We start from the raw sequence: 576,716 nt of genomic DNA, 5'->3' as shown, positions 1-576,716 counted from the left end.
GCCCCAAATTCTCCCCTCACTCAGCCACATTCTGCATCTTCCTCTGAGTCCATCCTTCCCTGGGAAGGGACCTGAATACAATTGATGCAATCGGAATGTTCTTCCTTAGCCTCATGCCAAGAGGAGCTGCAAAAGATCATGAGATCCAAGAATAAGGGCTGGGGGAGAGCCCAGAAGTCCCAGAGGTCTCATCAGAAAGCTCAGAGGCCAATTCGTCCAACCCCTACATTTTACATGTAGCAGACTGGATCGAAGTGTCAAACTTGGGCCACTGGCCCTGCCCACAAAACTCTCCAGCAGCCCAAACCAAACTAAAATGTAACTGGGAAATGTTTAACAAATAAATAAAATACAATGCAACACTGATAATGTTAATTTGTGGTTTTCTAAGTCAACATGTACCTCGTCACTATCTGATTTTGGCACTGGACTGGACTGTGAGGCCTCATGCTTGTGTAGACATTTTCTCCTGCCAACTTCTTATGCAGGGGTTCTTAATATTTTTCAGTGCCATGGACTCCTCTGGTAAATGTAATGATGCTTCTGTATCCCTTCTTAGAATGAGATTTTTGGATGCATGAAATAAAATACACAAGGTTATAAAGGAAACAATTTATACGGAAATAATTGTCAACATATTTAAAAATTTTTAAAAAATACAAAAAATAACTTCACGGACTCAAAGTTAAGAAGTTCTGTTCTCACCCAAACACGTGAAAATTTTGGGAAACCATTTCTAGCCATGAGTGACTCAAGGAATGGTAGTCTGTCATAAAATGTCTTCTAATTGTCTCTGGAGTCAGAAGAACTAATGACTGCAGAGTTGTTGAGCCAGAACCACAAGAGCATCTAAAAGGGGCAGCCGGTCCTTCTCTCACTCTTTCATTGGCCTGGCCATGATAAGGCAGGACTATTTTGAGCTTGACAAAGAATAGGTGCGGGGAGGGGTGGCTACGCAATGAGTTTCTCTCACCTAGCCCCCCTACCACCACCAAAGGCTACTGTGAGCATATAGTCACCTGTGTTTCTTTGCATATATTCTTTCCTGATATTAGTCAAATAAATACTCTCTCTAAGTATCAACCAGGTGAGCTCAAAAGACCCAGTGATCCATCCCATCAGAAAGTCTATCCAACAATGAGGGTACCAAGCAGTGTCCACAGGAGTTGGGAAGGAGTCTGGGAAGCAACCTTGGGATGGACAGAGAGGCAGAGAGAATTTATAGGCATTTCAAGGTCTAGAGGCATTTCAGGGTGGGAGATGGCATCTTCTACTTCCTTGGCAACAGAACAGAAGTTGGGGAGAGGTCAGCAGTCACAGCAGAGGGGCCAAGGCCAGCAGAAAAGGAGCCCTACTCAGTAGGAACCAATATTCTGGCCTAGCTACTGGCAACTGACCCAGAGGAGAGCAACACCTGAGAGGAACTTGATGAAGAATCCAGAAGGGGAGGAAAGGCCCTCCAGGGATAAGAAGCAAGGGGTACTCACTTTAAGGTCAGAGGTGAAAGCCCACCCAAGGGTTAATTCTATGATCCTGCTCTGGAGTCAGACGGTCATAGTTGACAGTCCAGCCTTCTATCACGGTGCCTGCCGTTTACTTGGCTAAGGACCAAAATCATGATGCAGGACTGGAGAAACGACCCTTTGTGGCTTCGCCTTAGACATCCCGGTTACTGCCCATTCTAGCACTCTTCTCTTGGATCATCACCGTAGAGGCAGGGAGAGCCAGGTTCTACTGCTTCCTCCTTTTCCGCCATCTTTGCTGGTCTCTCCATAGTGTTTTCTACACATGGGCTTCCCTGTCATCATGCTTTAAGTTTGAGCTCACTCTTCCCTAGGGACCTTGTGTATGCAAAGGAGAGTGGGCTCCATGCTCCGTCCAGATGAGGGGACTAAAGTCCAGAGAGGGGATGTGACTTGTCCTCAGTCATACCAGTGCTGAGCAGCAGAACCATAAACTTAGACCCATACCCTCTTACTGAAAATCTGGTGCCCTTTCCTTTGCTTCTTCAGGGGCTGGTGGTGAATAGGGAGGGATGTCCATGTTTTTTTAGGGTCAGATGCAAATTGTCTCAGGTGAATAAAGGTGTTAATGGCCTAGGCATTTTTCCAATCCATCGGCCAAGCTGCTCTCAACATACACATGGGCCAGAATGACTTTATCCTAGATGAAATAGATGGGAAATAAGACACAACAACCCTCCCCCCTGCCAAAGAGACCCCTAGTTTTACTGAGTTGATGAGGAGAGCCAGATGTTGTACAGACTCAGGTGAGCCACCAGACTGCTCATGTGTATCTGAGAACAGAGACAGCTCCGTCACAGAAATCCATCTTCTCAACCCTCTCTAAGAGGTCTTACCTCCACAGGAACTACAATGCTCTAGCTTGGAATCTGTCCGATCCATTCCTATTGATAAGAAACCCCAGGACATCTGGCTGGGCACACAGGGTAGGAGGAAGGGCCCCAAATTTTGTGTAAAAGTCATTCATTTATGATTCTAGATATCCTGTTTGGTCATGTGTGAGGGGCAGGGGACTAAGACTTAGAATCGGGGGCCTCGATTCGAAACCTGTCTTACCTGCTTATTAGGTGGATGACTCTGGGAAAGTCATGTTACCGTTAAAGCCTCCGTTTTCACAATACTGGCACTACCCATATTTCACACAGTAGTTGAGAGAAAGGCACTGGATAAATGTGAGTCGTTGTCCTTCCAATGCTGTAGATTTCACAATGAAGCTGACCTCTCCAACGTGACACAGCATGATGCCAGCTGCCTTCTTCTATAGATCAGGGTTGGGTCATCTGATGCTGTGAGCTTAACCAGGCTCCTACATATTCTGTGCCTAATTCTATCATGTGAGTCTTTAATACCATCACATGGAGCATCTGGCAGAAAGCTCTCCCAAACCATTTTCCAAATGTTAATACTGCCTCCCCCTAGTAGTCATTCTGCCAGAGCCATTACAGCCTAATGTCTGAGCATCCCCAGAAACAAATACCTTTTCTGGGCCAACACTAGCTCCACAAGGACCCTGGCTTCAGGAAGAATGGAGAGAAAAGATTATCTCATTGTGACAAGCTTATGGGAGAAAATATCAGCTTTGTCTGGGCCACAAAGGAAAGGACAGTCAGGAAGTGGAGGGTTTTTCCTTTCTATTGTCTGGTTTTTTTGAAGGCTGGTTTCCTACCTGTAACTTTACACTTTCAGCCAAGGACATTGTTTTAGAAAACATATCATTAATTTATTAAATTTTTAATGCTTGTCAGAGTGTCTTTATGAAAAAAGAAGGTATTTCTGGCAAATGAGGCATGAATGTGGTCATCTTCTTCCTGCACAAATTTGGCTGAATATCCCCAGCGCATTTTTCAGTCTTTTGACATTTGGGACAGGCTTTACTCTCAATAAATCAGAGGATGGTGGATCTAAAGCCTCAAGGGGCCTCCAAGCTAATCTAATCCAACTCTCCTTTCATTTTACAGATGAGGAAATGGGCCCAGAGAGGGAATGCCACTTACCAAGGTCACATATGTGGCAAATGGAAGAGCTAGTATTTGAACTCAAGTCTTGTAACTCCAAGTACAGTGCTCTTTCCATCACTCTGCCCTCCCCCATAGATCTTTCCCTCCCTCCTCCACTCTCCCCTCACTCTGAATCTTTAGCTATTTGGGGTTTCCTTCAATATACATTTTTGGCATCTTTTAAATGTGTAGACCACTGCTAAGTACCTATTGCTATTTCTAATTAGTTGGAGAGTTCACTTTTAATAGTTTTTCTCCCTCATCAAAATACAAATGTTATTTACTTTGTTCTGAGTACAGAGTACTCCACTGAGAATTTTGCCTTCCTACCAGCTGAGAACTCCTTTCCCTATGGGATCACAGGATTCAGTTATAAAGGACCTAGGAGATCCTCTTGTACAGCTTTATCATCTTACAAAGGAAGAAGCTGAGGCCCGGAGAGGGAAATTAACTTGCCCAAGGTCACAAAGCTTATAAATAGCAAGATTGGGATTTGAACTTGGCTCCTCTGGCTCCAAATTGTATCCTGGTTCCACCACACTCTGGCCAAATCCTGAGGGCATCAAAGAACTTCCTGATAGAAGCCCAACAGGAGGATGTCACTATTAACTCTACACTAGTTACCTTGTTGGGTCAGAGGTAAGAATTCTAGGTTTAGAGGGAAACTCCAATGATAAACACTATAAAATAGTAACTATGTACAACTATATAACTATATAATATATAATATAAAATTTTCACTCCCCTTTTCTGGGTACTTTCCTACGTCCATAGATTAGTGGGCTCATCAATATGGGTCTTCCCCTTGCTGAGATGGTCTTAATTTATCTGTGTTTTCTCATCTGGTCTGGTTCTTGCCCATACCATTCACAGACCCTCACTTTTTCTGAACATAAGATCATTTAATTCAATGGCAAACAATTGTTAAGTAGCCATGATGCTGAGTGCCAAGGAAGATGCGAAGCTTAGCGAAGACAACTCCTACGCTCCTTGAGCTTACAGTCCAATTGGGGGTGGAAAAAGGGGAAGGCACAGGTAACTATGTTAAACAATATATAAAGTATACAATGTGTACAGTGTATTATTAAAGAGCTACAAAGGGAATAACTAGGTGAAGTCGTAGGTTTAGAACTGGAAGATATCTTCTAAGTCATCATCTCCACTCCTGTCATTTTACAGAAAAGGACCCCAGAGCCCAAAGATACGAACTGACCTGTTCAAGGTAACACATTACTGGAACCTTCTAACAGTAGCCAATGAGCAAACATTACTTGCTCGTTCATTCATAGGATCATCGATTTAGATCTTAAAGGGACCATGGGGAGCCATCTAGTCCAACTCTTTCTTTTTACAAATGTAGAAAACTGAAGCCCAGAGAAAGGACACAAATCGACCAAAGTTACGCATGTAGTAAGTAGTGGCGCCAGAATTTGAATCCAGGCCCACTGTGTCCAGCTCCTGTGCTGCAGCTTGCCATTGCACTACACTGCCCAAGAAGGAGAAGGCATCCATAGATGGGGGACCAAAGAAGGCTTCAAGGAGGAGGTAGGCTTTAATTTAAGGCACACATAGGAATTCAGCTGAAAAGAGGGAGAGTAGGTAATATATGATTATAGGACCAATAGTATTCATTCCCTTTTGATTACAGGGTAAAATACCATGGTGGACAATGGTAGGTATATTCAAAATTATTTCGAAAGGACCTACTTAGGAAATAGCCTGAAGACTTTTTTATTTTATCTGATGGAAAATTTGACCTGGAATCAGGAAACCCTTTGGCAATTATTCTTGTCGGCTGTTTATCGCGTATTATAGTCAGCAAACATGTTTTAAGTGTCTACTATGTGCCAGCTACTGTGCTAAGTGCTGGGCTTAAAAAAGACAAAAGATAATCCCTGCTGTCTACGGGGGACATGATGTGCAAGATGAATTGAAGATAAATTAAGGGGAATGTATTCCTTAATACAACTGCGATAATAACACAGACACTGTACGTTGGGGATTTATTTTGTTTTGGTCCATTTTTTTTCAATCAACAGTTCCAAGTATAATGCCTTGCATGCTGCAGGTACTTAATAAATGTTTACTGAATTGAATACTCTTTGAAATGCTGTTACTTCATCTCTAACATGGGAATATCCCTATAAGATTGTCAGCTCCTTGAGGACAAAGCCATGTCTTATCTTTGTATCTCCTCTAGTCCCAGAACAATGAACATCGTATACTCCTCAATCATGTAAATAGTTAATAAAAGTTTGTTGGATAAATGGGGCAGAGAGAAAATCTCAGGATTCAGAGTCAGCCTGGGATTTAGATACCCATTGTGACACCACTTATGTACCCCTAGGCAGGCTACTTCCATTTTCTGGGCCTTGGCTTCCTGTCTGTAGAATGAAAGGGCTGGACTCAACTTCTAAGGTCCCTTTGCACTTTGTGCTTCTCTGACTGAAGGATACTTGTCAATCAACTGGGTGGAGAGAATCCCGGTACTGTTACAGGTCAACAGAAAACATACCACTTGGACAATGCCTTAAATTGTGTCTTGACCTGCAGAATGAAATAAGACAATGAGACAATGATCCAGATAATTGGAATAACCCACCATAATGCCTTAATAAATAGAATGAATTGGATACTTTTGGGATGAAAGGTGTCGTGCCTTTTTTTTTCTGAGAAGCAAAGCTTTGACCAGAATTACCATACAATTGTTTCGGTTCTGCTCTGCTCTCCATGTAAACACAGCTAGAGTGAACTTGCAATTCTGAAGTCACTCTGAATTCCCTCATCCTTAATCATCCTTGAGTCATTTGAGCTATAACTTGAGAGCCTGAGAAAAAAGGAAAATTCACTCTGTGTTTTTCATGATTGGGAGGAAGTGAATTTCGCAGAACTGGTCGCTGCTGTCCAGGAGAAACTGTGCAGGCAACAGTTCTGAGGGGACTCTTTTTTCAGGCACTTTCACTTATAATTAAATGATAAATGTGAAGTGCAGATGGCTGTTAAAGATCTTTGCAGTGGCAAAGGCCTGTTCTCAAATTGTAGTGCTCTAAAGAAAGCAAATAGTTATTGCTTCATGAAAGTTGAGCCAGAGTCGGGGGAGGGAAGAGAAAGGAGGCAAGAGCTGGTTCTTTGGACTAAAAAAGTTGGTGGAATACCTCAGCCTTTAGTGGTTTCCCTTTAAACCTGGGCATAGGGGAACACTGATTTTTATCATGCCTGAGAAAAAGCTACTAATTTTCCTGACTCCATTTTCCAACCCAAGGATATTGTTCTTGGGAAAGGTGAGACTGTCATGTTCAAGAACTCTCTGACGAGTCATAGGGAATTGGATGATAAATGTCCCTCTTCTTCCCCTGTTCTTCCAGTTTTAAATCAATTTCCTCAGAATGGGGCATTTGATTCACTTCTGGACTCACCTGTGGTGAGACATATTAAGACCTGCTGTCACATTCAAGTCCATCAGAATGCTATGGTTCTTGGACTCCTGTTGTTTCACTTATTGAATGAGACGTGTGCATAATTTGATGGAATGCGTTATTACTAACGAGACATAACTATTACATTGGTCCTGAATATAAAAAGTGAAAGTTCAAAAATTTTAATTTCCTGGATCTTCTCAGACTTCTCATTGGAGTATTTGGAAATGCAATCTATACACATCTGGGCTGATGCAGCACAGTGCTCTGATTTCAAGGCCATTCAGCTTATGGGAATCAAATAGACTTTTCTCTTGGCCAAAGTTGGAAACATGCAAGAGGTCATCTGGTCCTACCCTCTCCTTTTAAAGATGAAGAAACCGATGCCTAGGGAGATAAAGTGACTTGTGCAAGGTCACACAGAGAGTAAATGGCAGAGCCATGATTTGAAACCAGATTCTCTTACTTCACATCTGGTGCCCCTCTTACAGTATCATGGAATCTCACCAGAAACAGATTTTGCTCATTTGGCCCATACTGAGGGGAGCAATCCAATGGCACAGCCATTGAGTGACTGGGGCTTTGGTCTTAGCCCATAATTAGAATTGTAATGCCTGGAAACAGGAACATGTCAAAGACATATCTTTTCAAGGGTTTATATAGACAGGGAAACAAGCCTTAGAGAACAAAGCAAGATATTCACGTTAGGAATCTGGGTCCCTCTTTCCCATTGGCCAAGAGGCTCAGGATGCTTGAGTATTCCATTCACACTCCCAGTCACTGTGAAAACACAGGCTGGTTACAGAAAAATCCTTCCAACTGACGCTCTGATGGGGAGTTGGCATGGCAACTGTCAGGGAAGAGCATTCTTCCTTGTCTTGGAAAATCGGAACAAGAGGGAGAACTAGAAGAAAAGGCCAGACTCACAAAAACTCCTGGAAGTGAGGGATGATGGCATCCATGCTAGTAAATGGAAGAAAATAAAAAAGGAGAAAGGGGACATATGGGATACCATTAGCAGAAGGCTGGAGGGAGTCCTCATTCATCAGGCCAGTGCAAGATAGAATATCATTTTGCTTAAGGAGACTGCTCAGGCAGCCTCCAGTGGCTAAAGGGATTGTGCTGGCCTGGGCAGCCCTCCAGCACTGAGGTGTGCCAAGAGAACTAGCTGAGCAGTTCAAATACAAGTAATTTAAAATGCAGAGCCAGAGGTGATATGCCCCGTGGACTTATGATCATTCATAAACCAGGGAAAGTTATTTTGAGGGAGCACTGTTCAATACAAAGGGTTCAGAAGGAGGAAGAGGGTTCTGCTAATGGTGCCTTTAATTGAGCAGTTTAATAGTAGAGACTGCCTTGGATAATGGATGGAGTTCTAGCTGCAAGCTATGTAACCATAGCAAGTCCCTTAAGTTCTCTAAACCTCGATTACCCCGTATGTGAAATGGGAGTATTAACACCTTCATTACTTTCCTTGTGGGGTTGTATATGGAGGCCATTTGGCCAACTCAAATCGCTATGTAAATGTCAGTGTCACCTGTGGCCCAGTAGGTGCCCAGTCCCACTTTGGGCTCAGACAAACCAGTTTCAATCCCACAGGTGATAGATGCCAAAGAGTGGAACAGGTTTCTCTTGCTTTCTGTCTCATTACCCCAACCCCATAATTCCATGGAAGTTTCTTTAAATTAAGCTTCGGTATAGCTTATGTCTAGATTTTCTCCCAACCGTAACTAATGAAATACTTTCCAGAAAAGGCACTCAAGAGTACAAAGTAGATATCAGGTATAGGACAGCTATTTAATTCTTCCAAAATAACATAAATGCTGAGAACATTGAATACTCATAAACAAATACTAAAACATGAAACAACATCCATCCCACTGCCACCATTATCATCTCCCTGAAATATAAAGGGACCTAGTGGAAGGACTGAACAGACATTTCATCTTTGCCTCAGCTGTGCACTGGTTGAGGGGCTCACAAGACCCAGATCTAGCACCCAACCAGCAGATTCTATGCCCCCCCCCCCAAATCCTGAACATGATACTCTTCTTCTCTGAGAAGGTTTCCCAAATCATGATGAGTGAGACCATAGATCTGGCTCTATAGGAGCTGTCTAGTCCAGCAAATGAGGGGGAAAACCCTGATTGAACATACTACATGAGTTCTTCTAATTATCAAACTATCACTAAATATGAAATAATATTAATTCTATGTGTCAACACCTGCTTTGAGAAAAAGTTGACACTTCAGAGGGAAAGGAAGAAGGGATCAACATTTTCAGGCATTCAAAGAACCATAGGATCATAGATTTAAGGTTGGAAGAAATCTTACAGACCATTGAGTCTAACCTCCCTCCCCATTTCACAGATGAGAAAACTGAGGCAGAAGTTGCCCAGGGTCACACATCTAGTAAGATAGGATTTGAACCAGGTCTTCCCAATTCCAAGTTTAGTGACAGGCACTAAATGAATCAAAGAAATAAACTTACTTTTTTTTTGCAGGGGGGAAGGCAGGGCAATTGGGGTTAAGTGACTTGCCCAAGGTCACACAGCTAGTAAGTGTGTCAAGTGTCTGAGGCTGGATTTGAATTCAGGTCCTCCTGACTTCAGGGCACTGTGCCACCTAGCTGCCCCAACAAACTTACTTTTAAAAATAGAATTTGAGGTCACTAGTTTTATGGAGAGTTTAATTTGGGGGGGGGGGAGGCCAATATACAGAAAAATCACTTTTCAATGAGTATGTTACCAATTGAAAAGTGCAAATAAATATTGTCAACACCCTCATCATCCAAGATGATAAATCACTCAACGGTTGTGCATTTTTTATTTAACAGAAGCTGAATAGCACAGTGCATGGAGAAAGTGACCTTGGAGTTTGGGGGATCAAGTTCAAATCACACTTCTGTTCCTTAGTGGCTATGCAAGCCTGGGAAAGTCATTTCATCTCCATGGCCTCTAACAACTCCCTAGAACTTGCCGCTAAATCACAGACACTCTGGGATCCAAATTGATTAAGAAACTTCCTACAGACAGGGTCCCTTAAGACAATGAGTTCTGAAACCACTGGTCCTTCACTTATGTGCAGATTTATTTTTGCGGTTGAATCTGGGTGTGTCTGAAGTTCTGGAAACTTACAAAAATTCAAGCAGAATGAAAAGGCATGTGAGTCCGAGGGAACTAGAGAATTTTCCCACTCTCTTATCCTTCCTCAGTGCTCAATAGGATCATAGGATTTCAGGGGAACTTAGGGGTTTATATGGAGAGACTGAGGGGCAGAGAGAGAAAGGCACTTGCCCAGGGTCACTCAGAAGGTAGTAAATCCAGGACAAAGACCAGCTAATTTCTTCTCTGGGGCTGTGCCCTCCACAATGGGGCTGCCCTCTTCTGGTCCCCATTCTTGAGTAGGAAAAGACAGCCTCACTTCTCAGACTGATGCCAAGCACCAGCTTATGCAGAGCCAGGTCAGTTACTTATCTGTCTTTTTTTGTGGCTCTTATCTTTTTAATAAAATGGCAGGGCCCATCTTCCCCATCCTCTTTTTCTTTTGGCAAAGAAGGCAATTAAGGTTCTGGATTCAGAAAGGCTTCCCTTCATGCTTTGGAGTCACAATTCATGAACGACAACAAAAAACAAAGTATTTAATAGCAAGATTTGCTTTGCACGAAATGTAGTGTAAATAATGTGTCTATGAATAATGGGAAATGGTTTGCCTAGTGCCAGATGAGTGCACCAACTGAGAGACTTGCCAACGTGCTATGGTTTCAGGCTTAGCCAAGGCACCAGAGAGTAAGGCATCTTCGACATTGATATAATAGATTATTAATTCTCTTTCCTCCCCTTGGGCCATATTGAGTAGAAAACATAACCATTCAACATTTTCAGAAAATGCCAAGCTTTGTTAGCTCTCACTGAATAAGGACAAAGTGATAAAAAATGCACGGAATCTGCTACTCCAAGTTCTGAAAGAATTTATATTTGCACATGTTTCAGAGGTTCAGCAGTTCTGTAATCCAAGAGGCGGTTTGTCAGTCAATAAAGCTTTGGACTTGGAGATATCAAGACCTGTTTTCAAGTCCTGTCTCAGACACTCACTCACTGTGAGATCCTTGGCAAGTCTCAACCTCTATTTTCTCATCTGTAAAATGGGGGTACCAATAGCATGTATACCTCAGAGTTGTTGTAAGGATCAAATAAGATGATGTATGTAGAGCATTTCACATACCTTAAAGTATTATGTAAGTATTAGTTATCACCATTATCATCATCATCATCATTGTGATTATCATCTCATTAACTTGGGGTAATCCCTCCAATGGCACAGCTCCCAACCCATCCATGTGCCATTTCATCCCATGTGACATCTGTCCATGTCCTCTCATTAGTCACCTGTAAAAGTTCTGCCCGACTTGCTTGTGGTCTTTAAACATTCTGTGGGCACCCATACAGCACCCAGACTGTTTGTTTTCTACCTTGCTACAAACTAACCTGCCTCCTTTTGTTTTTTGGTAAATTAAGTGTTTTACTAACAACTTAACCTCAAATGTTAGCATAAGCATGTAGACTCTTGCCACTACAATTTACTGATTTTAACTACTAAAGTATCATAACGCTTTTAAGGCTTTGAGATTCCCATCAGGATGTCCACTTTGTCCACTCTTTTCTCATTCCCTTTCCCTCATGTGATCATAGTTAATGTATTCTCCATTCTTCTGGTTATGCTTTTCTTTTCCTTGCATTATTCCAAAAAGGTCTCTCCAAATTTCTTTGTATGTGTCATAATTGCCCATCTTAAGTGCATTATAGTATTCCATTACACTAATATACCACAATTTACTTAACCACTCTGTGATCGTTGGACATTGCATTTTCTTCCTTTTTCTTTTCTTTTCTTTTCTTTTCCTTTCCTTTTTTCCTTTCCTTTCTTTTCTTTCTTTCCTTCCTTCCTTCCTTATTCCTTCCTTCCTTCCTTCCTTCCTTCCTTCCTTCCTTCCTTCCTTCCTTTCTTTCTTTCTTTCTTCTGCAATTACTTATAAAGTTGTTGTATGTCTATGTCCAAAGTCTTGGAATAATTAGCCCTACTTTTGTTTCTGATAAAAATACCAGGTTATATTCCCCAAAATGGAATTATTAAGTCAAAAGGTATGATTATTTTTGTAACTTTTCCTACATCCCACTAGAATGCTCTTTTAATAGATTGTAGAAGTTTGGAATTCCACTAACAATGAATAAGTGTACCTACTTGTCCATAATCTCAACAGCCTTGAGTTTCATTGTTTTTTGTCAATATACTGTTCGAATGGGATCTCAATAGTTTTAATTTTCATCTCTTTGATTATTGGTGAGGTTGTCCCATTTCTTTTTCCAGTCATACATTTCCTAGACAATGTCTTTTATGAGATGTCTTGGGCAGAAGTTAAAGTCAGTGATATGTTGCACACTGAGTCTGCCCACCAAACATCTCTCCACTGCTTTTTGGATCATTATCTATTTTGATTCTTCAGAGGTCTTGCTGTTGCATGAGTGGCAGCCATATAACACCACTGGAAGAATGTTGGTAAGAAACAGATGGAGGCAGGGAACAGTTTGGGATCCTTAAAAGACTCCCAGCTTCTCAGCTGTGAGCTTGCCCATTCTCCTCCTGGCTAATTTGGGGTCCAGCTCACTGCCCATCTGCAATGTCTGTTCAAGATCCATGTACTAATGAACTTATGAATATGAATGAATGGGCTGCACATTAGGAAACAAATACAGGCTAAGGATGGAAGAGGGAAAAGGTTAGTTAGCAATGACTGCCACTGCCCTATGCATGTGCTCAGGAGGGCATGAGTCTCCAGAGCAGGAGCCACTGGATGCTAAGAGAAGTGACTGTGTCCATGGAAACCAAAATGGCTCTGTTCCAAGGAAAATGGCCACCATAAATGTTGGGCTATAAGTCAGCTCCTTGTTTCAGACAACTGGTTTCTTCTTTATGTAAAAATTTAGGCTGTGAGCTATACTCATTGTAATGACTGAAATTATTCTCTCCAAGGTTACCAGCAATCTCTCGATTGCCCTTTCTCAGTCCTCATCCTTCTCCCTACCCCCACCGTCCCCCAACAAAGAAATCTTCTGTAGAGAATAAACAAACAAATTCTGATTGGTTCTGGGTGAGGCTGGACACCATGTCCTATTGTAAGGGTTGTAGATCAGGACCCCAGTCAGAGTAAGACCCAGAGGAATAGTTCATATTGTGTGTGGGAACATAAGGGGCAAATCAGGCCCAGAGCAGTGAGTTCTGCCCATCCTCGGCCCTCTCCCTAGCTCCTACTTTCTTCCAGGCAGACTTTAGGGAAGGGGTGAAGGGAAGCAATAGGAAAGTCATGGAAACAGCTGTGTCTCTTTTTTAAATTAAATTTTATTTTTATAATTAATAAAAATCTATTTTCTTTCTCTTTCTCACCCTTCACCCTACTGAGAAAAAAAGTAATGACAAATTCCTGGTAATAAATATGCATAGTCAGGCAAGACAAATTCGTTCATTTGCTATGGCCAAAGAATTACATCTCGTTCTGACCAAGTCCATCACCTCCCTGCCAGGGGCTGGATAGCATGATTTATCTGTTGGTCCTCTGGAATCATGCATCATTATTCCATGAATTGTAGTTTTTGCAGCTTTCAAGATCGTTTGTTTTTATAATATTGGTTTTATAGTATAAATTGTTCTCCAGGTTCTGCTCACTTCTCTCTGTATCAGCTCATACAAGTCTCTTCAGGTCTCTTTGAAATCATCTACTTCTTCATTTCTTCCCACATTAATATACCACAACTTGTTTAGTCTTTTCTCTATTTTTGGACATCTTAGTTGCCACTTTTTTGCCACCACAAAAAGACCTACTATAAATGTGTTGTTCGGTCATAGCTGACTCTTCGTGACCCCATTTGGGGTTTTCCTGGCAAAGGCACTGGAATAGTTTTCCATTTCCTTCTCCACCTCATTTTACAGATGAGGAAACTGAAGCAAACAGGGTTAAGTAACTTGCCCAGGGTGACAGAGCTAGTAAGTGTCTGAGGTCAGATTTGAACTCAGGAAGCTGAGTCTTCCCGACTCCAGGCCTGACACTTTTATCTACTCTGCCACCTAGCTGTTCCATTATTGTAAATCATTTTTGTACATATAGAATCTTTTCTTCTGTTTAGCAAATTTTTGTATATAAGTACAAATTGCTTTCCAGAATGGTGGGACACACCAATATTAAATTAACATGCCTTTTTTTATATAGATTTTTCAACATTTGTCAATTTCTTCTTTTTTGTCATCTTTTCCAATCTCATGAATGTGAAGTAGAACCTCAAAATTATTTTAATTTGTATTTTTCGCATTATTATGATTTTGAAGCATTTCGCCACATATCCTGGGTCTCTTCCTTTGAGAGCTGCCTATTCATGTCAGTAGACTATTTATCATTTGGGGGGTGGTGGCTCTTTTTTCTTATACATTTGAATCGATTCCTTATATATCTTAGATATAATACATTTATCAGACACATTTGATCAAAAAATTTCCCTCCAGTTAATAGTTTCCTTTTAGTTTTAGCTTTATTAGATTTGTTCGTACAAAACCTTTTCAATTTTATATAATCAAAAATATCCATTTTATCTTCTGTGGTCTTCTCCACGCCTTAACCAGAAACATATCAACCAAGTAGCACACAGAACCTTGGCTCAATCAACACATGTTTTTCTATCAGAGACATACTCTCCAAATTGATATGGATACAGAAAAACAGTCTCTCCAGGGTAGAAGGAGTTTCAAGGAACAGAACCTCTGGCAGCAGAGAAGAGAGCTGGCTTTGGACTCCAAAGAGAGCTAATTCTGGTAATCAAGACTAAAACTTTTAAGGACCCCCCTCCCTTGGGGGTCCAAGTGAGCAAGCTGCACACCAGAGGTGCTTTCTTGCAGGGGTAATGACTCTTGGCAATGACTGCTCTGACAGAATACACCGATGTTTCTTAGGTCTAGAACTGTGGGTTGCCCTGGCCAAATTTTTGTATCTCCCCACCATTGTACTCATTCTTCCCACATGTGCTCCACGTTTATGAAGGCTACTGTATAGCCAGTGTTCTTCTCAGTCAGTGCCTTTGCTGATTGTGCCAGCTAATTGATTGGTATAATGCGATGAACCTCATTGGGGGCTCTTAGATGATAGTTTTAGAAGGGAGGTGCCCCACCTTGAGGAGATACCCTGGGGTTGAGGGAGAAGCTTCCCTCTTGGAAGGAACCCAGAGCTGGTGCTACACTCAGAGGTTAAGATTATAAACTGCAGAGCAGGCATTTTTCTGCATTTGGAGTAAGTTTCTTTCCTGGCAGTCCCCCGTACCAACGAAATCACAGGCAGATCTGGTGAATTTAAAAAAAAAAACACACACACACTGCTATGTTAGGGGTGATGGCCTTAGCTCCACCCATACTAGGTGATACAGTGGTTGTCACTTAACACATTCTGGATATTTGAAGGGGAATTTGGGTGATACAAAAACTTTCCCCTCCCTCATCTAGCTCACAAGAATAGGAATTAGTTTCTAACAGTGACCAAACAGGTCATGGGATCGAGGAGACGGCTTTCTAGCATGAACGGAGCAGCCCCCCAACCTCACCCCCATCCATTTTATCCAGGGGTAGAGTCCCTGAGAAATCATGTAGACTAGTCAAGAGAACCAACTTTTTTATGGGACCATGGTTGAGCTGAAGAAGACTGATTCTTAAAGGGGGGTACATCAGTGGGAACATGTAAGCTGGCTTCCCCCGGGTCCTGTGAAATATTTGCTTTTGAACTTTGCTCTTCTTTTGATTTTTTTCCAGGAATCCATAAGGCAGCAGTAGTCTCACCTGCTGAAAAATGAAGGCTAGGGGAGCTATGAAAACCTTGCAACTTCTCTCTGAATAGATGTAGAAAGAAGGCTGCTCCTTTGGTGACTGGAGGGGTGATTAATCTTTCCTTCCCTCCTCTTGCCTTTCTTCTGCCTCCTCTCTCTACTCTTTCTGCTCTCTTTTCTCTTCTTTCCTCCCTTCTTCAATCTCTTTTCTCTTCTTTGATCTCTCTTTTCCTCTCCCTCTTCCCTCTTCAATCTCTTTTCTCCTCTCTTTAATCTCTCCTTCCTCTCTCTCCCCCTCTTCCAGCTCTTTTCTCCTCATTTTGATCCCTCCTTCCTCTCTCTTCTCTCTGTCCCCTCTCTATTTACTTTTCTCTCCTTTCATTGCTATGAGTTGTAAAATCTACATGTTCTTATGCTCAGTTAAGATCTATGGGTCAAGGAAAAGTAATTGGGTAATTCCCAAAACCCAAATCTATTCATAAGTGTATGTTTATTATTATTTTTTTCAACACATAACTTTAATACTCCACATCATTTGTCTTGTTCACAATGATGGTAACCTCCCTTGTCAACAATCTTGTGAGTTAAGGAGCTGATTCTCATTCTCATACCCATCAGGGAGATAAGCTCTCCTTAGTTGGTCTGACTTAGGTATGGAGCCACCATTCTTCACACGGCGAGACAGGAAAGCACGAACTGCTGGGCGATCAGCCTGCTCAAGTGGGATGGTGGCTTCCAGGCACATTTTCACAAAGTCCTGGATAACACTGATTTTCTCTGTCTGCGCAGTACTGTTACACTGAAGAGATGCTGTTAGAGGCCTTTGTTTCTTCCTTACATTCTGTTCTTCAAATTCTGCCTTTCTTTTGGTGTGAGTCTTGGACTTGAGGTGATCACTGATGGCAGACTTGTGAACATGATTAAGTACCACGTTGCAAGAAGTGCAGAACAGTTTTCCTCCATCTTCATGCAATTCACCTCCAAATTCAGTGACACGATCCAAAGGAGTCACATACAAAGCAGTCTTGGAACGGTTTCGAGCAGGAGGAGATGTTACTACAAATCGCTCCATTCCGGTTTTCAATAAGGGTCAAGTTAGTTTCCAGTTTTGTCGCCTTGACACTTAGCAATGAAGGGTTCCCAGTCTGAGAAAACAGAGGTGTCAAATCCGGGCACCCTCTGCCTGTTCCAAACACAAAGTTTTTTTCAAATCAGTTTCTCGACAAATGGTGGTAGAGAAATGGTTTCTGGGCTTGCACCCTATTTTCATTCCCTTATGTAGGATCAGGGCCGCCACTAGAGTGTATGTTTATTATACTTAAGATTATTGTGAAGGATTATAGATTGATTACACAGGAGTCAGTTTTTGAAGAGGTCATCAGATAGCTTTCATGCGTTCCACTTACACAAAATCAGAATGTTCATCATTCAACTAAGACTTCTCCTATAGTCTATGATCCCCATTAAATCCATCTCTCTTAAGAGAAATTAAGCAATGGGGTTCAGCTTTGTGAGCATGCAATGCCCGGGGCCTAAAAAGGTCCCTGAAAGCCTGCTAGCCCAAGAAATTGTAGGGCACAGCAAACTCAAAAGCTGGTGAAAGTCAGGGGTCTCCCTTTCCTTCAGCTGAGTTCTTCAGTTCTGAAAACGAAAGTGCCAAGAAAAGGGGAATTAAAGAGCCCGAGTACACATTGGCCTCTTCTTGTGGATTTAATTTCAAAGTCGGGACGAGGAAAGGAAAATAGCCCTAGGGCATCATGTAGGGTCTTTAGGAAGAGACGCACTGATTGCTCCAAGGTTCCAATGCTGATGTTGAAGGAGACTGGTGTTTGTTCTGAGACACCAAGCTGGTACCTGCAAGCAGTGGGATTTGGACAGGAAAGTGGATCTCCAGCCTTGACAATGACCATGCTGCAAATGACCTCATTCCAAAGACTTGCTGTTAAAGGGGCTGGAAAGTGTTTGTGTATGTATATGTGCATGAATATGTATATATGGCTGTGCATGTAGATGTAGGTGGACTATAGATGTGTATGTGTCTATATATGTGCACAAGTGTAAGCATATATGTGTGAATTCATGTAGATGCAGGTTGTGGGTAGGTATATATGCATGTATGTATATGCATGTATATATGTTTGTATGTATGCATATATGTGTGAGTAAATGTGAAAAACAGAAAAGTGGAATCATTTTTTATACGCTGTGAAAGGGAAATTTTAAACTCATTTTGGTGGCCTCATTTATGACCATAAATGAAAATCAAGGAGTCAGAAAAGACTCCAACAAGTATTTACTGGGTTCTATTCACTTGGTTGTAAATTCCTGTGATTCTAGGGAGCAGTTTGGATTTTTCCTCGAACTTGCCTGGCAGCCTCTAGAATGCTGTTCTTCTTCTTCTTCTTCTTCTTCTTCTTCTTCTTCTTCTTCTTCTTCTTCTTCTTCTTCTTCTTCTTCTTCTTCTTCTTCTTCTTCTTCTTCTTCTTCTTCTTCTTCTTCTTCTTCTTTTTAACAATTTTCCCTCAGAAATCACCCTGATTATATGCAAATCATCCCTTGCTTTTTCACAAAATAATGAGGTAAAGTGATCATTCCTAAGGCTACGGCTTTATGTCAATACCTTAATGACCCCATATAAGGGTCTGCAACACATAGAATTATTTTCATTGGGTGATGCCCAAAGTCCATATACCAAACCCCTCCATTCCCTGCCCCACCTCCAGTTTAATTTTTTTAAAGGAAAAAATAGAAACTCTTTGAAAATAAATCCACATGGAAAAGAATGGAAGGGGCATTATGTACAAAGAAAAGATCCCAGGAGTCCTTGGGTGCCAGAAAGAAAGAGATTTGGGAGGTGGGGAAGTCCCATCTTCTGCTGGCTGGAGGTGCTGAGACACCAGGAAGACAAAAAGAGAAGGAAGACCTCAGGGGCCAGTAAAGAAAAGAATTATTCTTCTTCTTCCTTCTTCTTCTTCCTCTTCTTTCTCCTCTTCCCCTTCCTCCTCTTCCTCTTCTTTTTCTTTCTCCTCTTCCTCCTCCTCCTTCTCCTTCTTCTTCCTCTTCTTTCTCCTCTTCCTCTTCTTTCTCCTCTTCCCCTTCTTCCTCCTCCTCCTCCTCTTCTTCCTCTTCTTCCTTTTCTTCTTCCTCTCCTCCTTCTCTTCTTCTTCTCCTCCTTCTCCTTCTTCTTCTTCTTCCTCTTCTTTCTCCTCTTCCCCTTCCTCCTCTTCCTCTTCTTTTTCTTCCTCCTCCTCCTCCTCCTCCTCAATAGGCTTTAGGGCTTAAAGTTTGCAAGATGCTTTACATGTTATCTCATTTTATCCTCACAAGAACCCCATGAGGTGGCTGCTATTATCATTCCCATTGTATAGATAAAGAAACTGAGGTACAAGGACTTGCCCAGGACCACAGAGACAGTAAGCATCTCAGGTAGGATTTGAACTCAGATCCTTCTGGATTCTAAGTCAGGCACTCTGGAAACATGTATACACATACAGATACACATACAGATACACATACACATACACATATACATCTGTCTATCTCTGTGTATAAAATTCTTACTGAACATTTTTAAATGGTATTGGTAGGGCTAGAGGCATGGATAGAAGGCGCTCCCATTGGCTTCCAGACCCCTGCTTCAGATGGGGGAGCAGTGCCATCCATTTTCTTGGGCAGGTTCACACATACCTGTCTCCAAGGATAACTCGATCCTCCAAATCCTCATCGGAGCTCCTGTCCCAGTGCTGTTTTAGACTCTCTAGCCCCTGAGTTGGTTGGCTGATATCTTGCCCAGATAGCTCGGTGCCCAGAAGAAGCATATTCAACTGCAACCCCAGCAGTCTGAGAACCAGGGCAACATTCACCCTTGGACACACCATCACTATTTAGCCTGGGTTTGTCAGCTTGCCAAACGCTCCTTTCACCTATTGGGCATGCATATCACCCTGGCCACCGCTTGTACCTGGGTGGAAAGAGAAGCTAATTTGCCAATTTGATGTCGTAGGTGGAGAACAAAATTGTCTTGTGGGATGGCAAAAAGGTAGCGTTTCAGGAGATCAGCTGAAATAATTGATACAAAAACGCCTCCATAAATGGTAAGAACACTACATGAATATCAAGTTGTATTGTTATTTAGCCTTTAAGGTCCTAGGGACCAAGTCTTTAGCGGCATGCCCTACTCCCTGTCGCTGCCCAGATATTTAAATCAGTAAGATTCCTCTGGAGAGCTGCTGCTTTCATGAAGATAGGTCATGTAATTTATCTTTGTTAAATTCTATTTTAGTGGATGCACCATTTCATATCTACAAGACTCACTCCATCAGGGAAGAAGCCAAGCCACCCAGGCCTTCTCCTTCTGTGCAATTTTTCTTTATGTTATCACCTAAATCCTCCAGAGAATAGCTGCCTTCTAAGTTTTTTCTCTTGTTGGGGGCTAGGAAGAAGGGTTGGGAACCATGTCTGTGCTCCTTGATGGAAAATACAGCTTTTGTTTTGTGTCTCTAGCATTTATCACTTACATGGTAACTGTGAAATACATGCTTGTTCACTGATTTTATTGGTGGAGGAAACTCTGAATGAGGAAACTCCATCTTCTAATACAGATAGCGCCTACTCTGTAACTGCAAATATTATGTCTCTACTTATTATGTGTATATATATATATATATACACATATATATACACCTATACACGCATACATACATATACACATACATATACACATACGTATACACATACGCATACATGCACACACATACGCATACACATACACATACACATACACATACACATACGTATACATATACATATACATATACATATACATATACATATACATATACATATACATATACATATACATATACATATGTATTCTCTCCCCTACCCAAGGCAAACTCTTTGCTTCGTCTTAGAACTTAGCATAGTCCCTAGCACAAAATAATGGCTTTAATAGACGCTCATCAATTAATTCATTAGAGAGTTTCCCGGCAGCACTTGGAGGTTCAATGATTTGCCTTTGGTGATGGATTCAGTATCTGTCTGAGGCAGAACTGCAATTTAGGTCTTCCTGATTCCAATATACCTTTTATTCCCTTCCCCACACTACCTCTCAGGGTTTTTAAAAATAGTGCATATGCACACACATATACATATACATATATACATACATATATACACATACACATTACACACATATTATATACAATATGTATATATTATATATACATTACACATATAGAATATAATATATAATATATTATGTGTATATATTAAATATACACATTACATCCATTATATATATGTGCATGTGTATGTATACATATATATATATGTATAATGTATATATGTACACATGATATATATATATATATATGTACACATATATATCAGCGGGACAGTCTAGTAGTATGGGAACTCTTGTGACATATAAAGTAGGGGAAAAAAACTTTTTCAAAAGATGATTTTCTTATATCTTTAAAGAGTTAACCAAACTTACCATTGTAAATTAGTATTAATGGGGATGTTAGATAATGATTTTTCCCTGCAGAAATCCAGATCTAGGATTTCAGTGCCAGAAGAGATCCCGTCTAGACTTCATCTTGAGACCCAGTCCAATTGTCATCAGGATCTACTCTAAACCCCTCTCCCTCCAAATATTAGGAATTTAGTCCAACTTCCATCATTTAATGGATAGCCCAAGGCATTGAAGAGGACAAAAGCAAGCTAGTATGAGAACAGGGACTAGATCCTGGTTGTATCCAGTCCAAAACTCTTACCCTATAGGATACTACCCACAAACTATGCAAGGTGATCAGGCAGTGACAGGTTTGGGGAGCATGACTGATGAAGTCCAGAGAAGATAGACCACCGAAAAAGATGAGAAAATGACAAGGGAGGAAATATGAGGAGAGGTGGGAAATTATTTAGTTCAGAAAGAGGAAGTTCACAGGTGACTTTATATTTTCCCCTCGGGATTGGGATTCTATCAACGAACAAAAATTGACAATGCTCTTTATGTATAAGGTATTCAGCTGGACTCCACTGAGGGATGGGGAGCAGAGTCATAGAAGAGAGTGATCCTTGACCTCAAGGATCTTACAACAGAGTTGAAGAAACAAAGAAAAGTGTCGAATAATGAGCAAAGTAATTGAGCTGACAATAGCAGCTGAAAGTGGATGGAGTATTGTACTGTCTTTTCAGCCTCACTGTCCATGTCCTCTCAGGCCATGTTACTCTGGTCCATCCCATCACCCCTCCGTCCACCCCAGGAGCTGAGCCAACCCACTAGAAGTTCTCTTTAGATCCCCTGATGGTCAGTCCACTGATCATTTTCTCTTGCTTTCACCACCGTTTTTCCCCTTGTAATATATTTCTCTCATAAATGTCATCTTTCCTTTACACTGTTTCTTGAGCAATGCTTAGGTGTGTCACAGAACTGAGTATAGTGGTGCAGAGGTGGCTCAGTGGATAGAGCACTGGGCCTGGAATCAGGAAGACCTGAGTTCAAATCTGGCATCAGACACTTAGCTGTGTAACCCTGAGCAAGTCACTTAAACCTCTGTATGCCTCAGTTTGGTCAACCATAAAATGGGGATAACAGTAGTACCTCCCTCATAGGATTGTTGTGAGATCAAATGAGATAGCTTGTAAGCGGAATTTTCTGCAGATCTCTACACATACTTTAATGATATTTTGTTTTTGCCCCCAATTACATGTAAAAACAACTTTTAAGATTCAGTTTTTTAATAAGTTTTGAGTTCCAAATTCTATCCCCCCACCATCCCCACCTCCCTCCCTGAAACTGTAAGCAACCTAATATAGGTTGTACATGTGCAATCATGTAAAACGTATTTCCAGATTAGTCATTTTGTGAAAGAAAACTAGACCCAAAAACATGAAAAACAGTATGCTTCAGTCTGCATTCAGACTCCATTATTTGTTTCTCTGGAGGCCAGTAGTATTTTTCATTCTGATTCCTTTGAGATTGTCTTGGATCACTGTATTACTGAGAATAGCTAAGTCATTCACAGTCAATCATCATACAATGTTACTGTTACTGTGTACAATGTTCTACTGGTTCTGCTCATTTCACTCTGCATCAGTTCATGTAAGTCTTTCCAGTGCAGACCTCTACATAAAGTAACACAGGTGGAGAAGACAGGTGGTTGGAACAAGGCAAAGGTCTCCTCTCTCCACAACAAAGGTCTTCGACCATGCCCCTGTTTCTCTTTGTACAGCTGTTCTGCTTTCACTTGGAGGGGTTTTCTTTAGGTTTTTGGGGGGGTTGGGGGGAGGTGGGAAGCTGTGTGCACTGAACTGAGGTACAGGAGCAGAGAGAGTGAGAGCACAGTACTGTACAATAAAGCTAACATTGATGTTTTGGGTTTTGGGGGGGGAATGTGGATTTCTTTCTGAATTCTTCACGTAAAATTGAATGAATCCCTGTATTACAAATATACATAAAACAAGAACTGCCTGTAATATATGCAAAGCAGTGTCTACTTGTCAGCTAATACAATTAAAGTAATAGGAGATATGTTTAAACTCACATTTGTTGGTGGCAACATTTTCATTGGTGTTTCTAAAAGAAGAAGAAGAGGAAGAAGAAGAAGAAGAAGAAGAAGAAGAAGAAGAAGAAGAAGAAGAAGAAGAAGAAGAAGAAGAAGAAGAAGAAGAAGCCGCCAAAGTGGTATAGGGGAAAGAGCATTGGACCTGGTTGTATAATCTCAGTGGCATGTAATGCCAACTCTGGCAGCTCACATAAGACTTTCAGAAATTTGTCAGTTCCAAATATCCAAGTGGCTCTCACAGATTTTTCTTAATATCCAAAGTACTTTAATTAACAATGAGAGGAACACTGAACACACTCATGTTTCAAGTATTTCAATTATATTCTGGTTAAGGAAACAAATAGAAAAATAACTAATGTCCCCCTGGACCTACTTGGGTTCTTGTAGCAGAAATCCTTGATCTTCCTCCCCACGAGCTAGCTAGCATCCTGGAGCTGTGATGGGTGCCTTTGATCTAACCTCCCATTTCAGCATCTGGGGTGATGTAGCCTCAAAGTGCAAATCTTGATAGAAAATTACAGAGAATGTGAAAAGTGGAAAGAGATTTCCTGCCTCTCATTTCTTTTCCGGCCACGTCCTTTGGTCTTAAATACAAAATGTCTGGCCTTTGGTTGAAATCTGCAAACACTTTCCAACTATTTACATGGGATATAGTAAATTATTTGGCTACTCAAGATCATTTCCAGGACCAAGATTGGCACAATGTTTCTCCTCCAAAAGGAGCCACTCTCTTAAACAAGATAAATCTATACATCCTTGCAATGGCCCTACCTCAAAACTCCGCTCTAAGTACCTCTCCTGAGCGTTTCCTGCACCTTTAGATTAGATACATGGCTAGTGCTTGGAGGGCACTTGGAAGTTTGCAAACTGCTTTATAAATATTATCTCGTTAGATCCTCACAGCAACCCTGGGAAGTAGGAGCCATTATTGTCCTCGCTTTACAGATGAGGAAACTGAGACAGGCAGAGATGAAATGACTTTCCCAAGATAACACAACTAGTAATCTTCCAAGGCAAGATTCAAACTCAGGTCTTCCTGATTCCAGGTCCAACACTCTATCCACTCCACTGCAGAGCTGCCATAACAAGCCTATAACCAAGTGGACTGCCAACTGATAATCAGTTAATAAACATTTATTCTGACACAAGGATGAAAGGATAAATCTGATGTGAAAGTGTTTTAAAATTCCAATGAGCATTTATTAAGCACCTTCTCTGTGTGCAAAGCACCATGCTACACCATTGGGAGAGACAAAGCTTAGATAAGACATTGTCCCTGTCCTCATGGAGCTTACAGTCTAATAAAAAGATATGACACAAACACCAGGCAGTAGAGTATGACATGATAAGTACCATGCGATCTCAAGGCAGAGGATTATTTCTTACCATGGTAAATCAGTGAAGACTGTCTAGAGGGGGTATTACTTAAAGTGAGCTTTAAAGGGGCAGAAGGCACTCTAGGCATAAGGGACAGGATCAGCAAATACACAATGGTGTGAACTCATTACTGCTGTTCAGGAGACAGAGGAATCCAATTCAGTTACAGGGTAGAATGGTAAGATGAGTTTGAGATTGTGAAGGGTCTTGAATACCAGGTCAGAGAGTTAGCATTTTACTGGGTAGAGAATGGGAAGCTGCTGGAATGTCAATCACTTCAAAAATGAAGAGGATAAAGTAATGCGCAAACATGAGGCATTATTAATAAGCCCCAAGAAGAGTAGAAAAGATGTACTGGAAAACCTAGATCACATCCAGAACATTTTAAAAAGACAATACTATCTCTAGGAGAAAAAAATGCTATTGTATCCACTGAGAATCCTTGTTGAGCCCCATTGTTGTGGGTGGGGAAGATGTCAGCCCTGCTACTGCTTAAGTTACATATAAACATACATCACCACTGTAACTAGGGGGACTCACCCTATTTCTTAGCTGAAGAAGCTTAGTCAACAGTTTTTGTTCTCTGCAGTCTTCCAGATGTGCCTAGAGTCCGTTCAGCTAATTTGGCTCCCTGACATAAACAATCAGTTCTATGTGTCAGTTTCCAGATGATGCTGAATCTTTGGCTTGGTGGATGAAGATTTATGCTAAGATAAAAAAAATCAGTATTTTGAAAGCTATGTGCCTGGAAAATAAGTGATGCAGTGGAGAAGTAGCTGCAGGGAGTTAAGAAGAAGCTGAAATCCTAAATCCAGATCTTCCAATAACTAGCTGTGTGACCTTGGGCAAGTCAACCTACCTCTCTGGGCCTCAGTTCGCTCCTTTGGATGTTTCCCAGGGACTCTCTAAACTCTGGGATCACATGGATTGGGCACAGCCTTGGGGTCCTCCACAAAAGGGCCCTGGTTTTTTAGCTTTTTATTATACTCCATCTAGAGTTTACTCTGGAAAATTTCCAAATACAGCTGATACACAATTTGTGTCTAGATTTCTACAACTGTGATTAAAAGGATCCCAGCTTCTGTATGGGCACTGAAAATTACAAATGCATGTGAGGTAGATAAAAATCTTTATTTACTCCTACTGAAAATGCAAAAAGTAGAAAGGATTTCTAGAAGTCCATGAGTGAATACAGAAAACACATAAAGCACTTATGATAGCCCAGATACAATTCTCATCATTCCCTATCCACCCTGATGGGGTCTACCTCTTCACCAAGGTATCCCAACTGAGCACCACCCCCTGGTTTGGACCTCCCTTGGAATATGACTGAACTTGGGATTGGAATCAGGGAAATTCCCTGAGGTTCCAATAAATCCCTAGTTCTTGCAGAGGATCCTACACAGCTCTTTCCAAAATTGTAGGGCTACCCTGTGATTGCTTTTTCCATTGAGGATTTTAGACAGACAATCTTCTGTCATTAGAGCTACACTCTCTGATAAACTCACTGTAGGAGTTGGTAGGTAGAGAGAGGATAACAAAGTCAAAATTTCTTATCCCCCTCCATGTTGTAGGGTTAGTTTCTTATTGCTCCTCTGGCTATGTGGGGGCAGGGTGGAGAAGTGGGTGATCTCTTACTTTCCCCAACTGGCACATTGTTTGGGAAATCACACTCAAAGCCAGATCCCTAATCTTTTGAACTTGAAGTTACTCTTGAGACAACTTCCTAGTTTGGCTCTGTACAAGGAAACTCTATACATCTCCCTTTCTGACTAGAATAGTAGGTATTGAGTTCATACTGCCTGAGGAATCATTCTTTCACCCTCAACTTTCTTGGACTCAAGAACATTGTCCCTGATACTTCCCCTCAGCCAAATGGGTACAAGTATATGCAATTCCATTGGACCTCTCCAGAATATTCCACCTTTGCTTTGTCTTCTGCGATCTCCTTGACTGGGAAAGTCCACTCTCCATCCTGTTGTCTCACCTGAACTCTTAAATCTATGCATACACTCTTGTAGTAACAAGTTACTTCTACACCAAGGCATCCATGGATAGTTCCTGATGGGGGAGGGGAAGAAATCTCCTTTATCGCCCTTTGGAAAAAAAGATAAAAGGGAAGCCCAAAGGACTGAGCAGAACTGTCCTAACTCTCACTCTTCCATAGCAGGACAAACAGGTAGCCCCTCTCATACTCCAAAATGCCAAAGTCCAAAGGCTCATCTTAGAAGGAGCACCAGTCGCACAGGCCCATGCCCGAGGAGGAACCAAGGGGCTGTTTCTAATTAACAAACTGAGGTTTCAGCAGAAGTTGTTTTATTGTCTTCTTAACGAATTCCCGGGGAGGGGGAGTTGCGGGGGTCAGGGCCGGGGGAAGGCAAGCCCACATTCTAGTGAGAGAAATGCTGACAATCAAAGGTTCCAAAGAAAGGATCACTTTCTTCATCCTGTCAGGTCATCATTTTCATTGGGAGAACTCTTCTGATCAACCCCTTCCATATTACATGGAGTGGGGGGGGGCGGAATGAATCGATTCTTCTCCAGAGCCAGCTAGGTCATGCAGGGGGTAGATTGAATTACCCTGGACAAGTCACTTAACTTCTCTGAGATTGTTCCCTCCTCTGTAAAATGGGGATAACAATACCATCTGCCCCATAGGGCTTTTGTGAAGATCAGATGAGATAACATAGGTAGTGCACTTTGTAAATCTTAAAGCACTATAGTCATGCTATTTGTTGCTGTTATTGTTTTGTAGTGTCAATGACAACTTCTGACAAGGAGGTAGCGTGGCATCTGGAGAGGAAAAACTCTGAATTTGGGGTCAGAGGGCTATGGTTCAAATTGAAGTCCCTCTACTTATCTTTTCAATAAATCATTCTTGGAAATATAGACAAATCATTGCCCTTGGATAAATTCCTTGGGCAAGTTATTCCACTTTTCTGTCCCTCAGTTTGCTCCTGAATGAATTGTTGTTTGGGTGGGTGGATGGATGGATGGATGGATGGATGGATGGATGGGTGGATGGATGGATGGATGGCTGGGTGGATGGATGGATGGATAGACGACTGATCAATGAAAGGCATTAATTAAGCAGTTGCCATGTGCCAAGTATTGGGATACAAATACATAATGATCATCTATATAACAAAGTCCACTTCAGGCCTTAACTTACAGTGCTGTTAACTTTGTCTGAGATGATAAAATTGATGTTTCTTTTTGCCTCCCCATGATTTTTAGACATTAGAGTTTGTTCTCTAATGTTGTTTGATAGCTATATAAAAGAAAATTTGATAGTATAGTATTTCCTGGAGGGATGTTCATATGAGGGGTAGTTAAATCCATCTGGCTCCAGAGTGTGTGGTCCTGAAAATAGTCATGGCTTAATAGTTTATTTGTGACCTACATGCAGCTGTTGCTTATCTATGCCAATAAATTAGTTCTATCTCTATTAAGGCATTCCCCCAGTCATTCAGGCCAAAACCTTCATTTATCCATCACTTATTTCTCTCCCATCCCAACTGTAAAATGGGACTGATGATAGTGGCTAATTCTCCGGGCTGTTGTGAAAATCAAATGAGATCATATTTGTAAAGTGCTTAGCACAGTGCCTGGCACATAGTAGGTGTTTAAGGGTTAGCTCTTCCCCTCCCCTTTCCACCCATCCTGCTGCATAACAACAAGGAAAAGAGATGTTAATATTGTGCTTTCAGGTTTATGAGATGATGTATGTATATTTTCTCATTTGCCCCCAGCTGATCATTTGCTAAGCTCTTATTCTACCTTTAAGCTAACTTCCATGCTGGCTCCTTCATTCCCTTCCCATCGCTACCATCCTAAGAGAAAGAGCAGGCTTCCCTATCTCTCCTCTGGCTGCCTGTGTTCCTGAGCACATGGTGCCCTTTTCTTTTATGTCTCTTCTGAGGTCCCATTCTTGATCAGAGTCCCAGAGACAGTGGTAGCAACACCTGATTCCAAGGGGTCAGCACAGTATCTGAACAACCTGCATGACCCAGTCCAGTCTTGGTCAGCCAAGACATCCCATCCTGGAAAGAGGATGAGCTCAGCTGAGTGAGGGAGCAATTGTCCCATTGCCAAGGACTCACCCTGAATTGAAGTTGGTGGGGATGCTGTGAAAGAAGAAAAGGACCCAGAGTCAAGTGCCACAGGGTATCATTCAGCCCCACGTGTCCAATAAATTTATTCTGCATTATCTTCATACAGCCAGTCTCAGCCTGCTCTCCCCAGGTACCTTGTATGAGAGGAGAGGGAATCCCCCAGTTGGGAAGATTGTTTTGTAACTACTGTTCTTGCTATTCCTTCAAATGGAGCCTTTTGTAAAAGATAATTGATGTTAACTGGTTGGTTGAAATTAGGGTACATGCTGGATGGGGGCTTGTAAGCAACAGTATTAAAAACGACAATTCCTATACCCCTGAAGGGAGAAGTAGTAAACTGCTTACTAGGAATGCAACCTGTGTGAGACAGTGGGAGTTGGAAGAGTGAAGTCAGAGGCAGTGCAACATCTTAATTCAGTCTAAGATCTCCTTCGCTTTTCTGGGCTGACACATCAAAATCTTGAAGCTGAAGATGGCTTACGCTCTCAGCTCTTCTTTTTTCCCCAATAAATTGCAATCTAGTCATGCCTCCTCTGCCATGCGCTTTTGAAGTTGATTATTTGAACTCAAATGTAAGACTATGTTTATCTCTATTAAATTTCATTTTATCAGATTCATCCCAACATTTTAGCTTGTCAAGATATTTTTGGAGTCTTACTTAAGCACATTTCATTGGACCAACTCCTCCCTAGCCCCTTCTCCTCCAATCCCTCCAAGCTTTAAGGAAGAAAACAATATTCCTCACTCTGTGTAATCACCCCTGGTGGTCTACCTCTGATAACAGCCCCTGCCTCAAGTGTCTAACACATTCTGGATGTCTAGAGCCTCAACGTAAGATTTATAGTATATTTATGAAAAAGCCAGGCCATGTCTACACAGTTGTATTTTCTAGAGACTTGTTCCTTACTCTTCCCCCTAGGTTTCCTCTCTCTCCTGCCTTCTTTTTTTCTTTTCCCCTTCTCTCTTTGCCTTCTACCTCCTTTCCTTTCTCTCCTGCTTCTTGTCCAAAGAGTAGTGCTCTGATTACACACTTTGCACCTAGAGAAATCTGTATTTCTGAACTTTAGGAGTGAAAATAAAATCTTAAAAAAATCCCAAGGGTCTCTGACATATCTAATATAGCTCTCTCTCTCTCTCTCTCTCTCTCTCTCTCTCTCTCTCTCTGTCTCTCTCTCTCTGTATGTATGTTATCACAAATCAATCAATCATTCAATTAACAAGCATTTATTTGATACCTACTATGTGCCTGGCCCTGTACTCCATTACTGGGAATCCATATCCACAGCCCCAAGACCTCACCCATCACCACTTAATTCTATAATCCTTTCCAGTTTCCATACCTTTCACATATATCACATCATTTAATTCTCAGAATATAGTATTGAAGGAATTGGAAGGGATCCCAGGTCATCTTGCCAGCGAGGGAGGAGAAGGACAGATATTCCAGATTGATAGATTAGGGAATTCAATTCAACGAACAGGAAGTAAACTCCTCTTGCACATTAGGCATGGCTGGATGCTGGCCAAAGAGATAAAAAGGAAGCAGCCCTGGGGTTCAAAGAACTTACTTTCTCCTGGGGAGAGGCCACTTGGGCAGAGATAAGCAAATACAAAGTCATTTCTCCAGGAAAGTGAAAGGCTCTGGAAAGGTCTCATGAAGTGGGCAAGGCTTACACTGAGCCAAGAAGGTGACTCTGTATTCTAATGGGACAAAGTGAGCACCAGGTGTGTGTGTGTGTGTGTGTGTGTGTGTGTGTGTGTGTGATGGGGGCAGATGTCTGAGTGAAGGTATGGAGATGGGAAATGGCACGGTAAGTTCAGGGAAGAGAAAGGTGACTAGTTTGGGTGAAACAGTGCCCAAAGCTGGAGTATGGTAGCCACTAAGTGATGGAACTGATGAAGTCAGGGCTCAAACCAAAATTTTCTGATTCCAATTCCAGGGCACTTTCCACTATATATGCCCCTTGCCTTTCAAGAAGACAGCACTGATGATCAAGCCTGGAGGGTACTGATCATTTTCCATTTTTTCCTGTATATCATTTAGTTGTACATAGTTGCTAGCATTCTGTCTCCCCCAGTAGACTATAAGCTTCTGGAGGGCAGGAACTGTCTTTTACCTCTTTCTGTATTTCCAGTGCTTTGCACAGGGCCTGGCACATAGTAGGTGCTTCAGGTCTATCAATAGATATTTGTAGGTGTTAATCCCCTTTTTTGAATAAGTCAGTTGGTCCTGAGAGCTACAGAGACAACAGAGGAAAAATTAGACTCCCTGCTGAGCTTTCCTCCTGTCAGGGTAGCATCACCAAATAATTCCTTATGTTGATTAAGTTGTAAAATGTATATTCCCAAAAGGAAAATTGTAAGTAAGTAGAGAATGGAGGAGAAATGGGAGGTCACATTATGCACGAGGAGCCCCACACAGCTGTGATTGTTTGAGGGCCAGCTGGCTATTCTATTGAGATTTTACAAGCAAACAAAATTTAAAATCATAGGATTCTAAATTTAGGACATGAAAAGGTCTTGAAAGCTGTGTTGTCCAACCCTTTGATTCTACAGATGAAGAAGCCTGGCCTCAGAGAAGTTCAATGATTTGCCCAACATTGCATAGATATTAAATGGCAGAGCCAGGATTGGAACCCAGGGTCTTTGACTCCAACCTTGACACTCTCTCAAGTGTCTTCTTGGCTTCTTCTTTCTCCTCTTCTGTGAGGGAGGGGAAGTTCTCATTATTCAGCTCAAACCCCACTTCTTTCCTGATGCTTCCTTGAAGGCAGAACTTGGGGAAATGGCTGGAGGGAAGTTTAGGGTTTGTAGGGAAAAAAAGTTGCTAATAGGGAGAGCTCCCCAAAGTCCAAATTCGGGAGAGAGGGCTTGGGAGATAGCGATTTTCCCTTGAATGAAGGTCTTCATGGTTAAGTTGGATGACTACTTCTTCTTGCTGTTTAGTCGCATCCAACTCTTTGTGATTCCATTTGGGGTTTTTCTGGGAGAGATACTGGAGTGGTTTTACCATTTACTTCTCCAGTTCATTTTATAAATGAGGAACTGAGGCAAACAAGGTGAAGTGACTTGCCCAAACTCATACAGCCACTAAGTGTCTGAGGCTGGATTTGAACTCAGGAATATGAAGTCTTCTAGACTCCAGGCCTGGTGCTCTCTAGGGTGCCACCTAGCTGTCCAACCACTTGTTGGGGATGTTGGTATTGGGGATTTCTAGGCAAAAAAGGTCTGAGCTCAACCTCCATTGAGGCTCCTTCCACCGTAGGATTTTGAAATGGCCAGGACTTACTTCATCCCCTTTGTATGCTAACTTCAGACTCCACTCCCCAAGAGCCTTCCTTGTCTACACAACCCACTACTGCCTTCCTTTCTTTTCCAGATGTATACCTACTAGCCTGTCTCTTCCCAAGGCTTAAAACAGCTCCTGAGAGTCACCCTCCATTAATTCTTCTCAAAATAAGCAAATAAAGTCTGACTCTTTTCCCTTGACTCATCCAAACATGAATCTTCTATGGTGAGTTGGCCCCAGTCCTGCTCCCAGCTGGAATTGCTATCATCTTTCTGAGTTTGTGGTCTTTTTCTTCAAATGAAAAGATTTTTTTTTCGATTTCTCCCATCAATTTTAATGTAAACTTTGGTGGCAAATGTCTTTCCAGCTGAGTAGATCATAGACTGAGAGCTGGAAGGGACCTCTGAGACCATCTGGTCCAACCCCTTCATTTTACAGATGAGGGAACTGAGACCCAGAGGAATGAGTGACTTACCCATGGTCACAAAGGCAGAAAGTGGTAGAGATAGTATCCAAACTCCAGTTATTTCACATTCAGAAGAATCTGCAGAGAAAAATGTAGTTTCTACTGCACTAATAAATTAGGAAAAGTGGGAAAAAACCCACTCATGTCCAAAACTGTGACATCCAAATGATATTTACTGAAGGATATTCTCTACAGGGCTAGTGATGGGGTTGCTGATCATCTCCCAGTCTTAGAACAGCACAGGTCTCAGGAGGGAGGAAGGGGAGCAGCACCCAGAGGTGACTTTCTAGTGCTCCCTTTTTGGACAGGAAAGGGCCACTCTCTGACATGTTACTCTGTTCGTCTTGCTTACTAAGGGCTCTGAGACAGTGAATAGTGGGAAAATAAATGTGTCCTTTGCCTCCAGTCTCTGAGCTGCTCTCTGGGAATCTTTAGTCTTGTTACTGACAAGAGTAAGAAGGCAGACTGGCTCATCCCAGAGTTGACTCGAGCCTGTGCTCATGGAGACTGAGGCTTGATCTTCGTGACTTTGGCTGGTTCTGAGAAACCTCCCCAGACCCCAGGGGCTCATCTCTCACACGGCTGGCTGTTGGCTTATGACAGGGGTCATGGCAAAATAAATAACAAAGGTGACAGTTTGTTCATGGTCCGAATCTCTTCATTTAACTCCTTAACTCTCCTGATCTAGTCTTCAGACTTTAAAGCCTGTAATAAATAGCATTAATTAATTAATATTAATGTCCACTCAGGGCCTTTCGTATGTATGTGCTGGGGTATCCAGCATTTGTGAGACAGGCCAAGTCAAATCAAGTCACCACGCATTAATTAAGCACTTACTACACACCAGGCATTGTGCTAAGTGCCAAGGACACAAATTCAAGCAGAAAAACAGTCCTGCCCTAAAGGGGCTCACATTCTAAAGGGGAGGAGACACACATAAAAGGGAACTGAAAAGGGGAGGAGAAGCAAGCCCTGGGGCATGGTAGACAAAGTCTGGGCAGTCTGGAGGACAGCCTGGAGAAGGAGGAATACTCAATAGCCTGCGCATCCTCTTTAAGTTGAAAGTCCTGAAAGGAACCAGATAATCGGCAGAAGAGGTCAAAGGCATGGAGTGTATGTCCAGTGTGAGAAGGACTTCAGGGATGAAGTGAACTGTCAGGATAAAGAGGTTTCTGTGGCATGGTAGAGAAAATCTGGAGCTTGAAGAACGCAGCCTGGAAGAGAAGGAAGAAGCCAGTAAGCATGGGTCTAGCAGAGGTCCTAATGAACGTGACTATCACTGTTGATACTTAGCTCAAATAAGTGCTTTCCCTACTTTTAGCCCTGAAATACTGTTGCCTTTGGGCTATAAACAATGTAGGATTTTATAGACATTTAAGCATTCGTCTCATACTTGCATTCCATTGTCGCTATGGGTCACTCATGTATTACCCAATAGCATTTTGCCTTAGACTACCTGCTCCTAGATGACAAAGAATGGGTCCAAGTAAAGAGCTGGACTTGGGGGTCACTTTAAAGCTGAAGTCAAAGCCTAACACTTCCTTGCTGTGTGACCACGGGCAACTGACAACTTTTCTGAGCCACTTTTTTCATTTGCAAAATAGGGACGACAATCATGGTGGTATCCAGCCCCCCAGATGGTTCTGAAGGTCAAAGGAGATAATAGACGTACAGTCCTGTGTGTCAGCCCACGTTATTATTATGGTTGTCTCTGCTGTCCTTGTAATTACCTTATAATGATGAGGAAAGAATCATTGGTGCCAGCAGCTGTAATGGAGAGTATGAGAATACATTTTTGGGATCATGTGTGATTTTTTTCAGTTGCTAGATTCTTTGATCATATTCAATTCATGAAAAATACCATTTTCACTCCATGAGAAGGTGTATATTCTAGAAGTAAACAAAATACAGAAGTATAAAGCATCCAAGAACTGTAGGCCACTCAAGTTGTTACTGCTGTTCAACTACGTGTGACCCCATTTGGGGTTTTCTTGGCAGAGATATGAGAGTGATTTGCCATTTCCTTCTCCAGCTCATTTTACAGATGAGGAAACTGAGGCAAACAGAGTTAAGTGACTTCACCCAGGATCACACCACTAGTAAGTGTCTGAAGCTGGATTTGAACTCAGGAAGATGAGTCTTCCTGACTCCAGGCCCAGTGCTCTATCCACTGTGCCGCCTAGCTGCCCAGGTCACTGAGGACAGACAAGCAAAGCATCAGAATTGTAGCTAGGGTTAGGGGAACTAGGGCTTTGCCACAAGACACTGGAATTTAGAGAGTGCTGACAGCCCTGGAACTCCTTCTACTATATCGAAACAACTGAGTTTAACATCTAGTTAGCAAGAATAAATAATGAAATTAGGAAGCTGCCAGATGCTTCCAGGCCCTGCTGGCCGTGCCCTGGGGGGACTCGGCCCCAGCCCACTCAGCTGTTTTTCCCCTTGCTCTCCAGCGGCCTCTGAAGCTGTTTTATTCTATTTACCCTGAGCAAATTTTGTGACACTAGCCCAGAAATTGCTTGTAACAGCTCCACACTAAACATACCTTGCATGTATGCATGTATGTATACTCTTTGCTGGGTGTTTGTGTGTGTGTGTGTGTGTGTGTGTGTGTGTGTGTGTGTGTGTGTGCAGGATTTCAAAGGTCTTCCTATCCAAAAGGCCACATTTTATAGAAATGGATTCCCTTAGGAAAAGCAGTATTGATGAAACATCTGGTAGCCACTCCTCTCTACTTCTCTTCCGGAAGGAGACTAAATATATTGCTTTCAGCTGTGGATCAGGGACTCCTGCTCTCATTCGCCATAAGAGACGAGGAGTTTAAGTGACACCCCTTCATAAATGCGAATAAACTAAGGCACCAAGAAGAACTGTTTATACTCATTTGAAATGTCCATTAATGGTATTAACTTCAAATGGCATTAACTACATATGGAAGGATTGTTTTCCATAAAATGAAATGTTATGGAGAAGTGATCATCTTCTGACATCAGAACATTCAGGAAGGTGCTTTGTAGACTCAGTATTTCTGGCAGAAATAATAAGTACAAAGTTCCATAGGTAAAGAGCAGTGCCATTCAAAAGCTATGCACCAGTCGTGATTTTGTAACTTGGGAAGGTAAAAAAAGTTCTCCTCCTCCTCTTTCTTTCCTTTCTTCAGTATCATCAGCCTCACAATTGCTGAAGATCACGCCAGAGTCACAACAGGTCTGATGAGGCTACTTTGAAGGAAAGTCAGGCAGATAGAAAAGACTATCCTTAGAGAGAAGATGACTATTTGGTCTCTTCTCCCAGTTGATGCCATCTGCTCTCTTTGCCTGTGACTTTTGATCCCTAACCCTGGGCCATCGGGGATTTGGTCAGATTCTTGTAAAAGAGCCAGAAGAATTTGATGAGCAAAATTCGTTGTTTCTTCCATTCTGCAACATACCTCTCACTGTGAGGTGGCAAGGTGCAGTGGATAGAATGCTTGCAGTGAGAAAGTTGTTCAATCATGTCTGACTCTTCATGACACCATTTGGGGTTTTCTTGGTAGAGATACTGGAATAGTTTGTCATTTCCTTCTCCAACTAATTTTATAGATGAGGAAACTGAGGCAAACAGGGTAAAGTGAATTGCCCAGGGTCACATAGTTCATGTCTAAAGTCAGATTTGAACTCAGGAAGATGAGTCTTCCTGAAATTAGTCCCTGTGCTCTATCCACTGTGCCACCTAGCTGCCCTTCCGGAGTCAGGACCACCTGAGTTCAAATTCTACCACCACCAGGGGTGCCTTACCCCCTCCTTTTCCTTTTTGCCCTACTCCCATCAATCCAAGGCCATTCTAGAATCCATTCAGCACAGGCAGCAGGGCTCCTGTTGGGGAACCTAAGTCCCTTTCCCAGCCCTATAGTCAGGGGGTGTGCTGGAGCCCACTCATACTGAAGGGAGCAGATTGTTAAATTTTTGGTGTAGACATTTACACAGAGATGAGTGAATTAGCAAACTCCAATTCAGGGCTCGATTTGTTGCTTTGTTAATTGTTCTGACTTAAGTAATGAAGAAAATGATAGTAAAACAGAGTGCCTTGCATTTTGGACAGCCTGTGGTCACCCACTTCTCCCTGGACCTCTGCTTTCCAGTCTCTGCTCAGGCAGTTCCTCCCTCTCCTAGAATGTTGCTTCCTTTCTCTTCTGCTTCTCCAAATCCTATCGAAGGGCCAATTTGAATTGCTCCTCAAGAACAAACCTCTACTCCCTGCTATAGCCCCCAGCCATGAAAGTCTCTGAATTCTTTTAGCTTTATCCTTCATTTGGCAAATTCTGCCCATTCTCCAGCTCAGGTACTGCTCCTTTCAGGAAGTCTATCAGTAACAACATCCCCTCTCAGCTGGCACCTAGCACTTTGTTTTCTAATACTGACTCTCTCTATGTGTCCTGTCTCCTCCCACAACTAATGGGAAGGGCACTGATTTGGGAATTACAAGGCCTGGATTTGAACCTGGGCTCTGCCACCTGCTACCTGTTGGACCTTTTTAGTCATTTCTCTGGATCTCAGTTTCCTCATCGTAAAGTGGGAGGAATGGACTAGTATCTTCTAAGGCCCCTTTGAGCACTTGTCTTACCTGAACTTTGTATATCAGCTAACACTGGGCACTTAATAATTGTTTGTTATGCTGCATTGTATAGAGTAATGGTGCATTGCTTTTCATAACTATTCCATAACTACTCCATTTCCTCTACGAGGTTTATAACTGCCAAATACAGAGTATTTTAGGGTTTGCAAAACAACCTCCAAACCCAGTGCTTAGCGCATAGTGAGGGCTTTAATAAATGTTTTTGTTCATTCACTCATTATCTCATTTAAACTTCACAGAAATCTAGAGATGGGTACCACTGGTCTTATCGATCCCATTTTACAGATGAGGAAATTGAGGCTCCAATATAGGTTAAGTGACATATCCAGGGTCAAAAGTAAGAGGCAGGATTTGACCTCAGGGTTTTCCTGACTCCAAGTCCAGCCCTCTAGCTTTGTATCTCTCCAGCACTCTTCCGATCACACCAACCTGCCTTTTCCAAAGCAAAAATGTAGCAGGCTGGCACCAGAGAGCCTGGCAAATCCCTCCAGCAGGCGATGCCATGGGCTTTAAATGCACCCACCGGAGACTCATTCTAGACCCCCCAGAAGCTGACCTTGAGGGCTTAAAAGGTTGTAACAGAATTCACAGGACTTGACTATGAAAACTGACCCTCGGTGCCCTGCCAGGCACCCGTCTAAGCTTCCTGGCTGCCGGTGCCAGCTCACGCTCCCCGGGAACCATGTTGAACAAGAGCTCCCTACCAGGGGGCTGATGCCAAGCTCACCCACCCCAGTCTCATTTCCCAGACGTTAGAGACCAGAACACAGGATCGTCTATGCTTGGACCGGCCTCTTCTAGTAGTAGAATAGTGACAGCGTCCGCTCACCAGCCCTCTCCAGACAGCCTTGATGTGCCTGCCAAAAACTTCCTATATAATGCTTATGGCCTCAGGCCAAGATCTGGGAAAACTTCCTGCCCCAACTCCGGGAGTGGTTCTCTCCAGGCAATTGACTTCCACCGGATTGCTCGGAGGGGACGCTCGCTCTCTCTCGCTGCCCCCGGGAAGGGGCCAGGTTACTCTTTTCAAATAAAAATGGCTCTGTGTGTCTGCTAACTTGCTTGGTCGTCTTGCTTATTCCCTCCTCGCCCCCGCCCCCAGCTGGCTGTCCCCCAGCCCCCACTCTGCTGGTCGTCCCCCTCCCCTCCATCCCGAGAGCCTTCCCTCTTCTCCCACTCCTCCCCCTCCCCCACCCCTCTAGCCCTCCTTCCCCAGCCCCCGCCCGCCCGTTCCAGTCCCCGCAGCTGGTTCCAATCCGTCCTTTGCCATTCGGGGGCCGCTGTCCCCGGAGCTGCCCAGAAGCAGCGCGGCGGCGGTCGGGCGGCTCCAAGGTTTCCTGCTCCCCCTCGCAGGGGGCTCGCTCCTAGCCCCGCCGGATCCTCTTTCCCGCCTGGGGTCCCAGGGGGAGACCAAGTGTGGGAAGTACGAATTTCCGGCCCCGGTCTTTTTTTTTTTTTTTCCTTTCTCTTTTCTCTCAGCACTTTCGGGAGTTCGGACTCCGGCCCGCAGCCCCGGAGTCTGTTCACTGGGCTCTCCCAGGCAGCGGCGTGGGGGCCGCCCTCTCAGATCAGCCCTTGTTCCGCCCCCCCCCCCCATCCCCCTTCGCGTGGATCCCTGGGGCCAGGCGGTGGCGGAGGAGGGGGAGAAGGAAGAGCAGCAGAAGGAGGAGGGACTGGAGCCATGAAGCCGCTCGGCGACCAAGGCTCCGGCTGGGCGCAACGCAGACGGGCCGGGACTCCTGGGGAGCTCTAAGCGACCTCCCTCTCGCCTGCAGCCCGGGAAGCTCAGGCGGACAGGAATCAGGCCTTGCTGCAGGCCCGCAGCGGACCAAAAGGAGGAGCGGAGCCGGCTTCCCTCCCCACTGCCCGGCCCCGCCCAGAGGGGCTTCTGCACTCGGTCCACAGGCTGGCAGACGGGCGGGCAGGCGGCCGCCGGGGCGCGGATGGTGCTCGAGCGGCCGGGATCGGTCCAAACTAGCTTCTCCAGACGCTTCCTGCCAGTTGTGGAGCAAGCCCAGAGGACTCGGCCCAACGCCAGGGAGGACCCCGACGGAGCGACTCGGGGGACTGGCAGAGGCTGCGGTCAGGGGAAGGGGCATGAGCGGGGCTGTGGGCTAAGCAGAGGGACCCGCACGCACGTCAAGCAGTCGGTCTGTCGGGGATGGAGGTCGTCTGGACGGTCCGCTTCTTGCTTCTGGTGGGTGGCTGCTTCTCGCTGCCACCACCACCGGAGCCCATCTGTCCGGAGCGCTGTGACTGCCAGCACCAGCAGCACCTCCTATGCACCAACCGGGGGCTGCGCGCCGTCCCCAAGACCAGCGCCCTGCCCAGCCCCCAGGAGGTGCTGACCTACAGTCTTGGGGGCAACTTCATAGCCAACATCACCGCCTTTGACTTCCACCGCCTGGCGCAGCTGCGGCGCCTCGATCTGCAGTTTAATCAGATCCGCTCCCTGCACCCCAAGACCTTCGAGAAACTCTCGCGGCTGGAGGAGCTCTACCTGGGGAACAACTTGTTGGAGGGTCTGGCCCCGGGCACGCTGGCGCCTCTGGCCAAGCTGCGCATCCTCTATGTCAACGGCAATGAAATCGGCAGGCTGAGCAGGGGCTCCTTCGAGGGCCTGGAGAGCCTGGTCAAGCTGAGGCTAGACGGCAACTCCCTGGGCTCGCTGCCCGACTCGGCCTTCTCCCCGCTGGGCAACCTGCTCTACCTGCACCTGGAGGCCAACCGCATCCGCTTCCTGGGCAAGAACGCCTTCGCACACCTGGGTAAGCTGCGCTTCCTTAACCTGTCGGGCAACGAGCTGCAGCCGTCGCTGCGCCACCCAGCCACCTTCGGGCCGCTGCGTTCGCTCAGTACCCTCATCCTGTCGGCCAATAGCCTGCAGCAGCTGGGCGGCCGCGTCTTCCAGCACCTGCCCCGGCTCGGCCTGCTTTCCTTGAGCGGTAACCAGCTTGCTCACCTGGCGCCCGAGGCCTTCGTGGGGCTGAGCGCTCTGCGGGAGCTGCGCCTCGAAGGCAACCGGTTGCGGGAGCTGCCCGCGGCGCTGCTGGACCCGCTGGGCAGTCTGGAGACTCTGGACCTGAGCCGCAATGAGCTCTCGGCGCTGCACCCGGCAGCCTTCCGCCACCTGTCCCGGCTGCGCGAACTCAACCTACGGGACAACGAGCTCGGCTCGCTCGCCGGGGACATCTTCGCTGCCAGCCCGGCCCTCTACCGTCTGGACCTGGACGGCAACGGCTGGACTTGCGACTGCCGTCTGCGCGGCTTGAAGCGCTGGATGGGCCAATGGCACTCGCAGGGCCGCCTGTTGACGGTGTTCGTGCAGTGTCGTCACCCGCCGGCCCTGCGTGGCAAGTACCTCGACTACCTGGACGACGTGCAGCTGCAAAACGGCTCCTGCCTGGACCCGACCGCCTCTTCCTCCCCAGCCTCTGTCTCTACAGCGGCTGGAGCCGGGGAGAAGCAGGGGGCGCCCCCTCTTGGTGGTCTTGGGAAAACTCAGCCCCAGCCCCAGTCCCAGCAGCAGCAACAGAAGCACTGGCGCGCCCACCCCGGAGTGGTCTGGGCCGAGGGGGCGGGAGCATACAGCAGCAACCAGAGCGGCCTGAGGCTTGGCGGGCGGGGTCCAGGACTGCAGCATCCACCCTCCTCCTTGGCAACTACGCCTCAGCTGTCCCCACCCGTGGATCTGTTGGAGAAACCCGAGGGGACGAGCCCAAGCTGGGAAGATAACGGTCCCGCCCGTTCTACCCCGAGCTTCCAGAGGGACGCCCCGTCTAGTTCTGCCCCATCGCCCGCCAGCGACTCCTGGCAGAGGGCGGAGATGCAGCGCCTGGCCGCTAAGCATCAAGAGCGGCCTGCACCGTCGGTGGCCCAGGAGATGCTGCCCCCTCTGGTGTCTGACCCGTGCGACTTCAACAAATTTATCCTTTGCAACCTGACAGTTGAAGCGGTGGGCACGGACACAGCCACCGTGCGCTGGGCTGTCCGCGAGCACCGCAGCCCACTGCCGCTGGACGGCGCCCGCTTCCGTCTGCTCTTCGACCGCTTCGGTCAGCAGCCCAAATTCCACCGTTTTGTTTACTTGCCTGAGCGAAGCGACACAGCCACGCTGCGGGAGCTGCGAGGCGACACCCCCTACCTGGTGTGCGTGGAGGCCGTGCTCGGGGGCCGGGTATGCCCCGTGGCTCCCCGGGACCACTGCGCGGGGCTAGTCACCCTGCCAGAAGCCGGGCACGTCGGGGCCAGAGCTGGAGGCGTGGACTACCAGTTGCTGACCCTGGTACTCCTGGCTGTCAACGCTCTGTTGGTGTTCCTGGCACTGGCGGCCTGGGCATCCCGCTGGCTTCGGAGGAAGCTGCGAGGCCGCCGGAAAGGGGGAGCCCCGGTCCACGTGCGTCAGATGTATTCCACCCGACGGCCTCTTCGCTCCATGGGCACCGGGGTCTCGGCAGACTTTTCGGGCTTCCAGTCGCATCGACCTCGCACGGCGGTGTGCGCTCTGAGCGAGGCGGACCTCATCGAGTTCCCCTGTGACCGCTTCATGGACAGTGGGGGTGGCAGCGGAGGGAGTAGACGGGACGACCATCTTATGCAGCGCTTTGCTGACTGAGGCCCAGGTGCCAGTGGTTGGGAGTGGGGCCCGGGAACGCTGTGATCTCAATGGGGCAAACTCTCTCCTCGAAGTATCTCCACTGGGGAGCTTCTTCTCCTTAAACCTTCCCTTTGTGACCCCCTTTTTTTGCCCTAGGCCTGCAGCCCCCAGTATCTGAAGTTCTAGACTGTCCAAGCCGGAAAAAAAAATGGGACACAGCTAGTGTGAAGAGCTGTGGTCATGTCAGGTTGGGTGACATCTGATATGTGAATGGATTGGGACCACTTCCTTTCTATCATCCCTAAACCGTCAGCTTTGGTTCTGTTTGAGTTAAAAAAAAAAGTTGAATTATGCTTCTCACACCAGCTGGAACTCTATTCCCTCGTGGCCACAGGCCAGGCCAAAGGCCTTTGGCCAAGCCTTTGTGTTTAATCACTGCCCTCTAGAAAGACACACCTTTGTTTACCTTTTAAAAACAGAAGGAACTTCTGAGCCTCACTGGGAGGTTAAGGCAGCAGCCCCTTCTGGAGCTGGAATCCCTGTTGATGCTAGGAAGAGGTGGGGAAACTTCTCCTGAAGCCCTCGGGCCCCATATTCCTGTTTGCTGAGGCATCATTCAGGTGCTTTTCGGATTTTATCTGCTGAGACAAATACACATGAATTCTTTTAAACTGTGAAGAAGACTCTGCCAGTCCTGACGTTGAACCAACTCCAACAGACCACTAATGAGCACCCCGGCTTTTCTAGCCATCTTGGCATGAAGCTGTTTAAAGCTCAATAATGAAATAGCAAAGTAGTTAAACTTTGGGAACGGGACTTGAGGCCGCATACTTTCTTTGGAGCAAGTTCAAATTGGGGGTGGATCCGTTACCTGTGGTTGGAGACCAGACTTCTCTGTCTGGGTTTGCCTATCTCCTTTTACTTGCCTGGGGCAAAGGAAAATGCAGTGGCAATGCCTGCATATGACTCGATGGACACTGGGAAACATCTGGTTGTCTCCTCAAAGTCACTGCATCTCTACCAGCTGGCATTAGAATAAGCATCTTGGGATACTTGATCAAGATTCCACAGAAATCATCCACATGCCCTAGTTCCCATTAGTCTATAGTTGGGCGATAAACCTAATTTCATAATTGTAGAAGTGGGTGAAGAGGCTAACTCTTCACTAATTTGCAGCCATGAGTGAGCCCTTCCATGCCTTACTCTATATTGAATGGGAGAGGTGGTGGACACCGTGTGAAATAACCCTGTGCCAATGAGTATCTCTCTACTAAAACCAGCAGAATCTTATAAGGATTTAGAACTCACTGTGAAAAAAAAAATTATTTTTTTAAAAATTAACCCATACACTAAATGCCCAGTGTTTGACTCTGCTATCGAATATTGATAAAGTTACATCCTAGCTTTTAGAAAATACTTGTAGTCTTTTTTTTAATCTGTTTTTGTTTCCAGGTCTTAGGGTAAAAAACTCTTTAACCTTGGAGGTCTTTAACTTTATGGGATCATTATTCCTTCCTTTGTATTTACTGAAGTCTGACACTAAATCTGACACTAAATATAGTGCTTTGGTTTACATGAATAACTCTGTGTGTGTGTGTGTGTGTGTGTGTGTGTGTGTGTGTTCTGGGAATACTGTTCTTTAGCGGTACATACCTGTGGATCTGCGTCAGGAGAGGATGCTGTGGAGACCAGCAGACTGGTGCTGTCTCCTTTTTGGATCTTTTTGTTTAGTGCCTTTACAACTTCCTGGGGGTCTAGATGACTCAGGGAATCAGCTCCTGTCCAGGGCATCACATTGGGTCCAGATGGAACTGGACTGCCAGTGCTGCTATCTAATACTTGTTCCAGGGACCATGGAGCTCACAGGCTCTTGGTTTCACCCTCATCCCAGACTCATTCATTGTCTTATGAGCAGTTTTATCAAAGAGCCCAGAAGAGCATCTCCCAGGTCTCCCTCACTTCCCACCCCAGATTCAGAAACTTTTGTTGGTCCTTTTACTCCAACACCTTTCAGATTTGTTTATTCTATTTTTTCTTCCCATCAGACCTTCTGACTCTCATCCATTTCTTTTCCTTAGGATTATAATCATGAGCCTCAAAGGAAAAGTGACAGAAAAGTGTTTGCTCTCTGAAATTCCATGGTAGACCATCCCTGTATTAGCAAGGCATGCACCCTATTCCAAATCCTCACCCTGGCTCATCTTCCAATAGGAAACGCACCCATGCTGTATGTGTTAATGGTTAGCCATGTCAATAAATCCATTGCCTAACAGAAACATCTAAAGGCTGGAACATGTTCTTCTGACTCGTCTCCATAACAATGAAATGCATTTTCTGCATCTAGTTGTCCGGTTAACTCAGACCACACCGAGGTTTGACTGCTTTCTTTCCACAACTGCCCAACATACTTCTCCAGTTTCACAGTGAGTGTTGACACTGTCTTACTTGTCCTTAAAAAAAGATAGAAAAAAAATTCCGTGGGTGACTTGAAACAGCCTAAAGTATGTTGAAATTGTACTGAGAAAAGGAGTTAATTTGACAGTAATGTGGAGATAACATGATTTGAGCAGTAATGGTAACAAGGTGATGGGTTCCCAGGCACCACTGCCTGCTGGAGGGAAACTGGATTCAAGTCTGGGGCCTTTCACCCAGATGGTCATTAATAGGCAGGAAGTAGCTTGAACTGAAGGTCATTACTGCTGTTGCAGACTCTTAAAGCAGCAAACCCATAAAAAGCATGAGAGAAACGAAATGACCTCTGGGAAAGTTTTTTTTGATTATTATTATTATTTAACGATTTAGAGTGTTGCTGGATTTAATCTCTTTTCTTAATTTGTGTATTCAAAAAGTCCAGTGCAAAATCTGCCTGTTACAAAATATATTGCTTTAAAATTTGAAAGCATTTGACACACATTTTCTTATTTGACTCTCACAAGAACATTGCAAGGCCAAGTTCTGCACCAATTATCGTGCCCATTTCACAGATGAGAAAACTGAGTCTGGGACAGTTAAGTAACTTGCCCACAGTCATACAGGTAGAAAGTATTTGAGTAAGGCTTTAAATCTGGGGCCCTCAATGCCAAGTCCAGCACTTTATTCACCATTGAAAGCTGCCTCTTAGAGACATAGTGATATCAACAGCTGCTGTACTTTGAAGAAATAGCCAAGCAAATCCTCAATTAAACAGAATCCAGCTAATTGGAACACTTGGTAAACCTGATTCCCTTTCTACTCCCTCCCCCTCAATCCCAGGCATTCCATGTGTAGGACCAAAGACCATAAAATAAACTGAAATCAGGGTTATTTTTCAAAATGTTCAGTTTCAGGCTATGTCCTGGGCTCAGTACAGTTCCATCCAATCTCCCCAGATTTTTCATATTGATGGGGTTGGGCAATGTGCACAGTCTTCAGAATGCTGACCCCAAGATACCGAAATCGTCAGAGAAAAATGGGACTCCTTTTCCGTTCTAACACAGGCAAGTGGATGAGTGCAGTCTGAGAAGGATTTCCAACAGCCAGGGCTTGAACAAACAACACCATCTGGCTTGCCCCTCATTAATCAGAAGATGAATTTAGACTAGAAAGCTTTGCTGTCATTGACTCCAGCGCATTTCTGTGGATGTCTTTATATGGCTGTTAGCATCATGGGCTCTCCCTTCAGATTGGGAGGCACCTCATGACCACCCAATCCAACTCAGTCCTGAACAGCCATCCTCCTCTGAAACATCTCCTATATGCTGGCTGGCCACTTGTCCAGTGTAGAGATTGGCCACATTCTTTAGAAGGCCTAGATTGGATTTAGATGGTCTCAGGTCCCTCCCACCTCTCTTTGCGTCCCAGCTGTAGCTTTGAGAAGTGGTGAGTTCCCCATCCTTGTTTTCAAGTAGAACCTGGCTGGATATTCACTGGTCAGGTCTGTTACAGTGGAAATTAATGTTCACTCTGGGTTTTACTAATGGCTACTGAGGTCCCTTCCAACTATCAGATTTTGTAACGCCTGCCTAGGTGGCCTATTTCACTTGTTGGCATCTTTAGTCATTAGGACATTTTCCCTTATATCAAGCTGAAATCTGCATCTCTAAAACTTCTACCCTTTGCTTCTATTTCTATCACTGATGTAAAAATATATATATATGTATAATGCACACATGTATATATGTATATATTTCTTGACATCAGTAATAGAAATATATAGATATGTATATGCAGATATATATGTGTATCTTTGTATCTGTGTATATATATAAACATACATAGGTACTATGCATCTATATGTATACACATCTATATATGGATATCATTAATATCAAGAAATATGTATATATTTATATACATACATAGATAATATTTCTGGAACACTCTGGATATCAAGAATATATATGTATACATATGTGTATATAAGTGTTCATGCACATATGTGTATTCTTGAAATCGTGACTGTCATATGTATGTATACATACATATATGTGTAAAAGTTTCTTGACATCAGTGATAGAAATATCTACACATATATGAATCTATGTGTCTGTGTATCTATGTATCTATCTCTTTCTTTCACATGACAGCCCTTTAAATGATTGGAGACAGATATTATGCTTCCTCCTCCTCCTCTCTGCCCCAAGTCTCCTCTTTTCCAGGCTAAGCATCCTCAGTCTCTGCCATTCTATATGACCTCTAGAAAAAATATTTTTGATAGTGTGAACCCAAAAGATAGACGCAGAAACTCAGGTAGCAATTCTGTTTATTTATCACTGAAAGTCAGTTCATTCAGCCTTGAGCTAGCTTGGGAGGTTTGCCTGCTAAAATCTAGTTCTGGCCTGTTCTGGGTTTTAGCCAGACCTAAGGGTTAGGACATGCATGTGCACATTTCTGCCCCCTCCCCCTAGTCTTGGCAATGCCAAGAAACTGTCCTTTGTTATTACTCTATTAAAAGCTTATTCTTTGCATTTACAAACGCCATTTGTTGAAGGACCTTCAAGCATTTGAAAAAAAAAAACAACTTTACCTCATTAGATTTCTCAATAACCCCTGGGATGATGGTGAGGCAAGGGCTCACTGTTGTTTTTTCATTTTGTATAAGAAAAATGAAGCACTTAGGGGTTCTAGGAGTTAATGGAGAGGCAGGGTGGGAGAGCCAACAGAGAGCTAGCCTTGGACCCAAGAAGACACGGGTTCAAGTTCTTACTCTGATATACACGAGCTGTATGACTCTGGGCAAGCCACTTAACATCTCATTGCTAAATCTAGGCAACTCGTGAAGATGATAAATTTCAAGAAAGATGCCAGTGTACTTTGGAGGAGGAAATTTCCTCCTACATCAATGGAATCCCAGGTCTGGTCCTCATCCCTTATGCTGGTATCAAGCAAAGGGACACGGAGAATTGGATCAAGTGTTGGGCTTGGCATCCCCCGATACAAGTTCAATCCTGTCTCTGACATTATCTGTGTGATCTTGGACAAATCGCTTTCTCTATGGGCCTCAGTTTTTGTTTCTGTAAAATGGGGGAGGGGTCAGACTAGATAGCCCCTACGGGCCCCTCCAGTTCCAAGGGAACCAGTCTGTGTTTCACAGATGGGTGGCAGTTTGGATTGAGAGACCGAGTTCCCACAGTGGGAGTTCCCTAAGCTGACAAAATCGCAGACTACGATTAGTGGTTTGTTTCAAGCGATTTGAATCGCTGATCAGACTGGAAAGGAAACACGTTTCTGGATAGCCAGCCCTCCAAATGCTCAATAAGACTTGGCTTCATTTGAAGGGGGCAGAGTACTAAATATCTCATGATACACATCTGCCTGAAAGGTGTGGAGCTCAAAGAAGCCATTTGGGCCATCAGTTTGAAATGCCCCATTCTACAATGGAGGAATGGCTTGTGTGGCTAAGTGGCTTGCTAGGTGTCTCATAGGAAACGCTTGGCAGAGGCTGGACTTGAAGCTGCCTTCTCTGGTGCTTCAGTTGGTCTTTCCTGCTTCGTGGTGGCAGAATAGGCAGTTTTTGGATAGTGCTTTTTGAAGTGAGCTCTGAGTTCCCACCTCTCTCTTCTCTGCCTCTATTTCAACTGTCCTGGCCTCTCAAATACTTCAAGTTGAGTTTTTTAGGAGATCAAACAACACCAAGAGAGAACTCTGGGTCAGTTGGGAGGTATAAGGGTCCCGGATGAATCAGTTAGAAGTAATGACAGTGAGCCTGCTTGGTGGGTGTCTGGGTTTGGGGGATTCATACTCATCTTAGAATTTGTCTTTGTTTCATTCAGTGAGTGCACTTCCATTGGAGAGTATATTTACTGGTCTATGGTTTTTCCCTCACGATGTTTTGTCTTTTCTCCGTTTATCCCTCACCCTCCCCTTCCCTCTCAGGTTATCCCCAATGAGCTGTTTGCTACTCACTGATATATATCACCTGGGAATTTCATTTCCCCTTTGGTGTTGCACCATCATAATGATACTAATAATTCACATTTCCAAAGCACATTAAGCACATTGATGAGGTGCTTTCTTTGAGGCGTTCCTGTATTATTAGCCCTATTTTTCAGGTAAGGCAATGGAGGACGTGAGACGTGAAATGAGATTGACAGCGGAAAATTCATTGAAACTGGAGTCATAGAATCATAGGTTTAGGGCTGGGAGGACCCTCAGGGGCCAGTTCCTGCATTTTACTGATGAGGAAGCTCAGACCTTGGGAGATTAAGTGACTTGCCTAGGATCACATTATAGGTGAGATGAAGGTCCTCTTACTCCAAATGGTGGTTCTTTTCATTGAACCACGTTGCCCCTAGTTGAAAGAACTGAGTTCAAATCTCAACCTTGCACCTTACTACCTATGTAATGTTAAACAAGTCACTTCATTTCCTGGGCCTTAGTTTGCCCATCCATAAAACGAAAAGGTTAGACTAGAGGATCTCTAAGGTCCCTTTTACTCTGGTGCCTATTTTTCCAAGGTTTATCCAGGCTCACACAGCTCAGGATTCAGCCCCAGGTGTCCAGACTCCCTGTCCAACAGCCTTGTCCCTATGCCATGCTTTGATGCACCATTGTCTTCTTCCCTCTCTTACCTCCTCCTGCCTTCCGTTGGTCCCCTGGGGCTCTTCTCCTTACTTCTGTCAGCACTGTTAACTCTTCTCTGGAATCCTGCCAGCTACGCAGTTCAGAGGATCCCTCTTAGGGGGAAAAGTCAGAAGTGACCCAAGCCCAACCTCCTTTTGTAACAGAGAAGGAAACTTTGGCTTAGAGAGGGAAAGTGACCACCATGGTCACACAACTATCCCATGAGACAAAGATTAGAGCTAGAGGAGACTTTGGACATCCCTGATTCTGACACTTGGGGAAACTGAGTCCCCAAAAGACAAAGGAAATTATTCAAGACACTAAGTGGCTAGACTAGGATTTGAACCCAGGGCCTCAGCTCATACATTTATTGATTTGTTAACATAGTTGCAAATGCAATCTTATCTGGTTATTTTCCTTACCAGTAAAAAAATTCTTCCCTGATACATAACTTGGGTTTTATTTTTCGCGCTGGCTACCCTTCAGGCTTCTTCTTCTTCTTTTCTTGTCATTCCTCACTTTCCTCCTTTAGCAATGCTCTCTTCCTACTCCACAGCCCCCAGGAAGGGCCCTGCCCTAAGGTTGCTGCCTAAGGAGGAGGAGAGGAGGTCTGAGGTGGGGCCTCAAGCTACCTCCCAGTACTTCTAGGGTAAAGTGTTTGTCTTAGCTTGAAAGAGGGATTGGGCAACAGAGACTGCCCACAGCACAGCTGTTGGCTTCAGACCTCGAGAGGGCCATGTGGGCATTGGAGGAGGCAAGAGTCAGAGTCCAGGAGGTCTTATTGGCCCTCTCCCCCTTCTCTCTCTCTCTCTCTCTCTCTCTGTATGAGCGTGTGTGTTTTCAATTTTGTCGTAGGACATGATTCCAGAGGTTTGACTTGGCTTTCTGTTTGACTGTTATCCTTCCCTTTATAAAATACATGTGATACCCATGCACACTCTGAAATATAGACCCACCTTTTTACACCTCTAGTCTTTCAATGCTACTGCAGAGCTGTGAGTCATGCAGGACTCCAAGCTCCAAAGAATCTGAGTTGGAAGTCACCCACAGGGCAATGAAGAGGCATGTGGTGGGAGCAGGCTGCAACATATTACCAGGGAAGGACTACGATAGAAAAATACTGGAAAGAATGTTATCAGAGCAATATATGGCCAGAAAATATCCTAAGATCATAGATTTTGAGATGGAAAGGATCTTAGAAACTTAACTCCTTGAGAAAACCAAGGCAAAGTGACTTGCCTAAGGTCATACATGTCAGAGGCAGGATTCAAACCCATCTTCCTGACTCTAAGTCTAGTGCCCGCTTCACCCCATGCTCTCACCTACCAAGAGCAGGGAATGGTAACCAGTAGGAAGTACTGTGTGCTCTACTGGTACTGAGACAATGTACAAAGAGCCACAGATAGCCTTCAATGGGTTGGGTGGACGTGGATAAGAGTCACGGAGAATGAGCACTTGTGGCACTTGTGGATGTGAGACTACAGACCTGGAAGTAGTGAACAATATGTGTGTCTACATACTATCCATGTCAATCCTCCCATGGGTCACTTCTCAGAGATGTGCTGGCTTCTTTCCACTGGGGAGGGGAACAGAGGCTTCCTCCTCTCTACTGTGCTCAGGGATTCTCTGATCTTTCTATGGCCCTTCATCTTCTCCCAGTGGATACAGTCTGGTTAATTCAGTCTTTCAAGATTTCCTGTGAGGTATGGACCATTTGAAGCTGTCTCACAAAGAATACTTGCCTAGTAATTAGCCTCGGTGACTTCCTCCTGCGGTCAGTTATGCACTAAGTACTTCCAATCCAACTACAAGCCCTTGGAAGGAAAGGCCCTGATCTTATTCTCCTTTGGGAGCCCCAATCAAGATGCTAGGCCAGTAGCACCCTCTGTGAATAATGAAATAATGAGTATTTCCAGCTTAGAACTGGTAGAGATCTCAGAGTGTATCTAGTCTAATTACTCTTATTTTCCAGGTGAGGAAACTGAGGCACAGAGAAGTGCAATGATTTGTCTGAGGTCAGACAAGAAGTAAGTAGCATAGCTGGGATTTGAACCTGAATCCTTGGACTCCAAAGCTAGCTACCATGTTGTTGGTAAATACCTAAAAGAATAGTACTATGGGAATGTGTTCAGCCTGGCTCTTTTTGTCATATCAGAAATGGATGAATATTTCTGAAAAAGCAGAAACATGAGAAATTTGATAGCCTCTCTCTCTCTTCCTGTTTGCCTTAAGGTGGTACCATCCCCAACATATGGGGCCAAGGGAAGGGTGGCTGAGAGATTATAGGATGGGTTACCAGCTTCAGTGCATACTTATCACTAAAACCGTTTAATTACTGTATCCCCATCTCTTACAATGATGGCTGGCACACTGTAGGTGCTTAATAAATGCTTATCAATGATTGATTCCAATCAGTATACAAGACTTTCAACAATAAGATTTTTGTCCCATTGAAAGAAAATTATCAGCAGAAGTAAATTAGACAAATTTTAAATGATTGATTTCTTAAAGGACAAAGCTCTTTTGTTGTTTACTTTCTGATCCACGCACCAAGCACAGTCTTGGCACACAGTAGATTGTTACTTAATCAATGCTTATTAATGAAATTGAATGGATGGTCTACTTGGGTATAATTCTTCTTCCCACTCCAGCCTGATATTTTTATTTCTCTCTCATCCATCAGCCTTCTGTGCTCTCTCCCTGACAAAACCATATCAGGGATTTAAACAAAAGGCTTGGATTCATTAAGGATTCCTTTTCATAATTTTCTCCAGTCTGGTAAGACATAATAAGACAAGTGTGTGCATGAGATAAGAGACATTGAACTCCCCACTGTGTGGTTTGAGTTGAAGCTGACTAATGGCTAACGTCACCAGGTAAGGAGGTTATCTCTATTTCCAGAGAGAGTGGCCTCCGTGGATGATGGGGATGCTGGCCTGGGCAGATTTATCATCATTACCATGGGAGACAGAAATCAATATGTCTGCCCTCGGGAATACAGAGTTAGGAAAGGGCAACAAGCAGATTCACACTTCAAAAGGAATACTTTTGTCCTCCTGTGGATTTCCTTGGATCCTTGCAAAGCCCACTTGGGGAGGAGGTAAGTAGTGGTCTGGGTCCTTCATGTGAGAGTGCTGACTCTCAGTGGACCCCAGAGGAAAAGGCTCCAAGTAGCATAGTTTGTCCTTATAAGGGAGTCAATCAGAGCTGAAAAAAGAAGGAATCTGTCTGATTATCTCTCCTACATCACTGGATGCCTGATTTGGTGGGGGCGGGGGAGTGAATGCAAACTTGGATAATGCCCAGCTCTTTGGCCCAGCTTCTTGCTCTCTGGCTCAGAATTCCAAAGATATACTCAGTTCTGTGGGGTCACAGAGAGTGCCAAGGTCAAAAGTGGCCACACTGACCTGGGTAGTGTGGGAATACATGTACAGAAAAGGCAGGTGGAAAGGAAGAGCTCATTTTTTCCTGCTTCTAATCGACCAAAAGTAAAAAAAAAATGAATAGAGTTATAAAATAGAGAAAAGCTCTCTTACGACCAAGAGACAGTAGTCAGTCATTCAAGAGAAAAATAGTTGACTCAGCTGTTAAAGTTTTATCTTGCTTATTAAATAAATTAAATAAGGCAGGAGCTTTCTGATGGCAGATGGAATGGTTGACTTCTCCTGGAATAGAATAAGGATGGGAGAAAAAGAAAAGCCCTACAGGGAGGAATGATATGATTACCGCCAAGTCATTTTCTCAGAGGCCATCAGAAGAGGCATCTCTGGGAGGAATTTGACTGAATCTTGATGCTTTTATTGGCCAAAATCCTCCTTCAGGGGTGGCTGGATTGAAACAGGGACCCTCAATCCCTTTGCCAGAAAAGCCTCAGGTTCACAAAGGCTTTGGAAAACCACCAATGCTTGAAGTGTGAACTCCAAGGAACCAAACAGCATTTTGCAAAGGCCATGTCTCATTACTGCCTCCCCAACCCATGAACGTACTTCAAAATGTGCCTTGTGTGGATCCCTTCTTTCCTGGGTACTCAAGCAAATAGGGCAGCCATGGAAACCCCCACTTCTAAAGAGGATGGCTCGATCCTCTTCATTCCACTACAAACAAGGCATTAATTAATGGAGCCAGTGTGGTCTCTCTAGCCTCTCTCTCAAAGCAAGGCTGGCTCCATCTCTACCCTTCAAGATTCTAGGGGTGCCCTGAGGGCTTTGGGGGGCTCCATTGCTTGGGCTCCACCAGTTTGTTTCCTTCTACTGTTAGATGCCAGTGATCGACTCATACTTCATTCCATTTAACCACTTCACATCGATTAACTTTTACCAATGGATATTTACTTCTAACATATAATGTGAACACTAGTATGGACATTTCCTTTCAACAATTTGGGGACATAGTCTTCTCTACATGAAGGTCTTTCTGTGGGCCAGGCACTATGCTAGGTCTGGGGGTATAAAAACAAAAGAATCCATGCCCTCGATGAAGTTACTCTCTACTGGGAGACACAACATTCTTAAGCACCTACTCTGTGCTAGGAACCAGGAAGACAAAGACAATAAATTAGACCATCCCTGTTCTCCAGAGGCTTATATTCTAACAGGGACAACATCACGTACATCTATACATATGTATAAAAGTGAAGACAAAATAATTGTGTGTGTGTGTGTGTGTGTGTATGTGTGTGTATGTATGTATGTGTGTGGGGGTAGTGGGGAAGGGACTAGCAGCCTGGAAGATCAAGAAAGGTCTCATGTAGAAGATAGCTCTTAAGGTGAGCTTTGAAGGAAACTGGGGCTTCTTCAAGGTTGGATGAGGAGGGGCTATATTCTAGAATTGAGAGTCAGCCTGAGCAAAGGCACTGAGGCAGAAGATGAATTATCATGATTCAATAAGCATTTATTAAGAGGCTATTATGTTGATATGATAAGTAAATTAGGGAAACATGGAAAAATATACCTGCCAGATCTATGGATAAGAGAGGACTTTATGACCAAACAAGAGACAGAGAGGATTATGGGAATTAAATAATTTTGATTACATGAAATTAAAAAGCTTTTGTACAAACAAAACTAATGTAGACAAAGTTAGAAGGAAAACAGGAAATTGGGAAAAAAATTTGCAGCGATTTTCTCTGATAAAGGCCTAATTTCACAAATATAAAGGGAATTGAGACAGATTTTTTTTAAAAAGAGCCATTTGCCAGTTGACAAGTGGTCAAAGGATATGAAGAGGCAGTTTTCAGAAAAAGAAATCAAAGTTATCAATAGTCACATGAAAAAATGCTATAAATCACTACTGATCAGAGAAAAGGAAACTAAAACAACTATCAGATACCACCTCACACTTACTAGACTGGATAATATGACAAGAAATGAAAATGACAAATGCTGGAGAGAATGTGGAAAACTGAGACACTAAAGCATTGTTGGTGAAATTGTGAACTAGTCCAGCCATTCTGGAGAACAATTTAGAACTATGACTAAAGGGTTATAAAACTGTGTATACCCATTGACCCAGTGATAGCACTACTAGGTCTGTATCTCAAAGAGATCAAAGAAAAGGGAAAAGGACCTATTTGTACAAAAATATTCACAGCAGCTCCTATAAAAGGAGTGGTAAAAGAGTGGTAAAAAGTGGTAAAGAATTGGAAATTGAGGGGACGCCCATCACTTGGGGAATGGCTAATCAAGTCGTGATGCATGATTGTGATGGAATACTATTGTGCTATAAGATGGCAAGCAGGATGATTTCAGACAAACCTGGGAAGATTTACACGAACTCATGCAAACTGAAGCGAGCAGAACCAAGAGAATATTGTACACAGTAACAGTAATATTGTAAGGATGATCAACTGTATGAGGCTTAGCTACTCAGATCAAGACAAATGATCCAAGACAAATCCAAATGACCCATGATGAAAAATGCTATCCATCCCCAGAGAGAGAATTAATGAACTTTGAATGCAGATTGAAGCATACTTTTTAAATGCTTTCTTTATTTTTATGGTTTATTTTACTTGTGTTTTCTTTTGCAACATGGCTAATAAGAAAATATGTTTTGCATGACTTCTTATGTTTAAGTGCTATCGGATTTTCAAGTGGGGGTGGGGTGGGACAGGAGGGAGGAAGAGAATTTGGAGCTCAGAATTGTTTTTTTTATCTTTTTAAAAAATGTATTTATTTACTTTTAGTTTACAACACTCAGTTCCACAAGTTTTTGAGTTCCAAATTTTTTCCCTTTCTCTCTCCTTCCCCCTCTCCCCCAAGATGGCATGTAATCTGATATAGGTTCTACATATACTTTCACATTAAACTTATTTACACAATAGTCAAGTTGTAAAGAAGAATTATAACCCATGGAATGAATCATGAGAAAAAAAGAAACAAAACCAAAAAAGAAGGAAAAAGAGAGCAAAAAGTTTGCCTCCATCTGCATTCAGACTCCATAATTCTTTCTCTGGATGTGCATAGCTTTTTCCATCATGAGTCTTTTGGGGCTGTCTTTGAACCTTGCATTGATGAGAGGAGCCAAGTCTATCAAAGTTAGTCATCATGGATACTTTGTATCTGTAATCATGTATAGTGTTCTCCTGGTTCTGCTCCCCTCACTCAGCATCAGATCACATAAGTCTTTCCAGGTTATTATGAAGTCCATCTGCTCCTCATTTCTTATAGCACAATAGTATTCTATTACATTCATATACCACAACTTGTTCAGTCATTCCCCAATTGATGGGCATCCCCCTTATTTCCAATTCTTTGCCACCACAAAAAGAGCAGCTATAAATATTTTTGTACATATGAGTCCCTTTCCCACTTGTGTGATCTCTTTGGGTTATAGCCCTAGAAGTGGTATTGCTGGGTCGAAGGGTATGCATATTTTTATAGCCCTTTGTGTGTAGTTCCAAATTGCTTACCAGAATGGCTGGATCAGTTCGCAACTCCACCAGCAATGTAACAGTGTTCCAATTTTCCCACATCCTCTCCAGAATTTACAATTTTCCTGTTTTGTCATGTTAGTCAATCTGACAGGGGAGATGTGGTACCTAAGAGTTGTTTTGATTTGCCTTTCTCTAATCAAAAGTGATTTAGAGCATTTTTTCATATGACTATGGATATCTTTAATTTCTTCCTCTGAAAACTGCCTGTTCATATCTTTTGACCATTTATCAATCGGGGAATGACTTGTATTCCTATAAATGCTCAATTTTTAAAAAAGATTGTTACATTTTTTACATGCAATTGGGAAATATTTAATAAAATAATTTTTAAAAAAAGACTACTACATGCCAGGCACTATGCTAAGCACTGGGGATACAAAGAGAGGCAAAAGACAATCTCTGCTCTCAAGGAGCTCACAGTCTGATGGGGGAGACAACATGCAAATAAGCTATGTACAAACAAGATATACACAGGCTGAATCAGAGATATTGACAGAAGGAAGGCTGTACAATTAAGAGGGATTAGGAAAGGTTTCATGCATGTAGAGGATGCCGTTTTAGCTGGGGCTTGAAGGAAGCCAGGAAAACTAGGAGGCTGAGACAAAGAAGGGAGAGCATTCCAGGTATGGGGGACAGCCAGTGAAAATGCTCAGAGCCAGGAGATGGAGTGTCTTGTGTGAGGGGCAGCAAGGAGGTCATTGGCACCAAATCAAAGAGTAAGGAAGGGGCCATGAGAAGACTGGAAAGGTAGGAAGAGGGGGCAGGTTATGAAGAGCTTTGAACGCCATAGAGAGGATTTTACATTTAATCCTGGAGTTGATAGGGAGCCACTGGAGTTGACTAAGTGGGGAGAGGAAGTGATGTGCTTGGACCCACGCTTGAGGAAAATTGTTTTTACAGTTGAATGGAGTATAGACAGGAGTGGTGAGAGGCTTGTAGCAGGGAGACCAACTAGCAGCCTATTGCAATAGTCTGGGTGTGAGGTGATGAGGGCCTGCACACACACACACACACACACACACACACACACACACACACACGCTGTGTATATTGTTTTCTTGGTTCTGTTCACTCCACTCTCCATAAGTTCCTATAAAATTTTTCAATGCTTCTCTGTATTTATCAAATTTGTTATTTCTTATAACACAGCAATATTCCATTGCATTCATGTATCACCATGTATTTAGCCATTCCCCAATTGATGGGCCCCTACTTTACTTCCGATTCTTTGCTGTCACAAAAAGCACTGATATAAATATTTTCCTGTATATGGGAACTTTTTTTGTTAATCACTTCCTTGGGTATAAGCCAAGTAGTGGAATCTCTGGCTCAAAGGATAAGGATACTTTAGTCACTTTATTTGTATAATTCTGTTTTGCTTTCTAAAATGGTTATATCAATTCATAACTCCACCAACAATGCACCAGTGTGACTATCTTCCCCTAACCCCTCCAATACTGACTATCTTTTATCATCTTTGTCATTTTTCAGAATGTGAGGTGAAACTTCTGGGTTGTTTTTGAGTTTCATTTCTCTATTAGTTTGGGGGGGTATTCTTTCATATGGTTGTTAATAATTTGAAGGGTCTTTTTTGAGAAGTATTTGTTCACATCATTTGAACTCTTATCTATTGGTGATAAATTTTTGTTTTTACCATACATTTATTATTTTTTATATATCTTAGACACCAAATCCTCATCAGAGAAATTTGATACAAAGATTTTTCCCCCTATGACTGCTTCTTTTCTTATTCTAAATGAATTAATTTTATTTGTGCAGAAATTTTTCAGTTTTACCAGTCAAAGTTATCTATTTTTTTTCTTTTGTAACTGCTTCTATCTCTTATCTCTCACCCATAGCTATGAGAGGTCTATGATCTGTTTCTTTTCTAATTTTTTAGTGATACAATCTTTAGTATTAAGGTCACATATCCTTTATAATGTATTGTGAAATGTGGTGTACAGTGTTAGTTTAAGCCTAATTTCTGCCAGACTACTTTCCAATTTTCCCAGATAAAAAAAAGATCAAGTGGAGATTTCTTTTCCATACATCTTTCCTGGCTGCCCCCAGACCTGGACTCCTCTCCCTCTTCACCTTTACTTTCTTTCATCTAAATCCCATGTTCTGCAAGAAGCCTTCCACAGTTGCCCTTAACGCTCATGCTTTCCCTTTGAGATTATCTCCAATATGCACTACATATATCTGGTATGCACTGAGCTCTTTCTTTTTTGTTTTCTCCATTGGAATTTAACCTCTTTGAAGGTAGGAACTGGTTTTGCCTTTCTTTGTATCCCCAGTCCTTAGCACACTGCCTGGCACATAGTAAGCACTAAACAAATTCTTATTATGTGAATGAATGACTGGGCAGATAGATGGGGTGCCATGAATGAGGAATGATACATAGACCATCAGATTTCATCTACTTGTCAGTAGGTTTTTCTTTCTTAAAAAGAAGGGTTAATTGGGGAAGAGAGGTATAATGAGGTGTAAAAGGAAAAAGGCATCAATAAAACCTTCCTAAAAGCATTTCAGACAGTTGAGATTTGAAGGTGTAAATATGCCTGTACTGTCTCTGTTTTCCCACTTCATTGTCCCTGTGTAACCTCAGTGTGTACAGTTGAAATCAGCACCACCCTGGAGGCTCTACTTTTTAGCAAAAGCACTAAAATATCACCTGCCCTAAACAGGGGTAATTTAAGGAGGGAAAAAAACACTAACCACTGGAAGATGTGGGAGTCCTGGGGATCAGGGAACTTTTGCCAGTACTTCTGCTTATTTTTATGTCTCTTTCAGTTGGTTTTTGGAAAATGTTAATAATATTAACTGTGCCACTACCTTTTAATACCATCTCTTAATAACATCTACATCCTGTCAATTCTATTTTCACAACCTCTTGTGCATTTCTCTATTCACACAACCACAGTCCTAGCTGAGGAACTTACCACCTCCTACCTGGACTATTGCAACAGCTTCCTCATTGGTCTCCCTGTTTCCAGTCTCTCCCTTCTCTAATCTATCCTCTGTACAGGTGCCAAAATCTTGAAACAAGTCCTACCATGTTGCTCCCATGCCCAAGAACCTCCATTGGCTCCCTATTCCTTCCAGAACAAAATGTCAATTTCTCTGTTTGCCATTTACAATCCTTTAACAATATGGCATGTATGCTACTTGTTGAATCATTTAGCATTAAGTGGGACATGCTTTTGACAAGGTGGGGACTGTAGTTCTAATTTCTCTCTGGAAAGAAATTAAGCCTAATGGAGTGGAACAAAGGAGAACTAAATACATGCTAAAATAGTTACTTACATGCTCAAATAAAATGTGACTGCCATTAAATATATGTGCAGTTTTGCAATGGATAACAACACATTCTCTCTCCATATTTGTGATTTCCTTTAGCTCATGTCTACTAATAAGAACCTATGTTGTAGAGTGGATCCAGGAGACTTGGATTCATATCCTGTATTTAATACTTACTAGCTGTATGACTCTGGGCAAATCACTGAACCTGTTTGCCTCAGTTTCCTCACATATAAAATGAGCTGGAGAAGAAAATGGTAAACAACTCCAGTATCTTTGCCAAGAAAACCCCACACAGAGTCGTGAAGAGTTGGACATGATGGAAAATGACTGAACAAAGCTGTGTGACTCTGGGTGAGCCTGAGGCAACTCTCTAAGACTGTAAGTTATTGGTAAGTTGTGACCTGCCTTAGTGGAGGGCCTGTTCACACAGGGAGTTCTCACACCATCCAAATGGCCACTACTTGATGTCTATTAAGATGGACCACTACTCTCTAAGAACAAGAAAGATTGACCTCCTGGTTCTGGATTCATTCTTGTTTGTGGATCTTGAGTTGAAAGGGACCTTTTAGACCACCTAATCTAGCCTTCTCATTTTACAGATGGGCAAACAGAGGCTCAGATTTAGGTTAAGGAACCTAACGCCAAGTTACACAGGTAGGAAATGGCAGAGCTGCTCTAAAGTTGATGCTCTTTCTAGTCTAGGATCATGGGGTCACGGATCTCAAGCTGGAAGAGGCCTTCTTTGGGTTCAACCCCCTCATTTTATGGATGAGGAAAACTGAGGACCTGAGAGGGGAAGTTACTTGTGCAAGATCACATAGCTAGTTAGTAGTAGAGCTGGGATTTCAACCCAGGCCCTCCTACTGCAAGGCTCTTTCCACCCTCCCACTGCTGTGCTCCCATGATAAAGTCACATTTCCCATGAGAAAGCCCAATGTAGTTGAGTTAGAGCTAGAAGACACCTTAGCAGCCATTCAGTCCAGGTAGTGAAAGACAACCTAGTCTGGTGCTCAAAGCACTGTATTTGGAATGGCTTTGACCCCTAGATATTCCATGTATGACTCCCTCTTTAGGCCTCTGTTTCTTTTGCTGTAAAATGAAAGAGTTCTCTCAATGGCTTCTGAGGTCTCTTCAGACCTCAGATTCTATGCAATGGATAATGGGCTAGCCCTTGCCAGGATGCTTGGTACTAAGGAGGGTACTTTGAGTCACTTTGCCTGGATCAGCTCTGTTGCAAACTAGCTGTACTGTCCCACCTAGTGCTTCTTGGGCAGGTGTCTATGAGGCACATGACCAGGGTCAGAAGCTTGATAAACGGCCATAGAGCAGAGTGAGGCTCCCTGGAGTCCTCTGGGGAAGGAGCTCAGAACCAGGGATATGCCATCTTTGTGTCCTAAGTGACAGATGAACATTTTTGTTTCCTTCTGTGTTCCCGGAGGCTCTGAACATCATCTATGTATATGAGACTCTCCTTATCAGAAATGTTGGCCTGTGGGATGGGAGAAGGCTGCCAATGTTGAGGAATGGATTGGACTCAATTGGCCCCTGAGGTCCCTCCCAGCTTGGAAATTCTTCTGGGAACATGGGAATGGAGGGGCATTAGAATGGGTTTTATTTAAGTAATAAATAATAATAAATGAAATTAAATTGGTATATTTAAACAAAATTAAACAGGGTCCCTACTTGTGAGCTCTACTCTGTTTTCTCCTCCTTCTGTCCTACCTACCCCTAACCCTGCCACTGGAGGAAACCCAGGAACTTGCCTACAAATGCACCATATTTTATTAGTTGAAATCGTCAATCACAGGCTCATCAGGATTTTAGGAATCAGAAGCCCTCTGGTCCAATCTCTTTATTTTACCGATGAAGCATCTGCAGACCAGAGAGGACAAGTTCATACAGGTAGTAAATAGCATTAGAACACCAGCCCTTTGGTTCTAATTCAGGTGCCGTTTGCACGATATCAGGCATTTAAGTTTAAACTTGGGAAACCCAGACATCCCCCCAACCATCCCTACTGCTGAAGGCCAGCCTGTCAAGCTGGCATCTCATCTTGGTGACCAGCATGTCTTTCTGGGGGATCTCCCCAGAGAAGCAAAGCTCCCTCCCTGGGCGGCTGACACCCCTTGTCAGTGCCCCCCACCCAATGCCAGTTTCTCCTGCTCCCCTCCCCATTTTCTGGCATGTGCCCGGCTTTCCCCAGAGATCCTTCTTGCTTTCTTCCAAGGGCCAATGCCCCGGCCTCTCACATTTCTCTCATGCTCCCCATTTATGGCAGAAGCCAGGACCCGCCTCCCCTCCCCAGTTTCCTCCCATCCGTCCACTCACCCCTGGTGAGTCTCATTTTTCCTCCCCACTCTCCAGTGCTTGTTTGCCCCGTTGCTAAGCAGCGCCCCCACGCTGGCTGTGCATAAGGCAGCCTCCCGCTGCACCCAGCCAGTTCAGCTGAAGCCCATGGGGCTGAATCACAGCCCAAAGCCTGGAGGCTTTGAGGGCAGAGACGGGGGCAACTGGGCACAAAGGGACCAATGACTTAAATCAAATAAAATGCCTGGCATTACAGAATTGTTTAAAAAGTGTGATTGATGCCATGTATGTGTGTGTGTGTGTGTGTAAGTGTGTAATATCAGCTGCTAGGTGGTGCAGTGGACAGAGTGCCAGGTCCAGCGTTAGGAATTCTTATCTTCTTGAGTTCAAATCTGTCCTCAGACATTAATTAGCTGTGTGACCTTGGGTAAGTCACTTAAGCCTCTTTGCCTCAGTTTCCTCACCTGGAAAATGAGCTGGAGAAGGAAATAGAAAACCACTCCAGTGTCTTTACCAAGAATACCCTAAATGGGGTCACAAGTGCTGGACACAATTTAAATGACTGAAAAAATATGTAAAGATAAGTGATTGGTGCCATAAATATGTGTACACATACGTGTACATATACAGCTATAGATATAAAAAGAGCCATTTTCAAGTGTGCTGACCCCCACCCACATGACACACTCCTGTTGAACAAAAAATAGTTAAGCAATCCCCTCCCCCTCCACCCCACCCAGCAAACACGGCAATGATGTCCTGCCTCCATAGTCTTCTACCTTTCTCCTGAGAAGAATAAAATGAACTTCATCCTCTGCTTTACCCAGGATTAATTTTTTATCTCATCTGAGTCCAGCTCATAGCATTCCCAGAGCCGCCCCCTCCATGTACTTCCTTTTTAAAGAAATAAAAATTTCTATTTTATTATGAACTTCACAAACATCAGCAAGAGTGAACATTTTGGCATATAAAAACAGAAAAGAGAAGATTTTATGACACTGAATTATTACAAACACTTTGTTATCGATTTTACACAGTAGCAACAAAGCTGCCCTGCTTGTCTGTTTCCTCTTCATTATTTTTTTCTCTCCTCTTTGTAGAATGTTTCATTGATGTTTTTTTCTTTTCTACTCATCATCCACCAACTCTTCCCATTCCACAACTTCCCACTCCTCCCAAGCCTTTCCATTATAACAAACAGGATATTTATTTCAAACAAAGCAGTGACACATATGTCATGTCTGAAAATGTGTATCTCATTCTGTCCCCCTTGTCCACCACTTCTCTGTGAAGAAGTGGGGAGAATACTTCATATTTAGTCTTCTGAGTTCATAATTGGTCCTTGCATTCATCAGAGTTCTAAAGTCTCTCAAAGCTGTTTCCCTTAACATCACTTTAGTCATTGCATAAACTGTTATCCTGATTCTCTGTATCTGACTGCATCATTTCATGCTGGTTGTCCCAGGTTTCTCTGTCTCTATCCTTTTTGTGACTTCTTCCCATTCAATGGATTCCATCCCACATCCTCCAGTTGATGGGCTCCCACTTTGTTTCCAGTTCTTTGTTACAACCCAGAGAGCGGATCCGAATATTTGAATACATATGGATCCTTTCCCTCCATCCTTGATCTGCCTGGCGCATAACTGGTAGTGGTGTTACAAGGTTCAAAGGACCTGTAATTTAGTGACTTTAGGGGTGAAGTTTTGAGTTGCTTTCCCAGATGGTTGGATGACTTCCCAGCTCCACCTACGGTGCCTGGTCTCCCTTAGGTCCTCTAATGATTTCTAAGGCACTTTTTTATACCCATCTCTCCATGATAATAACTCTCATTTGGAAGGTGCTTTCAGGTTTTTAAAACACTTTTCTCACAACAGCAGAGTAGCTGATGCAAGGATTGTGAACCCCATTTTTACAAATGAGGAAACTGAGTTCCAGAAAGGTCACTCAGCTCATAAGCCCCGAAGGTAGGCTCCAAACCTAGGCTTTGATCCTGACTTCAAGTGCCAAGTTCTTCCCACTTCAACTTGTTTCAACTGATGCTCTCCTCACAGCTCATAGTGTGCCCACAAGACAGTGGCCAGAGATGGCAGGTTTTATTAGCTTTATCTCTGTTTTAAAGACAGAGAACAAACAGAGAGGTTAAGCTGCTGAGTTATAGTCACACAGCTGGCCAGTGGTGCCCAATCATTTCTCTTTCCATAATTTTGTAGAACTTCCCAGACTCCAGTATGAAAGAACTTCCCCAGGACTTTCTTTGAGGGAGAGAAGCTGCTCTTCCCACCACCACCTCTATGGACCACGCTTTGGCTTTCAAAATAACTTTCTGGGTGACCCTCAACCCAGTGCCAAGATTCAACTTTCAATTGGAGAAATGGTCTGCATGCTCAGTTCCCTTATTGCCAAAATGGGATACACAAGACTATCTTCGTTCTCATTCATTCGTTCGACAAGCATTTACTAAGGGCTTACTATATGCCAGAAACTATTCTGTGATTGAAAAGCCAAAACAAACGTCTCTGCCCTCTTTGCAGCATGTATTCTCCTGGGAGATGCAGCATGTATGCAGATAAGCAAATACAAGGTAGTCTGCACAGGCAGAGGGCACCAGCCACCTGGGACATCCAGGAAATTTTGGATAAATCATGTTTTTTTTTTCAGTTCGTCCTCAAGCACACTAGGTCCCCCAGTAGAAGGGGGTAGGGTTCCTTGAGTACAGGGACTATTTTTCAATGTTGTTTCTGTATCCTCTGCACTGAGCACAGTGGCTTACACATGGCAGGGATAGAATAAATACTTACTGGATTGCATTGTTCAGTCAGAAAAAAAGATTCAGGATAACTTCTCTGACTACCCCTCTACCTTGGGTTCTCCCATATAGAGGTGGCTAAATATCATGGTGAATAGAACACTGGACTTGGAGTCAGGAAATCCTGAATTCTAATCCTGATTCAGATCCTCACTAGCTGTGTGACTTTGGGCAAGTCACTTACCCTCTCCCAACCTTGGTCTTCTTATCTGTAAAATAAAGATGATAATAATAGAACCTACCTAGCAGGATAGAGGATCAAATGAGATAATCTATCTAAACACTTTTCAGATCTTAAAGGACTATAGAAATATAAGCCATCGTTATTCATTTACTTAAGAGTCCGTTTTCTTTAGAAAGAGACGTGTTGCTTCTGCTTTGTGCTGGTATTGACCTCTAGTGGTCATTTTCTTGTATTGCATCATTGAAGAAGAATCTTAGATATTTCGAGGACCTCCTGGCATCTCCCGTGCTGGACACGGCTCTTCTCTGCTTCAGCAGATAGTTTTTGTAAAGAACATTCACTTCCTTGCAGTCAGCCTGGTGCTGAGCCTCTGCTCCCTTAAGCAAGACAATCCTGGTCTCCAGAGACAGAACTTGCTGGATCCAAAGGGTGACTTTCCTTTGTCTGCAGAATTGTGCTTCTGACTGAGCTTGCTCTGGGAGCTGCTGGCAGGGCTTCCCTTGACCTTTCTTTTGTCATGTACAAAGCGCCCCCAAAACAGAAGCTCTTACTAGGTCTTCCTGTGTCCTTCCACACTTTTCAAGGGTCTGTGCTATTCCACAAATGTCCTGAGCTCCCAACTGCAGCAAGCTCTGTGGGCTAAAGTCTCATTTCAAACATAAAATCCAATCCAATTCAATGAACACTTGTTTTGAAATCAGAGAACTTGGGTTCAAATCCTGCTTTTGATACTGCTTGTGTGACCTTAGGCAAGTTATTTAGATTGTCTGGGCCTCAGTTTCCTGATGTGAAAAGTGAAGGGGTTGGACCACGCAACCTCTAAGCAGGGGTATACTGACAAATGTTTAACAACCAGCTCACCAGGAAAAATGTACGTATGACACACTTCTGAGTTTAGTCCATGTTATCAACAATTTCTCAGTCACTTTCTTAAGTGTATAAAAATAAACAAAACCATAAATTAAGCCCTGATTTGTAGCTTTTGGCAATCTCTGAGGTGCAAATGATCACATAGGATTTTAACGATGGGCTCTCGGAGGCTTCGAGATGGTTCTTTGAACCTCAGCTCTAGATCTGGGATCCTATGAGTCATTTCTGGACCTCACCTTCCCTCTCTAAAATGGGAGGGCTGGATAACATGGCCTTGAAGGTCCCTTCCAGATCAGGATCTGAGAACTATTTGAACCTATTATAAGCCAAGAACTCTCCAAGGTGCTGAGGATGCAAAGGATAACCAGTCAATCAGCAAACATTTCTTAAGTACCCATTACATTCAAGGTACTATGAGAAGCACAGGAATGCGAAGATGTTTGTGAAATACCCCCAAGAGCTTGGAAGGTCTAAGAGGGGAAGCAACATATACACGGCAAAAGAGAAATCACGAGAGATTTGACTAACTTCCCTTTTCTTTCAGTATCCAATATGGGAGCACTTAGCAACGACCTAAAAAATAGCGCCCTAAATGTCTGTGGTGCTTTAAGGTTTGAAAAGTACTTTACAAATATTGCATTTGGTCCTCACAACAACTAGGTAGGTGCTATTATTAGCTCCATTTTACAGATAAGGAAACTGAGGCAGACAGAAGTAAAGCGACTTGCCCAGGGTCTCCTGACTAGTAGGTCAAATCTGAGGTCAGACTTGAACTCAGGTCTTCCTGACTCAGGACATTCTATTTGCTGTCCAAATAAAACAGTGATAGCTCAAGCTTATGTAGCTGAGCATTTTGGTTGTTCCATTTGATTCTCGTCACAATCCAGTGAGGGAGATACTCCTATCCTCTTTTATACAGGTGGGAAAACTGAGACTCAGAGAGTTTAAGTGACTCACCCCCTGCCTCACAGATCTCTGAGCAGAGACTATTCTGGAGCCGTTGGACTCCAAGCTTCTTTCACTCTACTATGAGTCATCTTCTCCCCCTCCTCCTCCTCTTCCTCCTCCTCCTCCTCCTCCTCCTCCTCCTCCTCCTCCTCCTCCTCTTTATTCTTCTTAACAGTTGGGACCCTGGAACAGAATGGCAAACACTAAGTCTGTTCTATGTCATTAAGAGATATCTTTGGGGAGCAAAAGGGGGAAAGAGCCTTAAAAAAGGACTTTCCACCTAGGGTAGCACTCCAAGGAAATGTTTCACTGTCCCTAGAAGCTATGGTCCATCTTGAAGCATTGAGTCAGCCTCCATGGTTGGAACTCCACAGACTGCAGCTGGGGTTCCAACCAGATGATTGCTCTTTTGTTTCCCCAGAGGGTACTTTCTGTAGCCAACAGGGTGGGGGGCATTTTTGGGTGGGGGATTCAGTATTTCTTATCCATCTGGGAGACACTGTGGTCAAAAGCCCTAGAGCTGAATCTTGGCTCTGCCATTGAATGTAGGGGCAGAGAGCTGGACCCAAGCTCTTTTCCAATCCTGTCTGTAACACTAGCTGTGGGACCTGGGGCAAGTCATTCTATGTCTCCAGGCCTCAGTTTCCTCATCTGTAAAATGAACTTAGACTAGATGACCTGGAAGGTCCCTTCTGTCTCCCATGACCCAGAGTTATCGGTTAGATTCAAGATGACAATAATAATGGATATTGCTATATGTATCATTTCCTTTTAGCCTCACAGAATAGGCACTATTAGGTAGTATTATCTCTTATTCCAGGTGAGGAAATTGAGTCTTAGAGAGGAGTGACTTCCTCAAGGTCACACAGTTAATAAATCTCAAAGGCAGGATTCGAACCTGGGCAAAGTGCCCTGTCCACTACACCAGGTTGTCTCTCTTAATGCGGTTACTATCTCAGGCCCTAACAATGACTAAAGCCAAAACAGAGGGACGCTGGACATCTCTCTGGTCACAGGAGTGAAATGCAGAGTTGCAGGGTCACCAATAGCTGGAGTGCATTTGGATGGGTTGGCTCAGTGACTGAAACTTCAACTTCTTTTTCTCTGATTGGTCTTCCTGACCTCTCCTCCCCTTCTCCCCAGTTCCTCTCCCTCTCTCTCTCTCTCTCTCTCTCTCTCTCTCTCTCTCTCTCTCTCTCTCTCTCTCTCTCTTTCTCTCTCTCTCCCTTTCTCTGTCTTTCTCTCCCTTCTCTGTGTCTTTCACTCTCTGTCTCTGTCTTCTCTCTGTCTCTATTTCTCTGTCTCTGTCTGTCTCTCTCCTCTCTCTCTGTCTCTGTCCCTTTTTCTATCTCTCTGTCTCTGTTTCTCTGTCTCTCTCTCCCCCCATCTTTCCCTCCCTTCTCTGTATCTTTCACTATCTGTCTCTGTCTTCTCTTTGTCTCTCTCTGTCCCTCTCTCTGTGTGTCTCTCTGTCTCTGTTTCTCTCTCTGTGTCTGTCTCTCTCTCTCCTTTGTCTCTTCTCTCAATATGGATTTCAGGAGTTGATTTGCTTGATTAGAAATCTGCAGTTTAAAATCAGAGAGCAAAGATCCTTTAGGGAAAGGTAGCAAAAGGGAAATTACAAAGATAAAAATCTCCTACTTGAGTGATTCAATTTCTAAAAAGTTTATTCAGCTTGTTTTGTCTGCTTGTTAGACATGATGTCCATGGAGACCATGGTGAAGGTTGGCAGCAGCCCAGCTACTGGAGGGTGAGGCGGGGCAGGGACATGACAAAAAGAGGGGAATGTCATCTACACAACACAAAGAGTATTTGGGGCAACTATCTAGTTATTATAAAAAGCATCAAGATGATGTGGGTTCAAATCTTACCTCTGATATTCATAAGCTACGTGACCCTGAGCACCTCACACTTAGCCTGGTGTCCATGAATTTATTTGTTTTGTAAAAATATTTTTAGGGTTGCATTTTAGTATACTTGCTTTTTCTTTGTAATCCTGCATAGTTTATGCATTTAAAACATTACTCTTAGAAGGGATCCATGGGCATCTCTAGGTTGCCAAGGTGGGTCTAGGAGACAAAACAGTTTAAGCATTCCTGACTTAGGATTTATCTACCAATTTATAAGCAGATAATATGCTTTACAGACAAAAATTACAGTTGCTTCTAGTATTTGTGCATGACTGTTCCCTGCCTGGAATGCCTGTTCTTCATCTCCCCTCTGCCTCTTAAAATATCTTGTTTCCTTCAAAACTCTGCTTAGGTGGCACCTAGATGAAGCATTTCCTGATCCCACTACCACTCCCATTTAGCTTGGATTTATTTTTTAATATGTTTGCATACTTATTTAGGGAAGCTATGTGGTGCCTGGCCTAGTGGATAGAGTGCCAGGCCTGGAGTCAGAAAGACCTCAGTTCAAATCTGACTTCAGACACTCAGCTGTGCCACCCTGGGCAAGTCACTTAATTCTGTCTACCTCAGTTTCCTCATCTGTAAAATGACCTGGAGAAGGAAATGGAAAACCAGTCCAGTATCTTTGGCAAGAAAACCCCAAATGGGGTCATGAAGAGTTGGATAAGACTGAAATGATTAAACAACAACATACTTCCTTATGCGCATGTTGTCTTCCCCAATGGGATGGAAGCTCCTTGAGGGCAGGGACAGGGTCAGTGCTTTCAAACAGGTAAGGCCTTAAGTTGATGCCTGAAGTCTTATTAGTTATATGGCACAATGTGGGGTGGGAGGAGGAAGCCTGCATTTGGAACCAGGTTGGAAACCCACCTTACCCTCCTCGCTCCCTATAGGATTTGGCTAGGTCACTTAGATATCCCTTCATTTGCAAGATTAGAGGGTTGGTCTAGACGTTCTCTCAAGATCCCCTCCAGCTCTCTATTCTGGGAACCTAAGATGGCTACTGATTATTTTCTTAGAAGGAACATGGCATTGGGTGGGGGCGCAGGGCTTGGCAGAAGCTGGACAAAGGGAGAGGAGGATGAGAGGGAAAGTAGGGGAGTCCCAAAGACAAAATGTGCTGACGTCAGAAGTGGCACCATATATGGGAATACATGTATGAATGGGTGGATGGATGGATGGATGAAAAAACATTTATTAAGCACTTACTATGTGCCAAGCACTGTGCTTAGTAGAGGAGATACAGCATGAGGTTTGGATTCAGAAGACCCAGTTCTCAGTCCTGGTTCTTGCCATTTTTTAGACTTGGAATGAGGATCTGGCATAGCCCCCAGGAACATGCTCTGCTGGTGCTGCCTTCCTACATGGAAGATGCTGGGGTCTGGTTAGCCAATCAGAGTCAGTTAGAGAATTGTCTACACATGCTTCACATCTTTCCAAGACACTTTCCTTACATATCATCGTGATTCTCCCGGAAGCCATTTCCCAGCATCCTCCACATGGAGAGGGTGCATCACTCTGGCAAACTGATGGGGGTGTGCCCATCCCCCCCCCCATCTCTATCACAGCCATGACTGGGCAAGCCCCTAGTATTCTCTGAGCCTCAGTTTGCAAGTCTGTAAAATGGTGACAATAATACTTACACTACCTACTCCATATGGTTATTGGAAAGAAAGTGCTTTGTCAAGCTTACAATACAATAAATGTTAGTTATTAATATCCCAATTGTGCCCAGGGCCCCCTGGAACTTTATAGTTTCTCTTGGTCTCCATTATCATAATGAGGCTAGGGAGCTCAGGTCAACACACTCCTCAAAGTTGCCCAAAACTCTCTTATAATGAGACACTAAATTCCTCTAATCCTGGGAAAACCCACAAAGGGGCTCCCTGCCGGGATCTCGAGACCCTGGGCTCTGGCTCTCAAATGGAAAAATCAGGCACTCACTGAACTGACCTATTTTGGAGAAGTGTGGTAAAGAATAGGTAATGAATAAACTCTTGTCTGAGCAGCCGTGGATGTCCCAAGAGTGCCCTTTATTAGTAGATGCTGAATATAGTCAGAGAGGACAGATTTAGAGTTGGAAGGGTCCTAAAGTGTCACCTAGTCCAACTCCTAACCCATTGAAAAATAGGTAAACTGAGGCCCAGTCAGGGGAAGTGACCTCTACAAGAGTAAGCCTCTGTTAAGCACCTTGAATTTGGAAGCAAATTCCAGCTTTTTCATTTACTGCCTTGGCCAAGTCCCCTTCCTTCTCTGGCCCTCTGTGTCTTCATCTGTAAAATGAGAGGGTTGGGCTAAAAGATGCTCACCGTCCTTTCCAGCTCTAAACCCAAGGAGCCTGAGATCTCTCCAGACTACTTCTCCTCTGCCTTTCCCACACACTGCCTCCTGATTGCAGTTCAGACGAATAACACCCAGCACTTGTGCTCTGGAAGACAAAACATCCCAAATTTACTAGCTATTTGACCGTGAACAAGTGGCCTCACGTCTGTGCCTTGGTTTCCTCGTCTATAAAACGGGGAAACTATTCCTAGAGTGTCCTCTTCTCAGGGTTGTGGGAATCCAATAATAGATGTAAAAAATCTACAAATGTCTCTTCTCTTCCTTCTGATTCTGTGCAACCTTAGGTCAGTCACTCAATTTTTCGCTGCCCCAGGTAGTCCTCCCTTGGACTACAGCCTCCAGGAAGCCACCACCTCAATGTGTAAGGTTTCCGGGGTGCCGGACCCTACCCATGAGAGGGACCTAGCCTCAGGAAGAGAACATTTCACCATCCAAAGCTTCAGCACCTGCCTTTTCTCTTGAATATCTCCCCCCTTTACCAAGTCTGCTGAGAGATTCTACCGTTAGAGAGGACGTAAGCCTTGCAGTGCCACCCTCACCGCATCGCTGTGAAGGTCGAATGAGATCCGCTATGTGAAACGCCTTGTAGATCTTGAGGCTCTTGTACGTCAGCTAGGGAACGGGAGAAGCTTCCTTTCATACAGTGGGGATCTGGCGCCACCATGTGGCACTATGGATCATTGCGTGCAACTGGTCCTTTTTCTCTAAAATAGCTTAGTTTATTTTAATCTCCAACAAGATCTTATTTTTGGAGAGCAAATTCCAGGGGGGGGGGGGAATCCATTTTCAGTGCTGTCATCAATAAAGCACTTGAAATTCATTTGTGTTAGAAATATAAAGATAATGGAATGTGATAGAAATCCAATGATGTCTCACTAAGAAGTCTGGAAAGAAGTCTGGTTTGCCTGCAGAAAGTCAACTTTTCTATAACATTCACCTGCATTATCCAGGCTTCCATGCCATGATCAAGGGGCCCGCTGAGGAGCTTCATATTTTCCTTTCTTTCCCCATTTCAGGGTCTAGCTACCAAAATACAAATGTCAAAGATCGGTCATTTCCCTGGACTCTACAAAGATGAAGACAGCAATCTATCTGCAGATGATGTCTCGGATGTAGATGAGTCTTGCAGAGCTGCAGGAGTTCAGAGAGATTAAGTGATTAGTAGATGATCTCGTACCCAAAGCCAAATATGAACCCAAATCTAGCATTCCATCTTGATGCCAACATGCTAGAAACTCTATCACTTTATGATATTACATTTATGGTATTTTTGGTGATGAGATTTTAAGATGAATTTGTAAGATATATGCATATACTATATAGTTAAGGGGGCAGCATAGTGCATAGAGCGCTGGGCCTGGAGTCAGGAAGGCTCTTCTTCCTGAGCTCACATATGGCTTCAGATACTTACTAGCCGTGTGACCCTTAATTCACTCAACCCTATTTACCTCAGTTTCTTCATCTGTAAAATGAGGATCTTGGAGAAGGACACGGCAAACCACTCCAGCGTCTTTGCCAAGAAAACTCCAAATGGGGTCACCAAGAGTCAGACATGACTGAAAAATGATTGAACAGCCACACGGTATAGTGAATATAGACCCGAGTTCAAATCCCACCCCCTAATACCTACGAGTTCTGTGACTACAGAAATCATAGATCATAGATTTTAATGCTGGAAGAGATGTTAGAGGCCATGTAGCCCAACTCCCCCATCTTACAGATGAGGAAACAGAGGCCCAAAGAATTAAAGTGACTTTTCCAAGGTCACATGGATGATAATAGGGGGGTGAAGGGGAAAAGGACTTGGATTTTGGTCTCTGTCTCCAGAGACAGTTTTCTTTCTATTGAATAAGGGGAATGGGACAGAAAAGGACCCATAATTATTATTTTTCTTAAGCATCATGCTAGAAAAATAAGGCCTGAGCCTATGTTCACGGAAGCCCAAACTCAAGTGAACTCCTCAGGACCGAACCGGATACCCTTCTCCCCTGGCATCTTCCGGTCCCCAGCTTTTTACCATTCTGACACCATTTTCCCCACTTAAGGTGTGTAGGGTGGTGAATACTTGCTTCACCCTGCCCCCTTGTGGCCAGATGGGAAATTGATGGGAATGATTCTGGAATTTGGTCCTATGTGTACCAAAGTCCAAGCTGTTGTCCGATTCCTGGTGTGCTGGGACGGCTACTCACAGGTTCATGACTAAGTTGATACAGGGGAATAGCACCACACATCACGAGACAAGTTAAGTTCCTGGCATCACCAGGGTCTGCTCTGGACAAAATTCTAGAATCACAGAAGCCGGGGGAGACCTCGGAAGTCACTGAGACAAACCCCTCATTTTACATACGAGGAAACTGAGACCCAAAAGGGAAGGGACTTGTCCAAAGTCACACAGTTTATTGGTGGCCCAGCTGGGATTGCGTCTGAAATATCCTCTTGGTCCAGGTTTCTTCCTATACCAAACAAATGTTAATGCTGCTAATAATACAAATCAGATGCTTTCTTTTTGGTGGAAACGGGTCCAAGCCTCTGGAACTCTGGCATAGGGAAGAATGAAGAAAAGAGATTAAGGGCCACTGTGGGGGAGGGATATTGGAATCTGATTATTTTTGTGGGCTAGATAGTTGAAAGAGGGGATGATATCAAACTCCTGGGAAGAATCATGCACCTTTTATTATCTCCCTCCCCTCAAAAAGGCAAATTGAAAAATATAATCACCAATTTACTTCCCAAGGCTATAAAATCTTTAAGAAAATAACTTATATAAGTATCAAGGACCTTCTGAGGTTTGAGAAGAAAACAAGAGGGCTTAGCCCAATGACATTGGTCAACAGACCTCATCTTTATCATCATGCAACTGACCAAAATGTATAGGAAATACAAGATTTGGTTGTGTTATTTGTAAGTGGAATCTATTTCAGAAGAGCAAAATGTTGCCTATGAGGCAGAATCATGCAAAATAAATCAACAGAGATAACTTGGATGAGTCTCTCATGGTACAGTGGAAGGAATCCTGAATTTGGGATCAGAGGATCTGGGTGCAATCCTGCCTCTAATATTTACAAACTCTGTGACTTTGGGCAAGGTCACTCAATGCCTTGGTTTCCTCATCTGTGAACTGAGGGGGATGGACCTGATGACCTCTTGGGTCCCTTCCAACTATGAACCTGTGAGCACAGAGTGAGGAATAAAACTGGACGACGTACACTCACCCGAGTGTTTGCCAAGGTTACAGAGGGTGTGCAGTGCAGAGTATGATATGATGAGAAGACCTAGTGATAGCTAGCATTCATTTAGAACATTAGGATTGACAAAGCTGTTTACGCACGTTCACCCATTTGAGCCTCACCACCACCCTGTGAGGTAGATAATATTATTATTCCTGTTTTACAGATAAGAAAGTGGAGTCAGAGAATGGTGAAGTGACTTGTCCAGAGTCACAGAGCTAGTGTATTTCTGAGGCAGGATCTGAACTCAGATCTTCCTGACTCCAGGTCAACAGCTCTACCCACTGCACCACCCAACTGTCAAAAGAGTCTGTGATTTTAGGTGGAAACTCATATACAACTTAGTAGCCAGTCTTTATAGGCTCAGGGAGGTTGGTGGTCCATCCAAAGTCAAGCAAATGGAAAGGATCAGAGTTAGTATTTAAACCCAAGTTTTCCTGACTTCCTCCAAGCCTATTCACTACACCATATTGCCTCTGTTTTTACCATCTAATGGTGAGCTGTGGTTGTAGATTTAGGCTGCTATCTAAGCGTACTCCTCTTTCAATGCCTTTGTGGAGTAGCACAGACAAAGGATCCTATCGCTTAGTTTTAGTTTTCCTCTAAAGCAGTGATTCTTAATCTAGAGTCCATAGATCTTCCCATGGACAGATTTCAGGGGAATCCATGAATTTCGATGAGAAAAATTTTATCTTTATTTTCATTAACCTCTAATTGAAAATGAGTATTTCCTTCAACTGATTTAAAAAGAAAAACATTATTCTGAGAAGGGGCCCATAGGTTTCACCTGACTGTCAAAGGGTTCCATGACAAACACACAAAATTAAGAACCTCTGCTTAGACTTACTTTACATATGAAAAATTTGAATTCAGTAGTGTGTTGCTTTCAGGAAATATTATAAAAATGAGAGATACACACAAAGAAAAAATAAAGGGCAGGAGGAGAATTTAGTATTTAAAAAAGTGGAGATAGTAATCATGATCTCAGACAAATTTAAAGTTAAAATAGATTTAATCAAAAGTAAAAAATAGAGAAACTACACTATGTGTCAGCAATATCATATAATATTATTTTAGAATATTTAAAATACCTAGACAGTATAAAATACCTGAGTGTTTACCTGGCAAAATAGATACAGGAACTATATGAACACAAACGTAAAACACTTTTTATACAAAGAAACTCAGCTCTAGATAATTGAAGTAATATTTATTGTTCATAGGTAGGTAAAGCCAATATAGTTCTTAAAATGAAAGTTTTACCTAACTAATCTATTTATTCAATGTCCCAATTAACTTACTAAAAAAGTATTTTACTGAGTTAGAAAAAGCAATAACAAAGTTCATTTGGAAGAACAAAAAGTCAGAACTTTCAAAGAAACTGGGGGAAAAGATGCAAAGGAAGTAAATTCAGCAGTATCAGACCTTAAACATAGTATGAGGTGAGAGCATCGTTGAAATGCAAAAAGAATAATTTTGATGATTTTAAATTAAAAATGTTCTTGCATAAATAAAACCTATGTAGTAAAGAATAGAATGAATGCAGAAAATTGGGAGGAAAACTTTCAAAGGCAATCTCTCAAATGGGATGGAATATGGCTGTGGTGCAGAAAATGTGAGCTGGTTGAGTTACAAAAACATAGAAAGACTTGGACTTATGAAGGAAGATGCTATACACCCTGAGAGAAACCGAGGACGGGGGAAATAAGCATAGTACAATTTTACATATATGTGTGTGATTATATTTTTGTATGTTTGTAGATATCTATGTATACATGTGGGGGGTGGGGAGGGAGGGTTAAAAAAAGAAGTAAAAAGTACACAGCAGAGAACAAAAGAAAAGCTGGGCAGCTTTGAAAACAATGTGGAGTGTTCATTAAATAGATTTTCTTGAAATGGAAATGTATTGCTTTATATGGAATCCTCTCTTATATTTTGCTGTGTACGTGGCATTTTTTTTCTTTTCTCATTTTGTATTTTAAGTTTAAAATAAAAAAAATTGCCAAAAAAGAACTCCCCATCCCCTCCCAAAAGAGTTACTTCATATATACTATATCTCTTGTTTTACATTCATATTGGCATGGCTTATTTTCCTTCTTAAGGATAGCAGATTGTTCATTCCTATTTGGCATGTGATCTGCTATGACCCCACCATCTTTTTCAAGTGCTCTTAGATGGGGCCAGCTATTTCTCTATGGTTAACTAAATACTACTTCCCCTTGCTTTGGTATATTAACCCAATCTAATTCTACTGAGGCATCTATCCAGACATCCAAAGCATATTGCCCCATCTCAGGCTGTGATGTGCTTGTAACCTCTGCATAATAAAAAGACCATTCATGTCTCCAAATGAGACTGGAAATGTAAATAAACAAAGTCATGAGTGCAGGTAGGTGGGACCTTTAAAGTTTCCTTTTGCAGACAGCACGAGAAAATTGGGCAAAATGCCTTTGAAAATAGCCACCTCACCGGCCTTTGATCCTGCTGAGTGTTCCTGTACACAGGACAGTAAAGCGGGGCTGTGTTCATCAGACTTCTCCATATAGGTAATGGCTAGACGGCTTCAAAGACTAGTAGGGACCCCTGTGTCTGACTGTGCTCCACAAACAGTGAATTGTGAAGGCAAGAGCCTTTAGGAGCCAAGGCGAGGTAGCAGTTTGGAGGAGGGATCATTCCAAATGACAGAGCCAAAGCTCTTCTGATCCCCTCAGCTCCCAAGAGGAAAGCATCTGGTCTGGCATGGTCCACCAGACGAGGCTTTGCTAGGGTGGGATCCAAGTCCAGACATCACAGCAGGCAGGGGTATGAGGACACAGAGTCAGGGAGGCAGGGCTGCATAGTGGACCACAGTTCAACTCCAAGGAGATAAAGAGTTGGCATTTATGTAGTACATTAATTAAGGATCACAAAGCACTTTACCTGTGTTGCCTCATTTCATCCTGACTACAACCTTGGGAGGTAGGCACTTGAAAGCTATGTCCATTTTACACTTGGGAAAACTGAGACAGACAGAGGTGAAGTATCTAGCCTAGAGTCACACAGCTAGTAAATCCTGTGAGGCAGAATTTGAGCCCAAGTCTTCTTAATCCCAAGTCCAGGACTCTATCCACTGCACCACCTAGCTGTTAAAGAAAGGAAGGAAAGAGAAGGAGAAAGGGAAAAAGAAAGGAAGGGAGGAAAGAAAGAAGGAAGGAAAGAGAAAGACTGGAGCTGGGACATGGTCACTCCTGAGTTCTGCCTTTTGTTGGTATCTTTCAGTTGTTTAAGAGTCTTTTCGATGAAAATATCTTTAATAGGAATATATATATATATATGTATATATATATGTAGGTGTCTATCTTGGGAAAGGGGGAAAGGAGGGAGGGGGAGAAAACTGAAAACTTATGGAAGTGAATGTTGAAAATTAAAAATAAATAAATTAACTTATTTTTAAAAAGAGTCTTTTTGACCCCATTTGGAAACCCCAAACAGAGTCAGGAAGAGTCAGGAAGGAGTGAAAAATAACTAACAACAATTATGAGAAAGTTTTGTTTCACATTGACCTTAATCTGCGTCCACGAGGCTTTCATCCTTTGCTCTAGTTCACTCTCTTGGGCCAAGGAGGCTAAGACTTTTTTCTTTTTTACATAACTCTACCTGAGTGATTTCCTCCTTTAACCAAGTCGGCCAGCAGCAGCACCCACAAGCCATGTTAGAGAACGAGCATGTGGTCGAAAATATTATGTTTAATTCAATCCAACCCCAAAGCATCTATTAGACATTTACTGTTTGCAAGGGACTCTGCTAGGTGCTGAAAATAAAGAAGCAAAAAGTGAAAAACAAGCCTCAGCCTTCAAGGATTATTCACCCTCCCGGTTGGTGAAATGGGGTCCCTATTGGGTTGTCAGGAAGGTCATGGTAATTTTCTTTTTCCCATCTTCAAGCCTGGGGCTTGGGACAGGGTAGCCACTGGCACCTATATTCAGGCACCCGTCCCTTCTGTCCAGTCGATTCAATCCAACATATGTGTTTATTGAGCACCTACCATGATAAGGAACTAGAGTGGGCAAAGGCAACAAGCAAAATAAAAATTCCAATTTCAGTCCTCAAGGAGGTTATAGTCTGGGTGTTTTACCTCCATGATGCTTAAGCGTACACTGTGAAACATCCCAGTGACTGGCTGAATTCCTCATTTCCTATTAGAGATGGAGCACGTCCTTAATCCTTTCTATGGACTCATCAGTGCTCCTGAGATAGCACAAAACCCAAAGGAAAGTCCCCAGACCATTAGGCTTCTCTACTATGGCAGGAGTTTTTAGCCTTTTTTGTATTAGTGCATGGAGCCCTGGGCATGAAGTCAGGAAGACCTGAGTTCAAATCTGGCCTCAGACACTTACTAGTCTTGGACAAGTCACTTAAATTCTGTGCTTCAGTTCCTTTAACTTTAAAATGAGGATCATAATAGGATCTACTTCCCAAGATCGTTCTGAGGATCAAATGGGATAGTATTTGTAATGTGTTTAGCACAGTACCGGGCACATAGTAGGTACTTCAAATGCTATTTTTGTTGTTAATATGGTTATGTCATGAACCCCTTTGTCAGTCTGGTAAAAACCTATCGACCCCTTTATAGAATCATGTTTTTAAAATAATAACATTCATAGATACCAATGATATTGAAATTCAAATGAATTGAAATATTGAAAAAATATTTGTTAAAAAGCCAAGTTCAAATGGGGAGAAAATTTGTAATTCAAACTCTTGTGAAAATCAATGCTGAAAACTAAATATACTAAATAAAATTTAAAAAAAGAGTCATCATTAAAATTAAAAAAAGCCAAGTTCATAGAGTTCAAGTTAAGAAGTTCTGCATTCATGTAAAGATTTGAATGGAAGGCCTTAGATCTGTCCACTGATCAAACCCTCCCAAGTCTCAGAGTGAAGATGGTGGAGTACAGGCCCGACCCAGCTGGGGTGGGGATGGCAGCATCAGTAGAAGCTTTGTGGCAGCAGTAGCAACAAGAGGCAGCAGAAAAAAGAGAAACAAGCAGCAGCAGCAGGGATGGTAAGGGCATCCAACAGCTGGTCAGAAAGACATTAGCGGGGGCCCCACTGGGCACAGCTGGCACTGATTGACCTCCCTGGGCCTCAGTTTCCTCCTCTGTGGTGCTGGCTACTCCTCCTGTCCTCCCTCCCAATAATTTGCTCTGAGGCATCCGTGTTTAACAAACTGGTTTTCTGAAAGAAAAAAAAATCTAGGCACCGCACACTGCTAAATTTATCTGAATTATTAGCATTTTTTTCATCACTTGGTTGAATCTAGAGTCTAGGGGTGGGGAACCTGCTGCCTTGAGGCCACATGTGGTCTTCTAGGTCCTCGGGTGCAGCCTTTTGACTGAGTTTAGGTTTTACAGAACAAATCCTTCTATGAATGGGGATTTGTTCAGTGAAGTTTGAGAACCTAGAGGGCCACAGGAGGCCTCAAGGCCAAAGGTTCCCCGCCCCTGGACTCTAGACAATCCACCGAGTTAAGCTCTGAATAGACTGTTTGCCAGTTTGGGAGGCAGAAATACTCCCATTGCAAAGTTATCGAGGGGCCCAAGCACACTCTTGCTCTACAGACAGGCAATTTTAGTGAGTGACCAGGGACATTTTTTCCTTTGAAAGCAGCACCTCACTTAGGTAAGCTCCATGAGGGCAGGGACCGTATTTAACAAATCTTTGTCCAGTTGGCCACCTCTTGTTCCTCCCTCAGCTCTTCTCTACCCTTTTCAGGGTGGCAGCTAAGTGGTGCAATGGAAGGAGGGCTGGTATTAGAATTGGGAAGACTTAAGTTCAAATCCTGCATCAGACACTTACTTAGCAAGTCTCATAACCCTCTTCGGTCTCAGTTTCTTCATCCATAAATGGGAATAACAGTACCCACCTTATAGAGTTGTGAGGAGCAAATGAGACCATGTATTTGAAGTGCTTTGCAAACCTTTGAGCATTACAGAAATACTAGCTATTATTAGACATTTATAGAGATGCATGAAACCCAGATCTTCACGGGGATTTCTTGGTAGGGGCTCGGGGAGGAGAGAGTGCCTCCATCTGATCAAATTTGAATTTTATTGGCTCTTTTTGCCTCATGCTTTTCAAACACACAAGGTTCTTTTTGTAAAAGCGATTTAAATTTTAGCAATCATTTTTTTTGAGGTCTTCTCCCCCCTCTGTCCCTTGATGAGATATTAGTATTCAGAGGGTTGGTATGCAGGGTTGTGTTTCCACAAAGGCATTCACTTTGCTCGGCCCTCTGGGGCTCATCTATTAAAGTCAATGCTTTCGCCCAACACCCCCAGGATCAGGGTCAGGCTGATGTAGGGCGCTGGGCCATGGGAGGGATAGTGCTCAGCTGAAGTCACTCTGAGGCCACACCCAAGACACAGAAGGCCCTAGCAAACAAAGTAGTAATTCTTTGGATATACATTTTCTCAGGGGCCATGATTTAAATTTTGACTCTTCATTGTTCCTTGGTTTGCTTCCTGGAAAAAAAAATACAGGACCCAAGGGGAGAAAAGAATCAAGTCTAGCATCTGTCCAGTGGACAAGGGGCAGATTTACAAATGTTTACTCCCTCTAGTATTGCTGGGAGCAGAGGGCCTTTCTTCTTGAATCAGACTCTTGGAGCAGAAAGGGCTCAGACATGTTTTTATGAGAACTTTCCAGGAGTTTCCCCCAATGGACTGTGCATTCTAGTCAAAATTTACTTCGTTGGGTGAATTACTCTTACACATCCCAGCAATGGTCCCCTGGGGATGAATCTGGCTAAAGCTCTGCCTTAGGACAGAGAAGATCAAGTATGGTGTTGGCACCAATGACTGTTCAAAAACATTTCCAACTGTTTTAATTTTTCAAAAATAAAGGTCAAGTTATTACAGCAGGAATATAAGAGAAGGTGTGTACAACCCCTTTGGAATACCCTGGTCTTAGCAAGAGGAGAGACAGAGAGGGCATGGTTTCTTTCTTGGATGGGAAAGCAGAAAGATAGAAAAAAAGGGAAGGGGAAAATGCCTGGGGGCAAACAGCTATCAGCATGTGTTCCTCCATAGGAGGCAAGTTCACACTGAAAGGAAAGGAGTGGATGACCATCCAAAGGGGACGGGGGAGCCCAGAAACACTAACCAGAATCGTTGATAGTTTTGAGCTCCAGTTCAGGCATTTGGAACATCTTTTTGCAATGAGACAGGGGATCAGCTCAGTAAATAAATAATGTTAGCAGTTTGGGGCAGCTCAGTAAGACAAACTTTGGGCACTGGCCAACATGACAGAAGGACTTTCTATTTAAAAAACCCCACACAACTCCTGGGTGGAGCACTTTATATATCTCAGATCTTCGATTGGAGCTATCGGGAGGGAGATTGATTCGGTGAGTCGGTACATTCATACCATCTGGCTTTCTCACATCACATTTTTCCAGTGGGCCTGTGGCACAGCAGAGACAAAGGCTTATGAGACATTTAAATCACTGGCCGCCATAGTTTTCCTCCTCCTGGCTCTGAACTCCAGAGAGGCCCATGGTTTGGGCTTCAGTTGATAAAAGACAGATCCAGAGAATTATTTATTTTGCCCTCTCTCCTTCTAGGGTTTCTTTTTAATGGGATGGATTCATTTGGTGCCATTTTCTGCTCCCCTTGGAGTTTGGTCCCATGAAAAGTCAGAATCATAACGGGTAATGTCTCGCCCAGTTTGTGAGTAATGGTAGGATGCTTTATGGGACTGACCTTTTCAGGGTTCTCACTTTGGATTGGCCAAGCCTTTCTTCCCCTTTCTCACAGTTTACTTATAACTGTTATTAATGAGGAAGGGGAGAGATGACTGGCCCCGTCCAGGGGCAGAAAACAGAGAAAGAAAAATTGTCCCTGTCGAGCATCTAACATTTGCCCCCAAAATACTATATTTATTAAGCTTTCCAACAATATCCGAGTTTTTAAAGTTCCTTGTTAGAATAGGAAAGGACACATCATAAATCCAGTCCTGTGGGAAAAAAACCGGTATGAGAAATTGAAACAGGTCCAGACAACAGTCACTGGCTCCTTTTTCCCACCTTCTCAATCCCCTCTTAGATCTTAATCTCACCCACCTCATATGCAAGAAGCTCTAGAGACCTTGGCATGTAAAGGAAGTGCATGAAATGCTCAGTGACCAGCTCTGTGCAGTCCCACGAAATCACAGCTGGGTCAGAGAATGGTTTTTGGTAAACAGTATGGTGGAGGAGGGATATCATTGGGTTCAGCTGGGAGAGCTGGGCTCTGGTACCAAGTGCTCTGGTACCAGCTGTGTTACCTTGGGTAATCCCAGTGTGGTGAAGGGAGGTTTAGGTGTGCAGTCAGAAGACCTCCCTTTGGATCCATCATTTACTAACCATGTGCCTTTGGGCAAGTCTCATCAGCCTTTCTGGGACCTTATCCTCACTGGTAAAAACAAAGGAGTCAGACTAGATAACCCCTTTGGGGTCCCCTTTGGGTCTTTGGCCTGGGCAACCTAGTGAACTCAGTAGACAGCCAGAGTCAGAAAGATCTCTGAACAACCCCAGCCTTGAGCATTGACTAACTGGCCAATCACTTCTCTCATCCCTGGCTTCCTTATCTGTAAAATGATAAAGGTAAGAAATGCCTCTATCATTAACCTCACAGGGTCATTCAGAAGATCAGATGATTATAGGATCCTCATTTAGTGTTAGAAAGGCATTTCAGAGGTCATTGGGTCCAGCTCTCATTATATAGGGGAGGAAAATAAAGTCCAGAGAAATTAGAAATGATACAACCAAGGCCATCTAAGTGTCTCATATCAGAGCTGGAATGTACATGCAGGTCCCCCATCTCCAAATCCAGTGTTCTTTTGGTCAAACCCTTCAATGGCTATCCCTTCCAGCTTTGACATCCCATGTTTCAGAATGGTCTTGATTTATGACCGTGCATGCTTGATCTTGGCCTAGAGGGTTGAATGGTTGATTGGGCCAAATGACTGCATTTGGCAAAATAAGTGAGAGGTTAAGTGATTTTCTTTTTTCCTTTTATTTTTTTTTCTTATACAGATAGACAAAGACTCAAGGAGGTAATAGAGTCAGATGGCCAATGATGACAAAGAAATATGGCGGCATGCTTTCCATTTTGTTTACAGAGGAGGGGGCCTATGGATGTGGAACACTATACATTATTGGACTTATTTAATGTATTGGATAGTTTGGCTGAGTTGCTTTTTTATTCTTTTTTAAAATAATAGGTGACTCTGGGTTGGGAAGAGAAGAAAATATTGGGAAATGAAGGTGACATAAAAAACAAGAGATATAAAATTTTTATAAGAAGAAATATAGGTGTGTATTAGATGTAAGTGTTCTCACTTTGGATTGAACAAGCTTTCTTTATCTTTCTCCCAGATGATCATAATGGTTATGAATGAAAAAGGAAAGAGAGGACTGGCCAGAGCCAGTGGCAGAAGATGCCGGGAACATGGGCAGTGTCTGCCCTCATGATTTTATTGGGGTTGGAGGAATCTGTCCAATATCCCTTATAAAATTATCAGAATGTGGTATCATGGGTAATATGCTAAGTAAGGAATTATAATTATAATGATGATGATATCTAGTATATAATACTTTAAAACTTATAAAGCATTTTCCAAGCTTTATTTCACTTGATCCTCCCAACACTTCCGTGAACCAGTTGCTATAACTTTCTCCATTTTTTTAGATGAAGAAACTGAGGCCGAGTGTTTAAGTGATAAGCCAGCCTTTCCTTCCTTAGACCCCTGACGAAGTGCAGAGAGAGCTGCTTTTAGACCAAAAAGATCCCAGTTCCTGTTCTGGCCCAGACTCTTGGCTTTGTAACCATCACTTGGCCTGCCTCGGCTTCCTCATTTGTAAGATGATACTTGTACCAGCTCCCTCAGAAAGGCATGGGGAGAAAAGAACTTTGTAAATGGCAAAACGCTATGTGGCATTTAAGGAATGGTCTTGAAACAGGCCAGTTGGACCTTTTCTAGGGTTAAAATCACTGCTGAGATCCCTCCACTCTTCAGGGAGCTCTAGAACCCCATCCTTTGGCTCAGAGGCTCATTTTAATCAGATCTGACTGATTTAGGTAAATAGTCCAGTACTCTCATGGAGCTGCCCCAGCTTTACAGATTGCAGCCCATCCATGTCTGCCCATCTTATTCAAATCTCTCCTATGTATGCCCATAAATTTGCTACGGGACTCTACTCAACATGCTGGGGACCTTCCTTCCTTTCTCTTGACCTCATGTGAGTGGAACATACAGGCTGGGAATGGTTGTTCTCATGCTCACCATGTTCTCACCCCATGTGCTCTTTCTGCTCGTACCTTTTGTGGCTCTTTACTCCATTGAGCATAAGGTCCTATATCTAGAAGTGGAGCTTGGAGACAAGCAGGTCCAAACCCTCCCTTTTACACATGGGGAAGCTGAGGATCATAGGATCATTGGTTTAGAGCTGGAAGTGACTTTAGAGGTCAGTTAAGTCAATTCCTTATTGGATTTTTTGTTTGTTTGTTTGCTGTACAATTTAAGAAATTTAGGCTCAGATAAGTTAAAGCAATAAACATTTTTAAAGAACATAGTGTATGCTAAGAGATATAAAGATAAAACAGAAATGTTCCCTACCCTCAAGGAACTTATATTCTTATGGGAAAGACAACAGGAACATACAAAACAGATACACGTTTGTATAGACATAAGACAGATAGATACAACATTATCTTGACCAGTGAAGGAGATGGCACTATCCCAGTGGGCAAGTGAGACAGGAGAGGGGTCTTACAGAAGGCAACAGTGGAGCTGAGTCTTGGAGGAAACCAGGGATCACAATGGGTGAAGGCATCAGAGGTGGGAATCTCAATCCAAATTTTCTTTTCACCAAGCCTCGCTTGCTTAGCACACCCCAAGCTGCTGTGTTGAGGCCTAGTCATGTTCACCATGTGCTTCTCCACTGGGTAGTTTAAATTTCAGTTCTTCAGAAAAGGATTTGCATCTCTACAAGATCACTGGAAGAATCTTGGTGTTCAAAAGATGGCCCTTTGTTTCAAAGAGAGGACTAGATAAAGTCAATGGACTATGTAGTTTTCTAAAGGTCATCCATCCCATTGCCCCCTCACTTAATTTTGAGCTCAGCTCTTATTCACTTGCCTGTCCAAGATATCTATACTGGTGGAATAACTCAGTTATTGGACTCATTTCTTCTTGGGTCCCTTCCTGTTCTAAGTCTATGATGCCACCATGAAATGTCTGTTAAACAGAATACAATGGCTTGGCCCTATTTTTTGGCTTAGGAGCTCCCAGAAATCTGTATCAGATAAGACCTTTAAGTCATCAAATACTGCTTAGCACATGACCTGGAATGTAGTAAGCACCTAATAAATGCTTGTTGATTGATTGAAATCAATAGGGCTACAATACATCACCTGAAACTCAGACACTGATTGGAAATCATCATTTGGTCTTTTTAGGCCCAAAGTGCGAGGATGACCTCACGCTTGTCATCTCCAATTGAAACTGCCCATGGCCTTCTAAATTGGAGGTTCTTAACTATTTTCATGTGTGTCATGGACTCCCACTGGCAGTCTGGGGGGACCGCTTCTCACAATCAGATTCATTAAATGCCTAAAATAAAAATATATGATTACAAAAGAAGTCAATTATGTTGAAATGAAGTTATGAAAATGTTTTTTAAAAGCCAAGTTCAGGCCCCTGATGAACTCCTGTCCTAGAAGGGAGTCCTACCAGTGGAAGGTCCTCCAGGTAGGAGATCTTGAGGAATATGCTCATCCTTGTAAATGCATCAGGACCTTCAAGGGAAGCAGTGAATGAATCACAGTAGGAATGGACCACTTTGAGGATTTTGCCCCTAGTACTTTTGAATCCTTCATTAGATTGTCTCTTTTGTTGGTAAACTTTGTTTCTATCCCCTATCCCCCAATGCTTCAATTATCTGAGAATCCATACGTCCTTAGCCTCTCCCCTTTCTTATTCTTATTCACAAAAGGTTGAGAAAGTTGAATATCACCCCCAGCTGTATGACACTGGATCCATTTTTCCTGAGACCCTGATTCTATCTAAGGAGGTGGAGGATGCTGAGTTAAGGAATAAGGACAAGGAACCCCACCCCCACCCCCCCAGTTGGAGGTGAAGGAGAATCATGGCAGCTTGGGGAAGAGAGAATGAATCCTGGGGGACCTTTCAAAATGCTGAAGTGAAAGAAGAGGAAAAGCATACAAGGGAAAAACCACAGCAATCCCATATTTACCATGAGCCAAGGGCTTAAAGCCTGAAGAAACTGATGTCAGAAACTGATGCAGGGGAAACACACACACACACACACACACACACCCCAGCACATGCACATGCTCTATGGATAGACTATGTTTATGTTTCCTCCCTTGAAAGCTGTAGAACTTCCCAAGGGGCCCTTTTTGGACAGATGTGTGACACACCCAGAGGAAGTTGGGGTGGGGTGTAGCAATGCAGCATCACACTTAATTTCAGGAGCCTCTTGGTGGAGCTGCTTGCAAATTTTGCACTTACACAGAGTTTGCCTGTCGTCTACACTCATCTCCCTACTCCAGGAAAAAGCAAAACAAAACAGGGAGGGACAGAGAAAAGCCTTTATCCCAGGTCCCACCATGCAGGGCTGACCCTCTCAGCAGCTTGATGGCAACTTCTTCTTCTTCTTCTTCTTCTTCTTCTTCTTCTTCTTCTTCTTCTTCTTCTTCTTCTTCTTCTTCTTCTTCTTCTTCTTCTTCTTCTTCTTCTTCATTGATTTAAAAAAAGTCAAGGTCACTTCCCAATGTCCCCAGCCCCAATTGAGCCATTGCTTGTAAAAAAGATAAAATTAAGTAAAGCAACCAACACTCTGGTCACGTCTGACAATGTAGGCCACATTTCACACCAATCGTCCAAGGCCTCTCTGGCAAAGACATCACAACTCATAGATTCAGAACTGGAAAGAAGAGCATCCAGTGAAGTCTAGCCTTTGTAGGCAATTGGGTCCCAGAGAGGATGAGCCATCTGCCCAAAGTCACACAGGTACTAAGTAGCAGAGCTCCCCTTATATTTAAATGCAGGTCATCTGAGCTAGTGTTCTTCCCCCTTGGCCAAGATGATTCCATCGTTACTCTGGGGTCAAGATTGATCTCTTCACTCATTCACATTCTGGGGTCTGTCATTTTTGTTTTCCTTTACATTATGGAGCACAATTGTTGAAAGTGTTCTCTTGGTCTGTCTGTCCCCTTCCCTCTGTATCAGTTCATACATGTCTTCTCAAGGTTCTCTGAATTCTTCATATCCATCATTTCCAACAGTGCAATAATATTCCATTGAATTCATGCTCAAACATTCCAAAATCAATAACTATCCACTTTGCTCCCCAGTCATTACAGCACTAGACTTGGAGTTAGCAAGGTGGACTTGGGTTCAAATCCTGACTTATTAGCTTTGTAACTCTGAATAAATGACTTAATCTCCCTTGGCCTCAGTTATCCCATTATTAACGTGACCTCTAAGGACCCTTTCAACCCTAAAGATATGCTTCTATGATCATTGCTATCACAAAAATGCTGTGATGAATATATATGCATATGCATATTTCTTTATGAATCTATATCTAGATATCTAGATACAGATATGTTGATAGAGAGATATCTATCTCTCTACCTAGATAGCTAGCTATATATATATATATATAGATAGATAGATGAGAGAAAGAGAGAGAGAGTGAGAGAGAGAGAGAGAGAGAGAGACAGAGAGAGAGAGAGAGACAGAGAGAAAGAGAGAGAGAGAGAAAGAAGAATCTCTCTGTCTTTGACCTTGACCTTCTTGGGGTACACAGTTTTACATATTCTGGTTTTTTGTGACCTTTGATGTCATTGGCTACAAAGGTCAAAGTAGGTTGAGGACTCCCCCACCAACAGTGCTCCTTAATTCCTAGAGGGGGTCCTGTATGGGCAGTTACACCAGCAATATTCAGAGACCCTGATATGGAAGAGGTTAGCAACATGGCGTAGTCCATGCAGTCCAAGTTTCCACCATGAGCGTGAGGGCCCCATTGGTCTCCAGATGTGCCCAGGCTTCCACGTAAACTCTGCCTTTACAACCTTCCCTTCTTCCTGGAAAAATCCCACCATTCACTTTGGGTAGAAAGATTTTTTTAGAAGGACCTCGGCCAGGTGCCTCTGGCACTGGATCGGCTGGCCACAGCAGATCTTAATTATAAGTTGGCAAGGAGCTGGGCTGACTGTCCAGGAATGAGGGTACAAGCCTTTCCAACAACAGCCTTCTTTTTCTTTCTCTGGGAAGTCTATAGTCGGGACCCACGCACACCTAAGAACTACGTGTTGTGTAACTGTCCAGCTGAGGGTGTTCAGAAGTTTGCTTTTCCAAAAGCGTAATTGGTAAAATGGTAAAATATTAATTTTAAACATGAAAAGGTTGGCGGGGGTGGTGGTGGGCTTCCTTTTTACGGGAAGAGTCCAAAATAAGACTCTCAACTTACTGGCCTAGTGGAAAAAGAATGTTGGTTTTGGAGCTAGGAAGGCCTAGGTTCAAATTCCACCTCTGACATTTAATAGTTGTGTGGCTATGTTCCGATTCCCTTCACCTCTATGAACCTCAGTTTTTGTGTCTTAAAAGAGGGAGGATAATGCCTGTAGTATAAACCTCATAGGGCTGCTGCTATAAGGTCCAACCAGATAACTTCTGTGAAGTGGCGCGTTTGGGGTGGAACAGAGCTGGAAACCAGAGGGTGCCCATTGGTTAGAGAATAACTAAGCAAACCATTGTCCTTTAAGGCATGGAGCATTATGTGCATCCAGGAGGTGCAGTGGATGGAGTGCTGGACGTTTGGATCTCGCCTCAGACTCTGGTTCTGTGATGCATATGAGTCAACTACCTTCCCTCAGCCACCTCATGTGTAAAGTAAGAGCATTGGCCGCCATGTTTCCTAAGGTCCCTTCTGGTGCTGATCTCTGATTCTGTGAACAATATATTCAACAATTACAACCATGTTAATGGAAACACTCAAAAGCAGCTACCCTCTGAATAACTCAAAAACCAATAGCGATCACTCACAATGGACCGTGGAACATTAGAGAGGTGAGGTGCTAGCGGATCAAAATGTTGCATACATTGTCAGGAAACTGCATGTGATGTTTTTGCTTGATTGCTTTTCTTTGTTACAAGGGAGGGTTCAGCAGGAGGTAGAAGGGGAGGGGAGGGCTGCTCAGAAATGATTGGGACGTACAAATAAAGGGTATCAACAAAACTTGTTAAAATAAAGTGCTGCATAAATGTTAGCTATTACTGTAAGTAGATCTGAGATTTACATTTTACTGGAGGTATATGATATGTACATAGGGGTGTGTTGGTAAATGTTTAACAACTGGCTCCCTCCACCAAGAAATTATCCATGATACACTTTTAAATTTAAAGTGCATTATTATGCTTTTCTCCATCATTTTTAAGGTCTAGACAATGAACAAAACAATAAATCAAGCTCAGATTTGTAGGGTTTGTCAGTTTCTGACATGTAAATGTTAACATCGAAAATTTAACAATTGGCTCTCAAGAGCCAGCATACATATATACTAGTAAATACAAGAAATATGATCAGAGAGATAGATGAGAAGCTAGATAAAATAGACCCATTCTTGTCCTCTTGGAGCTTACAGTCTAGTAGGGATATTTACTCCGCATGTCCATGAAATGAAACGGGGAAGATTCAATTCCACATTTATTAAGTAAACTTCAAACTTCCTGAGTGCAAAATCTGTTTGGTTTTTATCTGTGTTTCCTCGGTCCCCAGTCCAGTTTGTGACACATGATAGGTTTGTAACAAATCTTTAAGCTAAGCTTTTTAAGCGCAAGTGTGAAATTCCATTCATAAATCTGACTTTCCAACACGAAGCAAGATGTGTAAGATTGTTGTCTTGTAGGAGTCGATCTCTTCAAAGAGAGTCCAAATAAACAATGGAAGGAGTCAGTGGCATAGTTCATAAGTATTTATTCAACTTTCACTGGATGGAAAATGCTGAAGACGTGTGTATTATTTATACAAGATGAGTTATAAAGTGTGTGGTCCATTGAGAGTAACAGAGTTTATGGCAGGATCTCAGCGATAACCCTGGGAAAACTCCCAGGTCATCCATTCACCTTGTCTGAGCTTGATAAACACCGTGCTTGGCGTAAATAAAACTGAAGAGACCTAGAGACATGTTGGTTGGCCTCCCAGTTTACTCAGTCTGAGCCCAAGAGGCATATTTTCACTTTGATAGCATGGAGAGGGGTGATCCAGCTTGCTAAATCTGATCCTTTGCTCTCTCAAAGGGGGAAAAAAAGAACAATTTTCCTCTCCTCTTCAATGCCCTAACAAAAGAAATAACATTATCTTTTTTAATGGGAGAGAAATAACTAAGTAAAATGTCTTTAAGTCTTGCTCACTGGAAAGTGATCCTTTGTAATCAGGAGAGAGCATGAAATATTGTTAAATTCAATTCAGTAAATACTTATTAAAGGCTTACTGTTTGGGGGGAGGGTGATTTTTGGTTAAGATCTAGCCAAAACTTTTAGCCAAAAAGTCTTTCTCTACTGCACTCTTCAAAGACCCATTGATCTTCACATGTCATTGGCAGCACTAAACAATTCAGTAGATCCTTCTTAGATGCTGTCTATTCCTTGTGGTTTGGCTACATAGAAGTTTTCACAGAAGAGGCAGACCAGCTTGTGATGCCTCAAACAATAAGCCTTGTTGATACAGAGAAGGCTTAAGGTTTAGCTTGAGGTACCCAAGGATGTGAAGAATGGGGCCAAAGGAAAAGAATTTCCAGGCCAGTGCTCTAAGCAGATAGTGGCCATTGGAGATTCATAATCAGAAGCACCAGCAAGTACAAGCTCCATTCACAGCTTAGCCAGGGCAAAGGTGTGGCTATTCCCAGGTGAGATGGTCTTTAGCATGTAAGAAAAGGAGGAAAGGAAACACATAAATCTATAGGAGGTGTTCTCTGGACTTGGTTGGGCCCGGCTCTTCTCAAACCTAGCTTAGCATAAAAACAAGCCTGAGCCATCTTTGTCCAGTTCTAAAGTACAACTACAACCTTCCCCCCCCCCCAAATCCTCAGTGTACCTTAAACATCACATCGCCTCATGTTTTTATTTAGTGCTGGATGGGCCAATCTAACCACAGGAATACAGACTAGGTTGTGTCTTCAGTGGGAGAGGGAATTCCTAGGCAAGGAAAGTTGTCCTACAAATGTAGGTCAGCATATTCTCTTCAACATACAATCTTAGAGAGGCATTAAGGAATTAAATGATTTGCCTAGGATCAATTAAAAATATTTTTTTCAAAAATATATAGTCTGCCTCAGTAGTATAAACTACTCTGGATGGGTTAAACCAAAAGATTGACATTAAAATCATGAAATGAAAATTGCAAAGTTGTTTTTTTTAAGACTGAGAATACTGTCAAAATATAGTGTAATGATACATTATTAGAATTATGGTTTTAAATTATCACTTTTAATTTGTTGTGTTAACATTCATATTCCAGTTGCAAAACTTTGTTTTATATAAAAGTATCTCAATATAATAAAAGTGAATTCACAACAAATTGTGTTAATAGAATGAAAAAATTTTAGTCAAAATACTTAGGAGTAATTACTTGTAATTACCTGAAGGTCCTGGCTTCAAGGCAGGATCTGCATTTCACCCCAGATTCAGGTGTGATCCAGGAAGTGCATGATCAGGGAAGGAGTGAGGCTGGTCTGGAGTCAGTTTCATCAGGATGGTAGATGGATGTGCTGAGGGTGACACTAGAATGTAGTAGTCAGGTGTTAAAGGAGGTAAAATAAAGCCTTTGGCATGTGGGGTAGATCTTCTGTGAAGAATTTATGGGAAGGCATGGGCAAGAATCACTGAGGAAGAGAGGCGTGGATGGCTTGTGATCCATACCACCACCACCACCACCACCACGATGAGATCACAAAGCCACTGAATGCAAAGTTCATGAGCCACTTTTCATGCCTACTTGCCTCCTAGGCTGGAAGTAATGATCAGTTCCTCAATGAATGAAAAGCATTGATTAAATGCTCACCATGTGCCAGGCACTGTGCTAAGCACTGGGATATAAAGACAGAAAGCCAGGCAGTGCCTGTCCACGGTAAGCTTGCTTTTTAATGAAAGACATGATACATAAAGGAAGTGATGGCCACGGATGGATGCTTTGGTCTGAAACTTCACAGAGATGGTCAGTTGATCCAGGAAAGTCAATTGTCAAATCCTTTTCAGAAGTAATGGTACCATTGATTTGACTTCTAAGAGGTGGAGAGGGGGATCAGTGGGCAGAGGCACAGTGAAGAGACTATGCTTGTGGGTTATGTTTGCAGAGTGACAGCAGATGGAAGATGACCCCCGTAGATAGCTGGGTGACTGGATAGGATACCAAGGTTAAGCATGAACAATTGGGATTGGGTAAGGAAAAGTTTTTTCAAGGTAAGGACTGTGTAAATGCTTCCCTGTTTAAAGGTGAAGAAACTGAGCCACAGATATTTAAGCCATCCTTCCAGTAAATGGTAGAGCCAAGAGTTGGCCCCATGTCTTCTGCCTCCAAGCCCATCACAGCACCCAATTTTAAGCCAACACATCTGAAAAGAAGTGATTTAGATGTCACGTTGAGCATGAGACTGACCAAGCATGATTTAATGAGTGGAAATAAGAAATAAAATCACTGTCACTCCTGGAATCCCCAACAGCTCCAGCACTCTCTTTAACATTATCCCTGCTGCTGCTGAAACTTAACAAGCAGAAATCTCTTTTGGTTGACCACTCAGCAGTTTGGGACAACACCAATGACAAAAAATGGGCATTTGCAAAGTGCTTTGTGGGTATGCTCTTTTTTGCTCCTCATAATGACTCTGTTGGGGAGACACAGAAGGAATCTTTATTCACATTTAACAGATAAAACTCAGAAGCCCCATCTCACATGATTAGTAATAGATAAAGGTGGGATTTGAACCCAAGCCTTCTTGACTCCAAGTCCATTGATCTAAATTAAAGCATTTTCCAGGCTTTTGGGGTAGAAAGTAGAGGTTGGGGGACATTTTAAGGTGTCTTTGTATGAATATATAAGATATGTTTAAGGGTCTTCCAATCTAGAGGAAAAATCAGAGAACCTGGGTTCAGACCTTGGCTTTGTTCCTTGCTATCTGTGTGGCCTTGGTCATATGTTTCACACTTCCACATTCTCAGTTTCTTCATTTTTAAAATGAAAAAGTTGGATGAGATGACAGGCAAGGTTTCTTTCAGTACTAAATCTATGATCCCTTCCCTTTGTTTATGAAGACCTTAATTTAGAAAGGCCAAGAGGGTGACCCACTGTCTCCTGGCCCCTGGGACAGCGCCAGTTGTGTTGACCTATGTCTTGTCACTGGATCGCAATGTCTTTGGAGGAGAGAGTGAGGCTGATGACTTTGCACAGCCCTGCTTCACTTCAACCCAACCCTTGTGACGTCATCAGTCCTCTTCCAGGATGAAGGTTGAACAGCAACAACAATCATGGAGTCCCTCCTGAAAACCTCTCATTTAAGAGCCAAGTGTCTCTAGGCTACAGTCAGCAACAACCCACACATCACAAAATAGAGCCGTTTTTGTTGCAGGCACCTAGTGACAGTCTTGGACACTTTAAATCTACAATTTACACAGATGGCCAACATCAGTGATAAACGCTGGCCCTGAGAGCCACTCAGTAAATGATTCAAGCTCAGGGGGTAAAATGTGGACCACATTTCACCAGATTCAGAAAATGGCCCTGTTCAGAGGGCTCACTCACTCTCCCCCTCCGCCAGGCAGAAGTGACTTATGGCAGTACAAAGGAAGTGTTAGCATTGGGAGGGGGAATTTGGTCTCTTCATTTCCAGTAAAAGATAAGAAACCCTTTGTTTCTCTGAAAAGAATTCAGAGTATATCTTCCCATGGAATATACCCAATGGAGAACACTCACAAAAGTTCTCTCCATTCTTGTTAAGCTTATCTACCAGCTATTCTGTGGGCATGGAATCTCCCACCTCCACATCTTTGCATAGGTCATGTTCAGTGTTTTGAATGCCCTCCTCCCCCCTACCCACTATGGCGAAATACTGAAAAAATGCTACATTTTCTTCAGTTACCAGAGATTCAATGACCCCATGTCCTTCACCTCTGCCTTTCTCTATGGGTAGCATTGATTCATAGTAAAGGTTGTGGAATTGTGGAATAACACAATCTGAATTAACTTTGAGCCCCCACCTACTGAGCGGCCCTGCTTCCTTCTTTGGAGCAGCCTAGATTTCAGTGAGCACTAGATATTTGTGGCTTGTATTTTACGCAGACACAGATACACATACTTAGCTGCTCACACAGCGTTTATTCATCATAAAAGGAAGAAACAAATAGAGAATGATGGTCCATAATAAAACAGCAAAGGGTAGGCCAAGTGCCCTACTGGACTTTGCACTGGACATAGGATTGCTCTGGAAGCAGGAGTCCTGGCATGGATACCCTTCAATTTATCACCTTTCAAGTGGGCAAAGGATTGGCCACTCCACGTTCAGCTCATTGTTTAAAAAGGTCCAGATTCTGGAGGAACTCAGCCTGGCACAGCATGAGGCTTAGAGTAGGCACTTCATTATTCCTTCTTTCAGTGAACATTGGCCAAGCACCTACCATGGGTCAGGCATTTTGATGGTTCTGGGATGATGAAGACAAAACCTAAACTGTTCTTGCAATCAGGGAGTGTATTACATTTGTATGGAGTACTTTAGCCTCCCGCTCCCAAAGTGAGGTGAGCCTAATCATCTCCTCAGGAATCTGGGGCTATCCTTGAGGGCCTGAGGGATTTCTTTTCAAATACTATTCTTCTGAGCCTTCATTTTATACTGTTAGCTGTCGATGAGGAGCCCCCCAGCTCCATTTGACCAATTAACATCAATCAGCTTTTACAAAGGGATATTCACTTCAAAGACAGGGCAAGTAAAGAAATTCAAAGATTTTGGGGAGAGGGAACATTATCCCTTTTATTATTTCTTTTGCTGTGGAAAGTATGATCAGAATTAACCCATTTTCTACATAGCATTGGTCCCAACCAAGTTCATGCCCAATGTGGCATTGCTACAGCTACCACTCACTGGGTTGGGAACCCAAGGTTGTTCTTTGGGGCCCCTAAGATGGACTGGCTGGCTGCAAACCCTGACCCAGACATGGTTACCAGATCTGCTCATGGCTGGTCCTCCTGACCTTTTAAAGCCATAGCCTTGAATCTCCTTCCCTTAGAATGCAGAAAACAGACAATTGAGGCCCATGTTCCCAGGCAAAATACTGACCTTGGAAGGGGAAGTCCCAGGGCCTTTCTCCTTATAGCATTGACCCCCACTGGAATGCTGCCATAGTGAAAAAAAATCAAACCAAGAGAAAGGATGAGGCTGATCAAAGCCTTTTGAATGCCTCTCAGTTCCTGCTACACCTTTGCTGCCAATCAAATAGATAATTAATTATTCATGGGGCCAGCAGATTGGAATCAGTCATAGAACATTTACACATGCAGCCCTCTCTGAGGCACTCCTGTTACATGTTGTCATGACTCTCTCCATGTCATGACAGAAACAGACTCCCTAGCTTCTTTCACATGGCAAGTAGGATTAATGGTCCTCTGAGCATGCTTAGAAAGACGAATCAATGACCAGTCCCTCACTACACATTCTATTAGAGTGGAAAAGTAGATACACAGATAAGAAAACACAAAATAAGCACAATATAAATGCAGAGTAATTTTGGAGGAAGACCTCTAGCTTAGTAAATGTTTTTGAATTTTAAAAAAATGTTATCTCCAGAAGAGATTCAAAGGATTTGAATGATGATGAAGAACCCAATGGGAGTTATAGGAAGCCATCACAGAACTTTAAAAGGAACCCTTGGTGCTGGCTTTCTGAATTACTTTTACATTTATTCTTTTTAGGAAATGCAGAAAAAGAAACTTGCTAGCCATTGACCACCTCCTGTCTTTCCCCTGTTTTGCTACAAACATTCAAGGCTACAATCTGAATTGTTTATTTTGGAAGTGGAATGGAAGAACAGAAGGGAGAGAAGGAGATGTTAACTTTTCCCAACTCTATTTCCTCTTTCTAATACATGGAATTTAAAAAAAACCTAAAGGGGAATAAATACTCAAAACCCCTTGAATAAAATTTCTAGACAGATACTTTGCAACATACTCCTTGTCCGGTTATGGCAAAGATTCAACTTTCCCAGCCAAGGAAGGAAAGTGAATTCTTTTTTCCATAGCAATTCAGAGTTTTCTGTGTTTTTATTGTTACTAATCTTACTTTGTTAGAACTGAAAAAAACAAAAATATCCATGTATTCTACTGACTTTATCTGGTCCGCTACCGAGTGTTTTCTTTTCAAAGCCTGAGGCCTGGGTGTCATTGGCATGACGTCATGAACCTCCAGAGGTGCGTTCATTCCGTCACACTCCACTGACAATGTTTGGTCAATTATTGCACTTATTTACATAATAATGCGATTGATTGTTGGGGTCAGAGGGAGGGAGAAGTTACACCAAGTAGCACTGAGGCACAGGGGGCATCCCAAGGGGTTTGTCTGTCAAAAAGAATGAGATTTCTAGCCATAATAAAGGCACATTCCAACAACCCGTCAAGTATCATGGCAAACTTAATGGTCGTACAAACACAAGCATTCTCACCCAGAGCTACTTATTGGGGCTGTTTTAGGGGAATTTTCTTTCATGTGTGGGTTGGATAAGACAGCTGCTGAAGTCCCCAGTATCTTCACTTTCTCTGATTCTGTAAATACACAAAGGACAGAAAGGTCAATTGAACATTTAAGGACGTGCACATCTTGGTTTCTTTTTTTTTTAGCCATATATTAAATTTTAAAAATTGCCCTCTTTGTCTCTTTCGTTTTTCCTTCTCTTGTCATGGTGTATACATGTATGTGTGTGTGTGTGTGTGTGTGTGTGTGTGTGTGTGTGTATTACACAAGTTGCTGTAGGGACCAGCAATCCTCAAAGGAGGCATTGGGAGTCTAGAACTCTGGGTTGGGGGTCAGAAAACCTGAGCTCCAATTCTGGTTTTGACATTTACTTTTTGTCTGATGTTAAACATCCCTTCATTTGTCTGGGCCTCAGTTTCCTCATCTGTAATATGGGAGGGGTGGAGGGTGCAGGGGTTAAGGTGCCTTCCAGCTCTTAGGATAGAAATGTATTCCATGATTTCTAGGCTTGCTTTCCACCCTAAATGCCATCATTCTCTAAGAATCTATGATGCTGTAAAGAATTCTCTATACTGGAAATTCCTTTAAGGGGACAAAGTCTTCTCTCTGTGTGGATAGATTTTCTTGGTGCTAAGAGGGAACCTCGGTCATTGGAGGAAATTGGAGTACAGCTCCCTGAAGGCTCCGAGTCAGCCCTGTATCATGGTGATGTCACCCAGAGCTCCCGGTGTGGGTAGTCCGTAGGTGTGGATAGAGCTGAGGAGGGGGTAGGGGAGAGAAAAGAGAGAGATGGCAGCTCCATCCTGAACTGGAGTATATCTTCTCTAGCCTCTATTTCTGGGTTTGTTTGTTTTTTTCAATTTTATTGTATTTTATGAATCTCTTGTTTTTTGCATGTTTTTTATTTCCAAATATATAACTCATTCTCCCCTACCCAGTGAGGCACTCCTTGAAAAAAAAAAACTTTAAAAAGAAAATTTTAAAAAGCCTTAACATATTGCCTGTGTCTGCCAGCTTCTTCCACACTCATTGACACACTTTCCCTCCCGCTCTCAACCCCCAATGAAGAGAGGGAAGTTCATTTTCTCAGCTTTTCTCTGGACCGACCATGGTCGTCACAATGGCAGTGTTCAGCTGTGATTTTTTGTTTACTTGGTTGTGGATGGTGTTGGACATCTGAGGAGACTGAGGCCCACAGTCACACGAGTACTGGATGGTCTGGCTGGGATTCCATCCCGTGTCCTCCCTCGATGCCCAGTTTCATTTGTAGATGGCTCATGGGGGGGATGGGGCTGTGAGTGTGCTCAGCCCTTTCATCACTTCCTCATTTCTTGAGTGCTCTAAAATACACCCACATATTCATGGCCCAATCTTGCTCCCTCACTATCCCCCCTCCTCCCCTCTCCAGCTTCTTTCTTCCCCATCCATGGTCTGTTTTCGATTTAGTCCCAATCCCTGGAAGATACAGGAGGGGCTTTAAAAAAAATCTCTCAAATGGCTGTAAGGCCATGCAAATAAACAGACATTAAATCATTTTGTCACAAAATAACACTTTTTGAATTTCCCATGCCGCTTCAAGCTGGGGTACCCCCCCAGTGGGAGGGGCTACACTGCCTTGTCTTCAAGGTTGGAAGAATGAAAGGGCTCATTTGTTAGGGTGTGGGGAAACGAAAGCCATGACCCAGGCCTGGGGGTTTGCCCAAATTCGGTAACCTAATTTCTCCACCACTATTGAAGACATCCTTCACTTACCTACATGTGATGAAGTTAATGCCTTAAAGTACCAGAAAAAAAATTGAATGGCAAGGGAAGAGTCCTGGATTTGGAGGCAGGGGAGTTGGATTTGAACCCTAGGTCTGTCACCTCTGGGTCTCAGTTTCTAAATCTGTAAAATGAGAAGGTTGTGCAGGATGACCTTAAAGGCTCTTTCCAGCTCTAAACTGATGGTCCAATGATTTGAACAGCTTTGCTTTTTGGAAGCTGAAAGTCATTGGGGTCTACTGGACAGAGGAAAAAGGCAGTTGTGAGCAGTGCAATGGATAGAGGGTTGGGCTTGAATCAAGTCAGGAAGACCCAAGTTCAAATCCAGCCTTGGACACTTACTGTGTGACCCTGGGCAAGTCACTTCACCTTTGCCTGCCTCAGTTTCCTTCACTGTAAAGTGAAGGAATCACCCTCAATGAATGTCAAAGTCTTCACCAGCTTTGAGACACAGTTCCCATAAGTGTTTCTACCTTGCATCACCTAAAGGAGAGGAGTCAGTGTAGCCAAAGGGACCAGGGCAGCTGCTAGGCTCGATTCTGGGTGATCTGGAGTATAAAAGTATGGGGTATAGAAATAAACAACAGAAAAACACAACTGGGCTTTGTGTTCCTAAGTGCCACTGACCAATCTCAGCTGCTTCCCACCATGCCTGGGAAATGGGATCCATGTTTGCATTTCTTCTAAGAGGATATCATTAATCTCCAGAAACATAAAACAATACGCGGCTCTATGGGAGCTTGCTTCTAACAAATGTAACTGATTACTTCCAAGGGCTGGTGAGGAAGGCTGTGGCAGTGATTTTGATGTGGAAATGAGCACATCCCCTCTCCGTAGTTATTGCCTTAGCATGGTAAACACCCTGTTAAAATAAACTGAACTGGAGGCTTCAGCCAAGTGTCCACCATTGTGGGGGGCAGGAATAACAACAAGTCCCCTCTCAAACTTGGATGAGAAGTGAGGGGCACTGTTCATTCATCCCTTCAGCCTTCTTACTGGAGGCTTTAATCCACATATGCTGTTAAACTGCAAAGGTAAAAGCTGGCCCCAAAGGCCCAATGGTGATATCTGAGGAAGGCTAAGACAGTACAATGGGCTATGCCCACCTCATTCTTTTTGGTGGCTTTCTTTGAGGTATCTTACCTAAGAAGCTGTGCATGCCAACCACAGTTCAGGGAGCTAGCTCATCCTTGGCAACATGGTGGTTTGTGCCTAGGCTGACTTTCCTGCATACGTCTTCTATTCATATATTATTTCATATTATGGTTTTTAAATTCAACAAGAAGATTGTATTTAAATATTAACATAATGAATATTCAACTTGAGTAATAAGAATTCAATTTTTCGAGTATTGAAGTACTAAATATTTTCTCACCAGCCTGTAAGTTACGTAAGATCAGAGATTATGTTTTGTTTAAATGTTATGGCTCCTTTAGTACCCAGAACAGTGTTCTGCACACAATAGGTGCTTAATTAAGTTTCTCTCAAGTGTAGCCCAAGAATAATTGCTATTATTTATTTTAAAATACATCTTTGAAGGACTAGGAGTTTTTAATGTTGATCAAAAGGATGAACACAAATCAGTTCTGGACACTGGTCCACCCGGCAACATAAATATCTATCTGTCTATCTGTCAGAGTCTTGTCACTGGGTTGACTGCAGAACGATAAATATTTTGGCCCAAGTAGCTTTGGAAGACCCTCTGCCATCTAAAGCCTACTAATGTCTTCTACAATTTTTTTCCCATTAGAACCACTCCATATTGATGCATCATGGTAGAGCCCTGCCATTGGCTCTGGGAAGGGACAATGGATGTACTTGCTTGGGGTGCAATTATGCAACATCCCCGCAATCTTCCTGGTCTGCCCAGCTGCCTCACTGTCGTCCCCCACCCCCATTTACATTGTACAGATCTTGCATGTATGTAGCTGTCTGCATGTGGTCTCTTCCACTGGAATGTGAGCTTCTACAGGACAGAGACCATGGTTTGGCCTTTCTTTGGATCCCACTGCTTGGCATATGGCAGGTGCTGAATAAATGATTGTTGACTGACAACCTATGCTTGCCTTTAGAATTGTCTGGGGCTATAAAAACCACTCCCCATTTAGAGGGGCTATGTCCTCCAACACTTGTGACTTTTTGCATTCCTAATCCTGCCTAGATGGTGTTTTAACAATCGGCTAGCAGCTTCTGTGGGGGTGTAAGACGCACCCAGGAGGCTGCCAGCACGCCGGGAAAGCACAGGTTCTTTTTATCTGCTTAAACAAGGAAAGCACGGTGAAGGGGTTGACCAGCTTACTTTAATCCAGCATTCAGTTAGTTCAGGGGAGCATACAGGCAACATTCATTTAGTTCGGGGGAAAAAGCCAGCACCCCAAACGTCAGAACTAAATACAAACAAATTGCAAATATCAACAGACAGACCCAATACAGATTCATTCACTTACTTCAGGGGAAAAAGCCAGGACCCCGAAATTCAGAACATTCATTTAGTTCGGGGGAAAAAGCCAGCACCCCAAACTTCAGAACTAAATACAAACAAATTACAAATATCAACAGACAGATCCAATACAATTCATAGTTACCAACATCTGGGCTCAGCCCGAGAGCAAGGGCTGACCCAGAGTCACGCTCACCACTGCTCCCACGTCAACTGGAAAAGGAAAGAGAGCTCTTCAAGCTGTCCTCTCCCCTCTTATAGAGTTCTTGACATCATCAAGTGCCATCTGCATGACCAGGGCTGATTGGTTCTTGAGTTGGCCCCTCCCCCTAGCGTAGACTAGGTTAACACCCAACAGTGCATGGCTCTGGAGTTAACACCTCCCCTCAGCCAGCCCCATGATTCATCACACAGGAAGTTCTCTGTTTCCTGGCATGGTCTCTGGGCTTCCTGTCCCGGAAGAGGAGCAGCAGACCCAGCAAGGCCCAATGAGGTAAACTGAGCCAGGGAACCAGGGCTTCAGGGTGATTTGGCCATCGATCCATGGCTTGCTCTGGGTAGTAACCCCTAGTTCAAGGGGTTGCTTATTGATACCTATTCTTTTTTTAATGCTCTCACTCATAAAATTTAATTTTTTAAAAATAATATTGATTTTTCCCAATTACATTAAAAAATTTTAACATTAGTTTTTTTCTTGAAATTTGAGTTCTAAACTCTCTCCTTCCCCTCTTTTCCTTTCCCTTCTTTGAGATGGTAAGCAATTTGATATAGGTTATACATGTACAATCATGTGAAACACATTTCCATATTAGTCATCTTGTGAAAGAAAAAAAGCATAAAAAATAAAGAAAATGAAGAATAGTATGCTTAGATCTGCATTCAGATTCCATCAGTTCTTTCTCTGGAGGCAGAATGCATTTTTCATCATGGGTCCTTTGGAATTATCTGAGATCATTATATTGCTGAGAAGAGCTAAATCATTCACAATCGGTCATCATACGATATTGCTGTTACTGTATACAATGTTCTCCTGGTTCTGCTTATTTCACCTTGCATCAGTTCATGTAAGTCTTCCCAGGTTTTTCTGAAATCATCCTGTTGGTCCTTTCTTATAGCACAATAGTACTCCATTATATGCCATTCTCCAGTCGATGGGCATCCCCTCAATCTCCAATTCTTTGCCACTACAGAAAGAGCTGCTCTAAATATTTTTTGTACGTGGGTCTTTTTTCTTTTCCTTTGATCTCTTCGGGATACAGACTTAATAGTGGTATTGGTGGGTGAAAGGGTATGCGCAGTTTTATAGCCCTTTGGGCATAGTTCCGGATTGCTCTCCAGAATGGTGGGACCAGTTCACACCTCCACTGACTGTGTATCAGTGTCCTAATTTTAATACATCTCTTCCGACATCTATTGTTTTCTTTTTCTGTCATGTTAGCCAGGCGATACCTCAGAATTGTTATAATTTGCATTTCTCTAATCAATAGGTTGACTCCTATTCTTGGGTAGTTTTCTAGTAGACCCCATTTCACTTGATAGCCGTAGCTATTCATGCACCTCCTAATTTGGACTCAAGCCCTGATTGGCTTGTCCATCAGGCTAACTAATCACTCATTGTGTTTTGACTGTGACCTTAGATCTTAAAAACTCTTGTAGGTGGATCGTCTGAGGATCAATCTAGTTAAGCTGAGCCAGTGAGCGACAGGGTGGGGCATTTGGGACCTCTAGCAATCCCCATAGATCATTTCTATGTAATCCAGGGGTTATCATCTGCAACAATGGGGAGACCACCAAATGAGCTTATAGATCCTTGGAACATTGAAAATAATTGATGTAGCAAGTGTGATCAGTTACTGAAGGGTCAGCAAAGGAAGTTAGGCTGTCAAAGTCCTTGGCCCTGTCAAATGCTTCAGCATCAGGAACTGATGTGACTTTATCACTGAGTATGAAATTAAAGCCCCTTAAGGACCATGGGCACCTTTCCTCCCGACTTGCAGCTGCAGGAGTTGTCTCCCCCTTTAGAACACTGGCCCCTTGATAGCAGAAGCTGGGTTACTTTTCTATCTGTATTTCTAGTGCTTAGCCCAGTGTTTCACACATAGTAAGTGCTTAATAAATGCTTTTATGTTCATTCAGGCAACACCCCATCTGCTAGCCTGGGGCACCTCCCACGGAGCTGGCCATGCCCTCTGGCCCCATCTGCTCCATCCCCTTGCTGAAAAACGTGTATTTTGTTGAAATGACATAGCAACTCCTGGTTGGTTACTGGAGTCAAGGGATGCGTCAAAGATAATTGGAGACTGAGTCAGGAGGAGCCACCCTCTTTGTGGTCTGTGAGAAAGAACAAAGGTGGCTTTAGGCCTGTCTTGAACCCTTCTCTCTTGGGTTCCATCCAATGGTTTCTATCCCTTGGACTTCCAGCAAGGAGAAGAAAAGGACTGCTCTCTCTCTCCTCTCCCCACCACCCCTTGACCCACAATGGCAGACACGAACACATGCTAGTGAGGACATGTGCTTGTCCAGAGAAGCCTGAGTGCCTCACCATCAGACAGGCCAGTGGAGGGTGATCCTAAGAAATGGACGACTCTGGCACCGAGCTGGAGTCAGTGTGAAACGTTCTGAGTTGGGGACTCTTGCCCTGTGTAGTACAACAGTTCTATAAAAGCTCTGCTTTTTGGAAGAGAAAGTGACTTCGGGACAAATCTGAGTCCACACCCTGCCCTACGTGGCTGGCTGGGAGATTTAGACCCTCTGAGGTGGCTGGATAGGACAAGTCCAAGTTAAAAATGAAACATCCTCTGTTCTGCAGTCCTTGTGGAAGAGAATAACCAATGGGTTAGTGATTTGTCTTTGCATTTGCAAATATCTGCTCATGAGCGACATAGATCTTAAGTCTCATAGCTGGTAAAGGAAACAAACCTCTGCCCTATGCTGTGTACACTGTACATTGAGCTGCCTACTTTGGGGTGAGCCCTTGGATGGAGCCATTATAAAGCTTTGCTTCTCTGAGGGAGAGGGAACGGGAGAGATACAGAAAGCTTGCCACTACTCTGTGAGGTTGACCCCATCAGGATGAACTTGGGCCTTTTGAGCCCAGAGGGAAGCCCCTTGAGGGAGGGGCTTACATAGCCTGGGCAGCAGGGAAGAGCTACATAATATTTATATTTATATACACATACAGCATTGCATTCTATGCTGTAGAATTCATACATACACACTTTTAAAAGTTGGAGCTATGATATTATTGGCTTAAGGAATCCCCAATGAGGAAACTCCCTCTGCCAATGTAGATTGGCCCTTCTCTGATTAGAATACTGGCAAGATTAGAATACTGGGTCTCATAGCCAGCAAGGGTCAGAGGCAAGACTTGAACCCAGGTCTCCATAACTCTGAGGCTGGCTCTCTGTCCTCTATCGTCTAGTGCACACACAAAGAGTACATGTCCACATGCACAAAGCATACTCAACACATTTATGTATATATATACATACATGTATACGTATGGAGAGCATAACATGGCTTCATTGACCAAACATGTGAGACCTCCATTCTGCTCAGAGGCATATGGGAATAACAAGGGCCAGATTAATTCAGTAATACAATGATGACCCAGAAAGCCGCCCAGGGGATGCTGGGACGTTGTGCTCATTTATGGGCCCCATTCAGAAGAACACTGTTGAACTGGAGATGGCTTGGAGGAGGACAGCCAGGAAGGTGAAGGCCTTGACGTCATGCTATGTAAGGATCTGTAGAAGGAGCTGGACATGTTTAGCCTGGGGAAGTGAGGACTCTGGAGACCAGATAACCATTGCAAATGTTTGTAGGATTAACAAGGGAAAGAGGAATTAGATTTTTTTCTGCTTGGCCCTACAGGGTAGAACATGGAGAAATGGGTGGAAGCTACAAAGAGGAAGAAACGTTATTCCTGAGCAGGCACCCTGTGAGCTCTCACAGCCAGAACATTTAAATGTATACTGTGGGAATCTTTTCTCTCTCAACCTCTATGCTTGTAGGGAGCTTTAACCAAGGGTACATGAACTTTTTTTTAAACATTGTTAACTGTTCTTCAATATAATTGTTTTTTTAAAATCCTATGGATTTCATTTTATGCATTTAAAAACATTATTTTTGAAGGGGCCCAAAGGTTTCACCAGACTGCCAAAGGGACCTATGATACACAGTGTTAAGAACCTCTGGTTTAGATGCCTGAGCTTAAATCCCCCTGCCCCCTAGGATTAATCCATTTTATCACTCAGGTGGCTTGTCTAGGGTATATTACATCATTATTTCCACACCTTTTTTTGATCCATTTAATTAAACACCTGAATTCCATGTCCAGAACACATTAATTAAACACTAGAGGTCCACGACCAGAACACATTGTGGCATTCCTCATCCTTTCCCATGCAGTGGGCCAATGGCTTGGGATTTTGAAGCTCATGAGAGATTCTTCTTTGGCATTTATTATTTAGGCAAATGGAAGACTCTACAATCCACCTCTGAATAATTTTTAGAAAGAAAGCCGTCTTTGAGAACGACAATGGGACCGGGCACCTCGCAAAGGCCGGCACAGACAGGGGTGCCATTTACGTTCACACCCTTAGACATCCTGAGAACTCTTCTTAGCAGCACAGCTAATGATATACTGAAGAGTGAATCCAGTCAGCACTGGCCCAGTTCCAAGGCTAACAGCTGTCCAAGTGCTTCATTTCTGCCATAGTCAGAGGCCATTCAGACCTCCAAGCATCACAATTAGATTCAATTAGGTTCGTATCCTGGCCATTGTGGGAGCATGACTCCGAGTTACGAACTTAGAGGATTTGAGAGTCTGGAAGGGATAGTTGGGGCCAGCTAGTCCAACATGGACTTAAAGAGCAACCCACTCTATGAATGTTCCAAACCTACCTTTGATAACCCCCAATGAGGAGGAGGCTATTAGCACCAGCTCACTTTTACAGATGGAGAAACTGAGGCAAACAGGGTTAAGTGACTTGCCCAGGGTCACACAGCTAGCAAGTGTCCAAGGTCAGATTTGAACTCAGGAAGATGAGTCTTCTTGATTCAAGGCCTGACATTCTATGCACTATGGAACCACCTCCCTGCCCCATCAAGAATTTTTAACCTCTTGGGTTAGAAGACCTACCCAATCCCCTCATTTTACAGAGATTAAGTGAATTGTCAGAGGTCACACAGCTCCCAAGTAGAAGGGTCAGGGTGAGATTTGTGTTCTACAGATTCAGTTCTTACCACGCCTGCCCCCTCTAGGCCTTGGGCAACCCATCCAGTGCTAGGATTCTTTACCTGAACAAACAGGGACAGAGACCCCAGGAAGCTGAGCAGCTATCAGTGTTTCCTAGAGGGTAGTCCTGCTGCCCAAAGAGCCCTGTGGAAAATGCCAAAAACTGCCACAGACTTGGCAAAAACCAGCACGGAGAAGGAACCCAGGTGTGGACTTTTCTTCCAGGGCTTGATTAAAGGCAAGGGACAGGAAGGGAAGAAAAGGGAAGGGAACATCCCTGAGTGAGGCTGTATATTTTACCACCACATTAATCTGGGAAATAGGAGCCAGGAGAAAAGAAGGATAAAGAAAGTAATCCAGCAAAGGGCAGGAGCAGAGAGGAGGGGCAGGTGTTAAGGAGTGCAGTTGAAAGGAGTAATTCTTGGAGTTAAAGAGGGTGTGGTGGGCAAATAGTGGGTCTGGGCTATTAGTAACCCTCTGGCAACATCTCAGTCAAGGAGGTTACTGCAAGTTTCAGCAAATGAATAAAAAAAAAGCAAATGAGAGGTCTGTATTAGCAGCTCAACCAAGGGCTGAGGAACCACCATTAAAATAGGGCTTGATGTCACATGTATAATAGCAGATCACTGCTGGCCAGGGAAATAGAGTGGTGCTTTTTTTTCCACAAAGGGGCCCTCTTTTTTGGCCTCATACTGACTTGGTTCAGCCCTGGCTGAACCTGATGTCTAAAGAGAGGGGTCATGATTTTTCATGTTGTCTCCGGCTTTTTAAAATCCTACCTAAGAACCCCAAGGAAAATCACTTAAGGCTTAGGTTTGGCTCATGCCTGAGATCCTTCCAAAAGGGAGTACCCAAAAACGATTCAGTGAGCATAACATATCAGGTATAGGACAGCTATTTATTTTCTCCACACAAAAGAAATGCTTCAAACACAAAAGACTATGTGTGCATTGACAAAGACTCCACACATGATACGGTAATTCATTGCTCCTATTATACTCTTCTGGAAGGTTGATACTTAAAACATTAATGTATAAACACTTAGTGGTGCATCTATTCTACAATGTCTGTACAACTCATTCAAAGTCCACAGCTTCAGATAAGACAAGGCATGGGCTGTAATGTATGCTCTTATCAGTGGTTTCCTCCTTCTCTGAGAAGCATTATGGTAGCAATAGGGAGATATTTGTCCTGGGGCAAGTGGCATGGACCAAGAAATCCTGGAAAACTCAGGTGAGTCACTCTCCCGAAATGCATCTCTAATCAATGATGTTTGGTCACCTGCCCTTAGCTATAGAAACACAAAGCAGAAATAAGCATTTGTAAATAGATCTGAAATCCAACCTCAGGCTCAGTGAGGTCAACATGTGGACTCAGGCTGCCGGGTTCAGGCAGCAGACAAAGCTAAATGTTTAGTAGGTGAGGGTGGTGGGAGAAGGGGAGGGGGGGAGGGAGGGAAGGAGGGATGGGGGGGAGGAGAGAGAGAGAGAGAGAGAGAGAGAGAGAGAGACAGAGAGAGACAGAGAGAGAGAGAGAGAGAGAGAGAGAGACAGAGAGAGAGAGAGAGAGAGAGAGAGACAGAGAGAGAGAGAGAGAGAGAGAGAGACAGAGAGAGAGAGAGAGAGAGAGAGAGACAGAGAGAGAGAGAGAGAGAGAGAGACAGAGAGAGAGAGAGAGAGAGGAGAGAGAGAGAGACAGAGAGAGAGAGAGAGACAGAGAGAGAGAGAGAGAGAGAGAGAGAGAGAGAGAGAGAGACAGAGAGAGAGAGAGAGAGAGAGAGAGAGAGAGTTACCTAAGAGGTAATTTGTCTAAGACACATAAGTTTTGACAGATGAGAGGGTGGGGCTGAAGCAGAGAGAGAAGAAGACAAGCATGAGAGCTTGAGAATGGGGGGAAAGAGAAATTAATAGGAGAAAGGGAATTTTCACTCAATTCAATTCAACAGACACTTATTATGCATTGTTTACAAGGCTCTTTCTGCCGTTGGAGACAGAAAAACCAAACCAAATCCCAAACAGTCTCCCTCCTTCACAGTCTTGCCCAGGCCCTGTGGCCTCATGGGTCCAGGTGTGTCCTGACACACCAACCAGCTCCATTTTGGATGGAGGGGCCGCTTTGTTTGTGTAGTTTGTCTGAATTCCTTTTCTTTCAGGGGATGTTCTGTCACCATGAGATCCCATGCCACAATTGCTGCCTTCATTGAGCTTACCTAGCACCCTTTATCTACATCTGGAAGGGACATCAGCTACCATCTGGTATAACTCCCTTATTTTTCAGAAGAGGAACCTGAGGTTCCAGGGAGTTTAAGTGACTCCCTCATAGACACAGAGGAAGTAAACACTAGGCTGATTTATCATCAAAGACAACAGGGGCAGCGTGGTGCAGTAGAAAGAATATTATATTTGGAGTCAGGGCCCCAAGTTCAAATCTAGCAGCCATGTGACCTTGGTCAAATCACTTGACATCTCTAGGACTCATTTTCCTCATCTGTAAAATAAGATGGTTGGACTAAATGGTGTCGAAGACTCCTTCCAGCTTTAAATCTATGCTCCCACACTTCCATTTGAAATGTCTTAGGAAGATTCTGAAGATCACCTGGCAGGATAAGGTGCCAGACACTGAGGTCCTTTCTCAAGGATTTAAACTCTACTGAAGATAGTGCAACTCTGATGGGCTGGTTACACTGTTGGAATGCCAAACATACCCTTGCTTAAAAGACTATTTTATGGAGAACTCACCCAGGGTAAGCACTCACACGGTGGTCAGAAGAAATGATACAAGGACACTCTTAAGGTCTCTCTTAAGAACTTTGAAATTGATTGTGTGACATGGGAGATGCTGGCACAGGACAGCTCAGCATGGTGTGCCCTCATCAGAGAAGCTGTGCTGTGTTCTATGAGCAAAGCAGCTCATTGAATTGACGTAGCTCAAAAGAAACTCGAGATGTATAAGTGTAAAGAATCTACCACAAATGTTCACAAGGACTATTTGTGACCATCCTGTGGTAGAGAATTCTGAGCTCGTATTGGTCTGATCAGCCACAGCTGGATGTATTGTACCTTGACTCTGACACCGTAATGTCATTTTGGTCCTGTTCAAGATCGAAGGACAACAGCCAACCAACCAACCAACTATACTGCCATGATGATGATGATGATGTCACACCTCAGCCAACCATCCATCCATCCATCCATCCATCCATCCATCTGTGTGTACACACACACACACACACACACACACACACACACAGAGCCATGCAGACAGTACAGCATGGAGGCGGATGACTCATGAGGTTTGGCAATAGGATAAATGAGCCTTTTACCTTTGGTGGTGATAGATTAAGAGCCCTTAAGGCAAAGCCTGGGCTGTCTGCCTCCCCTCTATTTTGTCTTCCTCCTCCTCCTCTTAGATATTTGCATAGCTTCAAGCATGATACCAATTTCCAGCAAACCATTCATTAAACAACTCTTTCCGGTCCAGGTTGGAATAATCCGCAGTTGTCAGTTGGTGCTTTGGTGTGTATGGGGAGCTTGTATGAGAAACACCACCAGGCTGTTGGTTTCACAGCCCACCACCATTAGTATTTTCTCACTTTCACCCACCTCCAAGGGGCCACAGGTTACCAGGGGCGGTTCACTGCTCCTCAATGAAGGCTTCAAAGACTTGGTATGTCCTGAAAATGGCTTCTCCACTCTGGGAATTCTGCCCCCAACCCTTGCCAACTTCTGGCCAGAGGGCTGGAGGGGAAAGGTTTAGGCTAACACTGTTAAGGTGAAGTAGGGAGCTACTGGGGAAGGACCACAAGCCCCATCCCTGCTGGCCTGGGGTAGTAGAAATGATCCTGATGTGGAAGTTGGGTTACTTGGTGGTAGTCCAAGCCCAGAAACTATTAAGCTTTGTGGCCTTGGGCAAACAAAAGCCTCTCTGAGTCTCATTTTCCTCATCTGTAAAGTGTTGAACTCAATGACCTCAAAAGTCTCGTATAGTTCTTATTCCAAAGATCTCTGGGGTCCAAACTAATTCTAGTGTAGTGCCTTCTCTCGAATTATTTTCTAGAATCCCATTCACATTGACAGATCAGGGACCCAAAGTGAGGCTGTTGCATCTGCCCTCAGGGTCCCAACACTGAGGCATTGGGGTGGTTGATTTTCTAATGCTATTGCTCATGGACCCCTCACTGGTCTACTCCCCCCCGCCCTGCCTTTCTGTGACTACTAGTTGACAGCAATCAGCCAGATTTAATTAGCTTCTAAAAATGGGTTTTTACTAAGTGACATTGGTACAAAACATTCTCCCAAACCAGGACAAACTTTCCCCCAAATATGAGCAGAAGCCATAGGAAAACAGGTTTATGATCAAGAGGGTGATGCACATCTCCTGGAAGTCTCTTTGCTGGAATCCTCTTTGCCCATAGATGGTTTTTCTGTAATTTTCCTTGTAGGGTCTTGAAACTTTCTTTCCTGAGTGTGTCTAGTTTGTCCCGGGATCTTGGTACAGACACTGCCACCAGCTTCAGCTATCCTGGGACCCTACTAGGATGCCATCAAAAATGTCCAAATCCTCCAGCCCTCTGAAGCTCCCAAGATCCTTTCCTGACCAAGGGATACTCTCTTCCGTCCAAAGTGATTCCTTCTCAGGATCTTGGCTGGAAAGCTACTACCAGATGCTCAAAACTCGTGGATTCTGAACTGGTCTGTTCTTTTATACAAGACCCCACAGGATGTGTGACTAAGCATTTAAACCCATCCTAGGGCTTTCTGTCCCACTTAGCTGAAATGGCTTTTGATTAATGTCTAGGCTTTGTTCACACTGCTGTTGGATTGAGTCAATAAGGCGTGTTCTCACCTAATAAAGGTATCAGCTTAGCATTTTATCAATGACTTTCAATGAAATGGGATTGAGTCAACACACCGCTCCTTTTACCCTAGGAATTGAGATGTGCTGGTTTGTGAAGGGCATTAATGGACAGGTAGAAGAACCTGGAACTGGGGTCTTAACCTGTTTTGTGTCAAGAGGAGTCCCTCTTACAATCTAGCCAAGCCAACCTATAGGTAGCTTCTCAGAATAATGTTTTAAAAGGTATAAGATAAGAAATGTGAGATCACAAAGGAAATTAATGGTTAGTGAAAATAAAGATGTAGCCTTTCCATCCAAGTTTATGAACACCCAGAGATCTCAGGATAAGAATTCCTGGTGGAGTCCTTGTGGTTCACAGACGAGGGGATCATGGATGCAGAGTTCAGGGGTGAGTGCCTCAGAGGCCATTAGTCTAACTCACTGTTTTTTTTTTCAGTTGAGGAAACTAAGGCTCAGAGAGGTCAACTGACTTGTCCAAGGCTGGTCTGCCATAGATGCATTTACACCTCAGACATAGGCAAATGTTACAAACTAGGGCAGTGCTTATTGTTTTATTGGTTATCTAAACTTCAGAAAGTGATGGAGAAAATGTTAAGAATCAATCAGTAAAGATTTATTAAGCGCCTACTATGCACCAGGCACCTGGCTAAGGGCTTCAAAGTTCACCTGCATGCCCCTGACTGGGGTAATAAGCAGCAGAACCAAGATTCAAAGTCTCCAAACCCACAGCCCCTCTCACTTTAACAGACCTTAGTCGGTAGGAGTGGGGTTGTCCTTCCTCACCCTACCCTTGCCTTTTGGGGCTGGGGGCTTCTGAAGGCATCTCAGGGAGGGCAGAAAAGGGCCATCGGGAGACCGGCTTCTCTTCAGGCCAGGGCTGCCTGTTGCCAGGCCAGCTGCCTGCGGAGACAGCGCTGGGAGAATCACTGTCTCTTCCCTTCCACAGACAGTAACAAACCCCAGCTCCGGACATCGGCCGCTCCCTGGGCATTGGCTATCATCACCCCTTTGAAGCCCACTCCCCGCCACACAGTTGGCCCGCACTTCTCCTTTTCGCCGCCAGAGGGAGGCCGGCCCTTCGGAAGCCGTCCAGGTGCGGGAGACCCGCGGAGCTGGTAGGGCTCGGGCAGAGTAGGGTTGGCTGCGGGGGCTGCGGACGCCCGGCTGCCCCTTTCTGGGATCTCCTGCTGTGGTCACCACTCTCTCTGCCAGCGCGCACCAAGCACGCAGGCGGGAGAAAGGGGGCAGGGACGGAGGCCAGGGGAGGTCCCTAGTTGTTTAAGGGCATGAAGATGCTAAGGTCGCTGCTTGGGCCGCTTTGAACGTCCCTCCTCCTCAGACACGCCCCTCCTGGACTCCCAGCGCTGCATGCCATTGTCCAGCAGAGGTTTGTGTTCTGTTAGCGTCTCAGCATTGGAGATGAGACCTTAGAGGTCACAGGTGACATAGACTTCCAACTGGAAGGGAACTCAGAAACCATCTGGTCCAACCCCTTTCGATTTAGAGATGTGGAAACTGAGGCCCAGGAAGCTTAAGGGACCTCATAGGATCATGGCTTTAGAACTTAGAGGGGACCTCTGAGACTGTCTAGTTCAATCTGCTTCATTTTACAAATGAGGAAACTGAGGTTCACTGACAACCGTGGTCAACCAGGCAGTACGGTGCAGTCGGAACTTGGACTCAAGTCTCCTGACTCCCTAGCCAGTGTTCTTTCCACCATGATCCACTTAGGATCATAGTAATCATAGGCTTAGAGCTAGAGAGGACCTCAATTCTTCTTAGTTGAATTCCATTTTATAGATGAAGAAACAGAGACCTACAGAGGCTAATGACTTGCCTTAAGTCACACAGGTAGTAAATATCAGAGGAGAAATCAGAACCCAGGTCCTCCACTCCAGTAAGTGCTCATGGGGGTAGGATGGATAATGTTATCTTTTCCTAATATTATGGTTGCTCTCTCCAATCCCCATATGATGCCACAAGAGCCACTAATGGGACCAGAGGTGGGTATGATCTGCACTCTTTCTTGGCTGCTCATGGTGTAGGGAGTGGTGGGGGGAGGGCAGGAAGCCAAAGGGATATCTGTTGAAACAGAGTCCACTCATTTCACTGGCTTCCCCTTCCCTCCCTCATCCCTTCCCCCATGCTAAGCCTTAATGAAATGCTTTTAAAAGCAGTGTGGATTTTGAGGATGAGAAAAATCAGTGGAAAAGGTTAGTCATTCAGGATCTCTAAGGCTTTGAAGTTAGGCATCGACTTTTGTAGTGTTGTTTAGTAGAAAAAGGGATGAATTCTAAAGAAATCCATGCAGGGAAAATGAAATACAAAAGCTTTTGGAGGGTTCTCACCATTGACTGGCTAAGAACAGCTCAAGCATCCAAAAGAATCAGCCATCAGCCTTCCTAACGCAACAGATCAGGTATCTGTGGGCTCTTGTCTTCTGCTTTCAACCTCTGGGTCTCAGTAGGGTCATGATTAGGTTTCACAAATATGAAAGTTTTGGAAAACACTGATATAGTGGAGGATAGAAGGGCTTGGGGGGCTGTGGTCCCTGGGGTCGGGGAGAGACAGATGCAACTGAATAATGATTGAACAGCAGCAGCAGCAACAAAGATACTAGTCAGTTTGCTCATCTGTAAAAATGGGCAGGGGAGTGAGATGGGACTAGATCACAGAAAAAAATTTAGAGCTGAGAGGAACTTTGGAAGTTGAACACCTTCGTTGTACAGAATCTGTACTACGTCTGTACTACAGATGAAGAAATTACTGACTGTGGCGATCTCTGGGATCCTTCCAGTTCTTAATCTATACTTCTCCGTTGCCTCAGCCATCAAGAATATTCTTATAATCCCTAAAGAAACTCACCCAAGATTCATCAAGTCATGTCATGGGGCAAAGAGAATTAACTTGTCTTTTTTAAGGCAGGCAAACTAAGCTTGAAACTTAAATATGGAAAAAAGAAAAAAAATCCTACCATGGAAAAAGTCTGCAGAATTTTTACGGGAAATGGGCAGTAATGTCATGTTTAAACATCCTCAGATGAGAAAAAATTGAGATTTTGTTTTTTTAATAACCCAAATGATTTTCAATGGGTTATTCCCAGACCTCCCCTAATGGACTTCAGTTAAATCCAGTCACTGATCTTGTTGAGATGTTTGGGCAAATGTTACATATTGCTGAAAGTTGGGAGATTCTTTGAAAGAGATTGCTGTGCACATTTCAGGAAGGATCAATCCCACAGTCCCATCCTGGGGGTATTCTCGGACTGGAGTTTCAGGCTGATGTTCAGCATGCCCCTGTGCCCCCATCCTTTTTCATTGTAATAAGTTGACTATTGTGTTACTCCTTTTACTTACAAGCAATATATTATACTGGCTATTTTTTTTTTTTGCAGAAAGAATATATTGTGATGAAATACAGTTAATCTTTGTAAGAGAAAAAATGGTTACTTCTATGGAATCTTCCTATATAAGACACAGAATACAGGCTGCAAATGATTATAATTCAAGCAGTCCTGTAGGGTAAGCCAATATTGGGCCCCACAACCTATTGTGGAGTAATGTTTATTAGGTTTTCCCTTCAGGTAAAATGAGCTTCTATTAGGACTCTGTAAGAGCCTGTATATCTAACCAGCCTTGTTTTTCATAGTTAAAACTGTATACATAATATCTCTTTTTTATTTGCTCAGTCAAAGCCTGCTAGAATGAATGACCTTAATTGGCATCTAGGGGTTTAGAAAATATAAAACGTCTCTTGGTAGAAAACTTCCAGGTGAGCAGACTTCTCATAGGCGACTTCCAAACAATATGTCTGTATTCAGTAGTGGGCAGCCAGCTGGCTCCCCAGCCAGGTGAGGCTTTCAACTGTGCAAATGTGGACTCCTAATGAAAGAGTCCGTCTATTTCAGAGGTCTATGGATGTCTTTTAAATAATCAAAAGGAAAAGCTGACCAGCTTGATAAGTAGAATTGTCTGCATAGGCAATGAAGCTTGAGGGGTTGAATTATTAGGTGTGGAAAGGTTCAGTCTAGAGAGAACCAAATCCATGTCTTTCAGAAGGTCCATAGCGGTAGGACATGTTGGACATGCATCAGTTGGTGGTCTGCTGTTCAGTGATGTCAGAGACTTACCCTTTTCCTCCCCATTAAGAAAAAATTGCCCTGAATTCCCTTCTCTGTTAAAAACAACACAAAACCTTCTTTCACTTGGAGAACCATCAGATAAGATACAACAGATAAAGCTGTAATGGGGAGGGAAGAAAATGGAGAGATCTTTGTTCCACGTGCCTTTATTTCTCAGTCCAAGCAGAAGTGCATTTTCAAATTCTTTCTTTACTTATACGACTAAGAGAGAGAGAAAGACAGAGGGGGGGGGAGAGAAAGAGAGAGAAAGAGAGAGGGAAAGAGGAAGAGGGAGAGGGAGAGAGAGAGAATGATTCTAAAGGTAATGAGACCAAGATTACAGAGGATTAAGAGGCAGAAGATGCTGTGTGAGGCCCTGGAAAAAGAAGTGGCTTTGGAGGCAGGTGATCTGAGCTCTAATCCTTCCTACTTTTGGGACCTTCAGCAAGTCTCTTAGACTTTGGGGTCTCAGTTTCCTGAGGTTAGCTAAGATGGCTTCCGAGATTCCTTCCAGCTTTGGATCTGGAGTCCTATGAAGCCAAAGGAAGTTATTGGCAGCTTGGTGTTACAGAGGATAGAGCTCCAGGCCTGAGTCAGGAAGATCTGAGTTTAAATCTAGTCCCAGATATTACTAGCTGTGTGACCCTGGGTAAGTCATTTCTATTTGTTTCAGTTTCCCCAACTGTGAAATGGGGATAATAATAGCACCTACCTCCTTGAATAGTTGTGAAGATCAAATGAGATTATTAATTGTAAAGTGCTTAGCATTGTGCCCAGCACACAGTCACTATATAAGTGTTGACTATTTTTATTACATTATTAAGTCATTGTCTTCTTTTTCTTTTCCAAATGATGGGAACATGAGAGAATTAAGTCTGAAACCAGTGAGTGAGTCAGCCCTCCATCTAAAGAAGCAGAGTTTAGCTTCTGCTAATTCACTGCCCCCTTGGTGCCCCCTTGGAAGTCAGTCTGCTGATTCCATCCCCACTTCACCGCCTTGGTTCCAGTTTTCTCCCATGTATGGAATGCACACTTCGCACCTGTCTGCTGCTTAGAATCTCCAGCTTCCTTGAGGTTCAGCTCAGGAGTCTCTTTCAGGAAGCCTTTCTCCTTTCCTCTAGTTACTAGCACTCTCTTCTGCATCCTCAAATAATCATGTGGTTGCTTATCTCTTCCCATCCTCCTTCCCACCACGTAAACTCCTTGGAGACTGGAGAGTTTTAAAAAGTTTTCTCTTTGTATCCCTAGCACATAGGATAGTACTTTTCATGCAATAAGTGCTTGATAAATGCGTGTGGGATTAGGTTAGATTGGATTCATCTCAACTCTTTCACTTCATTTCTTTTAAGTCCCATATTATATCATAATCTGAGAGTGGGGAGGGGAACTTTGACTTGAAGACATCATAGCCTTCTCTTCAGTACCATGTAGCAAGTAGGGGGTACTCCTATTTGAGGAAGATTGGGCATTTTGGGAAGATGGCAGAGTAGGTCAGCAATTTCCAGGCTGTTCAGATTTCCTTCACAAATGGACAGAAAATCACCATGAAATGAATGTAGAGCAGCAAAAATGAAGAAGCAAAGCAGTTGTCCTCTTAAGACAACTTGAGAGGACCTCAGAAAAGACAGGACCTCCAGGGGCTTTCAACCGTATTTTAAGGCCATGGCATTAGGATTTGTCATCTTTTCCTGTTACATTATTGTCCTCTTAATATTTTTACTCTGGGCCTCAGTCTATATATTCACAACCTTTACACATCTTTTCAGAAATAAGCTGAGGGTTGGGTTCTTAAAGAGGATGCCTGGGGACAAAAGGAATCTTTCCAGGTTTCCTTCCCTTCCTGCCTCCATCTCTCCACAGTTGAAAATCATCACTCTTTGCTGATGATGAAAATCTGAATAGTATCTTTCTCTACCATCTCACAATGTTCTTTGTCTGACAAATTGATACCTCTGGATAATAAGTATAATTCAGCGAGAAGGGCAAACAATGACCCTAATGATTGGCCTGGGTATGAGAAGGATGTCACACTGTAATGAAACTTTGCAGGAAGGGAGAGGACAGTTCATGCTAAGATGTTCTGAGTGGGTTTTGGCAAAAGGGAAATGTCAGAGGTGTTCAAAACCCATAAGAGACAGGTCCAAAAACAAAAGGTAAAAAAGATGACAATTGTCAGAGGGGAGAATGTGTGTGACTAATTAGCTTTCTCTTCCCAATCTGCCATCATGGGGCCTGATGGTCAAGTTTAATGTCATAGGAAGGGCATACAGATACAGATGAATTGGGAGGAAACCACTGGGAATTAGTGAGAACTCTCCTCCAGGACTTTTGTCAAGAAAAGTCTCTATTTGTCCAAAGTCACTACTTTTATATAGAGAATGGTTCAGTGAAAAGAATACTCAACTGGGAGACTGAGATCCAGATCTTAACTCCAGTGGATATTTACATGGCATATCAAAGTATGAAAAGCACCTTAAATTCATGATATTGTCTGAGCCTCCTGACAACCCTCGGAGGAAGGGACTACAGTTATCATTTTCCATTTTGCATACAAGGAAACTGAGGCATAGAGAGATGGCATTACCCATGGTCACGTAGTTACTGAGTAGCTAAAGTGAGATTTGCACTCCGTTCTTCTTACCACCAGATCTAACACTATCCACCATGTCACTCTGGGTCCAATCTGACACTTATTTGTTTTTTATTTGGCATAAGTCATTCTTGGGGCCTCAGCTTTTTTGTCTGCAAAATGGGGAGGCTTGAATGAGATAATGTATGTCCAAGCACTTTGTAAACAGCAAAAAGTTTATGTAAATGCAGAGTATTATTATCAGCTTAGAGACAAAGATTATAGTGGCATTGCTTCTTCCTGGGTCTGTTTCAATGACTAGATAAGGCAAATTTCTTGTGTGCTAAAGATCTTTAAAAAGCTGGTCCTCCAACATAGGTCAAACAGTCCTCACGCCATCTTGTTTCTCTGTTATCCATTTGCTTTGCAGACCCATGTTTTTACAAGGTCATTTCCAGCACTTCTAAAGTAAGCCGTCTACCTGGTTACCAAAAGAAACCAGTAAGCAAAACCAAGCAACAAATCAACTCTCTCTGATGGCTCATCCGACATTTAGCACACACAGTTGTCTACTTCTGGACCCAAAAAGAGAGGAATGCGATTGATCACCTGTTCTCCAGAGCCAAAGTTGGTCACTACAATCACTCAGAATCTGGCTTTGTCTCCGTGTTTTTCTGTTGTTATGACCATGGTGTATGTTTCTCTTCTGATGTTGTTTGCTTTGCCCTGTATCAGTTCATATAAATCTTCTGCTGTTTCTCAGAGCTCCCTATCCTTCCTTTTCCTCATTTCTTGTGGTGCAATGATATTCCATTACATTCCTACACCAAAATTTGTTCAGCCCTTTCCTGACCAACGGGTACTTAATTTGTTTCTAGTTGTTTTGCTGACACAAAAGACACCTATTATGAATATTTTGTTCTTAGGGTACATGCCTAGTAGCAGATCACTGAGTCAAAGCGTATGAATAATTTTGGGTTATCCGGAGTTCCCTTTCTCACTTAATTCCAAACAGTTTTCCAGAGCACTTGGACCAATTCACAATGAATACAGTTGACTTGAGATGTGAAGATGACTCTGTGCTCATAAAGGCTATAACAATGAAGTGTAACCTCTGGAAGATTGTATCTGTCCATAAAGGCTTTGAGGGAGGCCCTAGTAATAGATTGCATCTGCTCTCTGAGGACCAGAATAGGAGAAGCTTATCCACAATGTTCTGGACACTTGGGAATGAGTTCCTCTGCCATGGCAATCCATATGGAACGAAGATCTTATTCCAAGGCTCAAGGGTCAAAACTAGAAGGCGTGGAGCTTGTGAGTTCTGATTGTATTTATTTACTTTTTATTTTGGGACAGGAAATATATGAATTTCCTACTGACAAAGTGGATTATTTGTTTCTCTAACACAAATTATGCATTGTTGTAGTTGCAGGCTGAAGGCTAGGTTCCTAGAATCTTAAGAGTTGGGAAGAATTTCAACTGTGGAACAGTGGACAGAGTTGCAGGACTTGGAGGCAGAACCACTTGAGTTCGAATTCTCTCTCAGACATTTGCCAGCTGTGTGACCTTGGATAAGTCGCTTTACTTCATTGCTGAGTTTCCTTATCTGTAAAACAGTTCTAGTGATAGCGCGTACTTCAAAGGGTTGTAAGGATCGAATGAGTTAACTTCCACGAAATGCTTTGCAAACCTTAAAAGCGCTGTGTAAATGCCAGCTGTTATTTTGTCACCGTGGTCAGCCCATAGCCAGAGCGTGAATTCTATCTACAGCTTCTATGACAAATGATCATCCAACCTCTGCTTGGGAGCTTTTAGGGTTGGGGAACTCACTGCTTCGCACAGAAGCCCGGTCCTTTTTTGAATGGCTCTCATCGCCGGTGAGTTCTTTCTTATCTTGAGTACTAATCTTAAAATCCTCCTCATGGAAATCAGTTATTTAAATAAAAAATCCATCAAGTTGGTTTAGAGATAGTCTGGGTAGTTGGAAAGTTTGAGAAAAGCTTGTGTAATAAATACCTTGGGAGCCTTTGCTTAAAGATTGTGGCTTTCCATAAGTGATTAAGGACTTATGCGTTTCTATTGTGCCTTCTTGGGAGGTCAGATCACAGAGGCTGGGCTGTAACAAAACACGAATGAAATGGCTTTCTGTCACAAATCTGGAGTCTTATGTTCCCTCTTATCCCACAGGGAAGCACTAATAATACCTTAGCATCTCTATTCTTTCTTCCTCCCAAAAGACCTTGTTTCCTACGCCATGAAATGTGGTCCATGGAAGACCCTGTTACCTGTAGCTTCATTTTGTTTTTGCCTCTAGCTCAGGATTCAGGCCCTTTAAGGAACGTAATGAAGTTAGAAATATTACGGCACAAGGAGAAGAAAACCGAATCAGGAGTCAGGAGAGACCTGGTTCAGATCCAGGCTGTGTGTCCTCAACCCCACTGACCTTTGTGCCCTCATGTATAAAATGGGGATGATAACACATGCATGACCTACAGACCTCACAAGATAACTGTGAGGAATCTATTGAGAAATCTGAAAATGCTAGAAAAGTCGATACATAATAATGTGCCAGTCAGTCAACAAACATTTATAAAGTGCCTACCATGTTCCAGGGACTGGGCTGAGTGTGGGGAATATAAAGATAAAAACAAAACTGTCTTTGCCAGCAGGGAGCTGACATTCTGTTAGAGCAGAAAAATAAATATACACAAATAAATATATAAAATGTGCATAAATATATATAATGTGTATGTATATAAATATGTACACATATCTAAATACATACAGATAAATATATATAATATGTACATATATAAATATATACAAATATATACAGATAAATATATACAAAACATAGAGATGACTATCTCTGAAAAAAAGCTCTGACCTCACAGTCACAGGAACTGAGTTTGAATTTCAGCTCTGTTGTATACTCTCTGCGTTGCCTTGGACAAGTCATTTGCCTCTCTGGGACTCAGTTTTTTCTTTTGTAAAATGAGGGGGATGCGTTAGATGACCTGTAAGCTTCCTTTCCCCTCTGGATCCCTGATGTTGTGTTTTGGAATCTGTCCTGTGAATGAGGAGAGAGCCCAGAACACTGGGCTAGGGTAATAGCTCTCACTGGGGATTCTACCAGCATTGAGAGGTCTTGGGGAGATCTGAGTGACACTATGGCTGATCTGGGGGTCAAGGGCAACCTAGATTCAACCATTTTGATTGAACTATCTTGATTTCTCTTGTTGTTTCTGCACCAGGGCTGGGTTGAATCTGAGTCCTAGGCCCTTGGCCAGAATCAGGCTGTCTCTGGGGGTGGGGTGGGGTGGGAGGCCTGCTGGCTGTTTGCCTTTTGCTTTCAGATCTCAGCCCATACCTCCAATCTGCTTGGTTTGCAAAGTTCCCTTTGGCTATCTGTCTTAAGGGGATTCCATGACCTTGGCTAGGGGCTGTATCCAAGAGGTTTCCCTCTGTCATACAGAACCTGATGCTTCCCTATTATCTTTTTAAGGCAGCTGAGGTAGGGAGCCTTCCAGGGACAGCTAATGAGTCACTCTTGAGATGCTCACTGATGATAGTCTACGAGGGGCAGGGTGGGAAGGGAGAGCTCAGCTGAAATCTTGGCTAAAGCCTTACAAGGGACCCCATGTAATGGTTTGCAGAACATCAAGTCTGAATCTAAGCCTCTACATATGTAAACTAGCTGTCTCTAAGCTCCACCCAGAGCTACCAACATATTTGGAATGGTGGCTTTGAGAGAGGCAGTGCCCTCAACTTTAATTTGGATTGCGTCTGAAATACTCACGTTCATTTTGTTTCTAGTTTCTCATGGATAAGGACTGGACCAGTGATTTCATTGACAGAGAGGAAACCCCTTTGATCGGTGCTGCTTTGTACCTTCTCTGTAGTGCTATACACTTAAACTTAGCTTGTAACTTAAATAGGGGTCTACACCAGGATAAATGACTTGTTCAGGGTTTCAAAGGCAAGACTTGAACCAAGGCCTTCCTGTCTTCAAGGCTGGTTCTGTCTTCACCATGATGGCTTTGCTGTTATACTAAAATACTGCTCTAAAGATTTTTGGTCAGTGGGGCCTCTTTTCTATCTTTGACCTTCACGGGGTAGGAGTTTAGCTGCGGGGTCTCTGGGTCAAAGGACATTCTTTTCACTTTTTGAGTGCCATTCCAAATTGCTTTCCAGAATAGTTGGCTTCTTCCATAGCTCTACCTGTCTTTTCACAGCCCTGCGGTGTGGGTTTTCAGGCATGGGTTGGACTGGACAATCTCAGAGTTCCCATCCAACACTAAAATTCTATAATTTGACCACTTTAGACCTTGGGTACCTCATGTCAAAGATGAAAGAAGAGGACAAAAGTCTTCTAAGGTCCATCCTAGCTTTAATTTCTATAATCCTTAAGAACCTCCATTCCTGACATTTTGTGCAAGACAAAAGCTATAATAGTTCTGCAGAAATAAATACAATCTCTGGGTTGAGAGAACATCAGAAGGAAATCCTCTCCATAGGATGAGCCCCGGAGCAGAGCTGTCCAACTTCACCTGAAGACCTCACGACTTCTGTTGGCAGCCCAGGCTACTTTTAATCATCACGAGGTTTGTCCAGACAGCAAACTGAAATGTGTCGCTTTGCCCCTTCCCCCATGGCTCCTAGCTCTGCCCTCTGGGGCCAAGCAGAACAAAGGCTCTAACCTCTCCCAGGTACCAGCTTTTCAAATACTTCAAGGCTGTGATCATGGGCCCCAAGAGTTTTCTCTTCTCCAGGCTGGACATACCCAGTTCCTTCCTCTGATCCTCACATGACATGGCCTCAAGGCCCTTTGACATCCTGGGTGCCTTCTTTCTACACTTATGACTGGCCGTCTTGAGCCTTGGTGTTAACTGAACACAGCAGGCTGACCTGCTGGTTGGAAAACATGCTGTTCCACTAGATCACCAATTACCCAGAAAGGACAAAGGCTCTACTTTGCTGCCCCTCAGGTAGGTACACTTCCCACTTGGGGCTTTTCTACTTAGTTCCTAAAGGTGAGGGGTTGATATTTGGGGACCTTCTATACCCAAACCTTAGGTAACCTCAGAACTTGGTTACGAAAAGTAGCTGGAGGAAAACCTGCTACTTGAAGGGAAGTCTGGAAGACTGGAGCTCGCCTGTTCCTGGCAGGCCCAGATCCCTCACCTCCCCCAAATCCAGTAGGGGAATTGCTGTGAGCAGGACCCCTGCAGGGCTGCATGGATGGAGCTGGGGCTGCAGGAAGTAGAGCCGCTGTTTGGGGGCAGAGCTATTTATTATTCCGCTGAATTGCCGCTGAGTGACAAGGGGCTCCAAGCATCCCGGTAGGCTGGCATCCATGAAACATATTTTTAACATGAGCAGAGCCCAAAAGGAATGAAAAAATAAGTTAATGGCTAATTAGACAGCCATTTATTTCACAGAGATGCTGCTTGATGACAAGGTTCTTGGTTTGCTATTTTCCAAGGAGAATGAGGTCAGTTGTACTGAAGGCTCAAAGTCAGGTTGGGGAGCAGGAGGGGGCAGGGAAGAAAGAAAGAATGAATGCAACCATATGGCCGGGTCTTATTTAATGTTCCCATGAATCAGTCATATTGTATGAGTTACCTTTCTGAGTCTGTGGGACCGTTCTCTGAATCTGATGGAAAAGGAGCCATAGTGAAAGACTGGGGATTCATTGCTGCCCCAGCCCCAGTCTCTCCTCCAAACTTCCCTGTGTTTGTTGAGGGCATCATCAACCTTCTAATAACCTAGTTTCACAAATCCCACGTTATTCTTGACTCCTTCCCTTTTTCTGAACACCCATGTCCCAATAGCTGGTAAGTCTTATATGTCCTCCACAATGTCTCACTTTCTTTCCCTTCTTTTCTTTCCACTCTCAAAGCTTCTACCTGACCTCAGGCTCTCATCACTTTTCATTTGGATTCTGGCAGCAGCCTCCAAATTGTTCTTGTCTCTTCTCTCTCTCTCTCTCTCTCTCTCTCTCTCTCTCTCTCTCTCTCTCTCTCTCCCACTCCCTCACTCCCTCCCTTCTTCTCTCCCTCTCCCTCCCTCCCTCCTCTCTCCCTCTCTCTTTCTCTCTCTCTTTCTCTCACTCTCTTCCTTCTCTTTCCTCCACTCTCTTTCTTTCTCTCCTCTTTCTCCTTCTATCCTCTTTTTCCTTCTCTCTTTCTCTTTTTTTCCTCTCTCTTCTTCTCTCTATATGTGTATATGCATGCATAAAATAGCAACCAACATTCCTAAAATGCTTACTTGACTGTCACTCACTCCTCAGAACTCTTCAGCGGCTCCCTCTGGTTCTAGGATAAGATATGAATCCCTCAGTCTGCCATTTAAAGCCCTCTCAAATCTAGCTCTAACTCACCCTCCCAGCCTTACTTCACGTTCCTTTCTTTTCCACCAGCCACCCTGGCCTGCTACAGGGTCCCCAGACACCACAGTCTTGCTCCCACCTCTATGGCTTTGCACAAATATTTCCCAGCCCCCGGAATGTCCTCATTCCTTACTCTTCCCTTGTAGAACCTTTCTTCTTTCTTCAAAGAGCAGGTTCAGGTGATGTGTCCTGCATGAGGATTTGCTGACCCCACCAGTTCTTCCTCAACCTCTTGAAACTATTTGAAAGCATCTCGCAAATCTAAAAGCCCTCTATAAATGTCATCACTGTCATCATCATTATTATTTCTTTATATTTTATAATTTGAATTTCTTCATCTGCGTATATATCGAATCGACCCTTTCCTATAGATTATAAATTCCTTGAGGACAGGAACTGTTTCATTTTGGCATTGGTATTCCCAGTGCCTAGCACTGTACTGGGGGCCTGGCACAGGGCAGATGCTTAATAAGTGTTTGTGAGCCAGGCATGGGAGGCTGAAGCTGGTGGCTCCCTTGAGCCCAAGAGTTCTGAGCCGCAGGGGGCTAAGCTGATCAGGGTCCTATTGAAGTCTCCCACTAATATAGTGAGAGCCCAGGAGAAGGGTGGGGTGGGCAGCAGGCTGTCTAATGTGGGCAAATTGGCCCAGGCCAAAGCTCCAGTGCCCATCAGTACTGGAATAAGGCCCATGGTTAGTCCCTGAACTTTAAGGCAGGGTAAGATAGAGAAATGCCAATTTTTTTTTAAAAAAAAGCTTGTTGAATTAATTAATGAACTATTATTTTCTTTCCTGCCTCCAAATAAACCTATATTGCACCAATTTGTCTATGTACTTTTTTTTTCTGCTGTTGTGTCCCTAATGTCTAGCAAAGTTCCCCACACTGAGCTGGGGGGTTAATAAACATTTGTTGAATTTAACTGGATTAAAAAAATGAGAGACTCTAGTCCATTCTTTCTAAGGCAACACCTTTTTCTGGTTTAAGTTAAACCCAAAATCATGAGCAAGGCTGAAGCCCCTCTCCCTCCCCAGCATGCTTAGGGAACATCTGCTGGTTAGTTCTTTTACTATGCAGCAACGGCAGCTGAGAATCAGGTAATGGGAAAGAGAACACTTTACCTTGTTTTCTGGGAGATACTTTTTACATTTATGGGAAAGATAATTGGCCAAACAAAATCAGATGAGCTATGAGGCCTTAAATTTGTATTAATTTGTGCCTGACTATACCTTTGCAGGTTATGAAAGGGATGAAAGAGGCCATACCAATCCAGAAATTTCCTTCCTGGGGAAGGACCCATCATTAGGCTTCTGAATACTGAAATCATTTTTCCATTAAAGTAAGGACTATAGAGAAGGCAACACCCCTGTAGTTTCTACAAAAGATCTCTTGAAAAACCTTTTTGGAAGGTGTCAAAAGAATTCATAAATTACCTGCCTTTCACCTACACGAAGGAAGAAGATCAGTCATGGTGGCATATTTAGACGCAAAATACAACTGAAGACCAGGGGACTGAAATAAATGGAATGAATGCCTAGACTGAAATTATTTCAAGAAATAGGGCTGGCTGAGCTACAGAACTTTGAGATTCTCCTTCCCTGCTCCTTCCACATTTAGTCCTCCTTATTTACTTTCCAGAGCAATTGAATTCTCTGGCTTCAGCTACTTCCTACTTGGGTGACCTTGGACAAATTAACTTGTCTGAGCTTCAGATTTCTCTGTGAAACAGGGAAAATAAAGCCTAAGGGTAGTTTTAAGGTTCAGAATAGAGAGTGATCATAGACTTAGAGGTGGTAGGGACCTTAGAGGCCATTGAATCCAAATCTGATTTTACAGATGAAGAAAGTGGGTGAAGGCCAGAGGGTGACTGCCCAGGGTCATATGGTAGTACGTAGCAGAATCAGGATCTGAATTCAGGTTTTCTTGACTCCAGATCTAGCATTCTATCTCCTATGCTGCCCTGACTCTCTATATATTTAAGGTGCTTTGCAAACCTTAAATCTATATAAGTAGGAGCTAATATTATCACCTAACCCTTGTCCTCTCTTCTGTTGGGGTTCAGAGGGGCCCATCCTAGATGGTACCATCATCATTCACTACCCTAATATTTTTCTTTTTATATTCACTGTACTATAAACTATTGCACCAATGGATGAAGTAACTGCTTTTTGTAGCTGAGTAAAAGCTGTAGTTTGTGAGCTCATCCTCTGAAGGCTCACTAAAAGCATCCTGGGTACATCTCCTGGAGCAGATAGGATGATGGGGATGATGTGCACTAATCCTGTTACATCATGGTTCTGATCTCTTCTGCTAAGTTTCTACATGCTGAAAGCTTTTCATTCCATGTAGTTTAGAGACGGCGACTATCTATTAAATTCATTGTTCTTAAGTTTTTATGGATCAATGTTATGTCTGAGTAATTGTGGGCAACAGTTCAGTCTGGTTCCCATGCAACACATTGGTTCGGTTTGCCAGGATATTATGAAGCCTGTATTTGTAGTATGGGGATTTGTCTCCTATCAGCCCATGAAAGACATATAATCCTAGCTATCAGGTCATGTCTTGCTAGGTTTTCAGTCAGTACTAAAATTTTGCAGCCTACAGGGATGCAAGTAATTTATAATTTCTCCTGGTTCCTTGCATGATATACATTGATCTCAAAGGATAACTCTTATGTAATTTTATGTGGCAATGACCTAGCTCTGAATTGCCACCATAAACCCCACGATATCCATAAACAAATACTCATGACACAGCCATTTGGTCCATTCATTTTTGTTGACATATTATTGGCTAAATTCATGTGGATATTGCCCATGGAAGGCTTTTTGATTCCACCCTTGGATTTTTCCTAGCCCTCATCTGAAAATAAACCGTTTTCATTAGATTTGGCAAAATCAAATACAGGGCATGTGACTGTCATCAGTCTTTACTATTATTCAATGAAGAGAGAAGGGGATGGGGAAGGGATTAAGCATTTATACAGCATCTACTGTATGCTAAGTGCTTTTTTACAAATATCTTATTTGATCTCATCTGATAGTATCTCATTTGAAGTGATGTTCATTTACTCCAAAAATATTTCTGTAGGTTTTTGTTCTGTTTATCAATGTTCTAAAAATATCTATCAATCTCCTTTCTCCTTTTTGAACAAATATTTAGCTTTTGACAGCTGTCTTAGGGTGATGGAATTTGTGATTCATTAATATTGCACAGCTCTTTTAAAGACACTTTCCAAGTATGTTATGGTCCATTTTGTAGTTCCAAAAATGTACATTGAGACTGATATTTCATAGGTGCTAATTGCTTTAAATATGTTCTTCCCTTTCAGCTTTGATTTCAGGCTATCAGGCAGTCTCTTAATTTCTCCATGCTGTCTTTCTGTTCGATGTGTCTTGCCTGGTTTCTTGTCTACAAGGCATGAGTAATATTGCCTTCATTCGCTGGTCCATTTTGACTTTCAGATTCAAGCTCAAAGCCTTTCATCTCTATATTTCCTTTGTAAGAATGTTATGCCTATTGAGTCCAAACAACATTTTGATATCAAAGAGGAAAGATTCCATGAAATGACATTGCTTTTTTGCAGTCATCACAGAGCTTGGAATCACCCATGTACAACAAGTGGTTAAGAAGACGTTTTGGTTCAACTCCTCTTCAAACTGGAAGTTGTAATTAGTTCTATATTGGAGAGATGATAATGGACTGAAGATTGGGCAGAACACTATGGAACTTAAATTGTCATCCTGAAAAATGCCATGTTTTATATCAGTTGTTCTGGATGTTACCATGTTGGTGTGTGTGTTTATTTTAAGAGAGAATTGTTTTCTATGTTGGTCAGAATAATCTCATTAATAGTAAGAGAAATAGTCTGAGACAAAGGAAGGGCTCCTTAAAGAAAGGGACTGTTTTTTTCTTCTTTTCCTTCTTTTTCCTACTATTTAGCACAGTGCCTGGCACACATCACTTAATAAATGCTATATGTATTATGTATGTATGTATGCATCTACCCTCTCTAGTATCTATCTGTATCTATCTATCATCTATCTATTAAGTTCCCTTCACCTAGCTGGGTGGGCCCTCAGATGGCAGACATATAGCCCATGGGGAGTCCCCATTTTTAAACTGTTCCAGCTTGGTAAGACCTCCCAGGACTTGCTCTCTAATGGCCTACTCTGAGAACCTCCAGTGACCACCACGTGGTGAAGAGGCCTTTGTGGAGGATGTCCATAGAGGGTGTCTAATAAGGATGTACAAAGACTTCAAACTGATTATCAGAGCAGAAGGTGACCCTTATCAGAAGAGAACAAGGGTAAACATTTTTGGCGGACATCTCGATCAAGAAGATGACCACTGGTCCAATTAACAGTGCACAAAAAAGCACCCAGAATTGTAACTGTTTGTTTGTTTGTTTGTCTGTTTCTGGAAGAGCTGTCCCCAGGAGCTAGGCAGAAAATCTGTGGGAAGGGTACAATGCAACGAAGGGTGATAAAATAAGGGATAGGATTTCTAAATCCAGAGCATTGAACTTGGAAAAAAGAAGGCCTGGATTTGAATCCTGGCCCTGACACTGACAAGCTGTGTGACCCTGGGCAGCTCACCACACCTCTCTGGGCCTCAGTTTCCTCATTTGTAAAATGAGAGTGATGGAGTCACCCGATGATCTCTCAGCTCTCTGTCCTCTGATTTATACTGGGTGGAGAAGCTTCCCTAAGTTGTTCCTGATTCTCTATTTCAGAAGGCACAGATTTTCTAAAACATTCTCCTTTCAATAGCTATAACCCACAGAAACAAAAGTTCCGGGGGAGTGTCTTCAGCCACAGCCACAGGATCTTTTTTTGCCCAACTTTGATGACCGCTGTATCTGATGTCTTTCTGCTCTCTCCTCCAGCTTCATGTCCTCAGCAGATGTGATCACATGCTTTTATCCAAGTCACTGATAAATGTCCCAGTGAGTTCAACAGGGTGGGGCTGAGGAGAGATCCCTGGACGCTTCTCTGCAAGCTGACCTCTCTCATTGCTGTCATTGCCCAGGGCTGCTGCTTTAAACAATAGTAGTATTCCAGAGACAAATATTTAGAGAAAAAGATAATTTTATGTTTCCTTTCCAGATGTTAAGAAGAGAAAAAAATTGAGAAAACCTCAGCCAGGAAGCAGTAGCACCTAAGATAAAGTATAGGGAAACAGAGAAGGGCTATTAAGTGTTTATACAGTACATACTATGTGCCAGGAGCTGTACTAAGCACTTGACAACGATCATCTCATTTGATTCTCACAACAACCCTGGGAAGTAGGTGCTGTTATTATCCTTACTTTATAGACAAGGAAACTGGGGCAAATAGAGATTAAATGGCTTGGCCAGGTTCACACAGCTAGGATGCGTCTGAGGCTGAATTTGAACACAGCTCTTTCTGACTCTAGGCCCAGCACACCACCTGTTGTCTTGGTCTTATTTCTGTAGTTATTAAAATCTTGAATAGGAAAATTCACTTATCAGGAGCAGGTTAACACTGAGACAAGTCTGGCAAAGATGTAATTTGCATGTCGGCCCTCTTGATGTAAGCAAACTTCCAGCAGCCTTTGTCTGGAATGATCAGAAGTGAACTTAAAGGGTTGCAGAAAACCCTCAAAGGTTTAGTCAGCACTTCAAGTGGCTTCCTAAGTAGAGACTTACTTGGAATTTCTTATCACTTTTTTTTTTAGGGTCAACATACTCTTAATATGGTGTTAGGAGAACCATGAATTTCAGGAAACAATACTGCCCTTAGGATCTTAGTCAGAACAGGGATTGTTTATATCATATGATGGAAATTCTCTTTTTTTCTAGAATTTTTCAGAGCAGGAATTCAGCCCTTAATCTATTTTGAGTCCAGGGCCCCTTTGTTAGCCTATGGTCCCCCGAATCACGTTTTTAAATAATTGAAGGAAATACTCAGTTTCATCCAATCAATTTATATGAAGCAGCATTTATATGCCAGGCACGGTGCTAAGGTCTGGGGATATAAAAAGAGGCAAAACCAATCCCTGCCCCTGAGAATTTAGTAATCTAATGGGGGAACAACATGTAAACAAATATGTACAAAGCAAGCTAGACTCAGGTTAAATAGGAAATAATTGACAGAGCAAAGGCACTAGAATTAAGATGGGGTGGAGGAAGGCTTTCTGTAGAACATGGGATTTTAGCTGGGGAGGTGAGTGAAAATAAAGAGGTAATTTTGGTTATAGATAGAAATAGAGGGAGAGACGATTGATTGGTGATGGATAGACAGAAATATAGATAGATGATAGATAGTAGATAGCTAATAGATGATTGATAAGTGATAGAGAGAGATGAGAGAGAGAGAAGAGAAAGAGACAGAGACAGAAAAGAGGAGAGAGGAAAGAGAGAGAGAGATAGAGAGGGAGAGACAGACAGACAGAGAGACAGACACGGGGTGGGGGGGTAGTTGGGAAGAGTGAACATATGGTAATCAGCAGCTATGCTAAACCTAGCAAAACAAATACAAGCAGACAAGAAAGCTCTTACCCTCAAGGAGCTTACATTTTGAAATGGGAGAATAATTCAAAGCCAAAAGAAAGGAAAGGACCCTGGAGGGCTTTTGGTGAGAAAATGGCTGACCACTGGTTTTGAGACTTGGGCCGAGGCAAGATAGAACAAAAGCTCATGGGCCCAGGGATCCAGGGAGTAAGGTCCAACATTCTGGTAGAAAGCAATTGAAAATGGGCCCCAGCAAGTAGGTGCGTGGTGTGGAGGTGGCCAGGAATGATTGTAGGCTGATGACATTCAAGTCCCCTAGTATCAGCTCCATGATATTGAGGGCTGGATGGGAAAGTAAGAGCAGCTGCCTGGGTTTCTCTGAGCCTGTTTAAGGGCAAAAATTTCAAGGATGGCATTGGTTGAAGAGTGAAGAAGATAGGGTAGCCTGGAGAAGGTGGTGAAAGCCCCAGGTCCAGCTTGTGTGCTGAGAGAGTATTTGGTTGGATTGAAGATATGTGGAGAGAAATTTGACAAAGGGGGCTTGGGAAAGCATGAGGAGGCTTGTGGAGCCAATGGAGAACTCCAGAACGGAAGCCGCAAATGAGGAATAAAGTGAGAGTGAGTTTGATCCATAGCCCAGCCCCAACCTTTCCAGCCACTCAACTACATATGCCTCCCTTTCCTGCCCTTTGTAATTAAGCATGAACACCCTTTTTGCTTTTCCTCACAGATGACACTCCATGTCCCATCTCCACACCTCCTTAGAGACCATTCCCTCTATCCTTATCCTCACCAGTTTTAGAGCAAAACCGAGCTCTGGTGGCCCCAGCTGTTAGTGACCTCCTCCCCAGTTACCTTAACCTTAGTTCATATAGATTTAGTGAGAGAGAGAGAGAGAGAGAGAGAAAGTGTGTGTGTGTGTGTGTGTGTGTGTGTGTGTGTGTGTGTGTGTGAAGAGCATGCCCCTCTAATCAAACACAGAAGGTCTGGACATCTCAGTACAATCAATCAATCCATCAGAGGTATGAATGAGGTATGAACAAGGTCCAGATACCTATTGAATCAAGTAATTAACCAAAGGAATAAGCTAGGTGCCAACATTGAAAGGGTATTTGCATTGGTTGAAGCCTATGAGGCTTGGATATAAACCTCTGACTGATCCAGCATCCCAGTGATCAGCCATTCTATTGTTCGTTTAGCAGCTACAGCTGAACCCCAGAGAAGGAATCACTTGGTGGGGTGGATACATCCTTTGTCTCCCCCACTCCCTTGACCAGAGGAAAAACTTGTGAAATTTGAAATGGATTTGCATGTGTGAGTACATATATATGTGTATATATATATATACATATATATATACACACACACTATATATATGTACACATATATATACATAAAGCTGTGTATATATTCATATTATATATATATACACAAAGGTACGTGTATATACACATGTATGTATACTCGCACACACATACACACACACACATATATATATGCTGGCTTAGTGCGTAGTTTTATATCCATATATATATATATATATATATTCTAGAATATTAATTCCTTGATGTTTGGTCTTTGTCTCTTTATCCTCAGAGTCTAGCATAGTACATACTATGCCCCATACATAGTAGTCACTTAAATGATTGACTGATCGGTTGGTTGACCACAGTGTCGGTAATGAGTCACTGAAGGAGAATGTTGACAGGTACCAAGTTGAGTACTGGGCTCTGTACAGAACTTCAGTCTGAGAGAAACTTCATACATGGATCAGACCAAGTCCTATTATCCTGCTCTGGATATGGCAGAAGGAAAAGAGCAGCAAAGAAGCTATAAGAAGAAAATATGTTTCACACAATATCGGGCCATGTGTTTTCTGAGCTCCTTGTGGTTCCTTTGGGGAAGATGAGGGGATATGTCAAGGGGAAGGAGAGGGAATAAATGCAAGAGAATGGCAGGTTTGTGATAGAGCCAGTAAGAACTTCCAAGGAAATGGAAATCAGCTGTGGGCTCTTTTGAACTCATTCATGCTTTGAACTGAGGGTGCCAGAATCTTCTGGACTAACTTCTGGTAGTCATTGTATGTAAAAATTTGACATGCACAGACTGTGGAACCACAAGCAGAAGGCACCTGGAAGTGAGGTTCTTAATCTTAATTTTGATTTTTTTAAAAAATGTATTCAACGGCACTACTTAAAGAATGAGTAACCATCTCTGAAAAGTGGGACTATATGATTTCTGATAATGTGGGACAATATTCAAAAAGCATTTTGCAAACCTTAAAGTGAAATAGAAATGCTATAATAATAATATACAGTAGCAGATGGTCTCAAGAAATTGTTATAGAAAAAATAATTTCCTAGATATTGATATTCTGGTGATTAGCCTTGCCATGTGTCACTAGATCAGCCTCTGATGATGATGGTTCTTGGGTTCCATGTTCCATGCTCAAGGTCTTCTCGGTCTAATAAGATCTTTCAGAGCCTGTCTACTGGTATTGTCATCAAGAACCAAGGTTAACTTCCATGTTATAACGAAGCATTTCTGAATCGTGTGTGTGTGTGTGTGTGTGTGTGTGTGTGTGTGTGTATGTGTGTGTGTGTGTGTGTGTGAGAGAGAGAGAGAGAGAGAGAGACAGAGAGAGAGAGACAGAGAGAGACAGAGACAGAGACAGAGAGACAGAGACAGAGACAGAGAGAGACAGAGACAGAGAGAGGAGAGACAGAGAAAGGGAAAGAGAGACAGAGCTAGAGAGAGAAAAGAGAAAGAGGGGAAACAGAAGAGAGAAAGGGGAGAGGAGGAGAGAATGAGAGACAAAGAGACAAAGACAGAGAGAGGAGAGTTAACAGAGACAGAAGCAAACAAAAACAGGCAGAGACAGACATAGAGAGACAAAGACAGAGACAGAAAGAGCAATCATAACATTGGACACAATGCTCTTATGAGTGGTGCAGTCTCCTGCCTTCAGAAACTTGTTGTTTAATTGGGGCGATATATAGGCTCACAGTTAAGTCTAGGGCTGTTCTATTGTGAAAGGAGATCTTTGTAAAAAGGGAATAAATTCACCAGGTTTCAGTGCATCAAATTCTGTCCAGATAGATCTGGGTTAGAGCCAGACAAGGCTTCAGCTGTTCATGAATATATTCCGTCTAATGTAGTGACGACTTTGCTTACCATGGGTTAGCGCTAACCTGGCTAGTGGGATTCTCTCTCCTCACCCCTCCCCCTCTTCTAATTTCCACCTCCCGTGATCAGTCTATCTTTACAACCAGGAAAAACTACACTTTCCATAATTCTCTCTGCTGATAAGGGGGTACACTTTCTTGGTATGCTGACTTGTCTTCTTCCACAGAATCTGAGGTCTGGGAACTTAGCAATGGGGAAGATTTTCCCAGCAGGTCTTAGACCGATGAACTTCCTCTATTGGAAAAGACTTATCTTGCTTCAGATTGACAGCTGGCCTCTGCAGAAAGCTTGAGATGTTGTATTTCCAAGCATGGGCCAGAGAATTGTGGCCCCGCGTGCTCTGAAAATCCTGGGTTTGTTTTGAATACAGCCCTAGGCAACCTCTTTAATATGATACAGTCTCCCCACTCCCTTTCCCCCCAAAAATAGAGTTAAATGATGAGTCTGGAGGCTCTAAATCAAAACAGAATACTCAGCAGCTTCATCATCACAACAGCTAGCATTTATGCAGAACTTTAAGGTTTGCGAAGCCCTCTACAGGGGTCCTCACAACCCAGCAAGGTACCTGCTATTATTATGCAGATGACGAAACTAAGGGTGAAAGTGGTTAAAAGACTTGGCCAGGGTGACACAGCCTGAGGCAGGATTCAAACTCAGGACTTCCTGACTCCAGGACCAGCGCTGCCCTAGAGAGGCAATGCAGTTCAATGGATGATGGGGAGATTCGGGTTCAAATCCTTCTGTAGTTGTGTGACTAGACCAGTCACTTCACCTTTGATAGTTCTTCATTTCCTTAACTGTAAGGGAATGATGATAATGATACCTGTGGTCCCCATCTCGCCATTTTGATGACCGCATGAGATAACCTGCATAACATTTGACAATTCTTTCTTTCCTATTATGATCAATTTCATAATAATGAGAGGGGCCATTTTGCTGCAAAAGATCAGGACTTTGGCATCCCACAGATTGCTATTGGCATGTGACCTAAAGATGTCCATGGCATTGTCCCCACCCCTAGGCATTTTCCCACCTTCGATGGGAGATCTTGTTCAAGCATGAAGACTGGATAGGACCCTGAGGCTAAATCTGTGGACCGTATCTTTGTCCATTTTCACTCTTGGGAATGCTCTGAACCCCTGCTCCCAAGCAGTATGTAAAAAATTAGTCAACATTCACAAGTATTTATTAAGAGCCTACCGCGTGCCAGGCACTGTGCTAAATGCTGGTAAAAGACAGTCCCTGCTCTCAGAGAACGAACAACATAATTAATGGAGGAGACAGCATTCATACAACGATATTCAAGCAAGATACAGACAGGAAGAAATAAGGGGCGGTGGCCCCAGCAAAGCACAGGCACAGACACAAGCTTTCTTGGTGCTGCTGATGATAGGATCACACGTACCACTAATCAGGGACAACAGAGGAGAAAAGTGGCTTAGGTCACCACAGCGGAGCAGCTGCAAGGTCCCTGGGGCCTTGCCTACCATAGACTTCCTCACCTTTGCACTGAAACCCACAGAGTTGGGCTGGACTGAGCAGGTACCCCAGTGCTAAAGGCAGCATTAAATGCCTGCTCTGTTTAGATGGAGTCCCTGCTCAGTTCTTTCACCGATGCTTATAGTTCCCACTCATCTCTGCTCAACAGCCATAGAGGAAATCATAGGATCGTAGAATCAAACACACATTGATTTAGAATGGGAAGGGCTCTTAAAGCCATCCCGTCCAATTCTTCAGCTTATAAACAGCAAAACTGAGGGACCCTTCTGAGTCTACACAGAGTATCAAGGGCAGGACTGGAACCTAGATCAGCCTCCAAATAGAAGGACCTTTCCCCTGCCTCCAACACATTGTTTGTTGCTAACAGTTGAGAAGTAGGGCAAAGATTTAAAGTCACTTGACTCTTTCCTATCCATTCTTTCATTAGATCCTCAATATCGCAGTGGTCTATGACATTTTAATCAGTCACAATAAGAAATTTAGCTATGACTATTGTACCCTGAACAAGCCCAATCTCAGTTGCTGTCAAACGCTAGCAAGGCTGGCCCAGAAGGGAGACCACATGGGAATAGTGGGTGCCATCGAATAGAAAAAATAAATAGGATAGAAAGTTGCCCTAGGAATCAGAAAGACCAGGGTTCAAGTCTTGCCTCTGAGGCCTACTGGCTACATGGCCCTGGGATCATCACTTAACTTTTCAATACTCCCTGAAGCTCTCTATGACCAGAAGCACTAGAATGATTACTGCTTTGCATCAAAGCTTTCCTAGTGGGAATTTTCTATATCAATGAAATCACTTGTTGGGGGAAAATAGCAACTATTTCACAGGGTTATTATGAGGATCATGTTGGTTAAGGCTTAGACCATGATTATTAAATTCAGAAATGAATGTACAAGAAGAGCACAGGATGAGAAGGTGTGACTTTGTGTGGATAGGTTGCGACCTGAACTTTTGGAGGGACTGCCCACATTAAGGAGCTACAGACTCATGTAAGGTCGCAAAGGAAAATTAGATTGTCAGTGCCTCTCAAACATCATTAGCATGACAAGAGTTACGTAAACTCTAAAATCATTTTTCCAGTGGTCCAGGAGGATACTCAAGTCCTGGGATTTGCTAGGACTAGTTATGGTCATAACCAATTGAATTCAATTCAATCAATTTATTGGGCACCCACAATGAGTCCCATGGGACTTGGGGCCATTTTAAAATCTTTCTTTATTTCGTGGATTGCCATGGTTAAAAAAAAATTATCACTAGGCAACCAGCCTACCAGTGATGTGTAGAGAGCTAGGTTTGTTCTTGGAGAACAGGCCCAATTTCTTCCCGGGGCCATAGTCATATCCTTTCCAGCACAACATAGGACTTGTCAGAGCTGGAGCTCTAGAGCCTTGGAGAACCCAAGGTTGTCTCTATGCCTTGATGAGTCATTGAAGCAAGACTTTGTGTCAAGAAGACAGGATGGCAAGTTTTGATTCAACAAGTCAAATCAAGTTAACTTGACAAGCATTTATGAAGCACCTACTATACGTCAGGCACTATACTAACAACTGGGGATGCAAAAGCAAAAATAACTCTGCCTGCAAGCAGCTCCCAAACTAATGGGGTGACAACCTGCAAACAGCTACATACAAACAAGATGTATCAGGAGAAATTGGAGATCATCACAGAGGGAAAGCATTAGCATTAAAAGGGATTGGGACAGGCTTCTGGAAGGAGGTGGGATTTTAGATGAATCTTGAAGGAAGCTGGAGAAGTCAGAAGATAGAAAAGAGGAGAGAAAGAATCCCACGCATGAATCAGCTGGTGAAAACTGGGAGATGGCATTTCTTCTTCACAGAAGAACAAGGAGACCAGTGTGACCAGATGGAAGACACCTTGGAGGGGAGACTGAAAAGTTAGAAAGGGGGCAGGCTATGAAGAGCTTCAAAAGACAAGCAATAGGGAGCCACTGGAGTTTACTGAATGAGGGTGGTCAGAGCTACACTCTAGGAAGATCACTTGGATAGCTCGGTAAGAATGGAGAAGTAGGAGAGTGGGACGGGGAGTCAGAAGATTGGGATTTGAATTCTAACATTTGAGTGACATTCACTTCTGAGACTCAGTTTCTTCAACTGTAAAACAAAAGAGTTGAATTGGTTAATTTGAAGGTCCCTTCCTGCTCTGAACCTATGATCCTATCATCTTTATACACTACAGCTTCTTTGTTGTTGTTTTGTTCAGTCTTTTCAGTCATGTCTGACTCCGTGATACCATCTGGGGTTTTCTTGGCAGATGCTGGAGCAGTTTGCCATTTCCTTCTCTAGCTCATTTTACAGATGAGGAAACTGAGGCAAGCAGGGTTCAGTGCCTTGCCCAGGATCACATAGTAAGTGTCTTAGGCTGGATTTGAACTCGGAAAGTTGAGTCTTCCTGACTCCAGGCCCCACTGTGCCACCTAGTTGCCCCTATACTTTTACCTCGACTATTTAAACACTTGGCGAGTGAAGGCACAATCCACTTAATTACTCAGACTAGGATACTGGATATTATTTTCCAAGGTTACAAAAGCACTTTATTTGTGAGTGCCCTAGAGTAATGAAACCACAGGCCCAGTGCCTATTCCTGAAGAAGCACCTAGCTGGAGGAGCCTGGAACCCTCTGCGGCCTTTGAGGCTTCGCTGGAATCCCCCTCTTCCACATCTCTGTCTGGGGCCCCACTGCTGTGAAATTCCTGCCTCCATCTGCTGCACCTTTGGAATGGCTCCCTCCACTAGTTTTTGGCGTTCCTGCAACCTTTGCTGTAACGTTCTCCAAGGAAGTCCTCAGAGATTGGGCTGATCTGTTTGCAAACGGGAAGGGATTTTCTTGGTATTTGCTTACACAATGCTATCTGGAACCTCTCTTCACTATTTTATCAGCTCTAACGGGTAGTTTTCATAACAAGGCATCACGTTGCCTTAGAGAGTAGAGACAAAGAGAAAAGAGGACCTTGCTTAATATTGATAAAATAGCATCTCCATATAGTATTCTATTATCAAAAAATGTGGATAACTTGACAGTAATAAGAGGTATTGAGACAGCCTTTGGGCTCATAAATAGAGCTGTTAAAACACAGTACACTCCACTTAAGCACTGCTTACTTAGCTGCCTAATCAGCTCAGGAACATAAAAAGAACACGCTTCTGACCTGGATCCATCAGGTCGCCCTCTCTTCTAAGGAGCCTTCCATTGGCCTCTCACATTATTTGGGCATTTGCATACCAGATTGAAGTTCAAATCCGCCTCGCAGCTAAATGAAGGCTTGAAATAGATTTTTGTCCATTAGTTTAAAGAGCTAGAGATGCCGCAATATTGAAGTGACCCAGTCCATCTGGTTGTAAAATCTAAATGTCAACAAGAATGAAATAAAGCGGCCAAAGAGCTATGGATGTTTAAGCTCTAAAAAGGAGAGGGCCAAGACCCTCAGGCTATGCAACTGGGACGCCAGGGAACCCTGCTTGTTATTTTCCAGTTAAGACTATTAAGCTTTTACATCTTCACTCTGTCTTTTGCTGTAGAGAATTCACTTGGGTAAATTCCAAATTTCACTTTGGGATTGTTTTGTTGATGTGACGCCCTCTAAACATATGTACATGTGTGTACATATTTACATGTAGTTATATACATTTGTGTGTGTGTGTGTGTGTGTACATTCTATCTATCCATCTATCCATCCATCTATCCATCTATCCATCCATCCATCTATCTATCCATCTATCTATCTATTTATCTATCTATCCATCTATCTTCCCAATGATTCTCTCCACCCCCACCACAACATAAACAAAAATACAGTTAATCTAAACCATCATGGACCATTTCTGACAGTGTAGGCCTCCATAGTCTACTACATCTGCCTCTACCAGTTATATTTTTCTTTTGCCAAATGGGTGCCTTATTTCTGATGGGCATTAAAGACCCCAAATGTCCTATTTGGTTCAGTTTCTAATACTTCACATTGGCTGCCCTAATGCCGCAGCCTCAACCAACTGGGTACAGATAGGCTTTCTCAGGTCATAGGAAACGGGAAGGGACCTTGGATGTTACCAAGACCACTCCTCACATTTTGTTTTTAGGTTACTATTATTATTTCAATTAACAAACATTTTTTTTCTCTCCCATCTCTTCCTAACTGAATAAAAAAGAAAACCGTCATAACAAATACAAGTTGTCAGGCAAAGCGGATTCCTGCATTGACCTTGTCTGAAAATGTTTCGATCTGCATCTTGAGTCCATCACCTCTCCCTCAGGAGATGGGCAGCATGCCTTATTTTCAGTCCTCTGGAATCATTGCCAACTCTCTTATTTTGCAGATGAGGAAATGAAGGTCCAGAGAAATAAAACAATGTGCCCAGTGTCACAAAGCTAGTGGAGAAGAATTCAAATCCAAATCTTTTTTTAAATTAAATTTTATTTGATTCAATTATCAATCAGTTATTTTTTTTTATCTTCCCCTTCTCCCTCTTGGAAAAAAAGACAAATAAAATCTCTTGTAACAAATATGCATAGTCAAGCAAAAGAAGCGCCCATATTAGCCACATCTAAAAATGAAGGTCTCTTTCTTCATCTTGAGTCCATCAACTCCCTCAGAAGACGGATGACATTCTTCACCCTCTGCCCTTTGGAATCATGGCAGAGCATTGCACTGAGCAGAGTTGGTAAGTCCTTAGAAGTTCAAATCCAGGTTGTTTTTTTTTTTTTACTCCAAGTCCAGTGCTCCAGCCAATATACCACATTACCTCCCAGAGCCGGTGGGCCTTCTGATTAATTTCTCATCTGATCATTATGCCATCAAATGTTTGCTTTGCTTTTCCAACTGGTGTCAAGCACTGGGCTGATGGTTGGAGATTTCTGTCTTTTCTCATCGGCAATGCTTCTAGTACTCTAGTACCTCTAGCACCTCCAAGCATTTATTAAACACTCAATATGTGCCAAGCATTGTACCTAACTCTCCACGTACAAATATAAGAGTGTCAGCTTTTGCCTTCAAGAAGCTTACAGAGAGGGGTACAAAAGTAAATATGGGATATACACAACACACACACACATGTATATATGTATACACACTATATATCTATCTGTATATTATATATATGTGTGTGTATATATAATGTACAGACACAGACATGCACATATATACACAAAATAAACAAAATGGATGGGGGAAACAAGAAGAGCCTGGTTTGGGCGGCACTGGAGCTGAACCTTGAAAGGAACCAGGGATTCTGACTGGAAACAGAGAGGAGAGAGGGCATTCCAGGCATGGGGGCAGGCCATCTCCAGTGGAGACAAGGTCTTTCAGACTTTCTTCATGACTGTGACCCTTGTCCCACATACAGTTGAATATTAGTTGAATATTAGTCCTTTCCTGTTAAAAGAAAAAAGAGAGGCTTTGCTTAGATTACACGGCACATTAATTTTCAAGTCAACTTCTTTTGGAATGATTTTCATATTTTATTGTGTTTTCTCTCTTAGACTATACTGCATTGAAAATGATAATTCTCGCGATAAACTTTGAGTCAGCAGTCCCTTGTCTGATCATTAATCACTGGCCCTAAGAATGCTATATAACATGCTGCTACTGTTTCATATGGTTGAATATTTTATGTGAACTTCCTCTGACACTCACCAGCTTGGACAAATCACTTGATCTCAGAGTCTCATCCGTAAAACGGGTACAGTACTGCCTACTTTGCAATTGCTTGATTATAATGCATTGAAATACCCAGTGGGCACCTCTCTCTGCTGCCCTTTGGGAGAATGTTCAATTTTAGTTCTTCAGAGTCTGTGGTCTTACGTAATCATATACCCTTACCCGGGGGTATTAAAAATACCATGCTGTTTCCCAAAGGCAATTCAGCCTGCTCTCCTCCTGTCTAACTCAGGCTTCTACTCATTGTCCATGAACATTTAAACTGATAGATAAGCTCCCTGCTTTGTGCACTCAATTGAACAGTGTGGTTGGGATAAGAGGCATTCAGCACCCTCACGTGGATCACTGGGCAAAACTCTCTGAGATGTCATTGATCAAATCAGTTGTATTCATTTTATGTATATTCTATATGTATCTGTATGTGCATCCCCAGCATCTAGCACCATGCCTGGCACACACTAGGTGCCTAATAAATGCTTGTTAATGGACGGATTGCTATATTTTCATATTGTCTTTCCTGTTAGAGTGTAAGCTCTTTGAGGGCAGGAATGGTTTTGCCTTTTTGTCTTTGTATCCCCCAGAGTCTCACATAGTACCTGGTATACAGTCAGTGCTTAATAAATACTTGCTGATTGACATGTGACCACGTTGATTTCCTTGTTTGGTGTACATTGGCTCATTCCTTGGCCATGCCCCATACATGAAAGCTCTCCCTCTTCATCTCCTCTTCTTGGCTTCCTTTGATCCCTGCCAAAAGCTCATTTTCTACAGGAAACTTTTCCTGGTCCCTACTCATCCCAGCACCTTCCCTCTGCTGATTGTTTCCAATCTGTTCTGTCTCTATTTTGTACATAGTTGTTTGCAGGTTGTCTCTCCCATTAGACTCGGAGCTCCTCGAGGACAGGGACTGTCTTTTGCCTTCCTTTGTGTCCTCAGGGCCTGGCACATGGTAAGCTTTTAGTTAATGTTTATTGATTGACTGTGAGAATGTAATCTCCTTGAAGAAAGGAAAAGTTTCCCTTTTGTCTTTAGGTCCCCCAAAGGCTAGCACGGTGCCTAGAGCACAGTAGGTACTTCATAAATATCAATTGATTGATCCATCCAGGACATCCTGAAATATTTGAAGGCTTGATACACAATGTCACCCACCAACAGGAAAATGACAAGCTATTATGAATAAGGTCAATGAATAATAATAATTATGAAGGAGAAAAAGAGAAAAGGATCTTACAAAAACATGAACAAAAAAGATGAGGTAGCCAAGCAGCAAGATCAAGGGACCGAGATCAAGCATTTTTATAGTGTCTTAAGGTTTACAGAGTCCTCCCCAAATGTCTAATTTTGTCCTCACAACAGCCCTGGGAGGTAATTGGTATTATTTTGTCTCCATTTTATAAATGAAACTGAGGCAGACAAGTGAAGTGACCTGATCAAGCTAGTAAATGTCTGATTTGAACTGGGCTTCCAATGTCTGGATTTGAACTGAGTGTTCTAACCACTACACCAATTAGTTGCCTCATTATATGAGGACATAGGCAGAACTTTCATAGGACAGGCATCATAAGAGTGAACATTCCCTCATCCCCTTACACCTGGACTGTTGCAGTAGCCTCACGATCAGCATCTCTGCCTCAAGTCTCTCCCCACTCTAGTCCGTCTTCCACTCAGTTTCAAAGTGGTCTCCTTAAAGCAGAGGGCTGGCCAGGTCATCCTCCCCTCCCTTCCTTCAATGAACTCCAGTGGCTTCCTGTTATCTACAGAGGATCAAATTCTCTTTCTTTTAGAGCCCTGCACACCCTGGCCCTGTATACCTTCCTTGACTTCTGACCCCTCCGTCCCCTCCACATCCTCTTGATCTTGTGACACTGGGCTCCTTGCCATTCTTCAGACACAATATGCCATCTTCCAATACTGAGCTTTTCTCAAGCTGTTCCCCATGCCTGGAATACTCTGTCTCCTCATCTCTGCCTCCTGGTTTCCTTTAAGTCTCAGCTAAAATCTCTCTTTCTCCAGGAACCCTTTCCCAATCTCCCTTGATGCCAGAGCCTCCCCTCTGCTGATTATCTCCAATTTATCCTGTCTAGCTTGTTTATAGATAATTGCTCTAATATTGTCACCACCATTAGACTGTAATCCTTGAGATTGGGATTGTCTTTTACCGCCCCCCCCCCCTTTTTGTACTTAGCACAGTGTCTGGCACAGTGCTTAATAAAGCCAAATTGACTTGACTTGATATTAGTATGAAGCCCAGCTTTGCTATTTGCCATCTCAATAAGTAGTAAAGCTGGGTTTCCTACTGATACCAAGCCATGGGCAAGTATGACCAGGGACAAATGGAACCTCTCTGGGCCTTACTTTTCTAAAAATTAGGACTAAGTTCTGAGAGTGTCCATACCAGGCTTGCCCAAAGGGAGATGAAAGTTTGGGCCATGAAGCTCTTGAGGATGGCCTGGGTGTGTGTGTGTGTGTGTGTGTGTGTGTGTGTGTGTGTGTGTGTGTGTGTTTACATATGGTATGGTGAAGGGCAAGTGAAATTTTGGAGTGCTCCTAGCTCCCCAGAAAATGTTGTGTAGCCTTACCATAAGTCCTTTGGACAGCTCCAATATTGTGTCTTTGTTTTTTGGTGAGGACACTAAAGGCCAAAGCATTCTCTCTCTTAGAGAGAGGGTGGGGAGGAGAGGAAGAAGGAGAGTTGGGATTTTGAAAGGAACAAAAGTAAAATCCAATTTGGGAAGAATATTTATGTATTCTATCTTAAAAAGAATGTGCCATTATGGAAAGATGTTGGACCTGGGATAATAAGACCTGCCACCTACTACCTGTGGAATGTTGAGTAAGTTACTTAACCTCTCTTTGCCTCAGTTTCTCCATCTGTAAAATGAAGGGGTCCGCCTAGAGGACCTTTAAGCTTCCTTCCAAGGATCCCATGGTCAATTAGAAAATATCCCATATTCGGAGGTCCAAGGTGGGCACAAGTTCCCTTCATGGTTTTCTTCCTTGATCCATTTTAATCTCCATAAATTATGGGAAATAACCACTCTATGCAGTTCTTTCCACTTAGATCCCAGGAAATCACTGAGAAATATTGGGTTCAAACTTAGCATTGCCACCTCCTCCTCTTCTTCCTCATACGCTCTCAGAGCCGTTGGCCAATTCACAAGCAAGTCAAGACATCACCTGGGATGTCACTGGTCATCTTCAACCACTGAGAAGAGTAGTTACCCTGGGGGCCCAGGAGAACAAGTGAAATCCCTCTTCTAAGAAAGTGTTTCCTAATCTTCTTCCCACACCCCGACCAATTGTCACCTCAATTGATCCTGTATTTACTTAGACATTGTTTTCACCAGTCAAATGTAATCTCCTCGAGGGCAGGGGAACCCTCCAAATCCTTGAAGATGTTTACTTTGTCTGCCCTAATTTTTTTTCCCCACAGGCTAAACATCTTTGGTTCCTTCAATGGATCCTCATAAGTCCTAAACTTGGGGTTTTTCACCACTAACAAGCCAGACCCAGAGTTGGAATGACAAGAGTTCAAATTCTTTCTCATTAGCTTCCTAGCTAAGTGGTCCTGGGAGAAGTCACTTCTCTGGGCTTCCGTGTCTCTAGGCGTAAAACGAGGGGACTGGACTCAATGATCACCAAGGTCTTTTCTAGCTCCCAAGTCTGTCATCCACTGATCATCTCTCAGGTGCTCTCCAACTTACTAATGTCCTTTCCTAAAATGTGATGCCCAGAACTGAATGGGGCTTGACTGGGAGGAGTCTAGTAAGGACTTTAATTCCCTTAATACTGAATACCCGGCCTCTCTCTTGTACTCAATGTTTAGGCCCACATAATCTCACCATTGACTCATATCGAATTTGTGTTTCACTAAACTCCCTAGATCTTTTTCGGATGAATTCTCATCGGATCAAACTATTTCCCACCTTGGACTTGGGAAGTTGACTTTTTGAACCCAGGTATAAATGGTTTTACATTTATTCCTCTTACCCTCAGCTACATCCTCATTCGGAAGCCCATATAACAGCTCTTTCTGGAAAATGTTCTGGTGGTTTCAGCAACCGGTTAATATGAAATAAGTGAACCAGGCTTAAAGCAACAGCTCAAGAAAGATGAGTTTATGAAACGTGAGAAATTAGTCATTGCTTTTCAGAGGGAAAAGCAGCCTTGCCCTCCTTCCAACTTTAGCTCTGATTTTTTTTTTTGGAAGAGGGGATGCAGATTTGTAAATTTATTAGTGTAGGGAACTGCTGGTTAGGAAGCTCCCTTTTTTGAATGCAGATTAGCGACATGGCCTTAGAGCATAGAGAGGTTAAAATACTTGGCAAAGATCAAAGGTCAATATGCATCAGAGGAGGGGCTTGAACTCGGGTCTTTCTGGCTCCTAAGGTTGGCCTTCTATCCCTTTTCACCATGATGCCTTTTCTAGCTAATGCTATACACTCTACGCACAATTATTCAGCAGGCCTTCTGCCTGAAGGCGACCATAAAGATTTTGCCTCTTATCCCTTTTCACAGGCTCGGAGGGTCATCGATTTGTCTTTGGATGCGACGTCAGAGGCCACCTAGTCCAACCCCCTCTTTTGACATACAAAGAAACCGAGGGAGTTGAAGTGATTCATCCAAAGCTACCCAGGTGCTAAGTTTCAGAGATGGGATCGGAGCCCGAATCCTCTGAGTTCAGAAACAGTGGCCAGAACTTAGTGGCAAACCATCCTGCAGCTGTGGACGGGGAAGGGTGAGCTGGAAAGGGAACCAAACGATGCTGCCTACAGATGACCTCTCCTCTTCTTTTACACACAGACACACAGACACACACACGCACTGCCATCATTCTAGTTCACATCCTTGTTAAACTCTTCTTTGGACCATTTTAACAAGCTCCTCAGGACAGCTAGGTGGCGCCATAGTGCACAGAGTGTCAGGCCTGGAGTCAGGAAGACTCATCGTCCTGAGTTAAAATCTGGCCTCGGACACTTACTAGCTGTGTGACCCTGGGCAAGTCACTTCACCCCGTTTGCCTCAGTTTCCTCACCTGTAAAATAATCTGGATGAGGAAATGGCAAACCGCTCTAGTTTTTCTGCCAAGAAAACCCCAAATGGGAAAGTCAGAAGAGTCAGAAAGGACTCCACAGCCACAGCTAGTTCTGCCTCTGGTGTCTTCAATCATCTTCCCAAAGATGGTTACATCATTTATAGGTCAAAGAGAGATCAGATTAAGAGCTGAGCCATCTTTTAACAACTCCATCCTCCCAGCGATGCTGCATCACTGCGAGGAATAGAATGCCCGAGTCTCCAGAGAATTAAGGCTGGGTGGGGGTCACCCTAAGGGCAGTGGGGAGGTATTAGGTGGGTGGGAGCAGGCCGCAGCACATTGCCAAGGACGGAAAAGTGCGGTGGGGAATGTGATCACGGAGATGGATGGCTAGAAAGAGTCATCGGATCATTGGATCATAGAAGCAGAGGTGGAAGGAGCCTCGTGGGCTATTGGGTCCAACTGCTTTACTCTACAGATGAGAAAAATGAGGCAGACAGAAGTGAAGCAACTTCCTGGGTCACATATTGAGTAAGCACCCAAGGTTTCCTGACTTCAGCTCCAGCGCCATATGCATTATTCCATGCTGCTGCTTAAAAGACTGCAATGGCTTCCGTTGTCTGCACACATGGGCATTTAAAATCCTCCACAGCTTGGTCCTAGCCATGTCTTACTGCATACTATCCCCTTGTTTTAGGCAACATAGATTCCTAGACTTGTCTTGGCCTCTCCCGGTCTTTGTGTGCATTTGTCAGTGGTGCCTCAGAGAGTATCTTGGGATGGCCATCAGATTGGCCTCCGAGTCAGAGAGTTTGAGTAGCTCACTGGTACATCCTGGGGAGGAACTCTGTTGAAGAAACTCCCTTTTAGGATCCTTATCCCTTGTTTAACCCCCACCCCCAACCCTAACCTGCTGCCTCCATTTAAGAATGCTTTAATGTGATATAGCCACAAAGAAAAACTCCTGTCCAGGTCTAGTCCTCTCCTTCCCCTTCTACCAAAAGGCGATTCCCTTCCCCCATACTCTACCTCCCTGTTCCAGTAAAAGAGGCTTGTCTGGCAATATCACCATCATATTCATGTAAGGATCCCACCTTTTACTGGATAAGAAGCTTTGGCAAGGCAGTGAAGGCCAAGGACATCCACACAATGGCTGATCAAGAGGCTGGAAAACCTCAAAGCAGAGACATAACAGATTGGTGCATTTCCACACTGTTTAAAACACTGGGAAAATCCACAGAGAAGGCTGAGGCGTGAGGCTCAGAGAGGGCCTTCCTGGGAAGAGAATAGAAGAGAGCAGAGACGAACCAAAGATTCGTGTTGCCTTGGCTCACATACAGGGTGACATATGGCGGCATGCAAATACACGGGTTTGGGGAGAAGTACCCACTGGGGAGTCCAACACAGTACCAGAAAAGAAAGTTCTTGCTACCAAACTCCTTGGCCCTGTCAAATGGTTCAACAACAGACAGACGTTTGAGTCTATCAGTGCAAATTACATTAAAGACGTTTTACCATCTGCTTGGCCACTGCCCTTTAGAATCTTGGGTCTTTCCATCTGCCCGGCAGCTGAACCCTCATATGTGTCCATCATTCGAACGGGAACTGCCTGGGAGCAAAGACTGCCTTATTTTTCTATTGGCACCTTTGCACACAGTAAGCACTTATTAAATGCTTTTTCATTCGTCTAGGTAAGCCAGATATAGCTGTATCTGACTCTTAGTAGGACAGGCTGTGGACCATGAACAAAATAATAACTGGCATTTATATAGCACTTAAGGTTTATGAAGCACTTTACAAATACTGCCTTTTGATCTTCACAACCCCCTGGGAAGTTGGTGCTGCTATTATCATCCCCATGTTACAACTGAGGAAACTGAGGCAGACGGAGGTTAAGTGACTTGTCCAGGGTCACACAGTAGGTATCTGTCTCTTCCTGACTCCAGGCCCACAGTTCAATCTTCTCTAGCCTAGCTGCTTGCAGGTATCACTGGATACTAGTGACATGAAAGTCAGGTGAGTGTTGTTTCCACACTCAAGGGGGCATGTTCGGATGCTGAGCAGATATACAGGGTGCTGGACTAGAATCCTGACTCACCTTAGGGGAGATTGATGCAGGCTTACCTAGGTGCTATGAACTACACTCTCCCTTGTTCCAAATTCAGTGATTATTTGACACAGCATCCCTTGAAGCGGGACTTGACTACTAACAACTCATCTCCTCTAATTCTCTTCCCTGGTAAAGCTGGGCTGGATTTCCTTCAGGGAGAGCAATGGCGCGAGATGTATCACCTCTGGGAAAACTAGGGGGAGACTAGGGGTGAGTGGCTGAGTTCCTAGGACCATGGCTTGGGGAAAAAGAAATCTTCCCTCTCCCTCCCTCCCTCCCCGCAAGGTGTATTGGCAAGGTAACGGGGACCCCAGACCTCCCTGGGATGAGGCCAAGGGCCGGGGTAAGACCCAAGCCTCACCTCCTGCTCCTGACCACACCCACAGATTCACCACACCGAGCTCTAAACCTTCTTTGCACTTCAAGGCTTTATTATATTGGAATTGCAGTGATATTATTAACATTTGTACAAATGCACAAAATCTCGTCTCTTCTCGATAGAAAGAGATGTAAAAATCTGACCGAGTCGAACAGTCTCAATGAACCCATTGTCCATTTGTAACAATACATGTGTTCACAATGCAGGAACAACAAGGAAAACAACAAAAGCTTAACATAAAATGAAACATACCAAAGGCGGCAGCGAGTATTTACATGTATGTACCAAAATGTTCTCTCCTCCCAGGAAGGAAGGTGGTTGCTTTACATAATTAAACAAAGAGACAAACAAACATGGAAACTTTTGCTGTTGACAATGACAAAGAACCCCGAACCCATAACTCAGAATGACAGCACCTTTTGGAGGGACCTCCGAATGCTCACTTTACCCAGTTCAAAAAAAAAAAAAGGTCTCTATAGGCCATCCCCCTATTCTAGCCAATACCAGAAGAGTCATGCTCAGGGGGTTGGTGGTAGGGACCTTCAATCCTTTGAAGCTGCACTCCCTCAAGCTCTAACCTCTCTAGAAAGACTCTGCCCTCTAAGACGCTTCTCAAAGGTATCTCATCCACTCTTTAGAAGCATCTTCATGAGGCAGAATTGGGTTTAGTGATACCCAGGCAGTAGAGAAGAGAAGCTGCTGGAGTCATTCCAATGAGCTGGAGCATTTTCTCTGCCCTAATCACTTCCACTTTAATTCATCTCATACTATGTGCAAGGCACTGTACTGGGGATACAAGGAGAAAGCCCACTTCTCTCAATGCTCCCCTTCCTTTGACCATCTCTAGTCACATGTGTAGGGTTGAGAGTCTCAATGGGGAAGCCAGAATGCGAGAGGGCGTGGGGCACGTGGCCATTTCCAAGGGATATTTACACTAAGTCTTCTGGGTTCCACCTTCTCAGTAAGCACCCTGAGTCCAAAACTCTTTTACAAAAGAAAAGGAAGCTTGTAATATAGAACTTAATCTAGGAAAAGTGAGCACGGTGTAGGAAAAGACATCAAGATATTGATTTCTAACATGCCAGATATCAGAACTGGGTCTAATTATAATTCTGGAAACCTGTCCCGTGAAGGCACAAGTCTGACAAGATAGCCAACAACCCCTGGATGAGTCCATCTTTTAACTCAAGATCAGGGGTTGGGCCTCTTTTCTTCCAACCTGGTGAGAAAACATGTTTTCTAAAGAAAATTCATAAAATTAAAAAAAAGAAACACTCCTGAAACAATTTTAGCAATGGTCACTGGAAACCATCCTTTCCCTTCTTCCCACCCCCTCCCCCAACACACAAAAAAAAATAAAAGAGTTTTTAGAAAGAAATCCATTTCCAGCTTTACAATGACTCTATGCACTGATAGAGTTGGGGAGTTTTAATTTGGGGATTAGGGGGCTTTTTTTGGTATTTGACTTCACTAGAAATATTATTGCTTTTGCTTGTCCTTAGGGCAGAGCCTTGAAGCAAGGATGCTGCCTCTCAGGAAGTAAGAAGGCAGCAGAACCTTCTAGGGACTTAGAGTCCACCATCTCCAGCCACCACTGGCATCTCAGCGGCCTCGTTGCTACATCAGATCGGAAACTAGGTAAAGTGCATCCACCATACTGCCCTCTAACGACCCAGCCCCTCACCCATTCAGGACACTTTGGTTCTCAGGAAGAACAAGGGAGTTTGGAAAGTCAGCTGAGGCTTTACTGCCCACATTTTGCATTTTAGCACATTGGGTGACAGAGATGGAGTGTTTTGGGCACTGGCTGGTTCTTCTCTTCTCTTTGCAATCCTCATCATGGGCTGCTGGGAGACCGAACAAGGCTTAGTAGCCACCAGCATGTCAAAATCACCAGTGCCAATGTCTGAGCCAGTGGGAGAAGTGGGTTTTCGAGGAGTCATGGAAAAGGAGCAGAGCAGGGAAAACAGGAAGTGGGGCCAGAGACAGACAAGTAAGGCAGGGCCAAAGGACCACTGACAGCAAAGTTGGGGGTGGGGGCAAAAAGAGAAATAGAAAAAGAACAAAGATGCTAAAGTGCAATTTAAAAATATAAATAAGGTGAAAAGTAGAAAAGAGACTCCAAGTCCCAACTGTCCTGATAGGCAGGGTTCTTATCCAAATCTTTATTTGCCATTTCCTTCCCCTTCACTTATGTGGGGTCCGATGGGGCTTCAGAAGCCTACAACATTGGGTAGTGTAGAGGAATGGCAGTTGCTGGAGGAATTCGACAGAAGAAAGCTGAGACACAGTCGTTTGGACATTTGTGAGATGTGGTGGATGGCTAAAGAAAGCATTTCCAGTTATAATAAGAATTCCCCTTTAGCTGACCTTGGTTGCCTAAAATAAAAGGGCTCCTTTTAAAATAAAAAAGGAAATAATTGCCATCACTGTTTCTCAGTGCTCAGAAGCAGATTACAGAAAACTCTCAGAACAATGAAGCCCCAGAAAACTTTAAGCTTCCACCTAAGCAAACTTTTCCATCTAGAGATGGAAAATGGCCATTTGAGACCCTGAAAAAAATGGGGATACTGCACAGCTGGGCTTACTATAAACTAACACTTTGACTTCCAGAAACGAATACAGCCTCCACAAGAATACTGCTCAGATGGAATGTTTTAAAAATAACATTTATTAATAAATATGTTATAAAATTCTAACTGAAAAATTTCCTGTTCAAATGTTGCTTTGGTCCTTAAACTTGACTTCATAATTCAATGGATATAATTGAGAAAGTTTGACATTGAACCACAAAGAAGCACATTCTATCCTAGCTGAAAAGCCATTTTAATGGCAGTTATAGTTGCTTAAAAACATGAATTTCCTGCCCCCCCTCAAAAAAGCTGGTTTATGATATTAATGACAAGCTCTGCTACTGTACTAAAATTCATGAAAGTAATGGGCCGATCACTATCTGACTGCCCATCGACTTGCCCCCACTCCTAATATGGGCTGCATTTAGTTGCATCGCATGGAGAAGCTCCCAGGAATGTTCCCTTCCCTTTAAATCATTCTCATCCTTATAAAACACGCCAGGAAAGCACACCAACCACTTGTCTCTGACTGGCAGTGTTATGACTATGGCTTGCATAAATTGGCTCGGGGAGTGGGGGAATGTTAAGTGGGAGGACCAGGAAAAAACATGGGGCTTACAACACAAAGCTTGACAATTATTGCAATCAAGTGGGAATAGGATTTTCACCCTACCTGTTTGGGCCTTGGATGTTGAGAAATGTTTCATGAAGCAATTAAGTTGTGGATGCCTCGATTGGCATGAGGCTCCCCCTGGTAGACACGCCATCAAGAATGTGTTGCTGTTAGTGCCCATCAAACAAGGCATGGGAGGCCCTGTCAAAGTTCCCAGGTAGCCTGGCAGGGATCTTCAACAGAGATGCTGTTAATAATGAATAAACTACATTTGGATGAAGAAAGGCAGATTTGTAAACTTTCTTTTGGCCTCTGGTCAGGAGGTGCTCTTGGGAAAATGAGATTCAGTTCATGGATGAGATGGCTTTCGAAAGGAACAGGAGGGAGGGGGCTAGAGACGCAACAAGGAGAGGAGAACATCATCATCCTATGTGTTGAGACACACTGAGCAGAAAGACTTAGACGGCAGGGACTGTTTCAGGAAAGGAAGAGTATTTCATGAAGTTTTACGTAAGGTGCTCAGTAGCCAAATTGGTCCAGTCAGTGAAATACCCCACATCACTCTGCCCAGCGTTGGGTTTGGCCAGGGAGCCATCCATTCTGTTCAGCATCTTCAGAAGTCCTGACAAGTCCCCTGACATCTTTTATTGCTTGTATTTCCCCATTGCTAATGAATACACCTAAAGGCCCTTGGTCTGGAAAGAAGACAGTTTATTCTAATTATACGTTTAGGCTGCTTTGCTACCGTGTGGTTGGCTTGGCCTGCTTAGCATAAAAAACAGACGTAATTGAGCTATATAGAATGCCCATCAGTCAGGCTGTCACGTCGCTGAATTAAGTAAAACTCAGGCAAGTTCTTAACCGTCAGAGGCTTTCAGCTTAACAGCGAAATATATCAATTAAGAGGCTGAACAAAAAGGAAAACCCAACATTGATTTAGTGGCATGTCACTCCCTGGGCTTTCTGACATTAGCAGAACAGTTTTAGAAGTCTTTTTCATTAAGAATTACATAGACAGGAAAACGAGAAAAGTTTTGTTTTACTTGCATGTGTCTCCCCCTTTGGAAAAAATTGTCAAAAAACAATCATAAAATGAACCTGCAGTGGCCCATTTCCCCCTCCGACCCTCCCTCCCTACCTTTAGGACAGATGGTGAAGTCCTAGAAAGGAATTTTTGATGAAAAATACCTCCTCTTTTCAGAGCTAAGATATAAACGACGTGTTTCTTTCAAACCTAGTCCTTTGAGCACTTTCTTGGGAGGCAAAAATCAAGCAAACCCATCCAGTTGTTACCTCTGGAGCATTTTTTAAAAAATGAACTATAGATTCAGTATTTAAAATACTTTAAAATTATATGTTTGTCTAAAATATAATAAAATCCTTTACATTTATTTTTTTCTTAATTTTCTTTTTTTTGGTTCTTAGACTATATAATCAAGTCATGAGTTACATGGTACACTCAAAACCTTCTTCTGAAAGCAGTCGTATACATGGCAAGGGTTGTCAGAAAAAGAAATATCAATAAAGAGTTAAGTGTAGTACATGAACCATCTTTAAAATCATGACTTGTGACTCTCATACTTTTCTTTTGTTCTTCCAAAGAGGCTCTATTCACTCTGAGAGAGAAGAAAAAGGAAAAGGGGGAAAAACCACATTAATCACCTGGGGAACTTTTGAGAAAACACTATAGTACTGATCTTTAGAAGCTAACAAACCCACAGACAAAAAAATGGAGATGAAGTGCAACACCTGTTGAAAAAGTCTCGTCACCAGTTAGTGTCACCAACTAGCTTATTTCAAAGAGACCAGCCTTGATTCATTGGGCAGCAACAAAAGGTGCAATTTCACACAAGTCGTCAAGATGAGAAATTGAAAAATCATTTTGGGTTCTGCCGAGAACCTTCTTCGCCATTCTCCTGGTATAACTGCCTTGGAGCCAAAGGCTACTTTCCATGTGATGGGAGAGTAGGAGAAGCACCTGTGGAAACACTGGTTTTTTTGTCCAGGACTTGACGTTACTCTTCCTTTCCCATCAGGATGGTGAAGTCGGTTTCACAGGCTTAAAACGAAAAATAAATCTCAGGCTATTAGCAGTCGATGATGGAACGACGTAATGTGTGTAGTGAATAGAGCCCCTCTGAATTATTATATAGTACATGGATTTTCAATGTTACAGACGGGCCATATAAAACCCGTTGTAATTCAAGGGTGTGATGTTATTACCCGTATCGGGCATTGACTCACAATACAGGCTTGAACAAAGCTCCTTTTCCCAATGTCCCCACAGCTGCTTGTCAATAGCATTTCACCTGTGGCGAGGCCGCCTTTAACTTGCTCTGTTTATTAAAAACATTAAATCAGGCACACGAAACATCTCCTGGTTTCTATTTTGTAAAAACCGAGAGCTTAAATGAACCCCAGCTGTGGGTGAAGGGCTCTTGAAAGCCAGGGCTAGCCAATCGTTCTGAGAAGGGTGGTGTTTTAAAAACAACTTTTTTTCTTTTTTCCTCATAGAGAGGAGAAAAGGGGGATGAAGAAGGGAGAAGTAGGTGGAAATAAGAAAAAAAAGGAGGATGTAGACGGAAGGAGAAATGTCACTGGTGAGACAGGGAAGGACAACAGATAAATTTGCTAGGGAGAAAATGAGAAAATTCAAGCCAAGGTAATGAAAGAGAGAAAAGGGGTAGACATGTTAGAGAGCATTTTTTGTGAGTTTTATTTTATTCACTTTGTTCAGACATCCATGTATTATATAATTTTTTAAAGGAAAAAAAGAAAAAAAACCAACAACAGCAGCCGTGAAAAGATTCTAAATATACCTTGGAATCTGGGGATGTCACAAGGCCAACTCTCCCATGTTAGCTGTGATGCTTTCCCCCAGATGTACCCCTCCCCACCCCCAGTTACCTCGATAGGAATTTCAGTGGATTATTCCATTGGGCCCAATGTTGGAGTTGACCCACTTTCTTGATCTGAGGTCTTGGGGTTAGACTGAAGCCACGACTATGTACAGAAAGAGGTCAGTTTATCAATGAATAACTGGTACCAGAAAGTTGAAGAAAGCACCAAAGTGTTTCCCAAGCAGATAGCATATTAATTGCATAACTCCCTTTTTTATAACTAAGTATAAAAGACACGTTTCAATAATAACTATAAAAATGAATGAAAGCCAGTCTTGGAAGGGCTTGAGGAGTTTTCCAGGTTTGAGTTAATTCTAAAAATGCCCTTAGCGGAAAAAGGATGCTCTCGAAGAGGCTGACACTGCTTGTCTCTGGAGCAACGGGAAAGCCAGGAGTCTTAAAGGATGGGGTTCAGGTCTGTTCTGTGAGAGGCGAGCTGGCTGAGAGTGGAGCTTCCGACGACCTCGCTGACCGATGAGGATGTGGTGATGGTATTGTGTTGAATGACCTGCTGCTGGGAGCAAGCTGGGACAGGGCTGGCCGGAGGGCTGCTCTCGGGACCTGGGGGAAACACACGCATATGCATACCCCAATGTATTGTGGTATTCTTGTATGGACTTGTAGACGGCTTAGAGAAACATTTTTTAAAATTGATGCATATGAATTTCTCAACAGTTTCTCTTGGAAGGAAGTAGAAACTCTGTTTCCAAATTCCTTTTCCAGAGCTGTGCCGTAATAATGTTAATAATAATAATGATGGCAGAGTCAATGCGGCTTTAGCAGGTGGTAGGCTAGCCTCAGTCAAAGTCAGAAAAGACCTGGGTTTACATCCTGCCCCTGACACACTCCAATTGTGACACTATGGGCAAGTCAACTAAGCTCTCAGTGCCCCCGAACATTGGGTTTTACATTATAAATGCTAGCTGTTATTATTGTGAGGACCTAGAAGCGTGACCTTGGTCAAGTTATTTAAGCCATCTTAGTCTCAATTTTCCTCAATTGTAAACTAAGGGGACTGTTATCAGATGACCTCCAGCTTTAAATCTATGATCTTGTGACCCAAGCTAGAAATCACATCTCCTCATCTTACAACCCTGTCTTCTCTGTGTGACAATAGGGTGAGCACCTTCACTTTTCGGTGCCTTGGACAATTCTGTAAGACTCCAAGTTACAGTTGAGAGACACCTGCAATGTGGAGAATGGGATCCCAGAGCAGGAAGGAACCTTAGCATTGCAGCCAGTTCTTTTATCTGATGAGTCCACTGGGGGTGGGGCAGGGATGTCACACAACTAGTAAGTATCAGCATCATGTTTTGAATCCAGATCTTCTGATACCAAATCCAAGACCTTTTCTATTATGCTAGGCTGCCTCTCACAGTGGGAGTTCCCCCAAACCATAAGATCATAGGTTCAGGCAAAAAAAAAACCAAAGCAAAAAGAAACATCTGTTTATTTATTCATTTATTTTGAGCCAAGTCTGTGATCTTATCCCAGCTCCCTCCAACAAAGATCAGCATCTGATCTGCAACTTACAGTCTTAGAGAGTTGCCTGGGCATCAAGGAGTTAAATGACTTGTCCATAGTCACCTATCAGGTGTCAGATTCGAACCCAAGCTTTCCTGATGCCAAAGCCAGCCCTCTCTCCACTAGTCCATGCCTCTTGGGCATTGATGTCTATAAAAGAGATTTACTCCTAACACCCCTTCGATGTAGGGGGTGAGTTCCAAGTTTAGAACTGCCAACAAACCCATGCTTTCTCCATGATCAAAATAGTATAAGGAAAAGAATTCTTTTATACAAACTTGTCTCTTAGTTATATGCAGATAGTCAAGTGTGCTACCAAGATGGGAGGAGGACCCACATGAGGTAGGAACATTGTAGTCGCTCAATATGAAAAACTCATTTGAAAATATATTGATATTAAACTATTATACCCTGACCTTTGCCCCACCACCAGTCACTTCTCACTTTGTGTTGGAGAAATAAGATCTGAGAAATGTAGAGAACTTGAAGGGCTCTCAGGTCATACAGACCAGTGGTGTCATATTTAGGTAGAAAAGGGAGCCACTAAACTGGGTGCAAAGATCTCTGCTTGCAGCATTTTATACAGGTAGAAAACCACATACTAACATTATCTATATTCTATTGTATTTTATTTATTTTGCTAAATATATGCCAGTACATTTTAATCTGGTTCAGGTATTCATGAGTGTCGGGGCCTCTAATTTGACATCTCTAATCTAAACCAGCAACATCAATTTAAAGATGAAAACAGAGGCCCTGAGGGATTGACTTGCTTAAGGTCATACAGGCAGTAAGTAAAAAAGGCTGGATTTGAACCCAGGCCAGCTGCCTCCATAGATAACATTCTTTCCATTGCACCATACAGGGAAGTCTGAAGGAACTCGATTGGGCTGTGCGGATGTGGGGAGCCCAGGTAGGAAATGGGTTCAGATCATAGCCACCCTCTGGATGTGTGGCTTCCTCTATTCTAACTTACTCAGTTCTCTAATTTATATTCAAGCCTCTGAAGGGCCAGGTAGGAACTAGTGGTAGCTATAGCAGAAAGACCTCCTTCCCATAGGGGCTTCAGAATAAAGGAACTCAGCTGAAAATGTGGTTCCCATTTCCATCTTTCCATCTTTCCTGGAGAACCTTAAGCTGTTTGAAGCCAAAGCAACATCTGGAACGTTCGGCAGTCCATTGGCAACTGAGTGTTTCTCTACTGGCCACACAAGAGAATGGAAGCTGGGTGGGATTTCCCAACTTGGATTTTCATGGCAAACTCAGCCAGACCTATGAGGAGAGGGGCCAAGATTCCCACCAGTGTTTTGGCACATGAAGAAGGCTTCACCAGGGTAGAATGGTCTGACTACACCCCATCTCGAGCTTGGCCTCTATATGGATAGGAAAATTTATTTTTTGAGTCCCTTTTTGAGAATACTGAGCTACAAAAAGAGGAGTCTGAAATGAGACGAGTCAGAAAAAGAAAATAAGCCAGTTACTTACTTAGATAGCCTTGTGACTCTTTCTGCATGGCAGTTATTGGGCAGTCTTTATGTGTTAACAGCAACTGTTTCAGCTGGGCTACCTCATTTTTCAACATGGAAACTTCATTCTGGAAAGAAAATGAGTCAGAGCCTTATTGGAAAGGCCAGTGAAAGCATGCCCCAAACAAGCAAGCTTCTGCATTCTGCATTTTGTTTTGTTTTGTTTTCACTCCATAGGATTTGAGTGACGGAGACAAAGTGAAGAAAACAAGTCAGCAACTAGAAGTCATAGAAAAATAGGCTTTTCATCCATCTGCTTGCCTTTCCACTCAAACAAGCTTCTTAGTTTTTCCTTTAGTTTTCCCATGCATCTCTTTGGTCTTCCCTGCCTGGATTGTACTCCCGCCTCACCTCTGCTTCATGGAACCCAGGTCTCCCTTCAAAGCACATCTCAAGCGGGCTACCTCCCACATGTGGCCTTTCCATTTAATAATTACCATTACTTATTATTAATCTTATCAACTTATAATTATAAATTTAAATTATTAATAATGACATTACTGTTAATCTTATTACTAATCAGAGCTGGTTTTTCTATAGTGCTTTAAGGTTTGTAACACACGTTACAAATATCATCTCATTTGGTTCTCACAGAAATTCTATGACATAGGTGCTATCATTACCCCCATTTTACAGATGAGAAAACCAAGGATGATTAAGTGATTTATCAAGAGGGGCTCATAGCTGGTAAATGTCTGAGTCAGGATTCAAGTCAATCAAGCAATAAACATCTATTAAAAGCTGACTCCGTGCCAGGCACTGTGTTAAGCACCGGGGATAAAAAAGAAGAACAAAGTCCTTGCCCTCAAGAAGCTGACATCTAATGGGGGCGACATCATGCAAATAAATGTCTACACATAAGCTTGTACAGGATAGGAAATGAGTCCAACCTTATCCTCTATGTTTCCTAGATACCGGATTTATTTTACTGTTCTACACCTCTTGAAATGACTTTGTATTTATTAAAATTGGTCTTTACTTGTAGATATGTTGCCTCCACTGAATGGAACGTAAGCTCTTTGAGGGAAGGGAACATTTTATTTTTGACTTTGTTTCTCCAGGGCTTAGTTCAGGGCCTAGAATTTCATAGACATTTAATAAACGCTTCATTGAATTGAATTAAACATGGTCTTTCCAACACCTCATTTACGTGAGATGGGCTTTTATCAGACAAGGTAAACTGTACTGAGGCCTCCACACTCTCCAGACAGTGGCTCCCAGGCATCATCATTAATTTGCCTTTATTCCACCAGCTCTACATGTTCCGATTGGTGTTAATGACTGAAGAGGTGAATGGCAGGGCAGAGAACAGAATTTGGATGAGTTATGTGGCTTGGTTGGTGGCCTTCAAACTGACAAGTGCAGAGGAGAAGTTGCCTCATTAATTCACCATCAGATCTCCAAGTCAGAAGCAAGAAATATGTACCACTCTGGTTGAAAGGAACGTTGAAAGGAAAGCAATCTGATCTCCAATTAGCAGGCAGACAGAGGCCGCTCAGGGCGAATCCCAGCCTACCTACTGGAGCAGTCAGGCCAACACATTAAGACAAAGGAAGAAGAAGTATTTAATGCTCTGAATCAACCACATAAGGTTGACCCATGAAGTGCCCTTATATCTCCCATTTCCCTCAAAATACCGATTGTGGTAGGTCTAATGCCTGGCACATAGTAGGTGCTTAATAAATACCTGCTGAGTGACTGGGATGTTTTTGGTTGATTTACTCAAATAAACTGCTTCAACTCTCACTATGCCTGTGTGAACAGAGCTTAAATAGTGACCCATAAAGGAAAAGCATGTTCTTCATTTTTAAAATATTTGTTGGCATCCTTGGTATCTTAGAAACAGGCAAGGGTAACAGAGGGCCGAATCCAAGGTGCTTCCACTTGATAAAAATTAACTTCAAACTGGACAATATTTTGGATAATTCCATTTTACGATCATGACAAATGATTGCCTTATCGTTGGCTGATGTCCATTCACAATTTGCCAAAAACAATGGCTCACATGAACCTGAACAATTTTCTTCCTGAAGCGTAAAGTACGGGTTTATTTTGGTAATTTGGGGTTTGTTTGGTTTTTCTGGAGACTGGGTCTCGCTATCTTGCTCAGGCTGGATGCCACTGTCAATGGGCATGGAAGCTTTGAGATTCTATATGTCTTATCTGGGCCAGCCTGTCTCTCCATAGATAGCCTGGTAGCTCCCCTACTCCAATTCTTTACCAATTTAATGAACCAGATTTAATGAGCCATTACCAGAAATGTACCAGAGTTAATGAAGACACTTGATTGACTTTTAACCTTACTGCAGCTCAGAATTCCTGAACTCGATCAATCCACCGGCATCAGTCTCCCCAGTGGCAGGAATTCTAAGTGTGCCATCCCCCGTCTGGCCCACAGCATGAGTTTTAACACAGTGGTCACTGCATTCTCTCTACATTGCTTCTTTTTGTATCCCCGGGGTTTGGCACAGTGCCTGTATACAGTAGATATTCCATAAATGCTTCCAATAGGAACTTGGCTCTCCAGTCACTTATCTCACTAATAAAATAGGATTATTTTGATCCCTAAGGCTATATTTCATTTTTACTTTTATCTTTTTAAGTATCCTTTTCTAATGTTATCAGCAAAAAAAAGATTGATTGAATTTTCTGATGTTAACTATTCCAATAAGCTAGTCAATGAAACTTCTAACATTATACTTTATACTAATATATTATACTTCCTGAAAAGCTTTCAAAGTTAACAACTGGCTACCCAAAATAACTATTTGACAATGAAAAAAAAATCTGATTACATATGGAAATTGTTCTTGTGATCTGAAGCAGCTCACAAAAGGAGGTTGGGCTGACCTGAAATAGAGATGATTGAAGAATGTCACATCAAGTCCAATGCCCCCCACTCCAAACTGACACTTAACAATTTTAGTGAAATTTGGGAAAACTCAATTTCATGTATGTGAAGATTTATTTTTACCTTGGAGAGCACATTCCCTCTTTCTTTTAACCCTTTCTCTCCTTGGGAAGTCTGCCTTGTCTTTTCATCACTGCTCCCTTTTTAAAATAATAGCATGAGCCATAGAGAAACTCATTTTTCAGACCAGACTCAGATCTGATAGGATTCTTGGTCGCACAAATGTTCCTTAAGTGATCAAGGATAAAGAAAAGATGAGAGGCAGCCTGGGGACTGGGGCAGGTGCCAAGGTTTTGGAGTCAGGGGCCAGTTGGGGTTTCAGTCCTGACTCTGACACTTCCTTCATGTTAAGTGACTTGGGAGAAATCAACTATCTTTTCTGGGCCTCAATTTCCTGGTCAACAAAATGGAATCTTTCCAGCATGATCTTCAGCAGCTCCAAATCTATACTTTCTCAATAGCAACACTTACCACATACTTTGTAGAAGGCACAAAGTAATTAAGTTTGTCAAAAATCAAAACTGCCAGATATTCATATGCTAAGTAGAAGCTTTTTGATTCAGAAAACAGAAAATAATTCTTAAGGAAAGGTCAAAGTCTCCCTTAGTCTTGAGTGTGTGATGAAAGGTAACTGACCAGGTTTACTATGAAACGGTGGCCTTTCTTCATCTCACTGGGTGCTTGGTGACTTGTTTTCATTTCTTGAACTGGGAAACAACATTTTCCAAGTCTATAAACTAGAATCCCCTGCTTCCTCCCATTGGAGAGAGGGAGAGGGAGATGAGAAGGGGATAAAGAAGAAGGAGAGAAAGAGAGAGAGAGAAAGATGGAGAGACAGAGAATTCTGCCTTCTCTGATGGTTTAGGAGTGCTGGAATTTATTTCCATTTATTTTTCCAGCCGGGTCCTGAGTCACACCCTCTCTGTTCAATGTTCACTCAGAATTGTTGATTGCCCCTTCCTTAAGAAAACAGCTCTGAATTCCATTGTTTGGGCTGCACTTTGGATCTGGCTGGCTCCCGCCTTTGGCACACCCCGACCCATTTTACAGTAAGAATTTCACTTCCTTGAGAAGCTGCTGCAAGCAGCCAAATCACCTCAATGAGCTACATTATGTGTTCTCCTGGCCCAGCACCAAAGTCTTATCTGAAATATGGTGCACTTGTGGAGTTTCCATCTGCTGATCCCAAAGCTCCTAATACATGAGCCTGCCATCTCTCAGGCTACAGACCAGGAAACAAGACCCAAAGAGGTGAAATTAAAGGCTATGGAAAATTCAGGGAACAAATGGATGCCCTGACAGGTGAGCATCCTATCCTCGCGGACAGGCACATGCGTTCACATGAATGTTTTATGTCACAGTTTAAGGTTGGCTGCCGGATGACATCCCCAGTAGAGGAGAATCACCAGCATGTCATACCTGCACACCTAACTCTTCAAGGGGCAGGAGTTAAGGAAGGTCTGATGTCCATGGCAGAGAAAACAAATTCATGGGCCAGACTACAGTGACAGGAAGCCTGGTAGAGGGGATGGAGTACAGGTGGGCAAGGCAGGAGACCCTCCTCTTCTTGTATTAGTCCAGAGACCCCAGGCACGTCACTTCCCTACTCTCACCCAAGTTTCCTCACTTACAAAATGGAGCTCATAGGGTCTGTGGCTCCTTCTTACAGGGATGCTGTGATGCTCATACAAGAGCATAGAATTATAGATTGGATGCTGGGAGGGATTGCAGAGACTTCCAAGTGAGTCAATAAAGGCACAAAAAGGTCACTCTTAGTGGCCTCATCACATCTAGTGGCTTTTCCACTCCAACCTTCATTCAAGGATAGAAAGTATTTTGTAAACATCCTATTATTATTATACTAAACAAAGGACCAGGAAACCTGACTTCTGGTCCTCTCTCTTCCTCTAACACATTGTGTGACCATAGGCAGGTCAATTCTGTCCTCTCTGATGCCTCGAGGGAAGGGGCTGCCTACCCATCTTATGTGCATCCCCAGCACATGCAAAAGCTACGCAACAAATCCTCATCCATCGGACATTCATGGCTCTCTGTACCTCTAACATCTCTCCTATCAAATGACCCTGTATTTCTTTTGAATACATTTGAATATACTTACATATATATATGTATATATATATATATAATATATATATGTGTGTGTGTGTGTGTGTGTGTGTGTGTGTACGTTTTGTGTTGTTTTTCTTTCCCTGAAACAATGAAATCTCCATGAGGTTAAGGGGGGGGGGGTGTCAGGGTATAGGGGAGATGGTTCTCTTCTCTGGGTTCAAATCCCACTTTAGAGCTTGAGGCCTGCTAGACCCTAGCCATGTGATCATGAAGAAGTCATTCAGTCCTCTGGGTCTCAGTTCCTCATATTTAAATGAGGGGGTTGGACTTTATAGCATCTAATGTATCCTTCTAGTCCTAAATTTAGGATCCTGTGACAGATTCTTTTTTATTTTTGTATAAACTGTACCTAGCACATAATAGGCTCTTAATAATAATTATTATTTGTGTAATAACATTATATCATTATAACATATAATCATAGATTATACAACATTATATTAACATATAATATGTTAATTGTATGATTAATATTAATAATTATTAAAATATTAACTAGTTAATATTAATAAATCCTTACTGATCACCACTGAACTAAATAATCTCTAAGGTCTACTTTGGCTTATAAATTTGGTCTCTGGTGGATTCTTTTTGTGAATAAAGCCTTCTGTCTTGTTTTTGTCTTTGTATGCTGACACCTAACACAACTCCTGGCACATAGTAGGCACTTAATAAACGTTTTTGACTTTGATTCATTATGATCACTAATCAATGAAACTCATGTGGTTTTCTTAGGTATGAATTTCGGAAGTCAGTGTCAAAGAATTAGGACTGGAAGTGACCGTCTCCTCTATCTAGATCATTTCTTCCATCCACTCCCATTTAATAGGTGAGGAAATTGGGGTCAAAGAGGGGTGTTAAAATCAGCCATTGCTTTTATGACAGCCAACGGTCAACACGGTTGAAAGAAAGAACCTGCCCTGGAGCTAAAAGCAGGAGACAGAAAACCTGGGCAGGGTCTTTGCCAAGAACACCCCAAAATGGGGCCAAGAAGAGTCAAACATGCCTGGAAATGACCCAACAACAACAACAACAGTGTGCTGGGGAGGGCCTTTGTTAGTTGTAATTCTCTTATTTCATGAATTTTGCTCAAAACTACTCCCTCCATCCCCATGTCCACCTGTGGGAGCATACAAAAGGAGCCAAATATTGTACATAATACAAAGATGTCTTGAGTGAGGTGGCCATGGCTTTGGATGGGCAGGAGCTGAGTTCGAACCCAGCTCTCCCACTTTCAGTGTATTTTGAAAAAGAAGATTGTGGGTAATCATAGCTAGGACTGGGACACCTTATAAGGCAAGGCTGCCTATGTGGCTCTGGATGAATCCCTTCACCTTTCTGAGACTCTTTTCTCATCTGTAAAATGAGCGTGTTCTGAATCAATGAATCTAGGATTCCAATTCTATTCATCAGCAAAGTTAATGGCTAGCGCCGACAAAATCTCCTGCTGATAGGAGCCCTTTCACTGTGGGCTTTTGACACCATTTGGGATTGCTGTTCCAAAGCTGGTAGCCATCTGTCTATGCTCCCTTGGAAGGGTAGAGGGTCTCTGGGCTCATCGATTCAGCCCAGAAGGAGGCCCCAGTGCGGGGGTGCACACCCACAGAGAGACATAGATGTAACTACAACGTTCTGGGGCGGGGCAACATTCAAATACACTTAGAATGGTGGGGCCAGCAGTTGGGGGATTTTCTGATGTCATTTGCGAAGGGACACAGCCAGCATGTTCTTGGGAGTAAGCAAAATTCTGTGCCAAAAATATAATTATGACAACGAGCTTCAGAACGTAGGCATGTTTCTGTTGATTAGCTGAGGGCGGCTTGGGTTCATTCAGAATCAGGGGACCTTCAATTTGTCAGGGAATGGCTCCCATCTGGCTGGTGCTTTTGCCAAATCCCAAACCTGGGCTCTTGTTGTGTCTAAAATTTCAGTATCTCCTTGGACCACGTGTCTTTGCATTTAGATTTTTTTTAAAAAGAGTCCATTATTGTTATGGGTGGCCAGATGATCCCATCATCCCTAAACTTAGAGATCCACTGAGAATCACATTGACCTTTGATAAATCTTGAGCTGATGTCACTTAATCTTTGAGACAAGAGAGAAAAGAAGGAGGGGCTTCCTTCTCTCATCTGCAAGGCTGGGGCTTGCTGAAAAAGGGAAAAAGGAATGCACAGGGTGTAGAACAGGGAGTCAGGAAAACTACATCTAAGTCGCAGATTTAGAGCTGGGACCTTAGAGGTGGTCTGGTCAAAGGCCCCCACCCCTCACTTTTGGATAAGGAAACCTGGGCCCAGAGAGGGTGTAACTGACTTGTGTTCATACTTCCCTAGATTTAGACCTGGAGAGGACCTCCCAGGTAGATCTAGTCACAATCTCTTCCTTTTACGATTGAGGAAACTGAGGCCCAGAGTAGTGGGAGTGGCTTCTGTTCATGGATTTGGAGCCAGAGGGAATCTTAGAGAGACTCCAGTCCGACCCTGCTGTTTTACACTTGTGGAAACTGAGGCCAAGGGTGGGTAAGGGACTTGTCTGTGGTCATGTAGGAAGTAAGACCAGAAGTGACAGAGCTGGCATTTGACTCCAGGTCCCCTGACTGCCCTTATTTGGTATAATGGATAGAAGGCTGGACTAGAGAGTTAGAAAAATCTGCATTCAAATCCTGCCTCCCATAGCCATGTGACCCTGGGCACGTCACCTAAGCACTCCCAGCTTCACTTTCTTCATCTACAAATTAGGAGAAATAAGAACACCTCCCTCAAAAGGTTTTTTTTTCTTTTTGTTTGTTTTGTTTTGCTTTTGGTGAGGACTGGATGAGATGATGCATGTGAGTACTTTCTGTTCACTTCAGTCATTTTCAGTCATGTCCAACTCTCTGCGACCCCACTTGGGGCTTTCTTGGCAGAGATACTGGAGTGGTTTGCCATTTCCTTCTGCCACTCATTTTACAGATGGGGAAACTGAGGCAAACAGGGTAAAGTGACTGGCCCAGGGTCACACAGCTAGTCAATCTGTGACTAAGTCACAGTCACAATCAGACTGGGTCTGGCTAAGTGCTACCAAAATGTGATCTCATTATCACTGCTTTGCTATTAGTCGTGTGACTCTAGAGAAGCCCCTCTAGAAATCTAGATCTCCTCACTTATACAATGTGCGTTGAGAGGAAACAGGTGAAACCCATCACCTTGGAGAGCTCCACCAACCCTAACACTCTGCACACACCTGTGCACAAAATCCAGGGATCTGGGGCTTACAGCTCCCTAGGGACCTGCTCTAGGGGGTTGTGGAGAGTAGCGCCTGGGACACCACCTTATTTACTAAGGATGGTTGTTCCAAATGCAGATGGTGAATGCCCCGACCTGACCAGTAGGTTCTTGGTTGGAAAACAACTCACCAGTGGCAGGAGGCCATCTAGACCTTGGCTCCCCAGGCTGGCTGGAGTTTGTTTGCTCAGCACCTTCCCCTTCAGTTTATTTAACATTTGGCTCTCAGGGCTGGTCTCCAGAGAGACACCTTTGCTTCTTACAAAGGTCCAGTGAGAGGGAAAGGGTCACACAGAGGTATCAGGACAGACGGCTTCTCTACCATCCAGAACAATATATCTCAAGGCTAAATACTAAATACATTGGCTGGGTATGATTCCTACTCGCATTAGACTCACTGGGGGGAAGATGAAGAACTTAGTATTTACGTGTGTGTGTGTGTGTGTGTGTGTGTGTGTGTGTAAATGTCTTATTTAACAACTAGGGATATTTGTATGAACTTTAAGATTTTTCCACCTTGGGGAGACTGGAGTCCTAGCATCTCCTTTCCTTCACTGGCTTGGCTCTAAAAATTTTTAAATTAGTGGACTGGGTCAAAGGAAGGGCATAATAGCTGTACGTGCTGGCTAAAATGAATGCTAATACACCAGTGTCAAGTAACAAGCATATTTCTAAATCAACAGCTCCTTTCTCCCTTTCCCTCTTTTCACATCTCTCCTTCCCTATCCTGCCAGTTTGATGCTTTGGGGGTGGGGTAAGTTCATGGCATTTTGCTCTGAGGAATTCCAGGTGTGGAAATCTCTTTCATCAATGCAGTTTGGCTACTCTCTTCAACGTAAGATCATAATATTTAGAGCTAGAAGGGGCATTTAAGAAAATCCCTTCATTTTATATATGACCAGGCTGATGCCTGCAGAGATAAAGTAACTTACCCAGTTACCCGGCATAATCAGGATTTGAAGCCAGGTCTTTGGATGTCAGTTCTGACACTCTGGGCCATGCAACCCTTTGGGGAGTGATCTGTAATTTGGTCCTTTTGGGCATCTCCTGATATACAATGCCCTTCTCTCAATGCAAATGGTAACAGAGTATTGGAGGTTGCTTTCAGCACTAAAGGAATCAGTCTGGGGTCACACTGATGGATGTCAGAGTTGGAATTTGAACCCAGCTCTTCCTAACTTCAAGGTCAGCCTTCTATCTACTGTACCACATTGTGTCACATGATATTCATGCCCTAGAAAAATCTATGAGGGCTAATTTTACTGGAAACTCACTCAGTTTTTCATTTGATAGATGAAGAATCTGAGATCTAGAGAGATAATGTGACTTCTTCTCTCCTTGTAGATGTATTTCACATGAAAACCGGTCTATTTAGGCTAGTCTAATTGCCTTGATCTAGGTCCACGTACATCATGAAACCTACTGGAGTGATGTGGGGTGCCCTCATGCTCTTTTCCCCATCTTTTCCACCTATCTCATCTCTCTTCTGGGGACCTTCTTTCTTTTTATTTTTGTAAAGTGGTTCCCATGCAAGGCACATGTAAAAAATCAAGAAAGAAAAAAAATATGAAGACAGATTGAGATTTGACTTGAGTTGGGGAGGGCTATCAGAAGACAGAAGCCCTGAGTTCACAGAAGCATAGAACCTCCAAATTGTATGGGTTGGCCTCAAGGGCCTCTGAGATCCCTCCCAACTCTGAGGTTCACAGATTCGATGATCTTGTGAAAGATACCTCCAAGGTAGTCGAGTCTAAGCATTCTGGAATTCCCAGTCAATGGTCATATTGATTTCACCTGAAGACCTCACATGAAAGGGAAAGTCCCTACCTCCTGCCCAGCTCCCCTCATGGGGAAGCTCCTTTTTACATGGCGCCTACCCCTCTTCAACTTCCTATTTCCTCCTACTTCTGCCTTCCAGGGGAGGTGCCAAGCAGATGAAAAGAATTCCTGTCTCCAACATTTTTTCCCTTTGAGACCTTGGGCAAATCACCTCCTCTCTCTTGGTTTTCATTTCCTTCTATCTCCAACTTGTGTGGGGGATGAGGCCAAGTATAAGGTCTTATCAGTTTGTCTCCTTTAGAAATCCCCATTTTCACCAAAGAAAAACTGTGACTATTCACTGTAAGCAAAATGAGGAAAAAAGAAAACCCTAAAGAGGCACCAGGTGACTGAATTCTGATAGTTCTTTTGCTGGTAAATTAAGCTGAAAGCATGTGGTTTCTTTCTGTCAGATTGAGGTCACATTCTAGTCTTTTGATGTCCCCACTTCCCACAAGTCATACTATTTCTCCCTCCTCAAATTAATTTGTATTTACTTTGCCTATGGTTTATACATATGTATAAACCATATATGTATATATAGTGTGTGAATGAGATATACATATATACACTATACGTGTATGCATATGTGTGTATGTATGTATCTACGTATCTATCTACCTACCTACTTGCTGTTTCTTCCTTGTAGAGCGTAAGCTTCCCGAAGGCAAGGACTGTTCTCATTCCTTGTCTTTCTCTTCCCAGTGTCTAGCACAGTATAGTTTACAAATAGTAGGCACTTAATATTTATTGAATTCAATTGGCATCTATTTTAAAGCATCATCCAGATCTGCTCTCCTATCTGAATAAAACATCTACCAGTACATCTGGCAAGAGGGCAAAATGGCACGCGCCCTCTGGTTTTGCCAGATCCCACTTCAATGACTCCCTGGCAAGGAGTCGAGGGGAGCAGCTATGGATTAAAGGCCTCATAGGTGGCACCTATGTTTTTGCTGGCATCCTAATGCGCCATATTTGTGCTTAGGTCAACCAGTGCCTGTGGGTTCCCCAGTGCCCAGTGTACACAGGGCCTTTGTGTGGTGGCAGGAGAGCCAGGGGCCCGCACCTGAAGCTGCATGTTTGTCTGGGTGAGTTCTTCCGCTTTTTTTTCCAATGACATCACCCAGACCTTCCTCTTCTGTCTACAGCGGGTGGCAGCCGCTCGGTTCCTTTCCAGAAACTTCCTCCGCCTCTCGTCTGGGTCCTCATCCACCACCCTTCGCCGACGCCCCCCAGTTGGCTGGGGCGGCTGTATCGTCTGGGTGGGCTGCATCTGCTGCGTCGCTGGTGAAACCTGCCCAGGGTTGGAGAGGGGAAGGGAGAAGGATGAGCAAACAAGCCCAAGTCAGGGTGGAGATGCAAGGGACCTGGGGACTGATGCCTCAGTGGATCAAATGAACTCTTTAAGGTGCTTGAGAAAACAAATGAAAATACGCATGGCGACATTGGGATCTCTAGCCCCATTCAAGGCTCAGATCAAATGCTACCCGATTCCCCTAACCGTTCCTGCTCCCCTCCCCCAGTTCGTATTCATACATGTTCCTGCTCCCCTCCCCCAGTTACTTTATATTTACGTTATATAAATTTCGTATTCATACATGTTCCTGCTCCCCTCCCCCAGTTACTTTATATTTACGTTATATAGATTTCGTATTCATACATGTTCCTGCTCCCCTCCCCCAGTTACTTTATATTCACGTTATATAAATTTCGTATTCATACATGTTCCTGCTCCCCTCCCCCAGTTACTCTGTAGTTACTTTACATACGTTTCACATTCACCTATTCACACCTTATTCGCCCCCAATAAAATGCAGGCTGCTTGAAGGCAGACACTGTTCTCATTTTGGTCTTTGCATTCAGAGCTTCTGAGAGTTTCTGGCACAGAGTGGGCATTGAACAAGGGTTTGTGGTGTTGGATTGAATTGGCATCACTTTTTTAAACATATCACCTGAGTCTGTTCTCCTATCTTTACCAAATATCTGACAGAATTACTGCTAAGCACTCACTCAATCAGCATTAATTAAGTGCCCACTGTATGCCAGGCTCTGTGCCAGACAAATAACAACTAGGAAACATGCCTTGCTCCTGAGGCGTTGGTATTGGAGTGAGGAAGACAACAGGTACACATATGGGGAAAGACCGGGTAACCTTTTTTTGCAGGAAGGGGAGAGGAGGAAAGATGGGAGAGCGGTAGCAATTTGACGACTTTGCCAGCTCCAACTTTAGGGGGAAAATATTGGCTCTGGAGTCGAAGGACCTTGGTTCGAATCTTGCCTCTGATGCTTCCTTATGTGTGTGACTTTGGGGAAATAGCTACACCTCCCTGGGCCCAGTTTCTTCCCGTGTAATGAGGGGTTGGACCAGATGGCCTCTGACGTTCTTTCCAGCTCTCAATCTAGGAGGCTATGATCATCGTAGAGGGGCTAGGGAATGCCCTTCTGATGCCTTCTAACTTTCTGAGGCACTCAGAGAAAGTTCCGCCCTGACCCCTTCCCCCAGCAGGAGAGATTAAAAATATTTCATTTAAGCTGAATTTAAAAACAAACAAACAATGTGGCAAAGAAAAGAGAAAGAGGTCAGGTTTGTGGTCTGAACGTTGATGGCAGATGTCAGCCACCTGGGAAAAGTTCTCCTAGGAACCGTCAGTCTGCTGCTTCGATTCCTGACCCTGAGACACACGTTGGAGAACTGATGCCAGAGTAACAGAACCCTGGATGAATCAGGTACAGACTTCACTGCCTCACAGATGTGAGCACAAGGGGGTAGACAGTACCCAGGAGGACACGGGTACCCATCTGGCGTTGGAGCCCCTTATCCCTATAGGATCACTGATATCCAGATATTGTTTCAGGGTTTGCAAAGCACCTTAAGCTCTGTCTAAATGTTGGCAAAATGCTTTACATAAATTCTCTCTGTTCAGCTTCACTCTATAGTGACTGGAAATCCTTCCTGCAGGAGGATTAGAATTCACTGTCTCTGAGAACAATGTGTGAACAAATGAGAAGCATTAGGGGGGAGAAAAAAGAAAGGAGGGGCTTCAGAGTTGGGAGAGACCTGGGTTCAGATCCCGTCTCTAGCTGTGTGGCTCAGGGAAAGTACCTTACCATCTCTGATCCTCAATTTTGTCACCTGTAAAATGGGCTAATAAAGCATCTGCCTCATGGATTTGTTATGAAACTTGAATGAAATGAAGTAATATACATAAAATGCCTTGACAATGACAATGATAAAGTGTCAGGGAGCATTGCTACACTTCTGGTGCCTTAGAATAAGGATCCCACTAGCGTCAAAGATGTTTGATGTCCCTGTGGGTCAAATGTGCCATGCCTCCATGGTGTAATTGGGTCTCTGGTGTCTCCCAGACCTATTTTCACTGTACTTAACCAGGTCTCCTCAAGGCTCAGGGACATGTCAAAGTCCAGCTACCTCCTACATCACTGCCTTTGCCCTCGTTCCCCACACAGACACACGACGCCTTGTGAGACCCTCAGATCTGTTCGTGGTGTGCTCTTGGACACCTGATGCACCCCCTCCCAGCCCTGGGTGCGCTTTGCTCCTTCTCTTTTTTTCATTCACAGGAAAAAAACGAGTGCATTTCTCAGTCACTCAGATTTACAGCTGTAATCTCCATGAAGCTGTTTCACTCAAGATCTTTGTGTGAGTATTGGGCTAAAAGTCTAAGAAACGGAACCCAACAGCCTCCCCAATGTTCCCTGGCACAGAATCAGCACTTAGTATATGTTTGCTGACCAACTGGCTGACTGATGGGTCTCATCAGCGTGACTCGAGTTGTCCTACTACAGGTTGACATCTTCAGGGATGACTGAGGGGTGCTAATGCAGTTTGACCCCAAACTCTATCAGGCTTTCTGTGGATTTCCCTGCCATTAGTCTCTGAGTTGTGTTTGTGTGTGTATATGAGCTGACTTTTATATAACACAAGAGTTTCTCAAAGCCACTTATTGGTGACTTCATTACACCCACTAGCCTCCTAATGCATGCCAGTGAGAAAACAGATGAACCGTCTAAAGCCTTGGTGCCTCTAGGGACCATCGAGGTAACCAGCCCTGTTATTGGGAAAGACTGAGTGGTTGTCACTTCAGAGGCCCAGCACTGGAGCCAAACCACCCACTCCAAGGCAAAACATCTCTGCAGAGAACATGCTGAACTGCCTGGTTATTTTTGCTTTTATCCAAATCCTTTTCCTGTGTGAAATAAATCATGAGGTCATATTCACATTTGGGGGACCAGGCTTAGCAAAATGGTGAGGCTGGCACGGTGGATTTTCAGATCCCCTCCATCTGCCTTTCAGGGCCTCCCTTCCAGGACCTTCCACTAGGACTTCATCTCCCTAGGTGGCCAGTTCCCCTTCCTCCCCCTCCCCCTTACCCCCTCTCCCACCCCTCAATGCTTTAATCTGAAGACTAGTTAGGTTAGAATGTCAGACCTATGGTGGGACCAGTAGAGAGATGTTATTGCTCCAGCCTTCGTAAAGTCTCCCGTGGTGCCCTGGAAGACTTAACCTGACAAGCTGAGCTTTGCAGATGGCCAGTACAAGTGTTACAGAAACAGGCATGGATGTCAGAGGGTTGGCTCGTAAGGCCGGCTTTGCCCCCTCACTACCTGTGTGACCCCAGGCAAATCGCTACTCTCTGGACTTTAGTTTTGTGATCTGTTAAATGCAGACTGGAGAGTCTGGGAAGTCCCTGCCAGACTGAATTCTACGACCCTTCTCCTCTAGCGAGGAAAGATTACAAATACAAACCCAAGAGAGGTTTTTGTGGTCCCATCAGTCCCATCTCCCTGCAACTGAATCGTTTAAGATTTTGATCCTTTCCAAACCTTTTTTAATCAGAATCATCAAATTAATCCTTAGAAAAATTTTTATTTATCTCAACCAACACTGAGTGCTTATTTTGTAGGTTAAGAGTACCAGGTCATTCTCAGGCAGGTATTTCTAACTTTTTATATAGGTGCATGGATCCCAAGCCTATGGACCCCCTTTTAAAATACATTTTAAATACTTAAATAATTGAAAGGAATATTACATTTCAGTTTGAGGTTGTAAGGCCATTAATCCCACTCATGACCTTGACCTCTTGCTCCACACTCAGACCTTGCCCCGTTATTTTATCTTTAATAGCTTCCCCATCTCCTTCTCTGCTGGCTTCTTTCCTTCTGCCTACAAGTCGTTGAAGCCGCCTGAACCTTAAAAGAAAATCCCTACCACCAATCCGACCACACTCTCATGCTATCATTCGATATCTCGCCTTGCTTTCCTTATTAAAATTCTATAAAGAGGAGTCTACCCTGGGTGCCTCCATTTTTCTCACCACCCACTTGCTCCTCAGCCTCCCAAGCATATTATCTGAGTAGTTGTATGAAGGATGGAGAAGGGGAAGACTGAAGGTTAGGACACAGATACAAAAATCTTATAGGCAAGAGCTCGAAAGGACCTGAACTAGGAACCTGGTCATGTGAGCAGCGACGATGGTATGACTGACAGAGATATTGTGCAGCTTGGATCAGAATGACATTGCAGTGCTCAGCACGACGCTTGATATATAGGCATCACTATGTGTGTTAAATGTTTATGGGGTTTAATGAGGTAAGGATGGAGAAAGGTTGAAGGAAAAGGAAGAAAGATGAGATTTTGATATTGAGGTTTTGAGCTTGGGGGCAGAGAGGATGGTGGTGCCATCAATAGAAAAAGGGAAGTTGGGAGGAAAGGGATGTTTATGGGGGAGATAACAAAGTTAATTTTGGACATGTTGAACCTGAGTTGCTAGAGAAGAGACATCTTGTAGACAGTTGGAACAATGTATCTGTGGTTCAGGGGGAGAGACTGAGGTAGATACATAGATTTCAATTAATCAGCAAGTATTTAGTAAAGACCTACTATGTGCTGGGCTCTTTTCTCGGCAGTGGGGCTACAAATCAAACAGTCCTTACTCTCAAGACACTTGCATCATATTGGGTGGCATCTGTCTAGAGGTGATAATTGAAGTTATGAGAGTTAAGGAGATCAGAAAACAGACAGACCAGAGAGAGAAGAGAAGAAAGCCCAGGACACCACGTTGAGGGACACTCATACTTCAAAGTCAGAGGAAGAGAGATGAACTATCAGAAACCAAGAAACAACACTTATACTGAATCATGGAAGCCTTGGAAGAGCTCATTATCCAAATGGAGGGGTGGTTAATGGTATCAAATCCAAATGCTAAAACAAAGACGAGGAAAGAGACAAAAACCACCTTGATAAGGCACTCAGAAGGCTGTTGGTGATCTGGAGAAAACAGTTTCATCTGCGAGGTCAGAACAGAAATCAAATTGTGAGAAGTTGAAGGGATGGGGGGGATGCGATGAAGAGTAGTCTTGGAATGTAATCTATTCTTTCTGAAAACTGAAAAGTGAAGGAGACTAGATATAGAACGATAGCTTTGGGGGGATGTCAGAGGGGAAGGGAAGGGGTTTTATTGTTTTAGGATGAGAAATCTTAACACATTCACAGGTAGAGTGGGAGGAGAAGAGAGAGCTATTGAATCAATTATGAATGACACAACGAACTGAGAGAGAAAAGAAGAAATGGGATCGGAGATTACTTAGCTAAGAAGTTGACTGGAGGGAAGGAAGGGAGGGGAGGATAGGTAAAGATATGCCAAAGAGACTCTAAGTTATGGAGGAGAGGAGAGAGGGAGCTCAGGACAAGTAACTACAATCTTATGTTAAATATGGAAGGACAAGTTTTCTTTTGAGTGAAAGTGAAGGCTATGGGAAGACTTGGAAAAACCATTGCCTGACTTTGATAAGGAACCATCAGAATTGGGGATCTCATTGCCAAGTCCAGTTCATGGGGTCATAGACTTAAAGTTCATTGAGACCAACCCCCTTAGGTCACATATGTAGAAACCGAGGCTCAGAGAGGTTATCTGAGGTCCCAGCATCACACACAGAAGAAGCTGAAGAAATAGGGATTTGAACCCAGGTCTTCTCCCCCCAAATCCAGTTCTCTCTTCCCTCTGTCATACTCGGGGACCTTATGGCTTTACCCAATCCAGGCCCTTGACTCCTGGGAAACCCCAGCCTCTGTCTGTTTGGATTCAGAAGTCAATAAAATCATTTGACATGAGATGATCTGAAGTGTCCCAGTGGTATCTGGGGACATGGTCCAAATGGTTCTCTTGGTCAGATCTTCACAGAATCCTGACACCTCAACTCTTTCTGGGACTGTGTAAGTAGGAAAAGATGTTTCATCCAACTAATTACATTGGCAATTAACTAATTGCATTTACAATTGGCCACTTATTGTCTTGAGACTGAAATGGAGGGCAACTGACTAATGGCTAATGAGCTAATGAGTGTCTTTTAAGATGAGAAGTACTGCTGAACTTGTCTGTGGAGTAACTCCACTGAAGACTAAGAGCTAACATTCTTCTTTTATTTAGAAAGGAGATAAGTAAGTACACCGACTTGCCTTTTTAGCTATTATCTTATTACTCTCTTTGTCTCAAGTCTTCACAGGGCTGGAAATCTGGTGCCATCTTTGATCTAGAACGTGGCTTCCCCTCCCACACTGGATGAAGCTGGCCCCATGCCCCACATTTTTGTAAAGGGCCCTTAAAAGGATGGTGTGGACAAATAACCCAGTATTTTGCTCATGGAGATGCTTCCTAAGATATTGTCAAACCACGCTACACCATTACTCAGGAAAATGTCAGCTCCTTGACAGCTTCCTTCAATCAATCAATGGACCCATCCCTGACAACTTGACAAGCTTACTCTGTGTTAGGCAGAGCAATTTGTCGTTCAGTCATTTTTCAGTTGTATCAAACTCTTCATGACCCCATTTCCTTCTCCAGATCATTTTACAGATGAGGAAACTGAGGCAAACAGAGTTAAGTGACTTGCCCTGGGTCATATAGATAGGAAGTGTCTGAGGCCAGATTTGAACTCAGGTATTCCTGCCTTTAGGCCCAATGTTCTGTTTACTGTACCAGATAACTGTCTCCAACTATATCCCAGACCCTAACTCAGTGCCTGGAACACAGGAGACACCTGATCAACACTTGCAGAATTTGAATTAGAGTACAATTCAGAATGGCTCACCATGCAGAGCTTCCTCTCTCCTTCCATGATGACCTCATGTCTGCCTTATTTTCCCATTATCTCTTTAGGGGCAAGTAAACTTTCACTTCCTTCCCATCTCATCCTACAACTGGGCTTTGGACCTTATAGGAACACAGGATTTAGACCTAGCATGTCTATGATCATAGATGTAGAACTAGAAGGGACCTCAGATGTAATCTAGTACCCACCCTACCCTACCCCCATTTTACAGATGAGAAAACTGAGACCCAGCGATGGTAACTGATGTGGAATTTGAGCTCAGGTCTTCTGATGCCATAACCAGGACTCTCACCATTATCTAGGGAAAGCCCCTCATTTGAATTGGTCTTCTATAGTCCTGGGATATCTTTCTCGTCCTTCTCCCATGTTAAACCCAAATGGCAGAAACATCTAAGTGAGTTCTCTGTTGGCCCAGAGCCTATTTGGCTCCTAAGCCTATTCCCCTACTGTTTTTAGAGGTGTAGGTTTTCATTGGTTACTCCAAAGATTGCTCAGAGAGGTAGGTTAATATTATAATTCATTTCAATTTTACAAGTGACCTATATAATCCCCCATAGCACTAAGGTAGTTGTTGGTTGGCATCTAGTAAAACCAGAATTCAGATTCCCCAAGATTCTGGTTCCGAGTCATAGACTCACCAGAGTTTGGAAGGGAACTTAGAGAGTTGGACCATTTATTCCAGCCCCTTCATTTTATAAATGTTCACAGAGTTTGTTACTTGCGCAAGGTCATACAAGCAAGATGTCACAGAGCTGGGATTCAAACCAAGGTCATAGGACCAAAGCTTTAAAATGGAGGAAGGCAGGCAAAGTCAACAAGGCAAATCTGCCTCTTTTATACGTAAGGAAACTGAGGCTGAAAAGTGAACAGAAGTCATGCAGGTCACTGGAATTCAAACCCAGGACCTCTGACTAAAGTCTAATGCTCCTTCCACAGCCTTATCCTGCCTTGGTGTTCACCTGCCATGCTCTTTCTCACTGGTCCTATTTCTGTATTTAAAATTTGTTACATATTGGAGGCCAGCCTTGATTTCTGTGGCTGTGTTGGCCCCCAGCCCTGGGGTCTGAATCTAAAATCAGTCATTGCTTACTAATGGCCAGGGTCAATGCAATGAGGGGACAGATGTACTACATCCTACGAGAAAGCTTGCCAGTGGACTGGAGGCCAGGATGGGCTGGAGGTGGGAGCTACTGATGGTGGCTTTAACAGTTTCTTTGTTAATGAAAACAGTGAGCCCTCTGGACCACTCCCTCGACCTACCTGTGCTTGGCCGCCCGTGTGCAGGGGAGGGTGTGGCGAGGTCTGGTGGTGTGCCGGGTGTGCATGGAGGTGGGAGTGATGATGCGGGTGGTTCTGCTGGTGATGGGCTTGTGGATGAGGGTGGTGGGCAGGGTGCTGGTGCTGGTGTTGGTGCGGGTATGGGTGATGGGGCGGCAGCGTCTGGTGCTGATGTGGGTGCGAGTGCAGGTGATGGTGCGGCGTCTGGTCCTGGCGAGAGCCCATCATTTCCATCATGTGTCCCATGCTGTTCATGTTTCCATTGGACATGGCCGCGGGGTGGTGAGTCAGAGCTGCCTTCAGCCTCTAGAAAAAAGCAAGCAGACAGGAGGAAACTGAGTCCAGTAATGGAAATGTGGGCAGAGGACTCTTTGTGATTTCAGTTCTATTCAATTCAACAAGCGTTTAGTAAACACCTTCAGGACGTCAGGCACTGTGCTAGGTGTTGAGGGTAGATACAAAAACAAAAATGAAATAGTCCCTGCCCTCAATAAGCTTACTTTCTAATGGGGGAGGGACAAGGTAGAGACAACATGTATACAGTTAAATCAATGCAAAATCCACACAACAGTGTGGATGATGGGGAATCCAAATGACTCACACTGGCAATAACCAAGAAGAATAAGGATAGCTGGTGTTTTTATAGCACTTTAGGACTTGCAAAGTGCTTTACATTCATTATCTCATTTGAGCCTCATAACAGCTCTTTGAAGATGGTACCACAGATTATTATCATGCCCGTTTTAGAGATGAGGAACCTAATGCCCAAAGAACTGAAATGATGTTTGTGACCACACAAACTGGTGTTAGAGGTGGGATTCAAACCTTTCTGACTTCAATTCCAACATTTACGTTTCAAGGGTCTTTACGACCTGTTCCCAGCCTACCTTTCCAGTCTTGATGAACATTGCTCACCTTTCCACACTCTGTGATCCAGACAAACTGGCCTTCTCTCTGATCCTTTCTTATGCCCATTTCCCTTCCTAGTGTCTTTGCACTGGCCATCCTCAATGTCCAGAATGCAGACCCACCTTTCCTCTGCCTCAGAGTCCTTCTCTCCCTTTAGGATGCAGCTCAAGCATCACCTTTTACAGGAAGCCTTCCACTACCACCCCATCTGCACCCCCCAACTTCTAGCTTCCTCCTCCAAACTACTGCGTATTTAATGACTTTGTATGTGTTTGTACTTAACTTTATATACATGCTGTAGATGCATATATGTGTATACACGTTTATATACACATACACACACATATATAAGGCATACTTCGTTTTATTGCACTTTGCAGATATCACATTTTTTACAGATTGAAGGTTTGTGGTGATCTTGTGTCAAGCAAGTCAATCGGCGCCATTTTTCTGACAGCGTGTGCTCACCTTGTGTCTCTATGACATATTTTGATCATTCTCACAATATTTCAAACTTTTTCTTTATTATTAGATCTGTTATGGCAATCTAGGATCAGGGATCTTTGATGTTGCTACTGTGACTGTTTTAGGGTGCCATGAACAGCACCCACACAACATGGCAAACTTAATCACTTAACACTGTGTGAACACTGACTGTTCCATCAAACAGAGGTTCCTGTGTCTCTCTCCCTCTCTTCTGCTTCTGTATTCCCTGAGACACAATATGGAAATTAGGCCAGTTAATAATCCCTTAAATGTTCCAGTGAAAGATAGAGTCAATTGATGAAGCAAACTTAATTGTTGTCTTATTTTAAGAAATTGCCACAGCCACCTCAACCTTCAGCAAAACCACTATGATCAGTCAGCAGCCATCAACATCGAGGCAAGACCCTCCTCCAGCAAAAAAGATTATGACTCACTGAAGGCTCAGATCATGGTTAACATTTTTTAGCAATAAATTATTTTAAATTAAGGTGTGTACATTATTTTTTTAGATATAATACTATTGCCCACTTAATAGACTACAGTATAATGTGAATGTAACTTTTATATGCACTGGGAAACCAAAAAATTCATATGTCTTGCTTTATTTAGATATTTGCTTTATTGCAGTCATCTGGAACTCAACCAGTAATCTCTTCAATAAGGGGAGGGAGGGAGGGGAGGTAAAGGGGTGCGGGGGGGTGAGAAAGAGAGAGAGAGAGAGAGAGAGAGAGAGAGAGAGAGAGAGAGGGAGAGAGAGAGAGTCTCAGATGCAATCTATTCCCCATTCCATCCCCATTTGACAGATGAGAAAACCAAGACCCAGGAATGGTAATTGACTTGCCCAAGGTCACATTGATAATATGCATCAGAGTTGGGATACATACGTACATACATACATACACACACATACACGCACACACATGTACTTGTGTCCCTCGTTAGAATGTAAGCTCATTGCAAGTAGGGATTGTTTCATTCTTTGCACATGTATCTCCAGTGCACCTGGCACAATGATTAATAAATTGATTAATTATGGCACAAATTAAAAAAAATAAATCAAAACAAAACAAATTTGGAATGGGAGGTGGTATTAATTGATAGTTTGACTAAGGGCACAAACCAACAGCACAGGTATTATAGCTTATAAATTTAGATCTAGAAGGGAATTTAGAAGCCAGATAGTCCAACTGCTTTATTTTACAGTTGAGGAAACTGAGTACCAGGGAGCCTAAGTAACCTAAGTGAGGCTGCTGGGTGGTGCAGTGGATAGAGGGCTGGGCCTGGAATCAGGAAGACACGGATTCAAATCTGACCTCAGACACTTTCTAGCTGCGTGACCCTGGGCAAGTCACTTAACCTCTGTCTGTTTCAGTTCCCTTATCTATGAAATGTGGATAATAATATGCCTCCCAGAGCTGTCATAAAGATAAAATGAGATAACATTTGTAAAGCACTTTGCAAACCTTTCAATACCACATAAGTGCTAACAATTATTATTGCTAGTATCATTACAATGATGATGATGATATATTCATAGCTTGCAAGAAGCTTCACCTCCCTTCAGTGGGTATCAGGTTGGTTCAGGGGATGAGTCCCTCATGATAATACCATCCTGCATCACACAAAAGATGTCCTTGACTTTGGGAGGGAATGAACAGGAAGAAAGTAGAAACATGAGGACAGTGGTATGTCTTGTTTAGGATGGGTGGGAAGCATTAATAATGTTGAGCCCCAGAAAGCTCCCAAGCATGCCTGAAACCCTGAATGGCTCTTGATTAAAAAAATAGAGTCTGTCATAAAGAACTACACAATGATTGGCCCAGGCCAGACTCCTCAAAATGGTTCTTTTTGTAATAACCCATTATCCTCATAGACCAGGACAATGTCCTGGGTCTTCCATCATCAAATAGGTTCTCTTTTGGAAACAGGTCATGCGTTAAGAAGTATTCTCGCTGGAGGCTCACCCTAGGTACACAAAGTCTTCACTGAGGCAAGGGGGTAGGGTGGCGGTGAGGAGGTTAGGAATAGAGTCCTGAACTTGAAGTCAGGAATACCTGAGTTCAAGTCTTGCTCCAGATAACTTGCTAGCTATGTAACCCTGGAGAAGTTGTCCCCATCTGTAAAATGGGGGTAATAAACCTAACTCTCAGGGTTGTTGTGAGGATGAAATGAGATGCTCAGTTGATATGAGACACACGGAGGACTTTGCCAACCTTAAAATTCTGTGTATTGCCTAATATTATTCCTAAAGGACATTGAGTTCTCTTTGTGGATTTGCATTCAAATTTTATCACAGATTATGGTAAATGCTAATTATGGAGAAAGAAAAGCTCCATTAAAGGTGGGTTTGCTGTCACAGAGTTTTCTAGCCAGTGCCATGGTTGAGAAATCCCTCCCACATTGGCCGCTCTACTAGAGATGCGCTGCTCTGGATCTAACTAGGTTGGAGGTCAGAGGGCATGCTCTGACTGTTCTGGGGACTACACCGAAAGCGTTTTCTGCCAGCATCTGTCAAAGCTTATGCCTCAGTGGTGGAACCTTTGGGAATCCAGGGTAACCTCCATGCTACTCCATGCTACCAAGAGGCATTGGAATAGTACTTAGAATGAAACTTCAGTTAAATAGACCCCGTCTAATCAGAACTCTTAACTAACCAAATTTTTAAAAACCACAACATCTTTATGCTTCTGCTGAAGTATTAAAGTGAAATATAAGCTCATGGAAGGAAACGCACTTTGCTTATTCCCCTTCCTTCCCTCCTTGTCTTTGTATGCCCAATGCCAAGCAGAGTGCTTGGAACACAGTAGGTGCTTAATGTGTACATTGCATGGAATTGAATTGGTGTGGGTCCACCCTCCGGAGCTGCTTCAGCTCAGGTCTTTGATCACAGCTTCTCAGAGGAGAGCTGGACTCACTTCCCATCATATATGTGGCTTGATAGGTCTATTCATCACCATTGGAGGCATGGGGAATGACTTGTATCAATGTAGTGATGCCTTGCCAGCTTCAGGGAGTGGCGAGTGACCTGGAATGTAGAGTACCTGAAGGGATGGGGGGATATAAAAAAGCCTGGGCAGGTAGGTCAGAGCCAGGCAATTAACCAAAAGGCAATAGGGAGCCAGATTCTTGACCAAGGGAGTATTATGGTCAGATTTGTACTTTAGGAAAATTATTTTGGCATCATTATAAATTGGAGAGGTGAGAGGTTAGAAGCAGGGAGGCTCTTGTTTTGGGAAAAAAGCAAGGAAAGTAGAATAGAAATAAACGAGGAGAATAGACAGTAGGGTTTTGGTTTTGTTTTTTTTAAATCTTCTTCTTGGTCACATAGCTAGTAAATGCCTGAATTCAGGTCTTCCTGACATTAGGCCCAGTGGTCTATCCACCAAGCCACCTAGCTGCCCCTACATTCTTTGGACTTGTATCCTCAGTGGCTAGCACAATGCTTGGCACACAGTAGGCACTTAATAAATGCTTGTTGATAACTTGGGGAAAAACTTCTTCCTGAAGAGAGACACGTCAGAATCATGAAAGATATTTAGGGTTGGACCAAGATATTCCCACTGCAATATGTTACAACCCTTTCTACTTCTAATTAGAAACCAATGAACCCCGACGGATGTCCCAGATTGTCATTTCTCCAATAATTAGCTTGCCCTCTTGAGTGAAATTTATTTGACTGCCTCCCGTCAACTCTTTGCCTGGCTCGGGACGATATATCATCATAATAACTTCCCAGCTTGCTCTCTACATTCCTCAGCCATGCTGAAATAGCTTCATCCCTGTGATTCCACCTAATCCCTGTAGGAAACAGCAAGGCCTACTCGGCCAAGAGCAGGCTTCGACCTCTGGGTGGTGCAAGACAGACACACCTACTGTCTGGGCTAACAGGTGACCAGTTCTGTCCACCCAGGACTCCTGGCTCTTCTCCTGGCCCTCTGGCCTTCAGCCTACAGCACACATGGAACAAGAAGTTGAAATAGACCAATTGTTAGATAATTTCACAAGGGCCATTTTTAATATTCTTGGAGGAAGGCAGCGCAAAGTGGTGGAAAAGCCTCTGAGCTTAGAGTTAGGTGACATGGGATAATTCCCAGCTCTGCCCTTTACTACTCGGATGACCCCAAGCACATCCCTTCTCCTTTCTAAGCCTCAATTTCCCTATCTGTAAAATGAGAAGAGCAGATTTGATGATGCCTGAGGTACTTTCTGCTTCTAAATCTCGGGCCCCATCCTCCTCCAGTCCCTTCCCAAACAGCGTAGGGCACTGCTGGAAGGCTCTCTTAGCCCACTGCCTGGCTCCACCAAGTCCCAGGGTCAAGGAGAGCGATTACACTCTAAATCATTAAGAGACAGCAAATATACATATGTGTAATCCACACTTCTAGGAATGATAAATCACCAGCAAACGAATCCAAGCTGTATTTTTCAGAATGATTTTTCTCTTTGAAGCTAAACAATGCCTTGTTTTAAATAACGTTCTCTGCCATGCCAAGAAATGGACTTGGAGGAGGGAGGCTGGCGGGAAATTAATGAGCAAATAAACATTTTTTTTTCAGCTATAAAAACCCTGGTCATTATGGAGGTGCAACTTCAGGCAAGAATAAATGATCTTGGTCACTGTCCAGAGCCCCTTTGACCATCTCCATTTATTTGCGATAAATCAAGAGGGACAGTCTGAGGCCACATACACTCACACTCACACATCCACGCACACGCACACATACATGCACATGCACACGCAGCTGGTTTCAGTCAATGGGGTCACTTCCATTCGGGCTGTGTATTTTATAAGCTCCTTGTTCACTGTTCCCAATGGAAGGGTGGGCCAGCTGCCCTGGATCTGAATCTTGGTCAGAAATCAGCTATCTACCTCATCCTGTCCCTGGGCGGCTGCAGCCGTCATCCCCCGCCGGGTCCCTCTGTAACTCGGGGCTGAACTCAGTTCTGGAAGACTGAGCTGAGTGTGCATGTGCACACGCATGTGCACACACACACACACACACATACATTCAGGCTCATGGCTCTAGATGTGCAAGCTCTGACACAGACAGGGCCAGAGACCCCACCCAAGCACAGGCAGCATCGACCTTCCCTTCACAGTCCTCATGCCAATCAGAAACAGTCATGGAGCCGCGAACCCCGGTTTCTGTGGATGCATGGTGAAGCCTGTGAAGAATTATGACACGTACGTGTCCAATTGAAATTGGGACTGGAGGAGGGTGGCGACAGGTCTTTTACTGGACTTCTTTCTAGAAAGGCTGTAAATGCAAACAGCCACTTAGCTTTGGCCTCAAAAACAATGCAATTATATCAAAACGGGCTGTTTCTGAATTGACTACAGGGCTGAGGAGATGGGAAAGGAAGGTTGTTTGCCGTTCCATCTGTGCTTCCCTTCTCAATACAAAGGAGCTGCCCTTGGTGGGCTCCACCAGCACATTAAAAATAGCCACAAAATTCAGCTTATTTTTTCTTTGTTTGAAAGACAGTAGATAGGACGCATCAACCAATGGCTCATCAAAGGTCAAGAAGAGAGTGAGACAAGAATCTTTGCAATGCCAGTGATATATGAGCTGGAACATTTGCTCCCCTTCTTTTCTATACTGGAATCAGTGAGCCAAGATTCTCTGAGGTATCAGGCTGAATAAATGAGAAGCTCAACTTTGGGCTCTGAGCTTGGGCAAAGAACTTAGGCAAAGTCAGGAGGAAAGTTGGCCATTAGCTCCTAAATTTAACCAATTAAGCTAAGCTATCTGGATCAGTTATGCCAGGCAGCATTCAGGAAATGAAAGAATATTAGGTTTGGAGTCAGGAGACAATCTGGTTTCAAATCTTGCCTCTGAGATGAGCTGTGTGATTCTGGGAAAAGCACTCAAACTCTCTGGTCTCCATTTCCTCATCTTGTGAGAGGAATAGAATTATCTACCTCAAAGAAATACTGTGAGGCACGAAAAAGATAATGTATGTGAAACAACTATGAAGATTATTTGATAAGGTTCAGCTATTTACATTATTAGTAGTAATAGTAGTTGTAGTAGTAGTAACATTACTAGTAGTTGTAGTAATGCTAATAATAGTAGTAGTGGTGGTGATGATAGCAAGAGTACTAGTGGTCATAATAGTGTAGGTGGTGGTAGTAGTAGTAGTAATGATAGTGGTGGTGGTGGTAGTAGTGGTGGTGGTGGTGGCGGCGGTGGTAGTAGCAATTGTACTAGTAGTAGTAGTAGCGGTAGTGGTGGTAGTAGTAGTAGTAGTAGTAGTAGTAGTAGTAGTAGTAGTAGTAACAACCTGCACCCTCAAACTTCTTTCTCACAAACTGTGTACAGGATGCCCACGCAATGAGCCCCTAGGGATGACTGTCGATTTCTCCTTTCGCTTTGCCCAAGGAAGGATTCCCTCGACGGCCAGATGTGAACTTGGTCTTCAGTTGGTGTCTTGAGGATAAATCCACAGTACATTTGGACGCCTGATAGCAGGACACGTTCATTTTAGGACCACTTTTAAAGAGACAATGTCTCCAGCTTAAACAACTTGCCTGGCCACCCAGTACTCTCCATTTCTTTCTTGGGAGGGCATAGAGCTACCCCCATGATGACACCAGACCTAACTCTTAGTAAATGACAATAGATTTCACTAAGTTGCCTGGGTAGAGGGAGTATTCACACCAAAGAAACTGTGGAATCTTGAAATAGGTCTAACTTTGATTACTCTGAAAATTACACAAACTCATGTAAAGTACATTTTTCTTTCTTTTAAAGTATGGAATATTTAATATACTTCTGTATACTACAATAAGATCATGGAATTTCAGAATAGAAGGGGTATGATAACTGACTAGATAGTGGCACTAAGGGAAAGGGAACCCTTCTATGGTTATGATTTTTGTAGGTGAGTCCGAGGGAGCTCCTGGGCCTTAGAAAGGTTAAGTGACTTACTTAGTCATCGTATGACTTAGTGGTCATAAAGCTGCTCTCAGACACAAAAATACCCTTTAAAAGCTCACATTCTCCCAATGATGATACATGGCTGCCCATCATGGAATGCACCAAATCAAGATGGCAGATGAACCAAAGGACCACAGAGATATAGAAGGAGGGCCCATGGTGGTTGAGGCATTTTACCAACTTGCGCAAATGAAATGGCTTGAAAGATGTGGAATGTGAATGATTAGAAAAAGTGGGGAGAAGTGGTCACATAGAGAGAGCACTCAGAAAGTTGCCCTGATGCTCACAACATGTTCAAGACCAAGACCAAGGAGAAGAAGCCCTCTAGTCCACTGTGCAGTGCTTTGCTGGGGGATTTGTGGGGAAGCATGGACAAGAACGCAAAGAATGAGAAGATGTGGCAGTATGGCCAATTGTGCCATTGGAAGGAGGACCAGTGTTGAGGAGATCCCAGATCCACCTACAGAGTGAAATGTTACATGAGGACATCATCTCAATGGCCAGCAATGGGCCTCCTTCCAATTAGCTGAGAGACTGTAGGTGCAGAAGAAATGGGATGAGGAGGAAGGTGCTGAAGAAGAAAACTTCCTTGTTGGGTATTGGTAGCATCTAGGTACTAGTATGACAGTGCCCATGGTGGTCAAAGAGCCCACTTCTAGGTCCTTCTGGGGGCTCCTCCATCTAGCCATGAAGCTCATTCCAGTTCTTAGGCCCCTTCTGGATTTTCACTGCCATCATTTCCATCCCCCCACAAATATGTCGGGCTGCCTCGACCTAAGCAGGGAGTTGTGATCTTCATCCTCTGCATGCCCTGCTGACCCCACCACCCAACAGCTTCAACAGCCTCTATGCACATAATGGGCTGACTGAAAATACTTACTGACTGCCTCTATGACTAAAAGGAGAAAAAGTTTTGAATGGTGTTGTCTAAACATGGAGCGTCTTTGAAGCTTAGGCCAATAATTTCATTTATAGAAGGATCAGTTCTGGTGGTGATGGGGAAGAGAATGGTATTCTTTGTCCTGCTAGGAAACCCAGAACGGCCCTGAGAGCCTGACACCTGTAGGCCTGGGTAATTTTTGGTAACGGCTTATTTCTAGCTTTTATTGAAGAAGAGAGTTCTCTCAGGAAAATTTAAAAAAAAAAACAACCATGATCCTCTGTTATTTTATTTTGGATGAGGTTTTAATCAGAAACATAGGGTGGGAACATATGTTAGGAAAATACATATGAACCCTAGGACTTTTGCATTTGTAACTTGCTATGGAAAATACCAGCTCATGCAACACTAAATCTGAGAACAGAAGTCAGGAAATAGCAAGTTCAGGTTCTCAAGCAAACTCAACTCCCTGCATGCATCACAGAGGCCGTCATCACCCCAGCAGTGTGACCTAATCATCTGGCAAATCAGGGTGTGCTGGAGAGCAATGGGAAGGATTTGGGGGTTCCACTCCCTTCTATGATGCTCTTGCCAGAAGATGGAAAGCCTGCTTTAAGTGATCTGATATTGTGCCCTTTTCCATGAGCATCAACATACATGGCAGCTCCCAACCTACATGCTTCGCAATCATCTGTAATGAAAACCTTTATTGTAGGGTCTGATGCAGGGGTCCAAAATGTGGCAGTATGCTTGCTGGGTGGAGCAGCAGATCAGGATCACATCACACCAATTCTCTGCTGGCTCTGACCTCATATCTTTCCTAGGACAGCTCTTTGTTTTGTGCTCTGCCCCTGAAAGAATCTTGCAATGGCTGGGAATAGGAGAGTGGAGTCTAAAAGACCCAAATGCCCACCATTAAAAATCAGGAAATTGGTTTGAATGACTTGCACACAGTAGGAGATTAATAAATGTTTGAGATTCTACATGAAATACTCTGTACCTGAAAAAGCACTTTATGAAGGCCAGATGCTATAATGAAATTGTTCTCCATATGAGAGAGAAAGAGAAAAGCTCAAGCTGTCTACTGAGCAGATGTTTAAAATAAGATTTTTCCCCCCTTAAAACTAGGTGCTTAAAACATTTGTTGAATTAAACTCAATTATTTGAATCCTAGTTTTGCAACTGATTCCATGTAAGAATTGGCTGAAAGAAGGGAACATTTTTAGCCTGGAGAAGAGAGGACTCAATGTGACATGGTGGTTGTCTTTGAGTGTCTGAGGGGTTGGCTGGGGAAGGGGCATCATACTTGGCCCTAGTGAGCAGAACCAGGAGAAATGGATGGGTAGATGCTGCAGAGAGCTAAGTTTAGGCTCCATGTCAGGAAAGCTTCCTAATAAATAGAGCCAGTTATCAAACATTCATTAAACACCTGTTGAATGCCAGGCACTGTTGTAAGTGTGGGGGTTACAAGGAAAGTAAAAAAAAAAAATCATTCCTGCCCCTAAGCTTACATTCTTATAAAGGAAGCTGTGCTTCCTCCTCCTCCTCCTCCTCCTCCTCTTCCTCTTCCTCCTCCTCTTCCTCCTCCTCCTCCTCCTTCTCCTTCCAATGGAGAGAAGCTCATCGTTTTGCCCCTGGTTCAAAGAGTTCAGGGGTTACAGCCACATGGTACAGGGCAGTTTCTAGAGGCTTCGGTGCAGAAGCATTGACCTACAAGATATGGACAGAAGTAGATGGAATGCAATCTGAGAAGAGAAGGCATTAGCAGCTGGAGAAACTGGGAAAGGCCTCTGGCAGAAGGTGGGATTTGAGCTGAGTCTTAAAGAAGCCAGGGAATTGAGAGTTGCTTCACAGAGTGGGCTGCCTGGGGAGGCGGTGGGCTCCCTCTCTCACTGGGCTCTTGGTGCAGAGGTTGGCTGCCCACTGGCTTGGGATGTTAATGGCAGGGATTCTTGGTCAGGGATCAGTTGGATGAGATGATCTCTGAGGTTCTTATACCTCGGAAATTCAGTAATTCTGCGACCCCTTGGGTGGGGGGGGAGTTCAGCGAGCTCTTTGACCATCCTGCTTCATTTCCCTCATCTTTAAAATGAATCAAACATTGAATTCAACAATGTCTCATTAAAAGGATTGAAAGACTTCCTTCTTGAGAAGATCTTTCATGAGATCTTGAGATCTTTCCTTTGGGGCATAGAATGACAGCAGTGAAAGGAGTTTATTTCCATGGGGACCAAGAAGAGCTTAGCAGCCATTTATAATGGATGGCATGAGAAGCTGCCCTTCCCTCAGTTACCTCAAAGGCCCTCACACAGAACGGGCTCTGAGCCCATTGCTCAAGAAGGGTAGGGAGGCTCCATGTGTGTTGCCTGACCCCATTGCATGCTTCAGGATAAATGGCAGAAAAGATCTGCAGTTTGGGGGGAAGCAAAGAACTGGAAACAGGATGGATACCTATCAGTTGGGGAATAGCTAAACAAACTGTAGTTTGTGAACATAATAGAATATTACTCTTCTATAAGAACTGAGGAGCATGAGGAGTACAGAGTAGCCTGAAGAGACTTGTGTGAGCTGATCCAAAGTGAAGCGAGCAGGGCCAGGGAAACTATATACAAAAATCATGACAATGTAAAGGGATGATAATAAAATGACAGAAACTGGAGCCTGTGAAACGGCAGTGACCAAGCTTGGCCCCAAAGAAGAACTAGAAGAAGGCATCTTCCCCTTGCTCTGTGCAGGGGTGGGGGGATATGGGTGTGGAACATTGACCGGAATGTTAATCTGCAAAGTGTTGATTAGTTTGGATGAACTGGTTTCCTCCCCGAATTTTTGTTCTTTGCACTTTGGTAAGGGTTTGTGCAAGGAAAGAACACATTGGGAAATTTCGGCAATTTGAAAACAAAAGATATTTAAAAAAGCCATAAGATCATGGGTTTCAAGCTGGAAGTGACATTCTAGGTCACCTAGTCTAATTCCTTCATTTTTAATATGAAGAATTGTGCTTAAAGAGGTTAGGTGACTAGTCCAAGATTACACAGGTAGTAAATATCAGATCTGGTTTTCAAACCCAAGTCCTCTGATGCCAAATCCAGCATATTTTCCACTGAACCATAATGAAGAAATGTATCTCCTTCCTTTCACTGGAAGGGTGAGGGACTATGCATGTTAATTGGTACATTTCACACAGTTGATGTTTTGACTGGTTTTATTAGGCTCTTTAAAAAAAGTAAGAGAAAGTTCACCAGGTATGAGGAGAGTATATCTGGAAATGATAATGCTGTAAAAACCAATGGCACAGTCAATGTTTTACTTAGTTCTCTCTCTGTCTCTCTCTTTCTCTCTATGTGTGTCTCACCCTTCCTTCATCTCTCTTCTCTACTCTTCTCTTCTCTTCTCTTCTCTTCTCTTCTCTTCTCTTCTCTTCTCTTCTCTTCTCTTCTCTCCTCCTCTCCTCTCCTCTGTCTCTCTCTGTCTCTCCTCCTCCCTCTCTTCATCTCTCTCTCTTTCTCTCTCTCTCCCCCTTCCCAATAACTCTCCCTCTGTCTTCCTCTTCTTTACCTCCTTCCCTCTCTCCTTTCAACAGGGGAAGGCAATAGTAGTTATGCCCAAGCAAAAGATAGCAATGAATCATGCAAAAGAAAAAGGAAACATCTGCAGAAACTTCTGAGAGATTGAGGGTCTGGGATCATTGAAGTTTAAAGTTTCTTTTAGTCTCAACAGCATCTCTATCATTTTAGCAAAATCATAATTGAAGAAAAGGGACCTCCACATTAGAAACCCAGAAAACCCCCATATATTTTGATTTGATCTGTGTGCTCAAATTAAGTTCATTTCACAGAGTAGGGTGTTTAATTTGTGAAAGATCTGGCTGCTTTTTGGTGTGTCTATGGAGAAAATGAGACTTGAGAAGCATTCTTGAATAATATCCAAGACTATGACAGGTCTTGGATTTCCCCACCAAACAACTCCCTCTTGGGCTTCAGGGAGTCCCAATCCCACTGATTCCCAAAACACCACCATCACCCACATTTGAAAAAAACATCTCTTTCAAGAACTAGGGGTCAAATTTTAATAAATGACATTTCTAGAGTGCTTTATGATTTGCAAAGCAAAATTCTCATTAGAACCTCAAAACTACTTGAGGAGGTAGATAATCAAGTGTTATTTTCCCTAGTTTTTTTTCACGGAGGAAAATGAGGCTTTGTGAGGTGAAGCCACTCACAGCTAGGCCTTGAATCCATGTTTTCCTGATTCCAAATCCAACATGTTAACCACCGTGGACTTTGTCTCTCCAAAGCTTCCAGATGATTACAGTCTCCTTTCAGACAAATCACAGAGTTGGAACAGCTCTTAAAAAAAAAACAAAATCTCTCTATTTTAGACAATAGCATCAGAATTCCTCAATCATGTGGAAGATTTTTGACAGCTGCTTTTCAGGCAATAGCCATGAGAGGGAAGCAGGTGAAGTTACCAAGCTTTTTCTCCTGTATCTGTTTAGACTGTTGAGGTCATGGTCACACACAGCTCATATTTGTGCAGCACCCTAAGGTTTACAAAGCACTTCCTTTGCAACAATCCTATGGGGTTGATTTGGAGCGGAAGGGACCTTAGAAGTCATGGAATCCAAGCCTCTCATTTTAGTCAGGAAGAAACTCGGGATCAGGAAGCAAACACAATTTACACATGATCATACAGGTAGTAAGGAGCAGATTCAGTCATTTAACCATTTGGGGGCTTATTTTTCCCAACTATGAAATGAGGGAATTAGACTAGACAACCTCGAATCTTATGTGACTATCTCTTATTTGTACATAATTGTTTGAATATTGTCTTCCCCATTAGAATGTAAGCTCCTTGAGGACAGGGTCTGGTTTTTGTTGTTATTGTTTTCCTTTTCTTCATATCCCTAGGGTTTAGCACAATGGCTGATACAGAGTAGGTGATTTATAAATGCTTATTGATTTAACTTTATTAAATCATTAATCTATGAATCTATCAGTATCACAGATGGGATCTGAACCTACATCTTCCCAACAATAATTTTGGTTCTGGAATAGCTTCACCATGTTGCTTCTTAGTTTAAACATATGATTTATTCATTCATATTCATTTGTTCATTCAAGTCTCATTTGTTAAGAGCCTATTATGTTCAGGTACTAAGTGTACAAAGAAAAGAAATGAAATAGCTTCTGTCCTCAAGGAGCTTACATTTAACATGTACCACAAACACAGTTACATACAGTGAGTGTGTTTGTGTGTACACACACAGTAATTTGTGGAGAGGAGGGTGCTAATATGGGATAGAAGGATCAGGAAGGTCTCGTGTAAGAGGTGGCACTTGAGCTGAGCCTTGTGTACAAGTAATTTTGAGACTTGAGTCAGAAGTACTCAGACTTACAAACCAAAAGCACACATATATTCCTTTTTGGGGAACTCTCTACTCTACCAGAGTAATCTAGTCACCCAATGGGCACTAACAAGTTGCCTTTCACCCAGTGCACATTAACAAGTGGCCCTTTCCTTCTACACAGGATAAAAAGATGGAGTCCATCTGAGGATGAGAAACAACAAGGGAAGGAATTGTATCCTGTACTTTAAAAGAAAAGGGAATGGCAGTAAATAAAGGCATTTGGCCACTTCTGTAAAGTTTCTGAACCATCTGTGGTTAACCGGGGGCTAACAGAATGGTTAACCAAATGTGTCAACCACTAACCAAATGGAAATGCTGATGGTGCATCCCTGGATAATTTCTCCCTTCTCTATGACACACAGTTCAATTAGCCTCATGTATGGCTTCAAATAATGGCTCACTGTTAAACGGAGAGCCACCGACCTCATTGGGGTCAAGCCCTTGTCTACCAAATGATGGACCTTCTAAGAGCCAAAAATGATCCTTCTACATGGCAGATGCTTCATGACTCCCAGCCCTGGACCTGGAAAGGGGCAGTTTCTTCAATGGGTCCCTGTTAAATGATTCTAGCACTGCTTCCTCAGCACTGCTTGGTTCTAGGCTGCCATTCTAATGGATTGTTGATGGGATGGAACCCATCAGAGTGAATATGTCTTTTGAGGCAGAGAATCCAGTGTTTTTCTTGGTCTATTTTCAGTGCCCCCTCTTAAAGTCAAGTTTGAAACTAAAAAACAAATTGATTTCATGGGATCATAGATCTAGAGATGGCCAAGTCTAAATCCCTTCATTTTATAGAGAAGGAAGCTGTTAAATCACAGATTAGTGGTGATCTCCTTTAGTGGAGAAACACCCCACACTGGTGTTCTTTGCTCTGGTGAAATCACACAGCCTTCCCTGCTTATGCATTGCCCTGTGCATTAAGGCTGGTTCTAAGAATATTTATAAATATATATTTTATCATAAACAAAAATATAATGGCTGAGATCACAGGCCTAGGAGGATTCTCTCTTTGATTTAGAGGATTTTAACCTTTTTTGTGCTGTGGATCTCTATGGCAGTCTGGTAAAGTCTATGGATGCCTTCTCAGAAGAAAATGTTTTAAAATATAGAGCACAAAATTCCTAGGCTAACAAAGAAAACCAGTTTCTGATACTGAAACCAATATTGAAATATACTTATCAAAATATTAAAAAAACATGTTCATGGACCCCACATTAAGAACCCCTGCTTTAGAGAAGAAAAAATCTTAGGTAGTACCGTGAGCACAAATGAACCCTAAGTTCATGTTCTAATGCCAATTAATTAACTATTTTTAAAAGTGATTGGCTAGCCTCTTTTAGTTTCAAATATGTGTCTGTGATCTCTGTATCCCATGTCTGTCTCTAAAACATTTGCTTTCTCATGAAGGAAACTCAGACTAATGAAGCCTTAATATCTTATAAGTCAGCAGCTGTGGAACCCTGGTACTGGACAATTCATGCTCTGACAGGCTGGGTCCAGTCATTAAATGTTCCATGACTTTTTTTTTCCATAAGGGGGTGTTATCCTGGCCCTACTTCAGCTAGGATAATGACAGCTTCCCTCCCAAAAATTCCCCTGAAGGTTCCAACTGGCAAGACTTTTCTTCATTTCCTTTCTTTGAATGAAGGGTTGAATCTAGTGTATAGTTGAGAATGGGAGCCATTGGTCCCATGCTCATTTCTTTTTGCCCAGTGGGGAGCCAGTTATCTCAATCTAGACAATCCATTTGGTTCTTTGGAAGTTACTAACAATGGATGATGATGGCTATTATTAATTGACATTATTTTGAGAAGTCAGGTGGAATTTCAATTAGATCGAGCAGATATCGTGTAACTAGCCACCAACAGCAGGAAAGCATTGATAAATGGATCACCTTGGGCCAATCTTCTTCCTCACTCTTTGACTTGAATCTTGGGTCAACCCAACAATGACCAATAGCATTTATCTGTATGATTGGACCTTTGATTTCATAGAGCTCCCAGTGGATAGAATTTCTTTACTAATACAGATTGGCACTACAACTTATAGCCTTCAGAAACTGCCTGGATATGCTTAGGGCCACATAACTAGTATGTGTCCGGGGTAGCCAGCTCCCCATTCATTATGCCAGACTCACTCTGTATGAGAATTTATTTACTTTGAAGGGAGCATCAGAGGACCACAGTGATGTGGGCAAATTATCATTGGAAAGAAATGCAATCACAATATTTGCTCTATCTATTAGAGGTGCCTTCCCTTCTCTTAACTTAGTTGTGTTGAAATTGGAATGGACATCCACCAGTCAACTGAGACCCTGCCAGCTGTTTCCATTAATAAGAACACAGTCAGCCCAATTCAATTCAGTTCAGTTCAACATGACAACCGAAGTCTTCTCCTCATCTAAAATTCTGTGAAATTCAATTCGATTTAATAAACATTTATTGAGCATCTCCTAAGGACAATTTGTGACAGATGCCCTCTCTAGGAAGTCTCAGAAAGCCAGTAGAGGATTACTGACCAGTAAGACACAAAGGAGATATGATAGAAAATTAACAGAAAAATATTAGGGAGAGCTGGGTGTTTCTTGAGTGACAAAGACACTTGGCCCCCAGGAGTGTTGTGTTTTACAGAACCTTAGAGGTAAAATTTGAGGGGTCTTTGGAAATCATAAGACTTTTGCAATTTAGCTCTAGACTCCTCTACCAGACTCATTTCCTGTTACTGCCTCATTTTCATTCTATATTCCAGCCAAACCAGATCACTTGCTGGTCCCATTATGAGACATTTCATCTCCTGCCTTTGTGCCTTTGCCAAGGCTATTCGCTATGCTCCAGATGCCCTCCCTCCTCATGGCAGCCTAACATAATTCCTTTAAAGTATAGCTTTGGTGCCACCAAAGACCCTTCCTGTTGCCCTCCTCCCATACTTGAAATTATCTGTGCATATGTTGCATCCTCCCAAGGAAATATAAGCTTCTAAGGGCAGCAATTGTTTCCTGTATATCAATTCACCAGCATCTCCCATAATGCCTAAGACAGAGTAGGTACTCAATAAATGCATGTTGGAAGTTGTGATACATGACAATAATGGGGTAAAAGAAATATGCTGTAATGAATGATGGGTATCATGAATACACAGGAAGATGGGAAGAGATATATGGATGGATGCAAAGAACCAGGAGAAGAACATATAAGATGATAATGACAATGTACATGGAAGGCACAGTGATCACAGTATGACCAAAAGTGAATGATGTATGTTATATATTATTGTACAGGTAATTGAAAAAACTAAAATTAAATATGAAAAAGTGAATGGTGTGATATTATAATGTCCAAGATCAGCCCCAGAGAAGAGATAAGGAAAGGTCCTTCTCCTAGATTCTTTGCAAAGGTGGGAGACTATGAGAGCGTAACACTGCATACAACATCAGACTTTTCTGAACTGTTGGTTAGTTTTGCTGAATTGTTTGCCCTCCCCTTCCCCTTTTCCCTTTTGTCAAAAGGGGTGGGGAGGGGGAGAGATACATTAGGAAATGATGGTGACATAAAAACAAAAGGTATTGACATAATTTATTACAAATGAATTCTTGCCTGGGTGACTTGAATTTTACAGAAGTGGAGAGTGGGGCAGGCTCAGGCAGATTAAATGATCTCCCTCATCTAGGGTCAGCCAGCTAGTCAGTGGCACAGCCAGGTCAGCCCCCCTGCCCAGTGCTGTATTGGCTAGACCACCTCAACCCCCCTTTTAAAAATCTAGCCTTGAGCTTTCGCTACATTTTGAGCTGTAAATCAGAAGGAGAAGCAGCATCTGACAATGCTAACAGGCCATGTGTGCAGCCTTCTCAGGGTAAGTGATTTAATTTGTCCCAGAGATGGGAGCCACCCGGGCCATGCAGGCACACTAATTACAATCATTGTGGAGCATGGAGAATCAAACTGAGCCAAGACCTGCAGGCTGCATGAAACTCTGGATAATTTCCAGTAGAAAATCCATAGGAACATAGATGTAGAGCTGGGAGGGACCTTACAAACTATTTTTCTACTCCTCTTACCCCCAATTTACAGATGAGGAAATTGAGTCCAAGTAGGGTTAACTGGCTTGCCCGATAATAAGTAACAGAATTGAGATCTGAACACATGTACTCTGACTCCAAAGTCACCACTCTCCTGCCAGTGTCTGCCCTGAGAATAACAGGGGAATCGCAGGTACCAGTTCCCTTTCTCCCAAGTGGCAGCTGAGGGTCTCTTCCTTGACTTCATCCTCTGCCTGACTAAAATAGCTACTGATTCAATCCTCCAAAATCCCTCACAACTTCAGCCCTTTTACATGTCTGTGAATGGACCTTTGTAAAACCTTCAGCATGAAATTCTCTTCTCCCAGCATCTAATTAGCCTCACACATGGTACCCAGACTGCAGCATGAGACTGAAAGCAGATATTAGGTTTCCCTGTGGACCGAAAACAAAAAGCCAGGGCAGTGGAGCCAGTGTAGTTCACACCACCAGAGATTTCAAAATGTTTTTCTAAAGAAGAACCAGCTTAAGAAGTGGGAAGTTTCTTCTAATAAATAATATTTGATGAATCTATGGTTTTGTTGGTGTGGGAAACTCCTAGTGATAATGATCATTTGAAAAGAAGCAAAAATCCAGAAGCTTCCTACAGAATTATGGTGCCTTGGACAAGATTTTAAGGAAATTGCATTCTATGACATAGAGATGGAGCATTTCAGGCATGGGGGCAAAGTCATGGAGGTGGGAGACAGAAGTCTGAGTTTGGGGAAATGCACATAGTTAATTTGGCTGGCCCACAGAATGTGTGAAAAGGAACGATGTGCAGTAAGCTTGGGAAGGTAGGCTGCAGCCAGACTGGGAAATTGGGAAAGGTTTTAGATGCCAAATCGAGGAAGCTGTAGTTTATCCTGGAGACAGCATGGAGCCATTGATGTTTTCCAATCAGAGAAGTGCCATGATCTGAAGAGGGATTTGGTAATATCCTGGAAACTTTCTGGAGAAGAGTTTGGAGAGGGGAAACGTAGGAAGCTAGGAGTCCAGTTGGGAGGCTGTTGTAACAGTCTAAAGTTGGGTTCTGGCCATGTGAGGGTACAGATGGGAAGACATAGAAATAGAATAGACAAAGCTTGGTGACTGATCAGGTGAGGAGGAGGCGAGAGGAAACCACAGGCCTGGACAGGGCTGAATAAACAAGTCATAGGGAGTAGTCTGAGGCTGGGGAAATGAGTCCACTTGCCCCAAGGTAGGATTTGAACTCAAGTCTTCCTGACTCCAAACCCAGTGTTGTAAGCATTGTATCATGCTGCCCTTATGATAAAAATGCCTGACTGTGCATGCAGTGTTCCCTGTCCACAGGTCCCCACCTCTCTCTTTCAAGCAGGCAGGGAGGTACATTTTCTCAACTGGTCCCTGGAGCCAAGCTACAGCAAACATTTATTGAATGCCTATTGTATGCTATGCTGTGGTCTAGACAAACCAACTGTCTTTGCCTTTAATGAATGTTGAAGCTAATATTCCTTTAGGGTCCCTTAGGTCACATAGCATCAGAGGCTAGATTTGAACCCAGCTCTTTCTGTCTCTGAGTCCGGCACTGTCTCTGCTACCCCCTCACTCACTGTCCTCCAGAGACAGGAATGTTGGTCACAAGGCCAGAGCTAATTTCAGGCTACATTCCATTTTAGGGACTTGCTGGATAGAAAGAATTCCTAGCCCTACCCACCAGAAGTACCCCCCAAGTCCCCAGTAAATGCAGAAAATCCAAGATCAGCTCAAGATGACTCAGTGTTTTGGTAGAGGGCAGCGACCCTTGACCCTCTATACCACATAGCCCTGATGCTGATGCCAGGGCCAGAAAGACAGGACCAGGCCAAACAGACATGACTGGGAGAGGCCAAGCCTCCTTTAGCCAGCATCCCCTGGGCTCCGCCCACCCATAGGCACCATCCCAGGCTCCCCATGGGCCCTGCCAGGGGAGCAGACAAGCTTGCTTTCCCACAGACCAGAAAGGAACCTCGTTGTCTCCCACCACTGTTGAGCAGCTTAATACCCTATTATCAAGGACGCCAGAGGAGTTCCCACTTCCCTCACTACTTCTCCTTGGCCCTTTGCCAAAGCACAGAAGACAAGGAGTAGAAAAAGTCCTGGGTGGAGGGAGCTATTCCTCCCCCGACCCGCCACCACCACCACTGCCTCCTTTTACTGTGGTTAAGGCAATGACAGATAATAGATCACATGTTCTGGGGCCCCTCCAGCTGTTAGGGGAAAAAAAAAGTTGTTTATTAATTCAATTAGACTGCTTATTTATCAGACCTTGGGTGGTGGGGGCCTTCAGAGGCCCCAGGGGGAACCCATATCCAATTGTCTGCAGCTGGACTTTGTAGGAGGACAGGCATATAGCTTTCCTGCCCTTAGCCACACCAAGGATGGCACCTGCTGGGGTGGCATCCTCACCAGCTGGCACAAGAAGAGAAAACCTGGATATCGTAATGAAATATAGGGTGGTGTTGAGAAAAATCCCTCAAAATGTTTAGAGTACTAGAGTTGAGATTATTGGTCTCAAATCCTGTCTCAGACATATGCTGGCTGTATGGCCAGGGTCACTTAATCTCTCCATATCTCAGGTAAATTCTTTAGGAATAAGTTAGAGTCAGATGACTGGTCTGCATTTGTGGAGGGAGTTTCCACACCAAGAGTTCCCTTCATTAATAAAAACATAGCCTTCCCCACATCAAAACAACAAAAACAAATAAACAAAAACTCCATGTTTCGTAGATAAATCTACCCAGCTCAGAGAAGCCTTTCAGCAAACATGTTGTATTTATAACTGCTGGACGGAGAACTCCAGTTTTAGAACAGACTGCAGTTCAGGTGGAGAGGAGAAGGTGTGGGGACCCACACTTGCAGATGGGTACTCTTGTCATGTAAACACTGAGATGGAATTGAAAGAGAAACTTTGGTTCCAAATAGACCAAATATATATTTTGTGGGAGCAGAACCGCGGTCAAGATAGAAGCCTGGAAATGTTCATGTTGCCACTGCCAACTTCTGGTACCCTGGAGAGGGGTATGAGCCCCTTCTCTAACCTCCCTCCTCTTTAAAGAATCTCACAGCTGTAGCTGTTCGGTACCAGGGCAGCTGAGGTCCAGCACCCCTTGATTATAGATCAGGCCCTAAATTTCCAAGGAACCAATCAAACGCTCATCAGAAGCTCAGCCTCATTGGGTGATGCTGCCCACTTGAGAACATGAAAGAAAATAATGGGAAGGAAGTTCCACATGGGGAAGGAGCAGAATTTCTCCAATACTGACAAGTCTATTATTCCCACTTCTCCTTTTTTTGCTTTCAGATTGACAGAAACAGGAGAAATATCACTGTGAAGCAGGCTGGGACATTTGGTTCCTCTTTAGGTGTTTCCCCATTTTTCTTACGAGTTCCAGCTTTTGTTAAGAAAACGTCTCCAATTTCAAATAAGGAGAGCATCTGTGACTCAAATGTCAAGCCTCCACTCTTCCCAGCAAGATCACCTTCTATTCTGTCTATATCTTGTATGTGTAAAGCTGTATACATGGCGTCTTCCTGGTTGTTTTCACTTTTCTTTGTATTCCCAAGACTTAGCACAGTGCCTGGTACAAGTGAGCCCTTAATAAATGCTTGCTGACTTGTTATCTTGACTCTCTCTGTGTGTCTCTGTCCCTCCTCTCACCTTCCCTGCTTGTTTGTCCTTCTTTCACTTCCCCTTCTTTTCTTTTCTTTTCTTTTCTTTTCTTTTCTTTTCTTTTCTTTTCTTTTCTTTTCTTTTCTTTTCTTTTCTTTTCTCCTCTCTCTCTCTCTCTACCCCCCCCTGTCCCTCCCACCTCTCCCTCCCTGCCCCCACCCTCTCTCTCTCTTTCTGTCCCTACCCAATCATTTGCCAGGTATCTTGTTCCCACCTCCAAACATCTCTTGGACCCCTGCCCTTTTCTCCACTCAGAAGCCCACCTTCCTAATTTAGTCCTTCATTCTTCATTTGACCTACTAATTGGTCTCTCATCTTCCACTGTCTTCCCATTCCAATTAACCCTCCATAGACTTGCTGAGTCAATAGTTGTAAAATTCAGATCACGCCCCTACTCAAAAATCTTCAATGTTCCCTATTAGACTTAAATTTTTAAAAAATCCTCATCTTGACGTTTCAGGTCCTTTACAACCTGGTTCCAACCCACCCTTTTATTTTCATATTGCTTCCCATCATACATTCAGTTGCCATCACATTGGCCTACAGTGCATTTCCTCAACATGACCTTTGCCCAGATGACCCCCATGCCAAGGACACCCTCCCTCTGCCAGGCGGCATCCCCATTTCCTTGTAGAGACCTTGCCAGATTATCCAAGGAATTACTCTTCCCTTTCCTTGCATATGCTTTGTATATTTATGTATGTGTGGGCATACTTTATCTTTCACCCTCTCTCCCCTCCCCCACCCATAGACTCTTCAGTACCTCAAAGTCAGACACTCCATCTTTGTCTTTGCCTCTCTGTGATCTAGTCCAGTGGCTTGCACACAGCAGGCACTTTATAAATGGTTATTGATTTGAGCCGAAAGCATGACATTTCTTTAAGGGATGTTGTCTCTTTGGCAGTTCTTTCTCAAGACTAGGCATTCAGGGCTCCTCATAAGCATTAGCAGAATTTCAGTCCTTCTCTAAGTCCCTTATAGATTCAAAAGACATTTATAAACCTTGATTAGGTATTTTGTTAAGAAAACTGGGTGAAATATATTATTTAATTCAACAAACATCACACAGAATTATGGTGTCTCAGAGTCTGTCTAGACTAATCCATAGCTGAAGAACTCCCCCTCTCAATATCCTTAACAAGAGAGCACCCAGCCTTTCTCTGGAGACCTCTGGTGAGGGAAACTCACTGACTTCTCAGGCAGCTTACCCCCTTCTGTACAGTGCTAATCGTTAGGAGGCCCTTCCTTACATCTAGTCTACATTGTTTTCTTTGTGTCTCCCCTCTCTTTCCAGAGCCTAGTTCTGGCCTCAAGGCCACAGCTGACCAAGTCTGATCCACAGTCCAAGGGCGGTCCTTCAAATACTTGGAAATCTTCTCTTCTCCAGGATGAATGTCCTTTCTCAAGCCTACAATCAGTCTTCATCTAGTCTGAACTTGAGACCTTTCCAAGGACCCACTCTTTTCCAGCAGTATTCCAGTATGGGAAAAGCATGTGGGCAGGGCAAATCTTAGATCTGCTACTTACCACAGGTATGACCCTGCCCATTTAACCACTCTGTGCCTCAGCTGGTCCATCTGTAAAACAAAGTGGTTTGACCCGATAACCTCTAAGGTCACTTCCAACTCTGGAACCAGCTCATCTATAGCTATAATTTTATCTATATCGATTTCTACATATTTACATCTTTACCTTTATATATATATATATACATATATATATACATATATATATATTTATCTACAGCTTTGTATCTATACATTTGTATCTATCTTTGTGCATTTATCTGCATCTTTACATATATTTACCTATATCTATATCTTCATATCTGTTTCTATATAGTTCTATCTTTACCTTTATCTATATATTTATCTATATCTTTATATGTATGTCCTTATCTATATCTTTATGTCCATATATTTATCTATGTCCATATGTCCACCTAAACATGTGCACATCTATTTTGGTATTAAGATATGGCATTCAAAGAATTAATAGGAATACAGATTTTAACCTTCATTTCACAGATGAAACTGAGGCACCGAGCAGGTAAGTGACTGGCCTGGCGTCACACAATTAGAAAGTGCATGAAGCCGGATGTAAACTCGGGTCTTCAAGCTGAGCCTAATATACAATTAGACAGAGACTGAGTCTGTAACTCCTGGCTCAATGCATTTCATAGTCTCAACCAATAGGAATGACATATTTATTAGTTTTGAAAGTTGACTTACGGAAAAGTCAAATTTTTTGGCTTCAACCAAGACTAAGGATTAAGTATGGTGCCCTCATCATCTGTCAGTTATTTCCTAGTAGAAAAGGTTCCTGGATTTGGCCCCATTTTCATGGGAGGTTTCAACTCTCTCTCTTTTTAAGCATCTCAATCCAACTTAATCTGTTTCCAATGGGAATGCTGAGATCTTAAAATCTGAGGTGGTAGAAATAGAAAATCTCCCAGACCTTTCAGAAACAAAGCATCTTGCTCAGAAAGGCCCGTGGGTCACTCCCCTGCTACATGAGCTCCCTGGAGACTTAGCCAAGGTCCTTTTCCATGTGACCCCTCCAGGAGCCCTTTCGGGGCTCCCTGTCCCTGCTCCCATCTTACAGGTTGAACCCAATCCTTTTAGACAGAGAAGCAATGACAGATGTCTCTGCTAATGCTGCTTAGTTTCAACCACATCTCAGAGTCATATAAATTCTTAATTTTCTCAGTGCAGCCTTATTGAACAATTTTGTGTAAATGAAGCCCATAATTACCCATATAAATCAGGCCAAAGATGGATTTTTCAGGATTTCTCTCAGCCGTTTTCCCTGGAGAATGGGACTCCCATCTGCTTTGCTGCATTCAGGCTAATTGAAGGGCACCGACTTTTCCAAATGGATTCATTAATTACCCTCCCTCCAGTCTCTGTGGGCTTGTGTTCAGGAGCTATCCCCTGCCATGCCTCTAGGTTCCCATGAACTGTCAGTTAGGATGTAAGATGTTTGCAGATGCAGGGGTGTGAGCGATGCTTTTTTTCCTTTGGAGTCGGACGCTGCAGATACCGCCCGATTCCAGTCGTCTGCCTCTAATCTCGGATTCACGGATATTACGACTCCGACTTTTTCAGTACGTTTCAATCTTTGGACGTTCTCAAGACGAGTGATGGGGTAAAGGAGGGACAAAAGGTCCAGAGGTTCCAAGATCCGAAGAAAAGCATCTTCCGTTGCGTCAAACGTAGGCAGGTCCAAGGCTCTGTTTTTGTCTTGAATGATGATGCTGTGACAAGAACTACAGCGACGACAGCTGACGTTTCCATGGTCCTTTTGACTTTGTAAAGTTATTTACATGCATTACCCTACCTGGAGGCATTATTACTTTCACTTTACAGAAAACTGAGGTTCAGAGTGGTCCCACAACTAGTAAGCATCAGAGATGGGAAATGGAACCCAGGACTTCTTGAGTCCAGCACCCAATCTCTGTAGATATTCCTTCCTTTTTTCCTCTGTATTTTTCAATCATATGACAAGGGAGATAGGTTGGTATGGAAAGAGACGACACTATTTCAAATCAGAGGATCTGGGTTCGAATTCCAGCTAGTAATTTCCTATCTGGATGAGTGCAGGCAAGTCCCTTGACATCTGTCCTTTCCACCTCTAAGCATGTGAAACTGTGGAATATCCGATGAAATCCAGAATCGGTCATTCTGTGCAAGTCTTACTTGGAAGTAATTTAGACCTGATCATGGTTTAAGCTTTGAACAGCCAGGATCTCCTCATCTCCAGGAGAAGCCTGGAACATGGGACAGAAGAAAAAGGACCCAGATTTAAAACCTAGTTCTGCTCATTTCTACCTAAGGTAACTTGGAGAAAGTCCCTTGATATCTCTGGCCCTCACTTTTCACATCTGTAAAATGAGACGGTTGGACTAAATAACTCCTTAGGCTCTAAATCTATGATCCTAGGAATTCCGGGGGAAACTGATGACTCTCATTTACATCTCTCAAATGAAGCTTAGCTTCAGGACCCTCCCCACCTCAGGCACCATTCCCTTCTCCACCGCCCCACCCCTTAAATTCTCACCAGGAAGATAGACACTGAGGGGTGGAATGGCCCCCCATTTGTTAGTGCTCTCTCCCTCCTCAAATTCTTGGAGTTTTTACCTATGCGTGTGTTGTTTTCTGCCCCCTCCCACTCCCATGCAAATAAAAGCTCTTTGAGGGCAGGAAACAGAAGACCCCCTTCTTATCTTTGTATTGCCAACACCTGAAGCAGTGACCATTAAGTTGCCCAATCACCTGAAGCACTGGATTTGACATTTGTTTTTAACTATCTAAAATCCAACTTGGAAAAGTGATAGGGAGGATTTTTTTTCTTTTACTCAACAATAACATCCTACATTTCCCAGAAGTCCACCTCCTTTACTTTAGAGAGGAGGGCTGAGGTGCTGAAAGTGGAAGCAGCTTCCCCACGGTCACCCAGGAGGGAGAGGCAGATCTGGGGTTCCACCGAACGTCCTCTGATCTAAACTCAGCAGGTTTGGAGAACCAGCCAATCAAGAAAACTAACTGGCTCTAAACCCAGGAGTCTTTGAGAAGGAAGGATTCTCTCTTGCTAATGGAAGCATTTCAAAAGTTCAGTAAAAATGCACATTTAAAAAATGTCATTTCTGAGTTTCAGGGAAAATCATATGTATGTGCACATGTATGTGTATATGTATGTGTATGTGTATATGTAGGGACAGCTAGATGGTATGGTGGTTAGAGCACTTGGTCTGGAGTCAGGAAGACCTGAGTTCAAATCTGACCTCACACACTAGCCATGTGACCCTGGGCAAGTCACTTAACCTCTGTTTGCCTTAATCCACTGGAGAAGGAAATGGCAAACTACTCCAGTATCTTTGCCAAGAAATCCCATGGACAGTATTGGCATGCTATGGTCCACAGGGTCACAAAAAGCTGGACATGACTGAACAAATGTGTACATGTATACGTAAGTACATGTATTTGTATATTTGTCTATATATGTATCTATAATGCATGATATGTATATGTATGTGGATATATATGCATCCATATATATATACACCCAAATATACTCTCAGGTTCCTATGTGGAGTCACTATATTACTCATTCACTCAGGAAATTCATGGAGGTCAGTTCTTTGGAAAGAAATTGGTTTGATTACTCAAATTTTCATTGTGTTATTACTCAAAAATAATTTCCCTTTTGCACCATGTCCCTTGTAATAAGTGATTTCCAGTCCTCAATTTTTGTAGAATCCTGAGGGTATTTTCAATTCCCTTGAGTACTGTCAAAAATTCTCAGAACAGAAACAATTGAAATTCATCCTTAATACCCAAAAAGAAAACTTGTGTGTGTGCGTGTGTATGTGTGTGAGTAGGTATGTGTGTGTATGTGAGTATGTATGTGTGTGTATGTGTGTGTGTGTGTGTGTGTGTGTCTGTGTAAGTGTGTGAGGGGGATTTCTGTCTCAGATAGGTACTAGAATGTTACAATTCCCAGGGAAGGGAATTGGGGTCTAGAATAATACCTGACTACAAGGCCAGCAAATCGCTACTGCTTATAAAAGATGAGCTTGCAAAAATCAATGCCAGGAAAAAAAATGTGGCTTGCCATAAACCAGGTTAGTAAATAGCTCTCCATATAGACCAGCTACATTTCATTATTATTATTATTATTATTAATTATTATTATTATCGTTATTATTAATGTCCTTGCTTTTCATCAGATAATGCTATGTCCCGGGTGGACTTCCATATTCAGCAGTTTTTCATTAATGGTGCCTTGAACGGCAAAGGCCAATCTGAAAACTCAGCCGCAGATGGCCAAGTCCCTGCAAGCCCTTCAAGATTTCTCCCATATTTTCGATGTGTTTGCTATTCTCTCCCTCAGAAAGTCGGCAGAGACGGCCCATCTGAACCATCTTCTTTGTGCGTGTGGAGTCAGAGGACTTGGGTTCAAATCCTGGCTCTGCCATACGTCACCTGTGAGGCCGGGGATAAGTCGTTTTCACCCTGTTGGCATCCTCGAGGCTCAGCACCGTGCCCGGCACATTGCGGTGCTGTTAATGCCGCTGCTTAGTCATTTCGGGCATGACTGACTTTCCGTAACTCCATTTGGAGCTTTCTCGGCAGAGATACTAGAGGGGTTCGCCATTTCCATCTCCGGCTCATTTTACAGATAAGGAAATTAAGGCAAACAGGTAAAGTGACTTGCCCAGGGTCATACAACTAATAAGTGTCTGAGGCAGGATTTGAACTCAGGAAGAGGATTCTTCCTGACTCCAGGCCCTGCATTCTTTCCCCTGGGTACCTATTAGGCGCTTAATAAATGTTTATTGACTGATTAACTGACTATAACTTGACTATAATCCCTTCTGGCTCTAAATCAGTAACCCTAGGACACTAAAAATGAGTTAGAAGCACCTATTATTCAGAATGGGGCAGCTTATTAAACTTTATTAGTGATGGTATATGCAGGAGCTTCCCGGATCCTTTTGTCATCAGTCCATCCGAGCGCCCCGTTTATTCTGCATCTTTTGGAGCTGCAGGATTGGAAGTCTGTCGGTGATGACAATCATTACGTTATAACACCCCGTGAGGTGCCAATGGTGCCCGGTCTCTCTGTTTCTCTCTCCCTCTCCTCTCCCTTTCTCGTATTTCCTCCTCCTCTTTCTTCTTCTTTTCTCTCTCTCCCTCCCTCCTTCCCTATCTCCCTCTCTGTTTCCTTCCCTCCCTTCCCCTTTATCTCTCTCACACATGTACATACACAAAATGGACAGAAGTGCAGATCTGGGATAAAAGGACGTTGATTTGAATTCCTATTCTGCTCATTACCCGTGTGACAGCGGCCAAGTCTTGTTGCTTCCCAAGAGTTCAGTGCCCTCATCTGCAAGATGAGTTACAGTCTGAGGTCCTTTGTCTTCCATCTAGGCTCCTGTCACCCCACACTCTTAAGCAGGGACCAGTCCATTTGTTCTCTCAGGTCAATGACATGACATAGGTTTGTATTTCTCCACAAGGGCTGAAGTCAAAGAAGAAATAAGTAGATAAAAAAACTCACAGTGGAAGTAACCGTGGCATGAAAGGAAGCCAAGCAAAGGCCAAGTGCCTGGCCCATCTTTAGCATCAGGCTCTTAGATCAGACGACTTCTGAACTCCCTTCTGATCTCCAGACCATCATCACTGCCTGACTGTGGACACTTCCCGAGGGATCTCCCAAAGGTATCTCAAATGCAACAGGTCCAAAACTGAACTCAGTTATATCCACACACACCCCGCCTCCATCTCTATAACCTAACACTTTGGAATTTTTCTCCTCTTTATTAAGAACACCAGTAACCCCTTAGGCTCCCAGGTTCACAATCTCCACATCATTCTCAACTCCTCACTCGCCCTCACCCTACATAACCAATAGCCAAATCCTCCAAAACATGTTTCCTTCTCACTACCCACACCCTTTGTTCAGACCCTCATCATCTCTAAATTAGATTATTGCAATAACCTCCTAATTACTCTGCCTCAAGCCTCTCCCCATTCCAGTTAGTCCTCCACATACCTACTAAAATAGTTCAGATTTGACCACATCACTCCCACTACTCGGTTAATCCTACTGGCTCCTTATAGCCTCCAAGATAAAATGCAAATGCCTTGGTCTGTCTTTTAAAGCTCTGTACAACCTAGCCACAACATACCTTTCTGGTCTCATTCTCATATTACTCCCTTTCCCATACTGTACAGCCCAGACAAACTGGTCCTTTTGCTGTTCCTTACACATGGTACTCCATCTCTCATCTCTCTATCTTTACACTGGTTGACGACCATGCCTGGAATCTACTCCATCCTCACCTGTGCCTCATAGAATTTCTTATTTCCATAGAGATTCGGCTCAAGCACAGCCTGGTCAGATCACCCCCAAGTGCCAGAGCCCTCCCTCCCTAAGTTACTTCATATCTATTTTGTTTATTGCTCTGATAGAATGTAATTTCCTTGAGGGCAGGGACTGTTTCATTTCCATCTGTAAAATGAAGAGTTTGGACCAGATGCTTTATGAAGTGTCTCACAACTTTATATCTTGGATCCTACGATCTTAAAATAACTCCTCAGGTAAATCGTAGAATAAGGTTCTTGTATTGATTTGGGTGAGATGAGATGGGTCATGAGGCCCCTCTGAGCTCTACATTCTACGATCCTCAACTGGGATGGAAGTAGGTCTGCCTCAAAGTAGCTTGTTATAGAGGGGATTCGTGAATTGTGGAAGGGCTAGACTAACCTGGTCAAACCTTATTCCACTTGAGCGAGATTTTATGAGTCATATATGAAATAAGGATGCCACTTCCTATACCTCTCTGAGGGGAGAGGGGTGTCATTGTGAGAAATGAAGAGTTATCAACAGCATTGATTTTTCCAGCATCTGGCAGATATACATACATACATATACATATATATGTATATATGTGTGTGTATTTTTCCAGAAGAACATTGCCACTGAGAAAGCTTTCTTGACTCATAATGTCAGAAGGACCCTCAAATCAAAACACTACACCAGTCTTAGCGTTGTGTCTAGGGAGCTAGAGACATGTTTCTTATTTTTTCGTGGTGAGAACAAATTGGGATCCCGGGATTATCCTGTTGGGGAGCTGGTGGGAGAAAGAAGTTGATCCACAAATATTCGGTTGTTGCCCGAGGACAGCTGAGTAAACAGTTTGCTAAAGTCTGGTTGAGCCCTGCCAGCTTGTTACACCCATAATTTCATCTCTATTAACAAAAACAACCCGGACTGTCACTGTGGTGCCGGCTTTGACTACCCCATGGTTTGCCGCCCTTGAATTATAGAGTGCCACTTGAGTCAGATTCTCAAGCCGTGGGGGCTGCATTTTGAAGTCTTTTCAGGACCTTTCCCTGACGCCCCAGCACCCCCCCTTAGTGATTTATGGTGTACCATGCTGAGACCTAAATCAAAACTAGAAAAGACGTGTGAAATAATGCAAAACAGAGAGTTGGGTTGGCAATTCCATACGATACCTATAAGGAAAAAGACATGTAATGCTGAGCAGCCAAAGCCGGGCTGGGAATAACAGCTCTCTGGGCACGTGGGAAATGTGAGGAAAGCCACGCAGAGATCTTTCCATTCAAATAGGTCAGCTCTCTCATTTCTTAGATGAGGAAGGCCAGGCAGAGGAAGGCTAAGTGATCTATTCAAGGTCACAAATAGGATCCTAGCACTAGAACTGGAAAGAATCAGAGTCCATCAAATCTAGATTCCCTTCCCATTTTTCTAAATGAGGAAAGTGACGCAAGGAGAGGGAAAGTGATTTGTTCTAGGTCGATATCAGGAACAGAATTTGAACTCAGGGCTTCTGACTCCAGAGTCATGTTTCTTTTGCTGCTCCACACTTTGAAGAAAAGAAACATAGTAAGCTGTTTAAGAGCATCCAATCTGTGTCTTCTTTCATAATGTGATTACTAGGGTAATTGAGTGACCATGTCAAATTGCTTACTGGCTCAGAGAGGGGTAAGGGAGGGGGAGAGAAAATTTGGAACTCAATTTTTTTAAATGAGTGTTAAAAATTGTCTTTACATGTAACTGGGGAAAAATAAAATATTATTAAAAGTAAAAATTTAAATAAAAAATTAATGCAGGAAAAAAGAGCACCCCAAATCAATTCTGTGTATTTGTTGGTCTTCCCCAATCTAAGGATGTTGGCATATGAAATAAAAAAAGTACCAGTTCAAGTCCTGCTGCCACATTTTTGGTGGCTGAATCCCAGCCTTTCTGAGTTTCTGTTTTGTCCTTTCTGAAATGAGGATGGCTAATCTTGCTCTGCTGATTTCATGGGACCGCTATGAGTAAAGGACTTTGCAAATGAGGTTGAGGAAGGGACTGGTAATGATGTCATCTAGGCAAAGATTGAAGGAACGTAAGGGCAGGGGGTAGGTAAGGTAGAGGGAAGGTCTTGCAGAAGATGAGATTTAAGGGGATGTGAACACAAACCATAAGGCACCATATAAAATAAGCTTATTATAAGCCTGTCATGCAATCGGGGGGCATCTCTCATAGACAGGCAGCATAGCTTAGTGGATAGATTGCTGGATCTGGAATCAGGAAAACATGTATTAAAATGCCACCTCTGATTCTTATGAGTTGTGTGACCACAGGTAAGTCATTGAACCTATCTGAGCATCGGCAACTCTCTGTAATTTGTAAATGACTAATGGGTTGTGAAGGATTTTATACATTGACAAAATCAAAGGTCTTTGATGCATACAGCTCTGGAAAATGAATTCGAAGAACTAGGCTTAATGTTTATTGTTTCTAAATAATCTGAACTAATTTCTACAGTAGACTGGTTTCAGTTTCTTAAACTACAGAAATTTCAAACTGCTTAAGTCATGACAGGGATGGGGAAATGGAAATTAAGTTAATGTGAAATCCTTTCACTGGAGGACTTGTATTAAAAAAAAACAACAACAAAAATAACACACCAGATTTTTTCAATCATCCAAACTATTAAATCCTTTTGTGTTAGTCTGTCCATCAATACATAAACTCTGACTGGAGAGAAAGAAGTCTGGAGAGACAGAATGGACAGAGTGTTGGACTTGGTGTCAAGACAACTGGGGTCCAAATCCTGTCTCTTGGGAAATTTCACCTATATGAACCTCAGGTGCCTCTCAAACATTTAGAGAGATGTCTGAGGGTTGTGACCAGGGCATTAGTCCAGAGAAAATCTACATGAACCTGGGTTTCAGATTCAAGGCTTCTGATTGTGAATCTAGCACTCATTCATCCGTTACTTAGATTCTTAAGTGGAAAAATTGTTTAAAAAAAGAGCAGTTGGGGTCTATAAAAGAGAGTGAGCCAACGGATCATCAATCCATCAGTCAACAAGCATTTATTAATGTGTACCAGGCACTGGGAGACAAAGACAAATGTAAAACAATCCTTACCCTCAAGAAGCCAACATTCTAAAAAGAGGAAAGCCAGGTCTGACAGTGGAGGTGCTATCTAATTAGCAGTGGGCAGGGGGAGGAGTGTAGCTTGGCTCTGATGCAAATAAGAAGTCTTATCTCAGACGACTCATCTAACCTTCTGTGCCTCAGTTTCAAGGAGATTGGCTTCAGTGGACTCTGACCTTCCTTCTGGGCTCTGTGATTCTGTGAAAACCTTATAAATGGGAATTCTGCAAGACACCTTTCCTTCATTTGATTTGAAAATGACCTGAACTGAGAATTTTCCTTGGCTTCGGAGACCTGCCCTTTAAAATGTTTTCTTCAGGGATATTTTTGCTCTCGGGGCAAGATTCAAAATCTGCACTTCCTTTTGCAGAGTCAAGTCTTCCCTGATGACTGGGTAGCCTAGGGCATCGGCGGCTTTATTAGGGGCACTACATAGCACTCCCCCCCCTTCTCATTAACTCTGGTTCCAGTATGGGCTCTGCTTCCTTCTCTGTTATTCATGGGGCACCTGCCCCTCCTTGTTTTTGTCACAGCCCTTTCATTCCATTTCTGTTCCTGTGCCACGTCTTACTCTTTCGACAATTTTTGACTAGTAACTTGAGGATTTTTAGACATGATCTCACTGGTCAAGAAATGCTGGACCTTTAGACTTGGGCACACAAAGATGAGAGTCTGTCAGTGTTATAATATTCTATCAGAGCTTGACTTTCTAAGCAAGTGAGAGTTACAAGGAAAAACATTTCTGCTTCCTTAAAAAAGTGGGTTGAGCATTGAGGGTGGATGACTGAGGAACTGGCCCAGGATGGGGAAGTGGGCATCGTGTCTTGAGGGACAACAGCAAAAGAAGCCCAGGAACAGACAGGAAGTCTGTGTAGATGGAGAGTGTGGTAAAGAACTCTTAATAGCCAGGCAAATTCAGTGGGCATCAGGATTGTGGAAACTAGGCTGGATTTAGTCAGAGACTTAGGTTCAAATCCTGACTTTGACACTTAGTACCTCGGTGACTATAGCAAGTCACTTAACTTTTCTGGCACTCAGTTTCTTCATCTGCAAAGTGAGGGGGTTGGCTTCCTCACCTGTAATGCCATTGGTCCTCTTGGAAAATGAATGACTGACCACAGCAGTGGATAGAGAGCTGGGCTTACAGGGAGAAGAACTTGAGTTCAAATACTGCTTGTGATAATTTGCTAACTGTGTGACCTGGCAAATCACTCCTTTCAGCTCTAAATCTAAGATCCTGTGATCCTCTTTGTCTTTAGTGCCATCGCACCCAAAGGAAACACAGGTACCAACTGTTTCTCTTAAAAACAACTACACACACACACACATACACACACACACACATCTTACAAGTTACCCAAGAAGAAAAATGACTAGACCCAAAAGGCTGGACCCGCCTACCCACCCACACACAGAGGGAACTGTAAATCAGAGATTAACAACACAGCAAATTGGCAGCTGACGCTTTTGACGTTATGAAGTGCCAGGTCTGGGCCCCATTACAGATGCCCTTTGTTTTCAGCACTTGCCATTTAAAAATACACCCTGCCATTGCTGGATGGCGCTGGTCTGGTCTGGACAGAACGCCCATGCAGAGGCTGCAAGGCGGGAGCAGATCCGGTGCCATATGGCTAAAAGCACTTGGTAATGTCCCTCCCTGGGGGTGCCATGAGATGGCTATGCTGACCGGAGGACCCCAAATGACTTGGAACATTTTCCTTTCCATCAATCTAAGGGTCTGGGGCTGTGACATTCCTGCTCTTGGCACTGACCTCCTGGGGCAGCTGCTGTGTCCTTGGATGGTCTACCAGCCTGCCTTTTAGGTGCTCCATGAAACTCTGGCTTCCCAGGGAAGGAGCCCAAAGAACAAGTTGTCTATTCATTGGGAAGGAGGGACAGTTGAGGCTCCTACTGATCCCAGCTTAAAGACAAACCAAAGCGTGGCTACTGACCATCAGCAAAGCAAAGCAAAATAAAAGTGGCATGTGAGTGTGCACTTTCATTGTTATCACTGGCCTGCTCAGCAGGCTTAGAATCACAGAATCACAGATTTAGGGCTGGAAGGGACCTTCAAGTTCATCTAGTCCCACTGTGTCATTTTACAGATGAGGAAACCGAGACCCAGAAAGGCCAGTGACTTGTCCAAGGACATAAGGTAGTAAATAAAGAGCAAAATCAGCATTCAAACCCAGGTCCTCAACTCCAAAAACCAGTGTTCTTTTCACCAGGAAATGTAGTTCTCCATCTTTGGTGGGGATGCAAACCATAGAATAGCTCAGTTTCCTCTCTGGACCTCAATTTGCTCTTCCATAAAATGAAGGGGGGAGGGGGAAAGAGATCAGGACTGGATGACTCTGAAGGCTCTGTCCAGCTCTAAATCTCTATCACTACAAAAGGCAATTTGTCAAATTAAAGGTGAACTTTCCATAGTCACCTTTCTTCTTCATAGTGAACCGAGATCCCCTGGGGAGAAAATCACACATTCCAGATCTAGCAGGAATGCATTTTAGAGCCTTAGACCCAACCCTCCACTTTTAGTCAGTGAGGCCAGAGAGATTAAAGGACTTGTCCAAAGTCACATAGCTCTTGGGGGCAGGCAGAACTCCCATCCCTACCACAAGTGCCATGCTCTTCCCACTACAGTAGGCCATCAGCCCTAGCTTTACTGTCAGAGGTAACACCCAATATCTAATTCTGGGGATAGAATCATGTTCACAGCATCACACTCTCTTACATCCATTGCCACTGTCTATTTCAAGACCCTCTTTACCTTCTAAACAACCCAGCAATGTTGTTCTTCAGTCCAAATGAAATCCCAGGGAGAGAGGGATCCTTAGAGATCACATGGCCCATGTTGCTTATTTTATTGACGAGAAAATGGAGGCCCAGAAAGGTAAGTCACCTTGGCCAAGATCACACAGTGTCTTATGAGAGTGGATCCAGAATTTGAATCCAGTTCTTCTGACTCTAAACCCAAGAAATCCAGCGCCCTTTCCCCTCTAATATGGCCCCAGACAGGGATCTAGGCCAGCCCTACCCTGTCCCCCTTAATGAGGCATAAACTTGGAAGCCTAATTACACCCACTTAAATATATAGTTAACCACTTCACGGCTGCAACAGGACACAGTCACTGATGTGCCTACACATGTCCTTCATTTGAATAGATACTTCATAAAGAAAACAGGCCAACCATATAAGGTTATGGTCGGGTCTATTCTACTACTGGGCTGCTCTGTGTAAGGTAATGGGGGGGGAGGGGTGGAATCAGCTTTTCTCTATCATCCATTCCAGGGCCACTCCCCAGGGATATCATCATTCAAGCAAAATCTGTCTTTGTTGCCCTCTCACATCCCTTTTTAACACTTTTTTTCTGTTCTTTTTTCTCTCCCTTCCTCCCCCCCCCCCGCCCCCGCCACTTCTCTCTGCCTACTCTCCCCACTGCTTACCTAGTATCTCATTCCTGCAGGGCTTGTGGACCCAGAGTCATGCTGGGAGAAGGTGGGGGCCTGCTAAAGACTTGATCCTGATCACCTGCTTTCCAGGGTTCCTGCACCGAGAGTTTCTGTTGGGTTAGACTATATGAACCAAGTGACCACTTTCAGCTCTAGATTTAGGATCCCGTGAATTCTGCCTCAGGAAAGTCACAAGTGTGTGCCATTAGGAAGTATGATATTTTGTTCTCTCTCTCTCTCTCTCTCTCTCTCTCTCTCTCTCTCTCTCTCTCTCTCTCTTTCTCACACACACACACACACACATACACACACACACACACACACACACACACACACACACACACACACACCCCTTTTGTAACCTTCATATTTTCCCTGGAAGATAGTGAGTACCATCACATGTTTTTATAGACAAAAAGAGAGATTCTCAGAGCTGGAAGGGGCTTCAGTGGCTGTCCAGTCTAATCCATACCTGTATTGACTTCATGCTTTCTCCAACAAGTAGCCATACATTCTTTGTTCAAAGACTTCTAAACCACCTCCCAAGGCAGCACATTGCCCTTTGGAATAACTCTCATAGAGAGGAAGATTTTCCTGACATTAAGTCTAACTGTGCCAATAAGCCAAAGAGAGATAAAGAACTGAACCTTGGAGACCCAATTCAATGCGGATCTTCCAGGAAATCAAAGATCCTCATAGAACAGCACAATCAGGAACGTTTCACTCACCTTTTCCAAGAGGATTCTACTCATTTTCCCTTTCTCCACCCTAGCTGTTCCAGATCTCTGGCACACTTAACCACAACCAGCCATGCAGACTGACTTCTAGCCCTCACACTGGGGCTTCAAGAGGTATAAATGACTTCCAAATATTTACTCATTTACCTTTTATTGTTTGCTCATAAGGAGTCGTCTGCAATTCATAAGCTTTCCTGTACTCTGTGCCTCAGCTATTTCTGTCTTTCTCCATGAAAGGATGGAGCGCTGGAGTTGGAGTCAAGAGGCCTTGGGTTTAAATACCAAGTTGGGAACTTACAAGATGTGACTCTGGACGTGCCGTCGACGCTCTCTAAGCCTCAGTTTCTTCATCTGTAAAAATGGGAATAACAACGGCGCCTGTCTCCCAGGGTTGTCGAAAGGATCAAACGAGATAATGTTTGTAAAGTGTTTGTAGCATTCCGTAAAGTGCCCCGTGTAAGTGAGAGTCACTATTATTAACGATAACCTCGTCTTTAGTCAGCCTCCAAATGGAGAGCACCAACAGTGACCTCCAAACTAGCCCACAGAGGAAAATTTCCAGGCTGAGTGCTCTGCCTGTGCTCTGCAGGACTGTAAACTCTGGACCTCTGCAAGAATGGCGTTACCATTGGCAATGGATGTCCATCATGAGAAAGTTGAGTAACAGTGAGGAAGCAGCCCCAATCCAAAGGGGGAGTTCACTGGTGGCAAATGAGACTGGTCTAGGAAGTAAACCTCTAACTTACAATTAACAAAATTAAAAGAAAAGAAAATTAATGAGTCACAGCACCTCTAGGGAGGATCATTTAGGACCACTATGTTCACAATCATGTCTTTTGAGAGGTGATTTGAAAACATTCAAGTTAACAAGCATTTATTAAGCCCTTCTTATGCATCAGGAACTGGCCTAGCCCCTGAGGACAAGAACAAACCAGCTCCTGCCATCAAGTGGCTAATATTTGACAAAAGAATGAAATCTACCACAAAACGTTAGAGTTGGAAAGGATGTTAGAGACCATCTACTCTATCTTCTATCTTACAGATAAAGACATAGGGGCCCAAAGGTGCCTACTGGAGGTGTTGTTGGTCAAAGGTAGGATGCCCATATATAAAGTGAGACAGCCTCAACTCTATTCAATAACACAAAATTGGACCGGGACGCTTCTCTGTAAAATGAAGAGGTCAGACTAAGGCTCTTTCCTTTTCTGAATCTATGGGGCCACAACTCTAACTCTCCCCCAGACCCACATCTGAAGTGATGAGCCACTACTAAGTAGACCAGGATATTCAGCAACAAGGGTGTGATAATCCTGCTCGGGATATTTGCATAAGTGAGTGGGAATCCTCTTCCCAATGAGCCGATCTACATAGTTAATTGCTGCCTCCCTCATTCTCCCACAGGTGCCCTAGAGCTGGTTTCCAAAAAACCTCATCCATGTTGCTCCCTCGAAAGAAAATACTTTAGTCCTTACATAAAGCATGGCAGTGGAATGGGTCACCTGGGGCTGTGAGTCACACCAGGAGTGATGACAAACTCACAGGATGATATTCTTGCCCAAATCACCAAAGTGCACTAACACCACCACCCATGGATGTTCTCAGATCAGAGAAGACCTGAGTTTCCTGTGTCATCACCAAAGGGATGTTCATGAATGACTCCAGAGAAGAGGACTTGGGGATAGACAAGGATGCCAGGCTTTGGTCTCCCAACTCCAACACTACTTCAGGGCTAGATCATCTAGGCCAAAAGATAAAGACATTTACTTTAGGGTGCCAGCAGGCCAAGTCTATGTTCAAGTGCCTAGGGCCTAAGGCCACGCCTCAGTAATTTGGCCATGGGACAGATGGTCCTGTAACTCTTAAGCAATCTGAAGGAATGAGGTTTTCCTTGGTTTATCCAGGGGAGGCCTGGGAAAGGAAAGATATGCTTGGTCTACCAGGTCACTTTCAGTGAAAGCTAATGAGCTCAGATCTTATCAATAGGTTGAAATTATCTTCTTCTGGGACAGTAGCCAAGGTCATTAAGTCTGAAGGCTTCCCTCTGTGTGGGTTTGTGTCTGGAGTGAGGAGATGTGAGTTGGAGGAGATGAAGAGCTTTTTGGTCCACAAAACCTAAGTCCTTCTGGCACCATAGTGCCCCCAGTTATATGGGATTCAAACTTAGACCCATTCTAGACCTTGTTAAAGAATGCCCCCAATCCATTAAGTCCATTCACTTCTAATAGTCAGAAAAAAAATCTACCAAGAACTCCCCCTGCCTGCCTACTTCTTTCCAGAGGTGAGGGATATGGGTGTCAGATGCTGCATGTGTTAGATTTGGGGGATATGTTAGTTAGTTGTTACTAGACTTTTTCCCCTCTCTCTTTTATCCTTTATTATAAGGGGTGTCTCTTTGGGAAGAGAGGAAGGAAGGATACAGTGGGAAACACAAATGATATTATTGCAAAAGATGAAAATCCAGTAAAGGAAAGGTGAAGAGGATGCTGTAGAATGGGAAGTTGCCATGGCTAAGATTAGTGGCACAGTGAGGTGAACATGAGACTCAGAGTCAAAAGTCCTGGGTTTAAATCTTGGTTCTGACATAGAAACATCAAGTTAAAGATCTGAGGCACTAGAAGAAGCCATCACATCCAATTCCTCCTTTTACAGTGGAAGAAACTGAGGCACGGAGAGATTGAGGGACTTGTTCAAGTCCATAGAAGTAGGAAGTCCCACAATTACCTGTGTGGCTTCGTTCTCTGAAGTCTTGATACTTCCTTTGAAAATGAGAGGCTTAAATGAGGAAGGTGCCTTCCAGCTCTAGATTCAATGATCTATTATTTATATGGCTGGTCTAGAGCCACAGGAGACAAAATAGCAGAGCAAATGGAGTGATCAGCCTTGGAATCAGAGAGATCTGTGTTCGAGGTTCTACCTCTGATGTATCCCACTCATGAGACCATCCACGAGTCATTAACCACCCAGCGCCTCCAGGAAACACTCTAAGTCTGTAAGCTGCAGAGAAGGCACCTATCTGCACTGGCAGTGAGGGTATGCCAACCAAGGAACTTCCTACACTGATGAAATCACAGGTCTAGATTTCTCCCACTCTTCCACCCTCAAAATAAGGTGATGTTGCAAGATCAAAGTTGTCCATGAATCTCTTAACAGGTTTTCAAAAAATGTCTTTCAACTGGATGACAAAACAATACAATGTTTCTTAGTTTGTTCAGTGTGTGTTGTTATTAGAGGTCCTGGGTTAAAATCCTGGTTATTCTCCTAAATTTGCATGACTGTGGGCAAGTCTCTTTCTTTGCACCTCAGTTTCATCACATGTAAATGGGATTAATCTTGCTGGAAGTGGGGAGAGGGGAATGACAACTTGATTCCTAGGGTATCCAAATTCATGTAGGCAACAGTTACATGATAGGTGCAATGTGGTTCTGTCGACTACACCAACCATTTTGGTCACCCCTTTGACATTCAAGGGTTAGAATTCTGGGTCAGCCCAATGGCATGGAAGTCTTCCACCACATCTGCTTCCTGGGCCGCCTTGAAGGCAGCCAGGGCTGGGCCCTACCATCTGATGAATGATCTCCAAGTCATCTTCTACATGGAAACAGAAACAGCCATAACTAAGAGGGAGGGGAGAAGGTTCAGAAGCCAGCCTCAGCTGTGTTCTCCCTCCCTCCCCCAGAGGTTAAAGGTTAATGACGCCCTTCAGTTTGTGCCATATTTGCCACTGATTCATCCTGGAAACTCTGATCCCATCAGGGCCCTGATGAATAGCTGTTTTGCAACGTGTGTCTAATCGGATCTCCGGCCAAGTCCAAAGCGGCCACAAGTTTGTCTGGGGATTTGCTAAAGGGAGATTCCTGAAAGGGCACACAAAAGACCCAGCAGACAAAATAAGACCATGGCTATTCTTACCATTATGGTGCCAGGGGGGAGTTGTTTTAGCTCAAGCCAATCAGCATGGCCACTACCTCCTCTCTTTGGAATGGGGTCTCGGATCCCACAAACCTGTTGCTCTCAGAAGAGTCGCAGATGAACCCCAAAGCTACCAAAAGACAACCAGAAGAACATCAAAAAGCAAACACACACACATCCAGGGCGGGGATTAGGATGATTGTTTGTGCAAGCGAATTTTGAACTAAGCTCTCTCAGCTGTCTAATGATAATAAGACACGCATACCAGGCTGAAGGGCACTGAGTGGGTTGGTGGTGAGGAGGATGAAAACCTGCCTTTTTTAGGCATACAATTTAAAAGGATCGGTTGGTTTGTCTTTACAGCTAGAGGTGGGCACTAAGAGGACAAATCAGGATGGCGTCCTTACGCCATATGGAGTGCCCTATGCTAACGGGATCCGATCCAATCCAGTCCATTTACATCAGAACGGAGTAGAATGTAAGCTCCTTAATAAATGTTTATGGGATTGTTGGCCAAGCAAAGTGCTAGATGCTGAAGATGCCCGATGCTTACATTCGACAATCCCAACATGGCATGGGCTGCCTCAAGAGGTACTCGGCTCTCTCAGCACTAGGTCTTCAAGCAAAGCCTAGTGATATTCCATGATTCTGAAACTGAAGAACTCAAAGCTCTCTCTCCCTCTCCCTCTCCCTCCCTTCCCCCCTTCCGTTCTCTCTCTGTCCCTCCTTCTCCTCTCTCTCTTCCCCCCTCCCCGTCTCTGTCTCCGTCTCTCTCTCTCTCTCTCTCTCTCTCTCTCTCTCTCTCTCTCTCTCTCTCTCGTATCTGTGTGTGTGTGTGTGTGTGTGTGTGTGTTCCTCTCTCTGTTTCTGGTGAACACACACACACACACACACATTAATTATTTAGTTAAATCTCCCAATAAAACTGGGAGATCCAAGAGAAGGAATGGCTACCTTCCTATTTTCTGATGCATGAATAGGAGAAGATAAAGGAAACACTTTTCAGAAAGTCATGGAGACTGACAAAGGTGGCCCACCTGGAAACCATTTCCAGAGCTGTAGCCCATGACCTCATCCCCTGTTCCTCCAGCCAAATGCCCAGTCGTCTGTTGGGCAGCCTTCACCCTGAAAACTGAAAGCAGCCCTGCTTATCTTATTTTCAAGCATTAACTCACTTACATTTCTTGGCTCAGTCCCAGAATGGCCAGGAAGAGAACTCAGTGCCATGGGAAGTACACTGGCCCAGCAGCCACAAGACCCGAATTCTATTCCTCATCATTGCCATTAATTAGCTGTGGGACTGGAAGCAAGGAGACTTCTCTGAGCTTAAGTTTCTTCACCAGTATCAGAAAGGAAAGGTTAGGAGCTAACCCTTTCTAAATACCCTTTTCAAGTCTAAAATTCTGTTGGCACAGGAGAGGTTGATTTAGATGGTTTCTTCCAGCCTTTGAATTCTCTGATTCTGAGTCAGTGGCTAGAGAACTGACTTTAGAGTTAGGAAAACCAGGGTTCAAGTTCTGCTATTAATACAAACTTGCTGTATGGCCCTAAGTAAGTCATTTAACCTTCAGGCAACTCTGCTTGCAGAGGAGGGAGTTTCTTATCTGCGGTTCCTTACACCAGTGTAATCACACACAGCCTTGGTTCCCTTCATGCATTCCCCCCAAAACACACACACACGATTTGGAGTCATATCCCTATATTCCAGATGATAAGGATACTAGTGGCTAACATATACTCAATGCTACACAATGAGTCAGAGAGGGGAAAGCAGTCCTAATAAATCTGGGACCAAAGAGACCAAAGGGACCAAGACCTAGGGTCCTAGGATGCATAGCTGGAAGGCACTTAAAAGCATATCTAGCACAACTCTTTTTTTCTGATAAGAAAACCGAGGATATTAGCCAGAGTAAGAACTGAAATCCTGGGGGATGTAATCCTCAAACCATGGACAGACAGCCTTTCTCCAATAATGAGCAGGCTACCAACTAAGTGACAGGATGGGGCATAGTTGGAGAAAGCCACAGATTTGGAGTGAGCAGGTCTGGATTCAAATTCTGATTCTGTTTCTTGTCTGTAAATTGAAGGAGACAGAGCCAAATTCCCTTCCCTCTCTAAGGCTGGAAGCTCGTTGCCTTCCTTTCTTTCCCAATATATCCTGTTCTTTTTCTCTCCTTTCCTTACCTTTTTTCCTCTCCTTTCCTCCCTATCCCATAGACATCTGAGCTCTTAGACAGAAGAATGTCACATAAATCTAAACTGAACAAGTGAACACACACAAAACAGAAGATAAAATCTAAATTTCCCTAAAATACATCCCAGTTTCCTGGACTAGGAAATGAAAAGTGAGAAAAAAATCCACATTAAAAAACATTGAGTTTGTACCAGGTGATCCACTGGAGAAAGGCAGAATCCTATGTTATTTTCCTTTTAAAAAATCAAGAGAATCACCCTATAACTATTGGCAATACAAAGATTTTTTTCTTACCATCGCCTGTTTTTATAGAAGCTTTGGCATGTCCCAAGAGAAAGCCGTAAATGAAATGCTCAGATGTTAAATACAAATAAAATCTGCTTAGGATTTGACAAAAAGAAAACCACCCAAGAATAAAAGATAGCACTTCCATAAATAAGAATAATGGTGGAAAATCTGACATCAAAACATGAGGGTGGTCTTGTCACCATTTCAGTGACTTTCCTGGGGTTTATCTACAAGCAAGACTTCTGATAGAGTTGTTGTACAGTCTTTCTGACCCCATTTGGGGGTTTCTTGGCAAAAATACTGGAGTCATTTGCCATTTCCTTCTCTATCTCACTTTATAGATGAGGAAACTGAGGCAAACAGGGTGAAGTGACTTGCCCAGGGTCACACAGCTGGTACATGTCTAAAGTGCTATAGTTAGAAACATAAAATCCTGAGATTCTGCCATCTGTAAACTGAGGGGCTTGGACTTAATGACCTCTAAGGGACCTTCCAGCTCTCAGTCATATGATTCCCAAGAATAGAAAGTGGTAGCAAATAGCTTTTAAAAAGTCAATCCAATATTTAATCCTCAAAGAGGACCATTTATTTTCTTATAGAAGGAAAGCAGCCTCAGAACTCAACAGTATCTATAAAATGCTTTGAACTCTTGGTGGGGATGGAGGAGAAATCCTACAGAGAAACAGAAAACAAATCAATTACTGCCCAGACTTTCTTTTAACCAACAAAAAAAATCAAAACCTAGTGTAGCGCCCATCCAACAAGAATATTGACATTAGACAAATATTTGTACATCTATAAACTCATCCATATTTTATTTTGGGTCTTTCTCTTAAATATGATTAATTTTACAACATTGACAAACATTTTACTCTTATGTCCAAAATCCAAATGGCTCCAGGTAGTCCCCCAGGTGCAGCCTCTCCAGAGAAAATTCAATGCTTCCCAGTGTTGAGGCTGTGGGTTTGTCTGCACGGCAGCCTGAAGCTCTCCATCATTTTTATTTATGCAGACATTTAGAAAATGATTCTTTCTTCATACTTAATTGCATAAGAGGAGGTTGGCGACCTTAATGAGGGATTCCAAGTTGGGAGGAAAAATCCAAAGTGATTTTTAGGAAATGTTTTTTTTCATGTGCTTGTCCTTTAACCATCTAGAGGCCCTGTGGTGTTTTTAAAGCTCCTGGCTGTCCCAATGTTGCTATTCTTTGGGGGGTCGCTGAAGGAAATCTCTACTCCTCCTGACTACATTTGAACATCACACTGCCAAGTGAAATCCCCCACACTGTGGTCTCTCTACTCACCACCCAATAAATTGTTATGAATGAGAGAAAATCGAGGTAAAACCATGGTTTTCAATGGGAGGAAATTCCCAATAGCCACCATTACCAATACCCACATATTCAAGCAAAGGCAGATTAACTCACGGTTCAGGGTGGGGAACAGGGGTATCAATAGGCAAGCGGTGATGGAAGGGGCCCATGCTAGTCTCTGGCCCCTACCACGAAGCCATCAATCACTGTTCCCAACTGCTCTTAGCAGGGTGACTGTTGACATACCATTCATAATATTCATGAACAGAGGATTTTGGTGCAGGCAAGGGAGGAGAAAGAGCAGATTAATGGGTTTGGGGTGGAGAATTCCAGGGAACTTAGCTCTGTGATTTGAGATATCAGACAGTTGTTATAATTCTCAGTGTGTCAGATGTCGGAGCCTTAAACAACCAATGACTCCAATTTCCTCCTTTTTCAGATGAGGAAATTGAGATCCAAAGAGGTAAGAGACACAATCAAGGTCACATAGGTGGGTAGGCGGAGAGATAACCCCGAGTATTAAAACAACCCTTTCATCTTCTACATATACTATAGGGAAGCACCAGTGCAATGGAAGGAGGATTGACCCTGAAGTTAGAGAGCACCTGGATCTGAATCTCACCCTCATACCTTCAACCTGCCTAATGATCTGATGATCTTAGATTTACTGCCCTGAGTCTCAGCTTCCTCATGTGTCAAAAGAGGTTGGGACTAGATGGCCTCTGAGGTGCCTTTTAGTTCTAAATCTATGATTGTAGGATGCCTTGAAGGACCTTACAAAAAGAGGCTGCTCACCTTAGAATGTAAATTTGACTCCAGGGGAAATGAGACCATACAAAGGTCCAGTCTGTGCTTTTCATTTAGAAGTCTTTAAGCTGAGCATCTGCATCAGTTTACACTCATGCTGGAAGATGGGTGCTGGGAATGCAGAAAGCAATGCACCCTTTGTTTTCATAGTTTCTATAGGAAGCACAGTCTTATATTAAATAGAATTTTTTTGAAAAAGTTAGGAAAATCCCATGAAAGGTGAAGGACAAATTGGCTTCTGTGCCCTGTTCACTTCGGAAAAAGCTCAAACTCAATACTCTCTCCGAAATGGCTTTCTCAGCCACTATTAGGCTACTTTTCTTGGATCCCCATTGGGTCTGTCCCTTTTCTGTGTCAGTTTTGTGAAGGTGAAAAGTAAATGAGGCATTTATATTTAATGCATTTTATCAATCAGACCCACTACATTGTTGGTATTTCAGGTTACTCATCCACTAATTCACCTAGCTATGGGACAGACTCTGATGTACTGGTGATGCAAAGGTTGGGGTGGCATAGAATAAATGAAAAAAAAATACATCTCCTGTTAGTCATTTTCTCTTTATTTTGTACCCTCATCCAAATATAATCTCCCAAACCTACAAAGAAGTTGGGTTATTGACAAATGATGACTTGGGCACACAAAAGCCAGGTCCATCACAGGTCAACAGAATCTTTTTTTTTTTTAAATTGTGCATTCAAGACACTTCAGAAATACAAGACATTCCAAATTGTCACCAAAATGGTGAGTCCCAGCAGTGCTCGTACGTGTCTGGTTGAAGGTGGTGTTTTCCAGCTGGGGCTTATGTTTCTAAACCCTTGCCAATTTAAAGAGAAAAAAAAATAAAGCAACATTCCACCCAAACCTAGTTTATTTAAAAGGAGGAAAAAGTTAATATTTTTAAACATGCTTTTCTGACCAGCTAAATCAAAAGTGCCCCCACAAAGCCAAACATATCACTTTTACTTCAAAATTATGTTTATAAAATGTTTCACACAGACTTTGCTTTTTTAAAACTCCCAAATTCTTCACACTGAGCCTTGCTTTGAGGATCATAATAGTGCATATTTAGATAGTCTTATTTAGATAGTTTTAGTGGTGCAAATTTCTTTATGTTTTTAAAGTGTCCCAAAAATCTTAGTGTGCTTTTAAGCCTTGATAGCTTAAAATTGCATTAAGGTTTTGGGGATACCTCATCTATCTTCTCACTTCTGCCTCACCACAAATCAAGGAGTGCAGGTACTAGAGCTATTATTATCTCATTTTACAAGAGAGGACACTGATGCTTGAGAAGTCAAGTGACTTGCTTAGGGTCACGTCAACAGTAAGTGTTGGAGGTGGCATTCAAACTCAGGTCTTCCTGATACCAAGTGCCATAAAATTTCCACTGGACAACTTCCAAGGAGGCAGCATATATACTGAACTGAGCGCTGGACTCGGAGGCTGGATGCCCCAGATTCGGACCCTACTTCAGTCTCTTTCTAGCTGTGTGCAGCTGGATAAATCACCGGCTGGGTAGTGCAATGGATAGTGTTGAACTTGGAGTCAGGAGAATGTGGGTTCAAAACCTACCTCAGACATTTACTTGTTATGTGGCCTTGAGCAAGTGACTTAACCTTTATGAATCTTGGTTTTCTCATCTGTACAATGGGGATAATAGCCCCTCAGGTGAGATAATATGTACCTTAAAGTGCTTTATGGATGTTAACTCTTATTTTATCTCTCTGAGCCTCGGTTTCCTCTGAGGCTTGATTCTCAGTCAGGTGGAGTTGAACCCCCACCCCCAATTTTACATATGAAGAAACTGAGGCCAAGAGGAGGAAAGTAACATGTTCAATGTTGCACAGAAAAGGGGGTGAGCCAAGAAGGATGACTGTTCCAATTCTCAATCAGTCTTCTTATGGCTATGGCTCGAATTCAGATTCCCCCACCCCTGACATTTCTAGTTCTAATAATTAAGATTAATATGGTCATGGGAAATAAATTTTGGTATTTAAGGAATCCCCAACACCTTCTTAAGTCTTAACACCAACACATCCCTTTTATGCCCACACCAAAGTATTTCCACAGAAGAAATGGAAAAAGAAACCTACATATTACCCAGAGTTTAAAGGAATTATTAGAGAAAAACAACTTGGCTTCTTTCCTAGTAACAAAGTATCCTAAGTACATGATTTAATCAGACTGAATTAAAAACAACTAACCAGTTTACATTTTTGCTTTTGTCATAGAATCACGAGAAAGAGAAATCTATGCTTAAAACTCTTGCAGGAGACTGGTCAGTTCCATACTTAATTAGAGCCATAAAGCCCCGGGCTAGTGAATCTGCCATGGGCCAGGGATTTATTTATTTGTCCCCAGTCAGGCTCTAAGGCTTGAATGCAAAAGTCAATACTTAACAACTCGACAAACTGATTTTATCTGTGGGGGAATGCCCTCACCTGGAGGCAAATCAGACCAGCCTGTGGAGCAAAGTTGTAGAGAGCTGCCAGAAGCTGAAGGGTTGGTGACTTGCCCATGGGCACACATTGTAGGAGTCAGAGGCTGTCCTTTCAACAAGGCATCACACTCTTACATATATTACTCGATTGAATCATCCACAATTGCCTAGGAGGTGAGGAGCAATCATGCCTATCACCAGATAGGACACTTGGGAAAAATCCTTAGAAATCATCTTGGACAATACTGCCAGGATCTTAATGACTTCAGGTGCCATAGGTAACAGTAGGCTTCGATCAAATCTAGGGTCATTGAAACGTAAATCCCCACCCGTAAGGAGCATTAGAAGTCACTTAGCTCAACCACTTCATTTTTACAAATGAGGAAATGGAGGTCCAGAGAGATTAAATGACTTGTCCACAGTTCTGTAGTTAACCAGTCTTGACCCAAATCCCCCTTGCCCCAAACAAGGTACATGGATACATATATATGTTGCATACATTTGACATGTATTTACTCTGTATGTATGTACATTATATATGCTGTGTGTGCTGTGTGTTGTCTCCCTTGATGGAATGTAAACTCCTTGAGGGTGGAGACTATTTTATTTCTACCTTTGTATCTCCAGCACAGTTCCTGGCACACAGGAGAACCTTAGTAAATGCCAGTTGAGTGACGGATTGATGATTGCTTAACTGGTTAGGGAAACTTTAAGGGGTGCCTCCTCCCTGTCTTGCTTTATCCCCCTCTGTTATTAACTTGACCATGCTTTGGGGTGAGTGGGCAGGTAGGACTCTCACTCTGGTCCACGGGGCTTGGATTCCTCTCCACTCCTGGTCTTAAGCCCCAGGATATTTCCTGCCGTAGAATCGTGAAGTCCAGACAACATGTCAGCTATCAGCAGGGGAGCAGGAGGCGGGAGGAAGTCTCCGTGGGCACGGTTTTCAAAGCTTCCCCTGTCCATTCAGCTCTGACGCTGCTTCACCTTCTGCGAAGATGAAGGAGGAATGCTTGCTGACCATTTGGAAACAGTGTGAAGCTTAATTAGTGAATGTTTGTAAAGGGCTTTGAAAATGAAAAGTGCTATTACTGCTCCTAATTAAATTTCTCCTGTAGATACATACAGCAGCAACTGCATTCCTACTAGTTTCTGTGCCAAGAAAGTAGGTTCGCAACCTCCCAAAACAAATGTTAATGCTACTGCCAGTTCTATGGTGTTTCCTCGGTCTATTCCCCTATCACCAACCCACTTTCCCTATTATAAACATAGGATCACTCTGGGAATAGGCAAGTGTCCAGATGCCAGTATTTTATTTTTGAGTGAGGCATCTTTAAATAAATAGGTTCTAAGAAAAAAAAAATGGAAAGCCTTCAGATAACTTAGGCTAACTGAAAAAAGGCTAAATTTGAAGCAGGAAAAACTGATTTCCAGTCCTGTCTTTGCTATTTATTAACTTGCGTGACCTTGGCCAAGTCACTCGGGTTCTGTTTCCCTCAGACCTCAGTTTCCTTATCTTTAAACTGAAGGGGTTGGGTGGACTTGATCTCTGAAGCCACATCCAGTTCCATAGCATCCTCCATGATCCTCTGATGTCTCTGAGGTCCCTTCCCACTCTAAATCTATGATTCTACAAATGAAACGATTCATGAAGAGGTGGGATGGGGCTTGCATCTGTGAAACTCCCAATCTAAGGAAAAGTCCCTTTACTAATGTAGGTCAGCCCTGGCTCTGCCACTCAGAGAGGTGCCCAGCACCCTGAGAGATAAAGGGGTCCCCCAGCCGTGGCTCTTTATCCACCATGCCACAATGTCCTCATGATAAGATGATTATGAACTGATTCAAAACTGGTGATTCTCTATAAATTCCACAAGACAACTTGTCACCAGCCATATGCTGTAGAAAAGTGGTTCAAATGAAATATATGGAGGTTCTACATCATGTCCACTCTTAGCAGCCCCTTTCTACCACTGTGGATCTGACCCACCCAATGGGTTAATCTGGTTCTGCCACTACCTGCACTGTTATGTCCTGGGGTGGAGGAACATGCAGATGGAAAATTCAATCTGATTTAGAAATTAACTACCCTGTAGGTAATGGTGTATGATAATAAGGCTCTGTAAATATATATACAGGGAGAGTAATTAACAGAGTTGAGAAATCAACAGCAGGAGAAACTGTTGAGAGAGAGGTATTTCCATTGTTCAAAACATGTTTTCCATTAGAAAAACAAGACCCAATCTTACCTCCTATAAAAGCCCATCAACTAAGGAAGAAAGAATCAGGGCTGACATCATGGCCCAGGCAGCACTCTGTGACCTATTTGTATGTGGTTGGAAGTGAAGTTCAAGTTGACTGCTGAAGTCATGAGACAAACTTGCATCTGGGATGGGGACGGGCAGGCTTGCTCTTCCATATAATAAACGCCCCTGGCATAGCATAGACAACCAACAGCCCAAGTACATCATGCATCTCGAAAATTTGTGTGGTATTGCAATTCTGGACCCTTCCCCACTGTCAGGGCTGCACATATTGAGGAGAGCTGAAGGGCTGACACAGAACACCACTGGTTTGCATCCCCATACCACTCTCTCAGTGGTGGCAAGGCCAAAGGGAATGGCAATGCTTTTGCCACAGACCAGCAGCCAGCTCTCAACCCCGATAAACACAGCAGGAAATCGAGACAAGTCAGCCTCTCATTTAAGGAGCTTGGTCCCCTCCACATCAGTGTATACATTGTGAAAATCTAATTGTGCAGCTCTAATTGGGGGGTAGGCCGAGCACATCTACTGTAAAAACCACAAAAACTCTCCACATCTGCTCCAGCACACGGAGGGATGCTGGGAGAGTACTTTTCAAATCCATTACCCGAGAAAATCACATGCAAGTGTAAACAACCCTAGTCAGCCTGCACAGATTTGGCAACAGGCAACAGTGAAATTGGTTAAGTTCAGAGTTTACTGCCCTCCCTCTTTACTTTGGCCTTCTTTCCTTTCCCCTTGGCAAGATGGGCCATATCTGTTGGCCCAAAAGGTGCTGGGTTTCCAATACAATCTAAGTTGAATCTATGTGGATACGGAGTGAGGATGATGTGTATCCCAAAGGCTGGATTCATCTTTATTTACTAGATTTATTTAAAAATATACCCATTTCTGACTGGTCTCTAAGGGATCGTACTCTAGCATACCCTAACAAGGAAAAGCTGCCAAACTAATGAGTCTGATGTAAATTAGGGTTGTTTGGTGTCTTGGAAATAATTCTGGGCTTGAAATAAGACGGAGGGGGCTAAGGTCTCACCTCTGACCTATACTGGCTGGGAGCCATGAGTAAGTCAATTAACCTCCTTCCACTTCAGCTAAATCCTCTAGGAAATGGGGAGAATACCTGAAGCTGCTGCCTCAGGAGTCTATTTGAAGGCTCCAATGGGATACTGTGTGTAAAGAGCTTTGAAAGCATTCAAGTCCTATATGCATGTCAGGACTACTATGAGGGGGAGGAAGAGGAGGAGGAAGGGAAGATGGGAAGCAGTTTGTTCTTGCAGACTCCCACTCCCACTATTGATGCTACAGTGGAATGACTTCTCATCTTAAGTAAATTTTCTATAAATCAACTCACAGAACGAATGGGGGATGGGTTGTGAAAGCCTATATTGATAGGATCACAATGGATAGAACAGCTGTGCCTCTTCTCCCACAGGCCCCCACACATCTGGGGATGCTGCTCACTCTTCGGGCTCCTTTTTGCTAGAAGACAAATAAACTCATGCCTAATCTTGGATTTTAAGTGTCTTTTAAGACTGTTCATTTCCTGAAAGAGCCATTTAAAAAATTATGCATAAACACATTCCATTGGTCTTTACGGGCCATAAGGTAGCTGAGGGATTCCCAAGGGGCTAGGCAGATATGGACATAAATACTGGTTACAGGGACTCAGACCTCAGCTGTTTATTTAAGAACCTACCAGTTGGGTTATTCCAAATTCCATTGCAGCTGGTTTTAGGGGTAGGAAGAGAGATAAATTTGGTATTAGAAGACTGGGTTCAAAGTATTCTTTGCTATCTATGGGATCTTGGACAAGTTGCTTTACCTGACTAAGTTTCAGTATCCTTATCTATAAAATGGATAGACAAGATCAGTGCTTGCCTAACTATGGGCCACGGAGCCCTAGACAGCCTTGGAGTCAGTGTCAGGAGCTTATGAATCCATAAACGGATGGATGATGGATGGATGGATGGACGAAAAATATAGGTATCAGGCATTGGTTTGTGCATTTCTATCATCTGCAGACTGAATAAATATGTTCATAGAATGTTATCTGTTGCTGTTTTTCACCTTAAATAGCAGTCGTCATGATGAATAAAATGCAAATTAATTTAAGAGCCTCCCTGAACTCATTAGGTTTTTGTCACCACATATTTTCTCAGCCGATGGGTATGAAATCAAACAATTACTATCATGTTTATGTTGGAAAGGCTATGAAATATGTTTCTAATCTTAGAAAGAGAGGTATTTATACTGATGTGTATTGGAGACCATTGGCCTAAAGAATCTGTAAAGTCCCTTACCGCTTTAATGAGCTGCAGCCGTTAGCTCTCTGCTCTGTGGCTCATCCTTTTTAAATTGACCGATTTTAATTTATTAGTAGTGTTGAACCCATGGGTTACAGGCAGGGGCAATGAAATGTGGACAATGTTGTTATGCCACGGCAGCATTTCAGTCCAAACACCAAAAATGAGCATCAGTGAAAACATAACCTTCCTCTTTTGTATTTCACATGAGCACAAAATTAGATTCTTCTTATAGTTATAGTCGGAAATATTAAAGAGGACAAATGAATGCTTCAGAGATGGAGCAGCCTTCTAAAGATAGGACACTGAGACTCCTCAAGGTGAAGTGGCTGGACCAAAGTTACATGAGCAGAGGAATTGGCTCGACTAGGATTGAAAACAGGTCCTGAGACTCCACATCTCAATTCCTTGACACTGTCCCACACTCATGCCCAGGATTCTCTTCATCCATCAATCTATAAACACTTCTTAAGCACCTACTATGTGCCTCACACTCAGAGATGGATAAATGCTTACTACTTGTTAAGGAGGGATTACGGTAGTTTCGGCATCTAATATGGGATGAAGAAATGATGCCAACCAAATGGTTTGTAACACAATGATTTATATGCAAACAGGACCAATTCCTGCTGCATGTTGGGAGCAATAATCCCTCTGCAGGTAACTAGAATTCTGATTGAGGAATTGGGGGAAATGCAGAAAATTAGACAAGCAAAAGGCCACTGATATGACAAAGGACTAAGTGATTTAATGCCAATCTCTTGAGCTGTTGGATTAAATCAAGTTTTCCTTTCCTGGCCATTTGAGTTGCTATGGCTCTTAACTTCAAGGTTGAAGAAAATCAATTTCTTTGGGTGATTTTCTGGAGTATATGTCTTCAAATATTATTCATATTGGAAGTAATTTATTAGAAGTAATGTGTTCCCTAATATCTGCCTCTCTGGCAAGCCGCATTTTAAGAAAGGCATTGAACAGCTGGAGAGTGCTCAGGGAAGGGGGACCAGGAGAGGGATCACGTTGGGGACTATGCCCTAGGAGGATCATATAAAGGTGCAAATCAACCAAGAGACATTTATTAAGCACATATTAAACACCAGTTACTGAAGGGACTGAAGAAGAGAAGACTGGGGGGATAAGGATCAAGGATTAAAAGGTCTGTCAAATGCAAGAGGGATTACATTTGTTTTGCATGGCCTCATGGAGCAAAGGGTGGCCATGCCGGCAAGACAGATTTAGGTGACTTGCTATTTAACTGCCTATGTGTGGTTGGGTCTTTGTGCTTCAGTTTCCCTATCTGTAAAATACGAGGATTAGAATAGAGGGCCTTTAAGGTCCCTTCTGATCTCCTATTCATTCTTATTCCTTTCTTTGTAAGGTGAATATAGATAAAAATTTGAATTTTACTTTATCTATTTCTATGACTTTGCACCCAAAGTTAGGGGGTGGGGCATGGTACCTGGTTATGTGCTGAAATTGTCTAAGCACTGGTAGGTTCTTGGAGGAAGGAGGAGATTGAAGTTGATGGGAAAGAATCTGTTGTGACTCCAGGGATCATTAGCCATGCTGAAGTTAGCACAGACATGCTACACATAAGATCGGCCCAACCTCTGAGTCTAACAATGACATCGTTAAGGCATGACACCAGCAGACACTACCACAGGGCTGCTGAGCCCCCACAGTTACATTGTTTATTTATAACATGGTTCCTGTGGCGCCACCTGCCCCCTCTGATAGTGTTTCCCCCACCACCCTGCTGTCAAATTAATGACTTCAGGTACCAGCAAAAAGTGGAGAGGATGGGGGGAGGGGAGGGCTAAGAGCAGTACTACTATACCCCCACCTCCATTAAGTATCTCCTGCTACAAGCTGGGTGGGTCCTGCCTTATGATCTGGACTCCCACTCTGTTTCAACGGGGTTGCAACTTAAGAACTTGGAAAGACTGTTGGAAAAAAAAAGCCGCTCACTGGGCGGGTTTTTCCAAGTTCTCACAGCTCTAATGAGGATGGTGTTGGTGAGAGGCTATTTGCCAGCATGCCCTTGGCAACCCATTCATTCCTTCTAAGTGAGCATAAAATGAAGACAAGATGGGAATGGACACACAGCTTTAACAAGCCTAGGAGTCCTTTTGGTGACTTTGCACTGAGATATCACCCTGCTGCTACCTTTTCTAGCATGGAACCTTCTGCCACGACTGGGATCCATCAAAGAGTCCTTACTTAGGCCAAGCAGAGCTGACATTGAGAGGAAAACTGCCCTACTGACCATCACTATGACAGAAGGGAAAAGGTTGTAACTTGGCAACAGCACTTTTGTCCTTGAGAGCAGAAGATAACGTTTACATTCCTTTGAAAGCAGGGCTCCAATACTGATGTTCAAAAGAAGACTCAGAGCATCTCCAAGCTGGAAGAGACCTTGGAGGCCATATCTGATCAAGAATCCTCATTACAACACACTCAAACATTGCTCATCCAGTCTTTGCTTAAAGACCTCCAAGGAGGGGAAAACCACCTCCTCCTCTTCCACAGTTAGCAAGCTTTAATTGCCCACAAGTGTTTTCCTTACCCATGAGCCTAACTCTCTTTCCTTGCAACTTCCACCCACTGACCCTGGTTCTGCCCTCTGGGGCCAAGCAGAACAAATCTAATGCCTTTCCCCCATGACAACCCTCCATATACCTGAAGACAGCTATGATGTCCTGCACCCAGTCAGTCCACTTTCTGCTCCTGCCCCCCAACCCTCAGCTTTTCTAGATCAAATATCTGTAGCTCTTTTAATTAATTCCTCTTAAGAGATAATTTGAGCAACCTTCACCCTCCTGGTTTCCCGCCTCTGAATGCCCTCTAGCCTAGTAAAATCTTTTCTGAAATGGGATCCTAGAAAAGAACACAACTATCCAGGTGTGGTTGACCATGGAGGAGGATCTAACTGTTATCATCTCCCTAAGTCTGGACATTATGTGTATCATGCATGATACGGTGGATAAAGAGCCAGACTTGGGGTCAAAAAGAAAGCCCTAGTTTTCATTCATACCTCAGACCCATCCTAGATGTGTGGCCCTGAGAAAGTCACATAGCATCCTAACCTCTCAGTGTCTTGGGAAACTCTAAGTCAGGGGGTCCTAACTTGAGGATTTTTGGATAGATTCCAGGGGGTTGTGGGCTTAAATGAGGGGAAAATATACTATGATGATCTCTAACATATGACTTCCTTTGTAATCCTCTATTTCATTTTGTGCATTTCAAAGCTTTACTCTGAGCTGCACTGGCTTGCCGAAGGAGTCCAGAACACCCAAAAGTTCAGAATCCTTGCTCTGGGACTCTGTGCTGGAGAGCAAGTACTGCAGATCTGCATTTGTGGAGAGTTTCCTGGTCCAAAGTTCCCGTATCATTGAGAGTACAGGTCTGCTTCAGAACTCAGTCTAAGTTTGTACCTTCTGGGCTGCTGTATCATACTATTGATCTGGACTGAGCTGCCAGCTCCTTGAAACTCAGACTTTTCCATATAAACGGCTGTCTAGCCATGCCTCCCCCAGCTTGGACTTGGAAAGTTGATTTTTTTTTAATCCAAGTATAAGACTGCAAAATAATGGCCCCTCTGCAATGGCCTGTCCATTTGCTGCCCTTTTCATCTCTGGATCTCAAGGCTATTACATTATTCATGGGCTAAAGTGCATCAGAGCCCATGTGCAAATCCTGTTGCATCCAGGCCCCCATAAATTAAGGGCCGGCAGTGGGAGAGGAGCCACTCTGTGGCTTTAAGAAGGAGCTGGGCCCTGTGCGCCAGGGGCCTGGAGCTTCAGCTGCATTCTTAGCTCACTTTCCCTTCTGCAGTGACCTCAGCCTGCCACAATACTGCCATTCATGCAGATGGCGCGGAAACACTGCGCACAAACGTCTCATTTAGCCCCATAAAAATGAATATTGCGCTTGTTTGATTAAAAATGAAAGAAGGTCCATACTGGTGTATCTTGGGGGTCTGGGGTGGGGGAGGGAGTCTTGATCAGCTGCATTTCAAGGCTTAACCTTGAAAAGAATAAGACAGCGTGGGGGGGGGCGGCGTGAAAAAGACTTTCAAGGCCGTTTCTGAAAACTGTATTTCATTTTCCTCAAGCTGGCCTTTTCTTGTTTAACTTGTCTGTATCTCAGTCTTTCGATTCCCTTCACTCTTCACTTCTAAAAAGCTAATCAGAGGTAACTGAGACAATGAATCTTTTCTTCCAACACAAAAATGGCCCATCTTGACATTTGCATGTCAAGGAGGGGCTGAGAGGCCTGCCTCCTCTCCCCACACCTGAGGGGCTTTTTGCAAATACACACACACACACACACACACACACACACACCCCTACACACATATGCACACACATTTATTTTTTCAAACATACTGCCCAACAATTTAAATCAAAATTGTCATTTTACTGACAGTTCCCACTAATAAAATAGGACATTTTGAAATTCCATCTAAGCTCAGTAATGGGGAATTGAAGGAAGGCCTGTTTTGAAAAGTCATCTAGCAAAATGACACCTGGACAGCTTTGCTGACTCCAAGGGGACATCAGGTCATTTGACCCCATGCCAAAATTGACATAAGATGCTACGTGAAGTGACTCCTAGAAAGTCGAGTCAAATTAACAAGCATCTTTTAAGTGCTTACTGTGTGCCTGGCCCTGTGCTAAGCGCTGGGGATACACATGAGGAAGGAATTTAAAATTTTCATATTAATCAATATATGTAATGAGTATCCTAATAATTCCGTTTTCTCAAGAGCCGCCTCTTCCAGCTTGCGAGTGACCCTCATAATGCAGCTTGAACTGATCAATCAGACCTTGACAAGGCCCACAATAGTTGGCATCCTTCCACCTGCATACCTGAAGTGAAGCAAATCAAAGACTGTAGAACCTGCTCCCCATCACAGAACTCTGGTTCTGTACTTTAGGGAAGGTGGTCACAACCCCCAAAGACTTGACTCCAGAACTGCTGTATTGTGGGCCTTATGGGTTTCTCATGGAAAACCACTAAATGATTGTTTGTAATCCACCTTCCCTAGTTGTGATTTAAATATATAACCTATGCTTTCACTTCAGCTAAGAGAGCATTCCTCACTCAGAAACTGATTACTTAAACTGCTTGATTCCTGGCACTCCCATCTCTAGGCCTGTTTTGTGGGGCACTGAGCATTCTCAGGTTAGAGACTTGCTCAGTGAAAATCCTGTTGACACACACAAGCAGGAAGATAGTTCCTGCCTGTAAGAAACTTACATTCTAAAGGAGGAAGACAATGTTAGAGCTGGACAGGGGCCTTAGAGGTCATCTGATCCAATATTAGAGGCAGTGCAGGCCAATGGAGCAAGTGCTGGCTTTGGAGTGGAGTGATCTGGGCCTGAAGTTCAGCTCTGAAACTTACTACCTGTATTATCCTGGGAAGATCACGTGACCTCTCTGGGCCTCAGGGTTGGACTAGATGACCTCTGAGGCCCCTTCCAGATCTAAATCTATAATCTCAGTGACAAATGAGGTGACAGGCGCCCATCCACGATCCCACAAGAGGCAGGGCACAGTCAGAAGCAGAACCGGCATATCCTAACACTCTCCCCCGCCTCCTGATCAGTCATCATTGCTCCAGCATTAACTGTAGTAAGTTTATTAGAGAAGATCACTTCTGACAATTTAATATTCTTCTCTGATAATATGTCTTTTCTTAAACCTTATATCTTATTCTGAGTTTCAAGGGCTTTTTTGTTTGTTTGTTTTGGTTTGGGTGGTGATGGCTGAAGGGGTAGTCCTGATCTGTGATTTCAACTATCACCCAGGTGTAAGTCAGCAACTCATTTGGAATTTACGATCTTAGAGTAATCCTAAATGTAAGTGAACTACCCAGAGTCACACAGCTAGCACATTCCCTAAGGAAAATTGAACCCAGGTCTTACTGGTTCTTGGGCTAGCTAGCACTTTATGTACCCCACACCAGGCTACAATTTTAAAAAGAACTGCAGCCAAAGATGCCGAGAGAGAGAGAGAGAGAGAGAGAGAGAGAGAGAGAGAGAGAGAGAGAGATAGAGAGAGAGAGAGAGAGACAGAGAGAGAAAGAGAGAGACAGAGAGAGACAGAGACAGAGACAGACAGAGAGAGGCAGACAGAGACAGAGTCAGAGAGACAGATAGAGAGACCGAGAAAGAGATAGAGATAGAGACAGAGAGACAGACAGAGATAGACACAGAGAGACAGAGACAGATAGATGGAGACACAGAGAGACAGAGATAGAGACAGAGAGAGACAGACAGAGAGAAAGAGAGATAGAGAACAAGCAAGCTCCAGAGGAAAAAAGATACGAGTTAGACTTATTTGCTTAGTTTAAAAATAAAAGTTTCAGGGAACATTGGAAAGTTTTTTAAGAAGCTGTTTTATATCTGAAAAATTTTGCTTTTTCCCTGAAAAACTGTGGGTACCTTCCATTTTTGTAATCTAGGCCATATTTCAAATGTCCAAGAAGGGTCTATTATTATTATTGTTAATGGTACTGTTGTGGTTTTAGCTTCAATTTCACTGGTGTGAGGAACCCCAATGAGGAAACCGTCTACTACTGCTGATCAGTATCTGTTCTGCAATTTTAGTCTTAGAGAGAGTTGTCTGGGTGAAATCCTGAGAGGTTAAGTGATAGGCCCAGGGTCACACAGCCAGTAGGTGTCGGGGCAGAACATGAAACTACCTCTTCCTGACTTTGAGGCAGCTCATTCTCTCTAACCACTCCACCGTGCTGCGCCTCTGAGACCTTACTTCTTAAAGAGATCCTGAGGGGGAATCTTTTCTAAATTCAAGAAATGAACCTCTACTGTCCTGTGCCACAAGTGTATCTGTTGGTGTGATGTTCACATTAAGGGCTGCCTCTTATCAGAAGTCTCTTCTGAGCTCTCCCAGTTCTGAGTGCTCTCCTCTCTCTCAAAATTACTTTTTAGTTACTTTATTTGTATTACTTTTGACTGATAAGTACTTCTTCTTTTCTCTTTCTCCATCCTACCCCTTTTCATCCCACTCCCATCTTTACCGGGGAAAAAGAAAAAGAAAAAGAAAAAGAAAACCCTTAGCAACAGCATGTATGGTCAAACAAAACACGTTGGTCATGTCCAAAAGTGTATGTCTCCTTCTGCATCTTCTGCATCTTGAGCCCATCACTGCTCTGTCAGGGAGTGGGTAACATTCCTCAGCTTAGGTCCTCTGGAATCAGGGTCGATCGCTGAGTTTTTTTTGAGTTACTTTGTATGTACAATGTATTGACTTATCTGAATATGTGTTGTTTCCCACGAAAAGGATGTGCGCCCCCTGAGGGCAGACACTTTCATTTTCATCTTTGTGTTGCTATCACCCAGCACAGTGCCTGGCATAGAATGATACTTAAATTGTGTTGTTGTTGTTGTTAAATGAGTTTTTTTTCTTTCCATAAAATAGAGTACAATTATCACACAGAAGGAATGAGCCCTTGGACCTAAGAATGGTCAAAAAATCCCCTAGCATATTTATTTGACAAAAACCAGGATCCAGTGAGAAAGCCTCTAACAGAAGCAGCTAGGTGATGGAGTGGGAAGCCCTAGAGTCAGGGCGACCTGAGTTCAAATTTTGACTCAGACACTTCCTAGCTGTGTGACCTGGGCAAGTTACTTAACTTCTGCCTGCCTCAGTTTCCCCGCTGAAACAAATGGTGCTTCTTTACAGGATTCTTGTGAGCATCAAATGAGATAGCATTTATGAAGTGCTTAGCGTAGCCTGTTATCTAGTAGGTGCTCTCTCCCTTCTCCTACACCATCAATAGTCAGTGCTGGCTAACTGCCATATGAGGACACCCTCTCTTGTAGATCCATTCAGACCCGGAGCATGACTAAGCATTGTCTTCCCTAGCTCAGCACCAGCTCCAGACTTGGGGCTGCTGACACAATGCCAGCCTCGGTAACCACTTCAAGGGGAGTCACGGCTGTCTTCCAACACTGACAAATGCCTCAGATTTTCATCCACTTAAGGAAGACAAACTGACAGAGAAGAAGAGTTCCCCTCTCCCTGGCCCCTGCCCTATCTGTCCCAATACACTGCCATTATCTTCTGCCACCTGATGGCTTCTGGCCTTGTGGAGCTGTCAGAGGGGCTGGCAACGTGGCCATCAGCCTGTCCTCACACACATGATGACATCCTGGAAAGGTCTTAGGAATCCAGAGCCTCCTCTTTCATCCTGGAAAACATTGTGGATAAATCCTTCAAAGACTTTCTATCTGACCACGCACATATTTCAGAACCAGCACTCAGGACAAAGCTGGTTGTTACAAGATTTCAAGATGGTTAGTGGAACCATAACTAGAATAAGCCGGCTGGTGCTTTGGCCCAGGGGGATGACTGCACCTGCAGCCTTTGGCAGGGCAGAAGCAATCGAGATTTGATGAGGGCAAGGGCCATTCCCCTGCTGTTTATTCCAGTCCTGACCCTTTGGTGGGCAGCTGATTGATCAAATGGGCAAGGTTAACATGTAGTTATCAAAAATCACTAAGCACACATGATCTATATGTGAAAACATTTAGCAGGTGCCTACTATGCGCAAGGTAATGAGCTAGGGGTTAAGCCTACTGAAGGCAGAAACTCCTGTCCTCAAGAAGCATACATTCTGTGGGAGGCAGATAGCTGGAGAAATAAAGCACTCATTAAGTGCTTACCATGTAGCACTTACTAGGCAGACAACACATGCAATCTACATGAGCCTATACAAAATCCTTACAAAAGAAATCCCACAGTACTGTGTGTATGTGTGATCAAGAATCTCTAGAAGGAAGCACTGAGCTTTGGAGGGAGCCAGGCTATACTCCAAGAGGCAGAGGAAAAGAAGGAGTGAATTCCAGGCAAGGGGTGCCATCAGTGGGAGATGGGAAGGGGTGGGAAGAGCAGCAAGAAGCCAATTTGGCTGGGTTGTCAAGTGTGAGAAGGAAGACACTGAGGCAGGCTGGAGCCAGGTGGAAAAGGGCTTTAAATGCCAGTCACGTGTATTTGATGCTAGGAGGATAGGGAACCACTGAATTAAAAAAAAGCACCAAAGTTTATCAAGCAAGGCAGTAACATGGCCAAAACTGCACTTAGCACAGTGCCTGGCCCAGAGTAGGTACTTAATAAATGTCTATTGAACTGAACTTTAAGAATCATGAGCACATTAGACTGATACTGAAAGCTGAAGGAAACCGGCCAGATAAACCCACCTCTTACAAATTAGTCCTTACTTACCTGGTATCACTTCCATGACATGGCTCAAATAAGGATTTAATTTTTGTGTCATTGAACTACTGTTGCATGCTAATGAAGGACCAGAATATATTGAAACCTTATTTTGCTCAGGTCTCATTACAATGCTGCAGACACATCTCTATGAGCCTCGTTGCATATGGTTCCCATAATCACCATTTACTTGCTAAAAGTGGAGACTAGCAGCCTCTCATTAGCCCTCGTAAAAATGCTTATGTGTTGCATACTTTGGGGATGGATTTCTCACATATCCTTCAACAAAGCACATGAGATCTGTGTGTATGCATACATACATACATATATACATATATATGCACATAAAATTTTGAAATAACCTCTTTTGTGAGTAGCCCTTGCTTCTGAATAAAGTATTTCCACTAGAAAAGTCACAAGGAAATCTCCCCATCAGACTTAGCTGAAGGGCTGCCTACACTCCAGCAAAGAATTGCCTCATTCCTATTAAAAATGCGGCATTGATGTATGGTTAAAAGGCGGTATGTTCTACTGGGGGTCAAATTCTGGTCCTATGAAAGGTAGAGTGTACTTTCTATGTTATGCTCACTTGGGGGGAGAAAGCCCAGTGATTGCCAACGATGACATCATGTTTCAGACCTTGGCCAATTTCTCGACCAATTGGATTTCATTTCAGAGACATGTCAAACTATTTATCTTGAGGGCGAAAAAGCTGGCAATTTCATTAAACACTTCTACTCATCCCAGGATATTAGGTACCCCTAACAACGCAACAAACACCCAGTAATGCATTGTGACAAATCAGCTAATTCTGTAAATATGGGCGTCATTGCAATTAGCACTAATCAAAATACCAACAATACGGTTTACTTATGATGTGGTATTGAACAAAATGAACACCACGGTGCTAATTGCACAGCTTTAGAGGAAGGGATCTCAGTGATCATTCTGTCTAATTCCTCATTTTATAAGTGACCAAACAGGTCCAGAAAGGATGAGTGACTTGTCCAAGGTAACACAGGTCAGCAAGTGACAGACCCAGATCCTCTCACTCCCAATCCATCCTTCTTCCACTGCAGGCACCAAGCTGCCTCCTTCCCTCACTCACCTAAAGTCACATAGCAAATGTGAAAAAAGAGGTATCCAGTGGCCGAGCTTGGACTTGAACCCAAGTTCTCTGGGTGCAAGCTCTACGCTCCTTCCCACTGTACCATATTGACTGACAGAAGAGCTAGTCTCTATTTTGACGCACTTTGCACACAGTGAACCTAGGGAACCTGATAAAGGTGGAACTCTGAGGCTGAAGCGAGCCCTCCTCCCAGGGCTCCATGCTGTGTCTCCCAGAACATACACTTGAAGCTGCCCAGGAGAGGAAGGAAGCCCTGGGAGCCACTTCCACAGGTCCCAGTGCCTCCTCCTCCTGAGAATCTCTATGTGGACAGGGTGAAAGCACCAGGCTGGGAGGAGAGGGGATCTGCCAGCGGCAGACCTTCAAAAGCATTAAGTTCATATTAATGATTCAATGCAACCAATCTCATAAATAAATCAACGGTCTCTGCTCTCATCTTGTTTGATTCAGCCCTACTTAGTAAGCAGTTGGTTATGTCAAAGGCACTGCGGGTCCTGTGGGATCATAGAGATAGAACTGGGAGGGCCTCAGAGGCCATCTAGGCCAATCCCCCTCATTTTACAGTACAGGAAGCTGGGGCACAGAAAGGCTCACAGGCCTGGAGCTAGGCGGGATTATAAAGGCTATCTGTATCACCCTCAATTTTCCAGATGAGGAAACTGAGGCCCACAGAGTTAAGGGGGACCCACCCAAAGTCACAGAGATAAGAACAAAGCCGGCACTTGAACCCGAGTCCTTTTACTTCAAAGCCAGCACGTGTTCTTTGCACTACACTACAGACAGATTCTCATAGTCAGACACACAAACACACGTGTGTGTGCACACCCCAGATACACACACATATGCAGGCAGAGAACTGTGGAGGATCTCAGGTTGTCCTTGAGCGGGAAGCCCTGCATGTTTCAGCCAGCCTTGACTCTTGCTGGTCAGGCAGAGTCAGAGTGACTCTGAACAGACTCCCCATGTGCATTTCTCAAGAACAAAGTAGCCTTAGCCCAGCCGGAGCCTCCATCTCTCAGCAGACCCTGGGACTCCTCCCCCAAGACAGGAGAGGCTGATGTTCCCTGGTCTTCAGTCCAAGCCTGGGGCAGACACTGGCTTCCAGACCCAGGTTCCTGTTTCATTTCAGGACAGGGTCTCTCTGAATGGGAACCTGGCTCCCAGGGAATAGATTTCCTCTGCCCAGACCATGTCCTTTCTTTCCTCCAAACCCACCATGGTGATCTGGATTATGGAGGCACAGCAGAAGGTAGAAAACTGAAGGGGACCCAGAGCCAGGAGAGTCCTGGCTTCAAACCCCACCTCTAACACTTTCTAGCTGTGTGCCCACGGCCACGTCACTTAACCTCTGTGGACCTCGGTTTCCTCATCTGTAAAATAAGAGGGTTGGACTAAAATGAATGAATGAAATGTATGAAAGCATTTATTAAGCACTTACAATGTGCCAAATGCTTGTCTAGGTGCAGGGGATAAAAGTAGAAACAAGATGACCAAGAAGATGACGCTAGTTAGGAGTTGTTGTTTGGTTGTGACCGACTCTTTGTGACTCCATTTGGGGTTTTCTTGGCAAAGATACTGGAGAAGTTTGCCAATTCCTTCTCCAGCTTATTATACAGATGAGGAAACTGAGGCAAGCAGGGTGAAGTGACTTACCCAGGGTCACGCAGCTAGTTAATGTCTGAAGCTGGGTTTTGAACTCAGGTCTTCCTGACTCCAGGCCCAGAATTCTGTCTACTACACCACCTAGCTGTACCCTTAATTGGGGGAGAGAACACTTCAAAGAAAGTTTAGCTACAGGAAGGAAGGAAAAACCCAGAAGTCTCAAGGTACAGGACTTGGGGAGAGGAGATGACAAGATCTATGATCATATGATGAAATAGCACCATAGTATTAATAACAGTAACTTATACCAATAGAGCCCTCCACAGACCTTGTCTCATCTGCTCCTCCTCACAGCCTGTGAAGGAGGTGCCATTATTATCCCTGTTTTACAAATGGGGAAACTGAGACTTCAGGAGGTTAAATGGCCTCCCTTCACATGATGTTTGGGCTGACTAAATGACAAGATGAATGGAAAGTGCTTTGTGTTGTATATAAATGCCTCTCACCACCATCATCATTGTTACTACTGCTCCTTGAGGTCAGGGGCCATTTCATTTTTCCGTCTCTGTGTCTCCAGAGCCCAGCGGAGTATCCGGCACATGGCAGGCATTCCACCCACACTGCTAAGCAGAGCGGAGTTGGTAGAGCCTATAGCACATTAATATTGTGATTTTTTTTCATCCTACTTATCTCTAGCCATTAGTTAATGAACCCTAATTTGAGAAAAGCCCCTCTGCCCCAGGATCTGCCTGGCAGTCTGTGCTGGACAATCTTCGTCAGCTTCTGCTGAGTCTCTGTGGCTTTTGTTTGAACAGAAGGAAGACCCCTGCGTGCCTTGCATCTGGAGTGACATCTCACTCCCACCCTTGTGGATGCAGGTCTACAGTCCTCCCATCCAGCAGGGAACATGTGTTTCCTCCCGGTAGCAGCGCCATTAACAAATTAAAGGGTGACGTTGGTAAACAAAGGGCATTTTTCATCATCCATTCCCCACTGAGAGACTTTGATCCCTGTGTCAAGCAAGGCAGGGGACATCCCTGCCTTTCCATCACTTAGGGCATGAGCCACAGGCAGCCTGTCATCCATATCAGCCTTCTAGACGTCTCAGAAACCTCCCTGGTCAGAGAGGGGGAGGTACAAAGGGGATGCAGCTTCAATAAGCTAATGGCTGAAATAACATCTGAAAATCAGCATGTCAGACAAGTTGCTGCAGGACCTTTCTGTCTCAAAGTAGCATGCTTCAGCCAGGAAAGCTCCTGTGTGCACACTTCTGGCTCAGCCCCGAGTGCAGGAAGGGGAACCTTTCCACCCTGACACGCCTCTGGGCTGTGGCCCTTTGGTGTTGTGTGCGTGTCTGCCATGGCCCATCTCTCATCTGTCACTTTCAGAGGGACTGCGAATACACTCCTTTTAAACTCTGCCAGCCAGGCATCAACTGGCTTGCTCTTCATTCTCGTGGCCATTCTCAAACCCCTTTGCTCATTATCAAAGTCCTCTTTGGCTAGAACCTGATTAGATGCGGTCTGCGCATTCACATACTCTTATTAGGGGACAGATGCTCCAAAGACGTTTTCAGCAATAGATGACAAAAGAATCTTCCATCACTGCTCTACTGTAACAACGTTGAACAACTCAGGAATTAAAGCCATGAGTGGGGAAGGACAGATACATGCACATCCTCAGCTGGAGAAAACATATGTTTTATATTAAGTGCTCAAGGTGGCAGCATGGCATTTTAGTCTCTGGTCATACATGAACTATATATTGAATAGAATATACGATATATCTCTATATTGAATAGAATATTGAACAAAAGAAGAGAGAGAAAGGAAAAGGAAGGAGAGAAAGAAGGGAAAGAGAGAAGGAAGAAAAGATGAGAAGACAGGGAGAAAAGGTGGGAGGAGGAGAAAAGGAGGAAAGAAGGAAAGAAAGAGGGAGAGAGAAAAAAGAGAGAGGTAGGAAGGAAGAAAGGAAAAAAGAAAGGAAGAAAAAAGGAAAGAAGGAAGGAAGGAAGAAAAGAAAGGAAGAAAGGAAAGAAGCCAGGAATGAAGAGAGAAATAAGGGAGGGAGAAAGAGAGCAAGGAAGGAAAGGAAGGAAGAAAGAAAGAAAGAGAAATAAGGGAGAAAGTAATAGAGAGGAAGGAAGGAAGGAAGGAAGGAAGGAAGGAAGGAAGGAAGGAGGGAAGGAGGGAAGGAAGGAAGGAGGAAGGGAGGGAAAGAAGGAAGGAAGGAAGGGAGGGAGGAAGGAAGAAAGGAAGGAAGGAAGGAAGGATAGGAGGAAGGAAAGAATTCTGTGGCCCACCTGCCTCTGAATTCCTATCCACCTGAAGTAAATCATGGAAGCTCTCAGAGCCTCTGTTTTCTCATCTGTAAAATGAAGCAAATATTTCCTTCTACCCCAGGTATAGCTGTATTTTTTCCAGGAATTTCTAGCATTTTTTTTTTCAGATAAATTTCTCAAATGAATTAACGTAGTTCTGAGGGCTGCTGTTTTAAGACACTGGGTTTTTTACTGGTGTTAATTAATTTGGTCATGATATTTTCCCATCATACCCATGGGATAGTTTTTAGAAAACCATAGCCTTTGAATTCTATGTCCATAGTGGTGCCTTGACCCTGAGAAGTAAGTTTTGTCATCAAGAGATCCCAGCTCACAGACTGGGACAGTACAACTGGAAGAAAACATTCTTGAAACTTTCTTTTATAAGCCATTACTCTCCAGAATCATAAATTTTCAGGGTGGGAAGAGATCCCAGAAGCCTTGTAGCCCAACTTGCAGCTCAATGACTGTCCCTTCTACTTCAGACCCATCAAATGGCAGAGAGCAGTAGTTAAGGGGAACCTACTGCCTGCCAAAACGGTCCACACCACTTTGGTGTAGCCATTATCATCACAAGCAGTTTTTCCTTAGAGCAAACTTAAATTTCCCACTTTGCAACTTGCATCCATTGGTCTGAATTCTGTGCCCAGAACTAAACGCTGGATGCCTCACGAGTTCTTCCCAGGGTTGGGGATCCAGAACAATCCTGGACACTTTTCCTCTCTCTGTGAAGATGACGTGTGAAGACCCAAGGCTCTCTTTGGGCAGGAGCTCCTGAGATCCCACATCTAGCATCTTTTATTTGCTGATTTTTAATGAGAATGCGGCAAACAAAAGGAAAAGTTCTTTGGAATGTCTTAACAGGGTGAGCTAGTCCTAACTCCCCTCTCTTTTCTCATAGTGCTTTCTTTATTTTTTAAGGACAAAAAAACCATCAAAACCTTGGAAAAAGATGATACAGAATTTAGGCAGAGACAGGAGCCAGGTCCTTTGATCAAATAAAGGTCTAGGTACCTATGCGGCAGCTGAGAAGTTTCCAGCCTCTCCTCCAAAAAATTCTCAAAATTGGACCTTGTTTTGACATGAAACATCTTCTTTCTATTAGCTGCCCCCAATCCCCCGAGCCTGGGTAGTTACAAAGTCAAGTAGGCAGGCTCCCACTGTCTTTACCCTGCCCTGGGTTGGATGGGGCCAAGTAATGCCAAACCAAGGCAGTGCAAACTTGTGTGTAACAAAGCTTGTCCGGCAGAAGCAACCCCAGAAATGACCCTAAACAATTCAGAGTACAGGCAACTTGAGATAAGAAACTAGGAAGAGCTCGGTTCAAATCTAGCCTTGGACTGATATCTAACCCTGGGCAAGCGACTTCACCTGAGCGCTTCAGAAAACTCAAAGATGACTAATTGCAGAAAAGGCACCCACTTGTACCGGTCAAGGGAATTTCCCTATGAGGGAGTTCTCTATAGTATGGAAATCCCATGTCTAATCCTTATCGTTATCATTAAAGAATTAATGATTTTAATTAAATTAATTCAATTAAAATTAAATTAATTAAAGAATCAAAGGATTCAGGTTCAAATGTTATCTCTGCCATTTACTATCTACGTGAAGTCTCTCCAAGCCTCTGTTTTCTTGTCTGTAAAAAGGGGGGAGGGTTGCACTAGATGGCTTTTGAGGTCCCCTCCAGTTCTTACATGCCAGGCAAGTCAGTGGGGATACAAAGATAGACACAAAGCAGTCTCCCCCCTTTAAGAAGATTATAGTCTCTTGGGTTGGGGTATGGATGGCTCTGGAGGAGAAAGTGAGGCCGGTGACTTTGCACAGCCCTCCCTCACTGAAATCCAATTAACTTTCATGTCATGGCATCACCTCCCTGATGTCATGGTCCTCTTTGAGGAGGAAGGACAAACAACAACAGTGGATGCAAGCACTTGTGTGTTTAAATACAAAGCACAAAGTAAAAACAAAGTAATTTGTGGCAGAAGGAACCAGCTGCAGTAAGAGTCAGGATAGGTCTCTGCTGTTGTTTGTATGGTTTGTTTTTAAGGCCAAAAAAAAAAAAACCCTAGCTTGTTTTCAGCAGCAAGTGACTTAGACTGCCTTCTAACCCGGAGCTCCAAGCTCCCAGTAGCATTAGCCAGCCTTCTGTTGTGTCTGAGGAAATGTATCTGCACCAATAATGTTTTCTCAGGAGATTTCATTACTGAAAAGGCTCATTAGAAAAGACATTAAAATACTAATTACCTCATAAACTATTTAGTTGTGTACCCAGTGGGAGAGTACTCACTCCAGCTCCAACTCCTTCCAGAGAGAGCTAATCAATTAATGTTCGTTAGGGTCTGAGGGCTGCTGAGTATGGGAGGAAGTCAGGGGGTATCTGGAGAGGGCTGGGGCCCAAACCAAAGGGAGCCTCACTCAGCTGTGGGTGTAGGGGGAGGAGAAGGAGAAATAGAAAACCGGTTCTGTCTCGAGCCTCTCAACCTGGGGGCCAGCCCACCTCCAATGGGCAGTTTACTATGGTGGATGTCGCTAATGGCCTTTGTGGGTGGAGAATGGATAGCCCCAGGCAGATGACCATTTTCACAGGACATCTTGTGGTTTCAAAAGGAATGATAAAATGAAACCATGACTGGGAGGAGAGTGGAGCGTGGCAGAAAGAACGCTGACGGTGAAGTCAGAGGGTGTGAGTTCGAACCCCAGCTCCTGCGTGTCCTGTGGGTGTGACCTTAGGAAAGTCCCTTCATTTCCCTAGGTCTCAGTTTCCACAGCTGTAAAATGAAGAAGTGGGGTTACCACCATAACTTATCTCCCCTTAATGAAAACTCTCCAATTCAAGTCAAATCAAAACCACTCAATCTGTGCCTATCCTACGTACCAGGAGCTGGGGATAAAAAGACCAAATAGGTCTTCATCTCAAGGATTCTACATTGAAATGGGGGCCATTACCCCATTACAGAGAAGTAAACAGACCAACAGGAGGAGGGAGAGACCACTAACAGGGTAATTAGGGAAGGTTTTCTGTAGGAAGAGCTGCCTGAGATGATCCTTGACAGAAGCTACAGATTCTAAGAGGGAGAGGTGTCAAGGTAGAGAGTGCCAGGTCAGGCAAAGGCAGTGAGGTGGGAAATGGAATGGCTAGTTTAGGGAAGAGAATATAAGCCAGTTTGTCAGAAATGTAGTGAAACAGGATTAAATGAGTCTAAAAAAGATAGACTGAAGACAGATTGAGAAGAATAATTTCTTCTTATTGGTTTCAATACCAAACCGTGGAATTTCTGTTTTATCTTAGAGGCAGCAGTGACCAACTAATTCTTGAGTTGGGGGATGACATGATCATTCCTGTGCTTTAGGACGATGACTTTGACTACTAGGTTGAAGTTCATTTACTTTTACCTTCCAATTCTAATGGAGGGATTCTTTAAAAATGTGTGTGTGTGTGTGTGTGTGTGTGTGTGTCACACACACACACACACACATATGAAACTAACAGTGAAACTCATGTCACTGAAAGTAGGTCCCTCTTCTAAAAAAAAAAAAAAACAACAAGCTTTTCATCTCCTCGGAGACTAATTTCTGAAGAAATCCAAAAGTCCACAGCCCATTTTCTGAACTCAGATTCAAGACTTTCATTTTCCCCCTCATTTGCATGAACAAATATTTAGTCAGGCTCTGCAAAGGCCCCTCAAGGTACCCAGTTGGAGGCCGATTTGCCAAGTTTGCCCCTGGGCTCCTGCCAGGTAGAATCTTCAAGCCCGTAGGTGACCGCCCTGCTCCATTCAGTGGAGGGAAGGCGAGAGGGAATCGTCTCTGCGTTTGGAAAGCATGGAGAAGAGCCTTATGCAGCTTATCGCTTTACACGGCCATTGGCAGTTTGGGGTGGTTCTCTGCCATTTCCTGAGCAGTAGTGATACTTTCTGACCTAGGTCCAAATGGAAAGAAACCAGCTCGGTTTCAGAGCTCAGGTCAGCTGGCGCAGGGTCCAAGGAGGAGCTCGGCCTCTCGTTTGGACAACGCCGGTCACATGGAGACAAGAGGAGGCTCTGGGTGCCTCAGTGGCAGCGGTGTCCACGTCTGGGCTGGAGACAAGACGAGGGGGGTGATGAGGGTGCTCCTGTTTGGAAAGGCCAATCTACTGTGGGATTTCATCCAGCACCTATCTGGAGCTTCCATAGAGGCAACACTGACTCTGCTAATTCAATTTAAATAGCTTTTATTGAGTAGATACAAAGGGGGACAAGGGGAGGGAGATCAGGAAGGGCTTCCTGTAGGAAAGTGGCATCTGAATTGAGACTTGAATAGGTGGAAGTGAGAAGGCAATGATTTCCAGGCATGAGGAACAGCCTGGGCAAAGGCATAGTGGTGGTAGATGAGACGCTTAGCAGGGAAGTGACCTGGTCAGACTAGGCTTTGAATCACAGAGCAAACTGTCACACCTCATTTGGACTTTTACGGTTTCCTATTTTGGAAAAAAATGGCTTCCTAACATCGACCTGCTCTTTTTCTGAATTAGGATTATAGATTCAGAGCTAAAAGGAATCTTAGGGATCTTTCAGGACAAGCCCTTCCTTTTTAAAGAGGAAGGAGCTTGGACCCAGAAAGACAAAGGAGAGCTTGCCAAGGTCACACAAGTGAATAAACCAGCAGGGGTAGGATTTGAACCCAGGTCCTAGGACTCCAAATAGCCTAATTCAGAAGGGGCACAGAGCCAGTTACTCCAGGGCAGATTTCTCTGACTGTCCCTTAAGAAAACCAAAGGAGGGAAAGGCTCGTTTCTACCCTGCTGGCCTGCGAATCCTCCCGCATTACCACGCACATACGGATCAGACAGGAAAAAGAAGCGGGCCCTATTTTGGTGGAGGATTCCTCCAGACACACAGTTCGGAGGAGGATTTCTGAAAGACTTCGGGGTTGTTCATAAGGGGGCGGAGCTGGAAAGGTGCAGTAAGCCTATAGTGACGCCCATGAGTTTGGCACCGAGTGGGGCCGGATTTAATCTGCCCGCAGGCCATTTTCATTTCATTTCTAGGCCAAAAAAGATCAATCTGTCACCTCGCCATCCAAGAGTCCCCATCTATCAATCAGAAGGGAGAGCCGGGCATTGTCAGGCTGCCCAAAACGCTCCGCGGATCAGGAAATCCCGAGCAGGCTTGGGATCGGTAGCTCTGCTAAGAGCGGAGCAGAGGCCCATTGATTTCTCCTCTCCCACAATTAGGAGCCTGACGTCAAGTAATAGCCTAGGACAGTGATGAAGTGACTCCTGGCTTTCAAGTCAGACGGCCGGCTTTAAAACCTCCTGAGTTCTTCACCGGGAAGAGGAGGGGATTTGGCATCAGAAGACGCGGCTTCTGCCACTTACTGTGAAAATCTGGCAAGTCGTTTCACCGTTCGGTGCCTCGGTTTCTTCATCTGTCATTGGGAACAATAGTCGTTGTCTCACAGAATTGTGTTAATGCTCAAATACTATAACACCTGTGCGGTGATTTGTGATTCTCAAAGGAAATAATCAGCACTGATTACCGTCGCTGATACTGGACTCTCCCTTATTTACAATCAGCGACAGTGGTCTATGTATAAATACGTCTATGGAGTACCATTGCAGAAGCAGTGTGGCTCAGTGGAAGGAGCAAAGTATTGGGACTTGGAGGACGTCGGTTCAAATCCTATTCTTGCCCTTTCATACTTGAGTGACCTTGGGCAAGCCTCTCCCCCATTGGATTGTGAGCTCCTTGAGGGCAGGGACTGTGTTTTTGTTTTGTTTTGTTTCGTTTTGTTTTTGCCTTTATAGCCCTAGCACATAGTTCTGTGCCTGGGGAATAGAAGGAGCTTAATAAATGCACGCTGGCTTGGCAACTTACCCTCTATGAACCTTGTTTTCCTCCTTCTTGGAGTAGATGACCAGAGGTTTCCTTTCAGCTTCACATCTATGATAATAATCACGACAGAGCAGCTAGGTGGCACCATAAAGCATAGGACCTGGAGTCAGGAAGACCTGAGTTCAAATCTGCCTTCTGACACTCATTAGGTGCATGACCCTGGGCAAGTCACTTAACCCTGTTTTCCTCAGTTTCCTCATCTGTAAAAAGAGCTGGAGAAGGAAATGGCCATTCCACTATTTCTGTGGATAGAGCACTGCATCACAACCCATCAGGACATGGATTCCAGTCTAACATCTTGAATTTTCTTGGGCAGATCAATTATTCAATCCATCAAGCATTTATTAAATACCTACTGTGTGCCAGGAATTTTGCTAGGTACAAAGTCTCCTCCCTCCAGAAGCTTACATTTACCTCTGCCAAGAAAACCCTAAATGGGGTCACGAAGAGTGAGACGTGACTAAAAAAATGACTAAACAACAAAAACTGACAATGATGATACCCAGCATTTCTATGGCTCTTTCAGAACTGCAAAAATGCTTTACAAATATTATCTCATCTGATCCTTACAATAACCCAAGGAGGTAAGTGCCACTATTACTTCATTTTACAGACGGTTAAATGACTTGCCCACAGTCACACAGTCAGTAAGCCAGATTTGAACTCAGATCTTCTTGACTCCAGGTGCAACACTCTATCCGCTGCATCTAGCCATGCCCCTATGTGACCATCTGACCCACAGAACTTGGAGTAGGTGGCCGCCTGACAGAAGGTACCTTTCTTGAGCCACTCTGCTCCTTTCTTCCTTGGGGAGCTGAGTGGCGCTGAACACTGATGAGACACTGGAACCTAGAACAATCAGATACAGGCCTGGTCCAGGGTGACTTGCTCCATGACTCTAGCGAGGGAGGATAGGAAGGGGAAGACCTTCGCTCCCATCCCCCTCCCAGAAACTCTCAATGACATTGACTCTTCTAAATCTGAGGGAGGTGCATCACTTGTTGCTGTATTTTCCTTCTCAAAGGCAGGGTGCGTGTCTCAGATGTTCCATTTTAGAAATGACTCTGGGCAGTGATTTGGGACCAAAGGTTTTTTTTTTCTTCTCATCCGATCATCACACCACTCATATTTCCAAAAGCCACGTCTCCACCCAGATCTCAGCATTTTATAACATTTTCTTGCGTGGCCTCCCTCCTGTCTGTCTCTCCTGAATCTTGCAATATTTCCACTGGGCTGAGTGTCTGGGACAGCTCCTCTAAACTGACACCCGGGATCTGTGTTATTCAGACACCAATGCACTTCAGAGTTCTTGAAATCACTCATTCAATCTATCAACATTTATTAAGCATCTACTATAAGCAGGCACTGCGCTAAACACTAGGGATACAAAAAGAGGCCAAAGATAGTCCCTGCCCTCAAGAAGCTTCCAGTCTAATGAGCAAACAAGCTACAAGCAGAATAAATATTATTAGAGTATCAGAGGCCAGCTTTCTAGGAGCATTTTCTTCTGTCTTTGACATTGCATATGTCAGCCCACTTCTCTGGAGAAGTCTGAGTGGGCTGGGTCCCAGCAGCGCTGGAAACCTCATGCTGGCCCTGCCTGCCAGAGTCCCAGGCTTCCGCTGCGCATATCCGCCGGTTATTTGCATAATACTTAACCCCACTCTGGATTACCATTTTTTCAGCCACCCATTATTACAAACACAGTTTGGATCCGGCTTCCCTCACAGTGAACACCACTTGGGAAATAGACACCCTCCAGCGTCCATTGGCACAAGACGATGCATACCTCCTAGAAAATGACAGAACTCCAGAATGCCAGGGTCAGAAGGGCCACCCTCCAGCCCCTCCCCCAGCTATCTAGGTCAACTGGCCCCTGCCCAGGAATGCCCCTCTACAATATATCTGATAAATGGTCATCCAAGCTTAGCTTCAAGACCTCCAAGGAAGGAGACCCCCACTACCTGCCCCACCCTCTCCCCCCAAGAGATCTCATTTCACTTGGGGCAGCTTAATTTGTTTGGATGACTTTTTTTCCAACACCAAGTCTAAATAAGCCTTATAGTAACATCTTTGGCCAGCCCCAGCCATACTTCCCATTCAGTCCCTGCCTTTTTTTTCTTTCCTTTCTGCCTAGGCTGCTCTTGTAACCTCTCAGTCATAGGACCTTGCCGCCAACCCTGGGGCTGAATCTGCCATCCTGGGGGTACTTAACCAGCTCAGTTCTGCCCCATGACGTCCTGACTGGTGAGTATGTCACATGGTTCACAATATCAATATCATGCCTGACCATCCTACCTGGACCTTCTCCTTGCCATCTGCCCTCCTCCTCTCCTGCCTCTCTGGCCATCTTCAAGGTCTAAAACCATAATTAAATCAGTACCACTTACTGATTCTGAAAAAAAAGCCAGGTCAATCAACTCTACTCACTTTACCTGTGACTTCTAATACTATAAAATTAAGTCGATCTCTCAGGTTCCTTTAAACTCTAAAAACTATAATTTGGTAACCAGGAAAGACGGGTCCTGGGCCAGTGGTTTAACTGGCATAAGAAATTCCCAGGTAAAGAAACTCCCTCTGCCAATGCAGATTGCCACCTTCTCTTCAGCTGATTGTCCCAGAGAGCTGTCAGAGCAATGAGAGATTAAGTGACTTTTCCGGGGTCATACAGCCAGGCCTTGAACTCAGGTCTTCCTGACTCCAAGGATAGCCTCCTGGTACATAATATGGATCAGTAACACAGAGACTGCCCCTGTACTTCCATCAGCCTCTGCTTCCTGCTCCTGCCTGTTCAAAGGATTTTGGTCTTGTGGTCTGGGGACAAGAAGAAACCTTCCCCTGGGTCTGACCCCTTGAAGGTCTGCCAGTCAGCACTCCAAGGAGACTCTGCAGATCTCCATCAATAGCTGGTGGTGGAGGGGTCCTTACTGAGAGTTTTCTACAACAGTAAAACCCAAAGGCTTAGACCAAAACATGAAGATTTAGAACTAGAAGCAACCTTAGTGGTCATAGGTCAACTCCTTTATTTTACAAGGGAGGAAACTGAGTTGCAGAGAATTTCAATGACTTGGCCAAGGTCACACAAACATGGCAGAAGATAGGGAGGAAAAGAGGGAAGAAAAGAGAGAGAGACAGAGAGAGAGAGAGAGAGAGAGAGAGAGAGAGAGAGAGAGAGAGAGAGAGAGGAGAAAAGAGAAGAGAGTGGCAGGCTAGACTTGGGTCAGGAAGACAAAGGATTGAATCCCATCCCAGCCATGTGACCCTGGGAACTTAATCTAACCTCTGTGAGCCTCGATTTCTTCACCAGCAAAACAGGGCTACTAATAATAGCACCTACCTCCCAAGGTTGTTTTGAGAGTCACACGAGATGATATTGATAAAGCACTTTGCGAACCTTAGAGTGAATCATTCTTATTATTACTATCATTATCATCATCATCATCATCTTCATCACTATCGTCATAGTTGTTGTTTACGGGTCATGAACACAGGAGTCTGACGAGACTCGCTCTCAAGAGAATCCCCAGGAGATCTCGGTGGTTGCAGCAGTGGAGTGAGAGAAACATGTCCCTTAGAGCAATCTCATGCTCTCCCCTGCCTCTCTCCTCCTTGCTTCCCCCCACCCACCAGTAGCCCAGAGAACAGCTGGACACATTCATCAGCCACAAGAGTGATGGGGCTTCACGCTTGGTTATCACGGGCACGGATGTTGGGTTCGGTATGCTGGCAGCCAGAACAAAGATCATTCTTAATCACACTTGGGATGGGGTGGGGGAGGTTGGGGGGGGTGGGGAGTAACAGCCTCTTTGAGCCAACCTCTCCCTTGCCCCCTCTCCCATCTGCAGCCTCCACCAGCAGAGTCAGGGCCCACATGTGGGACATGTGGGAAGCTCATGTCTGGACCAAGAGTGATGCTGGCTATTTTGGAAAAAAGCGATGCAGAAAGTTGGCGTGTCATGGCCGGTGTCACTCTCCAGCACATAGTGGTGTTCTGTCAGAGCCAGACATATTAAAAACATTTGGATAATTTGAAATAATTTGCCCAGGTCTAGGAAATGTCTATTTCAGACTCTAGGATTGAATACATGTTTAAAGATGTGCCCATCAAAAAAAAATGTGCCCATCAAGCCTCTTGTAGAATCTGGACCCTTCAGGATGGTCAACACTGAAGACTTTTCATATTCTCATGAATTAAAAGCCTCTAAAATACAAGAACATTTCTCAAAGTATTGGTGGAAGCCATAGGGAAATGGTGGTGAAATATTGGCTGGAGGTCTGGACTAGAAGAAAGCCAGGAAGAGCTGGAGGGTTCAGATCCTACTTCTGACTCTTATTAGCTATGGGACCCAGCCTCAATTTCGTCATAGGAAAAATACAGGAAATGAGATAAGGAGGAGAAAGAATAGAGGAAAGAGAAGAAGAAAGAGAAGATGAAGAAGGTCAGCTATTATTCCCCATTTAAACAATAAATTCTATAATCATGTAATATATAATCAATTAAGCCATTGTATATTTTACCTACTCTAGTCTTAAGAGTAGGATGCAGACAAGTATATGCAGACTAACCTACACAGATCACACATTTAAGTGGATACAGGCTTTCTTTACCATTTAAATGGGGTTCAAATTCATTTGACCTTCAATTTTATGCATCTTAATTAATGGCCATTTCCAAATGAAGCCTAAAACACTTAAATAGACCTAAGGGCTGTTCTCCATTAAGGAAACAAAATGTGCTTGGTTAAATACAACTGGGAGGTAGATTCCAATCCCATTTTGCACTAGGTTAGTGTCAGGGAAGAGCACAGCCATTCATTAACTTGGGACAAATCACTTCACCTTGATGGGTCTCAGTTTCTTCATTTGTAAAATTAGTAGACTGGACTAGACCACCATGGCAGCTGGATGGTGCAGCAGATGGAGTGCTGGGCCTGGAGTAAGGAAGATCTAAGTTCAAATCCAGCCTCAGACACTTACTAGCTATGTGATCCTGGGTAACTCACTTAACCCTGTTTGCCTCAGTTTCTTCATCTGTAAAATGAGCTGGAGAAGGAAATGGCAAACCACTTTAGTATCTCTGCCAAGAAAACCCTAAATGGGGCCACAAAGAGCCAGACACAGCTGAACACACTGATGACCTTTACCCTTTACTGTTCCTCCTCCTCTCGTCCCCCAATAGCCCTAGATCTATGATTATTTTAAAGAACACTGGAGCCAGACTCAGGGAAACTGAGCTCAAATCTCATCTCTGTTTCTTACGACCTATGAAACTTTTGACAAATCCTTTCCCCTTTCTTAGACTCAGTTTCTTTATCCATAAAATGACAAGGTTGGATAAAATGCTGTTTAAGACCTCTTAGTGCTTTGGATTTATAATCTTAAATTCTGACAGGATAATACTGCTATATCCCCATGACTTTCTCTACTGAAGAATGTAACTGGGTCTGAGCAGGTTCTGTCCTGAACCATCCAAGAAGATGTTGTTACCTCAGGCACCTGGTTATTGGTAGGTCCCATATAGAGCTGGTTTCACACCATGGACCCCCAGGCCTGTGTTGCAGCCAGGCTCTGCTTCAGAGACATCCTTCCTTCTGTACAACTTGGACAGTCTCTGGTCAGTTGTGACTCAGTTGATAGGAGATGCCTACTCCCTTTCCCAAACAAATCAGTCCCACCTTCCTGTCACTGGGTCCAAAATTTCACTATTACTGATCCATTCCCTTGGTTAAGCATTAATGACCACAGGGTCCTTTTTTAAAGCTGCAGGTAAGCAGTGGAGGGGGTACCATCTCAAGCTGCTAGCACCTTAGTCTGAATTACTGCATCATATCCTTTCCTTTCTGGTGGGTGAAGCAAGTAAGAAGTGACAGGACCGTTACTGTCCATTCTTTGTTTTTGAAGACAGCAATGACATCTTGACTTGTATGTGAATTGGATTGAAGTGAGGCAGAGAACAGAAAAAGGGAGGTGAAAGAGACCAGGAAAGACTTCTGCCCACTTCCCAATTCTGGGTGGGGTTGATGTTGCTCCATTATATATTTTGAACCTTTATCATCTAATTAACTATGACTACTTCTTCATCTTCGTAGGTTCATAGGTCTAGGGCTGGAAGTGACCTTAGAAGCCGTCTAGTCCAAATTTCTCATTTTACAGATGAGGAAACTGAGGCAGATGGGGTTAAGTGACTTGCCCAAGGTCACACAGCTAGTGTCTGAGGCCAGATTTGAACTTAGGAAGATGAGTCTTCCCAACTCCAGGACCTCTGTGCACTATGGTGTCACCTAGCAGAGCACCTACTGTGTTTCAGGCAGGGGTGTACTGGAGAAACTCCAGCAGAATGTTTTATGTCGAACATTTACACCTTGGAAATCATCAAATGCAACAAATCAGGGCTTGATTTACTGTTTTGTTAAATGTCCGACTTTAAAAAGTGATGGAGAAAATTAATTGGATTAATTAGTTAACCAGAAACAGCAATCTTGCTTTTCAGAGATCTCGTTATTAAGTTTCAGGCACTGGGAGGGAATACAAATATGAAATTGAAACAACTTCTGTCCTCAAGGAGCTTCTAATCTGACCAGCAAAGGTAACACACAGAAATAGATACATGCAAAGGAGTTACAATCTACTTTGGGGCAAGGACATTAGCAGTAGAGGAATAGTTCAAGAAAGGCTTCAGACAAGGTAGCACTTTAAGCCGAGCCTTTAAAAAAGCAAGAGATTCTGAGAGACAGAGGTAATGAGGGAAGACATCAGAGGCATGGGGAACAGCCAATGCAAAAGCATAGAGATAGTAGATGGAGTGCCATGATTGAGGAACAGCAAAAAGCTGCTTAGATAGCTGTTTAGCTATCTAAAATCATACTTCCCTCTAGAGAGAAGTAATGAGCAGTAAGGCTGGAAAGGTCACATGTGGCCAGGGTTCAAAGGTCTTTAAATGACAAACAGAGAAGTAAACAGCATATTAGCTCCTAGAAGTATTAGGGAGCCTCTGGAAGTTATTGAGTCAGGGACTGACATGCTCAGATTTTCACTTTAGATGGTCTCATTTATACGCCTTAAAAACAGTTATTGCAAATTTCTCATTAAAAAAAAACAAAAAGATTTGATGTGTTTTTATCACTTTGGACTGCCATTTGAAAATCCTATGAAATGGAAATTAAAGGACACAAGGCAATTTTTCAGTAGGATGGAGATCTGAGAGTCAGGAAGAGCTGAGCTCAAGGCTTGTCTCTGACACATAGCTAGAAAAAGTCACTAGACCTCCCAAGGACCCAGAAAAATCTCCAAGATTGTAAATGACCCAGGAGTTGCTGATCTCATGGGCAAAGGGAGTCTCCACACCAGAAGTTCTTCATACTAATGAAATCACAAGACTGGATGGAAATTTTAAAAAAGAAAGAAAGAAAGTCAGTGATCATATCCAGATAATGTTTCTGGAATCAATTTGACATCTATAAAGCAAGGAGATGGGGCTGACTTCGAAAGTCCCTTTCATTTTGAAATTCTTGGATACTGCGACCTTATAAGCTGTTGCGTTTTAAACCTGACAGAAAAGGAAAAAAACAAAAAAAGACAACTTGCAAATTGTGCCCAAAGCGATGAAGAGAAATACAAAGGTTTGTTTCTGCCTTGTTTCACTGAAGGAGAAATCCCTGAACCTCGAGGCAAACACTGACCGTCCAATTTCAGAGCTGTGTTCTCTCCATCCTCCTCTCTCTCCAAGGGCAAGGGTGTTAGGAGGAGACCTCCCCGGGCCTCTCGCATGCAAGCCAAGCCAGGACAGAGCCGTCCTACCAAGCAAAGCCAGACCTCATGATTTCGCTCTGGCAAAAATCTTGGAAAGTACAAGCTGTCGAAATTCCAAGAAAAAGCCTGAAATTGATCTGCGCAAAGCAGAACGCCGCTGAAATACAACCGCGCTTAGAAGTCCTCCTCTCATCCCTTTTGCCAACTGGGATTATTTGTGCCTGGTCCCAAAGCAGACAGGGACATGTGCACCCCTACATATGTGCACACACACAGACACATAGAGACCACGTGCCTGAAGACTTCGGGGGTTGGGAAGGTTCTCAGTCCAACTGCCCCGACTTTGCTTGCTCAGATGCATCTGATTTAAGGCTTTAGAAACGTTCAACAAACATGAAAACAAGACCCAGGAATGTCTGTGCTGGGCTTCATGATAGAGGCAGGGAGCAAGCTTGGGACTGTGTTTTACTTATTGCTATGGTTACAAAAAACAGGGGTGGACACACACACACACACAGAGAGAGAGAGAGAGAGAGAGAGAGAGAGAGAGAGAGAGAGAGAGAGAGAGAGACAGAGAGAGAGAGAGAGAGAGAGAGAGAGACAGACAGAGAGAGAGACAGAGACAGACAGAGACAGAGACAGAGTCAGAGACAGAGAGACAGAGACACACAGAGGGGAGAGAGAAAGACAGGAGGGAGACAGAGAGAAAGAGGGACGAGAGAGAGGAGAGATAGAGAAACAGACAGAAAGAGATAGAGGAAGGGAGCGGAGAGAGGAAGAGAGAGAAAAAGGAGGGAAGGGGGGAGATTGAGAGAGAGAGAAACAGATAGACACAGATACAGGAAGGGAAGGAGAAAAAAAAGAGGGAAGGAGGAGAGAGAGAGAGAGAGAGAGAGAGAGAGAGAGAGAGAGAGAGAGAGAGAGAGAAAGACCCAAGTAGAAGACAATAAACCCTGGGAGAAAACACTGGGTAGGTTGGAGTGTGTACATGAGAGAGAGATTTGGGTGGAGACAGAAAGAGCAGAATTTAGAGAAGGCAGGGAAAAGCTGGGGGGTGGGGTGGGGAGCAGTGAAGGAGGAAAACACATTTCAACACCCAGCAGAATAGAGGCATTTTTGTTAGTGGGGTGCACAGTTTTTATTCTTTTACTAACACAAATCCCAAATAGCCTGGGTAATGTCACTGAAGGGTCATAGCATCATAGGATTCCAGAGCTAGAACTGAAAGGGACCTCAGAGGCCATGAAATGCCCCCCGCCTCATTTTCCAGGTGAGAAAACTGAGACCCAGGGAGTTTAAATCACTTGTCCAAAGTCACAAAGGTGGTAACTGAGGATAGATTTGAACCCAGGTCCTCTGACTCAAGAGCCAATGTTTTTTCCATTGTATTCTGCTATGAAAGGTTAAGCTCCCTACATTGACACAATCCCAGATTCGAACCAAGCATTGTGGAACATGAGAGTTGGAACATTAGTGGTTGCTGTGAATCACCCAACTCCATGCCGCCATTTCCCAGCCTGTGTCTGGGAGACATTCTCGTCTCACTTCCACTTCTTTGAATCAAAGCTCAACTCAAGAGTTACCTGTGACCTGAAGCCTCACCTGATCCCTAACTGCCTTCTAAGGTCTCCCCCCAAATCATCTTGTCTCTCTTTGTATTTGCTTCATGTTTATATACACACACATATTCATATGCTGTCACCCCTGGCTAGATTGTAAAATCCTTGAAGGCAGGAGCTGTTTTCCTTTCGTTTTTTATCCCCACCCCCTACCAGTATCCAGTACACAGTAGGTACTTAATAAATGCTTGTGGCTCAATAGCTAGCATGATCTTGAAAAAGGTATTCTGCCTCTTAGTTTCCTCATCTGTAACATAGGTGTGGGTGGTAAATGCCTGTAATCCCTGTTAGTGGGGGATGCAGAGTGGTAGATTGCTTGAGTTTGGGGGTTCTGAGCTGCCACCTGGCTAAGCTGATTAAAGTCTGGCACTAATATGTCTGGCCTTCCCTGGAGAGTGGAGGACTACCAGGCTGAGTGATGAGGGCCAAACTAGCCCAGGCCGGGAAAAGAGAGAAGGGTCAGACTTCTATGAGGATCACCTCTGGGAGCAGCCAAGGTGAGATGGAGAATTTTTGTTGTTCTCCAGTCATTTCAGCCATGTCTGACCCTTTGTGATCCCATTTGGGGTTTTCTGGGCAGAGATACTGAAGTGGTTTGGAGTTAATTTTATAGGTGAAGAACTCAGGCAAACAGGGTTAAGTGACTTGTCTAGGGTCACATATACAACAAATGTCTGAGGTCACATTTGAACTCAGGTCTTCCTAACTCTAGATCCAGTGCTCCACCTAGCTGTACTGAGATAGGGAGACCAGGATCAAAAAAAAGTAGGGTCAGTGGTGGATATGGACAAGATTTCTTCTATGGATTTATCTGCCCTTTCATTTAAAATTCATTCTCATTCACTCAATTCCTGCTTTGTATAAGGCACTGATGGTCAAAATACAGTCTCATAGAGAGTCATAACCAGGCATTTTAGTGCCTGGGGGGAGATTCAGGTGTGCACGTGAAGGGGGGAGAGGCTCAGTCAGAAGCCATCATACTGGGACCAGTGGTGCCTGGTCCCCCTGAGAGTTTAAAGCCAATTCCCTGCATTAAAGCCAAAACCCCCAGGTCCTGAACCTTTGAACACTTGGGAAGAGTGGCAGGCAGGAGCTGGAGGGAAACATTGAAGTGCTGGATAGCCTGGGATAGAGGACTACCATAAGGAGGAAGCTCCTCAGATATCAGTGCCCTGAGAAAAAGCCAATGTTGCCCCACCCTAGTTGTGACTCTGGTCCTAGTGAAGGAAAAATTCACGTGTTATTTACAAGTCACTTATCTTAGGAGATGAGTAATACTCTAACTTCCACTTTCTAAAAAACCAGACAGATTCCTTTTTCCTCCAAGAACCATGGCATATCCCTGTTAGGCACTATTTAAGTCATACCAAAAGCACACAGTTACTTCATGGAGGCAGTTCTCCTTTCTAGACTTCTGTTCTTCCACTTGACATCAGACTTTGGGCTGTATTATTACTTGTCGGTACCTCCTTTACTTATAGGTGATGCAGTGAATAGCCCTGGAGTCAGGAGGAGCTGAGTTCAAATTCAGCCTCAAACACTAGCTGTGTGAGCCTGGACAAGTCACTTACCCCCTACTGACAGAAGAAGAAGAAGGAGGAGGAGGAGGAGAAGGAGGAGGAGGAGGAGTAGGAGGAGGAGTAGGAGGAGAAGAAGAAGAAGAAGAAGAAGAAGAAGAAGAAGAAGAAGAAGAAGAAGAAGAAGAAGAAGAAGAAGAAGAAGAAGAAGTAGGAATAGGAGAAGAAGAAGAAGAAGGAGAAGGAATAGGAGAAGGAGAAGAAGAAGAAAGAAAGAAAGAAAGAAAGAAAGAACGAAAGAAAGAAAGAAAGAAAGAAAGAAAGAAAGAAAGGAAGGAAGGAAGGAAGGAAGAAAGGAAGAAAGGATGTGAAACTCACAGAATGCTAACACTGGAAGGGACCCTCTCTTCCCATTTTAAACCTCACATGAGGAAACTGAGACCCCAAGAGAAGTGAATTGCCCAGCTGAGATCATACAGAGCTCAGACAAAAGAAATCTGGTTCTCTTTGAGACTTTTGACCCCATGGATAGGGCTTGTTGTAATATCCTACTTTCTAAAATCAGTCGGTGGCACCTCTTCAAGTCTCGGTCGCCTCATCTCTAAAATGGACTTAACAATACTTGGACACCAGGTTGGCGGGATGATCGAATGAGCTAGAATGCAAAGCATTTCATTTCCTATAAACACCAACGCCCATGGGAGTGGATGATCAATTTCACTGGCATGTTCTGATTTTTCCTCTCTCTTAATTCTTCCTCTTCTTCCTTCTTTCCTGTGCTTAAAAATGTGGGCCAAGTAGCGAGTCACACCCTCACCTAATCTACCCCCCAATCTTAGCAAGTGGATGGGAAGATTATTTTATTTGGAAGGTTCTGGGCTCTCAGTGGCTTGATGCAGCTCTGAATTCAATGCTAATTTAGAGATTTATTTATCCACTTATTTCTGTGATTGAGAAGCCAGCTGTCAGGGAGCTTAGTTTCTGGGTTTGCTCATTTGTTTGTTTATTTGTTTCTGAAAGATATAATACAAATTATAAACTTTCAGAACTCACACATAACCAGCTTATACGGATTTGGCTAAAGATTCTCTTACGGGACTGATGGCACATAGAAGGCTATTGTGCTAATTTGTGGGCAGGGACTCAGATTTAGAGTCAGAGGACCTGGGGCAGCTAGGTGGCGTGGTGGATAGAGTGCCAAACCTGGAGTCAAGAAGACCAGAGTTCAAATCAGAATTCAGACTCTAAGCTGCGTGACTCTGGGTAAGTCACTTAACCCTATTTGTCTCTATTTCCCCAACTGTAAAATGAGCTGCAGAAGGAAATGGCAAACCCCTCCAGTATCTTTGCCAAGAAAACGCCAAATGGCGTCACAGAGAGTCAGACACAACTGAACAATGACTAACTGGCTGTCAGTTCAAATCCTAGCCCTACCGCATGCTGCCTGTTGATTTTGGACGAGCGACCTGCTTCTCTGAGCTGCTGATGCCCCCACTGTAAAAAGAGGGGGTTGGATTCTGTGACCTCCAAGGTCCCTTCCAGCTCTGTCTATGATCCTGTGAACCATTTTTTTTACTGTATCTCAGGATATAATTAATTGATTTGGGGGACATGGAAGGCTGTGGATTCTGTAACAGGACACCAGCAATCCTGGACAAAGCAGCTTCAGAGAGGGGATATCTAAGAAGGGCTTTTTATCAAAGGCATCACCTTTAAGTGTTGGCCAAGAGATAGGATGATTTCCTGCTGTTTCCAGGGCTGAAGGGAAGCCCACCTAGTGCCAGGTGGACAGCACCCCCAAAGCCCTTCTTCTGACTCTGGCATTCCGAGAAGGGGTTGTACTGAGAGCACTCCTTACAATAGCCCATGTGTGACCCTTGAAAATAATGAAATGAGAACTGTGTCCAAATCTGGAATCCAGTCCTGTCTTACACCGGAAGAGAATTAGGCACAGAATAACAAAGGTGATGGTAAAAAGAAGCCTGGGTAGGCTCTCGCTGACATTAAAATCATGGAAAGATTTTCTTTTCTTTCTTTTCTTTCTTTTCTTCCATACCTAAAAACGAAACTTCTCATGTCACAAAAAACTTCCATCTGTGCCTTCAATGCTCCTTTGAAATAGTTCAGGGTTGGTAGCTAACAGGGTGCTCCTCTGACCAGCAGGAGGACAATGGAGAAGTAAATTGATTAACTCAAAACCACCTGGAGAGTCGTTGTGTGCAGACCAAGAGAAGTATAGATTTAATAACCCTGGTAAAATGTTAGCTATTGAAGGCAGGCCTGTTTCGTGTTTTATCTATTACCAGTGCCAACGACATGTTTGTTTCACCCAATAAAATGTAACCTCCTTGATGTCAGAGATTTTCCCATTTGTCTTTGTAACCTGGTGCCCAGGAAAGTGTTGGGGACCTAGGAAGTGCTTCTTAAATGCTCAGTGATTAATTCACCTAGAGGTGGGGGGGTCTTCCCTTTTTTGGATCATGGACTCCCCTTTGACAGTCTAATGAAGCATAGGGATGCCTTTTCAGAATCATGTTTTTAGATAATTAAGGGCACTGCTAAATGTCTGTTAGAGTAGCGATTCTTCACCATTTTGGTGTCATGGACAGCAGCTAGTAAAATCCATAGACTCCTTCACAGAATAATGTTTTTAAATGGATTATAAAAGAAACCAACTATGTTGAAATGCAGTCATCTATCTGTCTGTCTGTCTATCTATCTATATGTCTGTGTAACCTTCTGTCTGTCTATCCCTCTGTCTGTCTAGCTCTCTATCTACCAATCTGTCTGTCCGTCTGTCTGTCTATCCCTCTGTCTGTCTAGCTCTCTGTCTACCAATCTGTCTGTCTGTCCGTCTGTCTATTTTTTTTTTGATTCATGGACACCAGATTAAGAACCCTGACTTAGAAAGAGGCCTCTACTGCAGAGATATGAAACGTACTGAAGCTCCAACATTCTCACAGGAACCAGATTAAAATATAATTGAAAAATATTTAACAAAATAAAAATACAATAAAAACAAAGATAACATTGCATTTAAAACTCAGTCAATAAGTGGTCTGTAGGGATCCTTATATACAGATGAATGGCCCCATATTTCTATTTGCGTTTGACCCGATGGGTCTAGTGTATTGGGTCTAGTTTCCATGGAGGATACACAGGAAAGCATGAGTAAGGAAAGCCCTCAGTGAGAAGGTATGGACTGCTAGGAGCTCCACCACTGGAGATCACTAAATCCATCGAAGTCTTGATATATAAGGGGTGCTGATACCACCATTGTGGTTTTCCATACTCACTGGTAGCAGCAAAGGGAAAATTAGGTTGACATTTCCCCAAATCTTTGCTTGTTACGTATTCCATTAACAAACTGTATTATGTAAAAGGCTCATGGGACGGGTGGGAGATGAGTAAAAGAGGTTGCTTATCACATGGATTCACAGAGTGCCAGAGAAGGGCATGGCTGGAAATCAAGTACAGTGTGGCTGCCTCAAGCTACTGCTTGGCCATCACTGCCAACCCCAAATTCCTGATGTTTCATCTCATTAGGTGCCACCATCCCAGACTCACAACTGCTCAGGAGACAGGGGGACTGTTTAAGTTTCCATCACTCTCATGCTCCTGAAAGGGCACCAAAAGGACCAGGTTACCAAGAAGTGACTAAGAATGATGTCAAATGAGTGAATTCATGTCAAGCAAACCTGAAAGTTAGCTAATGACAACTAAGGTCATTATCATTTAATAAGAGAGTCAGAGGACCAGAAATGACCTGGAGAGATTCTCTTTATACAGACTCATGGCCTGTGGTGGACAGCATGGCAGGGTTAACTTCTCATGGCTAAGAAATTCATTAGTTTGTGCCTTTGGATCATGGGAATCCTGGACAGAACCTGAGGACTAACTTAATATGCTATGTGAAAACCACCATATTAAATAATGTTTTAACAAATGAGTTGGTGATAGGAGTAAGATGGTGAAAATGTACCCTCCCCCTATGCTTTCTCTACAGTGGAAGCTAAATTGACCCCACCATTGCCGTCTTCCATTGTTAGCAAAATGATGACTGGTCATGATTGTAGAGAAGGGATGCCAAGATTTTTAGGGATTTGTTGACCCCTGGTCCTCTGGGCATGTCATGGTGCATAGCACTGAAGATGGCAGGATGTACTCCCCTTTGTGAACCCAAAAAGGAAAGCAATTACAAGTTTTGGGTGATTGGTGCCTCAGTCTCTTGACTAAGCTGGAAAAGTTACTTTTTATGACTATTTCCTGACAAAACCAAGAATATAAATCCTGATAGCCATGGCGTCATTATCTTAGGGTGGAGGAGAAAAATGAAAATAAGAACTTTGAAATTACATTTTTTCCTTTCCATCATTTCCTACATGTCAACTTTCAGGATTCTTCCTCTTCCTCCCTCTCCCCATTGTTACTGTTCTCTATTTCTTGAAATTACTTTGTATGTACTTTGCAATGACTTGGTACCATCTTATCTGTGTACATTTTGCATTCTCCCCAAGGGAACATAAGCTCCATGACTGGAAAATCTGTTTTACTTTGCCTCTGTATCCCCAGCTTCTAGCCCAGTGCTCCCTTACCCAGAATAGGCATTGGAAAACCACTTATTAAGTTGAATTGAAATATTAGACATGAATTTATTTATGTATTGGAGTCTATTATTATACACCATCAGTATACAGCAACATTTTTTCTCATACATATAAAGGATTTGAAGGTACAATTCTGGGGAGTTCTTCTCTGATAAGAAAAGCAAAGGTTTGGGGAAAAAATTTCTGAGAAAAAAGTAAGAATAAACCAGAAGGAGTTAGATGGGCAAAAACTTGGCTGTTATATTATCCCCTGGAAAATCTAAAGTTGTCTAAAGTTTGCCTGTGGCCAACGGTCATTTACTAAGGGCCCATATATACCAGATACTGCATGTGATGCTAAGAATATAAAAACAAAAGTAACACATTGCCTGCCCTTAGGGAACTTGAGTTCTATGGACGGTGGCAACAAGCACACAAGAAAGGAAGCGTGATGTGTTTAGAAAGTAAACAAGAATAATTGGGGTGGGGAGAGCATTCTTGGCATCAGATACAGACTTGGTCAATGAAATTATGAGTTTGGGAGAAGTACAAATAGGTCAATATGGCTGGATGGTAGAGTGCGTGAAGGAGAACGGTGGATGAATTCAGTCTGGGAAGGTCAGTGACAGCCTGACTACAAAGAGCTTCCCATGCCAAAGACAGAAGTTTGCATTTTGCTACTTGAGCAGAGAAATGACACGATCAGATCCCAGCTTTACAAATACCAAGCTGGCAGCTGTTCAGAAGATGGGTGGGAGAAGGGAGAGGCTGGTTCTTTCTGAAGGGTGGCCATTTTCCCGACAGTGCCCTTCAACCCAATGGGAAGAACCAGTAATTGCCCAATCTGCAGAATTGTATCAAATACTGATAATACATGTATGAATAACTTAATTTTTATTTTTTTTCCTTGAGTATCATTACTGTTCCATTTTTTCCCTTATGAGGTAGAAAGAATGAGTGAGTGAGAAGGATAGAGGCAGAGAGAGAGAGAGAGTGAGAGAGAGAGAGAGAGAGAGAGAGAGAGAGACAGAGAGAGAGAGAGCAAACTATTAGTTTGGTCTCCAAAATCGATGCCAACTTGAACTTGACTCTGCCAACAAGTATTTGGTTTGGCTCTGCATGACTTGGGCTGAACAAACATTTGCCTATTTCAGAAAGATTTACCCGGCTCTATAGCAGGCACTGGTGCCATCTGGCATGCCACCATGACTGTGTGGCACAGTCGGGAGAGACCTCTTGACCACGAATTTTTATTTGCCCAAGGTCGCCAACATTCTGGGCTTTGTCACCACTTTGGGTCAATGGGCTACTCAATAAACAAATGCATTTTCAGGCTGAAAGCTCACAAATCTGGGATTCCCCAGTTGATCCTGAATTGCTGCTGTCTTTGGATCTCAATTGACTAAATGAACATCCTGGGTAAATGAACATCCATGGGTAAGATAGGCTGAACAAGTACCCAAACTGACCATCAAAAGCTTCACACTGAACCAGTCACATATCTAGCCATAAGCTCTAGCCAAAGTCACTCTTATCCTCCTAGTAGTATAGAAGCACGATGCTCTGGTCCTGTGTTTACAGAAGATGTCAAGTGTAACCATTAGAAAACAGGACAAGCATCTTTAATGATGGAGACAGACAGGTAGCTCAGTAGATAGAATACTAGAGCTGGAGTCAGGAAGATCTGAGTTCAAATCCAGCCTCAGATACTTATTAGCTGTGTGACCCTGGGCAAGTCACTTAACCTCTATTTGTCTTAATCCATTGGAGAAGGAAATGGCAAACCACGCTAGTGTCTTTGCTAAGGAAACCCCACAGGGTCAAGAAGAGTCAGACACAACTGAATGGCTGAATGACAACTGTGAAAGCAGGAAATTGTCACACAATGTATTACATGGACTGGGCAGGTAAGATCCTCGGTGACATGTAATATTACTATCAACCTGATGGAGTTTACTGCATGAGGCACCAAGACATTCCCAGGTATGGCTCAGAGGCAAGACTTATACGTACGTCTTGTGAGGACCATTTAGAGCTGAAAGGGACTGAGAAGGCCATCATGTCCAACCCGGTCATTTTACAGATGAGGAAATCAAAGCTCAGAATGGCTAAGTGATTTGCCCATGGTCACACTGCCAGAATGTGTCAAAGGCTGGACCTTCTTGACTCCACCTCCTTTGCCACGATGCCTCTCGGGCAATTTTCTAAGAACCCAAGTAGCAGAGCTGGTGCCAGTCTGCATTGGCAGAGAGTTTCCTTATCAGTAGCTCCCTGTACCAATGAAATCACAGGCCAGCTTTAAAAAAAATGCCTATCAATGCCCAGTGGGAGGGATGTATACAGATCAATCATTCACTCAATGCAAGGCTGAACTTTAAAGCACATAAGACCCAGGATCTTTCGAGTAATTGCAGAGCTCTGTCCAATACATGCATTTCCATCCTGGCTTCTTTCAATACCTGCTTCAGATGCTACATCTGGCTGCCGAGGAGGACTCCCTGTTCTCCGAAGCCAAACCGACCGAACACAAGCTGTGGAAGCTCCCTGCAACCAGGAGAGGCCTGAGGCCCAGTGAAGCACTGTGAGCCTACAGACCAAGAGCCATCTAGCTGAGCCAGCTCAAGCTCACTCCCTGCTTAGCCTCAGGGCCATGAATTCCTCAGCCATAGTAATTTTTGAATTCCTGAGTTGTAGAAGGATTGCATCCAGCATCCTGGAGGGAGCAACCACACTGACAGAACTGCTAATTCTTAAAGCTGATATTACTGTCACCTCATTTTAGAGGATCATGGCAAACTTCTTGTGACCTTAATTTTATTTTAGAAGCGGAGGAGATTGGTGGGAGCCCTGATCCTGTAAAAGTCAATGTCAAATGAACAGACTTACCTTGAGATGGTTTGGTTTTGCATGAGTTCAGATTGAATAAAGAATGTTTGGGTGACATTGGGTGCATGCATTTTTCATATCTAGTACTCACTTGAAAGGAAATATTAGGAAAATACATTTAGAAATGAGCTGACACGAAGGAGAAAGTCTGATATCCTTTCCGTAATAACTAAATCCATCCACACATATAACTTCTACTGAAGCAAAATAAAGACAAAGACACAAATCTAGGGCAACCCGTTAAGGCTTTTTTGGAAATGCTGCCCTTTCCAAACACCCCTTTCACCCTCTACGTCTCCCAGTTTGCTGGGGACAATTTTCCTAACAAACGCTCTCAAATGTGAGCCAGTCTGTTTATGGACCTTGAACAGAAAGCCCTATTCATAGGAAACAGAGGAGCTGGGTCACTGCACTGACCCACACTCTGGGCTGGCGGGCAGCACACCCAAGCAAGGCGGGCTAAAACAAGGAAGGAGACATTCCTTACCATCTTGGCCTCTGAATGCATCGGCTGGACCTGGGGAGACGCACAGGGATTATTGAGGTTCGGGCCCTGCATCCCCATGATGTTGGAGTTCACGGACATCTGCCTCTCCATCTATAAGAGAGGAAAGGCAGAACTTAAATGAGTATTGAGAGCAGGCCTGCAGGGTGGACCCAAATCTGCCAGGGATCTCTGAACAAACGAGTCTGGGTTTCTTTGAGTAGCCACCGAGAAAACCTGTTTGGTGAATGACGCACCATGTCCACCTGAGGCCCAACATCAACCCTGCTTTGTGCCTAGACACAATACCAAGCTGTCCAGCTATGACCTCTCTGCAGAGACCTCCTCCATGGGCAAGGGCATGGACAGTGCTTTCCAAAGATAAAACAGTTTCTTTTTCTCTAGGCCTCGAAGGCCTGAGAAGGCGTAGGGAGCACAGATGACAACTCAGAGGCCTGCAGTGGTGGCACGACCTGCCTGGGGTCACACAGATAGTTTCCTCTATGGTCACTAAACCCACCTCTCCTTCCTCAGAGCAGCTGAGGGTCAGAGCAGAGAGAACGTTGGACCCTGGCCACAGATGGCTTCTTCTTGTTGTTTTAGTTGTTTAGAGGTTGATCCGTCAGGTTCAAATCTTGGTGATCACATTTGGCAAAGATACTGGACTGGTTTGCCAATTCCTTTTCCAGCTCATTTTACAGATAAGGAAACTGAGGCAAGCAGGCTTAAGTAACTTGCCTAGCTCAGAAGTATCTGAGGCTGGATTTGAACTCAGTAGCACAAGTTTTCATCTATTACACTGCCTGAGACATTTACTGGAGGATAAGCGACTTAATCTGTCTGTTAAATGGGAATAATAGTGACACGTACCTCTCATGGCTGTTGTGAAGATCAGATGAAATAACATATGTTAAGCATTTTGCAAACCTTAAAGTGCTATACAAAAGCTAGGTGCTGTGGTGGCGGTGGTGGTAGTGGTGGTGGTGGTGGTGGTGATGGTGGTGGCAGTGGTGGTAATGATGATGGTGGTAGTGGTGGTGATGGTGATGGCAGTGGTGGTTGTGGTGGTGGTGGGAATGATGATGGTGGTGGTGGTGATGGTGATGGCAGTGGTGGTGGTGGTGCTGGCAGTGGTGGTGGTGGTGGTAATGATGATGGTGGTGGTGGTGGTAATGATGATGGTGGTAGTGGTGATGATGGTGATGGCAGTGGTGGTGGTGGTGGTGGTGGTAATGATGATGGTGGTAGTGGTGGTGATGGTGATGGCAGTGGTGGTGGTGGTGGTGGTGGTAATGATGATGGTGGTGGTGGTGATGGGGTGATGGTGGTGATGGTGATGGCAGTGGTGGTGGTGGTGATGGCAGTGGTGGTGGTGGTGATGGCAGTGGTGGTGGTGGTGGTAATGATGATGGTGGTAGTGGTGGTGGTGGTGATAGTGGTAGTGGTGGTGGTGGTAGTGGTGGTGATGGTGATGGCGGTGGTGGTGGTGGTGATGGTGGTAAGTGGTGGTGGTGGTAATGATGATGGTGATAGTGGTGGTGATGGTGGTGGTGGTGGTGGTGGTGGTGGTGGTGGTGGTAGTAATGGTGATGGTGGTGGTGGTAATGGTGATGGTGGTAGTGGTGGTGATGATGATGGCAGTGGTGGTGGTGGTGGTAATGATGATGGTGGTAGTGGTGGTGGAGATAGTGGTGGTGTTGGTGGTAGTGATGGTGGTGGTGGTGGCAGCAGTGGTGCTGCTGATGGTGATGGTGGTGGTATTATTACTCCTGATTGACAGGCTCATAGACTTATAGTTCAAAGGGATCCGAGGGGTCATCTAGTCCAAATGCCTCATTTTATAGAGGAGAATCCTGGAGCCCAGAGAGCGGAGGTAACTTGCCTAAAGGCACACAGGAATCAGAACCAGGATTCCCAGTCAGGTCTTTTGATTCTAAAGTCAGTATTCTTCCCATTGTGTCACATTGACCTTGTATCCCAGAACCTAGGGCAGTGCCTAGCACATAGTAGGCATTTAATAAATGTTTCTTGATTAAGTGACTGTCTAGTACTTACTAGGTGCTTAATAAAGACTCATTGATTGACTAACACTTATTTTTTTTTAATTTTGTTTCAGATTCTCTCTGTCCCTGCCCTACCTACTAAAAATTATTCCTTTCAAATGGAGGACTAAAATGGTACATTTTTCTCCAGTGTTTCCTTGGGAGCCTGGACACATTGCCTCCATGCCGTGATCTGGTGTGTTATTCTGGTTCATTTCATATTCTGCCTACCAGAGAAGTCTCCTACCTTCCATGGTCCCCAGTTTTCAAAGAATCCGAAGGGGGCCCCACATAGCCAATGTTAAAGGGAGCGAGGTGAGATGGGATCTTTCTCTACACGTGTACCAAGGGCCCTTAGATCATGCAGTGTCCCATGGTGATGGCTACGAGCACCTGTCTGCACTTCGGTATGATAGGCCAAAGTGCTGATTTACAACTCTGCCCAGCAACACCCGGAGACACAGTCAACAGAAAGTGGACTCTACAGTCCCTGATGGCATCTTGTCTCCCCCATTAAAATGCATGCTTCCTGAGGGCAGGGGTCACATTTCCACCTTTCTCTGCATCCCCAGTGCTTGGCAAATAGTGAGTGTTTTTTTTTCTTTTTTTCTTTTCTTTTTTTATTTTTAGTTTACAACACTCAGTTCTACATAATTTTGAGTTCCAGATTTTCTTCCCCGCCCCTCCCCAAGATGGCATGGAATCCAACATATCTTCTAGGTATAACTTTGCATTGAACTTATTTACACACTAGTCAAGCTGTGGAGAAGAATTATGACCAATGGAATGAATCATGAGAAAGAAGAAACTGAACCAAAAAAAACCCCAAAAACAAAAACAAAAGAGAGAAAAAAAAAGCAGGAAAAAAAGGCAAGCATAAAGCGTGCTTCAATCTGCATTCATACTTCATAGTTTTTTCTCTGGATGTAGATAGTATTCTCCATTGTGAGTCCTTTGGAGTTGTCTTTGTATCTTGTTTTGCTGAGAAAAGCAAAGTTTATCCTCACAGAATCCATATATCTGTGGTTGTGTGTAATGTTCTCCTGGCTCTGCTCCTCTCACTCAGCATTATAGCATGTGGGTTTTTCCAGGTTGTTATGAAGTCCGTATCATCCCCATTTCTTATAGCACAATAGTATTCCATTGCCTCCATATACCACAGCTTCTTCAGCCATTCCCCAATTGATGGGCATCCCCTTGATTTCTAGTTCTTTGCTACCACAAAAAGAGCTGCTATAAATATTTTTGTATGTATGGGTCCTTTTCCCACTTGTATGATCTCTTTGGGATATAACCCTAGAAGTGGTATTGCTGGGTCAAAGGGTAAGAACTTTGGGCATAGTTCCAAATTACTCTCCAGAATGGTTGGATCAGTTCACAACTCCACCAGCAATGTAACAATGTTCCAATTTTCCCACATCCTCTCTAGCATTTATCATTTTCCTGTTTTGTCATTTTAGCCAATCTAACAGGAGAGATGTGGTACCTAAGAGTTGTTTTGATTTGCATTTCTCTAATCAATAGTGATTTAGAGCATTTTTTCATATGCCTATAGATATCTTTAATTTCTTCCTCTGAAAACTGCCTGTTCATATCCTTTGACCTCAATCTCAATTGGGGAATGACTTGTATTCCTACATATTTGGCTCAGTTCCCTGTATATTTTAGAAATGAGGCCTTTATCAGAGACACTGGTTGTAAAGATTTTCTCCCAATTTTCACTTCCCTCCTTATCTTTGTTGCATTGGCTTTTTTATACAAAAACATTTCCAATTTAACATAATAAAAATTATCCATTTTGCATTTTGTAATGCTCTCTATCTCTGGTTGTGTCATGAATTCTTTTCTTTTCTATAAATCTGATAGGTAAGCTATTCCTTGCTCTCCCAAATTGCTTATAGTATCAGCCTTTATTCCTAAATCATGAACCCATTTTGACTTTATTTTGGTATATGGTGTAAGATATTGGTCTATGCCCAGTTTCTGCCCTAGCATTCCCAGCAGTTTTTGTGAAATAGTGAATTCTTAACCCAGAAACTGGCTTCTTTGGGTTTATCAAAGAGTACATTGCTATAGTCATTGACCACTCCTTCTTGTGTTCCTATCCTATTCCACTGATCCACGACTCTGTTTCTTAGCCAGTATCAGGTAGTTATGATGACTGCTGCTTTATAGCACAGTTTAATATCTGGTGTGGCTAGGCCACCTTCCCTAGGATTTCTTTTAATTAATATCCTAGATATTCTAGACCTCTTGTTCTTCCAGATGAATTTTCTGTTTCTTAGCCAGTATCAGGTAGTTATGATGACTGCTGCTTTATAGCACAGTTTAATATCTGGTGTGGCTAGGCCACCTTCCCTAGGATTTCTTTTAATTAATATCCTAGATATTCTAGACCTCTTGTTCTTCCAGATGAATTTTGTTATTATTTTATCCAACTCTGTAAAATAATTTTTTGGTAGTTTGATTGGTATAGCACTGAATAGACAGATTAATTTAGGTAAAATTGTCATTTTATTATATTAGCTTGGCCTGACCATGAGCAACTGATATTTTTCCATTTATTTAGAACTGACTTTAATCATGTGAAAAGTGTTTCATAATTATGTTCATATAGACCTTGGGTTTGTCTTGGCAGATAGACTCTCAAATATTTTATAGTGTCTACAGGAACTTTGAATGGAATTTCTCTTTCTATCTCTTGTTGTTGAGCTTTGTTAGTAATGTATAGGAATGCCGAGGATTTATGTGGGTTTATTTTATATCCTGCAACTTTGCTGAAGTTGTTTATTATTTCAAGTAGTTTTTTACTTGATTCTCTAAGTAAATCATCATATCATCTGCAAAAAGTGATAATTTAGCTTCTTCTTTGCCTATTTCTAATTCCTTCAATTTCTTTTTCTTCTCTTATTGCTACAGCTAACATTTCTAGTACCAAATTGAATAGTAGGGGTGATAATGGACATCTTTGTTTAACCCCTGATCTTATTGGGAATGCATCTAGCTTATGCGCATTACAAATAATGCTTGTTGATGGTTTTAGGTAGATGTTATTTATAATTTTAAGGAAGGCTCCATTTATTCCTATGCTTTCTAGTGTTTTTAATAGGAATGGGTGTTGTATTTTGTCAAAGGCTTTTTCTGCATCTATTGAGATGATCATATGGTTTCTGCTAGTTTTGTTGTTGATATGGTCAATTATGCTAATAGTTTTCCTAATATTGAACCAGCCTTGCATTCCTGGAATAAATCCTACGTGGTCATAGTGTATTATTCTTGTGATCACAAGTTGCTGTAATCTTTTTTGCCAATTTTTTATTTAAAATTTTTGCATCAATATTCATTAGGGAAATTGGTCTATAATTTTCTTTCTCTGTTTTGACTCTACCTGGTTTGGGTATTATTACCATATTTGTGTCATAAAAAGAATTTGGTAGGACACATAGTGAGTGTTTAATAATGACTGGTTGACTTGATTGGCTGGTCCTACTGAGCCAGAAAGGCTCTAAGCTTTAGTGATTGACTGTGTCTGTCCTAAAAAGATTGGCTCAGACATGTCTGCAGAAGCACCTTCGCTCATTGCCAGAAGGTTTCCTAGCAGGTAGTCAAACCTGAATGGCATAGAGATTCATGAAGGACCATCCACACTGAGTGATGAGGTACGGTGATCGGCTTCAGCACAGGGGGCACCCCCAGCAGGAAAATCACATGTCATTAAGAGTACTAATAGGTGTACAAAAATGTATTTACAGCAGCTCTTTTTGTGGTGGCTAAGAACTGGAAATCTAAGGATGGCCATCAATTGGGGGGGGGGGGATGCCTAAACAAGGTGTGGCATAGGATTGTGGTGTAACACTATGGTTCTATAAGAAATGACAGGCAGGATGACTTCAAAAAAACCTGGAAAGACTTACATGAACTGATGCATAGTAAAGTGAACAGAACCAGGAAAATGGAGGCATACTATCCACCTCCAGACAAATAACTGATGTTGCTTGAATACAGCTGGAAGCATGCTATTTTCACTTTCTTTCTCTCATTTTTTTCATTTCACTCAAGTCTTCTTGTACAAAATGGCTAACATGGAAATGTTTTACATAATTGCACATGTATAACTTATATCTGATTGCTTACCATCTCAGGGAAAGGGGAAGAGAGAGAGGGAGGAAGGAATAAAATTTGGAACTCAAAACTTTAAAAAAAAATGTGTTGTTTTTTTTTTTTTTAAAGTACCAATAAGGCCCTTTGGGACACTTTTGATCCTGTAATTCCCTCAGTCTAAGACTGGGAGGCCGCCTAATCCACTCTCCCAATTTTACAGATGAGGAAACTGAGGCCCAGAGAAATTATGGGTATGGCCAGTTTTGCACAGCTAGGATCAGAGGCAGGATTTGAACACAGGCCCTCCTGACTCCATGTACATCATGGTATCTACTGCATCATGTGCCCCTTCTTGTTCACAGAAGAGAATTGTGAGTAGGACTCAGGGGCTTTTGGGGGAATAGGAGTCAAGGATTTTGGGGGGATAGGCGCAATGGAGCATTAAAGGGAAGAAGAAACCAAGTGAGGGTGGTGAGCTTGGATGGCAACCTGGTATGATTCCTCCAGACTTAGTATCTCCATGCTCCTCTCTCTACCTTCCATATCTGCTGGCTAAACAAATTCTCAATGGCAGCTACTAGATGGTGGCTCCCAGGTCTGGCAGGGCTGTGGTAAATTCGAATGTAGTGGGAGGCAGCATAGGTACAGTACGCAAAGCATTGTTGTCTGGAGTCAGGGATCAGGAAACCAAGCCCCAGCTCAGATATTTATAATCTGTGTGACCCTGGGCAAGTCACAGCCTCTCTGGAACTCAGTTTCCACATATATAAAATATACAATACACATATACATTCCACATACATACAATCAATCCACATGTATTAAGCACCTACTCTTATTAAGCACCTAGTTCTAAGCACTAGGGATATAAAAAGAAGCAGAAGCCAGTCCTCCTCCTCAAGAGGCTTATAGTCTGGGGGGTGGGGCAGGGCAGGTTGGAGAACATGCAAACAAACATCTACAAAGCAAGCTACATACAGGATAAATCAGAAATAATTAAAAGAGGGAAAGCAGTAGAATTAAGAGGAGTCAGGAAGGTTTCCCTTGGAGGGTGGGATTTTAGTTGGGACTTAAAGAAATCCAGGGAAGTCAGTAGTCACAGTGGAGGAGAGAGAGAGATTTCCACTCATGGGGGACAGCCAAAGAAAATGCCAGAGACAAGAGATAGAGTGTCTTGGTTTTGGAATGGCCAGTAGGACAATGTCACTGGCTCAAAGAGTATGTGTCATGTGGTAAGGATGAGAAGACTGGAGAGGTAGGAGGGGAAGAAGTTACAATGGGCTTTGGATGTGAGAGGTAGACCAGATCTGGGGTCTCTAAACTTTTTTGATTGCTTTTTCTCTTGGTAGGTATGCTGCAGGGGAAGGGGCAGGAAATTTCTCAATGGCATCTGGGCAAGTACTATGTGGGCGCCTCACTGTTGTAGTTAGATTATGCTTGTCCTAAGGAGCTAACTTCTAATTTCTAAGAAGGGTTCAGAATTTTTGGGGAGGGATGGGGAGAGCAGGGGAAATGGTGGGTTGTAACAGGTGAAGCATAGATGGGGTTATGTTGGGTATTATGGGAAGGCTGGGATATGACCCAACTTCCCACCCTCGAGTTAACCCATTTTGTGCAATTAATCCATTTTGACAGATTGAGGCTTGAGGCACAGGAAAGCAGAGTATTCCAAGCAACAGGGATTCTCTAATGAAGTGAGGATGAGGGCAGACACATTGGGCATGCAGCCCAGTGCTTTGCTCCAAACATCAAAGTCTTATTTTCTGACCACTTTGGAGAAGCATTCTGGTAACATGGAAAGAGTGATGGAATTTCAGTCAGGAAGGATTGGGTTCAAATTCCACCATTTGAAGTTTATTGGCTGTGTCAAGTCATTTCACCTCTAACCTAACCTGGGTGACTGTCTCAGATTTAGTTACCAAATTATGGTATTGTGAATGGGTGAGGTGGAGGGAGCTCCCGTGGCAGATCCTTGATACAGGGGATAAGTTCTTAGCTTTTTGGAGGTGGGCTTGGCCCCCTTGGACAACCAGCCTGGTGAAGCTTAGGGACCCCTTCTCAGACTCATGTATTTAAACACATAAAATACATAGAGTCACAAAGGAAACCAATGATATAGAAATAGTTATCAAAAAAAACCCCACCAAGTTCATGGACCTAATGTTAAGATATAAGGGAAATCTGTGAAAGCAATGGGCCAGGCAAGAAATAGGAGAAACAGCTAGGAAGCAGATAGCCTTACCGGCATCAGGACTGCTGAAGAGCCGGGCATGGTAGGGTTCGGCAGGGTTCCGGGCATAGAGGCTGGCATGGGCTGTCTCTGTCTGTTGTGAAGGTGCAGTAGTGACGATAGAGAGCCTGGGACAGGCCTAGGAAGGAAGGAGAAGTTGCCATCATTCTCAGCCCAGAGTACACCAGTACTGGGAATTCCACACCCAAGAGATCCAATTCGCCAGTAGAGCATGCATGTCAGTGAGGATCTTGGGGGAAAACAGTAAACATATTTTCTATCAATTGATCAATAAACATTTATTAAGTGCCTACTACGTACCAGGCATTGTGCTAAACACTGGGGATACAAAAAGAGGCTAAAGAGAGTCCCTGTCTTCAAGGAGCTCATAATCTAATGAGGGAGATGATATACAAATAAATACATACAAAGCAAGCTATATGCAGGATAAAAAAGGATAAATATTCACTGTAATAGCTGGCATTCACATGCTGCTTTAACATTTGAAAAACACTTAACAGGCATTATCTCATTTGATCCCAAGTAAAATTCTATGATTAATTTTTTTTAATCTCTAAGGAAGCATTAGGACATTGGACATAGAACAGGAAGACCTGGGTTCAAATCCAAAAGGTGTATGGGTTCAAAACCTCTGTCACACAAATGCTGGAAAAGATGTGGAAAAACTGGTATGCTAATGCGCTATTGGTGGAACTGTGAACCAGTCTGACCATTCTGGAGAACAACTTGGAACTATTGCCAACAGGCTCTAAAATTGTGTATATCCTTTGATATACCATGAGTAGGCTTGTATCCCAAAGAGATCAAAGAAAAGGGAGAAGGGCCTATAGTACCAAAACATTTATAGCTGCTCTTTTTTTTTTGGTGGTGGCAAAGAATTGGAAATTGAGGGGATGCCCACCAATTGGAGAATGGCTAAACAAATGATGGCATATAATTGTGATGGAGTGCTATTGTGCTATAATAAATGATGAGCAAGATAGTTTTAGAAAAACCTGGGAAGACTTATATGAACTGATGTAAAGTGAAGTGAACAGAACCAGAGGAACATTGTATACAGTAACAGCAACATTGTATCATGAAGAACTGTGGATGACTTAGCTATTCTCAGCAATACAATGATCCAGGACAATCCCAAAGGATTGTTGATGATGAACATGCTATCTGCCTCCAGAGAGAGAACTGATAAACTCTGAGTACAGACTGAAGTCCACTTCCTTTTTACTTAATTTGTGTGTGTGTGTTTCTTATGCAACATGGCTAATATGGAAATATTCACATGTATAATCAACATCAAATTACTTGCCTTCTCAAGAGGTGGGGGTGGGGCAGGAGGGAGGGACAGAATTTAGAACTTGATTTTTTTTAAATGAATATTAATTTTTTACATGTAATTGGGAAATATTTAACTAAATAAAAATATATTTAAATGTTGAAAAAAACCTGTTAATTACTACATGTGTAAACTTGGCCAATTACTACATGTGTAAACTTGGCAGAAACTGGATTTAGAGTTTGAAGGAAAGTCAGAGGTCATCTAGTCCAACTCTTCCATTTTACAGATGAGGAAACTGAGACCCAAAGAGAGAAATGACCTGTCCAGGGCTACAGAGCTAATAAATAGCAGAGCCGGAATTTGAATCCAGACCTTTGGACTCCCTTTTACTGTACCATGTTGCCTTCAACTTTCCTTACTCCTCCTTCCCTTCCTCACCTGTAAAATGAAGGGGTTGGCTGAGACGACCCCTATGGGCCCTTCCCACTCTAAAACTTTTTTTTCTAGGGACTTAGGCTGGAATATGGTCACTTGTGTCTTCCCCTAGATCATCTTTTTTCAAGTCTAGAAATAACTTGTGTCATGCCCTCTGTCGTCATGGGGGCCTCTCCTGAAGCCTGGTCTGACCGTAGGCAGCCCCATGTCCTTACTCCCTGCAGGACCAACTTCATCTGTGAGGTCACAACAGAAATGCTGGAGCTTCTTGCTTGAGATGAGAAAAGAAATAGAAAGCCTCTGGTGCCAGCTTCCCCCAAATAGAGAACTAAGGGCAGCTTCACCCTCTGTCACTCAGGCTTTCACTAGGAGACTCGAGGTTCCAAGCCCCTAATTAGAAATCAGCCATTTCGTAATAACTCAAGGTGTTAGGCTGCTTGACAGAAATATTCTGATTTTTTGCCCTGACCTCCAAGACTTGTGCAAGTCACCCTCTGGGGAGCCCCAAGACTGAGCTATGCCGTAGCACAGAAAGAAGAAAAAAACACCTTAAATGGATTTAATGAGTCAGGGAACATGGGACAGAGGGAAAAGGGAATTGTTTGTGTTTATTAAAAATGGCAGATAAGCTCACTGCCTCTTGTGTCCCTCCCCCTCAGTGTGTCTCAGCTCTGGGGATCTGTATAAAGACTTTTTTAAAAATGAAAACATCTTTTGACATTCCAGGTGGCTCATTTGTGATAACTTTACTCTGAGTTTTGCACTTAGAAGCATAAAGTGTCATTTACTGCTGGCTTCCTTACTGTTCCGTGACACTATCTCCAACTCCTGGCACTTTGCAGGCTGCCCCCCATGCCCGGAACGCTCCCCTCCAAATCTCTAGCTCCTGCCTTCCCCAGCTTCCTCTAAATCCCAGATAAAATCCCGTCTTCTACAAAAATCCTTTCCTGATCCCCCTTAATGTTAGTGTTTTCCCTCTGTTGATTATTTTCAATGTATCCTGGATATATCTTCTTTGTACATAGTTGTTTGCATGTTGTCTTCCCCATTAGACCATGAGCCCCTTTGAGAGCAGAAACAGGACACGGGCAGTACAAAGATTAACTGTTAGGAGAATTATCCCTGAAGCCTGGTTACATTATAATGTAGCTTTAAAAAAAATACAAGTATCAGAAATAGCTAGGACTGTTAAATCATGGTTATTTATCCAGTAGGTTGGACAAATCCTCCTGGAGACTTATTTTTGCTTTTTGTATCCTCAGCCCAATGCTTGGCCCATAGTAGGCTGTTTGTTGGATTGGACTGAATTACCGGGAAGATGTGGGGAAGCCAAGATAAGCAACACAATTCTATCTTCCCTCTGTGGTTCATACAGCCTGACACACCAAGAGAAGACTGCCTTTGCCAGAAATGATCAAAAGGCTCCTTTACAATTTACAGCTGACTGTCACAGACACATACATGTTGGAATATTAATTACAAATAGGCATAGATCCAGGGAGTTATATGCCTACAATTTCTAGAACTTCTCTGAGTGTTAATAGACAATTACCTAAAGTTATAAATATATATGCATACACACACGAAATATGTAGGGAAAAACAAGAAAGAAAAATCTATATACACACAAGAAAGTCAACATGGTGTAACAGAAAGTGTGTTGGTTTTAGAGGCAGGAAGAACTAACTGGGTTCAAATCCCTTATAATCTATATAATCACTCTGTGACCACAGGAAAAAGTTCACCTTTCTGAACCAATAAACTAAAGACCGATTTGAGATCTGCCTTAGCGGAGGGAGAACCCGTGTCTGGAAGTCCTTGAAAGAAGGGTCACCTAGTCCAATCTCTTCCTTTTTAATAGCAGAGGAAACAAGCCTGGGGAGTTGATGATTTGTCCAAGATCTAACAGGTAGTTCCCCATCCAAAAGGGAACTCCTGTCTTCTGATTTGGAATTGAGCATTCTTTTCCCTAGCACAATTTACTCTTTCTTTAATCATTCTAAACATCTTTTAATATATTCCAAGTGTCTCAACGATTGACCTAGAGCTGCAAGGGATTTCTATTTAGTCCAGTCCCCTAATTTTACAGATTGGAAAACTGAGCCTCACAAAGGTGAAGCACCTTTGGTCATTGGGATCGAAATCTGGGTCCTTTGACTTCAGTCTCGTGTTCTTTGCCCTGGACCAAGCTGGGACAGTTTTATGGACATCGACTATCATCTTACAGAATGATAAAAGACAGCACAGGCAAGTGTGGGGGGGTGGGGATCCTCGTGTCTTTGGATTTAGATTAACCCCATACATTAGTACTTCAAATGATTGAATTTCAGCCATGGATGTAGCTTGTGCTCTTAAAAATGTAAGCAGAATACTTAAACTATCACTTTCTACTACAAAGTTAATTTTTGTTCTTATGAAACACCAGAGTAGCTCCTTTACTTTCTGGATACATAGCTGAATTTGGGATCAGAAAGACGTGGGTTCAAGTCTTGCCTTCGACACACAATAAATAGCTCTGTGACCCTGGACAAGTCACTCCTTCTCAGTGTCCCAGGCAGCTCTCTGAGACTAAGCTACAATGGGTTACCACACTGATAAAATTATAGGCCTCCCTCCCCCCACAAAAATTAGATTATAAGTGGAGAATTGAGGCAATTATCAGGAAAAATCAGCCCATAAAACACTTTTGCCTGAAATATCCAGATAATTGAGGCCAAAGTGGTTTGGGGTCAGAATTATTGGGGTAATTGCTTTAATTCTCCACTTCCCTTTGTATATATGCAGACATCACCATAATTGTTATGATAATATATTGCACTCATATGATGGTTTAAACCCTTCAGGTCAATAGAGAGTAGGGCAGTGGATATGATTTCCCTCATTATTCAGACATGGAAATTGAAACTCTAAGACTATGTCTTTGTGTCCCACAAGGCAGTGAATGACAGAGCCCAGAACAGCCTCAGACTTCTGCACGCTACCTCCACACCTGAATGTGGAGGAGGGAAGGATCCTTGGTCTGAAGCTCAGTGAAAAGAAACTTTTCACCATATATTCCACATCTTCTCATCCTTTCTTTGTGCCATGCCCCGCCCCCCGACATTCTGGGCAAGCCTAAGGACCCTTGATTAAAAGAATAGTTTTAAATGCATAAAATAAAAGACATCGGATTACCAAGGAAACCAATTATATTGAAATCACTATCAAAATACTAAATAAAAAAGGTAACAGACCTCAGATAAAGAAGCCCCGGTATATTCTCTTCTTTATTTCTGATGTTTTTTTTTTTTTCAGAGCAATTTATAGAGGAATGCTAGGATGTCTCAGTGTAACTAAGATAAGAGATCTTGAATCCATTTCAAGTGATATTCCTCCTACTCCCCTCCCTTTTTAAAAACTTTATAAATCATGTAGAATGAAGGCTCTGAAAATAAGACTGTGGAACTGCAGCAGTTGTGAAAACAAAGAACCAACGGTCTCTTGTTTCTCTCTCTCTCTCTCTCTCTCTCTCTCTCTCTCTCTCTCTCTCTCTCTCTCCTTCCTTCCTTTCTTCTTTCTTTCTTTTCCCCTCACCTCTTTCTACCTGCTTTCTCTCTCTTTTCTTCTTTCTTTCCTTTTAACTCCCTACTCCTTCCTTCTTTCCCTTTCTTCCCTCTTCCCTCCTCCCACCTTCCTTTCCCCTTCTGTCCCATTCCCTCTCTTTCTGTCCTTTTATTCTTATCCTTCCTCGCTTTCTCTTCCCCTTTCTCTTTCTGTCCCTTTCCCTCATTCTTCTTACTTCTCTCTCCTCATCTTTCTCCTTCTCTGCTCTTTCTTTCTCCTCTCCTTTTCCTTCTTTTTCTCTCTCCTCTTCCTCATCTTTTCTGTCTCTTTTCTTTCTTCTTTCACTTTCTCTCTCTTCTTTCTCTTTCTTTCTATGTCCTCCCTCTCCTTTTCCTCTATCCTTTCTGTTTCTCTTTCCTTCTTTTTCTTCTCCTTTTCATCTTTCCTTTTTCTGTCTCTTTCCTTTTTGCTCCCTCTCCCACCCCTCCCTTCATCCCTCCTTCTCTCCCTCTCTCTAGTGTGGGCTTGTCGCCATGAGCTAATAATTCCAGACTTTGAGCAAGCTGATCCTCTCTTTTTAATAACCACGTGCCTTTGGGCAAAGTGTTTCTGCTCACGATTGTTGGGGCATGGAACAAGGTAAGGTGTGTGAGCTCAGAGTGAATTCTTCAATGACGGTAAGGGCTCCTGTTGTACTGAGAGTTTCCAAATGGACACATTATTCCTCTTTATACACTTGGATAAACACACTGCTTAGGGCTGGGATCCATGTACGTTTTTCTTTCAATTAAAATGTCAAAGATGACAGAATATTTTCACCGTCTTCAGCAGAAGGCATGGGACAGCAGCAACCCTTCTCGTGGCCCTGCCCCCTCATCTGCTCCCCACCAAGGTGGGAGCGCCTGCAGAAAGTCAGCCTGAGGCTGCTCTTGTTCCTTGATGTTTGACAGGATAGGCAAACTCTAAAGCCCCAGGTGTAGACCTGGAGGGGGACCTCAGAGGTCTTCCAGTCCAATCCCCTCCCTTTACAGATGAGAACCTGAGGTCTGGGTGGACTGACCTGCTCGATCTCGCAGGGCTGCTGGACCAATGCTTAGGTGTGACATGTCTGGTGAGGCTTCAGAAGTAGTTTAGTATAATGGAAAGCATACTGGGTTTGGGGTTGGAAGACCTGAGTTCGAATTTGGCGCTGTTACTAGCTGTACATTCTTGGGTGAGCTACTTCCTCTGGTTGGCCTCAGTTTCTTCATCTCTAAAATGAAGGGATTGGACTGAACAAGCTCTGGGGTCCCTTCTGGCTCTAAATGCTAGGATCTCTCTTCTATGCCTTATAGATTTCTCACACCCCCCCCCCAGTCCCCAAGGGATGTCTAAGTCACAAGAGTGAGCATCAAACTGACTACAGTGAAAGCCCCACAGTCTTGTGGTCAGCACGGGAAAAACAATAAACAGTAAAGCTAATTAAGTCCAAGCAGAAAGCAGGGAGAGCAATGCCAGAATCAAGAGTGAGCCATAAACATCTCAGAGATCTTGGCAAATCAGGAGACACGAGGAATCTAGCAGTGAGGCAGCCCAGCTTAGTAGAAAGGGGGCCAGGGTAAAAGTCAACAGACTGGGCTGCCTGTGGCAATTCACCCCAACTGGGACTCAGTTTCCTCATCTGTAAAGTTGAGGGGTTAGAACAGACTTTTAAAATGTCATGACTTAGAACTCTTATTTTTTCAGTCAGGGCTAGATTTAGAACTGGCTGAAAGGGATAAAAAATGAAAAAAGAGACATGAACTCAATCAACAAAAGGGATTTTTTCAGTGGGCTGGGGCCCATAAAAGTCAATACAAATAAGTTTCCTCTCTTAGGAAGAGGTGATACTGGTAATAGAATTTCCTAAATAATGGCATAATCACAAATACTAGTAATAGAATTTTATAAAACACTAGCAACCATATCAGTTCAACAAGCATTTATTGGGAATGGCAGTTGGGTCAAAAGAATCAGATTTGGATCCCACCTCTGTGTGACCTTGGGCAAGCCATTTTCTGGGCTTCAGTGGTCTCATCTGGAAAACTGCTGGTAAGACTAAATGATCTTTAATGTCTATTTCAGCTCCTAAGTATTCCTAGCCATTCAAGGCTCAGCTCAAATCCCACCTTCTACAATTTGATTCTTGCTGCTCTCCAGACGCTAGTGCCTCTAGATGGCCTCCCATCTACAATGGAACTATCTTATGGACATCATTCTTTGTATGTCAGATTGTGAGCTCCCTGAGGGCAGGGACTGTCTTTTGCCTTTCTTTTTATCTCCAGGCTTCAGCATAATGCCTGGCACACAGCACACAGTAGGCACTTAATAAATGCTTGTTGAATGATGTACTTATATGTGCCAGGCCCTGTGAACACAAAGACAAAAAGTCTCTCCTCTAAAGGATCTGCCATTTTACACAGTTCATATTTAGACAACATATACACCGACAAGTAAATACAAAAATAAGGTTAAAGGAACTGGGTGTGTGTGTGTGTGTGTGTGTGTGTGTGTGTGTGTGAGAGAGAGAGAGAGAGAGAGACAGACAGACAGACAGACAGACAAAGAGACAGAGATAGACAGACAGAGAGACAGAGACAGAGTGACAAAGAGAGACAGAGAGAGAGAAACATGGAGAGAGAGTGGATGGGAGACACTAAGCACTAAAGAATGGGAAAGACCTCATGGAGGGAGGTGGCATCTGAGCTCAGAACCAAAGACACCAACGGGTCCTTCCAAGAGGAAGAGGTCAGAAGTGAGACCATTCCTAGCAAGGGACACAGCCCATGCAGAAGTATGGAGAGGACACCAGAGAAGGAAGAGTTTTGGTACACATCCATGAAAAGAGACAGAGACTTCATTTGGATGTTCTTAAGAGAAGAATTATAGCCTGACTTGCCAAACAAGTTTCTGTCAGGGGCCGGGGAAGGGGAGTCTAAACCCCTAAATCTTCAGAGGAAGGAATAAGCAACAAGAGAGAATGACTTTTCCTTTTCCCTTCCCCCAGGAGGGGACTTTTAAAATTTCTGCTTCTCCTGAAAAGGAAATGACTGTCAGAGATCTTGGGTGCAGCATGAGCCTAGGGGGTGGGGGACTTGTTTTAGCATCTTCACGAAGCAATAGTATGTTAGGAAGCAACAGAAAATGATAGAATGCTCTCTGTTCCACAATAAGGACTGAACAGCTTAAACTTGGTGGATTAAAGATCGCCCATTGTTAGGATTAATTTTATAATCTCAGCCTAAAAATAATCCAATATAATAACCTAAAAAATAACTAAGGCCTGCCAGCTCACTATTATTTATAATTAGTAATTATCAGAGAGGCAGCATGGCCAAGAGGACAGGGAGCCAGCCTTGGAGTCAGCAAGGCCAGGTTTAAGCCGTGCTTCTGACCTATCCTGGCTGTGTGACCTCGGGCAAGTCTCTAGCCTCTCAATGCCCCAGGTTACTCTCAGAGACAGTCTAAATGCAGACTTTGTGCTAGTTTGCATAGGTAGAGGGACATTTCATATTGGGAGTCGCCTACACCAAGGGAAGCACACAAAGCATTGATCATTGTCCCCAATACCTTAAGGTTGCAGAACATTTTCCATATGGTATCTCACATGATTGTCTATGATCGGATAATTGAAATTTTATAGTTTTATAATTAAAGAAACTGAGGCTCAGTATAATTAAGTGACTTGCCCAAGGTCGATAGGCAGTATGTTAACAGTACAAAGAACACTGAGTTTTGAATCAGAGTTCCTTGGGTTAGAATCCTGGTTCTGCTCCCCACTCTCTGTGTGACCTTGGAAAGCTGCTCCATCCCTCAGCCACAAGCTTTTCATCAGCAAAATGTGGGGTTTGATGCTGAGGTCTAAATCTAGGCTCCAATGAAGTGTCAAAGGATTTGAACCAAAGCCTTTCTGACTCCAAGGCAAGCATTTGGTCCACTGGGAAGCTGCTGAGAAATAGGTCATGTTCAAGCCGCAAAGTCCCTGGTTGTAGTCAAATGAGTCCTAACCCTGCATTCATAGCATTATTGTTGTTCAGTCATTTTGGGGGTGTCTGAGTCTTTGTGACCCCATTTGGGGTTTTCTTGACAGAGATACCAGAGTGGTTTGCCGTGTCCTTCTTCCAGTTCATTTTACAGATGAGGAAACTGAGGCAAACAGGGTGAAGTGAGTTGCCCAGAGTCACATAGCTAATAAGTGTCTGAGGCCGGATTTGAACTCAGGTCTTCCTAACTCCAAGAAGAAAGAGTGACTATTGTGCCTGAGGTCAGGCAGATTGGATGAAAATAACCCCGCAATCCTCTAATAAATCTGAGCTGTCTTGAAGTTCAAGGCAAGCTACTGGGAGTGAAGTGCTGACTGGTTTTGAGAGAATTTAAGTGTGTGTGTGTGTGTGTGTGTGTGTGTGTGTGTGTGTGTGTGTGTGTGATTTATTGAAGAAGAAAGAAGCCAGACAGAGGAGGAAGAAAGAAGGAAAGGAAGCTTGCTCAGACAGTTCTTCACTTCCTTCCAAGCTGTTTCTTCTTCTTTCCCACCCCTAGATTTCAGCTTCCTTTCTGGTGTAGTCTTTCTCATTAGAATGTAAACTCCCTTGAGGGCAGGAACTGTCTGCCTGAATTCCCAATAGATCAGAACAACAGCTTAATAAATAAATGTGTATTGACTGACTTTGGGTGAGCCACGCCCCTTTTCCGCCCAAGTGCTGTCCTGCCCATCTGTTCCATTCTCCTGAACTTCGCCTTCACACAGGGGGTCCGTGCTTACCAGTCAGTGAAAAGGAGGAGCAAACAGAAAATTCATGGCATCGTGGATTTATAGCTGGACAGGATCTCAAGGATCATCTGATCCAAACACTTCATTTCATAGAGGAAGAGGCCAAGAGGAAGGTGTTGTTAGTGCTCATGTGTGTACGTGTGCACATGTATGTGAAGTGATTTTCCAAAGTCTCCCAAAGAATAAATGGCAGAAGTTGGGTTTGAACTCAGGATTGCTCTGACTCCAGTGTTCTTTCCACTGGATCATTTTGTCTCCCAAACTCAGACCATACTGCCGAGGCCAAAAGTCCTTCTTAGTTCATTCTGCAGAGGATCAGTGATGGGGGCACTTTTCATTCAGGGAGGGAATTTGGGGCAGTAAGAAATCACTAGTCACAGAACAAAGGGTCAGTCTTGGCCATAACTAACTGTGCGACATGTAGCTTTTCTGAGATTTCAGCTTCCTCCTCTGGAACATGATGGGGCAGGAGGGAGGGGGAGGAGAAGATGACCTCTGAGGCCCCCTAACTCAAAATCAAGCCCCCTTCAGAACCCTGTCAGAAGCAAAGGCTTCCTAGGACTTCATAAGGAATACCTCTCTTTTTTCCATGAACCCTTCTCTGAACTCCATGGGACAACATCATGGATCTCTTCACCCATTAATGGGCATTACACACACATATAGAGGGGTTCAAAAGGAGCTCTTTGCTGGATAATGGGAAGAAGTAAATAGGTTTATATGCCAAACTGGATCTCCAACTTATATTAATAGTCCACTAAGACCCTAGCACAACACAGCGCTGTTCTTGAAGAGTTACGATGCCCCTCCCCCTCTCTCTCACCCCTAGCCCCAAGTCATCTGTATTTCTTTATCAATGACGCCCTTAAATTTGAGGCCTCTGATGACTGCTGGGCCCATTTGTTTTAACATCAATTCAATTAATTTCCATTTGAAACCTTATTTTAGGCAATTTTTTTCCAAACAGACCTAAAATAATTCAGGAAAGCTCATCTGTCTCCAATCTATGTAATGTTTTAAAAATTGGATGAATGCCCTACAATAATACTATACTTAATAATGCTTAAGGCCCTGGACTGAAGAGTATCAGTTACATTCAAACTGTGGTCAATTAAAACATCCCCTCTCGGGTTTGCATTGATTTATAGATATTGACAAAAGCGTTTTTGGAATCATTATCACCAGGGGTATCAGAAGGGAAACCTATCACCCGAGGTAAATGGGGGGGGGGCGCATTTCTACCCTTCTTGACTACTGAAACTTATCTTTTAGAGAAACAGCCTCTGGTCCCTTGAAATCCCTAACTCTTCCAGCTTAAAGGAAAACATGACTGAGTCAGCTGATGCTGGTAATAAAATGTAATAAAGCTTGTGGGCTGGTTGTGTTCAATTTTACCACGGGCATGATGTATCTTCTCAGTTCAGGGGAGATGTTTATTAGGGCTTTCAAAGGTTTGAAACCCAGACTAGCAAGCAGGGGTGTAGTGTATAGAGAGGGATTGAATTTGGAGTCAGAGACCACAGATTTAAATCCTGGCTCTGTGTGACTTTGGGCAACTCGGTCCCCATCTCTGGGTCTCAGTTTCTTTGTCTGTAAAATTAGAGTTTGACTAGATGGCCTGTAAGGCCTCTGCCAGCTCTGGTTCTGTGGTTCTGTTAGAGATAACTTCTGTAAATAATGATACATTAGCTCCCACGGACATGGTGCTTGGAAGTTAGAAAAGCCCTCTATGTGTGTCATCTTTGATCCTCTTGACTACCATCTGAGGCGGGTGCCATACTGACCCACATTTTACTGATAAGGAAAAGGAGACTAAAAAATTAAGAGCTTTGCCCAGTCACATAACTAGTAAAGGTCTGAGAAGGATTTGAATCCAGGTTCACCTAACTCCAAGCCTACTCCTATGGGGCTGTCTCTATAAATCATTGGTTCAACCCTTGTTGGGCTGAATCATTTTTCTGGACAACTTCAGGATGGATTCCAGGTGGGCAAACCGGATTAGATGTAGACTGAATCTCATTTGGTGAATCTAGTAAAATAAAAGAAAATACTAACTCCAGTGTCAAAGTGGCATAGTGGGTAGAGAGAGCCTTGCTCCTCAAGACTGCCTGTTTAACATCCAGCTTCTCAGTTCCTCATCTAGAGAAAGTGAAGGAGCTGGAGATTAGATGACCTTGAAGGTCCATCTCAAACCTAAATTTATGACTCTGTTCCTCACTAACTGTTGGCTTTGGCCATGTAACGTTCCTTCTCTGGCCCTCAGTTTCTTCACTTATAAAATGAGGAGCTCTGAGGCCTCTTCCAACTTTAAAGCTATTATCCTGTGATTCTCATTCCACTTTTATCCTCAAGATACAATCTGAACCTCTAAAATAAGCCTGTTAAAGTAGTTTCTATAGATCCAATTGGGAAGAGAGGGATTAAGAAGGCTTGTCAAATAACTAAAGACCTTTTAAAAGAGGCTAGGATCATGGATCTAGAATTGGGATGCCATCCACTAAACTTTCAAAGGGAGAAACTGAGGTCCAAGGGGGTTAAATGATTTGACCAAGGTCACATAAAGTCAGAGGTCAGAGATGTGAGGCTTCTGATATCAGATCGTCTGCTCTTCCCACTGTTCCATGCTGAGGGAATGGTATAAATTATAGTTCAGACCCCCAATGGAGGGATTTTCTTTTTAATTTCTTTATTTTTAAGTCAGCCAGTCTGTGGTTTCTGAACTGAGTTCATTTATGGTTAAAGTTTGCACTTAGGAAATTCAATTAAGCACAGATGAAGAAGGATGATGAGTGTGGGCTCAGTCCCAAATAACAGAACGGTATCAGGAAGAGAGTTCATTGACTCCACCATCCTGTCCAGGCCAGGGACCAGCACCAGGTGGCCTTCAGGCAAGGGAGAGAGCCCTTCATCCCTTGGCTGAGAGGCATTCAATGTCCCCACGAATTTCCTTCCTGCTTCCTGGGCTGATGGTCAGTTTTCTCTCTTCCTTAGAGGGATGCATCCACAGCCTTCACAATTCCAAGCTTGGAACTGGAATATGTCTACCTGGTCTTCCATGGAACAGCCATAAGAGAATCACGCTCAGCTCAAGACTGGCAGGCGGCAACGCTAGCATTTCTTTTTATCAGTATTCAGTCTAAAGGCTGGCTTAAATTTCTCCTGGCCTTGCAGCTTACTAACGACCTTATTTGGATCAGTTAGAAGCTGTGGAAAGTGAAAACTCACCCCATCCTGTTTCCCAATAACAACTGAGTCACCGGCATTGGCAGGGATCTCAGAAGCCAATCTGCCCAGTCTCTACCTCTGCACCAGTCTCTACGGAAGGGTCATCCAGTCTTTACCTGAAGACCTCTAGTGAGGAGGAGTCCACTCTATCTCAAGGAAACTTACTCATTTTTGGAAAATTCTTATTATTGGGAAATTTTCCCTAACATTCAATGCAAATCTGCCTCTTCAGCTTTGGCCCATTGCTCTGTGTTCTGGCCTCAATCTAATCCTACTTCCATATACAGGCCCTCAAATACATGAAGACAGTTATCATGTCGGCCCCTTTCTCTTACCTAGTCTAAACATCCCCACTTCCTTTGACCAGTCTTCATATGGCATGATGTGGAGATCCTTGGCTATCCTGGTAGCCCTCCCCTGGACAATTTTTCTCTCCAGTTTACTGCAGAGTTGACGAGGGATTCAGAGGTTATCTAGACCTGCTCCTAAACAAAACAATAATTGTCTTTTCCCAAAAAAGGTATTTGTATGTATGTATGTATGTATACATGTGTTTATATGTATACACATATTTATGTATTTGTTGTCTCCCCATGTAGAATGTAAGGTCTGTGAGGGGAGAGATTATTTCCTCACTGTTTCACTATATGCAGATCTCTGACCCAGTGCTTGGCATTCATTGGGTACCAAATGAATGCATGTTGATTAATCAATTGATTCTGGGCAGTCCACCTAAAGGAAAATGTGGAAAGGCAATTCTTTTCAAAAAGCACATATTAGGTACTTCCTGTGTGCCGAGCTCTTGCTGTCCTCAGAGTCAGGAAGACCTTGACTTGTCCCACCTCTCACATGAGTTTTGTGACCCTGGACAAGTCACTTCACCTCTGAGTGTCCTTTCTAAGACTGTAAGTTGAGAAGCAATGCCCACTTACATTGATAGGGGGAGTTCCTTATACCAATAGGATGACAGATCCTATCACTAGCCCCCATCCCACTCCCAATAAAAGTCATGTCTGAGAGCATTCATTGGATGAGGTACCTTAAACCATCCCCAGTAGGATGGTAGCTTGCTACAACAGAAAGCTTTCCAGGTTGGGAGCCAGAAGACCTGGGACTGAACCTTGGCACTGTGTGACCTTGGGCAAGTCTTGGCTTCAGTGTCTTCGTCTGTAGAATGAGAGAGTTGAACCAGAAAGCCTCTAAGCTCTCTGTCGTGTTTGATGATGCCATGATTCTCTTCAGCTAAGAGGTGCAACCATGCACTGATGAGGGGAGATTTAGGGAAGACACTCTGCCCTCCAAGGGCTTTGGAAGTTCCATTTTCTTTCCTGAGTTGTGGCCTATCATAGCCTCAGATGGCCTCACCACTCTTGGCAGCCCCATGTTACACGAATAACATACCCGGTGAACTACTATTTGTAATGGCTTGGTTTGTCAAGTTGCTGTGAATGCCATAAGACAATATCCTGGTTTCTAAGGATGATGAACTTAAAAGAGGTTAGTGGGGGTGGGGCTGGGGGTAGAATGCCAAGGAAACCTCTCTGAACCACCTGACACAACTTTTCCCAGGGGCCACCTTTGAGGTTCTCCAGTACTGCCCATGAAGCACTTAGCTCAGAGATAAGCTGGTATTAATCTGAGGCACTTAATAAAATAATAAAGTTCACAGCATTGATACTTGGGCACCCCCTCCAAGATCTCACAAGGCTTTACAAATACATTTTGTTGTTTTTTTTTGTAGTGTTACTCATGGGCTTGGAGTTATGAATCATGGCAGATGCTCTAAAACTCCATCTTTGGGCAGTAATGCCAAGTGGCAGATGACAGATTTAGAGCAGGCGGGGGCCTTCAAGGTCCTCTAGTCCAACTCCCTCCTGTTATGAAAGAGGAAAATGAGACCCAGTGACATTCCAGAAACCATCACATTTCATCTTCTCTCGCCACCCCCCCATGCCTAGAATGTTCTCTCCTCCATTTCCCCCTCACCCCTATGTTGTCACTCTTTTCTTCACAACATCTTGTATATGCCCTCCTCTCTCCACTCACACAGCTGCCATCTTGGATTAGGCACTCATCACCTTTCATCTGGACTACTGCTGCAGTCTCGTAATTGATCTCTCATCCAGTCTCCATTGACTCCATTCTCTCCTCCATTCAGCTGCCAAAATGATTTTCTTAAAGTACCTACAGGTATGACTAAGCCATCCTCAATCTCCCTGTAACTTCTGATATACTAACCTGGCCCCTTCCTACCTTTCTAGTCTTCTCAACTTTTATTCTCCTCCAAATACGCTGCAATCCAGAGGCACTGGCCTCTTGGCTGTTGCTCAAACACAAAATTTCACCTCCTATCTCCATGCTTTTAGAGTGACTTCCTCCATGTCTGGAAGGCTCTCCCTCTTCACCATCCATCGTCTCTTCACTTCCCTGGCTTCCTTTAAGACTTGGTCCAAATCCCACCTTCTACAGGAGGTCTTTCCCAATGTCTCCAGGACCCCATCCTCTTCAAATGCTTTCCCTCTGAATTTGCCATCAGCTTTGTATAGATCTTGCATGGATAGAGTTACCTGGATGTTGTCTCCCTCATTGGGAAGTGAGCTCTTTGAGGGCAGAGACTGTGACTTTGCCTTTCTCTGTATCCCCAGAGCTTAGCACAGTGCCCAGCACACAGTTAGGTACTTAACGAATACTTGCCAAACGACTGACTGCTTCCTCATCTTCAGTCCCTAGCTTCCTTCAAAAATCAGCCGTAGTGTCCCCCTCCTAAGCTAAGCCCCACCTAGTTTTATTTATAATCTTTATAATCACCTAGTTTTTATTTCATTTATTCTTATATGTCCCCATACTATTTATTTTGTTTATTCTTATATGTACATGTGTTACTTCCTCAGATATAATAATACCTTGAGGGCAGAAACTGGTTTGTTTTGGCCTTTGTCACTCGAGGACCAAGCAGAGTGCCTGGCCCACAAGATGCACTCAATAAACCTGATTGGTTACACATCTCATGTTTACTCTGCATGTGTTTAATGGTCTACCGTGTTAGTATGGAATCTCCTTGAGGGCAGGGACTGCTTCATTTTTGCCTTTACACCAGCACAATGCCTAGCACATAGTAGGAGCTGAATAAATGCATGTTCAAGGTTACAAACACTGCATCAGAAAGGATTTAAATCCCAGAACTCTGACACCAAAGTCAAGCTACTTTCTACTGTATCACAAAAGTAATTTGATCCTTTCCTTCCCCCACCCCATCTCAAAAAAAAAAAAAAAAAAAAACCAAACAGACTCCTGCCTGCAATAACTAGATAAGTGAGGCAAAGGAATTATCTTTGACTGGCTTTATTTATATAAACCCTAGAATCCCCTCTCTCCTTTTTTCTAGATACCAGCATGATCCAAGACTTTGGGGCTCAGTGATTCCAGGACTGAAAAGTTAAAAATACCTATTAAAATATTTTCATTCTAGGTTCCGTATTATAGGATAAGCTTAGAGACAAGTAGCAAAGAGAAGCCTGGATTTGGAATCCAAAGTCCTCAATTTTAACCCCAGCTCTCCCACGTACAGAAGGGCAGGCAGGTGGCGAAGTGGATAGAGCACAGGCCCTGGAGTCAGAAGGACCTAAGTTCAAATTGGGTTTCAGACCCTTACTAGCTGTGTGACCCTGGGCAAGCCACTGTTTGTCTCAGTTGTCTCATCTGTGAAATGAGCTGGAGAAGGAAATGACAAATCGCTCCAGTATCTTTGCCAAGAAAACCCTAAATGGGGTCACAGAGAGTCAGACATGACTGAAAAATGACTATATAACCTTGGGCAAGTCTCTTGTCCCTCTCTGGGTTCTCAGATTCTGTCTCTGTTAAATGATGGAGTTGCATGGGATGATCTCTGAGGTCCTTTCCAGGCCCGTGATAGGTGGGTTAGGTTGAAGGTTAGAGGGTCTACCATCATGTAACACACCCCCCCCCCCACACACACACACAGTGATGGACTTGGAATCAGGAAGACCTGAGCTTGAAACCTGCCTCAGTTTCCTTATCTGTAAAATGATTATAACAACACCTACCTCACCTGGCTGTCATAAGGACCAAACGACACACAAAAGATTGTTGTCAAACGTCTGGCAAGCCTTTAAGACCTACGTCAACATTAGACATTCTTTATTATTGTTGCTGCTGTTTGTAGAGGCTGCTGAGGGATAGTAAGGTATGGAGAGTAGAGAGCTGACCTCAAAGCCAGGAAGACCCGGGTTCAAGTCCTACCACGGACACATCCTGGCTGTAGGACTCTGAACAAGTCACTTACTATGCTCTGAGTGTCCCAGTCAACTCTCTTAAGACTAGAGACCAGAGGTTTCCCGTGATGTGGGAGTGTTCTATTCTTGGGAAATCTGCTATCAGACATCCTAAGGGGCTTTGTGGCAGCCCCTCGGCGCTGCCTCCCTTGGTGGGCCCACGGTTTGCCAAAGGAAGGCCCCGTCAAGCTCCTGGTCTTCCTTCTCCCGCCTGCTCTCAGATGAATGTGGTCGTGGGGTTTCAAGTTTAAAATGTCATTTGGTATCATTTCAGATGTCTTCCTACAGCTTAATCCACTTCTTCCCTGGAGGGACTCAGGGTCTGACTTTAATTTGTGGTAGGGTTATGGTCACAGTAAACGTCAGTTTCAAATATTCACAATAAGTCCCTGATATAAGTGGAAATGGAAAGTGACTGGCGGCCTGGGAGTTTAACCGATACAGTATCGTTATCACTTCCTCATGGAATCCCATCAGGGCCCTGGAACAATAGTTTGGCGGCTCCTCAGACACCCCTAGATAAGTGGCTCGGCAACCCCACCCCACCCCCATTTTCCTGGGATAAGTCACTGTTAAGACAAGCAAAATAGATGGGGTTGCTTGCAGAATATTGACTGATGAAGAAAAATCACAACAGCAGAGACCCTCCCCGCCTGCCACAAACAGCTGTGACCTGGGGGGCACTGACACTCTTTATCCTCATCTATGAAAGGATGAGTCTGGACTTAATGATGTCCTTTCTGGTTCCCCAAATCTACGCTCTTTTATCATCAGTGAGTCAGATGTGGTAAAAGTCACCTGGTGTCTATCCACAGAAGCCTCAAGATCCTTTACTCTGTGGCAAATAGATGTTAGTGGAATTAGATAAAATTAGAAATTGGTATAATTAGAAACTAGATAAAAATCCATCATGATCGTAGATTTAGAACTGGAAGGGACGTTGGAGGCCATTTAGCAATCCACCCCTCCCCCAAATTTTACAGATGAAGAAACTGAGACTTGGAGAGTTGGCCTTTTATGGCTGCCATGTAACATTGAACTTGTGGCCCACTAAAATCCTCTTATCGTGTTCAAAGAATGGCCACACTTACCACTTATTGAGCAACAGAATTTTTGAAACCCCGCCCTCCCCCCCCTCCCCGCAAAAGCAAAGTTATTCCTGCCCAGTTTTAACTTTTAAAGTTTCATTCCATTGTTCTAAGCTAACAAAGAGGTTTTTTTAAATCTTTATCCTGTGATCCAAGTGAGCAGAATCCCTCTTAGCTTTGAACCACCTGGAAAGGTAAAAAGCATGGTGGAGAAGGTAAACTCCTCGGGGGCAGAGATTGCTTTATTTTTGTTTTGTTGATCCCAGATTTAAGCACGGTGACCGGCATATAGTTGTGGCTTAATAAATAAATGCCTATTGAATTCAAACACCCGAAGGACCGGAAGTGTCAAGTGATTCAAAATTTCATTATAATTTTATTTAAAAATAAACATTTTCATCTTATTTATATTTGCCTTTTCAATAAACAATGCACCATCTCCATAGATGTATCTTGGTCCTTGATATTCTTAAATTCTGGGTCTTTAAAGTTTCATGGTAAAACTGATTTGGACATTCTGGAAAGTTCACTCATTTCTGCAAATCAGTGTCATCTAAGAATAGTACACGGCTATGCACAGATACTAAATGCTACTCTACTGCGCTGAAAGGGTTAATGACGTTTCCGAAAGTGCCTAGGGTACAAGCAAGGACTGGTTTATCCACTTGTAGAGTCTGTCCTATTGTGTCTCAGCTACAGTTTTCCCTTAGAACCTCTGGTGCTTTTTCTTAAGTGGGTTGGGCAGGACTGAATCTGTGCTTCGTTACTCCACCTCCCCTCCCAATGCAAGGAAGAAGAGAGACAGAGGAAAGGTGCTAGCGAGGCCTGGAAAGTCTAGGTAAGAGAGAGAGCAGGGGCAGGGAGCAGTAATCGACAGAGAGGGCGATGATGGGAGAGTGGAACCAAACGCCGGCTTCTACCGAATTAGCCAAACACAAACCATTAACCAACGTCCCTATGGATAACAGGTTACTCCTTCACTGATGTCTTCTGATCTGCTTTCCCCTCACTCCAAAGTAGGCTCCCTGAGAAAAATCAACTTGGGGTAGAAAACCAGGGCAAGAAGGGAGGCGTAACTGGAGAGATTTCTCTAAGTTGAAGTATGGGATGAGGGCAGGCCCATCTTCCCCAAACCCTGTGACTACCAGCAGGCTGCCTTGCAGAAATTTGGGGTTTTTCCCTCTCCCCAGGACACAGGAGCACTAGTTGCAAATGAAGGGCTGAGAGAGCGATGGGATGGAATGAGTGAAACAAGCAAGACTATACTATCCAAGGAAATAAGTAAATAAAAGCAAATCATTTATCTCAAAGTCTTACTTTTTACTTTTTAAAATTAGGGGGCACTTGGGAGCACATCAGGAAGAGGGGGAGAAAGGGAAACTGTGAACTGCCCCCTAGGCAGAATCCCTGAAAGAGCAGTCTGAGGAGCTGACTGGGAACTCCCTACTATGTACCCCTGGGTTGGTCACTTGTCCTCTCTGAGCCTCAGTTTCTTCACCTGTAAAATAAGAGGCTTGGACTATATGACCTCCAAGGTCTCTCCCAACTCTTAAATCCTATGAACTTCTGGCAAAATATTTGCCTTGCTGTTGGTCCATAGCCAGGGTTTTCCTTTGTAAATGAATTCCACATCTTTATTAAGTTAAACATTTCTTTTTCTTAAAATTTGAAACATACTTTAAATATTTTGTTTTATGACGTCCTGGAACTTAATACTGTTCCTCCCAGATCCAGAAATACGAGAAAGCCAATTAAGATTTTCTGACATTCGGAGTTGATCACATTAAAAAGAAAAAAGAAAAAAAAAAACATGTTCCAGTTAATCCAAAAATATTATTATTTTTGAACATCAAGTGTGATGACATATGACATTAACATAGAGACAGTTGTGGATGGAGGAGAAAGCCTTGGAATTTGGAAGACTTGAACCCAGGCCCTGTCTCTGACACTAAATGAGAGCATTATCAACTCTCTGGGTCCCAGACAAATCTCTGACATGATGGGGGCAGTTGCTGAAATCATCAAAGGAAAACGTTCTGCCTCCTCTCCTCCCTGACCCCTCCACCCCCAGGCAAAAGAAGAAGACAGACAGGACATGACAAAAGGGGGTGGTTCTAAGAGCCCTAGTTGGTCATCAAGTGAAAAGGCACCTGTAAAGGGTAACATTTTGTAGAAAAGCATGATGCATTTTAAGACCACATCTTTACCAAGGCAAAGAGGGAAAACTAAATAAAACAAAAAAACAACTTATAATCCTACTTAAATCTTAAAACTAGCTTTTTAAAATAGTGAGCCCTGTTCAAAGTTTTTCCAAAACTGCCCAGGGACAGTTAGAACTCAGAGAGCTCCCACATTAGTTCTACACTCAGAAACCAAAGGACCTGGGTTCAAATCCCACTTGAGATGCTCACTACCAATGTGACCTTGACCCTCTTCTCTCTGGGCTTCAATTTCCTCATTTGTAAAATGAAGGGCTGGACTAGATGAATGAATAAACAAGCATTTATTAAGCGACTACTATGTGCCAAGCATTGTGCACTGGGGATGTAAATTAAGAAAGCAAAATATGTCCCACCCCTCCCATCCTCACATCCTAATGAAAGAAGAAAACCCATTGGGAATCGGTGGCCAGGATGGGATGTTGAGGTCAGGGAAGTCACCAGGATGGTGAATGGTCTCCAGGTTCTCTTCCAGGCAGGTCCTGATCTTGATTTTAGAGGCCTTTCTATATGCTGTGTCCATACAGGACAGAGTCCATGACTGGTTACAGTCCCTTCCTTCGGCAGGCTGATGACCATGCCCAAGAGTGGAGAAACCTTTGAGGCCAGTCACGGTGACATTTAGGATCATGCAGGTCACCTGGGGAAATAAAGGTGTTTCACTTTCTACCTCATCCTAGCCCAGGTGACCAAGCTTGGGTGTCTCACAGCTGGCTGCCTTCTAATGGGTTTCATTGTTTTGTTTATTGCGCTTATCTCAAGCAGGTAACTTCCTATTTGCATCCCTAATAGGCTCCTTTCAAAAGGTGTTGACATTTCTGTAGGGTTTGAACAGCTCTGCAGGTTTCTTTTCTTCAGGGTAGGGGTTGAACCCAGCTCTTTATCTGTACCCAGGCAAGTTTCCCTATATGGAGGAAAACAAGCCGAGGGCTTGCCTAATTACCCAGATTACTCTCTCCAGAGGGAAAGTAGTCTGATTTTTTTAATCCCTGGGAACCCAATGAAAGTGTCTTGCACAGGTAATAAAAACTGGTACCTCCCAAGTCTGATGACATAATAGCTCACTAGAAAGATACACATATATACACATACATATATGTGTGGAGGTTTTAGTTAGCTATTGACACCTTTTTGTGTATACACATACATGTGTGTATATATACACATATACCTGCATATATGTATGTGCATATATGTATATATACATACACAATATATATAAATATACTACATACAGACATATCTCCTGCGTTTGGCTCTTGTTTTAACCTTGGGCAAGTCACTTACCTCTCTGAGCATCACCGTTCCAGCTCTGAATCTAAGACCCCTGACTGCTAATTAATTAGGCAAGCCCTTCCAGATCTGAATCTAGAATCTTTCCATATAACTAGAGGCAATGAAGTTGGATCAGGAAGTCCTGAGTTCAAATTCTTCCTCAGAGGCACAAGCTGTGTAACCTGGGCAAATGACTTTTAACTCTGGAATCTCATTTTTTTCCTTTGTAAAAGGAGTTGGATTTGATGGCCCCCAATTCCTTTCCAGCTCTAAGTTTATGATATTAAGCGTATATTTGTTTGCTGGTACCTAACCCTCACCCTTCCTCCTGAAATTACTTTGTGTTTACTCTGTCTATATTTCGTTCATCTTTCCAGTTCAACCTAATAAACATTTATTAAGTGCCTACTATGTGCCAGGCATGTATATTTCACCATATGGAATGCGAGCTCCTTGAGGCAGGAACTGTTTTATTTTTGTCTTTGTAAGTTAGGCACTTAATAAGTGCCTTTACTGAGTGCCTAATTCTCATCTAATCAAGGAAGTTGTAAACTTGGTAAGGGGAGGAGACTAGAAGACATGGCACTATAATATCTCAGAAGTTATAGTCATAGGATTTAGAGCTGGAAGGGACCATAAAGGCCCTTTCATTTTATACATGAAGAAACTGAGGCCAGAGAGATAAAGTCCTTTTCCAAGGTTTTATTGGCAAAAAAAAGTCACTCCTCGACTGAGACAGAGAGAGTAGGGAAGCTGCCTAGATCAGTCATTGGCCTTATCTAGCCCAAACCATTGGGGAAGTCCAGAGAAGAAAATGAAGCCTTCAGCAATTAAAAAAAAAAAAAAACTTTTTCATGCTCAGCCTTTTAAAGTGAAGTGAGAGCAATACGGTCACTGCTTAGAAAGACAACACGGCAGCCCTGCCCACTGTGAAACGAGGGGCAAAAGGTTTTACTAATACACGCATGTTTAGACACAGTTGTAGACATATTTGTAAAGTGAATTTGATTTTATCTAATGATAGATGAACTGTTCAGGGTGGAATGTGGACAACATCATTCTGGAGGAGAGGAAATCTATTCTAGAAAGAACTGAGTGCAGAAGTAGAAATGATAGGAAACTTGAAAGTTATTGACTACTCCATCTTAAAAATGATGATACAGGAGAGGAGAGCTAGGTACAGTCTGACATTCATATTAGATTTGAGGGAAAGCAGAATTCAAAGGGTCTGGAGAAAGAATAAAATTGGCTTAAAATGCTATAGAAGAAATCTATCCAAGAGATATGGACAATTGTCAAGGATGAAGTTCTGAGGATACAAACACAAATAATTCCACTAAGAAAGGGAAAATCATGCAAACAGAAGTATGAGGGTGCACAGGGAACTCTCACTGATCGATTTCAAGTTTTAAAATCCATGTGCAGAGGGAAGATGAAAGAAAGAGCAGGAAACTGACTATGAACCTAAAAGCATGTCATGATCCTGTAAGAAAAGAATAAAGCCGAGTTTGATCTGAGGTTGGTAACATGTTTTAGAGACCACCAAAAGGGTTTTCTTTCTCTTTTTTCTTTTTCCTCTTTGGGGGCAAGTTGAATAACAAAGAAGGATCTACTCCTGAGGAGGAGGGATGATAAGGGATGACAACGGTAACAGAAGGAAGAAAAACCTGCTCAATTCTCTTTCTTTATCAAGGAAAATAATTTTCAGATGAAAAAGGATAGAACAAAAATTAAGATAAAGTTGAAACTAAGGCAAGTGAAGGATGAAAGGAGAGCCCAGCACCTAGCTACTCTTTAAGACTGCCCTCAAGTCTCTAGGTCCAAATGAACTAATTTATTATATCCTCCAATACTAAAAGTACCTTGTGGTTACAGAGTCCCTGTCAGGGTTGTTTTGGTTTTTGTTTTGTTTTTGAGCAACTGCAGATAAAGGAAGAGATGGCACAGACAGAAGGCAGACAAGTTCTGCTCTGATTTTTTAAAAAGGAAAATGGCAGATTCTTCAAATGATAGTCAATGAATTTAACTTCAATTACTGGCAAAAATCTACAATATATCATTAAAGGGATGGCATATAGCTTTTAGAAAGGAAAGCAGCGATAGCTAAGAAGTAGCATGATATGCCAAACAATACCCACTTCCTTTCATTTTTTTTGGATAAGGTTACTAGACTGATCAATTAAGGAATTGCCAAAGGAAGGTCAATGTAAGGGAAAACTGAGCTGTCCAACTGTCCAAAAGTGGAATTGAGTGCCTCAGGAGACAGTTGCCAAGGGCACTGAGCAGAAGGTAGATATTTGGGGAAGATGCTGATGGGGGGATGGCTGTTCAGGTACCAGCTGGACTAGACATTCTCTGATGGGCCTTCCTACTCAGAGATGTGGTGATTTGGTGAGGGAAAATAAAAGAAGAAAAGCTCCATCCAAGCTGAAGTTCTTTGGGGCACGACCAATTGGAGAATATTTATTTCTAGTGAGTTTTTTTTAAGTAAGAATTTCTAGTACTTTATGTATTAAGCTGTGACAAATGCTGAGAGAACAATTTGGTATATTGTATTTTAGCACTTGTGCCTTTGACTCTTTTGAATTAGAAAGTGAAGGAATAACAGGAAAAAAGAAATGCTTGAGTGTGTAGGAGGGTGGGAGAGAACAAACAAGAGACCCAGACTTTCTCAGACTCAAAGGATCCCTTTGGCCTTAATATCTCATTTTGACCTGCTTTGGAAAAGGTACAAACAACAGCAAAACCTACCCCAAAGCTTTGCTTTATACTCACTCAGAACCAAGCTGCCTCCAAACCATGAGGCAGCAGACCTGATTTTTCCCTCTCACAGTTCCAATTTTCATAATTCCTCATTATATGTCCTACACCAGACAGAGTTAACATGCAAAAGGGAAAGATTAAGCTAAGAACCAGTGCTATTCTGTATAACTTGGACGAGGATGCTTTTTCAATAACTGGAACTCAGTTTTCTATTGTATCTGATGTTTTAATTCCCCGCCCTCCAAACCATTTGAAGTTCACATTGGGAATAAAATTCCCTTTGCTTGCTACAGGAGACAGCTCCGCCAGAGAATCCCATCCAAAATGGTTTATGAGTATCGATAACAAACATAAGGTGGCATTGCGGTAAAAACACAGCATTTAGAGTGGGGAGCCTAGATTCAAATCCTAGCTCTGCCAAGTACTTCTTGCATGATGCTGGGCTAGATACTTCATCTTCAATTTCCTCATCTCTAAAACAAGGGTGCGACATCAAATGGTCTTAAACGTCCCCTCCACCCCCCATCCCCGGCTGTAAATATAGGATATCAGGATTATTAGTCTGTTTTCCTTATATAGAAAATACAAGAATTGAATTTAGTCTTTCTCTTTAAAACTTCAAATATTATCCTGAGATGTTCTCTACTTCCCAGACTGATAACAGCCATCGTATTTTCTAAAAAGAGCAAAGGAAAAAATACACACACACACACACACACACACACACACACACGCACGCACGCACGCACACATACATACGCACACACTCAAATGGAAGGAAACTGTATCAAACAAATAACACCAAAAGTTGCAGAGGAAGCCCCCACCTTTAAAAGCTACAATGACAACAATAGAAAGCAACAAGTTAGAATCTCAGAATCTATGCTTTCTCCCCCTCCACCCCGCCCCATCTCTACCATTCACTTAGACCTCACGTCACTTCAGAAGGAAGCCCACTATTCTTTCAGTCTTTCCAGGTTAGAGTTATCCTGGATTTTCTGCCCTTCCTCTTCCCTCCCCAGCCTCCAATCCAATTAGTTACCAAACCTTGTTGATTCTGTTTCCTCAACATCTTTTGCATCCACCCGTTCCCACTCACCACAACCACCCTCGCTCAGGCTCTCATCACCTCTCCCCTGGACTACTTCATTAGCCTCCTCATTGGTCTCCACCTCCAGTCACTCCATCCTTCACACATCTGCCAAATTAATACCCTTCAAGCACAACTCTGAATCTCACACTCATTCTTTAGAAGCTTCAGATGACTTCCCATTTCCCTTGGGATAAAATACAGTTGTTTGTCTAACCCTATCCAATCAGGCTCCACCATCTTTCTGTATAAGTTGATTCCACATTATTCCCTCTCACACTCACACCAGTCAAACTGGCTTACTTTCTGTTCTCTGCACACAACAATCCATCTCTCATCCCCACGCCTTTACATTAGTTATATGTCTATGCTTGTCTGCAATGTTCTCCCTCCTCACCTCTGCCTCTTGGAAACTGGCTTCCTTCAAGGCTAAGTTCAAGTATCAACTTCTTTTGCTATTGCCCTCCCACCAAATCAGTGTATTTTGTCTATATCCCTTATTTGTGATGAGTCAGTGTGGCATTATAGACAGAGAGCTAATCTCAAAGCCAGGAAAACTGGGTTCAAGTCAAATCTCAGACACATATGGCTGCATGACTTTGAGTAAGTCATTTAACCTCTAAATGCCTTGGGCAACTTTCTAAGATGGTTAAGTTGAAGAGGACCTTCTGACCTTTATTGGTAGAAAGACTTTCCTCATATAAGAGTTTTCTATGTCAATGAAATCACAGGGCCAGTGTCTATTCCTCTCCTATATTTACTTATCTATGAATTTGTTGTCTCCCTCTAGTAGACTGTAAGCTCCTTGTGGGAAAGAAGCATTTCATGGTTATATTTGTATCCCCAGAGTCTAGCAGAATGTCTGGCCCATAGTAAGTGCTAGTTGACAGATGGGTGAAGAACTCTAGATAGACAGAGACAAAGACAGAGAGAGAGAGAGAGAGAGAGAGACAGAGACAGAGAGACAGAGAATGTTCCCTATGCTTGGCTCAAAATTTTTCTGGCATGGTAACCACCAGCCAGAGCTTGGGCAGCCCTGGCACAGTCCTCAAGAACCCAGGGCTAGCTCTATATCATGAGGCATCAGAATTGGCTGCCAGCCAGTATCAGCTCATAAAAATAATTAGGGGAGCATTTTATAAATATGATGCAACCTGTTCATGAAGATAATTAAAGCCAAGACCCTTAAATAGCCATTGAATTTCCTAACACCAATTAGAATGTTCAGGCATTGAGCAAAGTCTGTTATGGGTGGCTCAGCCCATAGAAATGTTGGAAAACTTTCCCCAGAAGCTCAAGCCCCCATCATGTGGTTTTGTAATATTTACTATTGCCATATTGCGGCTGTTCTAATAAACCCAGGCTTTTGCTCCAAATCTGTTTGCTTTTATCAGGCAAACCGGGTTGATTTTTCTCTCCCGACAAAGAGACTGGTTTTACACCAACAGGGAAATGACTGGAATAACTTTCTGTGCGGTTCTAGACACCAATGGATAAAGTTGATCCCATATTATATATCCTGGGAGGATATTATTACACTTAGGAAAATGGCATGATTGACTTTGGAGATGGCGGTGGGGGTGGGGTGGAGCGCTGAACTAAGCAGGTTCTGTGCAGCAGTATTTGGGTTCTAAAAGAGACCAAAGTTGCCCAATCCAATAGTCTCTCAGGTCTGCTTTGGTTCTTTACAGGAGGAGCAGAGTCACTTTGTCCCTTTCCCCTCATCCTATCATCTTTATCAAGACTGGCTGCTAGGTCTGGGGATGGATGAACCCCTTGGCATTTTAGGTTCAGCAAAACATCTCAACTGATTTTCCAATCATTTGGGGGTTTGGCAAAATCTGATGCCCGCCTTGCCAAGCACTTTCCCCCTTAATTCTTCAACCTGAGTGTAGTTTTGGGGTGAAATCTAATCCTGATGTTTCTGGTTCATTTACACTTAACTCATCAAAATGGTGTTTTGTAAGAGCTGTTTGATGTTCAAAGACCTATGGCTCTTTTTTCTTTTATGTAAGTTTGCGAAGCCTTGTGTTCTAAGAACTAGAAAAAACACCGTCTGCCAGCTGTAAGCAAAATGATCGGAGTAGAGCTGAAAACCAAGAACCTGCTGAATTTAGAGAGAAATCCAATACTGCACACACAGTGCTAACCAAAGGAGACAAATACAGCCTCAGTGGGGACACCTATTCATACGCCAATCCAAGAGCTTTCTTTCCCAGTTACTTGGCTAAAGTCTGCTCTCAACGAGGCTTACAAACAAACCATGTAGCCAAGTTAGAATGGCAATTGAATCCTAAAAGAAATACACTCTATTAGCCCCAGAGTTGTTCTCCAGTACAGAAGTGCCTTAACTAGAATAGGGCAAAATGGGCTTTGACCCAGGATGCTGCCAAGGGGAGGAGTTTGAACTTCCTCTCTGATCCTCATCTTGCAGTGCTCTGGGAGTACACAGAACAACTGCCTTGAGTGCCACTTTCGAGGTCTCATCACCATGGCACCCTTTTCCCATCATCTGCCTCCCCCTCCCCAAACCCCACTGGTATAAGGACTAGACTCTCTGGGAGATGGAATGCCGTCTCTCAGCATGGCTATATCCTCAATATGAGTGTCCTCTTCACATCACCCTCCCCCAAGTGACTTTGTCCCAGGCACATTTACAGCCCGATAGTTCATAACTCATGGGAGGGAAAGTTAATCACCCCGTAGGACCTTATCCATAAACTCCACACAACAATTTGTTCTGCATTGGGAAGATAATTTGATTTGTAATCAAAGCACCTGGGTTCAAATCCACCTGTGTAACCTTGGACAAATCGCTTGACCTTGCTAGGAATCAGTTTTATCATCTATAAAATGACCCACTTGACCACTAAGGTAATTTCCAACTCTAGATCAATGGTCCTTTGACCTCTAAGTCCAGTGATGATGCCAAGATATCTACTTGTTATGTTCAGACATTTCATGTGATCCCATTTGGGGTTTTCTTGGCAGAGATACTGGCACGGTTTGCTATTTCCTTCTCCAGCTCATTTTATAGATAAGGAAACTGAGGCGAACTGCGTTAAGTGACTTGCCCAGGGTCCCACAGCTAGTGGTCTTCCCAATTCCAGACCTGGCAGTCTATTCGCTGTGCCACCTAGCTGCAAATGAGGGGAAAGGTAATTTTTAATGCCCCACATTCAAATCCACATTATTAGACAAAATTAACATAGGCTTCCCAATTTTTCAGGGGATAAAAGACCTGCAGAAAACACTTTGATGGCTGGCCTGACCCAGGAGTGGAAGAATAGGCAAAGAGGGAAAAATGAGCTAGCAAAGAGATTGTCAAGAGAAAGGGGCATATTTGTGATTGGCCAATTACAAGAATGATCCCTGGCATTATCTAGACTGCCATCATATGGGACTTTGAGATCCAGATCATTAGTTAGAAGAGAGAGATTTTCAAAGCATTTAACAAGCATTAGTTAGTGACATCCATTTGAGGTCAGCAGGCTCAAGAGTCCATCAAAGCAAAATGGAGCTCTGGGTGTTACCCATAAGCAGGGTAGTCAGTCAACTAGTGTACCACATGCCAAGCACTGTGCTAAGTGCTCAGGGTTCGAAGAAGGGGGAAATACTTGCACATACGATTCTTGCTCTAAAGGAACTCAAATGGGGGAGACAATATTCAAGCAACTATGGACAAACAAGCTAGACTGGAAACTTAGTAACTGTGTAACCTTGTAGCAAGCTACTTCTCAACTCTGGAACTCGGTTCCTTTGTCTATTAAATGAAGGACTCTGAGGTCCTTTCTGAGATGGGCATTCTTTGATTCTATCCTGTCAAAGGCCCAGGGAGTGGTCAGGCTTGGGATGGGGGAGGGCGTAGAGGAGGAGATGCATCTGTGGGAGAAAGGTCTAACTTCTCTGAAGATCTCTTCTGTTTATAATTCTAATGTCTACTCTTTGAGACTCAGTTGCCTTATCTGGAACATGAAGGAGTTAGAATAGATGGCTTTTGAAGTCCTTTTCAGCCCTAGCTCTAAGATCGTGTGATTGTATCACAGATGACCTGTTGTTTGTGAACTGAGTTCTCAAATCTCTCCCTGGCTGAGGAAGAAGAGAGAGGAAACAGCCTGTTGAGGAGTTAGCAGGTCACATCTGAGAGCAGACATACGCACATCCTGCCCAGCTCTGGGGAAAAGATTGGGCCACTGCTGTACGAGACCCAACCAGCCCCCCAAGGCCCAGGAACTGAGCTGGGGATGGAGGACAGAGGAGAGGAGAGAGCTTGGCTCCAGCATACTTGCCTCCCTTCCGCCATGATTGGCTGATGACTTTCCAAAATGTCTGGGCAATGGGTCAACACACCCCACCCACAAACTAAACACAAAAGGGCGAGGGTGGCTAGAGGTGGAAAAGTATATTCTCTTCTTGCCAAATGGAAGGGGCCATCTTGACTCTTCTAACCTCCCCTGTTGCTCCTCCCAGGTAAGAAGGTTCCTTGTCCACAGAGAGATAATGGCACAAAGGAGTAAAGGAGAATGGGCACTGCTCTCCAAACCCCTCTAGTCCCTTCCAAGTATGGCAACTCCCTAGGATGGGCCTTCCAAGGAGGCTCTTTGGGCTCTTGGGGATAGACACTGGCCCTTCCCAGGGCCCACCTCTCTGTGACTTCCAGAAACTTCATTGCCCCTCAAAAGAACATTGCCAAATGCCAAGGCAAAGCAGCCCAGGTGATCCTGGTGTCTAGAAAACACACAGGGCACATAGAATTAATAGGGCTTCCAATCTTTTTTTTTCCATTTTTTTAAAATTTATTTAACATGTTTAGTTTTCAGCATTGATTTTCACAAGAGTTTGGATTACAAATTTTCTCCCCATTTCTACCCTCCCCCCCACTCCAAGATGGTGTATATTCTGGTTGCCCTGTTCCCCAGTCAGCGCTCCCCTCTGTCACCCCACTCCCCTCCCATCCCCTTTTCCCTTCCTTTCTTGTAGGGCAAGATAAATTTTTACGCCCCATTGCCTGTGTATCTTATTTTCTTGTTGCATGCAAAAACATTTTTGTTTGTTTTTGAACATCTGTTTTTAAAACTTTGAGTTCCAAATTCTCTCCCCTCTTCCCTTCCCACCCACCCTCCCTAAGAAGTCAAGCAATTCAACATAGGCCACATGTGTGTCATTATGTATAACCCTTCCCTAATACTCATGTTGTGAAAGACTAACTATATTTTGCTCCTTCCCAACCCATCCCCCTTTATTGAATTTTCTCCCTTGACCCTGTCCCCTTTCGAAAGTGTTTGTTTTTGACTACCTCCACCCCCATCTGCCCTCCCCTCCATCATCCCCCCCATTTTTTTTTTTTATCTTCTTCCCTCTTCTTTCCTGTGGGGTAAGATTCCCAATTGGGTATGTATGGTATTCCCTCCTTAGGCCAAATCTGATGAGAGCAATGTTCACTCATTCCCCCCTCATCCGCCCTCTCCCCTCCTCCCACAGAACTGCTTCCTCTTGCCACCTTTATGGGAGATAATCCATCCCATTCTATCTCTCCTTATCTCCCTCTCTCAGTATGTTCCTCTCTCATCCCTTAATTTGATTTTATTTCTTTTAGATATCTTCCCTTCATCTTCAACTCACCCTGTGTCCGCTCTCTCCCCCCCTCTCTCTCTCTCCCTCCCTCCCCCCCCTCTATATATACATACATACATATATATACATATATATACATGCATACACACATAGATATATACATACATACACATTCACCCATATATATACATAAACATATATGTATGCATATTCCCTTCAGCTACCCTAATACTGAGGTCTCATGAATCATACACATCATCTTTCCATGTAGGAATGTCAACAAAACAGTTCACCTTTAGTAAGTCCCTTGAAATTTCTTTTTCTTGTTCTTTTTCTTGATTACCTTTTCATGCTTCTCTTGATTCTTGTGTTTGAAAGTCAAATTTTCTATTCAGTTCTGGTCTTTTCACTGAGAAAGCTTGAAAGTCCTCTATTTTATTGAAAGTCCATATTTTGCCTTGGAGCATGATACTCAGTTTTGCTGGGTAGGTGATTCTAGGTTTTAATCCTAGCTCCATTGACCTCCAGAATATCGTATTCCAAGCCCTTCGATCTCTTAATGTAGAGGCTGCCAGATCTTGGGTTATTCTGATTGGGTTTCCACAATACTCAAATTGTTTCTTTCTGGCTGCTTGCAGTATTTTCTCCTTGATCTGGGAGCTCTGGAATTTGGCGACAATATTCCTAGGAGATTTCTTTTTGGGATCTATTTGAGGAGGTGATCGATGGATTCTTTCAATTTCTATTTTGCCCTGTGGCTCTAGAATATCAGGGCAGTTCTCCTTGATAATTTCTTGAAAGATGATATCTAGGCTCTTTTTTGATCATGGCTTTCAGGTAGTCCAATAATTTTTAAATTCTCTCTCTTGGATCTATTTTCCAGGTCAGTGGTTTTTCCAGTGAGATATTTCAAATTATCTTCCATTTTTTCATTCCTTTGGTTCTGTTTTATAATATCCTGATTTCTCATAAAATCACTAGCTTCCACTTGCTCCAATCTAATTTTTAAAGTAGTATTTTCTTCAGTGGTCTTTTGGACCTCCTTTTCCATTTGGCTAATTCTGCCTTTCAAGGCATTCTTCTCCTCATTGGCTTTTTGGAGCTCTTTTGCCATTTGAGTTAGTCTGTTTTTTAAGGTGTTGTTTTCTTCAGTGTATTTTTCAGTATTTTTTTGGGTCTCCTTTAGCAAGTCATTGACTTGTTTTTCATGGTTTTCTCGCATCCTTCTCATTTCTCTTCCCAATTTTTCCTCTACTTCTCTAACTTGCTTTTCCAAATCCTTTTTGAGCTCTTCCATGGCCTGGGACCAGTTCATGTTTTTCTTGAAGGCTTTTGGTGTAGGCTCTTGCACTTTATTGACTTCTTCTGGCTGTATGTTTTGGTCTTCTTTGTCAGCAAAGAAAGAATACAAAGTCTGAGACTGAATCTGGGTGTGTTTTCGCTGCCTGGCCATATTCCCAGCCAACTAACTTGACCTTTGAGTTTTTCAGTGGGGTATGACTGCTTGTAGACTAGAGAGTTCTATGTTCCACGTTTGGGGGGGAGGTGCCAGCTCTGCCACACCAGCACTGCTCCTTCCCCAACCCCCAACCCGGACTGGGCTTAGATCTTCAGCAGGCTGTGCACTCCTGCTCTGATCCGCCACTTAATTCCTCCCACCAGGTGGGCCTGGAGCCGGAAGTAACAACAGCTGTAGGTGCCCCACCTCCGCTGCCCCCGGGGCTGGAAGCCAAACCTCGAACTCCTTCTACTCCCACAGCTTTTCCTACTAACCTTCTCCGAAGTCTTTGGTGTTTGTGGGTTAAGGAGTCTGGTAACTGCCGCAGCTCACTGATTCAGGGTGCTAGGGCCCCCTCTGCCCGGCTTCTGGTCTGGATGGTCCATGCCGTTCAGGCTGGGTTCTGCTCCACTCCGTTCCCAGCTCCCAGCTCCCAGCTCCCAGCTCCCAGCTCCCAGCTCCCAGCTCCGTGTGGGATAGACCTCACCCAGAGACCATCCAGGCTGTCCTGGGCTGGAGCCCTGCTTCCCTCTGCTGTTTTGTTGGTTCTACCGTTCTAGGATTGGTTCAGAGCCATTTTTTATAGGTTTTTGGAGGGACTCGGTACGGAGCTCACACTAGTTCCTGCTTACCAGCCGCCATCTAGGGCTTCCAATCTTGATGAGAAAGGAACCACAGAAAACTATGGACAACCAGAGCCCAAGGAATGGAAGAAATGGTCAGAAGCGGAATGGACTGAGGGGGAAAGAAAAGAAACCTAGCTTCCAATCTCAACATTTAGCTGTGTATCCGTGAACAAAATGCTTCCAGCATTGGTCTCTAAGGTTCCTTTGCGTCATCCCTTTTGATTCCTTTCTATCAGAGGCCTTGGCAGTGGTGAAGGGCTTCTGAATACATCCACAGCAGAAAGGTCTGCCTTCTTTTATGATCCCTGGGGATCTCTTCTAGTTATGGTAAGGGAGGAGGGACAGAGCCTTGAAATTGGAGTGAGTGGATCTGGGCCTTACATCTCTCCCTACCATCTTGGGCAAGTCATGTCAGCTCACTAGGACTCAGTTTCCCCCTTTAGAAAATAAAGGGGTTAGGCTAGATGGGCCCCAAAGTGCCTTTCTGCCTCAAAACATATGACCGTATGAGCTCTGATGGGAGAGGGAAACCAGGCACTCAAGGACCAGGGCAGGCAAAGGACCTTAGGGAGGCACATTCTTTGTCTCTGGGAGAGGTAGAAGAATACCTCATGGGGATGCTAAGGAAATCGAAACTGTCAGGCCAAAAAAGTACTGATGCTACAAATTAAATCTGCATTATCCTAAGTGGCTGCATTCTAATTACAGCGATTATGATTAATGTCAGAAGAATTAAAAGGGGCTGGTCCTCACTGTAAAGAGCTGCTGAATATCATGGTACACTCAGGTCAAGCAGGAGCCAGCTGCCAAAGGACAATTGACTGAACCTCATTCTAGCCATATACTCCATCTTTGATGTCATTGAAAAGTGGGAGGCAGGGGAAGACTTAGCAAATGCTGGCCAAATGAGATAGCTTAAACTTCCCCAGGTCAGAAAGATCTTAGGACAGGATAATGGGGTCTCTTCCTAGCCCTGTTACTGGCTTGCAACTCATAGGATCAGAAATCTAGAACTGAGAGGGGCTCTGGAGTTTCCCTAGTTGAACTCCATCATTGTACTCACGAGAAAATGAAACCCAGAGAGAAGTGACTTAGCCAAGGGCACACAGGCAATAAGTGCTGGAGGCAGGATTTGAATCCAGAGGCACTGTTCTGTGCACCGTGCTGTTTTACCAGTCCAGAGCTTTGTCTAAATGGTATGATTTATTTTAAGAACTTTTCAGGAAATAATAATGTTAACCCTAATTCCAATGCTTAGCATAATGCCTGACACATAGTAGGTGCTTAATAAATATTGGTTGATTGATTCCTAGCTGACATTTCACTAATGCTTTAAAGTCTTTTTGCCTACATCACTTCTTTGTAGTGAAAAGAACATGCTGGATTTATGGTCAGGGGACACGGGTTCAGACCCTGCTTCTGCCAATTACTTCCTGTGACTTTGGGTGCATCACTCCACCTCTGATCCTCAGTTTCCTCATTGGTAAAATGAGAAAGTTGGACTCACTAACTATCCTCTAGGGTAAGGTGTTTAGGTGCTTTGGCTCTGGACTACTTTGGCAGTCGGGCAAAACCTGGAGACCCCTCCCCAGAAGTTAAATGCATCAAATAAAATCCATACTATTGCCAAGGAAACTAATTATACTGAAACATGGTTAATGAAATAAACTAACAGGTTAAGAAAAAAAAATCCTGCTCTAATGCATCTTCCAACTACCATTAGTTATCTCACTGGATTCTCATAATAGCCCTTTGTATCACAGAGGCTGTTATTTTGGATTTTTTTAAAGCAAATATTTCCTTATTCATTCCCATTTTACAGATGAGGAAATGCGGAGCTCAGGAGAAAAAAATGACCTGTCACTGGGTCCTAGAACTGCCTGACTCCAAGTCTAGGACACTAAGCCCTAAGCTATGCACTGCCTGTCTGGGAAGAAAGAAGGGAAATGCACCCCCTGAAATATACTTTCATGCCAAGATCTTCTGTGCTTGATACAATTCAGACAGGACCGTATCCCTTTAAGATGTACATACTTGGTCAGTCAACAAACATTTATTAAGCACCTACTAAGAGTCAGGCACTCTGCTAAGTGCTAGGGATACAAAGAGAGGCAAAAGACACTCCCTGCCCTCATGGAGCCCGCAGTCTAAGGAGACAACATCCAAATTCCTATGTACAGATAAAGACAGGATAAATTGGAAATAATCAACAGGAAGAAGGCACTAGAACTTAGGAAGATGGGGAGAGACTCCTTACAGAAGGTTGAATTTTTAGTTGGGATTTGAAAGAAATCAGGGAAGCCCAGAAGCAGAGATGAGGAGAAAGGGCATTCCAGGCATGGGGTACAGCCAGGACAAATGCTAGGAGTCAGGGGATAGAATGTCTAGTGTGAGGAATATCGCAGAGATCAGTGTCACTGAAAGACAAAGGCTGTGAAAGGCAGTAGAGTATAAAAAAAACTTCTATGTGTGTGTATATCTGTCTGCATGTATAGGAATGTACACATATATGGATGTACGTATAACATACATACATGAAAATATACATGCAATAATATATAGATACATGGATACAGTTGGATACATGTACGCACCCCATGCACACTGGTTGGTTGTTGTCCTTCGTTCTCAAAGAGGACAAAAATGATATCATTATGTTGGAGTCATATACATGGTCATATATGTAAATATGGATCTAGATGTATGCACTCATGTATGAATATGTTTGGATATGTTTGCATGCATGTAGATAGACATATGTACAAAGGTCTCTATAGGCACGTATGTGGCTACATCTATGGCTATTTACAGATACACTTGCAAATACATATATATATATATTTACATACATATATGTGTATATATATATGGGGGGGATTCTATTACTGGGTCCAAAATCATAGAATCATGTATTCAAAGCTAGAAAAGGCCAGTTAGACCATGAGGTAGAACATTTCCACTCCCTCCCTATCTCCCCTTCCCTGTGCACCCCATTTCACAAACATATTTTACAGATTATGGGAAAACAGTGAGGCTTCAATTGTCTAAGGTGACACAGGTAATCGGTGTCTGATCGGGATTCAAACCCTGTATGGAAAATGCCTGAGCCAGGGCTGGCTGTTCCCAAGCACAATCCCCCTTCACAGCTGAATTCGGTCCTGGCCATTTTTGCGATGCAGCTGCTTTCTCCATCAGTCACGGTCTGGATCTCAGCGAGTGAGCCCTAAATGACAGAGCCCCAGTGACGGTGATGGACAGGCCTAGTGCACATCTATCTTGCCCCATGACGTTGCTGCCACGTTGCCGCCACAATGCCGGGCTCCAGCCAAGCCAGCAAGCTGGCCTCAGCTTGGTTTGTAGAGAGCATTCTTCCCTGAAAAATGTTCCTGGGCTCTCACACAGCAGCTACTGCCCTGAACACAATGACTAATATTGGGAACCATTGCCCAGCCCTGGTGCAGCTTACAAAAGGCAGCCTCTGGGCTCTGTTCTCAGCTTTCCATCAAGATGACAGATGGAGTCTATACATGCTTGGGGACACTGACATTCACCTGGGGGCACACTTGTAAGTTCTCTAGGCTGGGCATTGGGGAAGGGATCTGTTTCGGATGCAATCATCGGAACCAAAGGGAGAAAATTCATATACGAGGTTGCATTCAGTTGTAGTTAGAGTCTGGAGAAGAGACATAAACCATATGCTGACTGCTGAGTGTTGGACTGGACATGTCCCCAGGGGTGCAGGGCTGGAGGCCCCTGAAGCAGGGTCCAGTGCACGGAGCTGGAAGATGGGTCATGGCCCACCTATGCCATCTTCTCTACAAAACCGGAGCTTGAGGACTTGGGTTCTAATCCCAGTTCTGGCTCTTAATAATTATCCACGAGTGAGTCGGCATGGTGTAGAGGAGAGAGCGCTGGGATTGGAGTCAGGAAGATGTGGGGCTCATATTTCAACTCAGACACTTATTTGTTGTATAATGCTGAGCCAGGAAATTCCTTCTTTTGGCTTCAGTTTATTATGTTCTAAAAGGGGTTGCACTTAATGACCTCTAAGGTTTCTTCTAGTTCTAAATCTGTGGTCTCATGGTGCATGATTCTAAGTAACTCCTCCCTCTCTGAGCCTGTTTTCTTATCTGTAAAATGGGCATAGAGTACATACCTCAAAGGGCCATCAAAAGCCAACGCTTTGTAGAATTTAAGGTGCAATATGAAGATGAACACTAATTATCATTATTATATTTTTCATAAGGATCCACAAGAATCTAGAGCTGGAAGGAATCTCAAAGACCCCCTAGTCCAGTCCCTTAATTTTACAAATAGGAGCCTAAGGAGATTAAGTGACTTGTCTGAGGTCACACAGGCACTAAGTGGTGGGGTGGGGCTTTAGAGCTGGAACCAACCTCAGAGGCCACCAAGTCCCACCACCGTATTTTACAGATGAGGGAGGAGAAATGACTTCTCCAAAGTCACACAGTAAGTAAACACACCCAGGATTTGAACCCAGTTCCTTAAATTCCAAACTCAAGCATTTTCCATTACAACCTGGGTTCTCAAAGTCATGGCCAGAGGAGTGCCAGGTCTTATAGGCTGTACAGAGATAGAAGGGAATTTGGATCAGTCTCCCATTGGAGGAATAATTATGTTCAGAGAGGGTCATTACTGAGCCAGCTAAAGGGGGTGAGCTTTTGGTCCCTGCCACTCTCACCCAGAGCACGAAGTCACAGAGCAGTTACAAACCCTGCATGGTTATAGGGAGAGCCCTCACCCATGAAATCACCCATCTTTAAAGGATGAGAATATTGGCAGCAAGCTATCGATTGCATTTTCTTGGGTGTAGTTATGGCTCATTAATCATTAAGCAAGCTTTCCTGCCACAGTCGGATAGGAGAAAGATGAATGGATCATAGCATCATAGACATAGAGTGGGCTGGGACCTCAGAGGCCGTCAGGACCAATCCATTCAGTTTACAGGTGAGGAAACAGGATCAAAGGGTCAAAGGGACTTGTCTGGTGTCTGTCTCACAGGTAGGAAGTGGCCCAACAGAGCCTCAAATATCGCTTCTCTTTGTTTACATCCAGCTCTTTCCCAAGCCTACAATGTGCAGTACGGGAGGGGAAAAGCACCAAGAGTCAAGAGAACTAGGCTTAAATGCTGGCTCCAGCTTTGTGCCCAAGGACCAATCACTCCACCTCCTGCCTTGGTTTCCTCATCTGTAAAAGGAGAGAGTTGATCTTTAACGTCCCTTCCCGCTCAAAACCTGTGATCTTATGACCTATGACCTCTCTGAGGCTCAGCTTCCTCGTCTGTAAAATGGGGATAATGAAATTAATCCCACTTCCCAGGGCCATTTTGAAGGAGCCAAAGAGTCCCTAGCTTAACATTCCTAGAGCAGGAGACTTGTATAGATGGCTCCACATACTACTCTTGCTCCTGCAACGTTATAAAGCACCACCCGCCCCTCCAGGCAAAAATCAATGGACAGATGAAAACACTTTCCAGTCAAGGAACAAGATGGAACAGACTTTTGGAGAGCGATTCCAGTATGGCAGTCAAGGAAAGCCACCTTAGCAGAAACCAGAATTCCTAAAATGGACAGGAAGGGAGATGTTTTTCTGGAGTCCTCACTCAGTCTTACGAATTGCATTAAAAATCGGTATTTGGGCCACAACGTGAGTGTGGAAAGTCGTAGAAAGAGGTCTGGCTTTGAGACCAGAGGATCTTGGTTGAATTTCAGCCCTGCCCATTTACTGCCTGGCACCTTTGGGCAAATCAACCTCTCTGAGATTCAGAGAGTTTCGGTATTTGGAAAATGAAACTGAACTGGGTCACTTCTAGGGCTTATTCAGCTCTAAAGCCAATGAATCTATGGATCTCAGCACTGACTAATAGAGCCTACTATTTTCATAAATAAATTTAAAGCTGGAATGGACCTCATAGATCATCTCATCCATCTCCCCCACTTTACAGATGAGAAAACCGAGAGAGATGAAGGGAGTCACCTGAGGTCCTACACATAACTATTAGTGGCAGGCCTAGGACTCAAGCCCAAGCCTTTTGACTAAGTTTCTCTTAGTCTCTTTCCAAGATACCCCAATGCTCTCCCCTCCCCACCACTACCACCACACACACTTTCCTTTCTTCTTTCTGCTGTTCTCCATATCAGGTAGCTAAAACTATGATAATATCCCCATCTTTCTGTAATAAATGCATTTGGAATTTTCTTTCAAACACAAAATCTCAGGAGAGCAAAAAGAAAAAGGAAACAGATATGGAGAACACCACACACACACACACACACACACACACACACACACACACACACCCTGTAAGTATCAGTTCAGTTTTATTCGGAGCACTCCCTAATTTCCCACTGGCCCCACAGTTTCTTTCAGGTCCTAAGTATGGGCCCCTTGCAGTGGAAAGGGCTCAGACAGAGGTCCCGGGTTAAAAATCCTAGCTGTTATCCCTACTACATGTATGACCTGGAAGCATCTCTCTGGGTGTCAGCTTTCTCATCTGTAAAATGAGAAAGTTAGACTAGATACTACGTACCTAACAAAGGGCCGGTTACTTCTTGAAGTTCCCCTTCTGGAACCTTCTGCTTCAGGGTTATACTTATCTGATTCAGTTTTTCCTAATCTCAAGCCTAAATTGGCTTCTTTGTAAATTGGATCGCAGTTCGGCTCTTTAGGGCCAAGCAGAACAAGGCTAACATGCCTCTTTCACATTGTAGCCTTTCAGATACTGGAAGACAGCTCCCCTGTATCATCCCCTTTCAGCAACCCTTCCCCACCCCCACTCTTCTCTTGTCTACGAAGTCATTTCAAAAGAGAGAGAATCTAACTAACAGTAGGGGTGGAGCTGGTGGAATCCCCGAAGAAAGGCTTTGTGGAGGCACTGGGTGCCACGGTCTTCTCCCAACCATAAGGAGTCCATCTGAGCATAAAATAATAAAACATATTTCTGCAGCACTTCAATAATGGCCTTTTCCATACAACTTAGGAGAAGTTGTTAGTGGAAGTACAATCATCCCTGTTTTACAGGTGAGGAAACAGGCTCAGAGAATAGTTATTGGCAAGCACACAGTGGGTACATACCCTTTTTTTCCACTTTCCTATCACTGTTAGGGGTTGGGGAAAGTGTTCTGTTAATGGAAGGGAAGCCTCGAGAGTGGCTTTAGACCCAAAGAGCATGTCCACCCCTACCTACTAGATAGGAGCACACACCTTGTATTTAATCCTAAGCACTGGTCTTCAGAGCTCATTTTCCTGTCCAGACTGAATCGCTCCAAAAACCAAAACCAAACGTTGAATCATTATTACCGGGCAGTCTGTAGAACTCTGTCTTTCTGCTTGCTCATATGCACGCAGTATATATTCCCTCGTGATTCATGACACACAGCAACAATCACCTCTGGTTTCTTTCCACTGGTCCCAATCCAGGTTTGCACCTGAAGAGGTGAGTGGGTTCCATTTCAGGGCATCCCTTGCCTTCCCTTCCCTTGAATCCAAACTCAGTCACTCCATAAGTAGCCAGTTACTTGCAATGTGGTGTAGTGGGAAGAACACAACAGATTTGGGGGTAGGGACCCTGGATTCAAATCCAGCTTCTGTTACTTACTCCCTGTGTGACCTTGTGCTAGTCACCACCTCTCTCTCTCTGGGCCTGGTTTCTTTATCCATAAAATAAGAGAGTTGGCCTTGATGGAGCCTGACTTTGTCCGCTTCTAAATCTCCAAACCTACGATCTCTCCTTAGATTTTCTCTGTGCCTATGATTGACAGGATCCGTAAGTGGCTACTGAAGTTTTACAAGTATGCCAGCATCATTTGGCCAGAAAAGTGGATGCATTACTCAGAAAAAAGTTACTTTCCAAATGAACCTTTATTTCTACCTTTCCTGTTTTGAGGGTTTACATGGATAGCCTTAAATCTCGCTTATTCCTTGAGTTCTAAGCAAGCAACCCCTCAGGGCATCTCTACTGGACCATGTTCTTTAACTATTACTTTGAGGATGCTATTCACACAAATGCCTCATTTTTTGACCTCTCCTATTACACCATCATGGGTTCTTCTGTGCTTTGCCTACACCCTTTAGATTATAAGCTCAATGAAGGCAAGGGACTGTGTCTTTTCTAACTTTGAATCTCTCCCAGCTCCTGGAAAGCACTTCATAAAGGTTGATTGGCTGAAGATTCTTTTTTTTTAAAAAAAAAAAGAGCATTTGGAGTGGGTTTCTTTACTATTATTCCTGAGTGGTTGACTTCAACTGTTTATACTTTTCCAATTTTAAACCACCTTACAGAGGCAATTATTTCTCATCGAGTACTACCCCCATGAAGCATTTGAAATTGGATTTTTACCCTTCTCGAGGTCTTCAACGCCAAGAAACCTTCAAAGTAGAAAAGAAGCTATTTCTCCTATTTCATTTCTCTTAACCTACTCATTCTCCTTGTATTTAATAGGCAGGTCGCTTAAAAAAAACTCTTTGCCAAAAACTCCTGAGCTCTCTCTTTACACTTATATACAGATGTGTATATAATTCATATATTCACATATATTCATACATATATATGTACAGAAAGAGAGGAAGAGAGAAAGAGAATGAGAAATAGAAAGGGGAGAGAGAAGATGAAGAGAGACAGAGGAAGCTCCCTCAAGGAGCTTATGTTTTGTATTCATACATATTTATATTAGAGTCACATTATATTGGAGTCCAATTTATATTGCAGTCAGTGAGTTCAAATCCTGTCTCAGACACTCACTAGCAGTGTGACCCTGGGCAAGTCACTTAGCCTCTTGCTGTCTCAGTTTCCTCACCCGTAAAATGGGGATAATAATAGCACCTACTTCCCAGGGTTGCTGTGAAGATCAAATGAAATAATACTTGTAAAGTGCTTTGCAAACCTTCAAGTACCATCATTATTTGAAAAATTGGTTGGTTCCCAGTAAAAAATAAAGCTTAAGATTCTAGACTTATGGCTGGACGTGGGCGTTGAGTCCTCTGGTCCAGATAAATAAACTAAGGCAAACAGAGGCAAATTGTCCTTCGAATGCCCAAGGGCATATTAAGTGGCGGAGTCAAAATTTGAACTTGGGTCTTCCACCTCCAAATGCAAAATTCTTTCCACTACCCCTACTTATACAAGGGATAGAGTTTACTTCATCTAAAATATTAATTTTAAACAGTATAATACTTGGTCCACCTTCTTTTGCTTGGGGCACGTGGAATATACATGTGCTATATAGTCACATAGAGGCCTAAGGAGGCATTGGCTTCTTCTTCCTCGCTCCTGTCCCATGACCCTAATTGATTGCCACACCAGTTCAGAAAGCATCAGTCCTCGTGAATATCATCCCGGCCCTGGACCCATATTATGAAAGACCTATGAAGGAACTCAGCAACAATTCATCTGGAGAGTTTCAACCAGAGCACCAGGTACTGAAGGCAAGGAACAGGTAGCTGGGATTTAGTTTTCATTACACTGGTAAGCATCAGAATTTAGGTTTTTTCACGTATTTGCTGCTTATTCCAATATCCACATGCTAATCGCTGCTTCTAAGAGAGGGTTCATGACCTTTTTTTGTGTGTGTCATAGATACCTTAGGTAGTCAGCCTGGTGAAGCCTCTGGACCTCTTCTCAGAATAATGTTTTTAAATGTATACAATAAAATATATAGGATTACCAAAGAAACAAATTATTTTGAAATATATATACACATATATACATATATATATATTTAAAAACCAAGTGCATAGAACACAGCTTAAGAACACTTTTAATCTAAGAAAACCCATCTGGAAGAATATATTTGCCACTGTATCCTAAGGGAGATGGGAAGTTTGCAATTAAGGAGAAGCTTGGAAGAAACTAATATTATCAAAAGTCAAAACTCCAAGGCCAAAACAGAATCTAAATGATGTTGAAAAAAGAAATATTTTAGTGATGCTTTTTAAAAGCAAAAATTGTTATCACTTCCCAGATGAACCCCTCCCTGACTCAGAACTCTTTCTTGTAACAAAGAATTACAGCTAAGAGAAACAAACCAACCTACTGGCCTTACTGGATAACACATGCCTCATCTCACATCCATCGTCCACCACCTCTCCAGGGAGACCAAAGCATGTTTCAACCTGGCCTCACTTTTGAGGTCACTTCACTGTACATCTAACTTAAATCTTATCTCTTTTCTAAGAGAAGACCCGTGACAAACAGACCAAAGAGCTTCCCAAGCATTCCCAATTCACTAGTAACTCTCAGAAAACTCCTTGTACCCCTTGAAAACGATGCCATCCACATTTGGAAGTCTTTTAAAGAAAAAAGAAAAGAAAAGAAAAGAAAGAAATGAATCTTGGTGGCAAATGATCTACAGCTGTGATAATATCACATTTTTAGAGATAGCCTAATATAGTTTTACTTTTAATAATAAAAGATAAAAAGGGGGTGTCTGTGAATAATTAGGGGCTGCAGTCTGAAGCCTGTTACAGTCCCTGCGATGGCTAATAAATTCGAACCCCCTTGAGAACAGGTAAATGTTCAGCAGCCCTGACCCCCTGGCTCTCACATTACTTAACTACCCTGCAGTCCTGAGCATGACATCACCATCCAGGCCATTGGTTCCTGCATTTTAACTCTCTCCCTGTCTCCTCCGAAGCGGAGCCCTGAGCACCAGCGGCAAAGAAACTTTTTGGTTGCCCGGAGTTTGCGCCGCCGCCGCCGCCGCCGCCGCAGCTGCTTTTGTTTGTAAGTTACGGTCCCGGGATGTTTGTTTGTGGCTTTTCGTGGCCCGATCCAGCTGCGCCCGAGGCTGCAGCTGGAGCCTCTGCAGGTAACCAAGCACCCTGGAGCCCCGGTGGGCTGCGCGCCCGAGCTCTTCCCCGAATCCCCAGAAATGCCACTTGGAAGGCAAGAATAAGAGTCCCGGAGAACAGGGGGAGGAGGAGGAAGAGGAGGAGGAAGGCGAAGAACAAAGACCAGAAGGGGGAGAAGAGAAGAAAAAAAGAAGAGGAAGAGGAGGAAGAAGGAAGAGAAGAAGGTGGGGGTGTACATAAAATTCAGAAAAGGAAAAGAAAATTAAAAACAAACCTCATGGACATCACTGAGCTTGAATTCCCTGCTGAGGTGCAGAACATGAGAGCCCTGGAATGAGTGTATGAAGAAGTTGAGCCAAAGCTTAACTAGCTGGAGTGAGTCATATCCTTCCCATTTGAGCCCAGGCCAAACGGTGATGTAATGTTCTGGCCTGCTCTCCCTTCCCTCTCCCTTTCTCTCTCTAGCTCTTGCTCTCTCCCTCTCCCTCCCTCCCTCCCTCCCTTTCTCCCTCTCTCCCTCCTCCCCCTTCTCCTTTTTAGCTCAGTGCTGGTGAAGTCACCATTTAAATCTGGCTGGGCTGAAGCAAAAACTCCAATGTAACCAAAACAGCCCCAGGCCAAGTTCCAGACTGAGGGAGACTCAGTGGTACAATCGCCATTGGAAACGGATAAACAGAGAGGGAAACAGTGCCGCCTTCGGATGACCCAAACAGCTGCCTGGAGAGCTGCAAAGGTGGCTTCTCCCTGCTGGCCCGATCCTGGGTGACCGGTTCTGATCACCCAATATCTCCCTCAGTGTGCCGGTTTTCTTTTGCTTTGTTTTATAAAAATGCCCTCATGTCCCTCAAAAGAACAGCCACCATTGAGACAGTGGATACGAAAGGCTCAAGACCAGAAACAAAGTTCAGAAACCAGCCAGGGAATGGCAGTGGGGTTGTGGCCACTCACTTCTAGCTCAAGCTTTAGCCACACTTGACCTCCGTACCCTGCCTGGGTGCCCTCTCCCCTGGGCTAAGTGGGGTCTGTTTCCAGGGCATGCCCACCCCTGCCACTCCCTCCGGGATAGCTTTCCAAGCTGATCTCCCTGTCTGCAGGGCCTGGACCAGTCAGGATTCCACAGGGATGTGCATCCAGCAGAACCATGAAGGAGAAGGAGATCAGAGACTGCTCTTCTTGGGTCCTAAGTGTCCCTATTCTGGAGCTCAAACAAAGATAAGCCTTTAGTAACAAGGCACCTCTCTCTCTCTCTCTCTCTCTCTCTCTCTCTCTCTCTCTCTCTCTCTTTCTCTCATCTGAGAGCCAGTGTTAATATGATGAATTGAGCAGGAAAAGTAGAGGGGGGATCTTGCCTATCCAGGTCACCTAAGGCTACTTGCATGCCCCTCTATAGGTCACAACACATTTCCTGAGCACTTACTAAGTGCCAGGCCCTGTGCTGAGCCTCAGGGATACAAAGAAAGGCATGGTCCCTGCCCTCAAGAAATTTACATTCTAAAAGGGGAGTAATTTGGTTCACACATGATATACACAGAGTAGATGAAGGTGATGTGACAAGGAAAGAGGTATTAGCAATTGGGGGAGGGGGAGGGTACCGGGAAAAGTGAGATTTGAGCTGAGTCTTGAAGGAAGCCAGAGAAAACCAGCACATACCCCTCTTCCCATCCCGCCCCCCCCCCCCAAAGGAGGCTATAGATGGGCATGGCTTGAACAATGTTCTTAATTGCTGCCGAGAAGCCTGTGAGCATGCCACGTGCCAGGCAGGCTGCTTTCCTCGATCAGCACACAGGCCAGAAATTACACCTAGCAGCTCAATTACTTATAAAGGAGTTGGAAGCACAGAGATGGCTCCTACAGGTGAGGAGACTGAGGCGCTTACTGACTCAACTTGCCCAGGGTCACACAGGTAGTGGGAGTGAGGAGGCAGATTGGGGTTTGACATAAAGGAAGTTCCCTAGGGGAACAAGGGAGCATAGCAGAAAGAGGGCTGGAGCCAGAAGCCCAGGGTTCAAATCCCAGCTTTGCCCCATTGCCAGCTCCGGAACTTTAGGCCAGGCAGCAGCCCTCTCCAGATCCCTTCTTCCTCATCTGGAGAATGAGGCTTCAGACAAACTGACCTTCCAAGGTTCCTCCAGCTTTTAAATCTACAATCCTATGATCTACCCACACAAGCAGGAGAAAGTCCTTGGACCTCCTCTGTCAGAGGAGGGGGTTGGATGCCCCTACCTCGAGCTTGGATCCTTGGTCTGTTCTGAAGTTAGGTCTCCCATCCAAAGAGAAAAGGAAGAGTTCTCACAGCCCCAAGCAAGCAAGCAAACCGAGAAGGAGGGGTGGGGAAGGGGAGGGGGAAGGAGTGCTGAACTACACTGCTGAGAACAGCCAGGATGGGTGCCTCTTTCTAATTATAGAGGGAGGGAACGAAAGCAGCCTGAGAAAGAGAAAAAAATCCGCATTATCCCCCTCACAAATGACATCGAAGCCCTTTTAATTGCTGAGTGCTGTCAATCACTTCACACCTTGACCCCTCCCTAGAACAGTTATTCCCTGGCTGGGTTTGCAGGCTGCGCTTTTAACCCTGTCCTCTCTCTCGGTTAGTCATCCCAGCCCCACCCAAGTTACAAAAAGGGGAGAAATGGGAAGTTGGCTAGCTCCCTCAGACGATGGAAGAGGAACCAAGTAAGGAGGGAGAGAGACAGACAGACAGAGACAGAAACATAGACAGTCAGACAGAGAGATGACTACTGTTGTGTCTTGTTTAGCCTGTCTTTTGAACCAAGGTCTGCCGCCTTTTACCAGCCAGGCTTCTCACCCACCGTATAGCCTTGGAAACAGGGAATGACCGAGCAGATCCAGTCCACTAGCCTGTTCCACGGTGCAAGCAGACAACATTTTACCTTTTCTCAGAAAGCTCTCAGTTTATTAAAGACCTCTGCTTGGAGGGGTCAGGGCTGTTCATCTGAGCCACTTGAAATTTAAATCACCCAGCTTGGGGACCATCTCCCTGATGTACTTATTGAGGGGTGAGGAGTTGAAAAGGAGGGTTTGTCCAAAGGCCTCATCCCCCCCTCAGCCTCAAGAGGGAATTTCTCTATCCAGCTGCCTTCCTGCCCTCAGCTAGGACATCCTCTGGGGACTCAGATGCCACAGTGGCTCCCAGTGACACCTTGATCAAGGCCGGCAGCTTGGAATTAGAGGTGATTTGCTGTAATTACGACTGGCGCCATGAAGCCAGTGGCTTGACAGCAGCGAATGTGGTTGTTATAAAGTTGGGTCCGCTGTGTCAGTGGCCTGTATAACTCACTTATGTCGGAATTACCAAGGAGCCCACTGATTTTCCCCCCTTCTTCTTTTGAGCATAAAGCAAAGATTTCAATAGCTCCTGCAGCCTGTTTCAACTTCAGGCCAAGTGGACGAGGTTTTACATGAATTGTGCCCCTCTTTTCGAAGAGGGTCCTTTACCTCACTGGGCCATACAGGGTCAAGAATTTTCTCCCTTTCCCCTTTTTTCATTCCAATTTCCTGTACTTACATCTAGCCTAACTGCCGCATATTATAGAGGAGGAAACAGCCAGAGAAAGGTTACAGATTGGTCTGAAGTCACAGGGTTATTGCCAAGCATCTTCTCCGTTTCTTTTTTTCAACAGACACCTTCCAACACTTCCAACCAAATCCAAGGGCAGTTTATGGTATTTGCCTCAGGTGGAAAAAAAAGTCTTAGTTACAGCTGGGTCTCGGAGTCTCAGTTTTCAGATTTGTCACAAAGCCTGCCTGACCCCTCTAAAATAAATGAACTAAGCCAACAGCCAAGATGGTGGCTTCCACCATAGTTACAGCCCTGTCCAGAGAAATTAAGTGATTTATCCAAGGTCACACAGCTGGGAGATTTAGGATTTGAACCTAGGTCACAGAATTTTCAAGATTTCTGGCATCTCCGTAGCCCTCTAGTCCAAACCATATACCTCAACTCCAAATGCAAGGCTCTTTTTACAACCCCATTCTTCCACCCCACCCAAAAGGAAAACTCTACTGTTGGTGTTTCTCTTACATAATCACCACAGAGGCTAATCTATATCAATGTTACACAGAGGAACTCTTTCTTTTGTAAGCGTAGCAGGTGAAGAGCCCATTTGCTTTAGCAATATGTTGGAGACTAGAGGCCAGAGACAAACCATGAAAAGTAAGCAACCCCTGCCCTCAAAGAACTTAAATTTCTACTAGGCGATACAGCAAATTTAGAGACCGCTGTAACATGAGGAGGGAGAAAGCACAGCTAATTAGAGGATCAGAAAAGCTTTCTCTAAAACACAGGCCATGACTAAAATCTTCAGGGAAGCTCGAGATTCTTGAGGAATGAAGAAGGGATATATTCCAGGCATGGGGAACAGCCTCCAAATGGACACTGAGGTGGGACACTGAATACCAGGTCTGGGGGGCAACATCCAAGAGGCCATTGTGGCTGAATGGCGAATGCGTTGAGGTGAATAATGTGAAGTACATCCTGAAAGAGAATCTGAAGCAAGACTATGAAGTGTTTTAGATGTCTAGCACAGGAATTTCTATTTTATTCTAGAACCAACAGAGAGAAAGCCTTGAGCAGAGGAAGGACTGCGGGATTCTTAAAGGTGGGTTTGGGCTTGGGAGGGCTCCCCATCGTCCAAGGGCAACCAGAGAGAACAAAGAAAAGACTGGATTAAAAAAAAGGGCAAACACTTGCACAAAGGATGATGCCACCAAGTCAGAAATGAGCCGGGGCATTTCTAGTCCAAAAAAACCTTCATTTTTGATGGTGAACTGTGTTTGACTCAAGGTTCTGGTTCCATGGGGTTTAAGAAGGCATTTGCACTTGCTGGTCCAAATGTAAGGATCTTTCATTTTATTTTTAGTTTTTGCCACCTCCTGACGACCCCCCCCCCACTTTCAGGTATTTTTGAGTTCAACTGGCTCCCCTCACCCCCACCCCCATCCTTTATACTGTTTCCCCATTTTCCTTCCTGTGCCCAGTTAATGATAAAGAGTATCCTGTACTCCAGAGGAAATTCCACTCAGACACAAGGGTTTCCTCCTTTCATCTGTTTGTTCCTTTCCGGATCTCGCTCCCCCACTCTCCTTGTCCTATCTACATTGAGCTGCACTCAAGCTGGGGGCTGCTCGGAGGGGAGGGGAGGGAAGGCCTGGGATGCTTTCAGTCCGGTGGGAGCCTCCTTGGATGCGGCACCCCAGCCAACGGAGCCGCGTCTCCAGATTAGCCGGCTGGCTCAGGAATGCTTGCACACCCTCCCTTGGAGTATGTTTCCTCCTTGGGGAGAGGGCGGTGGGGGAACACGGCAGCTGTGTGGGGCTGGAGCTGAACTCACAGACTCCCAGAGCGCAAGGTCTTCGTTTTACTTGGAAAATGGAGAAAAGCTTGGGATTGGGGAGAGGTCAGAATGCTGGGGGCTGATCTCCAGGCCACCAACGCCCAGCCTGGACAGCAAGATGCCGGGTGCTTTCTAAAGTGGGGACAGCAGGCTGAAAAAAAAGTGTGGAGGCTCAGAGAAGACTCCAAACCCAGTCCCATGGAGGAAGAGGGGAGTAAACATGAACAGCAACCAACATTGGCTGCTCAGAAAACAATTTCTTTGAGGCCTGGAATTATTTGACTCAGATTTTGAAGAGTGTATCACCTCTTTTCAGACATTATTTCAGATTTTTAACCCAAGACCCAGAGAGTCCCTGGGGGAATTGGAGGGGCCAGATAATTTCAGGGTTAAATAAGCTTTAATGACTATCACATGTACCCAGCTAGTATTAAAAATTATTCAGAAAAAAGTGGTATCTCTTCCTTTTTTCATTTAAAAGAGCCATCCAGGTGGTTTCCTAAGGCCCCCTTTGCAAATTGTTTCCAGTGAACCTTCTGGTCACAGACCATTGCACACCCATGTGGTGTTATTCAGCAATCCCCTCGACTTGGGTGTCCCGTGTTTTCATAGTGGACGGAGTCAAAGGGGTTGAGGAGTCTGGGGCGCAGGCACCTCTGAGAAGGGATCGCCTTTAGCCTGTGCAAGCAAGAGAGAGAAAGGGGCTACACATTCACTCCCAACCATCAGGATAAGTCTGTGGGCCCATCGACACAGTCCTGTGCCAAATTGCAAAGGAGATGAACTTTGCTCTTGGGACCCAAAGCCTTGAATGTTTTGGTAACATTCTCCTCACCCCAGTGGTCTCTCTATCCACCCGTCAAGCCAGGCATGTTGTGCTTCTCTGTTTTCTCGAGGGGGTGGGTGGGTAATAGATTTGTGGTGGGGAAGATGCCACTTTCAAATCTTTGCCTCTGACACTAGTTCTTTAGACCTCTCTGAGGCTCAGTTTCTTCACCTATAAAATGATGATGACAATCAGACTTCCCTTACAGGGTCTTCTGAGGATCAAGTGAGATAATTAATGAAGGTGAAGGGCTTTGAAAACCTTAGAAGAGCAAAAGTCCTCAGTTGTTCTACAGTGATCATATCTGAGATCCTAGTCTACAATTGCATGGGCTCTTTATCCAGTCTAAGCCCATTTAAAAAATATTTGATCTCTAACATCTCTTCCAATCCTAACTGCTATGACCTTAGGTCCCTAATAAATCAGCCTCTCCAATGTGTCATGCACCGTGCTAAGTGCTGGAGGCACAAAAGAACAAAAAACAACGTCCCTGCTCCAAGGAACACATGGTCCTGCTAATGGCAAAGGGTTCGTGAAGAAGATACATCGATGGGATAAACTGGAGGTAATCAGCAGAGGAAGGCACCAAATTAAGGGGGATCTACCTCCTGTAGAAGTGGGGTTTTAGTAGGGACTTGAAGGAAGCATCCAGGAGGCAGAGATAAGGAAGGAGAGACCCAGGCATCTGGGCAGCCAGTGTAGAATGCCCGAGTCTTGTTAGAGGAAGAGCGTACTGTGTATACCCAATATTGACCAACTAATCAACAAACACTTATTAAACACCTTCTGTCTGCCAGGCAAAATCAAGAGTCAGGGAAGTTTGTGAGCAATTATGGTGAGAGCTATGCCCCTCTGCAAAGCTAGATTACATCTCCTTTAGGAGCAAACGCAAAGCCCTCAGATTGGCATTAAAAGCAGTCCACCTTCTTAGACTTACTGCACCCTATGCTGCTTCACACACTTTCTGTTCCAAGCAAACTGATCGGCTCTCGCTCTCTCTGCGTTCAGCCCTCCACCTCCTGAATCAACGCTGGCCCCCCCACTACCTTCTCCTTTCTGCCTCTTAGATGATTTAGCTTTCTTCAAAGCCCGGTTCCTCATGTGCCACTGCTCGAGCGAGCTTTTCCTGATCCCTCTAATTCACCATATTTTCTCCCTCTTCCAATTAGCTTGTACATAGGATTGGGAAGCCGAAGGATCTGGGTTGAAATCCTGTCTCTGCCATTTATAGCCTGTGTTATCCTGGGTAAATCACTTAGATTCTCTTGGTTTCAATCTCTCCTGTAAAATGATATGTTTGGGCTAGATTAGGAGCTCTTATCTTGGAGTCAGCAGATAAATTTCAGAGGGTCTGTGAACTTAGATGGGGGGGAAATGACATCTTTTTATCACTTTGAACTGAAATTTAGTATTTCTTTCCATTGTGACTTTTTAAAAAATCATTGCTTGCATATTTTTTACTTCAATTTAAAATTTAGCATTTCTTTCCATTACAATTTTTTCTTTTTAATTTTAAAAATTTATTTAATTTTTAATTTATGGAATAAAACAAGCATTTCTATAACTCAGTATAATAAAAAGATAATTGCACATGAAACTGCAAATCTATCATGTACAACTTGTTATTCCTTTTAAATATATAACAAAGTTATCATGTATTTTTTCATTTTTTTCTCCTCCTCCCCCCACCCTGCCCTAGAGATGGTTACCATTAGACACAAATATATACATGTATATATAAAATTATTCTATATATACTTTTATTTGTCAGTTCTTTCTCTGGATGCAGATAGCATCTTTCTTCAAATGTCCTTTATTTCTAGTTTGTGTATTTACAATATTGACTATGATTTTTTAAAAATTATTCTCCTGAGAAGGCATCCCTGGGCTTTACCAGACTGTCCAAGAGAGCCATGATATAAAAAAAATGTGGAGTCCCTGAGCTGGTGGATCTCTGAGGTTCCCTTGAATTCTATGTTGTATACCCCACAATTTCAATCAATCAATTAACAGGCATTTATTAAGCACTGATAATGTTGAAAATTCCCATCTCTGCCAGGAGATGGGAATACAAATAAAAAGAATGAAACGATCCCTAATTTCAAGAGGCTTATACTCTAAGGGGGGACACAAGTACAAAAATCTCAAGTTGTTTAATACAAGGTAGTTTGGGAGTATTTGAGCAGTTGGGGGAGATCAGGAAAAGCTTCACACAAAAGATGGCACCTGAGCTGCCTCTTCTATGAGGCAGAGGGTGGGGGGAAGGCATTGTAGGCTTGGGGTATGGCTAGGTCAAAAGCACAGAGATGGGAGAGGGAGGGTCATGTGTGAGAACAGAGAGAACTTTTTGACTGGATCACCAAGTAAAAGAGGAGAAGGGGTGTGTGTGTGTGTGTGCGTGTGTGTGTGTGTGTGTGTGTGTGTGTGATATTAAAATAATGTATATCATTGACTCCAGAGCTATCATTCTTCCCCCTGGGCCCCATTGCTTTTCACACACCAAGGGGAATGATTGGAATGGTCACCCTTACCCCAAACACATCCCCTAAAGTCTACCTCAGCTGCCACCTCCTCCATGCAGACCTCTTCGATCCCCTGTTGCTAATAACCCCTTTCAGATCATACATAATACTTTGTGCCTGCTTGTCATTGTTATATGTTATTTAGTATTATCATTACTTGTGCATTTCCTATAGCTCCCTCCTAGAGGGCAGGAGCTGGGCTCCCCCAAGCATCTAGCACAGGGCTGTGTGTGTGCAACAGGTTCTAAGTCTGCTGAATTATACTGAATCCAGCAGAATTGAGATCACACTGGAAGCCAGACTGTGAAAACCCCTCGATGTCAGGCTGTGGTCTTTGGGCTTCCCTCGGTAGGCAGTGGGAGCCATTGAGTGTTGCTTGTGAGCAGGGAGGTGATAGGATCAGAATATTAATCAGGCCATGGCACGATGAGACGGCGCCAACGAGACAGGGAGGGCAAGAAGAGAGGGAGCTGCCGTCGAGGATAACTGAGGTTTTAAGGCAAAAGGGAGATGGATGATGTCATTAACAGAAAGAGGGAAGTTGGGAGGATGGCAGTGGGGGAGGGAGATGAGCAGCCTGAGCTTCCTATTCTGCCCGCTCCTAGCTCTGGGGAGATGGACTTGCAAGTGCTTCCTGGAAGTTAGCTGCATCTCCCCCAGATTCTTCTTTCTGATTTCCTTAGGTGCTGGGGAGGGGGCACCCTTGAAACAGCCAACTACAAGCGAAGCCACAGCTCCATCTCCCCTCTCCCCCAGCCCCCGGTGCATCTCTGTCCTCTGTAATCACAGTGAGCCTGGAGAAAGAGTCTCAGAGCCTAGCAGTGTTTCATAGATGTTATCTCACCTGTTCCTCACAACTCCTGGACGTGGGTGCTATGCATTCCCATTTCACAGGTCAGGAAATGGAGGCAGATGGAGGCGAACTGACCTGCCCAGCACCTCGCAGTAACTGTGAAAGGAAGGAGTCCCGGAATCCAAATCCCCCTCTACCTGCTGCCCCTGGTTAGGAGGCCGTGATTGTAGAACCACAGGTCTAGAGCAGGCAAGGAGTGTGAAGGGCATCTGGTCCAAAACTCTCACATGACACAGAAGGAAACTGAGGCTCCAAGTGGTAAAATGACTTAGAATCCTGGAGTGTCTTGGTAATCCACACCTTAGCCCACACCCCTCTGTAAGTGGTCATGGAGCCTTTGCCAGGGAAGGGGATGGAGGCTGGAACGAGAATCAGGAAGGACTGCGTTCTAATCCTACCACTGATGCTTACTAGCTGCGTGACCCTGAAGAAGCAACTGAAATCCTGGCCTCAGTTTCCCCATCTGTAAAATGGGTGTAATAATAGTAATAGCACCTACCTCAGAAAGCAGCTTCACATTAAGGCAAGATGACCCAAGATGACCCATGCAGACCCTAGAGCATCCCGTTATCAATGCCAGCACCATTATTATCAGCGGAAGGAAGAGGACCAACTCCAACACTGACATGTGCTCTTGTGTGAGTGATCTCATGTCCCTGGGCCTCGGGCTCCTCACCTGATAAACAAGGGGCTTGGAGCAGAAGGCCTCAGGGGTCACTTGCAGAACCACATCTGGTCAATTCAGGCACCGCAACTCCCTGTGTCCAGCTAGCTGCTGTGTGTGTGTGTGTGCCTGTGTGTCTGTGTGTGTGTGTGTCTGTGTGTGTGTGTGTCTGTGTGTGTGTGTGTGTGTGTCTGTGTGTCTGTGTGTCTGTGTGTGTGTGTGTGTGTGCACTCGTGCAGGGTGGGGTGTGGGGAGGGGGCTAAAATGACCAACACTTTTCCCCAAAGGGGCCATTAAAGGCTCTGGGGTGCCCATTCTCCTCTCCCCACCCCCATACCAGTTTCTAGTGACCCTCCCTGGCTTGGCTTTTGGATCCCTTATTGGCACAGTCCCATTACACAGAATTCAAAACAGCGCATTTCCTAATTTCCTTGCTAAATCCTCCAGGCGGGCTTCCTTTGAATGCCTTCCTGGCTGCCCTTTCCCCAAAGAGCCCACTCCCTGGGCCCAAAGCCTGATTGATAGCTGTATTTCTACTGGCTCCATTCTACAAACTACTGAGTGCCTGCTGTGTACAAGGCAGAGACATGTGCCCTCACCAGCCCCGACAGAGCCTCATGAGCTGGACAACCCTTGCCGATGGGCCTGATTATGAACTTCGAGCAGATCTGTCCTTCGAGAACCAGGCTAGCTAAGGGGAGCGAAGCTGACCACAAGAAGCTGACTTGTGATGACACTGCTGGTCACACTATTTCTCCTAAATTGTAGAGGGGGTCCAATCTGTGTAGGTAGAGGGAGTGTGGACACCAATTAAATCACAGATACTTGAATTATTGAGGTATCTGCTCAAGGAACTGGTCGTGTTTAGCCTAAAGGGGAAAAACAAGCTGGGGGCATGGAGCAGGGGATCACAGCTGCTTTCAAACATTTAAAGAGCTATCAGATCAAAGAGGGATTAGATATATTCTGGTTGGCCCCAGAGGACAGAACCAGGAACAATCAGTGAAAGCTGTGAAGAAACACATCCAGGCATGTTAGGAAAGCAAAAACCAAACTTCCGTAAAGGTTTGCACTTTCCCAAGTCTTGGAGGGTCTTTCTCTATGTGAGCAAACTGGCCTGTCTGATGGCAGCCACATATCTGCAGCGGGCACGGATACCTTTCTGACACTGGCTAGACTGGGTGGTTACTGAGCTGCTTCCCAGCTCTGAAAATGTGTGAATCAGGGAAATGAGCATGTGCTCGGTGTTGGGACATGAACATATAAAAAAAGACACACTCCTTACCTACAATGAGCTTACAGTGTTGTGTGTGTGTGTGTGTGTGTGTGTGTGTGTGTGTGTGTGTGTGTGTGAGAGAGAGAGAGAGAGAGAGAGAGAGAGAGAGAGAGAGTGGGAAGAGGGAGGAGAGAGTGAAGAGATGGAGAGAGAAGGAAGGGTAAGAAAGAGGAAGAGAAAGAGAGGGAGGGAGGGAGTGGGAGAGGAAGAAGGAGAGTCAGAGAGGGAGGGAGGGAGAGAATAGGGAAGGGGGGAGAAACAGAAGCAGAGAGACAGAGACAGAGAGAGACAGAGACACACAGAAAGAGACAGAGAGAGAAAGAGAGGGAAACAGAGAGAGAGACAGAGAATAAGAGAGAGAGAAAGAGAGAGGGAGGGAAGGAGTGGGGGAGGAAGGGGGAGAGACAGAGAGGGAGGGAGGGAGAGAATGGGGGGAGGAGAGAGAGAGAGAGAGAGAGAGAGAGAGAGAGAGAGAGAATTGAATTTGATCTCTACAAAAATAAGGACTGATAGAAGGCAGGGAGTGATGCTATTAAAGTTAACAGAAGTCCACTGAAAGTCCTTTAGAAACATTGGAGAAGAAAACATGAATTTAAACTCCATTACTCGACACAGGCATCCTTGAAAAGCAGGTCAACCCCATTTTCCAGGTATACAGACTGAGGCACTGACCCAAGCAGTTCAGGGCCAGGATCTGCTTATTCCGGGAGTCCCTGTGCAGCAGGACCAGAAGGCAGAGCTGTGACACCCGTCCATCTCAAGCCTGCCCCTCCACAGAAGGACCAGCATCTCCTTTCTCTAGAGCAGAACCCAAGACAGAGAAAGCCACCAGTCAGCACCATCCTGGCGGCCCAACCCATTCCCAGCCCACTTCCTCCCTTTCAAATTTAGCTTCCTTTAACTTCCTCTTTTGCTCATTATGCAAAGTTCTTATTAAGGGTGGGTTTGTCAGAGGCCCAGAATAAATACAAACTGGAGGACAGAGAGGGGAGACCACCCCATCTAGTCAGTATTGGAGGTTTGAGTTGGGTGATTCTGGGTCTCATCCCACTTCACTGCAGGTTTGCTGGATGACTGCCCAGGCACTGAGCACTTATTAAGCACTTAGGATATGCCAGGCATGTGCTAAATCTGGGGATCGTGGGCTTTAGATAGAGTCCTGTGGCTTGTTCACAAGAGTGCCCGGCTTGAGTCAGGACAGCACCTCTGACTCTGTAACTCCAAGAAAGCCACTGAGCAGCTTTGAGCTTCAGTTTCTTTATCTATAAATAGGGGAAAATGATCACACTTGTAGCACCTGTCTCTTGGAGCTGCTGTGAAGCCCCAGCGAGATGTTCATTCCCTTTCTAGAAAGGGTGGCTCCATCTTGCCTTGTGCCTCCTCTGGGGACTGGCAAGACAACATTGATAGAAGCTTCAAACCCAGGGAGGGAACCTTGCTCTGGTACAGGGAGGCAGGTCAGCTGCAAGGAGGCTCTCATGGCCATGCCTGTCACCCTGAAACCAGCTGGAAAGGAGAGGACAGATTATCCTTTGGCAGCTTCCAGTTTCATTGGTCTTGCCGCTGTCCAAGTTTCATTTCCTCAAACTTTCTCCGACATCTTTCTCCTTCCCCTCCCCCATCCTCTTGTAGAGCTGGATGGAAGGTGTCCTGGAACCTTGGGCAAAACAGAAGGACCTCTGAATCTGGGGGTGAGCACTGTCTCCAGAAGTAAGCAGGAACCTAAGCAAAGCAGCCTAGCTTAGCAGTATTAGAAAGAGTTTTTCTTACATTTGTCCACTTGTTATAAAACTGTCTCAGACAGTCACCTAGAGCTGTGAAAGGCAAGTCACTAAGCCCATGTAAGTTAGAGGCAGGGAGGCCTTTCTGACTAGAAAACCAGTCCTAAATGCACTCCACCACACTGTTGCTCCAGAGCCTATCACAGCCTGCATCCAGTAGGCATCTAATAAATGACTGTTCAGTTGAAGTGGAGCTAACTGCTATTAAGCTAACCCTATAGCAGCCATGACCAGAGCATAAACTGCTTCTTTCTGAAGCTGCCTACTGGTGTCTGCCTCTTGTGGAAGAGGACCAGGGATGGTCAGAAATTGGGTACCATCTCCCAAGAAAGTTTTTCGGAGCAAGATGGAAAGGAAGAAAGGATCTCCTCTAACTGATGGAATCTAGGTGCCCATCCAAAATCAAAGAGAGAGAGATGGACAGACAGACAGACAGAGACAGACAGGGAGAGAGACAGAGACAGAGTCAGACACAGACAGAGACAGAGAAACAGAGGCAGAGAGGGAGGCAGATACAGAGACAGAAAGAGACAGACAGAAAGAGAGACAGAGACAGAGACAGAGAGAGACAGAATCTTTCTTCCATCACATGAAGACTTTCAGCAAAAGTTTAGAACCACTGACTTGGACAGAAGACCTTGGAATTTATCTTACACTCTTTGAATATCTGTTGTCTCTACTGCTAGCCCTTGTAAGTGTACATGTAGTGTGCTCCATAGGATGCAAGCTCTTTAAGGGCAGGCACTATTCAGAATTTTTCTTTGCATCTCCTGACACACAGTAGGTACTTAATAAATACTCATCAATTTTTCTATTTATTTGTTATAGAAATTACAGATAACTTCTTAAAACGAAAAAGAAAAAAATACACACAGAAGTCAAGGTAGATTTGTTATTGTTGGTGTTTTTAGGATAGGAGAAAGAAAAAAAAGAAAATAGTTTTATTTTGATCCCAGGAATTGTATTCGTGTTTTTTTCCCAGGGAGCCAAGTTGTACAACTCATTTGAGTACTTAACAACTGACCTTTGCTTAAACCAAGCCAAGATTTATTAAAAGGATTTCTGCAATGGAGTTAGCCCTCCAGTTTTGTGCCTTCAGGGGCTACGAGGGACACCCCCCATCCTCTCTTTTCCAAGACAAAGTTCTTGGGCCTCCCAAATGAAATTATCTGCATTTCTACTAACAGGACCCTGGAGTTTTAGAAAAAAGTTGGTTTTGATAACGAAGGGTAAATGAAAGAGAAAACTGCTGACATAATATTTTGGTTCCTGAACTAACTTCCACATCTCACTGTACCTCTCAGAACTTCACATGACTAGAGTTTCGGTGCCAGAACCCAAGATAGAAGGTGTGGTTGAGACTGTCCTCCACAGAGAATGGCCTTCACACTTCACACTTGAAGGAAACTGAAGTGGTTCCCAGGACTGTTTTTGCATATATTGGCACATTGCATTCATTGGACAACCAGCAACAAGACTGTGTTCCACTTACTCCCACCCAACGTGGAAGGCAGAGGCAGTGAGGTGGTACAATAGATAGAACATGGGGCCTGGATTCAGGAAGACAAGTCCAGAGCCAGACTCTGGTGCTCACTAACTGTGTGGCCATGCAAGGCACTTAACCTGTCTGCCTCAGTGTCCTCATCAGCAAAATGGAGGTCATAATGAGCATCAAATGATATATTCGTAGAGCACTTAACATGCTGCCTGACATGGTAGTCTCTTAATAAATGTGTATTGACTGATAATAGGTACTTAATAAGTGCTTATTTCTTTTATCTCTCCCTCCCTCCCCCTCCTTCCTTCCTTCCTTCCTTCCTTCCTTCTTTCCTTCATTCATCAAAAGAACATGAACAAACACTCCAACATAATGGATGTATTCCCTGTGGGGAACTACTTGGACAGGTCATTATGAGCATCACTGAAGGTAGGTATGTGTCACAGTGGATAGAGTGTTGGAATCAAGAAGACCTGAGTTCAAATCCTGCTTCAGACTACCCAGAGCTATGCCATGTACACAGAGAAGTATATATAGCAACTGGAGAGATCAGGGAAGACTTCCTGTAGGAGGTGACATTTGCCAGGTCAGTCTTCATATTGTATCTTGATTCTTTCTTTCCTGGAGCTCAAGACCCTTTATAAATTATTCTGGGTTATCCCTCTCAATCCTGTGAGATGAAAGGCAGATGTTATTGAAGCTGAGATGTCTTTCTAGCTGGGGGCTGGAGGTGGGGGTGGAACAGAAGGAAGAAGATGAGAGGATCATAAAATCCAAGTTTTAGAGCTGGGTGGAATCTTGGAAGCAGGCTTTGAGTTCCTCTGGGGATTTCTCTGCCATTACGAGAAGGTGGAAGAGTGGCAGCTTTATCTGCACATGCTCTCTGCAGTCACAACTGACCCCCTGAGGTAAAGGATACTCCAATTGAGCATCCCTTGTCTTCATTTTGGAGCAGCAGTGGGGACTAGTGGACTCTTGAAAAGATGGGTTCAAATTCTGTCTCCTGCACTTATTTACCATGGGTGTGTAGAACTCTGGGCAAATTGCCTAGTCATTGAGCCTCAGGCTTATCTATTTATAGATAGATGGGTTGAGATTTGGTAAGGGAGGAAATTCCCAGAATCCCTAGTTCATTGACATAACTATATTTTGCAGGTAAAGTGGTACAGAGGAAAGAAGCCCTCATTTGGACTCAAGAGAACCTGGGTTCAAATACTAGCTGTGTTATTTAGTACCTGTGTGACTTTGAGGTGAATCTCTGCCCCCTTGCTCTGTCTCAGTTGTCCTGTTTGTAAGATGATGGGGTTGGGCTAGTCCAAGGACTGTGTCATAGACCCTGAGCAGTCTGGGGAAGCCTCCAGATCCCTTCCCTTCTCAGAATAAGGTTTTTAAATGCATACAATAAAATACAGATGACTACAAAGGAAACCAAGGATGGCTTAAAATAAAGAGGTCCCTTTTTCTCATTCAAATCATGGACTGCCTGAAATCTATTCCTGTGTTCTCCAGATTAGGAACCCCAGGACTAACTGATTTCTAGGGCTCCTGTCTGTTCTAGACCTATGCCCCTATGACCCTTTGAATTGGATCTTCTGTCCAGGAGTAGTAGAGGACTGGATTCGGTCAAAGGGAAACCAGATTTGAATCCTGGGCTTTTTGGCTTAATAACCCATGAGAATTTGGGCAAGTCACAAGCTTTCTAGTACTCTGTTTCCTCGTGTTGTAAACTAAAAATAAAAAAAAATAAAAAAATTAAAAAAAAGAAATTAGAAAGAAAAAAAAAGGAGGGGACTGGATTGGATTCTCTTTAAAGTCTATTGTGCTATAAACTCACTTTACCAAAGTATAGTCAAGAGATAGAATGACCAAGATAACAGCTGTGAACCCAAAAGTTGACTCCATGGGACCCAACAGGCTATTCTAAGACTAGAACCAGCAGCCTCAGAATCCATCCAGCTCATTGCTCTGTAATGGGAAAAGAACTATTTTCTGGTCCTCACAGTAATTAGTTCAGTCTCCAAAAAGGATCTGATTTCTATGACTTTCTTTTATTTTAAGGACAAAACAGTGGAGTAATTGGTCATAAAATTGTCCAACCTCCCCCCCCATTCCTCTTCTTTTCTTTAAATCTGACATTCCATCATGGTTCTATAATAAAACAGATCAATAGAGAGAGATACAAAAAACATATCTGCAGTTGTCTTCCTATATATGGGGTACAGGGGCTCAGGGTCCTCTCTGATACTTTATCACCTGAAGGTTTGCTGGGGTTCTCTCTCCAAGAGACAAGAGCACATATTTTGCATTTTTCTCAACTGGAAATTGAGGAGGAGGCAGCAGTTGCTGTGGAGCAAGAGAGGAACAAGAGAGAACAGAGAACAAGGAAACACAGGGCATTTGAGGAGAAGAGGTATTAGTGGGAGCAGGCTGAGTCCTCCTAGCCACTTCCCACCCATAAAAACTTTGGCAAAGCTTTGCTGCTATTATGGAATTTAAATTCTGAAATCGTAACGATACTCAATAGGACAGAGTTGTAGTGCAAGCGCACCACCCCCCTCCCTTCAGGTTTTGCTGCCTCAAAGTGCGTCATAGGGGAAACAAGAGAAGATGACTTTGCAATTTTCCATTTGCAAGGTGCCCTAAGCGCTTAGAAGAAAGGGCCAATGCATGCATTCTAAATTATTTCTCACTCAGCAGTCTTGTCACCTTCATGAAAACACAGAAGTGACTCCTGAAGGGGACTGATTTTTATTTCCTAGGATACACTAAGGACAACCATTGCTCCAGAAGGGAAATTTGACTTGTGCCTTGCAACTTTGCTCCTCCCTGTCTGTGTTTGGGATACCCTTTCTTGTCTGTAAAGGTAATTCCAGGACTTCATAAGTAACTTCTGTGAAATGAACAAACAAAAGCAAGCAGACAAACTCAACAAACACCTGGAAGTCATCAGTGAAAAGGAAAAAGAATGAAGAATGTACAACGATCATACACTTGGAGCTGGAAGGGCCTCAGAGGTCATAGCATAAAACAGAAGGTTCTGATCCTCAGCCTCAAAGGGAAGGTTCTATCTATCTATCTATGCAATAATGAGGCCCCACAGGGCAGCTAGGTGGCGCAGTGAGTAGAGCATTGGCCCTGGAGTCAGGAGGACCTGAGTTCAAATCTGGCCTCAGACACTTGACACATTCACTATCTGTGTGACTTTGGGAAAGTCACTTAATCCCAATTGTCCTGCCTTCCCCACCTCCAAAAATTAAAAAAAAGAAATAATGAGGTCCCAAGATAAGAAGAGATTTCCGTGGAAGCCCCAGTCTGCCCTTTTTCAGTTACCTCTCACTACTCTTCATTTCGGGCAGTCATGCCAATTCACATTCTCTGCCCATCTGCATCTCTAAGGAATCAATTCTAGATCCTAAAGAGGAAAAGGGAATGGCAAATTTTTAAGAATGTTTACTGTTGGTCACTATTCTGACGAGATCGGCTGAACATTGGATTTAATTAGCTGAACTCATCCCTCTAGGCTTTCCTTTCCTCATTTGTAAAATGTAGATCAACCAATCACTTGACAATTAAATGCCTACCATGTGGGTGACACCTACTACATGCAGGAGATGATCTTAAGGTCGCTTCCATCTCTGTATCTAAGAGCCTTGGCCTGGGTTTGAATTCCTAGTTTGTTCACTTGATAGGTGCTTTATTTGGGAAAGTCACCCCCCTCACTGTGGGGCTCCCCTATGAAATGAGGTTAACTTTGATGCCTTCTGAGGTCTCCTTCTGCTTTAAATTTCTATTTACTTGTAGCATCTTACAACAAAAGAGCATCATAGAATCACAGATCTAGCTGAAAGAGACTTCACAAGCCATTGAGTCCAATATTCTCATTTTTACAGATGGAGAAACTGAGGCATGGTGAAACCAATATGCTCAACACTCACCTGAGTAGCAGAGGTGATATCCAGTGGACACCAGCTGCAGCCCTTACTCATGTGGGGGAGAGGACTATGAGCCGGAAGCAGGGATGCACAGCCTGAAAGGCTCACACAGACCTCTACAGGAACCTCTTAACTGACTAAAAATTGCTATTTAATTCAACAAAGGATATTTGGTTTTCTCAGAGAATTGCAAACAGGACCTGATCTGGGTACAACTGAGAAGGAGCCTTTGGTGCCCTCTGACTTCCTCCTTTCCACACACTTTCTTCCATGCTGACACCTCTGCTCATTCCTCCCTTCTCCCCTCCTGGGAGAGTCGCGTTTCCCAGGGCCTGCTCTCAATGAGCTATTAAGTAATCCCACAAAAGGTGTTAGCTGAAGCTTAGGGCAAATACCTTCCCGGGGGGACTCACATTTTATTAGGGAACACTGGCAGTAGCTTACATCATAATAATGACTTGCATTTATACATGACTTTCCAGTTTACAAAGCTCTTTCTTCAAAGCCCGCCTGTGAGCTTGGAGGTACTAGGAGGCTGTACTTCTTCTTAGTGCTAAGATTCTTATTTCCATTAGATAGCAAGACATTAAATACACACACATAGAGAGACAGGTAGATAGATAGATGATAAGATACATATAGACAGACATATTGATAGGTAGGTAGAAAAAAAAGATGATAAGAGATAGAAATGGAGATTGATAAGTAGATGGACAGAGAAGGGGGGAAGGAGACAGAGGAGAGAGAGAGATAGAGAGAGATAGAGAGAGAGAGAGAGAGAGAGAGAGAGAGAGAGAGAGAGAGAGAGAGAACAAGCATTACCAGGTGCTAGGCAGTAGGGATACAAATAGAAGAAGAAGGGAAGATAACCCCTGCCCACAAAGAGCTTACTTTCTTGCTGGGGAAGAGGATTCACGAGAGGGTGACATTATTCAAGGAGCAAAAGTCCACAAAGAAAATGTGCCAACAGCAATGGAGAGCAAGCTTGAGTTAGAGTGAGGCAGTCTCCTCTCCTGCTTGCCCCACCTCCCCCTTCTGCCTGAATCAAGCTATTTTCTTCCTAGGTATGACTACCAGATGAGCAATATTATGTGATTCGGGGCTGGGAAGGACCTGGGAGATCTTCTCATTCAACCTTCTCATTTTATAGAAGAAGAAATGGAGACCCAGCCTAGGTTGTCCTTCCTTCTCAGAGGACCTGAATGTCATCACTATGTTGGGGTCGAGGTATGGTGTGTCCAGCTGTGGCTGATCAGACCAATAGGAGCTCAGAAGGCTCTGCCCGGGTCAGGCACAAATAAATAGTCCACATGAACATTGGGAGTGGAGATGTCTTTACATTTGCGCATCGCATCTCACTACGTGCGTAGTAAGTAGGGCAGTAGAACATTTGAACCCAGATCTTCTGAAAATTAATGCTAATGACAGTAACAACTGGCATTTCCACTTTCCAAATATTATCTCCTGTGATCCTGGCAACAACCCTGGGAGTTAGGTGCTATTATGATCCCATTTTGAGGATGAGAAAACTAAGGTTAAGTGACTTGCCCAGCTAGTAAATATCTGAGACAGGATTTGAACTCAGATCGTCCTGACTCCAGGTCCAGAGCTCAGCCCGTTGTACCATCTGGCTCCCTAGTCTTTTTGGCACATACGGAGAAATTGTAGCTTCAGGGTTCTACTATTCCCTAGTGCTCTTGCCATCACATTTCAATGATTCGGGAGAGATCTTAATTTTGTAACTAATAGAGGCTGAGGCGAGCTTGCTAAAATTCTCCTTATGGCAGAACAATGAGATGTTTCACTTCGCCAGGGTCCCTGTCCTGCGGCCCTCCCCCACTAGTGTGACAGGTTAAACATCACACTAATACCAGCGTGAATGTTTGATCGCCTTGGGGTCCTCCTTAAAGCCTCCAGAGCTGCTTACCCATTCTCATTTTGCAGACTTATCAGAAATTCTAAGACAAATAACACCCAGAGGCTTGAGCTGCGAACCTGCTTTTGCCTCCGTTTCAAAACCTCAGAACAAAATAAAAAAGGGATTTCTGAGACATTTCTCCAAACGGGGGAAGCTGCTAATGTGTGAGGTTTTAGTGTCTGTGTGATACGTCTGATCTGGAGAAACTGATCTCCCTCCATGTCAGAGAACGCGAATCTGGGCGGCCATGCTGGTGCTAAGCGGGGAGCCTGCTTACACTGAGCATGACGTTCTCTCTGAACCCCGTCTAGGAGGGAAAGGGCAGTGGCAGCAGTACCCCCACCTTCACTCCTCCGATACAGAGCCTAGGAATGATTTCAAAAGGAGAAGGCCTTTTGACATTCAGATAGTTCCGTACCATTGGCAAAAACATGACATACATTCTCATTACATCGACTGTCTCCTTTGCTCAGTACAATAAGCCTGCAAGGAAAATGACACAGATCGTAGTATCCCTACTTTATAGATGAAGAAACTTAGGTTCAGAAAGATTAACTGACTGACCCATGAAGTGTTGGAGGTAGGATTCAAATGCAGGTCTCTTCTAACCTAGAAAATGTGGCCATTCCACCATACCACATTGCTAGCCATGGAAAATGATTAAATGAAACCAATTTGGTCCCTACCCATTACACTTCCCTGGCTGGTGTTTAACTAAGTTGGAATCCTGGTTTTGTCCACTGCTATCTCTGTAACTTTGGCTAAGCTACTTCCCATCCTGGGGAGCAGGAGGGGGGCAGGGCGGGGCTCAGTTTCCCTATCTATATAATAATATAAAAAACACTTACAAGGCATTTACTAGGTGCTAGACACAGAGCTAAGCACCTTATAAATGTTATCTCACGTGACCTTCACAACAAATCTAGGAAGTAGGAGCTATTATGATCCCCATTTTTACATATGGGGAAACTGAGGCAGAGTGCCTTGTCCAGAGTCCCTTCAGCTCTTCATCTACGATCTCAAGACCCCGTTCTGGAGTCTAGGACCTTTGTACATGTGATGAGCTCTGGATGGAGGAATGAATGGACAAGTGGACACTCTGATGGACAGACTCCCTGGAACATCCACATTTCTTTTACTTTAGAGGAATTTTAGCATAAAAAATGATTTTACTAGAAATTACATGTATTTTTGGAGACTCAATGGCAAGCCTGTCAGTTGTTGAAATGATTTAAAAAATACATTCCCTTTAACAGAATTGAAGTATGGCCTAGTAGGAAGAACCCAGGAGCTGAAGTGAAGGGATGCTTGGTCAAATCCCAGCTCTGCCAGATCTTTCCTGTGTGACCTTTGCCACCGAGGGTCTCAGTTGGCTGATCTGTAAAATGGGGGTATTGGACTCAATGATCCCCAGGGATCCTTTCCTGACTGAAAATTCTTTGAGCCTTGAGGGAATGCTTTTTTTTAAACACTTAAAAAATTACACAATAATAACACTTAAGAAACCCCTACTACATTGCATGAATCCCCTTAAAATGCACCTGTAACTCCTAAATGCTTCTCCCTTTCCACGGTGTCTGGCCCAAGTGCACTCTGGAGTGATGCCAAACAACACCGGGACTACTTGTGGCAAAAGTAAGCAAATAAATCCAGAGGGGCTGACCTCACCCCATTTACTCTCCTATTCCCCCTTATCTAAGTACAAACTTGCTGAATCTGAAGGGAGATTTACTCACCCGTTCTCCCCAGGACAGAAAATCTGCTGTCTATGCACGCCTAGACAACAGGGTTGAAAGCCAAGCAATCAAATATTAAGCATTTATTAAGCACCTACTATGTGCCAGGTACTTGAGACACAAGGACACAAGGAAACTATCTCTTTCCTCCTGAAGCCAGCTGAAGAGACACGGGATGGGTCAGGTAGAGAGCTCAGGTTCCAGGAGAATGAGGTAGATTCATTTCACAAAGAGCCTGACAAAGGTCCCAGCACTCAGTCTTAAGCAAATAAGCACATTTTTATGCCTGCATTCAGGAGCTCTAGCCTAATTTCTGGATTCTCTAAACTAGTTTCAGCGACACTGCCCCCCTCCTCTCAGAAGAAATGACGATTGTGGCTGTGGGTCCCTGGGCCTTCTAGAAAAGACATTCTCCAGAGCAGAGTCCTTAATATGTCATTGTCACGGTCTCCTTGAACAGTCTGCTGATGCCTATGGACCCCTTCTAAGAATAATGCTTTAAATAACTGACGGAAATGCACAATTTTGTTTTGAAGTTAGTGAAAACAAAGATGTTATTTTTTTTCCCATCTGAGTTCACAGAGCCTCTGAGATTTATCAGTGGGACCCTTGGTGGGACAGCAGACCCCAAGTTATGAGCCCCTTCTCTGAGCACTTCTCTCAGGTAACTCTCTAAGACCCTAAGCCGTAGTGGGTCACTGCTCCACACTGGTAGGGTTTCTCAGCGGAGAGCTCTATCCTAATGAGATCACAGATCCAGATTCCAACATCAACGAAGGTAAAAAAAAAAAATAAAAAAAGAACTGCTAGCTGTAGTACTAAATTAATTTAATTCAAGCACAGGGTGGGGATGGAGATGCTTATGCAATGTATATGAGTGGACGAATGGGTGGGAATCCAGATCTTTGTAAATTACATCCTTTATTCCATGGACTAGCTTTTCTTCTTCAACAAGAACTCTTAAGATCATCCATACTCTAAGGAAAACCAGTAGAATAGCACATCGTTGGGTACAGACATACGGTTAGGTTGTTACATAATCCAACTTTTAAAAATGTTCAGTAGCTCAGGTAATATTTTATATAGTTACCTAAAAGGCCATAAAAAAATTAGAGTATATAAAAATTTAAATATTGACACTTGCGGATGACATGCTTACGGAACCCAGATTCACCAAAGGAATCAGTGACCCTTGCTGTTTGGAATGTAAGAACTTTCATTTCTATGCAATTGAAGAGAGGGTGCTAGTTTTTTTTTTATGGGTTTCCTTATATGTCTTTCAGCACGAAGGCAGAAGGGAATTTTAATGAAGGCTCTAAATGGTACACAGTCTGACTTTGCAACCTCAATATAAGTTAGAATTTTATGAAGTCGTCAGATTTCTTTATGTGTCTTGACGACATCGTGGCAGGGCCAAATTTAATAAAGACCTTGAGAAATTTCACCCCCTGCATGTTGAGTATGCAGGGAAAGTGGCCTTTTATGAAGACGGCAGATTTCTGTATGTATAGGCAGCATTCAAGGTTGGAAAAATTATATGAGACGGCCCAGGATTAACGTCTGGGATGGAAGGGTGTCGAAGGAAGACAGATTTAAAAAATAACACAACAGTTTTATCATCTGTATGCTGTGGTTGTGCTTTTTGAAAGGAAAGGAACATTTATTAAGAAGATATCTTCCAGAAAGATTTTATCTTTCTTTGCTTACATTTTTCTCCAATCCAATATAGTAATAAAAAATATAATGAATAAGTAAATGGGTGTTTTCTCCTTCCCTCCCCCTCCATAGAATTGGTAGCTTCCTTCAAAGCAGAACTGAGGTGATGAGCCTCCTGCAGACCTTTCCTGATTCCACACCCCCAACCCAGTTATTAGCATGATCTCTCTAGGGAAATTACTTTTCATTACTTTGTGTACGAATGCTGATTTCAAGCGCATTCACTTACTTGTGTGCATGTTGTGTAACTCCAGTAGAATGTAGGTTGTTGGTTGTTTGTTTTTTGTCTATGTAAACCTAGCACAACACCTGGCACACAGTGGTTATGTAATCAGTGTTTGGTGAATTTATTCCAATTGAATGCATGGAGATTAAAAATACACTAGTTATCATTTGCTTTGATTGTTCAAGCAGCAAGATGGATTGATCGATTGATCAACATGCATTTATTAAATGCCTGCTAGGAGATCATATTTGTAAAAAAAAAAAAGAAAAAAGAAAAAGCACTTAGCACAGTGCTTGGCACATAGTAGGTGTTTATTCTCTTCCTCTACCTTCCCTTACTATGTTCCAGGCAAGAGGCCGGTTGATGGATTTGGCTTAGGAGACTATCAGTAGGACAGATTATTGTTTCATTAAGTAAATTAAGGAATACTTTGCAAATTATGAAAGTTTAATGGGACATATTCTCTCTGTATGTAACTCTGAGAGAGTATTTTTGGTTTTTGTTGTTGTTTTAAAGAAAATCTCCTCTGGGAATTATTTTGGAAATAAATCTGCCCCCAATGAAGATATCTGGCCAGATTTTGTGTGCCTCCCATTTTAATATGGGCATAGTGGTTACAGATGGATGCCTTTTCCTTCCTCCACCAAAATCTTCCTGCAGGGCCTATCTCCAAAGCTACTGCCTAAGGATGGGTCCTGGTCTGCCTTGGCATGCTGGAAAGGCTGGAGCCCAGGCTCTCTTTGGCCTGTAAGACGTCACATTCTTCTTTCTAGAGTTTAATGCCCTTCAGAATTTGCCTTCAGATCCTTCTTCTGGACCGATCACCTACTGCAGCCCTTAGTGCTCTCTAGGCTCCATTCAGACCAGCCTTTTTGCTCCTCTGTCTCCACGCTGGTTCCACTTTCCCTTCAGCCCACCTGCCATGGAAGCATATCTCAAATGCCACCTCCTTCTTGACGTCTCCCCCAGAGAGCTGTGATTCCCAGTCCCACCCCAGAAACCACTTTGCATTTACTTTTTATCTGTGGCACATTCTCATCTGCAAAACAGAATGGAAGCTCCTTGGGGGCAAGGACTGTTTTCATTGCTGTCTTTGTACATTCAGGCCCGGGGCAGCTAGGTGGCGCCAAAGTGCACTGAGCCCTGGGCCTGGGGATGGGCAATCTCATCTTCCTGTGCTCAAATTTAGCCTCAGACACTAGCTGTGTGACCCTGGGTAAGTCACTTAACCCTGTTTGTCTCAGTTTCCTCATCTCCAAGGAGCTGAAGAAGGAAATGGCAAACCACTCCAGAATCTCCGCAAAGATAACTCCAAATGGGGTCATGAAGAGTCAGACATGACTAAAACTCAAAAATAATAATAATTCTCAGGCCTAGCACAGTGATGCTCAAAAAATAAATGTCATACAAGGAGGATGATTTATAATCATGGGAGTTGACATCTAGGGCATCCGTCCTCTTCCCTGCTCCACCAGCTTCCTCCTCTTCTTTGAATCGCTAATATTTTTTAAAAGATACCCCAAACATTAAGTCCTGGGGCTCCTCCTAGGCAAGGCTGCACCTGCAAATCACTGCTCCACCATACCATGTGAGCAGTATGATTTAGCCCTGACTCAGGGGAAGAGAACCACCCATTGACTCACCATCACGGCCTCCAACAGGCCCTCTGGGATTTCTTTGGAGGTCTCCCCTATAAAGGCTGACCAGATCCAACCAACCCTGCTCAGCTTATGAGCGCTTAGCCAGAGGTGGTATGGCTGCCAGCCATATTACTCACTGGTGAGAGTTAGTCATCACTATCTATAAAAAAGGGCATTCCATGTGCCTAAAGCTGTTTACAGGAGAAGCCACCCAGTGATAGAGCCTGGTTTCACCTCTACAGCTCGATTAAACCCCATTAGTGTGACGTTCACCAACCCGCTCTTGATAATCTGTGCTCCCTTTTCACATCCACGTTCCCTGGGCCGCTGTGCTCCGCGCAGTAGGAGGCAGCAGCCGAGTACCCAACCACATCCTTCTGTGGGTTCTTCTCCTAGAGCACTTGGGTCCTTTCGCCTTTTCCTATTATGGCCTGGGCAATTCTCCACTGGGATTAGGTGCAATTTAAGGGCTTACGGATTGTGGGGATTTTTAAAAATGCTTTTATTTTCTTGAACTTTAGGCTCCCAGATCAATCCTCCTAATTTTGCACGTTAATTCCAGGAGTTGGGCTATGCCTACGGCGATCCATATGTGCTTCTGCCTGATCCTTTTGACGGTCCTCTCCTTCCCGAGCACATTCTTTGAATAATGGCTTTGCGGGAAGAAGAAAAAAATCTCTTCTCTCAACTGTTTTAGACTTTCAGGTTCTAAGGAATTATTTCCTTCCTCCCCTCAAATCCCCCGATCCTCACACCCCCTACCCCCATTCCTACTTTCTATCCAGAAAGAGATCCGACAGAACTTACTGAGTTGCCTTTTTTTTTGAAAGGTCCGAAGTAAATGCCTCTATTTCCATTTTAACTGGGGCATTTGGTACATTAATAGCTATAGCATGCTAACAGCTGTGGGAAAACTGACATAAAATATAACCAGCCCAGAAAAATGGCCCAAGTACAACATCTTTGAATTATGCTTTATTAGCAATTTGGACTCATTACTGTTTGGGGGAGGAAGGAAGGGAGGGAGGGAGGAATTTCTGCGAGTTATTTCTTTAATGTACTAAGCAGAGCTTTGCCATCATGTTTTCCTATGATACGGGAGAGGCCTCCAAGGTGGGTCACTCAGGAGCTGTCTTGTCCACGCTTCCCCCTCCCCTTCCCTCTTTCTCTTCATCGAAATTCATTATTCCTCCAGCGAGGTCAAGCCAGGCATTTTAGGAAGCTTCAAATGAAATACGCTTCTTCTCTCAGCTCTGGGTGCTCTCAGAGCCCTTCATTCTTCCTGTTTCTTCTCCCTCCCTGGGGACCCCTCCTCTTTCAGACTAAGGCCAGGTTACAGCTTGGCCCTCGGCTACCACACTGTCACCGCACTCTTGAGTTACGATGGTCTGAAAAGACGCTGTACTATTTAACAGCCTGAGATCACAGACTTTCCTGACATGATGCTTAACCAGGTTCCGTCTTCCTTTCACAGCTCCCATTATTTGTACGCGTTTTAAGACTTCTGGGGAGAATATGTTATCTCAAAGACTCCCTATTCCCTTCAGTATGCTCCTCTCTCGTATTAATCTTCCGCCCCCCGCCCCCCCCCCCCCCGACAGCTGCTCGGCCAGCCTGTCAATTTTGTTACCGAGAAACCCAAGTGCAGACTGGTGGTGCCCTATTCCCGAATCTGTCACCGGGCCTTTACAAGGCGGAAGCCAACTTTCTGTGCTCGAACTGGCCTCCATTCCCTCCTCCCCTCTGCCTGGTGGTCCTAAGGGCCCCCAGGAGGCTCTGCTCAGGTGCCTTCTAAGGGATGCCTTCTCTGGCTCCCCCACGTCAGGGGCTCTTCACTTGGAGCTCTCCAACTGTATTTATTTTAATATTATGATAACTATTTCAGCATTTTGGGGTTTTCTTTGTAATCCTATACATTTTACTTCACGAATTTAAAAACACGATTCTGAGGAGTCTTTAGACTTTATCAGATTGCCAAAGGGGTCCACGCCCCCCCTCAAAAAATTTTAAGAGCCTCACCCCAGGTGCCTGTGCTCATTCTTCCCCAAATAACCGCCCTCCAAAACCAGTCTTTAATTTTGTCTTTGCTTCTCTGGTGCCTGGCACATAGCGAGTGCTTAATAAGGACTTTGGGGTTTATCGACACAGACAAAATATATTCACTGGGTAAAAAGCACATATAATAAGTTCCTAAGATCACGGATCTCAAAAAAAGTCATCTGGTCCAATCCCTTCATTTTATAATAAAGGAAACTGATGCCCTAGGAAGTAAATTGACTCACCTAAGGTCACACACATTTATGTAAAAAATCACTATAGCACAACGCCTCATCTTCCAAGCATGTGTATGCCTCATATCTGCTGTATATATTATAGAATATTGTGTGTGTGTGTGCCCGCGGGTGTATTGTAATGTACATAGAATTTTTGCATAAGGGTAAAAAGTCATCCATAGAGCAAAACTAGGTATGAATCGTTATGGTCCAAGAGAAAATTGCAGAGTGTGAAGTGAGAGTGCATGTAATGAGGGAAGGACGCATTTACTCTTCCGGAGAGGGGTTGTATTCCTCAGTAGAGTGTAGGCTTCTTGAGGATGGAGGTTAGAAACCTTTTGTGCATGATGGGCTCTTAAGAAATGCTGACTGAAGCGCAAGTCAAAAGCCTCAGGCAGAACTCTCAGACTCTGTATCTGAGTATCCTCCACTGTCAAAAAGAGCCAAGATTTCACATCAGTCTCCCAAGGATGGCAAACCCATTTACCCCAAAGCACCTTACTAGGTTATCCTAAGCATCAGGAAAAGATTCAACATCAGATTCCAGTTTTGCTTTTGGGGGAAATTGTTAACAGTGGTATCATGAGTCTGGAGCACCATGCCTTTCCAATCAGTATGGGGGTGGGTGGGGGTGGGCATGGTGTAATTGAAACCAGCTGCTCCTCAACCTGGATGGGGTAAGGTGAAAGGCACATCTTTGGCTTGTGGCTGCCCCCAAGATACTGGTGTAAATCATTGGATTGTAGATTTAGAGATGGAAAGGCCCCCGGACGTCATCTAGTCCAATCCACTGCTTTTAGATATGAGGCAACTGCCACATGGAATGGGGATGGGGAGTAGGTAGGAAGGGAGCCCTCTCCACATGTGCCCATGGCTTGGGGCCCATTGCTTAGGGCTAGTTACAGCTTGCTTATCTGTGTCTGATACTGCCTCACTGGACTTTAAGTTGCCAAGGGGACAGATACTATGTTCCATTTAATCTTTTTATCCCCAGTTGTTTAATTTAGTTCATCGCACATAGTAGGCATTTAATAAATGTCAAATGGGATCGAAAAGTAAGAAAAATGTCAGTCTCAAGGTGTAAAGGCCCCTTGTGGTTTCCTGCTCCAAAGATTAAAATATTCCTCTGGGAATGTCACTATTTTATTAACAGAGACTTCTTCATAGGGAATGGATTTTTGCTTTTAGAACAGGAAGGGGGGGTGGCTTTTGGCTGTATTACCTTCCGCTATATGGTTAAGGACCTATCACAGACACAAATTTAGATCTGGAAGAGCCTTAGAGGCCATCACATCCAATCCCCCCATTTTACAAATGAGCAGACTGAGACACAAAGAGGCTAAGTGACTCCCCAAGGGTCACATGGCTAGTAAGCATCTGAGGTGGGATGTGAAGCCAAGTCTTCCTGACTTCAAACCTATCACTAGCCTCTGCACTAATTCTGAAACAAAAAGTTCCATTTTCCCATTATCCAAGAATGAGGAAAAGCAGGAACACTCATGAGACCAATACTTTAGGGGGACTTTGAGGGGGATGAGGTCTTTTTCAAGAGAAGGTGGTTTATGGCTTGGCACATTGGGATCAACATTAAACAAAACAGCCTTCAGTCTCTACCCCTGATGACTGGTCAGAGCCCAGCCATTGCCACCATCTGACACTAGCCAGCAGATCAGATTTCTGGGCTGGGCTGAAGCCTCTGGGTCAGTCTATACTCCAGATTTTCTCTGTGTTTGACAAGGGTTCTGCCTCATTAATTGTTGGACCCCACACTATGCCCAAACCACTTTAATTCTTCTGTTAGAAGTGACCCTAGGCAAGTCACTCAGGCTCCCCATGCCTCATTTTCCTCATTTGTAAAACAGTTTCTGCATTTTTAAGCAGCAACATTAAACAGAGACATTAAGAAAGGTCCCAGGGATAATGAGGGCCAGAGTTAGGATTCAAACCCATTTAAAGCCCTGATCCCTTCCTGCCTCTCCAGTCTCCTTACTGTTATTCCAACCTCCATGCGCTCCATTGTCCAGCTATACCAGCTCACCTGCTGTTCCTCTCACAGCCTATCTCCAGTCTCCAAACGCTTGCATTGGCTGTCCCTCATTCCGGGGCTTCTCTCCCCCTCAGGATCCCTGGCTTCCTTTAAGACTCAGCTCAAATTCCATCTCCTTCAAGAGGCTTTTCTGGGTTCCTCAGCCGCTCTCGCCTTTTGATCCAAAGTTACTTTGTATCAGCTTTCCATATATTTATACGTGTACATGTTATCTTCCCCCAAACTGAACGTATGGTCTGTGAGGGCATGGACTCTTTCATCTTTGTCTCTATTTCTCCAGCACCCAAAAAAATGCCTGGCACTTAGGAGCTGCTTTAGAAATGATTGCTGGTCATGCGTCATCTCTATCAAGGAGTGGAGAGGGGAGGGAGAAAGGGAAAGAATCTGGAGCTCAAACTTTTAAAAAATGAACATTAAAAGTTGTTTTTATGTGTAACTGGAAAAATAAATAAAATATAAAAATGAAAAAAGAAATGATTGCTGTGTGTGTATGTGTGTAAGGTATATAGGAGAGTAGTTGATTTTTGGCCCTCGATGATGTGGTCACAGAAATCAAGGGACAGATAACATAGGCGATAAGGTATTGGCATGTTAACGAAGTACAAAGACTTGTCAGCATATTTGTATACACACATAGAATGCATATTTACTACAACTGACCCATGTTCACTCAAATCGCTGTTTGTTCTGTGAAGTTTGGATTCAGTCAAAGGGTGGTGCTTGAGGACCTAGAGGGCTATGTGTGGCCTTGAAGATGCAGGTTCTGAGGATTAATAGAACACCGCTAAAGTGCTTCAAGATCCCTGGACGAAAGGCCTATTTGGGAACAGCAAAGTAGGATTACTTCACTCCAAAAGATGGATTTAAAGACTTCAGCAGTGGATTTGAGGGGTTTCGCCACAGCTGCCACCTTCAACTGGCCTGGGTGGGGGGCGGATGGGGGGAGGAGGAGGAAGGCTTCCTCTCCATCTTCACTTTCTTCTTTTCATTTAAACCCTCTCACATCCTACCAAGAGTTTCACTTCTAACCCCAAGCCGATTTCCATCTTCTAAAGTGGGCCCAGGAATAGATTCCAGCTGCTGAGAACTGTACATGGGACTTTCCAGTCTCCATATACCTAAATAAATAAATAACAAATGACCTGCTTTTTTCTAGCATCAGCCCTGCTCATGTGTGGTTAATAAAAGTGGGGAAATATCCACCAGCTTAGAGTTAGAATATTGGATGCGTTTTCCACTCTTTTTCATTCTTTGTGATGAGGTAAAGGGGACGGCTGCTTTGAGTGAGCGGAGTCCGTAAGATATGATTTGTATTTATTTGGTCTCCTAAAGATCATACGATCACAGACTTAGAGCTGGACCTCAGGAGGCCAGCTAGTCCAGTTTCCTCATTTTACAGGTGAGGAAACTGAGGCCAGGGCTGTAAAGTGACTTGCTTAGGGTCTTGCCCTTCTGCTTACTCACAAACTCCCATTCATGTATCATAGAGTTCAGAGCTTTGACCAAACCCTTGCATTTTACAGAGAAGGAAACTGAGGCCCGGAGAAGGTGGGATGTTCTCACTCGGAAGGTCATTGCCCAGATACGCTGTCCATGTATAAAAGGAGACAGCATTCCCTCTACCATAAATGTGACTGAGTCTCATTTATTTGGTCTCAGACTTATCTCTGGCATGTTCTTTTTCCCATACAAGAAGCTCCTATCTGTGCCCCCTTCCTTCCAGTTGTGAAGCAGCTGTCAGCTCTTTTCCTGATCCCCTCCGCCCCAAACTGGAGACTCAACATGGCCTCGCCATCACCCCTTGTTTTAATCAGCACGGAGTCTGAGAAAGCCAGCCTGTATCCTCCTGGGGACGCTAACAACCGCTGGTGGGCCACGGGGCCAGACCTCAGAGAGCTGTCTATTTGATACTGTCTCCTGCATTTCTCTGTGAATTAGTGCAGACGTGCTTTCTTCCAGGGGATGCCTGAGCTCCCTGGTGCAGCTGCGAGCCCTGCCTTCGCTTACAAGGGAGATAATTGCCGTTTGCATAGGGCAGAAACCCTGCCCTCCCCCACTCTGGCCCATCCCCATCAGGGAGCTTTCTCAGCCCATGTGAAACACCAGAATGCGGCAGAGCATTCTTTTTGGAAAACTTCTTTTCCTGGATATTCAGAGGTAGACGGCAGCTGTGGACATATCTTGCTCCTTCCTTCCTGCTTGGAGGGATAATAGACCCTCGGGACTTGGCCTGAAAATGGATTTTCACTGTTTGAATCCCAATACGTGGCCATGAGCAGCATTCTGTGGAAGGCATGGGAAAGTCTGGGGCCTGACCACCACCTGGATGGGGATGCTGCAGCTACAGCATTGGCACCTCTCTGCACCCTGCGCCCCCCCTCCATCTCTCAGAAACCAGGCTCTCTCTCAAAGCCTCCTTCAAGGCCCAGCACAGCGGACACCTCCCCCAGGAGGTCACCCTAATTATTAATGCTCTTTCCCCCCTCTAATGATCACATATAGACTTCTTTACCTGTTTACATGTGGATCTTCCTTGTATAGTGTAAGCTCATTGAAGGCAGGAACCATGTCCTTTTTGTTCGTGTACCCTAAATGCCTAGCCTAGTTCCTTGCACATAGTAGGTATTTAATGAATACTTGGATTGTATTGGGTTAACTGTCCTTTGATTATGCTTTTAGATTCCTTTGATTAAAGCTGAGATTGTCTACGATGTGCCAGGCACTACGCTAAGACATCGGCACTGGCATTGATTCGTGTTGCTATCAGTGACTACATTTTAGTAGTAATAGATGACAATTATCACATAGCTAAGATTTACATAGACCTTAATATCCATTAATCAATTAATGAGTATACCAGCAAGCATTTATCAAGCACTTGTTATGACCAGGTACTAAGCATACAAAGACAAAAACTAAGAGTCTCCCTGCCCTCAAGGGGCTGACATTTTATTAGGATGATCACATTGGATCCTCACCAGAACCCTGGGAGGGAGGCACTCCAGGTATGACTGATAGCATTTTAAGGATGAAAAAACATGAGCCCAGAAAGATTAAGCCTAATTCCAACTCCTAACTAATTCCAAGTCTATCCAGGGCCAAATATGTAGTTGGTAAATATCAGAGTAGGACTGCAACCCAGGTCTCTCTTGACTCCTAGTCCAGAAGTGAGTCAGTCAACAAACATTTATCAAGCATTTGATATATGCTGGTCACTATAGTGGAGAGGCCAAGAAAGTAAAAAATAGTTCCTGCCTTCAAGGAGCTGACAATCTAATGGAGCAACAAATTGAAGTGACTATCTATCTATCTATCTATCTATCCATCCATCCAACCACACATCCATCCATCTATCCATCTATCCATCTATCTATCTATCTATCTATCTATCTGTCTGTATCTATCTATCTATCTATCTATCTATCTATCTATCTATCTATCTATCTATCTATCTATCTATCTATCTACCTACCTACCTACCTACCTTTCTATCTATCTATGTACAGAGTCAATAGAAGGGGAAGAAATTAGCAGCTGGGGGATAGGGGAAAGAGGAACCTCCTCTGGAAGGTGGGATTTGGGCTGAGTCTTGCATGAAGTCAGGAAAACCAGCTCTCTTTCCATGGCTCTTGAGGAGGAGGTTCAGGGGCACAGACAATGTATGATGCTCTTAACTACCATCCGAAAACCTGAGGTAGCCCCTTACCATCCCTGCCCAGCAAACAGGACAGAAATTATACCTTGCAGCTCAATTAGAGCCCACCATGTACAATCAAAGAGATTTACCAACATAATAAGGCAATAAGGATGTCCTCCAAAATATAGCTGCAAACAACTTTATGGAGCCATCAACGAGAGGAGCAGGGATGTATTTAAGCTTCGGGCAGGATGGCTCATTGGTTCCACCGATTTATGAAGGAGACACAGTGACTGGAGTCTGAAGGAATGACATTTTTGTTTGTTTTCAAGTGTGCATATTGGTGGGAGATAGAAACACATGGAAGCCAACTCCTCAAAGCTCTCACATAGAGAGATGAAAACTCACTAAGGACACAGGAGGAAAGAAACGAGACAGGAGGGCTGGTTTGGGACACCAATGTCGCTGATCCCACAAAGTGAATCCAGAGGCCAGTGTCCCAAAGAAACCTGCTCAGTCCTAGGCACCTGCTTTTGTGCCAAACTAACTTTCTCCAGCCAAACTAACTGTAAGACTTACAGACACTGAATAAATAATAACGGCCAGAGTTGCAGCCAGCACTGGGCAGGTGGGGCTTTGTAGCAGGGTGCTGGCATTCAAAGGGGCATACTTCCTCTGGTGGGAGGGGGTCAGGAAATGATGCTTCAGCATTTGGCCACCACCATCCCACGGTCTCCCCCAGCAGAGCCCAATAGCTGCCAAGGGACCCTCTGGGGGATGGATCACCCCCTTTTCCATTTACCACACTCCCCTCATAGATTTTCTGTGCTGAAACAGCCTCCACACCATCCCCAGCCCATCCTCAAATTAGAGTTTGCTGCCTTATTTTAATTTGTTCAAGGCTTGTCTTTTTTCTTTATTTTTGATCTAGAACCTCTGATTTCATCACTGTAGGGAATCCTGATCAGGGCAGTTGGTACTCTGTTAATTGAGAGTCTTAGGAATTGAGGGATTGGTCAGAGTTGTACAACCACTATGTGTCAGGGATAGGAATTGAACTCAGATCTTTCTTACAGCCCAGTACCCATCACATCACCTCTAATAACATCTAATAACAACTCAGGTTTCTGTAGTAACATGATACCTGGTCATGACACCTCTCCTTGTTTATCATCTGCAGCTCTTCATGGTGTGGCTGCTTCCTACCTTTCCAATCTTCTCACAGCATTTTAGTCCCTTTCACACACTTTACAGTCTGGGAATATTGATGCACTTGAAGTTCCTCCAACAGAAAACTCCCTCCCTGCTCTCTCCCATTGCCCTGTGCTGGCGATGCTCCCCCACCTCACCAATTTCCTTCAAGGTTCAACTTCCAGCAGGTCTGGCCCAGTGCCTGTCACTGGGAGTGTCTGAGATTACTCAGATTCCATCTGAAATGACTTCCCATCTACTCCATCTATATCTTGTCCATACATAATTATTTACACGTTTGTCTCTCCCATTATTTACATATCTGTCTAATTATTTATGTTTGTCTCTCCCATTAGAAGGACAGCTCCATGAAAGCAGGGATGGTTTTTTGTGGGATTTTTTTTGGGTTGCCTTTCTTTGTATCTCCAAAGCTTAGCACAATGCTTGGCACATAGCAAGTCCCTAACAAATATTTGTTGACCAACAGAAAAATTGGAAAATGCAATTATTATGATGATCTCTATTTTACAGATGAGGGAACTGAGGCTTGGTCATTTGCTGAAGTCATTTGCTGAAGGTTACACAGGTAGGAAAGCATCATAGCTATAATTCGAACCCCAAATCCTCTCTATGTCCAAATTCAACGTGCTTTACTGACTACTCTGGCTCGCCAACATAGATGTTAGGGCCACTAGGGCCATGTTTCCAGAAGGGATAATTGGTAGTTGGAATGAATGATTGTCTACACAAAGCACTTTATCACATGGAAACATGTTTCTCCTTCAGTCATTTGTAATTCTCTCTAAAATCCTTCTTCTTCACCGCCCCAATATAATTTCATTTCCATTTCAAAAATGGCTTTTTCTGTTCTCTTACCCACTCTACCTCATCCCTATCCCCCACCCTCCCCACAAGAAGAGAAAGGAAGAAGAATGAAACCCTTCTCAAATACCAATGTAAATGGCCAGCAAATGGTGGAAATGGACCAAACAAGTGTAGATATGGCGTATAGATGTCCATTTTGAAATGGAGGTCCATCTGTCTGTCTCTCAATTCCCATATTCCTTGGTTCCCATGCTTAACTATAATGGGTCCTATGCTCTATAGGACTGGCCAGTGGGAGTCTTTTCCATTTTAGGACATCTCTCCTCTCCAGGCCTTTGCACAGGCTGTCCCCTATGCCTGGGATACAATCTCCATCAGCCTCATCTTAGATTTCATTCTTGGCTCAGCTGACATATCACCTTCTACGGGAGCCTTTTCATGACTCCCCCAGTTATTACTTCTCACATCCAAATTATGTTTATTTATTTTGTTTATTTTTATATGTATTTATCTGTCTGTTGTTCTGTCCCAGTATATATGTGTGTGTATGTATGTATGTATGTATGTATGTATGTATGTATGTGGCAAGCTCTCTGAGGATCGTTTTCTTTTTGTCTTTGAATCACCAAAGCCTAGAAGAGGCAAGTCCAAGTATTTGTGGAGTTTTTACTACGGGCTAAGTGCAGAGGATTCAAAGAAAGGCAAACACAGACACACACACACACACACACACACACACACACACAGAGTGCCTGGCACATAGTAGGTACTTAATGAGCACTTGTTGGATGGGACTGAATTGACTGGTGGTTTGCTGATGCATTGGACCCTTCAGCTACAGAACCTCAACCTTCCCTGTTGCTGCTGCTGCTGCTGGGAAAAATCATTGGATTTAAGTCAAGAACACTGCCTTGATTATAGTCGGAAAGAGACCAATGGGGGGCCAATCAGTGAATGGCACAGATTTAATGCGCATTTCCCCAAGTGTTCTACCATTGCTGCTACGTTTATTATTCCTCTTCTCAAGGGGCCAAACACTTTCCCAAAGCATGTGTCTGCAGAGCAGGAAATGCAGGATCTCTGCCAAAGTCTTCGAGTATGGGGGTTTGGAGTTCAATTCAATTGAATTTAACAAGGTAACCAAATGCCTCTTATGGAGCAGACTGTGTTAGGACAGTTAAGAAAACTGGCTCATCGGCCTTGGAGCTTCCTTTCTCCTAGACAGGGGAGGGGGCACATTCTAAGGCTTCTTTCTGCAAAATTCTTCCCTGCCTTCAATTTCTTCCTGGAGAGAGCACTTTTCCTTTTGCATTTCTTTCAACATTTTAAATAAATTAAGTGAAAATAATGAGGCAGCCTGTTGTGGTTGTTAAATATTGGGCAGGGAGGAAGCCTTGGGTTCAAACTATCACTAGCTGGGTGACAGTGCGTGAGTCATCTAACTTCTTTGTCACTTAAGGGACCTTCCGAGGTTTTAGAGGAGGGCTGTCATTTATCTCAGTAAAGGGAATTCCCACACCAGGAGTTCCTTGTGGTTTCTCCCTCCCCCAAGCTCTTTCTTACATTCTGGTGAATGAGAGTGAGCCCTATTGAATAGCTCATTAACCAGGTGGGGCTGTGGCCTGGGATTAATTTACTCCCACCTCACCTACACCTACTTAAGAAAGGGTGATAGAACTCTCCCAGCAACTTCATTGGGTTATTATGATTTTCTACCTCAAATTTTAACACTCCAGCCAAACAGCTCCAATGTGTTACTTATTTTTTTTAAATCTTTTCATAGGATTATTGGTTTCAAGCTGGGAGGGACCTTAGACTCATTTAGGCCAAAGGTAGCAGGCCCCAAAATTCTCCAATGCCTCTGGGACCAGACTAATTGTAATTGGGAAATAGTTAACAAAATAAAAAAAATACAACAAAACACAGGTAATGTTAATTTGTGGTTTTCTAAGTCAATATGCAGCCCTTGTATTTGGTAATATGGACACCATTCCTAGCTGAGTTTGACACCATTGATCTAGTCCAACATCTTCACTCTTCACAGAGGCCCAAAGAGAAGGAACAATGGCTGATTTGTGTCAGAGACAAGATTTCAGTCTAGGTCTTCCGTACTCCATGACCAGACCTCTATTCACTCGGCCATGTTCAACTGCCCCTCCCAACTCTGCAACCAAATATTTATTTATATACAAACAAAACTGTCATGACAGACAGAGAGGCTCATAGAATCTCAAAGTAGGAAGAAATCTTGGCAGCCATCTAAGTCCAAATTGTCCATGACCAAGAACTGCCTCTTGCAACATTCCTGATACACAGCCATCCAACCTTTGCTCGACTAAGGGGAAGCCATAACCTTAAGGTAATCCTTCCAATTCAGGCAAGTTCGAATCCTTAGGGATTTTCCCTTATCTCAACTCTAAATCCACCTCGGCAGTATCTACCTACTTCCTTACTTTTGCTCTGAGAGGCCAAGTAGAAGGCTTCCCTCCACATTGAGATTTCTAAGGCCTATGTCCCTCCTCTGCTCAGGAAGATCCAGTGGCTCCATGTTGCCTTGAAGAGGGCAGAGGCCCTTCCTCTTCAAACAGGAGGAGGAGTTTTCCTGCTCCCTGGGTCAGAACCTGTATCTGTGTGTGTGTGTGTGTGTGTGTGCATGTGTGTGTGTGTGTCCCTAGCACTTAGTAAAATACTTGGCACATAGTAGTCACTTGAAAATGCTGGTAAATAGAATGACTAATTAACTATAAAAGCAAAGCTTTTCCAAACCTTTCCTTTGACATCTGAACTTAAAAAAAATCACTGTCATATTGCTAACAAAAATCTCTTTTTTAAAATTCAGGTCTCTGGCCCTTCTCCACCAATTAAAGACTTAACACACAAGTATCCAGGCTTGCCGAGTGCCCACAGGTGTGCCTAGTCCACTGGGGATGGACACACAATAGACTCGGCTCTGAGCCTGAAAATGTGCATCAGACTCAGTTCCTCCAGACTGTCGTCATCTTCACCCCACTGACTCCATTCTGCAGACAGACAGAGTGAAGCCCAGAGTGGTTAAGTCCACCACCCAAGGTCTGAGGTGACAGGTACAGAGAAGAGCGTTAGTATGTCAGGTTCCCATCCTAACTAGCCTGAGTACTCGCTGTAACACAGTTAATGCTTTTCAATAATATATTTATAGGAGTTTGGAGAGATGGAATACATCGCTGTCTATTGATTTGTATAGTGCCATTTTGCAACCTCAAAAGCCTTTCCTGAATTACACATAGAAGGGATCCAATCACCTTCTCACCACGGAAAGGTAGGAGTGAACTGCTCACTTTTCTCAGCCTTGCCCTATCATCAGGGTGTCAGCAGAACTCCAGAGCAGGCTGGGGGCTTGGGGAGCCCAGGAGAAAGGAGGTCAGGAGGCCCATTCCTCCTCAAAGGAACAGGACCAATTGCATTTCTGAAGGAATACTTGGTATAAGGCATCTTAGTCAGTGTTATCACTAGAGTCAGGTTGTGTTCCCACATGTTCAAGGGTGATGGACACTGAGATTCTGGAAGAGTATTGGTATCTTCATATCACTTGTGCCTAGCATGGTGTTTGGTGCCTAATAGTAGCTTAATGTGTTAAAGGGTTGAAGGGGAACTAAGGTAGGCAGGAAGAAAAAGCAGCATAGACACTTTTAAGGAAAGAACACAGCTTAGCACAGTGCCTGGTGCATAGTAGGTGCTTAATCAATACTTATTGATCTACTCCTTGATGTCCAGACATGGCCCTTCAGTCAGTTCCAAGGGACTGGGACCCACTAAAGCAAGGATATGCTGGTGAACAGTCAGATCTCCAGAGGGAAATTTGTGCACGACAGACTTTTAAGTTTAATTTGCTCTTCATTAACATTTTCTTCATCACTTTCTTAAGTCTAGACAATCAACAAAACAATAAATCAAGCTCTGATTTGTAGTGTTTGCTAGTGTCTGAGGTGTAAATGCTCACGCTGAGAACTTAACAAGCCTGTCAGAGCCGGCTCCGATCACCACTGTAACTAGATTCATTAAAAATGACCTGGGATCAGAGCTATAACTAAGGTAGGAGGAGCAAATGGGATTTACTGCAGGGCAGCAAAACTTAGAGGGTGTAAGAATTTAAAATAAAATATGTACGTTTGGAAGAAATTCTAAATCATTAATAATAAGGGAAATCCAAATTAAAATAATTCTGAGTTCTCATCCCACATCCTTCAAATTGGAAAAGATAATAAATGACAGAAATAGCCATTACTGTATGCACACAGATACACTGTGAATTCAATCAGTGGTTCTGAAGATCAATCTAGAATAATACAAGGCAAGCCACCAAACTTGTTACACCTTTTATTCCAGTAATTTCACTATAGGGCATAGACTCCAAGGAGGTAAATGAGAGAAAGATCTTCTATATACCCAAACATTCATAGTTACAGTTTTAGTGGAAGGAAAAGAGGATGGGAGGAAAAGGGGGAAAGAAGGAACAAAGAAGAGAGGGAAGAAGGAAAGGAAGAAGAAAGGAAAGGAAGAGAGCGAGAAAATGAAGAGAAGGAGGAAGAAAAAGAAACAAACAGCTGGAAATATGGCGGGTACTCACTGACTGATGGGAGATTGAACAAATATAGATACATAAGTATGATAGATGCTAGAATTACAAACGATCACGGTCAGAAGGTACTTTCGAGGCTATTATTATGTAAGACATGATGAATATGAAGAATTTAAAGAAACGTGAAGGTTTTTATGAACTGATACAAAACAAGGCAGAACCAGAAGGACAATACACATACTGATTGCTAAAAGGCACCAGAATTCTGATTCTGTGCACGCTCTAATCTTGGTGCCAGAATTAGACTCCAGGCATGAATCAGTACATACACTGTGAGTTGTAATTGGCATAGTTTTTGCTTAACAGATTTCCTTTGTTGTGAAAGAGGATTGGAAGATAGTTACTAAGGAGGAACAAGGGTACAAAAGCACTTTTTAAAAGCATCAATAAAGTATTTTTTAAATAAAAATATCCAAAGAGATCAAACAGCAACACATACATGGGTCAGGGCAGCTTTTATTGTTAATGAGTATTACTTGGGGGCAAAAGCTTCCAAACATGATTTGAATCATTTTATTAGTGCTTTGTCCACTTTTCAATATGAGAGATATTTTTTTGTTTTAACTCTTACCTAACCCCTAGTCATTGAATGGGTGTGGCCTCAGGTAAACTGAGACCTGGGAATGACCTTAATTTAGAAGGGCCAAGGTCTCACACTACATCCTAGGCCATCATCAATTATCTTGACCTTTGTCTTACCACTGGACTTCCATGACTCTGGAGGAGAGAGAGAGGCTGACAACTTTGTACAAGTCTGCCTCACTTAAATCTAAGTCATGTGCAAGTCAAGACATCACCTTCATGATGTCATTGGACCTCTCTGAGAACAAAGGATGAACAACGAAAAGTCCATACAGAATTAAATAATTAAAATTATTTTTTCCTATTGGGGGGGATTTGAGGAAAGACCAAACAAAACCAACCAACCAAACAACAACTACAAAACAATCCCACCCAGCCCCTGCCCAGGAGGAGCTCACTGTGTAAGCAAATAAAATGGTGTCTGCATGCAAACCTTAAGGAGCTTGGATAAACGTCAGCAATTCCAATACCAGAGGAGGATTCTCAGGTTCAGATGGACCCTCTCTCTAATGGCCATCTACTTTCACCACCTCATTCTAGAAAGGAGGAAATGGGCTTAGAAATTTAAGCAATTTTCCCTGGGTTACACAGGCATTTCCATAATGGCAGGACATTGGGGAGGAAGAAATGGCAGACAGAGGTCCATTGATAGCTTGATTGTTCTGCAAGAGACGACTCTTGATACTCATTAGCTAGGACTTCCTTCACCCATAGGGAAGCAGTAAAAACAATGTTTTTGATTTGACGGTTTTTCCCTCCTTTGGGGTGATCATCAGGAAACATTCTGCCCATTTCAGCCCCTTCCTCAACAACGTCCTTCCAATGGTTTGCCAGCTGAACCTCTGAACTTTTGTTCCTCCGAACCCTCAGAGTCTCCATCTGGCTAGGAGAGCGAGGGCAATGGTGGAACTGGACTCCAGTCACTGCGTGACTTTCCATAAAATATGCCTGGCCCACACTGAAGCATATTTGTTAAAAGATTTTATTTGTTTTACTGGCTAATTTGCCAGGAAGCCCACAGCCTGTTTTCCCTACTAATTGAAAAAAAAATAATAAAAACAAAACTATGTCCTCTAGCACCAAGCCCTCTTTCTATTCCATTCTCCCTTTTAACACCATGGCCTGTGCCTTGGACCTCTGCCACCCCCTGAAAACCACCTTTAAAGGGGTTTTTGTTCCAGAGACCTTGATATTTAGCCTGTCTCTTTCATAGATGGAGGCATCTTCCTGTGACTTCAGCCCAAGATGCCAGTGCCCATTAATCAAGGATTCTCCTTGGAGAATGAGTTGGGAATGACCTTCTCTTCCTTCAAAAAAAAAGGAGAGAAAGAATATTCACACCGGGGGTGTGAAGGATTGCTGCCCAATACAGAGTGTGCATGTGAACGTGCTTCTCTTTCATAGGAGGCCTGGTAAGAGATTATTTGTTCAATAAAGAAACACATGCTCACAGAAATTCCTGAATATTTCCCCTTTACTTCCCAGAGCCCAGCTCCCTGCTGATTTCTTGAACTAATATTACCTGCTTTTTCCAGGAAGAGTTTTCCCAGATTTCTTAGGGGTCCTGGATTTGAGTGAGTTACAGCTTCCACTTCAAGGATTTGAGACTCCCTGCATCTACTTGGTTGCCCCAGGCATCACACCTCCTCAGTGATGGATTTGGGCTCTACCATTCATACTTTCTACGGAGAGAGTCAAAGTGAGGAATCTGTAGTACTATTGTCCCATTTGAGAGACATATAGAGCTTTTTTCCCCCCTAAGGGGGAAGACTGTACCCATGAGTTCATTGGTGGGGGAACTCCCAGCATGAAAATTGCTTGCAGATACAGATAAGCCAATCATCTTCAACTCTTAGGCCACCTTCGCCCTGTTCAGGAGGCCCCTCTGCAACATCCAATCTCTGCTGAAAGCTCTTGAGGAAGGGAAAATGCATTACTTCCATAGGCAGCCTATGCTATTTCGAGTTTATTATAAGTTGTTATGAAGCTTTCTTCCTTAAAAATGAAGCTTCAAGGTCTGTGTTTCCATAATTTCCACTCACTACTCCTAGTTATGGTCTCTACGGTCAGGCAGAATGAGCCACAGGTACCTCCAGCTGAAGCTATAAGAGACCCCAGTGCTGTCCAGTCCAACCCCTTCATCTGATAGATGAGCTGCTGGGAGCCTGAGAAAGCTAAGTCACTTTAAGCCCGGGAGGCATCTTTTGACCTCAGGGATACCTTACAGCCCTTTAAGCACTGGGCAGAAGTGGCATGTACCCGCTAGACTTACCCTTTCCTAAACCAATCGTTCTCAGTTTCTTCCATCAGAATCAGAATTGCTTCCCAGCACATTATATTAGTAACAGCTCTCATTTAGAAAGCACTTTCAGAAAAGGAGAGGTGTGGTCCTATCGTATTCTGCACTGGTCAAAATTGCAGCCCGAGTAATGAATTATAGAGCATCACCACCAGAAGGAACCTTAGAAGTCACCTGCCTGGCCCAGTTCTGTGACTAGTATAAGAAAGGCTTCTATACTATCCCTGACTGAAACAGCCCTACAGGGCTCAGCTCTGGGCAACACATTTTATTCTATTTATTTGTATTTTTTAAAAATAGTATTTTATTTTTTCCAATTATACATAAAGACCATTTCTAACATTCATTTAAAAAATTTGAGTTCCAGATTTTCTTCCTCCCTCCTTCCTTTCTTCCCTCCCTAAGACGGTAAGCAATTTAATTTAGGTTACTTCATATGAGGCAATATGTTTTAGAAAAGGAGCTCTTAACCTACATTGGATGGTGAACCCCTTTGTTTTTTAAATCATAAATAAGGATAACACAAAATTTCAATTAGGGGTTGGTGAAAAATGAAGATGCATTTTTTTCTCAACCAAGTTCAGAGAGTCCTGAACTCTATCTGGAGACCCCTTAGGCCCCAAGTTAAGAATCTCTGTTTTAGAGGGACAGTGATAAATAAAGAGTGGGCAGGAGGTGGGACCAGAAACCACATCAATGAGGAAGCAGACAAAGGAAAAGGGAGTGTTGAACACTTTTAAGCAAAGGCTCAAGGCTGGCATGACTGTCTTCAAATATTTGAAAGATGGCTACGTAAAAGAAAAACTCTACCATCTGTGCAGCTCCAGAGGAGAAAACCAGGAGCTTGGCTTAGTTTGAGATGGAACTTTTGAAGGATTTTAAAGGATTAGAGCTTTAAAAATGGAATGAGATGTCTGAAGAAAGCTGCCGATATGAGATTTTCTAGCAGGAATTTATCTGATGGCTAGTGGGCTGGATCAGATGACTTCTCGGGCCCCTTCCAACCTAAAGCTCTATGGCTCCTATGAACAGGTCAGAAAGCAACAGGCATTAAAAAAATCAAGGCCAACAGCAAATGGGAAAGCAGACTTCAGTTTCATGGGGTGGAAAGAGCCCTTCCCAGACCCATTTCCTTGACGTCCTGCCCTGTTGCATGTTAGATTAAATTTCTGTCAATTTTGAGGAGGCCTACTGAGCCTGAGGATGGGGCTAATCTTGAATGGAAAAACATGAATATTTTGCTAGCTTCGAGCCATGTACATGCTAGAAAGCCCAAGGGGAAATCAGGACATTTTTTTCTGATGACTTGGGGAGTACAAGATGAACTTGTATTTTTCTGGTCTTGGAGTCAGAAACATCTAGGTTCAAGCCGTGTCTCTGACATACCCTGGTTGTGTGAGGCTGAGCAAGTCACTTAATGGCTCAGTCTTTAAACAATTTTCTAAGATTACAAGCTACCCAGAAGAGTGGCTAACGTCTATTAGTGGAGGGACTTTTTACATGGGAGTTTCCCACCCTGATGGAAATGGCAGGTCTATTTCCCCACCCCATCCCCAAGAAAAAGACCTTCAAGTACTTCATGAGAACCTTTAAAATACATTGTGATACCTTAATATCCTTTTATAACCAAAGTTGGTAAAGCACCATTTCGGGCACTACAGTACATTAATCCAAAACCTGCCTCCCCCAGGAGGCAGGAAGATATGGATGTGTCTATGTTCGCTTATTTCTGCTTCAAAGATGACACACAAACTCAGAGAGCTTGTTAAAGCTCTCAGTGAATGCTTGAGTCCTGGTGAAAATGAGAAGAGCACCCCTCCCCCCCCCACTTTAATGTTATCACATTCTGTCCAAAGACTTTCTGCTGGCACCTGTTCATCTCTCTTCTACGGGAGATCCCAGTGGCAAGTGAGGGGAATTGGCGCAACTCTTAAAAATTAAAAGCTTGATAACCGTATAATGCTTTACTAATTACTAATTTACTGCCTCCTGGTCATTTAGACGCGTCAGCCAACAGATATGCATCCAATTTTCCTGCAATTAGCTTGCGCAAAGTCAAAAATCAATTTCCTTCAATTTAGTTATGGGTGAGATTGGGGGGGAATCACTTAATTTCTCTGGGCCCCAGTTTCCTCATCTATAGAATGAGGGGATTGGCCCCTATCATCTTGGAGGTTCCTCCAAGCTCTAAAATTCTACAATTCTATTCTATGTCTCTATGTCTCTCTATCCATTTATCTAGCTGTCTCTGTCCTCTCTCTCTCTCTCTCTCTCTCTCCTCATAGCTATCTTTCAATCTATCCATCCATCCACCTACCTATATCTATCTATCCTTCTGTATCAATCTATCCATCCTTCTATCCATATCTATCTATCCCATAGCCATCCATATACCTATATCTATCTATCTATCTATCTATCTATCTATCTATCTATCTGTCTGTCTGTCTCTCAGTGTAGACATTCCCTTCACAGGCTATGTCAATGTTATTTAGCTTCTTTAGAGGGAGACCCTGAGAAGCTAAGGTCTTTGCTGAGGGCCCCACAGCCAGAAAGTTTCAGAGGAAGATCCTGACCTCCTGCCTTCCTATTCCAGGACTGTCTGTCCACAGTGTGCTCCATCTCATGAGTCTAAAATTTAGAAAACTGAAAAGTCTTAGAAGGAAAGGAGTAAATGGCATCATGGGAGATTTCTGTTTGTCATCACTCCTGAGTGACTTAGATTGACCAGGAAAAATATTAAATTATGTTCATCAAACGTATTTCCTGATATCTTTTGAATAATAGGAGTACATAACTAATAAATGACAATGCATTGACATTAGAGAATGGTGCTGTCCTGGAGCACAGAGACAAGATCTCTATCATAGAGGCAGCTATGCGGCACAATGGAAAGGAGTTGGGCAAGAGAACCTCTGAGTTATCTTGTCTATCTGAGGTCTCTTCTGGCTTTCTACCTATGATCCTGCAACCCTGTGACTAGGTGAAACTCTTAAGGTCCTCTCTAGCTCTCATTAGATAATCTTATAATCCTTCAAATCTGACTTTATATTCAAAGTGCTTGAGTCCTGGAGGTGTGATTCTCTGCCCCCCCCCCTTTTCTAAAGGATTTAATTTGGAAAATGGACAATCAGATTTGAATCCTGGGCTCTGCCACTTACTACTGCAGGACCAACCTTGGACTAATTGTCCCTGGGACTTGGTTTCTTCATATGTTTAAGGAGCAGGTTGAACTAGATGGTCTCTAAGGTCCCCCAAAGCTCTAAATAAAGTAAGGACATTTAGAACCCGTCAATCCTAACTGCTGCTCACAAAGCTCTTATGTCCTCATTACTACAATAAATCTCTCTCTACTTTTTATTTATGGGACCAGCCAAGAGCACAAAGTTGTGTTTTGTTTTCTGTGGCTCCCAATTCTCCTTTTCAGAAAATTCTGCACAAAATGATTAATTTCATCATCATAACTGGGAGATGTCCCAAAATAAATAACTCGACACATTAATTGAAAAGACCAGACTAAAGAAGTTGTTTCAACCTAGAAACCAATTTTGAAAAGATCAATGTAAAATAAGCAAATTTAATCTTCTGATGTGATTTCAAACTTCCTCTCTGGCTTACAGATCCCCAAGCATTTCTACCACTCAGAGAGATTCTCTTCAGCTACATTGAGCTGCTCTGCCCTGGGTCATCCCTGGCTATTGCTCTCATGGCAACTGCCATGGCCAATCAGAGGTTGTTCGGAGGATGGTCTTTCATGTCTTTCACCACACTGAACAGAAAGTTTGTGTGAGTGCAAATGTCCCTGAAAACTACATTGTACAGCCCTGGGCATCGACATTTCAGCGCCCAGACAGAAAGATGGACGTTCCAATAAAAGGGCTGCTCATAGTCGGCTTTTATAATTCCTCTTGTCTCTATTGGACTCGAATGAAAACCTGCCTACAGAAAAACCAATCGACTAACCAACAACCAAGATGTGGGTGAATCTTCGAAGAAGAGGAAATTTCAGGTTTTCCTGATGCTGGCAAAGAAGTTTTCTTCAAACAAAGTAAGCTTTCCTCAGGCATATTCTGCTCTTTTCCAGAATATGATCATGGACCATGTCAAGTCGTCTCCCATAGAGGGTTTATACAATGAGTCATTAAATGTTCAAGATGGGACTTGAAGACAAATGGTGGAGAATGACATTTAAAAATTAAAAAACACAACAACAACACCCTAATCTTCAGGAAATGACATAGTTTAGTGAAAAGAACACTTGGTCTAGTACAGGAGGACACAGGTTCAAATCCCACTTCTGAGGTTTATCAGTTGGGTGACCTAGCATTTCACTACTTCTGGGCCCCAGTTTCCTTATCTGGAAAATGCAGGGTTTGGGCTAGATGGTCTCTGAGATTCTTCCCATCTCTAAACCTGTAATTCTAGGCTCTTCCTGACCACCATGCTTTCCACTGTGAAAGTTGCAAATCTTTTTAACTAGATAAAGCATGTCCTTGTCCAGGATGTCCGCCCAGGAGCTACCCCAAACCCACCCCCAAATAGCAACTTAGACTATCCTGGGCTGAAACAGCACATACACAGATGAGTAAGTATATAACTGGAGAAGGGAATGGTGAATCACTCCAGTGTCTTCCAAGAAAACCCCAAGTGGAGTCACAAGGAATCGGACATGACTGAAAGAACTGAACAACAAAAATGTAAAATATTTGCAAAGTAAGTTTATTGGGGGAAGAAGAGATAGGAAGAAGCAATAATATTAGGAGATATCAAGAAATGAGTCCTGTAGAAAGCAGCTCTGAGCTGAGCCTTGAATGGATTCCATATCCCACTGCTTTAAACTCTTTCCAGTTTCACAAGTCTATTCATCTGAGAGATACCTGCCCAGGGGCTATTTGACCAAAAACAAGAAGAGAAGAGCTTGTTTTTAACTCCCAAATGGTGCTGCACATTTCCAGATCTGGAGCTGACTAAGATCTTGCCATGCTGGAGAAACATGGAGACCCTTGTAGGAAGTGCAGCTGAGTAAAGGAAGCAGAGCCCAGAAACAGAACACACAATTTCCAGAGAGGCAGTGAAAGGCAAATCAAAGACAATGAATGACCACATCCTTCCTTTCTGTCAACAACCTGTAAACTGCAAAAAGCAGTTATTTAGTCCAAAAGGTTATTTGGTCCAATCATGCTATTAGGCAGTTTTAATTAACTGTGTTACAGAAAATATGCTTTGGAAAGGGATTTGTGGAGAAACATCTGCTGTGTGACAGAAAAATGCATCCATCCATCTCTATCTATATCCATCCATCCATCCATCCATCCATCCATCCATCCACCCATCCATCCATCTATCCATCACTATCTCTCTCTGTCTCTGTGTGTGTCTCTGTGTGTGTCCATCCATCCATTCATCTACTCTATCTATCCAACTATATGCTTATCCTATCTTTAAGAATACCTTCCCATGAACACCTGAAAAATTTTCTGTCCATTTCTCTAAGCCCTGCTCCTGACTACTTGGATGGCAGGTTCACAGAATTCTATCAACTCAATGTTTCCCGGCATTTATACTGAAGAGAAAGCTCACTGGAGAAAGCAATATTGTTGATGTCTCAGGAATACACAGACTTCTCAAAGCACCCCCAGTGAAATTTCACTTCTCTATGGGAACCTGGGCTCACCCAACAAGTTGATTCCTCCGTTACTGTGGAAAGCCTTCTGTTTCTAGATTCAATTCAATCCAACAAATGTTTATAAATACTACCAAATGCAAGGTACTCATTGGCTTCTGGGGATATCAAGACAAAAATGGCTGTCCTTGACCTCAAGGAGTCTACATTTTATTGGTAGTATGTGAGATATACACAGAGAAATAAATATAAAATAATTTAAAAAGGAAGAAAGCCTTAAATGGGAGCCAAAGGGAAGAATGGGGGTCAGGAAAGGCACCTGAAATATGTGTTAAAGGAAGCTGGGGGGAGGAGGGGACCTACCAATCCCACTAAACAAAAGATGTATGCAAATATAAAAATTAATGGGTTAAAATTTCCCCAACATTTTTTTCCCTTTTAAATCACAAAGAAGATCTGCGTATCGCTTGGTATCAAGTTTCAAGCAAGGCAATTTTTTTTCCCAAACACCATTCATCTTCCTCAACAAAACACTAGTCGTTACATTTTTTCATATTTGTGCATCTCCTTATTTTCTTGGATAAGAATCTCTGCATATTGTTTGCAAGAAATGATGGAGGAGAGCTAGCTGTGCAAGAACTGAAAACTTTTCTTAAAAGAAAAAATAAAATTTTATTAATCACTTCTGCTTTTTATACCAGTCACCCGCTGAAACCATAGTCCAATCTATTCTGACATTGTTCCTGGATAGGGCGTGCCAATCTATTCTCCTCTGGTTTCACTCACCATTATTCCAGGATATTTCCCAACAAAGCTAGCTTGTATGTATTTTCTTCATGTATTAGAATATAATCTCTTTGAGGGCAGCGATGGTCTTTGATTTCATATTTGTATTTGAAGGCAGAAAAGTAGTACAGTGGATAGAATGTTGGACCTGGAGTCAAGAAGGCCCGAGTTCAAATCCCACCTCAGACACTAACTATGTGACCCTGGGCAAGTCACTTAACATCTCTCTGCCTCAGTTTCACCTGCAAAATGGGGAGAATGATAGGACCTACCTTCCAAGGTTGTTGTGAAAGTGAAATGAGATAATATTTGTAAAGCACTTTTCAAAACTGTTTGTTATTGTCATCATTATTGCTAACACTTAACACAGGGCTTGAAATATGGTAATTCCTTAATAAACTCTTTGCATCAATCATTCCTTCCTGCAGTGAACACTCTCTTAAGATTGCAATGAGGAAAAGTAAATAAACAAAACTAACAAATCGAGTGAGTTTGACAGCAAATGAAATAGTGTACTCCCATAGTCTCCACCCCCCCCCCCAGCCATACTAATTCAACCCAGACAGGCATTAATTGAGTGCCTACTATGTACAATACGATTGAGATATAAAAGAACTAAATCCCTGCCCTAAAAGGAAGATGAAATGCTAATACAAATGTGTGGGAAGGGCTGGGGGGGGGGGTCTGGACCTGTTATTGTATAGATGCACACAGCACTTGACGAGGAGATCCCCTTAAACAAAGCAGATTGGCACCTGCTCAGAAAGCTGCTTGGAGCATGGAGAGGTTAAGTGACCTGCCTAGGGTCTCACAACCAGGTCGTGAATGCAGGTCTTTCAGCCTTTGAGGCCAGGTCTCTCTTGACAACAGCACACAGCTATTGTCACGACTACTCTGAGTTCCTGCTTCCAGAACGTTTTAAGATTTTCCAAGTGGGCCTTCCTCCTCTCACATGATCAGGGAAATGAACACCAACTCTTCCCCTTGGAGTAGGGGCACAAGAAACAGTCTGGGTCATTGGCATCAAGTGACTCACTCAGCACAACTGCCCATGGTGGGGCCCTGGTCCTTACTGTCCCCTTGCTGAGGAATTTGTTTCCCAGTCACCTGGTAAGTCATAATTAAGTGTCTACACTCAGAAAAGCCCTTTGTACCAAGAATGGCAAAATAAAGGTCAGCTTGACCCGTTTAAAAAAAAGAGTAAAATAAAAGTTGGTGAATGCATGATTCTGTTATGGTGAATGGTTATATTCCTATTAGCAACAGCTTCTCACTTTCTGGAGTTTTAATTATGTCTCTGGGGAATGGGGAGAGGGCGCGGGAGGGGGGCACAGACTTTACCAGCTAGCTGGGTTGCTCTCCCTACCTTTACAGAGCTCAAACTCAAAATCTCCACAGGCTAGAATTCTTTACATTGCAAATAAAATAGTTTTTCCCTGGTTTTTATCAGCCCAGGTCCCACAAGGAACCGACAGCCGGTTTATGTCAATGAACAAGACTTATTGTTTTCAGATTTTTTTTTACAGCCAAAAAAAAAAAAAGAAGGAAAGAAAATGGTGCTGGACTTCACACAAATGTTCCTAGAAACACACTGAAGGAGGCTCCACTTTGGGGTCCCTGCACATGACTGCTTTACCACAGTGGGCGGGGGGCATACTACACTCTGGCACCATACCCGGCACACAGTAGGTGCTTCATATGTGCTTGTTGACTAGCTGATTGGCAGACTCCACCCTGGATATTTGTGGGAAAACTCACTGCTGTGGATTCTATATGGGATTGGCTCACATCACAGCATGGACTCATACACACACATAATGGCAAACACGGGATTGTCCACAAGATATGGTTGTTAATTTCTTTCCGCATTCCTTGACCGACCCACAGTGAAAGCTGATGGGGTAGGTGTGAGCAGAGTAGTGGAGGGATATCCTGATGGAGGCATGCTGCTGCGCAGGTTAAGAAGCCCTTCATTATTACTTCAAATTCAGTCGGTAAGCTTGAAAACAATAAATTGGACTCAGGGTCCACCACCTGAGGAAGCCAAGTTGGCATGATGTAATTTCAAAAAGTTCCCTTGTCATCTCCCTCCATACAAACAAGCAAACAAAACCCTTCAGTTTCCTCTTTTACAAAATGCAGGAGAAGACGATTTCTCGAAATCTTTTTAAATTTACAAAATTTAAATTTCCTTCAGATCATGGAAGTTCAGCAATGAGGGAGTCAAGTAGGTCTCACTGAGTCACCAGACCGTTTTGTAACTAGTTTTATGACAGTGGGTAAGCCTCAGTTCCGTCATCTATAAAATCAGAAAGTCAGGCTGGATGACTTCTAAGGTCCCACTGAGTTCTAAATCTACAGATTTACAGAATCTCCAGAAAGGGAGATTCTAGGACAAAAGTGAACCAGTCCCTGCTCTCAAGGACCTTATGCTCTATTGGCAGTGGTGGGAGATGGTGGGGTGAAAGCATCATAGATTTAAAGCTGGAAGTTATTTTAAACATCTTCGAGTCATTCCCCAACCCCTGTATTTCACAGAAGGGGAAACTGAGGGTTTCTGTTTGATTTTGGGGTGGAAAAAGACAAGGGAACTTTTTGAAATCACATCACACCCACTTGGCTTCCTCAGGTGGCCAGTGGCAAACCTAATCTATTGTTTTCGAGCTTGCTTACTAAATTTGAAATAAAAGATAATGGCTATGCTCCCCCAGCCAGCTCCCCAGTTCTGATCCCTGTCTTGGCTGATGTTGGGGGAACAGATCATCAGGGTGGCTGGCATCCTTCACCAAGATCCAAGATAAGCATTAACTATGTACCTATTGTGCATCAGGCACTGTTCTAAGAGCTGGGAGTGAAAAGAAAGAGAAAAAATAGTCCCTGCTCTCAAGGACCACACAATCTAATAGGGGAGACAACATGAAACTTGTACAGATGAGATCTGTCTCTGTGTGTATATATTATATACACACATACATGTATATATACACACATACATATGTATACACATACTGTAAGCATGTATGTGCATATATACATACATATACACATGTACTTGCATGTATATGTTCATACATATGTGTATAAATCTATTTGGGCATTCACCGAGTCTTACAGGAAGAAAGGACAGCCAGCAGATGAAGATGAAGAGGGAAAGAGTTCCAGAAATAAGGGACAGGCAATGAAAAAGCCTGGAGGGAGGAGACAAGAGTCTAGAAGAGGTCATCTGACCTTAAGCTGGAGGCTCCCAAAGATTGTGAAGCAGCCCCCCAGGTTGGAGTTCCATTCCAGAGCTGCACCCCAGGGGAAATCCCTCCCAATATACTGGGGGGGGGAACCACTGAACCGGGACCCAGGAGAACTAGATTCTCTTGATTCTCTACTGGTTCTTTCAACCAACTAGCTGCGTGATCTTAAGCAAATCACTTGAACTGTTTCCTAAGATTTAAAACAAGGTGGTCAGCTTAGATGACCTCCAAGCACTCTTCCGGGTGTGAAGAGTTAGTGACTTCAGTTTGGCTCTCTGAGCCTGGACTTGATGGCAGCCAGGCTGTTGACAGGATCATGGGGGTTTCTCATCCCCACTTTCAGATTCTATTTGCAACTATAGGGCAGCCCCCACTTCTCCATGTTACTACCCAACTGGATTAGGCCCCAGTGTCTCACACTAGATTGGCATAATAAGACACACGTGACCTCCAGATCACATGGGGGCCAGCTGAGGGAAAAACAGTTGTTCTCTTGTGACCCCATTTGAGATTTTCTTGTCAAAGATACTGGAGCAGTTTTGCTATTTCTTCTCTAGCTCATTTTACAGATGAGGAAACTGAGGCAAGTGGGGTTAAGTGACTTACCCAGAGTCACACAGCTAGCAAATGTCTGAGCCAGATTTGGATTCACAAAGAAGAGTCATCCCAACTCCAGGCAAGGCGCTCTCTCCACTGCACCACCTGGCTGCCCCTGCCTAGGATACAGCAGGCACTTAATAAATTCTTGTTTCCTTCCTAAAATTCCATGAAGTCCAATCCCTCACCTTACACATGAGGAAACTGAGGCAAACAGAGGTTAAGTTACTTGCCCAGGGTCCCAGAGCTAGGAAGTTTCTGAGGCCAGATCTGAACTCACAAGGCAAGGCACTCTATCCACTGTGCCACCTAGCTGCTGCTAGGGAAGAACATCTGGGAGAAATCACTGCTATTTAGGAGTAACAACAGTTTAGGGGCACAGGGTGCAGCTACATACGGTAGTGGAGAGATTGTTGCACTTAGAGTCAGAAAGTCCCAAGTTCAAATCCTCCCTCAGACACTTTCTGGCCATCACAGTCTCTGAACCTCAGTTTCCTCACCTGTAAAGTGGGGATGATAATGATGCCTCCTTCATTGGTTTGCTGTGAGGACTAAATGAGGCCATGTTTATCAGGCGCTTTACAAACCATAAAGATGCTCGCTGATGATGACTCCATATTTAAGAAGTTGGAAGGAGGGCCGGGGAGAGTAATGAGGGCACCCACTGGTGGGGCAGGGCTGAGGTGTCTGCTGCTCCTCGTGGATGTGCAAAAGCGAGTGCTTGGGGAGGAAATCCAGATATGCTTAAGGAAGAAGGACCCCTCCAAATGGCCGACTCGGCTTTTGAGAGCAGAGCTGGTTTTCCAGGCAGCACCATCGAGGGCCGTTGAGGAAAACCAGAACCAAATATTAAACTCCTGCTTGTAAGTTCACCGGTAAAATGACAGATGACCTTGAGGCGAGGAAAGCCTTTTCGGTCCATACCCTGGGGACAGTCAGGCCTCAGGAGGATGGAGCAGAAGTTGTCAGTTATCGGCACAGAGGAAATTAATTTATTTTCTGCGAATGCACAATATGCCCATTGTACGAACTCAATCTGTAAAGTTTGTTCCTAACTTCTCTGAGCACACTCTGGCTACTTTGCACTCTGGCCTAATGGACAGTGTGAGAATATTTTGTTAACTAATCTTGGAACTTATAGTATTAGGAAAAAAAAACATCTTTATGTGGTCTTTGAAAGCTCCTCCTGTATCAGCTGTGTGGCCTTGGGCTCTGGGCTCACTAAATTTTTCCTGAGCCTCAGTTTCCCTAGGTGTAACATGAGAGGGTTGGACCAGATAGCCTCTGAAATCCCTTCCATATCAAAATCTATGTTCCTAAAATCCTATAACCCTAAGCTCTGGCCGATCCCACCGCATTAGAAAAACTCTGAGGCCTGGCCTAGTGATAGCCTGTATGTGTGACCCGAGGACCAGCCTGGCTAAGGTGAAGGACACTATTCTCTAGGCTGGCTTCGAGGGAATCAAGGTGTTTGTTGGGGCAGATTCTCTCCTAAGGTAGAGAAGGGACCCCACCTCCCCACCCCACACACACAGACACACTCCTTTCTCCCCACCAAGACCACAGAGCCTTGAAGTATATCAACATAGTATGAAAAGAACTCCCCAAAGAATTCATAACTGCCATGTCTGTGGACTGCTCTCATGCCCAGGGAATTTAGGTCATTAAATTAACTTTAGTCTACAGGAGGCTTTGTATCGAGCTTACAAGTAAAATCTGCCCAGGCTTTCTATTGATTGAGTCTCTCCACTCCCCAACCCCTCCTCTGCACAAATGGCCAAGTCCCTCTTCCGAGGGCAGAGCTCCGGCAGCGTTTGATTTAGGCTTAACCTGGTGGGCAGGATGTGTCCAGAAAGAGGGCAGACTTTCACCTGAGAAACACGGGGAGCTGCAGAGCTGTCCAATCTCAAGGACATTCAAATAGTAGAGGAATAATCGACCACTCTGGCAAGCCGGGGTTTTGCCTTTTTTTTTTCTTTTTTACAGTAAAGTTTCTGCAGGAGTGGGTGTATGAAAAACCACAAACACAGCCAACTGAGTGCGCCTGTGGTCTCTGGCATGATTTTTGAATCCCTTCTACCACTTCTGGCCTGAGGCTGGAAATACTGTGAGGTATCAAAGAACCCAGTTCAGAATCAAGCCAGGGGCCCAGGCGGTGCAGGAGGCTGGGGCTGGGCCTGTCCCAGGGCAGGCCTTGGGACCTCCTCAGCTCTCCTGGAGATGGTTTCTCAGCAGACGGGCCTTCATATTGCCTCCTCCCAGTCTAAAGAGGATCGGTACATTGCACAAGCCAAGTCTCAGGCATGGGCCCAAAGCAGGGCGCTGTGACGACTGCTTGGCTTCCTTCCTAAAGTTCACTTGCGAATTCTAAAGTATAAAGGGAACGCTTTCTTGGAAAGGGAGGTAACATGGCGCCATGAAGGTTACAAGTTGGTATCAGAGTCAGGAAGGCCTGGTTTCAATTTCTGCCTCTGAGCCCTTCACCTCCCTGACACAGTTTCCTCATCTTTAAAGTGATGGGATTGGAAGAGATGGAGTCTGAGGTCCTCTGGTCAATCCTCCATAGTTTACTGGCTAGGAATTCCCTACTCCACAGAAATCACGGGTCTGAGACAATCGAACCTCTCCTCCCTTTAAACCTTCCCCACCAAATTCAAGACTGTGATGATGATAATTAATATTTTCACAGCACCCTAAGGTCTGCATGCATTATCTCATTTGAACCTTACAACAACTCTGTCAAGTTGGCACTACATCTAGCAGGAGTTATTACAACCATTTTGCAGATGAGGGAACCGAGGCTCAAAGTGGTGAACTGACTTGACCTAGTTCACACACATAGTAAGGAAGAGCCCAAGTCTTCCCGACTCCAAGTCCAGCATTCTACCACAGCAAACTGTTCCTCAGCTCACTTCTGATCAGAAAATAAGGTGGTATTCAATGATCTGATGTTTGATGGATGGGGTGTACACACACACACTCCCCAAAATGAAATACTCCTGCATTGGTTAGATGCCGTAGAATGGAGTGCTTGCTGGACTTGGAATTTGGAAGACCTGAGTTCAAATCTTGCTTCAGAAACTTCCTAGCACTGTGACCCTAGGCAAGTCACTTAATGACTTACTCTCGATTTCCTCACCTGTAAATGGCTTCTAAGGTCCCACTTCAGCTCTAAATTTATTTTTCTCTGAACATCAGGGCTGGAGAAAATGCTCAGGCACTCCTCTAGACCGACTGAAAGACTATCAGACTGTGGGCACATCCCACTCACTTGTTTTAAGTTTTTGGGTCTCGTTTTGTTGAGAAAAGACCCACATTTCAACTTGTTTTAACACACAATGCTGATGGTAAACAAGACAGAAAGCAACAAAGCCTACTAGGAGCCCAAGCAGCTTCCTGGCTTCAACAGGAATCAGGAAATGCTGGAGTAATTATGCCTGAATTGTTAGAGTCGCCCTCGGGAGCAGAAGCCATTGGGGTCTGTTGGCCTGGACAGAGACAGTGGGACACAGTCACTAACTCAGACATTTACAATTCCATCGGAATGGAAATTATGCTGCTTTCCTCCATTCAGAACAGCATGAGCTCTCTATTCCTCAGTACAGTATTCCTAGGATCAGAACCAGAAACACCAAGCAATTGGCCCAGGGACACACGGCTAGGTAGTGTCAGAAGCAGAAATCTGCCTTGAGGTGAATCTAAGACTTCCATCTCCAAATCTAACCTTCCACCTGCTGCCAATCTGAGACCCAGGGGTTCAGCAAATTTCATTTTAAGTAATGAACCCACAAGTGGCACATTGGAATTCTTCAAATAAAAGAAAAAGCTAATTTTTTAATCTCAAAGTCTAATTATGGAGAAAAGAAAGAATTCACAAGAGACACATTGTTTCTTTACAATTTGGAATGAAATTTCTTTTCCCCATGCAGCTCAGCCTTGCCTGCCTCTACCCTTTTTAGCGACACATAGAAATCCTGAATTCTAATTTATATCAGAGTTTAGGGGGTTGGGAATCACTCCATTGCTCTGAGGTTCAGGTCTTTCATACACAAAATTGAAACCTTCACCCTTCCCTCTCACCTCCCCTGCCCCTGAAGTGTACTCATGTTATTACCAATAAGAAACAGCATGGCATAGTGGCTAGAGAAGTGGCCTGGGAGCCAGGGTGATGCAGGTTCAAATCTTGGCTATGACACAGAATGGCTGTATCATCCTGGACAAGCCACCTAACTGCTCTGTCTCCCCCTGCCCCACCTTCTCTGAAACTACAAATGACCCTTGATAAAGATTCAATTCAAGACCTCCTTGAAAACTGATGGCATCATGGGCTGGGAAACCCCCACTCTTCCCCTTCCATGCTAAGATGACACAGCCAAGCTTGGAGAGGCTTGGATCTAGGCTGGTTGCAGGAGGATCATTTGGCCATGACAATCCTCAGAGGCAGTCTGCTAACTTAGAGAGGAATTAGGATTTGCTGCTAGGATAAATGTATACACCAAGGAAATCACAGCATCTTGAAATTCCCACATGAACTTTTTTATAGGTAGCCATTAGGCTCTGCTCAAATCAGCTAGTCACAAACATTCACTCAGCAAGCTTATACCCATCACCTCGTATGTGCCAGGCATGATGCCAGGCACCAGGAATGCAAGAACAAATGATAAAATGACCCCAAGGTGTTTCCATCCCTGTTGGAACTCCCTTTCCCAGGGCAAATGGAAACTTCCCATCACTCATAATCTCAGATAACATATGTAAAAATGTTTTGTAAATTCAAAAAATACCATAGCACCAAAGTTTTCCTTATATTATGGATTAGTTATATACCAATGCATGCACATTCCTAGCTCCTTTTTTCTTCTCAAAATGCCATATTGTATCTGTATCTATTTTGTCTCTCTTTGAAATCATAAACTGATCATGGCTGGTGTCATGATTATGCAGTTTATTTGTAAAATTATGAACTTAACAAACATAACCATTTAAATATGTAAAGAATAGAAATGTAATTGAAACTAAAAAACTTTTGTTACTAAAAATTCGTTTAAGTGTTTTATTGAATTTAACCTGGTAGTAATCAAATTGCCCTCCTTATGTGGGGACCATTTCTTCTTTCCTCTCTCATAGGATCCATAAACGAATAAATGTGTAAGGAGATGGGGGGTCTGATCCCACCTCAAATAATGACCAGTTTCTTCAGCTGAATTAATCAAAAGTTTAAACCCTGACCCCATTAAGAAATTCCCCTACTGAATTAGTGGGGAAAAAATGTGAAGGCAGGCAACTTAGCAGGACCATATTTCAAACTATAATACAAAGCAGTTAAAACAGTCTGCTACAGGCTAAGAAATAGAGTGGTGGATCAGTGGAGTAGATTAGGTACACAATATACAGTGCTAAATGACTATAGGAACCTGGTGTTTGATAAACCCAAAGATTCAAGATTTTGGGGTAAGAACTCCCCATTTGACAGAAATTTCTGGGGAAGCTGGAAAGCCATTTAGAAGAAACAAGGCTTTGAACAGCTTGGTTATACAATGGATAGAGGGCCCTGGGCCTAGAGTCAGGGAGGTTTGAGTTCAAATCTGGCCTCAGATACTTCCTAGCTGTGTGACCCTGGGCAAGTCACTTCACCCTGTTTGCCTCAGTTTTTCCATCTGTAAAATAAGCTAGAGAGGAAATGGCAAAACAGTCCAGGATCTTTGCCAAGAAAACTCCAAATGAGGTCACCAAGAGTCAGGCACGACTGAAGCTACAGGACAATAGCAACAACAACAGGTATAGACCAACATTCACATCGTATGCTAAGATAAGGTCAAAATGGGCACGTGGTTTAGACAAAAGGATGACATCTCAAGTAAACTGAGGAGCACAGAAAAATGTGTCTGTCAGATCTATGGATGAAGGAAGAGTTTATGACCAAACAAAAGATAGAGAGGACGTCCTATGAGAAGTAAAATGGGTAATTTTGATTACATGAAATTAAAAAGCTTTTTCATGAACAAAACTAATGTGGCCAAAATTAGAAATAGCAAGTGTCTCTGAAAAAGTCCTTATTTCTCAACTAAGTCAAATTTATAAAAATAATCATCATTCCCTACTTGATAAATGGTCATGGATGGGCAGTGTTCAGAAGGAATCAAAGCTATCAATAATCACAGAAAAAAATGCTCTAAATCACTACTGACTAGAGAAATGCAAATTAAAACAACGTTGAAATGCCACCTCATACTTATCCGATTGGCTAACATGACAGAAAAGGAAAATGACAAATACTAGAGGGAATATGGAAAAACTAATACACCACTTAAGTTGTGAACTAATTCAAGCATTCTGGAGAACAGGGCCATTAAACTGTTCATACCTTTTGATCCAGCAATACCACTGCTAGGTGTGTATCCCAAAAAGATCAAAGAAAAAGGAAAAGGACCAAAACATTTAACTTTTGTGTTGGCAGAGAACTGGAAATTGAGGGGATATCCATCAGTGGGGGAAAGGCTGCACAAGCTGTGGGATATCATTGTGATGGAATATTGTTGTGCTACAAGAAATGACAAGCAGGATGATTTCAGAAAAATCTGGGAAGACTTACATGAGCTGATGCAAAGGGAAGTGAACAGAACCAGGGGAACATTGCACACAGTAACAGTAACATTGTATCATGATCAACTGGGAAAGACTTAGCTACTCTGATCAAGATAATGATCCAAGACTGAGTATGTTGTCTTTTACTGACCCAATTGCTCTGATCCCAGATCTGTGCACTTACTGTCTGATACTGGTCTAGTCTTTGCAATGACATGATAAATGAATGGGGAGATGAGGGTGAGGAATGGAGGAAGAGTCTCTCCTCTCCCTTCCTTAATGATTTACTTTCAGAGGCTTGCCTCCAACTCAGTTCCCAAAGCTGGAATCTCACTGTTGGAATGGTCGATCATTTGAATGCCCATTGTTTGAATATTTTTTTAAGTATGTAATAGACATCCCCTGGGGATCCCAACCTTCAAGCATGGGTAGAAGTTGGAGAGTGGCCCAAATGGAAGCACTACTAATAAATGAATGAAAAAAATGATTAAGTATTTATTATATGCCAAGCAGGTACTAGTGTTTCCACTGGATACAAATAGAAGAGCAAAGCTCCTGCCCTCAAGGAGATTACATTTTAATAGGAGATACAACATAGAGGAGAGCGGTGGCCACAGAGGGATATTGTGATTTGAAAGTTACAGGGATACCAAGGGGAGCCAAAGGGGAGTGGATGAACAGACCCTTTTAGTAGCTTTGGCAGAATTGGTTCAATCAGGATTCTTGAATGAGAACATGGATTGGAGTAGGAGGTTGGGTGGAAGGGAGGGGAGTGTCTTAGCTTGGCAGCCATCAGAAGATTGCTAGGGAGGAAGATGTAAGAAGACAGAAAACATAGGAGGGGGCTAGATTATATGGCCTTTGAAAGCCAGAGCATTTTGTATTTGCTCCTGGAAGCAATAAGGAGACACTGGAGTTTACTGAGTGAAGGGTGGAGGGTGGGGGGTGGGGTGACACAACTAGACCTGGATTTCAGGAAAATCACTTTGATGGCTGAATGAAGGATGGACTGGAGTGGGGAGAGACCTGAAGCAGGCAGACCCACCAACAGCTATTGCAATAATCCACGTGTGACATGATGAGGGTCTGCACCATGGTGAGAGCAGCATCAGAGGATAGAAGGGGGCATATTGGAGAGCTTCTATAAAGGTGAAATCAACAGACCTTGGAACCATATTGAATATGGGAAGAGGGAGTGAGAGAGAGTAAGGAGGCCAGGCTGACTCCTGGGTTGTGAACCTGAGGGCTTGGGAGCATGGTAGTGCTCTCTACAGAAATAGGGAAGGGGGGGAGAGGTTTAGGGGAAATAGAATGAGTTCTGTTTGGACATAGTGAGTTTGTGGTATCTACTGGACATCCAGTTTGACATGTCTGAAAGGCAGTTGGAGATCGGAGATTGGGGGCCTGAAGAGAAATTGGGGCAGGAGAGGTAGATCGGAGAATCATCAGCACAGAGATTAAATCCATGAGAGCTAATGAGATCACCAAGTGAAGTAGTATTGAGAGAGAAGAGAAAAGAGCCCAGGATAGAACTCTGAGGACCACCTATGACTAGAGGGTGTGATCTGGAGGAGGATCCAGCAAAGGAGATAGAGAAGCAGCCATAAGAAAGACAGAGAGAGACAGAGAGACAGAGACAGAAAGATACACAGAGAGAGAGAAGAGAGAGAGACAGAGACAGAAAGACAGAGAGAGAGAAGAGAGACAGAGAGAGAGAGAGACAGAGAGAGGGGAGAAAATGAAGAAAGGGGAGAGGAGAAAGAAAGAGGGAGGGAGAGGAAGAGGGGAGAGAGAGACAGAGACAGACAGAGACAGACAGAGAGAGAGAGACAGAGAGAGATGGGGTGTGGGGGAGCAGAATGTCCTGAAAACCCGGAGAGAAGAGAATATCAAAGAAAAGACAGAGATCAGCCACGTCCAAAGCTGTAGAGAAGTCAGGGAAACTGAGACTGGAGAAAGGCTGCTGTATCTGATGGTGTCTAAGGTCCCTCCAGATCTCGTGCTTCGATCCTGTGGTCTGAATATCAGATTAAACGCTTCAGCTCCTGTGGCCAGAAGTTTGGCAGCACCAGGAAAGGAAAAAACAAAAACAAAAGAAATCACCGTGATAATTTGGAGATGTCACAAACTTAATTAAGCATAGAAAATGCCTCAACCCCTAAAGTATCATATTCATGAATATTTGGAATAATAATGGGGCACTGCAGGGCATTGTGGGAGAGAGTAGATAGAGAGCTGGCCTTAGAGCCAAAAAGACCTGGGTTCAAGTCCTGTCTCTGACCCACGCTGGCTGTGTGATCCTGGACAAGTCATTTAACTGCTCAGTGCTTGAGACAGCTCTCTAAGATGATTGGCTGTAGAGAAGGTGCCCAGGGCAGTCGGGTGGTGCGGTGGATGCAGTGCTGGGCCCAGAGTCAGGAAGACCTGAGTTCAAATCCACCCTCAGATACTTACTAGCTGTATGATCCTGGGAAAGTCACTTAACTCTGTCTGCCTCAGTTTTCTCATCTGTAAAACAAGCTGGAGAAGGAAATGGCAAACTACTCTAGTATCTCTCAAGAAAGTCTCAGGTGGAGTCACAGAGAGTCTGACACAACTGGGAAACAACAAAGAGAAGGTGCCCAGGTGCTTCAAGAGAGGGAGTTTCTTCATCTGGAAGCAGCTACATGAATGTGATCACGGGGCTAGTCCCCTACCCACAGAATTATCTCGTTTTTTAGAGCAGGAGCAAAATGAAGGAACAAAAGCATCTGCGTTTTTATAGATGAGGAAACTGAGTTTTTCAAGGCTCAAGTGATTTACCCAAGGTCACTCAGCTGGATGGGGCAGATATGGGACGAAAACCCACCCCCCGCCTTCCAGTCAAGGTTCTTTCTTTTCCAGTCTGATCTGCTCCTTGAAGGCAGGGCTTTTCTCACTTGTGCCTCAGTCTTCCCAGTGCCCAGGACACAGTAGATGCTTAATAGATGCTTGTTGGATTGAATTGTGTTGAATTTCGATCACCCTTCTCTGCTTGCTCACTAAGTTGCTATAAAATCATTTTAACATTTTGGTTGAGTTGTAAAGTGAGGCCAAGTGTTTGGTCTTTTAATGCCCAGGATCCATTTTCAGTCCTAAGATAAGGTTATGCTTGTTTCCAGCTGGGTCCCCTTTTCATATTTATCCAGAACCCATTAATTTTGCAGCTGAACCAAAGCAGCTTTAAGTTTCAACATCAGCTGGACCCCTAAATTAGGTTTTCATAAAAAAAAACATTTGGTGGAACTGAGGATGGAGGGAATGGATTCCATAAGAAATAAAAAGAAAATCTCACATCTTAAAAGTCTGCTCGACATTCCCCTATAAACAGAAAGTATTTTGTGAGGCCGCAAGGACCAGCAGTGAAGATCAAGGCGCCTGCCTTCCCAAAGCTGGCCAACAGAATAGGGGGTGTGAATTCGAATCCATGAAGGCTCCCAAACAAAGGTTTTCACAGCACATGGAAGGAATTTAGACCCCCAGGCTCTTATCTCCAACACAACGTCAAGTAAAGCAGACATGTATTTCTGCGATCTGAACGTGGCTTGTTTGGCTGTGAGTGGAGAGATCTGTGTTTGGCAGCTCGAATCAAAGCAAGGCCTGAGTTCAATGCCCTTTCACCTCCTCTCATGCAGGTTTTCAATCTGAAATGGAACAGAAAGAGGGAAAAGGCAGCTCCATCCAGAGGCTGTGAAATGTCTCCTGGGGAGGCCCCTTTCCCTCCAGAGCAGAATCGCCTTTCCAGGCCATAGCATCTGCTGGCTTTAGTCTGGATAGCTTAATGCTGGCGATGGTGAGGATGGGGGCCAAGGAGGAAAATAAACAACTAAAAAAAGAGCAGATTAAGGGGTGTTTTGGGGACACGAGACCTAATGGAAGAGCCACAACATACCAGATCCTGGCCTGTGATTTCTCCAACATCATCCGTGACAACAGAAATTTCAGACTAACCAGCAATCAATTAACAAGTATTTATTAAGCACCAACTGCATGTCAGACATCACACCAGGCACTCCCAAAAGTGAGATTGCCCCCAGGAGCTTACATTCTACCATGAAGGAAGGCAAATTTAGGCTTGGCATCAAGAAACCCTTCCTAACATTAGAGCTGTCTAAAAAGGGCATGGGCTGCTGGGAGATGGCAGATCTGCATTCCTTGGAGATATCCAAACTGAAGCTTGTCTGGCATATTGTGATAGGCATTTTTTCATGTAGAATTTGGACTAAAATGGTGCTGAGGACCCTTCTATCTTTTAAATTCTCTGATTCTGTAAGAGTAGCTAAGAGAAAATGGATCCTCCCATTTTACTGGCCATTCTCCCCTGGCCCTCTCCTCTGCCCCCAATGAAGAAGGGACAAGGCTGTAAGATAGTTAAGGAGGACCCTTATGGCATCTCTCACAGTCCTCTTGGGAACAAACCTGAGTCATGCTGATTTGGTCACCTCAAGGGTTCAAGGTCAGGTAACAAGTGCCCACATCCTGCTTCACTTGGTTTTCTTTAGACATGAAACAGATTATTTGGAAAAGAAAAACTCTAGGAAAAGATAAGCTGCCTCCATCATACTCTATGGGCTTATTTTTGGGCAAGGCAGTAATTTTGCTGGAGATCACCAAATCCCAGAACCTCAGATTTAAAAGGGACCTTAAAAATCAGCTAGTTTAAGCTGCACCTGAAAAATTCAGAAAGAAAACCTTCTGTTCCGGTCTAGACATGACCTTAGGGTCACAATGGAGAAAGCATCACCTTTGTAACTCTTGGTGTCAGCCACTGAGCAACAATGGTCAGACACTTTCCAAGGTCAGAGGGTCATCCTTCTAGGGCTAGAAAAGGCCTCACTGGAGCCCAAGGTTGTAAGATGGAAAGAGAAAACTTTCCCAGCATCATAATTTCCTCATTGGTCTAAAGAAGAGGTTGGAGAAGATTGTGTCTATGGTTCCCTCCAATGAATGCTGAAATTTTATGACCTGGAATCAAGAAAGGCTTAGGTGTGAATCCTGGGGGAGGCTGTGGGATTGTAGGTATGCCACTAAATCTCTCTGAGACCCAGTTCTATCATCAGTATGTGATCCTGAGTGTAAACTGCTGAGCAAACCCCGAATGCTCAGGAGGCTGCCGTGCCCTCCCATACATCACTATCCCTCCTTGCTGTGTTGTCCCTCCATGCTACCCCCTTCAGAATCCTCACGGGACCAAGAGATTCTGGGATGTGTCTGAGGCAAGAGAAAATGAGGAGGATGTGAAAAACTACAAAGGCCTTGGAAGAAGGGACTGGAAGAGGACAGTCAGTTGATAAACATTCATTAAGTGACTGCTACATACCAGGTACTCTGCTAAGGACTGAAGAGACAAAGAAAGGCAAAAACTGACCCTGCCCTCAAGGAGCCTACATTCTAAACTGGAAGACAACAAGCAAACAACTATTACCAACAAGCTCCAGCAGGATAAACAGAGAATAAGGTGCTAGAATGAAGAAGGGTTAGGAAAGGCTTCCTGTAGGAGAGGGGTTTTAGCTAGGATTTGAAGGAAGCCAGGAGGCAACTCACAGGTGAGCCACCAGAACAATCAGAAACTGGAAAAAATATGACAAAAAGTTCTTATGTCCCTAAAGGGAGAGCTAAGGACTTTTCTAACCCATTAAGTCCAACTCTCACATCTTATTCATGGAAACTATGAAGGACAGTGACTTACCCAAGGTCACACAGGTAAGGCAGGGCTGAATCTCAAGCCCCTCCCTCCATGTTTAATCCTTCCCATGATCCCCACAGCCTCCCATTCTGTGACTTTAAAATGGCTACAGTCACTTCCTCTCCTCTGCCCCCATCAAACAGTGGCACATGTCCTGGTGATGCTCTGGGGCTGTGGATCAAACAATGTCACCATCCCAGAGGGATGAATGTTAAAGACACCCCTAAACCAAGCACTGGCATGGGCAGCCTGCTGGATGTTACCAGAGAGGCATCTGACCACAGACTTGAATGCAGAGAGGTTAAAGATGTGACAGGATTGTAAGGCATAGTGGACAGAGAGTTGGCTCCAGGGACAGAAAGACCTAGGTTCAAATCCCACCCCTGACACATATTGACACATTCAGTGATACGTGACAAGTCACTAAACCCCTCAGTAGCCAGGGAAGCTCTATAAGTGGCAGAGAAGATGCCAACCTGCATTGGTAAAGGGCATTTTCATACCTGGAAGTGAAATCATAGGTCTCCCTGTCCCTGCTCTGTCACACTGATGAAAGGATGGGCCTGCCCACAGCACAAAACAGACTGTTGCTGAAGGTTGGCCAAAGGCTGATGAGCTGCCCTCTGAGGAGGGACTGGTGTCTTTTTGCTTTCTTTTTTCAATGGGGTTCCAAGAAGTCTTTTTTTTAAATAAGTACAGCAAATGAGAGAGAATTGAGAACCCACCTTTTCAGGGACTGGACCAGTGTAAAAGTACAGAGATCAGAGACAGAAGGTCAAGTGGCAATAGCTAGTGGTCCAGCTGGGCTAGGACACAGAGTGAGTAAAAGCAAGGAATGTAACTCAAGGCTGAAAAGGCAGATTGGAGCCAACACAGGCATTAAGGAGTTTGGTGCTTTTTCCCTGGAGGCAGTAGGGAGCCACAGATGATTTTTGAACAGGAGAGGGTTATGGTCAGACCTGTGCTTTGGGACAGTTACAGTATTATTACAATTTATAAAATAATAAAATTTCTCCTAGAACAATATATTTTCCTCTCACACCGCACCTCGTGCAATCTCCAATATTCAACAAGCATTTCCTGGGATCCCTTGAAAAATCTCAGCAGAAAGTCTGAAAGGCTTGCCATTCTCTGCCTATAAGTTCAAAGATTCTTTTGAAATAAATTCTCTTTGTGTTAAAACATGAGATTTTATCGACAGCCTTATGGCACCTTAGAAGGAGGGCAGAGACCACGGACAAAGAAGCCTAAAGCTTTTGAGGAGGGATGGACGAAGCAGAACCTTACCACTGAGTCACTATGAACATTAATATTCCAGGGGGAAAGAGGAGCTATGCTCCAAAGCCATGGCTACCCATAGCTCCCTTTACTCTGGGGCTCGTCGGACACCTCCGGCTTCAGACATCCATGTCCTGTCATCAGTCAACTCCAGGAAATTTGGAGTATCTGTTGCCCAATCTGCAAAATCTGGAAGAACAGGAAATGGAAAACCTGGGGGTGGGAGGAAGTAGAGCCACTTGGTAGATGATTGAAAGCAGGGAAAGCATTCCCATTTCTGCATCTTCCGCTCTGCCGTCCCCACATTTGGGCAACAGGGCACCATGGCTTTTATCTGGTGGGAAGGGAGTGGAAAGAGGAGAACACCACCAGACCTAGCTGCGCCACACTCTCCGTGTTCACCCCCCAAAGAACTAGCACTGGCTCCTCTTGGAACCAAAGTGGAAAGAACTCTCAAATGGCTTCCAAAGGAGCAAGGGAGAGGCACAGGGTTCCTAATAACCTTCTTAATTGATGGAGAAGATTAATAAATTAATTGATGAAGAAGATTAAAAAAGCTCAGATGTTTGAGAATGTGAACTACTGTGAGAGGCACCAAGAACAGCTGGAGGTTTAGGATTTTCAACATGGGCATGACCCATGATGCTTTTGCAACTTTAAACTCCCCAGGCTCTGCTGCCTGTGGGGGATGTGTGTCATTTGCGGTATTTCAACGGTGGGATTCTCACCTCCCCCTTCTTGTCTCTTAACCTTCAACTTCATCTCTGTGAACGTGTCCCGGGTGACCTTGGGCAAGTAACTGGATTTCTCTAGGACTCTATTTCCTTTTCTATAAAGTGAGGGAGTTCTGGTCCAGTCTGACAAGCATGTATCTACATGCCTACCATATGCAAGGAATGGAGATATAAAAACAAAAAATGCCCCTGCCCTCTGGGAGTTTACTGTATAAATATGTAATAAATATCAATATCAATATCAATATATATATATATTCCAGGAGGTTATATTATATCCTACTAGGAGGTTATATGTAAACAAACAAGTATACAAGTGATCATCCCAGGGGGAGAGAAGTACTCAGCCAATGAACAAGCATTAATTAAGTCCGGTGTGCCAAGCACTGTGATAAGTGACAAGATGTGTGCTGGTTCTGCAGGAGATTAGAGTCTGGGGTGGGGGTGGGGGGCGAAGTTAGACAAAGGGGATTGGGGCGGGGGGGAGATCCAGAAAGGCTTTCAGTAGGAAGTGGCTAATTATCAGAGCCTTGGAGGATGCTGTGTGCCAGGAGGCAGAGATGAGGAGGAAGAGCCCTCTGGGCAAAGGGCCACAGATGGGCAGAGGGACCTTTACCTGAACTGTCTGTATTTCATCCCAGTACTTTGGACCTATATGTAGGTGCTTAGCAACAACAACAGTGCCAATAGCTAACATTTACATAGAGCTTTAAGGGTTGAAAAGGACCACAAATATTATCTCATTCGGATCCTCAGTAACAACTCAAGATGCCATTTTTATCCCCATTTTCAAGATGAGAAAACTGAGGCAGCGGTTAAGTGAGTTGCCCAGGGTCACACAGCCACACAGTTAGCAAGAGTCTGAGGCAAGAGTCTTCCTGGACTGCAGGGCAATCACTCTACATGGATGGATGAATGACTGGTTCTGAATAGCGAGGTAAATTAGAAATGGACCATAGGCTTATGGCCAGGAAATCAATTTGTAGCGGTGTGCCCTGGAACAAGCTCTTTGGGTCCCTCTCGGTCTCAGTTGCCTCATCTGTGACATAGAGCTGGTCATGCCCATAGTGTTTATCTGACAGGGTTCTTGTGACAATCAAGTGAAGCAAGGATATAAAGAGATATTTCCTAGGAAGATCAGTTGGGTTGGTGGGCAACTGAATAGAGTGCTGCATTTGAAGTGGGGAAGATCTGAGTTCAAATTCTGCCTGAGATGTTTATGAGCTGTGTGACTTGGACAAGTGGTAATATCACCCACCTCACAAGGGCGCTGTGAGGCTCAAATTAAAAAGGCAAAGGAAGGCTGCCAAAAGACACAGAGGATTTGTCTTCAAGCCCCTTCTCTTAGCACCAAAATCACTACCTTGGCAACTCCCCAAAATGGTGGCCAAAATGTAACACACTTATTATTATTACTACTATTCGGTGACTAGGGGGCGCCATAGAGCACAGAGGGTCAGGAAGACCTAAGGTCAAATCTGGTCTCTGACACTTACCAGGCAGGTGACCCTAGGCAAGGCAGTTAAGCCCATTTGCCTCAGTTTGCTCATGTGCAAAATGATCTGGAGAAGGAGATGGCAAACCACTCCAGTATCTTTGCCAAGAAAAACCCATAAGGAGTTGAACATGACTGAAACAACCCAACGACAGTTTGGTGGTGGTGGTCATGGTGGTCATGGCGGCTGAAGGAGCTAAGGCTCTCTTAGACTGAAGGGGACAAAGCTTAGGAGGAAGCATCCTGGCCTCCCTAGGGTATCTGAAGGACTATCAGCAGAGTAGGATTGAGCTGTTTCTGCTTGGCCCCAAGGGTAGTAACTAGGATCCCAAGTTCATAAGATGACCTACAAAGGCCTTCACAGGCCATCTGGTTCCATTGTTCATTTTACAGAGTAATGGGCAGAAGTTACAAAGAAGCAGATTTAAACTTTATATAATGCATTAATTTTTAAAAAAAATTCTTAAGCACTTATTATGTGCCAAGCTTTGTGCTAAGTATTGGTAATACAAATACAAGCAATTCGGTCCCTGTCCTCAAGGAGCTTATACTCTAAGAGGGAAGACAACATAAAGGGGAATGGTGGCCAGGGAGAAGTATTTTGGACATTAAAGTCAGAGGGAATAGTGATTGGAAAAATAGGCAGAAGATGATTAGGTTTTTCCCAGAAATGGTCGTTTCGATTTGGTTATTATTCTCAGGGCTAGAATTGGAAAATGGTGTGTGTGTGTGTGTGTGTGTGTGTGTGTGTGTGTGTGTGTTGAGGGTGAGGGGCAATGCTCAACATGGGAGATGGCCAGGAAGCAGTTTGGGGGCCCGGCACCAGGCAGGATAAGGCTGATGCTCACCAGCCAGGACTCAGGGTGGGCAGAAGTTCAAATTCCAGTAAGAGGTGTAGTCTGGAGCATAGGAAGCAGGGTATGGATGTGGTTGGGGAGAAGTGTGGTGCTCCTAACTTCCCAGCCCTGGGAGCTATGCCAAGGGTCAGTGGTCTGCCCCAGGAGGTGATGGTTTCCTCCTCCCTAGAGATCTTTAAGCAGCAGCTACATAACTATTTGTCAGGTATGTTATAACAAGAATTCTTGTGCAGATAGAGGACTGAATGGGGTGGCCTGAAGTCCTTCCCAGTGATGAGTTTGAGATTTGGGCATTCTATGAAATTCAACTGCCCCTAACTGACATCTGGCTGTGGACAAAAAAACAATTGCCAAAATACCCAGAGGGTCTTTCTCCAAGGGGCTAAACTGAGTCTCTTTTCTCGGCACTAAATTTAGTCCCTTAGCAAAGAAGATGGCTCCCCACACCAATGGTGAACAAACCAGCTCAGTGTTTGCAAGTGTCTGAATCAGCTCATTATCCTTCCCTGCAGCCCTGATTTAATGAAAACAATCCTACTCCCCCTCCCCCAATAAATACCAAACTGCTTTCTGAGCTGCCTCTCTCCACCATGTGTTTGGAAGGATTGGAGTTTGGAGAGGCTACATCTTTTTTTCAAAATGTTTCAGCTGCTGCACACCCAGCATGATGCCTTAAGATCCAACATGTCAGGTGAAAATGAAAAGCAGATGTTTTCTCAGCGCTGAGGTTCAAGTATCCGCGGGTTTCCAAGAAGCCCAGCTTTAAGAGGGCGATGTGGAAACGAGGTCTGCCTGCCTGAGATGGCCTTTTCTAGTGGAACGGAGCGTGTGTTAATCTGGGGTTGTGTAGGCACTGAATGGTTCATCAGCGGGTGTCAGAAGCGAGCAAAAGTACGTTATCACTGCACGTCGGCAAGTTCCGAAAGAGTGCTTGAACGAACAGCTCCACGAGGTGGGAATGTTTAGAGACGTTTTCAGCTCAGTGCAGAAGGGAGAGCTCTGGGTTTCGAGTCAGTGGACTTGGGTTCAAGATCTAACTCTCTCCCACTTATTAGCTGTATGACCTTGGCCGAGTCTCTTTACTTTCCTAAGTTTCAGACTCTTCATGTGTTATAAATGAAGGGGCTGAACTCTACATTCTCAAATCCCCCTCACAGTCTAACATTTTCCAGTTCTGCGAACTATCTAAAGCTCTGTCTCTTTGACGTGCCAGAGAAGGAGTCAATTTGTTTCATCCTGCTGCCCAGAGTTGAAGTTCCAAATAGGCATACTTTGGCTGGAAACATGGAAGAAAGTTTTAAAAAGAAGTATCTGCCAGTGGGGTAGGTTCTAGCCTGTAAAGGAATGAGCTCACTGTTACTGGGAGTATTCAAGTGCAGGCTTAATGAGCATCTGTCAGGGATGTTGTAGAAAACATTCCTACAGTGGGTGGAATATTGAAAAGGACCTCTTGGGTCCCTTGCGGCTACAAAATTCTAGGTTTTTATGCGTTGTGTCCGAGTCTTTCAGAACTGGTCCTAAAGGTTCCTGCTTTGATGCCTAAGATCCTCTGTCTATCATTAGTCTGTTGTACACAGGAAGATAATTAGCACCAAGAATTCTCTGACTCAGGCTGGAAATTCGACCCAGAAAGGTGTTATTACATATTGATGAAGCCAGATATGCTACCCTGAGAGGACTAACCCTGCTGTGTAGTTGGCCAGATATCATCTCATCTACACCAATGCCACTGTTCTGATTGTGACCCACTGAAACCCATGCATGGGCACTGGGGATCAGAGAATCAGGCTCACACCGGTGACCTCTTCAATTCAAAACCCAGGCCAGAATGGGGAGAGATGCTGCCCCATGACAAGGAAGTCTTCTGTCTGCCCAGAAAGGCTTTTGGGTTTCCTGATAACAACACCCACCGATCCAACCTCAGAGCACTGCATATTCTTCCTAGCTTCAGAAATTTGGGGGGGGGACAGAGGAAAGGAGAGCAAAGAATGGCTTCCACCAGCCTGTCAGTTCATCTACAGCTGCCCCAGGTCATTTCTGTTCTTTCTGGAGAGGCAGGGGACAGATGAGGAACCGGCTGCAATTGAACAGCCTGCCTGACCTGGTCTCCATTTTAGAGCAATTCTCAGTGGGGAGCAAGGAGCAGGTGGGGTTGGGGGAGGAGGGAGGAACAATAAAGGGGGATGGAGCAATAAGTAAGTGATGGGAACTCTTCTCCACTTGTGTTTAGGGGTTCCCTCTTCTGTTTCTATACAATGATACCCCATTTCTATCAGAATGTGTCTTGCTGATTCCCTGCATCAGAGAGCACTAGATAGAAGGCTCTCTATGCACATAGTCAGGAAGATGTGGGTTTAAAGTCCTCCTTTGACACATACTGCCTATGTCATCATGGGCAAGTCTCTTAATCTCAGTAGGTAAGTCACTGAACCCTGTTTGCCTCAGTTTCCTCATTTGTAAAATGAGCTGGAGAAAGAAATGGCAAACCACTCTAGGATCTCTGCCAAGAAAAGCCCATATGGGATCACAAAGAGTCAGATCCGACTGAACAGCAGCAAAAACGTACGTGATGGGATAGAATGCTGGAGGCAGAAAGACCCAAATTCAAATCTCCTCTCAGACACTTAGTAGCCGTGTGACTCTGGTCAAGTCATTTGCCCTCTCTCAAGCTCAATTTCCTTACCCATACAATGGGGATCATAACAGCACCCACTTCACAGGGTTGTTTTGAAGGTCAAAAGAGAAAATATTTGTAAAGAGCGCAGCAAACCTAAATGATCATTCCTTCATCTAAGTGCCCCACATGCCTGAGACCTTACCTCGTAGAGCTAATGCTGATCTGCTTTAGTGGAGGGCGTTTCCTCCTCAGAAGTTCCCAGGTCTAGCCCAGGATAAATACCCAGAGAGATCTGGAGCAGAAGAGACCTGGGAGGTTATTGGCTCTAGTACCCTGTTTTCACATATAAGGAAACTGAGATAGAGATGAAGCAACTGGTCCAGAGTTACACAGTCAGTAAAGTAGCATTGTGAGGATTTGAACCCAGCTTCTCGGATTCCAAAACCATCTCCTTCTCCAATGTGCTATACCTCCCCTTCTCAGTGACCTGGGAAACAAAGTGGTGATGCCACGGGGCTGAGGAGCTTCTCTTGGAAGAATCAAAAAGGGCCTGATGTCAGGAAGATGAAGTCAGGGACATACAGGCAATGGCGTATAGAAATCTATCTGGCCCTATGAGAAAGTAAGAGGAAAAGGGATGGTGGGGAGTGGGGTGATAGAAGGGAGTGCAGACTGGGGAAAGGGGCAATCAGGTCATCTTGGGGTGAGGGAGGGTAGAGATGGGGAGAAAATGTGTAACTCAAAATCTTGTGGAAATGAATGTTGAAAACAAAATAAAGAAAAAAGAAAAAAAGATGAAATCAGGGAACAGAAGTTTGTGGGTGGGCTTGCATCCCCCTCATCCTACCTGCCCAAATCTTGCCCAAAGTTATTCATGGAACATCCTGTTTGTTATCAGTCCTGCATCTTATCAATGAGGAAGCTGGGGCTCAGAGAGGTTTCCTGTTCTGGCTGCATTCACACAGCTGGCATATGTTGGAATCAATACTGGTGCTCTTCTTCTTGGTTTTATATGCCCCCTTTTCTCTCTGCCCCAGCAGAATCACTTCCAGGTGGCCAGGCTATTGGTGTCTCCCTCCCTCCCTCTCTCTCTCTCTCTCTCTCTCTCTCTCTCTCTCTCTCTCTCTCTCTCTCTCTCTCTCTCTTTCTTTCTCTCTCCCTTCCCCTCTCTCTCACCCCCATCCCTTTCTCCTATCTTCCCTCTCTCCTCTTTCTCCTATCTTCTCTCTTTCTGTCTCCTCTCTCTTCCCTCTCTCTTATCCTCTATTTCTCTCTCCTTCACTCTCTCTCCCTCTCCTCTTTCCCTCTCCCATCTTTTCTCTGTTGCTCTCCCCCTCTCTTCTCTGTCTCTCCCTCTCTCATGTCCTCACTTCTGCTTTCCTCCTTCTCTCTCTATGTGTGTCTCTCTCTCTTTTCTCTGTTACTCTTCCTCCTTCCTTCCCCACCCCCTCTCCAGTCACCTTCTATTTTTCCTGCCTCTTAAAATCCAAATTCTCCACCTATGTCCCCAGGGCTCTGGGGCTGCTCAGTGTCTTTGGTTTGTCTGGGTCCTGGGTGTCTCCCAGAAGGTTCCCCATGGTTACTGGGTGGACAGTCCTGTAGCCTTCTGAGGAACATAACAGCGGTCGGTTTGGGGCGAGGGGAGCAGGAGAGGATCAGGTAGTAGAGGGAAACGAACCTGTGCTGGCTGCTGTGGAGTCACATCAGGTTACTGTTAGATAAACTGAGATGGATGGGCAGCCCCGGCTGACAGAGAAGATGAAGTCACAGCCAGCGAGCAAGGCTCTGGGCCCGTGCCTTAACCTGGTGCATTTGTTGTTGGGGAGAAATGAGAGATAAGATCTGCCTTCTACACTCCTTTCACACCCCTCCCCTTCCCCTTGCAGCCAGACCGGCCCTGGCCTGGGCACTCCATCCACCTCTGCCTCTTTGCGTGGTCCACTCCCTATTGCCCATGCCTGGAATAGACCCACTCCCTTCCCCACCCTCCACCTTTTCTCATCCTTAACTCCCAGGCAGAGCTGCGCAGTTGAAAGAATGACTGATACTGAGGGAGAAGACCTCAAGTCAAACCCCAGGCCTGCCCCTTTCTATCTGTATGACCTTGGACAAGTCACCCCTCACCTCTGTGGGACTCAGTTTCTTCACCTGTAAAATGAGGGGACTGGGGAGTGGTTCCCATTTAGTGGGTGAAAAACCTCTGAGGGTTTGTGATAACAGGGCTTGCACTAAATGTTCTTTAAGGTTCCCTAAGTAGGGAATAATTACCAATGATGTCACCAACATTTTGCAGGGATATAACTTACTGAGAACTCAACACAGTCTTTATTATTGAGAAGATTAGAATATTCTGAGGTCACTTCCAGCTGGGTCTTCTCCCCACTCTGATTGGAAGGGTTCTCTGATTTGTTGGTCCTCACTCCTTCAGGAGATAGTGACAGAGTCAGCAGAGTGTAGACTCCTTGAAGACAGGGTCGGCTCCTTTTCTGGCTTTGTATCCAGAGGGCACAAAATGCCTAGGGAATGCTGGTTAACCCTCCCTAGCGTTTTGATGGAGCTCCAAGGATGAATTGGATTCCATCTGTGCAAGCCTTTATGCCCAGCATTAACAGTAACAGACGTTTATATACCATCTTGAAATCTGAAAAGCACTTTACATACACCATCTCATTTAATCTTCGCAAGAACCTCATGAATGTGATGCTTCCCTTTTAACACAGGAGGAAACTGAGTCCGAAAGATGCTGAGTATTGGAGCTGGTATTCAGAGTCAGGCTCTCTTAACTCTAGCATTTTATCCGCTGAGCCAGGATCCTCCTGGACCAGAAGAATCATGAGATAAGGAATTTGGAATAAGGTCCAGACACAAGACCTCAAAGTGTTCCCAGAAATTGGGTGTTCTTGAAAGTCACCTTCTGAGGTCAGTCATAGAGGAGAGGCACCATCATACCTCAAGCAGGCATCTTGCTTCACAATGAATAATGGAGGAGTCCTCTGGTGACATTTGGACAGATCCATCTTTGGTTGGAATTGTGACCGCTGTCGCTACAGTGCCTCTGCCTCTCATGAGAAAGTGGGTCATAGGGCACTGCCTACACTGGACTTACTGAACAGACTTTTATTTTGCTACTTCTTTTTTAAAATTTTCATTTATTAAAATTTTATTTCATGGAATAAAACAGGCATTTCCATAACAGTATAACAAAAATATGACTGTACATGAAGCTGCAAATCTATTAAGTATAATTTGCTATTCCTTTTAAATATATAATTAAATAAATTGAGTAATCAGAATTGACTAGGCCTCTTTCCCTTTTGTTAAACAGCTGTATCCAGCTTCTTTCTTGCCTTTTTCAACCTTGATCTCATTTGCTCTAAAAATTCATTGCACATTTTATGAGACACAAGGTAAGCACCCAGTCACTTTAGCAGGAGGTGGACTCTTTGGGGGATTTGGAAGATGATAGGGCCAAGAGTCCCACGAGAGAAAAAGGGATGGACACCTGGTAATTTGCCCCGTGGAAGGGAGTGCCTGTATCTATGGAATCACAGATTCATTGAAGAAGTCAAATTGTCCACACGAGTGAGTGACTTGTCCAAGGTTCCACAGTTAGTAAGGGATACATCCGGACTAAGAACCCCGATCTCCTGACTTCTTGCTCAGTGCCTTGTCTATCACTCCATCCCAGCTTATCCATCACAAAGCACCTTGTTTCAACTCAGCTCAATCAAGATTTGGGTCATACAACAAGCATCTAACAAAACGGGGATGAAACCCTTGACTTTATAAACCAGCCAGGTGTCATTCAGGGGAACCACATAGGCCTGGAGTGAATCAGAGAAATTAGTTGTATTCAATTTCACCTGATTTAGGGATAGGGCTTCCTAGGACTTTAACATGCAAATGGATGCTGGAGGATTATTTTAGGCTAATAGTCCCTGGCATTTGATGAGAGCGAGAGAGCGAGAGAGAGAGAGAGAGAGCGAGAGAGAGAGAGAGAGAGAGAGGTATGGTGTGTGTGTGTGTGTGTGTGTGTGTGAGCACACACATATTTTAATAAGGAAGGCTGAAGTCTGGCCTCTAAATTCAAGATGTTCTGACACTGGAGTCCTGCCTCATCAAATATTAGTGACCTGAAACCCAATGCTTATTGAGCAGAGCTGGAGTGAGGCCTCTGTGATGGAGCAGGCCATATGACTCTCTCCAAAGACCACACGACTAGGGGGCTGAGTCCCAGCTCTGTCATTAACTAGCCACAAGAGTTTGGCTTCTTCATGCATTTACCTTCACCAGTATTTAGGGCTGTAGGATCTAAAGTGGGAAAGGGCCTAGCCAAGTGTTATGTAAATATTAGTTGTCATCATCATCATCATCATCATCCCATACTCACTCCCAGGACAGATTTTTTTAAAGAAGCTATGCCACTGACATAGAAAATACAATTCTCCTCTACTCGGATGAAGCTGTGAATGCGTACAATTCATAGCGTCCAAGGAACAGCAAAAGTCAGCTTTGGCCTGGAACAAATGTCCCCTGATTCCCTTTGTATGAAGTAAGGCAAAGAGAAAGGGTGTTTGCTAATTAATGACAAATAAAGTCATCGGCCTATTTTTCTGACAATGGCTCAGACCCTGACCAGGAGTTATTTAACTAAAATGAAATGTATTTTTAAAATCTGAAAAATGTGCTTGGACTGGAAGGGCCCCTCCATCTCCTCCAATGTGACATCATTGTAACTTCATGAGGAGCCAATGAGGAAGCCTCCAGCTGGTTTCACCCCCGTTAGGACTGATGGCACATTTTCCATGGCCTTGGGCCCACAGGATAAACATTGCTGTATCAAGCATTACCCGGATCTGAGGGAGTGCAGTGCGGTCTCCCAGGCTCCATTTGGACTTTTCTTCCCCTGCATACTAGCACACATAACTTTTTTCCCCTGTGGATCTTCAGCAAGGCAAGACAGTTGCATTGGCGGTATGGAATTCGGCAGACAGAAACGCATGACCAGTGACCACACACTAGCATCTGGAGGGGGCTTTGGCTGACTGAGCAGCTCCAGCCACTAACAAGGATTCCCTTCTTTTTGACTATATAAGTCAACTCTGTGAGCCCCAGGGTAGGACAAACCTTTGACATTTCTTCAATGACAACTAAACATCGGGGTGATGCGTGAGGACAGAATGTCTAGTTCTCTTCTCCTGGGTAGGAGCTCAGGGGTTTGAGGGTGATGTAACACTTTTAAGAGTTAGAACACTTTCAGTACATCATTACATAGAGCTCCGGACTTGGGAGGCAAGGAGCCCTGAGTTCAAATCCTGAATTTCCTAGCAGTGTGATGCTGGGCAACTCACTTAACTTCTTCTTGCCTCAGTTTCCTCATCTGTAAAATGGTGATAATTATGACACCTATCCCATAGGGTTGTTGTGAAGATGATCAAATGAGATAAGATCTTAAGACACTATGTAAATAATATAAATATATTTAAGTATACAAAAATATAAATATAAATAAATGTTAGCTATTATTAATTATCACACTCCTACCCCCACCCCCGTAGATTCCTTTTTTCTTCTTTTAAGCACAGCTCTGTCCACAGGAGAATTTTCCTTTTCCCCGACTCCTTTAAATTACTGGATATTTAGTTATCTGAGCACACGTGAATTCCCCCCTCCTTCTCCCCATTCCTCTGATTGATGGAAAATAATAGATATGAAATGGAGGGAGGTAGAGACCATCGTCAGCACAGTGGCTGGCACATAGTAGGCACTCAACAAATCCTGGCAAAATTAAAGTTCATGATGGAGAATATAGGTGTTACTCCCATTTTAGAGACAGTGAAACTGAGGTCACTAAAGTGAAATGATTTGTGCAGTATTATAAGTGATGAGGCTGGGATATGAAGCCAGGGTCTTTTGACCCCAAATATATTATTCATTGTACATCACGGGGAGGTGGAGACAATGTTAGGTCTGAAGGCAGAGGACTTGGGATGGAATCCTTGCTTTGTCACTCACTTCCTGTGTGTCCTTGGCCAAGTCACTTGACCTCTGTAGCCTAGACATATATGTATGTATTAATGTATATATTAATATATGTACTCATGATTAAATATGCACACGAGTGTACACAGATACACATAAACATGTACGCATACATGCATGTAAGGATGCGTACATATAAGGTCTTTGAGGGCAGGGGCTTCTTTTCTTTTGTATTAATCGATCAATAAACATTTATTAAGCACCTACTGTGCATGCCAGGCACTCTGCTGAGCCCTGGGAACACAAAAGAGGCAAAAGACAGTCCATGCCCTCAAGGAGCTTACAATCTAATGGATTCTGATCACTGGCACACAATAGGGGCTCTATTGATGTCGATGCTTTATTGATTGGTCACATTCTACCAAGCCTTTCTTATTTTCCCAACTAGACTGTAGGTTTCATGAGGCAAGGGATTGTGTTTCATTCATCTGTGAAGTCTTGCCCCAGGGTCTCACATGGTCTTATGCACATAGGAGATACATAATAAATGTTTGTTCAATTAAACTGAATTGCCGACATCCCTCATATACAACAGTGATCCGCAGCCCTGGATAATGTCCCTGGCTAGGAAGAACAATGAGCAAATTCATGAATAACCTTTCTGTGTTACAGGAAGGGAGGGGGGGAGGGAAGAGACCTGAAATGGTGGAATGGTTGCTTCCAGTCACAAGGGCTGAGAAAGCCAATTAGCTCCTTCTCTTGCCTAGAGCTTTCTAGTAAAGATACATAAATTGAGATGGGATGACCTCCAAGACTTGTGAAATCCAAACACAATTTTATTTATTAATTATCTACCGATGGCCAATTACGAAAAATACAATGAGCTTCAGCTAAACAAAGAAACAATTCTTTTTCTTAGGTTGAGAAAGAAACAGAAAGGTATTTCATGAATTTGCTAATGGCTCTTCCTTCATTTAGCCTCTCCTGGTCCAGCTCACTCAGCAAAAAGGGAACGCCTTCTCCACCTTCTGCTTCTAAGTGCCTGTTCCTAGAATGTCCAGGACATAGCCTTCCATGGTGCAAAGGGTTCACTCACATCTGCACAACCAGTCACACGTGGGTTTATTTACCTGCTCTCTGTTTACATTTAAAGCTGTCTGGTTTAGATTGCGTGCCTCTAGAGGGCAGTGTGCCATATTTATTGGACTGGACAGATAGTAAAATGGAGGGGATGGTAATGATGACGATGATGGCCCTACAAGTCACCATCACCATGGTGGACAAAGCTGAGGGAATCTTTATCATGAGATGAGCAGACTTAAAGCAGGGACAACCTTCTTATCTAGGTCAATAGCTTTGCAAATTAACTCCTTTATTTTTACTTTTCTTAGCTTCCTCTGAATTACTTTTGTTCTTGTTTTTATTGGGGGTTAAGGAGGGTCTAATTGTCTAGAGACTTTCCAGTGTGGAAATGCCCTCCAACTATGCAGATGACCAAATTGCTGTTCGAGTTATATTTTTAAAAATTAGTTTTTTTTTCTTAATGAACAAAAAATCCTCCTCTGTCCTAATTCACCTTGTCCCTCACTGAAATAAGAAAAGAAAACAAAATCTTTGGGGGAAATGTGATGTGGTTTTTCAATGGTTGGACATGGCATTCAGGGAGTGTCAGGATGGACTTCATCACAGAAGAGAAAGGCAGCCAGGCAAAAGCTCTGGAGAGCTTGTTCCTGGGCATCATAGAATGAGAAATAGGAGGGAGTTCAGAAATCAGGTAGTTCGACCTGCCCATCTTACAAAGGAAGAGAGCTATGCTCAAGGAACATGAGATGCCATGCCCAAGGACACACAGCTGGAATCACAGGACTGGGAGGGACCCCAGATTGCCTCTAAACCATGGGTTCTTAACCTCTGCTGCATGGAGCACCAAAGAACCCACGGGTAGATTTCAGGGGTCCTTGAATTTGTTTTTAAAATCACTGTATTTGATCACTGTATTTCAATATGATGCAATCTTTCTGTGTTTCATTGTATGCATTTAAAAATATGATTCTGAGAAGAAGTCCTTGGGTATCACCAGAATGGGCCAAAGGCTTCCACGATACACAAAAAGTTAAGAACCCCATATCCAGTCCAATTCCTTCATGTTACCGATGAGGAAACTAAGGCTGAGAGAGCCAATGACTTGCTGGAGGTCACATAGTCAGTAAATGGTAGAGTGTGGATTTGAACCCAGGGCCCAGGAATCTCATCCAATTCCCTTTGCACTGCTAGAGAGCGCCATGTTTACTCAGGCGCGTCTTTTTCTCAGAAAGAAATGCTCCTTGTTGATGGTGTTTCTTTAAGATGCTAAAAATAAGTGGCTCTGTGAGTGACTTTGCCATAATACAGTGAGTCAGATTGAGGGGGTTCGCGCCATTTATAGACTGTGAACTCAGCTTTACCCCGAACCAACTGCTTTCCCCTCGCTGAAAAGAAGAGCTGGTTTGCCGATAGTGTGCAGTTTTATCTGTGGAGTTATTTTGGAATATAAAGATTCTTTTATTATGACTCTGGCCTAAAAATATGAGAATGCAACCAAAGAGTGATTGGGGGGGCGGGAAACACTGTTCATTGGCATGCAGACTGGCTACATGCATGCACACACGCACATACATGTGTGCTCACTCGGACACCCTTGCTTCACTGTTAGACACTGGCTGGTGTCTGATGTAGGGCTCTGGATTGGTCCCAGTGGTAAGAATGACCCTGATGCTAATGACTCACTGAGAAGCAGCCTGCTATGGAGCAGAGAAGGCTGACTATGGAACCAGGAAGATTGGGGTTCAAGTCTTGTCTCTGACACACCCTGGCCAGGGGACCCTGGGCAAATGTGCCCATCGGCATGAGTGGAGGGAGGTTTCCCACCCAGAGTTCCACACCCCACTGGATATACTAAAGTCTCCACTAAAAATAAAGAAATGAATCATTTTGTTTCCCCAAATCTAGGGACCACTTTTTGCTTTGGGGATGGTACATTTCCCTCGCCATGAATCTCATCAAACTCTCTCACTGGCTCTCCTTCCCTTCCCTGGATCTTCTCTTCCTCCATGCAGGTAAACTTGGCCAGCCACAGGTAGGTAAGACCTCAACCCCTGTCTGCTTGGATGATATAACAGACCGACCTCGAGCCAAGTTTTTTCACTGCTTTGATGTCGTGGGACCCTTTGGCAGCTTGGGGATGTCCACGGACCCGTTGTCAAAATTAGGTCTTTAAACACATAAAATAAAATAGAGAGGATTACAAAGGAAACCAATTATATTGAAATATAGTTATAAAAAAGTTCACCCACCTTGTGTTCATATTGGAAGCCAAGACCTAAGAACCCTTGGGTAATATCTGATTTTGGGGGGGGGGGGCGGTGCATTTCTAGTAGCATTTCTAGCCTTTAATTTAATCAGTATTTCTTAAGCATCTGCCGGTGTTATGGCCCACACCAGGGAAAAACTTAAAGTAATCATCGCAATAATTTCTATATGGCATTTACTATGTGCCCGGCGCCGTGCTTTACATCACTTTACAATCATCTCATCTGATCCGCACAACAACCCAGGGAGGGAGGGGCTGTTATTATCCCCATCTTACAGATGAAGAAACTGAGGCAAATACAGGTTGTGTGACTTGCCCAAGGTCACACAGCTAGTAAGTGTCTGGGGCCAGATTTGAATTCAGGTCTTCCTGACTGTAAGCCCAGCACTCTATCCACTGTCCTACCAATAAGAACCGACATTTCTACTGAGATTTTAAAGTTTGCGGAACACTTTATGAATGTCATCACAACTGAACCTTGCAACAATCCTCTGAAGCAGGAGTTTAGATGTAAAAGAACATCAGAGATAAACTAGTCCCCTGATTTTACAGATGAAGAAACTGTGGCCTAGAGGGACCACAGTCCACTGTCCCACGGTCCCACAAGTAACAGCAGGGCTGAGATTTGAACCTGGAGACTCTGAATCCAAATTCAGCCTGCTCTCCATGGCACCAAACTGCCTGCATTTGATTATCTCCATTTTACAGGTGAGGGGACTGAGGGTCAGAGAGAGGGAGGGACGTGGCTGCGGCCAGAGCGAGAGTAAACAGGAAAGGGGGGATTGGACTCAGGGTCTTCCAGTGTCCGACCTGGCGAACCTCGCTGTCCCCCATTCTCAGCGCCTGCCTGCTTCCTCACATCAGCACAGGCTGATCGGTTTGCCTGAATCGGAATCGCCACCTTGGCAGAGGAGAGAGAGCCACATTGCTTGAGATATGACATCATACCACAGTGTTAATCACTGACCTCGCCCCTAGGAATGAGATAGACTCTGGCAGCCCGACAATTGTAATCAGCCCGAAACTCTCTAGGCCTCTATTGAATGACAAATTGGCAGCAAGTGTTCCAAAGGAATTCTTCCTTGGAGCCCAGATGAGGGAGCCTCGCATCCCAGCATCTCAGAGCTGGAAGGGACCTCCGACACTGACCGGTCTAATGGGGACCTGGGCAGGAATCCCTCATAACAACCCCAGCCTTGGCTGGAGGATCCTGGGTGAGAGGAAGCCCACTCACTCAAATGAGTGAACATTTGTAATGAGCCTGCACAGTGCCCGGTGCGGGGCAGATGCATACAAAGAGCTCCTGGCCTGACCAACTGACTGGTTCTACCCTCAAGGGCCAAGTGGAAACATTCCCCTAACTCTATTCCACGTGATAGCTCTCCAGGTGCCTAAAGATGGCTGGGTCCAATCCAGGAGTCACTTTCCTCTTCTATGCCTCAGTCTCCCTGTCTGTAAAAGGAGGGAGTTGGACGAGATGACCTCTAAAGCATCGTCCAGTTCTGAATCTACAGTCCAAGAACCTACACCAAAAATCCGAGGGTGTGTATTGCACCAGAAAATGCCTGGTTATTCTGTTCAAAAGGTATCTCCATCCAGTCAATCTGTAAAATCAAGGGGTTGGGCTGGTTGACCGTGCAAGCGTCTTCTCACTCGAGATCTTTGCCTCTAAGTCTATAATTTTCCCTAGAGGTCATTAAAGAGAAGCTCAATGACCCGTTATTGAAGATTCTTCCAGGAGTGTGGCTGGATGAGAGGCCCCCGAGATCCTGTCAGCAGGGGAGCAGGACAACCTCCCTTCAGATGTGGAAAGGTGCATTCTATCCTGGCTGTCTAGGCTTTCAGAGTTATTTGGGTTCCCTCCGAATAGACACTGTAAATTCTTTCCCTTGTTCGTAACTCACCTTAACCACACTCGCACTTTCCGGCCAGCCAGTCTACTCGTCTTCTTCACTACCAGACTGGAAAGCTGACATTCCAGGATTTTACAACGAGTGAAAACGGGACCCAACAAACTTTATTTTGGTACGTGGTCTGTATTCCAGATGACCAGCTGTCTCATGAAGTCAGGTTAGAATTGAGCTGGGCCTCTAGGACCACCTTGAGTCTAGCTATTACTAGAGCCTGCTTCCACCTGGGGCAGTGTCTCATTTAGGGACCCCCTTCAGGCAGCTCTAGAATGGACTCAAATCCAGAAATACTTTGAGGTGGGGGGTGGGAAGGGGTTGGTGCACATCTTCACCATATGTATTGAGGGATGGACTTTGCTTCCAGACTGGGAAGTTCATTGGCAGAGAGGACAAGGAAAGCTTTGCCTCCAGATCCACAGAACTTGGGTTCAGATCCAATGTCTGACCCCTAAAATTTGCATGACGTTTGGGGGTATGGCCAACATGGAAATTTGTTTCCTTTGACTATGAGTTTTTGTTCTAAGCGTTTTGTTATTACTTTTGTTTTTTCAGGTGGGAGAGAAAATAAACGCTTGTCAACCGAAAACAAATTAATAAAACTTGTGTGATCCTGGGTAAGTCATTCAATCTCCCTAAGTCTTTATTTCTTCAATTGTTAAATGAGGGTTTGGACCTAATGATCTCCGAGGTCGCTTCGACCTCGAGATCTATGATTCCCCATTTGTCCTTGGAGACTCCTGGAATGTGAGTTCCCCATCGGCTTCTACATTGTCCATAAATCCTATTGGAAGTTGAGATTTAATTGTAGTCAAAATCAGGATTTGGGACAAGTTAACTCATCTCAACAGATGCTCTAGCAAACAAACTCTGATTTCAACAAGCACCTTAGAGAATACCTTCTTGCCTGCACAACAATAAATGGAAACATCCAGAGCTCTCCTTGCCTCCCCTCCACCAACCCCCCACCTCCTACTCCCCACCCCCGCTATCTTCCTGTCATTTCCTTCTCCTTGTCATTTGCGAAGCTCCCTCACAGTATGATGGGGAGAAGAGCTTGAGCTGGTCATCGGGCCAGGAAAAATAATGCCAAAGTGAGGCATGCGGGACTCTGTTAGGCTGCGGCAGTGGAATGGTGGTGAATACATGTAATGGTGGTGCCCATCGTCCCATAATGGGGAGCACTTCTGAAGAAGGCCTGCCCCTCACTTTATCATTTCATAACTTGACAAGCATGCAGGGCCCCTGCTGCCAGTGATGCCCCCAGCTTTTGGTAGATGTGGCGTCCTAGAGTACCAGTCATGCCATTCAATACATATCTTTCGCATGTGAAGAATATAAAGAATTTATAGTTACAGACAGCCATGACCACTCACCTCCCTAAAGAAACCAACAGACAAAGTATCTAGGGCTAAGTTTGGCCCCTGGGATGGAAAGCTATTTGCTGACTGTGTCTCCTCAAAATTTGGGGACCCTCCTTGAGGTGCTTTGCAAAGTAAGCAGTGGCCGCAAACACTATGACTTCTCATTCTCCTGCAGGCAAAATCCCAACACATCACCACTCGCGTTGGGGGACAACCAGGTAATAAGAGACAACAATTCACAATTCCCTACCAAGCTCCTTGTTATGGAATGCTCTCTCTTTTTTCATTGAAGTAATTTCACTGGGGCAGCGTTGATGGAAGGGAGGAAATATCTCTTCATATTTTTGCCTCCAGCCCATCCAAGGAGCCAGTTATTAGGGGGCTAGAGACCTGGGTTTCCTAGAGCCTTGAAGGCCCGTGTTCGGGACCCATTGGTCTCTAGGCAGACTTGTACACCAAAGGAGAAAGCCTACAGGATCAGGCATGTTGGGCAATGACAGTGTCTCCCTGCTGAGGATGGTTTGCCTTGGCCTGCACAGGTATCTTTACCTGGATCTCCCTGGGAGACTTCCATGGGCCCAGAAGCAAAGGCAGCCTAGAGAGCCATAAAATGCTAGTGCTTCTACAGACAGTCTGCAGCAATTCCCTGGCTTGGACATACAAGGTGGGAAACCAATCCTCCCGATGAAGCCCTTAGTCCTTTCCTTTGCCATTGAAGTGCCCAGGCAGGAAGGTGATGAAGGACCCAGGGTGTCCTACCCTTTGCCTAGGAGGAATGATGACAGCTTGGCAGAACAAGTCAGGGCCTTCTTATGGGAGCATCACTCCCCCTCTTTCTTCTTCTACCAAGGCCTAAAAGTCATCACCCCCAAAGGCTGATGACTTGAACATGGTTGGAATCTTTTCACTCTGGGGAGTGTACCTGCTGGGTGTATCCTGCTAAGGCTTAAGCTATTCCCTGCCCTGTGTCAGTTAAGACATCCTTTCATAAAGGTCTAAGGGGCAGCTAGGTGGCACCATAGTGCACAGAATGCCAGACTTGGAATCAGACTCCTCTTCCTGAGTTCAAATCCAGCCTCAGACACTTACTAGCTGTGTAACCCTAGCTGTGTAACTCTACTTGTCTCAGTGTCCTCATATGTAAAATGAGCTGGAGAAGGACACAGCAAACTACTCCAGTATCTCTGCCAAGAAAACTCCAAATGGTGCCATGAAGAATCAGATACAACTGAACAAGATAATGAAGGTCTATCACTTTGAGTACTATTGACCTCCCTGATTCTTTTAGGAAACATCTTTAGTCATATCCTGCCTCTGACATTGACTGCCTGTATGACCTTAGGCAAGTCACTTCATGAGCATCTAGATTTTTAGGTCTACCCCTGCCAGTAAAATACGAGCTTCTTGAAGACAGAGATGTTTCTTTTTTTGCCTCTGTATCTCCAGGACTTAGCACAGCACCTGGTTCATAGCTCTGGTGTGTAAGGGCTAGAGGATAATCTTGGGGCTCAGGAAGATCCAAGTTTTAATCCTGACCCAGATAATCACTGGCTGACTGAGTCATTTAATCTCTACAGGTCTTAGCTTCTTCCTCTATAAAATGGCGGGGGGCAGTCTTGGTGGCCTCTTCGACTTCGAAATCTGTAGTCCACTTAACAAATATTTGTTGGGTTGCAAAGCATTGGAAAGAACCCTGAAACTGGAGGTCATGGGACATTGATGTGAATCTGGACTCTGCCATTAGCACTACATGTGTGACCTGGGCAAGTTTTTCGGGGTCTTCTATTTTCTCATCCACAAAATGGGGAGAGGACTAGATCACATGACATGTGAGGTCCTCTCCAACCCCAGGTCCATTATCCTTTGGAATTACTCTCTTTGTTCACAGAAGAACAGCCATATAATCCCCGAGACAGCAAAGGCTTGTTGATGTCCAGGAAAGGCAGTCCTAAAAATATCCCAAGTGTTTCTGATGCCATTTTCAGCCGTCAGTGGGGAGGCTGGGGGTGAAGCTGACAGTGGAATGTGAGGGGAGATGGAAAGTGGCCAGGAAGGGCAGAAAGACAGACTCAATGGCCATTGACCATTTTCTTCCTTTTTGGTCTGTGATGACCAGTAGCGCTGACTCCGGGTCCCAAACATAGCTCAGCAGAAAATTTTCCCCTAAATTCTTTTTTCCTCTCAGGGATGCTACTGAACTTGGCCCTTTCTTGGCCTGACGTGGCATAGAATTTTTCCATGGGTAAAATTCCAAATTTAGCTGTCCCCAAGCCACAGAACCGATCTTATGAATGAGCCCAAGAAAGGATTCTAAGAATTCCTACATTCTGCCTTGGTTTTCTGGACAAGAGCCCCAGAGTCACAGAATCTTGGAATCAGGATTGTCAGCAGCCATACAGAACAATCCATACTTGAAAAATGAAGTCACCCAGCTTCGGATTGAGCACATTCTACTCTGACTCTTAAGATGGCTTCCCCTTATGTCGTCTAAATTGGCTTCTTTGCAACTTTCACCGATCATCCTTTGTTCTATCCCAGGGGCCAAGCAGAAGAGTCTCTGGTTGTTGGGAAAGAAGACCTAAACCTACGAGGAAAACTCTTAGGTGGAGTCCAGGAAATGATCCTCTCCAAGGTACAAGGGACCATAGAGGGTATCCAGTTCTGAGGTCCTACCTCTTTCCCCTGTGAGATCAATGGTGGTCATGGTGATGATGATGATGATGATGATAATAACATTGACCCCCTCCCCCATCCTATTGCAGAGGTTAATTAATTAATAATTACCAAGTATTTGGAAATCCTAAATTTTAAGATGTAATTAAAATGCTGTTTCATAACCACAAGCTCAATCCCCAGTCAGGTGGGAGGAAAGGCACCATCTGGGTGAGATGTTCAAATGTACAACATTTGAAAAACATTCCAGCTGCCATGGTGCTTTCTTGGGCAAATATAACAAGCCCTATTGATAATATTTCTAAACTAGGTTTGGATGGCTTAAGCTCTCAAAAGTACCCCATATCCTTTATTTCTCCTGTAAAGCAATCATCCATCCACAACATATACCCAATGAGGAACTCAGAAGGGGAACAGTATAGAAAGAAGTCATTAAATTACTGTACAATATGAAGAAAAGATGGGCTGGTCCTATGGTGGGAGTGACAGGTGACAGGGGCATAGCTCCAAGGCTCTACTGGCATCCTCTGGTTAGTGGGAGAAATAGAGGAAGACATATGGCACACTAGGTGGACCACTTGTCCAGAATTTATGGGAGGGCATGGACAAGATGGTCCAGGATGAGGCTATGGTGGCAGTCTCTATGTATGTGAAGGACTCTCCTATGGAAATTATGTGTGTTCATATTATATTCCTCATGGTAGAATGTAAGCTCCTTGAGGACAGTACTTAAGACAGGGCTTGGCACATAACAGGTACCTAATACATGGCTGGGATTGATTAGATCCATAGGGGAGAACCAGGAACAATGAGAGGTAAACTACAGAGAGGAAGATTCAGTACTGATAAAGAGTCATGCGCAGCTACATCTCCCTCAGGAGGTGGGGAGCTCTCACTCAGATGAGGTTTTTAGCCAGGTTGGATGACTACTTTTCAGAGATGTTAGTAGGGATTCTTTTTCAAATGTGAATTGGTCTATTATAAACACTGACTTATTAAAAACAAAATATACAGAAAGTTATCTTCTGGGGATCTTAATGGTCTCTTAGGCAGCAACTCTTTACAAGAAGATAGATAAGTAGATGGATGAGTAGGTAGGTAGATAGGTAGATGGATAGATAGATAGATAGATAGCTATGTAGATGGATAGGTAGGTAGGCTAGATAGGTAGATGGATAGATAGATAGATAGATAGATAGATAGATAGATAGATAGATAGATAGATAGATAGATGATAGATAGATGGATGGATGGATGGATAGATAGATAGATAGACAGATATGAAAGTACATGTGTAATATCTTTTAAGGCCAGAAATCCAGATTAAAATCATTGTGCTACCTTGAGCAAGTCTCTTTATCCCTATCAGCCTCAGGCTCCTCATCTATAAAAGTGGCCAGTAGAACACTATGACTTTTGAGGTCTCTTCCAGCTCTTGATCTATGAATCTAATTCCCAAAAGACCCTGGGGCAGGCGACTCTCAGGAATCAGTCAGTCCACAAACATTTATTAAGCTTTTACTTTGTCACCAGCCACAGGGCTAATCACTGGGCATACAAGAAGAGGCAAAATCAGTCCCTGTCCTCAAGCAGTTCTCATTCTAAAAAGAGAGAGAACATGCAAATAATAGTGTGAGTGGCAGGTCATCAGCTGCTCTGGACTCACTCTGGACTCCTCTGCCCACCTTTCCAGAATCCATCCCTCAGAGACGTTATCATTCTTTACGAAAAGTACATAAAAGGTAGCCCCAATTTACATTCTCTAAGTGAGTAATGACTTGATAATTTGACACATGAGTCATAAGTTTTTCTCCCTAAATAGGATAAGATCAAATGGTACACCAATGCATTAGGTCATATTTAAGCCCTAATTGTGTGTTTTTTCCTGTGTTTCTTTTCTTCCATCCCTCTTCAGTGCACTTGGTGCAATGCTAGGGGTGTTGATTTATTTACCAAGTGGTTTCTACTCAGGTGCCAACACATTCCTATGATCCTCAACACAGCCCCCTTTCACAACAATTTTTTTTAATGTCTTGATTTGTTTGGTCTAAAGAAACACAATGCCCAACCACTCGTCAAAATTCCCAGGGTACCTCAGCAGCCCGGAGGCATTCTCTCCCCCTCGCACTCTGGCCAACAGAAATACTTTGCTCTGCTAGGCTAGTACAATAATTTTTTTTTCCTTTTGGCTCCAACGAGGCTCATTAATTCACAAGCATTTATTAAACATTGACCATGTGCCAAGAGAGGGAGCGTGATGGCATAGTACGCAGAGACCTGGATTCAAATCCTGCTTCTGATCCGTACTAACTGTGTGACCCTGGCTAAGTCACCTAGTATGCTAGGCACCTCTCTGAGATGATAAATTGCAACAAAGGTGACAATCTGCTTTGATAAGAGTTTCCTCCTCTGGGGCTCCCTGTGTTATGAAATCACAGGTCCTGCTCCCATGCTTATTCCTAGCATTTGCCAGACATTGGGTTTTCAAAGAAAATAGTTCCTGCCCTCAGTGAGCTTCCATTCAGTGGGAGGAGTTAAGAAAATAGAGTAAATGGAAGGGGACAGGAGGGCTCCAGCAACCGGCTAGAACAAAACAGGTTTATTCGAGAGTTGCATAGGACCCTGGAAATGTATCATCCTACCCTGCATAATATAGATAAAGGGAGGAACAGTCAAGGGACTGCTTGAGGTCACACAGTCGCAAGTATAGCAAGAATTCGAATCCAAGATCTCAGACTCTGAACCCAGCACTTTCAAAAGGGCCAAATGGTAACTTTTGTAACAAAAATTATAAAAATTGTAACAAATTAACCTTGAAAAGCAGTGGGCTTTTCTCTGGCTCATACCAAATTCCTGAGATAAAATATCCTGGGGCTTCTTTTGCTTTTAAGGACAGAAGGAGCCCCTCAAATCTCTGATTTTTCAATAGTTAGGGGGAGGCAGGTACAAAATACTAACAGAAGAACAAAATAAAACAAAAAGTCATTAATAATAACAGGATTTCCGTGAAACTTGACATTCCTCCAACGGTTCTGAAAACGTCCCCAAGCTTCTCTCTTCGCCCCGTGCCCTTCCTCTTAAGCTAACACCAATTCTACCTCATTTAATGAAATCCCATCGACAGGTAGGGTCTGATGGGAAACTGAAATTGATCACCGGTTTGCCCTAGAAGGGCGTGTTTCGCTATTAATGTTTCCTTTTAAAAACTGCAGCATACATTAAGTCCTCATACCAGGCTGACCTGTGTTTTCTTTGGAAAACTCAGACTTTCTGTGGTATTTTCCTTTGCCTAAATCTGTTTTTATTCCCCCCACATCCCTCTCCACTCACACACACACACACACACACACACACACACACACACACACATATCCGCCATCCACTCCTCTCGTCTCTTCTCTTAGTACCTCAGATTACTGGATTCCCTTTTTACTGTATCACCAGCGGGAATCTAAATAAATGCATCTCATAACTAACTTGTAATTTGATCAACTGAACCAGAAGGAATGAATTGAACATCATCATTCCAGGAAACCATTGGTGGAAAAAAAAAAAAAACAACCTTTTGTTTTCCGCCATATTTAATGCCGCTAGGATGAAAGGGAGGGCTAAGGTTTTCTGGGCAGGGCCATTAGCAGAGCGCTGGCAGACAGTGCTACAGAGAGCAGGGGGTCTGCAGATGCAGAGTCTTGGCTTGTTCAGTGAAGCCTTCTACTACGTAGGAGATTGGCGAATTTTACATATTTGTGCCAGTGAGTCATTCGTAGAAAGTTACTTTTTATCTGTTGAGTCAGCCAATAGGTCACAGTGCCAATCGGCTAAGTAATTCCCTACCTGTGCTAACCAAAAAAGGAGAATAACACCTGGGAAGGTTAGTCATCTGCCCTAAAAAGAAACACCACCCTGCAGGCACCAGCCTCCCCGGCTCCTCCCCCTGCCCACTCTAGTCGGCATCTCTCAGATTTCAAGCTTGGGTCTTCATCTCTCCTCAATGCTTTCAGCCTCCAGGATCTCATCCACCCCCTCTGCTGCCGGGATCCCCAGGTAGACAATGGCCCTATCGGTGGTGACCACCCTCTCATTCACCAGGGCTCCAGGCTCAGTTTTCTGGGTGCTTTCTGGACACTTTATACCTCTGTGTCACACTAGCCCCAAATGGAACTCATCAAACACACCCCTCTTCCTGATTCTGTTGATGGCGCTAACATCAGAATCCCTGGCTTCCTTCAGGGTTCAGCGCAAGCACGGCTTTCTACAGAGAGCCCCTCCCCGCCCCATGCTAGTGTCTTTTTGTATTTACTCTACATACATTTGTATATGTACAAGTCAATCTCCCCCCTAGAATGTAAACTCCTTGGGAGCAGATATGATTTTATCATGGAAATGGCATTAAGAAAGAAGCATTACCATCCATTTGGCCCTTTTCATATCACTTACAGCTGATTCCTTCTAAATGTGTTCTCTCCTTTACTGCTACGTGAGCTCCCTGAGAACAGGGACTGACTTTTCAGTGGGCATCCCCAGTGCCTGGCCCTCTGCTTTGCTCACACTTGTTAAATGCCTTTTCATTCAATTCTCTTTGTATCCCTAGAACCTGGCATCACACATAGTAGGTGCTTACTACATCTGTTGTTGTGTTTGTCCCTCGTTTTCAAAGAGGACTGTGACATCAGGGAAATGATGACATGACTTGCAGTTGACTTTGTTTTGAGTGAGGGAGGGTTAGGCAAGGTCACCAGCCTCACTTTCTCCTCCAGAGCCATCTGGATCCAGTGGCCTGATATTCACCAGGATGACTGGAGATGGCCCAGGATGCATTGGGAGACCCTGGCCCTACGTGCTTGGCCATTGACTGATAAGCTGTAAGTCAATCAGTCAACAAATATGTATTGAGTGTGTGCCAGGCACTTCAGCGGGCATACCAAGAAAGGCAAAAAACACAGTGCTCATTTTCAAGAAGTTCAGTCTACCCAGGAAGACAACACGCAACCCACCATGTACATACATGTTATAGACCAAGTGATGAAAAGTAATCTCAGAGGGAGGGCACTCATAGCTGGGAGCCTGGGAAAGACCTCTTGGAAAAGGTGGGGATTTGAACTGAGTCTTGAAGGAAGCTAGGGGAGCCAAGGGACAGAGACTGAGGGTCACACAGCTGGTAAAGGGAAAAGTAGGGACTTGAACCCAGGTCCTCTGACTCTAAATCTAGCACTCTTTCTGCTGCTGCACACGGTTGATTTATATCATACTCATTCATTTACATATACACCCATTATTAGATTAATAACTAGAGGCAGTCACAGGACACAGTGGAACAGAGTTCTTGACTTGGAGTCTGAAATCCTGAGTTCAAATTTAGCCTCAGACACTTACAAGCTGTAGGACCTAGGCAAGTCATTTAACCTCCTCATCTGTAAATGGGGATGATGACAGCACCTGCCTCAAAGGGTGGATCACATAAGGGTCCCATGAAATAATACAATGCCTCCCTCTGGGGTTGTCAGGAGAATCAAGTGAGATAATATTTGTAGTGCTTTAAAAACTTTAGAGCACTACATGAATGCTAGCTATTGTCATTCATCATCACCATCACCAACTTCATCACCATCATCACCTTCATCACCATCATCACCACCATCACCATCACCATCATCATCATCATCACCATCACCATCATCATCATCACAATCATCACCACCATCATCACCACCATCACCATCACCATCGCCATCACCATCATCATCACCATCATCACCATCACCATCTTCATCACCATCAACACCATCATCATCATCATCATCATCACCATCATCATCACCATCACCATCATCATCACCACCATCATCACCATCATCATCACCACCATCATCACCATCATCACATCACCATCACCATCATCACCACCATCATCATCACCATCACCATCACCATCATCATCACCATCATCATCATCATCACCATCGTCACCATCATCACCATCATCACCATCATCATCACCATCATCACCATCATCATCATCACCCTCATCGTCACCATCATCACCATCACCACCATCATCACCATCATCACTATCACCATCTTCATCACCATCAACACCATCATCATCATCACCATCATCATCACCATCATCGTCACCATCATCACCATCATCACCATCATCATCACCATCATCACCATCATCATCATCACCATCATCACCACCATCATCACCATCATCACCATCATCACCATCATCACCTTCATCACCATCATCACCATCATCATTTAAGAATTCAGTTTTATCTAGCACTTTAAGATTGTCCAAGTGATTTCCTCACAAAAATCTTGTGATGAAGATGGTGGAAGCATTATCAAGCCCATTTGACAGATGAGGAAACTGAGACAGAAAGCAGCTAAAAGTCTCCAACACAGGGTCCTAGAGGTGATGCACATAGGATCTCCCCTAAGGTTTTTTCCTTCCATCGTTGGCATTCTTTGCACTAACACCGAGCTGCCTCTCCAATTACAAGCTTTTTGAGGGGAGAGACTGTACCTTCTCTCATCTTGGAGTGGAGTGCCACACACACAGCAGGTGCCTAATAAATGTTTGTTGGAACATATCCAAATGCCCAAGGCCAGCTGAATCCTCGTTCATCATATAGTGGTGCCACTCCACTAGGAGGGAGGCTGTCATTTAAGCTTTTAGCCTTTTTTCTATCTGAGAAAAAAAGAAGGGAAGATTCAAAGAAAATAAATCTCTTTCTAGGTGACAATAACTCAGAGACCTGGTTCCAGCTTCAAACAGGCAGATGGCTGATCGCTAACGGAGGCCAGCAGGGGCCATCACTATCCACTGGGCCTGCAGGACCTTGAGTCGAGGGTGCTTCTGTCTGGGTCATAGCAAAGCAAAAGAACAGAGGGCCACAGTGGGAGAAATAGCATCAGTGATGGAAAAGGAATCAAATGGACCAATCTCAAGGGAACTATATCCGAACAAAGACTGCCATATGATCTGGTCAACTAGACTTTTGGTCTCCCCCATTTGGGCCTTAATTACCCATGGTAACAGCTGCATCCTCTTCTGGCCCCCACCCCAGCCTCCTTCTGCCCTAAGGAAAATAAGATTTTCTTTTCTTATGGTCACTTGGTCCTCCATCCTGTAAGCCAGGAGAGAGGAACAATGGCTGCTGCTGGGTCGGCCTGCCTCCTCCCACCTCTCCCCACTCCAGTCCACCCTTCACTCAGCTGTCAGATTGATCTTCCTAACGTGGATCTGACCTTGCCACTCCCCTACTCAATAAACTTCCATGGCTCCCTATCATCTTCAGCATCAATTAGAAACCCCCCTGTCTAGCATTCGAAGCCCTTCCTAACCTGCCCTCCATGTCCTGCTCAGTCCAGTGACACCAGCTTCCTTGGGATTGCTTCCATCTCCTACCTCCAAGCTGGGTCTCATCTCTAGGATTTTCTGCCTTGCCATCTCTGACTCTTGGCTTCTTTAAAGTCCCACAGAAACTCCCCTCCCCCCCCCCTGCCCCATACAAGAAGCTTTCCCTGTTTTCTCTTCATGCTAGTGATGTTGCTGTTAATCATCCACACTTTATCCTGTTTTTATGTCATTTGTGCCTAGCTGTTTGCATGCCATAAAACTGCAACCTAGGCAACCAGATGGTACAGTGAACAGGTTGCTGTGCCCCAAGTCAGAAGTCCTCAGTTCCAATCTAGCCTTAGACACTTACTAGCTGTTTGACCCTGGACAAGTCACCTAACTGCTCTCTGCCTCAGTTTCTCCAACTGAAGAATGGAGATAACTATAGTACCTGTCTCCCAGGGTTGTTGTGAGGATTAGATGAGATAATATTTGTAAAGTGTTCTGACACATAGTAGGTGCTTTATAAATGTGAGCTATTATGATGATGTCTCTCCCATTAGAATGTGAACTTCTGGAGAATAGGGCTTGTTTGGTTTGGTTCTGGCTTTGCTTCTTTATAAGCTTGTTCAAAACTGCTCCGCTTTGGGCTGGGGTTCCAGTAACCTTGAGGGAGGAACTTTTTCCCCAGTTTGGGGGCACTGCATGATGAGGTGGAGAGGTGAGAGTGAGGCGCATGCTTCTCACATCTAGGACATCATCCTTATCCTCCTTCTGCAGGTCTGATGCCATCTCCCTGAATCATAACCAGGAAAATTGGTGCATACGGTAGGTGACACCCCCTCCTTGTGCCAAGATATTCAGTTGTTTGTATAATTTTCAATCCCCATCAGGGGCCTTCGAGCTGCCTATGGTGAAAGGCCACCGGCTGTCCAGCCAAGTTGGAATTTACGGGAGACTCTCTCACGTTGGGGCAGAGAACAAATTCCTAGGCCAGCGGGCCATTAGCAGCTCAGTTACCCATTTTTCATTTGAAGGAACCTTTTTGAAGGTTGAATTCTTATCTTCGGGAGGCCCATAAATGCAATTCTTGTGTTTTCATTGAGTTTAGCCAGCCCGGGGGATTTAGGTCCCTCTGTAGAGGCAATAAATTTTCTCCTCTAGCTTTGTGAGTCCATGTGGTTAATAGACTTAGAAAGGCATCAGGCAAAGGGAGGAAAAACAATCTCCTTTACAAAGCATTTTTTCTTCCTTTCCTAATTTTTTTTTTTGGCAAGGGTCCTGAGGGCAGCTGCTCAGTGTTCCTAATTGAATTGTGGTCGCTAAGCCATGTGCTATCAACTTCTGTACAAACCCCAGGGCTGATACCTCGGAGTCTCGCTTTCACCACCTCTAAGCCCTTCTCCTCTCCCCCCACCGCACACCCAGCTGGCAGGACAGCGATACAAACACAAGAACACATTGACCACTTTAAAAAACTCTGCTGGTCAAAGATTTATTCCAAGGTCTAAAGGGGACAACACTCAGGATTTGACAGCATGAGTTACAGCTCGGGGGGTGGGGCAGGAAGGGAGAAAAGCAGAAAAGAGAAGGAAAACACCAACATCTTATGTCTCAAATGTCTTGGAATGTCTCCAATGAAGAGCCCAGAACAACAGTGACATTTAGTCTAGCTAATCAATATCGTCTGTCACCCGGGCCATGGTGCTGGTATATGACGGGGGACTCTTGTGACTGGCAGCACCAGACAGCTTCTAACCCACAGGAAAATCGTCTGTTCTCATCTCTGGCCCAGTTCTTTAGGCCCCAGTTCCCTCATCTGTAAAATGAGGCGGAGGTAGGCTAGATGGTCACTGATGTGCTTTTCCTGCTCTGGTTCTAGGGTTGTATGAATTGAACTGAATCCTCCCCTTCACCTCTTCTGCCTATGTCCCAGCCTGGCACTCATGGCTGCCAGATCCCAGGTCTTTGAACTCCCCAACAAGTTGGGTGTGCATCAAGGCAGTGGGTTCTAGCCAACACACACAGAGGTTTATGGCCTGACGTTCCCATATGCCTGCAAGGGCTGAACCTTCCACCCAAGCTGAAGACAGGGCGAGTCTTACCAGGTTGGCAGCAAAATGGAAAAAAAAAGACTCCTCTCATCAGGTGCTGCCTTCAGAAAACCCGTGATGGGCCTACAGACAAAAGCATTTTATATGAACACTGGACTAAAGAAATGCACATCCATCCATCCATCAACAGGTATTTATTAAAACCCATCTAGGCACCTGGAACTGTGCTTGGCACTGAGGGCAGAATAGGCACCTTCTTGGCACCTCGGGCCCTTAGGCTCATTCTTCCTTTTTCCTACTCCTCCACCCTGCCTTCTCATGAACATCGGTTGTGGCCCACAGAATCAGCCCCTCAAATAAATTTGGTCAAAAATGAAAAAGAATGATGTTATGCACAAAGCATTTCACAATAACTCAATTCAATTTGACTAAAATTCTCTAAAGAGAATTGTGTGTTCAGAGCTCAAGAGGCAGAGGCAGAAAGGAAGACCTGGGCTCAAATCTTCTCTGAACATCAGGCGACTCTCTAGGATTCTCTTAAGTCATAGAAGGGTTGCAACGAGAGTGGTTGCATGGGGTTTCCATATGTAGAGTTCCCTTTGATTAAATGACGGATCTGCATACATGCAGAACACTGCACTAGGGACTGGGAGAGGTAGAATGTTTGGGTAAGACAGGATCCCAAGGACAACATGGCGCTCTTGGCTCTGCCATCTTACTTTAGATGACTGGTGTTTACCGCTGCCTAGGGATGTATAAACCTTCCAGGCTACTGGACTGTTTTATGGGTCTACCTCACATCTATTTCAAAGAAGCATGATTGTGGGCCTGCAAATTTTAAGAACCAAATTCCATTCCATTCAACTCAATAAATATTTACCAAGGCTCTGCTATCCACCAGGTATTGAGCTAGGCCCGAGGGACAAAAATGAAATGGACACAGTCCTTTTAAAAGAGCTTACATAATACATACAATGTGAGCAGGAACGAAGCATTTACAAAGTCCTACAAAATCATTTCAAGAGGAAAAAAAGATTGCTGACAATGGGGGAAGGAGGGAGGACAAAAAGACCCTAAGAAGGAAACAGACATGGTACCCAAATAGGGCTTTGAAAGGAGCAAGGGATTCTACAGGATGGAGGGGAGAAGAAAGAGCATCCCAAAGCTCATTGTAGAGGCACTCCATTCCCTATGATCTCAACTCAGATGTCAAAATTCTTGAGGTCCCATCCTACTTCTCATTAACTCCTTAGGGTAGTGCTGGATGTGGCCAATTATGGACAGGCAAAAAATTCATTATTGATATAGATGAGTATAAGGAGGAAAAGAATGATCCTCAACGTGCCGATGGATCTATGATCTTATCAATTTGGGGTAATCCCTCTAGTGTGTAGATCACAATCCATCTGTGGATTCTGGTCCATATCATCCTTTAAATTCTGCATTTAAGGTTAAACCATCATGTGGGGTTGACATTTCATGGATACCAATTAAGGCTGCCAATAGACCATTTCTCCCTCTTGTCCCACGATAAGTTCACCTTCTTTTCTGGCCAGGAATCTTTCTAATGACATTCGTGGCTTTTATGTATTTATTGGCTGGTAATATATTGTAGTCTACATAATTAGGCCATTCTCTTACTCCCATTTAGGAGAAACTAAGGAAATCCTATCATTCAGAAATATGAGAAAAGTAAACAACATGCTCCATCGGCTAATAAAATAAAAGGAGCACAAACGTGATGACCTCCTTCATCAGACAGCCCTGAAAGTGAACTGAACTCTTAGATGTGCCAGAGGAGAAGTCATGAATTCCAAGGGCCAGGGAGTCAGGTTATTTCACAGAATGTCAGAGGAGGCAGGGAGTCACGGTAGTACCTTTTTCATTTAAAGTCTCTCAAACGTTAGTGAAATTAGACAAATCTTGATTAACTACCTACTATGTGCAAAGCACAGCACCAGGGAGTGAAAATTAAAAGATGAAAAATGAAATAAGTCATCATGCTCAAGGGGCTTATGCCGTGCTAGGGGAGAGGGGAATGCAAAACATCACCACCATCCATAATATTTCCAAGGTCCTCACAAGAACATTGGGAAGTACAGGCCATGGGGTAATCTGCATTTTACAGATAAGGAAATTGAGGCAGGCAAAGGGTTATTTTTTAAAGTGTCTTGCTCAGGATCTTATAGCTATCTCAGTAAGTATCTGAGGTAGGATCTGAATTTAGGTCTTCCTTCTTCCAAGTCCAGGGTTCTATCCATTGCAACCCCTGGCTGCTTTTTAGATAAATAAGACAAGGAAACTGGAAGAGGATGAGAGAGCAAATAACTGAAGGGATCGAGGGAAACTCAACTAAGAAGCTGGCACTAGGGCTAAAGCCTGAAGGAAGTTAAGGACTGTAAAACTTAGAGATGAGGAGGTGGGCATGGCATGCAGGAGGGACCTGGGCAAAGGTGAGGAGGTGGAAAAGTAGAGTTCAGGGAATAGTTTGGCATGAAGATGAGTGTAAATGAATGAATGAATGAATGCATGAATGAATGAATGAAAAAGCATTTTAAGCACTGAGGCACAAACAGAAAAAGACAATCCTTGCCCCCAAGAAGTGTGTTAGTTATAATGGGGAAGACAGTACATTTGGAGTAGTGAGAAGTAAGCCTAGCAGAGTAGGTAGGAGCTAGACTATGGACTGACAGGCTAAGGGGGATGTATTTTATCCTAGAGGAAATAGGGAGCCACTGAAGACTTTTGAGTGGGGCAGGAACATAGCCAGACTTGAAGCAAAAGATGCTGTTGGAAGGATGGATTGGAGAGAGGAAAGGCTGGAGGCTGGGAGTCGAATCAGGAGGCCATCTCAATGGTCCAAGGAAGAGATAACAGGCCGACAGTGAAGCTGGTGTATTTCACACAAGGTGCCATCCTAAATTGTCGGTGGCATCTCTGCTGACCTTCCTCACCTACACAGCAACGGCCGTCTTGAAACATTTCCCTTCAAACAACTACGGCTCGGTGGAAAGAGTGGAATTTGAACTCAGGGCTCTGAGCTCCAGCCTGAGCTTTGCTGCTTATGAGTCATACAACCTTAGGCACATCCCTTGACTCGTCTAAGCTCTGCTTTCTCCATCTCTAAAACAAGAGGACCAGACAAAGATGATCCCTCCACTTCTAAGTCTGTAGTTCTATTAGCCCAAATGGCTCTGGAAATTCATGAATTTCCACTCTAAAAACACCCCAGCGATGATGGAAAGAAAGGCACGCTAATACACTGTTGGAGCTATGAATTTGCCCAACCACAATAAAAAGGGACTTGCAATTGTACCAAGGAGGTGATAAACATATCCATGCCCTTTGACCCGATACACGATTGCTAGGTGTATGCCCCCAGGAGGTACATGAAAGGGCCCATAGGTGACAATTATTTACAGCAGCTTTTTTGTAGAAGAAAGAAGAAGCCCCAGGGAGCAGCTAAACAAGCTACGGGCACGAGAATGTCATGGGGTATCGCTGCCCTCTATGAAATGATGGAGGTGAAGAGTGAGTAGCAAGTGGTAAGCCTGGGAGCATTCATGTGCAAAGGGAGGGCGCAGAGCCTGGAAAACACTCTCTACAACAATAACGATGACCAAGTAACTGAAAACTATCTAATTATAATGACCAGGCTCGGCCCCAATGGAAAGATGACACAACACACTTCCCCACCTTCATGGGAGAGGTGGGGGGCCGTGGGTGTGGAGCCCTGGGTACATGGTCATAAATAGCTGATTGGTGAGTTTTGTGAAACTTTTTTTCTGTCTCTCTCTGTCTTCATTATAAGAGACAATGGAAACGGCACTATGGATAGAGAGTTAGTCTCAGAGCCAGGCAGAAGACCTAAGTTCAAGTTTTACCTCTAATGCATTTGAACGCAGGGACCAAGGTTTTGCCTTTCTTTGTATCCCCTCAGCGTGGTACCTAGCACACAGTTAGCACTTAATAAATGTTTGCTGATGGACTAACTGACTGATATGTCCTCATTTGTGATCCCAGGAAAGTCACGTAACCTTTTGGTACTCCAAAAACATAGTGAGACTATAAGGTGCAGAGGGGGTACTGACATGCACAGATGGAGGGGGTTTCCTTACTGGGAAGCTCCTTATATCACTGAACTCATAAGCCTAGTCCCAGTGGCCTTGTCCCTATTACAAGGGATGCTCCCTTGGAGCAACAGAGGAAAGATACATTTGGAAATGAAGGCGACTTAAAAAGATAACAATAGGGAGAAGAAGGAAGAGGAGAAGGAGGAGGAGGAGGAGGAGGGGAAGAAGAAGAAGGAGAAGGAGGAGGAGGAGGGAAGAAGAAGAAGAAGAAGAAGAAGAAGAAGAAGAAGAAGAAGAAGAAGAAGAAGAAGAAGAAGGAGAAGGAGAAAGAGAAGGAGGAGGAGAAGGAGAAAGAGAAGGAGGAGGAGGAGGAGACCCCACACAAACCACAACCTGTTCTAAAGCAGAAAATTTTCTTTTGAATTTCATTTCTCCTCCTCTTCCACACTTCTCCTCCAGCCCCATCCTAATAAAAGGCAAATACTAAACAAGACAGAGAAATTTGTTGAATACCAGGGATGGGGGGCAGAGGGAGGGGCAAGGATTGAGGGAGGGGGTGGGGCAGGGGGTGGAGCTAAGGGGAGGTGCTGGGGGATTCTCATCTCTTTTTCCCCTGAAGAGGAAAGAGAAAAGCCAGGATGGGGTGCAGCGTGAGCCCACGTGCATGCACGGGGTGTGTACATGGGTGCTTCATGAAACAGGAGTAACCTCAGATGCAGAGGCAGATAATGGCTCACGTCATGATTAATAAACACAGCTTATCACTAGTGACATTAACCAGGAAATGCCATGTCCGGGGCTGTTCAGTGTTTGCTGGACAGGGCAAAGTCTGGACCAAAACAAAGGAAGGCAGAGGGAGGAAGAGAAGCCAGGGTTTAGTTTAACTCCATAGAGGAGGAGGAGGGAAGAGGAAAGAGAAAGAAGAGGCAGAGGAGGAGGGGGAAAGAGAGGAGGAGGGAGAAAGGGAGGAGGAAGAAAGAAGATGAGGGAGAAAGAAAAGGAGGAAAAAGAGGAGGGAGTCGGAGGAAAGGGGAAGGGTATTAGCAGGAAGATGAGGAAGGAGGGAGAAGGAAGAAGAGAAGGAGGAGGAGGGAAAAGACAGAATGAGCAAGAAGAGGTGGGGCCTCTTTAAAGGGGCAAAGCTTTCTGAGCATCCTTATGGGAAAAAGGTCCTATTGGTCCTTGTTCTGGGGCAGGCGTGGGGTGGTGGGGGGGCATCTTCCTTGTTTATCTTCTCTAAAAATAAAATCCTGGAGGTTATAATTATTTTATAATCCCTTATTCTCCAATTGGGTGCATGTTGCAGACCCTTGGTCCGACCTCATTCACAATAAGATACCTGATCTCAAACTCTGTGAAGCACACCTGTAATTGGCCGTGGGCAGACCCCCAATCCTGGGGAGACAAAGGAGGGGGCCTCCCTATTTGGGGAGAGGAAGCGGCCACCTGGGAGCTGACTTCTCTTGCAAAGGAGAACCTAGGTTCAGCTGTTTCTTCCAGCCGAAGGAGCCCTAAGTACTGTTAATACCCTCTAAATTTAGGGTCCTGGTGCAAAGCTCCAGTCACCCTGACCCAGTTAAAGATCCAACCCAACCTCAGTGTTGCCAAACTCACAAACCTCCAACAGGCATGCTAGTCATCCTGCATGTCTGGAAAACCCCATTTTTATGGATTTTATCCACGCATTTGTCACAGACACAATTTCTATTCTCATGCTCAAACTGAAGAAGGCTTCTTTCTGCCTAGAGTTTATTTGTATGTGCTCTTCTCTGCTCCCCTCACCAAGGCCCCACTAGCTGTGTCCCTTCCCTCTCTCCGGACAAGAACATTTGATAAAGTTTCCCCCGGAGTCTTCCAAAACATCTCAGAATTCTTTATAGTTGTCATTTCTTATCACATATTCCATTTCATTCATGCACCATCATTTGGTCAACCATTTCCCAAGCACTAGGTTCCAGGTCTTTGGAACCACAAAAAGAAATTTGTATAAATGAGACCTTTCACTCTATCTTTTTGTTGTTTGCCTGATGTCTTCCCCCCTTGAAAGCAGGGACTATATTTCTACTTTTCTTTATAATCCCAGGACCTATCGTGGTGCCCTAGACATGGTAAGCTCTTAATGAATTCCTGTTGATTGATTAATTGTCATTGACATGGTTAGGAAATATACTAAGTAATGGTAGGCTGGCCAAAGGTGTGTGTAGTCTAATGAGGGGAGGGGGGATGAGGGGGAATAAATTCAAATTATTCTCCAGATTAATTGCATCAATTCGCTGTTCCAATAACAGTCCATTAGTCTGTCTGTCTTCCCACATTCCTGCAGCATTCACCCTTTGAATTTTTTCCATCATCTTTGCCAAGCTGTTAAGTGGGAGGTGTTTTAATCAGCATTTTATCGAATGTGAGTTGGAGCCTCCTTTCATCTAAGTTGATGAATGTTTGTGTTCAGGATTCATTTTTTGTGGCAACGTTACAAAGCTATAAGACCAGTCCTCCCTGGACTTACAACAGCTAGCACTTACATAGGGCTTTAAAGTTTGTACAGCAAGATACATCTGCCTGTCGATCTCTGGATCATCTATCCATCTGTATCTCTCACCGCTAGCACCTAGCTAGCTAGTTATCCTCTATTATCTATTTATCACCTACCTATCTGTACATACATTTGCATATATAGTTTCATCTGAGACTTTGCACAACCCTATGAGGTACATATTCATCCTCCATTTTACAGATAAGGAAGCTAAAGGCTGAGAAGAGTTTGGTAAATTTCCCAGAGTCACAAAGCTAACAAGCTTCTGAGACAGCTGCTGACTCCAGGCCCAACCCTCTGTCCACTGCACCCCCTAGTTCCCTGATAGTCTCTAGCCATTGGAAGTTGGACTTGGGCCTGAGTGGTTTTAGATATGTGATAGGGACTGGATGAGGATTGGATCTATGATTTTGTTGATAAAGGGAATTCCAGATGAGAACATGCCTTTCTCTGTGTCTTATAACCTTAGAGAGTCGCCTAAGGGACACAGAATCCAAGTGACTTGTCCAGGCTCCCCACAACAGCAAGGGTCAGAGGCGGGACAGACATGCAACAGTGGAGACAAATGGTGTCGCTGTTCATGAATCCAGGTTTAGATGCTTTTTCTGCCTGGCTGCATCTTTACTGGCTTTCTGGCTATGAGGCTGCTCAATGTGGTTCTCATCTCACATGGGCAGGGTAGCTGCCTCCTGCCTGCCAAGTCAGGGTATGTTTGAGGATCCACCATGTAAAGCTGAACAGAGCCAAATCAAGTAGGGCCCATCCACCCAAAAGAGAAGTCAATGTCCCCTTGGTCACTACTCTAGCTGGCATTCTTGTTCAGGTGGGTCCAGCAGGAGGGAGGCCATGGAGCTAAGTCACTGAGTCCTTTAGGTGGAATCGAATACACACACACATACATACTTGTACACACATATACATACACACCAGAGCTCATAGATCTCAAGCTGGCAGGGAGCCCTGAGGTCAGCTGGTCCAACCCTCTCCCCCCTCCCCAGCTCCTTATTTTATACAGGAACTTTGAGAGACTCTGGGGGAAATTTTATCAAATGTTCTTGCTCACAGAGAGGGAAGGGACACAGCTAGTGGGGCCTCAGTGAGGGGAGCAGAGAAGAACACATACAAATAATCTCCAGACAGAAAAAAAAGCCCTCTTCAGTTTGAGCACGAGAATAGAAATTGTGCCTATGACAGATGTGTGGATAAAATCCACAAAAATGGGGTTTTCCAGACATGCAGGATGACTAGCATGCCTGTTGGAGGTTTGTGAGTTTGGCAAAACTGAGGTTGGGTTGGATCTTTAACTGGGTCAGGGTGACTGGAGCTTTGTACCAGGGCGCTAAATTTAGAGGGTACTGAGAGCACACGTATTCCCTCAAGTGTGATGCGAAGTGAAAAAACCAGGAAAACAATTTACAAAATGATGAAAATGACATAAAAGGAAACCACAGCAAGAGATTTTAGAAATCTGATCCATGCAGTACATGATGAATGAGATTTTTCCAAAGACTGATGCTGAGGCTGAGGGGTGCTAACCTATGGGTGAGGAAAGTGGCATAGATCTTCACGGACGGTCGGTCAACAAGTATTTATTTGGCCCCTACACTGTTTCAGGCACTGTGCTTGGCATCAGAATATACAAGACCAATGTGTTGATTTGTCTCATTTGGGTGTTGTTGTGGGGGTTATAAAGTAACAATGATGAAAAAATAAGGTAGGGAGAAAAATATTCCAAATTGTTTTCAAAACTACTTTATGAAGGACAACTTAAGAAACAAGAAGATATCACCTAGAGCACAGTAGCAAATCTTAAATCAGAGGATTGTGGATTTAGCATCAGAAGAGACTTGGAGACCACCAAGTCAATCCATTCCTCCTTTTTACAGAATAGGAAACTGAGGCAGACAGAAGTAAAGATGACTTGGCCAGGGTCACATAGCTGGTAAGAGTCTGAGGCAAGAGTCAAACTCAAATCTTTCCAGTGCAGTGATCTATCCACCACACCCCCTTGCTGCCAAGACTTGGAAAAAGATGATGGAAAAACCTTCTGGGTCAAAGCAGTCTCACCTCTTAGTTTAAACATCAGGGCAAAATTCAGTGAAAAAAGACTTTCAACCACAAAGTTTGGGGTGCCACCAAACTCACAGCTTTTCTAATTGACTCCAAAATCTAAAATGGAAAAGAAAAAGATGCTTTCCACAGCGACACCGGCACTCTAATGAGACGGGCCCTTGTGGCGTGAAGGAAAAGCAGCAGTCCAGGAGAAGATAACAATAGATTAGAAAACTTGGAATGGGGTCAGTCACAGCTTTACCAGCTGTGAACCGGGACAAGCCACCTAACCTCTCTGCTCCTCAGCTTTCTTATCTGTAAAAGGGAGATACTAATGCACATTTGTACTGCTTCCTACTTTCTAGGGCTGTTAGGAGAAGAGACTGAGCTGGAAGTGATCAATGTGAGCAGTTCTGATGGAGTTCTTTAGTGGACTCCATTACACCCTGAAGTCCTGTTTGGGGGAGGGGAAGGAATAAATCTATACAAAGAATACTGTCCAAAAAAAAAATCCACAGCTCCTCTGAAAGAGCAGGAGTGGTCATCACGAAAGCAAATTCTCATTCCTATACATCACTAACAAAGCCCAACAGCAAGAGATAGAAAGAGAAATTCCATTTAAAGTTACTGTAGACACTCTAAAATATCTGGAAGTCTACCTGCCAAGACAAACCCAGAGCCTGTATGAACACAATTACAAAACACTTTTCACACAAATAAAGTCAGATATAAATAAATGGAAAAATATCAGTTGCTCATGGTTAGGCTGAGCTAATATAATAAAAATGACAGTTTTACCTAAATTAATTTACTTATTCAGCGCCATACCAATCAAACTGCCAAAAAATCATTTTACAGAATTGGCTAAAATAATAACAGAATTCCTCGGGAAGAACAAGAGGTCCAGAATATCCAGGAAATTAATGAAAAGAAATGCTAGGGAAGGTGGCCTAGCAATACGAGATATTAAACTACTATAAAGCAGCAGTCATCAAAACTACTTGGTACTGGCTAAGAAACAGCACTGTGGATCAGTGGAATAGTTTGGTACATAAGATGGAGAAGTCAACAACTACAGCAATCTACTCTTTGATAAACCCAAAGAAGCCAGCTTCTGGGTTAAGAATTCACTATTTCACAAAAACTGCTGGGAATGCTAGGGCAGAAACTGGGCATAGACCAATATCTTACACCATATACCAAAATAAAGTCAAAATGGGTTCATGATTTAGGAATAAAGGCTGATAGTATAATCAATTTGGGAGAGTAAGGAATAGTTTACCCTATCAGATTTATGGGAAAGGAAAGAATTCATGACACAACAAGAGATAGAGAGCATTTCAAAATGCAAAATGGATAGTTTTAATTATGTTAAATTGAAAAGTTTTTGTATAAAAAAGCCAGTGCAACAAAGATTAGGAGGGAAGCAGAAAATTGGGAGAGAATCTTTACAAGTGTCTCTGATAAAGGCCTCATTTCTAAAATATATAGGGAACTGAGCCAAATTTATAGGAATACAAGTCATTCCCCAATTGAGATTGAGGTCAAAGGATATGAACAGGCAGTTTTCAGAGGAAGAAATTAAAGATATCTATAGGCATATGAAAAAATGTTCTAAATCACTATTGATTAGAGAAATGCAAATCAAAACAACTCTTAGGTATCACATCTCTCCTGTCAGATTGGCTAACATGACAAAACAGGAAAATGATAAATGCTAGAGAGGATGTGGGAAAAACTGGAACACTGTTACATTGTTGGTGGAGTTGTAAATGGATCCAGCCATTCTGGAGAGCAATTTGGAACTATGCCCAAAGGGATATAAAAGTGTTCATACCATTTGACCTAGCAATATCACTTCTAGGGCTGTATCCTAAAGAGATCACACAAGTGGGAAAGGGACCCATATGTAGAAAAAGATTTATAGCAGTTCTTTTAGTGGTAGCAAAGAACTAGAAATCAAGGGGATGCCCATCAATTGGGGAATGGCTGAACAAGTTGTGGTATATGAATATAACGGAATATTATTGTGCTATAAGAAACGGGGAAGATACAGGCTTCATAATAACCTGGAAAGACCTACATGATCTGATGCTCAGTGAGGAGAGTAGAACCAGGAGAACATTGTATACAGCCACAGATATACTGATTCTGTGATGACTAACCCTGATAGACTTAGCTCTTCTCAACACAAGGTCCAAAGACAACTCCAAAGGACTCATGATGGAGAGAGCAATCTATATCCAGAGAAAGAACTATGGAGTCTGAGTGCAGACTGAGGCAAACTATTTTTTTTCCTCTTTTTGGTGGGGCTTGTTTCTTCTTTCTCATAATTCATTTCATTGGTCATAATTCTTCTCCACAACTTAACTATTGTGTAAATAAGTTTAACATGAAGGTATATGTAGAAGATATACTGGATTCCACACCATCTTGGAGGCAAGGGGGGAGGGAGGGGAAGAAAATCTGGAATTCAAAAGCATGCAGAACTGAGTGTTGTAAACTAAAAATAAAAAAATATTAATTAAAAAAAGCAAATTCTAGATTAGAAATATCTTCTAGCCCAGGAAATGTGTGACTTGGATCCCAGAAGGAGGGAAAGAAATAGTTACATGACCCAAGTGACTCTCAAGGTTTGACAATGGCCTGGCTACACAAGAAAGGAAGATAGAAAGAAAGAAAGAAGGAAGGGAGGAAGGGAAGAAAGAAAGAAAGAAAGAAAGAAAGAAAGAAAGAAAGAAAGAAAGAAAGAAAGAAAGAAAGAAAGAAAGAAAGGAAGGAAAGAAGGAAGGAAGGAAAGAAAGAAAGGAAAAAAGAAAGAAAGAAGAAAAGAAAGAAAGAATGAATGAAAGAAAGGAAGAAGGAAAGAAAGAAAGAAAGAAAGAAAGAAAGAAAGAAAGAAAGAAAGAAAGAAAGAAAGAAAGAAAGAAAGAAAGAAAGAAAGAAAGAAGGAAAGAAAGAAAGAAGGAAAGAAAAAAGGGAAAGAAAGAAAGCAGAGAAAAGAAAAGCCAATAAACATGGGCAATCAAATGGACATCTATTGGTTGTGCCAGATGATTTAGGAAGAGCAAAAATGGTGGAACTGTTTTTATTGAGAGGATTTAAAAGCTCATGCACAGGCACGCATGGATACGCGCGTGCGCGCGCGCACACACACACACACACACACACACACACACACACACACACAAATTGGTTTGAGATTTCCCTGTCTAACCCTGCTCAGAAGCCAAACTTTCTTAGAGGATAAGCTATTCGGCTGTAGCTAATTCCATATAAGTTGGTTATTGAAGTCACTCTCTGGCCCAGCAAATTCAGAAACACTCACCTGCAGAAAGGGCAGAGTAGCCAGTTGTGTCCGCCACCCCTTTGGAGAACTCAAAGCCTGGTCATCATCGATCAATCCGTCAATCAACTGTTTGTCCCCATCCTTCAGTCTGGATGGATCTGAGGGTCCAGGCCTTGGAAGTCTTGGAGGCAATTAACAATTTTTCTGGAAGTGATACTGGAAATGAGTTGAAGAAGGTGCCTCTAATCACTTCCAGAAAGACCACTGGACCCCTGCTACCCTTAGGGTTAAAGCCAGTGAGGAAGAAACCACAGAACTGCAGGTGGGGGAGTGTGGCCAATGCCTCTTCCTGGTCATAGCTAAGACTTTCAGTCATCCTAAGGATAAAGTGGCTGGCACTCTCGAACCTGGAAATTCAAGGGGCTCAGGGTCACCCCCCATTTGCCCACTAGGTGAGGTAGGGGCAAAGTCACTTCAAAGACAGTCAAGCCACATAAGGCCTAACACAGTCCCCTCAGAATGAGCAGCTGAGTGCCACCAAGGCAGCATCATTTCTCCATATAGACCAGGGGACACTGGAATTGATTTAATCTGTACTGTCCTCATTCCCTTGAGCTATGAAGGCAAAATGGTAGAGGGAACAGGTCTGGGTTACAATCTCACTTCTGACCCTTGGGACCTAAGATCTCTGCGCCTTAGTTTCCTGCTCTTTAAAATGGGAACAATAATGTATACAATACCTAACCCATGGGGTCATTTGGAAGGTCAAAAGACATGGTGTATGGAAAATATCACAGAATGTCAGCCCTGGTTACCAATTGTTGGCCACCTCTAACAAAGAGGTTCTTCAGAAGTTCCTGGAGAAAAATGGAAATGTTGAACATGGATTTGGATGACCTGGGTTCAGATCCGGGCCCTTTGCATCACACCACAAGCTCTTTACCTACATTTGCTTATTTGCTGTTTACACTCATCATCCTCATTTTCTAGGTTAGGAAACAGAGGAGCAGATGGGGAATTGGCTTGCCAGTGGCCAGCCCGTTAATAAGAATGGGAAGGCTCTGTTCCTAGTGAAGCCTCAAGTTTCCACATCTGTAAGGTGAGGGGCTTGAACTCAGCCGCCCCCTTCTCCCACTGGTGAGCTGTTCCAAGAACCTCCATTTTGGAGACGGGTCCCAGAGCAGCCATCCCTCTTTCTGGACCTTGCCACCATGTTTCTCCCAGGGACCTCCTCTAAAATTAGGGGAGCTGTTAGAACTTACAGTCCCTAATATATTTTACATGAAATCACATGTATCACTGATGTCATATTGCTTGCCTTCTCATGGGGTGACGGAGGCCCAGGAGAAAGGGAGAAAATTTGGAACTTAAATTTTTTTTAAATGAATGTTAAAAAATTTTTAAAATGTGATCAGTGAAATAAAAAGCTATCTATACACATATGAAGAAGTTCACTAAGTCACTTTTGATTAGGGAAATGCAAATTAAAACTCCTCTGAGATACTATCTCACAGCTATCAGGTTGGCTAGTATGACAAAAAAGGAAAATGATAAACATTGGAGGGGATGTGGGAAAATTGGAACACTAATGCACTGTTGGCAGAGTTCTGAACTGATCCAACCATTCTGGAGAGCAATTTGGAACTATGCCCAAAAGGCAACTAATACCACTACTAGGTCTGTACCGCAAAAAGACCATTAAAAGGAAAAAGGACCTACATGTGCAAAAATATGTATAGCAGCCCCTTTTGTGGTGGCAAAATATTGAAAACTGAGGGGATGCCAATCAGTTGGGGAATGGTTGAACAAGCTGTGGTATATAGATGTAATGGAATACTATTGTTCAATAAGAAATGACGAACACGAGAATTTCAGAAAATCCTGGAAAGACTTGTACGAACTGATGCAAAGTGAAATGAGAAGAACCAGGAAAACATTATACACAGTAACAGCAACATTGTGTGATGATCAACTATGAATGACTCAGCTCTTCTCAGCAACACAATGACCCAAGACAAATACAAAGGACTCACAAAGGAAAATGCTATCCATATCCAGATAAAGAATAGATGGACTCTGAATGCAGATCGAAGCATATTTTTTCCACTAACTTTATTCTTTCTTGAGGTTTTGTTTTATGTTTCTTCTTTCACAACCATGACTAATATGGAAATTTTTTTTACATGATAGCACAAGTATAAACTATATCAAACTACCTACCGTTTTCAGAAGAGGGTAGGGGAAGAACGGAGGGAGAAAAATTTGGAACTCAAAATCTTGTAAAAATGAATGCTAAAAATTTTCTTGATGTGTAACTGTAAACGTAACTGTACATGTAACATGTAAAATACTATTAAAAAATAAAAATGTAATTGGCAAATATTTAATGAAATAAATTAAAAAAACATATTTAATAAAAAGAATGTAAGGTCCTTGAGGGAGAGTACTTTCTTTTTGTTAGTATTTGTGACCCTAACACTTAGCACTATGTCTAGAATGTAGTAAAAACCTGATAATGCTTATTCACTGACTGAACTAAATGACCACTAAGGTCCTACTTAGCTCTCTCTTGGCAACCACTCGGCCCCTTCAAATGGAAAGAATTCAGGGATCTGTTCTTGTTTTCTTAGAAATTGGTCCCTCTTCCCCTCCCCTCTCCATCCCTATCCCCAGCAGTCACTAGCAAAGTCCATTTTCATTAAGAAACAGGGCATGGTACCTAGGGAAGCTACTTCATCTCTATAGACATCAAATTTGTCTTCCCTTTGTCAGTCATTGGCTGGAGGTCCCCAGAACCAACAAGGCAGCTGGTACAGCTTGGAGGAGAGAGTCAGAAGAATTCCATTGCCTTCGTCCCTACAATTGACCTTGGAAATGGCATTTGACATTGGCAAGTTTTCAAAGATTAGGAGATAATTAGCTATTTGAGGTATTTCTGACAAATTCTCAAAAATGATGACCAACATTGAGTCCTCCTGGTTATTTCTATGACTTAACATGGTTGCTCTAATGTCCTAAGTGAGTTTATTGGAACACACACCCCGTATGCCATGCCATGAGGCCATACAAGTCTCGGATTCAAACTGTACTCAAGAAGATTAGTCTATACAGACTCACCACTGGAATTTTGTGAGGAGAAGAGGGAATTCAAAGAAAGCAACTGGATTCATTTTTTAAAAAATAATTTTGTGAGGTGGATAGTAATATATTATCTCCTTTTCACAAATAAAGAAACTGAAACTCAGAGGTTCAATGACTTGCCCACAGTTAATAAGTATTACAAAGTTAATAAGTGTCAGAAGCAAGATTCAAAGCCAGCTCTCCTGACTCCCAGACAAGGATTCTGTCCACTAGACCTTGCTTCCTTCAGAATGCCCATGGTTTACTCATCCTTGGGCTCCCCACATGGCAGCCATGCTACTCATTCCAACTTTGTCTCATATTCCAATTCCATGTATCCCATCATGCTCCTTCCTTTGTCTATAACATTTTTCTCCAATCCATCCTCAATTCTCTTCCAATCTGGAATCCCATGATTCATGTAGATAGCAAGAAATGAATAATCCCAAGAGGTCTGCAAAAAGTGAGTCATGGAAGATGAGTGGGAGCGCCATCACCAAACTCAGTAACTCTGGTAAACTCAGAATTATTTAGTTTACCATGAAATAAAAATGAATATTCCATAGAAGACAGGCTGGGAGGTGAGCAGACTCATCCTCATCTAACCAATGAGGAACTTCAAAAGAGGAAAAAGAGGAGAAAACATCAAGGAAATGTATGATGGGATGACAGGTGAGATGGGCAAATGCTCCACTGCCAATGTCAGGGGAAAATGAGTCAGACCTCTGGTATGTTGGAGAGACCCCCCAGGATGGACATAGGGGTGGGTATGGACAAGAGTGACACAGAATGGGTGATGGGCTGCAATCTGCATCATGGGAAAGAATATCCACATTGATGAGATTCTGTGTAGAACTGCTGGAATCTTTGAAAGATTTATCCCTAACTTTTCTGATGCACAGACTCCTCTTTGTCCTCTGGCTCCTCAACTTTTGGCCAAGGACAGCTCCTCAGAAAGTGGACAGAGGGTGGCAAAAGAAGGGTCAGCTCATTCAGGTCTAATTTAGCCTTTTGATCCTCTCTGGTCAAAGGCTGGATATAAATTAGGCTGAAACTATGGACAAAGTAAATCATGGTAGTGAGGCATGGCTATTTTTTTCCCTAGTTCTCTCTCTGACCCTCACCCACTGCCTTGGCCAATCCTCCAAGTTTAAATACCCAAGTCCAACCCCCACCATGATTCAGCCTCTCTTCCAGTGATCAGAGCCTTGTGCCCCTTGGGCCCTCCAGAGCACAGATCCATCACCCACACATCCTTCCGTTTCCATTTCTTTGGCTTGCCTGCTGGTAATAGAATAAACACAATCAGCAAATTCTGAATTTGCCTTGGACCTGCTCTAGAAAAGAGAAACATTTTCTAAACCCACCCACCTAGCCAACCACAGTTCTATTCCATTCATAAACTGTGGATTCCTCTCACCCACATTCACCAGCCTCCTTTCCCCTCTCCCTCCCCGCCACCCTCTCCTCCCCTATAATTAGATTAAAGAAACATAAGCATCTGCCTGTTGCCTTCAGAGTTTCCTTGCAAGCAGGGATTCTCATGAAAACCTCATAAAAAATAATGGGAACAGAAAGAAGAAACCAAAGATGCAATTTCTCATTAGATCTCATTTCTACTTCTCATGAGGTCTGTTCAGATCACACTTCATTTTAGGGCACATGGCTCTGGACTGAGCAGAGCCCTGCCTACTCTCATTAATGTACCTTCTTCTCCTCTATCCTCTAGTATCTCTATGGCCATTGTTCTCCCTGATGCAGGAAAGTCGAAGCTGGGGGGCAACAGAGAAAGAACCACAGCAAGAGGATAGGCGATATATGTGGCGGAAGGAAGGGATGGGTGGATTCATGAACAGATGTATGGACAGACCAACGAATGGAAGGACGGATGGATAGACGGATAGATGGGTGGATGGATAAATGGTAAAAAGATGATGGCCAAGACAGTGAGATTGCAATGACTGGGGGGTAGGGGTGGGGAATGAGATGAGGAGGAAGAAGATCATAGATTAAGAATATAAACTCCTACAGCAGCACTTTTTGTGGTGGCAAAGAATTGTAAATCAAGGGGATGCCCATCAGTTGGGGAATGGCTGAACAAGTTGTGGTATATGAAGGTAATGGAATACTATTGTGCTATAAGAAATGAGGAGCAGGCAGATTTCATAATAAACTGGAAAGACTTATATGAACTGATGCTGAGTGAGGGGAGCAGAACCAGGAGAACATTGTATACAATTACAAACATATTATATCTGTGATGACTAACTCTGGTAGACTTGGCTCTTCTCAGCAATGCAAAGTTCTAACTCCAAAAGACTCATGATGGAAAAAGCTATGCACATCCAGAGAAAGAATTACAGAGTCTGAATGCAGACTGAAGCAAACTATTTGCTCTTTTTTATTGTTTTGTTTCTTCTTTCTTGTGGGTCATTCCATTGATTATAATTCTTTACAACTTGACTATTGTGAAAATATGTTTAATGTGAAGGTATATGTAGAACTTATATTGGATTACATGCCATCTTGGGTGGGGAAGGGGGAAAATTTGGAACTCAAAAACTTGTGGAACTGAATGTTGTAAACTAAAAATAAATAAATTTAAAAGAAAAAAAAGAATATAAACTCTGTAAAGAGACATTTTCATTTTTGTCTTTGCATTCTCAGTACCTAGTACAGTGCCTAAGGAAGTATAATAAATTCTTACTGCATGAAATTCAGTGAATAAATCAATAGAATGTAAGCTTTCTGAGGGCAAAGGCTGTTTCATCTTTTTTTCTCTCTAACAGACTGAGAACGATAAAGGACTTTAGAAGCTATCACTCTAGACCAAACCCCCTCATTTTCTAGGTGAGGAAAGTAAAGCCTAGGAGATTACGAGATTTGTCTAAGGCTTCTCCAGGCAGTGTCAGAGAAGAGACTGGAACCTAAGTCCTCCGCCCCCTTAGCCCATGTTCTTTCAACTGAACCACGCACATCAGTGCACTCTCCCATGCCCTGCTAGTTAGGCCCCCATCTAGCTCTGCAAAAAGCACTGTGACTTTGAGTAAGTTAGTTAGCCACTCTGGGCCTCAGTTTCCCTATTAAATGAAGGAGTCAGACTAGATGGCTGGAGGTCCCTTCCATCTCTGGATCTAGGGTCTTCTGTCCTCTGACAGTCAGATAACAACCATTTATGAATCAATACTGAACTTGCTCCTCATAGTCTAACTACAGTTGGGGCTTATTTTATTGATCTTGTGTGATGTTCCCAGCAGCCGAAGCTCAGTGACAGAGGGAATATGCAGAGGGTCATGTCACCTACTCAGCTGATAAATATGGAGGGCATTAAGAGAGTGAAAGATACATGGGTCCTTGTGAAATAATTGTCCTTTTCTGTCCTAAACTGATAGACTGATGGCATGGTCACATGGTCAATGGCCAATGACATTCTAAACTGGGTGAATTAACAAGGGGAGCTGCAACGAACATTTGAGAGCTAGAAAGACAGTGGTCACATTGAAACTCCCTTTTAACTGGGCTGATGTCTCCCTTTATACCCTTTGACATTCCCAAAGGGATGGACTGATTTACTTTAGCCATAAGCAAAACCTATAAGGGAATCCCTGAATTTACTATCTCATGGGTTAGGTCTAATATAAGAAGCATTTAAGAAGTAATTATGATGGTAGATCAAAAAGCTTTTAAATGGCTATACAGAAAACCATTCTATATTTCAAAGCACTCTTCTGGATGGAATCTTCATAGACAACGGGAGAGAACAAAGCCCAAATCTGTACCCTACAAATGTGTTTTAGTGTCCCTTGGAATTATTAATAATTAGAAAAAACTGCCCTCCCCAAGACCCCATGTAATTGGGCCTGTGATTTGCTGATGACCGACCACCCTAAATCCTTCCCTTCCAGGCTTGAAATTAACTTAAAAAGAAATACTGAGAGTGACACTTCAGCCACACCAGTCGAGTTCAAAGCCGGGCCAGCCTTCAGTCGCTGAGTGCAGATCAGATTGCAAACACAATTTGAAAATAAAGGGGGAATGCTTCTAATTCTTGGGGAATTTACAGGACCAAACAAATGTTTGATGCTTTTCCTGGTGGGGATTGGTTAGCCAGGAAGAGCAAGACAAAGGAAAATCCGAAGGTCCCTTCCAATGCATGAGCGCGCGCGCACACACACACACACACAAAATCCCATAGACTCTCAGAGTTAAGACCTCAGAGACATCCCAGGCCAACCTATGCCCTCTAAAACATTCATAACAAGTGACCATCCTCCTTTTGTTTGAAAACCTCCAGTGAAAGGGAAGCTATTCCCAATCAATAAACCAACCTGCATTCATTAATCACCCACTATAGGGCCAGCACTGTGCTAGGCACTGCGGATAAAAAGAATGAAACAGAATAGAAACTAATACAGGCTAAGCGGTTAAATACAAGGTCATTAGGGAGGGAGGGTCTATTAGCTGGGGGAGGGGGGGTCAGGAAAGGCTCCATGTGGAAGATGGGGCTTGAGCTGCATCTGGAAGGGATTCTCTGAGGCAGAGACAGGGAAGGAGGGCATTCCAGGCCAGGGGAACAGTGAGTGCTAAGACCCAGAGAGAGGAGTGTCATGGGGGAAAAAAAAAGAAAAGTTGGCTGGACCATACAGTGTAGAAATGGAATCACTGTCCAATGGGACCAGAGAGAGAAGGTGGGGCCAGGTTGTTAGGGCTTTAGAAGTGAAACAGAGGTTTCTGTATTGGATCCTAAAGGTGAGGTAGGGAGCCAGTGGAGTTTCTTGAGTAGGAACTGCCAAGGTCAGATCTGTACTTAAGGAAAGTCAACTTCATCTGGAGGAAGCCCAGTCCACATTTGGGCAGCTCTAGCAGTTACAAGGTATTGGGTTGTGTTGTTTTCCCCCTTGTATTGAACTCAAAACTCCCCCTTTCCATCATCTACCTATGTGTATGCATACACACATACATACACATACATCTATATCTATATCTATGTATATATACACATATATCTATATCTATATCTACACACACGCATGCGCACATGATGAAGTGACCTCCCCTGAGTCACACAGCTTGTGTCAGAAGCACAAGTCTTCTTGGCTTCAAGGTTGACTTTCTAGCCACTGTTTCCATATAGTTGTCTGTGCTCTGGGTGCTTAAGAATTGTTGATGTAAATGTCTAAACCCAATCAAATCATTTGGATTCAACAAATACTCATTAATCACCTACTGGGTGTAAACCTCTGCTTAAAGACTTGGTGAAGGGGAGGGGTCCCACTGCAGAGAACTCTCCACATTAGGAGAACTTCCAGATAGCAAACTCAAGTCTGCTGCTCTTCACCTTCCACCCAGTTCTCCTACCCTGACTGGCTAGATCCCAGGAGAATCCTGCTCCCATGTGACAGCCTGGAAAATACCTTAAGACAGGTGGCACATCCCTCCCCCTCTCCCCCAGGTAGAGTCCTCTCCATGACCTATCTGACAAGTGGTCATCCTGCCAATGAGAAGGAGCCCACCTCCTTCCAAGGAGCACCATTGCATTCTGGGCAGCTCTGACAGTTATGAGAGGTTTTCTTGGGATTGAGTCATGACAGCCACGACATCCCCCTTGGTACCCAAGGATCAAATCTAAAATTAAGAAGGAAATTTGAACCTGTGACTTTTTGATCTAATGATAAGATTGTGGTTCCAAACTCTGTGTCTAAGGCCCAAGGTTCTAATGCCACTGAACCTTTAAAGATTCTCTACGTTCTTGTTTGCTCATTAAAGGTTTCTAGCTTGGTCAAGGGTTCTTAATCCAGAGTCTGTGGATTTAATTGTTGTTTTAAATTGCCACAATGTATTTCTATCCACAGGCGCAGTAGACAGAGTGCCAGGCCTGGAGTCAGGAAGACTCACCTTCCTGAAATCAAATCCAGCCTCAGATACTTATGGGCTGTGTGACTCTGGGCAAGTCACTGACCCCTGTTTGCCTCAGTTTCCTCATCTGCAAAATGAACTAGAGACGGAAATGGCAAACCCCTCCAGTATCTCTGCCAAGAATACCCCAAATGGTGTCACAAAGAGTCAGATACAATTAAAAATGACTGAACTATGTATTTTGATATATTTGATTTCCTCTGGAATCATCTTTCATGCATTTAAAGACATGATTCTGAGCAGGTCTCCATAGGCGTCTTGAGACTACTGCTGAAGGGCACCCAAGAAGTCTCTTCTGTTGAGGGTCAGGGGCTATGCCTTCAGGGACAATTATGCTATCTTGTCTGACATCTCAGTCCCTCAGAAGCTTCCTATCCTCTACAAGCAACACTGGTCTCTTTTAGGATACAATGGGTGACTCTATGACACTTTATAAAATCAAATCAAATTTTGTTTCATATTTTATGTCGTGTGATGCTAAAATGTAGTTCAGAAATGCCCAGTATATTTTCTGTTCATCTCTTATCATCAAGTCACATTTTCATCACATCTCCCACCTCTGAGGCTTTGCCCAGGTTGCCCCCAGAACTTCCCTCAAGTTTCTGCTCAGCTAGCTTAATCCCCTTAGTTGTTAATACTCTCTCCCTTTCCAAATTGCCTGTATGCACTTCAGTTCAATTCAATAAGCATTAATTAAGCACCTACTATTTGCCAGGCACTGTACTAAGCACTGGGGATACAAGAAGAGGCAAAAGACAGTCCCTGCCCTCAAGTTGCTTCTAATCTAACGGGGGAGACAATATGCAAACAAATGTGTCCAAAGTCAGCTATACACAGGACAAATAGGAGATGATTAACAGAGGGAAGGTACTAGAATGAAGGGGGCTGGGGAAGGCTTCCTACAGAGGGTGAGATTTTAGTTGGGATTTGAAGAAAGTCAGGGAAGTCAATTGTCCCAGAGCTTTTGTTTTCAAGAGTAGAAGGTAAACTCCTCAAAGGCAAGCTAGGTTTTTTCATTCCCAGTACCAAGCATAACGCCTTGTAGAAAGAGGAGCTTAATGAAGGCTTATTGGATTCAGTTGAGTTCACAGTCTCAGGAGAGTCTCTCATTTTGGACACTCTTCATCGTCTGAATACCAATTGACCACTGAAATGGAGCCTGGAGGTGTGCAAAGGATTTTACATACACTTTCTCATCTGAACCTCACAGTAACCCTGTAAGGAAGGTGCTATTATCATCCCATTTAATAGAGGAGGAAACTGAGGCTGAAAGAAATGACATGACTCACTCAGAGTCACGCACCTAGTCGGTCTGAGATCACATTTGAACTCAGTACCTTCTGACTCCAAAGCCAGCACTCTATTCACTGCACCACCTAACTTTCTGATCAAGAATTAAACCTAACGGGAACTTTTCTGAGAGTCAGAACATCTGCATTCAAATCCTGACTCTGCTGCTTACCAGTTGTGTGACTTTGGGCAAATCTCGATTTCCTCATCTGTCAGATGAGAGGTTTAGACTAGAGGACCTCTTAAGGTCCCTTTCAGCTCTTGATCTATGATCCCATGAATCCCCATACTTGCCTTTTAAAAAATTACCTGGAGTGACAGAAGCTCACCCAAACACTTTGCCAAAGACCTTCCCTCCCTTTTCTTTTTTTAAATTAAATTCCTTTCATTTTGATGAGGCCTTCCTTCTTTCTCCCTTTTGACATTACGCCCTGGCACCTTGCCATGCCCCAACACTCAATGGAAACACGGCGGAACCATCTAAGCTGGAGGCTGGGAGCAGAGCTCTTCTTTCAAGCTGGTTGACTCCTCAAGACCACTGGGCATCCCGTACTATGCTTTGATTTAGGAGGCGCCCTGGGCCCTAAGCAGCGGAGTAGGCATGATGAAAGAGAGGTCCCAGCATCAAATTTCCCAAAGAACCCAGGACATCATACTAGAGGTAATCTTTGTCTTCTGAGCCCACGTCGCCAACGAACTCTAGCTGGCCCCCACAAAGGGACGTGCCTGCCCCCTCCAATTACCAAAGCAGCCATTCCTACCCACTTCACTTTGATGGTGCCCGAAATGTGATCTTTAAATTATTCCCAAGGTTGCCGCCGCTGGAAGAAAGAACCATAAGCCAGACCTTTTTCCATGCTCAGCTCCCACCACCAGCTTTGAAATCAAGACCCTGTTGCTGGGGAGGGGGGAAGAGGTTGAATCTTTCCTGCAGTTGAGGTCTGTGGCCTTATTGAAAGCTACTTCTCCTTTTAAAGTGCTTATCTGGGTGCATCTTGGGTAAAGTAATACAGACCGAAAGCTCATCTGCCTTCCTGTGCTGGAGAGCGTCCATGAGGGTTTGGTTGAGGCAAGCAGGAAGATTGAGACTTGCCTAGGAAGAGACTTCCTCTGAGGAAAGGACCTTAGAAATCACCCAGTGGAAACCCTCATTTTAAAGATGAGGAAACATACCTCCAGAGAAGTGAAGAGAATAGCCTCCAAACCACACAGGCTGTAAGCAGGAGAGCTGCTAACCAGGCTGGTGTTTAGGAGGACTAGTAGACTACATTCACCAATGCCCAAAAGGGGAGTGAGGGGGCTCTGGACAGAGCAGATTTCTCCCTTTTTTCACATACCAGAATTTCTAACCACCTGTTGCTTGTCTCCGCATTGCTGACCACCGTGCCCCAAAGGGCACTGATGGGAAGTCTAAGATCATGTAATTCTCTCTTTGACTTAATCCCTGAGGTTAGGAAAAACATCAACTTTAGATTTTGTTTTTCTTGCTTTTTTCCCCTCTAGTCACTGCTTTCAGAACTCTCCTTGTGTAATTTAGATGGTAATATTAGCATTGGCTTTTATTTTATTAGGGGAAGAAAGCAGGAAGTCTTCTGATCTTCCAGAGGAAAAAAAACAGTTTGCAGACTGGGCTTGCTGGCATCTCCCTGTTCCTGGCTCCTTTGATGCTCTTTGCTCAAGTGAATGACATGGGGCTGGTGGAGCAAGTGGTTCAGCTCCACTCCTCCAGGCCTGGGCAAAGCCCACCGACTGACAGTTCGTTTACATGCTCCCCGTTGTTTCTGATAACCTCTCGAGAGTTTGGAGTCAAGGGCCTTCCCACAGCTCTACTCTCTCCCACTTGGCAGGCACTGTGTTTCTTATGGATCAGAAATTAATGGGTCTTTTACCTTCCTTCTTGAGACTCCTGTACCTTGGGCAAAGTCAGAGAACTCTGCGAGCTGGGGTAGGCCATTACCAGCTACTGCACCTCTGGCAAGGCTAGTGCATGATCCTTCTTCCCACATCCCTTTTATAAAATGTTCTAGTATCTTCCTGATGGGACTCTTCTCTCCTAGTCATGCCAGGCCACAGCCTTAGGCCTTCCATGAAGAGCATAATGGCCTCCTATTGTGGGAACTCCCTCTACCAAAACAGACTGCAAGTCGTCTAGGACCTGGCAGGTGAGAAGTAGGAAGTTACCAGACACAACCAATTTGCCCTGGATTAGAAAGTGCCAGAGATGAGATCTGAACTCAGGTTTTCCTGACTCCAAGTTCACCATGACATCTCCCGTAAACCATGTTGTCTCTACTCTGAAACACACGGGATAGACATTAGAGATCTCTCATTTGCCCAGAGGCTGTGTATCATACCTATCCGATGAAATCAATAGGCATTTATTAAGCACCTATTACATGCAGAGCATTAGTTGGTTACTACTCCTTGCTTCTGCTCAAACTTTTAAACTTAGAACTCCCTGTTCATGCCTAAGAGTATTGAGAAGAATTATTGATTTAACTCTCAATTAGATTCAGGGAGCATTTTTATGTGCCTACTATGTTCTGAGCACTGTGATAGGCACCAGGGTTACAAAGGCAAAAATGAAACAGTCCCTGCCCCCAAGGAGCTTCCATTCTATTAGAAGAAAACATGTACACAGATAAATAAACATAAAAGAGAGGAAACAAATACAAAGTAATGGGGGCAGGGGGGGGGGAGTGGAAGTATTAACAAGTAACCAAACAATCAATAAGCATTTATTAAGTACCTACCATATACCAGGCACTGTGTGAATACAAATACAGAGAAATAAAACAATACTCAGAAGGAGTTTCCATCCAAACAGCAATCAGGATCCCTCATGCAGGAGGTGGTGCTTGTCCTAAGCCTCAAAGAAAGCTGGGAGGGCTAAGAAGTAGAGAGGATGGAGGAGACCAACATGTGCAAAGGCATGGAGTCAGGCCATGGAGTGTTTTAAGGGGGAACATCAGGTAAGCCGGTGCAGATGGAAGTCAGAGAGAGTGGTGAAGGGGGAGAGATGTAAGAATATGCAGACTACTGTGGAGGGTCCTGCTGAAGCATCCTCCCCATCCTTTTACCTGCTCATTCTTATAGCCTGTTTCAGATACTAAGACCAGAGTGGACCAGGGTTGGGAGTATGGTTGGAAGCAACAGAAACAGGCATTCTCTGCTTGAGACTTGTTGGCCCACACAGAGCTTGAACCATCGACCTCTGAGAACTCTGCCCACGATGAGTCAGGGGGACCAGATGCCCAGCATCCAAACAATGGACTCTAAAGGATGCTAACCCTGCATGGTTTTCTTTTCCACAGTCCTGTGGGGATTAAGTTCACCTTCTCAGCTCACTTGGTTTTAACACTTGCTCAAGAAACAGCAAAAACTTCCCATTACTTGACCGAAAGGCAGAAATGGAGATACCCCGCTCTCTCTTTCTGTATCCCCCTTGCTCCATCTCACCCCAGATCCTTTAAAGAAAAAAAAAAAACAAAACAACCCCAAGTTGGCCACAGTTGCAATCAGCTTTAATTCATTCTTTATTGGTGCCCTGGTTCTGTGTTATTTGAGCTGGCTTAACTGTTAAGAGCGTTTCAAATGTTCACATGGTCTGCATTAGGGTACTGAATTAAAGCAAGAACAGCCCACAAAATGTAACTTGCTGAAATGCAAACCACATGAACTTGATTTCTTTGCGGTATAACTTTAATTGGGTTCAGAGGTCTTTCAGATTTACCTGTCTATCTGCTCCAAGATGGCATGATCTGATAAGGTTAACCTAAAGAGGATGCGGGTTTGGAGCCGCTCAGGAGATCCTGCAGCTTAATCCTGGAGCTGAGGGCTCTGGGCCGCCCCGGAGCTGTAGCCCTTTGGAGAGGACCAGGCCAAACCTGGAAATCCCAGCACGTCACCCCAAGCCACCTCTGTCTGAATCGTTCAATATATGCGTGCCCCTATGTGTGGGAGTGAGAGGATACTCCTACGGCAGAGAGAGTGCTTTGCCAATGGATCTATCCATTATTCTCTAATATAATTGGGCTCCAGCATAGCTCTCTAAACTGAAGCACATTTCTCCCCTTTGGAATCTCTAATTGCCAGCCCGACTGCCCATCTTGCCAGTCTCCATACAGGACGTTACATCGCCCATCTCTCTGCATTTGTATTAGCTGTGCCCCAAGCCTGGAATGCCCTTCCTCTTCCCTCCACTTCTTGGAATCCCTAGTTTCTTCTGCATGAGGCCTTTCCTGCTCCTCTCTCCCCCAGGACCAGTGCTTTCAGCCCCATGGTTACCTTCTACTGTTCTGCAAGTCCTTCAAACGTACTTCTACATGTTCATGTCTCCCCTTTAGAGGGAGGGCTTAGGAGGTAAGTTCCTTGAGGACAGGCACTGAATCACTTGCTTTTGTGTATCCAGCACCTAGCACAGCACTTGGCATACAGCAGGAGCTTAATAAATGCTTGTTTAATTGATTCCTGTCCTACAGTTTGACCGGAGTCAAACTCAGGTCTTTGTCATGGTAATTCAGAGCAGCTGATCAGAGAGGCCCTTCAGATACTCTTTGTAATTGCTCCAGTTAAATTAGCATCATGGGGGATTCTTTTCATCTTACATCAGTAACTCTCATTTGGGACAGAAGGTGGGAGAGGGCAGGCAGAAGGAGCCCCGTAGCTCTGCTTGTAACATCCCTTTCGGCCAGCTACAGAAATGGCGTTTCCATCTATGAAGAACTGCTGTTTCCTTAGTCACACTGCTGGCCTGCTTCACAGGAAACATGATAAAGTCTGTCCTCAGATCCAGTGGGAAAAGGTTGAAAGAGTGGAAGAAGAAAGAAGGACGTGAACCGAATAAGGAGAAAGGAATCGTGGAGGTGACTTGGAGGGGCTTGCACTTATGAAATAGGGCAGAGGTTAAATTTGGGGAAGAAAAATTTACTGATATTTGAATGAAATTAAGGAAAATTTGAAGAACAATCTCCAGACCCAGGTATGGGTCCAAATCATACTTCAGGGTCAAAAGGGAAGCAGGACACAGAACTATTAAGGGGAATAGTAAAAGCTTAAGGAGCATCAGGGAGTAGACTACTAAGAGACAAATTCAAGAGAATTGACAAAGCAAGGTCAAGTGAGTAAGAAAAGTCCAGTGGAACAATTAAAGAACTAACAGAAGTCATTGGTGGGTGGGGCAAATTAGTGAAACAAGTGGGAGGTTGGTATGAGGCTGAAGGAGAAGAGAGTGTGGTCATGGAATTGTTGAACTGAGGAAAGGAAATCGAGGGGTGCTGTCACTTACCAGAGATGTGATAACTGGCTGGTAAACTTCTAACCAGGAGCTGGTGTAAACACAAATCTGGTAGGGGGTGGGGGGAGAGGCTGGAAAGCTCAATCGATATAAAGAAGAATTGTTTAAGTAACTTGTGTAGAGTGTGGGGAGTTGACGTTTCTGACATAGCCAAGTGACTGTTATCTGAGGAACAAGAGTAGGAGGCTGATTTCTCTGCTAGACAGAGGGATTCAAGGAGTGCCTCTCCACAACCCAGATTGTTGAGAAGAGTGACGGGTGCCTAAAGAACATAAAAATGGTGCTTCAAGGGGGGGAAACTAAGGGATCTGAGGAAGAAGAGGCACCAGTATGTTGGAGAAGAGAAGAGTGTTCCCCAGGGGAGAAAGGGAAAGCAAAGGACCACAATGAGGATTTAAATGATCAGAATTTAGATGCAGATTTGGGGTTTTTCTGAAGACGAAAGAGCGGATGCTCTGAGGAGGAAGGATGGCCAGGATGAGTAAGTGGAACACTAGAACCTCTCAGCTGAGAAATCAACCACTATGGTCAGAAGAGTGTTCACAAATTTCCTAGATCAAGAGTGCTGGGGTAGCAACTGATTGACTTGGTACCAACTAAAGAAAGGTCTGTTCACACCTGGTGATTCTCATGGGTATCAGCGGCAGTGGGGATGCATTATCGATGACTATGAAGTCTTAGGAAAGAAGCTAAAGACTCAAGAAAGGGGACGTGCTGTTTTTCTCACTGTTGTCCACTAAAGGCAAGGGGGAGAAAATGGGAAAAATTACTTTGAGAAGTGACCAGCTAGCTAAGAAGGTGGTATCTGGGAATGACGTTTGGACATCTGGGCTCTGGCTTAAAATATAGATAGGGATGGCAAATTTCTGGTCAGAGATATACCGAACAACAGCTGGAAAGAATGGATTTGCCAGGTGTCTTGCACATATAACCAAACGAGAGTCAAACGAAAAAGGATATATAGAAAACACGGATCATGTACATTCCCCAAGTTGGATACCAAAGAAAGCAGTTACAAAAAAAGAGGAGCACTCTTGTATCGCAAAGGTTATTTTTTGGTCCAGATTTGGCATTTCTTTGGAGTAGGGAATTCCCAATATGGAAACGCCTTCCACTAATGCAGATCCACAACTAACTTCAGGTCTTTTAGAGCTGCCTAGGACAGCAAGAGGTTAAGAAGCTGGTCCAGTCAGGTGACCTGTACATGTCAGAGCCAAGCCTAGAACTCAGCTTTCCTAAATTCAACATTAGCCCTACAGTCTCTTTCTCATTCTACCTTGCATGTTGTACAAACTCTGAGAACCATGTGGATCGTCATACACAGAAAGACAGATAGTCAGTGTTGGCATTATAACGCACAAGCAGTCAGCTTTGGAGTCAGGAAGACCTGGGGGAAATCCCTCCCCCGTATCCCCAGGCTGTTTGTCCCTGAGAAAGTCATTTAACTTTTCAGCATCCTCAGGCAACTCTCTGAGAACATAAGTCACAGATGAGGGGCTGATCTGGGGAATCTCACATCAATGACTTCCCTATACCCAAGAAGTCTTATTTTGGGGACCCCGAAATTGGGAATATCAGGAATGCATCACGCCTTGAGATAATAACCACATAAATAACGATGACTAGTACTTACGGAAGGCATTAAAGTTTACAAAGAACTTTACATATATTATCTCATTTGAGCCTCACAACAGCCCTGGGAGGTGGGTGCTTTTATTGTCTTCATTTTACAGATGAGGAAAGCCAGGGTGAGACAGCCTTGCTCATGGCCATGCCAAAGTGACTAGCTCAGAGTCATGCGGCTAATAAGTGTCTGAAGCAGGATTTGAACTCAATTCTTCCAGATTCTAGGTCCAAAACTGTTTCGCGCAGTCTATATAATGCTGGCTCTACTGCAGGCATATATGGTCTAAGAAAAGTCAAAATTCAACCACAGTTATAAAACTTCTCTCATAACTATTGAAGCTGCAGCCCTTTGCTTTCTCACTCGGGTCAATCCACCAATAGTGTGATTAGATGGCACCATCAGGTGGTCAGTCCACCAATAATAGTATTGTTAGATGGCAAATCAGGTGGTCAATCCACCAATACTGTGATAGATGGCACCATCACGTGGTCATTCCACCAATAATAGTATTATTAGATGGCACAATCAGGTCATGAGTCCACCAACAGTGTGATTAGACGGCACAATCAAGTGGTCAGTCCACCCACAGCACGATTAGAAAAGGGGCTAAAAAAGAGGGGGATGAGAAAAGGAATGAACATGTCCTAGAGAAAATTTTTAGTGAAGGAAAAGGAGTTAATGTTTTCCACCAAAGGGCATCATCCCATAGGAGTCTTGTGTGAGCTGGCTCCCTCATTTTATAACCACAGGCAAAGCTGAATTTGAAACCTGCACCGCGAACCTTAGGAAAATAAACCACATAAAACAAGCCCAAATTGAAAATATGACACAAGAGATTTCATAGGAAATTGGCCCAAATTTGGTCTTGCTCTTTGTTCACTGAAGTCCCTTATTCATTTCGTGGAACTTTATATCAGAATTTTAATATGAGTCACCCCTCCCCGCCCCCACCATCACACCCATAATAGCTTATTTAGTTTTGCAAACCTTGTTTTCTTAACTCCACAAGAATCCTGCTACCTTTGGCCTGTTCCTTCAATGTTCATTAACACATGTCCCTAAACTCCACGGATGACTCACAGCATTCAGCTCTAGGTAAGTTAGAACTCAGTCCCAGAATCCCAGCTGCTGCTACAGCAGACACAAGGTAGGCGGGCACACAGCTCACAGGGTTTGTTTTCCCTTGATGGGAAGCTTTGTACCAGGAGATGTGGGCAATGCCGTGACTCAGACCACCATGGACCCTCTCAGCCCATGAGTGGCCCAGCTCTCCTTTTTCTCTCTCCCTCTTATTTAGAATCCTATGGGATCAGCCCCTCCCTCCCCTCTCCCACCTCCTAGGTGGTCACAACTTGGACTGAGCACCATCATTTTATTCAAACCCCTCTGGAAAAGTCAGGGGGACCATTGTAGGCAGGATACTTCTCCCATTCCAGAGCCTTGGCTCTATTTCTGTGCCTGTGACTGACCAAAGACAGTGTTACTGCTCCACCCCAGAGGGTGGCTGCCAGTTAGGAGGGATGGTGCCAAACCATGCAGTGGTTTTGTGGGGTGGACAAATGTCCCCTGGGGCCAAGCTGAAACTGTCACATTCTTCTTCACTTGCCGTTGACAGCCAGAATCTGAATTATGACTAGGGTTTGCATACAAACTGATCTTAGAAGCCTTATTATATTAAGATGTTGCTTTTTATTTAGCTTGGAATTAAAAAGAAAAACCTCAGAGGGAGGAAAGTTTAGAAATCTCCATGATGTTTGAGATTTATGACACCTCCTGACTTCTCTTTATCAAGCCGAAGGAAAATCCTTTCTTGAGTGGGGTTAAAATCTCCTGGCCTCTTTTCTTCTGCTTATAATAACAGCTGTTTTCCTTATGGAATTTATAGAGTCCTGTTTTTGAGACTATATACCACAGAAAGAGGCTGGCTCTAAATTGGAAAAGAAATGCCCATATATTTATTAACAAAAATCAATTGCCTATTATCACGTAGCCATCAACTAACAGGGCCTACTCTGTGCCAAGCTTGGCACCGGGTACTGAGGGTACAGACAAAAATGAAAGTCCCTGTCCTCAAGGAGCATACACTCTACTGCTATATGCAAGACTCTGTACTAGAAGGTAGGAATTCAAAACCAAAAATGAAATCAATTCTTGCCCTCAAGGACCTTACATTCTATTGGGAAGGTTATAATAAATATGTAGATAAGTCGGTACAAGACATATACCAAAGAACTGGAGGATGCATTAACAATTGGGGGAACTTGAATAAGTCTAGGGTAAGAAGATACTAAAGTTTAACCTTGAAGAAAACAGGGGAGTCTAAGAGATAGAAATGAGGAAAGATGGCATTCTTGGTGGGAGGTCAGCCAATGGCAAAGGCGCAGAGGTGGGGATGGAATGTCCTATCCAGGGAATAAGAGGAAAGAGAGTTTCACTGGAATGTAGAATATGTGAAGGAATGGGTACTTGGAAAGTTAGTCTGGAACCATGTTGTGAAGGACTAAAAGTGACCACTCCTGGAGTCAATGAGAAGACAGTAAAACATCTTCAGCAGATAGTGATGTGGCCAGCCTGGAGTGGTCAATTAGTGGGAGGAGGGATTGGCATGAAGATGAATCAAGGTAAGAAGTGATATAGAACTGAACTAGGGTGGTGGCCCCGTGGGCATAAAGAAAGGGATGGACTTTCTAAAGTTTAAAAAGGAAAAAAAAGCCAGTCTTAGATTCCCATTTCATTAATTCTTAATTTAGAAAATTAAAATGGATCTATTGGGGCCCTCCTGGAGCTCTGGCCATTCTCCACTCCCCTGCATTCCACTATTCCATCAGCTGGACCCATCTAGGGGTGGATATTCTCAATATTCTGGTCAGGGAAGTCTGATCAGATGACACAGAGCCTCAGCTCTCTGCCCTGGTAAGAATAGAAACAATAAGCAGCCAGAGACTTGGAAAGCATCCCTTCTTTGACTGTCCAAACCCAATGGCTTGGCCAAAAGGATGTCTTCAAATTTCTGGTTCATTAAAAATCCCGAGGGTTGCAAAGCCACATCAACCCTTAATGGTTCCCCAAACCTACCAAAAAAAGCAGCCTTCAGGGCTGAGTGGTGGCCAAGCCTCACCAACTTCCTTACACTTGAAAGACGGAAATATCTTCAGACTATGGGACCCTGGATTCAGAGCTGAAAAGATCACCTAGAAGTCACCTATCCTGAGCTCCTCATTTTAAAGATAAGAAAAGTGGAGCCCAGAGAGAAGGGATTCGCCCAAGGTCAACGGGTCAGTGAGGGACAGGGCCAGGATTCAATCAATCATTCTTTCCCATTTCATTAGATTGTAAACTCCTTGAGATCAGGGACTATCTTTGGCCTCTTTTTGTAACTCCAGCACCCAGCCCATAGTAGGACCTTAATGAATGTTTATTGATTGAGTGATTGAATTCCGTTAGTGTAAAGGTGAGGAAAAATCCTGAGTTCTCTATTGTGCCACAGGATAGATCACCTAATTATAGGGGCCGCTTTAACATCCAGAGGTCTCCCCTCCATCCCCTTCTCCTCTCACATTTCACTCTGCCCAATGGTTTTAGCCTTTTCAAACATTGGCTGGAGCCCCTGGTGGCCACCTGTCTTCCCTGCTTCCCTCAGAACAATGCCAGTAGTGGGCTGTATTAGATTTCTTGGCATGTTAGATTTTTGGAAGTATATAACTCTTGGGTATGTTTTCTTTTTATAAAGTCTCTCAGAGAAGGAGGCCACAGAATCTTTCAAGAAGAATTAGACAAAGCCAAAAGATCCAAAGAGTGGCATGTCCTGCGTGTGGCTTCCTTCTTTGGAGACATTCCTTAGCCAATGGTCATTCAACTCTTGATCACATCTGCATAAAAAGAGCAAGGACCTGGGGGCCGAGGAGCTCAGAGAAATTCCATGGTCTGAAGAATGTGGAATCAAAAGTATGGACTTGTGGCCGCTGCCTGCAGTGCTCTGGGCAATCAAGGCTCCCTGCCCTTTGAGGCATTCCTGCTACCATCCATGTGGCCAAGACTGGGGAAGCTTGGGGGCTGCTAAGAACCTCTAGGAGGCTAATTTTAAAAAAATACTCACATACACACAATCTATTGGCAATGCTGATTTAGCATTCTTTGGAAATTATAGGGAGGCTTCCAAGGACAAGTTTGTGCTTCTGGATCAAATAAATTCTCCCCTGCAGAGAAGCAAACACCACCAGATGGGGCTGAGGTCTAGACTGTTGGCTACCCTGTGGTGGTTTTTTAAATCCGGGTTTTATTCATAAGGCTCAAATGAAAAAAAAAATGTTGTAAAGCATTTAACAAAACTGACTTAGAGGGCTGCAGAATTTAATTTTTTTTTTGAGAAGCAAAGTGACCAAATAAAAAGAATACTCAACCTGGAATTGGGAAAACCTGGATTCAAATCCTGCCTTAGACACCACAACCTTTGAGGGGCAGGTGAAGAGGCACACAGTTAAGGGACATAATTAATACACAATCACACAAATAATATATACAAAGTCTGTACTGCACCAGAGAAGGAAATGTCAAAGCACTCCAATATCTTTGCCAAGAAAACCCCACGGACAGCATTAGCCTGCTATGGTCCATGGAGTCAGAAAGAGTTGGACATGACGCAACCACTGAACAACACAAAGCAACTTCCCTAATGGCTGAAAGAATCAGGGCAGGCTTCCTGGAGGAGGTGGCATTCAAGCTCAGCCCTGAAGAAAATTAGGGATGAAGGGAGAGCATTCCAGGCATGGAGAGCAAGTGGGAGATGGAACATCATAGGCAGGGAGAAGCAAGTAGGACTGGCTGTCTGGGATGCGAAGTACTACTGTGTGCTGACTTATCTGGGGGCAGTCGCTCATAGAGCCTATTTCATGGTGCACAATACTGACTGCACACACACCTACAGTGACACGCACCCTGGGGCACATGCATCCAGATGGATACGGCTATGTCTATGTGAACACATATTTTACACGTCAAGACAGCTAGGTGGCACAGCGGGTAAAGATGCAGCCACGAGTCAAGAGGATGAGTCCAAAGCCTGCTTCAGACACTACTTAGAAGCTTCCTTATCTGCAAAATTAGGGAATCAGAGTGAATAATCTCTCTCTCTCTCTCTCTCTCTCTCTCTCTCTCTCTCTCTCTCTCTCTCTCTCTCTCTCTCTCCCTCTCTCTCCCTCCCTCCCTCTCCCTGTCTCCCTCCCTCCTTCTCTGTCTCTCTGTCTCTGTCTCTGTTTCTGTGTCTCTGTCTCTCTGTCTCTTTCTCTGTCTCTCTGTCTGTCTCTCTCTGTCTCTCTGTCTCTCTCTCTCTGTCTCTCTCTCTCTCTCTCTCTCTCTCTCCCTCCCTCCCTCCTTCCCTCCGTCTCCCTGTCTCCCCCCTCCCTCCTTCTCTGTCTCTCTGTCTCTGTCTCTCTCTCTCTCTCTCTCTCTCTCTCTCTCTCTCTCTCTCTGTCTTTCTCTGTCTTTCTCTCTCTCTCTCTTTCCTTCTTCTTTCCCTCCCCCTCTCCTTTTCTGGGTGGGTGTGGGTGGGTGTCTACACATGTGTGTCTATATGTATATATAGACACACTTTAAAATTCCCTCCACAAGCCACAAGGTGAGTGATGGTTCCAGTGGACACTGAGGCTGTCCCACCCTGTCCCTCTCTGGTGATTTCTCCCTCCTGGCTACGCCGGGTGGTCACTCACTTGCTCTAAGACCTGCCTGGGCTCTCTCCATCCCGACTAAGAGGCTAGGTATTCTACCACTCAAATTCTCTTCATCTTCCTTGACCCAGAGTCAATTCGATGCCCTTTGAGCCTCTGCCCCCTGGCCCTGGGAGGGCACCCTGCTCAGGGGCCTGAGTGGAGGAGGGTCTGGCAGCCAGGATGGAGGCTGGTGGGTGGAGAGGACCTGAGTCAGCGGTTTTCACTGCAGGTGCCCCTGCTGCCCCCGGGGCTTTGACTCAGCAGCTCTTGTGCCGCCCCCATCCCAACCACCACCACCACCAAAAGGGGGAGGTGTGGGTGGAGGAGAAGAGCCGGGGCTTTTCAGACACCATACCTGAGGGTGTACCGTGTAGCCAGGCCCACATGCCCCTGCCTGCATCGGGGGAGCAGACTTTGGCAGGGAATCAGCTCCTTCCCCAAGGGAAAATCAAGCCTGAAAGAATGTCTCGCTTTGGCCCGTTGTTTGCCAGGGTCCTATTCCCCCAAGATGTTGCCAGACGTCTCCTGGGCACTGCCAGCCTCAGTTCGCTGTTGCCCCGTGTGTGAGGCTGCCTTGCCAAGCCTTCTCTGAGATGCACGGCCTTGGATGACAAGGCAGAGGGAGGGACAGAGAGGGGAAGCAACATCCTGCTCCCCCCAAAGCTTGGAAGCAAAAACAAGAGAGGATTTTTATCACTTCACCTGTCTGCCTCAGTTTCATCAACTAGAAAGTGGCCATAATAACAGCACCTCCCTCCCAGGACGACTGTCTGCTGCCTACGATGGGTCACTGGGTCGTGGATTTAGGCCACGTAGCCCAAGCCCCCTCATTACGTGGCTGAGGAAACCAAGGCTCGTGACAGGTAAATGACTCGTCCAAGGTCACACAGGTAGTTAGTGTCATGGCCTCTGACTCCACAGCCACTATGCCACACTGGCTCCTTAGGTCTGCAGCTTCTAATGTCACTGGTTTTTCATGTATTCAAGAGCAATAGCTCACATTTACCTGACACTTAATTGTTCATTTGGATCATAAATTTAGAGCTAGAACAGACAGAGTTCAGAGGTCATCTGGTCTAAGTCCTTTATTTTTTTTACGGATGAGAAAGGTGAGGCTCACAGAGGTTTAGCTGATTGGCCACAGTCACAGGGGTCAGGCAGGGCTGGGATTCAGATGCTTTCGTCCAACTGCAGACAGGGCTCGAGAGGGAGCCCAGGAGAAATGGAACTAGTTCTAGGGCTTTAAGTACCAACCCTCGTTTCTATCAGGTCCCCCCAGGCAATCACACACACAGGGTGGTGAGGAACAAGGGAGAGAACGTGTGGGAAGCATTTTGCCGACCTAAGTGCTGACCATCATCCTCATCTTCATCTTCATCACCTTCATCATCTTCATTGCCATCGTCATCTTCACTATCTTCATCACCTTCATCTCCATTATCACCATCATCTTCAGAAGCATCAGCATAATCATCATAACCTTCATCCTCATCTTCATCAATATCTTCATTACCACCATCATGGTTATCACCTTCATCACCTTCAGACCTTCATCATTTGCATCTTCATCACCATCCTCATCTTCATCACCATCATCTTCTTCATCTTCATCACCATCATCATCTTCGTCATTATCGTTCATCTCTATCACCTTCATCATCTTCTTGCCATCGTCATCTTCACTCTCTTCATCACCTTCATCCTCATCTTCATCAATATCTTCATTACCACCATCATGGTTATCACCTTCATCACCTTCAGACCTTCAGACCTTCATCATCTGCATCTTCATCACCATCCTCATCTTCATCACCATCAGTATCTTCATCATCTTCATCATCATCATCTTCTTCATCTTCATCACCATCCTCATCTTCATCACCTTCATCATCTTCATCACCATCATCTTCATCTTCATCACCATCATCATCTTCGTCATTATCGTTCATCTCCATCACCTTCATCACCATCGCCTTCTTCTTCTTTATCGTCACCATGACCATGTCCACAGTCTCCTCTTACAAGCACTTTCTTCCCAACAGCCCATCATGGCAGCTGGCTGTCTCACCACAGTCCTTCACATTTCTCAGTGTTCGGAGGTCGAGGTCCTGGGGCCCCAAGAGGTCAAAAAGCTTGACCCGACTGACTTGACCAGGACGTTGTTGGAGCTGGGACTTTAACTCTGATCTCCCTGAATACCAGACCAGCTCCCTAACTATGAGATGCTGCCCTTCTATGCTGGTGATGGAGTCACCTGTGAAATCACATGAAGGAATGATGAATAAACACATAAGTGAATACATAAATAAAAGGTTCCAAAAGTCCTTTTTTTCCTCCTAATTAGTCTATAAAGGAGTGGGGGGAAGGGAAGAGCAAGCATTTATTGAGGGTCTCCTGTTACCAGGCACTGTGCCCGATTTGGCAAAGCTGATCTCATCTGATCCTGACAATAACCCTGGAAGGCAGATGCTGTTATCATCCTCGTTGGGCAGATACAGAAACTGAAGCCCAGAGATTTGCCTTCGGGTTACCCAGCTTTTAAGTGTCAGAGCCAGGAACGGAGCCCAAGACCCATGTTCTCTCCTCAATATCAAGCTCCTTCATATTGGGCCAGCACACAGATCACCGACACACTCTGAGGTTAAAAATCAATAATTACTGACCCATTTTACAGATGGATAAACTGAGGCTCTAAGCGCCCACTATTGGCCCAGCTGGGAAGCTCCTCCATCCTGGACATCTTCACTGCTACCCTTCCTAGCCAGAGTCTAGCCCAGGGATGAAGTTCCCTCTGATTATTCTCTCGCTGTCTGAATATCAGTTAATTCAGTCCAGATGAACAAGCATTTATTATGCTCCTACAATGTCCAAGCACCACGCTAGGGACCCAAGGTGAAAATCAAGCCAATGGAAGGAATGTGGCTGAAAATAAAAAGACCAATCGACTCATAACCTGTGATTGAGCAAGAGGCGGAGAAGGCTCCCAAAGGACCAGAATGTTTCTGGAGAACGATCGATGCCAACGAGGGTGAGGAGGAGGAGGAGGAGAGCCAGCATTTAGTCGGCACTTTGGAGTCTGAAGAATGCCTCCCATGTGTTAGCTAAATCATTTGATTCCACGACAACACTTTGAAGGAGGAATTATCATTATCCCCACTTTAAAGATGAGCAAGCTTGAGCCTGAGACGCTAAGTGACACGTAGCTAAGAAGTGACTGAAGCAGGACTCAAACTCAAGTCCCCCTGACTCCAAGAACAGCGTGCTCTCCTTTATGCCTGCTTCCCTCCTCTTACTAGACAGACAGGGGACTGTCTGGGCAGAACATCGCACACACACAAGAGGTGGTCACCATCAGCTGTTTGTACTTCACTGTTTTTCTTTAGTACAAAAGAGGGTTTAAAATGGCCAAGAGATGAGGTTTGGTGGGGAAGGGGACCCCAGGGCAAAGCACTGGGCCTCAGTTTCTCCATCTGCAAAATGAGGCTAACAATGGCGCCCACCTCCCAGGGTTCCTGTGAGGATCAGATGAGATCAGATGTGTAAAGAGCTTAGCACAGTGCCTGGCACATAGTGGGTGCTTAATAATACCCAGAAATGATTGTGATGCCAAAAAAAGTATGAAATAAAAAAATTTAATTAAAAAATGCTTCCAGAGTAACCCTACTCCATCATGATTTACATTTTTTTTCATTCTATCTGAAAGTCTACAGGCATGAGAGTGTAGACATCAACAGAGACAGGGCACAGCCCTTGCAGGGACTGCTCCGTCTGCTGTCTTCAGACAGTCCTTGGGAGGAGCCTGGAGGAGCTAATCAGTCACTTAGCATTTCACAGCTAACAATTATTAGGTGCCTACTATGCACCAGGTGCTGCGAAGCACCTTGGATCCAGATGCAGGGCTGGGCAGCTACTTGTGGCTTCGGGCAGGGCAGCCCATGTTTCACGAGCTTTTTGCCTAAGGTTTCACACAAACAAACATGTTCATGCACCGAAACTGGGCAAAATACCGACCTTCCTCAGCACTTCCAGTGGGTGGCTGAGAACCACCTTAAACAATTGGTAAACCAATCACCGAGTGTTTGTCCAGCACCTACTGTGCGTCTGGCACCGCACTCAGGTCGGCTTACTGAAGACTCAGCTGACCTAGTAAGATTCTTTGGGTATATTGCCCCCACTCTACAGGTGAGGAAGCTGAGGGCCAGACATCGAGGGGGGGATGGGTGTGGCCAATCCCAGGTCACACAGCCAGGAAGTGGCAAAACTGGGATCTGGGCAGTCTCAGCACTTTGCAGAACCAGATTTCCCACTTTTCCTCCACCTAACCCACGCTGAGCAGAGCCCCACCATATCATGGTCCCCCGAGCACCAAACCTGAACACAGAGGAAGCATCTGTTATAGAGGGCTGCTCATTCTAAAGAAAGGGTCACCAGTAGAATGAGTGAATGACGGATGCCGGCAGGGCCACGGAAACAGCCTTGATCCAGACGGATGGGATGGGAGTCACAGATCACTGAGTTGGAAGAGGTTTTGTGACCCTTTCATCCTGTAAATGGGGCAACAGAAGCCAAGGGAAGTCAGGGGACTTATCCAAGGTCACACAAGAAGATGGGACAAAGTCCAGGTCTTTGGACACTGAGGCTGATGCTGGCCTCTATCTACATACACAGACAGATGGCTGGCTGGTTGGCTGGATAACAGATAAATAGATATGATGGATAGAGATAATAGATATATTGATAGATGTGGAGAGGGAGACAGAAGGAGAAAAGGAGGGATGAGGAAGAGAGAGGGGAGAGATAGAGGAAGAAGGAGGAGGAGGAGGAGGACAAGTTCATTCTGTGTAGCAGATCAAGTGTCAGTTAAAAAGCCCTGGAACAAACCACTTTCCAATGGTTTGGAGAAGTTGGTGGTGCCCCCTCCCCTCTTTGCAGTCCTGTGCCCCCTGCCCCAGCTCTTGGCTGTGCCAACATTCTGCCATCTCTCTGGGAGTCTGACAGAGCGGAGAATTTGAGTGCTCCTTCAGAGCCCAGCTGGCTGAGCAAAGGGGGAATCAGAGAGAGGAAGAAGGCAGTTTCACTCACCAAAGGCCTTAGATTCACAGAGGTGGAGCAACAAGGGACCCTAGAGGCATTAAGGTCATTCTCTCATTTTAGAGATGAAGAGACTGAAGGTCAGAGAGGAAAAGTCAATTCATCCAATGCCATACGCATTAAGTGCCAGAGCCAGAATTTCACCTCAGGCTTCCTGATTCTAAACCCAAAGCCCTTTCCACTCCCAGCTTATAAAAACCACCTGGTACCAAGTTCATCGTTCATCCATCCAAGCCGACATCCTTCCTTATTTGTTATTTTATGGTCCATGAATGGTCGTATTTTCTCTGAGTGTGCTGTCTTAACCCAACCACTGTGTGAGCAACGACATAATAATTACAACAACACTGATAACAATAATTTATAGAACCCTTGAAGGTTCATGAAGCGCTTTATACTCCCTATTTCATTTGGTTCGCACAACAACTCTGGGAGGCAGGCCCTGTTATCATCCCCATTTCAGAGATGAGGGACCTGAAGTTCAGTGACTTGTCCAAGGTCACACACTTAATATATGTTCAAAGTCAGATTTGAACTCAAGTCTTCTTGACTCCCAACCCAGCACTCTGTCCACCTCACTGCTCTTTTCATTCTGAAAACAGGAAGCAAGATGCGAGTTCTAACAATATGTACCACCTTAATAGCAAAAGGTCGCAGTTTTGCCTCTGGGACCATATAATCCCACTTCTGGATCATGAATGAGCCAATCAATTAGCCCTCCAAACCAGGTTTACTCATAAAATACGATTGGAAACACTGATTATTGGGACCAGCTAAAAGCCTCGGGCCTTTGACAAAGTAACAGAAAATGGCGGGACAATGCTCTTGCCTTTTTGGGCCTCAGTCTCTCACTGTAAAGTAAAGGGGTTGGACTGGATGGCCCAGTTCTTAATCTATGGCCTACTCAGCATTTCTCTCCCTGTCGTATGGGGCAAAAGCATCGTTTCTACCAGCCTACTGGGGAAACTGGCTTGTTCTGGAACATACACTAAGGTGCATTTTGCTCTGGGATCTGCTTACTTACAACTACCTGAAAACAAACCAACAAATAATAAAGTAAAACTGATAAAACTATAAGCGTCAGAGCCAATATTTGAACCCAGGTCTCTGATGGTTCCAAGTCCATGGGCTTGACCCTTTCTCATCATAAATAAAGCAACGACTTCCAAAAGAACGTATCTCGAGCCTTGTAAATATATTTTGGGGACTCCCAGAACATGGAAAGCAAAACCAAAATATTTCTCCTGAAAAATCTGAATTGATCCCACCCCCTCAGTCTATCGTGACCCTAGTGTGGCCCAGTGGAAAGACAACTGGATTTGGAATCCAAGAATCTGGGTTCAAACCTAGTGTTGCCACTAACTCAATATGTGATACTAAGCAAGTCACTTTGGTCTCAGGGCCTCAGCCCCCATAGGGGCAGATTGCCTCTGAGGTCCTTTCTAGAAACAAATCTGGTTCAACTCTCCCTGCCCCACAATCTCCAAGCTAAGGAGACACTCAGAATTATTCCTTTGGAAATCAAAGGTCACCCAGCTAATTCTCTCCCAGAAGCAGAGAGAAAGGGCAGGTAGAAGAGACACAATCCTATTCAGACCCTTCTCCATCAGGCCCTTGGCACATGGCTATCTCTCTTCCTATTTAATCCACGTCCCTTTCATTATGCCAGAGATAGTGACTGGGGTCTGGAATTTTCCGTGTCTACATGGGGCAATCCTGGGCCACTGGCCATAGATAACTGAAATGTAAGTGTCCATAGCCCATTGGTGCTAGAAAAGGAGAAAGCATGAGGTCCGCATCCACACACACAGATGAGAAGACTTCCAGAAGACATGTTGGAGTTGCTAGCTAAGTGTCTAGAATAAAGCTGTCCATTCAGTAGGACGTATCTCAAGCAGCTTGCTCTCAAAAGACAAGTATGATGCAGGGAATTTGAATTCTGGTCTTGGGATCAGGAGATAGCTAAGTTTGAATCCTGTCTCTGACACTTAGTGGCTGTGAGACTTTGGGTAACTCACTTCACATATCCTGTCTTCAGGTTCCTCAAAATCTTGCTTTGTCCCACCATTGTCTGTTACTTCATCAAAGGCCCGAGGCTTTTAGCTGGCCCCAATAATCAGGGTTTCCAGTTGTATTTCATGAGTACACCTGGTTTGGAGGGCTAACTGGATCAGATACAACATGTCATAGAGGGGAGAAGGCCAGCCTTTGAGTCAGGAAGAGCTGTGTTCAAGTTTAGCCTCTGAGCTTGGGTAAATCATAGGTCCAGGGCATTGCCCTCCTCCGCTTCCCCCACCATCAAAGAGAGGCCCTTCCAGCGCTAAAGTCCTAAGACTTCCAAGTTTAAATCAGCTAGCATTCTGATTGCCCACCCACGACCTTGTCTGATCCTTACAACTCTGTGAAATGGGCATTATGGATGTTATTGTCCTCATTTTACAAAGGAGAAAGTTGGAATTTGGAGAAGTGACTGCCCAAGGTCGCAGCTAATAAGCGTCATAAATTGGATTAGAACTCGGTTTCAAAGTCTGGAGCACTAAGCTCCCTATGTCAAGCTTCTCTCTTGAGATTTACAAAGCCCCTGAGATGGACCTTCCCCATGAGAAGCTTCATTCCTGACACCTAAAAGAACTCAATCATGTCTTGCTCCCACAGTTAGCATTCCCATGTGGCCAAGATGGGTTTTGAACCCAGAGCCAAGTCTGAGTCCAGCGTTTCTTCGACCTTCTTTCACCCAGACAAGGGCCAGCGAACTCCTTGAGGATCAAGACTAAATGTGGGGCAGGTTCAAGATAGGGACAAACAGCTGAAGATGCTCCCTGCCTCACCAAGACTTTTGGGACGCCCTATTTTTACCGTAAAGTCTGGAAACTGCTATTACAGAATCTCAGAGCCAGAAGGGACCTCAGCAGCCAGTGAATCTGACCCACTCCTGGACAGGAATCTCCTCTGAACGTATCGTTGAGGGCACTTTGGCCATTTCCCATCAGCCTGCTCTCAAGGTCTGAATGCCAGGACCACAATCACTTCTGCCATTTCATGGTGTCCAGCCAAAGGCCACGCCCTTGTCCACACCCCAGTCATCTGGCCTAAAAGCTCTGCTCTGTTACAACTTTGGGATGTTAAGAGGCATTATATTTCAACGGGCCTCGGTACTTAAGGTTTTGTTCCACACATAAAAATCTGCAAGCAAAGTGCCTGTTAGGCCCCTTCTCCAAGGTAATTTCTCAGCGCCTTGCATGGGGGTTTAACGGGAGCCATATGGCCCAATCCCCGGACCCTCCTCTCAAACATTCCCCTGATGAGATCCCATAAATGTTCCCAGGGCTGTGAAATATCCAGCAACGTTCTAACAATAAAGCCATGCTCTCGGCCGGGATATTCTGTCAAACGCAAAGCAGGAAACTATGGCTCCTGGTCTCAATTACTTGGGATGGCTTCCAAGTGGTCTTGGCAGGGAGATGTGGGCCAGGGATGGGAGGCCTGATCCTAGTCATGGGAACAACTGATCTGTCCTGGTCCGCAGGTGGGGAAGCGGGGCTCTTGACGCATCCTTTATTTTAAACCACCATCTTCATTTGGGCTGCCATCGAGACACAATCCCTCACATTTTCCTTCTTTGGGGAGCAAGCCAATTTTTAAGACCTGAGTTCAAATCCTGACTCTGGTACTTACAAACACGCTGGACATGTTACTTTAACATCTCCAGATTACAGTTTCTTCACTGATAAAATAAAGTTAGACTAGGTTACTTGGAAGGTCTTTTCCAACTCTAGGTGACTGGGGGTGGGGCAAATGAGAAAACTGCTTTAATTTCTCATCGTCACTTCGTGCCATATGTGCACAGCAGAATGCTAGCTCCTTGAGGGAGGGAAGAGATGTTTCTTTTGGTTTTGTCTTTGACTCCTCATTGTTTGGTACTAGCGTGTAATAACAGGTGTATAATATGTGCTTGCTGGTTTGAAGTTATTATCGCCAATATGAATGATTGCCTAATAACGTCTATCTACATCATAGGTAGAAAATTTAGAAGCTCTCCAAGCAGGCTTCGCGAATATATCCAATGGGGCCGATTTCTAGGTCCCAAAGTAATAATAATAAACAGAATCATGATGGTGACAACCAGCAAACACGAGTAACATACAGCATTTCGAGGTTTCTGTGTAGTATCTGATTTGTCCCTCAGGCCAGCTCTGGGGGGTAAATGCTGTTATTATCTGGATTTTACAGACAAGGAAACCGAGTCTCACAGAGGCCAAGTGACTTTCCCATGGTTACACAGCTAGTGTCCGAGGCAGGATTCTACCTGGTCTTCCTGACTCCAAGTCAAGAGTTCTACACACCATCCTACCTAGAGACTTCAGTCTCCATGAAATTACCTTGATGGTCCACTGCCTTTAACAGACCCATCCCCTATGGGGCAGGCTCCCCGCAGGCCACATTACCCAAATGCTTGGCTTCAGTGTGAGCGTTCACGGCATTAAACCTCTAAAAGTCTCACTGTCAAGAATGATTTCCCCTAACATGGACTGCAGTGATTTATTTTCCCAACTCCCGTGGAGAAGCGGACAATGGGGAAGTTCTGGACCCAAGCCCCTCCTTTGGGCACAGGTACAACGGTGGGGAGAGCCCTGCAACGACAGATGAGTCAAAAACAAAGAATCGTCAGGGAGTTCCTACTATGTTCTTCATCTCCCTCGCAGAATGCCACATGCACAATCCTCTTTGGGGGTCCTGGGTTTTCTTCACCGCTCTCTCAAACCAGCATCAGATCTCAGCTACATTTGCTCATTCATCTTCCAGAAGAGGGCAAAGCCATCGCTCAGAAATCCAGGCCACCTGCTCAGCTACTAGGCAAAAGCGGCAAGGCCACCTCTCTGGACACTTGCTGCCTCCTACATAACCAACCATAAGCTACGAGAAGAAAGAGGAGGCCGATGGACATGGGAGAGGGAGGCTGCTGATAGCTAACGGTCATCTAAGTAACAAGGACAAATTAGGCGTCTGAGCCCTCCTATTCTGACATGGCCAGCAATCCAACTGACCATTAACTGCTATGATTGGTGGGAGCCAGGGGACCCTATGAAAACAATTCACCTTAGAAGCAGCCCAGCTGTCAATCAGTTGCCCAATGGCCACTAGGGAAAAAAAAAACATAAGCATCCATTCCATCTATTTTGACATTTGGAGACAGCTAGGTGGTACAGTTAGAGAGAGCACCGGGCCTGCAGTCAGGAAGGCTTGAGTTCGAATCTGACCTCAGACACTTCTAAGCTGTGGGATGCTGGGCAAGCCACTTGGTCTCTATTTGCTTCAGTTTTCTCACCTGTATAATGCGGATGAGAACGGCACCTATCTCCCAGGACGGTTATGAAGATCAAGTGAGATGATATTTGTAACATGCTTGCTTAGCACAGCACAACATACAATATGTATTATAACAGATAAGAGGTGCTATATAAACTTTATCTCAAATAATTATTTTATAACAATATCACCAAATTATTATATAATATAAATATATATTAGCTCATACATTAGATAATACAAGGGTATACTTATATGTAAATATATAATTAACATAATTATAAATTTATATCATATATAATCACATGTGCTATTGTATGATGTGTAATAGAATATTATAATGAATATTATCAAATACCATTATTTTATTGTTATCATTATTATAACCACTGACTTGCCTGTGCACTAACTCCCAGGCAAGGGAGAGAGAACGGTAAGCTAGCTCCTCCTCCGCCATCCTTCCGCGCCTCCTCTGACCCTATCTGAACAACGAGCCAGGGGTTCAGTTACCCCAGATCACACAGGTAGGAGATGGCAAAGCCAAAATTTGAACCCAGGTCCTCAAACTCCATCCTGGTTTAGAGCCGACCTGGTCTCATATGTTTTTATTTTGTTATATTATTTATTATTTTATTTCTCATTTTCTTTTCTTTTATTCATTCATTCTTTTATTTCTCATGTGTTTTTAATAAATGGCCCCTTTTCTCCCCTACGGCTCATGGGTTCCCTTCTTTTTTCCATCTGTGGCACCGCCCTCCCAACTCTGTGCCATCAATCAGCCAAAGGCACCCTTCCTGGCACCAGAGCGAGCACAAGTACTTACTAGTTGAAGGATGCCTCCCACACTCCAGAGCTATTTCTCCGTCTTATTCTAGACTGCCTAACCACATAACTACAGCTAGGATATTTATACTAGCCTGCAAGTTTGTGTCAGTGAGAATATCGCCGTTTGCTCTGCACTGGGCCCAGAGAGCAGGATGGAGGGCTGGAGAAGGGACGGGCGTGAGCTAGGCCCCCCCAGCTTCTCTGACTATTAGTACTACGGTTTTCTGCCTTTCACCTGCCCCCCCATTTGGGGCTGATCTGGCTCAGGGCCTGCTCGGTAGCCATGCTCATGTGAGGCCTGCGAGTGATGTCTCTGTATTGTCCCAGGAAGCCTTCCCTATGGACCAGCATCCCGTCATACTTTCCAGGCCTTTACAGCCTCCCCAAACCCTCATGGAGAAGGGAAGACATGGCAAAGCCGGGGAGACACCAGAGTCAGAAGGTTGGCAGAGAGACCGGGGCGGGGGGCACCCAGGAGGTGCAGAACAAAGGGAGACGAGCTCCAGCCCCGAATCCCCGCTGGGCCCACGCCCCTCGGCTGCGGCAGCGAGCTGTGCGTGGGCACAGGTGGATGCCAGGCTCCGTGGCTGGATCACAGCTCTGAGTCCTGGGCCTGAATGGAGACTTTCATTGCTGTTTGCTGTTTTTGTTGGCCGGTCGCCATTGCAAACATTTGCAGGTGGCTTGGCCAGATTTTGACACTTGAATATTTGAGGTTGTGATAAAAATCAGAATATTACTACAATATGGGTTCTGTGCAGTCTTACAAAAAAAATAAAATAAAAAAGCTATCTGCAGTTTCAAATGCTCATTTAAAGACACAGTCTCCAGAGGAAACTCATGCTTTAAAATAAGTACTCATTTCCTTTTTTGCTAGGGGGAATAAAGAAGGGAAAGTCATCCCTGGGATTTTTTTGTTTTTTTCAAACCACCTAGATCTCAATATTGAATCCACTGGTGAAATGAGCTACTCCTTACTGAGCTCCAGTGGCCGCTCCAGCCAGGTTTGGGGACAGTTCAAGCTCAGATAAAGGGTGACAACAGGCTGTCTCCCTTGGAATGTGCATGGTAGGTTCTGAAGGGCAGGGCCTGAAGAAAGAAGGAACTGCATCCATCCAGCGTTGGCAGGGAAACAGAATCCCCAAAGCAGCCATTATCTCCTAGGACACACCAGGGAAGAAACATAACAGCCAGGGACTAGGAACAAACTGCAGGATGGGCCTGGTCAGGAAGTCTTGCAATCTCAGGAGCAACCTGCTCACGGATGGAGACAAGGCTTAGGAAGGCCTCCCAGAGACCTATAGTAACAACAGACTTGGGCTTGGCCTCAGAGGGCCCCATCCCAAACGGCATCTGCATCCACTGCAGAGCCGGCCGCTGGTCCCTGAAAGTGAACCTACGCTTAGTCCCAGCCCAAGCCGTCCTAGCTACAAGGCAACAATAGCTGTGGGCCTCTCGGGGCTGTTCGGGGTGCGTAGCAGGAGACCTGGGGGGGTGGGGGTGGGGCAAAAGAATGTCAATAAAACTGCTTGTAAACTCCAGCACAATTTACATTTCTTTTCTTTCCCCCCCTGGAAGAAAAAATAAAATAATTATAATTACCCGACATAACTCTGACTTGTTTCTCCATGGGCCCAGCCACTACAGGGAAACAGTCACTTGAGATGGAGGCGTTTGCCTGGCTTTAATGAGCCCACCCCACCCTGGGAGGATTACAGGTTCTTGCCTTGGCTCCCAAAGCTTTTATGGGAGAAAAGACATCTTTAACGGGAGAAGCATTTGCTCATTCGGCCTTGTGGCCTCTCCAAACAAAGCCAGGCATTCAGCTGGACATTCTTATTTTCTGAATCCTGAATGGAAACTCCAGGGTACCCATGGCCAATGGGTGGGTAGTCATTAACTATGGTGCTTGGGTTTGTTATGGCAAGCCTTCCCTCACGAGTCACAACATATTCGTATGGACTGACAGATGCCAAGGACAAGGACTTACCTTCCCAGGATGGGCTTCTATTAAAGAGAAATGTGGGGGTAACCCCCCCATGCAGAGGAATCACCCTGGAAACATCTAGGGATGAGGAAGAAACAGGGGCACTTGGCAAATGGGGTGGCTGCAGCCCCATGTTCTCTATTCAGCAAACCTGCCTGATCTAGTACATTCTTATAATACCAATCTGTCTTTCACCATCTTACCCAGAGGATTCTGGGAAATAGCATTCAGCCATTCTCCATAGGTAGTAATATAAGCAAATTGCCAGGTTTGGGATTGTGTGTGTGTGTGTGTGTGTGTGTGTGTGTGTGTGTGTGTGTTTCTTCCTAAGAAGTCAAGAGAAACCTATGTAGAAACTGTGTGAAGTCTGAACTCTTTCTCCCCCGAAACCCAGATGGGTTAGAGGAGACTGACCCTGAAGTGTTGAGCAGGAGAGGGAAATATTTGTTCTCTTGGCCTTATGATATATACAAAGCAAAATCTAAAACAAAACAAAAATTCAAGGGCATTTAAATCTCTTAACCTATAACTCCCAAACTCTTAATTTATTTTATGTTCCTATAAAAGTGGAATAGGAAAGATGAGGTTATTATCACCATTATACAGAATGAAAAATTTAGTCAACGAGAAGTTAAATCGACTGATTCAAAGTCATATGTCAAGGACTACAAGTCAGCTGAGGCATAAGGGTGTAAGGGCCCAGGGGGATGGTCAGCACCCAGGATAATAGGATGGGCAGGTCGAGAGGCAGGAAGGATGCAGAGGCCTCAGGAGGGGCCAAGAGTCAGGATAAGGACAGAGAAAACAACATGGCTTAGGATCCAAAGTCACACCCACCATCCCACATGCCTTCCTTCATGAATTGCTATTCCAAGGGGTGTGACACTACAAACCACCCAATGCAACGCAATACAACACAACACAACGCTATCATGGCAAGTCAGTAGGAAAGTTAGGACCAGAATCTAGATTTTCTTCCTCCCATTCCAGCAAGTTCAGTCATTTCATTGGATCATCCCCCTGGCATATCATCGGTTGGGACAATGGATCCATGTTGGGTTTTCTTGGCCCAACCTTTTCACGATGTCCCCATTTCCTTAACATCTTACAGGTCAACAGACCTCAAAGCTCACTGAGCGTCTTGAGGCTCCAAGCTCTACATTAACCTTTGACTATTTTTTAAAAAGTGTTTCAGGATTCCCAGGCTGGATTAGAAAGTTAAGTCATCTTTCTCTCCTCTCTGTTCCTTTCCCAAAGGATCAGGTTCTCAGGATACCTATCCTCTACCTTTCTAGAGAAGCTGGTTGAGATAAAGAAACCTTAACAATGGCAGAAAACCAGGGAACAAAGGGATCCAAGCTGCTCCCTAAGGGGCAGCTGGATGTGGGTAGGAGGGTTGTACGGACACATTACTGTAACACCAACACTCAGTAGTCTGGAATGCTGATCTTCTGGCCTCTGCAAATTTCCCTGTAATCTGAGAGAAATAGTGCACCAGACTAATTTCTTACAAAATCCAGGGATACATATGACATTGACAAAAAGCATTGCTTTATTATCAGTCCCCTGCTTAGCAATATCTCTTGGTGATCAAAACAGCTTTAACTCTCTCCCAGAATAGATCAAAACTTCAGTCGGGGCCTGCCCTGGGAGTTGGGCAAAGAAAACCCTAAGGATTTACCCCCAATAAAGGCCCTGAATAAAATCAACACAAAGACCCATGTGGAGTCAACCTCCAACCTCTTCTTACCCGATCTGACGGTTTGTGGAAGGTGCCTGCGTGATCACAGAGCTGGATTGGGGGGAGGGCATGGCTTGCTGAATCACAACGCTGGTGTCGTGGTTGGGCATCCGTGTGGTGCCCAGTTGATGAGGCCCTGGCATCGCTCCACCAACTGCATTGTGCATTGGGATAGTCTGCCCAGAGAGAGAAAAGAAGAAGAAGAGAAGTCAATATTTTGTTCTGTGTTCATGGTCTCCAAGTCCAAAATTAGGAATCTCAATGTCCCCCAGACAGAAAGTTATTGGCCCCTGACAAAACTTGAGCCAATAGATCTTATTAGCACTACCCAAGGGTACAGAATAAAATAACAACTGGTTTCACTGACAGTAGGAAAGACATGAAAATACCTGGGAGTTTGTTCATTGCTTTGCTCACCCTGGCATGAGATTTATATTAGAGACATCTCATACACACATCTCTGACTTGGCATGATAAATACCACATTGGAAAGTGAGTTTTTTGTGGTGAGCTCCCAGCTCTATGATTTAATGGGTTGGCCATCCATCGAACCTGTGGCCAGCTTTGAATGACAAGAACACTGGCCTTTTCATGGTCTCTGTCCAGTCCACAGAGAGCATGGGTGGCATTTCATGAAACTGATACCTCTCTGGGTCACAGGACAGCGTGGTTATGTAATGAGGCCCAAGAGCCTGGGGAAAAGCAGATGATGGAGACGTAATGCTAGACATAGGCACTGAGATCTACAAAGACCCAGCCACCCCTCTGAGCTTTACAACATCAAAAATCTAGGGTTCTTACTTAGAGATCTAGGTCTGGAAGGAACCTCTGAGGTCAATTAGTCCAATCCCTTCACTTTACAAATGAGGGAAATGTGGCCAAGAGAAATGAAAGGACTTGGAGCACTTTCCATCATATCATATGGTCCCCTTCACATGCAAAGAACTTTTAAACTGATTTTAAGCAAATCCTTGGCTGGTCATCTTCCACCAAAGTTATCCTGTGACACCTCTTCATGGTGATCCTGGGCTCTCTAGGGCCATATTGATGGAGCACAAGGTTCTGCCAAGCCGGAAATGCTTCGAGGATGTGGTCTCTATGGTCCCTATGGTTTGTTAGGCAGGTCCTGAGATGGCAGAGAGGCCACCAGACTGGCCATAGCAGGATGAATTCTGCAGGCTCAGCAAATCTCAAAGAGGATCTGCAAAGCTAGAGGAGGGTAAGAAGCAACAATGGGTGCCCCACCCCACAGGGAGAGAATTATGGATATTTGGAGTATTGATGTAAGAGTCCCCAACATGATAAAGGCTGGGGAGTGTATGGGATGAGATTACATTCTGCTTGGAGTGAAAGTATCGGAGCAAAGAGGTGGTGTTTTCACTGAGGCCAAGCAGGCAGAGAAATTCTAAAGAACATCTCAGGATGGAAAGTTGATTATTATTGTCATTTTTTTAATCCAGAAAACACGTCACATCAAGAAGAAATTTATTAAGGTACCAAGCAATGGACTAAATGCTGGATAATACGTAAACAAGGAAAGCTCAAGCTTTCTTTAGCAAGGACACTATAATACGGTGGGGAGAAAAGTTAGCTCTGGGGCCTTGGTTCAAATCCTCATTCTTCAGCTTAACACCTGCATGGCCTTGGAGAGGTTTTTTCACTTCCCTCGGCCTCAGTTGCTCTGTGTGTAAAATGAAGCATTTGGCTAGGATAATGCCTGAGTTCACTGCCAGCCCTAACTCTATAATTTTTAATCCTATGAGCCTTTGTCCTCTCAAGTTCCTTCTATGACTGTTGATCTGTGAAACTAGGATCCTTTCAAAAAGGTTAAAAAGAGCCTTATGTTCCTTTTGTTCTAATAAGTCTCCTTAACCTGGGTCTGTGAACTTGGTATTCTAAAAATTATTTTGATGACTGTTTCAATATAATTTGTTTCCTTTGTATGTTCTTTATGTATATTTTATTTTATGATTTAAAAATTATTCTTCTGAGAAGGGTCCCTAAGCTTCACTGGACCAGCGGCTCAGCAGGTCAAGGACACCCAGATGGTTCAGAACTAGTTTTAGCAAATAGATTTAGAGCTAGGAGAGGCTACAGCGAAGCGGAGGGGCAGAGAAAGAGCTTCTCATGCAGCCTTCTCTCTCTCTCTCTCTTTCTCTCTCTCTGTCTCTCTCGCTGTCTCTCTCTGTCTCTCTCCATCTCCCTCCCTCCCTCTCTCTCTCTCTCTCTCTCTCTCTCTCTCTCTCTCTCTCTCTCTCTCTCTCTCTCTCTTTCTCTCCCTCTTCTCTCTCAAGATAAGGGCACTGAAGCTCAGAGGAATTAGGTGCTTGACTAGCAAGTATCAGGGTTGAGATCTGAACCCATGTCTGCTAACTCTACGAATAGCATTACACCCACTATAGTCTGTGGCTGCCCGTGTCAAGGGGAGTTGTTAAACCAATGAGGATTGGGGAAACTGTGTGTGTGCAGTGGGAAGCAGTTTGATAAGGCATTGTTAGGGGGGGAGATGGAAGGAATGGTGCGTCATTACCAATTTGCTAGTGGGAGGAAAAGTCTGCCAGAACACTTTAAGGCTTAGCACAGAGGAAAGCCAGCATCGCTCCCCTGGAGGACAAGGGCTAGCTCAGCCCTGTTCTGCAGCAGAGAGCAGGGATTTCCTGCTCTGCGTGTTAAGTGATGGTGAGAACACACGTGGTCTTTGGGCTGCCGGGGTCCATCACGTTGCACCTCTCCCAAGGTTTCTGATTTCTAAAGGCTGACTGCCTGAGCTGTCAAGAGTCCAGAAGGAAACTGGGCACCTGGCTTAAATTGTAGGCTGACCAGGATGTGCATGAGTGTATGCGTGCTCACACACTCATGTGCTCACATACACAGCACAAAGGCTCCCTCTAGGACTGTACAAGACTGTCTGTAACCCTAATACAATGAGAAGAACCATGGGTGCTGTTACTCTGGGTGAGAGCAAAAACATAAAGAGGAGAAACTCTAAGACCGGCAACAAGAGAAAGTAAGCATTGCCTGTTTCTATGCTGACGCGATCTAATGAAGAAAAATGACTAAAGATAAAGAAACACTTGAGTTACACATTCACGGAATCCCGGAATCTCGGAGTTGGCAAGCGACCTGAGCAACGGTCTAATCCAATAATACTTGAAAAAGAAAATCGACCCCCATTAGAATATCGGTGACAGGGGATTATCCAGCCTCAGCTGGAAGACCTCCGAGGAGCTGGGATCACCAGCTCTGGACACAGGCAGCTCATTCCTCCTCAGGACAACTAAAGGGTCAGGACTTTCTCCTGATATCAAACTCAAATTGGCTTCATTGTCATCACCCCCTGCAGCTCCTGGTTCTTCCCTCTGAGGCTCCTCTGCTCTGTGACAATTTTATAAGTGGTTGTAGACAGCTAGCATGTTCCTTCTGTTTCTTCTTATTTGGGAACCAAGCATCCCCAGTTCTTCAACCAATCCTTCTATGGCATGGATTCAAGTCACCTCCACATTCACAATCTGACTCCAGCTCACCTGTAGGCTAATGACCCTCACTCACGCACTCTCTTCCAGACAAACTGGGCTGCTTACAATTCTTCCTGCATAAGATTCCATCTAGCACCTTTGGATGAGGGCAGCTAGGTGGAGCAGGGATAGAGTGCCAGGCTTGGAGTCAGGAAGACCCACCTACCTGAGCTCAAATCCAGCTTCAGACACCTCCCAGCTGGGTGACACTGGGCAAGTCACTTTACCCTGTTTGCCTCAATTTCTTCATCTGTAAAATGAGCTGGAGAAGGAAATGGCCAACCACTCCAGTATCTCTGGCAAGAAAACCCAAATGGGGTCACAGAGAGTCAGGCATGACTGAAATGACTGAATGACCACCTTTGGGTAGGCTGTCTCTTCCAACAGAATGCAAGCTTCTCTAGAGAGGCTTGTATGTGTATCCCGGCATCTAGCCTTATACATAAAAGGCTCTTAAACAAATGACTGATGATTAATTGGTCATCACCCTCATCATTAAACTTGCAGCCTTGAGAATGTGAGATATGATTTCAATCAATCAATTCAGAAGCAATTATTAAGCACCTACTGAAGATACAACGATAAAAATTGAACCTTTTTAACACCTGGGCAGGACATCAGAAATAGCAGCTTCTTCTCCTTCTAGCAATATAGTTGGTGGCTCTGACCAAGGGCAGAGGAGAGGCTAGATGAGCTGCTGAGCTCTGTCCCAACTCTGTTTTATAATTATCTGATTTGTACAAGCAGTACAGAGATGACATCAGGACCCAAGAGGGCCAGGCTGCCCCGCCATCCTCTCTCTCTCCCTTGCACACACAATCTGCCTTTTTCCAACAGAGACAAGAGGCCATTAAAAATAGATATTTCTCAGAAGAATAAACAGCAGCTCTGAAGACGAAGCCCTATCATTTCCTACATAACAAAGAAACTTTTCTTTCTAAAACAGCGTGTTATAACTTGAATGTGAAACTGTTCCTTGAGTTCGAATTTACCGTTTTCAGCTCACAATCTGTCTTCATGGGCAAGAATGGCTGTACTTCACCATTAGTCCAGTGAAGCATTTTTATGCAGTGAAAAAACCCACTGGATTCAGAATCAGATGGCCTGAGCCTGGATCTCACCTCTGCTCCTTGCTACCCACAAAGCCGGGAAAGTCATTTAGCCGACTCTGAGCCTATTAAAAGAAGAGGCTGGACTGGATGAATGAAGGAAGCCTTGCAAGGGCTGCAGCCACAGCGAGAAGACACAGAAGAGAAGGCCCTTGTCCCCAAAGTCCTTGGCCCTGTCAAATGGCTCAACATCATAAACTAATATTATTTTATCAGTGGCCATGGCATTGAAGAAGGTTGGCCACCTCCTTTATCTTTGCCCCGAGAGACCTTTCTGTTTGACTGGCAGCTCCCCAGGGGCAGGGATTGTCTGACTTGTCTGTTTGTATCCCCTAGTACCTAGTATGGTGCTTTGCACACAGTAAGTACTTAATGAAGGCTTCCTTCATTCAGAGAGGGAAAGGAGAAGGAAGATGAGTGTGAATCAGGAGACTTGAGTTGGAATCTTGGCTTAGTCCCTAACACACTTGGGCTAGCCACCTGACCTCATTTTCCTTAAAAAGCACTTGTGAAGAATAGATTTTCTTAAAGGTCCCTTCAAAGCCTAAAAGCAAACACTTGCTCAGAATGCAATAAAAATTGGCTTAACTTTAACTGGAGATAAAACTAATTATAGTGTATATATAATATAATATATAATATATATTATAACAAAATATATTGTACTGTATATATGATATATCATAATGTATAATGTATTATATTATATAGTATATATATGCAATTTATAATTATAAAACTAATTATAAAAGCAAACAAACCAAATTTAAAGAGAGCAGGAAACTACCACAGATGAAGAAGTCCAGTCTGCCAAAGAGCAGGAAGGCAGTTCCAGGGGAGAAAGTGTAGAGGGAATAATTTCACCACGTCCCAGTAGCAACAACCTTGAAGGAACCTGCTGAGCTCTGCCCAAGCAGACCTCTCTTTAGTGGGGTCAGTAAGCCAGACAAGGACCCAACTTTTCATGATTATATTCCATTTAGGGCCATATCCTCTTTCACTTGTAATCTGTGTCCACACACCAGGGCCCCTCCTCTCTACAATCCTCCATGTTTCCTAGAGTTCACCTGCCTCCATTCTATCTATCCTTCAATCTCCCTTTCCAGCTGTGAAAACTACACTTCCCATCAGCCCACTTTGATGGTTTTACCAGATTGTTTTTTACCAGATTCTTAAATTTTCACCAGAATTTTTTTTTACCAAAAACTATTTATTTACCAGATTGTTTTTAACAAAAATTATTTTACCAGATTAATAAATATGGTGGAAATGCTAGGAAAATCAAATGGATTTGTGCTTCAAATGTAGTGCTTGATGGATACACGGCAAGCCTAGGTGGAGATCTCTAAAGCATACCACTAAATAGGTGCTAACATTCTGTCCAACACACCAATCAATGACGTACAATTTATTAAGCACCTACTATGTGCCAGGCACTATGCTAAGTTCTGGACATGGGGGTGTTTAGGTGAGAGAAGAGAAAATTTGGGGATTCAAGGGTAGGGCAGTAGAAAAAGACTGAATTTGGAATCACAAAATCAAAGAAGTTCAGAGATGCACAGGGCCTCAGGGAACAGAGAGTCTGACCCATATATAAACAAAGTTCTTTCTACAATAACCTGAGTCAGAGGTCCTGGATTTGACTCCCACTAGTGACTCTTGCTACCTGTATGGTCTTCAGTGAATCATTTGCCTCAGTTTCCTCATCTGTAACATAACGGCATTGGGCCAAATGACCAAAGTGTCCTTCTAGCTCTACTTTAAACGCTGTGATATCACATTTTATCAAGCGTAGCTAGAAGAAGAATGAATGAAGACAGATAGTTGGATGTTACAGGGGAGGCCGATTTTGGCTTAATGTAACAAGGAAATTTCTAATGATGAGAGTTGTTCAAAAGTGGCTTCAGTGGTCTTGAGAAGTGGTGAGCTCTGTGTCACTGCAAGTGTTTGAGGCTGGGTAACCATCTGTCAGGGCTAGTATAGAAGCTTTTCTAGTCATGGGTAAGAAATTGGATGAGATGAACATCAAGGTCGCTTCTAACCCTGAGATCCTTGAACTCCCAACTCATGACTTCTGCTTTAGACAAATCCTCTCTAACTGGTTTGAAATGGATGACAATATCCTTGTGACCACCAAGTGTGAGAAAGTGAACATCCAGTCAGCTTCAGGCCCTGAACCACCACTGGCCCTGATCCACCCTCTTTTGCTAAGGAAAGAGAAAGTTGTGTGTTTGACATCTCTTCAAGCCCTACCTAGCTTCCTGAGTGCCCCCCATACATCGCCTCCAAAGATGATTCCCCAGGATGCAAAGTGAACCCCGACCCTACTGATATCTATCAAGAATCCTTAGACCTTTGATAAAGAAGGCGAGAAAATCCATCCTTCACTCATCTCTAAACTGCCTGGTTCAGAAGGGTTGTAAAATTTCCACTGGCTTCTTCCCATCTTCCTTCCCACAATCTCTGTTTTTATGATAGTTCCAAGACATGAAGGGTGTGCACTCAATGAGGAGAAAGGGAATAAATAAGTCTTGATTGCATGCTGAGGAAGATGTGATGAAGGATGGTAATTGTCATTCTGCATGCATGGACATGGAATGCATTATGCAAAAAAACACCCCATATGTACATGAACATATAGACAGATATTTTGACTATAATTTGGGGGTGTGGGAATGAAAAAAGAAGAAAAGTGGACCACAGATGAAAGACTGGGGACATACCAGCAAAATAAATTTGATTCCCACAGGGCGTCCAAATGCTATCTTCCCATCTAAATCTCTTCTAATCACTGAGGAGCAGAAAAGGGATGGATTTCCCAATGAAGAGGCAGGGTCAGCCTGACACTCATTTACAAGCAGGATTGTGCAACCTTGGAGCTGTCTGCATCTAAATGATGCTTGGGAAGTTATGGAGAATTTTAAATCTTCCCAGATGCAAACATCTATAAACTGGATTGAACAATATTTAAACTATTCTAAATAAAGGGAAGGACGAAATCTAAGGGCACTTAACTGTCTGCTCAGATAGAAGCGTTTTGGGGGTGATGGAGGGGAAGTAACAAACAGGAACAAAGGACATTAGAAAAGCCACTGATTCTGGAGTGACAGGCTATGGATTCAAATCCCACTTCTGACACTAGCTCTGGGACCTTGGGCTGGTCACTGATGTCCTTGGACTTTGTTTTCTTCATTTACAGAATGAGAAGGTTAGACTAGAAAGTCCTTCCAGTTCTGGATCTATGATCCTGGTGTCTCCTTTGAAGAGATACAAGCTTTACATATCTTAGCATCCCCAGTCTCTTCCACCACCATCCGCACAAAACTGCCAGCTTGGTCTTCCAAAAGCACGACAGGTCATCAATCAATCTACATGCATTTATTTGAGGTAGGGAGTGGGAGCCAGTTCCAAAGGCTAGCCATAGCCCATTGTTAAATGTTCAGCATGAGCATTTACACCTCAGAAATTAGCAATTACTACAAACCAATGCTTCACTGGTGTTTTGTTGGTAGTCTAGACTTAAGGAAGTGTGTAAAAAAAAGTTGCATATATAGATTAAACTGGAAAGTGTGTCTTGTGTAGATTTTTTTTTCTGGAGAGCTGGCTGTTAAACATTTACCAGCACATCCTTGGTTAAGCTCCTATAACGTGTGAGACACTAAGCAAGGTGTTAGGACTACAGTGACAGAAGAAACAGTCCCAATTCCCAAGGAGTTAACATTTCATCACTAATATTCTATCATGCCAATTCTCTTGTCAGAAAACTTAAATGGTTCAATTGTTTGTAGAATAAATTCCAAAGTTCTCAACCTGGCATACAAGGCTATCTATGATTTGGCCCCAAACTACCCTTCCTGCCATCCAATATTCACCTTCACACACCCTTCACGTCAGTAAAACTAAACTATTGATCATTGCCCAACAATTTTCACCCACACCACTGGGTCTGCACTGCTCCCTATGCCCTTGCTCCCCAGATTTGCCCACTAGGTTCTTTCCATCCTTCAAAACCCAAACTGGTCACTGTCCCCTCATTTTCTACCAGACAGAAGTGACTTTTCCTTCCTTGGGACTCTCAGCACCTTTGTTACACTTCTTTGTGGAAATGTCTACGTTGACCTTTGTTTTGGAGTTATTTGTACATATTATTCCTCTGCCTCCACTTGAATATAAGCTTCTTGAGGGCAGGCACTCTTGTTTCTCTTTGCATCTTTGCCCTATTCTCATACCTAGCAGCATGCCTTACATATATGGACCACTCCAATATTGATTGAAGTCCAGTTCTGACTGCATCTGGATGAAGCAGAAGACGCTTGAGCCTCTAGAGAGGAGAACATACTGCAATGTGGTAAATTATGTGTGAGCGGGGGAGGTGAGCAACAAACCGCCACTACTTCTGCCAATACTCATTGTCCATCAGTACAAAGACCTAGGAAAGACTTCATTTTTGTGCTGGAAGGGACCTTAGAGGTCATCTTGTCTTAAACTCTCATTTTGAAGATGAGGGAAACTGAGACCCAGGAAATTTGAATGATTGAGGTTACACAGGTGATGAAAGAGACAGGATTTAAATACAAGTTCTCTGACCACAGAGTCAGCACTCTTTTCACCATACCTATCCATCTTCCAAAGTCTTGGAATTTATTGCCAACACTTTAGATCTGGTACCGTGGACCTGAGCGCCCCTAGAACAGTCCAGTGCTTTCCCAGATAATGGAAGGTAGCCTTGGTAAAATCCAAAATGTGGAGCTAGAAGGGGGAGCCTTGATCAAAACTTAATCTTCTGTGTGTCAACTCCTCATCCCCTTAACCCCCAGGCTTGGGATTGTTGCCAACAGTAAAGGTGATGACCCTATTGGTACTCAGTCTTGTTGTGAAAATAATTTCCTTTGTTGTAAATGGGATGGACAGAGGACAAAAAAAATCCCAAGTTATTATATTCCCCTTAGGGGCACTTTAAAAGGTGATTAATTGAGACTACGCTGTGATCTCACGAACAGTATTCCCATTCCACCCACTTGGGGTCCCATGTCATCACCACTAACTTCACACCTTTAAAGGCCTGGGAATGTGCTCTTAATTCACTTTGGAATGATTGATTCTGAGCCCTAGGAAAGGGTCCTCAGCTTTAAGATCATGTTGCCTACACATGAATTTCTAGACAGGTTTACAATGAGCAGGAGAGATTAGGATTAGGAAGGGAGGATTGTGGGTTTTCCCTCCTTCCTCAAAACAGTCTGGTGAAATTTTTAAGAATCAACATCCTTCTCTTTCTCCATAAGGCCATTGGACCTTGGCACAAAGAGCTTTAAAATGTCTCGAGCTTTGAATTTGACATGAAAGACACTTTGGGGAAAGCTATACACACGCACGCGCGCGCACACACACAATCTCTCTTTTACTTTGGAATACAGCTTTAGCTTTATGGCCAACTTTCAGAATAGGGACAGTGCTGTGAATTAGGGAAAAGGCTTAGAAGCTATGGTGACATTCTTGGAAGCCATGATAACATTAGGTAACCTATACTAATATGGTGCTAGTTGGCCAAAAGGAGCCAATCTTACTTGAGGGTGAGAATACATCTTTGAGTCTATAAAGTAGCAAAGAGTGGGGCATCTTCCTACCCATCCTCCACCCTGTCCCACCCCCAATCCTTTCTAGCTCTTCCTAATATTGTGCTTAAGGCAATGTAGCAATGAACTATTCCCACAACCCTTTTATAGCTATTCATTTAAACCGGCAGTAAAAGGCAGAAAAACAACAAACATTTTCTCAACAGCCACCTTGGACTGTGAGAAACACTCCCCTGGCACCACGGCCAAGGTCCTGCTCATTCTGGCATGTTCAGATTCTGTACAGATTGTGACATTCATGTGTCTTCCTTCTCTTCTTGGTAAGTTTTCTTTCTGGCTCCCTCTCTTCAAAGAAGCAGAAGCTACCTCAGCAGCTTCCTCTGAATCTTATCCTATTGGTCAGATGAGACCAGACTTGAGGTTCTACAAAGACTGCCACAGCTTTAGGAACCATGGGTGAGAGAGTCCAATTGGATGCTGCCAAAGTCAACTCCTATCTGAAGTCCTGTGCCCAGTCTGGGTACCACATGTTAGCAATGACTTTGAAAACTTTGGTGAGTGTCCAGGAGGAGGAAGCATAATACAATGGAAAGAGTTCTGCCTCTGGAGCCATAGGACCCAGGTTCGGATCCTGTCTCTGCTAGTTACCACCTATGTGACCACAGACAAGTCATTACACCCTCCTAAAATGAGGGGGTTCAGTTAGGCAGCCTCTGAGGTCCCCTTCAACTCTAAATCTATGATGCTACAACCTGAATCTCCCTGGTCTTTAGTTCCCTCAGCTGTAAAATGGGGTTGTTTGATTAGATGGCCTCCGAGGTGGGTACCAGGCATGAGCCTATGATCTCCTGTGACCCTGTGTTTCAGATAATGAAGAACAAAGGAGGAGACAGTCAGACCTCTTTTCTTGTCAGGTCACTTCTGCAGCCTTGTGTTCAGTGTTAAGGTGGAACACGCCCAGAGGAAAGCTACCAGTATGGTGAAGTGTGTCAAGATTATGCCACATGGGAGTTGGCTGAAAAAAGTAGGAACCTTTATCCTAGAGAAGATTTTGGCTGGGTGGACTCCACTCCAACTATGCTGTTTTCAAATATTTGAAGGGTTGACATGTAGATGAGAGTGAATGTGCTTATTTTGCTTGGCCCCAGACCAAAAAACAAAACAAGAAGCAGTGGGTGAAAGTTGGAAAGAGTTGGATTTGAACTCTTCCCAATGATAAGAGCTCCCTCCTCACCTCCTCCAGTAGAATCACATTCCTTGAAATATCATAAACTCTCCATCACTAGAGAGAGGGCTTCAAGCAGACTCTAGATCAATGGCTTGCTGGAGATGCTCTAGAGGCAATTTGGGTAGAGGCAGAGGACCTCTAAGGCTCAATTCAGCAGGCCAATGTCACTTCCAACCATGAGATTCTGTGATTTGAGTAAAATGCTATTGAAGAGTTATTAACCCTTTTAGGCACCCTGTTTCTTGGATATTTGGGTGTTTCTGTGGCCTCACTGATGTGGGTACCCTGTCCCAGGGTGGAGATGTCATGCATCCATGCCTTCTCAATCTATGCCACTCTCACCCATGTGTAAATCTTGCACAAGGATTCACTCAATGGGCAAGGGGCCTTCCCCCAAGTATCTTGACATTGTGTGGGTATTCCTGAAATTTATCTCTCCGTACTTTTCCTTCTTTGCTGGTCATACATTTCTTGGATATCTTTTATGCCACTTCTTTCAAAGAACTGGTTACAGACACATGACAGTCTGTCATACCATCATGTATCTCCTCATTGACCTTTGGACAACATGCAACTCCTTCTTTGGAAACCGTGGTATTCCATGTTTCATAGACATATGATATCACTGGAAAGTAACTAGTATGAAGAAGATGGGCCTGGTTCTGTGCTTATCAGTTAGTAAAATACTTTGTCCAATGCACTAATGGAACCTTGGCAGTCAGAAATGATTTTTGCCCTTCTAATAATCACTGGAATCATTTAATCCTTCCTCACTAAAAAGTAGTGTGTTTCTCAGGAATCTCTCAAGAAAGTTACAGTGGTCATACACAGAAAAATTAAAGTTACCTAGTGCTCACTGTCATGAAGAGACATTGTTTGTAGCATGTAGATTGTATGAGTTGAGACCAAAAACTGGGACATAGCTGGGGAAGCCCGTGATCGTCTAAATACAGAGACATTACAAAGAGTGGTTCCTTCCCAGTGATGGACTTTTCATTTCAACTCAATTTAATTTTATTCAATTCAACAAATATTTGTTAAAGACCTACTATGTGCATGGCAGGCAACCAGGTGGCACAGTAGATAGAGAGCCAGGCCTGGAATCAGGGAGACTCAGCTTCGTGAATTCAAATCTAGCTTCAGACACTATGTATGACCCTGAGCAAGTCACTTAATCCTGTTTGCCTCATCTTGAAACTGGGCTGGAGAAGGAAATGACAAACCACTCCAGTATCTTTGCGAAGAAAACCCCAGATGCGGTCACGGAGAGTCAGACATGACTGAAAACAAACAATTCACTGTCAGTATCGTTTTTCAGTTCCACAGGTTACCAGGTTTTGATAGATCTCTACCACAGAGAACAATCTTTGGGGCCAGTTCACGGTGCCACAGATAGAGAGCGAGGCTGGAGTAAGGAAGAACTAAGTTCAAATTCTTCCTGAGACTCGGTAGCTGTGTGACCTTGGGCAGATCGGTTAAACAGCCTCAGTTTCTCATCTGTAAGATGGAGCTAACAGCACCTACTTCACAGGACTGTTGTGAGGATCAAAGGAGATACTGTTTACACAGCACTTCGAAAACCTTAAAGTGCTGTATAAATGCAAGTTATCAGCATTATGGTTATTGTGATTAACAGTGACATCATTATGGCAGTGCTTACCTATCTATGAAGATGAGAAAGACAATTCAGCCTTAAATCTTATAAGTGAAACCTTTTTTTCCACATACAAGGCACAGTTGGTAACATGCCATGACCTACATCTGCCCACCATGTGTCTTTCCATTGTCCTCTGGGTGATCAGTAATTGTATGCCTTAAGAGATGGTGGTCGTTGGTGATTTACAGCCATCTACCATCCTCAGGAGAATGCTGATGTTTACCCAGGGAGCATAATCATGGGTCCAACAGTTTGGGGTCAGTAAAAGCATTGCAAATTATCCCAAAGGGGATCCAGCCTGGTCTCATCCTGCTATCCAATTCTGGCTGCAACTTATTGCCCATCTGCAGAGTTTGGTCTAGATATCCATCATTTCATACTTCAGGGATCTGTGATCTCCCCGATGTGAGCGTGCCCTTCAATGGTACAATGGCCTTTTCATCACATGGCACTCTTGGCTACAACTGACTGTGGGTAGGTCACATCACTTTTCCGGGGGCTGGTCTCTTCATCTGTCAAATGAAGCGATTAGGTTCCAAATCTGAGAATCACCCTTGAATCGATCCTCTGAAGAGGGCACCCCCAGTGTTCCAGAACCATTCTTCAAGGTTTTTGACATTATGTGGCTACGAGTGGAACAGAGAGTTCACCCATTTCCCTTCACCACTGTGCTTCTGACTTGGGGGGGCTTCAACATCACGCCTCAGCTGGAGTCTCCCCTCGGAGTCTCGCTCAGTGCCAGGGGCCTTCTCATCCTGCAGTACCGCTCTGCCATATTGGCCCCCTCACCCCATTACTGAGTACCTCCATTTTAAGGGGGGGCCCACATAAGGATATAACTACTTATAGCAAAGCTAATTGAAAAGCAGAGTTGTAACAGTTAGGAGTCTTGGACCCTAACCTCTACTCTAATTCTAACATGCCATGGGACCTAGGAAATTGGCTTAACATTTCTATTGGCCCATTTTTCTTTCTGTGATGCCTCTCACCACTATCCTGTTCTTTTCAATTTCCACTTTGTCAATGTTGTTGTTCAGCTGTATTGGACTCTTCATGACTCCATTTGGGATTTTCTTGGCAAAAAATACTGGAGTGGTTTGCCGTTTCCTTCTCACGTTCATTTTACAGATGAGGAAACTGAGGCAAACAGGGTTGAGTAGCTTGCCCAGGGTCACACAGCTGTTCAGTGTCTGAGGCCTGATTTGAACTCAGGTCTTTCTAACTCCAGGCCTGGTATTCTATCCACTGCGCCACCTAGCTGCCCGTTTCCACTTACACCATTCTAATTAAAGCCCTCATTAATGCAGGTCTTGACAATTCCAATGGTCTTTCTACTGGTTTCCCCTGCCTCTAATCCATTTTGAACCCTGTTTGTCAGGCTTCTCTTTTGCTTTCAACATGATAACTCACTCTCAAAAGAAAGGGAAAAAAAACCTTCAGTGTACTCCATTACCTACTAAAGGACACGAGTGACTCCAGTGGGCAGTGAGCTTCCCCTTCATTGAAGGTCTTAGAGAAGAGGTTGGATGATCATGTGATGGGAATGTGATCAAAGAAATCATTTTCAGGTATCAGTTGGACATGGGTCCCTTCCATTTCTGAGGGTCTGGGATTCTATGAATTCTGGGGCTTCCGTAGCATTAATACGGCACATAGATTTCTTACTGTCTTGTGTGATTGGTCTCCTTGTCTCCCTAACCCAGCAGAGGGTAGAGACAGTGTCTCATCTTTGGTTGTATCGCCCTATACTGCCTAGTATAAATCATCGTTTTAAAAATTATTGACTAATTATCTTTCCCTTATTTTCCTCATCTGTGTAATGAGGATAATAAAGCCTCTTGTTATTATGTCTTAATCATCTCTCTCTTTTTCTTCTTCTTTCTGTCTCTCTGTCTGTCGGTCTGCCTCTCTCTCTCTCTCTCTCTCTCTCTCTCTCTCTCTCTCTCTCTCTCTCTTTCGGTCTCTCTGGGTCTCCCTGTCTAGCTCTGTCTCTCTCTCTCTCTTTCTCTCCCTCCTTCCTTCTCTCTCTCTTTCTCTCCTTTCCTTCTCTGTCTGTCTTTTTCTCTGTCTCTGTCTCTCTGTCTCTCTCCTCTGTCTCTCCCTCTCTCCCTCTACCCTCTCTCTCTCTCCCTCTCTTTCCCCCCTTGCTCTCTCTGTCTCTCTCCCCCCCCCACACCTCTCTCTCATTTTTGGCCAGACCTGTCATTGCAAGGACCTCCCAGTGGTGAAAATCTCTCCACCATGGCAGCTCTGCAATCTTCTGCATCTTTTACCCTTATACGGTTGCCTCAGGGGCACTATAAGGTGACTTTGCCTAGCCATAGGACAGCCTCTACATGTGAGAAGCAGGACCTGAATCCAGAACTTCCTGACCCTAAGGCCAGGTCCTTAACCATTATCTCATGCTGTCTCTTGTGTTGTTATAAGGCTAAAATGAAATGTCAGTAAATGCTTCAGGAAATTTTTTTTAAATGTCCTCTTGTTCACATGGCAGGTGCCCCAATTATTATGATTATTATTTCCTGGCTTCCAAGAGGATGTCGGACAAATAGCCCCAGAGCCACAGACTTCTCTTGTCTCGGTGATGCCAGAATATTGTCCTTCTAGCCTGAAATCCGGAGACCAAGGGATAACACTTTGTTGGTTTATTTCCTGATTATTCAAATCACCACCCACAGGACAGACCCCAGCTGTACAGGGCTCCAACTGCCCATCTTGTGAGTTAGCCGAAACACACGGCCATTGATGATGCTGAAGCAAGGCTGGCTTTAGCAGGAATCTGGAGAGTCAGGCGGAGACCAGCAAAGGGCTGCCTGTTGGGAACAAGGACCAGTCCAGGGCACAGGAAGCAGGAGTCAGTTCGGGTGGGTGAATGGAGTCTGGAATAAATGAAACTTTCAGGCTCTCACATCTGTACAGGGTGTGAGAGGAAAGGACTTAAAAAAAAAAGGTGATGGCGACACTGAGCATATAGGAACGACCTGCTGGGAAATGATTCAAAATAACATTACACACACACAGTACTGAGGCAGCCCTGGGTGGGAAGCTCCCACTCTACACATGCTGAAGTCAACTTAATTCCTTTACTTACTGCAAAACATGAAGTCACTGAAAAATGAAAGGATGCATAAAACTGCCCAAGTGAAATCAAGGGGTCAATTTTGCCAGCATTTCAAAGAGAATCAAGTGCTTTCTTTCATGGGTGGAAGAGAAAAGTAGCTCTCTTTCTTAAGCTGCTAGTGACATAGTACAGACCTGAGGAGGGAGGCTCCCCCCAAGCCCCTTTCCCTGAGAATTCTCTGGGCCCCATTCCCATGCCTCCAGCACACCTGTGGGATAAGAGTTCACAGGTTGCATGGCAACCGTTTGAAGATCCCACTGCTTGGAGCATCAGTCACCCATCTGTGTTCCTGAATGTCTGGCCACATCTCTCACAGCAAACAACAGAAACTTGATCTTTGAGAAGGAGAATGCATTCCAAAGACATCCTTTCTCATCTTGACTAATGACTCCTGTGGAACCCACATGGTGGCTGGCTCTCTGACCAGCTAACAGCAAATAGCAACTCAAGAAAGCTAGCTTTGAAAAGTGGCTGTTTTACTTGAGGATTTGGTGAAAGGGATTCTAGCTGTTCCTTGCTATCTGTGTGATCCTGAGAAAGCCTGTTGTTTACTAAATGTATTAGCTTCTTCATGACTCATTTTCCTCACCTGTAAAATGGGTAGCCTGGACAAGGTAATCTCTGAAATCCCTCCATATTCTGGATCTAGAGTCTAGAGTCTTCGAATACAAACAATCTTCAACGTCCAACCCTTTACATCTAGACAAAGTTTAGGAAGTCTCCAAGGATCAATGCCCCTTCCTTAAGAGATGGGAGGTTCGGTTTGGACTCTCTCACAGATGGACTGAATATATTTAGAAAAAGTCACTTTATCATCCAGAAACTGAAGTAATGCATGAGGTCACAGATCAGGAGCTGGAAGGGCACTTTTCCAAAGCTCTCATTTCACAGAGCAAAAATGGCAAGATTCAGAAAGGGCACAGGGCATAACCCTAGGACCATTTCACCTTTTATTTCTAACTCTTAATGCCAACAATCTAAAATATAAATATGTTACCCATGATTCTAAACTATAGTGCTGGGCTCCCACGGACCATGTGCAGCCTTGAAGGGTGCTCAATCATTCCTTAATAAATGGCTTTGGCTTTGGCTGTGGAACATCAGAATCTGGCCCACATCTTTCTTTTTCCACCACCTCCCACTGGTCCCCTGCAAGCACTCCAAGCTAACAAACAGCATTTAGACAGAGAACGGGTTTATTAAAAAGCTTATAAAAGACAAAAACAGACTAGCATCCATCTGAGCCTCGTTGGCAAAGAAATAGTTATTGCCCCATAAAACTCATGGCACTAACTAGTCAGATCCCTTCCTGGTGCTCGGATCCCAGGGTAGACCGATAGTCAGCTAACCTTTTCTTTGTCTCTCTCATTCTCTCTCTCCTGATTTTCTATCTCTGTACGTCTCTCCCTCCTATCTCCCTGTCTCTGTCTCCATCTGTCTGTCTCATTTGCTGTCCCCAGTTCTGGCTTTTTGTATTCTGGCCCCTAGCCCCTTTGGCCTCCTCTTGTGAGGCACGGTCCCAGTTATCTCATCTCCCAAGCTTAACCCATCCATGCTCTCCCTTGATGGCCAGGTCAACCTAGAAGCCCTTTCTTCTACCTCCTCCTGTTTTGCTGGTGCATTTACACCCACTGCACGATGAGGAAGGGGAAAGGCAGACCCACTGGCTCTCTTTGAAGCTGCTGTTACATTTGTAGACCAGGCATCACCTTCTCTGCATCTTTCCTGGCTCCTTGGGAGAGGGAAGGTGGCACACTGGACAGAAGGTCAGATTGAACACTAGGAGGCCACAGTGCAAATTCGGCCTCAGACTGGAACCATGAACAAGACCTCTCAGGCCTGAAACATGGAGCAAATAATACTGTCAATGCCTCAGATTATTGAACTCAAATGAGGATGGGCCTCTTTGGCAGACCTGGGAACAGGGACCCAAAGAGGTAGAGGTGCTCACCTCAAGGTGCACAGTGACCCGAGCTCTGTAATTACCTGCATCCCCCCACCTTGCGGGACTGTGAGGAAAGCCCTTTGTAATCTCCAAGTTCTGTATCAATGTGAGTTCTCATGATCCCCATTCTATATCTCCCCCAAGACTCAAGACATGTCAAATGGCTTGTTCAAAGTCATGCAGGTAGTAAACAGAAGAGCCAGAATTTGAACCCAGAGCCTCAGACTCTAGATTCAGCCCTCCTTCTCTAGGACAACAACTGCCTTCATTATTATCTTCCTTGGCTATAAGCTCCTTGAAGCTCCTGTCAACAGACTTATATGTACTGTGCTAAAATGGCGATTCACAAACTTTGGGGTCTTATGACCCCTTTACACTCTTTGAAAATTACTGAGGATCCCAGAGAGCTTTTGTTTATATGGGTGCATCCATCCATCTTGACCATATTAGAAATTAAAATATCTTGGTATTATTATGATGAAAAGAAAATTTGACCTTGTGAACCTTCTGAAAGGGGGTGTCTGGACTACACTTGGGGAACTGGAAGCCACTGTCCATTGAGAAATACCTAGGCCGGAGCTGGAGCTGGAGCTGGAAGCCTCCTCCTCTCTGCTTATTCATCCTATCTCTTGTAACTCTTTCTGGGAACCAGTTACTACAGATTTCCTGCAGATGTCCTGAAATTCACTGGTCTGGTGAAGAGTTAGGGTAGAGCCAACAGACCCCTGAGGCAAATAAACCGTCTTAGGAGCCTCCCACCACTACCCCCTCCAATAACAAGTGGGCATCATCCCAACTCCTCTGGGCCCATTTAACACACTCCGATATGAAGCCCTTGATCATTTCAGGGCCAGAATCTGTCTACACTTCTCCTATGGGGAATCCTTCTGCTTTGACAAAGCGAGGCATTTTATGTAAGAAAGAGAAAGAGAAAGGAAGAATTTGGCACTCGCTGTTTCATTGCCATAAAGACCTTACACAGAGCCAGCCCCTTCTCACTGTGGGAGCTATTGGAGGAGGGGAAGAAGGAAGAGTCACTCTTATAAGAGTTCAGCTCAGGGGTCCACTCTTCTAGAAGACCCCTTCTGATCTCCCCCCCCACCTCCCATACCAACTAGTAGGGTTTTCTCCCTCTTGAAATTACTCCATATCCCTCTAGAGATATATGTCTGTTTCTCCCCAGCCATATCTCCCCAGTAGACTATAAGCTCCCTGAGGGCAGGAATTGTGGTGGCCATCATTGTTATTTTGGCCAATTATCTACAACTTAGTGAGCTACTGTAGGACCTTAGTGAATGCTTGTAGAACTGATTCAGTTCCAACAAGTGGGCACCTCTAAGACAAGTAAACAATGGGAGGATTCACCAAAAAAAATAACCAGCCTGCAAAATCAGCTTGGGAATTTTCATCTATCTACCTACCTACCTGGCTGTTCCATTCAATAAGCCTCTATGAGCACCCACTATGTGCTTAGGACTGTGGAAAGCACCAAGACTATAAAGATGATAAACAATACTGAGGTGAATTCTACTAGTTAATTTCTGCCAGTCAATCAACATTTATTAAACCCCTACTGTGTTCCAGGCACTGTGCTAAATGCAGGGGACACAAAGCACACAAAACAGTCTAATGGAGGAGACAACGTGCAAACAGCTGTGTGTAAACTGGATACAGACAGGATAAATAATACTCTTGCAAACCTTAAAGCATTATATTATTAAGTACTATATTATATTAAGCTAGTTCTTACTAATTATTGTTAATAATCTAATTATTAACTAACAATCTGTCAATAAACATGTAGTAAGCTTTTACTATGGGCTGGGCACTGGGCTAAGCTTATTGTTTTTATTATTATTAAGTTATTTAACATATCCAGAACTCTAAGATTATAAGCTGCAGAGAAGGTCAGAACCTGAATTGGTGGAGGAAATTTCCTCATTTGGAGGCTTGCCTACATCAGTGAAATCCCAGAACCAGTCCCTACCCATGATCTCTCTCTATTTCTATTATCTTTTTCAACTATATATATATATATACATATATATATATATATATATACATATATATATGTATATATAATATGTTTATACATAATATTTACATGCATTATACATACACACAAGTGTGTGTGTGTGTGTGTGGCAGGGGGGAAGAATATAAGTTCCTCAAGGTTAGGGATTATTTTTATTTTCTATTTTCATATCCCCAGCTAGGCTGTGTAGTAGACAGAGTGCTGAATTCAAATCTAGCTTCAGACACTTACTAGCCATGTGACTCTGGGCAAGTCACTCAACCCTGTTTGCCTGGGTTCCTCATCTGTAAAATGAGCTGGAGAAGGACATGGCAAACCACTACAGTATTTTTGCCAAAGACAACCCCAAATGAGGTCACAGAGAGTATGACTTACTAGCTGTGTGTGACTCTGGGCAAGTCATTTAACCTTGTTTGCCTCAGTTTCCTCCTCTGTAAAATGAGGTGGAGAAGGAAATGCAAACTACAAAAACCCCAAATGGGGTCATGAAGAATCAGATGTGGCTGAAAATGACCGAACAACAACAAACCTAAAACCTGGCATTAAGCAGGTTCCTGATAAATGTTTATGGATTGACTGAGTAATGGTATTCCACTTTGTAACCCCAGTACCCAGCACTGACCCTACCACGGAGTAGAAGTTTCATAAACAAACATCTAAGTGAATTGGCTTGAATTCCAAATCTTATCAAAGCTGACATTCCCTGAGCTCTTTTCCCTTCAATGATTCGGAGCCTGGTTCTCTCTGTCCACACCTATGATTTTCCTTTTCATTCTTTCTTTTTCTCCCTCTGGAGAAACTTTAATGTTTGAGTCTCTCATCTTCCATTAACATCCTGGAATGGGAAACCAGCCCCAAAGGCCTAGAGGCTACCATCAATCTATCTGTCTCTGCATCCTTCCCCTCCCTATCCCTTCTAACCGTGTCTCCCTCCTCCACATTTTATAGGGCAGCGGGCACCAGTGTCCAAAGAAGTAACGGCAAGATTATGACACATATCTTTTTTCCCCCTCTCAGTGGGGTTAAAATATCGCTCCTATTCCCATTGACTTTCTATCTCTTTTTCACTGAATGATTCTTCACTCTGGGGGCAAGGAGGCAGGGAACGGGAGAGCTTTTTCATCACTAGTCTTACTCCTTTGTCTAGTTATGACCTAGAAGCCAGACAGCGGATATGAAGTTATAGGCCCACATCATTCAGGGACCTTTTCCCCAGTGTATTGGCCCCTGACTTGCTCTAAGACAACTAAATGACCTCAAATGGTCTAAGCCCCCAGGACTGACTGAGCAGAATATAAGGGGCAGGGGTGGGGGGAGGATGCTTGGAGGGGGAGAAGGAGGCATGTGCTTTGGGTCTTTTATCTTAATTTTTGTGACATGATCCAATTATAGCCATTCATCGGCGCCCTCTAATTACTAGGCATGAATAATGAAAGATGTCCCTTGTATTCTTGCCCTTCCCCCACCCCTGCTTCCCCTTCTCAGGCTATCCAGGCTATGAAAGCAGAGTTCCTGTAGAGTCTGAGTGAACAAGAACAGGTTAAAGAGGATAAGATCATAAATAAAGGCAGGACAGCACTGGAGATTAAGCCCTGGACTTGGAGCCAGGTAGACCAGGGTTTGAGCCCTCCCTTTGACACGCAGCAGTGAGGTATCTATGTGTAAATCATTCAGGCTCTCTGAGACTCGGTATCTTCCTGAGAAAGAAAGGTGGTGGGGGTGGGGGAGAGGATTGGCCTCTTAATGAGAAGAGTCATCCATCTGGCAAAGCACTAGGTCCAAAGTCAGAGGACACAGGTTCACAGGATCACTTAAGCACAGAATCGGAGAGGTGGGAGCAACACCATCAGCCAACGAGAATTCACATGAGAATTCACAGGTGGTCACTCAGTCTCTACTTGAAAACCTCTAAAGAGATGGAACCCCCCGCTTCTCAGGAGAAACCATTCCACCTCCGCCAGCTCTCATCATTAGACTTTCTCCCCTAATGTCAAGCCTAAATTTGCCTCTTGGCAACTGTCAAAATCCTGGCTCTGGGTGACCTTAGGGACAGTCATTTAATCTCAATGGGCCTCAGTTTCCTTCCCTGAGCAATGACAGGGTTCAACTAGATGGTCCCAAAGGTCTCTTCAATGCTAAATTCGTGATCCTTCAAACTTGGTGCTAAGCAGACCTGGCTTGCAGAAGACCCTTCCTTCCTCCCTGTTAGTGACTCCAGGAAAATAGCCCTTCTCTAGGTGTCTACACTAGATCATAGGGTCATAGATCCAGAGTTGCACAGGACCTTAGAGGTCATTTAGAACAACCCCTTCGCTGTACTCAGAGTAGTTAGGTGAATTCTCCAAGGTCACACAGCAGGAAGTGGCAGAGATGAGATCCAATTCTCTGGCTCCATCCCAGATCCATTGCTGGTCCCACCTCCTGGGCTGGAGGTCTAGACAAGTATTTCTATAAAGATCACCATCCATCTATCAGGTTGGTTTCACATATAGTTCTCTCCCGTTAGACTGGAAACTCCCTGAGGGCAGGAGCTGTCATTATCTCTCCTTGTATTCTCAGCAGAGAACAAAGCCAGGCACATAAGTACTTCATGATTACTTGTTGACTTAACTTGACCATAGTGGGAGATGAGGAAGGGAAGATGAAAGACCCATGGAAATGATGGGTTTGGAAAGTTTAAAGCAGGCCATGAACATGAATGAATGAATGAATAAAGGAAGGAAGGAAGGAAGGAAGGAAGGAAGGAAGGAAGGAAGGAAGGAAGGAAGGAAGGAAGGAAGGAAGGAAGGAAGGAAGGAAGGAAGGAAGGAAGGAAAGAAGGAATGAAAAAAAAAAACATTTATTCAACAACTAAACAGTTGGACTATGTGGCCTCTAAACCTTCTGGGTCTAAACCAGAGCATCTGACTGGGGGAAATGCAGGGAAGGGAAGAAGACAGTTAAGAATGAAGCCTTTAGGGAGAAAAGACCATAATTCTGTTTCTCAGCTACAAGTTTGGGGAGGCCCAAGAGGGAGAAAATTGTAGGGTTAAGGTGATGGTTTTCAGAAACCTGCTTGAGCTGAATTGCACGCTCCAGTAGAATTTTTCCAGCAGCTCGTCTAGTCCAGCCCCCTGGCTGCGGAGTTAAGCAAAGGGAGGCCCAGAGAGGGGAAGGAGCTGAGGCCGCCTGGCCCCCAAGTGGAAGAATCAGGACTGGGCTCTTGGGCCGGTGCTCCCTCCACTGAACCACACCGTCTTTGAAAAGCAGCATGGAAAAGGGCTTTGATTTGGAGGCCAGAGGGCACCCGAGTTAGAATCCTACCTCTCTGGGCCTCAGTTTTCCCATCTGTAAAATGAGAAGAGACCAAGATGACTCCTTCCAGCTTACAGTATTGACCATGGGGAGAGACAGGGAAGGGTCGCTTATCTCCAGGTACCTACTCGGTCTAGGACCGTTAACATCATGATTTCATTTTCAGAAAGAAAAAGGCATGTTTTCAATATAAGGGAAAAGAAGAGAAATACCGTAAGGGGAGAAGAAATGAAGTTACAGTTGATGACAGCCTTGTCAACATCACCGTCAGAAGTTTGGGGTTTGCAAGGGAAAGAAGGAAAAAAAATCCATTCTTCAAGCCGGGTCTTCTCATCCTTCTGCTGGCTCTCCTCCCATGGAGGGATGGGGACCTCACCTTGCCAAAGGCCTGAAGAAACTAAGCAGTTCCCAATCATACACGAAGCAGACGTCAAGCTTTCCCTCCCCACCCCCAAAGTATTGAGGCAATCATGAAGTCTGGCTGGGGCGGGGGCGGGGGGACTCAGCACCCAACGGGCCTCGCTGGGTTGACCGGCTCCCTCTCATCCTCTTGGCTGAGTGACCGTACAAACAGGATCATTTACTCCTCACGGGCTGGGCATAAATGCCACAGACACTGCGGGAATGAGGTTGACTCTGACAGTTGACACCGATTAGGTCAGAGTTAATGGTAACCCTCTATTCCCCACCATCCCCACCCGCCCCCGCCCCCCAAGCTGCCTATCATGCGACTTATAAACAGGAACCTGGCATTGTGTCAGGGCACAAATTGATTTCCTTTCCCAAATAAAATTTTAAAAAGCAAATAAACAGGGTGATGGTGGCTAATGAAATAGTACACGCCAGGTTGGGGGGAATTCTTTTGGAAAGCACTAAGGCCTCCTGCCCCCCTTTCCTGCCCCCACTTCAGCAACAATACGCTTACACAGAAATGCCCTGCTGATTAGCACAAGAAGGCTCGCCTCTATACAGCGATCGGGAGGCATTCTGATGGGGTCTTTAGGAATAAACCCATTTTGGAGGGGTTTGTAATCCAAGAGATGGACTGGTCAATGGGACCCAAAGCTTGGCCTCAGGGGTCTCTAGCCCTAATTCTCTGATGCTCTGATTCTGTCTCAACACCACCCACTTTCTCAGAAGGAGGCAAGAAGCATGGCTTGTTTAGACCAAGGTTTATGCTCACAAGTATCCAGGCTTCACCTCAGGGGACAAAGTTGCCCACTTCACATATGGGCTCATGGCCAAGAACTTCCAAAGGTTGGAAATATCAAAAGCCCTTTACTTACTGGGAGTGATGGCAGCATCATGCCAACCACTTGACCTATGAACTCTGGTGCCCACAGGTGAGACCTTTGGAAGGGGGTGCCATTGATTGGCAGTTTGTAAATGAAGCACAGAAGCCAACCCTGGGGAGTGAACAGTCTGAGGTCTTCTCTGCGGAGACTTGAACGGCCTCTCACTGGAGATACTGAAGCAACTTCAGTGACCCACAAAACATGACGCAAGATAACGAGGCTGGAAGAGTCTCAGCGATCACCTAATCCAACCCCCTCATTTTACAGATGAGGAGCTGAGGCACAGAGAAGTGACATGTGCCACACAGAGACTGTGACTGGCCCAAGGGGAGCAAATGGCAGAACCAAGATTGGAATCCAGGTCCTCCGAATCTGTACCCAGAACTCCTCCTGAGCATATTGCTTCCTTACCTAGGAATTCTGGGACTTTTTTTTAAATGTAATACTCTAACTAAATCCATTCCTTTTGTAGTGTGGGTCCCGGAGGTAATTAATTATACCCTAGATATGCCCCAGTACTTTACACAGATGTCATCAGGCTAACATGAACACTAAGAGCCACACAGAGGGAAAATCTGGGAGGGACCTCAAAGACCCACCGTTCAATGCCTTCATTTTACAGATAAGGAACTAAGGCAGACAGAGGTTAAGTGACTTGCCCAAAGTCACACAGCTACTAAACGTCTGGGGCTGGATTTGAATTCAGGGCCTCCCAACTTCAAGTACAGCCCTCTGTGCACTATGGCGCCACCTGGCTGCCAAGGTGCTATAGTGATGGGAAGACAAATAGGTAAATAAAGGGTTAAGCTAGAAATGGGTAAACAAACAAACAAAACCCTCCCATGGCCTCCCTTTCTAGAGGTCTCTAAAGCCCAACGGTGTCTTCATTTACCACCCGCTGCCCTGGTTGGTTTTGACTTCACCATCATCGCCACTCCCCGTGCCAGCCATCCTCTGTACCCCACCCCTCCTAGTCCTCCAGCTTGCTATCAGCTTGTCTTCCCCACTAGATTGTAAGCTTCTTAAGGGGAGGGGGAGAGGCTATCTTTCTTTTTCTTATGTGTTTCCCCACATTTAACCCAGTGTCTGGCACATAGTAGGCACTTATTTACTGTATCATTATAGATTGATTGACATGTAAGTATTATATATATAATTGAAAAAGATAATTGAAATAGAGAGAGATCATGGGTAGGGACTGGCTCTGGGACTTCACTGATGTAGGCAAGCCTCCAGATGAGAAAACTTCCTCTACCAATTCAGGTTCTGACCTTCTCTGCAGCTTATAATCTTAGAGTTCCTGATATATTAAGTAACTTAATAATAATAAAAACCATAAGCTCAGCCCAGTGCCCAGCCCATAGTAAAAGGTTTCTACATGTTTATTGACAGATTGTTAATTAATAATTAGATTATTAACAATATTAGTAAGAACTAGCTTAATATAATATAGTACCTAATAATACAATGCTTTAAGGTTTGCAAAACCCTTCACATCTCTGTTGAGTACATGATTTTGTTGAAAGCTTCACACCAGCGAGAAGGTAAGCGAGACAGACAGACAGACAGACAGACAGACACACACACACACACACACACACACACACAAACACCTGTGGCTGCCTCCTACAGCACACAGAGCACTAGTGCCCAGCTCCCCCATTTAGCCCAAACTAAAGAAAGCCACGCTGCTTCCACTCCACATTGTGCTCAGTGTATTGCTCCCTTAACACAGACCCATATGGCTCAAATGTGGCAAGTGCAGGTGGAAGGAAGGTGTTCTTTCTAGCAGCCCCTCACAAAGCCATATCCCGAATGGTTGCTTGGGTGCATCCGGCACCATTTGGGTTCTCTGTGAGCAGCGGCCAGGGGTGATACACAGAGGTTCGTTCTGAATCACAAAGCTCTCCCCAGCCCTCGCTCAGGGGCACGATGTTTATGGATGCCAGGAAAATATTTCCAGCCTCCTCCTGGTAGATCCACCCCAAGGTTACTGTGCTTAACTTGTTAAATTGCACCAGGAGCTTACAGGGAGATGACATCATTGTCGGCCCTGGCAAAGGTCCCTGATGTCACCCAGGAGTTACAGCAGCGTCCACCTGCCTGGGACAGCGACAAGGACACTTCTCGGGACAGAGGGAGGGAAGGGAGCTCCTGTCAACCTTCTGAAGGCCAAATGAGAACAAGCAGGACAAATGAAGACGGGGAGAGGGAGGCCAGATGAGAGAAGGCGGGGAATTTCTGTCATCTGTTCTTTCAAGAGGAAGCCAAAAGCCCCAGACTTCCATCTTCATCCACCCTCTTCTGGCCTCACTCACATTCAGAACTCCTTCACGATGTCAGCAAAGGATGCAGCCGCGGCCCCTCTCTGTCCACTGGGGGCATCCTCCTTGCCCAGTCAAATGGAAGGGCCCCTAGGGTAGGGACCACCTTGATTCTGCCTCTGAACACCCACCACCTACAACTGAATTCAATTCAACAAACAATCCTCGAGCCTTCCCTGCAAGGTGCTGCGCTAGAAAGGAAGCATTCTCTGCCCTCGAAGAGAGGATATTCTATTGCGAAGGAGGGAGAGAGATACACAGGAAGTACGTGCCATGTAATTTAAGGAACCATCATCACCGCTGTTGTTATTATTAGTCGGGCAACATTTATTAAGCACCTACTATGCGCCAGGCACTGTGCTGAGCACTGGGGAGACCAAGAAAGAGCAAATGATCATCCCTGCTTTCAAAATGCTCACAGGATGGGACAGCTAGGTGGTGGAGTAGGTAGAGTGCCAGCCCTGGAGACAGGAGGGCCTGAGTTCAAATCTGGTCTCAGACACTTATCATTATCATTACTATTATTATTAATTATTATGTGACCCTGGGCAAGTCACTTAACCTGGATTGCCCTCCCCTCCCACCAAAGAAAGCTCACAGGCAATAGAGGAGATGACACGCCAACAACTATATACAAATAAGCTACGTACATAATAAGCTGGAGGTAATCAACAGAGGGGAAGCACTAGAATTAAGGATTAGAAAAGGCCACACACACACACACACACACACACACACACACACACACGTTAGAAAGTGTGATTTTAGCTGGAACTTGAAGAAAGCTAGGGAAAGCAGGAGGTAGAGACAAGGAAGGAGAGCATTCCAGGTGTGAGAGGGGGAACAAGCGTTGCATTTTAAAAGCACCTACTATGTGCTAAGTGCTTTAAAAACATTTGATCCTTACAACAAGTCTGGGAGATAGGCGCTTGTTATCACCCCATTTCATAGATGAGGAAACCGAGGCAGAGATTCGTTGACTTGCCCAGGATCACACAGCTAGGAGGGGACTGAGACAGGCCCAAAATCAGACCTTCTGGACTCCAGCTGCAGAGCTCCGTCCACTGCACCACCTTGTCTGCCTCTGCCATTAACTCCCGATGGGCTCAGGGAAAGCTTCATCGCAGATGCGGTACCTCTGCCATAAAATCATTTCTCCAGCATGTGTAAGTCCACACAGCCCATTGTGCACATGACCTCATCTGAGCCCCACCATGTGCCCAGGAGGGAAGGACAGGTGACATGGTTAGCTGTTTTATGAGTGAAGGGGACCAGGCCAGCTGAGGTTAGGAGGTAGGGCCTGTGCCAGGGTCTTCTGGACTCCAGCACCCGCTCTGCCAGGTCAGCTGCCTCATTGCCCTAAGCTAAGACCTGATGAAGGATAAGGAAGGTAAGAGGGTAGGTGAGGAGAGAATACATTGCAAGCATGGGAGGTACAGCCTGTGCAAAGTCTCAGGGGGGTGAGAGATGGGACATCAAGAGTAGAGAATACTTAGGATGCTGGCTTGGCAGGAACCCGAAATTCATGAAGGGGAGTGATGTGAAATTAGGCTGGAAACTAGTTTTTGAGTAGTTATATCAGGCCATAAACATCAATCTGGGGTTTGAATTTTACCTGAGAGGCCACAGGGCACTACTGAAGGCTTCTTAAACAGGTTGGTGACATGATCTGATCTGTGCTTTCGGGCGATCATTTTAAAAGTAGAGGATGTAGAGGATGAATGGAAAGGAGAGGCAAGAAACCAACCAAATGGGACGTTCTTACAGCATTCCAGATAGGAGCTGATCAGGGACGGAACCAACATGGCAGAGATTTGGAGAAACAGATAGGGATTAGACCCAAGGGATGTTACAGGGACAGAATTGTTGAGACACAGCAACTGAACTGGGGGACAGGGAAAAGGAAGGTCCGGGGTGACCTGGGGAAATGCTGAGAGTAATCCCATTTCATTCTGCTTTCCCATCACACATTCAACAGATAGAGTGAGAAAAGATGAGCCAGGGACCAGAGCAATGTCCTCCCCTGAGTGATAAAAGATTCTGACCGAAAAATGAGAATTACTGAAAATGAGAAGCAATGTAAAAAAAAGGCCAAGGAGACTCATAAAAGGAAGAAAAATATACCATGGATACTCATCTCTAGTGACATCATGAGACTTTATCAAGGGAGCTTGAAGGTCAGGGCACTAACATCTACTGAAGGGAGCCGGCGCACAAGCAGATGAGACCCAAGAGGAACAGAAGGACTCAGCCAGCCCTGCTGCATGGACCCTTTGCTAGCCATCTAGGGTAAAGACAAACTATCAGAAACCTGTGGAGCTAGATGCACCTAAACATGGAAGCTCTCTTCCTGGGCAGGTGCTATACGGACCTTTGTATGCTTTGGACACTTCAAATATAATAACCTGAATCACACCCAAATTGAAGGAGTGATGGGGAGAGGGGTTGGTGGGTTCATTGAGAGGGCTGGCATCACCCTGTAGATTTGGTCCCTGCCTGGATAAATGTAGTCAAGTGGCAGGAAAGCAGCCAGATGGGGACTAAGAGATGCTACAAAACTGTAAAGAAATGAAAGGAAGAGGAAATATAAGTAAAATATGTCACAGACTAAAGAAGAATGAGAGGCTTACTGACGGGAAACACGATCCTTATAATATAGGAGCTCTAACAGAACAGACGAGTTTAGAATGCACATTCCTTGGGGGCAGGGATTGTGTGTGTGTGTGTGTGTGTGTGTGTTCGCTCGAGTGCATACACCCTATTAAATGCTCATTGATTGACTGTAGCACCAAACATAGGGTGCTGATCTAAGAGCCAAGAAGACCAGAATTAAAATCCAGCCCCATATACATCTAGCTATATTACCTTGTACCAGTCACTTCACATCATTTGGCCTCAGTTTCCCTGCCTGTATCTGGACTCCACAGGCTCCAAGTTCCCTTCTAGCTCTAAATCTGTAAATGGCTATCCACATCTCCTCTTACTTGTGGCTGAGAGTCAGGATTGGGTCTGAAAGAATGCCTTAGGAAACACGAGAGAGGAAAGGAAACACAGAAAGGAAAAAGAAGCAGTGATTAGGAGAGACCCAGGTGGGAACGTATCTCCCCCAGGGTTTGAGGTGAAGTGACCTGTGGAGTAACTTGTGTGAATAATGACAGCTGCCCCAAAGGGGAAGGAGCTGCTGTGAGAGGTAGGGAGCTCTCCATCTCTGGAAGTCTTCAAGGAAATGGCAGATGACAATATGTCTAGGATTTTGCAGAGAGGATTTTTGTTCAAGAAGCTCTTCTGGGGAGCTAGGGGTACAAAGCCAAAAACAAAAAGCTCCTGCTCTCTGGAAGTTTCCATATTATTGGAAGAGACAACTTACATACATCTAAGTACAGACGAAATACTCACCCCAAAGGAAAGTGGGGAGCGGGGCTGGCAGCTGGAGGGATCAGGAAATGCTTCATGGAGAAGGTAATATCTGAGCTGAGTGTTCAAGGAAATTAGGAATTCTAAGAGAAAGAAATGCTCTCCTGGCATGGGGAACAGCCAATGCAAAGACACAGAAGGGGGGATGGCAGATCGTGCGTGAGAAACCCCAAGGACAGTCTGAATGAGCGGCAGAGGGGGAGGGGGAGTCATGGTGGAGAGAGTTAAAAAGGTAGGTCAGGGCTCGGTTTGATCCTGGAGGCAATAGGGAGCCATAATGTAAAGGTAATAGGGAACTTTATTGAGTAAGGAGATGAACCACAGTTTAGCAAAATCACTTTGGCTTCTGTGGAGGATGGATTGACCAGGAGGATAATTAGGACAGCATTGCAATAATTCAGACACGAGTTGAGAAAGAGCTGAACTAATCCTAATGTTGATCGACACCTCTCTGAGTCTCAGTTTCTTCACCTGTAAAAATGGTCATTCCAGAATGAAATGGGATTTACTCTCAGCATTTCCCCAGGTCACCCCGGACCTTCCTTTTCCCTGTCCCCCAGTTCAGTTGCTGTGTCTCAACAATTCTGTCCCTGTAACATCCCTTGGGTCTAATCCCTATCTGTTTCTCCAAATCTCTGCCATGTTGGTTCCGTCCCTGATGGAATGACCTCATAGGGATGGTGGGAAGATCAAGTGAAATAGGCTTGGCTAGACTTAGAGAGCTCTGTAAATGGCAGCTGGTTGGTTGGTTATTTTAGATAAATGGGTTTACTCGCTCTTTCCCAACCACAACAACACTTCTCCCATCTCCACACCTTCGTGAGACTTGAAACACCCTTTTTCCTCACTACCTCTCAGACCCTCAGATGGGCTACCTACTGCCTCCTACAGGAAGCCTTTCCTGATTCCCCCAATCATTGGTGTACCCTTCTGCATCACAGTATTTTCTATTTGCTTCTCTGATCTCAAGCTGTTCTCCTGAAAATCAAGTCAGTCAACTCAAGTATTAAGGGCCTACTATTCCTAACAGATTATAAGCTCCTCGAGGGTAGGAAGCTTTAAAATTCATCTTTGTCCTTGTATTCCTCAGTAATGCAAGTGCCTATAGTGCCCTGAAAATAATATATGCTTCATTAATTCCCGTTGAATTGAGTTAAACTAAAGCCACTTCTTCCTGGGGCATTTGATCATTTCGTGTTTGGAGAGCTCTGGCTCTTAGCAAGTTTTTCCTTATGCGGAGCCTAAATTTTCACTCTATAATTCCCACCCTTCACCTCCAACTCTGGCAGCGAGGGCCAAGTCAAACAGGCCTAATCCCTTGGCCACATGAAAGGCCTTCCAATCTCCAAGACGGATTTCACGTCTCCTCTACACCTGCGCTTTTCCAGGCAAACATTTCCTACAAAATACCCCCAAATACTGCTTCCCATAATCAAGCCTTGGATGACCTGCTCTCTGGTCTTCTCGTCCCACCCCCACCCCCACCCCCTGGTCATCTGCCTTTGGATGGCCTCCTGATTGTCTGTCTCTTTCCTAAAATGTACCACTGTCCTCCAGACACCACCAAACAAATGAATTAAATACTGAAATGCTTATGGTGGGCTAGACACAGTGGGAGTTGCTTACTTACATTCTCTATAGGGAACAGAACAAAGCCGCTGTCTCTCTCATTCTTGGCCCTTCTGTGGTTCTCTTGACATGGCCTATGAGAGCATGAGACCTTTTGGCTGCTATGTTTCTAATAGTTATTTACAAACTCTCAGGACAATAATTTTAATGTTTTCTAATCACTGACAAACATTGCATATTAAAAACATGGGATCATAGATTCAGATCTGGGGAGGACCTTAGAGAAAGACCATCTAGCCCAACCCCTTCATTTTACAGATAAAGAAACTAAGGCCCAGAGAAAAGATTTGCCCAAAGTCACGCAGGGAGTAACAACGGCAGAGTTGGCACCCGAATCCAGGTCCTTATTCCCAATTCAAAGCTCTGTCCACTGCTCTTAATCAATATTGATCTAGAGCAGACATTTCATTCATGTGTCATCACCACCATGTTTAATGAGCTCCCTCATACCCCTGGATCAAATAACAACTCCTCTCTTTCACATTTAAAGCTCCTGATACCCTGCCTCTCTGTTCTTCTTACGCCTTACTCCCCCACATCCACTCTAGGGTCCCACCACACTGGCCTTCCTTCTGTGCCTCCCAGAGGATCCACCATCTCCTCTCTGTCTTTGAGCCAGCTGTCCCTCAAGCCTGAAGTGATCAGCCCTCTCCCTTTTGCCATGTGTTTTCCTGAATTGTTCAAGACTCATCTCAATCTGACTTTCTCAGCTGCTCATACCTTCCTTCTGAGATTACCTCCCATCTACTCTTCATGGATGTTGTTTGCTGTCTCTCCCATAGGATGTGAGCTTCTTGAGCGCAGGGACTGTTTTCTGCATGCTTAGCTAAGTGCTGACGCTGGCACACAGTAAGCATTTAATAAATGCTTATTGGCTCACTGAAGGACTGACAAGGGCCACAAGAGAAGAATCATAGCTTTGCCCTCTCCAATTTCACAACATTTCAGGCCCTACACCATTTGATGCCTTGGTGGCCACAAATCATTGAACTGAGGCTCTGCCTCCCTCCTTGGATGAGAAGGCAGAAGAGATATCCATTTGCCTTTTATTTTTCATTTAAAGGCTCTAGAAAGGAGCTGGCTCAAATCATTCGGCAGAGGCCAGTGAGGATGGCAAGGGAGCGGCAGGTTTCTACAGGATCAGGCAGGAAGCAAGGTTCACACCCTGTGGCCAGATGTTTCAAGGTGGTGAATAAGTCAACAGACTGAGGCCAGATTCCTGGACTGGTTTCAAGGAGCTGAAAAGGAGACTGACTCCAAGGAGGGATGGAAAATGCTGGCCCAGCAGCAAACTGACCAATGGAGAGACATTGGGGCATTCTGGGGATTCAGGTAAAAGACCCATTTTAGGTGAATGACAAAGAAAGGAAGGGGGAGGGCGGAGACCAGGGTCCTCCTCCTGGTTCCATGTCTGCTTTGCAGCATCAAGCAGGTTGAACAGCTCACCCCTAGGCACACAGCTGCTAAGTTAGCATCAGAGCAAGGATATTACGTGTCATTCTAACATGAAACTAGAACAAAATATGGCCCAGACCTCTACAGGCTTACAGTCTAAGACAAAGCACAGTGAATACATAGCAAGGCTCTCATTCCCAGTGGATGGAGGGGAGAGTGGAAAAGGGTTTGCTTATTTCTTTCTTTGTCACCAACCTTATAAAAATAATATAAAGATTAATGGAGGCAGAGCCAAGACGGTGGCTGTAAAGCAGGGACTCGCTTAAGCTCTCCCCCAAATCCCTCCAAACCCCTGTAAAAGTGGCTCCGAACAAATTCTAGAGCTGTGGAACCCACGAAATAGCAAAGGGAAGCAGGTCTCCAGCCCAGGAGAGCCTGGATGATTGCTGGGAAGGGTCTATTGCACGGTGCTGGGAGCGGAGCATAGCCCAGCGTGGGCTGCACCAGGACAGACCAGACCGGGAGTCAGCCGGAGCAGGCCTTAGGGCCATGAATCATTGAGCTGTGGCAGTTACCAGAGTTCTCAACCCACAACCGCCAAAGACCATGGACCAGGTTAGTGGGAAAACAGCTGAATCAGGTTAGAAAGTGGTCCAGCCCCAGCCCGGGGGGTGGGAGAGGTGACATGGTGGTGGCGGCAGCAGCAATAGCAGCAGGAAGCTCCTGCAGCTGCTTTTAGAACTCCAGTGTTAGCTGTTTCCGGAGTCCCTGGCTCACACAGTAGGAGGAATCAAACTGCAGATCAAAGTGGGAGTGCAAGGAGCACTTTGCTGGCACAGAGGCAGGTTCCCTTGCTGTGCCCTGCTTGCATCTGGGTCACGGTCCTGGTTGGCAGTTCTTGGGGAAGGAGGAGTGCTGCTGTGGCGGCGCTTGTGGTGACAGTGGAACAGAAGTAGCTCTGAAAACAGCAGCGCTTGGACCCTAAAGCTTGGGACAAAGCACTCTCTACTCTACAAGTAGTCATAGCCTGACAAAAAGCTCAAAGGTCAAGTATTTGGTTGGGAACATGGCCAGGCAGTAAAAATGGACACAGACTCAGACTCAGACTCTAGAATCTCTTTTTAGTGACAAAGAAGATCAAAACATACAGCCAGAAGAAGTCAACAAAGTCAAAGAACCTACATCAAAAGCCTCCAAGAAAAATATGAATTGGTCTCAGGCCATGGAAGAGCTCAAAAAGGATTTGGAAAAGCAAGTAAGAGAAGCAGAGGAAAAACTAGGAGGAGAAGTGAGAGTGATGCAAGAAAATCAGGAAAAACAAGTCAATGACTTGCTAAAGGAGACCCCAAAAAATACTGAAGAAAATAACACCTTAATAATAGACTAACCCAAATGTCAAAAGAGTTCCAAAAAGCCAATGAGGAGAAGAATGCCTTGAAAGGCAGAATTAGCCAAATGGAAAAGGAGGTCCAAAAGACCATAGAAGAAAATATCACTTTAAAAATTAGATTGGAGCAAGTGGAAGCTAGTGACTTTACAAGAAATCAAGATATTATAAAACAGAACCAAAGGAATGAAAAAATGGAAGACAATGTGAAATATCTCAATGGAAAAACTGCTGACCTGGAAAATAGATCCAGGAGAGAGAATTTAAAAATTATTGGGCTACCTCAAAGCCATGATCAAAAAAACAGCCTAGACATTATCTTTCAAGAAATTATCAAGGAAAACTGCCCCGATATTCTAGAACCAGAGGGTAAAATAGAAATTGAAAGAATCCACCAATCATCTCCTGAAAAAGATCCCAAAACGAAAACTCCTAGGAATATTGTCACCAAATTCCAGAGCTCCCAGGTCAAGGAGAAAATACTGCAAGCAGCCAGAAAGAAACAGTTTGAGTACTGTGGAAACACAATCAGGATAACACAGGATGGAAGGGCTTGGAATATGATATTCTGGAGTTCCGGAGGTCAAAGGAGCTAGAAAGATTAATGGAATAATATTTTATGAAATTTCCCAAGAATGATTGTTATTCAATGTGCTTTATTTGGGAAGGCAGTGAAAAATACATTTTTCGTTCTTGTTCAGTCGTTTTTCAGTTGTTTCTGACTCTTCATGACCGCATTTGAGGTTTTCTTGGCAGAGATACTGGAGGGATTTGCCATTTCCTCTCCAGTTCATTTTACATATGTGGAAACTGAGGCAGAGTTAAGTGACTTGCCCAGGGCCACACAGTGGGTGTCTAAGGCTGGATTTGAACTCACACATTTTGGAAAAACTGAGGCAGCCTAAAGTACTGGAAAAAATCTTGAACTTAGCCAGTTAATGGCACATAGGATAGGATTCTGGAACTGGAATCAGGAAGACAGGAATTCAAATTCTGCCTTAGATACTGACTAGCTATGTGACCGAAAGCAAGTCACTCAAGCTGTTTGACTCAGTTTCCCCATCTGTGAAACAGGGGAAATAAAAGCATGTAAGCCCCAGTGTTTCTGTGAGGATAAAATGAGATATTTGTAAGGTGCTTTGCAAACTTTAAAATGCTTTATAAGTGCTAGCTATTCCAGTCATTATTATTTGGAGTCAGATAACCTGGGCTTAAATCCCATCTTTCCCACTTATTGCCACTCTGTATGACCTCGGGAGGCAGCTACGTGGTACAGAGGATAGAACATGGGGGCTGGAGTCAGAAAGACCTGAGTTCAAATCAGGCCTCAAATACTTCCTGTGTGACCCTGGGAAAGTCACTTCACCCTGCCTGCCTCAGTTTCCTCATCTGTAAAATGAGCTGGAGAAGGAAGTGGCAAAGTACTCCAGTATTTGGACACAGCTGATAGGACTGAACAACGACATGATCTGGGGTGATCTCTTAGGTCTCCATCTTTCTCACCTATAAAATGAACTTAGAGTTGGCCTCTGACATCCCTTCCGGCTCTAAATCTTTGATGCATCTAAAGCGGTTGAAATGGTTTTATGAGAAACACACTTTTCCTGACTACTGCTAGATAAATGAGGACAGACTGTAGACTGGAATCATCTGGAGGGGAAGAATTCTTCCTTTTTGTCTTTGTTCCCCAGCACTTCCTGGGCTTCTTGGCACCTTCCTAGGAATCAATCAGTCAATGAGTTCTCATCACCATCATCATCAGGTGGGTTCTATGCTGAGCATTAGGGATATAAAGAAAGTCAGAAACAAACTTCCTGGGAGACCAAAAAGAGGTCCCCTCAAATCACAAGATAATTGGATATCTGAGCTGAACTCTTAAGATGGTACCAGAAATGGAGATTCATGGAATCAGAGCTGTAAGCATCCTTAGAAGGTCTTCCTATTTTACACATAAAGGAAGTAAGGTTCAGCAATTGGGGGGGCCGGGGGGGAGGGAAGCCGAGGTCACACAGACACCAAGTATCAGAGCTAGGATTTGAATGCAGGTCTTCTAAAGACAAATCCCACACTCTTTCCACCGTGCCCTGGTGCATTCTGGGTTTCTGGAAATAGTGCAAGCAAAATATGTTGGTTTGTTTGTTTTAACTACCCTTCTTAGTTACAAGGGAGAGCTCTTTGTGGTGGGGGTGGCATTGGAAAGAGATAACAATGTCAAAAATGCATTGATATTTTTTTTAAAGAGAATGGGCAACAAGTGGGTGGCCCATGCACTACCTTGCACCCATCTGGGCTTAAACAAAGAGACTGCTTTGATTGATTATGCATTCATGAAAAACAAGGGTATTTCCATGGGGTTTCTGACTCTTATTCCAGGTCACCCAGTTGCTAAGCTCACAAGACAAACAAGAACCTTGCCCAAGCTAAAATCTTTGAGAGAGCTACTTCTCACTTCAGGGTAGTTCTCTTGGAGAAGTCAATTGCCTCCCAAACAAGACTGCCCCTTTGCCCAAAGATGCTTCTCACATCATTATTGAGTCACATTGGCTGGTGGAGTCCTACTATAGAGACAGTGTCCCAAAAGTCTTAGTGTACTTTTGAGCTTTAAACAGCTTAAAATGGGTTTGTTTGTTTAACTGTCAAATTTAACTAACTTAAAACAGCATTAAGACTTTTGGAACACCTTGCATAAACAGACGTATACACACACTCTGTTGGAGAGGGTGGTAGGAAAGAAGTAACTTTAAAAGACAGAGACGGAGTTTTTGAAGTACCTTTGAAGAAACCTACGATTGATTTAGAGATAGAAGGGGGGCATCAAAGGCCATCTGATCCAACCTCACCCCTTTTTATTGTTGAAGAAACCAAGGCCCAGAAAAGTCATAGAACAGTTTTAGACCCAGAAGGAACCACAGAGAGCAGCCAGGCCAACCCTCTCATCTTAAAAATGAAGAAACAGAGGTCTTCAGAGGTAAAGCGATCTGGCTAATATCCCATATCTAGTGATTGAAAGAGTCAGGATCTGAGCCCAAGGGAGAGGAAGGGAGGGGGAAAGAGAGAGAAAGGGAGAGGGAGGGAAGGAGATGGGGGAAGAAGAGAAGGGGGGAGAAGGGGAGGGGGAAGAGGGAGGGAAAACGAGGGGAGGGGAGGAAGACAGAGAAAGAGGAGGGAGAGGGAGAGATGGGAGAGAGAAAGGGAGAAAAGGGGAGAGGGAAGGAGGAGAGAGAGGGAGAATGGAGAGGGAAGGAAGGGGAGAGAAAGGGAGAAAGAGACAAAAACAGAGATAAGAGAGAAAGACAGAAATAGGCAGAAACAGTCAGAGACAGAAAAAGAAAGGGAAAGAAGAGACAGTGAACTTTTAAAAAAATGGTTCTCTAGATGAAATTCCTCCATCCTTTGCTATAGAAGGCTACGTCTGAGATTGTCACATTAATCTATGAAGCGCTTAGATGAAAACGGTTCCTTCCAAGGGCCAGACCAAACTTTGCCCTCAGATCCTCTGTCTCTCTGCCTCTGGCACTCATGGCTGCTGCTGGGGCTTCTAGTTAGAGTTCTCTAACTGCAGGCCCCCGTGCTCAGAGACATTTCTTTTGTCCCTCCCAGGCTGCGCACACCTTGTGCCTTCTCAGGTCTCTCCCTCTCCCACCCTCCCCCATTCCCTGCCTCAGCCTCCAGGTCTGCAGCTCCATGCCCATGTCTTCATGAAACAACAATGAACTTTCCAAGAGGGGCTCATACAGGCTCTGAGCTGTTGGGAGGGCAAGCCTGGGCATCACCTTGCCCAGTGCCCAACAATGCACTGTTTATCTTTGGAAACATCCTCTGAAGAAGCTTGTTTTCCTGAGAAAATAGATGCTGCCGTGTTTTTGCAAGCTGGCGGCCAAGCCCGAGCTGAGTTTGTCAGCTCCTTGTAACTGACAAGTTGGAATTCATCTGTGTAATTAGAACCTCCTCTATGAGCTGTCTCCCCCATTAGGATGTGATCTGCTTGAGAAGAGGCATTGTGTCACTATCTATCGGGATCCTCTGCACTGAACACCATGCTTCGTACACTGAAGGGCTTAATAAATGCTTTCTCATTTGCTCTTTCGTTCATTCATTCATTCATAATGACTACAATTGGTCCTGGATGAGAAATGAAAAGAAAGCACCTCTATCCCTTCTTGGAAGAGGATGGGTGTGGATGTGGAATCTTGTATTTACTGTTTCAGTCAATGTGTCAGTTTTTCTAATGTTTTAAATTTCTCTTTCTTGTATATACTTTGTTACAAGGGATGGATCTCTGGGGAAGTGAGAGGGATGTATTTGGAAATTAAGGTGATTTTAAAACAAAATATATCAACATTCGCTTAATTAGAAAACTAACTTCTAAAAAGAAAAGTTCAGGTTCAGAAACATCCACAAGCTAAGGAATCAATCTGCATCAGACTATTTTTTCATCAGGAATGATAATGAAGTATTTCACATCCATTATTTCATTAGCATCTTCAAGTCAGAAACCACAGATATTATCCACACTTTACAGATGAGGAAACTGAGGTTAAGACAAGTAACTTGTCACAAAGGGCTATAGAACTGTGCGTACCCTTTGTCCAGGGCTGTATCCCAAAGAGATCATAAAAACAGAAAAAGGACCCACATGTACAAAAGTATAGCAGCTCTTTTTGTGGGGGCCAAGAATTGGAAAGTGAGGGGATGTCCATCATTTTGGGAGTGGCTGAACAAGTTGTGGTATAGGAGTGTAATGGAATACTATTGTGCTATAAGAAATGAGGAGCAGACAGACTTCAGAAAAACCTGGAAAGACTTACATGAACTGATGCCGAGTGAAGTGAGCAGAACCAGGAGAACATTGTGCACAGTAACAGCCACAGTGTTTGATGACTGACTTTGATAGACTTAGCTCTTCTCAGCAATGCAAGGATCTAAGACAACTCCAAATGACTCATGATGGAAAATGCCGTCCACATCCAGAAGAAGAACTATGGAGCCTAAATACAGATTGAAGCAGACTTATTTGCGCTCTCTCTCCTTTTTTTTATTTCTTCTTATTCGTGGTTTCTCCCATTGGTTCTAAATCTTCTTTACGATATGACTACTGTGAAAATATGTTTAATGTGAATGTATGCGTAGAGCCTGTATCAGATTGCATGCCATCATGGGGTGGGGGAGGGGAGGAATGGGGGAGAAATTTTAGAACTGAAAATCTTATGGAAGTGAATGATAAAAAACTAAAAATTAATTAATTGATTTATTAATTAAAAATTTTTCTTTAAAAAAGTGATTTGTCCAAGGTCACACAGGCACTAAGTGTGAGAGCTGAGATAGAAACCCATGTTTTTCTCATGCAGAGTCCGACATTCTATCCATTATGGTAGCTTGCTTTTGCTTAGGATGTCACCCTCCTTAGCCTAGATATAGTCCAAGTATATGATAAATGAATTCATGAAGCATGATGGATAGAAAAGAGAAGCAAAGGTGGGGAGGCCCTTCCTGAAGCTAATTCTAGCACTGGTATCTTCTATATCATGCAAATTCAACATTGAAGAAAAGCTGACTTGGAGATGTTTGGGGTCAGAATTTTAGATCCTAGGCCTCTCCATCCCCAACTCTGCAATGATAGATTTGGCTGCAAGGCTTCAGTTGGCGAACAAAGGAAAACAGGATGTGAGAGCTAGAGGGACCTTGAGGGATAGAGCCAAGAGCTTCTTCAGCTGAGCTAGCCTTACTTAGCCATTCACTAGGTTTTAATGTAGCACCTACTGTATGTACATGAGAGGCAGTAAATAGATTTGGATTTGGATGCAGAAGACCTGAGTTCAAATGCCATCTCCACCACTTACTACTGGTATGACTTTGGACAGCTCAGTTTCCTCATCTGAAAGATGAGGGGACCAGACTAAGATTCCTTCTAGCTCTAAATCTATAACCCTGTAATGATCTATATTACAGCAGACCCTGAGGTATGGGGAGGGGGCTGAGATGATTTCTGTAAGCCACAACATTAACCCAACAAGCATTTATTAAGCACCTACTATGAATGCGGCACTGTGCCAGGCACTGGGGTAAAGAAAAAAATCATCACAGAAGCATTTTCTCTTATTTTATATTCATCCAGCATTTATCAGACACACACATTGTGCTTGGCACTGTATTAAACAGTGGTGATGCAAAGACAAAAACAAAAACAAAAAACCATCCCTGCCTTCAGGGAGCTTCCAGTCTCCTAAATTCCTATTTTCATATCAAACAACTGAAATTTGCCAACTAATTTCTTTTTGCATTCAGCAAGGTCTTGGTTGGAGACCTTTGCTAAGGAGTCAAGATTAAGTTCAAAGAATCCCAGAATTGGAGAGTTGGAAGGCACCTCAAGGTACCCAAAGAAATCACCATTGTTAACATCCCCTAAAAATGGTCATTGAGTCCCTGCTGGAAGACCTTAAAGAAGGGGGAACCCACCACCTCTGAAGGAAATCTATTCCACTTTTGGAAAGTTCTCATTATGAGGAAGTTTTTCCAGGTGCCAAGTCAACTTCCAACCATTCATTTTTCCTGACTCTGCCCTCTAGGGCCTAACACGGCATCCTGGAGCCTCTCCCTCTCTTTAAGGTAAACATCCCAACTTCCTTCAGTCATGGACTCAAGGCCTTGTCTAGGTACCACAGTTCTTCAGTGTCTTCCCTAAGCTGTGACACTTAGGTTATTGACCAACTAGAGCGTATGAGAACTGACTTCTTTACCACAATGGCACCCTTGACCATCACATTAAAAGAGAAGACTGTCTCGCTGTTAGAAGACTGATTAAAATCCCATCCAACTAACTTTCAGAACTACAAACATTGAATTTCAAAAAGTCAAGAATTCCATAAGAGAAAATAGAATGAAGGGAGCCCAAAAGAAGAGAGGACAAGGACTCAGAAAAAGAGGGCAAGGCTCTGATGTTGAAGGGAGAGGGAAAAGCCAGCTGGCAGGAGATGAGCTTTTTTTTTTAACAGTATTTAGCATTCAGTTATGTATACCCCAAAACAGGCGTCCCATAAATTAAGGCCATAACTCCATCTTGGGGTTATGGTGACACAGAAAAAAAAACACTCAGACTGGGCTTTCAGGCTTTATGAAGTTACCAAAGCCCCTTGATGGAATTACAGCACGATTATGGACAACTTGGGGGACATTATTCCTTATCTTAACAGCAGTTAAAAGCACTGTGGCACCAAAGGGCATTAAAATGCCAGTTTCTTATTACCGAAAAGTAGGGAGGACACACGGATGGATCCATGTACACACACGCATGCGCACGCGCGCGCGCACACACACACACACACATGCACACACACACACAGGGACACCCGTAGAGGATGGTTACTGGTCTGTGCTGCACACGCGCTGTATTCCCTTTACGATGTACTGTGTCCTCTGAGATCATTAACAGCGCTCTTTACAGGTCACACAATCTGAAGTCATTGATGGCTCACCCCTTCTGGAGGGGAAAGCCAATGAAGGCAGGTGCTCTCCTTTAGAATCTAGCCACCAGAGGGAGAACACAGACATCTGGACACCTGATCTACCAGCCCAGCCATGCACTTTCTACCTAGGGGTGTGGACAAAGCTCCCAGGCTCACAGCCTCTTCCTTCCCCCTTTCACCTGGATCCCACCACTTACCAAGTGCTACCAATTTTCCTTTCATAGCATCATATATACCCAGCCTCTTCTCTCCATTCCTATAGCCAGCCCCATGGTAGAGGCCCTCATTGCCTCTCCCGTGGCCTGTTTATTGAGACAGCCTCCTAACTGGACTCCAAGCTTACAGTCTCTCCTGTCTGCAGTCCGTCCTCACACAGCTACCAAAGTAATATAAAGCATAACCCACCATGACTCATTGAAGACCTATCCCGTCAAGAAGGTTCAGCAGCCCTGTTTTCTTTAGGACAAAGTCCAGGCTCCTCAGCTGGGCATTTTAAGTCCTTCACAATCTGCTCCCCACTCACCCTTCCAGGTTGCACCTGCTGTTCCCCATACTTGGCCTTCCACTCCCTTCCTGTCACTGCAGAGGTCTGGAAGGGTCCCCTTCCTCACCTCTGAGTCTTCAAGGCTCAGCTCATGCACATCTCTAGCACGCATCACTTTTGTGATCCCCATGGCTATGACCATTCCTCCTCTTGAGAGGGCCATGTAGGTACTTTATCTGCTTATGTATCATGTCTCCCCACCATCACTTTAACAGAGGAGAGCTCCTTAAAGACCGCTTCCTGTGGAGTCCTCTCCATAGTATCTGACTCTTCGTAACCCCATCTGGGCTTTTCTTGGCAGAGATATTGGAGTAGTTTACCATTTCCTTCTCATTTACAGATGAGGAAACTGAGGCAAATGGGATAAAGTGACTTGTCCAGGGTCACACCCTTAGGGACTGTTTTTTACACCTGCAGTACCTGGCACACAGAAAATGCTCAATAAACACTTGTTGAAATGGATCAGTAAGGATAGCACGTCCACACCTTTCAGGCTCCTGAGTCCTTGAGCAACGCCGGGACTTTCTGATCACTAATAAAGGCTAAGTAAGGAAAGTGACAACCACACTCCAGAACTGGTAACATGTCAGGGCTCTGGTGCAGAATTTGGAATTCTTTGTGCATAGCTTCCTCAAAGTGGCCCTGGCCTATGCCACTTGAATAAAATTAGGAATTTCATAATGGAAAAAATGGAATTTCATAATCTCAAGATTTAAGGAAAGATCAGGAACTAGGAGAGGCTGCCTGGGAATCTGAGGCAGGACGCAGAAATGTGAAGAGTGCGAACCCTGCTTGCCTCAGTTTCCTCATCTGTAAAATGAGCTGAAAAAGGAAATGGCAAACCACTCCAGGATCTTTGTCAAGAAAATCCCAAATGGGGTCATGGAGAGTCGGAAATGACTGAAAGATGACTGAGCAGCAAGAAAAGTAGAAATGGTAATTTTAAAATATTGTGCAATGAAGTTCAGACTTCTAATTTCTCTTTGTATTACTCACCAATCTCTTTCTCTTTACTTGCTCTTTACTCCAATCTCCATTCTCTAAAGCAAAACTTAATCTCAAGAAAATCGATGATAAAGTCATTGACACTATAGTATAAATTACCTTACATTTTTCGTCTGTGTGTGGTGACAGTGATATAAATATAAGCTCATTGAAATCAGAGAATATTCTTCCTTCCTTCTTTTTTCTTTCTTCCTTCCTTCCTTCCCTCCTTTCCCACGTGATCTCTCCATGTTTAGAATATACTCCCTTCCCATCACTTCCTTCAAAGCACAGCTCAGATGCTGTCTCTTCCATAAGACATTTGTTCATCTCTTCAGCCATTAATGTTTGCTCTATCTCTTGAAATGATTTGATATTAGATTTTTTTTAAACTGGACTTATCATTTCACTAAAGTGGGCAGCTTCTAGTGAAGAAGTCTTGTACTGATGCAGATTGGTCACTGCCCTACAACTTAAGAGTTTCAGCTACCTGGCATTGATAGGTTAAGCGATTTGCCCATGGGTACCCCATTCCTCCAGACTGAGACCAACACTCTCTCCACTCTACAAACCTGCCTCTATTCCTCTGAATAGAGATATGGATTGGACCTCTGACTTCACCATGCGGAGAGCTCCCAGTGAGGAATTGTCACCAGTGTGAATGGGCACCTGGGATGGTCATAGGGAGCCACCTAATGCCCTGAGAGGCTAAGTGATTTTCCAGGGTCACACAGCCAGGATATGTTGGAGGGAGGATTGAAACCTGCATCTTCCTGGTTATGGGGCTCACCCTCTACTTCTTGTGCGACACCAAAGGCCTCTCATGACTTTAAAAATACTAAATAATCATTTTCCTAAGTACATGTATTTCCTGCCTTCCTAATAAAATGCAAACTCCCTAAGGTCAAGGGACTTATCTTTCATGTTGAAGAGCAGAGCTCAGAGCTCAGGGCTTAGTTAACTACTGAGTGAACAGAACCCTTAGCGGAAAATCAGAGTCTTCGTCAATCATCTTAGAGTTTGGGGACTGAGGAGACAAGGGGGACGAGGGGACATCTTCGTGGAGATAAGGAAAGAAAGCCAGTGGGGAGGGGAAGGGGAGAAAAGACACATAAATGGACCCCAAAATACCTAACAGAGGTTTAGTGTTGGGGTTTTTTATAATAGTAGAAAGAGACACAAGGGATCAGTCATAACATTGAGCTATAAAAATGAAAGGAAAAAGAAACCAACTAGCCTAGTTTTGCTCACTGTTCTTTGAAGCTAAAAATTGGCATTTAGACCAAAATCTCTCTCTGAATATTGTCATAGTGCCCAGAGCACAGAGGATTTACAGCTAAGCAAATGGTCTTAACTCTACTACAAAGACTTTCGGGAAACAGCAACTGGAAATGCTGATGTTATGGCAGGATGGGCAAGATATATGCACCTCCCAGAGGAAAGTTAAGGAACTCAGCCATCAGTGGAGACTATCTGTGAGTGTGAGGTGGAAGTTCCTTTTTAAACAACAGTGTTCTATGAAAATTAGAGCTTTATTAGTCACCATCCTATGAGCACCATCAAAATAATGGCATGTGTAAACCAAGTGTAATGATTTAGAAAGCCCATATCTAAGGGCTTTGTATAAACGGAGTAGTTTAGGGTGAGAAAAATGGGTCCATGTTCCCAAACAGGACAGAGCTATAAATGATGATGGCATGTGTGTTGTTTTATTTATAATGATAATAGTTGGAAACATCCATAGAGTAATGGATGGAGAGCAGATGCCAAGAAGACTTGGTTTCCAGTCCAATCTGTGACACAGAACAGTTATGTGGCCCATGACTCTGGTGACTCATTTAACATCACCATGTACCAGGCAGCTTTCTGAAACCGTAAGTGGTAGCGAGCAGGTGCTCACCTGGACATTGAGGAATTGACCCTCCCTACCCCTTCCTCAATAGTAATCTATGGCTTCTTCCTTAGCATATAACAGGAAGTCACTAAAAAAGAGAGAAGAAGAGAAAAAACATGAATGAGGGAAGTAAATGGGGAATGGGAAGACTCAGTAGATACTAGAAGTGAATTATGGGATGGACAGGAAGTGCCTTTGGGGGTACAGGGTGCTTAAAGAAGACACTATGGTCTCCTAGAAACTCCATTTCCCAGGAACCCATACTATTTGTAGCCTTGTCTCTCTACCTGCAGAGAAATCATTCCCAAAGGCCACTCTAGATGAATTTTTTAAAAGATCAAATGCAGTAGCTGCCTCTAGGCAGTAACTCCTCTATGTTTCTTTTCCACTGAAAGAGAAAACTAGAAATCCTCCCTATCCCTGCTCTCCTTACTCACCCTTGCCACCTACCTGAGAGAGTCAAAGGGTAACTGACTGGCAAACACAATGATCCTGCCCGAGAGCAGGGAAAAAATCACCATAGCCCCCAAGTAATGGTTAGCTTAAGGCCACAGAAAATCCACTGGCAGAGCTAGGAAGGTCTCTGGGAGACTTGCTTGTAGTTCTGGCCACTTGCCCATGAGCTGATCCAGTGTATTTCAGTTAAGTTACAAGGAATCCAAGCCACTCTCTTCTAAACCACCATTTCAAATATCACCAGACAGTCAACATAGAGTCCTTTGGCGACCAGAGACAGCCTGATGAGGCCAACATGGAAAACCCAGCTGCTATGGCGAAACCATAAGGTGAGAGACCTGAAGGGAGAGAGATCGGTGTTTCTGAAGGGTCTAGACTAGGGAGTAGCCCTTGCATGGCATTTTATTTCTTTTACTTTTCTAAATGGGTGGCTGGTGTTTTCCAGACAGCCTGGCAAGTCCAGGCTTAGAGGACACTGGACTCTGTAGTCTGGAAAAGACATCCTGACCTTCACTGCTTAGAATGAGTTATGGGGGTTACAATGCAGAGAACTGAGTTTGCTATCAAGCAGGCCCAGTGCCTCAGGCATCCTGGCAAGAGCAGTTGGGTTGGATTTTCTCGGGCAGCTATCTGGGGAGAAGGTCTGTGATAAAAGTTAGGTAGGCTTAGAGACAAAAGGATAACCTCAGTATCTAACAATTCACCAAGGGCTTAGGCAAATGAGGCTGGGGACCCACACTCTGAGAGGCCACAATTTGGAAGAAAAGCAGTCACAAAAAGGAGTTAACCAACAAATTCATATTAAGCACTTACTGTGTGCCATGTATTGCTAGGGCTGGGGATGTCACCTAAGGAATAAAAAGTGCCCTGCTTTCAAGGAGCTGATGGCAAAACACCTGAAATCCATCCCATATGCTGGGGGTTAATCCTCCAGTCTGGATAAGGAAGACTTGGGGAGGGGAGGGGGAACAGGAGATATTTTCAAGTAATTAAAGGGCTGTCAAAGTGGAAGAGGAATGAGCCTTGATCTACTGGGCCCCAGGGGGCAGAAATGGGAATAAAGAGTGGAAATTACAGAGAAGCAAACATAGCTTGATGTCAGAAAAGACTTCCTAACAATCAGGGCGACGGGGCTGCTTCAGAGGCCCCAGCATACCCCTCCCTGAAGGTCTGCAAGCAAAGTTTGGACGATCCTTTGTCCCTGATACACTTAAATAGTGGAGATTCCTTTTAGAATCACAGATAAAGAGCTGAAAGGGATCTTAGCAGGTATCCAGACCAGCCTTCTCATTTTCCAGATATACGAACGCATATAGGTATGTATGTGTATGTGGTATGTGTGTATATACATGTATGTATGTATGTGTGTGTATATGTATATGTATGTGTGTGTGTATATATATATATATATATATATATATATATATATATATATATATATATATATATATATAAACACTAGATGGTCACTGATGAACCTTCCAATTCTGAAATTCTGTTATTCTATGAGCATTTGCAGAGTGACCACTGAAAAATAGATAGATATCGTGATGGGGCAGATAAAATACTAGATTTGGAGACAGAGAGACCAGGGTTCAAAACCTGTGTGACTGTGGACAAGTCACTCAACTTCATCTATAAAATGGGGAGAAGACAGGGTTGGATCTCATGACATCTAAGAGCCCTTTTATATCTAGACCTTATGAAAGAGCATTCCTGAGTCCCACACTTTAAGAACAAGACAGAGGGATACAGAGATGTGTGTGTGTGTGTGTGTGTGTGTGTGTGTGTGTGTGTATAGGGAGATTTTTTTTTACTCTTTATGAATAAGATACTATGTATATATGTATACATACACACATATATTTCTTTGGAGTAACTTCATAAAGACATCTAAAAGAATGAATAAGCATTTGAAATGAAAAAAATTATTTGGAAAAATAATTTGTTTGAATGAAAATATATTATTTTATCTAAAATTTGGAGAGGGAAGAGGGAAGGGGAGGAGAAAGGGACAAGGAAGAACTAAATGCAATCTAAGTTTTAACTCATGCAGGAAAATGCTTGCATCTGCCCACGATTCGCAGCTCTGGGAGTCAGAGGGGTATTTACATCCCACTGTGGTGACTGATTCGTAATGCAATCTTTCTGCAATCACAGGTCTGCTATGAACCACCAGATTATGAGAGTAATTGCCTTAATTCTAACTTGCTACTATCTTTCCCCCGAATCTAGAGGTCTGCTCCACGCTAGCCTTCACCGTCCCCTGAGACATGGGCACAAGGAAGGAAGGGCTAAGGGAGTATAAAGGACAGAGCCAAGAACCCTGGGGCCCGTCCATCCATCTGCCCTTCCTAGAAGCAAGCGCCTGGCTTGCCACACTAGTTAATAAAGAGCTCCTTGTCCCGTCGTTACACGGTGTAATCTTTTCAAGATTACACTCCAATTTGGGAAGGAGCCAAGACCCAGTGGGAAATTCTCTGCTAAATTGGATAGGGAGGAGCAATGGGATTAGGGAACATTCTATTCTAGTCCTGGGGGGCTCAAACATCGTTTGCCACGATTCTTTTCACTCCCGTGTTGCCCAGATAATGCTATCCATGGAGTTAGATGAGCTATTCTAGGGTTGGGATGAGAAGACCCAGGCAAGGCAGAGGTCTATCATCAAGTGTTTGAGGCTTTGGGTTCCACCTATCTCCCCGCACCAATAAACTTTTGTTGAAAAATTAGAGAAAGAGAGGAGGAAAGAGAGAAGAGAGGATGGAGGAAGAGAGAAGGGGGAAGGAGAGAGAGGGAGAGAAAGTGTTGCATACAAGGGAGTTAAACAAAAGGAACAATCAAATATTGATTTTTTTCAGAGTATCATGAGAGGAAGAGTGGAAAAGGGGAAAAAGAGGAGAGAGAATAAAGGGAGAGAGAGAGAGACAGAGACGGCGGGGGGGGGGAGGGAGAGAGAGAGAGAGAGAAAGAGAGAGAGAGAATAAACTCAACATTTATTACATTGGAGGGGGTACACAAAATTGATGAAAGAACAGCAAATTCAGTCTGGGTTGTGTCCCTGCAGGATTTGATACCCAGGATAGGAATTTCATATGATTCTCAGAATTCTTGGCTTGGGTTATTATGAAAGAAGAAATAATAAGCATGTTTAAGCCCCATGAAACACAGGGCTAAAGATGGTCCCTGCCAAACAGAAGAACTCAATATATTAGAAGAGAATGTTTTCCCAACTTCTTAGAAAGTGTTGTATACAAGGGTGAGTCAAAGCAAAAGGCATATCCAATTTTGATTTTTTTTTCAGGTTAAGCTGAGAAATCTATAGAAATGTCCTTGACCCCAAGCATTTCTGAAGCTCTAAATGGGCAATGGGCTAAAATGAAGATCTCTCCTCTGGCCTTATCCCTTTCCTTCAGGAAACCTCCATGGAACTTTTAAATGTGGCTTATTAATAGAACGTCCCTAAGTTGTTCACTTTCTTGTGAGGAAGGCAGGTCTTGATAAAAGGAAGAAATCATCAGAACAGAAAGGAGAGAATCAGGATTTCTCCATTTGTCATCAATACACTTTGTTATCCCAAATTAATTCCTTTGTTTCAATTTTCTTCTTGTACACTGAGGGTAATCAATCTCCTGAGTACTGACATTCTTACAAACTTTACTTAAGTCAATGCTTGTATCGTGGACAAAGAGCCATCCACAGTAGAAGGCGCACAGGGTCTGGAGTCAGAGAGCCTGAGTTCAAATTCTACCATTGATGTTCACCACCTCTATGGCCTTGGGCAAGTCACTTAACCCTGGCCCTTAGTTTCCTCCTCTGTAAAAGAAAGACTTGGACTGCATCACCTCATCACCTCTGAGATCACTTCCATCTCTCTAGCTATTATCCAATATGGTTTTGCTTGCTGTCACTTTGGCAATTCTGTGGTTTAATTAGTGTAGAGAAGATGGGGAATGGACTCTACTGATGGGAAATGAGGTTGGCCCCTTCTCACAGTTTAGAGTTTTGGGGAGATTTCTGGAGCTCTGGAAGATGAGGAGCCTTGCCTAGAATTACAAAGTCATTGCATCAGAGGCAGGACTCACACCCAAGTCCTCTTGGCTCCAAGACCATCTCACCACTCACTACACCTCACTGCCTTTTGATCCTAAACCATTTTATTCCCATTTCAATCATCACAGCTCTTAATGGTCGTCATCATCTCCCAGACAACAGCAGCCACGAAGCCTTTTCAGTATTGAAAGGCATCTGTGGCATCCCTGAATGAAATAAAAGCTGCTTGGGGGCAAAGTAAGTGGACTACCCCTAGAATAAGGGAGAAGGCGCATGAGAGGGACAACCAAGAGGCAGAAAAGAAGAAAATTAGATGGTTTTCACACGGGAAAATATCCCCATATAGGAAGACTTTTAAGTCAGGTATTTTCATGCACATAGTTTAGAAGACAAATATCACTACTCCTGAAATCTTCTCAGAGAATCCTAATTTTTCACCCCAAACAAAGGTGGGTAAACAATTCTTTTTCTTTTTATGCCTTTTTAGCCTAATCCAGAACATTCCACAATGGGACAACCATCAAGACTGAAGGATGCCACCGATCAGCACAGATCAGGAAATGGTGAATGGCTCCTTACTCTCCACCTCTGATTTTCAGCAAAAAAAAAAAAATGGATCTATATTTATTATTATCATAATTATTATGTTTTTATTATTTAATAGGTGGCATTTATATAGAACTTTAACATTTCCTAAGGGCTCTACACACGCAATCTCATTTTATTCTCCCAACAAATCTCCTAGGAAGGTGGAAATACCACTATTTTTACCCAATTTATAGGTTCATCCATTTTTGGTCTCTGTATTCCCACTGTCCAACACAGAACCTGGCACATAGGATCATGGACCTACAGTGGGAAGGAACCTTCAAGTTCATCTAGTCCATTCTCTTTATTTTATAAATAAGGAAAGTGATAGTGCAGTGAGTAGCGCACTGGCCCTGGAGTCTGGAGGACCTGAGTTCAAATCTGGCCTCAGACACTTGACACACTTACTAGCTGTGTGACCTTGGGCAAGTCACTTAACCCCAATTGCCCTGCCTTCCCCCCCTGCAAAAAAAAAAAAAAGGAAAGTGAGGGGAAGAGAGGGAAGATTTGAACTCAAGTCCTTTCCTTCAAAGTCAGCCCTCCTTGCACCATACCAAGATGCCCAAGTATTTCCTGTGACTGATTATGATTTCATCAGTTCAGGGAACTCCTCACATGGAAAACCCCTCCACTAAGACAGACTGGTGATTCCTCTATAATTTACAGTCTTAGAGAGTTGCCTCTAAGTGACTTGTCTACTCCCACACAACTAGGTAAGGGCAGGGACAGGACTTGAATCCAGTTCTTACTGGCTCCAAGTTGGCCCCTTGTCCGCTATGTCACACTGCCCCTCATCTCTAATTTACAGATAATGAAACTAAGACTCAGAGGAGGAATTTGTCCATGGTCACAAAACCAGATACGATTCGGAGTTCTGCCTCTTCTGAGGGCAGATCTAGCCCCCTTTTCACCTCTGGGGCCAGCTGGAAGAAACAGCCTCCTCTAATACTTCAGTGAAGCCAGAAACATGACCCGAGCTCCCACCTGGGAACTTCTGACAGCGTCCAATAAGGGAGGTCTGGGAGGGAAGAAGCAACACTCGACTAAAAACTGCAGCTTGGATTAACATAAAACCTGGACTCTTTAAATGGACGTCAGCCATTAAGGGGAAAAGAGGGGTGATTGTCTTGGTTCCATGGCAAGCCCACAGAAGTGTTCCTCCAAAGATTATATCACCCTATTTTCCCTTCAACTCATTAAAAAAAAGCCCACCTGACCTTGAGAAACACATTCTGAATGTGCTCCATGATCTGGCCCCGAGGTGCAGCCACAGTGGGCAGCCCCTTGAAGCTTTCCTAATCTCTCCCAAGCGAAAGAAACTTGATGATTTTTCCAAGGTATTTCCTAAATTTCTTGGGTGCATTTTCCCTGCAGAAGGAAGGCCTGCTCTTCCCACAGATTTGTCTTCAGGCTCGGTCCCTGAGTCGGGATAAAAGGAAAGACGGCCCAGCAAAGGGGAAGAGAGGGGACTACTCCTGAGAGCTAGCCGCAGGCTCAGGCTGTTTATTTTGAGACACACTTATGATGTGACTTGGCCCATTCCAGTGAAAGCATTCAAAGGCTTGGTGATCTGAGGAATATAAACAGATTGCAGGTGGCAGAAATCCAGAATAAAGCTTTCCTCCTAATCATATGGGAAGGTCAGCTCTTGCATCGCCTTTTATATGGTAATCCCAGCTCCTTCATAGTGGGCCTCGAAGCAAAGGAAAAATAAATAAATAAGGCTGACTAATGGTCTGCTTCCCCAGAGGCGAGTTTTTATGTGATCATCTGTTTTTTCAGCTTTTTGGTCACACTTTCCTGCCTGGACATCAACAGCTCTTGACATGGGACTCTGACTGAGTCCATTCTGGATGGAGCTCCCACCACCACCACCACTACAACAATGGGCAGAAACCAGTCCACATGCAATGAAAATTCTTCCCAGGACAAGTCAATGCCAGGCCATGGCCATTACCAGCCTCATGCTCCAGAGTTGGGGGCTCCCAGGCAGCTCTTTCCATAGAAGATTAAACATGACCCTCTCTTAAGTGAACAGACAAGGCAGAGAAGGAGGGAAGGGGAGGATGGGAAGTCCCTCTCAGGGAGTCACGGATCGTAGGGATTCAGGAGCATTGATGGGTCCCTCTGACTTAATCTTGTCCTGGTCCCTCCACCCTCCTGCCGAGAGAAGCCAGCCTGCTTAGACCTCTGCAAGTGCCCTCCCTGACAACACAACATTCATACTGGGTGAACACACAGCCTGTAAAAACCTCAAGGGGAGAGAGTCAGTAGGAAGACCACTGCAGTTCTTTCCTGAAGGGAGGCAGGCTTTGCCTTCATGCCATATCTTCTGGGTGGGGATACACCATTCGGGAATGACCTTGTCTCTTCCTTGGCTTTCTCTTCCCCTCTGTTTGAGAGTCCAGAAGAGGGAAAAGAAAGAGGTGGGGGTGGGGTGCATCTCTCATTTTGTCCAGCTCTCTGTCCCGCAGAGGACTGGCAGGGTTGATTAAATGGTGCCACTTGACTACTCTCTTGGGTCATTTCAACTTTAATTATATGTAGGATCAAGCTTAAGCACTTTAAAAATTTGGGGAAATTCACCAATGAAAAATGGAATTTTTTTTAATAAGTGGTAGAAATTTGTCATATCTGTGATTTTTTTTTCCTTTGCCTCATTGCTTTCCTGATCTGTACAGGCAGTCCTTTGTCTGCTGCCCACTGAGATCTCTAGGGGAGCCTTCTTGGGCCAGGCTCTGAGCCCAGCCTCCATTTGCTTCAGCACCGCCCTCACACACATCTTTTCCCTCTGCTCCATGGGGAGCACGAACAGTAGACAGCCAATGCCTTCATGGCCCTCTGGGGGTGGACAAGCTGGAACCCAGCTCCTTGCATGAGGGTGACTGGTGTGAGGAAACCTGTGAATTAACCATGCCCATCCATCAGTTATGTGATGGAAACTGGTCCTGGGCTCCAAACCACAGCTGTAGAGTGACTCCCACAGAAGATCCAGATGTTGGCTGCTCTCCCTTATAAACTTTGTCCATCCTCAAATCTCCCAGCTGCTGAAATGCAGGGATGCTCACCTTAGCACGTATACAGCACAAAGAGACATAACCTTCTGATTTGGGGACCTGTGAGGTAGGCCAGTGACTTGGCAGAAAGAATCCTGCCTTTCGAGTCCAAAGTCCTGAGTTGGGTTCCTAGTTCTGCTAACTACCACCTGCGTGAGCTTGGACAACCTCCCTGGATCTCAGATTCCTAATAATGAGGAGCGGGTTAGATCAGATGAGCTCAAAGCTTCCTCTCACCTCTGGATCTTTATCCTGTGTGTAATCAAGTCATTTAGGGTCTCTGGCCTCAGTTTCCTGATCTGTTAAATGAGAGGGTTGGTCTAGGTGGCCTCTGAAACCCCTTAGCCCCAAATCTCAGATTCATCATCTGTGAAATGAAGGAAATAGAACAGAAGAATTTGGAGGTCCCTTCTGTCTCTTGCGCTCACAGATTCAGAGTTGGAAGTAGGCAGTTCACCAAAATCTTTCATTGTAGAGATGGGAAAAGTGAGTGTCAAAGAGTTGGAGTTACCTGAGAAGTGCTAAGTCACAAAGCCAGGATTGAAACCCAGTCCTCTGACTCCAAATATAAGGATCCAGGCTCCGGCCCTTTGCAACTTTGGGTAAAACAGGAAAGACAATGATCGGGGATGGTGCTGATTGATCTATCAAAAGGAGCCCTAGGTAAAGCTGCAGCAACACCACCCCGGGGCCTATTTTACAGATTTGTGAATCATAACAGGACATGGTGTTGAGATCTGTGAAGGATACAGATAGCCAAAAGAAGGAAAGAGGGAGAAATAAACTTGAGGTTGCCCCTTTCATTTTGGGAGAGATGAAATTCCCAGAGCTGACTCAGAAGCCCATCCAGTTCAACCCCAGATTTTACAGTTAAGAAAACTGAGGCAAGGTGAAGGATTTGCCCAAGATCATAGGTGGTGATAAGCATCTGAAGCAGGATCTGAACATAGGGCCTCTGACTTGAGACAGCATTCTTACCCCTGTACCCTGCTGCTATTTCTTGTATTTCTATCTCCCCAAGCAAATGAGCATCTAGGTTCAAAAGACTAAGATGTAACTTGGTTTTCCAAAGCTATTGCTAGCTCCTCCTTCATTTCCTTCACTGATTAGGCTCCTGGAGGATTCCACAGAACAATGGCGGCTGGAGGGACTTGAGTGTCCCAGGGAGATTGCCCATCTTGCAGCAGAAGATCAGAGAAAGGTCTCTGCTTACTGTAAAAAACAACTTTCTTGGGCCTTTCAAAGGCCCCTCAAGTGTCAACACATTGAAAGAGGATGATGATGAGCTGGGTGAATGTCGAGCCTCAGAAGCAGAATACATTCTAGAATGAACCCATTAGGAAGTACTTATGAGAGATTCCATCTTGGAGAGCTTAGCTTTGCTGACTAGGAAAGGCAGAAAAACTGGATCTCTTCGGGTAAGAGGTTTGTTTATTTGGTTTACCTCTAGCCGGAGGGGGAAAAAAATCTTAATGGTTTTGAATGGCCCTAAATGTTTATTTGAGTTTGGGCAGGGTTCATGTGGCCCTTCCTATCTGCAAAGAGACAAATCTCCACAGAGAGGTCACAACATACCCTTCGCAGAGCTTTGCTTCCCAATTATCTTCTCCCCACCCCCTCGGAAAAACAAGTTATTTGAGAGGAGTATAATAGGGTGAGAGAGAGAATCAAAAGACCTGGGTCTTAGATTTGCATAGAAGCTTCAGTGGCTCCCAGTGTTTCTAGGACAACACAGACTACTCACTCCCTCTCCAGAAGGCTCTCCCTCCACATCCCCACCTCTTAGAATGCCTGGCTTCCTTCAAGACTCACAACTCCTATATCAGGTCTTTCTTGGTCCCACCCATTGCTAAAGTCTCCCCTGACCCATTTATTTATATATATTTTTAGTTATTTTATATGCTCTATATTGTCTTCCTTGTTGGAATGTAAGACCCTCAAAGACAAGTACGGTCTCATTTTTGACATTGTATTCTCAGACCTGGCACATTACACAAACCTTTACACATAGTAGACACATAGTAAAAATTTGGAGGTAGAGAATAGACTACTGAACTTGGAGTTAGGAAGACCTGAGTTCAAATCCTGATCCCATCACTTACCAGCTGTGACTCTAGGCAAGCCACTTAATCTCAGCCTCGGTTTCCTTATATGTAAAATGAGATAATAATAGCACCTTCCTCAGGAAGACATTACAAAGATCAAGTGAGATAATGTATGTAAAGCAGTTTGTTTGGCAAACACGCAAAATGCGGGCTGATATTGTGGAGTGGATGGAAGGAGTGAGGGAGCGAGGAGTGGATGGAGTTTCACTATCCTTACATCCTCAGATAACTTTTTCCCTTTCTTCAGAGTATATATCAAGTCTCTGGTATATAAAGCACCTTGTTATAGCATCGGGGTATGAATAAGTCAAGGCCATGCCTTTAGAGACTGTAACAGGAAATCAATTAAAGGAGAAAAAAAGCCCTTAGTCCCAAGAAAAGCTGAGCTGATTGTTCCTGGGAGAGGGTGGACCTAGTGGTTTGTGCTTTCCGGAGAATCAGAATCTGAGGGGTAGGAGTTATCCTTTTTTTTTTTTTGAGGGGGTGGGGTGGCATGCATAATCTCCTTTCCCTTCCAGAATGGAATCAAGAAGACTAAAGCCACATTTCTAGGCATGTGGCCAGTACCCCCTGCCTCCCAAGTGACCACATCTCAATTTGGCCAGCCCACCACAAGGCTGCCTGGATTGCCTGTGAAGTCCAGCCAACCCATCCCAAACCTTGAACTTGGCCTTGGGGGTCGAGTTGCCTGTGGCAGGTTTTTCTCAATGCTCCAGAGAAAGTAGAACTAGGTCAGATCAGGGTAGTCAGGAAATAAAAAAAAAAAAAAAAACTAAGCCCAGCCCCTCCATGGAAAACAGACCTAGAAAGGTAAGGGAAGAGGAGAGTCAGCTGGAGGAGGAAGTATGTGAGGAAACAAGAGAGGGTTTCATCCCTTAGCTAGTGGCAGACTTGGGATTTGAACTCAGGTCTTCTCAATCCACATCTAGGGCCTTTTCCAATGCCTGCCCGCCACTCCAGGCTCCCTACTTGGTCCCAAACAGCTTTTTGTCTATGTAGAAATACTTGTTCACTTTGTTTTAGCAACTCTGAAGCACAAAATAATGCCCTTAAATAAACACCCACACTAGTGGACATCTATCTCTCCCTCCCTCCATGTACTAGTCGTTCTTTCTATGGCTAGAAAGTTACTTTTTCAGTGGAAGGGACCCATGCCCCAGCTCTAAGAGTCCTTAGGAACAAACACAAGTAGATGACTTTGCCACCCAGTCGCTGTTTGGGAATCCATTAAATAAACTATTTAAGTGGTGGGCTAGGCTAGAAATAAACAATAAATCATGCAATTCTTAGCGTTTGAAATTGGCAAGATAATAAAAAGAGCACAGCAATAATCAGAGATTAATAGAAAAGATCCGTGAGGAACCCCTACAATTAGCAATGAACAGAGCCTGGCACGGCGCGGGCACCAATGTGGCTTTCTTTAGAGAGCCTGTTCTTGGGACAGACCCCAGCTAGCTTGGGAAAAGCAAAGCGCCCCCCCCAATGTCATGACTCTCCTTCCACCCCACACCTCTAATCTCCACCCACTCTCATCCCAGCATTTCAGATAGTCCTTTAGCGATGGGTATCATAAACACCTGGAGCCAAATGCCTACCTGATGCTGGGTGAAGCCCAATCCTTAGCCTTCTGAAACACTAATTGAGATGTCTCCTGTTCTCAGGTTTTCCCCCCTCTTGTCTTTATAACACCACAAACACAAAGGCACACAGACCCCAACACTCCTGCAACCATGGCAGCTTTGACACCCTGACTCATTTTTTTTTCTCCATCCCCCCCTTTTCCCCTTCACCTTGTTTTATTAATGGCACCTCTTAGAGAGATAAATGCCCCCACACAAACGATACCACTTAAACAGATAAATAGCCTATGCTAGAAAGACCCAGAGAGCATGGGAGAAAACCCTGTCTTATTAGACTAGAACCAGACACACTGTATTAATGCACGGAATCAGCATATGGTTCTAATAGGCTTTCTTAGAATGATTTATCAGCTGTGATTAAGCCTTCCACCAGCATGTCTATCTTCATAAATAAGGCAGGAGTGCACCTTGCTCTAAAATGTATCTGCAGTATCTTATTACTCAGTCATGTATCCTGGAATCCATTTACAACATGGCTCTGGGGAGCCCGGAATGGGTGTACAATGGCCAAGGGTACGCATGTGGCCAGAGCCAAGATTTCAGCATCTTATCTCAGAGATAGTCTTACTAGAAATCCATTACAATGAAGGTTTATCCCCTCTGAATGGGCCAAGCAGCTCTGTGCAGCTGAAATATGAACAGGTAATTAAGAGGAGAGGCCTGATTTTGCACTTGGCCCAGTGATACCAAAGCATCACACAGCTGCTAAGAGAGGGACAGGGGATTGAAAACAGGATCCCTGTGCTGAGGGGTCACAGGGACTGAGGGGGCTCTTAAAGAACCCGACTCTAATCGTCTCTTCTTGCTTGAGGAAAATGGATGAAAAGGATAAGAAGGTCTGTGCGGGATTCATGCCCTCATTGGTTGATTTGTCAGCCTGCCACCAGCAGAGGCAACTCTGAGAGAAGGAAGTCACAAAAAGGGTTCTGGGGAAGGAAGGGGGATTATCTGCCTAGAAACTGAAGGGAGAAAATGGTGGTCATTGAAATGAGCTGCAACCTGGCATGGGTCAATTACTCTTAATTCTTAACACCTCGACAGGAAGTGGGTGTGCCTCTCCTGGAGAGGTATTTACCACCCCCTCCGGAGGAGATAGTGAGACCCAGACTATGCAGCAGATTCAACTCTATTCTGAAACATGGCAGCAAAGAGTTTCCATAGAGGGACGAGGGACCTTCCATGGAAGTATACGTGTGTGTGTGTGTGTGTGTGTGTGTGTGTGTGTAGGTATATATTCATATATATAGGTATAGGTATATATATAGGCATAGGTATGTATTTATATGTATATATTTGTGTGTATATGTATGTGTGTGAAATTCCCTCCACTGATGCAGTCTGGCAACACGTCTGTAACTTATAACTTATGGTCATAGAGAGGTGTACATAGCAATGGGAGATTAAAGGCTGTTCCCATGGTCAAAAACTAGTATCTCAGAAACAAGACTAGAACCCAGATCCTCCTGATTCTAAGGCCAACCTTCCCTCCACTATGGCAAGCTGCCAACCCTCCCTACCTTACTCTCCAATTATCTTCCACAGACTGTTATTAAGTGTCTGCTATGTGCCAAGAATTCTGCCTGAGACTGTAGAGACAAAGAAAAAAATTAACCAGCCCTTTTCCTCAAAGAGCTGATATCTTATGTGAGGAAATCTACCTGTCCATCTAGCTAGCTAATTATGAAGAGACGAAGTGACAGAAGTCTTCCTTCCCATGTGTTTTTCATGCATTGCTATACGGAAGGAAGGAAGAAAGGGAGGAAGGAAGGAAGGGAAGGAGGGAAAATAATTTAGGTCTCTTCATTAGTAAGTTAGTCAAAATAAACATTCAAAATATATTTTATTCAATGTCCATAATATCCATAGTTATGCTCTTTTATACATGTACCTTTGTACAATCGTGCATCTGTTTAGCTCAACTGGAACATGATGCTAAGGAGGTCAGGGCCATGTTACTCTTCCATGATCCCAGATAACACCCCTAGCCCTCAGCTGGCTGTCTTGCAATCTGCATCACTGTTCACAAGTGGTTCCTTGGAAGAGTGTGTATAGATCAGCACAAATTCATTATGGCTAATGGAAAAACAACTCAGAGTGGGTACCTTGCTCATGGTAGGTCAGCAGCCACATTCATATCTTCAAAGAGCAGCCCAGAGTTGTATTAGACTTTCTGCATATCTGTGTGTCTTTCTCTGTTGTCTCTCTCTCTGTATGTCTGTCTCTGTCTCTCCCTGTCTCTGTCTCTCTCTCTGTCTCTCTCTGTCTCTGTCTGTCTATCTGTCTGTCCATCTCTCTCTCTCTCTCTCTCTCTCTCTCTCTCTCTCTCTCTCTCTCTCCCCTCCCTTGCCCATTCCCTTTCTTTTCTATCCATATGATACATAAAACATACATTTTTATGTGCACGCAAGTATGAATATGTATATATCTGAGTTAAACTCAAGACAAAAAAAGGATCCCAGCAGAAATGTCAACAGAGGAAGTTTGCTTTCCCCAAAGGAGCCTGTGGCATCTTGCCCCACTCCCCTGTGGATCCCTTGGGCCCTAGAATGCCAGATGAGAGATGGAAGCCTTCTGATTTCTCTGAGAGACTAGAAGAGACCAGGCATAGCAGCACAGAATGACCATCGCTCACATGCCCACAGCCAACTTCATTCAGTTTTTTTAAGCATTTTTCTCATGAAAAAGTAGACAGTATGGCAATACCAAGTTTGAAAAAGTCCTTCCTTTGAAGAGGCTTTGCTCTTGTGACTTGAGGTACTTGAACAATTCACACTTACATTCCCAGTGCAGCAGAGGATGGAGCATGGACCCCCACAGTGGGGATAAGAAAATGGCACCACTGGGAAACCAGAGACAAAGAAGGGAAATGGAATGCAGCATCCAACCTCCCAGAGCAAGAGCCAATCACAGATGGGGGTGGGGGTGGGGAGCTCAGAGATGAGCAACTCCAATGCCTTAATTTTGGAGATGAGGAATCTGAGGCAAAGAGAGGTTAAGTGACTTGCCCAGGAACACACTAGTCAATAAGAATCAGATTTGGAGAGCTGGAAGCAGTCTAAGTCCAATTATCTTACACACTGAAAGGACTTCCCCACCATAACACACACCCCCACCCCCCCCACCCCCCCACCCCACCGGCAGCTTGAATTGTTAAGAAATGAGAAATGTTTCCTGATACCCAGCCTAAATTGGATTCTTGGTAACTTCCCTTCATTGCTCCTGGTTCTTGTCTCTGGTACCAAACAGAATAACAACCCTTAAAATAATTGAAGACAACTCTAGAACACAGGTCCTCAGACTCCAGATCCAAGGCTTGCCCCCACCGCTTTCCCATAATCCTCTCTGGGCTTTTTCCAAAGTGACCTTCTAGCAACACAAGCACTTTTCTATGACCCTGGTGGCACCAGCCCTCCTTGGCCTACACTGACCACAAAGATCACTAGCCCATTTCTGGACTCGCAAGTTCTGTCTCCACCACGTCAAGCCATCTATGTATAGTAAAGGCAGAGAAGCCCACACACGCACCTCCCCAGGTTTCTCTGCTCAGAATCCCCCATGGCCCTAGTTAGAGAGGGCAGAGGGATAGGAATGCTGGGGTCCATGGTGCCAAAAAATCCAGCAATAACCTTGCATTCATAAATCCTTTGGAAAATTCCTAAGCACCGTGCATAACAAATCATGCCGGGAAAAGCCCCAGTTCACAGAGGGAAGCATGACTGCTTTGCGGGCGGCCAGTCCTCCAAAGGCCTGATGCGCCATCATCTGTAGTCAATCAGAGCTAAATCCACAGCAAAAACACAACTGGTTTTCTTCTGTGCTGAGATGACTGTTATCAGGGCCCAGAAACAACCCCCTCCCCGGCATGTGACCAGGCAAGATTTGGGGAGCCTGACTGGGATCTGTGCTCAAGGTCACACATGGTGTACATACTGTGCGCTGACTCCAGACCTTGGTCTGTACAAGCTGCTGTTGAAACACCTCTCAATCAAAGAGGCCACTTCCAAAATGGACACCAGTACTTTCAAAATGGCAGCCAAACAGTACCTGGATGGGTCATCTATGCTTCTTTCTAGCTCTCACAATAAATCAAGACAGCTCTCCAGGGCTGGGTGGGAAGTCAGAGAACCTGAGTTTGACTTGCCCCTCTTGGCTTGGGTGACCCTGAGGAAATCACATCAGGTCTCTGGGCCTCGGTTATTTCTATAAAATGAAGCCCTCAGACTCAACAATAGCACATAATAGGTGCTTCATAAATGATGTCAAAGATGATCTTTTGGAAAAGCAGGCAAAAGCCAAGTGCTTTTTCTCCAAGTGCCTAGCTTGCCCAACATGACATTTTAACATTCTTGCTAGGCTTAATTAGGAAGTGAATCTATCAGTCAATCAATTAACAACAATTAATTAAGTACCTATCATTGTAGATGATGACTGCTGCCATGAAATTAAAAGACGCTTGCTCCTTGGAAGGAAAGCTAAGGCATATCTGGCCAGCATGTTAAAAGCGAAGACGTCACCTTGCCAACAAAGGTCCCTATAGTCAAAGCTATGGTTTTTCCTCTAGCAATGTATGGCTGTGAGAACTGGACTATAAGGAAAAGCTGAGCAGCACAGAATCGACACCTCTGAATTTGCTGCTAGAGAAGACTTTGGAGAGTTCCTTGGACAGCAAGCGGATTGAATCAATCAATATTTAAAGAAATTAACTCCGACTGCTCACTGGAAGGTCAAACACTAAAGCTTAAATACTTTGGCCACAGAATGAGAAGATGGGACTCACTGGAAAAGACCCTGACATTGGGGAAGACTGGAGGAAAAAGGAGAAGGGAGGGCAGAGGATTAGATGGATAGATGGTGTCGTGGAAGCAACAAACATGAACTTGGACAGACTTTGAAAGACAATGGAGGACAGAAGGCTTGGAGTGCTCTGGTCCATCGGGTCACAAAAAGTCGGATATGACTAATAACTTAACAACAACAAACCACATGCCAGGTGTACAGCATGGTAGAGTGGACAGAGAGCTACCACGAACGCCAAGACCACCTGGATTCATGTCTCAGTTCTAACACACGCTGTCTGTGTGAGCCTGGCTGAGTTAAAGAGTGTCTGCCTGCACTGGTAAAGGGCATTTCCTCACCAGGAAGTTTCCAATTCCAATGAAATCACAGATCTGGTCTTTCTCCTTGTGTGGAAGACATTTTGCTTGGTGTGCCAATACAAAAATGAAATGGCCCTGCCCTCAAGAAGCTTGTACTCTACTGAGATAAGAAGACAGAGGTACAAAGTAATCCCAGGAAGTGGAGGAAAGCATTAACCATGGAGGGGGAAAGGAAAGGTCTCATGAGCTGAGCCTGGAATACAACTGGGGAATTCCCAGAGGAGTTGGTGAGGAAGGAGAGGATTCTAGGCACAGTGGACAGCCCATGCAAAAGCATGGAGAGAGGATTTCTCGAACGCCTGTTCAAGAAAACCCAGGGAGGTTTGGGGTCCTAAGGCCAGTGGCCCAGCCATAGGCGAATTGGAAATGAATTGGTTAATCAGAACACTGGGCCCATACCTCATCTTTGAGTTAGTGTGAGGTAATGACCATGTGAACCCCACAGCACTACCAGCTCCCCTCATCCCCACCAGGAACCAAGGAGCAGGGAGTACAGAACATCTGAATCCATCCCAGTTCTAATCAGTTTGATGATGGTTCTCTGAACAGCAAATCACAGAGGTGCTCCAACGATAAGTGGTTGGCTTTCTGTTTTGGATATTTTGCCACAAGGAGTGGGATGGAAGGAGTACAGGGACTTCAGGACAAAAGGAAAAAAAATCAACCCCCACCCCCACTTGTGTAAATTATCTACAACTAGCATGGTAACTGGCTGGGCCGGGGGAGAGGGCCGCTACGTTGTTCAGACAATGGTAGATCTCGAGGCCTAGACTGGCATACCACCCCCTTCCACGTTTTCTTCAATGACCACTGTCTCCTCCCCAGGAGAAGAAGTGTGAGTTGGGGCAGGGGGGGTACACAAAACCTGGGTTCCAGAAGCCCTCAGCCCCATTAGTATGCAAAGAGCTTCCCCACGGCCCTTCCACAGGAAAGTGGTCAGACTCCTGAAGAAAATTGTTTCCATCCCTACCTTAGCCAGACTTAGTTTTCATTTACATTGTGGAACCTTTGGGCCAAAAGACACCTTCCAATGAGGTCGATTTCATTTTTATTTTTGACTTTTTGCCTTCTGAAATGTCCCTCATGTCTCTGTAAGAGACAGATTTAGAACTCTGGGGTGTTAGAGACAAAGAGACAGTGACCTCTGAAGAGAATCTTGGGAAATCTCAAGTCCAACTGATACAACGAGGACCCACAAAGAGAGACTTGTCCAAGCCTTCAGCCCAGGACTCTGGAGTATGTGTGTGTGTGTGTATCTGTGTGTGTGTGTGTGTGTGTGTGTCTGTATGTGTGAGTATGTGAGAGCATGAGAGTGTGTGCATGTGTGTGTGAGTGTTTGAGTGTGTGTGTGTTGTGAGTGTGTGTGAGTGTATGTGTTTGAGTGTGTGTATGTGAGTGTGTGTGAGAATGTGTGTGTTTCAATGTGAGTGTGTGAGTATGAGTATGTGTGTGAGTGTGTGTGATGGAAAAGCACAGGCCATCTGGAAGGGACCTGAGGGGTTCTCACCCAACCACTTTCATGTTACCACTGGGGAAACTGAGTCCCCTACAATTGGAATGACTTATCCAAGATCCCACAAGTTGTAAGTGGAAGAGTCAGGTCCCCTGGCCCTCTGCACTGGACCATACCACCTCTGTTCTCAGCGGCTTTTGGCGGGAATTGAGGACTCTCTTTACCCAACATTAGGCCAGATTTCAATATTTCAGTTCTCCTTTTTTCCCTCACCCTAAAACAGAAGCTTCATCTTAATTTTCAAAACTCTGGGCTGGCAAGGTGAAAAGAGAGGGGGGGGTGATGCATTTTTCCTGTTTGCCTCCAAGAGAATCACTACAGTGCTCAATGAACAGCAAGGAGGACTGAGCGTTTGCTGCAGCCGAGATCCGGTCAAGCAGGAACCCTGGGCAGCACGCTCACAGTCTGGCGCTTTGGAAGTCTGTAAATTACTCTCAGCTGGCAAGCAGCTCCTCGGGTGCTCCATGTGCCTGTGCTGCTAGGATCCCGCGTTGGCTCGATGCCCCCAAATCCCTGCCTGGCCCGTCTGCCTCAGGACAGGTAATGGGATTTGAACAAGTCAGGCAGCCTGGCCCAACCTGGAATAACATCATCCTGATGGGAAAGGGGGAGGGAAGGAGGCCGCCCTTTTGTCTGCCTCAAAATCGATTTACAGAGGAATATCCTGGCCAAATAATTCGATTGGGCTCCTTCTCATCTATGGTAAATCAGCCTGCTGGGAAGGCGGGCCGAGACAGCTATGTTCCTCACCAACTAGAATTGGGGGCCTGAAACTTGGGTCACAACAAGAGGTTTTCTGAGCTCTTCTATTTTCACAATGGCCTGGAGCTAGAGTCAGGAAGACCTGAGTTCAAATGCAGACTCAAACACTTACTAGCTGTATGACCCTAGGCAAGTCACTTAACCTCCATCTGCCTCAGTTTCCTCATTTGTAAATTGGGGATCATAACAGCACCTACCTCTCAGAGTTGCTGTGATGGACAAATGAGATAAAGTTTATAAAGCACTTTGTAAACCTTAAGGTTCTACATAAATGCTAATTAGTATTATTTATCATCATTTATTATTATTGGAAAATTAATACTATATTATGACATGATAATGGCCTAGCTTGGTCCTGGAGGAGAACTGAGAGAGTACACCTCCCCCCTTCCCCTGCAGAGGTGGGGGGCTATGGATACAAAAGAGTACACACTTCTCTACCTATCTAGCCATCACTATCTAGAGACGGATATGAGATGACAAGGAGCATGGATGCTCTGTGGGATGTCAGGGGCTATTTCATTAGTATGTATCCACAGTATCAGGCAAAGCACATAGTAGGTGTTTAAGAAGACCTTGATAACGGACTGACTGGATTGTGAAGACAACATATTAGACATAGCAAGTGGAAAAAATAAGTCTTTATAAAACAACGAGAGGAGACACTGTAGATGCTTCATATTATGGTAGTTAAGAGAACAAAAACGTCTCATGGGAAAGGAAGGAAGGAAAGAAGGAAGGAAGGAATGAGGAAAGGAGGGATGGAAGGAAGGAGAGAGGGAGGAAGGAAGGAAGGGAGAAAGGAAGGGAGGAAGGAAGGATAGAAGGAAGGAAGGAAGGAAGGAATGAGGAAAGAAGGGATGGAAGGAAGGAAGGAAGGAAGGAAGGAAGGAAGGAAGGAATGAGGAAAGGAGGGATGGAAGGAAGGAGAGATGGAGGAAGGAAGGGAGAAAGGAAGGGAGGAAGGAAGGATAGAAGGAAAGAAGGAGGGAGGGAGGAAGGAAGGAAGAAAGGAGGGAAGGAAGGAGGGAAGGAGAGAAGGAAGGAGGCAAGGAAGGAAGGAAGGAGGGAAGGAAGGAAGGAAGGAGGGAAGGAGGGAAGGAGGGGAAGGAAGGAAGAAAGGAGGGGAAGGAAGGAAGGAGGGGAAGGAAGGAAGGAAGAAAGGAGGGAGGGAGAAAGAAAGGAAGAAAGGAAGGAAGGAAGAAAGGAGGGAAGGAAGGAGGGAAGGAGGGAAGGAAGGGAGGGAGGGAGGAAGGAAGGAAGGAAGGACACAGGAAAGAAAGGAGAGAAAAAAGAGAGGGGGGAAGGAAGATTCTGACTCAGTGTACTCAATAAAGACGCCCTGAGGCTGACAAGTCTCCAAGTTCTAGTTGTTGGTCACCTGTCCAGAAAACATGCTTCAGTGAAAGCTCTGGTCTTGATGTAAGAAGACCCTTGGGCCAAGTCCCAGCTCTACCATCTTCTAGCTCTGTGCCCCTGAGCAGGCCACTTCCTCCTGCCAAGCCTCAGCTGTATCACCTGTAAAATGAATAGACTGGACAAGGCGATGCCCGAAGCCTCTTCTGACCAAGACGCTATGGTTTTCTGAGGTTGGGCCAGTGCTACAGACTAATCCATGATGGTTGGAGATGTGGGTGCTGAGAAGGTCTCCAAAAGAGAGAGTGGAAAGAGAGGAGAATGGGGGAGGGGAGGATTGGACCTCACAGACCACCCACAGTTAGGGATTGGGAAGGGAAGAGACAGCAAAGGATTAGTCACTGAGAGAGGCAGCAGGCCAGGACTCTGGATTCAAAGGCTTCTGGAGTGGAAACAGACCTTAGAGACCTTTTAGTCCAACTCCCTCTGTTTATAAAGAAGGAAACTCAGGCCCCGAGAGGTCGTGGGACCCCAGGATCACAGAGGCAGAGGTGGAGGGGATATTGGAGGCCATCTTGTCCAACCTTCCCACTATACAGATGAGAAAACTAAGGGGGTGGCCAAGGTCACAAAGCTCCTTAGCAGCGGAGCTGGTTTCCCGATCCCCAGGTCCACACTTGGCTTTTCTTAGAGCCTCGGCTTTAAATCAGGAACAACAGGACCTGTATAGAACCCACCCCACAGGGTTGTGAGGCTCAGATGAGTCAATGGAAGTAAATCACTTTGCAAATTTTAAAGTGCTGCGTAAATGTCAATGGTCATCACTACTATAGAAAAATCACTCCTCTCTTTTTCCTCCATGGGTTTCAGACAGAAAATGTCCTGGGACAAAGCACCGTCCTGCTGTTTATACTCTTCTATTTAATGGTCTGTGAATCATTGTACAGGGGGATAAAAGAATCGCTATCTGTGATTGAGCAAAACTGTGAGGATGCCAGTACATCCTTTCTTGGCTCCTGTCATTGCCATCATCACCACCAACATCATTGGTAACTTGTGGAAGTCTCTCGCAATTTCCCAAAATCTCTATTTCTCGGTATTAAAAAAAACACAACCCAGCAATTAATGACTGCTGTCACCATTTGTCAAGTATCTCCTGACTAATTAAAAAACTCAAAATAAAATTAGCGACTCCTAATTTAGAGCCATCATGTCATAGACAAAACAAATTCAGCCCAACAAGCATTTCTCCAATAAGTACCTTTGATGGTACCACTACCAGGGACTTTCAAGCATCAAGCTGTGCACATGGAGATATGGCTGATGCCCTGTATCCATGTGAGTGTGTGTGTGTGTGTGTGTGTGTGCGCGCCTGCGTGCGCGCCATGTCCCTGGTATAAGTGGAGGATCCCAATGGGCACCATGTTGACTTCCACTGGAGTCCTTAGAGTCCTGCTGACAGACATGATGCATTGCCTCTAGAAACCCTAGCACCATGGCTAAGAACATCTAATAATAGGACAGGGAGGCAAAGGAAACAAGCATTTATGAAATGCCTACTGTGTGCCAGGCATTGTGCTAAGCGCTTTGCAAATATTATCTCATTTGTCCTCACAACGACCCTGGGAGATAGGTGCTGTTATTATGCCTACTTTTTTTAAAAAAATGAGGAAACTAAGGCATGCTGAAGCTAAGTGAGTTGCCCAGGATCACAAGGCTAGTAAGTGTTTGGAGACTAGACCTAAACTCAAGTATTCTTGACTCCAGGCCTAGAACCACCTAGCTGTCTACTGTAGGAAAGGGAGGCTCCTCTCTGCTTGGCCTCTGACCTCTCAAGACCTATAGTTAGTATTTAAAAGCATATCTTCATTGGATCATAGACCTTGAGCCGGGAAAGACCTCAGAGGCCACTGGGTCCAACCACCCCCATTTTACAGATGGGGAGAGTAGAGTCTAGAGAAGGGAAATGGCTGGCCCAAGGCTAGCTCACTAATCAGAAGGCTCTCTGACTCCAAGCCACCGCATTTTAGCAGCGCCATTTATGAACTTGGAAAAGTAGCAGATCTCAAGTCTGAGATCACGTTTGCAGTTAGTTACAGAAACAGGAATGGAATCCAGATCCTCGGAGCCCCCATCAATATTCCACCCACTAGAAACACCAGCTCCCTTCTGTTTGCCATTGATCTCTCTCTTTAAAGCAGACTGCAGTCGTTTCCACGGGTGATACACAGCCATCAGGGCCCATTCCCTTCGAGGACCCATCAAAGACAATGGGGTTTGAAGGTAAAGAGTGCAGGCAACCCAGGGACCAGGGGGTGGTTTACGCTTCATGTCAGGGGAAGGGCCATGGGATTTTCTGATGGAGGGGAAACTACACACTGTCATCTCCAATAATTTTGTCAATCGGTGTTTCCTTTCAGCCAGGCTGATAAAAAAAAAATCAGAGATCAAAGATGGTCTCAGCTGGGCAAGGGCAGTAATGTAACTCAAAACATTTCCAACCAGAAGGCTCTTTTTCCTGTCTCAAAATACAGCAGCTCCCATGAGATGACTCACCAGCAACTACTGGCATTAGATGCATTTGGTGATATCGTCAAAAGCTGCAAAAAACAAGAGTTAGGTTTTGGAGGATGAGTGTTAGAAGCTTCCTTGTTACCAATGACCCTGGCTGAGCTATAGCTTCTCTCCTTTCCTGTGTGTGTGTGTGTGTGTGTGTGTGTGTGTGTGTGTGTGTGTGTGTGATTACTCTCATGAGCCTCACTTTCTTCATCTGTACCATGAAGGTGGTTGGACTTGGTGGTCCCTTCTGGCTTTAGATCTAAGATCTCAAGTCATTTAATATTTCTGGGCCTCAGTTTCTTCGTCCACAAAATGGACAGTTGGACTCAGTGGCCTCTGAGGGTCCTTCCAGCTTTAGATCTAAGACCCTGTAAGGCATCTTTTGGCTCTAAACCAATAGCCACATGACGGTAATGGTGAAGTCAGTAACACGGGGAGTGTCGCCCGTGTGCCTGTGTTAGGGTCCCTGGCTTTCTTTCTCTTTCGCCTCTCCTGGGAGACCCGCTGTCCCACTCTGGTGCCTGGAGAAAGCAGGGCTGAGGGGGCCCTGCGGAGGCCCCCAACCATCCGCACTATCAGCTAACAGGCCCCCTTTCTGACTGACACTGACCCCCCGGTGCCCCCGCTCTCTGACTGGGGCCCAGAGATCCTCAGATTGCAGCAGGGCCCGCATTCCCATAAATCAAGCAGCCTCGGATTCTCTGGGGAGGGGCTGTACTTTTCATCATTTAGGCAGGAATTCAAGCGCATGAAAATGCCCTAATTTGCTCGTGCTGTGTCAGCATAATGAGTCAAACACAGTCCTAGGGGAGAAGAGGAACACTTAGTACTTACACACACACAGGGCTTCTCATCTGCAGAGGCTTAAACCAGGTTATGGGGTAATGTTATATTTCACTCAACAAGACAAAGGAGATCGTCTCAAGGCTCCTCACTCCCCCTTCCTTCACACACACGCACGCACACACACACATGCACACACACACACACTCATTGGGTCCCATCTTCCTTCCCTGTAAAATAAGGATTTGGGATTAGGTGGCCTCTGAGATTCCCTCCAGATGGAAATCCATTGTCTTCTTTTTCTGGGTTTTTCCCCCTCTTTTTTCTGAGCTATTTTATCACAGAACATAATAACAATGATAGTACTTCTACAGCACTTGAAGGTGCTTTATAAAGTACTTTATAAATATTTCCTCAGTGCTGGGAGGTAGGTGTTATTGTTATCCTAATTTTATAGACAAGGCAGACAGAGATTAAGCGATTTGCCCAGAGTCACCCAGTGTCCAAGGCTAGATTTGAACTCAAGCTTTATCCACCTATCTGACTCTTAAAATCAGTAAGAATTCCATAGGCCAACAGCCTTGACTTTGATTCCTGCAAATTCTAAAATGTATCACAGAAAGTGTCCTGTCTCTGGCAGATGCCGGCCGTTTGACCCTGGGCCTGTGGCTTAATCTCTCAGTGCCTGGGACAACTCTCCAAGGCTGTCAGTTGCAGATCAGAATCCCCACACCAATGAAGTCACAAGTCCAGTCCCCCTCAGACCCCATCAGATAAAATTATGAAAGGGATCATTGGTAAATGTCTTGGAAGAGGTACCACACCAAGCACGGCTTCACCAAGAAAAGGTCAGACCAGGCTAACCTCTTACTTTTCTCTGACAGCTCACTGAACCGGCAGACAGGGCAAACCTTTAGATATTAGCTGAACTAGACATGAACAAAAGGTCAAGCAAAGTTCCTCACTCATGCTAGCCTTAGGGACAAAATGAAGAAGGCCCTACACGCCAGGACAGTCGGACATAGTCAGAGAGAGTCTGAGTAACTGGAACCCAAGAGTGAGCAGTCGCTGCCTGCCCCAATGCTGACAACTAAGTACCACGGCCCCAAGCACCTGCGCATGGCCTTGTGCAGTTTTCAGACTTTTTAGCAATGCCTTGGATGCAGAGAAAACTGCTGTGGTTACCAGGTTTGTGCATAACACCAAGCTAAGAACGATAATTCACACGGTGGATGAGAGTATTCAAAAAGATCTCAGCCGGCTGGAATCAAATAAGGCAACATTTTTATAGGCACAAAGGTAAATCTGACACGAGTTAAAAAAATAGGCCACAAGTACAAGCTGTCACTTAATGGAAATTCATTTGAAAACAGTCTGGATTTTTTGTTGCTGTCGTTGATGTTTTAAATTGCAGATGGAAAGGTCAGTCGAGAGGTGCGGAGGATAGAGAGCTGGACCCATGGTCAGGAAGATCTGAGTTCAAATCTAACCTCAGACACTAGCTGTGTGACCTTGAGCAGGCCACTTAACCTCTGTTTGCCTCAGTTTCCTCATTTGTAAAATGAGAATGCTAAATAGTACCTACCTTCCAGGGTTGCTGTGAGGATAAAATTAGATAACATTTGTAAAGTGCTTTGTAAACCTTAAAGCACATTATTATTGTGATTTTTAAAAAAAAAAGGGATACAGCAATCAAAAAAAGCCTAACACCATCCTAGGCTACATTAAGAAAATTGTAATATCAGTACCTAGGACAAGATAGCCCTGCTATGCCCTACCCTGCTCAGACGACAGGATTACACTGTCTTCTGGGTGCCACGTCTTTGGAAAGCTATAGACCAGTCATTTCAAACTCAACAGGGACCGCTAAATGGTACGTAAGAACCTCAAATATTGGCTTAGGGAACCGCATATCAACATTGTCTATGTTCTATTATATTTTCATTCACTTTTCAACTATTTCCCAATTATATTTTAATTTGGCTCAGTCAGGCCTCACTCGGAACTGTTGGGGGCCAGCATCTTTGACGCTGCTGCAGGCCGTAACCTGAACCATAAGCAAAGAAGGTGATTGGGCGTGTAAGAGGGCTAGGAGCCATGACCTAGGAAAATGGACTGAAAGAATGAGGCATGCGTGGTCTGGAGAAAAGAAACCTCGAACAAGGCCCACCGGCTATCTTCAAGGATCTGAAGGCCATCTTTCGGAAGAAGGAGTCTCATTCTGCTTGGCCCTAGAAGGCACCGGGTGGGAATTGCAAAGAGACAGATTTGAATTTAATGTAAGGAAAAGCTTCCTAAAAATTAAAAGCCATTCCTGAGTAAAAAGGATAGCAGGTTTCCCTTTAGAGTCACCAAATGAAGGTTGGATGCCCGTTTGTCCAAGATCTTGCACAGGGGACCTCTCATCCATGATGGATTGGTCTTAGACCTATACACAGTACCAAACACACATCTCACAGGCCACATGCAGCTCTCCTGAGTGAGATCCAAACAGTATTAAAATGTAATTGGAAAATAGCTTTTTTTTAATCCTGTGATCTTTTTTTTAAAAAAAAACTAATTTTTTTAATATAAAGGGCAGCTAGATAGCACAGTGCATAGAGCTTAAGGGCTTGGGGTCAAGAAGACCTGAATTCAAATCTAACCTCAGATACTAGTTGTGTGACACTGGGCAAGTATATTGGCAATCAAAATGGGCTTTTAGCGCTTATTCAACCAAGAGCCCTTGAAGAGTTTGGCCTTTGTTTCCTTGATTAAATTAGGAGTCCTTGATGACCTCCTTGCCTCAAGGGAAAGCCTAGTTTACCTGGGTCTGAGTGACACGTTTGTGACATCAGAGGCTTTTAGGCCACGTGGGTTTAAGTCGCCTCTTTGTGACGATTTTAGGTCACGTGGGTGAGTCGCGTGTGTGACTCACCCTTGACCCTGAAAAAGATAAAAAACCAGAGGTTGGCTTTCTTTTTTCGGAGCTCTGACCCACGGCAGGAGTATTTCATGACTCTGGGCCAGCCCTTGTTATGAGCTCCCGGGCTGAACTCAGATGTTGGTAACAATGAATTGTATTTGGTCTGTCTGTTGATGTTTGTAATTTGTTTGTATTTGCTCTGAAGTTCAGGGTGCTGGCTTTTTCCCCTGAACTCAGTGAATGATATTTGTATGCTGGATTAAAGTAAGATTGTTAACCCCTTAACGTTGCTTTCCTTAGTAAAGCAGATCCAAAGAACCTGGGCTTTTGGAGCATTCTGTGAGCTGGTTGTTTTTGGTTTTTCAGCTGTAGCCATATTGTTGAAACAGCAAGTCACTTAACCCAATTTCCTTATGTGTAAAATGAGCTGGAGAAGGACATGACAAACCACTCCAAGAAAACCCCAAACGGGGTCACGAAGTCAGACGTGACTGAAACGACTGAATAACAATATTTAACATTCATTTTAAAAAGATTTTGGAGTTCTAAATTCTCTTCCTCCTGCCTGACCCCACCCAATGAGAACTGGAAAATATATAACAAAATAAATAAAAATATAATAAGACATGGATAACATTACATTTTAAAACTAAGTCAATGTGCAGCCCACAGAGATCTTTAAGAATGGATGAGTGGCCCCCATTTCTATGTGAGTTTGACAGCACTGGTTTAGATAGCATGGAAGGTCCCTGAGAGTCTATGATTAGATCCCAAGTTTAATAAAAGAGCACTTATTTTCCCACATTTGACTTGTAGCCTTCAGAGTCATCTCTGAGGAAGCTGAAGGGCTTCATCCCCATAGAGGTCACTTAAATTTATGAACAAATTGTCCCCAACCCTGGATGGCCATCTTGAAGATCCATGCCACTGAGTGACTCATAGTTTGGGAGAATCAGGAGTTACCTAAAGCATTACCTTGTCCTACCCTGACATTTTATGGAGTAGAAAATCCTCACCCTTGTTCATGGGCTTCTGAAGCCTATCTGGGCAGATAAAGCAAAATCCCACAGAACAGACTAGGAGTAAAGATGGGGCCTCTCCCACAGGCAACCTGAGATGGGGGCAGCCACTGGGGTAGTTACGGTTTATGTTCTTAACAAAGAGCTCATTTCGCAAGTTACAATTTAAACATTCAGATTTAGCAAGCTAGAGCCAACGGAGACCAAAATGAGACAGTTACAGAATGTTCATCTGTCATGAAAAGAACCCTAGACACTGAGTCCAGAGACCCAGGTTCATATTCTACCTTGGATCAGGACTCGTAGGCATCAGTTTCTACCTCTGGTGAACAGGGGTGATCATATTCACAATTCAATTTAATTCTGAAATTCAATTCAGTAAGTCTTATTAAGCAGGTGTTGTATGCAAGAGAAAGAGGATTCAGTTAGAAAGCACAGGTTTAATAAGAAAGCCTTATGGACATGCTAGCAGACCATCAGAGCATAATGTATTAGGTTGCAATGGGAGTGTGTGGTCTCTGTGTTTGCATTCTTTGTGTGGGGAGAAGGGAATGCAAGCCGTCATCTTGGGTGCGAGTGTGGGTGGAGAAGCAAGTTGAAAACCTAGAGCCTGACTTGGCAGATTTTCCTTCCCTCCCCAACTTATACGCCTCCCTACTCTTCATCCATCAGGGAGCTCAGAGCTTAGAGCCCATAGACATCGGAGGTCATCTAAGCCAACTCTGGCATTGAATGGATGACAAATTGAGGTCCAGTGAGAGGGACTAACCTAAGGTTCCATACACAGTAAATGGCCAACCAGGATTAGAATCCAGAACCTCTGACTCCAAGGGCAGTGGCTATCTCCATTATATGAGGCCTCACCCTTCATAAGGAAACTTTGACAGAGTCAGTCCTGAAAAGATGAGTCATGGAAAATGTCCTGAAGCTCATAGACAAAGTACTACGGAAATACCCTCAACATAGCTATGTCTACCCCCCAGCCAAGATGACCATTGTGGTCTTGAACAAAACAAAGATGGAGGCAGAGGGTGGAAGATTCCGTAATGTTTCCCTTACCCAATGCTTAGCACATGAAGTTGTTGCAGACTTGAGAAGGCTGTGGAGGGTGGGATAAGTCACTCACCCAGATCAACCCAGTAGAATTTGGGGAGAAGATAGGCCAATATTGGAAAATCCCCTTCCTACCCTGACTGACAGACTTTTCCAGATTCTCTTCTAACAAAACCCATCAGGAGACTTCATGGCCCCATGCTTGACAACTCTTCCCAGTCCCCTTTGTCCTGCTTCCACAGTCACCCACCTTCCACATTTCTAGCCCTATAATGTACAATGGCCATCGTGACAAGGTAAAGCCCATCCAGCGTTAGGCAACCTGTACCTTGAAAGGAAGCATGGAATTGTTGGTAGAGTCCCAGAATCGGAATCAAAGAATTTCACAACTGGAAGAGACCTTAGTCAACATTGTGTCCAAATCATACTAGAGAAAGAATCCCCTCCTTAAAGAAATCAAGGACAACTTAAATAATCATAAGAATATTCAGTATTCATAGTGAGACCATACCAAAAAATTGAAAATGGCAATACTACCAAAATTAATTTACAGATTTAGTATTATACCCATTAAACTGCCAAGGGGCTATTTATAGGTTTAGACAAAATACTAATAAATAAATAAAAGTTCTAGGATACTGAGGGAAATCATGAAAAAAAAGAAAAGCAGGAAGGAGAAATACTGCTTTCTGACCACAAATAATATTATAAAGCAGTAACTGTCAAATGATTTAGTGCTGGTTAAAATTTTTTAAAGTTAGGTTTGATATCGAGGGACTAACTCAGGGATAGGAGAAGGCATGTGAGCAGCTAAGACTAGGGTCCAAATGCCCCTTCCACATGAATCCCCTTATTAGTCTCCCATTTTCCAGGTCATCACCAATTTTTACCTGCATAAGGTTTGCTGTTGCCCATTAGATGAATTGGAATTTCAGAGGCCCACTTATCCTACGTGGGGAAAGGTAGGAAGCTAACCAAAGCTGAAGGTTCTCTTAGAGAACCATGTGGATTTTGCTTTATTTCATCTTTCAGATGCCTACTTGCCTTGTGATTTTGACAGCTGGGGAGTTGACAGTCCCAAACTGTATTCAGCAGGAGGGATTCAGTGAGCTTCTTCCTCCAGGCAAGCACATGGAGGAATGAACAGAGCATTTCTGAAGCCAGGCTTCCCCACAATCTGCAGTGCCACCTAGTTTCCAACCAAGGGCTTCTAAGAGGTGACCAAGGTTTACAGCCTGGAAGGCTAGGGAGTGGACGCTTCCATGAATTCAGACTTACCCTCTTACTGGTCTCTTCTTCCTGGGCCTTCCGAAACTCGTGCTCAAGGGAGCAGTCGATGTCATTGAAGAGGCCCACCTCCTCGCAGTTCTTCAGGAATCTAGTGGGTGTTGGGGTCTGATCTGAGGAGAGATAGCAACACAATCTAGAATGAGTGCTCCCCTCCCCCCTACCCCGGACTCAAACTGAAACAGAGCTTTAAAAATAAAAACATGCTGCCCCACCATGATATAAGTCTATGAGTTAAATCTTACTTCATTAGATGTTAAGGTGAAAGGATCAAGGTCAGAGACTTAGGATGGGGAGGGACCTTAGAGGTCATCTAGTCCAACCATAGCATTTTACAGATGGGGAAACTGAGGCCCAGGGCAGGGAAGGGATTTGCTAAGAATGAACAAAGGTAAGAAGTGGAATCTGAACTCAGGTTCTTTGACTCCAAATCCATTAGAATCTAAATCCATGATGTGATGGGGGTGGAGGTGGAGATATCGCAAATAATAGCGATATAAGGATAAATATGACAGGGACAAAGGAGACATCCAAAGTGCTGAAGGAAAGTACCTGGCCTCCTACACACCAGGCAAAAACAAAACAAACCCTGCCCTCAAGGAACATGCATTCTAAAAAGAAAGCCAACATTTACAGTATGTGTAGTTGTAGATAGATACAGGTGTATACAAAAATATACAAAGCAGATAACTTGACCAAGGTCACACAGGCAGTAAGAGGCAGAGTCAGGATTTGAACTCAGGTCCTCTGACTCCAATCCAGGGCTCTTTTCCGTATATCACACAGGTAATGTGTCCAGAAGGCCATCAGAAAAGCAGAACCGGAACTCAGGGCAGAGATCGGGATTCCATACACAGACTTGGACACCATAGGCAGAGTTATAGATGGAAGTTATAGAGCTGATTGGATTGTCAGGGCAGAGAATGGAGGCAGAGAGGGAGGGAGGGGTGTGTAACACCTCAGGGGATGCCTGCCTATTCTTAGGAGGAGGAGCCAGGGAAGGAAAGTCAAAGCTGAAGAGGAAAAGCCAGGAGAGGTCAGTGTCACAGAAGCCCAGGTGCTGAGACAAGAGACAGGTACAAACAGGCTGGTTAACATGTCAAGGGGGAGAGGGCTGAGGAGGACTGAGCTTTTGGATCTGGCAATTAAGGGGTCATGGACACAGCAGAGTGGGGGGGATGGGAGCAGAGATCAGACCACAGAAGGCTCAAGGGAGCTGATGAAGATAGTTTAGCTGTGAAACCTGAAGAAGAAGCAGGGTCACAAAGGGATTTTTATTTCTGTTGTATTCTTTTTAGCCTAGAGAGACCCAGTGATATTTGAAGGGAGAGGGGTTCCAGAAGTCACAAATAGAAAGGGTCACCTTGGCGAGAGGGAAGGCCCCCTATCTGCTGAGATCAGAGGGAAGGAGAAGATGGGTGAAGATGGTAAGGGTTTCCTAAGATCACAAATCTAGGGATTAAAGGGACCTCAGGAGCCTTCAAGTTCACTTTACAGAAGAGTAAACTGAGGCACTGAAAGATTAATAACTTGCCCAGGATCATGCAGATAGCAAGTGTCTGAGGTGTTTCTAAGTAAGTATTTGAACTACTGAGGAAGGGAGATGAAAGAGATCACAACAGGTATCTTTAATCCTATTGGGAAACCAGTCAAGGTTTTCCTCTGAGAGAGGAGGGTGTTGGCAAGGGGACCTTCAGGGCAGGAGGCAGGGCAAGGTTTGGAGCATCCCTTTTGGTAGTGACAGAGGGAGTGCATTAGAGATAAATAAAAGGTTTGTCTTGAGATGCAGTGATGAGGGCCCAGTTGGGTTGAGATGGCATGAATTCATAATGTGCCCAATCAACACCATTTCATGTCTTCTGCCAATGGGAGTCACTTGGTGTTGGGGATGGATAGGGCACTGATCTCAGGAAGGCCTGGAGTGTGAATCCTGCCTCACATGTTTACTCACACGTTACTGTGTGACTCTGGGAAAGTCACGTCCCTTCTCTGATACTCAGTTAATTCATCTATAAAATGGGGGTATGAACTCTTCGAGCCTCCATTCCATTCCAGCTCTAAATCTATGATTCTATGAGCCTCTGAGCTTGCCTGAGAAGTGCCATCATGGAAAATTTGGGAGGTTCTAGACACAATGAAGAAAATTCGGGTTTCTAATCCTTACAGACAGAATCTTCAAAATAAATAAATTGAATTCACCATAAAAAGCATACAAAAATGGGACAGAAAGTGAGTGCCTATCATATGGGAAGCGGTGAATAGGCTGTGATGTGAATTTAATGGAATAATATTATGCTATGAGAAGTTATGATTATGAAGAACTCAAAGAAATATGGGAAGTTTTGTCCGAGCAGATACAGGGGAGAAAAGTCGAGCCAGGAGAACAGTAATAATGTAACAGACAATCAGCTCTGATTAATTGTAATGACCAATTTCAGTCCAGGAAAACCATAGGAAATGGGAGAACAAATGCTAAAACACACATTCCTCCTCCTTGCATAGTCAGTCAAACACTGGTAGCTATTGGGTTTGCTTAAATGATCTTCTTGGATACAAGGGAGTGTTCAGTGTGGGAGGGGGGAAGGACAATCAGAAGAAATAACTGGTATTTCTAAAAAGCAACAATAAAAATTTTACAGAACTAGATATATACATAGCACGTATATGTAGGTTCTTGGTGTACAAAGATGAAAAATGACTGAGCCCCTACCCTCAAGGAGGTTACAATCTAAGCCTGGAAATGAGAGATGTACAAATAGCTATGCTATGTGTAAGGATATAACTCCATGAGAGGTCAAAGGAAGAGGCAGAAGTGATTGCTGTAGGGAAGGCTTTACATTAAGCTTAGATAGGGGAGGAGGTAATCAGGAAACGCTTGGGGGCATTTGAATTTGACCTTGACCTTGAAGAAAGATCTCCCTTCCATCAGGCAGCAGCTATGACTGCTCTCTGTTCTAGGCAGGGGACACAGAGTAAGCAAAGGCAGAGATGGAAGAGAACGGATGAGATTAAGAAACAAGAAGTTACTCAGTTTAGGATGGTAGGGTTGCCGGGGAGGGAATTGAAATAAGACACCAATCTAGGCAAGAGGTAACGAGGGCCTGAATAGAATTCTCTAAGCAGGAATGGTGCCCAGGAGATGGACGGGGAGAGACAAGATGGAGGTGAAAGTGGCAGGACCTGGCAGCTGAGCAAGAAGGGGAGGGGAGGATGAGGCCAGTCTGCCATCATCAGCCAGGACAAATTGGGCTGACATGAAGAAAGATGAGGCTTGTTTTTCAAAGTTAAGCAAACCAACGGCCTTGCTATGAGTTAGATAATTGCTCTACAAGAACTGTGAGCTGCCAGGGAAGACCTGGGGACCCGTGGTGATTTACCACCCCATCCCTTCCCTGAATGCTCCCCTCCATGCCTCATTGCAGGAAATGACTTTGAACTTACTTCCCTTACATTTTTATTTACTTATCTCTGTTGACGCCCTTGAAGCCAGGAGTCATTTAATTTTTCTCTTCATATCCCTAGCAACTAGCACACAGTAGGTACTCAGAAAGTATTTACAGAATTGAACTGAATTTGTAAAAAGTCCAAGTTTCTTTACCCTAATGAAGTCATACTGTTCTTATCAATATATTTCCCCATAAATTCCAAAGGCAGTGAGCAGGAAGGCTGCTTCTTTACTGGAACCCAGCAAATTAAAAATAGCTGTTTTAAGTGGCCCAATGGATAGATGGGAGTGCCGGACACAGAATCAGGAAGACCTGAGTTTGAATGTTCCCTCAGGAAGTAGCTGTGTGATGCTGGGCAATTCATATAAACTCTGTGCCTCAATTTCCTCACCTGCAAAATAGTAGCACCTATCTCAGAGTGTGTGCAGCAACTGAGACAATATATGTAAAGTGCTTTGTCAAATTTAAAGCACTATGGAAATATTGTGTTATTGTATTATTATCATTACTACTATATGAAGCCAAAGCACTTCCCTTTCCTCCTGTTCCAGGACCCCATTTTTCTGGTCTCTGAAGTATTTACCTTTTGTTCTAATTAAATGAAATTCTTTTCTCCACAGTCTCCCTTGTGGCTAGCCTGAACTCTGGAGCAATTCCTAGTAGGGCTGATTTCTCTTCCCAGCTCAGGGTTAGCTGAGCTTTTGATCAAGGTCCCAAATCCCCGTTGGCACTTTTACTCTGGAGGAATAGGGTTAGACAATCCATGAGACTCAGACTCGGTGGTAAGGATAGATGGGCCTTGTCAACACTGCCAGTGACAGAAACCGGGTCAATTCAGAACCAAGATGGCTACTCTCCTGACAGGGAAAACAGACACGAGCATATGACACCACCCCAGCAGCCAAGGAATCAAGGTGTGAATTGGAGTCTCAAGTTGGTGCCTACTAATGATGGCTTCCTTCAGAGGGCTCTGTTGTTACATGGCATTTCAAAAGGGAAGCGCACATGTGCTCAAAAGAACAAAGAAAGAGGAAAGGAAATCAGCTATCCCTTTGGAAAATGAGATTCCCTGGGATTCTCAGTCCTGAAATTGTATTGGCATGTGACATCCCTTACCATCCCCCAGGGATCCTGTTACTTCTAAACCATCTTTCCATTGTTCCTATACCCAGTACAATGGAGATGGAGTCCTTTCTGCGTAGCTCTCTGCACGCCCATGCCAGGCTCTGGCTGAAAATTTAGGGCTATAGCCCAGAACAGGTCTCCAGGTCACTTGTCATTAAGAGGAAGTCGGTTTGGTCAGTTTGGGCTTTGGTTTTTTGTTTGTTTTTTTGGTTTGACTTTCACTCCATTTCCTCTATGGACTGTCATATTGACAAGCCTGGTGAAGTTCCTGGTTGTAGATGACAATTAGCAGACAACATCATCCCAAACGAGATGATATAAATAAAACACATAGCACAGTGCCTGGTACAGAACAGGTGCTTAATCAATGCTTGCTCCACTCCCCTTTCCTGAGAAAAATGGGGTGTGGCATAGTAGATATTGGGACCCAGACATGGAGGCAGGAAGGTTCCAGTCCTCCCTCTGACACATACTAGCAAGTCACTGCTAAGACACTAAGTTGCAAAGAACTTGATAAACTGTATCACTGAATGAATGGATGGATGAGTTAAATGTTTGCTATGTACCAGACACTAGGCTAAGCACTGGGTAGAAACGCAAATAAGATGGTCCCTTCCATTAAAGAGCATACATTTTAATGGGGATAGACAACACTTAGCAGGGGGAGGTTCAGTATCAGGAGTTACCTACACTTGTGACATCACAGAAATAGGCTCCACCCCACCCACCTCCGGGGAAAAAAATCATGTCCCAGAATATGTCATGGTTTCCTCAGTAAGATCCAGAATTACAGAAAGGAAATCAGCCTAGAAATTGACACAGGAAAAGCCAAGTGGATAAAGAATATGGATTATCCAGTCTGAGACGTGATTAAATTGAAAATCCCCAGAACTGGTCCCTCACACTGTGCGTAGATAGATAGAGAGACAGACAGACAGACAGACATAGATAGATAGATAGAGATATGTGTGTGTATATGTATGTATGTATCTAGGTATCTATGTTGAAAGTTATTGCCTATTATTGCCAATAAAATTGCCTATTTACCTTGCCTATAGTTTATTTGCAAATATTTGTTGGCTTGTTGTCTCCTTCATTAGATTGTGAGCTCCTTGAGGGCAGGGTCTCTCTTTGGTCTCTCTTTGTATTCCCAGTGGTTAGTATGGCACACAGTAGGCACCTAATAAATGCTTATCGACTGACTGAAAGACTGATATCAATATCTCTATCTCTCTACTCAATATCGGTAGATGTCGATGTAGTTATGGATATAGACATGGATGCAGATACCCATGCAGACTGACCTTGGACAGGCACTGCAGGTGGCCATTGAGCTGGGCCCAGGGCTGAACACCAGGAAGAGATTAGGTAGGATGAGATTTGGGGTATTGTTCAACACTTTCAATGATCCCAAGCTGCTTTACACACACACACACACACACACACACACACACACACACACGTGTGCGTGCGTGCGCATTTAATGCCACCAACCTCCTGGACATGTAACATATCTCTAAATCATAGAACAACATGAACTCTAAAGAAACAACGTCTAGACTGACCCGATGGGCAATGGAAGGAAATACGGCAGACGGAATTACCCATGCTCAGTGACAACACGTAAGCAAAAAGCCAGCGCCAAAGTCTTTCTGATTGGAAAGGAGGTGGGCTGGTCCAGCAGTGAGGAGGGTGGGAGAAGGACAGATAGATGATAAATAGCCTGAACATAAGTACCTCAAAATAGCTCAAATCTAGGGGGAAATTCACCAATGCATTGAAGGGATTCTTTACAGAAGGTCTGTGGGACAATATAAACAAGAACCACACAGGATGAGACATGGAGGCGTTGTGAACTGTTCTGATGAAAAGACTCTCCATGCTGAGATGACAGCAGATATAAAGTATTGAAGGACCACAGTGGAATTGCTAAAAAGACAGAAAGAGCACTGGCTTTGGAGGCTGAGGACCTGGGTTCAAATCTCAGCTCTTCTGTTGTATGAACTTGGCCAAGTCACTTCTTTCTAGGGCTCAGTTTCCGCATTCATCTGTAAAATGAGGGGGTTGGACCCAATGGCCTCTAAGATCTCCCCCAGTTCTAAATCTGTCACCCCAAGTTCAGATGCACTACTAAAATCCAAACAAAGCTCTTGCATTTTTAACTGAGACCTAGTCCCCAAAAGAGCAAAGCCCAGAGCCCTAAGCAGTCTACATCTGATGGGCAGGGCAGAAGGATGCTGCTTTTTGGTCACGCCATTGTTGGTGCCCCCCACCTCCCCCATGGTCCCATCTTTCAGCCCCATCCAACAGACACACAGACTTTCTCACAGCATGTATCTTTGTGTTCTGGTGCTTTAACATTTTGAAATCTTGGACCCATTGAAGAAGGGGGTATATCTGTCCAAAGTCACACTAGGAAAGTACCTGAGCTGGGGTTTAAACTCAGATCTTCCTCACTCCAGGTCCAGTTAATGCAAGCCACTGGACCACCTAGCTGTCTCTATATTGTATATAATACTTATAATATTACACTTAAAACTTATAAATATTATATTTATAACACACTTATAAATATATTTATAACTTATAATACTTATATAATATGTATATACACATAGTATGTATGTATATATATAAATATGTACTTTTTTTTGAGTCTGGACCTGAGTTTTCAGACATATGGGGAACTCCTACTGTGGAAATTCCCTTCACCTCCACCAGTCAGAAGTTTCTCAAGAATTTACAACTGGGGGCCCTGATTGGCCTCAGACCACAGACTCAGTCTGTGTCAGAGAAGAGATGGGTTCTTAGGTTTCCCTCCTCCAGGCAGGGCTGGTTCTCAAACCTCTCCACCATTCTGCTTTTCCCCATATAATGCCATTTTAGAAATTCAAAACAGGCACCTATTTCCACATTTGGAAAAGATCAGTCTCACTGTTGCTAGTCTTCAAAATTCATTTGTTCTTGCAAACGAGCATTTAATGTCAATTCCAACAGGAAGCAGGGTTGGGACTGGTAGCGGTTGGTCCCTGTTCCTGACGCTAACATTTGGTTTCCTCGTTTATTTGGGTGGCTGCGGGGTTCTCTGGTATGACTCTTGTCAGTCACAGCCAGACCCCAGGAAATGCCGGGAGGATTTTTAACGCAGATAGCCGAGTTTCTGAAGGAGGCAAACAAGGGAATGTCTCTCCTCAAACTGGAGGCTGCATCAAAGCACCCGCCCCTAGTTAGATTAGACCAGAAAATCAGAGGGTAATGCCTCTAACTGTGACTTCAGGTTTCTGAAAGCCACACCTTTCTGAGCAAACACAGGAGGCTCTGACTACGGAGAGTCTCACCAGCTTTTGGGGCATGCACAATAATAATAGTCTAGGCCCAATGGGTTGTTAATAGCTGAGGTGCGGTCAGTCAGTGGGGGATGTTCAAAGGGCCTAAAGGATCGGTCCGGACATGCAGCCTGGGCCACCATAATTGTCTTAAATGAGGCTGCCCCATTTTCCATCCTCCTCGATGCTTCTGCTTTGTACTCAACACTGTAGGGACTATGCATTTCAAGCAAGAGAGGACCTCTAGATAATCTTGTCCAACTACTATATCTTACAGAGGGGAAGTGATTTGCCCAATGTCGCCCAAATGGCAGAAGCAGGATCTGAACCCAGGCCTCTGACTCCAAATCAGACTACAAGGCTGAGGGCAGGGACAATTGCCATTTTCATCTGTGAGTCCTTGGTACTTGGTCAGTATCAATGAGATTGCCAAGATGAATTGATCTGAATGGCCCCACCTCACAGAGGTAACAGTAATAATCAACAGAACCTGGGTCTGAGCTGGGCTCTTCCTGAGGCCAAACACACCCTTAGCTGAGTGGGCTGGTCATGTTCTATCTCTTCATCAATGCCAAGAACTCATTTTTCAGACGAAATCTTTATCTGGCACAGCTGAGTCAGAGAAGGCCCGAAGAACTCAGGGGAAACGTCCAGAGAAGGAGTCTTCCACCAGTCTCCCAATCTGATCACAGAACTCTTCAGGACCTTGCACCTCATTTGACAGCCATGTTGGAAATTAAGGGGAGAGGAGGAGGGGGAAATCCCATTACAAAACCTGCCAAGCTTCAGTGTTTGGATTCCTTTCTGAGAATTAAGAACTAGTTTCTTGCAAAACAAGGAGCCTTGAAAATTCCTGCCATGGGAAGAATTATGTCAAGGTCTGCCAAAGCTCAAAGGATGTATGGTATTAGCTTGCTTCACTCCCTGAGGTTCGATGGACATACTGATCAAAAGGTTAAGCAGCATACAACAATGTTATGGTGCAAAATGTCCTAGGTATGCAGTCGGAGGACCTGGGTTCAAATCCTGGCAAATAATTTTGTCTTTCTGGGCCTCAGTTTTCTCATCTGCAAAACAGGGATATGGGGAGTCCCATCCCCATAGAGCTGACTATATGGTCCTTTCCAGCTCTATATCTTTAATCTATTCTTTAACATGTTGTCGTTGTGACATATCTATATATCTATACACATATATGTGTGTGTGTGTATGGAAAGAGCCACAGAGAGAGACAGGAACAGAGACAGAGAGACAGAGACAGAGACAGACAGACAGAGAGAGACAAAGAGAGACAAAGACAGACAGACAAAGACACAGAGAGACAAACAGACAGACAGAGATGGGGGGAGAGGGAGGGGGAAAGAGAGAGAGAGAGAGAGAGAGAGAGAGAGAGAGAGAGAGAGAGAGAGAGAGAGAGAACGAGCAGCCAACAGCTATAACAAAGCCTTTTAACACTACTCCAAGCCCCCTCAGATGCCCAGTTCTCCCAGAGTTTGACTCCCATCCTCTTCTTCAGCTGTAGCTGACATGATTCCTCCTGAGTGAAAGGGACAGGCATAAATCTAAGGCTTGAAACCTGATTCCTTGAGAAAAAAAGAGAATTGTTTAGTCTGCTGTGCATTTAATAATAGGTGACTAGCTTACTCAGCGGCCGAACAGCACTTCAGTTATGGATTTGCCCGTGTTTCATTTTTCCTCCATCACCGAGGGGGAAAGGCAACAGGCTCTAGGCAGAAGAGATGGGTCAAGATAACCCATCACAGAACCGAGGGGACAAGGGGCTTCTCAGCTTCAGCAGCCATCTCATTTCTATGGGTTTCACACTTCTAGCAGGTTCTTGAGTGAGAGAGCTAGGAAATGGGACTTTTGAAAAATCAGTACTAAATGATATGAGGTTATGAGCCAAGTAGCATCCCATCATCCATTCATTCATTCATGCTCATTAACTCAGATCAAGACAAAGCTAAGGCCAGTCTGAATTTGCGAAAGGTCTGAAATGAAGAAGTGGTTTAAGAGTCATAATCTCATCACTTAGACCTGGAAGGGGGCTGGGAATCCATCTAAACCAACCCCTGCATTCTACAAATGAAGAAACTGAGGCTAAGAATAGCAAAGTGACTCATCACAGGCTCTGTTGATACACAGTTGGAAAGGGTCTTGGAGCTCATCAAGCCCAATCCTATCATTTTACAGATGAAGAAACAAAGGCCCAGAGAGTTGAGAGGGCCCGTCCCTGGTCACACAAGGAGCTGCCAGTGGCCAAGCTAGGACAACAGGCACAGGACTTCAGGATCATAAATCTAGAATTCGAAATCACTTCAGGGGTCATCAATATCAGACATTCTTAACCTGGGGTCCATAAATTTGTTATTGCTTTAAACATACATTCAACGTATTTGATAACTTAAACTAATTGGTTTTCTTTGTAATGCTATGTAGTTTGTTTTATGAATTTATAACATTATTTGGAGGAGTCCATGAATTTCCTCAGATGGCCAGAGGGGTCAGCAACATAAAAAGACACAAGAGTCCCTGGTCCAAATTGAAGTCCAGGGAGGCCACACATTAGGTAAGTCTGACCTAGGTCCTCTATCTCCAAAGTCCCTCCTCTTTTCACTGTTTATCCTTCTGAGCACAGTAGGCCAATCAAGGATTGTCTAGCAATATATCTTGGGGCTACAGCTTCTGGAAATAGGAAAAAAATTATTTGTAATGAGCACCTCTTGGTTTCTAAGAAAATGGATGCTTCTAAGACACTCTAGAAGGGTGGAAATAACTCTTGCCTTAACATTTTATGTACACTATTAATCTGTTTGGCAAACCTTTGCTTTAAAATAGTGGGGCCCACTCCCAATTCAATTCAATTCAGCAAACATTTATTAAGCACCTACTATGTGCCACACACTGTACCAGGCTGACTGGGTACGATTCCACTCTGCCAACTGTTGTAGTCGTGAAAGACACAAAGACACTCATGCAAAAACAAAGCAGCCCCTGCCCTCAGCAATCCCACGGTCTTAGGGACCACAGACAGATGATCGCATAATTCTCCTAGCCAGAGTCCCAACTGGTTAACCTTCTCTCTGCCTTTTTACCTTGGCCAAAATTAACTTAGTAAAGTTAAGTTCAGAAGCAGCAGGCCTGAGCGCCAGAGGACGACTCAGGAAGACCAAAAGTGACACCCCATTCACCGACCAACCATGTGACCCTGAACAAATCATTTTACCTCTCTAGGCCTCAGTGGTTTCTGCTATAAAATGGGGATAAAAAAAGTACCTACTTCCCAGGGCTGTTGTAAGGACCAAATGCAATATTTGTAAAGCACTTTGAAAAGCTTGTAAATCATTGCTATCATTATTGTTATCAACAACAGGGAAACTCTCTGTAGATTTAACTGGAGAGATCTTTTTCAGCCAGCAGGGCAGCTGGATGGCGCAGTGGACACAGCGCTTGGCCTGGAGCCAGGAGGACTCATCTGCCTGAGTTCAAATCCAGCCTCAGACTTTACTGGACAAGTCATGTCATCCTGTGTGCCTCAGTTTCTTCATCTGTAAAATGAGCTGGAGAAAGAAATGACAAACCACTCCAGTATCTCTGCCAAGGAAATCCCAAATGGGGTCACAAAGAGTCAGGCACAACTGAAACAACTACACGAATTCATTTGGAAGTGTTTGGAGCAGCAGGGACCTTTCTCACTGCACCTGTCTATCCCCAGGTAGCTGTTCATCCCCCATTCATTCATTCAACAAACATTAAATACCTATTGTGTGCAAGACAGATCTAAGGAGAAAATGGCAAATTTGACACCGATTCTGCTCTCGTGTAACTCACAACAGAAGGCAAGTGCAGAGAAAAACATGGCCTCAAATAAAGGAAGACAGGGTAAAAGAGACATTGAGACCAAATGCCATGAGAAGTGTGAGCAGCAGGGGCATGGTGGTCCAGGGGCAGCCCAAGGTAGCCCTGGTGCCCTCCTGAAATGTAAAAAGCCCTAGAGGAAGGCATGTTTGGCAGTGTATACATGGAGGGTTTGGAGGAAAACATGGAAAGAGTAATCCAGGATGAGAAGGCATGAAGGGGCTGCAGTCTGCCCTGATGAAGGGACAACCTTGACTCACAGGAGTGAAGGCACAGATGCCTTGAAGCCTTGGAGTCTGAATGGTGCACATTATTGTCATTGTGGTTTTCAGAAGATGCAATGTTAATTAGTGGATGACCATCATGGGTCCTGAAATCCATATGAATCATGGAAATGGTCACAGTCACAAAGGATACCATAGCTGGAAAGGACCTGAGAGGCCATCAAGTCTAAACTAGACCTGGATGAGAATTCCCTCTCTGCTATATCTCACAAGTGGTCATCTGATCTCTGCTTGGATACTTCCGGTGAGGGAGAACTCACTACCTTCCAAAGCAGTCCATTCTATTTTTGGACTACTCTGATTATTAAGGAGGTGTTCTGCCTAAATCTGCCTTTCTGCACATCCCCCTCACTGCCATTTTCCTGGTTTGTCCCTCTAGGCCCAGAGGGAACGAAGGGAATCCCTCTTCCATATGTCAGGCCTTCAAATCTTTGAAACTGTACTGAGCACGTTAGCCAAAGTTCAAGGCGGGGACAGATCTGCTCTCTGCTGGCTCCCAAACGGTCAATAAGTCCACTGAGAAGCATTTATGGAGAACCTATTACGCGCCAGACACTGTGCCAAGAAGTGGGGATACAAAGAAAGGTTAAAAGACCATTCCTACAGGCTAGGAGCGTACATCCTAACTAGGTGGATGCAAGATACACACGGAGCAGAGCAAAGGCAATCCAAGACAGGAAGACATTAGCAGTTGGGGAAAGAAGAAGGGCCTCCCACAGAAGGTGGGATTTGAGCTGTGTCTTGAAGGATGCCAAAGTGACTAAGAGATAGAAATGATGAGGAAGCATCATAGACCAGAGGCAAAGAGCTAAGGGCCCAGAGCTGGGGGAGGGGCATTAAGTTTAAGGTACAACAAGTTTCCTTCTCCCCCACCCCCAGGAATCCAAAGGCTTTTTGGCAAGGATAGTCTGAATGGTCAATCTGTTGATCTTGAAGGCATTTTAGTTGGTCTACCTGGTCATTCCAAGGTTCAGATGATGGTTGAGAACAGAAAAAGTACCTGATGATGAGAGGTCTTGTAAGACTCCATTACCTGGTCAGGTCCAATCTGCTCAGAGTCTCCACTGAGCCACTGATCACCATTTACCTTGTAGAGACCCACAGTCTCTTAGACAGTGCAGAAACCTTCTGTAAGGTTAATGGGGAATAAGATCTTCCCCACCCATCAATAGGCCTCATGTGGAGCCCATTAAGGGAAGCTTGCTTGCTTGTGGGAAGCCTTACACACCTTTTGTTGATTTCTAATTGGGCACTGACCCTAAAGAGTATATATTCTCAGAGGTGAGCTTTTGCTTTCAGGGCTCTCTTATGAGAAAGATGTTGTGATTCCCTGGTCAAGACTCTGAGGGGCTGTATGTTCAGAGCTCCCGACTCCTCAGAGGTAAAGGCTCTCTGGATTCAGTGGTGGATGTAAAGCTTTGATTCAAGCAGTAGAGCCCTGTCTGTTAGTCTTTGTTTCTCTGCTCTGTATTATTCTCTGTATGTATTTTTTGTAATTATAAGATCATAGACCACTTTTAAGTTGCTTTCCTTAGTAAAGCAGATAAAACAACCTACACTGGCAGCCATCCTGGGTGCGCCAGTGTGGTTGCTGTTACACCTTCCCTGTCTTCTTCCATACAGTCCATGGAAACAAAATGAAGGCTAGGAAGTTAGAAGTCTGTCCTGGTCACTTCCCTATTTCCATGTCCAGTCAGACGCCAAATCCTGGCAATTCTATCTTCTCAACATCTGTTGCACCTGTCCCCATCATTCTATTCATACCACAACCGCCTTGGTGTAGGTGTTATCAGGTACCTCCATGATGGACTACTGCAATAGCCTCCCAAATGAGCTCTCCAGGTCACATCCCTCCCTTCTCTACTAAATCTTCCACCCACTTGCCAAATCAATATACTTAAGGCACAGGTCTGACTATGTCACGCCCCTATCAAGAACATTCTGCAGCTCCCCTTTGCCTCTATTTGACATTGAAAACCTTGCAAAGTCTGGTGCCAGCCTCCCTTTTCAGGCTGAATACATGACTCACTCTGACACCTTCTATGGTCCTGCCCAGCACCCCTACTTGTGGCCCTTCACACACAACAGGCCATTCTCAGCCTCTCTCTATGATAGTACAAGCTGGCCCTCAAGCCTGGGCTGCCCTCTCCCCTCACATCTGTCTCTTAAAATCCCTTGCCCCTTTTAAGACTAAATTCAAGAGATATCTCCTCCAAGAAGCAATCTCAGATTCCCCAAGATGTTAATGCCTCCACATACCCAATATCCCTTTGTCTATAATAGTAGCTAACCTATATCTAGAGGTTTAAAGGTTTGCAAAATGTTTCTGTGTGGTACCTCATTTGATCCTTATGACAACTCAATGAGGTAGATGCTTTATAATTTCCATTTTACAGATGAGGAAACTGAGGCTGAGAGAAAACTGACTTGCCCAGGTCATTTAGGTAGTACACGTCTGAGGTCCCATTTGAACTCAGATCATCCTAACTCCAGTTCCAGCCTTCTATCCACTACAGAAGAGTTACTTCAGTTCATAGATTAAACACTTCAAGTAACTAAGCTCAGAGACCATCTAGTCCAAATGCCTCACTATACAAATGAGGAATTGGGACATGGACATACACTCACACACACACATGCATGCACACACATATACACACACGTGTACATACATACATGTATGCATACACACATACATGTGCATGCATACGCACACACATACACATATATACATACATACACACGCACACACACCTGCGGGAAGTTTAGTCACCTATCAAACGTCAGCTGGGTCTGAATTGGTTTGATTCCCCCAAAAGCTTAAAGCTCCTTCAGGTCAAGGATAATTCTATTTTTGCCTTCGTGCCCCTTGAACAGTGCCTGGCACACAGTGGGCACTTCATAAATGTTTGTTGATTGATCCCACATTTGCACTTGCTTGTTGGTACATGTTACATCCCTTCAGCAGAGTGGAACCTCCTTGAGTCAAGAGATGAGCTGCAGTATTAGTGTACAGCCCCTGCCTAGGGGCAGCCCAGGGTTCAATGTTAATCTCTCATCTACTCTTTTGTTTGTGGGTTTCTGTGGGTAGATGAGCCGATGAGATGAAATCATGATGATAACATATTAATAGAGCGCTTTAAAGTTGACTTTGCATTCTGCATACATTGTCTCATTTTTGCTTCACGATAACCCTGTACAGTAAATATTACTCCCATTTCACAGATGTGGAAACTACTGATCAGAGGGGTTGAGCGATTTGCCCATGATCACACAGCTCAGAAATGTTGGAGGCAGGATTAGACCTGATGGATGCCAAGCTGAGGCATCCCTCCACTGTGATGCCCTGTCTTTTTTGCCTGAATTGCACTCTGTGTTTTCAGGAGTCAGGTGGGGCTGAGCAGAAAGCACCATCAGGCCAGGCTCTTTACCAAGACCAAAGTCTGCCATGAGTTGGGAGAAGAATTCAGGTCCCCACCAGACACTGCTGCAGCTGTGTTCTTGGAAGACACAGTCTCTCTCCGGACGAGCAGCCACCTCAAATTCAAGCCAGTCCAGGTCAGAATCAGACAGATGGAAATCTCAGCAAGGACTAAAAATACCCAGGTCACCTGCTGGCTAGTGAGGCAGCAACAGGCTATTTTTCACCCTGGAGGGTTCAGAGCTGGGGCAGGAAAGAAACCTGATCACCAAAGGTCAGCCTGCCTTCCAATATACCTGGGCTCTCAAACACCTGGCTGCTTGGAAGTGGCCTGGGCTAGTAGATCTCAGAGCATTAAGCTTGAGAGTCAGGAAGCCTGGGTTCAAGGCCCAGCTCTCCCACTGATGGTATATGTGACCTTGGACAAGTCATTTGGCAAGTGATACAGTTTGAAAAAGCCCTGGCTCTGAAGTAAGAGAACCTCCCTTCAAATCCTCCTCAGCGATACCGGGTTAGTGACGAAATCTCCCTGTGCCTGTTTCCTTGTCTGTAAAACTGGCCCCTGAGGAGGCTTCTAGCTCTAGATTTATCATCTGGGTCTCAGTCTCCTCCTCAGTAAAAGGAAGGAGTTAGACAAGTTGCCCTCTGGGGTCCCTATTGACTCTAATAGTCTACTTACAAACCCTCAAGTGCCAGGAGCCAGCTGGAGAAGAGGAAGAAGACCTGCAGATGACCCAGGAGCACCAGCAAACTGCATGAGGTGGCGTTACAATGAAAGGCTCTAAGCTAGAACCAATGGAAGGGGCCCTGGGAGGGAGAAGAGGGGGGGGGTAGTCCCCACCCTACTCCAGATTCTATCAACTCATTCAATTATATAAGTTTAGAAATGGAAGATTATCTTCTAGTTCAACACCTTTAATTTTACAAGTGAGGAAACTGAGGCCCAGAGAGGCTAGGATTCCCCAAGATCACACAGGTCAATGCTGGACAGGACTTTATAGGCCATCGAGTCAAACTTTCTCCTTTGGACATAGGAGGAAACTGAGGCCCAGAGGGTTTCTATGACTTGCCCAAAGTCATGCAGTTAGTAATTGTCTGAGGTAACATTTGAACCCAGGTCTCCTGCAGGCCAAATCCATCATTCTCCCCACTATACCACACTGCTTATTAGTAGTGAAAGAGCTGGGGTCTCCTTCCTGCCAATCAAGTGCTCAGATGTAGAATGCCTCTCATAGGACACCTTGAAAATGCTCTGAAAACAGGCAATTTCTGATCCATCTCAGCTTCTGCTAAAGGAAAATGACTGCAGGGATTATTTTGATATGAGTTTTCATAAGAGCTGGCCTGGGAGCCAGGAAGGATAGTGTTCCAGGCCATTCTCTGACTCTAGAAGTTACGGACAAGGAGCCAGTCCACATTCAGGGAGTTTCCAGAAGAAATTCTCTAACACCTTGGTCATCTCCAAAACATCCTGCCTATAGCTTGTTTGCATGTGGATATTTGGACAGCTAGGTGGTGCCATAGTGCACAGAGCTCTGGGCCTGGTCAAAGACTCTTCTTCCCAAGTTCAAATCCAGCCTCAGACACTTACCAGCTGTGTGACCCTGACCAAGTCACTTCACCCTGTTTGCTTCAGTTTCCTCAGCTGTAAAATGAACTGGAGAAGGAAATGGCAAACCACTCCAGTATCTTTGCCAAGAAAACTCCAAATGGGGTCACAAAGAATCAGACACAACTGAAAACCACTGAAATTACTACTAGATTCACCTAGCTTCCTGGAGCATGGTAAGCTTCAAGTGTCTCCTAATAATAACTTATTAGAATTTGCTGTGAAAAATTGAAACAGCAACATGGTCAGTGGGTAAAATATTAAATTAAATATTAAGATATTTTTAAAAACTAAATTAATGGATTCCCAGAGCATCATTTCCTTGGAAGTGTCAACAAATGGATACCTGGAAATATTAACATAAAACATATATAAAGATTTTTTTAAAACACTCCAAGAAAAGACAAGCATCTATTTAGCCCCATTCTCCACTGTCCGCTTTGTTTCTCACTGTCCCACATCCTTCTCCCAAATTTTGAGGGGCCCCGCCCCTTCTGCACAAATCTCCTCTGGGTCCATCCAGTGAGCAGCACCCGAGCCAGCCCCAAGCTGCTGAAGATTTGCTAAGAGGTAGGTGAAGATCTGTGAAAAAGTGACAAATGAAAATATAGCTGTTGAAGATCAACTGAAGAGGGTTTAAGCACACTCTTCACACCTTCTCAGCTGCTCCTGTTAAACCGCTCCTCAGATGGAAAGCCTCCGTGGGTGCAGTCCTAGCAACTTGCTAAGGAAGAAATTTCCAAGGAGCAGCTTTGTATATAGTAAATGGAGGCCAGTCTGCTGGCCTCGGAGTCAGGCAGAACTGGGTTCAAATCCTGCCTCCGATAAACTTGCCATATGGCGCTGCATGAGAGACTTCCTCTCAGGCAACCCATCTGCAAATCCTTCCAGTAAATGGGGATAATCATGAGACAACCATGAAATGGAGAGAGCAGCGCTGACAACACTTAGCTCACAGGGATACCAGGAGACACAAGGGGGACAGCATATGTAAATACAGCCTCTGTGGTGACTCCTCTAGTGTCCACGGCTAGTGTAACACTATCTCCTACACTCTTGTTTTAGGCATAAATGTGTGAAAAATATGAATGTAAATTTATGTAAATAAATATTTGTAGTTTAAGTTCCAGAGGATGGCGTACTGGAAAGAGAACTGGCCACAAAGGCAGGAAGACCTGAGTTCAAGTCACCCCCCTGGCACATATTGGCTGTGTGACCCTGGCCACCCACTTAGCCTCTCTCCACTAGGCAGCTCTCCAGTTTGCAGTTCAAAAGATGCCTACATGTATTGGTAGAGTGGGTTACACCACAGATGCACCCCTTCCTATCTTATTATATTATTTATTTCACTTTATTTTAATAATTTAACCCTTCCTGTTTTCTTATGTTTATTTTGTTTATTTTTCTAATTTAACCCTTCCTATTTTGTTATATTAATTTTATTTACTTTTATAATTTAACCCTTCCTATTTTATTATATTGCTTATTTTTATAATTTAACCCTTCCTGTTTTATTATATTTATTTTATTTATTTTTATAATTTAACCCTTCCTGTTTTACTACTGTTAATTTTATTTATTTTTATAATTTAACCCTTCCCATTTTATTATATTAATTTCATTTGTTTTCATAATTTAACCCCTCCTGTTTTGTTATATTATTTATTTCATTTTTATAACTTAACCCTATTTTAAAGTCAGCTCTCTGAGCATTAACATGGCACCTGTTTAAAATCCCTGGTCACCGTTGGCAGCCACTCTGGTGAAACCTCTGGAACCTTCCTCAGAAACATGTTCTTGAATGGATAAAATAAAGCACATGGGAAGGCAAAGGAAACCAATTCTATCGAAAAGCAGCTATCAAAATCTCAGCAAAAACATCCCCCCAAAAGCGAACTACAGAACTCAAGTCCAAAAACACCCCTGCTCAGTGTGATGATACCATGTAATGACACTGTGATGGTATTAGCCCCTAGAGAGGCAGCCAGGAACCTTTTCCCCATCGCTCATTTCTTGGATAACATCTTCCTGTTGCATACAACAAGTCAAGAAGCATTTATTAAGCACCTATGTGCCAAGCACTGGGCTGAAAAGCTTCCTTGCTGTACTCTGTGGCAGCCTGTTCACACCCATGAAGTTCTTCTCCTTCACAGGAATCTATCTGTCTTGGACTGAAAGGCCACTGAGGCAGCCATCCAACTCTCACACTCTGTGACTTATTCATCTGTTGTCTGCTAGGTAAAAAGTGATAACAGTAAAGTGACTTCGGGAGCTGCTAGGTGGCCTGGTAGACAGATGATGGCAGGAGCAGAGTGACAAGGACCTGAGTTCAAATTCTACCTCAGACTCTAGCTATGTGACCCCGGGCAAGTCACTAACCCACTGCCTATGGACTAGACCCCAATCTGGCATTCGAGGCCCCCTTGATCAACCTCCAGTTTACCTCCCCAGGCGTGTCCTCTTGGGCCACCTCCCTTTCAGCTCAACTGAAGATTGTGGGGTATGGAGAACAATCTAGAGTTAATGGGCCTGGGTTCAGACCCCATCTCTGTCACTGTCTATATGACCTTGGGCAAGTCCGTATTTCCTCCCTGGGCCTCAGTTTCACATCTGTGAAACAAGAGAGCTGGATCACATGACCCTCCAGCCCTAGATCTTGAGTCCATTCCAAAGCTGTTCTGGTCCTCACCGTCTGCGCGTGCGAATCCTACTGAGTTTAGAGAATCCCAGCCCCGTAAGGTTGGAAAGGAGCTCAGAGGCCAGCTAGTCCAACCTGCTTCTGAACAGGAATCCCCAGGCAATATCACCACCAAGCGGTCACCCAGCTGTTGCTGGAGACAAGTGACAGGCAGCTCTCTCCCTCCCTCGACAATCCACTGTACATTTGGAGACATCTAACGATTAGGAAGGTAAGAAGAGTGTGTCCTTATCTCCTCTGGGCAGGGTTAGGGATCCTGGGAGGATAGACTTAGAGCTGGAAAGAACATTTGAGATCACTTAGTCTACACCAGTTTCGCTCCCTTATTTTAAAGATGAAAAAACTCTAGAGAGATTAAGTGACTTGTCCCAGGTCATCCAGCTAGGAAATGTCAGAGGCAGAATTTGAACCCAGATCTTCCTGGTTCCAAATCCATCATTCTATCCATGCCAACTGACTGCCTCTGGGATCCTCTCTGACTTCAGGGTCAATCCACAATGAACTCTCCTTCCTCTAAATCTGGATGAAGTAGAAAGATGGATAGATGAATAGGTAGATAGATAGATAGATAGATAGATAGATAGATAGATAGACAGACAGACAGATAGATAGATAGGGATGGATAGATGGATAGATAGACATAGATAGATAGATAAATGGATGGACAGACAGACAGATAGATAGATAGATAGATAGATAGATAGATAGGGATGGATAGATGGATAGATAGACATAGATAGATAGGGATGGATGGATGGATGGATAGATATAGATAGATAGATACATAGATAAATGGATGGATAGACAGATATGTAGGTGGATAAATGGATGGATGGATGGATGGATGGATGGATGGATGGATGGACGGATGGATGGATAAGCAAATGGCAGATAGGCAGGCAGATAGGATAGAGAGAGATTAAAGAAAGGTGATAGAAATTGGTTGCCTTTGTAATCCTAAGTATTTTAAGTTTTAAAAACATTATTCTGAGAAGAGGTCCATATGTTTCACTAAACTACTCAAGGGAATCATGACACCAAAAAGATTAAGAACTCTTACAGAGTTTAGTACATATAAGTCTATCTGCTGAGTTCACTTCACATATATTGCATACTATCTGGAAATCTCAAGTACCTTTTCCTATGAATATGATGTCTTTGTAACTAGACTATTAGCTCCTTAAGAGAAGCTATTTTTTAGTATCTCCCATAGTACATGATGCATTACTAGGTATACAGCAAGTGCTCACACATGAACCCTATTGACTGACTGCATACATATATAGAGACAGACAGACAGACAATTAGTTGTGACCAACTCTTTGTGGTTTGAGGTTTTCTAGGCAACGACATGAGCATAATTTGCCACTTCCTTCTCCAGCGCATTTTACAGATGAGGAAACTGAGGCAAACAAGTCTAAGTGACTTGCCTAGGATCACACAGCTAATACATGTCTGAGGTCAGATTTGAACTTGGGTCTTCCTGACTCCAGGCCAGGCACTTTACCACCTGGCTGCTCCACTGATTGTATTAAGGAGTTTAAAGAACATGGTATGTGTTGATAGTGCCATAAATAAGGAGTCAGCTTTGACACCCACCTCAGATATTTACTAGATGTATAACCCTGGTCCACTCACTTAAATTCTCTTAGCCATGCTATTCCCATTTATAAAACGGGGATAACCCTCTTCTGTACAGGGTTGTTATGAAGACCCAACGAGATCATGGGTGAAAAGCACTTTACAAACCTTAAAGGGAAAGCACCTTAATATTGGACCTAACCTGTGACTTCCCAGTGTGGTAACTCCCTCTACCAATGCAGATTGACACCCTCTAGTCTTAATGAGCTGCCTCTCCCAAAGGCCCGGGGGATAGAAAGTCAGAAAGAAGTAGGGCAAGTCCCATCTCAGACCCGTGTATGTATGTATGGCCCTGGGCAAGTTACTTAACCTCTCAGTGTCGGAGGTAAATTGTTACACCAACCGAGCTATTCTTGTCAAAGTTCTACATTCCCAGAAAGGTGGGAATCCCAAGTCAGCTGGTGGCCTTTGTGCTGCCACATGACAGCAGCAGTCTCGATTCTAAAGACACAGTATTTGCTGGCGGGGTTTGTCCTGTCCGGGACAGAAGAGTCCTCTCCCCCTCTGCCCCAGGAAGCCAGAGCAGATCCTCTCCCACTGGAGGCTCCTTACCTGATAACAAACTGTCTGTTTTTATTGAGGGAAACTTCAAAGTCATTTCATGCTTGTGTCTATGAATCATCAGATGATCCTCGGTCGGGAACCGCTGTCAGACAAATAGCAAGAAAGAAAAGGAGATCCATTCAGCAAGTTTCACAATACTCATTTGGCATCAGCTGGAGGGGAGAGTGGGGAAATGACCATCTAGCAACTCAGACATGTCAGGGGAGCCAAAAATTGCTTTGGAGAAGTGAGAAAGTGTGAGCTGTGCTTCCAGCTTTTCCTATGGGATGAAAGACACTGCCACCACAGAGAAGGAGTCAAAAATTCAGGCCCTTCACTGGCTGAGGAGAGTCGGGTGGCAAGCAGCAGCGCCTGGAGGAATACCAAGGGTTTATGTTCTCCTGCTCAGCTGCCCTGCCCCCTGGGCGCTCCAACCTGGGACACTGGACTTTTTCAAATCAGCTTTGTCACTCTGGGAAGAATGAGGGGAGGGTGTGTTGGGAAATGTCAGTGATGTAAAAGCAAAATATATCAATGACATTTTTTTAAAAACACCAAAAAAAAAACCCTAAACCAGCTGAGATGGCCAGGGGAATCTGACTCCATTCAATTCAACTAGCACTTTTTAAAAGTACCTACTATGTGCCCTGTACATTGGACTCGAAATGGGGTACAAAAAAATGAAACAATCTTTGCCTTCAAGGAATTGAGATTCTACTGGGGAAGAAAAGATGTGAGTACAGGTGTGGAAAAAGCATTTTAAGTGCTTATTATATGCCAAGGCTCCATGTTGGAAGCTGGGGATAAAATGATAAAAAGAAACAGTCCCTATGCTCAAGGAGTGCACATTCTTCTGGGGATTTAGGGGAACACCTCCCTGTAGGGAGGCCCAGGAGTTGCCCTTTGAAGCTAGGAAGAGGTTCCATGAGGCAAAGGTGAAGGAGAGCTACCCAGGCATGCAGGGGTTCAGCCCTCTCAAAAGGGGAAGATGGACATTCATGCACTCCTAGAACAGCCACCTGATCAGTGTGACAGGGATGGAGCCTCCAGAAAGAGGAATATCAGGAAATTGGGCTGGAAAGGTAGGAGGGGGATCAGACTATGGAGGGTTTTAAACATCTGGAGGAAGGAGTTACATCCCTAGAGGCCATAGGGAGTCAGGGAGGTTCAAAACAACAAGCAGCGGATCTGAATCCATTAGAGATGGCATCAAACTCATGAAAGACTGATGAAGTCCCTCCCTTCTCTGGGCCTCAGTTTCCTCGGCTGTAACATAATGAGGTTGTACTAGATGGCCTCTGCAGTCCCTCCCAGCTCTACATCAAGGATCCTCTCCCCTAACACATGAGTCCTTCCCAATACCAGTCCTGTGGCCAATCAGTAAACAACACATCTTCACATGAATTCAGGATCTGAGAGACTGAAGATGGATCCTACTCTGTCCTTGGCTTACAGAATACAACACAAAGAGATAAACAAAGCTGGAAATAGTTGGACATCGCTGATCCAGCCCAGAATGCGCTTCTGTGCTACACTGTCATCTCAGTCTGCTGGGTCCACGTTGCGGAATTGAAGTGATCGTCTTTAAAAAAGTGAACTTTCCAGAGACACGAAAAGCACCTCTTTATCTCAGGGACACTATACCGCAGTCAAGGGAAGGTGCTACACTGAACACGGGGTATGGGTGGTAAGAGAGAAAGGCCCAAGAAGAAGGAGCAAGCATGCAGTTCAGACACCAGTCACACATGGAGAGTGGAGAACAGCCAGGCTCTCTGGAGGGCTCAGGACACACGGGACAGAGCTAACTGTCATCATTTGGAATGCACCTTGGCTTTCCTAGGACAAAAGCAAGTGGCCCAAAGTGATCCAGTGAGAGTCTCTTTATAAATTTTCTTTGTTTTGTTGTGTCTTTTTCGGCTATGTTACTCAAACCTAGGGGAACATCTCCCTGTAGGAGGTGGCCAGCTGCCTCTGGTCTGAAGCTGCTTTTATACTTGTCTCTGCATCCGCAATGCCCAGTGCCTGGCACACTGTGAGCAGTCAATTAGAGGCTTGTTGGAGTGTTAAACTGAATGATCTCTAGTCCCAGCAGAAGGGGCTAGATGATCCAGATGAGAGGCACCCACCTTAGGCTGGCTCACCCTCTCTCTTCTAATGGGCTATCCCACACAGCAGGACCACGTCACAGTGATGTGACAGAGGGTCTGGCATTTTACAGAGAGGGCAGGGGTCCCTGATTGGTAATCTCAAAAGTAGGTAAGTGCCAATTATAAGGAAGCTGGAAGTTTCTGTCAAGGAATATTCTAGATATGAGGGGTTCTGCAGAAGGGAAAGCATAGAGTTGGGTACCAGGTAGGAGGTGAGGATGTCCCTAAAATAAGATAGCCTGTCAAGAAAAAGGCTGGGCCCAGGAAACCAAATGGTTTTCTAAGCTTCCACAACTAGGTTATCAGGACAATGGGAAGCAGACCCATTAAGAATGGATGAATGGATGGATGAGTGAAAGAAAAAAGTGTTTAGTAAATACTTATTATGTGTAAAACACAAGTGTTGGGGATTCAAAGAGAAAAGTAAGAGACAGACCCTGCTCTCAAGGAGCTCACATTGTAAAGGAGAAACCACACATAGGCAAAGTTTCTATGCCAAGTCTGACATAAAGGGGGGAAAGAGCCCTCAGAAAACGTGTTTATTTAGGGCAGAAAAAAAGAAGTCATCCTAACAAAGCCAAAACAACAAAACTTCTCCTTGTTCAATTTTAAACTGATGGGGAAATTTCTGTATCCAAAATCCATAGGACCTACGCAGGCCAGTATCAGAGCCCAGCCCTGCCTGTGTCACCGTCCTGATCCAAAAGCTTCAGTTGAACAATGAAGTGTCCTCGTCAACTTGGTCTCATAAAGTCTAGGATCATGGGATTCAGGACTGGAAGGGAATTAGATCATCTCATTTTTACACGTGAGAAGACAGAGCCCTAGAAAGGGAGAGTGACTTCCCAAAGTCAGTCACATAGCCAGTTAACAGTCAGGGCTTGGATTAGAATCCATATCCTGAGGCATCATGGGATAGCAGAATAGGTGAGACGCCTGGAGTCACCTGAGCACCAGTTATGCCTCCCTTACACCTCATTTATCCTCTCTAAGCCTCAGTTTCTTGATCCGTAAAATGGGCATGCCACTGGTCACAATATCTCCTTCACAGGGCTGGTGTGAGGAAAGGGAATGAGTTGTTAACCATACAGTGCTCTGTCTATGGGACTTAGAGTCCTGATGTGGCCACTTTTAGAAGATGTGACAACTTTTAAAAGCCTATTGGGTTCATAGGAACATAGGATCTTAGATTTAGACTTGCAGGGGATTTAGAAGTCTCCTAATCCAAAGAACCCATTATACAGATGAGACCCAGAAAGAGTCTAACTGTCTAAGCTCACATTCCATTGTTGCATTGTTTCGGTCGTGTCCGACTCTTCGTGACCCCATCTGAGGTTTTCTTGGCAAAGATGCTGGAGCAGTTTGCCCCTTCCTTCAGCTAATAATAGTCATGATAACTGATATTTACTTAAAAGTCTGTAAAATGCTTTACCTGCATTCGCTCATGTGCAGAGCAGAAACCTGGAGATGTGCTGAGACCATGCCTGGGGCAAATGCCATGAAGCAGTCCCTCAGTTAAAGGTTAAAGGGGCAGGGAGGAAGGACTCACTCCAACATGTCACCCAAGAGCTTCCTGTTAGAATTCTTGCTGGCCAGGGGCTAAGTTCTAGGATTTCTAGCCACTGGGGGACTGACTGCAAGCTCCATGAACTTGCATTGGTGCCCACTCAAGGCAGACACTGTCAGATTTGGACCTCCTGGGGAAAACTCCTGATCGCTTTGCCCTAGGTACGGGTCTAGTCATTCAAGCCTCAAGATAACTCTGGGAGACAGGTACAGAGCAGATGTGGGATTGGAACCCTGGTCCTCAGCATCCGTCTCCAGCACATTGTCCAGTACAGCAGGCTCACTCCTTCATTCCTCTCCTAGCCCCTCTCCTGATTCACTGCACTTCTATCATATCTCAGCAGCCGTAGCACCTTGGAAAATGCCTCCACCCCTGTGGCCCATCCTCAGACTGGTGACTTTCTCCCCTAGGGCTTCCCTCCATTGGAAGAAGTGACCAAGCCAGTTGTGCTCCCTTCCTTCTCTCCTCTCCCCTCTGTCCTTCCCCTCCCCTCCCCACGTGGACACCTCCTTTCCTTCCTTCCTCCCTTTTCTGTATTATCTGCCCTCAGCTCCTTGGGGTCAGCAACTGGCTTCCTTTTTATTTGTATCTATGTTCTCCACACTTAGCACAGTGCCTGGCATACAGAAAGAGTTTAATAAATGCTTTAGCTAGCTTTGTTGGTCACTCATTTTCAGTCACATCCAACTCTCCATAACCCTATTTGGGGTTTTCTTGTCAGAGATACTGGAGTGGTTCGCCATTTCCTTCTCTAGCTCATTTTACAAGCAAGGAAACTGAGGCAAATAGGGTGAAGTGACTTGCCCAGGGTCACACACAGCTATTAAGTGTCTGAGACAAGATTTGAACTCAAGAAGATGAGTCCTCCTGCCTCCAGGCCCAGCACTCTATGCACTATGGCGCCACCTACCTGGCTACCTTGCTAGTAGTACCTGCCTGACCACTCTCCAGCAAGAGCACATTCCCCATTTATGGGAATCTAGCTTAAGAAACACAATTTGTTGAGGGCTTTATTTTAAAAATAGCAAATGAAATGTTGGACTAATTGTCAATTTGGAGAAATTCTCCATTCCTCCATAGCTATAGAAGCCTGGCCTTACAGTAAACCCTCAAACACTTTTTTACTTATGTAAAGGGATGCCCCATCATTCCAATGGAGAAAACATCCCATTTTAGGAAAATAATGCCCACTTTTCGGAGTTCTACCTACCCATCCACGTTGGCATCAAGTGGAATTACTTCCCAGTGTCAATAAGCATTTCACTGACCACTGTGTGCCAGGCACTCTGCTGGCCACAAGACCTACAAAGACTGAAACGTCCCTGCCCTCAGGAGCTTACATTCTGTCGGGAGGAAACAAGTATACAGATAAATTGATTTACATTTATATGATATAAAGATATGTCATATGATATATGTTAATATCTAATATCTACAGAAGTAGTTTCAAAGCTGTTTCGGGGGACACCTGTAAGTAGGGTAATCAGAGATGGTCTTTTCTGAGCAGCATCACTTGAGCCAAGGACAAGGTCCTATGGAGAGTCACTGACCCTCTAAATGGACCAGGCAATTCCCCAGGATTTAGGGTCACAGATGGTGAGGTCCCTGACAGTTCTGATCTCCTCTTGTCCTACCTGTCTATTTTATTTCAAAAGGGAGGCTTAGAGAAGTATGAAGAATTACCCAAGGACACATAGCTAGAAAGCGGTAGAGATAGGATTCGAACCCAGATCCTTGGATTCCTAGTCCAGGCAGGGCTCTTTCTGCCACAATTCATTTCAAAAGACACTCTAGTGTCATTGATCATCTCCTCCAACATTCCTGATCCAGAGGTCAGAAATCAGCATTTGTCCATAGGCCTGGGTGGCATTAACATACCCAGGTTTGAGAAGAGGATTCTGGTTCCTCTTGGAACATGCTGTCCATGACTTGTTAGGTCCAAGAAACCAAGTCTTATATTTCCACAGCATGTTTCCTCCCAAAGGTTCCCAGAGGCCCCGCCAAATACAACACAAAGCAATGCAAAGGTCCCCCAAGGGGCCTTCCCAGGTCCTCTGCAGTGACTCTCGGGTACTGCTGCCCAGTGCCCCTGTAAGCCCTCCAGAGAAAACTCCAGATGGGAATTCTGCCCCTCACTAGACTCTAGGGGCAATTTAGGGAAAGGAAAGGTAGTGATCTCAGATACAGAACACACCTCTTCTGTCCTAAGAAGCTTGAAGCATGGGCACTCTCAGTGACCACAAGTGGTCAGCTGCCTCAGTTTCCCACATGTGCTCCTAATGATAGGACTATGGGACAGATTTCAATGTCATCATCAGGTGATTACAATATGATTAAAGAAGTATCCATAGAGGTGACAGAGAACAGAAAACCTCAGACTCTGTTCCATGGAGATTTACAATCCTCCCCAATTGGGGTCTTCCAAGGTAGAGGTGCCATAGTAGATATTGGGCTGCCTTTGGAGTAGAAAGGGTAGGGTCCAAGTAAAGCCTCTGACACATACGGGCTGTGTGACCCTGGGCAAGTTAATTAACCTAAGTCAATGCTGATTTGCATGGACGGAGGGAGACTCCACACCAAAAGTTTCCATACCAAGGAAAGGTTCCAAGACCCCTTTCCCCTAAAGAGCGTAAGGTAGAAAAGGGCGAGTTGGGGGTTCAGGGGACACTTCTCAGTCTGGCAAGAAGCCAAGCTCTCCCATGGTCTCCATGCTGGGTTGTGTTTTCATCGATAATACAACAACACCAAATCCAAACTGTTCCATGGAAAAACAGACTTCCTCTTTCTCCCCATTTCTCAAATGACAAGCCTGGACATCTGGAGGGGCCAGCCATGGGTTTGGCTCGCTTCCTGGGGGTGGGGGAGGGAGGGAGGGTTAGGAATGGAAAGGGTCGGCCTTATTGGATTTCAGTGGCTGTGGCTCTGTGGATGTGTGCACACCGGCTCACATCATTTGGGGTGTGGGAAGGGGGACCATGATGATAATAACAACCACAGCCTCTCTCTAGAGAGACCAAACAGGATGTAGCAGTAATGGATCAGATACCAAGAGTGGTCTTGGGAGCTGGAGCCAAAACCGCCTGCCAGGCACCCACCCGAGGTCTGCCAGGGGGACCCACTCACCTGTGAGCAGCCTGGAGCGCTGCAGACGAACGGCCTCTCCTGTTCCAAGTTCATCTTGGATTCCTCATAAATCTATAGGTTAAGGAGAAAGGACAGAGAAAAAAAATGAAACACAAAAATTCATTAATATCCCTGGCTGCAGTCTCTGAAACATGCAAAATGTAGCGCTCAGGGAGCCCTTTTCCCAACGGCTCTCAGGATATCAAATTCCCCAAACAGACAAGGACAAATTAACATGGATCCAAGGTTCTGACTGGCTCATATTCATTAGGCTTCCCGCGGGCTAAGATCTTAATGTTTTTTGTTTACTTTGAAGGGGAGCAGGGTGGAGGAAAGCCACCAGGCTGCACCAGCTCAGATCCTGCTTATTACTCCTCTTCATATCATCGGAATTCTTCCTCCATCAGGCCAGGACCACTTGGAAGCCTTCTGAAAAGGAGGCAACTTTCACGAGAATCAGAAATTCTGAGCGGGAGGGGGCCATTCATTTTACCAACGAGCAAACTGAAGCCCCAGGGAATTATGACCAAGGTCACGTGGATAGTAAGGGGTCAAACCAAGGCTTGAGACCAGAGTCTTCTGATTCCTTTCATTTTACACATGAAGAAACTGAGTCCCAGGGAAGGTTATAAACTTGTCCAAGGTCATGTGGTAGTAACTAAGCTCCTCTGATTTTAAAGAGGTCACTGTTTCATCTTACAGATGCAAGTGAGCCCAAGGGAAGGCTAAGGACTTGTCCAGGGTCGTGGAGACAGCAAGGAGCAGAGCCTGGGGTTTGAATCCAGGTTCTCTGACTCCAAATCTAGAGTTCTTTCTACTGAGCCACTCACTGCCTTCTAAAAACACTCAGTGGAAGCTGCCTCCAGATTTCAGGGCCACAGGCTGTGGCTGGGTGGCATGTATGTGATGATGCATTCCCACAAGTCAATAGGAAGAATGGACACAGACCCCAGGGGGCAGCAGGATCATTGACCGTTGATCCCTACAGCAAAATCTATATATAAGATAGCCCAACAGACAGATAGGCTGATGGATGGGCTTTATAGGTCAAATTGAACTACATGCCATAGTCTAGACCAGGGCTTCTTAAACCTCTTCCACTGGTGACCCCAAGGTCCCACGTACAGTCACTGACTTGGCAGTGCTCACTGGCATTGCATGGCTGCAGACATGTGCAGTGCAAAGTGTGCACCCTGTATGTTCAGAACCAAGGCTGCAGAGAAGTTATGTGACTCAATACGGGCAAGCACTGCCAGAAACACTTTGGATTCATTACATGTTTGATTTGGAATTAATTTTCGGTCGTTGTGCATTCAGAAACCTTTTGCTGTTGCTAAACTTTTCACGACCCCAAATAGGATTATGACCCACAGTTTAAGAAATGCTAATCTAGACAATAAACACTCTTCATCCACTTGGCTATTCCTGTATGGATGGTTAAAGCTTTCAGTTTTGGAATATTGCCACTCCCAAAAATTATATGGCTATAGATGTATAACTCAAAGAGTAGGAGAGAAGTATATGGTGGACATGTACCACATTGCAAATAAAGAATTACAAAGGAAAACTGGAGAGAAAAAAATTTCATCAAGCTAATATCTAAAAGAAAAGATGAGTTGGTCATGTGACAAGAGTAAGGAAAAACCAATGGACAGCCTGTGTACTCCACTAGAACCATAAGATCACAACATCACAGATTTTGAGCCGTAAGTAACCTTAGAAGACATTCCGGTTTTCCCCCTGCCCACTAATTTTACAGATGGGAAACTGAGGCCCTGGGAGTTTGAATAATTTGCCCAAGGTCACAGGAGGTAGTAAGCATCAGACGTAGAATCTGAATCCAGGTCATCTTACTCCCAAACATCATACTACAATGCCTCTCCTTACAATGCCAGGAGAAAGAGAAGGATGTACCCTCCCCCCAGTGCCCTTACAGTGAACATGGGAGGACATGAATGGGAATCATATATGATAGGCTGACACAGATGAGCCACAATCTGCATCATTGGACGGAGTGTTCACATTGGTGAGACCACAGATACATTGGAAAAGTCTCTGGAAAATGCCTTCCACTATTAAGATAAGCCTTGGGAACACAGCTCATCTGTAATGTTGGGACTCCTGATATTTCCTCTGATATTAGACAGAAAAGCATTGGAATAATCAGAGGCAAATAAGAATCTTAGAACACAATCAAGGGCCCCACAGAAACACTGACTAGGCTTGATTTTATAGCCGATTGTGAATAAAGGTTAGGAAAAAGATTCAATATGTCTGGACAGATAAATGGTTCAGATGGATGACTTGAAACAAGGTACCTTCCCTAGGAGGATTGAAAAAAAACACATCTAACATTATGTGTCATTTTTCAAATCCTAATTTAACTAATAGCATTCCTACATGGCCAGGCAACCACTGGGGGATGTAGCAGTCAGCACCAGGGCAGTGGGAAGGGGCTGCCTGGTCTCCCTGTGAGCAGCCATGGTTCAGTTTAATAGAACTGGGTTACTTTTTAGGGAAACTGTAATGAATCAATGTGCCTACACGCACAAGCTTTTCCTGAAAGGCTCCCAGGTTTTGTAAGTGTGCGAT

At 44.0% G+C, this 576,716-nt stretch overlaps 3 protein-coding genes across 4 annotated transcripts; 1 reads left to right on the top strand and 2 right to left on the bottom strand.

The window, feature by feature from the left end:
* Positions 1-16,329: 16,329 nt before the first annotated feature.
* On the bottom strand, positions 16,330-16,980 carry LOC118852170 (CGG triplet repeat-binding protein 1-like). The gene has a single exon (XM_036761837.1). It carries the CDS (start codon positions 16,861-16,863, stop codon positions 16,360-16,362), a length of 504 nt encoding a protein of 167 aa, XP_036617732.1. The 5' UTR covers positions 16,864-16,980; the 3' UTR covers positions 16,330-16,359.
* Positions 16,981-38,751: 21,771 nt separating this feature from the next.
* TRIL (TLR4 interactor with leucine rich repeats) lies at positions 38,752-44,076 on the top strand. The gene has a single exon (XM_036762057.1). It carries the CDS (start codon positions 39,385-39,387, stop codon positions 41,836-41,838), a length of 2,454 nt encoding a protein of 817 aa, XP_036617952.1. The 5' UTR covers positions 38,752-39,384; the 3' UTR covers positions 41,839-44,076.
* Positions 44,077-154,289: 110,213 nt separating this feature from the next.
* Positions 154,290-574,190, bottom strand: CREB5 (cAMP responsive element binding protein 5). Of its 2 annotated transcripts, XM_036760413.1 has the most exons (10): positions 574,125-574,190; positions 567,297-567,390; positions 545,328-545,449; positions 469,252-469,418; positions 277,268-277,394; positions 268,886-268,996; positions 176,850-177,173; positions 168,526-168,753; positions 157,300-157,408; positions 154,290-154,851 (listed from the first exon to the last, which is right to left on the bottom strand). In XM_036760413.1, the coding sequence occupies exons 1-10, from the start codon at positions 574,176-574,178 to the stop codon at positions 154,688-154,690; spliced, it is 1,500 nt and encodes a 499-aa protein (XP_036616308.1). In that variant the 5' UTR covers positions 574,179-574,190; the 3' UTR covers positions 154,290-154,687. The 2 variants fall into 2 exon arrangements, with proteins under 2 accessions (XP_036616308.1, XP_036616307.1); XM_036760412.1 differs by lacking the exons at positions 469,252-469,418; positions 545,328-545,449; positions 567,297-567,390; positions 574,125-574,190 and adding an exon at positions 322,053-322,094.
* Positions 574,191-576,716: the final 2,526 nt, after the last annotated feature.

This window comes from Trichosurus vulpecula, chromosome 5, assembly GCF_011100635.1.
Source record: "Trichosurus vulpecula isolate mTriVul1 chromosome 5, mTriVul1.pri, whole genome shotgun sequence".
Lineage (NCBI taxonomy): Eukaryota > Metazoa > Chordata > Mammalia > Diprotodontia > Phalangeridae > Trichosurus > Trichosurus vulpecula.
Note: the sequence above shows the minus strand (reverse complement) of the source record. Positions and strands in the feature narration are given on the sequence as shown.

Coding starts and splice junctions, on each gene's coding strand:
- CREB5 (XM_036760413.1), bottom strand. CDS start 574,178: ATGAACTTGGAACAGGAGAGGCCGTTCGTCTGCAGCGCTCCAGGCTGC. Junction 277,395..469,251: donor TCCACAAACCGTCAGATCGG/GTAAGAAGAGGT, acceptor CTTCCTTCCTAG/GCCTGTCCCAGGCTCTCTAT. Junction 168,754..176,849: donor ACACGGGCGGCCAAGCACAG/GTAGGTCGAGGG, acceptor AACCCTGGGCAG/GTTTCACCAGCGACGCAGCA.
- TRIL (XM_036762057.1), top strand. CDS start 39,385: ATGGAGGTCGTCTGGACGGTCCGCTTCTTGCTTCTGGTGGGTGGCTGC.
- LOC118852170 (XM_036761837.1), bottom strand. CDS start 16,863: ATGGAGCGATTTGTAGTAACATCTCCTCCTGCTCGAAACCGTTCCAAG.